General features: G+C 43.8%; 17 protein-coding genes across 55 annotated transcripts; 11 read left to right on the top strand and 6 right to left on the bottom strand.

Moving 5' to 3' along the window:
* Positions 1–92,713: 92,713 nt before the first annotated feature.
* Positions 92,714–97,963, top strand: LOC118392327 (troponin I, slow skeletal muscle-like; the record flags this gene model as incomplete). The annotated part of the gene is made up of 5 exons (XM_035784234.2): positions 92,714–92,761; positions 94,890–95,021; positions 96,405–96,494; positions 96,925–97,101; positions 97,451–97,963. Coding segments are annotated over 5 exons (528 nt in total), but the record flags the coding sequence as incomplete, so codon positions are not given.
* A 17,377-nt stretch (positions 97,964–115,340) lies between these two features.
* LOC118392326 (non-muscle caldesmon-like) lies at positions 115,341–174,654 on the top strand. Of its 13 annotated transcripts, none has more exons than XR_004827342.2 (18): positions 115,351–115,709; positions 133,803–133,872; positions 140,908–140,990; positions 148,271–148,405; positions 151,116–151,500; positions 151,598–151,627; positions 151,724–151,933; positions 152,611–152,684; positions 153,361–153,619; positions 157,162–157,302; positions 159,073–159,116; positions 159,237–159,312; positions 161,850–161,984; positions 162,386–162,478; positions 166,411–166,479; positions 167,995–168,060; positions 169,898–169,934; positions 172,700–174,654. XR_004827342.2 is itself a non-coding variant. In XM_035784220.2 (17 exons), exons 3-17 carry the CDS (start codon positions 140,917–140,919, stop codon positions 172,714–172,716), a joined length of 1,782 nt encoding a protein of 593 aa, XP_035640113.1. In that variant the 5' UTR covers positions 115,350–115,709; positions 133,803–133,872; positions 140,908–140,916; the 3' UTR covers positions 172,717–174,654. The 13 variants fall into 13 exon arrangements, 11 of the variants coding, with proteins under 11 accessions (XP_035640120.1, XP_035640122.1, XP_035640115.1 ...); XR_004827343.2 differs by having other exon boundaries at positions 172,697–174,654; XM_035784220.2 differs by lacking the exon at positions 167,995–168,060 and having other exon boundaries at positions 115,350–115,709; positions 172,697–174,654.
* Positions 174,655–178,831: 4,177 nt separating this feature from the next.
* Positions 178,832–187,886, top strand: LOC118392325 (troponin T, cardiac muscle-like). The gene is made up of 17 exons (XM_052460139.1): positions 178,832–178,870; positions 179,181–179,201; positions 179,512–179,544; positions 179,747–179,767; positions 180,119–180,151; positions 180,429–180,446; positions 181,216–181,233; positions 181,597–181,614; positions 182,029–182,047; positions 182,146–182,209; positions 182,375–182,491; positions 184,171–184,248; positions 184,355–184,468; positions 184,599–184,711; positions 185,009–185,099; positions 185,813–185,853; positions 187,676–187,886. Exons 10-17 carry the CDS (start codon positions 182,153–182,155, stop codon positions 187,713–187,715), a joined length of 651 nt encoding a protein of 216 aa, XP_052316099.1. The 5' UTR covers positions 178,832–178,870; positions 179,181–179,201; positions 179,512–179,544; positions 179,747–179,767; positions 180,119–180,151; positions 180,429–180,446; positions 181,216–181,233; positions 181,597–181,614; positions 182,029–182,047; positions 182,146–182,152; the 3' UTR covers positions 187,716–187,886.
* A 1,304-nt stretch (positions 187,887–189,190) lies between these two features.
* LOC118392321 (dynamin-1-like protein) lies at positions 189,191–202,007 on the bottom strand. Of its 5 annotated transcripts, none has more exons than XR_008062857.1 (20): positions 201,782–202,007; positions 201,121–201,265; positions 200,230–200,276; positions 200,055–200,126; positions 199,863–199,949; positions 199,526–199,688; positions 199,183–199,303; positions 198,911–199,042; positions 196,319–196,525; positions 195,809–195,929; positions 195,454–195,609; positions 194,989–195,078; positions 194,797–194,889; positions 194,128–194,181; positions 193,865–193,942; positions 193,482–193,619; positions 193,291–193,400; positions 192,728–192,887; positions 192,073–192,573; positions 189,191–190,075 (listed from the first exon to the last, which is right to left on the bottom strand). XR_008062857.1 is itself a non-coding variant. In XM_035784201.2 (19 exons), exons 1-19 carry the CDS (start codon positions 201,881–201,883, stop codon positions 192,517–192,519), a joined length of 2,133 nt encoding a protein of 710 aa, XP_035640094.1. In that variant the 5' UTR covers positions 201,884–202,007; the 3' UTR covers positions 191,535–192,516. The 5 variants fall into 5 exon arrangements, 2 of the variants coding, with proteins under 2 accessions (XP_035640094.1, XP_035640095.1); XR_008062858.1 differs by lacking the exon at positions 189,191–190,075 and having other exon boundaries at positions 191,535–192,210; positions 192,458–192,573; XR_008062859.1 differs by lacking the exon at positions 189,191–190,075 and having other exon boundaries at positions 191,535–192,172; positions 192,458–192,573.
* A 631-nt stretch (positions 202,008–202,638) lies between these two features.
* On the bottom strand, positions 202,639–205,606 carry LOC118392322 (dnaJ homolog subfamily B member 9-like). 3 transcript variants are annotated; one of them, XM_035784206.2, is made up of 4 exons: positions 205,462–205,606; positions 204,785–205,025; positions 203,525–204,007; positions 202,639–203,234 (listed from the first exon to the last, which is right to left on the bottom strand). In XM_035784206.2, the coding sequence occupies exons 2-3, from the start codon at positions 204,999–205,001 to the stop codon at positions 203,562–203,564; spliced, it is 663 nt and encodes a 220-aa protein (XP_035640099.1). In that variant the 5' UTR covers positions 205,002–205,025; positions 205,462–205,606; the 3' UTR covers positions 202,639–203,234; positions 203,525–203,561. The 3 variants fall into 3 exon arrangements, with proteins under 3 accessions (XP_035640099.1, XP_035640096.1, XP_035640097.1); XM_035784203.2 differs by having other exon boundaries at positions 202,639–204,007; positions 205,462–205,605; XM_035784204.2 differs by lacking the exon at positions 205,462–205,606 and adding an exon at positions 205,243–205,390 and having other exon boundaries at positions 202,639–204,007.
* Positions 205,607–205,669: 63 nt separating this feature from the next.
* Positions 205,670–215,347, top strand: LOC118392324 (sugar phosphate exchanger 3-like). 2 transcript variants are annotated; one of them, XM_052460137.1, is made up of 14 exons: positions 205,670–205,812; positions 206,446–206,645; positions 207,341–207,455; positions 207,847–207,936; positions 208,494–208,577; positions 208,784–208,929; positions 210,441–210,537; positions 210,856–210,940; positions 211,315–211,535; positions 211,981–212,122; positions 212,637–212,738; positions 213,037–213,236; positions 213,362–213,427; positions 213,574–215,347. In XM_052460137.1, the coding sequence occupies exons 2-14, from the start codon at positions 206,569–206,571 to the stop codon at positions 213,664–213,666; spliced, it is 1,518 nt and encodes a 505-aa protein (XP_052316097.1). In that variant the 5' UTR covers positions 205,670–205,812; positions 206,446–206,568; the 3' UTR covers positions 213,667–215,347. The 2 variants fall into 2 exon arrangements, with proteins under 2 accessions (XP_052316097.1, XP_052316098.1); XM_052460138.1 differs by having other exon boundaries at positions 205,691–205,812; positions 206,531–206,645.
* A 722-nt stretch (positions 215,348–216,069) lies between these two features.
* On the bottom strand, positions 216,070–225,984 carry LOC118392323 (cyclin-dependent kinase inhibitor 1B-like). The gene is made up of 3 exons (XM_035784207.2): positions 225,186–225,984; positions 219,835–220,334; positions 216,070–219,208 (listed from the first exon to the last, which is right to left on the bottom strand). Exons 2-3 carry the CDS (start codon positions 220,322–220,324, stop codon positions 219,150–219,152), a joined length of 549 nt encoding a protein of 182 aa, XP_035640100.1. The 5' UTR covers positions 220,325–220,334; positions 225,186–225,984; the 3' UTR covers positions 216,070–219,149.
* Positions 225,985–233,613: 7,629 nt separating this feature from the next.
* On the top strand, positions 233,614–243,130 carry LOC118392320 (suppressor APC domain-containing protein 1-like). 3 transcript variants are annotated; one of them, XM_035784200.2, is made up of 5 exons: positions 233,614–233,628; positions 235,787–236,048; positions 239,826–239,993; positions 242,488–242,652; positions 242,830–243,130. In XM_035784200.2, the coding sequence occupies exons 2-5, from the start codon at positions 235,947–235,949 to the stop codon at positions 242,923–242,925; spliced, it is 531 nt and encodes a 176-aa protein (XP_035640093.1). In that variant the 5' UTR covers positions 233,614–233,628; positions 235,787–235,946; the 3' UTR covers positions 242,926–243,130. The 3 variants fall into 3 exon arrangements, with proteins under 3 accessions (XP_035640093.1, XP_035640091.1, XP_035640092.1); XM_035784198.2 differs by lacking the exon at positions 233,614–233,628 and adding an exon at positions 233,638–233,775; XM_035784199.2 differs by lacking the exon at positions 233,614–233,628 and adding an exon at positions 234,775–234,790.
* A 3,136-nt stretch (positions 243,131–246,266) lies between these two features.
* LOC118392319 (achaete-scute homolog 3-like) lies at positions 246,267–247,311 on the bottom strand. The gene is made up of 2 exons (XM_035784195.2): positions 247,117–247,311; positions 246,267–246,848 (listed from the first exon to the last, which is right to left on the bottom strand). Exons 1-2 carry the CDS (start codon positions 247,146–247,148, stop codon positions 246,302–246,304), a joined length of 579 nt encoding a protein of 192 aa, XP_035640088.1. The 5' UTR covers positions 247,149–247,311; the 3' UTR covers positions 246,267–246,301.
* LOC118392316 (PR domain zinc finger protein 4-like) lies at positions 246,568–255,959 on the top strand. Of its 3 annotated transcripts, none has more exons than XM_035784187.1 (11): positions 246,568–246,706; positions 248,411–248,467; positions 248,593–248,708; positions 248,816–249,004; positions 249,153–249,887; positions 250,115–250,264; positions 251,771–251,889; positions 252,036–252,121; positions 252,220–252,782; positions 254,460–254,628; positions 254,890–255,959. In XM_035784187.1, exons 3-11 carry the CDS (start codon positions 248,594–248,596, stop codon positions 255,227–255,229), a joined length of 2,466 nt encoding a protein of 821 aa, XP_035640080.1. In that variant the 5' UTR covers positions 246,568–246,706; positions 248,411–248,467; position 248,593; the 3' UTR covers positions 255,230–255,959. The 3 variants fall into 3 exon arrangements, with proteins under 3 accessions (XP_035640080.1, XP_035640077.1, XP_035640078.1); XM_035784184.2 differs by lacking the exon at positions 246,568–246,706 and adding an exon at positions 247,631–247,715; XM_035784185.2 differs by lacking the exon at positions 246,568–246,706 and adding an exon at positions 247,765–247,850.
* A 67-nt stretch (positions 255,960–256,026) lies between these two features.
* On the top strand, positions 256,027–261,909 carry LOC118392318 (transmembrane protein 209-like). Its single transcript, XM_035784194.2, has 15 exons — positions 256,027–256,161; positions 257,174–257,318; positions 257,437–257,495; positions 257,841–257,972; positions 258,092–258,309; positions 258,552–258,744; positions 258,943–259,118; positions 259,247–259,318; positions 259,408–259,504; positions 259,591–259,716; positions 259,881–259,978; positions 260,086–260,200; positions 260,287–260,384; positions 260,511–260,584; positions 260,799–261,909. The coding sequence occupies exons 2-15, from the start codon at positions 257,179–257,181 to the stop codon at positions 260,851–260,853; spliced, it is 1,653 nt and encodes a 550-aa protein (XP_035640087.1). The 5' UTR covers positions 256,027–256,161; positions 257,174–257,178; the 3' UTR covers positions 260,854–261,909.
* Positions 261,910–262,961: 1,052 nt separating this feature from the next.
* On the top strand, positions 262,962–306,404 carry LOC118392317 (putative adenosylhomocysteinase 3). Of its 6 annotated transcripts, none has more exons than XM_035784189.2 (17): positions 262,963–263,350; positions 286,039–286,147; positions 288,105–288,248; positions 293,182–293,282; positions 293,519–293,621; positions 293,804–293,898; positions 294,036–294,142; positions 294,359–294,475; positions 294,645–294,708; positions 295,522–295,610; positions 295,710–295,780; positions 298,419–298,513; positions 300,145–300,243; positions 301,480–301,548; positions 301,762–301,840; positions 302,673–302,793; positions 303,900–306,404. In XM_035784189.2, the coding sequence occupies exons 1-17, from the start codon at positions 263,024–263,026 to the stop codon at positions 303,904–303,906; spliced, it is 1,797 nt and encodes a 598-aa protein (XP_035640082.1). In that variant the 5' UTR covers positions 262,963–263,023; the 3' UTR covers positions 303,907–306,404. The 6 variants fall into 6 exon arrangements, with proteins under 6 accessions (XP_035640083.1, XP_035640082.1, XP_035640081.1 ...); XM_035784188.2 differs by having other exon boundaries at positions 286,036–286,147; XM_035784192.2 differs by lacking the exon at positions 262,963–263,350 and adding an exon at positions 284,668–284,733.
* Positions 306,405–308,530: 2,126 nt separating this feature from the next.
* Positions 308,531–347,384, top strand: LOC118392315 (striatin-interacting protein 1 homolog). Of its 3 annotated transcripts, none has more exons than XM_035784183.2 (22): positions 308,531–308,671; positions 318,811–318,880; positions 319,966–320,040; positions 323,307–323,441; positions 323,681–323,801; positions 333,473–333,541; positions 334,735–334,841; positions 336,246–336,373; positions 336,703–336,891; positions 337,272–337,322; positions 338,210–338,442; positions 339,257–339,322; positions 339,448–339,511; positions 339,982–340,053; positions 340,464–340,538; positions 340,718–340,815; positions 341,020–341,146; positions 342,656–342,756; positions 343,061–343,127; positions 343,327–343,431; positions 343,590–343,794; positions 344,355–347,384. In XM_035784183.2, the coding sequence occupies exons 1-22, from the start codon at positions 308,651–308,653 to the stop codon at positions 344,606–344,608; spliced, it is 2,433 nt and encodes an 810-aa protein (XP_035640076.1). In that variant the 5' UTR covers positions 308,531–308,650; the 3' UTR covers positions 344,609–347,384. The 3 variants fall into 3 exon arrangements, with proteins under 3 accessions (XP_035640076.1, XP_035640074.1, XP_035640075.1); XM_035784181.2 differs by lacking the exon at positions 308,531–308,671 and adding an exon at positions 318,514–318,669; XM_035784182.2 differs by lacking the exons at positions 308,531–308,671; positions 337,272–337,322 and adding an exon at positions 318,523–318,669.
* A 3,596-nt stretch (positions 347,385–350,980) lies between these two features.
* On the bottom strand, positions 350,981–353,048 carry LOC118392314 (short transmembrane mitochondrial protein 1-like). Its single transcript, XM_035784180.2, has 3 exons — positions 352,737–353,048; positions 352,304–352,357; positions 350,981–351,569 (listed from the first exon to the last, which is right to left on the bottom strand). The coding sequence occupies exons 1-3, from the start codon at positions 352,749–352,751 to the stop codon at positions 351,495–351,497; spliced, it is 144 nt and encodes a 47-aa protein (XP_035640073.1). The 5' UTR covers positions 352,752–353,048; the 3' UTR covers positions 350,981–351,494.
* LOC118392313 (aldo-keto reductase family 1 member B1-like) lies at positions 351,906–375,496 on the top strand. Of its 4 annotated transcripts, XM_052460134.1 has the most exons (11): positions 351,906–352,140; positions 356,667–356,844; positions 357,253–357,420; positions 357,758–357,874; positions 357,982–358,059; positions 358,180–358,302; positions 358,420–358,526; positions 358,777–358,858; positions 360,044–360,127; positions 363,085–363,167; positions 375,176–375,494. In XM_052460134.1, the coding sequence occupies exons 2-11, from the start codon at positions 356,779–356,781 to the stop codon at positions 375,237–375,239; spliced, it is 972 nt and encodes a 323-aa protein (XP_052316094.1). In that variant the 5' UTR covers positions 351,906–352,140; positions 356,667–356,778; the 3' UTR covers positions 375,240–375,494. The 4 variants fall into 4 exon arrangements, with proteins under 4 accessions (XP_052316094.1, XP_052316096.1, XP_052316093.1 ...); XM_052460136.1 differs by lacking the exon at positions 351,906–352,140 and having other exon boundaries at positions 356,459–356,844; positions 357,232–357,420; positions 375,176–375,496; XM_052460133.1 differs by lacking the exon at positions 351,906–352,140 and having other exon boundaries at positions 356,460–356,844.
* LOC118392312 (aldo-keto reductase family 1 member B1-like) lies at positions 364,269–374,301 on the bottom strand. The gene is made up of 10 exons (XM_035784175.2): positions 374,076–374,301; positions 367,620–367,787; positions 367,277–367,393; positions 366,908–366,985; positions 366,523–366,645; positions 365,725–365,831; positions 365,330–365,411; positions 365,127–365,210; positions 364,937–365,019; positions 364,269–364,471 (listed from the first exon to the last, which is right to left on the bottom strand). The coding sequence occupies exons 1-10, from the start codon at positions 374,139–374,141 to the stop codon at positions 364,429–364,431; spliced, it is 951 nt and encodes a 316-aa protein (XP_035640068.1). The 5' UTR covers positions 374,142–374,301; the 3' UTR covers positions 364,269–364,428.
* A 40,688-nt stretch (positions 375,497–416,184) lies between the features above and the next one.
* LOC118392309 (transcription factor EC-like) lies at positions 416,185–435,479 on the top strand. 6 transcript variants are annotated; one of them, XM_052460131.1, is made up of 9 exons: positions 416,185–416,419; positions 420,313–420,391; positions 423,123–423,374; positions 423,951–424,052; positions 426,324–426,366; positions 427,868–427,924; positions 428,028–428,103; positions 429,022–429,169; positions 434,282–435,479. In XM_052460131.1, exons 2-9 carry the CDS (start codon positions 420,323–420,325, stop codon positions 434,735–434,737), a joined length of 1,203 nt encoding a protein of 400 aa, XP_052316091.1. In that variant the 5' UTR covers positions 416,185–416,419; positions 420,313–420,322; the 3' UTR covers positions 434,738–435,479. The 6 variants fall into 6 exon arrangements, with proteins under 6 accessions (XP_052316091.1, XP_052316088.1, XP_052316092.1 ...); XM_052460128.1 differs by having other exon boundaries at positions 423,108–423,374; XM_052460132.1 differs by lacking the exon at positions 420,313–420,391.
* Positions 435,480–447,500: the final 12,021 nt, after the last annotated feature.

The following is a 447,500-nucleotide window of genomic DNA, read 5'->3' as shown; positions in this document are numbered from 1 at the left end:
TTGGAATTGTTAGCTAGATTACTTGTTGGTTATTAATGCATTGTCGGAACTAGAAGCACAAGCATTTCGCTACGCTCGCATTAACATCTGCTAACCATGTGTATGTGACAAATACAATTTGATTTGATTTGACATAATGATGTAGTATATGACTGAAACAACAGAGTGTGTCATCACCCATGAAATGGTGACATTGGGTACTTTAGAGGTGACCTGATCAATAGTGTGAGGCTCAAACTGAAAGGAAACAAAAAGTCTGATGGGACTCCAGTTCACGTCCATGTAAGAGGGGACTGCGCTTAATCATGTCAGAGTGGAATTATAAACTGTCTTTCACATTGAACATTTTTTTTTTTGTTATTAGCCAAATGGAAAATGTCGGATTAAGAATCTGGTAAGAGGAGTGTTCCATTAGCCGCTCCGTAATGCGTTTATTAAAGTTGGTCGCTGCGGCACACTTCGGTAGAGGACTGCATTTTAACATCTAAGGAGCTGTCAGTGTGTGTTAATGCTAATGGGGAAATATTTTGCTACCGAAAAATGTCTTTACAGGAGCTGGTTTACATTTCTGTTGCACATTGAGAAAGATATTGTCTGACAGTTGTGAAGACACTGGGATTTCACTGACAATGTTAAGAAAGAACAGCTCAGGGCCACAGAACAGGCATCTGAATCTCCTTAGTATTGTCAGCTACCTCTCCATAACACACTCACCAAATAACACAAATTGCTTTTTCATAACTGGCTAACATTAATAAAAGAAAACACTGTCACTGCCTTTTCAAAGCTAATGTCTTGACATGAGCAGACGCCGGTAGCAGAGGTCAAACAACCAGGGAATAGATGGATAGATGGATCGGAGAATAGAAACCTTGCAGAGAAATCCATCTGGTCGGGGACAAGCCTTAACAAGATGGCCTGAGGGAGGATGACAGATGTCAGAAGAATTATGGGAAACCTGGACATGTCAACCACCCAGACATCTTCTGCTCTGAGAGTGGTTGTGGGTGAGTGCCTTACAGTCCCTTACAGTCCCTTACAGTCCCTTACAGAGGAATGACCCCAATTGGCTCCAGAAAGGCCCCAGACAGTCGGCCCAGACAGGCTCTCGTGTGGGATCTCCACTGTCAAACACCAAACTATTTTCTGACAACAAGCTCTGGTCGTGATGGCCAGGACCCCAGATCCATCCCAGAGCATCTGGTCTCTTTCTCTCCTTCGCTCCCTCGTTCCTTTCTTCTGCCCGCTGTCCGCTTCGTTAGGGACTTGTTCACATTGAACTGAAGTGAGCATTTGAAGTGCAACCACAAAATGGCCGCTCCTGAAGCATGAACAGTACTTCATCAAGCATTAAGTCAAACGAGGTCACCCAAAGAGTTAGGGAAAAAGCCATGTTACGTCAAATCAAATACTATTTGTCACATGCTACGTAAACAACAGGTGTAGACAACAGTCAAATGCATACTTACGGGTCCTTTTCCAACAATGCAGAGTTAAAGATAAAAAAAAGATAAAATAATAATAGAAATAGCGACATGAGGAATAAATACACAGTGAATAACAAATAACTATAACGACAAAAAATAACATGGCTAAATACAGGGAGTACCAGTACTGAGCCAATGTGCAGGGCTACGAAGTATTTGAGGTTACTATGTGCATATACTGTTGGTAGGGGTAAAGCGACTACGCAAAAGGATCGATAATAGACAGTAGCGGCAGCTTATGTGGTGAGTGTGAAAGCGTGTGTGTGAGTAGCGTCAACATGCACGCGTGCGCATGTCATGTGTGTGTTGGCGTATGCCGGCTTGCTTGCTGACCTGCAGACTTCCATGGACAATGTTTCATCTGCCTCTGTGACAACTTCTGCCTCACAATCAGCACAAAGAAGACTGACGTTATGCACCAACCCGCACTCTGTAATCCTTCCATCTCTGTGAAAAGTCAGACACTGTCAGTTGTGGACAAATTCCCCCACCTTGGCAGCACAATAACCCATGCTGTTCATATGGACAACGAAACAAACATCATTATCCCCAAGGCTTGTGCAAGATTCGTCTGCGAGATTCGGGGTGGGAAAAGGACAGGCATCAAACCGACCCTTGCTTATGGATGCGAAGCCTGGAGAGTCGACCAACGCCTTGTGTTGTGATTGAGGAAGCTTCTGAGGATCGAGTTGCAGGACAGAATTCCAGACACTGGAGTCCTCAGCCGTACCGAAATGATGCGCATTCCCGCGCTGCTTATGAATGCACAGCTCAGATGGGCGGGCCAGGTGACCAGGATGCCTGCTGTCTGTCTCCCTAAGTAGATCTTCTTCGGAGAGCTGAAGAATGGGAAAGGTGGCACACGGTGGGCCGGAGAAACACTTTAAACACACACTGAAGGCCTCCCTCGAGAGGTTTAACATCGATCTAAGGTCATTGGAATGCCTTACTCAGGATCGTACCACCTGGCAGAATCTGGGATGGCGCTACCACCTCTGAAACCAGCAGGACCAAACATGCCATGGTGAATAGACAACAGCGAAAGAACAGTTTCAGCAAAGCCGTGCAGGAGACTGCTACCAAGATATCATGTCCAGTTTGGTAAAGAGTGTTCCCGGTATTGGTCTCATCAGCCATCTGTGCACTAACCGTACCTCAGACTCATCCCAATGAATCATTTCATGGTCATCATCAACCTAGGAAGGACAAAAAAGAGTGTGTGTGTATGTATGTGTGTGTTAGGGTGTCACTGGTACGTGTGAGTGTGTGGGTAGAGTCCAGTGTGTGCATAGTGTCAGTGCAAGAGAGCGAGATAACTGTTGTAAGTTAATTGACTCAACGTGACCTTGTTTGGGGCATTTCAGGGCAAAAAGCACCTCTCTGCACAGTTTGCATTCTGAACATGAGGCGGGCAGGGGGCCCTTTGCAGCCTCTCTCAAAATAATGAGGAATTAATTCCGCTGGGAGTTTTAATTCTACCAGGCCACGATTAATCCCATCAGTAAACAAAGCAGAGGTCATCTTGTTTTGGAGAACTCCAATTAGAGTGTAATCAGCGCTAATCAGACAAGCTGCTCACCAGCATCTTTGTGCTTTTCAACAGTAAAGGGCTCTCTGGCGAATTTCCTGCCCTCCACACTCTGTGACCGACCAACACTGTGATCCTGTGTTGAGGAAGTGGGAGGGAGATGAAGGGCTAATTAGAGACACTTTTCATTAGCATTAGTTAGTGCGTGTGTGTGTGTGTGTGTGTGTGTGTGTGTGTGTGTGTGTGTGTGTGTGTGTGTGTGTGTGTGTGTGTGTGTGTGTGTGTGTGTGTGTGTGTGTGTGTGTGTGTGTGTGTGTGTGTGTGTGTGTGTGTGAGAGCGTGTGCATGTGCGCGTGTGTGTGCATACTGTATGTGTGTGTGTGTGAGAGCAGCTTAGAAGATCTATTCTGTGTGACCTCGAGTGTGTAGTTTCAGACACACTTGTGCTTTTATGTTTCTGTTCATAGCCATGGCTGTTTGCTGTTTGTCTCCAGCTCACCAGAGGGCATAGTGCTACCAATGGAAAGTTCAGACTTGCTGTTCGGTCCAAATGCTCGACCTGATATCACACTACATTTGCAAGGGAGAGTTGAGGGGCAGCTTGCTGGATAGCTACTGCAGAGCAGTAAATAAAGGTACTCTTTTTTTATCATAGTTTTTTAAATCTTTTTCCACTTTATAAAAATCAGCCCTGAACCCATCTGAATTCCTCCTAGTCTAATTGTTGCTAAAAGCTTTGATTATCTAGGTACGACACATGTTATTCATTTAGCTGACGCTCTTATCCCGAGCAGTTAGGGTTAAGTGCCTTGCCCAAGGGCACTCAAACATATGTTTCACCTAGCCAGCGTGGGATTTGAACCAGCAGCCTTTCAGTTACTTTGCCCAAAGCTCTTAACTGCTATTCTACTTGCCGCCCCTATACACCTCTTATTGGTCCATCTTTACCTCCTTCTCTGTCATTTTAGCTGTTGAAACCCAAGGCGCATCTTTAGAGTTGCCTGTGACACCACGTCACCATTCGCTCCTACAGGCGCCCACAGCGCTGTGATTGCCTTGAGGGGAGCCCCCTAATCAATCAACTGTGGCCATCATGGATACACACCAAGTGCTGCAGCAACCCTCCTGCCATGTCAAACGGCATAGTTTGATAACATGAAAAAGGATAGATAAGAAGAAATATGTGTGTTCATTGCTGGTCACTGAATAGCCTCTTCCCTCCCACTGCCTAGGTGTATGCTTGAATGACAGAGTATTGGCACATTTGGGTAACCGATAGCTTTCGAAGGCCCTCCGAAGTTTAGCCTATCCTCATGTCTGAATCTGTCAGTCTTCAGATGACAGTTACATTGAGGTTAAATAACACATGAATATGTTGGGCTTCTAAATGGCTTCGTGTGCAGTCCTCTTAATAGTTTCTCAGCTGTCTGTCAGCACAGTAGATTGTAGTCGCTGTATGCTATTGTTATTTGGTTAACATGCTGCTTGTAGTAATTTGTTCTAGTCAATGTTCATCTGTTGCCATTGACAAGACCAGATTGGTTTTGTTTATTTATTAACCGATCGCTAGTCTTCATGAAGACAAGGTTGTTGATTGATTATTTGTCTTAACGCAGACAAAGGGATAGTAATGCATGTGAACACCATAGGACACACAGTCCATGCTATCGACCTTCATATAATGAACGGGTTCAATTCTACCATCGTTTCAACTCAGTTTGATAGATGTGCAGCACTTCACATTTTGCAATTTCACAATGGCATGACTTCTCGTTTGGGGTGTCTATCATTGTTTTACAGTTGCTTTTAAGATGGGTGATTATGGAGGAGAAAAAAAACATTATAATCAACTCCTCCTTTTTCTGTGATGCTTGAAAAATATGTGGTATACAAACATTTCCTCTGTTGTTCTTTTTCTCTCTTTTTTTGATCGCCTCCTTTAAATGACGTGCCGCAGAAGACTGATGCCCTAAATGTATTCATTAAACAGGAATGTTGCAACCTCCTCTTGGCTAACAATGTTTCCCATTGGCATCAAGATAATCTCTTTGGAGTAATGCTACTGTAGAATTTGAATTCCAATACCAGTCTAGTACGAGGAGGTAAGTAAGGAAGCCCTTTTACATCCCTTCTTAATTCAAACATGATTTACGGTGAGCCTGTGCGGTGAAGTTACCTTTGATGGTGCTTTTTTCAATTCAAAGGGAATCTTATGGGAGATTACACAGTGGCAGGTTACTCTCAAGGACACCGAATTGTCAACTGTCAATTGGAGGACGTGATGGGCGGGGAAAGGAAGAACACAAGGTCAGATCAGACAAGTGTGGCATGAGAGGAGGGTTCGTGCCTATCTATTCAACCAGCATAAAGCCTGTCTCCTACCCTCACAGCATAGCCTACCCAGACGCATGCAGACGTAGATGTTCGCCTGGTCCTGTTCCAGCTGTCAGACCCACCTCTGGGTGTACCTGCATGTAGCAGGCATGTTGTTAGCCACTTCGTGTCGTTGCTGTGTGTCCACCATCAGGTCACGTACCAATAGAGCTGCTCTGCGGAACACCACTACGGAATCTACACACGTCAAGAACACGACACCGACGGAAAGGGAAGGACGCAGTGAACATTTAGCAATGGGAGTGCTTTTCGATACAACACCGGCGGAGCGGAGGAGTGGAGGGTCTGGGTGTTTTAAGTGCCTACCCCAACGAGTGTGGTGCGCAACGCTGCCGTACGATTCTACCCCCCAGGATCCAGGAATACCAGGGTGTTGTTGGAGAAATGGGAGCGGTGAAACCTTTCAGCTATTTAAAAGTCAGAACAAAAGGCATTCAAGTTTAAGCACCATTGTGACATGCAGCACGCTGTTTGGATGTCTAGTTTTGGGTACCTGCCGTAACCCAGATATATTGTTCATATCAGTAATGGATAGGTGAAATTAATTCCTTGTTTGCCCTGTTTCTACATTTATCATCATTGTGGGTTGTTGTTGGTAAGAGAGAAGAAAAAAAAAACTCTAAAAGCTGTTTGATATTCAACCGCGGATATTCAATATAGCTAATTCCACTTTTGGCCCAGGAAAACATCCCGCCATGATTCAGCTCGACAGCCTAACAGCAAAGTAGATCTGAATGGAATGGTAACTTATAAAGTCCCCTCTAACGTTAGTCACCTTGCACCTCCGGATTTTTCATCATGCAGCCTCGTCGCAGCCCATGACATTTCCTGGTGCATATGACCTTCCCCTTCTTCTCTCCGAGATGGAGTACGAAGTAGACTGAAATGAAAATCGTCAAGATGACACGGATCCATTTTTAGGTCCTCTGTTTGACGGAGACGGCGACGGGTGCAGTAGGATGGAGAAGGAAAGAGAGAGAGAGGGAGGGAGGGAGGGAGGGAGGGAGGGAGGGAGGGAGGGAGGGAGGGAGGGAGGGAGGGAGGGAGGGAGGGAGGGAGGGAGGGAGGGAGGGGGAGAGACTGTCGTTGGTCCAGGGTAATATCTATCATGGTGGGAAACAACAAAAAAGATGTGTGTGCTCGGCGGGCCAAACACGCAGGGGCTGCTGCCAGATTGACAGTTTATTTAATAGCCCATTAACTTTACATACACTGCTTTGAAATGAAATACATAGCGAGTTACAGATGGAGGCCCGAGGCTCCCTGTTTCCCTGCCTACACACACCTCTCTTTGACTGTGACTATACTAGGTTATAATGCATTGGGAATGGGGAAGTGTTTCTCTGCTTTCTGCACAATAATCACTATATTGCCGTATCATTGGCTGAATTAAAGCTTGGGGTGGGTGCATGTGTTTTTACATTGTTCTGCTTCCCAGGACTATTTGTAGTAAAAGTAAAGTTAGAGTACTGACAGCACTGGCCTTTTGTGCTCACTGAAGTGCGGCTTGTGTACAGGCTTTTCTCCAGCCCATCAAGGTTTCAGACATGCTAACCCTTTTGACATGGACAGAATTTCTACACATTCTGTTCGACTGCTGACGTTGGTAGGCATTTTGAACCCATTTAATCTTACATCATTTACGACGGCAAGTCACAGTAGCACCGTATCTTAATGAGCTAATTCATACCTTCCACAGAAAAACGCCGTAGAAATGCAGAGCAGTAAAGCTCCTGTATTTAGCCTACTTGGAAATGTCACACAACTGGAGATGCATGTACACAATTGAATACACAACAATAGATCTCTGCTTGGTGTCATTACCTATATTTCAATGGCCTCTCATGAGCGACCTGGACTCTGATTGGATCAATGGTTTCCGACACTGTGAATGTTGCCTAAGTAGCACAAAGCCAATCAGTGGGTGGGATGGAGGGAAGCAGGAATTGCCGAGTCAGCACGGCGGCCATCTTGCCATCTCAAAGCGCCTTTCCTTCGAGATGATTTAAACCTCTGCTGAACCAAGGCTCAACTTTCATTAGCCGTCGTCATTATTCCCCTCTCTCTGTCTGACAGATGGCATTGTGAGATATCGGTTTTTATGTCAGGTCATCTTTCATATCCCGTTTATTTCCCCATTTGATGAGAAGTTCTCGGTCCAGTCAAATTCATTTTGCATTTTGAATATAGATTTTTGACATTTCTTTTCTCATCCTCACCGCCACCACTTCTGTAGGTCGGTCTCTTAAGGTTCTCTTGGGCTCCTAGCACTCATTTTGACACAGCGATGGTTGTCTGCCTCATTACAAACATATGAATAAATATGAGGGGAGCATGGTTCATCACTCGTACTTTTTATCTGATCAAACCTGCATATGCGGCTCATGGTAATGTCATTATGGCCTATAAGTAGTATGGTATCAGTACTGAATGTTTTAAAAAAAAATGATTGACAGTTACCAAGGTCATACAAAGGTTACTTTGACCATTCTATGGCATAAACCAGGTCATTCTTGTAGGTTCGTTTTACTGTCCTATGGTCCTACTGTCATAGGTTTTTTTTCTTTCTCTCCATTCTATGGTGGTCCATCTTCTTGTGGGGTTTAAAGGGTGTTATAGTTCCGGTATGAAATAATTAAAGATGCGATACTATAGCTCTCCTCCACACTGAGAGGGTCACCAGGGTCGGATCCGCTCGGTGTTGCTGGTGGCTGTCCTTTTAGTTCCCTGGCATTTCTTCCATGTGGGATTTGTTATAAATGAGGGGATCAGGAGTGTTCAGAGGGCTTGCGCCCCCCCCCCACACACACACACACACTCTATATATGTCTCTCCCTCCCTCTTGGTCTGTGTTCTGACCAAAAAAAAAGCCTTGTTCCAGCTGCTCAGTCAGGAAGAGGCGTTGACTGAAGTGCTTTTGGGAAATAGGTGCAATAATGTCACGTTATTAAATATGCAGCATTTGATGTAATGAGACGATTGCCGTATCAGGGCCTCGGATAGCCAATCTGCTGAACTTGCCTCGTCATAAACGCACTTGCCAGTGTATTAGAATCAAACTAAAAAAGGCCTCATGTCTGGATATATGTAGATTTTCACGATGAATAAAGTCTTTATCATGTAAATGTGACCCATTCCAGCAAAAACACAGGGATATATTAAAACCTTGGTCAAAATTATGTTTGTATCACATTGGAATAACAAATGCCTCACCCATTCTTATTGAAACATCCCTAAAAGATGGCTTTTCAGGGCACAAAAAAAATGTTGATTTGAAACAATCCACTTTGAAAGTATGTGAAGCATGAAGGAACAGATTTGTGCCGCACAGCCGTCATTGTCTTGGTACAATATTGCAATTTGAAAGGTGATCAAGCATGACTCAATATGCTACAAGGCCAGCTGTCAGTGGGCCATACAGTAATATTATAATTCTGGCATTCCTTGTTTGTCTCTTTAAAGCTTGATCATTTAGGGAGGATTTTACATTTAAAACAGTGCTCCAAATAAAGTACATTTATACATCAAATCAAATCAAATGTTATTGGTCACATACACATGGTTAGCAGATGTTAATGCGAGTGTAGCGAAATGCTTGTGCTTCTAGTTCCGAAAGTGCAGTAATATCTAACAAGTAATCTAACAATTTCACAACAACTACCTTATACACACAAATGTAAAGGAATGAATAAGAATATGTACATATAATATATGGATGAGAAACGGACGATTACTTAAAATCATACAATCTGATTTTCTGGATGTTTGTTTTAGATTCCGTCTCTCACAATTGAAGTGAACCTAAGATAATTACAGACCTCTACATGCTTTGTAAGTAGGGAAAACCTGCGAAATCGGCAGTGTGTCAAATACTTGTTCTCCCCACTGTATATATTTTTGTTAATGAGATGAGTAATGTAAAATATGTCAACATTATTAAAGTGTCACTTTTTTTAAATGACTATTGATCCATTTATTATCCATTTATTAAAGTGGCTAATGATTTGAGTCTGTATGTAGGCTCTGTGTTAGTGATGTCCTTGAGGTAGAAGCTGTTTTTCAGTCTCTTGGTCCCAGCTTTGATACTGACCTCGTCTTCTGGATGGTAGCGTGGTGAACAGGTATTGGCTCAGGTGGTTGTTGTCCTTGATTATCTTTTTGGCCTTCCTGTGACATCGGGTACTGTAGGTGTCCTGGAGGGCAGGCAGTTTGCCCGAGGTGATGCGCTGCGCAGACCGCACCACCCACTGCAGAGCCTTGCAGCTTGATGGCGGTGCAGTTGCAGTACCAGGCGGTGATACAGCCCAACAGGATGCTCTCAATTGTTAATCTGTAAAAGGTGGTGAGGGTTTTAGGTGACAAGCCAAATTTCTTCAGCCTCCCGAGGTTGAAGAGGCGCAGTTGCGGCTTCTTCACCACGCTGTCTGTGTGGGTAGACCATTTCAGTTCGTGTACACTTTGTTTTGTTGACGTTGAGCGAGAGGTTGTTTTCCTGACCCTCACCTCCTCCCTGTAGGCCATCTCGTCGTTGTTGGTAATCAAGCCCACTACTGTAGTGTTGTCTGCAAACTTGATGATTGAGTTGGAGGCGTGCATGGCCGTGAAGTCATGGGTGACCTGGGAGTACAGGAGGGGGCTGAGCACACACTCTTGTGGGGCCCCAGTGGTGAGGATCAGCGAAGTTGAGATGTTGTTTCCTACCTTCACCACCTGGGGGCGGCCCGTCAGAAAGTCCAGGACCCAATTGCACAGGGCGGGGTTGAGACCCAGGGCCTCAAACTTAATGATGAGCTTGGAGAGTATTATGGTGTTGAATGCTGAGCTGTAGTGAATGAACAGCATTCTTACATAGGTATTCCTCTTGTCCAGATGGGATAGGGCTGTGTGCAGTGGGATGGCGATTACATTGTCTGTGGACCTGTTGGGGCGGTATGCAAACTGAAGTGGGTCTTGGGTGGCAGGTAAGGTGGAGGTGATAAGATTCTTGACTAGTCTCTCAAAGCACCTCATGATGACAGACTTGAGTGCTGGGGGCGATAGTCATTTAGTTCAGTTATCTTTGCCTTCTTGGGTACATAAAAAAACATAAGTCTCCAATTTAAAAAGCTGTGGAATCTGCATTGAAAATGATAAGCTGTCTGTTCTAACAATACACCAATACTGTACTTCAAATGCTTGGACTTTCAGGGCACATTTTCTCTATCGATTCCCCACTGAAGAGCTCTAGAGGCTGTGTTGGTCTCTGTGGGGCTAGGGGGGGGTTAACGGTGTCACACATGGTCACACAGGCTGGAGTCAGTGTTGGAGCCCCAGCCAGGCTAACAGTGCATGAAAGAGGAAGGGCTTCTGTGGCTGCTGGGCCTCTCTTGGGACGACAGGGAGTGTTGTTGATCAGTAGAATGCTGGAGATGCAGAGAGAGAGAGAGAGAGAGAGAGAGAGAGAGAGTGAGAGAAAAAGAGAGAGGGAGAGTGATAGAGCAGGATTGAGAGTGAGGGCAAGAGGCAGAAAGACAAAGACAGAGTTACAGAGAGAATGAGAGGTGGGTTAATACACTGGCTGGCTGCTTGCCTTCCTGCCAAAGAGCCCTCTTCCCCAGTCTGGGCTTTACAGCAAGGCACCATGAGGTGTGGAATGATGTGGAACCGTGCATCATTGGCTGGCAGAGGACCCCGGGCATTGTGGTGCACAAGGGACAAGAATGGGCAGCCAAATCCCGGCTGTCACAGGAATAAACCCAGGTCTTCAGGAGGGTCCTCAGTGGAGGCGAGGGAGTGGGCAGGTAGAATATTTTAGGGGGTTGAATGTCGGCTTGGGGGGGGGTGGATTTAATTGTACCGATTTCTTAGTCATTGCCAAGCAGCTACTGTGCTGTTCGCTGTATAGGTATAGCGAGCGGAGAGGAGAGAGGGCTGACAGTATGTCAGAGAGCCCTGAGAAGGGGATATCACGCTTGGGCGCGCCAAGAGATTAGACAGCTGACAAGGCAGGGCTTCGGCCGCTCGCTCCCTCACTCTGTGTTTATGAGAACACAAGGGGGAGGCCAGGCCGCTGATAGGCTTTTGGCACAAGGAGGGTTACTGGAGTCCTCTCACTCTCTTATATCCCCCCTTCCCGTCGACCGTCCCTGAGAAATTAGTAAATTCGCATGAAATCCGATCTGGGTTTATGTGTTCACAATATTCCACACTTCAGGGAGATTGGTGCTCCCATTTCAGATGAAATTGTTCCATAGTTGGAGCTTTTCTTAGGCAAAGGATTGTCGTTCCTCTTTTGTGCTGTACCTTAATCAAGCCATACTCTTCCGTCACGGCAAATCTCATTCTCACCAATAGCCTGTGGGAAGTGATGATACAAGTTTAAAACGCTGTATGGTTGTAGGTCTTGGCTTACACAAGTTGTAGGCCTACATATTTTTCCACCAAGATCAAGTTAGGTTAAATAAAACACTACACTCTTAGACGAAAAGGATTCCAAAAGGGTTCTTCTGTTGTCTCCTTTTTGGTTCCACGTAGAACCCTTTTTGGTTCCACGTAGAACTCTTTTGGGTTCACAAAAGGGATCAACTGGAAACCAAAAAGGGTTCTTCGATAGGTTCTCGTATTGGGACGAAAAGCAGAAAAGCGTTTTAGGTTCTAGATACCACCTTTTGTTCTAAGAGATTTGCAGTTAAACCCCAACAATTGTTGTCAATTTCTTCCCGTTACTTTTCACAGACTTTTTGGTCACTGGTGTTATTTTTTAAGCTGTGCCCACTCTATTCTCAACCTGTCACTCTCCTGTCAGAAACTACAAAAGCCGGGGAGAACTGAAGAGTGAAAAGCAGTCTTTTCACATACTGCAGTTCTGAACACGCTCTGCAATAATGTATCAAAGGATCTGTCATCTCAAAAAAGTCACCACGGAACCATGTAATAATAACATTTGTTATTTAACCCTTGTGTAGTCTTAACATTCTGTATACTCCCCGTGTCCTAAGGGTCAAAAATGACCCGCCTTCACTAAACCCCTAAAATAAAGCAGCTGAATTGAATTTTAAACCCCAAATCTATTTTGCATGAAGACACAACCCGTCATTCATCACAAACTTTGTGAACATCTGGGTTTTCTCTTTTCAGAATGCAGAAAGACTGCAATTAATCAGTAAACACTCGTTTTTATTACAACCCACCTGTCATAATTGTTTTCTTTATGAAAGTAGAGGTTTATTATTATTGCTAAAATATATTGCATAGGTGTAAACATAAATTTGTTTTAGCAAGAATAGCTTAAGAAAGTAGCAGAAATGTGAAGAAAGTAGTTTTCAATGCATTTTATTGAAGGGAAACAATAACAGTCTTGAACCTTTTGGCAACATAGTGATATATTCTTATATACTGTACAATGAGGAATTCAACTACAAAATACTAGTCTTCTCCCATTCTTTTTAAACCATTGCCCCCACCCACAAGGTGTATAAAGAACAACAATAAGAATAACATAAGATAAAATAGATACAAAACAAAAATGTGAAGAACATAAATCAATCAACTCTAATTAGCACATGTAGGACAGTATGCAGGTGTGTGTGCATGGACTTTGCAGATGTATTTCTCACTGTATGCAGCAGAGTGTATTTGTTTTACAGTCCTTCTTTTGGGGGCAGAATTGGCATCTCCCCTTCTTGCCTGCCCTAGCCTCAGGGGGATCAAGACAAGATTCAGCCCCCTGAACAGCTTTCACAAGCGCTGCATAGGCTGCTGTTCAGGGGAGGCACTCCCTTCTTTGAATGTGTGGGGTTACAAGTGCCTTTCCCAGCTACTCCAGGAACACCCTCCTCTTGTTCTGCCTATCAGGCATCCAGGTTATAAGGACACAAGGCGAGACCCAAATGCAGACACAGGAAGCAGATGGTTGAGCTCTGATTTTTATTCATCCGGGCAAAAGGTAGGTCAGGGACAGGAGAGAGTTCATAAACCGGGTCAGAGTCCAAAACAGTACCAGACGAAGGAAGGGCAGTCTCGGGGTCAGGCCAGAAAGGGGTCCAGTAACCAGATGCGAGTCAAAACAGTACAGTACAAGGGGATAGGCAGGCTTAAAGACAGAACAGGTAGAGTGGTCAGGCAGGCGGGTTCGGAGTCAGGACAGGCAAGGGTCAAAACCAGGAGGAATAGAACCAAAAGATACTGGAAAAAATATAGGAGCACGGAAAAATGCTGGTTGACTGGCAAACAAGACGAACTGGCACAGAAAAACAGGAAACACAGGTATATATACACCGGAGACAATAAGCGACACCTGGAGGGGGTGGAGACAATCACAAGGACAGGTGAAACAGATCAGGGTGTGACACAGGTAGAGCTGATCTTGTTCCATATCACAAAGGCATTGTATGAGGACACATCAATGATATTATAGAAGATGACCAGGGGGCAGCGGGCAGTCATCCTCCTGCAGCTGTAAGTTCCAATCACCTTGTCCAGGTTGTCCACGCCTCCTTTGTTGTGGTTGTAGTTCAGGATGATGGCTGGATTCCTGTCCTCACTATCACTGATCTCAACCGTTTTGTGCAGTGTGCTCAGGAGGACCACATTCTTGTTCCTCTTTGGGAGATAAGAAACTAGAGTGGTGATGGGGTTGAAGGCAAACTTTGATGAGAAGGCCTCTCTCCCCCTTGTTTGCGAGGAGTGCAGGGGGAGCTCACACTTGTTCTTTCTATCTGTGCCAACCATGGTAATCGTCCTCTTCAGGAGCTGCTGGCTGAGTTCATAAGAGGTGAAGAAATTGTCACACGTGACATTTTGCCCCTTCAGTCCATCTGTCACATCAAGCACAACCCGCATCCCCTGATTCTTCTCCGGGCCGGCTTCCCTGTGTAGACTTGCATCTTCCAAGCGTAGCTGGATTGTGCGTCACAGGCCACCCATACCTTGATGCCATACTTTGCTGGCTTGCTGGGCATATACTGCCGGAAAGGACAGCGACCTTTTGACAATAGAGATTACTATCACTAATTAGTATCAGTGTCACATAAAACAATCACATAAATCAATGATATTACAGCAATACATAATAAATGGAACCAGTTGAATGGGACCATTTGAATGGAACCAGTTGCTCATCCACTGTTACTTCAGAGGTATGGCAGACGCTCCACCCACTTCTCCCAGACGTCTCTTATGACTGACAGTTTGTCTCTCACACGTCTTGCAGGTCTTGACTCACGGTTATCAAATCGTAGCGTTCTTGAGAAAGTGTGAAAGACTTTCAGTGGCATTGTGGCATGGAAAATCACCCTTCCACTTTGCTTCTCAGAGACTACATGTAGCCTCGCCTCAGGACCTGTACATGCCTGCTAAGATTAGCAGCCCGATGTAGGCACGCAGGTCAATCTCATCCATCCTTTTCCAGTTGTCTCCATATTTACGGAAACCCTCCAAATTTGTCATCTCCAGGATTATGTTTTCGATGGCTGGTGTGATGAACATGTAGAACGTTGAGGCGATGTCCTGGACATGGGCAACTGCATGTCTTGTAGTCCCTGGGGTCAACCTTATGACATGTTGTGCTGCCATCCTGCCCTGGGTGTCATATGGTGACAAGGACCATGTTATTTTGCTATTATTTGACAAAAATGTCACTCTTTCAGCTTGGGGGATCTTCTTCTTCAGATACCTCCTCCTCTTCTAAATCGTTGTTCTCTTGTTCCTCCTGGACATCTGAAATAAATCAGATCTACAATCTGTTGGGCACTGAAATGTGCACTCATGGCTTCAGTAAAGAGAGAACGGAGGGGACTGTCATCTGCAGCACCTTTATAGCCTCTGACTGCATTCCCCCATTAGTAAGCAATGCTTTCAAGACATGTTTATTTTGTCTGAAGTTGTTTTTGTTTTGTCTGTGAATTTGAGTCATGTGTGGGGTCGTGGAGGGGAGATTCTGCACATGCACAATAAAGTTTTTAAATCAGTGGCACACATAATCTCAATTTCTCATTGTGTGTGTGTGTGTGTGTGTGTGTGTGTGTGTGTGTGTGTGTGTGTGTGTGTGTGTGTGTGTGTGTGTGTGTGTGTGTGTGTGTGTGTGTGTGTGTGTGTCTGTGTGTCTGTTTTTGTGGTGTGTAAATTATTTTATAACTGCTGGGTCAAAAATGACCCTATGACCCTATGACCCTTTGTACCCTGATGGTGTACAGCTTTCATGGAAATATGAACGAAGGTGATGTTTCACTTTTTCTAATGTTGGGGTCACTCTAGGAAAAGTAATCATATTTCAAAAAATAATTTAGAGGGTTTTCTCTGCTGTTAAACGTAGTGGTGGATCATTTTGTACCCTTAATACAACACAAGGCTTCCCATAGCCACAGTTGTGTCAAGTTGGCAGGATGTCCTTTGGGTGGTGGACCATTCTTGATACGCACAAGAAACTGTTGAGTGTGAAAAACCTAGCATCATTGCAGTTCTTGACACAAACCACTGCGCCTGGCATCTATTACCATACCCCGTTCAAAGGCACTTAAATCCTTTGTCTTGCCCATTCACTCTCTCAATGGCACACATACACAATCCATGTCTCAATTATCTCCAGGCTTAAATATTGTTCATATCCTCCCCGTCATCTACACTGATTGAAGTGGATTTTTAACAATTCACCTGGTCAGAGCAGCTGTTCTTAATGTTTTGTACACTCAGTGTATGTTTGCCAGCTCTGTCTTTTAGTTTAACATGTATGTACACTCTTAGAAAGAAATGTGCTATCTAGAACCTAAAATGGTTCTTCAGCTGTCCCCAACCCTTTGAAGAACCCTTTTGGGTTTCAGGTAGAGCCCTTTCCTCAAAGGGTTCTACCTGGAACCAAAAAGGGTTATCCTATGGGGACAGCCGAAGAACCCCTTTGGAACCCTTTTTGTCAGAGTGTAGTCTTCTCCCAAGGTACTGTTGAGCATTGCTGTCTATCACATTAATTTAGCAAAGTGTCTTCATGCCAGTTTCAACAAAAGTCTGTACTTGAACTACAAGTCAGTCATAAATGAGAACTTTGCTCATTTTGGTGTTCTGTGTCGCTGAGATTATTATAGCCCACTGTTTAATGTGTGGGCAGTTAACTTGGCACTTTGCACAACAGAATATCAACAAGGCCCATGGCGAACTTCACAGGTCCCGCTTTCATTTTAGAATAGGCTCCTCCACTGAAGTGTGTTTTTAGAAACGCTGCCTAAACCTCAAATAGTTAGACAACGGCTGTACATAATTCACGACGGGAAACGTGGAGGGATTTGAACATTTTGAAAAATAATGTTTCAGCTGTAAAATCAAGGTCAAAATTGAATAGGCGGCTTGCTGGACTATTAACGTTTAAATCATCCTCCCAGACAGGGGGCCGGTGGCTACTTCTGTTATTATCACCACCAGGGCACGTTTTAATGTCCGCTTAACCAGAGAACTGATTGAACTTCCTCCATTAGTGACAACCCTGTGGGACTAAGTGACGGGCATTTCACGAATAAATGGACTTGCCATTTGAAATGTTACTGTGCACCGTCCGTCAGCTAATGTTCTTCACATATCAAGATGCACGACACCGTAGGAGAGGAATTGAATAGAGGCCGTTAAAGGTATTGAATCGAATAGCCTCCTCTAGAGAACGTAACATTTGTTGTATTAATGAAGTGGGTAGAAGCCTGGACAAAGCAGAGAGACACAACTCAGAACCAGCAGATGGGAAAGGCCAAGTCTGCCATGTGTGCTGGCTTATGACGTAAGGGGAGCTGAGGAGGAAGCTAAGCTCAGAGAGCCTAGAGAGATGGGGCTGATTTAGAATGTGATAAACTATCTTTCCGTTGCGGGGAATAAGTGGTGGGAGCCTTAGAATGTTGTTTTTTTTCTCGCGGCTCATATAATTCCTCCACCTCGGCTGCGCCAGTGGCAGACAGTCGGTATTAATCCATTACATCCCGAGGAAGATTACATTGTTTTGGGAGACATGGAAAGTCCGCTGGCCGCTGCTGTACTGAATATAAAATGGTTAAATCAAATTATTAAAATACCACTGGTCACTGTGTTTAATTAGAGATATGTTACATTTAAGGTAATGTCGTGACACCTACAAGGAATTGTCACCCCGTGATGGACAGTTAGACATGGGAGTGATCTGATTGGCTCCCTTAAAGAAGGGATGGTACATTGATGTGGTGATGTGCTGATGAGGCACAGGGAGTCAGGCATAAAGAGGGGCATGCTAAATAACCATCAAACAGAAGTAGTCAATGGTGAGGAACTAATCAGTGATTCACACAGATAACTCTAGGTGTTTTCACCCTGGATGACGTGAGTCACACAGCTGATTTGATACCGTCAGGGATGGAGAATACTTTCCCCTCTCTTTTCTCTCTCTTATTCCCTCTTCCTATCCTTCCCTCTGCAGGTGAAAATGCCACCAAGTCATCTTTCCTGAGACTTGTTTATTAGAACCAGTGTGCTTGTGCTAGCCTGCAAGGGACCACAATTGATAGTAGCCCAAAATGTTATTGTGTGGACTCATATCAAGCGGACTTTGCAGTCTGCATATCAAACAAGCTCTCACCAGGTCAGATTCAGAAGAGGAGATGATAAGAAGAAAAGGAAGAAGCATCTTTGTGATGCATGGGGTCACAAAAACCCACGTGTTTCCTCAGTTCAATGTGTTGGGTTGTGTTGGGAGGCATGAAGGGTAAATGCAGAGAAACACATTAAGGGAGTGTTGATGTAACCAAACTTTAAACTGCTTATTAATCATGCATTTCATCGAGTTACATTATTTACCAGAGCAAATCAGTTCAATTGCAATGCTCAACTGTTGGTGTAAATACTTAAACTGCGTACATAAATAGTGTTCCATTGTGCTCTTGATTCATGGAGTAATCCAGATTTTAAAAAAATAATTAATGCACTTTATTGCACTTTATATCAGCTGCCCCAAGCATAAATGTTAGGAAAGTGTATGTATGTATGTATGTATGTATGTATGTATGTATGTATGTATGTATGTGTAACGGTTTTCTTGTGGTGAAGGAGAGGCGGACCAAAATGCAGCGTGGTGGTTATTCATGTTCTTTAATAAAGGAATTAGACATGAATAAACTAACAAAACAATAAATGTGCGAAAACCTAAACAGTCCTATCTGGTGCAAACACAGAGACAGGAACAATCACCCACAAAACACACAGTGAAACCCAGGCTACCTAAGTATGATTCTCAATCAGAGACAACTAATGACACCTGCCTCTGATTGAGAACCATACTAGGCCGAAACATAGAAATACCCAAATCATAGAAAAACAAACATAGACTGCCCACCCCAACTCACGCCCTGACCATTCTAAATAATGACAAAACAAAGGAAATAAAGGTCAGAACGTGACAGTATATATGTATGTATGTATGTATGTATGTATGTATGTATGTATGTATGTATGTATGTGTGTGTGTGTGTGTGTGTGGTGCGTAACATGTGGTGTACATATAATACTATCCATATATGAAATATATGTATAAGAAATACTCAAATTAGGATACATTAGCATTTTAGGTCCATGTTTTATCCAGGGAAGTTCATTTCAACTTCTGAAATATTCCAAATAAGGAAACACTGAATAATTTTGACCTTTTTTCCATCTACCGTCAGAAACAACAAAAGTCTTAGCCACTATTCTACTACAATAACACTTTTGATGTCAACATAAAATGATTATAGCAGCATGGCCACTAGTGGTAAAATATTGAATAGCCATCTTCTCGGCAGAAAGACAGTTAAATAATTCTTTATCTTTGACAAAGTAGACAGAGATTGTGTGATTGGAGAAGGGAAAGCACTGTTTGCCACCTGAGGTCTCCAGAAGGCTTCAGACAGCAGTATGCCTGGCTGCATCCTGTATCATGTGTTGTTAGGCCACTAAGGTAGCTTGAAGCATGGGCATACTCAAAGCACTGGTCCACTTTGCTTACCCTTTTAAAATCCATTATTCAAACATATTGGGGAAAAGGCTGTGTTTCTGTTCCCCATATGCTACATTTCAACACACGTCCACAAACCATGTGCCCACAACGAAAGGCTGACTCAGTGCTTGTCGAGATTTGAGACATCGTGCAGATTATCAATAGATGATGGCGTTCTTGTAATTGACCTGGCTAACAACAGAAAGACAAACTAAACTAGGAGAACATGGTTGTGTTAGCAGAAAGGATAGCAGAAGGTTTGGAAACTTTTATACAAACCCTTTTTTGGGGTGTTCCAATTTTAAGCCAAACCTTTAAGTCAAGGTATTTTGAAAGTGCAGAATCAGCTAACTTTTTAAAAATATAGTACAGTCTCTATGAAAGCCTGCGCTATCAGACAGATTTAGGGTGGCAGGTAGCCTATCGGTTAGAGCATTGGGCCAATAACCGAAATGTTGTTGGTTTAAATACCCAAGCTGACAAGGTGAGAATTCTGTTGATGTGCCCTTGAGCAAGCCACTTAACCATAATTTGTTGCAGGGGCATCGTACTACTATGGCTGACCCTGTAAAACAACACATTTCACTGCACCTATCTGGTGTATGTGACAATAAAACATATTATTCATCTTCATTTAATTACATCCAAACTAGTTGAATATGGGGGTCTCTTTCAAAAGAGTAAGATGGCTTTGTGTTTTATTAAAATCCTAATAATATAATATATTGATCGCAGGCAGGCAGCTTTGAGTAAGAGCTGGCCCAGTCCAATAACACAGACACACACACACACACACACACACACACTTGGCTTTAATTTAAGAAACTAGTCACAATTTACATTTTAATAATCAGCAAAGACAGTATTAATCCGATACTCTAAATAAACACGATCCACTTTTGAGATAAGAAAATATATAATGAGGATTGTTTTCAAAATGTCACATTGTCATGTAGCAGTGAACACCTTATGGGCATGATTTGTTTATGGGGTTACATTGCAGTCTGGGCCATTTGGACATTTTCTCCATCTCTCTCCTAATGTTGTTAAGTACTGGAAGACACAGGGCTGCATGCAAAAGGCTATTCCTGGCCATTTATCCTGCGTTCAGTAGCCTTGAAATGGCATTTAAAGATTTTATTGTGCATTTCATGAAAGGTCGGCATTGCTCGTTGGGCACTTGATGTGCAGTGGACTGAAAGGTTCCTTGCAGCCAGTCCCGTCTACCCCGTCTGCCCCCTCATCCTCTCTCCTCGGATCAGTTCCCTCAGGGAGAGGGTACTTTTGTTGTTGTTTATTATTATTTGTATTATTATTATTTTCCCCTAACCATACCAACCCTCCCCTAAATGGAGTAAACTAATGGTCAACAACACTTCAACTTCTACTTCCACCATACACATTTTACGCACACAATATATTTTACAATAGTTATATTTTGTTTGTTTTTCGTCCCATCCTTCAGCTACCTTCAATCCCTCCCATCTATTTCTGAAGACCAACCAGTTTGCATTTCCATTTTGTCACATGTGCCCCCTCTCCGGCCTCCGTGTCATGTCTGTGCGTTGTCTGTTTGTCTTATTTTGTATTATGTTGTATATATTTATGAAAACTCACTCACTCCCTGAACTTGCTTCTCGACTCTCAGCGCACATTGTTACAGAATAACACCTCACCTAAGGGAAGCATCGGGGAGTGTTTTTTGTTTTGTTTTTGTTTTGGAGTTGATCTCAGATCCGGGTGTCAGAACCGAAGATACCCGGGACAAAAAAAAAAAAAGGACAAGTGACCCCAAAATTTTGGACGGTAGTGTATTTTTCAAATGTGCTGTTTCACAAAAGTACTGAACCTACATACATTTTGCTGACACAGTATATAGGAAGGGTACTTTCACTAAAACTGTGTGGGCAGAGAGATCAGCTCCTGATCCGTAGAGCAGCGGATAATGCTGTAAGCTGTGTGTATATGGTACACACAGAGCATGTACACACACACACATACACACAGCGCCCACGTTTACACACATACACAAGCACAAACGTGCACACATACACACACTGTTTCAGAAGACAATGCAAAAAAAAAAAAACATTTTCTTCATGTAATAGATTGAACAAGCTTCCAGTACATGTTGTCCCTGTTGTGACTCTGTTTTTAGGACCTCTTATGCCTTGTTGCCTGGTACAGTCTCCTGGCCTCGAGATGATCCAACTAACAACCCTAAACCCCTACAGCTACATCGATGTGGGGTCTGTAAGGTTGACGGGCACAATATGCAGATGAAAAGATTTCCCACAAGGTCCGAGAACAAGATGTGCAGCCACGCTCTCCTGCTGTTGCCAAGACGGCTGTGATCTCCGGGGTTACACCCTTCTGGGTCCCCACGGGCATTCTGAGTCTGCCTCCGGACAAATTACACATGGTTCTACAGTACTTTACAGTTTTCAGAGAGCATGCTGCGTGCTGCTTTGTGTGGGGGATTCCAAGTATTCACCTACAGTAATTTAAGCTGCCTAACATAGGACTAGGTTATACTCTACCCTTTCATTCTACTAACCAACTAGGAACTAAGTGTGGCAGTCAAAGCCAGCAGTAACAAATACCTCAGTATAATGTATTGCGTAGTGGTGTTGTTATCTTTAGACCAAGTATCCGTCTCCTGGTATGGCAACCTGGACTCAGAGCATTTCATATTATTCTGTACGTAATTCCAGATTTCTCCATTTAGTATGGTATGTTACTTTTGGTATGGTTACATAAGACAAAAAAAAGGTGGGTGGATGGATGGATAGGCACATAATGCAAATGTCTAGCAACTTAAAGGTTGGAAGTTCAAATCTCATCACAGACAACTTTGGCATTTTAGCAACTTTTCAACTACTCACTATTTTTTAGCTACTTTGCAACTACTTAGCATGTTAGCTAACCCTTGCCCTAACCCTAACCTTAACCCTTTTAACTAACCCTTCACCTAACCCTAACCTTAACCCTTCACCTAACCCTAACATTAACCCTTTTAACTAACCCTTCACCTAACCCTAACATTAACCCTTTTAACTAACCCTTCCCCTAACCCTAACATTAACCCTTTTAACTAACCCTTCACCTAACCCTAACCCTTTTAACTAACCCTTGCCCTAACCCTAACCTTAACCCTTTTAGCTAACCCTTCACCTAACCCTAACCCTTTTAGCTAACCCTTCACCTAACCCTAACCTTAACCCTTTTAACTAACTCTTCCCCTAACCCTAACCTTAACCCTTTTAACTAACTATTCCCCTAACCCTAACATTAACCCTTTTAACTAACCCTTCACCTAACCCTAACCCTTTTAGCTAACCCTTCACCTATAACCCTAACCTTAACCCTTTTAACTAACTCTTCCCCTAACCCTAACATTAACCCGTTTAACTAACCCTTCACCTAACCCTAACCCTTTTAGCTAACCCTTCACCTAACCCTAACCTTAACCCTTTTAACTAACTCTTCCCCTAACCCTAACATTAACCCTTTTAACTAACCCTTCACCTAACCCTAACCCTTTTAGCTAACCCTTCACCTAACCCTAACCCTTTTAACTAACCCTTCACCTAACCTTAACCCTTTTAACTAACTCTTCCCCTTAACCCTTGTTGTGGAGCCCAATCAGCAACGCAAAACGGTCTTGAGTGGCAATAAATCTGCCAAATTAGCTTATTCACTTTTCATACAACCACTATTTTCGACACACCCACACGTCCATACTCCGGTCGCTATATTGGGCTGCAGCTATCCATACTTGGTCTTCAGAATAGGAATAGCAAACACAACATTATGTTAGTTACAGCATGCCTTTTGCTATGTAAATATCATTGTGGGTTTACCAATAAAGTTACCATATTGTTTTTAACATGATCATCATTGTCTGTTATCTTTTAGCATTATGAATTCGATTTGGGCTATACGTAACTTTCAATGAGAGTGCCACAGGGCAACCAATGCACAGTTGGGCTCGTAGCAATGTTTGGAATGCATGGTTTTGTTGGGTAATTGGGACTCGTGAAAAGATTAGGGGATAACAGTGGCTTGTGAAAGTATTCACCCCCCTTGGCATTTTTCCTATTTTGTTGCCTTACAACCTGGAATTAAAATTGATTTTTTTTGGGGTGGTTTGTATAATTTGATTTACACAACATGCCGACCACTTTGAAGATGCAAAATATATTTTATTGTGAAACAAACAAGAAATAAGACAAAAAAAAACAGAACTTGAGTGTGAATAACTATTTACCCCCCCAAAGTCAATACTTTGTAGAGCCACCTTCTGCAGCAATTACAGCTGCAAGTCTCTTGGGGTATGTCTCTATAAGCTTGGCACATCTAACCACTGGGATTTTTGCCCATTCTTTAAGGAAAAACTGCTCCAGCTCCTTCAAGTTGGATGGGTTCCGCTGATGTACACAATCTTTAGGTCATACCACAGATTCTCAATTGGATTGAGGTCTGGGCTTTGAATAGGTCATTCCAATACATTTAAATGTTTCCCTTTAAACCACTCAAGTGTTGCTTTAGCAGTATGCTTAGGGTCATTGTCCTTGTGAAGGTGAAACTCCGTCCCAGTCTCAAATCTCTGGACGACAAACAGATTTCCCTCAAGAATTTCCCTGTATTTAGCACCATCCCTCATTCCTTCAATTCTGACCAGTTTCCCAGTCCCTGCGATGAACAAAAAAGGGTGATGAAAAAAGGGTGATGAGAGGTGTTGGGTTTGCGCCAGACATAGCATTTTCCTTGTTGGCCAAACAGCTGAATTTTAGTGGGGAATCTCCCACATGCATTTTGGTGAACACCAAACATGTTTGCTTATTTGTTTCATTAAGCAATGGCTTTTCTCTGGCCACTCTTCTGTAAAGCCCAGCTCTGTGGCGTGTACATCTTAAAGTAGTCCTATGGACAGATACTCTAATCTCATCTGTGGAGCTTTGCAGCTCCTTCGGGGTTATCTTTGGTCTCTTTGTTGCCTCTCTGATTAATGCCCTCCTTGCCTGGTCTGTGAGTTTTGGTGGGCGGCCCTCTCTTGGCAGGTTTGTTGTGGTGCCATATTCTTTCATTTTTTTAAATAATGTATTTAATGGTGCTCTGTGGGATGTTCAAAGTTCCGGATATATTTTGTTATAACCCAACCCTGATCTGTACTTCTCCACAACTTTGTAGCTGACCTGTTTGGAGAGCTCCTTGGTCTTCATGGTGCCGCTTGCTTGGTGGTGCCCCTTGCTTAGTGGTGTTGCAGACTCTGGGGCCTTTCAGAACAGTTGTATATTTACTGAGATCATGTGACAGTTCATGTGACACTTAGATTGCACACAGGTGGAATTTATTTAAATAATTATGTGACTTCTGAAGGTAATTGGTTCCACCAGATCTTATTTAGGGGCTTCATAGCAAAGGGGGTGAATATATATGCACGCACCACTTTTCATTTTTGGACCAATTTGGACTATTTTGTGTATTTCCATTACATGAAATGCAAATATAAATCCACTTAAATTACAGGTTGTAATGCAACAAAATAGGAAAAACACCAAGGAGGATGAATACTTTTGCAATGCACTGTATCAATATAAATAATAATAATATATGCCATTTAGCAGACGCTTTTATCCAAAGCGACTTACAGTCATGTGTGCATACATTCTATGTCCTAGTGTACAAGGGTAACTATGTCCTAGTGTACAAGGGTAACTATGTCCTAGTCTACAAGGGTAACTATGTCCTAGTGTACAAGGGTAACTATGTCCTAGTGTACAAGGGTAACTATGTCCTAGTGTACAAGGGTAACTATGTCCTAGTGTACAAGGGTAACTATGTCCTAGTGTACAAGGGTAACTATGTCCTAGTGTACAAGGGTAACTATGTCCTAGTGTACAAGGGTAACTATGTCCTAGTCTACAAGGGTAACTATGTCCTAGTGTACAAGGGTAACTATGTCCTAGTGTACAAGGGTAACTATGTCCTAGTGTACAAGGGTAACTATGTCCTAGTGTACAAGGGTAACTATGTCCTAGTGTACAAGGGTAACTATGTCCTAGTGTACAAGGGTAATTATGTCCTAGTGTACAAGGGTAACTATGTCCTAGTGTACAAGGGTAACTATGTCCTAGTGTACAAGGGTAACTATGTCCTAGTGTACAAGGTTAACTATGTCCTAGTGTACAAGGGTAACTATGTCCTAGTGTATCTATTGAATATTATGTTGAAAGATCTACTGCAGTATGAATATTGAATCATGTATTGAGCTCTATTTTTATGACATTGAAGTTGCGTTACACCAATGTTAAAAACCTATTGTGTGATCATGTTTAAAAGCATTTACTCTCTACTTCCAGTGGTGTAGCCTACCCTCTACTGAGCTACAGTAATGATTTAGTACAAGCTGGGTAGATCTCCGTAAATATATTTAGCTTGGCATTTAGCCCAGACTCTTGGTTGGTTAGTAGTTTGTCCTGAGTCTGTGAGAATTTTGAATATGTTTGTCCTTCCTTTGTTTCTTACTTTACCTTGTACATTCTTTACATTCTTACTTGACATGTATTCTTTGACATTTATTTTTATTCATTTTTTCTTTATTATTTTTATAAATAAATCCACCACCTCTTTTGTACCGAACCTCTTGCATTCCGCTTCCATCCTTCTCCATGTACCTTCATCTTTAGAGGTCAAAGGTTAATCCATTACCAACTAGCCACAAACACATCCCTACTCAGTGGTGCTACTGGCATCATTACACTTCTCAGCCTAAAACCTGCCAATATGATTGCTCATAACCCTGGGACTTGCATAAATCTATTCAGGCTCTGTCACCGGTTGATAGATGAACGGGTAAAAAAAAATGCAATATTGAGAACCAAACAATGCCTGCACTATAGTTAAATATACTGTATCTCTGGAGAAATATAAAAATCTGTTTTCTCAAGGACATAGCGAGAGAAAAAAAATTAAAGAGACACAGAAAGGGCCCAGTTTTTCCCCCCAGCTGTTTACAGGGTGCCTCAGAGGCCGTAAATTTAGAGGAGTTGAAGCATATTGGGCATCATCTCCGGCACCCATCATTCCAGAAATTGCCCCTCTTTACCCTCTCTGCAGAAGTACTCAGTTCATTGCTATGCTCGCGGATCCCTCACTCTGTCACTTTGCGGGTGACACTCCTCGCGGGCCCGCTAAACAACCAGCCGCCATGATATCCGAAGTGTAGAGGAGCCGATTGGAATGTGGCCTCCTCGAATATGTAAAGGCTAATAATATTTCCCTTACAAGACCCTCTTCGCACTCGCAGTCGTTGAAGTCAAGCCTTTAAAAGCATTGCGAAGAAAGGCTCCAGATGTCTAATCTGTCAAGAAAATGCTCAAGTCATGAGCGATTATTTTGCCATCTAACTGAATATCAGATCTGGCCATCTACACATCAACCACATCTTAAGGGGATTTAAACATGGCTTAACAGATTCCCTTTGACTCAATAAGCTCAGTCCTTTGAATGGAGGGATCCAAAGGGTTGCCTGGAGGTCTGCAGTTTCTGCACCTAAATTCACAAAAGTGAAATATCCCGACACCAACTTTTATCGAATTCGACACTTTGAAGGGCTTTTTCTCTGCTCCATCTCTCATTTTTAAAACTATTGATTCACCCCCCAACCATATCTGACCTTGCATTTTCAATAAGCTTCGCTTTCTCGTTTTTTTCCTATAGCCGTACAATGTGTCTCTCTCTCTCTCTCTCTCTCTCTCTCTCTCTCTCTCTCTCTCTCTCTCTCTCTCTCTCTCTCTCTCTCTCTCTCTCTCTCTCTCTCTCTCTCTCTCAGAGCTGGCAAAATTGTAACAGTAAACACACCATCTACTCTCAGCAATTATCAAAGGGGTTAGAGTGGGAGAGGAATTGATCTACACGCATGCAGCACAACAGCAAACAAAGCCTCTGTTTCCCCTGTGTGCATAGCAATTATGAAGTGCAAGAAGAAGCAACATTTGCACGAGATATAAAAAGACATCTAGACAGACATCGACAAACACAGTGTGTCACAAAAAAAACTGTGACCAAACAGAAACACTCTAGCAATTGGTTGTAATTATCACTTGCATTTTGTTTGTGTTCCTCTGCAAAAGAAACACGTTCTTGATGTTTGCCTGCCCTCTTGACGATCATATTGATCGAGTTTACCATTTCCAAGTGAGTGCAAATAACTGAAGGCAGTTAGAAATGACTACATCAAACACTGTCGCTACATACAACCTATTAAGATTTTGCACATAGGGCATCCACATACAACCCCTTTTCTACTTCCATAATAGATTTCAACCCTTTGTTCTGCGTGTTTGTCGCAACTCTCGTCTGTCAACTGTATGTGACTGAGTGCTTGTTCCTCTGCCTCCCATTCAATCTATTCCTGGAGTGTTTGATTCAAGCCCTGACATGAAATGTCCCTCGGTTGCTGGAGCGAGATATAGATAAATGAATGACATTTAGGAAAACATTTATTGATGTGATGTAGCTGCAACAGTCTGTTGTTTTTCAGTGCCATGATGGTACAGTCAAAGAAGTGCTGGGTTGTTTGGTTGACCCAACTGCTGGGTTGCTGGCATTGGTTCACTTAGTTGGGTTGTTTTCTTTAAAAAACGCTGGGTTATTGATGCTGGGTGCTGGGTTATTGTTGCTGGTTTATTGAGATATGACCCAGCGGGTCAGATCAGAAGACTGGAGGGGTAGTTTACTAGGGGCAAGGCATTGAGAGTAAATGTCATTCCTGTTCATCTGTTCCATTGTATAGTTATTGCATGTGAAGGTTGAACATTGACATATTTGTCGCTTCAATGACACTTACAGAAGTGGATAATTTTCTTGACAGCATATGTACATCACGTTGTTGGGAGGCAATAAGGTGGTATACTGTACCTTATTATAATGTGCAATAAATAATCCAAATATTACAGAAGAATGTGTACCCCCAAAAAAAAGGAAAATTGCATTTGCACAATATAAATTTAACATGATGGACAGATCTAGCTGAAAGCCATGCCCCTAAAAAGCCACTCCTCCTGAAAATAACCAGATTACATTTAAAAAAGACCCAGCTGCTTGGTCAACCCAGCATCAGATGAAAAACTACCCAGTTGATGGTTAAATTAACTGATGTCTGGGTAATCCCAAAAACCCAACATGTTGGGTTATTTGCAAGACCCAACAGACTGGGTCAAAATAACTATTTAGCCAAGCGCTGGTTTACCAAATAATACACATTGGGTTGTTTTTAGCCCATCATTTTGGGGTTTAGAAATGCACTCACAAGGTCTGACAGAATCAAAATAAAAGCTATTATCTTGACGTGATGTATTAGTGGTGGTGGGTAATATACTGGTTCCTTCCATTTACACAGCTATAGCAATAATAATTTCTTACTCTTTTATAGCGCTTTTCATTACATTTACATTTACATTTAAGTCATTTAGCAGACGCTCTTATCCAGAGCATTACAATCTGGAAGAGCTTTAAGCAGGAAATAATTACATGCCTTGAATTTTTGTTGTTGTCAATAGATGGACGATCATGGCGGGCAAGGTCGTTCATTGGCTTGAGCAGTCAGCACCAGAAGGAAGGCTAGAGTAGAGGCAGTTTGGAGATGAAACGGAGTGGGGTCACATCCAGGGCGTTTCAGACTTGTATACAGCGCTTTCGGAAAGTATTCAGACCCCTTGACTTTTTCCACATTTTGTCACGTTACAACCTTATTCTAAAATTGAGTAAATATTTTTTTTAATCAGCAATCTACACACAATACCCCATGACGACAAAGCGAATGTATTAAAAATTAAAAATAAACAGAAATATATGAGTGGCTTTGGGACAAGTCTCTGAATGTCCTTGAGTGGCCCAGCCAGAGCCCGGACTTGAACCTGATCTAATCTCTCAGGAGAGACCTGAATTAGTTGTGTGGCAACACTCCCCATGCCACCTGACAGAGCTTGAGAGGATCTGCAGAGGGGATTGGGAGAAACTCCACAAATAAATGTATGCCAAGCTTGTAGTGTCATTACCCAAGAAGACTCAAGGCTGTAATCGCTGCCAAAGGTTGCTTCAACAAAACATATTTCAGTTTTTACTTTTTATACATTTGCAATATTTTCTAAACCTTTTTTTGCTTGATCATTATGGAGTATTGTGTGTAGATTGATGAGGGAAAAAATGATGCAATCAATTTTAGAATTAGGCTGTAATGTTAAAATGTGGAAAAAGTCAAGGGGTCTGAATACTTTCCCAGTGCACTGTAAAACTGTGTACATACAGGAACGTACACCTGTACATTTAGTGCTTTCAATACAGACATGAACTCTATGTAGTGATTTAATTGATCATTTGCACAGACTGATTGCTAGTGTTTGGCATCTAAATTGAAGACATGAGTAAGAGGACCATTTCTATTCTCAGGGAATGTTTGTCCAAGGATATAATTGCTTGTTTTCAATAGCGACCACAAGTTATGTACTCCACTTGAAAGATACCCGGGAGAGAAATCCTACCAAACAGCTGGTGCTCCATTGAGTCTTTACAGGTGAGATGCACTGGGCAAAAACTATTTGAATCAATGTTGTTTCCAAGGAATAAAATGATGTTGAATCAACTTGTAAAACTGATTGGATTTGAAAAAAGTCATTCAAGTAAGGGGATTTTGTCTTTTTTTCACCCAAATTTTAACCAGAATCCAATGACATGGTGATGTTTCACGTTGAATTCACGTTTGACAACAACCAAATGTAAGTCAAAACTAAACTTTGTGTGCCCAGTGGGGAGCAGTATGAGCAATTGGCTGAACATTGGCATCAATCTACAGTAATTAGCCCAGGCAGCCGATAGTGCAGATCTAGTGCACACTATCATCTAATACCCTGAATACACCGCTCGCGTTGCAAAATAAATTAAGAAATCTATATTATTAAATTATTGCATCAACAAGCATCTGCATTGTCAAGGGCTAAAATAGATCAGTTCTATTTGTGACGCAGATTGTGGTGCAAGTCCTGCCTCTCCCATCTCCTCATTGGTTTATAGAAGCAGATACTCACATGCCATCTCCTCATTGGTTATTCCCACGTGGGTGATTGAAAGACAAACTGTGTTGTCGGTCATCGTGGTAATATTATAATAAAAGTTTAGACGTCAATCACCATTTAAATGCAAAGAAGAAAAAGCCTGGACGGAGGAGAGATGACTAGAAACGATTCGGTTGACCGTTTTATTTGTGGATTAATTGTCGAAGTAGAGGACCTTGTGCATTTTAGGTCAAATAACAACTCAATGCTTATATCCCAGGACAAATTAGCTGGCAACAGCAAGCTAGCTAAATAGGACAAATTAGCTAGCAAGTGCAAGCTAGCTGTCACGACTTCCGCCGAAGTTGGCTCCCCTGCCTGTTCGGGCGGTGCTCGGCGGTCGTCGTCACCGTCCTACTAGCCACTACCGATCCCTTTTTCGTTTGTCTGTTGGTTTTGTCTTATTAGTTTCACCTGTGTGTATTTTAGTTTAATTAGCGTCCTTATATAGTAGGTTGTCCCGCCCTTGTTTTGTGCGGGATTGTTTTTGTTGTCCTGTTATATGGTGGTTTTTCGTGTGTTTTATTCTCCGGACTATTTTGGTCCTGTGTTAGGGCCGGGTATTTTATTCGCCCTGTGTGTTGGCGTGACCGTCGTTTGTGTGCCGGAAAATAAACTGACAAATAACTGAAACCTGCTCTCTGCGCCTGATTCCACCCACCTTAGTAATTCGTGACACTAGCTCTCTAAATTGCCATAAATGTTTAATGCTTTTCGACCTGTTCCCAAAGTAATGTAATTGGTTCAGAGTTTGTTTTGATATTATAACCTGCATGTCGTGATCGCATTTGGTGTGGGGGAACAAAATAAACGTATGCACGATGGCGCACACGCGCAGCCGGATTGGGTTCCATGTTAGATTGATGTGCATTCCCCATATTACATTTGTGTCCCCTGTGGACAGACTCGTACATAAACCATTCATGATTCAGGCTTTTTAAAAATGTATTTCACCTTTATTTAACCAGGTAGGCTCGTTGAGAACAAGTTCTCATTTGCAACTGCGACCTGGCCAAGATAAAGCAAAGCAGTTCGACACATACAACAACACGGAGTTACATATGGAATAAACAAACATACAATCAATAATACAGTAGGAAAATCTATATACAGCATGTGCAAATGAGGTAGGATAAGAGAGGTGAGGCATCAATGGCATCATTTCCCTCTTTAACTAGCTTTAACAGTGAAAAGGCACAACAAAAACTGGAAATATATGTGTACTGTGAGTAAAACACCATTTTCCACCACCATTTTCATATTTTCAGACAATTTAGGATGTTGCACAGCCTTGGCTGAACGCAGCGTGCAACATCCCACATTGTCAGACATCCAAATGGACATCCAATAGTTGTGGAAAGTTGTTTTATTAAGACAGTACAGATATTTTTGCAGTTTTTTTTACAGCCTTCTCCCCTTTCAATGTAGATAAGGAGGGAAATGATGCCATTGCAGCCTGAATCGAGGATGTTTTATGTACAAGCCGGGCCATGGAGGACACGAGCATATTACTTTGAATGCACATCAATCCTAGACGATAGTGCAGATCTAGCATGCACTATCGGCTGCCTAGGCTAATGAGATTTTTTTTTTTTTTTTATGCATGTGCTGAGAAACTCCACCTGATAAGGCTAACGTTGGATTCTTGCTATCCCCATGATTGACAAGAGTCCATGTGACATTATTCTTCGCACATCTTATGAGTGCCAACAGCCGTAATTGGCTTTCTTCCTCACACAGGCACGCACATTGTTTTGGCTCTCAGATCTTCCGAAGCTCCCTTGTTGTGCTCTCTCTCTCTCTCTCTCTCTCTCTCTCTCTCTCTCTCTCTCTCTCTCTCTCTCTCTCTCTCACACATGAGTAATAGAGGCCATCTGCCTAAAAGGGCATTGTCAGCAAAAAGTACCAAAAAGATTTCAATTATCAATATACCATTTAATATATCGCCTCCAGGCCAAACAGGCTGGCATCTAGACAGCGCGAGACGGAGGATGTTATCTCTCAAACGTATCAGCAGTATGGCTACTGCATTACTGTGGCAATTTGGCATCTCATGGCTGGGGGGATGGCCAGTATCATTTGAGTACACTGTAGTATAAAGTTACAAGAGTATGATACTCTAGTGCAGGTATTCCCAAACTGGGGTACGCGTACCCCTCACATTTTCAAACAGTCCATTTATATTTTCCAACAGGTCTAAACATTTGGGTGAGTTGTTTTTTTCGCCAGAGTAGCCTCGTTTCACTGCCAAAAATCAAGTTAAACCAGTTAGTGTTCATCGAAATAACAACACAATGTCAAAATACAGGAAGCCTAGTCAAATAATTAACATCCAATCACATCAACTGTTACTCTCTCACGGGAATTCCACTAACGGGTCCGTATGTAGCCAAACGTAGCTGCAGCTCATGTTGGTATCTGTACTGATGGCGCAACAGGGAGACAGGGAGACATAGTGGAGTGGTAACGCGTGTGCAAGCAGTTGCTCCTGATGCCACTTGGGTACACTGCAGCATCCACCAAGAGGCACTTGCTGTCAAGGGAATGCCTGACAGCTTGAAAGATGTTTTGGACACTACAGTGAACATTTTCTTAAAGCAAGGCCCCTGAACTCTCGTGTATTTTCTGTACTATGCAATGATATGGGCAGCGACCATGTAACGCTTTTACAACATACAGAAGTGCGCTTATCAAGGGGCAAAGTATTGACACGTTTTTTTTTTTTTTAGACGAGCTTACATTTTTCTCTACTGACCATAATTTTCACTTGTCTGACCGCTTGCATGATGATACGTTTCTCACACGACTGGCCAATCTGGGTGATGTTTTTTCTCGCCTGAATGATCTGGATCTAGGATTACAGGGACTCTCCGCAACTATATTCAATGTGCGGGACAAAATTGAGGCTATGATTAAGAAGTTGGAGCTCTTCTCTGTCTGCATTAACAAGGACAACACACAGGTCTTTTTTGTGTGCAAATGAACTCAAGCTTACGGACAATGTCAAATGTGATATAGCAAAGCACCTGAGTGAGTTGAGTGCGCAATTATGCAGGTACTTTCCCAAAACTGAGAACACAAACAACTGGATTCGTTATCCCTTTCATGCCCTGCCCCCAGTCCACTTACCGATATCTGAACAAGAGAGCATCATCAAAATTGCAACAAGCGGTTCTGTGAAAATGTCATTTAATCAGAAGCCACTGCCAGATTTCTGGATAGGGCTGCACTCAGAGTATCCTGCCTTGGCAAATCGCGCGGTTAAGACACTGATGCCCTTTGCAACCAAGTACCTATGTGAGAGTGGATTCTCTGCCCTCACTAGCATGAAAACTAAATACAGGCACAGACTGTGGAAAATGATTTAAGACTGAGACTCTCTCCAATACAACCCAACATTGCAGAGTTATGTGCATCCTTTCAAGCACACCCTTCTCATTAACCTGTGGTGAGTTATTCACCATTTTCGATGAACAAGTAAGGTTTTATATGTAAGATGGTTAAATAAAGAGCAAAATGATTCATTATTATTATATTATTTTTGTGCCCTGGTCCTATAAGAGCTCCTTGTCACGCCGGGTCGCGACAAAAACTCACACTCATTCTTATGTTTAATAAATATATTGTATAGTGTGTGTGGCAGGCTTACAATAATGACAACAACAAAAAAACATTTGAGAGTGCGCTGACCCAGGTGCTAGAGGGGGTAGGCAGCTGGAGATTGAATGTTTGAAGGGGTACGGGACTTTAAAAAGTTTGGGAACCACTGCTCTAGAGAGATGACTTTGATCCTGAAATAGGATAAGGCTTTTGTAGATGTATCAGCTTTTGCATGACCTCACTACATCCTAAGATATTACAGACAGACCATCATGTTGGTATAATCTATTTGTATTAATTCCAATTGGGTTCTTCATTGCCATATCACTCTTATATAAGATGATTTGTTCATAAACTGTACCATTTTTCAAAAGCACCTATGAAGTCCTATATAATTTGGTTCAGGTGTGACTCAATTTTCACTGCTTTTATTTAACCCGGTAACTTGACTGAGAACCCATTCTCATTTACAGCAACAACCTGGGGAATATTTACAGGCGAGTGGAGATGAATGAGCCAATTGGAAGCTGGGGATGATTAGGTGGCCATAATGGTCAGATTGGGAATCCAGCCAGCACACCAGGGTTAACACCCCTACTCTTACAATAAGTGCCACAGGATCTTTACTGACCACCGAGATTCAGGATACCCATCAAAAGTCCCAGCCAAAAGGCAGCACCCTACAGCACATAGGGCAATGTCCCCAATCACTGCCCTGGGATGTATTTTTTTCGACTAGATGAAAGAATGCCTCCCATCCATGGACCAACCAGGACTAATGCTGCTTAGTTTCAGAGGAGATTCATTCATACAATCAGTCATGTGAGGTGTAACTCCTAGCAAACTTCTGTATCACCCATACTATGTGTAAAAGAGAAAACTCTATGTGTGCTCATCGAACATATCCCACCCCTTCCTATTTTAAATTATATCCCCATTTGTTTTACGGTTCAAAATTCAACTAATAATGGGAATCAACAAAAAGTTATTGAAACAAATTTTGAAGCAAAGTTGTGCATGTGCATATATTACAGTAAGATATGCACATGAACAACTGAGAGCTTAAATATGAAACTTTTATTTGGGTTTCACTGCTCTTAGTCTTCCTCTGAGCATTCACTCTGCACCTGAATGAACATACTGCTTAAAGACAGTGAGAAATATGATTAACTTTTTATACCTTTCACACGGCCAACTATCCAGGCTTTGGCAATGGCATCACAAGGTACAACGCCTTCTTAAATATATGTATGAGTGAATCACGCAAACACTGCTCAGATTTAAATAAGTCATTCTACTGTAGTGTAAGAGTTGGATTTAAAAGAACAGTACGTTTCTCAGGATAATTTTTTTTTAAATAATATTTTTAAGGATTTTTAGGCTAAATACGTATATAACATGCTACGCTGGTGACCAATTTTTAAGCAAATGTTTACATCAGTAAATCATGCTTTTTTTTTTAAATTACCTTTATTTAACCAGGCAAGTCAGTTAAGAACACATTCTTATTTTCAATGACGGCCTGGGAACAGTGGGTTAACTGCCTGTTCAGGGGCAGAACGACAGATTTGTCAGCTCGGGGGTTTGAACTCGCAACCTTCCGGTTACTAGTCCAACGCTCTAACCACTAGGCTACGCTGCCGCCCCAAGCCTTTCAAGGCTGTTATGATCTCTTTTTCTCCTGTTATTTCTTCCAACATCTGCTCCTGAAGCCTCAAGGTTAGAACTGCCTCCAGGGTAACCGTGATTGTTTGGAGCATATGCTGTTTATGAGTTGAGCCAGAGCATCAAAACAGTGCAGATGAGCTAGCTAGCTTCTCCTGGAATGAAGCTGCTTAAAGCTGCATAAGATTAGCAAGGATGTGTGAGTTTTGATGGAGATCTAGCGTGACATATGTTTCGGGCAAAAGGTGGCAAGGTGTCCTGATGAGAATCTAGTCAGCTAGCTGAACTTGTCACGACAAACTGTCATACTGCATGTGTTATTTGCATGTTTTATGTCTTATGTCTCTTGGAACTATTCATAAGTATTCATGACACCCATAGTAGTGCATTGAAAATGTCCACCATCTGACAACGTATTTACAAGGCAGACTACATGTTTCAAATGTGTAATTTCACTATTTTGCCAAGAGACACATTTCGGCTCCTCTGTCCTGTTTGTATGCAGTGGATATTCGATTGCAGCAGCTGTCTTGCAGTGTCCAGATTGCGCCCCTCTCCTCTGTGGCACCAATCACACTCCATCAGGGAATACTTTAGCTCCAGCTCTGACTTTAGACGTGGTGACAGAAAACTAAAAACAGTCTGTCCTCAGGGATTGGTCTATAACATCATTCTAATATAGGCCAATTTGACTTTATCTTTTTACCTCCCAAGGACAGGGTAGCACCTGCTGAAAGAATGTGATTTTATGTGCATGTTTATGGACACCTTGACTCTGGAGACTGGAAGGTGACTGATGGCTCGCTGCTTCCCAGAGAAAAACTTGCCCTACCCACAGACACACCCCTGTTCCCATTAATCAAAATGACACGGAGAGGGGAAGCTTCCCCACATCCCACGCCTCCTAAAGACTTCTCCACAACATAAAGAGGACATTATGTCTCTAGCCCCGACAGGTGGAGTAGACACAGGGACAGCACACGGAAACAGACACAAATGAAGAAAGAGTGAAAGAGAGGGAGAAAGGTTAAAAGATATATTGAAGCACATTGCTTGACATACCTGTATGTTATTCAGCCAAGAGTAAAACAAAGGTGCATTGATTCTTATGAATTATGTAGGCCTTACAATATAGGTGTGAAAGTGAAGTGTAACCATATTTATAGAGGTTAGTTGGTGGGGCAGATAGGTGTGTGGGAAGGAATGCACATATCGCTGATAGACAGATACATTGATTGACAGAGACATACATACACAGCAAACGCTCCAGTGTTACAGCAACACTGACCGTATTAAATGTAATACTGGGCCAGTTTCTACACGGGTCCACACTTTTCAGTAACAAATGATGCTCCTACACTTAGTCAGTGTGAGGGAATTAACAGTTTTAGTGTTATGCAATAACACCTCCTCCTCTTCTTCGTCTTCTGCTTCTTCTTCTTTGGGATTCGGTTGGCAGATCGCATCCAACTTGTAGGTGCATACACCGCCACCTACTGTACTGGAGTGTGATGCCAGGCACGGCCCACCTACATTAATTTGCGTTGATACAAAATTGGGAGAGAGAAAAAATTGCCCTGACAATTATTGGCCCACAAAGAAAAACACCACCTATTCCACTATCTAATCCTACTCCAGGCCAATGGTTTGGGAAGACAGAACACTACCACTCAACACACCCTGCAAATCTTCTGCAGTAAAATCTCGCAATCCCAAGCACTTCTCTGCAGCTGCCACCACAACCCTCAATTTTCTGTGACTTTACATTCCATTTCTACAGTACAGTTGTCAACCATGGCTATGAATTCTAAGAAACCTTACTGAAGCACATATTATTCCTAGCCCTTTCTCTTGGTCTCTGCTTACTCACAAGAATCCTCTCAGGATCCTTCACCCTGTACCCATCTTCCTCTACCACTCTCTTCACTGCTTCGGCATACATACACTTTCTGTACTACTTTGACCCTGGCAACCTCAACCTGCCTTTCTCTCACTGGACACCTCCCATCTCCAGCCCCATGGGCACCCCCACAGCTTATACACAAAACAACACAACACATTCCGTCGTCTCTTCCTTCGTCTCTTGCCCTCCTGCACACTTCTCACATCTAGAAATGTCCCTCCTACACACGGTTGCAACATGACCATAAGCTTGACACCTAAACCACTGCAGGATAGTCTTCACCGTTTCACCACGCTCTCCCCCGGATCTGCGTCTCACCAAACGGAGGGCGTCACAGACACCAGGAATCTTCCATCTCAGCTCATCCTCAACACTTAATGCCATCCCCATTATAACTCCTATCAATGGCGCCCATCACCGACTAGCAAAGAAAGTCACAGTTCTTGTCGAAGTCGCATGGATCGGAGCGCCCGCTACCTCTTCATCAGATCTTCCAGAAGGCTGATGAAATCCAATACTCCATATTTACTCATAGTATGTTCCACTCTCATCTTTTTTTTCCTGTCTTCTATCTTACCGCCAACCTAACCTGCCGCTCTAAGACCACCCCCACAATAACACCTCATATAGTATGTTTAACCATAACACCATAACACCTCGTGTTGGATGAAGGACTTTGGAATAATATTTACAAGTCTTTAATGCCATATGCTCGTATGTACTTTAAGTGTAATGTGGTATAACCGTCGACCTATTTTAAGGACGTGGCCTGTTGTGTAAATGCCATCCATTTGTGTGTTATTCAGGGGATCCTTTTTACCCTGTTAAGGTCGAAGTGCCTTGGGAGAACGGCGGCGGTGGCGGCTAATCGACAGTAAGTATGGAACTGTAGCAATTTTAAATGTGGTGTTTAATGCCCTAGACCTGCTCTCCTCCTCCCTTGACACACCTTCCGTGAGTGTTGCAACACATTAGTGTCTGTATGAGTATGTGAAATTAAACATATAAACCTAGTGATATTTGCTTGTGAGAAATCTGATATTGCTGTCTATGGAAGACTGTCTGGTAGGAGCGGAAAATATTTGGAAATTATGTAGGCCTATTGAGATAGTGCCTTGTGGTGCTGAAAATGACAATAAATTGTATCCTGATATTGTTGTCTGATTACCATGCTCCACTCCTTGATGCGAAGACCCTGTGCTATATTTAGTTTAGTCCCAAGCACTTCACATTGTCATCTAAGAAAGTAGCAGTAGTACTGCTAAAGAAATAGTATTTTATCTGTATTCCTCCTGTAACGGCTTTCTTGTGGAGAAGGAGAGTCGGACCAAAATGCAGCGTGATGATGATTCATGATATTTTAATGAAGGAAAAACCTATACATGAAGAAACTACAAAATAATGAAATGTGAAAACCAAAACAGCCCTATCTGGTGCAAACAAAGACAGGAACAATCACCCACAAAACACTCAAAGAATATGGCTGCCTAAATATGGTTCCCAATCAGAGACAACGATAAACACCTGCCTCTGATTGAGAACCACTCCAGACAGCCATAGACTTTGCTAGATACCCCCACTAAGCCACACACCCAATACCTAACAAAACCCCAAGACAAAACACACCACAATAAACCCATGTCACACCCCGGCCTTTCCTGGCAATAAAGACAAACACAATATACTTCGACCAGGGCGTGACACCTCCAGCATTAATTAAACATTTACAAAGACTTCGGGACTGGCAGTGGACACATACTCCAACTTCAATTAATATAACCATAGACCACTTAAACTTTCACAACACGTGCACTTACGGATGGCCAAAAACAAAAATTGAAAGCCACGCCTTCACTTAGTCATGACTCCAATATAATTTCCCAGTGTTCCTTGGCTTTTTGAGTGAATTGTAGAGTTAACACCCATTACTTGATTTGTTAGTGACAGAGACATGGCTGTCGAATTCATTCAACTGTGAGTTCCAGCTGTAGGCAAATATTCTGATTACAATTATTACAATTAGACTCTTAGACTCTATATCATAGGCCTTCATTTGATGGGCACGTTTTACCTTAAAACAGTGGTGTTAGGAACCTCCTGGTTTACAGGCGACATTAGGACTGCAAATCACATTAGGCTGGCTAGCTAAGTGATGTATAATTCCTATTTGAATCCAGACAGAATTAAGAATGGAACAACTAGTTCAGTAACGGGTGCGATACATCTAACTAATGCATGTTATTTATCTTTGTGTACCACAAGATGAATCAATCAATGTACACGCAAAAACACAGATATTAAAAACAATCCTAAAAAGGTCTACCTGCAGTAGATCGAGCATGCTAGGAGATCTGATAGTGATCAGTGTGGTTTTGGTGGGAACGTTTTACTCTCCACAGAGTGGAATGGAATGTATGGTGGGGCCTATGGAGAACCTACCTCAGAACAGTAACATGCAATACATGGACTGATGTTTCGTCAGCCAAAATGGTAGTAATAACGACAGATGGAATATGAAAATGAATGTCGTTTTTTGCTATGTTATTAAAAGCTAAATGACAATGTTATAACGTTAACATTGTAACTTGAAGAGATTTCACAATATGTACCTGACGTTTGCAGACCAAAGAGAATGTTTTTGTAAAGATGAAATGTGAAGTTAGTTGTCTAAATTGGATCGGAGTACAATCCAGACCTTGCCTAGTAGCTAGTTACGCCCGGAGAACTTGCCCTAAAGGTGGAAACGCCCATTTCTGACCCAAGGGTATAAAACATGTGAGTTAAGAATGAACATATCAGACTAGGTGACCACGAGCTACAGCCAAGCTCTGAGATAGTCGCAAACCCAAAACACAACACGAGGTTGAAGACAAAGGAACCTTTTAACAATCTATGCTACGGATGATTAGCTATGTCTAAGAGGGTGAACTCTAGCAGACCACCCGGTTACCACTCTCCAAGGAATCGTGTGTCTACACTGCTTTCATTCCTACACTGGAGCCCTGAGCTACACGGCTGACCATACTCAGAAGACCCCCTTTCAGAACGAGGGTGAGGAAACAGACCACTAAGAGAAAGGACACTGACATCGTGTGGACAATCTGAGAGTTACACCCGGTAACAACAGGAGGGCCGCCATCAGAGGAGAAGGAGGAACTCGGTCCACGAGGAGATACCCAATCAGAGCCCTTCGACACGTAATTACATCATTATATTCTGACCCATAAGAGCGGCAGTTCGGGGCAAGGTTAGGGTTAAACTAAGCATGGTTTAGAAATGTACCCAAGTGTGTTTTTCTCTCATGCACTCTCTCTTTCTAAATCCCCATTTTGTGTAACACGTGTCATTGTCACGCCTTGGTATTAGTATTTTGTGTTTTCTTTATTATTTGGTCAGGCCAGGGTGTGACATGGGTTTAATTGTTGTGTTTCGTATTGGGGTTTTGTAGGCATTGGGATTGCGGCTGAGTAGGGGTGTAGCATAGGTTTGGCTGCCTGAGGCGGTTCTCAATCAGAGTCAGGTGATTCTCGTTGTCTCTGATTGGGAACCATATTTAGGTAGCCTGGGTTTCACTTTGTATTTCGTGGGTGATTGTTCCTGTGTCTGTGTAGTGTGTGTAGTCTGTGTAGTTTTACCAGATAGGCTGTAATTAGGTTTCACATTCCGTTTGTTGCTTTTTATATTTATTTAAGTTATTTCATGTATCGCTATCTTCTACATTAAAGACATGAGTAACCACAACGCTGCATTTCGGGCCGACTCTCTTTCAACAAACGAAGAACGCCGTTACAGAATCACCCACCACACACGGACCGAGTGGCGTGGTAACAAGCAGCAGGAGCAGCGAAGGGAGGACGTTATGGACAGCAGAAACTTGGAGTATACTACGTGGGAAGAAATAGACAGGTGGGCGGTCGACCCAGAGAGAGTGCCGGCGCCCGCCTGGGATTCGCTGGAGCAGTGCGAAGAGGGCTATAGGAGAATGGAGTTGGAGAGGCAATCACGACGGCGCAGAGGGAAGCCCGAAAAGCACCCCCAAAAATGTATTGGGGGGGGGCTCAGAAGGAGAGTGGCTGAGTCAGGAGATAGACCTGAGCCAACTCTCCTTGTTTATCGTGAAGAGCGAAAGAGGAGACCAGAACCAGAGCAGGTGTTAGAGGTGAGCGAAGCAGAGACTGTGAAGGAGCTAATGGGAAAAGTGGAGGAGAGAGTAATGAGGGAGTTGCTAGTATGGTGCTATAGGTACGATATTCGTCCGACGGAGCGTGTCAGGGATTTGATGGCACCTGGGTTAGCGCTCCATACTCGTCCTGAGGAGCGTGTTAGTCGGCTGGTGAAAAATGTGCCAGCCTCACGCACCAGGCCTCCTGTCCACATCCCTAGCCTTGCACGTCCTGTGCCAACACTGCTCTCAAGATCTCCAGTATGCCTTCATGGTCTAGCCCATCCTGTGCCACCTCCACACACCAGCCCTCCGGTGGCAGCTCCCCGCACCAGGCTTCCTGTGCGTGTCCTCGGCCCAGTACCGCCAGTGCCAGCACCACGCATCAGGCCTACAGTGCGCCTCGCCTCTCCTGCGCTGCCGGAGCCTCCTGCCTGTTCAGCGCTATCAGAGCCTTCCTCCTCTACAGCGCTGCTGGAGTCTCCTGTCTGTTCAGCGCTATCAGAGCCTTTCTCCTCTCCTGCGCTGTCGGAGTCTCCCGCCTGTTCAGCGCTATCAGAGCCTTCCTCCTCTCCTGCGCTGTCGGAGTCTCCCGCCTGTTCAGCGCTATCAGAGCCTTCCTCCTCTCCTGCGCTACCGGAGTCTCCTGTCTGTTCAGCGCAGTCAGAGCTGCCAGCCTGCATGGAGCAGTCAGAGCTGTCAGCCTGCATGGAGCAGTCAGAGCTGTCAGTCTGTATGAAGCAGCCAGAGCTGTCAGTCTGCATGAAGCAGCCAGAGCTGTCAGTCTGCATGAAGCAGCCAGAGCTGTCAGTCTGCAAGGAGCTGCCAGTCTGCAAGGAGCTGCCAGTCTGCAAGGAGCTGCCAGTCTGCAAGGTGCTGCCAGCCTGCATGGAGCAGTCAGAGCTGTCAGTCTACATGAAGCAGCCAGAGCTGTCAGTCTGTATGAAGCAGCCAGAGCTGTCAGTCTGCATGAAGCAGCCAGAGCTGTCAGTCTGCAAAGAGCTGCCAGTCTGCAAGGAACTGTCAGTCTGCAAGGAGCTGTCAGTCTGCAGGGAGCTGTCAGCCTGCATGGAGCAGCCAGAGCTGTCAGTCTGCAAGGAGCTGCCAGTCTGCAAGGAGCTGCCAGTCTGCAAGGAGCTGCCAGTCTGCATGGAGCAGCCAGAGCTGTCAGTCTGCATAGAGCAGCTAGATCCGCCAGTCAGCCATGATCTTCTAGATCTGCCAGTCAACCAGATTCTTCCAGATCTGCCAGTCAACCAGTCTCTTCCAGATCTGCCAGTCAACCAGAATCTTCCAGATCTGCTAGTCAACCAGAATCTTCCAGATCCGCCAGCCAGCCAGGATCTACCGGAGCCTACTACCTGCCTGAGCTTCATCTCAGTACTGGGCTTCCTCTCAGTACTGGGCTTCCTCTCAGTACTGGGCTTTCTATCAGTACTGGGCTTCCCCTCAGTCCTGGGCTGCCCCTCAGTCCCGAGCTGCCCCTCAGTCCCGAGCTGCCCCTCAGTCCCGAGCTGCCCCTCAGTCCCGAGCTGCCCCTCAGTCCCGAGCTTCCCCTCAGTCCCGAGCTTCCCCTCAGTCCCGAGCTGCCTCAGTCCCGAGCTGCCCCTCAGTCCCGAGCTGCCCCTCAGTCACGAGCTGCTCCTCAGTTCAGTGGGGTTCTGGGTGAGGACTATTAGGCCATGGTCGGCGGCGAGGGTGGATTATCCCAGGACGCGAAGGGGAGGAACTATGACATTAATGGAGTGGGGTCCACGTCCCGAGCCGGAACCGCCACCATGGACAGACGCCCACCCGGACCCTCCCTATGGTTTTGAGGTGCGTCCGGGAGTCCGCACCTTAGGGGGGGAGGTGTTCTGTCACGCCTTGGTCTTAATATTTTGTGTTTTCTTTATTATTTGGTCAGCCAGGGTGTGACATGGGTTTAATTGTTGTGTTTCGTATTGGGGTTTTGTAGGCATTGGGATTGCGGCTGAGTAGGGGTGTAGCATAGGTTTGGCTGCCTGAGGCGGTTCTCAATCAGAGTCAGGTGATTCTCGTTGTCTCTGATTGGGAACCGTATTTAGGTAGCCTGGGTTTCACTTTGTATTTCGTGGGTGATTGTTCCTGTCTCTGTGTAGTTTCACCAGATAGGCTGTAATTAGGTTTCACGTTCCGTTTGTTGTTTTTTGTATTTATTTAAGTTATCATTTCGGTCCGACTCTCTTTCAACAAACGAAGAACGCAGTTACAGACATATTGTGTTGGCACGCTAGGGACCTGTTTCATTGTACTAAGTTCTAATCAATAGCCTAGACTGTGTGTATGTGTGTCTTATATTATCATTTTAGCTTGTCAGTAAACAAATAATCAACTTAATTGTTGTGGTACGGACTGATTTAGTGGGACTCGGCTTTGTGCAGATTTCCGGATTACGCAACGTTCAGGATGAGACTGTAGAGGAAATTCATTAATTGGCAATTGTTGTAAAATCGATATTCTGATATTCTTTGAGTTAATTTGGGGAAATATAAACTCAATATAACCAAACTTTCCCATGGTTAATGAGTTCATATTTACCTGATTAATTTAATCACGTTGTAACGGTTTTCTTCTGGTGAAAGAGAGGCGGACCAAAATGCAGAGTGGTGGTTATTCATGTTTAATTTATAAAGACACTATACATGAATAAACTAACAAAAACAATAAACGTGCGAAAACCTAAACAGTCCTATCTGGTGCAAACACAGAGACAGGAACAATCACCCACAAACACACAGTGAAACACAGGCTACCTAAATATGGTTCCCAATCACAGACAATGACTAACACCTGCCTCTGATTGAGAACCATATCAGGCCAGATATAGAAATAGACAAACAAGACATCCCACATAGAATGCCCACTCAGATCACACCCTGACCAACCAAAACATAGAAACATACAAAGCAAACTATGGTCAGGGTGTGACACACGTTAAGTATAAACAGTTAATCATTCGATGAACAGCAGTCGTCACATTAATCAATACAAGGTCACGACAACACTTACATAGTTTATTTAACACCTGAATACACTCTAGAAATGCTACACAAAAAAATCCACATGAGGTAACAATGGCTAATTTGCTGTGTAGATGAGTAGACGGATACAGTACCATGGATGCATACAGACACACAGCATTTGTAGGTAACATATTTGGATACATGCTCTTCTCAAAATGACTGCATCAACCTCCCTCCATTACTTAGAGAATACAAAAGTGGCCTTTGACCTCGTCAATTTCAATATCACACAGGCCACAATATCTGCCTTGACAATATCAACTTTTCTCTCTCTCTGTTCCCTTCACTGTGATGACATTACAGTACGAAGGTGAGCGAGATAGTGTGTTGCTCAGTTTAAAGCATTTTGATAGTGTCCCTCACCACAACATCCACAATCGTTGGAAATGCAATTATGCTAATCATGACAGTCGAGGACAGGGGCAACAAAGCACTTTGAGTTTTTACCTCCTCTCTTGCACGGCCCTCGTCCCCGAGAATAATTACACTTAAAAGCATATAAGTTGGGCCCTCTTAACAGCTCGAACAGAGATGAGTTGGAGAGCTAGGTACTTTATATGTGTGGCAATGCTCTTTAAAATGTTTACTGGTCAGAGGGCGGAGATGGTGAATGGACAGCTAGGGCTGCAGCAGAGACTCTGACCATGTGCGTACTCCCCCCATCCCCTGAATGCTCTCAGCACAATTGGCCCTTTAGCTTCAGCATCTTCACATTAATAGGACTGCGGAGACCAGAGCAACGCTTAGCAATGGCTCACGTTGTGGTGATATTCTCCAAATGACAGAGTAATTGTTAGACTAATGATTTAGTGGAGTTATTCTGCCCTTTACACGATAACATGACCATTACCAGTATAATTACATGGTAATAACATCATAGTTTGTTGTGTTATTATTGCGTTTTATTGATTTTGTTTACATATTTATAGCTTATATTGCTGTTAGAATCCTTATTACCTTGTTAAGACTAATGTATAAGACAACTATGCTTCTTTACTCTCACTTCGACCATAAGCGTACATCTTTATCTACCATATTTATATTTAGTGTTACTTCCCACGCATGGCTGGATTCATAATTGGGGTAGAATTCATGATATTGAGCTGTCCTGTCAAAGAGCGGTTTCTAGCCTCATGCCTCTCCATGTTTTGTGCATTTCAATATATAACTTGGATCTTTCAGGCCCCACTGCCCTCTCACTGGGCTAATTATTAAGTGTTCTCCAAACCAATAATGTCACTTTGCGTCAGGGTAGCGGAACATTCTAGCTTCCCAAAAATAATCTCGGGAATGAACCAGAGACAATGATAGGTAGTGTGTGTGGATAGAACAGCAGCACCGGAGCAGCAGGAGGCCAGCTGTGACTCGGCTCTGACTGTGCCCCCCCCACACTAAGTCAATGTAGGTCATTTCTTCTGATTATATTTCCTGGGTTTTTCCCTGTAGAGCCCCAGAGTGTTATTATGTGTGATTATTATGTCATGGCGAGATATCATTAGCCCACAGACTGTAGAATGGGATGCACTTATCCTACACTGCAGTCTTTGAAGATGTGTTTTTCTAAGGGTGGGGAGGACAGGCTCCGACAAGTTTCCATGTAACTCTAGTCATATGAACATTTCAAATGGGGTAATTAACAATGTTACTTATAGAGAAATAGCGAGAATACTAATAATAGTAGATACAACTATATCCACGCTGCTGATGCTCTTTTCTTGAAACTATACAAGCAAATGCGGCTGGATGGTTTGGGGGAACCAGAAGAGAAACAGTGTGGTCAACGTGTTTTTTTCAAGAGGTTGTGCACATTCTGCGCTCTAGACCTCACAACCACTTTCCTCTGGGAAACAAGCCCAATCTGACTCGCGTATGTTAATCCTCGGGTGTTTAGAAGTCAAGGGGAGCGCCTCCTAAACATCTGTTACTAGGACTATGGGGCCGGCCTTTTCGCCCTTTACTTAAAAGAGAAGTGTTTCATTACATGGAAAATGCACAGTAGATTGGGTGTGCTTTCTAAAGCAGGGAGCGGTAAGCCTCTCATGCAAATATTATCCATACATCCGAAGCCATGTATTCTCTCACAGATTAAAATTCGCTATTCCTTACATGCTCTCTTTGCAACTATCTTCTGGATGCCCCTTAAAACGATGTTGCTCTTCAAAGCAAGTTTATACTCTGGATGGACAAGGTGGATCTTAATTCAAGAGTGAAGAGAGTCGTCTCCAGCATCACTTGCCTTCGTGAGGATGGCACTTGGGAATAAATGGAGGATGTGATTGCTGGTATGGGTCTTCGGTAACCAGTCATCATTCTCTGTAAAAACAGGATATGACACACCGTGGCAGAACGTCCTTTGCTGGCTCACCATAATCGGTTGTTATATGATGCTCTAACTGTGTTATAATAGTAGCCACTTAATTGGATTCCTTTTAATGCCACGTATACGGTTGTGGAGTGTAGTTTACTTGTGCTCCAGTTGGTTAATATGACTGATGTTGTTTTCCTTGTTCACGTTGCTGGTCGAGAGACTGAATTGCCTAATGTACTGTGGACCGCACACTGTTTTGTAAACGAATTGTTTGATTTGATGAGATTGCCGCTGGCAAATGTGTGTGTGTGTGTGTGTGCCTCCTATGTCTCAGTCAGTACAGCTATTTAGCCTTCCTCTAGCCTGCAGTCAAATACCATACCTAGTGCATTTGTCCTACAGGATCTTATTAGTGAGGCAAAGCAATGTTTCTTTGAGAGAGAAAACATCAGCAGAAGTGTGGTCCATCATTTACCCTTTCGACGTTCCTTTTTCACTTGTATGCAGAAATACTCGTTTTAAATTGAACGCAGGAGGGTATAGGCCAATATGCTGCACAAGCACGTATGTTACGTGCTCAAAAGGAATTGAATTTCATGTAAAAACATATATCATTTTATTTCTATTGCTATCTCTGTTGAGTGGAGGAAGAGGGGTGGGACAGGGCAGGTACTGTGGCGGAGCTGCCTGAGATATCACAGCCAGTACAGAGATGGCGGTCCTGGCCAGGCTGAGGACAAAGAGGTCATACTCAGTGGGACTTGGCCACACACACTATCGCACCTGCCAAGGAGCTATGGGAACTTCAATGCTAGGGCTGGACAGGGCTGGACAGGGCTGGACAGGACTGGGCTACAGTGCTGTAGACTAGTACTGGTGCAGTGAAATCTCACTGGCTATGGCTTTCAAAATCCTACTCCCAAAGGATTTGAAAGAACACATTTATGTCCCATTGAAATATACTCACGTGTGATCAAATAGCCCGTTTGTGATATAGGACCCTACGAATACATGTTTTTCTGACAACAAGGTCATTTTTATTTTGGTTTGAGATCAACAAAGATCTTGGACGCTGAAGTCGATGAGAGATCATAATGACTTATGAAAGAAACTTGCTTAGATGTGTCTTCGGGACAGGGCCGAGGCACAATGGAGAGGGATTGCCTCTGACTTCTATTCAGCAGATTATTGTATTAATGTGACATAAACCCGGGCAATTCCACTCCTATAATGGCCAGGGAGAAATGTCTCAAGCAGTGATTGCTTTCAGCTTCATAGCCCTTGAGACAATTGTAACAACGTGTACACAGAGTATGACGACTGTAAGTAAACCCCCAATGAATGGCATGGCACGTCGTCATTGTAAATGACACAATGAAGCCATTTTAAATACACTGTGTGACCCACTGGAGTGTTAAACATGTACTCTCCAATTAGATATGATAACATATGCAGTAGTAAAACTCCAGGGCATGTTCTGCCAGGCCCTGATAATAGCTTGTTAAGATTGACTACTGGTGGATGGTGGTCGAAGAGCTAAGTGTAGGGCACCACATAATCAGCTCATTCAGAGGGAAAACTGACTAAATGTTTTGGAGTTTTACTCCCGTGTTAATGCAACTCCGGTAATGCTGGAGTAAATGTAAAGCTCTTTGACAACATCTATTGAATCCCTAAAGGAATTAGCCCACCTACAAAACAATGTCAGACATGCCGGAAGACTACGTCAGACAACACCGCATGGAGGATGTAGACCAAATCAAGCGTGGGTTAAAAAACAACCAAGCGCTGTGTAAACTGTGGAAAGAACACACGTTGGGTTATTTCGACCCACTCAGTTGGGTCACTTAGTTGGGTTGTGTCCTTTCAGATAGTTATTTTTGGCAACCCTTGCGAATAAAGGTCATTTCAGCTCCTCTGTTCTGTTGTGTTGTCATCACATGTTAAGGTTGAGCAAAGACACTTGTAGCTTTACATGCATAGCCACTTGAGGAACTCATACTCCTGGGTAAGCCCTGCTCAACATACAGCTAACAATATAATAGAACAGATTAACCGGGATGACATTTACATGACATAACATTAGCCACGCCTCCAGTCTTCTGATCTGACACAGTGGGACATAGCTCAATAACCCAGCATTGATAACCCAACTGAGTGAACCAAATGGCTGGGTCAAAATAACCCAACATGTGTTTTGTCTGATATTTACCCAAATTGGGATGTTTTTATCCCAGCATTTATTTGAGTGTATGCAAGCAGGACACCAATTGTGTCCCTGCTCATATTCCAAACTTCAATCGTCCTGTCAAAGTTGGACTCCTCCAAGGGTTGATCCCCAAGGCAAGGGTGAAGGAGAGTTCAACCAGAGGAGAACTACCCAATCAAAAGGACGGCTTGAGATGGGGGGGGAGAGGAAGAAAGGAGGAAGAGCAATACTCCAATCAAGGAGCTAGCAAGATAGTCTCAGCGAGATAGCCTCGAGTATAAAGCAATGGTTGTGATTAACACTTCTGGTGTCATACACTGAAGATGAACTCTTAAAACCTCATTTGAAACCGTTGGGATTAGCTCCGTGGAAAGGCTTTCAAAAGAGAAGTACTCACTATCTGATTTCCCTTGTGTTAGTGGCTATTATTCTTATTCATAAAATACTGCCAGAGACCTCTGAGGATTTTATGTCTTTGGTGGATTCATTAAATGGAGACATTCTAATTAGACTGGATGGACTTTGATATCAGAGTAGTTGAACACATTGATGAAACATTGATAATCTGTTACCAACGGTTACAGACTTAGTTTGATGTGTACGCTACTATGCACTGCACTGACCATGTTCATGCCTGTTCACTCTCCACACATGTTCCGGGTCAGCCATTGCACATTCCTTCTCGTGTTTGCCACATTCAAACTTCCTGTGCGTGAATTGTCATGTATGTACATATCCCAAAACGATCTCTGGAGCTTTCGACTACTGACCATATTTGATCATTGTTATGGTATTAATGTTAACAAGGATATAGATGTCACAATCTGTTAATATGGCAAATCAGTGGTGATGTAGGGGGGATCTGACCGTCCTTGAAACCAACCCGTAACAATGGTTTAATAAAGTAGAATGTGTCATGCGTCTCCAGGGCCTGACGACATTAGTCTATCTGTCAATCAACCGTAGGCACCCGTGCCACTTTGATTCCCCTTGAGTGTGAAATAATGAAGATGCTGTCGCACTAAACGCAGAAGCATTTGGTGCATAAGAAGACAATATCTCTCAAGTAATTATCACGGACACTAGCGCACAACCGTGCCTTTATGTAATTCCCAAAGTGACATTTTTGTTCGAAAGACTTTGCATCGTGATTTCACGTGTTGATGTCATGTGCGTCCAAGCATCGGCCTGTCACTAGCAGCCTGTTCATTGTGATGAGACAAAACGCACCACCGCTAAGACAAATTTCAACTGATTTGACTCGCCAACTTTTATACTCGCCAACTAAACAACTGCTTGTTAGCATTGTCTACTAGTCAACTGATATGACACTGTCAAATGGAACATTTTGAAAAAGTAGAGGAAGTTACATTTGAACAAATCTTAAGTAACCAATCACACGTGGATATAAGAAACATTGTGGTTTTTTGGAGCTAGGCAATATTAAGAAGCCTGTAAAGTGCCTCAGTGGCAAATCTCTGAGTAAAAACCTAGGCTTTTTACTTGAATTTCAGAACAATTACGTACACTATTAAAGTATTACATTGTATTGCCATTAATATTGGTTATCCCAGAACTAAATTCTCACGCAGTTTGGTCAGAATCTATCCACTGGAGATTATATTTCCATTACCAAATGTGATTACACAAAGCAGAGGACAATCTGAAGGACATGTAAGGGATATTTCAGAGTAAGTGATATGTCAGCGCACAACAACAAAAACTAGTTCAAACCTGTTGGAAATCTGTGTTCTTTTTCTAACAATTTTTTCTTGCTAGGTCATTACATTGTCAATAGTTGACATGACAACTCGAATGTAAGGTTTCGTTCACCATCAATCCGATTATCTACCTTCAAGAGCTGGATAATGACAGTAATCTCAGAGTGTTCTCACCAATCAGCTGTCACACGCCAAGTAGATCACGAGATGTGCTTTGTTGCTATGGTCACAAGCCCCGAGTGCACCGATATGACACATATCAAATCTCGAAGAGAGGGACACAATTTGAACTGCACCATTGTGCCGCCTGTACATACACCAGGTAGCTAACCACAGCAGCATCTCTTTTTTTAAATGTGTTTATCAATTGCAATCAAGCAGGTATTAAACAGTATTCATGGATAGTAATACTTTGATTACTGCTTAAGAGCACTTAATCTTTTTAGAAAGCCTAGCTAGGGGTAAGTAATCCTATTTTGATTTCCTCACTGATCACAGCAGCATTGTTCTTATCAAAGTGTTCAATGAGATGACTTTCATAATGAACATGATTACTCGGTAAAGCAGGAGTAGATGTTTTGCCAATGGCAGTTCAATCACCACCCAAATGTAAAATCTGGAACAAGATGCATCTTTATCTAACACTGTGATGTTATCAAAATGATCAACACATTGTATTTGTTTTTATTTTTTATTTTTGAGTGGCAGCCCATGTGTATATATGATATGAACTCATTATGAAATTATCTGAATTTGTATATTGTATCTGTAACCTCTGCCCCCCCCCCCCACAAAATGGACACAATTTTCAATGTATTTTTTTACATTTATTTGGTCACAAAAAGAAAGATACACCTTTATCTACCACATCTTGAAAACAATCCTTGAAATGAAGGATCTTGCATCTCAATGATGTGAATCAAGCTGTGTGAACCTTCCCTATAGAAAACAAAAGATCGCATATAGAAAGATAGAAGACGTGATGTTCCTACATGTGTTCTCTGCACTCATTTGATTTTCTCAACCACACCTCCTTAATTCCTGTAAACCATATGACTGGGAGTGGGATAAATGGCATAAATGGCAAACCACTTTCCTCCACTACACTACAAGAGACACTCTTCAATGCTCTGTGACATTAGACAACACTATGGCTCTTGAAGGAGCTCTTGCAGTTGTACTTTTATTTCCACATGAAGAATATACTAATGGTTGCATTTTCCACAAACAACTTGTGAATAATTATTGCAAGCACGCATAATTAAATTTCACACCAGATCAAGTGCTCCGTCTTTATTCTCCCATGTCTTCCCCGTTATGACATATCGGCTTATCCTGTTAAATCGTTCCGGCTATCAGGCGCTGCAGTGTGATTGGTATGTCAAGCTCATATCCAGTTTGGAGAGGAGAGTAAATCAGAAGGATTGGGGACTGCAATATTATAGATACAGCAAAACAGTGTCTCAACAGGGTGTGGAAAACCAATGCACATTTTGTTTTAAGTGTCTCTGCCCCTCATTGTGAGATAGAGAGATCAGTCAGTCTTTGATGTTGGGGAAAGAAACATTCCCAAAATCAACAGGCCCTGTAATCTACAAATAAACCAGTGACAGAGTTGCTAGCAGGAGCCCAAAGCCAGAGGGAGATGGGTCCAATGCAACTTAGATTTGTCAGTTAATACTCTCGTGCTATCAGAAACAAGGGTTTCTGCTTCACGGGAAGAATATCACGCAGAGGAAAAACCCATGGGAACACTGTCTGAATCTCACCAATGTGGGAAACTAGTTTGTTCCAGTCAGGTTTTTTTTTTGCATTTAAACTTCTTCACTAATGAACGACGGAAACATGGAACTCTTGCACAAGTCCAGACTGCTTATCAAGATGTCAGTATGTTCACACCGGCCTGTAGTAACACTCAGTTATAATGCTATAATGCTGAGGACATACAGAATGTAGAGCACAAGTGATGGGGAGTATAAAGTATGTCTGACATATTGGTTGTGTAGTCAATTTGTTCTTGTACTCATCCGTGGAGGAGTAAGTGGTCATCATTACCTTTGGAACAAGTAACAAAGCAATGGGGATCATGTTGAAATAATTTCTGCACATGCAGTCTTTATGCTCCTGAGATTGGCACCAACCTGCCACCCCTGAGTCTGAAGACTAGACATGGCCATACTGTAAATGTGCAATAAAATATAACGTTAATTGTCAATTAATCTGTGGTTCATCCGTGTTCATTATGATGCACTTAGCGAAAGCGACTTTAACATTGTGTAGGAGAAGCATTACATTCTGTGATGCTAAAGCTTCATTTACAAGGTCGTAACTTACGGTCAGGTATCCTCCTCTGATGCACTATTTGCAATTTGGCAAGCAAACATATCTTCAGGCAAAGCCAAGTGTCCCTGTGGAGACCAAAGAGCGAAGGAGAGAATGTGAATTGTGAAGGTGATATATTCAATTATATGATATAGATATATCCCCAAAATATTATTACATTATTTTGTTATCAAAGCAGACCTTGGGGGCATTGAAGTATTATTACAAAAAGTCATGGTGCAGAGTTTAAACTATTTATTTTGCCTGGTGCTTCCGCATTACAATGTCTTCCATATAAACTATGATTACACTATGGGAACGATCCAGACATCCAGTGTGTCCCCCAATCTCTTCTCCTACTTAATAAAAGTGTACTTGCTCAAACAAAGTGGTATGCGTGCCTTCCTTCCACCACTTTGGCAAAGAGGCACAAATCAGACACTTGCTGAGAGACAGTTTTACTGCGGCAGTAACTCTCACACATCAGCCATGTAGTCTGGCCACGGCGCCCCCCCGCCGTTGCTAGGCAACACCTTGGGGCCAGCTCCCCCAGCTGCTGACCTGATTAGTTCATCGCAAAAGTAAACTGAGTGAACAACGGAATCACTCAAACAGCAAGGCATTGACTCTTCTATTGTCACCTGGTGTCGGACGACAAGACGTGTTTATAATGCCGCTCAGAGGGAGATAGGCGAGTAGGTCACTAGTCATGGGGTCACGAGTGCAATAACTTATGTAGGTCTGTCCAAATGCTGAACATGCAATAGCTTTGCGACAAATGGCCTGATTCTGAAAAGTCTGTTCTGGAATATTTTTCAAGCAGTATTAGCTATTCCCTAAACATTAGCCGTGATCAGTCTTTGTGAAACAGTGGAAACATTTTTTTTTTTTAATTAGAAGGTGGATACCATTTGCTATCCACATTGTCGTACAGTTAGTTTGAACCATACAAGGGAACATTTCATATCCTCTGGACCACCCTGCATTTGCGTCGTCTCACTTCTATGTATAGCATGTGAAGCCATTCCAAGTGTGCTCGCTCCAGGTCAACCATGTCACAGTGCTGTAGTGAACGTAATGTGACGAACAGTGTCTTTTTGCTAGCTTATCTCCAGCTAACTTGTTACCTCTGACTCAGAGCTCCTCTCCTTTCTGTCCACTGTTGCCATGAGAGGTCTCACCATGGGGACAGCGCTTTGTTGTACAGACAGATATGAATTCATGTTCACAAAGAAGGACAGACATGGTAGAGGATTCCCACAGATAAGTGAAGGTCACCAATTTGAAAAGAAGATTTGAATCACATTGTCGTTGCGCTAGGCTATAGCCGACAATTTTTTGATTTGGCTTAGTGATAACGGCTAGTGGACATCAAATGGTACTCTGCGGACATACAGCATTGTGAGCTAAGAAAGCCTGTCTGACCAAGAATGATGTGTTATCTCTTTTGGGTTTCAGCTGATGATGACCAAACATCATAACAATAATGACGTCCTAAACCTAGAATGAGTCGACATTGCGAGTAGCAGCAGCCACAACAGATCTTCCTAATTGCATCTGCTAATTCAAGTTATTTTATTCATTATGTTCCTTGCATGTGACAGTGGATGTTGTTTCAAAAGGGACAGATGCGCATGCCTTGCCTTGGTTTATCCGACATACAAAGCAGCTTGTTCATGTTACCGCATGGTGGGCGTGTGTGACTGCTGCGCGTGTCATCGCCAACGCAACTTCAACCACGCACCAAGTCTATTAACAATCAAATCATTTATTTCTCCCTTCCATCTCCATCAAAACACGAGGAGGAGGAGGAGGAGGAAATACTTTGACTGGAGCCAGAAATGACCTTTCTCTAAGAAATCCTTGCGAGAAGTCATTGGTAACCCAATTAACAGGAAATGTCACGCTGGTAATTACGTCCCACAATGTGAATCATCCACGGAGGGTAGCTGCCACTGGCCTCTTGCGGAACGGACGGTAGGTGACATTGAAGGCTTTTCTCTCTCTCTCTCTCTCTCTCTCTCTCTCTCTCTCTCTCTCTCTCTCTCTCTTTCATTTCTTCGGCCTCGATCTTGGCCTCTGTCTCTCTGTCTCTCTGTCTCTCTGTCTCTCTGTCTCTCTGTCTCTCTCTCTCTCTCTCTCTCTCTCTCTCTCTCTCTCTCTCTCTCTCTCTCTCTCTCTCTCTCTCTCTCTTTCATTTCTTCGGCCTCGATCTTGGCCTCTGTCTCTCTGTCTCTCTGTCTCTCTCTCTCTCTCTCTCTCTCTCTCTCTCTCTCTCTCTCTCTCTCTCTCTCTCTCTCTCTCTCTCTCTCTCTCTCTCTCTCTCTGCTCTCTTGGTTAGTAATTTATGGAGCTGGAGACAGGATGTGGGAGTATTGTCGAGCAGGTGATCAAATCTGGGACATTTTTCAGAACTAACCCAAGGTACATCAGAGTCTGGCTATAATGACCAGAGTCTGTCTCAGATCAGAAAGAATTCACGAAAATAAGAAAATTTATACAAGACTAAGACATGGAAATTCTGATTTTAAAGGCTCAGTGCATGAGAAATGCAACAGTTGGGAGTTGGTGTGTCAACGGCTGTTACAGTCCACATTATCATATTTCAGTTGTTGTGTTAGGGAGGTTTTGTATATTTTTGTGTTTTTCGCAGAAGCTGTATTTTAGATGTATTGCACAGACATATATCCCACATATATCACCCTTGTGGTTTATGGCTTCCTTTTACATTTCAAAATATTAAAATATATAATATAGGCTAGATACTGATGGAGAACTAATTAACTTGGAGAATGCAGTGATTTGGGGAAGTATTTGTCCAACTAGTGTAGATGTGAAAGACAGCCCCATGCACAGATGGTCACAGTACATCTATCCCCCAGCAGAGCAGATGGGAGGTCTTGGCTTCCCAGCGCTACATTTATTTTGTTCTCAATTCCAGTTGTAAATTAGCTTTTGATGTTTTCTGTTGTTTAATATCTAGATTTCCCTCAGCCGCTGTGGCAGCACATTCACATGTCACAATCAATACATCGAGTAAATAAACCGACCTCAACATTCCACGGTTCCTGCTTAATGTGAAATACTGTTTACAGAAGAATATTGACATCATGATACAATGCACCTAAAATGATTCAAATGCTCGCATCGTTCATGATTACTGATGTGATGTGGGAAGAAATACACTATATTGGACATAATGAGGAAAAACTATTCAAAGCTTCACACGAAATGCTTTTACTAAGATTAGCTGTGCACTTCTTACTTACCAAGTACCAATGTGGTTAATGATTTTTTTTTTATCCAAAGTAGTCTGTTGAGAAACTTATTGGCAGGCTGAGAAGAAAAGTTTCTTCAAACAAGTATTTGTCTTTTTTCTTCCAAAGACTTAAGTTGAAAATGAACACCCTCAAAGCATATACCCACTCCTCCTTACATTTCAGAATTGTTTTTTGCAATCATGAAAGTGCCTAGCAGACGCCCTCCCAAAACCTTTTCCCATATGTGTTCTTGTCAACGAGGGGTGGGGACATTCTTTCTCCAGAGTCTCAGAGCTTGACCTTAGACATTTTTTTGTTCAATTCCCTTTTGATAGGATTATCTTCTCAATTATTATGAATGATGGAGGCCTTAAAACACGTGGGCCGCTCTCTTTCATGTATTGTCCCTATCTATAATGACTTATTTTCACAAATATCATGGTGAAAGCCGCAGTTCATCGCTGGTAAATGTTATAGGTGCTCCGTCTAGATAGTCAAACGGAACAAAGAGAGAGGAGAGCTTAGAGAAGACCAATTCTGATAATACAAGATTTTGACCCAGTTTTTTTAGTTGTTTTTGGAGTTTTTGGAGTGTATGAAAATAAAAATGGAGTCTGGACAGTTTACCAATAATAATAATATTTCCCCGCGAATAACTATTTGAGAAACATCTGAAGAGTAGTTTGCAGATATAGCTGGCTACAAATTAATGGATTAAAGTAACAATCATTTGGGATACCGATAAAGGGTACTGATAATGCTTTAGTGACAGTGAGGTGCCAGACATTGAGTAGAAATTGATTAGAGTTCAGGACATCTGAAGCCCCTCTCTGTTAAAAATATTGAATGCCTCAGATACATATTGAAATCCTTTGCAATGACATTAGTGCAGTAGGAGATATACACCCTGTGCCAGATTAAGACAACATACTTAGTTGAGAACAAGTTCTCATTTACAACTGCGACCTGGCCAAGATAAAGCAAAGCAGTTCGACACATACAACAACACAGAGTTACACATGGAATAAACAAACATACAGTCAATAATACAGTAGAAAAAGTCTATATACAGTGTGTGCAAATGAGGTAAGATAAGGGAGGTAAGGCAATAAATAGGCCATGGTGGCGAAGTAATTACAATATACCAATTAAACACTGGAGTGATAGATGTGCAGAAGATGAATGTGCAAGTAGAGATACTGGGGTGCAAAGGAGCAAAATAAATAAATAAATACAGTATGGGGATGAGGTAGTTGGATGGGCTATTTACAGATGGGCTATGTACAGGTGCCGAAGGAAGAATGACTCAATGATTTTACAGATTTTATTGGGGACATTGGCTTATGCAGACAGTGGCAGAGTTTGGTTGCAGCAGGGGTAATACAAAGACATGCACCACTGACTTCTGGAGAGCCTACATGTAAATACCAAGATACAGTATATAATACTGCTTAAGTAAGTATAGGCTCATTAGTGTACTTAATGCATATAGCATTATAAAACTAATAGCATTATTCTATTAGCTCACAGCTGTGGGTTATCCAAGGTCCACATCACTTACAGGTCTCACATTAGCTACAGATGCTTTCCAAAAATAGTGTGTTAAAAATATCAGGCTCAATGGCTTTATCATATCATGGGGCTTGTCTCATAATCTATATTCGATGCTAATTAGCTGATTAGCCTGCTTAGAAGAAAAAAAATGTGCCTGATCGCAGTAGGCTTCAATGACTGCCAACTGTCATCACTCGTCTGTGCAAGCGAAGGAGAGAGAGAGAGAGCGAATGTGGACGTGGACGACACTTCATTTGGGCGTCTGGCTGGAGGGTAAACGCCATATCTGGATTTATTTCTTCCCGTCACCCCAGTTTCTGTCTCCACTGCAAACTGAAGAAGAGATTGAAGAAGAAAAGCCTTGGTCATACTAAGTAGCATTATTTTTTTGGAGAGCGACAGTTGAACACTGAGAGGTGTGGTTGAACCGGTGGTGGTTGGAGTTGATCCATGGGGATGTGTCGCAGCTCCAATGGGAGATGGAGTGCTTTGAAATCTTGGTGATGAGAAGTCGATTGAAAGATTGAATCATTTTTTATCTTTTAATATGAAGGCGTGGCGCTCGGCCTGTTGGGACCTTGGTCGAGCTCTTGATTGCTCACAGATTCCACACACCTAGATGTCCAGGTTGCTGAAAGTGCAGGAAGTAGCTAGACTATTTGTCCCCTTTTCCATACTACACTGAACAAAAATATAAACGCAACATGCAACAAATTGAAAAGATTAGAGTTAGTTCATATAAAGAAATCCGTCAATTTAAATAAATGCATTAGGCCCTAATCTATGGATTTCACATGGCTGGGAATACACACGATGCCCACACAATGCCATACTCGGCCACCTGTTCGGTACAGTTGAAACCGGGATTCATCCGTGAAGAGTACACTTCTCCAGCATGCCAGTAGCCATCGAAGGTGCATCTGTTGGTCATAGATAACTTTTATTTTAAAGGTAGGGATGTGGATCAGAAAACCAGTCAGTATCTGGTGTGACCATCATTTGCCTAATGCAGTGCAACACATCTCCTTCACATAGAGTTAATCAGGCTGTTGATTGTGGCCTGTGGAATGTTGTCCCACTCCTCTTCAATGGCTGTGTGAAGTTGCTGGATATTGACGGGAACTGGAACACACTTTCGTACAGATCGATCCAGAGCATCCCAAACATGCTCAATGTGTGACATGTCTGGTGAGTATGCAGGACATGGAAGAACTGGGACATCTTCAGCTTCAAGGAATTGGGTTTCTGATCCTTGCAACACTGGGCCCGTCCATTAGCGTGATGAAACAAGAGGTGATCGCGGCAGATGAATGGCACAACAATGGAACTCATGATCATGTTACAGTATATCTGTGCATTCAAATTGACATAAATAAAATGCAATTGTGTTTGTTGTCCGTCAAGACCTTGGTGAGCACAATGAGCACACAGAGGAGCTTCCCTGACACGGTTTCTGACAGTTTGTGCAGAAATTATTCTGTTGTGCAAACCGACAATTTCATCTACTGTCTAAGTGGCTGGGGTCAGACGATCCCGCAGGTGAGGAAGCCGGATGTGGATGTCCTGGACTGGCGTAGTTGCACGTGGTCTGCGGTTGTGAGGCCGGTTGGTTGTACTGCCAAATTCTCTAAAAAGACGTTGGAGGCGGCCTATGGTAGAGAAATTCACATGAAATTCTCTGGCAAAAGCTCTGATAGTCATTCCTGCACTCCCACAAAACTTGAGACGTCTGTGGCATTGTGTTGTTTGACAAAACTGCACATTTCAGAGTGGCTTTGTATTGTCACCTGTGTGATGATTATACTGTTTAACCATATTCTTGATATATCTGTCAGTTGGACGAATTATCTTGGCAAAGGAGAAACGCTCACTAACAGGGATGTAAACACATTTCTGGGATCTTTGTTTTTGACAGTATCTATACTTTACTTTACTATTTATAGTTTTGACTACTTTTACTTCACTACATTCCTGAAGTAAATTATGTACTTACGTATTTTACTCCAGTAGATTTCCCTGACACCCAAAAGTACTCATTGCATTTTGAATGCTTTTGAAGGTCAAATTCACACACTTATCAAGAGAACATCCCCTGTCATCCTTATTGCCTATGATCTGGCGGACTCACTAAACGCAAATGCTTCAATTGTAAATTATGTCTGAGTGTTGGAGTGTGCCCCTGACAATCGGCAAATTAGAAGAAAAACCAGGAACATTTTGCCATCTGGTTTGCTTGACATAAGGAATTTGAAATGATGTATACTTTTTTTTTATTTTAATACTAATTTAAAGTACATTTGAGCAATTACATTTACTTTTGATACTTAAGTGTATTTCAAACGAAATACTTTCAGACTTTTGCTCAAGTAGTATTTTACTGGGTGACTTTCACTTCTACTTGAGTCATTTTCTATTTAGGGGTCTTTACTTTTATTCAAGTATGACAATTGGGTATTTTTTCCACCACTGAGTATCTGCTAACTGGATAATTATCCTCTGCCATTCATTGGCAATTTCCTTTTGTTGAGATGAGGAAAAGGAGGGCTGATTGAATTCCAAATTAAAAATGAAAGGACTGCAATATCTAAACATATGAACAGTCCACTTTACTCTGCTCGATAAGGTGTTGAGTTATGAGAAATGTGTAGGAGGTATAAAAAAAGAAAAACACAATTTGTGTTTGACAATCTTAATCTATTCTTTCTGAGGTCAGGTACGTACGGGTATGAACTGAGTTGATTAGCAACACTCCACTTCTGAAAGCTACAACTGTGTTACATTTCTTTTGACTTTTGACTACTTTTTCTAGAGTTAGCAAGACACAGTCTCAGTCATGTTAACCAACGAGAGCAACTAGTTCAAGATCTAATGAATACAACACATTACATGCACAAGACTAAACCACAATATTGGTCTGTCTTGTAGATAAATGCTACTTCCTGTCTTTGTCATTTACAGGCACACCTCAGGACACACTGGACAGTTTATTGAGGAATGTACTGTATCTCTACACCAGAGCCATTAACGACATCACTCTACCCACTCAGTGCTGTACTGCAGCCCAGTTTTGGCACCACAGATATTATTTGGCACCTCAGATGACATAGCTACTACAGTGACAAAATTATTATAAAAATGGCTAAATCTGTTCTGTAAATTGTTAGACATTTATCATCATACAGGTAAGTGGGATTGTAATTCTGATGAGTTCACCTATTTGGGAGTGTATGGCACTTCTTTCTGAAACATGACGATGACATCCTCACAGCAGTGTGCTGAGGCTCAAATCAAACAGGCAGATCCTCTTCCGTCTCTGGAGAATGGCTTGGATCAAATATAGAATCTTGGTTGGAATATAGAATTTATGGCACTCACTGTCTCGTTGATATAATGTCATCTTCTGGGTGCTAATAGAGCCGAGCTAATGGAGTGTTTCAAAAGCACATGATGTATTATCTCTACGGAAAATTCATTTATGACAAAGAACCTATGTCAACCCCATGACAGTCCTCTAAGCCTTGAAATAATATTAGAATTGACTGAGAATTCAGGGGTTTGCGTGCTCGAAGTGATTCATGTGAAGCATGTCTGTCTGCAGCGCACAGCATGTAGCATAGTGAGTTAGCCCTAAGCTAATTAGAGAAGGAACACTGGGATCAAACACAGCACTCAAAAGAGATGCTAAAAGCATTTTAGCCTATTCAACTCCCACCGCTTCTCCAAGACCTGAACATTAACTGTATTTTTACAGTGTATCAAGCGTGAATATCCTTAATGAAAAATGTATGTTATCGTTTATGCCATTTTATCCACATCTCCCTGTGTCCAATAACTTCAGGAAGTCGAAAATACCTATCTGAATGCATTTTAGTGTGCATATACAGTATGTGAAGGTGTTCTGCAAGCAAAGGCAGAGTAGTGCCCTGCGGTACACTACCTTCCATTGGAATTGTAAAATAGGTGGTCATACGTCAAATTAGATCACAAACTGTTATTGAAGCAGGGCTCCTCATATACCCTGTGGGATTCAGCTTGGCAGTAAGGACACTTTCAATAGGCGCTAATGCGTTTTGCTGTCTCATAACGCTTATATTTGATAGCAGCCAGGCAGAGCTGAAGGGCAGGTGTGTGTGTGTGTGTGTGTGTGTGTGTGTGTGTGTGTGTGTGTGTGTGTGTGTGTGTGTGTGTGTGTGTGTGTGTGTGTGTGTGTGTGTGTGTGTGTGTGTGTGTGTGTGTGTGTGTGTGTGTGTGTGTGTGTGTGTGTGTGTGTGTGTGTGTGTGTGTGTGTGTGTGTGTGTGTGTGTGTGTGTGTGTGTGTGTGTGTGTGCATCCTCATCCCAGCCAGCTCTGTGATATTTTGTGGCTCTATACTCCATACATACCAACTCCTGAAAAATGACCTTTAATGCAACATGGTTGTCCCCAGTTCTTTTCCCATCTAAATCTCCCTCCCTCCTCGCCCCCCCTCCATAATTCCCAGCTCCCTCCCTCCTTTCCTCTCTCCAACATCAGGGCGGGTGGGTGGCGGTCTAGTTGAATAAAGCGAAAACAACTCTAACCTTAACAATTCAGAGCTAATGCCTAATCTTGACCTTAAACACTTCGAAATAAGACGTTTGGAATAACTTCAACATTTGGACGTTTGAGAAACATGGATGAACGTCTACTTCTGATATGAGACTGTGAGAGCTTGTTGATTTCCTTCAGTCTATCTGGCATTAGGGTGTAAGCCTATAGCTTTACTGCCTAACACTGCCTAACTGACCAAACTGGCTCGAGGCATGCGCCAGCGTGCGCATGCTGATTTTGTCTATCCCCACCTCACGCGTTCACAACACTCATGTTAAAATATTAAAATCAGGCGCCTCCTGAGTGGCGCTGCAGTCTAAGGCAATGCATCGCAGCAATGGTGTAAGGTACTTAAGTAAAAATACTTTAAAGTACTACTTAGTAGATTTTTGGGGTATACTGTATGTAATTTACTTGACTATTTCTATTTTTGACAACTTTTATTTTACTTCATTCCTTATGAAAAGAATGTACTTTTTACTCCCAAAGTACTCATTACATTTTGAATGCTTAGCAAGACAGAAAATGATCCAATTCACACACTTATAAACAGAACCTCCCTGGTCATTCCTACTGCCTCTGATCTGATGGACACACGAAACACAAATGCATCGTTTGTAAATTATGTCTGACTGTTGGAGTGTGCCCCTAGCTATCCGTTAAAAAAAAGAAGAAGAAAATAGTGCCGTTTCCTTAATATAAGGAATTTCAAATTATTCATACCTTTAAATACTTATATACCTTATTTGGATAATATGTGGATAATACAGTGCCACCGACACGGCCCACTACCAAGGACTGCCCCCCCTCCTTCTCCGTGGCCAACGCGAGTAAGACATTTAAACGTGTTAACCCTCGCATGGCTGCTGGAGCCAGACGGCATCCCAAGCCGCCACCTCAGAGCATGCGCAGACCAGCTGCCTGGTGTATTTACAGACATATTCAATCTCTCCCTATCCCAGTCTGCTGTCCCCACATGCTTCAAGGTGGCCACCATTGTTCCTGTACCCAAGAAGGCAAAGGTAACTGAACTAAATGACTATCGCACCGTAGCACTCACTTCTGTCATCATGAAGTGCTTTGAAAGACTAGTCAATGATCATATCACCTCATCCTTACCAGTAATATCTAACATGTAATCTAACAATTTCACAACAACTACCTTATACACACAAATGTGAAGGGATGGAATAAGAATATGTACATATAAATATATGGATGAGCAATGGCCGTGTGGTATAGAGTACAGAATATACATATGAGATGAGTAATGTGGGGTATGAAATCACTATATAAAGTGGCATTGTTTAAAGTGACTAGGGATGCATTTATTACATCCAATTATTCATTATTAAAGTGGCTAGAGATTTGAGTCAATATGTTGGCAGCTGCCACTCAATGTTAGTGGTGGCTGTTTAACCGTCGGATGGCCTTGAGATAGAAGCTGTTTTTCAGTCTCTCGGTCCCAGCTTTGATGCACCTGTACTGACCTCGCCTTCTGGATGATAGCGGGATGAACAGGCAGTGGCTCGGGTGGTTGTTGTCCTTGACGATCTTTTTGGTCTTCCTGTGACATCGGGTGGTGTAGATGTCCTGGAGGGCAGGTAGTTTGCCCCCGGGTTTGCATACCACCCCAATAGGTCTACAGACGATGCAATCGCCATCACACTGCACGCTGCCCTATCCCATCTGGACTCAGGAACAGGAGTGATTTCTTTCAGGAACAGAATATGATTTCTATCTTTCAGCATCTTGAGAGAATACGAATGCACATTTAGAGATCATCTGTAGTAGAAGTGCTACAGTATCTTTATCAGAGTCATAAATACTGACGGTATTTCAACCCCATAAAATAGGATACGCATGCAAGCCGTACTGCAGTCTTATCAGAAACATATGAGGTCACAGTTTTCTATTTCCTTACAATCGGTCAAACTGATGTCATTTGGACAGAAAATCGTTCAATGTTCTTGTTGTTGTTGTTCTTGAGTAATTTCATTTTCCCTAAACATATTTTCTCTGCGAAAGAAGCAGAGATGACCGAGAGAATTTTACTACTGTCAACTAGATTGAAGCATTCATTTTGTAATTTATGACTTTATTCTGGTGTAGAAGAGTTTTATGGCCACATATAATGACAGAAGAGAGGCTGCATGTATCTAATTATAGACAAGATGACGGACAAATAACCTACCAAAATCTTGGAAATTAAAATCAGAATTATACCTAAATTAGGCAACAACAAAAAAATCCTGCACCTCCTGTTTTGTCATCTCTGACTCTAGCCTGCAGCGCATTTTCTATATTTGTGGGTTCGGGTCGGGTGCGGACCTCAGATTTTCACTTTATCACATAGTGGGCATTTGTGGATGGGTTACTTAGCAATTGCGGGAGGTTGCGGGTGAACGAACAGCTGACCCGGGCACCACTAACACACAAACATCTTGAGTATTTTCATTCCCATCACATACCTCATGAATCCTCATGAGGCAGCTGTATTTGAAGAGGAGGAGGAGGAGGAGGAGGAGGAGGAGGAGGAGGAGGAGGAGAGAAGAGAGAAGAGAAAATAATAGCATCAGATTTTTTCATTTTCTATAGTTTCATAAAGACAAGTTATTTGTGACCGTTTTAACAGAATCTGTCACATCTGACGCATGGTGCAGTTTATCTGCTCTGCAGTCACATATCACAAAGAGAAACCTGAGGGGGTATAGAGGTTTTCCGCCCCCCAAATACACACACACACACACACACACACACACACACACACACACACACACACACACACACACACACACACACACACACACACACACACACACACACACACACACACACACACAAACACATGGATGACATGTAGATGACACACACACACACATACACAATTTCAACAGCACAACATACGAACGAGTACCCCATGTTCAGCACTGCACACCCAAACTCCACACCTGCCAACATGTGTTAGATGTTCGAGATGCTGTGTGTCTGGGATATCAGCAGAGCTCCACGCTCAGTATTCATGTCACTCTCCTTTTTGTGTGTTTTTTCTTGCCTTGACTACTGTGCAAACGGCAGATTGAGTGAGTGTACTCAAAGCATAGTACTTTGCTGTTTTCTTGGTTGGCTTTTACCAGACAAACAAACACTTTCCCAAACTTCCTCCCCTAAATGAGGAACACATGCTGGATGCCCTGTCTCAAAAGCAGACAGTTTACCGAAATAGAAAGGTCAAGATAAGGATGATGACGGGGGAATTGCAGTGAGTTTGACCTCTCTAGTGTTGCCAGGGGGAAGTAAATTGAACTAATCATCTTTGATTAAGGGATGGACTCTGGCTGCGAGTTAAGGTGACAACTAAGGTCATTATTCATAATGTGAAATGACGCATGGCCCGCAGCACCAACCAAGCAGCGCCACCCAGACAGACACCAGTATGGCAGTACTTGTGGATGCATACGGTAGTTAAGACAAATCATAATTTCACATAATTCATTTATACGTCTGAGTAATGCCTGACAATGTGATGTGAATAAACTACGCTGAGCTCTTGCATTGTCAGCTAAACCCAAGAGAAAGGCATTCTGAATCTAGTTACAGTGCATTCGGGAAGTATTCAGACCCCTTGACTTTTTCCACATTTTGTTACGTTACAGCCGTATTCTAAAATTGATTAAATAAAAATGTAATATCCTTATAAATCTACACGCAGTACCCCATAACAATAAAGTGAAAACAGGTTTTTCGAAATTGTAGCAAATTTATAAAAAAATGTAATAATAAAATACCTTATAAGTATTCAGACCCTTTGCTATGAGACTCGAAATTGAGCTAAGGTGAATCCTGTTTCCATTGATCATCCTTAAGATGTTTCTACAACTTCATGGAAGTCCACCTGTGGTAAATTCAATTGATTTGACATGATTTGGAAAGTCACACACCTGTCTATATAAGGTCCCGCAGTTGACTGTGCATGTCAGAGCAAAATCCAAGCCAAAGAAATTGTCCATAGAGCTCTTGGACAGGATTTTGTCGAGACACATTTCTACAGCTTTGAAGGTCTCCATGAACACAACGGCTCCAGAGTGCTCAGGACCTCAGAATGGGGCGAAGGTTCACCTTCTAACAGGACAACGACCCTAAGCACACAGCCAAGACAACACAGGAGTGGCTTTGGGACAAGTCTCTGAATGTCCTGGAGTAGCCCAGCCAGAGCCCGGACTTCAACCCGATCGAACATCTCTGGAGAGACCAAAAAATAGCTGTGCAGAAACGCTCCCCATCCAACCAGACAGAGCTTGAGAAGATCTGCAGGGAAGAATGGGAGAAACTCCCAAAATACAGAAACTCCCAAAATGTGGAAAGAGTCAAGGGGTCTGAATACTTTCCGAAGGCACTGTATGATTGTTCACACAATCTGCCTTTTATCCTAATCAACCAATAATCTTTGGTGCTGAAACTGTGCAGATGCTGAACGTACAATAAATGTAACAGCACAAGCGATGATATTGACAGTCTTTTGCAATTTATTTGACCGCGGGGAACGAGCAGCTGTACACATAATTCATCTTTAAACACATGTTTCAAGGTCTGGATGTTGGGGGGTTGTTTATTTTACTGTCATGCTGTTTTTTTGTTTTTTTTTGCAGTTTGTCTCTCCTGCTAGCTCAACGGATGCAGGCAGAATCCAAAATCGAGTGTGTGGGTTTAGGAATTCAATATTCCATGGTTCTTGTTCGAGACTGAAGTGCGAACAACTCTTCGCTCATTAAAATAATGTATGTCTCAAAGTCTGGGTGAATTCAGGCTGACTTTGCTCTAACAGTTGAACACGGTTTCATCACAAAAGGGAATGGATGGAGTCTCACAAGTCAACCGTTGAGTTGTGCTGTGTCTTGTTTGAAATATGCAACCCAAACTCCTACAGTTAACCCCCTACACTCTTGGGAATTGTCCTAAATGGATAGGGCATAGCCATTGTAGAAAATAAAGGGAAGAGTTTGGAGATTATGGGAATAATTATAAGACTAAAGACGAGGACACAACACTTCGCCTGTCACAAGACTGAATCCAAACATTACACTGTTTATTTCATGTGCATCTGACATTTACTGTACTTTTAGGCTCATTTGTTGATAACGAAATCTGAAAATACTCTGGATACATTCAGTAACACAATACCAATATTTTGGGAAAATAGGTGCAACTTAAGACCAAAAAATGGCAATGGTTTGAGTGAGAGGTCTTAACGGCCACACACCTCTCCAAAGTGTGCACAGTTCCTAAGTAGTTTCAATGCGCTTTTATGACTTTAAAAATATTCTTCAACTTTAAGGTGCTTTTCTTGAGGTCTCATAGCTGTGCCGTTGAGGAACTAGGAACTCCTTTATACAATTACTGTTGTTTTTTTATGCAATCCAAACACAGTCCATTATAAATCACAATCTGGGTCAGGTGGGCATCATTTGAAGACGGGTTCTATTGCCAACATGACTGGCTTAATTATGAAACATGATGTTAGGTTCAATTCATAGAAGCAGATCGCAACTTTGGTGCATATGGAATGGAGTCATGAGTGCATTCAGATGCAAGGGGCCGTGGCACATTTTCTCATTCTGTTCAGGACAACCCAGGGTACAACGCCATGTCATCTTGTAACTGCACATCAAACATAGTGATCATAAACGTTGACACTGTATATTAAGAGAGTTTTATGATATGGAAATGTGAAGCTCACGTTTGGACTCACAGGTGTTTGGCTTGCTTGCATGACATCAAGGCGGTATTTATTGTAATCCTCAAAGTGTCATCTTTCAAAATACATAGTCCTCGTAATTTATAGGAACTCCCTCGCTCAGACAACAGATCTTTTCGGAAGTACCTGAGTCTGCTTTCTTCTGTTACCGTACAGAAAGCTCAGGCCCGTCAATGTTAGACATTTGTGATAAAAAAATGTCGTACATGTTATTCAAAAGTCTTTTCATGAGTCTTAATCCATTTATGTCCTTGACTAAATTCATTTCCCAAACAAGACGAGTTTATTCAGGGCCACAGTTGATGTGCTTCTGGACGCCAATGTTTGCAAAGCTACTTATCATGACTTTTGCTGAGGATCTAAGCTCGTCTTGTTTATATGAGAAGAGAAATATGATTTGAATAAGCTTTTAATGGGCAGAGAAATGGCCCAAAGGACGTTGGCAATCTGAGGAAAGCATTTAATCAGCTCAGAATCTATTTAGCAGGACAGATTTCTGTTATAAAACTTGGAAAAACATATACTGTATCAAGTGAATCAAGCAGGGGCTTGACAAATATGCACCTTTTCATTTGAGGATTCTTAGAGAAGTGCACATTTGTGTCAATGCAAAGGCTATAGTTCAGTGAGCCGTGCTTATGTAATGAGTAACCTTGCCTAAGTAGCTCCCTAAGACTTGTGTTAGCTCCCCAAATGAACGGCCAAGCTATAGCTCAGAGGACTAGGCTGACACAGCCTTATGAAGCACATGAAACCCAGGTTCAAATTCAGTCTATTAAATTGTTATCACTATCTTGTTTGGAATCGTAGTGTACACTTCTTCTGTATCTTGTTAAAGTATTTCATTGGTTGACGCAGTAGACCATATTGCCAAAATGAGGATTTTTTGAGATTTTGTGAGCGATACTTATCTCAAATTCAATTGCGTTGTGTTGGAGAAGAGCTGTGTCTCTAGGTTGCAGCACTGCGACGTGGCGTTTGTCTCGATACGGTTGCTGCTGTGGGCTCAATTCACTGAGATTGCAAGCAACCCATTTTCAAGGGGACATTTTCTAATATCCAGTGACAGAGAGACAGAATGTTCTTGCTGGTTGAATTAGAATATGGTATTATGTCACACTCCACCATCACTGATCTAGACAGACACCATTATGTGAGGCACTTGAACAGATCTAGCATTCCCTTTCATTTCTTCGCTTAGAAACATATTGATGAACGCCAGATGGAGAAAGTACTGCTCAGTATCAAAATCACCCGTCATTCTCGGCGTGTAATGCTGAGATGATGCATTCACCTCCAAAAAACAGAATTAATGCAATGCTCAAACCCACTGGGGGAAAAAGATAAAAGCCAATGTGCTAAATATACTGATCTCTGAGATAAAAGGTTAAAGTTGAGGCATTTTTTTATTTTTATTTTTATTTCACCTTTATTTAACCAGGTAGGCAAGTTGAGAACAAGTTCTCATTTATTTACAATTGCGACCTGGCCAAGATAAAGCAAAGCAGTTCGACAGATACAACGACACAGAGTTACACATGGAGTAAAACAAACATACACTCAATAATACAGTATAAACAAGTCTATATACAATGTGAGCAAATTAGGTGAGAAGGGAGGTAAAGGCAAAAAAGGCCATGGTGGCAAAGTAAATACAATATAGCAAGTAAAACACTGGAATGGTAGTTTTGCAATGGAAGAATGTGCAAAGTAGAAATACAAATAATGGGGTGCAAAGGAGCAAAATAAATAAATCAATTAAATACAGTTGGGAAAGAGGTAGTTGTTTGGGCTAAATTATAGGTGGGCTATGTACAGGTGCAGTAATCTGTAAGATGCTCTGACAGTTGGTGCTTAAAGCTAGTGAAGGAGATAAGTGTTTCCAGTTTCAGAGATTTTTGTAGTTCGTTCCAGTCATTGGCAGCAGAGAACTGGAAGGAGAGGCGGCCAAAGAAAGAATTGGTTTTGGGGGTGACTAGAGAGATATACCTGCTGGAGCGTGTGCTCCAGGTGGGAGATGCTATGGTGACCAGCGAGCTGAGATAAGGGGGGACTTTACCTAGCAGGGTCTTGTAGATGACATGGAGCCAGTGGGTTTGGCGACGAGTATGAAGCGAGGGCCAGCCAACGAGAGCGTACAGGTCGCAATCATTTGAGAAACCAAGGCTGTCGAGCCTGCCGATGAGGATGTGGTGGTTGACAGAGTTGAAAGCCTTGGCCAGATCAATGAATACGGCTGCACAGTAATGTTTCTTATCGATGGCGGTTAAGATATCGTTTAGGACCTTGAGCGTGGCTGAGGTGCACCCATGTCCAGCTCTGAAACCAGATTGCATAGCAGAGAAGGTATGGTGAGATTCGAAATGGTCGGTGATCTGTTTGTTGACTTGGCGTTCGAAGACCTTAGAAAGGCATGGTAGGATAGATATAGGTCTGTAGCAGTTTGGGTCAAGAGTGTCCCCCCTTTGAAGAGGGGGATGACCGCAGCTGCTTTCCAATCTTTGGGAATCTCAGACGACACGAAAGAGAGGTTGAACAGGCTAGTAATAGGGGTGGCAACAATTTCGGCAGATAATTTTAGAAAGAAAGGGTCCAGATTGTCTAGCCCGGCTGATTTGTAGGGGTCCAGATTTTCAGCTCTTTCAGAACATCAGCTGAATGGATTTGGGAGAAGGAGAAATGGGGAAGGCTTGGGCGAGTTGCTGTTGGGGTGCAGTGCTGTTGACCGGGGTAGGAGTAGCCAGGTGGAAAGCATGGCCAGCCGTAGAAAAATGCTTATTGAAATTCTCAATTATGGTGGATTTATCAGTGGTGACAGTGTTTCCTATCTTAAGTGCAGTGGGCAGCTGGGAGGAGGTGTTCTTATTCTCCATGGACTTTACAGTGTCCCAGAACTTTTTGAGTTAGTGTTGCAGGAAGCAAATTTCTGCTTGAAAAAGCTAGCCTTAGCTTTTCTAACTGCCTGTGTATAACGGTTTCTAGCTTCCCGAACAGCTGCATATCACGGGGCTGTTCGATGCTAATGCAGAACGCCATAGGATGTTTTTGTGTTGGTTAAGGGCAGTCAGGTCTGGGGAGAACCAAGGGCTATATTTGTTCCTGGTTCTAAATTTCTTGAATGGGGCATGTTTATTTAAGATGGTTAGGAAGGCATTTTTAAAAAATATCCAGGCATCCTCTACTGACGGGATGAGATCAATATCCTTCCAGGATACCCCGGCCAGGTCGATTAGAAAGGCCTGCTCGCTGAAGTGTTTCACGGAGCGTTTTACAGTGATGAGTGGAGGTTGTTTGACCGCTGACCCATTACGGATGCAGGCAATGAGGCAGTGATCGCTGAGATCTTGGTTAAAGACAGCAGAGGTGTATTTAGAGGGGAAGTTGGTTAGGATGATATCTATGAGGGTGCCCGTGTTTAAGGCTTTGGGGGTACCTGGTAGGTTCATTGATAATTTGAGTGAGATTGAGGGCATCAAGTTTGGATTGTAGGATGGCTGGGGTGTTAAGCATGTTCCAGTTTAGGTTGCCTAGCAGCACGAGCTCTGAAGATAGATGGGGGCAATCAGTTCACATATGGTGTCCAGAGCACAGCTGGGGCAGAGGGTGGTCTATAGCAGGCGGCAACGGTGAGAGACTTCTTTTTGGAGAGGTGGATTTTTAAAAGTACAAGTTCAAATTGTTTGGGTACAGACCTGGATAGTAGGACAGAACTCTGCAGGCTATCTTTGCAGTAGATTGCAACACCGCCCCCTTTGGCAGTTCTATCTTGTCTGAAAATGTTGTCATTTGGAATTAAAATTTCAGAATTTTGGTGGTCTTCCTAAGCCAGGATTCAGACACAGCTAGAACATCCGGGTTGGCAGAGTTTGCTAACGCAGTGAATAGAACAAACTTAGGGAGGAGGCTTCTAATGTTAACATGCATGAAACCAAGGCTATTACGGTTACAGAAGTCATCAAAAGAGAGCGCCTGGGGAATAGGAGTGGAGCTAGGCACTGCAGGGCCTGGATTCACCTCTACATCGCCAGAGGAACATAGGAGGAGAAGAATAAGGGTACGGCTAAAAGTAATAAGAATTGGTCGTCTAGAACGTCTGGAACAGAGAGTAAAAGGAGGTTTCTGGGGGCGATAAAATAGCATCAATGTATAATGTACAGACAAAGGTATGGTAGGATGTGAATACAGTGGAGGTAAACCTAGGTATTGAGTGATGAAGAGAGAGATATTGTCTCTAGAAACATCATTGAAACCAGGAGATGTCATTGCATGTGTGGGTGGTGGAACTAATAAATTGGATAAGGTATAGTGAGCAGGACTAGAGGCGCTACAGTGAAATAAGCCAATAAACACTAAACAGAACAGCAATGGACAAGACATATTGACATTAAGGAGAGGCATCCTTAGTCGAGTGATCAAAAGTGTCCAGTGAGTGGGGTGGTTGGTTTGGGGGTCACGGCGATTTAGACAGCTTGCCAGGACATCGGTAGCAAGCTAGCACAGGATGGAGGTCAGTTGTTGGCCACCTCTTTTGTTCCGTCAGTAGATTAGTGGGGTTCCGTGTGGTAGAGGGGATTAGTCCAAATCACACAACAACAAAAATAAAATAAAAACAATAGATATAGTTATAGAGGCCCAAGAAGAAACATAATAATAATAAAAATAAATAAATTGTCCGATTGTCTATTCTGAGAGCAGCCGGTAAGACAGCTAACGGTTAGCAGGCCGCAGATGGGCGTTCAGGTAACGTCGCGACGGAGGAGCCAGCCGGATCTCCTTTGGGTTGATAACGTCGGCAGTCCAGTTGTGAAGGGTGGGGCTCCGCGAGGCGGTAAAACGGGTCCGGATGGGTGACTGCAGCCCAGGAGTGATTGACGGAGCTCAGGAGCGACTGACGGAGCTGGCCAGCATCTCAAACACATTTCTGCCAGCGGTGTGTCATGGCTCAGCTGTGAAGTCCAACCATTATGTGTGGAGAGAGAGAAACTATCGCAGTTCTGGGTCTTGACTTCATTGGTATTGCTGGTAAGTGTACACTAGTCCCCAAAGTGAAATAAGTACCATGTGATCAAAGATATTACCAAAAACAACGAATTATTTGAGCCAGAGGGAAAGTGCCCTGAATTTCTTTCCCTTCAGGGAAGTAAGCCTCCACAGGTAACCAAATGGATGAAAAAGCATGAAAAAGCAGCTACACGGGTCCGGATGGGTGACTGCAGCCCAGGAGTGATTGACGGAGCTCAGGAGCGACTGACGGAGCTGGCCAGCATCTCAAACACATTTCTGCCAGCGGTGTGTCATGGCTCAGCTGTGAAGTCCAACCATTATGTGTGGAGAGAGAGAAACTATCGCAGTTCTGGGTCTTGACTTCATTGGTATTGCTGGTAAGTGCATGGGCTTCGGTACACTAGTCCCCAAAGTTAAATAAGTACCATGTGATCAAAGATATTACCAAAAAACAACTAATTATTTGAGCCAGAGGGAAAGTGCCCTGAATTTCTTTCCCTTCAGGGAAGTAAGCCTCCACAGGTAACCAAATGGATGAAAAAGCATGAAAAAGCAGCTACAGTATCACCATGGGCTCTATTGGCAGTGGTAAAATGTTGACCTCCAGTTATTTGACAGAGCTGAAATCCCTCCATTTGCACAGATACTGCTGGGAGGTATCTGAATGCAATGCAGTATTCTACCTGCCTGGGACACAGTTCAGTCAGCTGTGTATTTGACTTGATACGTTTTTATTTTCCATGTTTCCACCTACCATAATGTGTCTAAATACATAATGACAGAGTTGAAATATTAAATATTTTATTCTGTATCCCACCCCTACCTTGCCAAAAAGCAACTGATTGGCTCAAACGCATTTAGAAGGAATGAAATTCCACAAATAAAGTTTTAACAAGGCACACCTGTTAATTGAAATGCATTCCAGGTGACTACCTCACGAACCTGGTTGAGAGAATGCCAAGAGACTGCAAAGATGTCATCAAGGCAAAAGGTGGCTACTTTGAAGAATCTAACATTTAAAATATATTTTGATATGTTTAACACTTTTTTGGTTACTACATGATTCCATATGTGTTATTTTGTAGTTTTGATGTCTTCATTATTATTTTACCATGTAGAAAATACTAAAAGAAAAACCCTTGAATGAGTTGGTGTGTCCAAACTTTACTGGTACTGTATATCTACAGTTGAAGTTGGAAGTTTACATACACTTAGGTTGGAGTCATTAAAACTCGTTTTTCAACCACTCTACAAATTTCTTGTGAACAAACTATAGTTTTGGCAAGTCAGTTAGGACATCTACTAAGTAATTTTCCCAACAATTGTTCACAGACCGATTATTTCACGTATAATTCACTGTATCACAATTCCAGTGGGTCAGAAGTTTACATACACTACGTTGACTGTGCCTTTAAACAGATTGGAAAATTATGTCATGGCTTTAGAAGCTTCTGGTAGGCTAATTGACATCTGTTGAGTCAATTGGAGGTGTGCCTTTGGATGTATACTCAGCAAAAAAAGAAATGTCCTCTCACTGTCAACTGCATTTATTTTCAGCAAACTTAATTAACATGTGTTAATATTTGTATGAACATAACACGATTCAATAACTGAGACATAAACTGACAAGTTCCACAGACATGCGACTACCAGAAGTTGAATAATGTGTCCCTGAACAAAGGAGGGGGTCAAAATCAAAATAACAGTCAGTATCTGGTGTGCTCACACGCTGCATTAAGTACTGCAGTGCATCTCCTCATGGACTGCACCAGATTTGCCAGTTCTTGCTGTGAGATGTTACCCCACTCTTCGACCAAGGCACCTGCAAGTTCCTGGACATTTCTGGGGGGAATGGCCCAAGCCCTCACCCTCCGATCCAGCAGGTCCCAGACGTGCTCAATGGGATTGAGATTAGGGCTCTTCGCTGGCCATGGCAGAACAGTGACATTCCTGTCTTGCAGGAAATCGTGCACAGAACGAGCAGTATGGCTGGCGGCATTGTCATGCTGGAGGGTCATGTCAGGATGAGCCTGCAGGAAGGGTACCACATGAGGGAGGAGGATGTCTTCCCTGTAACGCATAGCGTTTAGATTGCCTGCAAGCTCAGTCCGATGATGCTGTGACACACCGCCCCAGACCATGACGGACCCTCCACCTCCATATCGATCCCGCTCCAGAGTACAGGTGTAACGCTCATTCCTTCGACGATAAAAGTGAATCCGACCATCACCCCTGGTGAGACAAAACCGCGACTCGTCAGTGAAGAGCACTTTTTGCCAGTCCTGTCTGGTCCAGCGACGGTGGGTTTGTGCCCATAGGCGACGTTGTTGCCGGTGATGTCTGGTGAGGACCTGCCTTACAACAGGTCTAAAGCCCTCAGTCCAGCCTCTCTCAGCCTATTGCAGACAATCTAAGCACTGATGGAGGGATTGTGCATTCCTGGTGTAACTCGGGCAGTTGTTGTTGCCATCCTGTACCTGTCCTGCAGGTGTGATGTTCGTATGTACCGATCCAGTGCAAATGTTGTTACACGTGGTCTGCCACTGCGAGGACAATCAGCTGTCGTTCCTTTATCCCTGTAGCGCTGTCTTAGGTGTCTCACAGTACGGACATTGCAATAAGGCACGTTCACGCAGATGAGCAGAGACCCTGGGCATCTTTCTTTTGCTGATTTTCAGACTCAGTAGAAAGGCCTCTTTAGTGTCCTAAGTTTTCATAGCTGTGACCTTTATTGCCTTCCGTCTGTAAGCTGTTAGTGTATTAACAATCATTCAACGGTGCATGTTCATTAATTGTTCATGGTTCATTGAAAAAACAAGGGAAACCCTTTACAATGAAGATCTGTGAAGTTATTTGGATTTTTACAAATTATCTTTGAAAGACAGGGTCCTGAAAAAGGGATATTTATTATTTTGCCAAGTTTATTTCAAGGCCTACTTTCAAACTCAGTGACTCTTTGCTTGACATCATGGGAAAATCAAAATAAATCAGCCAAAGTTTTTGACCTCCACAAGTCTAGTTCATCCTTGGGAGCAATTTCCAAACACCTAAAGGTACCACGTTCACCTGTACAAACAATAGTACGCAAGTATAAACACCATGGGACCACGCAGCCATCATACCACTCAGGAAGGAGACGCATTCTGTCTTCTAGAGATGAACGTACTTTGATGCGATAAGTGCAAATCAATCCCAGAACAACAGCACAGGACATTGTGAAGATGCTGGAGGAAACAGGTACGAAAGTATCTATATCCACAGTAAAACGAGTCCTACATCGACATAACCTGAAAGGCCGCCCAGCAAGGAAGGAACCACTGCTCCAAAACCACCATAAAAAAAATCCAGACTACGTTTTGCAACTGCACATGGGGACAAAGGTCGTACTTTTTGGAGAAATGTCCTCTGGTCTGATGAAAAATAAATAGAACTGTTTGGCCATAATGACCATCGTTATGTTTGGTGGAAAAAGGGGGTGGCTTGCAAGCCGAAGAACACTATCCCAACCGTGAAGCACGGGGGTGGCAGCATCATGTTGTGGGGGTGCTTTGCTGCAGGAGGGACTGGTGCAACAGGGACTGAAGCAACATCTCAAGACGTCAGTCAGGAAGTTAAAGCTTGGTTGCAAATGGGTCTTCCAAATGGACAATGACCCCAAGCATACTTCCAAAGTTGTGGCAAAATGGCTTAAGGACAACAACGTCAAGGTATTGGAGTGGCCATCACAAATCCCTGACTTCAATTCCATAGAAGATTTGTTGGCAGAACTGAAAAAGCGTGTGACAGCAAGGAGGCCTACAACCCTCACTCATTTACACCAGCTCTGTCAGGAGGAATGGGCCGAAATTCACCCAACTTATTGTGAGAAGCTTGTGGAAGGCTACCCGAAACGTTTGACCCAAGTTCAACAATTTAAAGGCAATGCTACCAAATACCATCTGTCCTTAGACAACCTGAATGCGATGAAAGAAATAAAAGCTGAAATAAATCATTCTCTCTACTATTATTCTGACATTTCACATTCTTAAAATGAAGTGGTGATCCTAACTGACCTAATACAGGGAATTTTTACTAGGATCGAATGTCAGGAAATGTGAAAACTGTTTAAATGTATTTGGCTAAGGTGTAAGTAAACTTCTGACATCAACAGTAAATACAAGTCTATGTATAAAGGCATAATGGTATAAATGTAAAGTGCAGCCGTAGGTGGTGTTGTGAGTAATAGTAGGATCCAATGTTGTGAAAGGGGACCCGCGCCATGATATTTACAGCTCCCGTTCATCATTAGTGACATCCAATCTGCACTGCATTGAAACTACCCCGATAAATTACTACAGACGAACAAAAGATGTTCCAGCACCAGCCAATTTGAAAACTGCCAATTACTACTGGACCTACACTGTAAAACAATGATGTTGTTTAAACGGTAACTTACTGGAACCAGTTACCTATAAGTTACTGTAAAATTAGGTACAGTATGTTACCGTAAATTCTAACTAAACTTTGGTTTAACAGTACATTACTGTAATGTAATATTAAACCAATGTTTCTGTGGAATTTACGGGTACATACTCTAATTATTTTTTTTACAGTAAATTACCGTAATAATGTATTATTTAAATGTTTTACTTGGTATCAAATACCTGGCTTACTGTCAACCAAAACAATTATTTCATAAAAATACACGCCAACTAAATGGTCTCTTCTGGATACATTCTTAGAAGTAAAGGAGCCTGGAAGAACCTTTTGGGGTTCTAAAAATTGCCACACGGGACCCTTTCCAGTTCTAAGATTTCTCTAGGAACCACTCTGAAAAGGGTCTTTGAGGAATCCCTGTGTAAAGGTTCAAACCGGAACCTTTTGTGATGGGAGGGGTTCAATGTTTTACCGTTTTAATAATATATTGTAGAGGTTACAGCCTAGCAGAAGATTGTAGGCGTGGCTTATTGGAGGCATGGCTTTCAGATAGTTATTTTTGGCCATCCGCTACAGCAACTTTAATTCCTTTTCATCGTGTATAAATGTCATACACTGCAAAGTTAAAAATATATATTTATGCATATTCTAATATAATGTTAATGGTTAAGTATAGTAATAAAGTGGTAACTAGTCCAACTTTGGCACTAGAGTTACTCTGTAACCTCATTGAAATTACAACAGAACAGATGAACAGCATTGACATTTACTCTCATGGCTGGCTTAAAAAGGTCTTAAAGTCACGCCGCTACTTAAGCCAAATCTTCAGTCCAGGGTTCCTCCAGGAACGCTTTGCTACATTAAAAACATGAAAGGTTCATCCAAGAACCCCTCAACTAATCCAAAGTTGCAAAGATGAACCATTGACTAGCAATGGGGATCTCCAGGGTTCCTCAAGTCACCACTAATTCTAGTAGTGTATAGTGATAATTGCTTTGCAATGACTCACCACATTCGTCAGCTAATTTATATTCATGTTTATCCTCTGAGATAGTATCAAAATGCAGGAGAAGCGTCTCTTCCACTTGCCAGCTCTTCCGAAAGCAGGCCTGGGAGTATCAGATACTAGCTATACCCGCTTCTGTTACACCCAATCACATTTCACCTCTCTGCCAGATGCAGTGGTTTAGCATTCAGGGAGATTCATATATCCAAATTTACTTGAAATTAAACTTCAGATTGAGCCACTGAGGACTTCCTTGCAAAATTGTTCAGCTCCAGTGTGTGGAGCAAAGCAGAGCAGAGTGGAGCTCTCTTGATAAGGCGGGCGGTACGTTAGCTAGGGCGGGTTATGAGATACCCTTATCAAGATGGCAGGCAGGCCTACATAATAAATGTGGAAATAAAGCAGCCAGCATCTGTGATCTGCTGCAGCAGACAGCCCTTTCTTTCTGGCTATATCAGAGGCACATAATAAAGCTTTGTTTAATGCCACAGCTCCTCTCCTCTGCTCTCTTCTCTTCTGTCAGGGCAGAGCTGACAAATGAAAGGGCCCTCCTGACTCCCAGATAAGCCCAGGAGATCCCAGGCTAGGGATCATGGGCCATGGAAAGAGCTGAATGTAGTCCTGTAATTATCCCATCCAGGCTGGCTGGCTGTGAGTGAGTGAGTAAGAAACAGAGACATTTGCCTGCTACCTCTCAATTAGAACAGAATTCAATTGTACACCAAGGGGGTTGATGCGCGTGTCTGTGTGCGTGTGTGTGTGTGCGTGTGTGTGCGTGCGCGTGTGTGCGTGCGTGCGTGCGCGTGTGCGTGAGACAATAGCCAGATAGTCTGAGGTTGTGGCATTGAAGGTTTCTCCTGTAAACTGTCTTGTGGTGAATGTGTCCGCCGCTTAGCTTTAGCCAATTAAAAATCAATTAATGAGTTCAAAGTCCTCTTGCGGGCTAATGGGATATGTATGGTTGGACTGATAAGATTCACTGTAGGTATCCTCATATGCACTATGTGCTTTATCCACCATTATATTTCAACAATAGCAGTATTTTTATATCTGTACAATCTGTGCAGACAGAAAGCAATTTGTTCGAGGTCATAAGCTAATTAGCTAACACCTTTTTGTTTCTAACCCCAATGAAACGTTGAGCTAATTTCTTGTTGTATTTTCCAGTATTTGTGTCCAGAGGGGTTTATGAGGCAACTCGAGAGAAAATGCCCTACATTCACATCGGATTATGAGGCATTACAACATTGCAATCGCTCATGCAAACCTTAATTCTTACAATTTGTATTTATTTATTCAGATAGCTGAGGAAGTGGTGTACTGTATATTCTGTATGTGTTTACAATCCACATCCCCGACAGAGAGATTGACAGGAGTTAGGAGAATAATTTGCTTGATGTAGCCTGCTTGTCCATTTCTCAAGATGCCTGATCTGACATTAATGGTAGATAGACTATACTGGGCACTCTGTTTAATTTCTTTCCCCACTTATCCTCTCTTCTTCCCCTATCCCCCCTATCCCATCCCCCAGTAGCCCGGCGCCTTACAAGCCCATCCTCCTTTATCTGTGGTATGTGTAGTCATCCGCCCAGCCTGCAGCGCAGCAACCCCACAACGATGGTCAACGGAGGTCATCCAACCGACAGACCAATCTGAGACATGCGTGCACTTCTCATGACCCAATACGTCACTCAGAAACACTCCTCCGCCACCCTGTGTCATCCTACCATAACCTGTGTCATCCTACCGTAACCTGTCTCATCCTACCGTAACCTGTCTCATGCACCAACAATCCCAAATGACAGGACACGGGATCTTATCAGGGCTGCTGAGCCTGCTGGGGACAAGGAGGGCCGGCCCAACACACAGGTAGGTAAACCAGTCCCAGTCTTCTGGGAAGAGGTGGTTAGGTTCAGTAGGGGGGTAGGGTAGAAGCAGAACAAGGCCTAAGAGGATACATGTTAGCAAAAGTGTTGGTGTGCTATCGGTCCTTAGACAACCTGAAGTTGTTTACATAAACTAGAATGAACATTTATGAATTGCTTATGGATGTGTGACATGGTCTTTATGTAGTAAATCATTATGGATAAAATGTCAAATCATTCGGAAATATAACCTACCTGGAGAAGCAGAGAGTTGTGCAGTCGACAACGGGGCTGTAGTGCAAAACTTATTTGACAGTAGAACGTCAGCAGAAGAAATGCTGGATCCAACAATGTCAATTCCTACTAGTCACCTAAATATGTCAACAGCTTGTCTCACCAGTCAACCCTGCAGTAAAGACTGTCAATACAATACACACCCACATTTACCGTAGACAGAGTTAGAGTGACGGTGAGGTGGAACTGTCTACGGCATCACAATAAATAAGCACCGTTGATGTTCACAACAGAAGTTTAATATGCTGTCAAATGGATGAAGGATTTTAATGTTGCATTGTGTCTTCGAGCTGAACGAGGGCGAGTTCTCCACTCCGTGCGTCAGCGATGCCTCCACTCCCTGTTTTCAATGTACATGTGGGAATTGGATTCACTGTGTAGCGGACTGCAGTGTGTCATGCTCCACCTTCTCTATTATCATCTTTAATAACTGTATGTGACATGTTTACGAGTCCTCTCATTTGGAACCATTGCGTCATCTATTTTCTCCCTCCGAATGTGATCAGTCATGAAAAGCTTCTCCCTTGTGGCCGAGGAGAGTAATACATGTCAGAGATCAGTAGCAGCTTGGCTGGAGAGAGAGAGAGTGTGAGCGAGAGAATGAATACACCGCAAATTGGCCAGTGTTAAGTCTGCCGAGAGTAAAATGTTCCCATCAAAGCCACTCCCATCATTATCAGATTCCCCAGCATGCTCTACTGCAGGTAGAATTTTTGCTGGATTGTTTTTAATATCTGTGTTTTTGCATGTACATTGATTGATTGATTAATTTTCTGCCACACGCAGATAAATAGCATAAATTACTCTAAACTAATCCATTCTGTTAGTTAGATTTATTGCACTGATATGGTTGTTCCAGTTTAAATGGTTTAGGTAGTCTCCTCACAATTTTTTTAACCCTGACAATCATCCTGAATGCAGGTTGTGGTTGACTAAAAAGTCCAACTGTTGGCTGGATTCCAATAGAAATTACACATCTGTAACGTGGCACATTCTCCACAAGGATCCTAACATCACTGTGTATGGGAACAATTTGGCCATCCAATTAAGGCATTATGAAATACAGTGCATTCGGAAAGTATTCAGACTCCTTGACTTTTCGCACATTTTGTTACGTTACAGCCTTATTCTAAATTGGATTCAATAAAAACATTTCCCTCATCAATCTACAGACAATACCCCATAATGACAAAGCAAAAACAGGTTTTTCGAAATGTTTGCAAATGTATAAAAAAACAGAAATACCTTATTTAAATAAGTATTCAGACACTTTGCTATGAGACTCGAAATTCAGCTCAGGTGCATCCTGTTTCCATTGATCATCCTTGAGCTGTTTTTACAACTTCATTGGAGTCCACCTGTGGTAAATTTAAATTGAGCCAAACTGAGAAATCTGGGGTGAAGGGCCTTGGTCAGGGAGTATACCAAGAACCCGATGGTCACTCTGACAGAGCTCCAGAGTTCCTCTGTGGAGATGGGAGAAACTTGCAGGACAACCATCTCTGCAGCACTCCACCAATCAGGCCTTAGTAAAATGGCACATGACAGCCCACTTGAAGTTTGCCAAAAGGCACCTAAAAGACTCTCAGAGCATGAGAAACAATATTCTCTGGTCTGATGAAACCAAGATTGAACTCTTTGGCTTGAATGCTAAGTGTCACGTCTGGAGGAAATATGGCACCATTCCTACGGTGAAGCAAGGTGGTGACAGCATCATGCTGTGGGGATGTTTTCAGTGCCAGGGACTGGGAGACTAGTCAGGATCAAGAGAAAGATGAATGGAGCAAAGAACAGATAGATCCTAGATGAAAACCATCTCCAGAGTGCTCAGGACCTCACCTTTCAACAGGACAACAACAGCTAAGTGCAGAGCCAAGACATCTCAGAAGTGGCTTCGGGACAAGTCTCTGAATGTCCTTGAGTGGCCCAGCCTGAGTCCGGAGTTGAAGCCGATCAAACATCTCTGAAAATAGCTGTGCAGCAATGCTCCCCATCCAATTTGACAGAGCTTGAAAGGATCTGCAGAGAAGAACGAAATAAACTATCCAAATGCAGGTGTGCCAAGCTTGTAGTGTCATCCCCAAGAAGACTCATAGCTGTTATCGCTGCCAAAGGTGCCTCAGCAAAATATGAGTAAAGGGTCTGAATCCTTATGTAAATGTGATATTTCAGTGTTTTAATTTTAAACGTGCAAACATTTCCAACAACCTGTTTTTGCTTCGTTTGTTATGTGCTATTGTGTGTAGATTGACGAGGATAAAAAAAAAAAATGTCATCCCTTTTAAAATAAGTCTGTAGCACAACAACACGTGGAAAAAGTCAAGGGTTCTGAATGTTGCATGAATTCAACAACCATGTTTCTGTTCCTAACAAATACAGTCATGGGTGGTAAACACCAGGACAGTATGGCCTAGTGGGGGCGTGGCTTTCCACTTGTTGTCTTTGGGCCAAACGCGAGTGGAAGTGTCCCACCAGTATAAGTGGTCTATGGTTATGCCTGGTATAGTAGATTCATTCATTCATGTTTGTGGACAGTACTGAAGTTTTGAAAATGCTTGCTTCAGACCGTGTGCCATTAAAGAAACAAAGATCTCTTTGTGTAATGGTTTTTAAAAAAAAGCATTATCGCATGACACCATGGGTGTAAACTAAATACACTTCCTAGTGTTACAAAATACAATATGGGGTGTTATTGTGTAACACTTAAAGTGTTAACTCCTTGACACTGGCAAAGGGTAACAGAGTCAGCGCTCAGCACAGTGTTAATTTAACACTCTCAAGTGTCATTACATAGACACTGGCCCAGTGTTAAATTTAACACTGGAGAATTTGCTGTGTAGCATAACATTACATTGAATGTAATCCCTTGTTGCTATTTACTGAATATGATGTTTGTTGACTCGCACACCAATGAATAGCATTGGCTGTTATTGAATAGGCCTCTAGGGAGTCTTTATGCTGTATGCTTCCCTTCTCGCTTTTGAGAAACATTTCAAATGGATTCTGAGTAAAAGTCATTCTAAAAAGCATAGAGCAAAAGAGCACCTTTAATTGTCAGCGTAGTGGAATTGGGTTTTTACAGCTTAAGTCATTGGTGTGTGGTGAGTTTGCCCATGCATGTGTTGGCAAGATTAGTTATTATTGTTAAATGCAAATAGCCTCTCATGATCCCCACGTTGGATGAATTGTAGCTTGCATCCCTCTACTTTGAAAGAAACAAATTATATTCTGCCCTAAATATTCATTCAACTGAATTCAGGCCATGAGAAGAATGGGAAACAGTTTCCCTTTTTTTACATTTCCCCCTATTCAGGGGGAGTGGAGACTAGAGAGGAGCCGCCACAGAGCACAGATGCTTTTCAAAGGCCTTATGCCAAACATGCCCCCTGTGTGGTGATTGGTACAGCGATTTGGTAAATATTTGATAGCGTGGCCTCATGTCTTTGAATCATTGCGTCCTTTAGGAGTTGTTTTTAGGTCAGTCTGAGAGACCGTCGATGTTGATACAGGGCAGTACAGGACGTGGTAGGCGGAGAGTGTGTTTGAAAAAGATACTTCAACTCTGTACAAAGTATGTCAAAAGATAGCAGTGAACCCGGCGCCTCTCGGTTATTGTCCTGCAGAGCAGTAACTCTCTATCCGGACTCAAGAGCTTTCATCTGTGTTAAACAATATGCCCCCCTCTGTGACTGAACAGAAGTGATGAAGAGTGAGGGTGGAGAAAACACTAAAGGCAAAAAAAAAAGGCTGTTTACTTCAAGACATTGATTGAGCACATAATAGCAATACGATGGGGTGTCGACTGAGAATAACTTTAGCTGTTCAGTGAACTTGAAGATGATGAAGAAGGACCTGTATCGACTATTTATGATTAATAGTGTGTACTTGTTATGATAAACAGGATTCTTGACATGGGAACTTCGGTCTTCTGTCTTTCTCACCGTGTTTCAAATCTGACACGACAAAGTAATGGCAATTTGAGACGAGTGACATAACCATTCATGTTCCATGGTGTCAAGTAGAACCGTAACTGATTTGGGCCTAATGCATGAATCTCTCAACATCATCCTGTTCCACAGCTTAAATTGTTTGTGTCTTCGGATACCTTCTGTGACAGCAACAATAATATCAAGTGCATCGTGTGTTGTATGTTGATAATAGTGCAATACTTGATTCAGCATAAGTGGGTCCATTGTCCACAGGCCTAGGCAGCCATGATGGTGATTGAACTGGATACAGAGAGACAGAGGAGTGACGTCACCAGGCTTTATTAGGAATGTGGGCATTGGGGAGTAGTTGACGCTATCTGTGAAGGCTCGTTGGGGACCCTGTTAATGGAAAACCGTTATGTAAATCCAATCGAATTAAAATTAGAATCACATTACTCCCGTCTAAGGTATGCAGAGGGAGAGTGGAGTTGAGTGTTAAATTATATTATTACTGCAGCTAATTTACATAAACCAATTGGCTGTAGGGCAGTATTTCCTTTCACCCTGGTATTAACTACCATTATTAAACCAAATAAGAAAAATGAGTCGTATTTTGTTTAGTTTTCGAATTGATGCATGAAATCTGTTGGAAGGCACAGATCTCTTCTTTCAAAATAAGTAAAATAATTATTATTTCATCCCACTCCTTTATTTGGTTGGTCATACTTCAGCAGATATAGGACATAGTTTCTCATAGTTTCTCATTATACATTTTTATGATCAGATCCTTGATGCAGCGTTTATCCCTACTGAACACGACATGCATGGTGTAGGGCTCGTCAAACTCAACTCTGGACCTCAAAGCACATTCCACTACATTTTGTCATTGTTCCCCTCTTATCAGGGACTTAGACCTGAGACACCAGGTGAGTGCAATTAATTATCAGGCAGAACAGAAAACCAGCTGGTTCCAGACCTCGTAGGGTAAGAGTTGAATACCCATGGTGTAGGCTATATATTGTCATCTTCCTCTAGAATACGTGTCAAACTCATTCCATGGAGGGCCGAGTGTCTGCGGGTTTTCGCTCTACTTTTTTACTTGATTGATGACGGTTATTAATTATTAAGGATCTCCCCTCACCTTGTTGTCTAGGTCATAATTGAAAGGAAAAAACTCAAACCTGCAGACACTCAGCCTTTAATGGAATGAGTTTGACACCCCTGCTCTAGAAATTCTGCAAGAACCTCAGTGTGCATCACTTCATTCCAGAGGACTCATATTGTCGTGTTATCCTCACGGTTCAAGACAACTGGGAACCCGAGAAATAAAAACTAGGTCAAAACATGACATCGGTGATCTTCAGGTTGGAAGTGGAAAGAGGGTTGAGTTTCGGACTTGGAATTCCGAGTTGGAGGATTTAAAAATTAAAAATATTTCTTTCTCATCCCAGCTCATTTTTTTTCCAGAGTTCCCAGTTGTCTTGAACGCGCTGAAGTTTAATATTACCGAGTTCCCAGTTGTTTTGAAAACTGCAAAATAGGCGAGTTATCCCGTATAATGACAAGCATTCTCTCAATGGACAAATGCAGCAGGGAGATCATTGTGATGGTAACACACATACAGCGCATTGAAAATAGTGTTGAGGTCTCCACTGTGGCACTAAGTGCACGTGACGGCACCTCAAATCTCTCTGGTTCCTCGAAGAAAGGATTATTCATTAATAATGCCCACCTGCCTGCTTCAAGTTTAAGGCCCTAAGACCCAAGTGTTTGCTATCTGTTTATAACGGATTAACCTCTAAAATTAGATGTGTGACAAAGGGCATGTGGCAGACCAGGTTGAACAGCACCTTAAATACTGGAGCACATTTAGGCTTCATCCCAAATGGCACTCTATTCCCAACAAAACGTTTGACCAGAGCCTTATGGGCCCTGGTCAAAAGTAGTGTACCATGTAGGGAATAGGGTGATATTAGGAACGCTTACTCAGTCTCATGGAAAACATTATCATGAGACATATCGAGTTACTGTGTGTGCATCACTATGCGGCAGTGACATCAACCCCAGCTATTTTAGAGCATGGAACAGTGGGCATTGTGTGTGTGTGGATAGTGCCCGATGTGTGTGTGTGGGTGGGAGGGTTTTGTGAGTGCTTGTTAATATGCGGGTCTGCATACCTGTGTGCATGTGTGGGTGTGTATATCACACCACACATTTCTCTGTGTCAAATGCCAAGAAATGGCCTGTCCCTGTTCCCTCTGATTTTCTCGCGTGTGCTGGATGGCGCTAACGTGACTCAGATCTCTAAATAGAGAGATACAGAAGTTACCTAGAGAGTACCATCCTTTCTACCACCAGGCCCAAGCCTACACTACACTAAAGTAAGTGGCGCAGTTGGCCATTACATTACCCAGAGTAATATCCACCTGTAATTAGGCCTGCGCTACTGAGCTCAATGTGTTCTCATTTACAAGCCAGAGCCTCTGGCTACATGGCCCCACTGAATCATAGTGTCAGACAGCCCCATAAAATTCTCAGTTAAACAATTATGTGCTTTTATAGCTGCCGCACCTGACCATGAGAACATCATAAGGCTTTGTTGTCTTTGAAACTGGTCTTGGAAGTATTATACACATTGTAAAAAATCATTTTGATTTTATTAATTGAAAAAACGTTCTTTCAACGCTCAACCTACTTTTCTGCATTGGTTAAACGTAATAAATAACATAAATTCAAACTAAATGTTACTGTATATACAACAAATATGTTTCCATGTTGTACCAAGTAGATTTTTCACTTTGGAAAGACTTTTCCCTTAATCAAGATATTAAGTTGGTTCCATAACCTAAAGAACACACTTCCTTCACATAAAACTATCACAATAGCTGGTTCCAATACAGTAACCAAATGGTGATCTCATCAATGGATGGCTTTAGTATCACAGTATGTACAGTTGAAGTCGGAAGTTGACACACTTCGGTTGGAGTCATTAAAACTAGTTTTTCAACCACTCCACTAATTTCTTGAAGACAAACTATAGTTTTGGCAAGTCGGTTTGGACATCTACTTCGTGCATGACACAAGTCATTTTTCCAAAAATTGTTTACAGACAGATTATTTCACTTTTAATTCACTGTGTCACAATTCCAGTGGGTCAGAAGTTTACATACAATAAGTGCCTTTAAACAGCTTGGGAAATTCCAGAAAATGATGTCATGGCTTTAGAAGCTTCTGTTAGGCTAATTGACATAATTTTAGTCAATTGGAGATGTACCTGTGGATGTATTTCAAGGCCTACCTTCAAACGCAGTGCCTCTTTGCTTGACATCATGGAAAAATCAAAAGAAATCAGCCAAGATCTCAGAAAACAAATTGTAGACCTCCACAAACCTGGTCCATCCTTGGGAGCAATTTCCAAATGCCTGAAGGTACCACGTTCATCTTTACAAACAATGGTACTCAAGTATAAACACCATGGGACCACGCATCCGTCATACCGCTCAGGAAGAGACGTGTTCTGTCTCCTAGAGATGAACGTACTTTGGTGCGAAAAGTGCAAATCAATCCCAGAACAACAGAAAGGACCTTGTGAAGATGCTGGAGGAAACAGGTACAGAAGTATCTATATCCACAGTAAAAATTAGTCCTATATCGACATAACCTGAAAGGCCGCTCAGCATTGAATAAGTCACTGCTCCAAAACCGCCATAAAAAAGCCAGACTACTGTTTGCAACTGCACATGGGGACAAAGATCGTACTTTTTGGAGAAATGTCCTCTGGTCTGAGGAAACAACGGGCATGTGGTAGACCAGGTTGAACAGCACCTTAAATTCTGGAGCACACTCTGGTCTGATGGCCATAATGACCATCATTATGTTTGGAGGAAAAGGGGGAGACTTGCAAGCCGAAGAACACCATCCCAACCGTGAAGCACGGGGGTGGCAGCATCATGTTGTGGGGGTGCTTTGCTGCAGGAGGGACTGGTGCACTTCACAAAATAGATGGCATCATGAGGTAGGAAAATTATGTGGATATATTGAATTATGTGGATATTATGTGGATATATTGAAGCAACATCAGTCAGGAAGTTAAAGCTTGGTTGCAAATGGGTCTTCCAAATGGACAATGACCCCAAGCTTACTTCCAAAGTTGTGGCAAAATGGCTTAAGGACAACAAAGTCAAGGTATTGGAGTGGCCATCACAAAGGCCTGACCTCAATCCTATAGAAGAATTGTGGGCAGAACTGAAAAGGTGTGTGCGAGCAAGGAGGCCTATAAACCTGACTCAGTTACATCAGCTCTGTCAGGAGGAATGGGCCAAAATTCACCCAACTTATTGTGGGAAGCTTTAAAGGCAATGCTACCAAATACTAATTGAGTGTATGTTAACTTCTGACCCACTGGGAATGTGATGAAAGAAATAAAAGCTGAAATATATAATTCTCTCTACTATTATTCTGACATTTCATGTTTGTAAACAAGTGGTGATCCTAACTGACCTAAGACAGGGAATTTTTTTACTAGGATTCAATTTCAGGAATTGTGAAAAACTGAGTTTAAATTTATTTGGCTAAGGTGTATGTAAACTTCTGACTTCAACTGTACATCGATTAGACACCAATATCATTTAAGATTCAGTGCTGGTAAAGAACATTCAATCATCAAAATTAGAAAAAAATAGAACAGATTACATAGGATGAAATTCACTCTCGCGGGTGGCCAAAAAGAATAATAAGAAAGCCACGCCCCCAACTATTCTGATATACTTCTGTCGCCACATTCCACCCAACGGTATGTCATGTCTGTGTAATCTTTATTTAACTAGGAAAGTCAGTTAAAACAAATTCTTAATGACAGTGACGGCCTACCCCGGCCAAACCCGGACGACACTGGGCCAATTGTGCCCCGCCCTATGGGACTCCCAATCACGGCCAAATGTGATACAGCCTGGATTCAAACCAGGGACTGTAGTGACACCTCTTGCACTGAGATGCAGTGTCTTAGACCGCTGTGCCACTCAGAAGCCCACATGTATGTGTATAATGTTTAAAAGCTTTAATTGTATTTTTTTGTATTTCTCCAGTATCTTAAATACTAAATATAAATATAAACATAAATACTACAATATAATACAGTCCTGAGTAACACTACAGTAAAAACTACAGTATAGTACAATCCTCATTAAAACTTTGTTCCAGACATTGTTATGGGCCGTCCTCATATAACTCTTCTCCATATCAAAGTAAAGTGCCATTGTGCCCCTTTATGTCTCTATCAGGGCAGTGATTCAAGGGTTGAGGACAGGGAAGGGCAAGACCCCCCCACACACACACACACACACACGATGATCATAATGTAGCCAATGTGTGTTAGGGAGGCGTATTAAGGGCCCCTATTTTAGAGAGCCATTCACATGAGGCAGCAGAAGCCATAAATCAATCATTCAAAATCATAAACCGCTTTTTCCTGCACGACATCACTGCTACACGTTCACTCTCTGATTGGCTTCTCTTTTAAAGGTAAGTTATCCGATCGTCTCGGCTCAGTCTATGAAAGCAAATAATATTCGGAGAAATATGTGAGAGCAATTAAAGCAGATAGGTCTTTTGAATGTTTCAAGTATATTTTCTTTTTTGGGTAAGACCGTTGTCGATAGCAATCTGCCATGTAAAGTAGAATTTGGGTTGACATTGTTCAAATAAAAAATGTGTTCGCTTTTCAGGGATTATTTCCTATAAATTAACGATACAAATAGATTAAGTGTCAGTAGTTGCCAGCAGTGTGTATGGTTTGTGTTTACCTCATTGGGGCGAGTGTGTTAATGCTGTAGCAGTCACACCTCATATCTTTGCTCATATTTGCAATGAGTAATTATTGTAATAAAATTGTATTTTAATGGTGTTTGACCTGCTTGGTTGTAAAATGTGGCATTGATTTTGAGTCCCCTCCCACCGTTACTCAGTGGCAGGAGCGGGCAACCTGAGACGTGTGTGCGTGCGTGCGTGCGTGCGTGCGTGTGTGTGAGTCTGGGTCTGGGTCCGTTCACACGCGTGTCTACTTTAGTGTAAGGAGCCCAGAGGGTTTATTTTAACACTGGGGGCTAATAAGTCTTCTCTACCAGTAGAACAGCATGCCACCGGAAAGGTCACAAGGTTGATCTTTCCTTGTAATGTCACAATGGTGACATTAAAGCAGACAGCCTTTTTACTCAATGGACCTCAGTTATTTGGTGGCCTGGTGCAGCATATACTGCAACAATGCCCTTGGTCGGTCAAACTTTCCCCTTGCACAGTAGCTCATGCTAGCACCAAAGGTGATAATGGCTCAAGGGTATAGCACCACACACCTGAGGGGAGAGGAGAAATGCTGAGAAAATGTCAGGAGAAATTGTTTTTAAAGGATCTTGAGTATTTAAACCTTTTTCTCCTTCATCATTTTCTATCATCAGACAATTCCATCCAAGGACCATGTTAACCTTGACAGTGAACCCCTGTTCTCTGGGTAATAAGAGAGCCAAGGTCAGCCTCTTTTATCCAAGTCAGGACATGAGGACCTTGTGGGGGACCTTGATGATCACAACTGTTTTTTCCAATAACTTCTATGATGAGTGATTTATTTTTTATTTTTTTACTGTAGCCCCTACTAATCACAAGTCTAACACATGTGCGATGTAACCTATTACATTATATTCATAAGTGATCATTGTTCTTAGTATGACACATTGATTCTTACATCTCTGATACTTTCCATATGATGTCTAGTGTTGGGAATGTTCTGCCAATAAACCTCTGACCACAGCTATGTTGGCTCCCCAGCAGTACTCATAAACCAGAACAGCCATGTCTGAGGGGTGAGTCTGTAACTGTCACACTCTGTGTCTTTCAATCAATCACCCAACTATGGCAATGTTGTCAATATGGGACAGAAAATAACGGCTTCTTTCGATTTCTTTGTTTGTTTGTTTGGTTTGCAATATGTTGAAACAGACCGGTAAGTCAGTTTTGGACATATTTTTCCCCCCTCATACCCTTTGTTGTACCTCATATCTTAAAAATGCCCTTTTGTTCATTACTTTGCTTTTTTTGCACAATCAAACCTTTGTAATGGTCATTTTTGGTACTGTATACATATGCTATGCAAAAAGCAGTTAGCATGTCATGCTTATGAATAGCCACACTGACATCTTGGCAACAGCTTGTGGGACTTAACATGTTAGACATTATAATCTATCAGCAATTACTGAGTAATTGTCGTGTCGCAAGGCCATTTGTCTCAGGCTAACTGATAATCATCCAAATGATCCCAAGACCACCGTAGCAGTATCAACACGGAAGGATTCATTTGGTATCAATACAGAGCCACATACAGAGTAGAAATGAGCCCCTTGCTCTCTGAGACTGTGCTTCAATGAAGGCTGGTGATTTGGTGGCAGAGCATTACATTCTATTACATTAGGAGCCACAGCTCATCCTAATCAATAGAGACAGGCGGTTGTATGCTCTGTAGCTCCGTTGTAACAGAGACCACATATGACTATAGGCTAACATCATCAGTGACTGTAATGAATGAGCCTACCTACATATGAAGATGTGCTAACATGATTAGTGACTAATGAGCCTATAATATACTCGGTATGTCTCATCTCTCTCTTTCAGAAAAAGACAAAGTACTCAGCAACCCGCAGGTTACTGCTGAAGGTAGGTCGGTCTGATGGGAGTTTTCTTCTGTATGGACGTGAACAAGAACATGTATTCATAGTACTGAGAGCATATGTATGTTTAGCAGGCTGCATATGACTAGTATACATGGTCAGATGTAGGATCTTAATTTGACCTACAGCATATTGTCACAGCAAACTATTTGGATCTGTCACGGTTTTCTAATGGTGAAGGAGAGTCGGACCAAACTGCAGCACGTAGATTGTGATCCATGTTTATTTACACAACATAACACAAATCCAAAACACAAACGTAGTGAAAACCAAAACAGCCTTAACTGGTGCAAACTAACACAGACTAAGGACATCAAGACACTCAGGACAATCACCCACAATACAACCAAAGAATATGGCTGCCTAAATATGGCTCCCAATCAGAGACAACGATAAACACCTGCCTCTGATTGAGAACCACTTCAGACAGCCATAGACTCTCCTAGAACACCCCACTAAGCTACAATCCCACTAAGCTACACACCACATACAAAAACCCATGTCACACCCTGGCCTGACCAAATACATAAAGAAAAACACAAAGTACTTCGACCAGGGCGTGACAGGATCTGACCCAAAACAAACCAGCCTGCGCGCGGTTTGAGTACAGAAATATATACGCTACCATTCAAAAGGGGTCACTTGGAAAGGTCCTTGTTTTTGAAAGAAAAGCTCATTTTTTGTCCATTTAAAATAACCTCAAATTGATCCGAAAGACATTGTAGACATTGTAGATATGGTTACTGTTGTAAATGAGTATTGTAGCTCGAAATGGCTGATTTTTAATGGAATATCTACATAGGTGTACAGAGGCCAATTATCCGCAATCATGTGTTCCAATGGCACATTGTGTTAGCTAATCCAAATTGATAATTTTAAAAGGCTCATTGATCATTAGAAAACCCTATTGCAATTATGCTACCACAGCTATAAACTGTTATCCTGATTAAAGAAGCAATAAAACTGGCCTTCTTTAGACTAGTTGAGTATCTGGAGCTTCATCATTTGTGGGTTTGATTACAGGCTAAAAAACATCTGCTTTTTCCAGCTGCAAAGGCCATTTACAACATTAACAATGTCTACAATGTATTTCTGATCAAAATAATGTTATTTTAATGGACTAAAAAATGTGCTTTTCTTTAAAAAAATAAGGACATTTCCAAGTGACCCCAAACTTTTGAATGGTAGTGTATATTATATACACTGAGCATACAAAACAAAACAGCCTCAACTCATCGGGGCATGGACTTCACAAGGTGTCAAAAGTGTTCCACAAGGATGCTGGCCCATGTTAACTCCAATGCTTCCCACAGTTGGCTGGATGTCCTTTGGGTGGTGGACCGTTATTTATACACACAAGAAACTGTTGAGCGTGAAAAACCCTGCAGCGTTGCATTTCTTGACACACTCAAACCTGGCACCTACTACCATACCCCATTCACCCTCTGAATGGCACAAATTCACAATCCACGTCTCAAGTGTCTCAAGGCTTAAAAATCCTGATTTAACCTGTCGTCTCCCCTTCATCTACACTGATGGAAGTGACATCAATAAAGGATCATAGCTTTAATCTGGATTCACCTGGTCAGTCTATGTCATGGAAATATGTTTTTTTGGGGGGGACAAATCCCATACAAAAACTATGGATTGAGGACAATTTTTGTTGCACATTTTGACGGTGAGAAAATATAACACATTTTCAGTGCAGCCGCCCCAGACCTCATTGAAGACCGAATGCGAGCAAAATGAGTTTGACACCCCTGCTTTAGTCAATAATGTTGCTTGATAGGTGGTTAGGCTATTACCTTGCCAAAAGTAGGCTAGATGAAAAGTGCAATAATGTTAATATAACTGTGCGCTAGAGTGGGTTTTCAGTGAATTTATGTAAATCACAAAATTCTCAGCACCAAATAATTATCAAATTAAGATCCTACATCTGTACACACACAACAACAACAACAACATACAAGTGCCTAGAAAACCATGTTCGCCAAAACTGATTGCAATAATAAATACAAGTTGAAAAACATTTGAAAACAGACTATTTGGTACATCATTTAAACTATGAATTGTACTGTGTTATCATTAAGTTGTTCAGTCATGTTCCCTTACAGCAAAAGCTACTGAAGAAAGCTGGGGTCTTGCTGGTCCAGGAGCAAAGCAACAAGGTGACAGAGAGGGAGAGCACCTTGAGCGAGAGAGTACCACCGCTGAAACTCTCCGGCCTATCTGTGCAAGAGCTTCAGGTACACTTACATAATGCCAAGGCCCAACGTTCAAGTACCTATATATTACACTTCTATAGTCCAGAGTGTATATGGCTCTGGACACAGATGAGCAGTATTTCTGTTACATGTTTTTGAAATATGTATTTCAATTTGTATTTCACTGTCCTGAACTACAATTCAATGTGTTTTGTAACAAGATATAGTACTTTTGAGATCTGTATTTTTATTTTGTAAAATACAAAATACTTTTCTATAACATTTTATTTTATAGTGGTTCACAATTTGTTGGACCCCTTTCACCCTGTTTTGGTATCAGAAGTCTGCTGGCACTATGGTGTGATAAAAGTGTCTGGTAAATGACCAATATGTAAATGTGAAAAATTAACACTTGCAGGGAATTATTCTAATGCTCTCCTCCCCATGAAACAAGGCCAAAAGGAATACCCAGTATGCTTCGCAATTGTTTCTTTTTACATAAACATTTACATTTTGCTAATTTAGCAGACACTCTTCTCCAGAGTAATTTATAGTCAGTGCATTCAACTAAAGTTGATAAACAACCAAATATCAAATCAAATCCAAGTGTATTTGTCATGTGCGCCGACCTTACAGTGAAATGCTTAATTACAGGCTCTAACCAATAGTGCAAAAAAGGTATTAGGTGAAAAATAGGTAAGTAAAGAAATAAAACAACAGTAAAAAGACAGGCTATTTACAGTAGCGAGGCGACATACAGACACTGGTTAGTCAGGCTGATTGAGGTAGTATGTACATGTAGATATGGTTAAAGTGACTATGCATATATGATAAACAGAGAGTAGCAGTAGCGTAAAAGAGGGGTTGGCGGGTGGTGAGTGGCGGGACACAATGCAGGTAGACCCGGTTAGCCCAAATATCACAACCATAGCAAGTAAAATGTGTTTTTTTGTATCCATTACAGAATGTTGTTGTAGTGAAGGCGTGTACTTGCAAATGTATTTTGAAAATACCTAAAATAACTGTAGTTTGATTAAATACAATAATTTGCAGAAGTATTTGCTCTTTTATTTTGATACATTGGTCTTTAGAGTATTTTTAAATTGTAGCAAGATAGTCTATATGCCCATCTCTGGCTCTGGTCAAAGGTAGCAGGGAATAAGGTGCTCTTTGGGGCTCAGATATTAGCCATCCAAGCTTACGTTGTCAGGATTTATTCCCTGGCGTGCTGTTGGTAAAGAACAACATCTCCTTTTTTGTTTAGACATGTCAAAAAAAAATTGTAGCGCCCTTCTACCTGTCTCATTGATGAGTGAACGGAATTTTAAAGAGGTGGCTTTTGTAGTTTGTTTGATGCTTCCTCCCACAGTACTTTTTCAACCGTCCTTGGTGGCTTATAGATGACTGAGTCTTTTTTCTTCACAGGAGCTCTGTAAGGAACTGCACAGGAAATGTGACACGGTGGATGAGGCACGATACGATATCGAAGCAAAAGTGCTCAAGAATGAGAAAGAGGTTTGCTTTTTGTAATGTAAATTAAACGAGTTTACACTGTCAGACTCAGGACAGTTACCTGAAGTTACCTGAGATCTATGAAAGTGCCTCAAAGTGTATTTCATTGAAGATAACTATTTTTATACTGACTTCTTTTGGTGATTTCAATATTCTAGAAGTTCAGGTAACTGTCAGACTCAGGACCGTTACCTGAAGTTACTTGAGATCTATGAAAGTGCCTCAAAGTGTATTTCGTTGAAGATAACTATTTTTTATACTGACTTCTTTTGGTCATTTCAATATTCTATAAGTTCCAAAAGTGCCACAAAATGCTTTCTTTTTCAAACAAAAGCGTTTTGATTTTCATTGAAATGCTAAGACCACAAATGGCAACATGCTAAGCTGATAAGGGTACAGGAGAGTGAACCTTTTTTCTGTATGAACATCTCAGCTCGCGGACCTGAATGCAAAGATCAACGAGCTGAAGGGGGGGAAGCGACCTAACCTCAAGAGGGTCAAGAAGTCTGCCGACGCTATGCTGGGGGCTCTGACTGAGGCCAAACTCAGCTCCAAGTCGGACTTCAAGTCCAACCTGAAGACAGTCAAGAAAGACAAGAAGGAAGAGGAGGTAAGACTGGGAAGTTTAGAATAAAAAACTCATGCAATGGCTTCTGGTAATGTTATAGTTTACAGCGCAGTTTCAGCTGGTACTGTATTTTCTCGGGTACTAACTACACAAACATGTGGTAACAATGGGTACTTAGTCCAAATAATTCAACACATTTGGGTAAAGGTTTTGATTCAAATGATACTGATCAAGATACAGAGATTCACTGGTCTTGTTGCCGTGTCTGAGTCGTGTTTGGTCATCCATGCTGTACGTGACCATGGCAACCAGGCCGTCATCGTAAAATAAGATGTTTTTTTTAATTGACCTTCCTGGTAAAAATAAAGGTTACTGTCCATTCTCTTGACAGAAAGTGGACCCGGGTGACTGGCGTAAGAATGTGGAGTCCATGTCTGGAATGGAGGGCAGAAAGAAGCTTTTCAATAGCTAAAACAGTTACAAATGCACTGGCTCTGTAGAGATCTGTGGCTGCATTACCTGCTTGTTTACTCATTCATATTTAGGATTTTCATGAAAATATATTTTTGCAGTGAGATTGTGTGTTTTTGAAGGAAAGTATGAAGTGTGAGGTATTTTACACTAAAGACTATGGGAACTGTTTAGACAGTGGGAACTAATCAATAGGTGTAATTACAAACTATCTAGTGTCGGCTACTTTGGATCATTATTTTTTCGATGTCGTGTTTGATTTAGATTCCTATAAAGAGAAAATAGAACAGTGTGGAACAACGTTATTATGCTCATCATACTAGTTCATTTTGTAAATATTAAATTCCAGTTTGTTATTAAAACATCAATTATTCTGTTTTGGTTTAATATCTGTGTGTCTGCCAATATTGCTGATTAAAAGAAATATGATGAAGTTAGTTGTCTTTCATGTTGTTTACCTTTGTCATAATGCAATAATGCAAATATTAAATACACATACAGTGTGGATGCTGTTTATAACATGGATAAGCCACTCAATGAGTAGTTGAGTTGGCTTTTCAAGAGCAATTCTCCTTTCAGACTGTGGGTGACACTATTGACAAGCAGTTGGACTGTTTAACCAAGGTTGCCATTTTCAGTTCATTCCTATCACCACTAGGATGTGCTAAACATGACCCTTTCATTTAAAAGTTGACCTGTGGCTGGTTTGTGTTTACAAATGATACCTGGAAGTATCACTCACTCTCTCTGACCTTTGGTTATCAATACCAAAGTCAGCAATTAGAGTGATGATCACAGTCTTCCCTGGCCCAAAGACTACTTGCAAAGTAAGGAGACGTTTGAATAGTTGTGTAGTTCAGGTGAATTAAACCCCAAAGTCATTAAAGTGACCGAAACTGGTTGAATTCAGCAGACGTAAACAAACATAAGCACTTTCTAAAATGGATGCCACACTGCGACCAAAATGCTGCTACAAATGGCCTATAAAACCAGTCATAAGAGTGTCTAAGTCCATAGAACTGTATTGGAGAGGGGAGGCAATGTTTTGGCAGAGAACGAGCTGGCTAGAGGAAGGGAAGGGCAGTAGGGAACAACGCATCCTCTCTGCAGATCATTACAGATGGTGCCGAGGCACACATAGGTGTGTAACCTGCCATCAGGGCACAAAGGGTGGGGGAAGTCAAGCAGCACGCTTCTGCAAATATGCATTCGTTTTTTATGTGGCAGTGATGGGTTGTTATAGTTTTTCTGTGGTTAAGGACCTAGCCCTTTCCACAGCTCTCTTTGGCATGAGACACATTTGCCTGTGCTGATAGGGAAATGGTCAAGGCAAATGTGGTCGGAGTAAACATTGTCAGTGTCTGACAGAGGCTCTAAAACGATTGACATGCTGTATACCATATGTGTTGTGGGAAACGGAGACACTATATCAATTGTGTTTGTATTTACAATGCGGTACAATGTGACTCTTCAGGTAGCTGATACTCCCCCTAAAAAAGTTGTTTTTATGTTTTGTGATTAGCAGACGGCCCAGTTTTGAATGAAAGCAGATGCGGGCTCCGTGGTAACATTAAACATCCCACACGGTGTTATATGTGACCTTGCTGTGACTGGACTGCAGGAATGATTTCAAAGGTTTATTGTATGTTGCTGTACTGTATGTCGCTGTCGTTTAGACTGAAACCATCGAGGAACAAGGCTTGAGATCCACTTTGAGTACATGTAAAGGGTTGGTATTAAAATCAGTTGCTCAGCATGCAGTGGCCTGCAAAGCTTAGACTGGCTCATATAGCATCAATAGACAGACAGCTTGGCCAGGCTTGTGAGATACAATAATTGGCGAGGCTACATTGAAGTGTGGGAAATCAACTTTGCTATAAAAGAAGTATGTTGTTCATTGCTCTCTCTTCCATGTCTGGCAATCCTTGCCAGTGTAATATTTCCTTTCAACAGTCGCCCTGTAAAATGCATGCATTCTATATCAGACCAGTGACATTTCCTTAAATGACAATAAACAAGGGTTACCCACTTGGGAGGTTGTTGAAGTCATTCTTTCAGAACTAACCAATGAAAGTACCCAGACTTCCATTTATGGGCATCGGCCGGCATGGCACGATCACTGGAGGGCCATGGGGGAGATGCTCTTTAAGGCCCAATGAAAGTAGTGACCTGAACCACATGCTGAGAGAGAGCAAACTCAGCAGATGTGTGGAGGAGTGGTCCACCTCCTGCCTTAGTGGGATGTTTTATTAGGCTTCCTATGGAGCATAGGCTGTTGGGCACGTGCCAGTATCTTTATGCTATGGGATTTCAGAATGCAGCGTTAGACGTCTCTGAAGCCTCCTTCTTGTCATGGCGATGGTTCCCCACCTGCTCTGAATGGAAATGGCTCAGTTACTGTAACGGGCTGTGCTGCTTAGTGTGCAGCAAATTATGTAAGCCATTTCATCACGAGTTAAGTAAGGGTGTTTTCACACTTGTTCCCTTTCAGCCAGTTCTTGTGAACTCAGTTCGCAAAAAAAAAAAAGTACAGTGTGAACACTCCAAAGGAACTCAGACCCAATCAAACAGAGCCCTGAAGCGAACCAAACTTGAGACTATCTGGAGAGGTGGTCTGAGTTCGGTTCGCTTGAATTCCGCTGTCCGGTTACTTTTTTTAGGACAATGTGAACGCAAAGCTCCCCAGGTTCGAGTTTCATTATTGAGTACGCACTCAAAGGGGGCGGCAAGTACCCTAGTGGTTAGAGCGTTGGACTGGTAACCGAAAGGTTGCAAGATCAAATCCCTGAGCTGACAAGGTACAAATCTGTTGTTCCCTGAATAAGGCAGTTAACCCACTGTTCCTAGGCCATCATAGAAAATAAGAATTTGTTCTTACCTGACTTGCCTAGGATTTTTTTTTTTTTTTTTAAAGCCAAGGGCAGTTTGAGTACAAAAAGAACTGAGTTATTTTGCTTTTCTTTACCCCAGAATTCACTTTAAGGAAGACTGAGATTGGTTCTTTTAAAGTGGACTAAATGAAAACACCCTAATTTATTGGCAATTGAGGCGTATGGCGTATGGGAACAAGTAACATTATTCAACCACATTCCATGTTCAACGTTTTATATTCTCTGCCACAATTTGTCCAATTCGGGCATGAAGGCTCAAGTTTACATTAGGTATAGAGCTGAAGATGTAAGTAAGATGGATTTTCTGTATGTGCTTTAGCCTTATAGCTGGGGATGGCGGTGTCCCCCAGGGATGTGTTCTGGTGCACCTTGACATGTAGAAGAGGTGGAACCTGAGCCAGGTGGGTCACAGCTAGGCCTTCTAATCTCTCTGTAGGCCCGTAACACGCTACATGTAATTGATCATAATAAATCATTTGACATAATGCAGAGTGGAAATTGGCCGTGGAAGGAGGTCATAGGGGGGTGGAGCAGGGATATGTTCAGTCCCATATAGGAATTCATCATGCAGCTTTAAAAAAACTAGTATCCACAGAAGGGGCTTGGGTTTCACGAGACCTGTGGGGGATTTGGGAGATTAAGCACATGTATGGATGTTAAGTTGCCGTCCTGCGTTATTCAGTTTCATTTCGAATTTCAGGTTCAATGACAGTGTTCATTCATGAATGAAAATGTGACACATTTGTCAAGTACAGAGTGTTTCTGGTTCATCTACTATGCTGTCACTTGCCATGCTTGTGTTGAGGCCAAGCACACCAAATCCACTACAACTTTGTAACAACCTTTCCATAATGTTTCATTAGTGTCAAACAGCTTTACCGCAGCGTATTTACAACAACATTGTGTTTTTACCAGGATTCACTTGCCACAATTCACTAAAACTGTGAAGCTGACGTTCTCAGATTAATCTTTTCTTTGCCCATGCTCCGAGGAAGATCAAAGGTCAATGTTGAGTCAACCATGAGATCAGAAGCTGTGGGAGTGTAGCCTTGACTGTGGCTACAGCTGAGCATCCATCCTCAGGTTGACCAAACACAGGGAGGAGAAAGCAGTGTTAATCCACCCTGTCTTTGATGTCGGCCGTGGTGTTAGACGTTGTTTTTCTTTACCGCGGTGCTGGAGGTCAACACAGCTGCTGATTGAGGATGATTCCTTCTGATAGAGCAGCACAGAGGGTTTGTAGTCAGCTTCAGCAAGGGTAACATTTTAACACTCACACTTGGTTATGCTGTAGATGGGTGGCATTCGCCTGCAGGATTTGTGTGTTCGTTTGTGCCGTAACACCTAGAGATCATGAGAGTGCTCAGAGAACTCCCTGATTATGTTTTTTAAATATTTGTTTTACCTGTCTAATAGACTGACACACAATTCAAATAAAATAAAATGAAATTGCATTGGTCGAGTGCACACATATTTCACAGATGTTATCGTAGGTGTAGCAAAATGCTCATCTTCCTAGCTCCAACAGCGCAGTAATACCTAGCAATATACGGAAATACACAAAAATGTAAGAAATGAATTAAGAAATATAGAAATATTAAAACAAGTGGTGTCAGAGTCTCGAATATTAATATATATGTACAGTGCCTTCAGAAAGTATTCACACCCCTTGACTTTTTACACATTTTGTTGTGTTACAAACTGGGATTAATATATATTTGTCGTTTTTTGTTAACGATCTAAACAAAATATTCTGTAATGTCAAAATGGAAGTAAAATTCTAACATTTGTAAAAAAATATATGAAAACATAAAACACAATTAAAAAAAAAAGTTGTTTATTTAACTAGGTAAGTCAGTTAAGAACAAATTCTTATTTATAATGACCGCCTAATGGAGAACAAGTGGATTAACTGCCTTGCTCAGGGTCAGAACAACCGATTTTTACCTTGCTTTAACCACTAGGCTACCTGCCACCCCTAATATATATTTATTAGATAAGAATTCAACCCCCTGAGTCAATACATTACATCTACCATGCTGTGTTGTCATGTGTTGCTGCCTTGCTATGTTGTTGTCTTAGATCTCTCTTTATGTAGAGTTGTGTTGTCTCTCTTGTTGTGATGTGTGTTTTGTCCTATATTTATATTGTATTTATTTATTTATTTTAATCCCAGGCCCCTGTCCCCGCAGGAGGCCTTTTGGTAGGCCGTCATTGTATTAACTGACTTGCCTAGTTAAATAAAGGTTAAATAAAATAAAATAAAAAAGCTGTGAGTCTTTCTGGGTAAGTCTTTAAGAGCTTTGACACCTGAGTTGTACAATGTTTGCACATTATTATTTTTAAATTCTTCAAGCTGGTTATTGATCATTGCTAGGCAGCCTTTTTCAAGTCTTGCCATAGATTTTCAAGCCGATTTAAGTCAAAACTGTAACTAGGCCACTCAATGTCATCTTGGTAAGCAACTCCAGTGTATATTTGGCCTTGTGCTTTTGGTTATTGTCCTGCTGACAGGTGAATTTGTCTCCCAGTGTCTGTTGGAAAGCAGACTGAACCAGGTTTTCCTCTAGGATTTTGCCTGTGCTTAGCTCTATTCCGTTTATTTTTATCATAAAAATATCCTTAGTTGGTGCTGATGACAAGCATACCCATAACATGATGCAGCCACCGTCATGCTTGAAAATATAAAGATTGGGTAGTCAGTGATGCTCCAAACATAACAGTTTGTATTCAGGACATGAATCATCATTTATTTGCCACATTTTCTTCAGTTTTACTTTAGTGCCTTGTTGCAAACAGGATGCATGTTTTGGAATATTTTTTATTCTGTACAAGCTTCCTTCTTTTCACTCTGTCAACTAGGTTAGTATTGTGGAGTAACTACAATGTTGTTGATCCATATCACAGCCATTAACCTCTGTAACTGTTTTAACGTCCCCGTTGGCCTCATGGTGAAATCCCTGAGCATTTTCTTTCCTCTCCGGCAACTGAGTTAGGAGGGTGACCTGTATCTTTGTAGTGACTTGGTGTATTGATACACCATCCAAAGTGTAATTAATAACTTCACCATGCTCAAAGGTATATTCAATCTGTGCTTTATTTTTATTTTTTATTACCTTTTTACCAATAGGTGCCCTTCTTTGCGAGGCATTTGAAATCCTCCCTGGTCAGTGTGGTTGAATCTGCGTTTGAAATTCACTGCTCGACTGAGGGACCTTACAGATAATTGCATGTGTGGGGTACAGAGATGAGGTAGTCATTCAAAAATCATGTTTAACACTACTATTGCACACAGAGTGAGTCTATGCAACTTATTTGACTTGTTAAGCAAATGTTTACTCCTGAACTTATTTAGGCTTGCCATAACAAATGGGTTGAATTCTTATTGACTCAAGACATTTCAGTTTTTCATTTTTAATTCATTTGTAAAGATTTCTAAAAACATAATTTCACTTTGATATTATGGGGTATTGTGTGTAGGCCAGTAACAACACCTCAATTTAATCCATTTTAAATTCAGGCTGTAACACAACAAAATGTGGAAAAACTTTCTGAAGGCACTGTATGATGGTGTGTACAGACAGTTTGGACAGTATATGAATAGGAAAGGTGTGTACAGCAGTACTGTAGTTGTATAGGATGAGCCTTGACGAGAATACAAATACATTTACATATAAAGTGGGGAAAACGGTATGTAAACATTATTAAAGTGACCAGTGTTAAATTACTATGTACATAGGGCAGCAGTCTCTAAGGTGCAGGGTAGAGTAACTGGGTGGGAGGCTTGCTAGTGGTGACTATTTAACAGTCTGACAGTCGGATATTTAACAGTCTCTCACCTCCTCATTGGTTTTTAGGAGCATATACCCACATGGGTGATTGAAAGATGAACAAGGTCCACACTCCAGTCCAGTTGATTGCTTTAATGCAACTTCAAGTTGTTTGCCAACGCCATATAAAATCCAGAGAAGAAGAAGACTCAACTAGGAGAAATGACTAGAAACTACCTAGGTTTCCACTTTTATCTGTGTATACAATTTTGGAGTAGAGAACACGTGATTTTGTGTGACTCAAAATGGGTTGATATTATAAAGATCCAAAGATCCAGCAAAAAAAATAGCTTACACATTTCAGGTAAAATAACAAACCAATGTTGATATCTCAGGACATATTGGCTAGCAAAAGCAAACCAGATAGCTAAATATCCATGTTTCATATGTGTTTCAACCTGCCACAAATTAATATATTTGGTTCAGAGTTCATTTTCATATTTCAACCTGCATGTCCTGATCGCTTCTGGTGTGGATGGACAAAATCAACATGCGTGCGATAAAGCACACGGACACATTCGCGTGCCAGGTGTAGACACCATGTCAGGGGCCAAGCCAAATTTCTTCAGCCTCCTGAGGTTGAAGAGGGCTGTTGCGCCTTCTTCACCACACTGTCTGTCTGGATGGACCATTTCAGGTTGTCAGTGATGTGCACGCCGAAGGACTTGAAGCTTTTTACCCTCTCCATTAGATTGTTGATGACTTCTCTACTAATTGGGAAGCTGCCATTGGATATCTATTTCCTAGAAATGAAGGGGTATATTTCAATGGGATCTAGCTCCTGCCATCCAGGACCTCTGTACCAGGCGGTGTTAGAGGAAGGCCCTAAAAATTGTCGAAATCTCCAGCCACGGCCTCCCGGGTGGCGCAGTGGTTAAGGGCGCTGTACTGCAGCGCCAGCTGTGCCACCAGAGACTCTGGGTTTGCGCCCAGGCTCTGTCGTACCCGGCCGCGACCGGGAGGTCCGTGGGGCGACGCACAATTGGCCCAGCGTCGTCCGGGTTAGTCCGGGTTAGGCCGGTAGGGATATCCTTGTCTCATCGCGCATCAGCGACTCCTGTGGCGGGCCGGGCGCAGTGCAAGCTAACCAAGGTTTCCAGGTGCATGGTGTTTCCTCCGACACATTGGTGTGGCTGGCTTCCGGGTTGGATGCGCGCTGTGTTAAGAAGCAGTGCGGCTTGGTTGGGTTGTGTAACGGAGGACGCAAGACTTTCAACCTTCGTCTCTCCCGAGCCCGTACGGGAGTTGTAGCGATGAGACAAGATAGTAGCTCCTAACAATTGGATACCACGAAATTGGGGAGAAAAAGGGGTAAAATTCAACAAAAACAAAAAAACACAAAAAATAAACAAAAAAACATCTCCAGCCACCCAAGTCATAGACTGTTCTCTCTGCTACCGCACAGCAAGCGGGCTTCTACACCCAATTCATAGACTGTTCTCTCTGCTACCGCACGGCAAGCGGGCTTCTACACCCAATTCATAGACTGTTCTCTCTGCTACCGCACGGCAAGCGGGCTTCTACACCCAAGTCATAGACTGTTCTCTCTGCTACCGCACGGAAAGCCGGCTTCTACACCCAAGTCATAGACTGTTCTCTCTGCTACCGCACGGCAAGCGGGCTTCTACACCCAAGTCATAGACTGTTCTCTCTGCTACCGCACGGCAAGCGGGCTTCTACACCCAAGTCATAGACTGTTCTCTCTGCTACCGCACGGCAAGCGGGCTTCTACACCCAAGTCATAGACTGTTCTGTCTGCTACCGCACGGCAAGCGGGCTTCTACACCCAAGTCATAGACTGTTCTCTCTGCTTCCGCACGGCAAGCGGGCTTCTACACCCAAGTCATAGACTGTTCTCTCTGCTACCGCACGGCAAGCGTGCTTCTACACCCAAGTCATAGACTGTTCTCTCTGCTACCGCACGGCAAGCGGGCTTCTACACCCAAGTCATAGACTGTTCTCTCTGCTACCGCACGGCAAGCGGGCTTCTACACCCAAGTCATAGACTGTTCTCTCTGCTACCGCACGGCAAGCGGGCTTCTACACCCAAGTCATAGACTGTTCTCTCTGCTACCGCACGGCAAGCGGGCTTCTACACCCAAGTCATAGACTGTTCTCTCTGCTACCGCACGGCAAGCGGGCTTCTACACCCAAGTCATAGACTGTTCTCTCTGCTACCGCACGGCAAGCGGGCTTCTACACCCAAGTCATAGACTGTTCTCTCTGCTACCGCACGGCAAGCGGGCTTCTACACCCAAGCCATAAGACTGCTAAATAGTTAAGTAGTTAACTAAATAGCTACCCAGACTATCTGCATTGACCCCTTTTTGCACAAACTTGTTTGAATCATCACATAGGCTGCTGCTACTGTTTACTATCTGTCACTTTATTCCTAGATGTATGTACATATCTACCTCAATTACCTTGTACCCCTGCACATCGATTCAGTACTGGTACCCCTTGTATATAGCCAAGGTATCGTTACTCGTTACTTTCATTATTATGTGTTTTACTTTTCTATTATTTCTCTATTTTCTTTCTTTCTGCATTGTTGGGAAAGGCCCGTAAGCATTTCACTTTTAGTCTACACATGTTGTTTATGAAGAATGTGAGGAATAAAATGTCAATTGATTTGATTTGGCATAGCATAAACCACAGTGTATTGCTGAGGTAAACACCTGAGATCATGATTTAATTATGGAGTGAACAAACAACAGCCTGCAGAGCTCCAGGTTATTATAACAACTATAAACATGATATTTTAAGCAATCAAATTATGCATGAGTGTGGTTTTACATGAGAATAGTTAAGGTTAGGGATTTGTGGGCCTGGGGATTTGTGAGTAAAGGAGAAGGGGAAATGTGCCGGTCTGAATTATCTACCTTGACGTTAAATACCTGCGACTTTATCTCGATTTACTCAGAGCAAACAAACATTTCATATGTTGTGATTGTTGGATTTATCTGATGTGAGTGATGTTGATTGGAATTCTGTTTATACAGAACGTGACAAAATCTAACGAACACTTTGTCCACACATAAAGTGGCACTCACTCACAAACACACACTCACAACATATTGCTTCTACCATAAGTGTACGGATTATGACTCAACATGTGCAATAGAGAACTACTATGCATGTGTACTTTTCTGGTTCAATGGCCTCATTTGCTTAAATGCAGCCTTTGTCTGTAATATCATTGTTTTAAGAAGAAAACAAAAGAGCAGAGATGCCCTTCTGCTATTTCCTAGTAATTTGCAGAACACTGGCTCTATTGTTTTATTATGGGGTGGTGGCTCCTTACCAACCCACTAACATTTAATATTAGTTCAGATTGCTATCTGAGCCCGTAGATATCAAGCGTCTCAGAGTAGCAAATGGCCCCAAAGTATGGTTCTACAGTACTTTTACGCATAGGAGTAAGAGCATGTTATCAACATTCCTGTGACACAAAAGTAGTCATATCTCAGGGTGTATTTACAGCACAGGAGAATGGTCTTGCAAAACACAATATCTAGCTACAGCTTAACTTTAACCTTAGGAGCTGGAAAGCACAATACAGACATGCCATAGTGGGCTAACATTTAAGTGTAGGCTAGATTACTGTGAACAAATAAACAAACCATATTATTTCATATTATTTATTTTGTTTATTGTAAGAGAGTAATATTCTTCCTGCAAGCGCAAAACCTTTATTTTTAATTGCGTCTTCTCCCGTTCCAGCTGAGCAATGTCCTTCTCGTGGTCCGGGTGGATGTCACGCTTGTGAAAATGGACAGACCAAGGCACAGCGTGATTAGAGTTCCACATCTTTTATTTGCAGTGAAACTGAACAAAACAATAAACAAACAACGAACCGTTACTTACGTGGTGCAACAAACCACGTGGGAACAGGGACACCTTAAGTATGATCCCCAATTAGAGACAACGAACATCAGCTGCCTCTAATTGGGAACCATACTAAGAGCACCAACATAAAAAGGAAAAGACTAGAACACCCCCTAGTCACGCCCTGACCTACAACACCATAGAGAACCCAAAGGGCTCTCTATGGTCAGGGCGTGACAGTGGATGGATGTCCTGCAGCATACTTATGGCCAATAGAAATAGTTTGTTAAGCAAAATATCATGTGAATAAAAAGTGTTTGAAATTGAACAGTAAGCTTAAATCCTACTTATTGTCCTGCTTGTTGACCCTCAAAAGCGCACCAGCTTGGCCCTCTCCAATGCACAAGCTGGTCACATTTGAGCGACACAGATAGTTAAACACACATTCAGCTATGGCACTGAGGGTTTAGGTGGAGGGCCACCTCCTGAATGCAGAGAATTACCCATAAGACAACAAAATAGTCTCCTTTACAGTGTGCATGACGTAGCAACTTTACTCAACTTTTTACAATTGGCCAACACCATTATAATTATATTTTATGACGAGTACATTTTAATATGACAACACAAACAAGACATTGAATAGCCTACAAAACAAACATCATAACGCTATGTTGATAGGCCTGTAATTGGTTTGATGTTAATGTTGCTTAAACACATCAGTCTTGTTTTCGGAAATGTGTAATCTGCTCAGTGTGCCCTTTTTCTACTTGAAAAACTACAAAACGTCATCACACTTTCCCTTAACGGCCCTTCTCATGACTTAAAAACGTTCTGAGATCAACTCATCGCTGAAAGTAGGAAAGAGACGCTTGATAACTACCTTTTATGTCATACTCTGAGCGGTGAGTAAATTAGGTCACAGTCATACTTTTATCTCAATAACCTTGGAGTAATTCTGAGACGCTTGATTACTAATGGCCCTGATCCGCACTGACCAAATGTGTACGTGTTTGGAGGCGGGACTCATCACAAAAATTCTCAGCATGCTTGAAATGGTTTGTTTTTACATTTACATTTTGGTCAGTCTGAAGACGCTCTTATCCAGACCGACTTAGTGCATTCGACTTAGTGCATTCGACTTAGTGCATTCGACTTAGTGCATTCGTGCATTCGACTAAGGTAGATAAACAACAACATATCACAGTCATAGCAAGACAAAATAATATTCTGTAACCGTTACTGACAATGTTATTGTAGAATGGCGCCAGCAGTGAGGGCAGCCTGCTTCTAGTCCTCAGGAAACTTTGCAGTATTTTGTTTTTATATGTATTATTTATTACATTGTTTGCCCAGAAAATCTTAAGTGTATTACATACAGCCTGGAAGAACTATTGGATATCAGAGCGATGTCAACTTACCAGCACTACGACCAGGAATACAACTTACCTGAGGCGGATACTTTGTCCGAACCACCCAGGTCATTGGAACTGAATCCAGAGGTTGACCCAAAACAACGTTGCTGCAGAAGAGGTAGACGGAACGGCCTTCTGGTCAGACTTCGGAGGCGCGCACACCACCCACTGCTTCCGAGTATATTACTCGTCCAGTCTCTAGATAACAAGGTAGGTGAAATTAGGACAAGGGTTGCTTTGCAGAGAGACATCAGGGATTGTAACATACTCTGTTTACGGACACATTGTCACTCCCTGATCTAAGTATTTTGTGTTTTCTTTATTATTTTGGTCAGGCCAGGGTGTGACATGGGTTATTTATGTGGTGTTTTTTGTCTTGGGTTTTTTTGTAGGTCATGGGATTGTGGTTAGTGGGGTTGTCTAGAATAGTCTATGGCTGCCTGGAGTGGTTCTCAATCAGAGGCAGGTGTTTATCGTTGTCTTTGATTGGGAACCATATTTAGGCAGCCATATTCTTTGAGTGTTTTGTGGGTGATTGTTCCTGTCTCTGTGTTTGTTGCACCAGATAGGGCTGTTTCGGTTTTTCACGTTACGTTTATTGTTTTTGTATTGTTCATTGCCATCTTTATTAAAAATGTATAAAGATAACCGCGCTGCGTTTTGGTCCGCCTCTCTTTGAACAGAAGAATCCCGTTACACACATGGCTCTCTCGGGATATGCTGTCAGAATCAGTACAGCCACCGGGATTCTTTGTGCGTCGCGTCGACAGAAATAAACATCTCTCCGGGAAGAAGAAGGGCGGGGTTGTATGTTTCATGATTAACGACTCATGGTGCAATTGTAACAACATACAGGAACTCAAGTCCTGTTTTTCACCTGACATAACATTCCTCACAATTAAATGCCGACCGTATTATCTCCCAAGATAATTCTCATCGGTTATTGTCACAGCCATGTATATCCCCCCTCAAGGCGATACAACAACGGCCCTCAAGGAACTTCAACTGGACTCCATGCAAACTGGAAACCATATATCCTGAGACTGCCTTTATTGTATCTGGGAATTTAACAAAGCACATTTGAAAACAATATTGATTGTAGCATGCATACTGGCAAAACTCTGGACCACTGCTACTCTAACCTCCATGATACATACAAGGCCCTTCTCCGCCCTCCCTTCAACAAACCTGACCACGACTCCATTTTGCTCCTCCCTTCCTATAGACAGAAACTCAAAAAGGATGTACCCATGACAAGGACTATTCAAAGCTGGTATGACCAATCACAATCCACTCTTCAAGATTGTTTTGATCACGCAGACTGGGACATGTTCTGGATGTCTCAGAGAATAATAACGATTTATATGCTGATTCAGTGAGTGTTTATAAGGAAGTGCATAGGAGATGTTGTTCCCACTGTGACTATTAAAACCTACCCTAACCAGAAATCGTGGATAGATGGCAGCATGAAAGCACAAACTACCGCATTTAAACATAGAAAGTTGACTGGGAATATGGCTGAATAGAAACAGTGTAGTTATGTCCTCCGCGGCAATCAAACAAGCAAAATGTCAGTTTAGAAACAAAGTGGAGTAGCAATTCAATGGCTCAGACACGAGAAGTATGTGGCAGACGTCTTGCTTCCAGACAAATTAAACATCTTTGCCCGCTTTGAGGATAATACAGGGCCACCGACACGGCCCGCTACCAAAGACTGTGGTACTTCTCCGTGGCCAACGTGAGTAAGACATTTAAACGTGTTAACCATCGCAAGGCTGCAGGCCCAGACGGCATCCCTAGCCACGTCCTCTGAGCATGCGCAGACCAGCTGGATGGTAAGTTTACGGACATATTAAATCTCTCCCTATCCCAGTCTGCTGTCCCCACATGCTTCAAGATGGCCACCATTGTTCCTGTACCCAATAAGGCAAGGGTAACTGAACTAAATGACTATTGCCCCATAGGACTCACTTCTGTCATCCTGAAGTGCTTTGAGAGACTAGTCAAGGATCATAGTACCCTCCAAACTCATCATTAAGCTTGGGGCTCTGGGTCTCAACCCCGCACTGTGCAATTGGGTCCTGGACTTCCTGATGGGCCGCCCTCAGTTGGTGAAGATAGGAAACAACATCTCCACTTCACTGATCCTCAACACTGGGGCCCCACAAGGGTGCATGCTTAGCACCTTCCTGTACTTCTTGTTCACCCATGACTGTATGGCCATGCATGCTTCCAACTCAATCATCAAGTTTGCAGACAACACAACAGTAGTAGCCTTGATTACCAACAACGTCGAGACAGTCTATACAGAGGAGGTGAGGGCACTTGGAGTGTGGTGTCAGGAAAACAACCTCTCACTCAACGTCAACAACACAAAGGAGATGATCGTGGACGGACAAACTGAAATGGTTCACCCACACAGACAGTGTGGTGAAGAAGGCGCAGATGCACAATTGAGAGCATCCTGTCAGGCTGCATCACCGCCCGTAACCTCAGGGCTTTCCAGAGGGTGGTGCGGTCGGCACAACGCATTACCGGGAGCAAACTACCTGCCCTCCAGGACACCTACAGCTCCCGATGTCACAAGAAGGCCAAAAATATCATCAAGGACAACAACCACCCGTGCCACTGCCTGTTCACCCCGTTACCATCTAGAAGGCGAGGTCAGTCCAGGTGTATCAAACCTGGGACCGAGAGACTGAAAAATTGCTTCTATCTCAAGGCCATCAGACTGTTAAACGGCCTTCACTGACACAATGAGGCTGCTGCCTACATTCAGACTTGAAATCATTGGCCACTTTAATAAATGGATCACTCGTCACTAATAATGGCACTTTAATAACGTTTACATATCTTGCATTACTCATCTCATATGTATATACTGTATTTTATACCATCTATTGCATCTTGCCTATGTCACTCGGTCATTGCTCATCCATATATTTATATGTATATATTCTTATTCCATTCCTTTACTTAGATTGTGTGTATTAGGTAGTTGTTGTGGAATTGTTAGATTACTTGCTGCACTGTCGGAACTAGAAGCACAAGAATTTTGCTACACTTGCAATAACATCTGCTAACCATGTGTATGTGACCAATAACATTTTATTTGATTTTAAGTGTTCTGTTGGTTTATTTAGTAGGTTATATTATTGTGAAGAGCATCACTGCCAGTTTAATGCTTTTGAAAAGTGAACATAAGTACAGTGCATTTGGAAAGTGATCAGACTACTTGTCTTCCTCCACATTTTGTGACAGTACGTTACAGCCTTATTCTAAAAAATATATATTTTTAAAATCTTCAGCAACCAACACACAATATTTTTAGAAATGTTTGCACATTTATTAAAAATCAAAAACAGAAATAGCTTATTTACATAAGTATTCAGACCCTTTGCTATGTAACTCGGCTCTGGTGCATCCTGTTTCGATTGATCATCCTTGAGATGTTTCCACAACTTGAGTGTAATCCACCTGTGGTATTGTCACATTCTGACCTTGGTTCCTTTGTTTTCTCTTTATTTTAGTATGGTCAGGGCGTGAGTTGGGGTGGGCAGTCTATGTTTGTTTTTCTATGTTGGTTTCTGTGTTCGGCCTAGTATGGTTCTCAATCAGAGGCAGGTGTCATTAGTTGTCTCTGATTGAGAATCATACTTAGGTAGCCTTTTTCCACCTGTGTTTCGTGGGTGTTTATTTTCTGTTCTGTGTTTTGTTGCACCGTTCAGGACTGTTCGTTTGTCGTGTATTGTTTTGGTTTCAGTATTCATTCTTTATTAAATTACAATGAATACTTACCACGCTGCACCTTGGTCCTCTCTTTCTCCCGACGACAACCGTTACAGGTATATTAAATTGATTGGACATGATTTGGAAAGGAACCTGTCTATATAAGGTCTCACTGTTGACAATGCATGTCAGAGCAAAAACCAAGCCATGAGGTCGAAGGAATTGTCCATAGAGCTCTGAGACAGAATTGTAATTGAGGCACAGATCTGGGGATGGGTACTAAAACATTTATGCAGATTTGAAGGTCCTCAAGAACACAGTGGCATCCATCATTCTTAAATAGAAGAAGTTTGGAACCACCAAGATTCTTCGTAGAGCTGGCCGCCCTGCCAAACTGAGCAGTTGGGGAGAAGGGCCTTGTTCAGGGGGGTTACCAAGAATCCAATGGTCCTCTGTGACAGCGCTCCAAAGTTCCTCTGTAGAGATGAAAGAACCTTCCATAAGGACAACCATCTTTGCAGCACTCCAGATCAATGCCACTCCTCAGTTAAAGGCACATGACAGCCCACTTTGAGTTTGCCAAAAGGCACCTTAAGACTCTCAGACCTTGAGAAACAAGATCCTCTGGTCTGATGAAATCAAGATTGAACTCTTTGGCCTGAATGCCAAGCGTCATGTCTGGAGGAAACCTGGCATCATCCCTACAGTGGCAGCATCATGCATTAATGGAAATGAATTACTTAAAAATCATACACTGTGATTTTCTGGATTTTTGTTTTAGATTCCGTCTCTCACAGTTGAAGTGTACCTATGATAAAATAAATACAGACCTCTACATGCTTTGTAAGTAGGAAAACCTGCAAAATCGGCAGTGTATCAAATACTTGTTCTCCCCACTGTATATATATATATACATTTGCAAACATTTCTAAAAAACTGTTTTTGCTTTGTCATTATGGGGTATTGTGTGTAGATATATGGGGGGACAATTTAATCATTTTCTGCTGTAATGTAACAAAATGTGGGAAAGGTCAAGGGGTCTGAATGCACTGTACACGTGACGGATGGGAACAATAATTGTCAGGGATTTCCTCCTCTTCCGAAGAGGAGAGGCGAAAAGGATCAGAGGACCAATATGCGGCATGGTAAGTGTCCATGATTCCTTTAATACGTAAATGTACACTACAAAACAATACATGTGCGAAAACCTAAACAGTCCTATCTGGTGCAAACACAGAGACAGCAACAATCACCCACAAATACACAGTGAAACCCAGGCTACCTAAGTATGATTCTCAATCAGAGACAACTAATGACACCTGCCTCTGATTGAGAACCATACTAGGCCGAAACATAGAAATACCCCAAAACATAGAAAAACAAACATAGACTGCCCACCCAACTCACGCCCCGACCATACTAAATATAGACAAAACAAAGGAAATAAAGGTCAGAACGTGACAATAATGAACATTATGTTATGTACATTATGTTGCAATCTTCAGTTGGCACCTCTCTCCTATAATAAGGCTTGGAAAATTATTATTGTGCTTACCCTGAGAACATCTGGATATAAAGTATTTTCAATGTCCAGAAAATATGTATTTTCACCTTTCATTTATCACCTAAAATGCACCTGATTTCAATGTACGGAAAATGCTTATTTTCTTCTTTAATTCAAGCACCTAAATTGCACCTAATGTCAACATCTGGAAAATACGTTTTCAACTTCATTTTGCTAAAAATTTGTTGACAAAAAAAGGTCACAATGGACCAGAATGCTAAGAATGACATCTCAACCAAATTCATCACACAAAAATGTAGGCTATTACATAACTGAATGAGTAAAAACGGTGTCTAAAGAACTTTAAAGGTGCCCTGCAATACACGAATGTACCTGGTTAATCCCAACATGTATCAAAAGAATGGGGGATATTTTGAGTCCTTTCTAAATAGTTTTTATGCTCGTCTCTAAGTGTTTGTTAGAGCAAACGGCCCCTTTTTCGCCAAGATTAACATTTCATATGATCTTTCCTGACAGAGGATTTTCTTTCGGAGGCCCCTTGAAGGATAACCAAAAAAGGACATTCTGCAAGTCAGTTTTGGCTGCTTCGATTTTTTTGTGGTATTACTTTCAATGTCGGCATTTATTCCTTCATTTTTTTTAACGAAATTTTTGACTTTTGACATCGTGTTTTTTTTTTCACTGACAAGTTTGTCCAGAATGAATTTTTAAATACATAGGCTTGGTAGTTCTTGGACCAGACTACGGACAATGCATAGGGCTCTCCAGCGGTAAACATTATGAGAGATGTGTGCGATTATGTTTTGAAGGGAGGGGCTTACGCTTTGTAGTAGCCTATTATTGAATACTGTGGAGCAGACCGATCCGAAGGCAGATTCTATCTCTTTACATTGACTGGCCTGCTTCGTGGTTGTTTGCTACCCAGGTGACTCAACAATAGTTTACTTTGTGAACTCAATAGGTAAGTTTTGCGCCTCAGAAATGGTTTGTGTTGTTTATCCAACTTGGTGAAATTTGTGTAGCGCGCACGAACGTAGTGCTTATGTTTACAACTTGTGCAATGCTCTTTTGGGGCTACGCAATGCTGCAATTTATTATGTCATTTTAAAATTATAGATTTTTACAGCAAACTGCACACCAGCAGATTCCTAATAACTTTTTCAAAAACTACATTTAAACTATAAAGAATTAAAGAGTTCATGTAGATTATTTGTGCATGGCAATGAAATGTGGTTGTTATCGAGTATAATGTTTCATTATATGGCAAATCACTTTACAAAACCTATCACCGATCTGGATGTGAATTCTGGAATGTCCCCTCAGTCCCTACCCGCCCCATGCCATAGATTCTTATCAGACAAATATGAGGAGGCAGTCTCCAAACTCATGGAGAGGGATGGGAGCCAGATCTCTCTCCATTATAATAGACAATACATAGGCTGCATATGAATTGACAATTTCAGGTAATGTGGCATGTGATGATTTAATTATGCTTTTGATTGGTATTTGCCAGTGGGCTAACGTTAGGATGAATTACACCTATATAAATAATTACATTATGAATGCATTAGTTTTAACTGAATAATACCTCAATGAGAAACAAACAAAACAACATCCTCCTTTACACAAAATAAAGAATTTTCCACTTAAAAGCACTTTCCTTTCATTTTCTGTCTACCCAAAATATATCCCAAAATATTTGTGGGGAGCCTTTGCCAGCACTGGACAGTCTCAGCAAACTATGGCCTTTGCGCTGTGGTGTGGGATTTTACTGTCTCTTGTAGACGAATACTAGCTGTCTTCAATTGCCTGAGCCAAGGGATGTCATGAACGCAAAGGATCCATCAGGTCAGGTCCTCTCCACTGGGGGTCTAAATGACAGCCTTGGCCCTCATCAGCGGTAGGCTTAACCATCTGCACTGGGTTGACTAGAATCCTTATCCCTGTGTAGATCTAGCTGATGCTACACAGCACCAGTTGAGCCCAGTTAAACCATGATTAATCTGAGTAATCAACTTGATATCTAAGTTTATCAAAGCAGCAGGAAACGCTGATGTTATAACTGGCTGTAGAAGGCCACTCACTGATTCAACACTGTCCAAACAGTGTGTGGTATTCCAAGAACCGTGTCTCTCTCTCTCTCTCTCATCTGACCGCATTGTGGTACAGTAAACCATTGCAGTGAGATGCAGTAACTCCACATGAATCCATCCAAATAGTTTGAAGGAATCATGTCCTGTGCAATACCACCATCACTTGGGCCAACCACCTCTTTTTCTTTATTTTTTTAAACGTAGTTTATCTCAGCCTTCCGTTTGATCTCAGGTTGATTACAAAGCAGTTGCTGTGAAGTGAGTGAACGGTAGAAAAGGGGGGTTCGGGGGCTATGGGGCTGTAGAATTCTCCAAGCTAGACAGCACAGTAATTGTCCATGAAGCTGTATCTGATAACACTGCGGTGTTTGGAAAATATGAGGGGAATGCCTTATAAGGAACAGATTGAACCTGCTGACAGACGATTGGAATAGCCTTTGGAATGCATAACAGCCAGGCTTAGTTTTTTCGTCTCTTTCTGACTCTTTTCTTTAGCATATAAAGTGCCTGGGTAATGCGCTGTGCTGTGCGGAGAGAGAGAGAGGGAAGGGGGGTCTGAAGGTAATTCTGCACAGTGATAACAAGGGTTTGGCATGGGCTAGGGCCCGGGCAGGATGTAGGGAACACTGCCCTGGGTTTCCGGAGCCTGGTTTGCCCTGTGTAGTACAGGCTGTCGTTACTCTGCTCTCTCTGCCCTTCATTTACAGACTGTTTCAGGATCAGTTCTTCCATAACCTTAATCATTACTCAAAAAGATGTAAAGATGGCTTCAGACCAGTGGTGAAGGGAGGAGAATACACCCTCAAGGACCAGAGAAGGAGGTTTAGGCCTAGTTGGCCAAAGGTTGGAACTTTGGGATGGGACTTGGACATAGACTTGAGGCTTCACCCTGGAGTGTGCGATAGATTGTGGCCAAGGGCAGGGCTTAAATGCAGCCTTTAGATTCACAAACAATATAGTAGATCCCCTTAACTGTACTAGATAACTTTTCATTGCTCTCTGACTGACCTGAGCTACTTGTGTTCAAGGACCCTGCAGGTGTGAAAACACACATTCTACTCTGGAATCAATACCACTGTCTTCAGGGTTGAGAAGCTGATGAAGTTATTGAGGACGATGTGAATCCAGGCCCTCTCTCTTTCAAGGAGTGCCTGGAGACACTGTGGTTATGAGAAAAAGCTATTTGTTAGACACAGTTAGTACTTGAGAGAAGGCTAGTTGAATCATAATGTCTTTTAAAGGTGGCGTCCTCTTAGGATTCATGAGAAATATCTCCGTTTTTTCCCCCCTGTGTGTCTCTCTGTTTACAAAGGCAGCACAATTTTGACCAATCACATCAAATCTTTTCGTATCAGATATTTTTCAGAGCTGATCTGATTGGCCAAAAGACCAATTAGAGGAAAAAAGATCAGAATTGGGCTGCCTGTGTAAATGCAGACCCAGAGTTCTGCAGTGCCTCTGTGATGCGAGGCAGAGCTTTAATCCACTGCAGTATTCAGTTCCAGAAGTTCTTAATATCTCTGCTGCAGCCTGCAAGCCTACAGTTACTATTACCGCCACTGAGAGAGGCTGCCAACTAAACTGAAGTATGAAAAAGAGAACTCGCATCGGAAATTGTGTAACACAAACTATTCGTTTGTTCGTTTTTGCTATTACCATTGTAATATATTCCATTTATGTTTGTCAAATGTTCTGCAAGGAGTTCAAAATGATTACACGTTGACATGTAAATCCAATCATACACAGGCTTCTTAGAGTTCGCCAGAGCCTATTTTCTGCTTTGTCTTATTATGGACAACTTTAAGTATGTCAAGCATGCTTTGCCTAGATCAGTTTATTGCCACTTGGGTTGATTTTATGCAGATTTTCCGCCTCAAGATATATTTGTGGGATCGAGGAGCCATCTTTATATGCTGTCAGTTACACGACAAAGATGTCTCTTCTTCATTTTTTTATCGAAAGAGTCGGCATCGTCAATGTCTCCAAGGGAGAAATCGAATTGGAGTACAAAGCTCAAATTTGTGTCCTCTCGACAACTGTTCTCGTGGAGCGTTCAGTTCATTTGAAGTGGAGGATGATTGACATGGAACTAAACCTCAAGTGATTCTGCCCTGGACTCTGGCCACAGCATAGTCACTGTTATTCATTTTCAGCTTTGATAGCATGTAATTTGAATGCACCCTATCCAGAACCACACAGTAAGTTGGATAATATGGTAAAGTTGGAGCACATTTGGAAAATTTGAGGGGAACAAAAAGGAATCTGCTTAACTCTTAACTGGTGACGATTAAAATAAATGGGTCAAATGCGGCATTCCTAATTTGTGAAGTAAGAGCGGCCAGCTGAAACTGAAACTCTAGATTTAGTTTATTTAGGACCCAGCAAATATGCAATAAGTGGCTTACAGATGTTTTGTTAGTAATATATAAATCAAAAATTCCTCTCTCCTTTTTAATCTTTCCTCTCATGGCATGAAATCCTCTCTGTAATTCAACTTTATATTCTGTTTGTTGTTCTTCATTACCCAGCCAGGTTGCAATGGAAAGGTTCTGCATTGCTTTAGAACCCGTGCCAAACCAGGCTCGTATGTCTCCTCAGTCCTTGGTATGGAGAGTCTGGCAGTAGTAGAACTCTTCTGGAGAACGAAGAGTCTGGATTTCTCCCTGGTGACGAAGAAGAACGCTGACACTCGGTCTTTTTGCCGTGGCTCAGATTAGAAGGCCTTTTAGATCAAACCTCTCCCACATTTCTTCGACTTTGAAGTGCTATCATTCAAGGCCAGATTCCCTAATTGGTAGCATGGCAGACTGTTGATAATTGGCACATTTACCCATCGAATGCCAGTTGGCAGGCAGCGAGGCCTCCAGAACTCCACCAGCTGTATAAGGATATTTTCACATCCAACTCACAACACAACAAACTCTCTTTTTAGAAGATGGGCGATGGTACAGGATCCCTTGGCTTACTCAACCCAGGTCTTATAAGGTAAAAGTAAATTGTTCACCCCAAGGTATAAACCTCAAGGCTGGGGGTTATCGTGGGAGCGTGAGTTCAGTCCACTACCCCGATTCTCATACACTACTACTTATGTCATCCTCTAAAGATGTGTTATGTTCAGCTCCCAAAACGGCGACGGGGCTGAAAGTGTGTTACATTGTTGAGCAGGCCTTTTGCCCCTGGGCTTCTTTCCTCATCTGATAAAACAAGCACAGGAAATGTCTCTGCGAGCTGATTTGCTCTGTGTTTTCGTCTTCCCATAGGGACCACAGACATGCCTAGTGCTTCGACAAGTCCACCGGCTCTAAGTTTCTTCACGCCCCCCCCCCCCCCCTTTACAGCCTGCTAACATTCCATTTCTCTCCCTCTCCTCCCTCCTCCTCTCTCTCCCCAGCCACCAAAACTAAACAAACATAACTGATCAAGGCTTTCATCACCTTTTTAAAAAAAGTCCCATATTGTAGGTTCCTGTGGGAATTAAAGGTCCTATAGGTAATATAGTGAGGTAAATCCCAACAGTGTGTGTGAAAGATGCTATTGAGTGGAGGACCAGTGAGGTCATGTGTTTGGAGATGGAGAGAGAGTCTATGAATAGCGACACAGGTATGAGGGAACAGGTGTGTGTGTGTGTGTGTGTGTGCACTTAAAAAAAACACCCTCAAATCTAGTTGTTTCAACTAATTATTAAATAACTGGTTCCACAGCATTTTCCTTTTGTTTACTCAACTTTTCAGTCAGTGTTCCCTGAACTTAACATTTTTAGTTGGCTCAACATTAGAAAATGTTGAACTTAAAATGAAGTCTTTGCTCAATTTGTCTCATATACTCTTTCAACCAGATTGACACATGATTGCGTTATGCACGTTCATTTATACAGTAATTAGTATTCAACATGTCCTCACCTGGGACACAGGCACACACACATCTGTCCCCTCATACCCGTGCCGTTATTCATAGATTCTCTCTCCATCTCCAAACACATGACCTCACTGGTTAAGGTTTGGCACGGGGTAGGCCGTCATTGTAAATAAGAATTTGACTGACTTGCCTAGTTAAATAAAAAATGTGAACTCACAATCTCTTGGTTCATGGCAGTACGAGCTTCCTACTATGCCACCATGTCTGTGTTAATTATCAGTTAATCTGACTATTCTCTCATTATTGATTTGACTGACTCATTTAAGCAATGTTTGGTTTTTCTGTAAGGTTGTTGTTGGGCCATATTACTTTGTTTTAATGTTATTCCTTAATCACTATGATAAATGAAATAGTTTTTCTTGAGTGTACTTTTAACAGATCTTAGGTTTACTTTTAAGTCCAATGTGTAGCAATACAGGTGAAATCAGTTATTGACACAGACATGGTGGCGTAGCTGGAAGATTAGAACGCTGTGAACTGAGTAGTTGTGAGTTCAAATCCCAGGTGAGGAAATTTTGAATATTAATTACTGTATAAATGAACATGATCATCATCAATGTGTGTCAGAAATGTTGTATGTTAACAGCAGTGTGTGTGTGTGTGTGTGTAACCTAGTTCCACAGCCCAAAAAATAATTTGTAGTTGAATTAACATTTTAGCAAACGCATAATTTTATGTGTTGGAACCAGCTACTTAATAATAATTAGTTTGTACGTGCGTGTGTGGAACTGTAGGGATGGTGGAGGTGGTGCGAGCAAAGGGGAGTGTGGTGGTTTCATGGTGAATGCTGGCTCTCATGGGACAGAGCAGATGGAGGAATCAGGCTCTTAAGTAATACGGGGATTTTTACCATTCATATACAGCAATTGGATTTACCTCCGGCTCAGACACGCAAAGTGGTACTTTTTCTTAAGTTGAGAAACTGGAGGGATTTGCATCGAGTTCTCCGATTGACATCAATGGATGATTTGTGTGTCTGTGAAACCTCGAGTTATGCAGGCGTAGGGTTCTGGAGACAGGATTCTGCACTTTATTGATGACTCTCCGTACAGTGAGTGCACACGAGAGATGAGGATGTTACTCATCTGTGTGTCACACACGTCTCGGCTCTGACTGGTATGGCACAGGGTGCTGATGTGCTGCGCTAGTTGTAACACTACTGTACTTTGAGTAACACTTTATTGGCAGATCCTCTAAGTCAGGATGTACTTTACCCTTTGAAACGAACTGATGTAACAAACCTTGTCGCTTCATTATGTTCATTGTGCTGCTTCAGTTCAAAAGTCGTGACTTTGAAACTACGGTATCAATACAGTTCGCCTGAGTTGGATCCTTCCGACCTGTCTGGATCAGGGACAACGCTCCCTTGCACAGCACAGCAGCAATCCGAAGCGATGACGGCTGCCATTTTTCTTCTTGTTGGAGCCAAATGTTATGTTTTAAAGGTGCAGACCTTCAAATTGTCTCCAGTAATGTTATCCACCTGAATTAGCCAGCCCGGTCTGGGGTCTGTGTTCTGGCTGGTATTAGGAGCAGTAGTAATTGTTTAAGAGTGCATTTATTGAGTGTACTCTCTCCCTTGTAATCAGAAGCATATTCCGGCATTGACATATAAGCCTCTGAGGGTTGCTCAGGAATGTATTACAAGCAACGAGAGGAGCGGCGCAGCGAGCAGATCTTCCATTTCTTTTCCACTCCACATGTCATTGCTTCCATACAGAGGAAGGCAATGAAATCTGATTAAAGCTGGAGATCAAATCATCAAATGGCTGACATGGAGGATCCATCCCCAATATAGCAGTTATTGTGTGTGTGTGTGTGTGCGTGCATTACTGTGTGTTGTGTTTCTCTCTCTCTCTCTCTTTCTCCTGGCATCTAATAATGCCAAATACTTCTCCCCCACTTCAGCGAAAGGGGAATGTAAGTATCCCCCTCATCCACATACAGTACTGTGCGAGACCCGAGCCCAGCTTGAATTTGTTAGTTTGGAATCATTTCAGTATCGGGTAATTCATAAATTCACTTCACTGTTGGGTAACATGGAGCTGGCAGGTGGACTGCCTCAGTCCTAAATGGTACCCTATTCCCTTAATAGTACACTACTTTGGACCAGGGCCCCATAGGGCTCTGGTCAAAAGTAGCGCACTATAGAGGAAATGGGGTGCCACTTGGGACGTAACCACTGCCTTTTGAAAGGGGTTTAATCAGAGCTCCTCTGCAGGCAGAGAGGCTGGCAAACGAGAATGTCTTACCTCATAAGAGACCTGCTCAAGGTGATTGGGAGAAACCATCAGTCATGTTATTGTTAAACAGCCCAGGTCTAGGGCAATGGTTCTGGTGCTAAGGTGCTAGCCAAAACTCTGCTAAGAAGGGACAGATTCAGATTCATGCTGGGTTTCAACTCTCCTGCGTACACTTGTAGGAAGATAGCTGATTCATTGATTCAAGTATAGTGAAGTAGTTTTATTACTATTGAAAATAAACCCTTCTACCTAACAGGCCGGCCATCTTGAGTTAAAGATACATTGATGAGTAGGCCTAATTATTTAATGGAACAAGACCCAATCTGTAGCATCAATAGACTGACAGACCGAGAAAACCGGCTAACAAATTGAAATACAAAAAGCAGTGGCAGTCAGTCAATTCCACACATGCCATGATGAGGACACTATGTCAACAAAACAACAGCTCTTAACAAGCAACTCGCTAACAAGTGTGATGCTAGGCTACCCAAAGACAATGGAGCAAATCTGCTAGGCCCTGCTGCTTATTTACGCAATGCACGGTTAGACTAAGTGAAGTGAGCACACTCATTAATGGAGCGTGAGCGCTTCTTAATTACAGGCCTGTTAGCGCTAATTATTTAAACATTTTTAACCTTTATTTAACTAGGCAAGTCAGTTAAGAACAAATTCTTATTTTCAATGACGGCCTAGGAACAGTGGGTTAACTGCCTGTTCAGGGGCAGATCGACAGATTTGTACCTTGTCAGCTCGGGGGTTTGAACTTGCAACCTTCCGGTTGCTAGTCCACCACTCTAACCACTAGGCTACCCTGCCGCCCCAATGGCTCTCCTCTCGTCAGATAAATGCAGACAGGTCTTCATGAGGAGGAGCATTCTGCTAGCTAGCTAAGACAAGACAAGGCTAACTCTGTCTGAGTGAGATGGGTTGAATAGATTGAACACATGCGATTGGGTGGGGTGGAGGTTTCGAGAGAGGAGTGTGGTGGAGGGGATGGAAGAGGGAAGGGTGTATGACTTTGGGTGAGATGGGAGTTGATTAAAGGGTTGGTTTGGTGGATGGGTGTGAGGTAGTTGAGTAGGGTAGAGGGTTTGGATGAGGAGGGTAGAAGGGGGTGTGGTTGATGGTGTTGGAGATTTGGGATGGATAGGGTTAGGTACTAGGGCTGAGGGTTAGAAGAGCGAGGGGTGTTGGGGGGTGACAAGCTGGCAGGCCTCATTAAGCCCTGCTTTAATGAACCCAGCAGCTGAGTAACAAAACACCAGGAAAAAGTAGAACAATGATGGCTTGTTAGGGGGAGGCCTGTGTCTATGTCTGCCCCGGGTTGGCAGATTCTCTAGGACAGAGGAGAGGATGTCTGACTGGTCTGGGCTCTGAAACTTTGTGCCAGCCGTTTACTATGACAGACATCTGGGGGACCACCTTGGATAATAAGCAGCCATTAGTTCAGGTTAAAGTTAATGACCAGTAATAGTACACCACCCCTGCCTGGCCCAGGGTTTGAGCCCATCCGAAATTAAATACCAGTCACTCAGGTTCAATACATAAACAGAGGGAAGTGAATAAGGTTGTGTGTGTGTGTGTGTGTGTGTGTGTGTGTGTGTGTGTGTGTGTGTGTGTGTGTGTGTGTGTGTGTGTGTGTGTGTGTGTGTGTGTGTGTGTGTGTGGGGGCTCAGGTGGATGGGTATTCTTGTGAAAAGGAGATGGTTTTCCTTCTGAGCAGATTACTAGCAGAAAATAAACCGGGAGGGTCAGATTTGTTCCCATTATACTTAAGTTTACAGAGTAATCTCATTTCCAGTTTTGCCATTAGCTAAAACTGAACGAACCCCTATAAAGCGAACCTGAGCACTCTCCTGAACCGACTACTTCATTATTTACAATTTCATGGTTGTCTGAGATGTGTTATTCTAATAGATTTAGGAATTAGACGGTTTAAATAACATGCATTAACCTATAAAGCTGAATTTGATCCTTTGTTTGGCAGTAAATGTCACCTCATGTTGAAGAGAGGAGTAGTCTTCTTACCTAGAGTTGTATCAGTGACGTAGCGTTAGTAGGCACGTAAAAAATACTTTATAGTCTGAAATTGTGCACTCACGAGAACTAACCATGAGGCTTCCAAGACTGGACAAGAGAAACAGAGAGACGGGCAGATGGAGAAAGAAAGATAGAAGGGAGAGCGAGAGACTGGGATAGTAAGAGAAAGAGTGAAGGAGGAAGAGAAAGAGACAGGGTGAGTGCTTTGTTATGTCTCCTAGAGCTCTAGTGTTTCCTGGAATGCCTGGCAGCAGAGTCAGAAGTCAGAGCCACGGGGAGAAGAAGAGAAGGGAACGGGCCTTCTGTCCTGACAGACAAGCACCGCTGAGTTGACATAATTTTAACACACTGCCAACGCTCAAGATGTTTCACTGACAAGAATGGCTATGCTACTGAGATCTATTGAGATTTTGTTTTGTTTGCGTGTGGAGGTTGCGTGTGGATGGGGCCCATTGACAAATAGGACTAGGAGAAGATATATATACCTGTGCTTTATGGAGATCAATGGCTTCTGGCCCCCACTAGCGCCTCGGGGGGTACACAGAGCTGCAACCCCTCCCAGACAGACCGCTGGCCCTCTGCGACGCTAATAATAGCATCCAGCAGAAATATGCACAGAAACGAGATCACCTATAGTGTAGCCTAGCTTCCTGGATAGGAGAACACTGAGGCACAAGAAGGGTTGTCTCCTCTCTCCACTCAGACAGGAATGTTTGGTCTTGAGGAGCTGAACCTCGCCACTATCGATTCCAATGATATCACACTCTCCTTACGCTGAGCTAGCTGCAGGCTCAGAGTCTGAAGAAGAGCAATATTTACACTAGAGGCAAACACACTGTATAGACGTTCATATTTATTACACCCAGACAGACCTAGACATTGCGCCGTAGCAAGGCATCTCTAGAACACCAAGAGGGTTGGCATAGGAGACTCCTGGTTTCTGTCTAAGATGGCGGTGTTGTTGATATGGCTCTTCAAAATGAAGTGGATGGTTTAGAATGGCCCAGTTCCCTCACGGATATCTCACCAAGGGATTTGGTTGTGGTGGTGGGAAGTAGACTTGACTAGAGGACAGCTTCGTTACATCCATCACATCACAGTTAAGACCATGGTTTTAGCAGTGCAATGACAACCTCAACAGATAGGAGTTTACGGAAGAGAGGAGCTTGACTGATACATTAGCCCTTGTCTCTGGTCACAGTTTCCACTCCCATTCCCATTCATCAGTCTGCACTGCTACTGAACACATCTCTTTGTGTTACACCTTGCCTTTAGCCCCAATGCAGTGACCCCCCATACAGATGTGCTCAGGCCTGCTGAGTGACGCTTGGATGCAAAGAGCAACAGACCTCGTCCTCTTGTCTCTTCCTCGTATTTTAAAAACAAAAACCGCTCCGGCAGCCATCACAGCTAAAAGCTCCAAACTCCGTCACAACGAGCTCCATTATAATCAGTTATCCCGACCGTTATTTTTTTTAAACGTATTTGTTCACTAAACAAACCAAAATGTTTTCCCAAGGGGTCTCGAAGTAGCCTAAATGCTGGACCTCTCCACCTTTCCCGTCCACTCAGAGTAATAGCCCTCGGTGAGGTCATCGTGCTAGAATCTTAATCTTCTCTCTCTCTATCTCCCACCCCCCTCTCTCTCTCTCTCTCTCTCTCTCTCTCTCTCCCCTATCTTTCTCCTATCTCTTCCCAGGAATGCAACAGGCCCCTTATTTTGAAAGATCTCTTGTCACATAATACCCTTGAATATCCTTGCGCAACGCTTCAGGAAGAACATTCCGCAGCCTGATTTGCAGATTTGCGCGTGGCTAAACGATCGGATTGATGAAAATGTATGCTCTGAGGTAAAAACGTGTAATTTTGAGGCAGTAATCGTGGTACCAATTTTCTGTGGGGCAACACGGCCCCCTGGGTAGACACAGACAGAAAAAAAGGCGATACACAAACATCTGTCAGTGCCTGTGTCATGATCTGAGCAGGCCTCACAAGCGTCTCCTGGTGTGTAAGCGGTTGCGCCATTGCTTCTTTGCGGCTCGCGCTGCTTGTATGTTTCCATGTAAGGCATGACAGGAAGGCATTTCTCCAACTGTGATACAGACCAGGCACATAAATCAGTCAGATGTTTTCATTCATCTTTTTTTCCCAGTATTTTTTTTTCTCTCGAAAGTATAGCCACATTTTCTTCCTCCTGGCAATCGAAGGGTCTCTCAATCTCCGCAAAACATAATTACGTTTTTTTATGGGGGAATCTTGTCAGAAATGTTTTGGTGTACGATACTTGTTTTTTTTCTTCTTTATTAGACACATCAGGAACTTCTCAGGGCTTTATGAGAAATACATTTGTATGTTCCAGAACATGTGTTCCAGGTGCCGTGACAGATACGGTGTCTGTCTGAGTCCGTTCCCCACTGCTCTGGGTCATAATAATTATGTGGAGAAAATTGGGCAGCTCAGCCCAGATCCCCTGGGACCCTTAAAGAGGCGGTGTTTTAAATATCTTGTTCTTGTCAAATCAAGAGGGGATTACAGCAGGAACACTGGTCTGTAGGCCTGGTGGCTGAGTGCCTGTCCTGTCTAGCTATATGATTCACTATGTATGTACCATATGGGAGATGGAATATGAATAGGGGCCCAAACTATAATAAGCTGCTTACCAGGGGACATTCTAGCCTCTATGGTCCCATACTGTATACTGTAGACAACTCCTGTGACGTTGTCATGCTATACATGTACTGTATAGGCCTGCGGTTCCCCGAACTTTTCTGAGTCGAGATCACTTTCTGAGTCATAATGAAGACCGAGATCTCCGGCTCAGAATTCTTTTAAAACCTTGACTTAAAAAAAACGTAGGCCTATGCAACATTCAAAAAAGTTCTGTAGCAGTGATGTCTGTAGTAGGCTATAGGCCCAATACATTATCGGTGCATATTGGCTAGGCTTGAATTGCCCTGCCAATGTTGTTCTTCTCAGACAATTTTCAAAGTATATTTCAAAACTTGAGGTATATGATCTTGTTGTATTACTTTTGAGGCACAGCTCAGTGGGTATAAATAATGTGCTTTCTTTATTTTACTGGACTGATTGTGCCTGGATTTGTAGGTCAGTCTCAGCGGAGGGAGAGCATCTCGCAGTCGGACCGTCCCTCAGCTCGCCACAGCTCTCGTCCCTCAGCTCTCGTGCCTCAGCTCTCGTGCCTCAGCTCTCGTGCCTCAGCTCTCGTGCCTCAGCTCTCGTGCCTCAGCTCTCGTCCCTCAGCTCTCGTCCCTCAGCTAAGACTGACCAAAAAGGGGCGACCGTATTCCAGCTGGCGGCGAAACTCGAGTCACATTGCATTATTTCTGCACCAACTCATGTTGTTACTCCTATGACCAGAGAAAGTGAAATATTCCTTGATTTTAAAAAAAGACACAAGCTGCTAATAATAATAATAACAACAACGCAAGCCTATAGATAAACTTTGCTACTCATTCATTGAAGCTGCATTGCTGGTTGCAGCGTAAGTGGAGAAGCGGATTTTATGGCATATAGCAGTGTTTTAATAAAAAGTGTTGACAGTGCTGCTGAGTATGAACTTAAACATGAATTAACTCATAAAAACGAAAGCTCTTTGCTGTATTCATTGACAGTCTCTCTCTAGTCATGGTTTTCGATGTTTTGAAATCACAGTATCAACTTACTTTGCTGTACGCTCAAGGAAGCTGCAGACAGACACATGATCTGAGCAATCCGATTGGCTAGCGGTAGGCCTATAGGTACGCTTGATTTTCTCTCTGGGCACGCGGAGTTTGTACTTTCAGACACATGAAATGGGAACACTTCGCCTCCCCGGCATGCAGGGCAGCTGAAACAAGTCCACCTACTGCCAACAGCGCGAGACAGAAAAATGTAGGAATGATTGACTTTATCGTTATTATTTTCTAGAAATGTTTAGCGATCGACTAGGAATGCCTCGGATCGACGGTTTGGTGGGACTGTTACTCACGCTTCACTAGGTTATCATGCTCCATCTTGCTCATGCTCCATACACGAGTAAGGGCCCCTACTATGGGGCCTCTAGTGACACACAGGTCTATTTTGGTACAGGACGTACTCCCGTCCCGAGTGGCCCCCAAACTGCAGACAGAGAGCAATACCAGAGTAGCAGATCCAGACCTTTTGGTTGTGCTGGCATCAGTAGTGCTTTGCTTTGAGTAAAACACATCATGTAGGTGTCAACACCCCGGCCTTGCTACACCCTGCTACTCTCTCTGGTCAGTGAACCTCAGATGAATGATCTGTCGAGGAGGGGTTCAGGGCCCGTTTGGAGGGTGTTTCTACTAAAAGACGGCAGGTGTCAAGATGGCGAGTTGTCACAAATGGGACGTGCGCCCTATTCCCTACATAGTGCACTACTTTGGAAGAAGTGCACTATATAGGTAATAGGGTGACATTTGGGACGCAGGCAGGATGAAGGAAGAGGAAGCTATTCTCATGAAAAGGTGGGGTGAGAGAGTCATTTGTCAATGTCCCCGGTCGTGAGTGAGTGTGTTTTCACTGAGTGAGTTTCCTGTCCACTAAATAGGATTCATTTAGTAACCCCCCCTGGAGACAGTTAGTGTACTGTATGTCCTAGTGGAATTACACGAGACAAAGGCTGCTGATATCCTGTGTCAAGAGCGCAGGTTGACATTTACTGTCATGAATCTTGTCCTGGAGACAGAACCGTGCGATTTCCACTAGATAGGCCAGCTGCAAAGTCAAAATTGGCTATATTGTAAAAATTCAGGATTTGTATTATTTTATTTTTGGACTTAATTCAAGGTTAGCAGTGTGGTTATGGTTAGGGTTAGATTTCAGATCAGATGGTATGACTTTGGCTGTGCCAGCTAGTGACCACAGAGCTGCCTCCAGAACAATATTCATGATGAAAGCGCTAACCTGCGTCGAGCGTAGGCAGATATTTATTGAGTTGACCTTCTGGATATTTGGACTAGAGTCTTGATGTATTATTTCAAAGGTTACATGCTGACCGTTAAAACCACTCCATGTTGACTAAATACGAGAGAGAAAAAAAAGCCAAGTGAGCTTCTTTAATAGCTTTGTTCTACTGCTGAGTTTGCTGTTTTTCCTCTTGGCCAGACGTTTGGTTATCTTCTTTGATTGACAATAGTGGCAGGCATTTGCCAGAGACCAAATAGTCTGGTTGGCTGATAAACAACCGGTTTCTAACTGTAGCGCAGGGCTGAGACCTCTCGGATTGAAACTATGTTTAGCCACGAGGAATGTAACCGTCGGTACAGTCCTTCCGGCTTTAGAGTGCAGAATGCAAGCACTTTCGCGATAGAGGAAAAAGTCAATTTTTCTAAAAGTGAACAAAGAAAAGTTAGGTATTTTCAACTCCCTACTGGCTTAAAATGGAGTCAGCCTTTACCACAGGTTCACACACGCTTGTACCATAGAGATCGAGCCAGACAAAGATATAGAGTTGCACACAATGTGGTCCTCTTGTCTAGGGAAAGTCAGGCTAATAATATTCTGGGTTTACTTTGCTCTGTCCCAGAGATGCCACCAGAGAGACAGCATCATCCGTCATGTTGCTTAGAGATACAACCAGCCCTAACCAAACCTGGGTCCAAATAGTATTTCAAATCGTTCAAATAGCTGAACTGTGCTTGATTGAGCTTGCCTGGTGCAGTGTAACCACTGTGGACTAGCCCCAAAAGTGCAAACCCCACCCCATCTGGCATGCCAGGCAGACTTCAAGCAAACACTCAATGCACTTCAACAATTCCCAATACTATTTGAACCCTGGCCCTTTTAACCCCGCTCTTTTGTGGTCAGTATGTTATGAGTGTGAGAGCTGCCTGTATCTCACTGCACAGCATGTTAGCTAGAACTATTTTTCTCTCTCCCAGTCATGTTACGGGAAAGGGAGCTTTTTTCTCTCTTCCATATTTGGTCATATGGAGTACAGCCAGTAGCCTTTTGATGGTGTACAAAAAAAAAATCCCTATTTTGTGTGGGATTTGTTCTCCTTGGGCCGTGCTGCTCTGATACGAGCCGATTGTGAATCTGAAAGTTCACCATTAAGGCACAGCACGAGCCTTTTTAAAACACAACGAGTACAAGAGAAAAGGCCTCATCTCGTGTACTGAAGTTGCCCGTCGTTCTGAAACTAGCTGACATCTTTACAATGTCATTTAGGGTTCACTGTATAAACTAATCCCAATGCAAATGACTCTCTTGAAACAGTGTTTATAGCAAGGTAATGTTTTACTGACATCCTCCTTTTGGGGGGAGGTGTGTGTGTGTGTGTGTGTGTGTGGGACCAAACCAGAAGGGTCAAAATAGATGATTGCAATGACTGTTCTATTTAAAACACCAATAGAACATGCCATGCCGAAAGACCCAAGCTAATCACATTGGCATTGAGAAATGTATCAATGTTCCATCATGGTGCAGAATTTGTGATCTCTCATCAGAATGAAAGGTATTCGAGGGGCTTTTTTCCGTTCCTAAAAGGGTTATGTGACACTGAGTAATTTGACGAAAATGTTACGTCGCACACTGCGCTTAGCAACTGAGATGTCAAGCATATCAGGGAAAGAACCTTGTCTAGCACCACACTGATTGGACAGCAACATCAAGTAACACACCGGATCAGTTTGTGCCTGTGATGATTACAGCGTGTCTCAGTGATGGATTCTCAGCTGTGAGCTGTTACCGATAACCTTAGGCTATAGCTAGCAGTCAGTCCGAGTGTATTCATCACTGGGCAAGGAGATGTGTCAGGAATTGTGAACCATCGTCTGGGAATGCGTGCAGGGGTCTCCTTATCCATCCCCAAGTGGAAACTCAAAGGCTTGGACCTCTTTTTTTTTCTTCTTTTAACCCCAGTATTTCCCCCCCCTCGCTCCTCTCAATCTGACGGCCAAAGTCGGCACAAGAGCAATCTGTGGTGCTTTGGGAGGGATTGTGTGTGATCATCAGACTAAGTCACTAATGATGGCGGGTCTTAAGAATTCAAGGATGCATGGCAAGGCAGATTCTTACCCAGTCACTCACCCAGTTTAGTCAGCCCTTATACTGTCATTTCCAATTGGCTCTCAGCTCTCCACTATTCTTAGAGTCGTGCTTGAATTTGACGAATTCTTCCGTGTTAGAGCTAACCGAAACTTCTCGCGGAATGAATTTCTTTTGGAGCGGATAGAGCCCTAACACATGAAGCAGATGGTATTGAGATCGAGCTGAACAAATCTGAGCTCAGGCGCTTTTGGCCACCTCATATCCTGCCCAAAGAAAGATGTGTCCCAGCTAAAGTCTTCTAGTCTGACACCACGAGATCTGTCCTCAGGTCAGCTGAGTTGGCTGACATTCCCTTGGCATCAGTATGTAGGGGAGGAAGTATGTGCAGTCACACACAGATGCACACAGCCGTACACTCCTCCTCCTCACATTATCCCAGTGTTCACGATGAGCACGTAGTCAGCAGCTGGTCGGATCATGCCTTTGTGGTCCAACAGCAGTGTCTGTACCATGACAGACGAGGAGAGGGGGAGAAGGGGGAAAGAGAGAGAGAGAGAGGGGGATAGGGAGAGAGTCAGAAATCATGGCCTCCCCCATGCCAAAAACTCCAGTGAATTTATGTGGCCACATCCTGGCGTGGTTCACAGCCTGGGCTGGGCCAGAGGCAGTAAATGTGTTAATGGACCCGAGGCGAGGCGGGGCCAGGGGCCCGACGTGTGAGATGAGAGGCAGATCACGCTGAACGGGACCAAGGGAGGACAACCTCTTCCAAACACATCATTACAGGTGGCGATGGACAGGACACACGCACGTTGGCTGGCCGCACAGAGACACTCACAGACCAAGACAGACACGTACACACACACACTCCCAGATGTTCTCAGAGATGGAACATTTCTCTGCCCTCTGCATTGCTATCCACATTTGGATACATACCCACACCCCTACAGGTATCCTTTTGGCATTTGCTCAAACTCAAACTGCCCCTTGAGCACCTGCAAAGCATTAGTCAGTCAGTCAGTCAGTCTGCAGTCAGTCAGTCAGTTTGCATATAAAGGCCATGATATCTACTACAGTTAAACTCTGCTCTGTTCCTCTCCTCTGTGTATGAGCAGGCTGTGTGACTGAGACAGTACTGATGGCTCCTGTGTACACTGCTGGGTGGGAATGGGGAATCCTGACCTGTCACCTGACTGACAAGGAGTGACTATTACACTGTGCAGAGCTTAATTTAGCTCGGGAGGGGACGATGCACAGTCTCATTACTGTACAGGCTATTAGCTGGTCTACTGCACCGTAACACAGACACAGACAGTCAACACACATACAAGTAAGTACACACAGACCTGAACTAAGACCTGAGTCCACCATAAAACATCACACCAATAGGTTCTACTCCAGCAGGTCTGAGATCAGTGTAATATGATTTTGGCTCACGTCCTAAATGACACTATATCGGGATCAGGAGGCGACACACCTACAGCGTTGATAGAGCCCTGATTCCGAGTCAGCCAGTCAGACGGAGTTGAGGTGCTCGGTTGGGGTGACCTGACCCAGGTGAATGTCAAAGTCATAGTCTAGAATGATAGATTTCACTATCTTGGCTCTCGCACCACGCTCACTGACAGCACTGGGCCTCGAAACAGAAACAGCCCTTTGATCACTAGGTTTCATTGGAACTCATTAAGTGAATAGCACCCTGGGGGAATGGCATGGAATTAAGTATTAATAGCTTTCTCCTTTTCCAAACAGATTTAAGACCCCCCCCCCTCCTCCTCAACGTAGAACAGGCCGAGGCTGGAGTGACTGACAGACTGTCCAGGTGAGAGTGCGCCTCCCGTTTCCACCCTCAGGCAGCTTCTCTCTCAGCCTTTCCCCCCTCCCTCCCTCCCTCCCCTCCCCTCCCTCCCTCCCTCCCCATCCCTGCTTGTCAGTGCCAGAGCCAGACATGATTCATGTCTCCAACCATAGGACAGGGAATCAGGGATACTGTTGTTGCTGCCGGAATCTGTCGCTCAGACAATGCATGCTATTGTCAGGAATTTAATGGAATGGTTAGATTATATTAGATTATATTATTATATTATGATAATCAGGAGGAGGATGAAGAGGAGGAGGATGGTGAACTCAAGATGGTGATGATCAAGCTGATGGGGATGATTATAATGGCAGCGATTGTGATGAAGACCTTTAATGTACATGGCCGTGCCAGGCTCTCACAGTAGCCTATGGATAGACTGACAGTGAGTAAGAGTGACAGCAGCCTACCTCTCCACCCCACCTGAGAGGCCCAGACAGGGGCCAGAGCAAAGAGCGCATAGCTCACATTCCTCCAGCATCTCCTAATGAGTAGGCCCCAGCGAGAGAGAGGAGGTGAAGGATGCCTGGCCCTAGCCTCGCTCTCCCTTTCCCTCTCTGCGCCTGCCACACAATCCCTGGGTCTTGTGCCAGCCCAGCACTGACATGGCAGATACCTTTATTTCTCCTCCCTCCCTCCAACCACACCTGGCCAACCCTCACACCTGGGTCACCATGGCAATGTGCACACTGCTTGCGTTTTACCTGCAGGTACAGGCAGAGCCAGGGAGCTGGGAGGGTGGGAGCCGGCCCACAATCCCCTCCTTTTCTTCTCTTAAAGGGAAAATAACAGCATTCCTTGGGATGACAAAAGTAGAAGCCTTAGCCAGAGTCCCATAGCTTGACCATGTTTACTCTCATGTCTCCACTACAGTAAACTGTGCATATTGGTGCAGTTTATGGATATATTGGAATATAGTCTAAGTAGACCAAGTTTGTGTTGGCTTCAATGTTTTCTTCATTCGTTCTTTCTGTCTGTCTTTCTTTCGTTCTGCCTTTTTTTCTCGGGAGTTAATTTTAGTCCCACACTCAAGTCGCCCAGAACGGCTGCAGTCCAAATATTGTGTCTTTTAATCAGTTTTGGACTCGGGGCAATTTTTGGATAACATGGAGTAAAAGCTGCTGTTGTGTCCCAGTAGAACTCTCTCTCCCCTCTAGCTCTCCTTTGTTCAGTTTATCCGGCGAAGAAGTGTCAGGGGGTGTAAGTAATATGCTGACAGGCATGCCAATGTTAACGTTACACTTGACAACTTTTTTTTTCTTCTCAACAACTTAAAGTGCTTGGTCCTCTGGAAGAATCTTCTGGAGTTGTCTTTAAAATGGCATGTGAATGAGTAACTTAAAGCTTCTTTCAAGACGTTGTGCTAACATCAGAATTTTAAAATGCTGCATTCCTCAAATAGTTTCCGAGGCGTACTCTTGAGGTGAATGTGTTTGTGCTAAAGTGGTGAAGACAGAAGTTATTCGGCTGTGTGTCACAGCAATGACTCATGGGGAAAAAAAGAGGCCTCTATGTTCTATATGGACTCACAGAGCAAAACAGTACATCAACATTTCACTGCATATTAACATAGCAATGCCTCTAAGAATGAAATGGTGCCACATTCTCTTCCAGCTCTCTCCTTGTGAATAGAGGACACATTGTTTGGGTGGTGTTAACACAAACCTGTCCTAAAATGATAGAGGGAAATAAAGCTGGCGTTGTCTGGATAACATCAACGTGGCTTTTTAATATAATGTTCCTTAAGTGCTGGGTAGTGTCAGCCAGAGAGTTGCGGCAGAGCATTAATTTGACTGGTAAATGTTACATTATTGCCATTGTAGCTCTGGAGCTGGCAGACAGAGAGGGAACGAGAGAGAAAAAAGTAATCGTTTTACAGTGGGGAGAGAGAGAGAGAGAGAGAGAGTTTACAGTGGGCGAGAGAGAGAGAGAGAGAGAGAGTTTACAGTGGGCGAGAGAGAGCGAGCGAGAGAGAGAGTTTACAGTGGGCGAGAGAGAGCGAGAGAGAGAGAGAGAGAGAGAGAGAGAGAGAGAGAGAGAGAGAGAGAGAGAGAAGAGAGATTACAGAGAGAGAGAGAGAGAGAGAGAGAGAGAGAGAGAGAGAGAGAGAGAGAGAGAGAGAGAGAGAGAGAGAGAGAGAGAGAGAGAGAGAGAGAGAGAGAGAGAGAGAGAGAGAGAGAGAGAGAGAGAGAGAGAGAGAGAGACCTTAGTTCAGAGGGAGAGAGAGAGAGAGAGAGAGAGAGAGAGAGAGAGAGACCTTAATTTACAGTTGATAGAGAGGAGAGAGGTAGTGAGTGGAGAGAGAGACCATAGTTTACAGAGAACAGGGAGAGGCAGGCTAAAATTGGTTCTGGTACGAAACCCTCAGAGAGAAAGTCAGAAAGATGTAATTCCAGGAAGCTCCCTTTCTCTCTCTCCATTCTTCTGCTCTGTGTATGTTAGCTTTGACGGAATATGGGTGGTCCCCTCGAGGAATCGGTGCGACACGGACATCGCTCCATTTTATCGACGGCTATACTCTGGAATGCTCTGCACTCTCACAGGCAAACTCCAAATCCTGTTGAATATAATATCAAATGATGATCTATGCCTAAATCGTCATTCTTAAATATTCCCCAAATCATAGTCATACTAATAGTGTGCTCTCAGCCCCAGTGCTGCTTTCAGGAAGTATGTGATTAAACTAACGCTGGTGATGGCTTTAGTGTTTTTGGTATTGCTCTCATTTTGTCTAATTACAGTTGTGCGAATTGCCGAAGTCCACGTGCCAATTTTCTTCCTCCTGCAAATGGCGTAAGTGTATCTAAACAAGGAGAGCAAATTATTGCCGTGTTGGAAATAATATGGCCCGAATCACACGGGCATCGCAGTTTGACTCTGATAGTCCTCTAGTTGAAATGAGAAGGAGGTGGGTTCTGTGGGAGGAGAGGGAAAGAGAGGGAGGGAGGGAGGGAAAGAAAGAAAGGGACAGAGGGACTAGCCCTTGGAGTGATGGGTTTGTTTAAAGCACACCTCCCCTGTCCTTGTGTTTCCTTGTACACGCGCGTGTGGGTGTTGGAGACCCTTTTTGGTCCTCTCACTGTGTGAGGCTACAGAGGGGCACAGAGCAGGAGGCTACAGCATGATCGACAGCACAACTCGGGAAGCAAGCCTGAAGAACCCACCCTGCCTCTCTAAAACTGATCCCGGATCTGATCCTAGCCATCCACTGACAGCTCTCTAAACAAAACAGGAAAAGTTGTAGAGATTTGGGAAGGAGAGAGCAAGGGGTGGTGTGTGTGGGTTGGGGGGGGGGGCGTAGAGTTGAAGGAGGGAAAGACAGCAACCGGGAGAAGGAGGAAGGGAGGGCGAGTGGGAGGGAGGGGAGGAGTAGAAGGTGGAAAGGAAGAGGCGTTTGCCTTTTCTGTTGACTGCTGAAGCCGGTGAAAGATTGTGCAGCAGCAGGAGCTCTTTGTGTTGTAGCCGTGCTGGGATAAAGCAGTGGGAGAGAGGCTGGAATGGTTTAAGAGGGAACACAGTACATTTAAAAGTCTAATCGTCACAACTGCTAAGGTAGAGTACTGTAGCCTTTCACTCAATGCACTTTGCTGTTAGCTGTAGCAGTAGGCTAGATGGTGTTTGTGTACAGTTGTGTTCTTGTAAGAGAAGAGCGTAGGTTGATGATGACAGGCTAAGGATCTTCTGGGTGGTCCCGCTCCTCTCCCCGGTCACGTACTCAGGGTATTTGTAGTGAAGAGCGTTAACATCCTGCGCTAACATCTCTTCCTCCTCACACACTTTCTTCTCCTTTCTCCTCCTCCTTCATTCCTTCACTTTCTCCTTTTTTAAAAAATGTTTTATAGTGAAATGTGACTGTGCGTTTGGCGTGGAGAGATATCAATGTTTTCACAGTACTGTAACGGCTAGTATTGGTAGTGAATATCCCTGTATCGAGGTCTAGAGCAGAAAGACATCCGGGTCGTATTCGCTACACATCAAGCAGAAGAAAACAGAATGAAACAGGGAGGGACTACCTACCTACCAATAAGAAACGTCTATTTTAGTTTTTCTGTTGCGTGCCCTAATGAATATGACCCAGCATAGGATACAGAGGTACCAGATGGTGATAAACTCATATGTTCTTCCAAATCAAAGTTTCTTTTTGCGCCGACTACAATAACCTTATAGTGAAATGCTTACTTTCAAGCCCTAACCAACAGCGCAATTTTTAAGTAAAAAATAGGTATTAGGTAAACAATAGATAAGTAAAGAAATTTAAACTGTAAACTGACAGTGGAAATAACAGTAGCGAGGCTACGGTATATACAGGTGGTACCAGTACAGAGTCAATGTACGGAGGCCCCTGTTGGGCTAATTGAGGTAATATGTACATGTAGGTATAGTTAAAGTGACTATGCATAGATGATAGAGAGTAGCAGGGGTTGGCGGGTGGCGGGATACAATGCAAATAGTCTGTGTAGCCATTTGATTACCTGTTCAGGAGTCTTATGGCTTGGGGATAAAAGCTGTTGAGTAGCCTTTTGGTCCTAGACTTGGCACTACGGTAATAATATAATATAATAATAATATATGCCATTTAGCTGACGCTTTTATCCAAAGCGACTTACAGTCATGTGTGCATACATTCTACGTATGGGTGGTCCCGGGAATCGAACCCACTACCCTGGCGTTACAAGCGCCATGCTCTACCAACTGAGCCACAGAAGGACCACGGTACCGGTGGCCATGCGGTAGCAGAGAGAACAGACTATGACTGGGGTGGCTGGGGTCTTTGACAATTTTTAGGGCCTTCCTCTGATACAGCCTGGTGTAGAGGTCCTGGATGGCAGGCAGCTTAGCCCCAGTGATGTACGGAGCCGTACGTTCTACCCTCTGCAGTGCCTTGCTGTCAGAGGCCGAGGAATTGCCGTACCAGGCAGTGATGCAACCAGTCGGGATGCTCTCGATGGTGCAGCTGTATAACTTTTTGTGGATCTGAGGACCCATGCCAAATCTTTTCAGTCTCCTGAGGGGGAATAGGTTTTGTCGTGCCCTCTTCATGACTGTCTTGGTGTGTTTGAACCATTCTAGTTTGTTGGTGATGTGGACACCAAGGAACTTGAAGCTCTCAACCTGCTCCACTAAAGCCCCGTTGATGAGAATGTGGGTGTGCTCGGTCCTCCTTTTCCTGTAGTCCACAATCATCTCCTTTGTCTTGATTACGTTGAGGGAGTGGTTGTTATTCTGGCAACACACGGTCAGGTCTCTGACCTCCTCCCTATAGGCTGTCTTGTCGTAGTCGGTGATCAGGCCTACCACTGTTGGGTCATTTGCAAACTTAATGATGGTGTTGTAGTCATGCCTAGCCATGCAGTCGTGGGTGAACAGTGAGTACAGGAGGGGACTAAGCATGAACCCCTGAGGGGCTCCAGTGTCGAGGATCAGCGTTGTGTTGCTACCTACCCTCACCACCTGGGGGCGGCCCGTCAGGAAGTCCAGGATCCAGTTGCAGAGGGAGGTGTTTAGTCCCAGGATCCTGAGCTTAGTGATGAGCTTTGAGGGCACTATGGTGTTGAACGCTGAGCTGTCGTTAACCAGTTGCGACGAGCAAACCCGTATAACCGGGAGCGTAATCATAGCCTCAAACGCATTAGCATAACGCAACGTTTCCTATTCATGAAAATCGCAAATGAAATGAAATAAATATATTCAAACGCAAGCTTAGCCTTTTGTTAACCTCTAGCGACGAGCAATCCCGTATCTGGGAGCGTAATCATAGCCTCAAGCGCATTAACATAACGCAACGTTTCCTATTCATGAAAATCGCAAATGAAATTAAATAAATATATTCAAACACAAGCTTAGCCTTTTGTTAACAACACTGTCATCTCAGATTTTCAAAATATGCGTTACAGCCAACGATAGACAAGCATTTGTGTAAGTTTATCATGGCATAATGCTATGCTAGGCTCTGCTGGCAGCAGGCAACATTTTCACGAAAATAAGAAAAGCAACCAAATTAAATCATTTACCTTTGAAGAACTCAGGATGCTTTCACTCAGGAGACTCCCTGTTAGATAGCAAATGTTCCTTTTTTCCAAAAATAGTATTTTTGTAGGCGAAAAAGCTCCCGTTTCTTCACCATGCTTGGCTGAGAAACCGACCGAAAAACACTACAACTATAACGCCAAACTTTTTTCAAAATTAGCTACATAATATCGACAGAAACACGGCAAACGTTGTTTAGGATCCATCCTCAAGGTGTTTTTAACAAATATTTTCGATAATATATCCGTCGAGGCAGTTGGTTTCTCATAAGAAGCGATTGGAAAAATGGACACCATGTGACCACGTGCCATATATGGTCCCTTACAGCCATTCTTCAAGGGAAATGCCTAAAAAGATGTCACAATGCTGTAGACACCTTGGGGAAAACGTGGAAAACATAAGCTCATTCGTAGCTCATTCACAGCCATATAAGGAGTCATTGGCATGAGGCGGTTTCAAAAAATGTGGCACTTCCTGGTTGGATTTTTATCTGGGTTTCGCCTGTAACATCAGTTCTGTGGCCCTCACAGACAATATCTTTGCGGCTTTGGAAACGTCAGAGTGTCTTCTTTCCAAAGCTGTCAATTATATGCATAGTCGAGCATCTTTTTGTGACAAAATATCTTGTTTAAAACGGGAACGTTTTTCATCCAAAAATTTAAATAGCGCCCCCTAAATCCTTCTCATGTGTTCCATTTGTCCAGGTGGGAAAGGGCAGTGTGGAGTGCAATAGAGATTGCATCATCTGTGGATCTGTTTGAGCGGTATGCAAATTGGAGTGGGTCTAGGGTTTCTGGGATAATGGTGTTGATGTGAGCCATGACCAGCCTTTCAAAGCACTTCATGGCTACGGACGTGAGTGCTACGGGTCGGTAGTCATTTAGGCAGCTTACCTTAGTGTTCTTGGGCACAGGGACTATGGTGGTCTGCTATGTAAACTACAACGTTGTTGATGATGATGTCGTCCTGCAGGGCGTAACCATGGATGATGACTTTGAGCGGCGCCGAGAGCTCAGGAGGCAGAAGAGGGAGGAGATGCGCCTTGAGGCTGAGCGGTAAGACTGGCCTCCTCGTCTTCCTCTTCTTCCCGTCTCCTCTCGTTACTTTTCCTCCCCTTCGTCTTCCCCCTGCTCCTCCGTCGTGTCTCCAACCTCTACCCCCGCTCTTCTTCCCTCTCCTCCTACATCCCTTCTTCCTACTCATCCTCCTCTGGACCTCAAACCTCTTCCATGTCCATCAACAACTACACACACACTTACATATCTACGATATTGTTTTCTTATCTCATTGGAGTTTATCAGTATAAACTATGTGGTTCGATCCCTGATTGCTGATTGGCGGACAGCCATGGTATATCAGACTGTTTACTATGGGTATGACAAAACATTTTATTTTTAATGTTCTAATTTCGTTGGTAACCAGTTTACCAGTATACCACGGCTAAGGGCTGTGTCCAGGCACTCCGCGTTGCGTCGTGCATAAGAACAGCCATAAGCTGTGGTATATTAGCCATATACCATACCTCCTTGGGCCTTATTGCTGAAACATACCACTCTGAACATGACGTCATAACAGTAAGTGTGCAGCCTGAGGGAGTTACAGGTACACGTGTTGTCCAGAGGGGGTGTTGATGACACAGCGAGTGCTGTGATCATATGACCTCAGTGCTCTTCAGAGCCCAGTTGAAGTCAGTTAAAGGGCTTTGAGCTGGGCTCAGGTTGTTACAGGTCCCTGTGATCTCCATGCCAAGTTGGAACCAGAGAGCCAACCCTTAAATAGTTTGGACTCTCCTCAGGGCTTTAAAAACATCACTCAGCAAATATTGGCTTCCTCTCCTCCTCATGCAGGCAGTAATCTACCACTGATCTGATGACCTGTGTTGTGTTCTCTCTCTCTCTCTCTCTCTCTGACTCTATAAGTTCTGCTTCGTCTCTCATCACGTCACTGGTAGAATGTACTGTTGACCTCACATAAAAGGCCTCTGTGCATCCTCAAGTCAAATGAGTTACTGTAATACATACTGTAACAAGCCCAGACATTTCAATTGAGCTCATCTCAAATGGATCACCTCAACCATGTCTCCTTTTTTTCAGAGAAAGGGTACAGGAGACCGGGGCTGTCCTGCCCTGTTCCTGGAGAGCTATCGTCCTGTAGGTTTTCACTCCATCCCTCATCTAGCACACCTGATTCTAATAATTAGCTGGTTGAAAAGCTGAATCAGGTTGGTTACAACTGGGGTTGGAGTGAAAACCTACTCTCCAGGAACAGGGTTGGAGAACCCTGCAGTAGGCTACTTAACTCCAGGAGCTTAGTTTGCCCAGCCTGTCTGGGTAGCTTCATCCCTTATCCCGATTATACTTACAAACAGTCATTTAACCTGGCCACACACATCATAAAACATGAAAATGCATCATGGGCAATAGGATATGCAAACGTGTATCTCTGGAGGTCCAATCCCTTACTGAGCGATATGGCAGTGACATTTACTGAAGATATGAGAAGAGCTCTCTGCAGACCAGAGCTACTGAACAAGTCTGTAAGGCCTTGGATATGACACTATGTTAGTGTATGCTTGGCAAGATACAAAAATGTCAGTGCTCACCCTTAAAATGTGTTGCCAATAGAACAGAACAGATTAACCCGAATTTACTTTCACGGGTGGCCAAACAGAACTATCTAGAAAGCCACACCCCTACTAAGCCACACCTCCAGTCTTCTGATCTGACCTAGTTTGTAAACCCAACTGGCTGGGCAAATAATAACCCAATGTGTGTTCTGTCCACTATTTAACCGAGCATTTTCTTGTGTGTTTAAAGGTTTTATTATTATTTTTATCTATGACACTGTCCTCCTGATTTGTAAATACTGTAATGTGGCTAGAAACAGAAAATACTTCTTCCCAGTCAACTCAATCAGTGCATATAATCCTCTCATACATTTAATTGTGATGTGTGGTTATGTTGTACAACAAATGTAAACCTCTGTAGCAATGTTGGCATCTATTGTTGTACCTTTAGGCATGTGCCTACGCCTCATTGCTCCAGCTCAGTTGATTAAACGATGCAGTCGTTATATTTCACAACGGGTCATAAAACCCGCGTTTTATATTATCTATATTATCCCACCAGTGTTTATATTATATGGCATTTGGTAGAAAACACAGACTGTATGAGAGAGTAAGAGTAGTAAGATATAGGCATGGTGGGAGTTTGTTCATGTCTGTTTATTTAGTTAGAGTCGTTTCAGTTGGCGGGACCATGCACGATTTTCAACCCACTCATGTTATTGATAAAAGATCCAATCGCTATATTTTGCAAATATGCTGTAACAATCAATATTTCCATGTCTCTCCTTATCTAACAAGTCAAAAACACATGTCTTGTCGGACCAATCCAGTCAACCATCACCAAATATGATGTAAAAAGAAAACAGATATGCACACACACACACACAGAGAGAGACAGACAGAGGAGTGAGAGCAGTCCAGTCTATACAATAAGATCTGCAGTCTGGGCTTCCAAACACTTTTACATTAGAAGTGTTTACTAGATCACAAGGAGCTGTTTCCTAGTCGCTAGGCACTGGAGGAGGACTACATGGCTGGGCTAACGTGTGTGTGTGTGTCACAGGAGGTTGGTGGCACCTTAATTGGTGAGGATGGGCTCGTGGTAATGGCTGGAGTAGAATGGTATCCCAACACAGGGTCTCCAGGTGTTTGATTCCATCCGTTCCAGCCATTTATTATGAGCCGTCCTCCCCTCAGCAGCCTCCACTGGTATGCATGAATGCTTGGGTTACTGTATAGCCCGTGCACATGCAATCTGGAGGTCTGAAAGTCCTGTAGGGGTTCAGCCAGATTGGACCGTCATCAGGTGGTGAAGGCTTGACGAGCTCCATTCGCCTCCTTTAGCCCAGTGAGCCAAGGTGTGTGTGTGTGTGTGTGTGTGTGTGTGTGTGTGTGTGTGTGTGTGTGTGTGTGTGTGTGTGTGTGTGTGTGTGTGTGTGTGTGTGTGTGTGTGTGTGTGTGTGTGTGTGTGTGTGTGTGTGTGTGTGTGTGTGTGTGTGTGGCGCTCTGCATTGTGTCAGATCCAGTCCGGACCAGAACAATCTGTCTTGTTGACGGAGAGGTGAAGCTCCATCCCTAATCACCAGCAGGCCAGAAACTACCAGGCCAAGGTGGACTCCGCTTCATCGTCTACTGTGTAGTCCTGCTGTTCTTAATCAATCAAATGAATGTAAAGGCATCCACACTGCTCCCCTTAAGAATGTGGTATAGAGGCCAGTGTTTGTGTTTCTGGTCACTGTGGCCCCAGGGGTTGCCTGACTGGGCCTTTCTGTGTTGCGCTTTGTGACAAATGACATACAACGATACAGCTGGGATCTCAAGCTGTCTGGTTGGTGGCCGGCACAGTGGAGTTCACATACTGTCCTCTGCCCTCTGTGACTGACCAGGGCTTTGCTATGACAATGTAATGCAGACACACACGTACACACACTGGAATGTTTTGAGTGCTGTTTTTATTTGTCGCCTTTTTAAAAAATGACATTCTGTTGGAATGTTCCCAAACCTTTATAACCCTGTCCTGTGTTCTGTCATGTCACACGCAGTTTTTTTCCCCTGGTGACTGAGCCCAATGCAGTTTACTTCATTTATATCATATTTCATAGCCTAGGCAACATGCAAAACAGTTCTGTGCAGGCCAGTGTTTGTCAGTCTGCTGCCCTTTGAGAAGCGAAGCTCCCATTTTCTCCCCCATCTGTGTGCAGGCCAGATCTCCAGGGAGGCCAGGAAGAGGCCAGGAAATAACACCCATCCTCAGTGAATGGACCGTTCCAAACATGCCCTCCCCAACCGGCGGCCTGCACCATAAACTCTCACTGGGCCTGCTTGTGTCTATCTGTTAGGGCGTCTGCCCAGCTCTGAATGTTTGGGGTGGACTACAGTACAGTTGGAGCAGTCTGGTTCCCTCTCATTTTGGTGGTCCTGGGGGGGGGGGGGCTTCTTTTGCCCCACAATGTATATAAACCAAACAAATATGTCTAGACATGACCCATAATGTCAATAATGTCATAATGTCATAATAATGTCATAATGCCGCCCCAAGCGGGAATCTCACCATGGGAAGCACTGTACTTGTCCTTACTCAGGTGCTCAGAAATAGGGGCAGCAGCTATAGAGGTGGGTGATGAGCAAGTTAAATGGTATGTAGGTCCATGGAGCACTGATAACAAGATAGAGGCCTCTAGAATGTCTGTAGACTTCTGGATGGGGGCTACGGCGTTGCTCTCTCTCTGGGCCTAGAGGAGAAAGTGAAGGACAGGGCGAAGCGTGGGAATGGGCCAGCCGTTCTGGCAGTAAATCACGCCCCACCCCCCTTCCCTGTGCGCTCTCTCTCTCTGTCTCTCACTATCTCACCCTCTCCGTTTTAGTCCAGTAGAGGTGAAGAAGTGTTTTCTCATGGGCTTTCCAAAGTTGTTTTCACGGACATTGCTGAGATATTTTGCCGTAAAGTAAATATTTGGAAATATTTCCCCTAATGTGTTTGGTGACTGGACCTAGTGTGACTGGACATTTTGTACTTACTCAAGTAGTCAGGAACTGAATGCAACATTAGGCTTAAATCAACTTTATTGTACACACTGTAAAAACAGACAATGGCAACAAATTCGGTTAGGATTTAAAACAAACATTTCACACATTTGCAATAAAATGATTACCTTCATCCTTCAGAATTTAACCCACAAGGACAACATGTTAATGTAATGGCCGACATAAGTTATACATGTCATTGCAAGGGAAGCTGGCTAGCCAAAGTTTGCAATGCACTTTATTAACTGTAAGCACTCCTCGAGTAAGGCCACCCTTAATAATGGCTCGAGGGAGAGAGGGCGAGGGAGAGGGAGACCTACCTGAATGTGATTGCTGTGGCTGGACTCTCAGGCTCCTACTGTATAGGAAAATGTATTATCTTGAGCATAGGATAAGACCTCTCCCTATACTCTCTCTCTGATGGGAGGAGAGGCCGCACTGAAGTGGTAGGTGGTCTATAAGGAATGAGGATAGTGCATTGGGGCCTTCATTAGTGCAACAGTCTAGAGCCAAGAGCGCCAAGCGTTTTGATTGACAAGAATGCTAACTAAGCCGTTAAGAGATCGTTGGACTTTCGTAAAGCATCGTCAACCCGGAGATACTGTGACTAACTGCACTGTGCCACTAAGGACTGGTCCGATCCATTTTTAGACGCTGTTGTCTCAGTTTCCCATGACATTTAGGCTGTTTCTGGGACTATGCTACTCTCCAGAGGTTGAGTCAGTCTTTGCTACTCTGTTTTCTACAAACTGCACTTGGTAATATAGCCGGTCATCCATGTGCATAATGTTAAGGATGACGAGCAATATAGACCTTTCGAATAGAGCTTCTAGTGAAAGAGAGAGTGTGTGTGTGTTTCTCAATATACATAGTACCGTGCTCCAAGTCCGCTAATTGGAGCAGTCGGAGTATGAGCACGGAGGGCAGTTCTCAGATGCGTACTTTGTTTGTACACGTTTTGAAGCATGCGTGCGTCGATGCGAGCTTCAGCTGGAATATTTCCAGGATTGTTGATGTAAGATGACGCCACCACCTAAGAAACGAAGACACATTTCTTGAAAACAATGGCGGATTTGGGTTATAAACTGAAGTGAGAGAAAATGATTTTATCATTTTGGAGTAACACCCACACTCTTTCTCTCCTTCGGTCCCCCTCACTTACAGTGCATGGGAGTGTGAGTCCCAGGGTGAGAGGGGGTGTGTGTATGCTAAAGGTATGCACCTCTCTGCAATTTGATACAGTTACAATCCCATCAGACTAGAATCTCTATTCTAACAGTCTATATTGCTCTTCATCCTTAACATTTGCACATAGATGACTGACTATATTCCCAAGTGCAGTTTGTAAAACAAAGTAGCAAAGAGTGACTCAACCACCCACTGTGGAACCAGGACCAGCCAATCAGTATGAGTGTTTCCCCACAAAGGGCCTTTATTACAGATTGTGTTGTGTGACAAAACTGCACATTTTAGAGTGGCCTTTTATTGTCCCCAGCACAAGTGGCACCTGTGTAATGATCATGCTATTTAATCGGCTTCTTGATATGCCACACCTGTCAGGTGGATGGATTATCTGGACAAATGATCTCTTGTTTTGTCTGTATTGGTCAAAGGTAATGCAATATTAGGGGAGTGCACAGTGCTTCTCAAAATTACGCAAAATTCCTCACAAAAACGTACTAAGGAGAACGAACTCGGAGCATAGTAGTATGCATATTGAGAAACACCCTGTGTGTATGTGTATATATGTATGTGTATGTATATGTATATGTGTATATATATATATATATATATACGAGAGATATATATATATATACGAGAGAGGGAATACAGTATCATGATGTCACTGTCCCCCCTGGTTTAGCTTGGGCGTGAGCAGAGTTCTGTGTTCAATTATAACAACATTCCTCAGTCCGTTTACCCAGCAGGAGAGACTGCTGTTCGCAAGCTGTAAAGTCTCCCATAAAACCACTCTGCTTAACATGTTAACTGCACATGCTTCAGTAACATGCAATGCGCACTGCCAAACGGCCATATGATGTTTGCTCAGCTTAGCCGATGCCTGACACTGACTTTGAAGATCACACAGAGGCAGACAGAATGGAGCTCTTCTCACAAACTAAACAGAGGCGGGGAAGATAAGAAGTGGGTTCAGTCCTTTAGGAGAGAGGCTTTCCCAATGTTTCATGAAATTGAAGATGGATCTACATAGAATGGACTGGGTACCTCTCTGTGGGCTTTAGAGACTTTCCTGTCATGCTGTCAAACTGCAGGGTGTTGAGATCAGTGATCTGGCCTTAGTAGAGTTCTCGGCTGGCCAGCACAGTACAGGCAAAACACACTCTCATACTGTACACACGTGCACACACTATACACATACACACACAGACACTATACACACTACGGCCCTTCACACACGGCTCCCCACCACTCCTCCCCTCCACTGGGCTGAGCCTGGGCTGAGGCAGGCGTAGGCCAGCAGCCATGTTAGTCGGGGTCCTCTCATCGCTGGCCAAGCCACATCTCGAGACACTGTTTTCATCAGGCTGTGAAAAGTGAAACCTCAGCAGCAGCACCAGTGGCCTGAGCTCAGCAGAGCAGAGCAGAACAGGGTAGAATGTGAGTACAGTGAGTCAAGTAAAAGACACCGTGAGTCTTTTGTATTGCACTGTAAATAACTGGAGAATTATCTGGAGAACAATGACTTACTTGACTCTCTCTCCTCTCTCTTTCTCCCTGCCTCAGATTGGCCTTTCAGGGTAGTAATGAGGATGAGGAGGAGGCTGCAAGGGAGCGTAGACGCAGGGCGCGTCAGGAGAGGATGAGAGGGATGGGAGGCGAGGAGCCCAGTGACAGCGTGGTGATGACCAACAGCCATAGGTAAGACCTGAAGACTTGTGTTAGCTCCCAAACATAATGTCTAGGCTTTAGCTCAGTGGCTAACAGTATTGCGGTGCGTAGGAGATTGTGGTTTGAACCCAGTTGCCCCTATAATAATTGATGTGTGTGTAACAAGGTTGTTATAGTAAACTGAAATGAAAACTAATCATTAAAAAAAACAATTTAGTAAACTGAAATAAAATAATTAACAAATCTGTTTAAGAAAAACTATACTGAATAACGGAAACGATTATCTTTGACTCCGAAACTAATCAAATCAAATGTTCCGTTTTAGTTTTTTGTCAGGCAAGATGACTTTGCCAAGAGCAGCACAGCAGATATTTGGCGCGTTTGACTGGTAAGGCTAAAGCGACAGTAGATGAAAGTCAAAGAGGGAAGTCGGGGGAGGTGCATCTGTGACAGCCGAAAGTCAGACACTAATCTGGTTTTCTAACAGCAAGGCTCAGATCAACGCGGCAGTTTTGCCATTGTTTATATAAGGCTTTCTTTACAATGCCGAAATAAACATGTACCTAACCCCAATATCACACACCAAACGAATAAAATCCTAATATAATATAACGTGTGTACACGTAGTACAGTCAATAATAGAGAGAGACCCTCAAATATCACGTGTATTTGTATATATCCACTGTACCTAAATCACAGCATTTTGGTTCCCGTTTCAGTCATTTTTGCCTGGGTCAAACAAAAACACCCTAGTGATTGGTTGACAATAGAGCCTCCAACAATGCTGACGGTGGCTGCAGGATGAAGTCGTTGAGGAGCGACTGCAGAGACATCATGACCTTTGATCACATGCAGTCAACATGTGAGGCGCAAGTTGAACTGTTTATTTATGTATTTTGGATTTGAGCCCACTTTTTTTCTCCCCAGTTTTCAATCTTTTCTCATCGCTGCACCTCCCCAATGGACTCGTGCGTCCTACGAAACATGACCCGCCTAACCGCGCTCCTTAACACCGGCCAGCTTCACCCGGGAGCCACAGGCACACCAATGTGTCGGAGGAAACACCGTTCAACAGGCACCCGGCCCTCCACAAGGAGTCGCTAGAGAGCGATGAGCCAAGTAAAGCCCCATCGGTCAAACCCTCCCCTAACCCGGATGGCGCTGGGTCAATTGTGTGCCGTCCTATGGGACACCCGGCCACAGTGAACCCTGGTCTGTACTAATGCTTCTAGCACTGTATCTGCACATGTTCATGGGTACGCTTCACGCTGCTTCAGCGAGGTAGCTACGGTACCAGAATCTTGCACTTCAACGTTCCCGTTTTTTGCGGAAATTGACCCACTACTACTGTTTACTTTGTGCGTCTACATCATCTCGCTGAGTCTACCTTTAAATGTAACCTATGACCTGACCCATCACCTTATGCATTATTGCACCACAGTGGCAAGGACTGACATCCCAAAAAACACATAAATGGCTCCGAGCCTCCCACAAATAGGCTTCGTTCTGTCCCTTAAACTAAAACTGAAAGTAAATGACGTGAAAAACGAAAAATATATATTTTTATTTTTTATTTTTTTTAAAATCAAACTTGAACTAAATAAAAACTAGTAAAGTGGATCTGAAAACTTACTGAAACAACTAAACTGAATTTCAAATAAAAATCTTAAATCTAAAAGCAAAACTATAACAGCCTTGGTGTGTAACCCTGGTCTCGTCCACTGTTAGAATGCAGCTTCCTCCTCCCTGGAGGCAGTCCACGGAAGCTCCAGGTTTCCTGTCTGCTGTCCTACCCTTTCCTTTCCTATCCTCTTCTGTTCTTTTTTATGGTATACTCTCTCAATGGAATAGGTGCACTGTGGGTCCCTATCGTACTGTAGGCCAGTACCCTTTCTAAAGTGTTGAAGAAGCACAAGTCTTACAGTAGAGTATCGCACACATAGACTTACATCATTTAAACAGAGACCCTCTTCTTTTGTCTACCAATCAGTCATAAATAGCTCACCCTACTGTCCGCCCCCATACCATCTCCAGTTGAGGTCAGTACAGCAGTTGACACTGGAAGTAGTGGGCTGCTCTGACATCCACCAGCACAGAAGCACTGTTGTAGTGGAGAATGGTTTCTCTCTGTGAGGTCACAGCCATATCCTGTGGCTATTGAACAAGTCCGGGATTGTCTCGACCTGTGATCGGACGTAACCCGACCCATTGTTGATTGTGTTTGGTTCTGTGCAAACATTTGCCAAGCGGTGTCGTCAGCCTGTATTCAACTCTGTCGGTATGTGCGAGGTGGTTGGAGGGTTGGATGCAGACCCACGAACGGTATTGTATGGATGCCCTGTCAGCTTGCTCTGAGGCTGGGCAAAAGGAGGTCGCTAGTCGCTAGTGCAATGTGGACTGGTTACGTTTCTGGGAGAGAAAAGAAGCCATGAACTTTCGTGTCGGTCTAAGTTACGCTGTTGGACCCAACCTGTGGATAAAAGAACAACCTCAAGCTAGGAAGCCAGAAGACTCGGTGAGGTAAACTGATTAGACGTCTGAACTGGGAAATGGAGCTGAAATGCTATTTCCCCTGTTGTTGATGTCCATATTCGTGGTGTCCAGATATTGGGGAATGTCCAGCAGAGTGGTGGTAGTTTAACTACAGAAGCAGTGACCACATAGCGAATTCAGTGGTTAACTGTTTTTTTGTCCCTCTGTGTAATTGACTGTGGCATGTATCTCTCTCTCTCTCTCGCAGTGTGACAGAGACGGTGTCTGTGTCCTCCTCCTCTATGACCTCCTCGGGTGGAGGAGACGATGATGAGCAGGCCCTGCTGGAGCGCATGGCCAAACGAGAGGAGCGCAGGCAGAAAAGATTGATGGAAGCTCTGGAGCGAGAGAAGGATCAGAACCCCGGCAATGACGGTAACCACGGCAGCGGGGAGAATACTGTGGAGGAGAGGTCCGTCGGCCGCAGGGGCCGTTACCAGGACAACGAAGAAGAGGTGGAAGAGCGGAACTGCCGAAAGGAGGAAGAGGGCGAGGCTGCTCCGGAGGAGGAAGAGGCTGAGCAGGGAGAGGAAGAAGCGGATGAAGAGGTGGTGGAGGAGGAGAAACCGAGACAGTCCTATATGAGAGAACAGGTCAGTCTATTCTTCTTTTATAGACATTTCTGTCCATTTTCATTTTATTTTCCATCAGCGTGTTTTCATTCATAAAATGTACCTTATTTATCCATAGGAATCCATTGACGTAAACACTAGAAACGAGGTATGATCATGGATATATTGATTGGAATGGTGGCTGGAGTTGGCTGATTATTTATCTGATTTTGATAAAACATGACACTTCCATTCCTTCTCACAGGAAGATACAGAAGAGCAAGCAGTGGTTTTAAATGAGGTTGAGGAATCAGAGGCAGAGGCAGAGGTTGAAGAAAATGCTGCATTAAGTGATAAGGTAGAGGAAGAGGTAGAGGAACCAGATCAGTTAGAGGTAGAGGGCACAACAGTGACCCTGAACAATGAGACTGAGGAAGACTGTCGGATGTCAACCATCCAAAACGGCTTGGATGTGGTAAGACTTTATAACAGAGAGGTGTGAAATGAGAGCATGAACATCTCTGGATAACTCAAATGTCTCCGAAATAATTACCCGAAATCGTCGTGTATAATAACTCTAAAGACAACGCATAGTGTCCTTGTCAATGAGGCAGAGTAGCGGTGTAGCCTGAATGAATATTTCCCAGACATTTGATGTTCTCCAGACGCTAAGTGTGGGTCACAGTGTGGTTTTGCATCCACCGTTATAGAGCTACATCTCATAAGGTGTGGTTGAGGTCACGGTCATGTGGTTATCTTTAAGGTGGTTCAATGCCATGCCATCCACGGACTGGTCACAATACGGTCACTGTGTGTTCAGCTGCATGTTTGCCTCTGTGGGGAAGAGGTTGTGTGTGTGAAACCCGGGTTTTGCATCTGTTTTCATGTCTACTCACTTTCCGCAACCCCCCTGTTTTGCTTTCAGATGTGTGTCCCAAATGGCGCCCTATTCCCTTTTGTAGTGCACTACTTTGAAGACAAAAGTAGTCCCGTGGGGAATAGGGTGTCATTTTGGACAAAGCCAGGGTCACAGAGTGGAGTCACTGGTCTGGTTTGGATGGTGTGATGTCACATAGAAGCACCCACGCACAGACACAAGCATTCCTTCGTTCCCAGAGTTCAGTGTGCTCAGCTTGTGTTCTGTGCCTGCAGGTGAATGAAAAGCAGAATGGAGGTCTGCACGAGGAGACTCCTCAAAAACACAAAAAAACAGAAAGGACCCTGAGGTAGGAGCCAGAGACTTATGTGCGCTAATGGTATAATGCTACACGCAACACGTGCATGCATACACACACATACAAACACACACGCATTCTGTGGTCTTAGCATTCGGGCTCCTGAGTGGCTCAGCGGTCTAAGGCAGTGCATCTCAGCACTAGAGGCGTCACTACAGACTCCCTGGCTCAAATCCAGGCTGTATCACAGCCGGCCGTGATTGGGAGTCCCATAGGGCGGTGCACATATGTCCCAGCGTCGTCCGGGTTTGGCCGGTGTTGGCCGTCATTGTAAATAAGAATTTGTTCTTAACTGACTTGCCTATTTTAAATAAAAGTTTTTTAAAAATTATTATAATTCATTGGTCATGATTCAAAAAATAAGGGGGAGGAGAGAGGTGGGAGAGTATTGCCCAAGGTGTCTGTCATGTAATTGAAAGGCATATTTATCCCAGCGCACACAGACACGCTGTTGTTTAGCATGATTGGTTTCTAGAGCAGAACGGCTGTATTTGACACGGGTCATGTAATCCTAGCTCCCCGGAGGGAAGCGCTGGAGTGAAACCTTCGACAGCGCCCGGCTGAGTCTTAGTGTGTCTGTGTACCTGTGCATTTGTAGGCTTGTGTGTGTAGCTGTCTTTCTACCAGTGTGACGACATTAACTTGTCTTCCTGTGCGTGTCCCATAGCCGCGGCAGCGTGCGCTCCGCGGGGGCGGAGGAGCAGGACGACACGGCGCCCCTGGAGGCGGAGCTTAAGCTGGAGGAGCTGAAGCGCCGCCGTGACGATGCGGAGAGCGAGGAGTTCGAGAGGATGAGACGGAAGCAGCAGGAGGCTGAGCAGGAGCTGGAGGAGCTGAAGAAGAAGAGGGAGGAGAGGAGGAAGATCATAGAAGAGGAGGAGAGACAGAAGAAACAGGAGGAGGCCGAGAAGAAGGACAGAGAGGAGGTAGGGGTTCTCTCTCTCTCGCGCTCTGCCTCTCTCCTTCACTCTTCTGCACTCTCTTTCTCTCTCCCTACCTCTCTCTCCCTCCCTTCCTCTCCTCATCTCAAGACTGTACACTTGATTTAGTCATAACATTTGTTGAAGATAACAGCGATATGTCATATTCCTGCCTGCTTCACCATGACATGATCTTACTATATACTGCATCCTTATCGGCGCACTCCTATTTGAATCCCAATAATAATTCCTTTAAAGGCCATCATTCTTCGTCCCCTGCTATATGACCTCACCTTAACATATCTACGCTATGATAGTCAGTCCATAATTTGCAAGTACATACTTGCACTTGACACCGCGCCATTCACCGTCTAATCACCTAGTTTGTCTTATGCAGACAGGTTTTTCTGGTTCCATCTCAAATGGCACCGTATAAAGTGGACTCACGTATAAAGTGGACCAGGGCTACGGCTCTGGTCAAAAGTAGTGCACTATATAGGGAATAGGATGCCGTTTCAGACACGACGTCTGTCATTTCCCGACAGGTCTCTGTGCTGTGCTTGGCTTTGAACATGGGGTCGTCTCATGTTGTGGTGCATAAGAGGCTGTTTTGTGTCAGGGTAGGTGAAGCCTGGATAGAGGTGGACATCAAATAGAAGCCTGGTTATAGGTGGACATCAAATAGAAGCCTGATTATAGGTGGACATCAAATAGAAGCCTGGATATAGGTGGACATCAAATAGAAGCCTGATTATAGGTGGACATCAAATAGAAGCCTAGATATAGGTGGACATCAAATAGAAGCCTGATTATAGGTGGACATCAAATAGAAGCCTGATTATAGGTGGACATCAAATAGAAGCCTAGATATAGGTGGACATCAAATAGAAGCCTGGTTATAGGTGGACATCAAATAGAAGCCTGGTTATAGGTGGACATCAAATAGAAGCCTGGTTATAGGTGGACATCAAATAGAAGCCTGGTTATAGGTGGACATCAAATAGAAGCCTGGTTATAGGTGGACATCAAATAGAAGCCTGGTTATAGGTGGACATCAAATAGAAGCCTGGTTATAGGTGGACATCAAATAGAAGCCTGGTTATAGGTGGACATCAAATAGAAGCCTGGTTATAGGTGGACATCAAATAGAAGCCTGGTTATAGGTGGACATCAAATAGAAGCCTGGTTATAGGTGGACATCAATTAGAAGCCTGGTTATAGGTGGACATCAAATAGAAGCCTGGTTATAGGTGGACATCAAATAGAAGCCTGGTTATAGGTGGACATCAAATAGAAGCCTGGTTATAGGTGGACATCAATTAGAAGCCTGGTTATAGGTGGACATCAAATAGAAGCCTGGTTATAGGTGGACATCAATTAGAAGCCTGGTTCTAGGTGGACATCAATTAGAAGCCTGGTTCTAGGTGGACATCAAATAGAAGCCTGGTTATAGGTGGACATCAATTAGAAGCCTGGTTCTAGGTGGACATCAAATAGAAGCCTGGTTATAGGTGGACATCAAATAGAAGCCTGGTTATAGGTGGACATCAAATAGAAGCCTGGTTATAGGTGGTTAGAATAGGTGGACATCAAATAGAAGCCTGGTTATAGGTGGACATCAAATAGAAGCCTGGTTATAGGTGGACATCAAATAGAAGCCTGGTTATAGGTGGACATCAAATAGAAGCCTGGTTATAGGTGGACATCAAATAGAAGCCTGGTTATAGGTGGACATATAGAAGCCTGGATATAGGTGGACATCAAATAGAAGCCTGGTTATAGGTGGACATCAAATAGAAGCCTGGATATAGGTGGACATCAAATAGAAGCCTGGTTATAGGTGGACATCAAATAGAAGCCTGGTTATAGGTGGACATCAAATAGAAGCCTGGTTATAGGTGGACATCAAATAGAAGCCTGGTTATAGGTGGACATCAATTAGAAGCCTGGTTATAGGTGGACATCAAATAGAAGCCTGGTTATAGGTGGACATCAATTAGAAGCCTGGATATAGGTGGACATCAAATAGAAGCCTGGTTATAGGTGGACATCAATTAGAAGCCTGGATAAGGTGGACATCAAATAGAAGCCTGGTTATAGGTGGACATCAAATAGAAGCCTGGTTCTAGGTGGACATCAAATAGAAGCCTGGTTATAGGTGGACATCAAATAGAAGCCTGGTTATAGGTGGACATCAATTAGAAGCCTGGTTATAGGTGGACATCAAATAGAAGCCTGGTTATAGGTGGACATCAAATAGAAGCCTGGTTATAGGTGGACATCAAATAGAAGCCTGGTTATAGGTGGACATCAAATAGAAGCCTGGTTATAGGTGGACATCAAATAGAAGCCTGGTTATAGGTGGACATCAAATAGAAGCCTGGATAGAGGTGGACATCAAATAGAAGCCTGGATATAGGTGGACATCAAATAGAAGCCTGGATATAGGTGGACATCAAATAGAAGCCTGGTTATAGGTGGACATCAAATAGAAGCCTGGTTATAGGTGGACATCAAATAGAAGCCTGGTTATAGGTGGACATCAAATAGAAGCCTGGATATAGGTGGACATCAAATAGAAGCCTGGATATAGGTGGACATCAAATAGAAGCCTGGTTATAGGTGGACATCAAATAGAAGCCTGGTTATAGGTGGACATCAAATAGAAGCCTGGTTATAGGTGGACATCAAATAGAAGCCTGGTTCTAGGTGGACATCAAATAGAAGCCTGGTTATAGGTGGACATCAAATAGAAGCCTGGTTATAGGTGGACATCAAATAGAAGCCTGGTTATAGGTGGACATCAAATAGAAGCCTGGTTATAGGTGGACATCAAATAGAAGCCTGGTTATAGGTGGACATCAATTAGAAGCCTGGTTCTAGGTGGACATCAAATAGAAGCCTGGATATAGGTGGACATCAAATAGAAGCCTGGATATAGGTGGACATCAAATAGAAGCCTGGTTATAGGTGGACATCAAATAGAAGCCTGGTTATAGGTGGACATCAAATAGAAGCCTGGATATAGGTGGACATCAAATAGAAGCCTGGTTATAGGTGGACATCAAATAGAAGCCTGGATATAGGTGGACATCAAATAGAAGCCTGGATATAGGTGGACATCAAATAGAAGCCTGGATATAGGTGGACATCAAATAGAAGCCTGGATATAGGTGGACATCAAATAGAAGCCTGGATATAGGTGGACATCAAATAGAAGACTGGATATAGGTGGACATCAAATAGAAGCCTGGATATAGGTGGACATCAAATAGAAGCCTGGATATAGGTGGACATCAATTAGAAGCCTGGATATAGGTGGACATCAATATAAATAGTGTTTACCTACTGCGCCTACTGTTCAGTACCAATAAGAACAGACTGTAATACAATACAATAAACTGTAAAGAAGCAGTTTATTCTTTACGTTCAACTTAGAGGAGTGCTTAGTTATTGTTTGCGTGCGTACATTCTTGGTCGTGCGTGCATGCGTGTGTGTGTGTGACCGCTTGATAACTGAGAGTTCTGCTGTGTTCCACATCGCTCAGGAGGAGAAGAGGAGGATGAAGGAAGAGATAGAAAGGAGAAGGGCAGAGGCGGCCGAGAAGAGACAGCAGATGGGGGTGGAGACTGTCGACGCAGAGGCCAAACCCTTCAAATGCTTCAGTCCCAGAGGATCCTCCCTCAAGGTCAGTCAAACTTTTGACCTTTGACCTCTGTCACCTCCATCTATGATGTCTGTCTATGACCAGGTTTGAATACTATCACATAGCTTTAACCTATTCAGCCCTTTCATAAATCTAGCAAGTACACTGCAGGGATCCAAAAGCTACTCCAGATGTAACAGTTGGCTCCCATATAGTAGCTTGTACTTCTTAGTCTTTTTCATGGCATAATCTCTACCTTATTCTCATTCACCTCATTGTAGGTAACAGGACCGTTTTACTGGGAACGTTATGGCGTCATTGTTGTTGACAATTAAGTGTCTCTGTTCTGTTGTCTTCTGTCTGTGTGTGTTTGTCTGTTGTCTTGCTACTGCGTTAAAGGCATGGAAACTTGAAACGCCACAGCGTATCACTTTAAAGATAATATTTGTCATGGAGTAGTGTGTTCAATCATCTTATGTGAATAAACGCTCCAGTGTTGCTGAAATAAACTCCCATGCAGTGAATGTCCTTGGGGGTTTTCACTTTTCTGCCAGTGGAGAAAATCTAATTACTTGGTTTAGCAAATATCCATCTCACAGGCTGGGTACACTGAAACCTGCCCTGAAATAGTCTTACTTTGTGTGTTAGTGTTTTTTTTAAGGTAATAATCTAATTCCATTTGTTGTTGTTTGTGGTCTGGTCTGTTGGTGAATGTTAACATCCTTCCATTCCTCTCCACAGCTTTACTTTGTCATCATGTTCACTGTAGGCACAGCTGATGGTAGAAGTTGCCCACATGTTACAGATCTAGGATCAGATTACCCTTCCCCATATCTTAACCTGAACCATTAGGAGGGAGGAACGTAAAACCAGACCCTAGATCAGTGTTTATGGGCAACGTTGTTCTACTCGTAGCTCATGCGTGTGTGACGCACTATTGTGAGGTTCTACTCATTCAAGTGTCTGTGTTAACATTATTAACAACATTTCCTGTAGTTTCGGTGTAACGTAAACACATGAGTACACGCTCAGATCCTCTTGCACTGGTCCAGAGTAGTTACATTAGGATACAACGTTCCACAAGCTGCAAATGGGAGTCAACACAGTTAGCTCGATAAAGAGAGCTGCTCCCTTCAAAATCGTCAGACTCGGAGGATGCAGGAAACCGATTAGGTTAATAGGATTAGTGTACCCGCGTTGGAATGGTGCTGCTGCAGCTTGAGAATAGGGTATTTCCTGTCAAGAGGCGTATTTTAGGAACACCCACATTTCGGTAGCAGAGCCGAGCTAGAGACCAAGCAGGGTCCTTTTTTACTTCATTTTTTAGAGGGAGCGGGGATGGATGGTTGTTCTTTTCATTTCAGGATCGCTTTCCCCCCTCTTAGCCCTGTTGTCGTATATCATAAACAGCAGTCGGAGCGAGGTTCCCACAGCGCGGGGCCTGAAAAAGGCCTGTGCTTCTCTGCTCTCTGCTCTGCTCTCTGCTTTTCCTGGCTGGGTGACAGTAGCTGTAGCTAGTGCTGTGGAGAACAGAACAGTCAGTCACATTGTGTCTTGCTGGGCTAGGAAAAGCCCAGTCTAAACAAGGATGTAATGAGTCTGGTAAAAAAGAAAGAAGGGAAAGGTAGAACAGGAGAAAGGAGGAGAGGGTGCTGTTGGGTTTGGATGGCGTGTGTGATGTGGGAGTGCTATGTGTATATTTGGTAGGGGTTGTTTTCGTGTGTGTGTGTGTGTGTGTGTGTGTGTGTGTGTGTGTGTGTGCGGCTACTGCCTAATAAATGGTTGATGCATAATTCACTGATCTCTCTACAGATTGGTGAAAGGGCAGAGTTTCTGAGCAAGTCGGCACAGAAAAGGTGAACAGTCGTTTCCATTAATTGTTTGAATCACAACTGGTGCTCTCAGTGTGAAGTCATACAGTTGAGTAATAAAATGACCCTTTGGCTAATTCTGTTGTTGTTCTATGTTCTGACCAGCACGGTGAAGTCAACTCACTCTCCTGTCGTCTCTAAGATTGACAACAGACTGGAGCAGTACACCTCTGTTGCCCAGGTCAGAGGTTACACATCAACACAAATCACCTGACTAGTACAGTTACCAATGAGCCCTATGAGAACAAAATGTTGAAAAGATGGAGAAAAATTATTTTTTTGTTGAAAAAAATGTGAAATTACATCTTGTGTGGTATTGTATAACTGTTACCATTGTTGATTATCATATCTAGAACATACAGTATATTTCAATACTGCTCTGAATCTGAAAGCTACAGTACATGCTTTAGATAATTGTAATGATACTATACTACAATAATTTTGATTTATAAGCCAAGATTCTTCGTAACTGTCTATTTACCACCACAAACCGATGCTGGCACTAAGACCGCACTCAATGAGCTGTATAAGCTCATAAGCAAACAGGAAAACGCTCAACCAGAGGCGGCGCTCCTAGTGGCCAGGGACTTTAATGCAGGGAAACTTAAATCCATTTTACCTTATTTCTACCAGCATGTTAAATGTGCAACCAGAGGGGAAAAGCTCGAGACCACGTTTACTCCAAACACAGAGATGCGTACAAAGCTCTCCCTCACCCTCCATTTGGCAAATCTGACCATAATTCTATCCTCCTGTTTCCTACTTACAAGCAAATACTAAAGCAGGAAGCACCAGTGACGCGGTCAATAAAGAAGTGGTCAGATGATGCAGATGCTAAGCTACAGGACTGTTTTGCTAGCACAGACTGGAATATGTTCCGGGATTCTTCCGATGACATCAGTCACTGGCTTCATCAATAAGTGTATCAATGACGTCATCCCCACAGTGACTGTACGTACATACCCCAACCAAAAGCCATGGATTACAGGCAACATCCGCACTGATCTTAAGGGTAGAGCTGCCGCTTTCAAGGAGCAGGACTCTAACCCGGAAGCTTATAAGAAATCCCGCTATGCCCTCCGACAAACCATCAAACAGGCAAAGCGTCAATATGGGAGTAAGATCGAATCGTACTACACCAGCTCTGACACTCATCGGATGTGGCAGGGCTTGCAAACTATTACAGACTACAAAGGGAAGCACAGCCGAGAGCTGCCCAGTGACACGAGCCTACCAGACAAGCTAAATTACTTTTTTGCTAGCTTCGAGGCAAGTAACACTGAAACATGCATGAGAGAATCTGTGTGATCACACTCTCCGTAGCCGATGTGAGTAAGACCTTTAAACGGGTCCAAATTCACAAGGTTGCAGGGCCAGACGGATTACCAGGATGTGTACTGCGAGTATGCGCTGACCAACTGGCAAGTGTCTTCACTGACATTTTCAACCTCTCCCTGTCTGAGTCTAATATCAACATATTTCATGCAGACCACCATAGTCCCTGTGCCCAAGAACACTAAGGCAACCTGCCTAATTGTCTACCGACCCGTAGCAAAACCAACACCATCATTAAATTTGCCGATGACACAACAGTGGTAGGCCTGATCACCGACAACGATGAGACAGCCTATAGGGAGGAGGTCAGAGACCTGGCCGTGTGGTGCCAGAATAACAACCACTCCCTCAACGTAATCAAGACAAAGGAGATGATTGTGGACTACAGGAAAAGGAGAACCGAGCAGGCCCCTATTCTCATCGACGGGGCTGTAGTGGAGCAGGTTGAGAGCTTCAAGTTCCTTGGTGTCCACATCACCAACATACTATCATGATCCAAACACACCAAGACAGTCGTGAAGAGGGCACACAAAGCCTATTCCCCCTCAGGAGACTGAAAAGATTTGGCATGGGTCCTCAGATCCACAAAAAGTTATACAGCTGCACCATCGAGAGTATGGTTGCATCACTGCCTGGTATGTTAGCTGCTCGGCTTCCGACAGCAAGGCACTACAGAGATAAGTGCGTACTGAGCAGTACGTCACTGGGGCCAAGCTTCCTGCCATCCAGGACCTCTATACCAGGCGGTGTCATAGGAAGGCCCTAAAAATTGCCAAAGACTCCAGCAATTCTAGTCATAAACTGTACTCTCCACTACCGAATGGCAAGCGGTACCGGAGTGCCAAGTCTAGGTCTAAAAGGCTTCTTAGCAACCTCTACCCCCAAGCCATAAGACTCCTGAACAGCTAATCAAATGGCTACCCAGACTATTTGCATTGTCCCCCCTCTTTTACTCTGCTGCTACTCTCTGTGTATTATTACCTCAATTACCTCGACTAACCTTTGCCCCCTCACATTGATTGACTCTGTACCGGTACCCCCTGTATATAGCCATACTACTGTTATTTTACTGCTGCTCTTTAATTATTTGTTACTTTTATTTCCTATTTTTTTACTTAACACTTATTTTTCTTAAAACGGCATTGTTGGTTAAGGGCTTGTAAGTACGCATTTCACTGTAAAGTGAAATTGCATTTGTCACAAACGCAATTTGATTTGATTTGTATGGCTCCTTCCTCACGGCCATTTTTAAACAAGTCACAAAAAGAATTCCAGATACGAAAACGCAATAAGACATTTCTCTTCTCTCCTTTGCCGACACCGATCATTCCCCACTCTGAATCCAACACTGACGTAGTCTCCCATTCCCTTCTCCCTATACAGAACAAGGATATGCGGTCCCCACGCTCCGGTGCCGTGGACCTGCCCATGGTGACAGATGGGATACGCAACATTAAGAGCATGTGGGAGAAAGGCAGCGTGTTCAACTCGCCCGGGGGCGGCGGGGGCACGTACAAGGTGGGGACCGGGAAACAACCGGGGGAGGGGGGGGGTTACTCAAAAACATTCAAAGATTTATATACCACAAATGTACAACATACAAAAGGTGTTGCTTCAAAGCTAAAACTACAGAGAATTCAAAACAAAAACTGATATTTGAAAATAAAAGAAACCTTAACTTGACAACAAATTAGATATTGGCAAAACAAACTAACAGTTAAAACTAAGTAATTATAAATAAACATATCTAGTATTGGCACAATGAAGTCACAGTCAATTGTGTGGCGACAACGCTTTCTCAGAATCGTATCCACTTCCTGCCACTTCCTGTTCATCCTCGATGACGACCAGCCCAGGGCGTTCTGCTGGAGTTGAACTTTGCCCATGTCTTTTTTTTCTGTTCCCTCCTCTACACACAGGAAGCAGCTGGGATGAAGATAGGTGTGGCGGGCCGCATCAACGACTGGCTGAATAAAACCCCCGAGAGCAAAACGCCGGGAGGAAGGCCCGCGGTAGGTCGTCTCCACGACAACCACTTATAGTACACCTCTTTATCTAATCCTATATTTATCCTTTATTGAGATGAACAACGTCTTTTTCAAGGGAGACAGCGAACAGACACTCATTATGAAACATAGTATATGTGCGGTCCCAACTCAGTGTTGCTCCTGCACTTGAGCTGTAGTGTAAGCAAGCATTCATCAGACCAGAAACTTAAGCTCATTTAATGATGATGGATAGGGCTTTCCGTGAACTAGCCAGAGTGTAAATAACATTAAGGACGCCTGCTCTTTCCATGACATAGACTAACCAGGTGAATCCAGGTGAAATATACCATCCCTTATTGATGTTAAATCCACTTCAATCAGTGTAGATGAAGGCTAAAGAAGGATTTTAAGTCCTGAGACAATTGAGACGTGGATTATGTATGTGTGCCATTCAGAAGGTGACTGGGAAAGACAAAAGATTGAAGTGCCTTTGAACAGGGTATGGTAGTAGGTAGGTGCCAGGCGCACCGGTTTGAATGTGTCAAGAACTGCAACGATGCTGGGTTTTTCACCTCAACAGTTTCTTGTGTGTCTCAAGAATAGTCCACCACTCAAAGGACATCCAGCCAACTTGACACAACTGTGGGAAGAGTTGGAGTCAACATGGGCCAGCATCCATGTGGAATGCTTTCGACACCTTGTAGAGTCTATTCCCCGATGAATTGAGGCTGTTCTGAGGGCAAAGGGGGGGGGTGTTGCAACTCAATATTAGGAAGGTGCACTTAATGTTTTGTACACTCAGTGTATACAGTATTTTCGAATAGTTTTGAGAAGTGCTGTTAGCTTCCATGTATATTTGTACTTGTATTAATAATTGCCTGTAACTATTGGAGCGGTAGGAAGATGATGTGCCCTGTTGGGAGAAATAGTCTCGCGTCACCTAGTGAATTTGAAATATAACTCATATTAAAAGACAATTAACAAAGTGGATTAGCTGTTGAGTTATAATCAAAATCAAATCAAATGTATTTATATAGCCCTTCTTACATCAGCTGATATCTCAAAGTGCTGTACAGAAACTCAGCCTAAAACCCCAAACAGCAAGCAATGCAGGTGTAGAAGCACGGTGGCTAGGAAAAACTCCCTAGAAAGGCCAAAACCTAGGAAGAAACCTACAGAGGAACCAGGCTATGAGGGGTGGCCAGCCCTCTTCTGGCTGTTCCGGGTGGAGATTATAACAGAACATGGCCAAGATGTTCAAATGTTCATAAATGACCAGCATGGTCAAATAATAATAATCACAGTAGTGTTTGAGGGTGCAGCAAGTCAGCACCTCAGGAGTAAATAAATGTCAGTTGGCTTTTCATAGCCGATCATTAAGAGTATCTCTACCACTCCTGCTGTCTCTATAGCGTTGAAAACAGCAGGTCTGGGACAGGTAGTACGTCCGGTGAACAGGTCAGGTTTCCATAGCCGCAGGCAGAACAGTTGAAACTGAAGCAGCAGCACGGCCAGGTGGACTGGGGACAGCAAGGAGTCATCATGCCAGGTGGTCCTGAGGCATGGTCCTAGAGCTCAGGTCCTCCGAGAGAAAGAAAGAAAAAGAGAATTAGAGAGAGCCTACTTAACTTTCACACAGGACACCGGATAAGACAGGAGAAGTACTCCAGATATAACAAACTGACCCTAGCCCCCCGACACAAACTACTGCAGCATAAATACTGGAGGCTGAGACAGGAGGGGTCAGGAGACACTGTGGCCCCATCCGATGATACCCCCGGACAGGGCCAAACAGGAAGGATATAACCCCACCCACTTTGCCAAAGCACAGTATAGTTATAACCATGAAGTCATGAAGGAAAAACACATAGCACATAACCGCAGTCATTTATTTGTCACATATTATCGTAGTATGTATTAGTTTAGTATGAAATGTGGCATGGTTCCTACCATGGATCACGTGCTGGTTATCAGAAGGACTTAGGGCTTTAGTCAGACAGGCTGCTTCCCATGCTGGGCTGCATGGATGAATCCAACATACCAGTGCTTCATCTCAAATGGCACCTTATTCCCTACGTAGTGCACTACTTTTGACCAGGGCCCATATGCCGTATTTAATCCCAGTATTTTACCCAGCAGACTCAGACTTTTCTGTTTCCATCTCCGTGGACCGGCGCCCACGTCTCACTCAGCCATGGCTATGGTGGACCTGCTCTAATTTGGAGCCAAGGACCCTGTGTACTTTTCAGCTGACCGTTACGTAACAATTGTAAACGGTGAACTTTAACACCTTCTCACAAAGCAACAGTCTTGAATGATGCAGAGGTCGTTGATTCTGCTCGGCACAAGTCTTTAGTCACAAGTCTTTAGGCGGCAGGTAGCCGAGTGATTAACAGCATTGGACCAGTAACCAAAATGTTGCTGGTTTGAGTCCCTGAGCTGACTTGGTGAAAAAAAAATCTGTTGATGTCGCCTTGAACAAGGCACTTAACCCTTAACCCCACTGTTCCTGTCATTTGCTCTGGATAAGAGTGTCTGCTAAGTGACTGAAATGTCGTGTCACACTGATGGAAACACAATAATGCAAGAGCTGACATTACCATAGAACTTCAAAACTCTGGGGCTCCCGAGTGGCGCAGCGGTCTAAGGCACTGCATCTCAGTGCTAGAGGCATCACTACAGACCCTGGTTTGATCCCGGGCTGTATCACAACTGGCCGTGATCGGGAGTTCCATAGGGCGGAGCACAATTGGCCCAGCGCCGTCCGGGTTAGGGGAGGGTTTGGCCCGGGGTAGGGCGTCATTGTAGAATAGAAATTTGTTCTTAACTGACTTGCCTAGTTAAACAAAGGTTAAGTAAAACTGGTGGCCCACTGGTTTGGGTTAAGTCTCGATGGAAAAGCACTGCTAGAGTACTCCATAGGGATCTGTTCAAAAGTAGTGCATGGAATAGGGGTGCCATTCTGGACGCAGCCCAGTCCTTTAATCTCTGTAGTCCTCTCCTGCACCATAATTTAAACTTCACACAGTGTTTATTGTAAGACGTTCATGCTACGCCCAGACCTGTTTTCAAAGAGGCGCAAAGTGTGAGGGCAGCACAAGAATGCAAACGTACATACAGTAGCCACTGCCATAACCTCTGTCGGAGTCATAGATCATGGCGGCGTAGTGGTACACCGTGTGGCCGCTAGAGGGCCGTTGCCATGGTGACGTGGTGTTGAGAAGAAGCGGTGCAGAAGGCCCGCTCATTGTGAGTGGTTTGGTGTGGCTCGTTATACGGTCGGTAACATGATACCTACTGCCAACCTTTGATGTGTAGCTTTTTAACCAGCTAAGAACCCTTGTGAGTTTTACATGGACATTAAAAGTGACTTTCACTTAAATAATTGACATAAAAGACTTGATTGATGAGTCATGATCGCTCTCCGATATAGATTCTGATATGGGTGACTGACTTGCTCTCTGGGAATGTTTGGTCTGGACTGCCTCTGCCTGCTGACAAATGATGTCTTGAAATGACTGCAACATCTGTCTCCCTCTTGTGGTTAAAATGAGCATAACAGAATTGCATTTCTGAAATATTCTTTACTGACTGTCGCTCTTCTGTCTTCTTTCCTTTAGAAGCTTCTTCCATTCTTCAATCTGAAGTGACTATTTCTCCTTTCCCCTCCTAGCTCAGCACCTCTCTGGGGTAATCCTTCTCTTTGTCATCCCTCCTTCTTTCTGCTGGACTTCTCTTTCTGCCTCTTCTCCCATCCCTTTTCTCAGCACCTCAAGTATTACAACCCAATTGTTGACGCACTTCTGTTTCCTCAACTAAAATACTGCATCCATTGTTGGAATTGTGTGTCTTGAATGTGAGTTGACGGGGACTACAGACACTGATGCAAGGCCCCACCCCCCTCTCTCTCTCTCTCTCTCTCTCCCTTTTTCCATCCCTCCTTTCTCTCTTTGCAGGACCTAAAGCCAGGAGATGTGACCAACAAGAGAAGTCTGTGGGAAAACAAGGGCTCCTCCCCAGCCAAGGTAACCCGAACCACCTGAACTCTTCATAGTACACACACACATACACTCTTGTAAAAAATGTATTATCTAGAACCTAAAAGGGTTCTTCAGCTGTCCCCATAGGATAACCCTTTGAATAACCCTTTTTGATTCCAAGGAGAACTTATTTGTTTCTAGATAGAACCTTTTTGCGTTCCATGTAGAACCCTTTTCACAAAGGGTTTCCTATGGGGACTGCCGAAGAACTCTTTTGGAACCCTTTTTTCTAAGTGTTCATGTACATAAACACACACACCTGAAAACACACCTGAGTTTAGACCATGGCTAATGCCATGAAGAATGTACACTGAACAAAAATATTAACGCAACATGTAAAGTGTTGGTCCCATGTTTCATGAGCAGAAATAAAAGATCCCAGAAATCTTCCATAAACAACAAAAAGCTTATTTCTCACAAATTTTGTGCACAAATTTGTTTGCATCCCTGCTAGCGAGCATTTCTCCTTTGCCAAGATAATCCATCCACCTGACAGATGTGGTATATCAAGAAGCTGATTAAACAGCATTATCATTACACAGGTGCCCCTTGTGTTGGGGACAATAAAAGGCCACTCTAAAATGTGCAGTTTTGTAACACAACACAATGCCACAGATGTCTCATGTTTTGAGAGAGGGTGCATTTGGCATGCTGACTGCAGGAATGCCCACCAGAGCTGTTACTAGATAATTTAATGCTCATTTCTCTACCATAAGCCGCCACCAACGTCATTTTAGAGAATTTGGCAGTACTTCCAACTGTCATCACAACCGCAGACCACGTGTATGGCATCGTGTGGGTGAGCAGTTTGCTGATGTCAACTTTGTGAACAGAGTGCCCATGGTGGCGGGGGGATTATGGTATGGGCAGGAATAAGCTACGGACGACGAACACGACTGCATTTTATGAATGGGAATTTGAATGCACACAAATACCGTGACGAGATCCTGAGGTATCTGTGACCAACAGATGCATATCTGTATTCCCAGTCATGTGAAATCCATAGATTAGAGCCTAATTTATTTATTTCAATTCACTGATTTCCTCATATGAAGTGTAACTCTGTAAAATCTTTGAAATTCTTGCATGTTGCATTTATATTTTTGTTAGTATAGTTACGGATGTCAAAACTTAGCAAAAATCCTAAAAATTACTGGAATTTTTACCATCATCCTTTCTCACACAGTTGTGTCCCAAGTGGTACCCTACTCCCTACACAGAGCACTTGTTTAAAAAAAATATATATATATACTACAGCCTTATGAGCCTTGGTCTAAAGTAGTGCGCTACATAGAGAATAAGGTTTCAATTAGGACACATATACAGTAAACTCTACAGTACATTCACATGTCACACAACAACAGTACACTTAAAATTATACCTGGGGAGTGTTTTGTGGCCCTGTAGTATTCATCTGTTAGTTAATAATATCATATGATGTACATTTTCCAGCTAGGGGGATAACAACGGCTTGTTGCTTTGTCTTGTTTCTGTTTGAAGAGCTCTGAAGAAGAGCTCTCTTAGCTAGTTGACTTCACCGTTAACTAGTCTGGAAACCCTGGAGAGGTAAAGATGTTTTAAAGATGTCAACTTCACTGCACTAATATTATCACTGGAATGACCTCAGTCTACTATGATGTCAGGTCTTCTTCTCTTTTACTGGTAATAATTCGCTCTGGCCTGGTCCCAGATCTGTTTGTAGCAATGACCATAGGAGTTGGAAAGGCAGCACAAGAAGATCTGGAACCAGGAAAGCTGCACTGTAAATAGAAGTCAATGTTAAGGGCCATGCATTGTGCTATTGAAATATATAAACTTGGTGGTTCGAGCCCTGAATGCTGATTGGCTGACAGCCGTGGTATATCAGACCGTATACCACGGGTATGACAAAACATTTATTTTTACTGCTCTAATTACATTGGTAACCAGTTTATAATAGCAATAAGGCAACTCGGGGTTTGTGGTATATGGCCAATATGCCACGGCTAAGGGCTGTATCCAGGCACTCCGCGTTGCGTCGTACTTAAGAACAGCCCTTAGCCGTGTTATATTGGCCATATACCACCCCCCCCCCATGCCTTATTGCTTAAATATACTATACTATGGGTAATTAGTGCCTCAAGTGCCTTTCACAAAATGGCTGTTCTATATTTTTTTCCATCCTTTAATTTCCCCTCTTAGACACAACAGCACCCACTCTTCCTGTATAGTCCTTTCTACTCTACTGTATATTTCAGTTCATGTTTTTGTAGAGGTACACTTCATTTTACACATAATACATACACTTGGCCTTACTAGCAGAACCAATCCTTGCTACTGTATGTGTGGTTCATTTTAACCACATCCTGAACAGGCAGTTGAAAGGACAGCTATTTCCAACCTCTACTGTGACCCTCACAATACAGGACCCCATGGCGCTCCAACGACCACAGTGTTGGCCACAACCCCACCAAGTGGCCTCTGCTATTTACTAGGATGATATTTCACCGATAAAAGACACAATAATTATATTTATTTATGGAATGGCTCTAAATTTGGCCCCTGGAGAAGAGAGGCTTGTGAAATAGGCCCTGGCATGCCTTGCTCTGCTGTCTCCCTATAGCGGAACACACAGACAGAGTACAGCAGCCTGCCAGCAGTGCAGTCCAATGCTGTGGCGAGCCACATAGAACTGGAGGGGCACTAGACTACTGGTTAGTGCTGACGTAAACCAGGCGTGGCGCAGGGGAAGGTAGCGGGCTAGCGGTTATGAGCTGTGTTATTAACTAACCACAAATTGTGGTGATTTCAGGGGAGCTGTATGGGGGGATAGGGGACGTAGGAGCCTGATGGGCTTGGGATGAGTTCATGGGAGCGGGCGGGATATTAGTGGCAACCTATTCCCTATATAGTGCACTCCTTTTAAGGCTCTGGTCAAAAGTATTGCACCATATAGGGCATAGGATGCCATTTGGGACACAGGCAGGACAGTGTTACAACAGGGAACTATGGGAGACGTCGTCCACGAACCACCGCAACCTGGCTTTGCTGGATAGGCTTTGTGTGGCTGTGTGTTTGGGGATGTGAATGCAGGGTTTGGATGTGTTGGGCAGGATGTGAACCCTGTTCATGTTGTTTCCCCAAATTCCCCCGTTTGGCTGGAATAAGCTTCATGGTTCATTACTGTGGCATTTGTACTCTTGTCTCAAACCTCTCAACCGAAGGCCCTAAAAATAATGGAAATCCTACTCAATTGAACATCAACCCTTCCTTATTAATGTAGAATTTGGTCGAACCACGGCCTGAGATCGAAAGGTTCCAGTGCACACAGCTTCTCTCTCAGGAAATGGCAGCGTTGACTAAATGGACTGCTACCTCAGATGACTTTCTCTCTTGACTTATTTCTCCACCTATCTTCTCTCAGGTGACTGGCAGAGGGGAGAATAAATCTGTCGCCAACGGTGAGTCCATTCTCTTACCATTACCAACATAGTTTTAAGCCTTGGGCTGAGGTCAAAGGTGACTGACTGTGTGTGTATCTGTGCCCATCTTGTTTGGGCCTATGCATGTCTTTGTGTCTACGTTATTCATAAGTCTGTGCTCTACTGACAATACACACCCAGAGACGGTGAGGTTAAAGGGTTCTGCTCCATCTGAAAAGGGACAGGGAGAGGAGCCTGTTGTAATTTACCGTCGACCATGTGGCCCAGCAGCACCCATAACTCCCTTCCTTCCCACCCTGTAACACTATCGCCCCTGGGACCTGGCGTCAGCTGTAAATCATCTGTGTTTGCTGTTTGGCTCTCTGGCGATGGCGTTTTCAGATACCACTTTCGCATTGTGTTCTATTTCCAAAGTGGCCCGCGCGCCACAACTCCTTTTGTCCTGGTAGAGAGAACTGTTTGACCTTCAGGGATGCCGGGCGTGTCTGTGTAATGTGTCGTTTTTCCAACCCCCCCGCCTTCAACTCCCCTGCATCAACCCCACTCGCCCCTCTGCTCCTTACTCTGACCTGGATTCTATTGTTGGGGTCGGACCTTCCAGGCTGTGAACAAATGAACAGCTGTTGGGTTGACACATTACTAGCTTGTGTGGTGGAAGATTATCACGCCATACACCTCATTTTGTCAGGGGCTAGCAGAGGAGAGGCAAACTCAATATAACAAGCTGACTTCACAGTTTAGACACGGTGTGGCTACATAGTTAGTGCTTTCTGAAAATCTCGACCCAAGACAATCTGTCTCTCTACTTTAATCCTAAATGTGTTAAAGTAGAGAGAGAGAGACACTTGAAATAGCTACACACATCCAACGTTTCTCGACACACACACACACACACACACACACACACACACACCTTGTATTCAACCCCCTCCTCTTTGTTGTCGCTGAGAGAAGGGCAAATGACAACATGACAGGCGTCAGTTATATAAATGTCAGTAGAGACAGGTAGGCAGGCAGGGACCTCACAGGCATCTGACACCACATTGAACAGCATGCAACAACCCCAGTCTCATGCAGAAAGGCCTGCTTAACTGTTCTTACTGAAGGCTCTAGTCATACTGCAAAGACTTAACACCAGATCAAGATTGCAACCAAGACAGAGGTCTCTTTAGCTGGCTAAATTTGACTGACTGTGGGTAAAGGCATAATGGTTTTGTCCTGAGGCGAGACATCCTAGATCCCTTTCTAATAGATATGTATGTGTGGGTGGGTGGATGGATGTGTGGATTTAACCCATCAGACATATAGTACCAGTTAAACGTTTGAACACACCTACTCATTCAACTATGAAATAGCACATATGGAATCCTGTAGTAACCAAAAAAGTATTTTATATTTGACATTCATCAAAGTAGCCACCCTTTGCCTTGATGACAGCTTTGCACACTTGGCATTCTCTCAACCAGCTTCACCTGGAATGCTTTTCCAACCGTCTTGAAGGAGTTCCCATACATGCTGAGCACTTGTTGGCTGCTTTTCCTTCACTCTGCGGTCCAACTCATCCCAAACCATCTCAATTGGGTTTGGGTCGGGTGATTGTGGAGGCCAGGTCATCTGATGCAGCACTCCATCACTCTCCTTCTTGGTCAAATAGCCCTTACACAGCCTGGAGGTGTGTTGGGTCATTGTCCTGTTGAAAAACATCCCACTAAGAGCAAACCAGATGGGATGGCCTAGCGCTGCAGAATGATGTGGTAGCCAAGCTGGTTAAGTGTGCCTTGAATTCAAAATAAATCACTGACCGTGTCACCAGCAAAGTGCCCCCACACCATCACACCTCCTCCTCCGTGCTTAACGGTGGGAACCACACATGCAGAGATCATCTGTTCACCTAGTCTGCATCTCACAAAGATACGGAGGTTGGAACCAAAAATCTCAAATTTGGATTCGTCAGACCAAAGAACAGATTTCCACTTCTCTTCTTCCTATTGGTGTCCTTTAGTAGTGGTTTCTTTGCAGCAATTCAACCATGAAGGCCTGATTCACGCAGTCTCCTCTGAACAATTGATGTTGAGATGCATCTGTTACTTGAACTCTGAAGCATTTATTTGGGCTGCAATCTGAGGTGCAGTTCACTCTAATGAACTGATCCTCTGCAGCAGAGATCAATCTGGGTCTTCCTTTCCTGTGGTGGTCCTCATGAGAGCCATATTCATCATAGGTTTTTGCAACTGCACATGAAGCAACTTTTCCATATTGACTGACTTTCATGTCTTAAAGTAATGGACTGTCATTTCTCTTTGCTTATTTGAGCTGTTCTTATGGACTTGGTCTTTTACCAAATAGGGCTATCTTCTGTATACCCACCCCTACCTTGTCACAACACAACTGATTGGCTCAAACACATTAAGAAGGAAATAAATTCCACAACTGAACTTTTAATTGAAATGCATTCCAGGTAACTACATCATGAACCTGATTGAGAGAATGCCAAGAGTGTGCTAAGCTGTCAAGGCAAAGGGTGGCTATTTTAAAGAATCTCAAATATAAAATATATTTTGATTTGTTTAAAAAAAAAAATTGCTTACTACATGATTCCATATGTGTTATTTCATAGTTTTGATGTCTTCACTATTATTCTACAATGTAGAAAATACTAAAAATAAAGAAAAATCCTGGAATGAGTAGGTGTGTCCAAACTTTTGACTGGTACTGTAGGTTAGAGTATTCAACCCTTAGATTTTGACTGTAGCTCTTATCGAGTTGTCTCTGTCTCTCAGCAGGTATGGGACACGAATGATACAACGAGCTTCTTCTGATGGCTGGTGGGGACCAAGACAATCCAAGACTCTTCCTTTTCTATGTATTATACCAAAACAAATATGACCACCACCCTGAGGGAACCCAAGGAATGGAGAGAAACAGGAGATTCTATTTAATAAGCACTGTACTGAAACGAACAGCCACCAACCATCTCGTCACATGACAGTGTAGTGCCTTTGCACAACGACTTACTATGGCTTACTTTCACAACAAACAAACAAAAGAATATGCTGTGAAATTTGGATGTTTTATAATATGGTCATTTGTTTTATATGTTAGAAGCAAAAACTTACAGAAGATAAAAAACTGAATTGAAATTAGATATATTGCCCATGCGCTCTTCAGTACATGTGTAGTTTGAATATAGTAGAGAAATGCTTTTATGTGAGGTGTCCAGTTCCACAATCATATCCGTGTTCCAAAGAGATACGTCTACCATCAATGCTCTGTCCATGTCGTCCATCTCACTTCTTTTTTAAATTTATATTTAAAGCAAAGCTTCACACACGGCTATTTTATTCATGTTCACCAGTTCAGGAGAGAGATTATACGGACTCCGTACATTTGGCTTATTTCACCTTTTTTTTGTCTTACCAATTAGTGCAACAATGGTCTGAGTTCATATGTGTTAGCACATAAGTACACGTCGTTATGAATATTATACTGTATCTTCTATTACAGCTTTATACTCAAGATTTGTTTCGCTTTTGTACTCTAAAATTGAGTGACTACCAACCGACAAGAGGCAATGAAAGGCAGTGCAAGCAACTAAAGGAAAGTTGTATATTAAAACGGCTATTATAACGTTTATTATCCTAGTTTCAATTTATTTATGTTTTTTTTTAACGTGTTTTGTCATCGGCTGTCTTTGTAGCTTTTGTACCTGCTGTTTGAATCTCTAAATTCACTTTGTTAAACTTTCAAACGACCCATAATTCAGCAGGTGTACTTAAAAGAGTTACATCCTCATTTTAAGGACTCTCTGACCCACAACATTCCACACCACTAAGCACGCCGCCGGGCTTATTCACATGCATGCTCCAATGGCTTCTATTCAGGAGGTTAAAGACCTCCGCTTTGTCAGTGAGTTTGTCTGAATATGGCAGGCCAGATACACATTTATATACTATGCCTGTACCATGAGACGGCGTTGGTTTAAACCGTATGTCGCCTTGCCATTTAATCCCAAATCCGATGTACTAACTATAGGACTCTGAAAGAAGGGAAAGTGCACATTTCGATATTGACAATGACAGAGGATTGAGTCAGTCAAAAGAAGACAGATTTTGACTCCAGCCAACAATTGCGCTCGACGCTTGTTCTGGGTTTGAGTTTTCCTAAAAGTTCCGTAGTGGTATGTAAGGTCGTGTTTACAGCACAAATCCTTTACATGCAATGGTCTCAAGGCCTTGTTGTTGCGTGCACCGAATAAACTACCTTGCACGTTGCCAACTCAGTATGACTTCCGCTGTTTTTTTGTGTGTTTTTTTTACCGTTTCATTAGCCATGTTCTATGTTTCACGTTTCATTCATTCATTTTGCATGACGTGCTTTGATAATATGGGTATTATATAGAGGTTAGCAGGGGCATTGTAAGATTGTTCTGTGTAAACCTTGACAACCACATTCCACGACTCCTTAGAAATACGAGCAATGGAGTCTGACCAAGATATCTAACATTATTTTACATTGCTGTTATTTCATATTTTGGTCATTTGCTTTTTTTTGTCCGTTCTTAAATTGTATTTTATTTTATTTCAAACACCCTCATTTATTGTGTAGAGTTAACTATGCAAGGCTCTCTGTCGTTTCAGATACAACTTTGTTATAGTAGTGGGTAGTTTCCTACAGAATGAATGTTATGAAATATTTGTACCGTTGACTCAACAACAGCAATAAAGAGATATAAATTGTTCCAATTTGTCCAATTTATTTTCTCTTTCTTTCTAACACTGAACTCACTATATCATTGACTGCTTAGACAGCTTTACCTCTACCTAACTTGGAACTCAGAACCAAATGAATGTTAACAGTCTGTGTGAGTATGACATGACATGACTATAGCCCGATTAGATGAGCCACTGTTAAGACCTTGTTCCTGCTTTAATGGTTGAGATATATATCAGGCTTCCTTTATCTCTAACAATAGACTTCACTGCCCTAACCAATCAGATATAAGAGGTGGTCACATGGGTGGCAGGGCTGCATTATGTGAGCATTAGAGTCTCATTGAAGTTGTCTGTTTCTGGATCTGAAAGAATAAGACAGGTCCATTTCTCTTTCCTGTGTGGTTTGGAGGTAAGGCTGTTGACTGTGACCCCTGACTTGACTGTAACAATGACACTTTGCTGGGATGCATGCGTGAATGAATGCCTGCTCTGGGACTAGACTGCTGTTTTGTAACCCATGTCAATCTGGGCACGTGGAATACATGTTTTCTGTGCAAGAAGGACCAAATCATATTTTTGTTGCATTAAGAAATGCTGAACTAATACATGTCAGGCAAAAAGTTTATGGATTCTGTTTCTTTGCGTCTGTTTGATTTGCTTCTCATGGCTCAGACTGGACCGAGACAGACAGTCAGTGGGCACTAAGCTAGTCTTCTGTAGGGGGAACTGGGTGTTAGCATGCTTTGGGCTTTGACTTAATGCTGGTTAATGCTGAAAGCGGCACCCGCAACATTCCTGCCACTGTCAAACCATTTTATTCCAGCACTCCAGCCAGGGCCCAATGCTGACCGCACACATTAATGCAAAACACATTTAATTCCACAGGGAAACAAGTCTCATTGCCTGTGAATTCTTGGTGGATTTCAGTTAATACGTTTTCAGACACAGCTCTTTAAACAGATGGTGTATATTCTACTTCACATCTCTCTTAGCTGGAGTTCTCTGTTGTAGCTATTTGGAGGTCGGACTGGGACACTATGTCCTCAACTGAGTTGAAGTCTGGTGTTGAAGAAATTCACTCTAGGCTAGTTACTTCCGTCCAAATGTATGTTATGTATAGGTGTGTGTCCCAAATACACTTCACTTGTAATGAACTGGCATGTAAGGTCAGAGGATGGGCATAGGGAAGGAGGGATGGGTGAGGTGAGGAGTAATGGTTTTCTAATCCAGCCCTCTAGGTTTGCTTCAGTTTTACCTTCATGGCAAATATGGTCAATGTTAAGATTGACTCCCATCTCCTCTGATAGATGGTTTCATAATGGGATCATTTTTGGAATGTAACGCATGTTGCTAAAAGCTGTGGAGTTGATGGGTGCTGTTTGTACAGCTCTAGAGGGTTGGCCAACCCGTTGTCCAAAATAGCTGGCCTTGACTGGCATGTTATTCATTGATTTACTGTGTGTGTGTGTGTGTGTGTGTGTGTGTGTGTGTGTGTGTGTGTGTGTGTGTGTGTGTGTGTGTGTACAAGCATGTAGGCACTCAATAAGCTCAGCCAACTTCATTGTCTGGAATAGCACCTAACACCTGCTGATGAACTGTGGTTTATTATTGTTAAAAATAACCCCTCTGTATATCAACGGAGTGACTCTAGTTTTATGATCTGACGATTGGTCTTTCAACGGAAAGTTGTCATCTCAAATGATTCATCCACACGATAGCATTCTTACATTTGTTAGTTAAATATAGAACTATATAACCTCATGAATCTGTTCCTGTCTGTAAAGTAATGATAACCTTCAGGTTGTCCATAAAATGCCCCGTATCTGGTATGACAAGGCCATCAGCTTGAAATAATACGTTGGAGTTTAATTAATGCCAGTACATATTTGGGAGATATGTGCCATTCCTTAGCACCTGTGCAAAGTGTTCACCTGCTATTTCTGTGTAAACACGTTTATAATACACTGATTTACGATTGGGATGGCAGGTCAGTGGTTGTAAAAATAAAATAAAGTTTAATTTACTGTTATCTGTTTGTCTTAAACTGGAAATCTATAAATAAAGTATTGGAAAGTAAACAGTGCCTTTTAGTGCCTGGTGCAAAGAATGCTTAAATGTGGCCCTCAAAGTGTCCGTTGCTGTCCCAGTGTAATGGTTAGTGTGTTATCCAGACATCAGGTTATCCTGCCCATAGAGAAGAGAGGAGAAGCCCTCCATGCCAAGAGGAAATGGCTGAGGATTAGTCTTGGAGCTGTTTAGAGCTGAGGGCCTCAGGGCAGCCAGTCCCAGTGGTGAAAGAACACCACATACAGACACTCAACTCAAACACATCAGATATTACTGTGCTGTGTATCTCTATGTGCCGCAGATGAAAACGTCACTAGGCCTGAGTGCATTTAGAATGGTCCATATTCCTTATCTAGTGCACTAGAGCCCTGGTTAAAAGTAGTGCACTATATCAGGAGAAGGGTGCCATTTTAGACACAGCTTTGTGTGGGTAAAAAAGATTCAAAGGTTTCAATCTTTATCTAGTATTTTTGCCATCCATCCATGCCCCAGTCATTTCACCACTATATTCCTTCTCCTCGTGCTTATTTGTGTGAAACAGAAACCATCAGTACTCTTGTCTCTCATGTCCAGGTAATCCAATCTAAACATGGCAGATGAAGAAAATGAGTAAGTATGGCATATTTATCTTTGTCGTCTCAGAAACTATAGCCTTCACTACAGAGTATTTAGTAATGAGATTTCTTTAAAAAAAAATGTCTTCCAACAAAATGTCTCATGTTTTTTTGTTTGTTTTCTTTTCAGGGAGGAAGGTACAGTAAGACTTTGAGAATTGATTATTACTTTTTGGCTAAACGAAATATGCTTCAAGCCCACTTTAAGCTGAGTGTACAAAACATTAGGAACACCTGCTCTTTCCATGTCATAAGCTGACCAGGTGATGTCTAGGTGATGTCACCTGTTAAGTCCTCTTCAATCAGTGAAGATGAAGGGGAGGAGACAGGTTAAAGAAGGATTTTTAAGCCTTGGGACAATTGAAACATATATTGTGTGTGTGACATTCAGAGGGTGAATGAGCAAGACAAAAGATTTAAGTGTCAGGCGCATCGGTTTGTGTGTGTCAAGAAATGCAATACTGCTGGGTTTTTCACGCTCAACAATTTCCCATGTGTATCAAACATGGTCCACCACTCAAATGACATCCAGCCAACTTAACACAACTGTGGGAAGCATTGGAGTTGACATGGGCCAGCATCCCTGTGGAATGCTTTCGACACCTTGTAGAGTCCATGCCCTAACGAATTGAGGCTGTTCTGAGAGCAAAAGGGGGTGCAACTCGATATTAGGATGGTGTTCCTAATGTTTTGTACACTCAATTGCACATCTATCGCTAAGATTGACTATATTAGCTATATTGCAAATATATTGCTGACTGTGTCTGCGCAGTGGCAGAAACCCCCACAGAGGAAGGTAAAAGCTTTGTATGGCTTCGTATGTTACTTAGACGTTGTTGGATTGAGTGCATGATAGATATACTGTAGCAAAAATAACTAACAAAAATGATTCATAAATTGTTTTTAACGCATGCTTCGTGTACCTGATCAAAATATACGTTAAACTAGATATTTCTAATGTGAAATTTCAAATGCTATGTCTACATTTGTCTCTCAAGATAAACATTTTGGAACGTGCGTATCATTTGTATACTGGTTTCCTACCCTTCTGTCTTTGTGGTATATGCTTACATGGATATTCAATGTGTATGAGACTTATACCCTTTTCATGTGTCCTACTCCATATTCCATCCAATAGCTAAACACATGTTACACCATGCACTCTCCATTCCATAAACAGAATGTGTTGTTCACTCTAGAATGGTTTTCAATGTTCTGACAATGGTTGCATGAAATGTTTGTATGTACTGTATGGAAATGATACTGATACTGAATCAGATTCAAACCATTTGATCCAATCTGATCATTATGTATGAACATTTGTTTCATACCAGTTTGATGGTGTAATAAACAGTTTGCCTTGATCTTATCGTATAAGTGGCCCTGACTACAGGTCTAGGGTCAGATCACCATACACCAATTCTGAACCATAATCATTATTATCCTTAAACAATATCTGACCCTAGGTCAGTGGTTAGTGCTTCTACCAACTCATTGCCTTGAACCACTAATTAATCTTCTGTTCACTCATCAGTCGAGGTTGAAGTCCCGGCAGAGGAAGGTAAAGCGTCCCATGTGCTGTGAACGGCATGTATACAGATACATAAATATAATAGTTTTATCAATATATGCATATTGTACAGCTAGAGATTCAGTTTTCTTCAGTGTTGAAATACTCTATATTCCTATGTCATACATACTAGTTTCACAGAATGCACTGTAACATTTAGCCTCTAGTCACTGGTACCTTAATTTCAGATGACATACAGTATTCCTATAGTTAATGCTGCATTAATGATTTTGGCTGTATTAATGATGAACAAAACAATGCGCTTTAAGCCTTATTCATATGTCTGATGTCCTTACAATAGATGCTGCTCCTGCAGAGGAAGGTAATGCTTTTCAATGCTTCATATGTACAGATTCTGCATGCTAATATACATGTAATGTACCCCACATACAAGTTATATACTGTACAACAAATAAAAGATGTGGTATGAGCACAGTGTTTTTGTAGTCAATGAAGTTGAAAGCAATTGTCCCGCAGATATTCTGTAATTTATAACGTACATAATATCTCTCCTCACGGAGCTGTAAAATAATATTTGCTTCATAATCAGATCAAAGGCTGTATTTCTCTCTGCCTTATTGACTCTGCCTTAGTATAACAGTGGCTGACACTAAAAAATCCTATGCTTTTAGCTATAACAGAACCTGCCCCAGAACCTGTAGAAGGTACATTTTTATCTTGGCTATTATTATTATTATTATTATTATTGGCTTAGTACCAAAACAAAGTAATCATCCTTATCAAAGTGATAGTTAAGCGATGTATCTACTGTAGGTCTAAATGTGTAAAATAGCTGAACTATCCCTTTTTAAGTTATTTGCTTCCCTCGTTGCAAATTCACTAATCAACGATATGACTTTACCACAGAACCTGCCCCTGCTGTTGTAGGTAAACCGTGTCATGGCTTGATATGCTTCTTGTTTTTGCACATGATTATTATTAGCGAATAATAACAATTGATCCACTTACTAATCCTTCGCTACCGTTACCGTAAAGCCCACACCAGACGTAGAACCAGGTAATGCTTTCTTGCTTTTAACATGAAATGTCATTGCTGCATATTAAGATGTACCCGAGCTACAGTATCAATATTAGACTTAAGTGTTCAGAGTAAAAGTATACCGGTGTTATTATTTTACCAACAGTAGTTTGGCGTTATGTCGTGGAACATGTTTGTTTTGGTTCTGTCTTCTTTGCTTCAAGCTTTCCTCGCATACTAACATTGTATCTTCACCATAGAGCCAGAACCAGAGCCAGAGCCAGACGTAGAAGGTAAAGACCTGTTTTTGCTTTACCATCCATGGTCTTTAGTTTCTAGTATAGATGTGCATTTGTGCTAATAGTACGCATTCCTTAATGCCAGTGAAGTAATCGAAGACACATGAGCAATCGGCATTGTATTAATGCAACATACAGTACATACTTATTTTCACAACACTGACTGAGTTATTTTTATTATTATATCAATTATAAAATGTATTATTTTTCTTTACCTCATATTTTTTTACAATCAACTGATCCACTCCTCATTATCTTATCCTTACAAAAGAGCCCACTGCAGTAGAAGGTAATTTTGATCTTTTACCTCGACATTACAACGTTTTCCCCTGCATGGTTTATACCTTCTATCTGCAGTAGTAACTTAATTTTTTAACTAGGCACGACAACAGCTTGCAGCTAATCTGGCCCACAGGTGCTGTCAATGTCGCAGCTAAATATTTTTGCACATTAATTTTCATAATTATATGCTTCCTGCTTTATTGATTCATTCATGTGTCCTTGCAATCAGTCCGATGATGCTTTTATAACAGAGCCGCCCCCGCAGTAGTAGAAAGTAAAGCTTTTCTTGGCTTCGAATTCACTTAGTTTGAGCTGCATTTGATATCCCAGATGCATGTATGTTATAAGCTTTATTATAAACTGGGTGGTTCGAGCCCTGAATGCTGATTGGCTGACAGCCATGGTATATCAGATGTATACCATGTGTATGACAAAACATGTTTTTTTTTATTACTGCTCTAATTAAGTTGGGAACCAGTTTATAATAGCAATAAGGCACCTCGGGCGTTTGTGGTATATTGCCAATATACCACACCCCCTTGGGCCTTATTGCTTATATAGCACACCTTTCACTGGTACCATTTGTGCCACTTTAGCATACCCAGCTAACAAACGTATCATACTGATTAACCCCCATTACTGACTAATGTGTACTGATTCAATATCAATAGACCTTTAACAGCATGCGCTTTACAACGTCATATTCTCCCACTTCACTGATCCACATTTCAGTCTTATCGACTACTAAACAAATCGTTCTCATGTCCCTCACATAGAAACGCCTGCAGAAGAAGGTACCTGTTATACGTTGTTTTTGTCTTGTACAGAATGCATGAAGTGTACTCCCATAACTATGGACTGCGACGGTCTGCTGTGAATGTTCATTTGTATTCCTTAGTATCTAATACGTTGTGTTTCATACCACTGACGCTGCCTGTCAGAACATTGAGCCATCACTATGTGATAATGCATTGGTTTTGGTTGCGTAATACACACTTTCATACAGTAGGTTTCAATAGATAAGGCCTATCACTGAAATATCCTGCAGTAATAATCCAATGTGTTACCATAGTGTACTGTACATGGATGAGTCTTGTGTTGAAAGCTCTGTGTGTAATCATCCCTTCTTTCTTTTTCTGTATGTGTTTCACCAACAGCCAGTGGAGAGACTCAAGGTGAGTGTTGTCTAGTTCTTTGTAACTTACAGTTCTAGATCCATTCTTGTTCTCTGTAGCCAGTTTAAGGTGTAGTTGTCAAGTTCTCTGTGTGTATTTTGTATAGAATTTCAGAAGATCACTCTTAGAGTCATGTGTCTCAGTCTAAAATAAGTTATGTATCATTTTATTATTTTTGCTATAAACAACAGACCATACTGAAGGCACAATTCACAACTGTTGAAACATTTCCAAAGCCATTTATGTTTTAAAAAACACTTCAAACCTTTGGATTTTTCTCAATTTGGTTAAGAGATATTTAAAAAGATTTTGATTTTTACTAATCAGATTGAGAAAAACATCTATATTGAATTTGATCACTTCTTATTTCTACTTTGAAATAAATAAAATAGCCTTTTCTGTTGTGACTTACAGATTCCAAAGCCAAACCAAAGTAAGTGTTTGATTCTACTTTCTTGTGGTTTGCCGTGTCACTGAATCAAAGTAATTAAACGGAGAGTATTTGATGGAATCATCTCTGATGTTTTTCAGAAGTTTTATGCCAAATGTTGCCCCTCCAAAGCTACCAGAGGGAGATGGTAAAGTCGATTTTGATGTGAGTGATGCAATCCTACCAGCTAGATTACCTGAATATAGCAATAAGAGTGCCCAACACACTATTCACTCTGTGTGCGTGTGCGTGTGCGTGTGTGTGTGTGCGTGTGCGTGTGCGTGTGTGTGTGTGTGTGTGTGTGCGTGCGTGTGCGTGTTTGTTTTACAGGACCTGCATAGGAAGCGTCAAGAGAAGGACATGGCTGAGCTGACCTCTCTGATTGAGTCTCACTTTGTCCAGAGGAAGAAAGATGAAGATGAGCTCATCAGTCTCGTTAACAGGATCGTAAGTCCTTTACTGTAGCACTGCTGGAGCTCAAACACACACTGCTGGAACACTACATGGGCATGTTTAAAAAAATATATATATTATTTTTTATTTCACCTTTATTTAACCAGGTAGGCAAGTTGAGAACAAGTTCTCATTTACAATTGCGACCTGGCCAAGATAAAGCAAAGCAGTTCGACACATACAACGACACAGAGTTACACATGGAGTAAAACAAACATACAGTCAATAATACAGTAGAAACAAGTCTATATACGATGTGAGCAAATGAGGTGAGATAAGGGAGGTAAAGGCAAAAATGACCATGGTGGAAAATACAATATAGCAAGTAAAACACTGGAATGGTAGATTTGCAGTGGAAGAATGTGCAAAGTAGAGATAAAAATAATCGGGTGCAAAGGAGCAAAATAAATAAATAAAATAAATACAGTAGGGAAAGAGGTAGTTGTTTGGGCTAAATTATAGGTGGGCAATGTACAGGTGTAGTAATCTGTGAGCTGCTCTGACAGCTGGTGCTTAAAGCTAGTGAGGGAGATAAGTGTTTCCAGTTTCAGAGATTTTTGTAGTTCGTTCCAGTCATTGGCAGTAGAGAACTGGAAGGAGAGGCGGCCAAAGAAATAATTGGTTTTGGGGGTGACCAGAGAGATATATCTGCTGGAGCGCATGCTACAGGTGGGTGATGCTATGGTGACCAGCGAGCTTAGATAAGGGGGGACTGACTTTACCTTGCAGGGTCTTGTAGATGACATGGAGCCAGTGGGTTTGGCGACGAGTATGAAGCGAGGGCCAGCCAACGAGAGCGTACAGGTCACAATGGTGGGTAGTATATGGGGCTTTGGTGACAAAACGGATGGCACTGTGATAGACTGCATCCAATTGGTTGAGTAGGGTATTGGAGGCTATTTTGTAAATGACATCGCCGAAGTCGAGGATTGGTAGGATGATCAGTTTTACAAGGGTATGTTTGGCAGCATGAGTGAAGGATGCTTTGTTGTGAAATAGGAAGCCAATTCTAGTTTTAACTTTGGATTGGAGATGTTTGATGTGGGTCTGGAAGGAGAGTTTACAGTCTAACCAGACACCTAGGTATTTGTAGTTGTCCACGTATTCTAAGTCAGAGCCGTCCAGAGTAGTGATGTTGGACAGGCGGGCAGGTGCAGGCAGCGATCGGTTGAAGAGCATGCATTTAGTTTGACTTGTATTGGAGGCCACGGAAGGAGAGTTGTATGGCATTGAAGCTTGCCTGGAGGTTAGTTAACACAGGGTCCAAAGAAGGGCCAGAAGTATACAGAATGGTGTCGTCTGCGTAGAGGTGGATCAGAGAATTACCAGCAGCAAGAGCGACATCATTGATGTATACAGAGAAGAGAGTCGGTGTTGGTGAACATTCTGGTTGGCTCCCATAGCTTAAGCCCGGGCTCAGTGTGCCAACATAGTCTTGAGGTACACAGATGAATCAGGTTGGATACCTTATCTGTCACGGACTGTAACTGTGTGTGTGTGTGTGTGTGTGTGTGTGTGTGTGTGTGTGTGTGTGTGTGTGTGTGTGTGTGTGTGTGTGTGTGTGTGTGTGTGTGTGTGTGTGTGTGTGTGTGTGTGTGTGTGTGTGCGTGCGTGCGTGCGTGCGTGCGTGTGTGTGTGCGTGTGTGTGTGTGTGTGTGTGCGTGTGTGTGCAGGAGAAGCGTCGTACCGAGAGGGCAGAGCAGCAGAGGATTCGTGCTGAGCAAGAGAAAGAGAGGCAGGCCCGTCTAGCCGTGAGTCTCTCGTTGTGTAATGTTTCCATTGTGATGTCAAGGCCAACTGCGGCCCAAGTTGTTTTCTCCTCTTCTTTAACCTTCTGTTGCTCACTCCCCGACGCAGGAAGAGAAAGAGAGGAGGGAGCAAGATGAACAGCGTAGGAAGCACGATGATGACGCTAAGAAGAAGAAGGCCCTCACTACCATGACTCACACCTACGGTGGCATCCAACAGAAGGTTAGCGCTAGCTCCACACGCACTCGCTCTCTCTCATGATTACAACATTTGCATCAGAGTTGCTGCCCCCTCGTGGTTATCATGACACTTGCGTGCCCTCTCACTGTGCTGCGGTGATGTCCATCCACAGCAAGAGGGCAAGAAGGGAGCCAAGAAGCAGACTGAGAGAGAAAAGAAGAAGAAGATTCTGGCTGACAGAAGGAAGGCTCTGATCATCGACCATCTCAACGAGGACAAACTCAAGTATGATATATCTAATTACCCCGAAATACTCACAGGTCTTTGACTGAGTCCCAAATGGCACCCGGGTTCTGGTCAAAAGATATGCACTTTTAAGTGATAGGGTATCATTTCAGACACACACTGAAAGCTCTATTTCATTGTTGAAAGTATCTATTGTACATGTTTATACATTGAAGAAAACATGAAATGCAGATGAATACACATTGTTGCTTAGAAAGTCTGCTGTGAAGGAGAGACCAAAACTAGAACCTCATATGCTGGCTGAACGCTGGCGTCCCATTGGTTGTCGTCCTGCAGGGAGAAGGCCAATGAGCTGTGGCAGTGGATGATGGAGCTGGAGGCGGAGAAGTTCGACCTCAGCGAGAAACTGAAGAAGCAGAAATATGACGTAAGTGTTCTCACTCCGGTCCAAGCTATGGTGATAATACCAGTGGCTGTACTGTGCATGGTGATCCACAGGGTAAAAACAAGATCACTGGTCGTGCCTATGACATGACAGTATAATACGGTGATGACTACAAGACTGTGATGTTTTACTTCAAATGGGTCTGGGTCTTTTTCATGTGTCCTGACCTCCATATCATCTCCTCTGTCATCCAATGACTGCATACCACAAAGGGGCTGGTGAGGGGAGGACGGCTCATAATAAATGACGGGAGTGAATTGAGGAAAAATGTACTTACTTCAACTGTGATCGGGTTGTCTCCCCTATCTCAAAACGAATGCACTGACTGTTTACGTCTCTCTGGATAAGAGGGTCTGCTAAGTGACTAAAATGTTCATGTAAAATGAATGTGGAAACCATGTGTTTGATACCATTCCATTGATTCCGTTCCAGCTATTCCTATGTGCCCGTCCTCCCCAATTAAGGGGCCACCAGCCGCCTGCGCTCTCTACCAAAGCATTACATGTGTCCCTTTACATGCTGTGAATGCAGTCTATTTCACAGAGAGTAACTTACACTCTTGAAATACAAAGCCGTTTAGACATATACATGCATATCATGCCACATCCCCTATTCTGAAACTGGTGGTGTTAATCCTACTGCCCAAGAGGACACTACGAGGGGCGCAGCTGTCTAAAACTCTGACTTGCTTCCAGATGAATGTTCTCCAGACCCGAATCAATGAGCAGCAGAAGTTGTGAGTAATGGGCTGTGGGGGCGTCAACCTCACTGTTGTGTAGTCCGCTGTCAGTCGTTGTTGTCAGAGTGAGCGTTTTTTATTTTACACTCGGGGCTCAGGGAAGCTCAACCGGGCGACCGGGTCAGGTCAGGTGGTGGACCACAGGTGAATGCTTTCAACCAAAGGTGAACCACACACTCCACACACTCAGACAGGTGGCGGTGCAGCCAGGCCGTGGCTCCAAACTGCAGGATCCCAGGTTTCCCTACAGATTTCAGTCAGTGTGTTGTCTCAGTGCTTAGGCAGCCTCCACTGTGTGTCCCTTCACAGATCAATCAGCTTCTGGCCCGTGTCCAGGACCACCAGAGGTAAGTACCCAGAGCCACACTGGTCAGTTTCTTCTCTATTTAAAAGAGCCTGGGGGGCCTAAACCAACCAACAAATGATAATGAATGCTACTCATTAAAAGAAAACATTAAATCAAGTTTTGGAATTACTATCAAGACATTTGCAGTTGGGAACATTCAATGAGGTGTGTCTAAAGTGGCTTCCTCTCTACGTCTCCTCCCATTAATCGGTATTGATCTGAAGACACAGGGTATGTGAGAGCAACCTTTCCTGCGTTTTTTCCATCAGTGCAGATGAAGGAACGGAGACAAGGAGAAGGAGCTAATTTAGACTATTGAGATACACCCATTGACTGTTCACTGTCTTAACCCCAAGGCCTTTTAAAGTCACATGATCCTGCTTGAAGAGAACTAGCTCGGAGCATATGATCCAACCCTGGGAGAAAACATTAGGATCGTAGTGCTGCATCCTAATTTGACCAGTCTTTAGAGTGGCTCCTTCCATTCCATCCATCCCTCTCCATTCATCTAGAATAGACCCAAATAGTCTGGGAAGATCGTGATCCTAATCAACAGCCTACTATTGGCCCAAGAACATTGTGTCATCATCAAAACTGGCAGTAGATTATAGTCTTTGTAGGCTAAGGAACTTAGTTAAGTCATATGCATTGCAGTTCATACATTACATACTGTAATGCCTCCAAAAAATGACCTCTGGAAAAAAGGTTTGACTCCTGTCCACTATTTTCTGATGGTAAGTTGAATTTTACATACAGGTATTGGCTGGCTATAGCTTTATAACTCATCTGTCAGGCTTGAGGAATGATAGATTGATAGCCTATAATAAATTATACATTTAAATCGTGCATTACAGGTGATATTCTAACTTCCAATTCAGTCAAATGTTCACGTAGTCATGCATTGATGTCAATGGGAAACTAAGAGAAAATGAGAGTTAGGATTTGGCCCTAAGAGAACATCACGGTAAGACCGCTGAAGATAGGACACGATCGCCATGTCATTCATTCATCCTCGTCCTTCACTAACCCTCGGTCCTGTGTGTGAAAGTTCTGTCTTCCCTTTCATCCTGTGATGCATGCCAACTCTCACAGAACTGTCTCTGTTTCCATTCCCAACCCCTCCTCCATCCCACGCTCCCCCTCTTTCATACATCAATCTCTAACTATCTCTAACTCATTCTTTCAAAACTACTCTTCCTCTCTGGTGCTGAAAATATTTCGGATAGATTTGTTGAAGATGATCCTGGTAGAACCTTTGAATATACATGTACTCGATATTTACAATATTTTGTTGGTCCTATGTATTCACTCACATTAGTATAATAATCGCTTGAGGAGCTTATCTCTTTCAGCTCTTAGTATACCTACGTGTATTGTTCCCAAGTATACCAACATAATAGCGCCACCTAGTGGTCAGATAGAAAGAGTGACAGAGGTGTTTGACTGGTCTGTCTGCGCGGTGTGGTTTCACAGTGCCAAAGGCAGAGGCAAGGCCAAGGCGGTCAGGAGGTAATGAGACCTGGCAGGATGAAGTCTTCTGGACTGAGACGCCAGACGATGACGGAGGATTGTTTTGTTGTTCTTCTTGTTATCAGTGTACATGCAAATTACTATGGAAATGTACTGTTATCACCGGTCACTGTTTGCATGAAGCCAGAAACAATAAAGATATGTTTGCTTTTGATTCCGTGTCTGGTTTGATTTTAATGAAAAATCTGAAAAGTTTTAATGAAAAGTCTTGAGGCTGAAAAAATGTACAAGACATACCCATTTGAAAATGCACGGACGACTAAAAGCGTCTGCCAATTGGCATATATTATTATTACATAATGTACAATACTGTGGCTCCAGTAGTGCTAAAGCTTTCGTCTCATTTCCCTGAGGTCGTGAATTCAAATCTAGCTTGCTTCTCTCCCTCCAGTTCTGGCTCATAACTCATAACGTAAAGCGTTTTGAGCATCTGGAAAAAGCGTTATATAAATCCAATCAATTATTATTATTAGACAAAGCAACAAGTTATTGAAATAAATGTATTTATTAACCACACGTAAATACTACTGTACAACATAACACATAATATTGCCTGCACAGTGCAATCCCTTACAGAAAAACCACATGATTTCGCATGTAGAAAATCACGATGTCACATAAGAAATTTCACTTGACATTGTGTTTTTGGAACAGTACACATGTGAAAACAAAAATGAGTTATGATACACATAGCGCTTTTAACGTAGTGAATTCAGATTAGATATTTGACACACATGATTACATTGTATATGTTTATTTATTTATACAGTAATGAATATATAAGTAATGAATATACCGTGGGGCAAAAAAAGTATTTAGTCAGCCACCAATTGTGCAAGTTCTCCCACTTAAAAAGTTGAAGCTCGCATCCGCTACAAGACCATGGTGCTTGCCTACGGAGCTGTGAGGGGAACGGCACCTCAGTACCTCCAGGCTCTGATCAGGCCCTACACCCAAACAAGGGCACTGCGTTCATCCACCTCTGGCCTGCTCGCCTCCCTACCACTGAGGAAGTACAGTTCCCGCTCAGACCAGTCAAAACTGTTCGCTGCTCTGCCCCCCCAATGGTGGAACAAACTCCCTCACGACGCCAGGACAGCGGAGTCAATCACCACCTTCCGGAGACACCTGAAACCCCACCTCTTTAAGGAATACCTAGGATAGGATAAAGTAATCCTTCTCACCCCCCTTAAAAGATTTAGATGCACTATTGTAAAGTGGCTGTTCCACTGGATGTCATAAGGTGAATGCACCAATTTGTAAGTCGCTCTGGATAAGAGCGTCTGCTAAATGACTTAAATGTAAATGTAAATGTAAAAAGATGAGAGGCCTGTGATTTTCATCATAGGTACCACTTCAACTATGACAGACAAAATGAGAAAAATAAATCCAGAAAATCACATTGTAGGATTTTTAATTAATTTATTTGCAAATTGTGGTGGAAAATATCTTTGCCATCACGTGCACTTATGTTAGCATTTGTTAAGACTGGATAACCAACAGCGCACAAGCTTAGTGTTTATGAACAGAACACAGCAGACCACATTAACTGGGACGACATTCCTTCTCATGGGAGACCAAAAAGAGCTAGCCTGCAATATTCTGACAGGCTGCAGTTACAGTATGCTGCCAATCAGCAAGTGATGTTGTCAACAGAAGATTCAGTGAAGACACAATAGGTTACTAGCATGTAATGCTAGTTGGCAGCAAGTTGCCTGTAGGTTACTGACAATGTTTTGCCAGTTAAGTTATTGTGAATCGTACAATAACTTACTGACAAATGGTTTTCAGTTAAGAAATGACAAATTCACAGCAACAAGCTGCCATCAAGTTACTGGAAAATGCACACTAACCTCTTCACAGTGCAGCTCATTACCGACACATCCTCTTACAAAGTTTGCCATGTCAAAGGAGGTGCTCAACTTACATTGGCAAAACAATCAAATGTTTAAACTTCTACTGATGGCTGCCACAAATACACATATATTTGACCAATATGCAAATGAGCCCCACATTGAATTGTACCTTATATTCAAAATATTGGGTGGAGAAATGTCCCATTATACCTACAAGGTACCGAACTGTACCATGTGAGGTCATATGTGTACCCTAACCGTACCCTTATTCTTCGAGAGTGTGTTAACATTCCTGCCTTGAAGGCCAGCATCTCGGAGTCGCCTCTTCACTGCTGACTTTGAGACTGGTGTTTTGCGGGTACTATTTAATGAAGCTGCCAGTTGAGGACTTGTGAGGCATCTGTTCCTCAAACTAGACACTCTGATGTACTTGTCCTCTCGCTCAGTTGTGTACCGGGCCTCCCAGTTAGAGCCAGTTTGCGCTGTTCTGTGAAGGGAGTAGAACACAGCGTTGTACGAGATCTTCAGTTTCTTAGCAATTTCTCGCATGGAATAGCCTTAATTTCTCAGAACAAGAATAGACTGACGAGTTTCAGAAAAAAGGTATTTGTTTCTGGCCATTTTGAGCTTGTAATCGAACCCACAAATGCGATTCTTCAGATACACAACTATTCTAAAAGCCAGTTTTATTGCTTCTTTAATCAGGACAACAGTTTTTAGCTGTGCTAATGTAATTGCAAAAGGGTTTTCTAATGATGAGCCTTTTAAAATTATGAACTTGGATTAGCGAACACACTGTGCCATTGGAACACAGGAGTGATGGTTGCTGATAATAGGCCTCTGTACACCTATTTAGATATTCCATAAAAGAAAATCAATAGTCCTTTACAACATTAACAATGTCTACACTGTATTTCGGATCAATTTGATGTTATTTTAAAATGGACAAAAAAAGTGCTTTTCTTTCAAAAACAAGGACATTTCCAAGTGACCCCAAACTTTTGAACGGAAGTGTATATATAAAAATAACAGAATACTGTCATTTTATAGAAATAACACCCAAGTTGCTCAATATACTTTAGGCAAAGTGCAAGATTTTTTTGGTGCCAATATACACTGAGTAGACAAAACATTAAGAACACCTGCTCTTTCCATGACAGAGACTGACCAGGTGAAAGCTATGATCCCTTATTGAAGTCACTTGTTATATCCACTTCAATCAGTGTAGATAAAGGGGAGGAGAGAGGCTAAAGAAGGATTTTTAAGCTTTAAGACAATTGAAACATGGATTGTGTTATGTGTGCCATTCAGAGGGTGACTGTGAAAGAGGAAAAATGTAAGTGCTTTTGAACAGTGTGATTGTAGGTGCCAGGCGGACAGGTTTGTGTCAAGAACTGCAACCCTGCTGGGTTTTTCCACACTCAACCGTTTCCTGCCTGTATCAAGAATGGTCCACCACCAAAAGGACACCCAGCCAACTTGACGCAACTGTGGGAAGCATTGGCGTCAACATGGGCCAGCATCACTGTGGAACGCTTGACACCTTGTGGAGTTCATGCCCTGATGAATTGAGGCTGTCCTGAGGGCAAAAAGGCAAACTGCAACTCAATATCAGGAAGGTGTTCCTAATGTTTGGTATACTCATTGTATGTATAATCAATCTCCCTTAGGTCCACAGACCTGGTGGTGCAGCACAAACTTCAGGTAATTATCAACCAAGAATTTGTGAGTTCAAATCCCAAGTGAGGTTGATTCCCAAGTAATCAGCATACTGTCCTGTAATGTTAGCGCCTTCACTTAGCTGTAAAAATACAGTAACTTCAACAACAACCAAAAAACACAATAGCGTTCTCGGGGACGTCTCCGGAACAAACCGGAACTGTTTAATTTGAATGTCAATTAATGCCTTTATTTTTTATATTCTCAATGACACTTTCACACGCAAACATGTTGCATCCTCATGTCACGTTTATTTAACACGTTTTCAACTGTTGTCACGTGTAGCTTCATGTTATCACGTTGCTTCCTATGTTGTCACGTTATCACATTAAACTTCACAGAAAAATCACACGAGATCACGTGACATTCATGTGCTTTTCTCCCCGTAAGGGATGCACCACATATTGCCTGCACATTGTAAACATAAAATGACATAGAAAGCGCTACCAGTGCTTTTGACATTATAACTTAAATCCACTTAATAAATAAAGATATTTAAGGTTACGGTATATTTTGGAGTGTTATACATTCTCATAAACAATGTGGGATGGCAGTATCAAATGTACGTGAACTGGAGAACATTTACACAAATTATATATTCTCCAGTTGAAGGCTAGGGTGTGAAACTGAGGTTAGAGTTTCAGCTTTGATTTAGGCTACAGAAAGAACCATTCATCAATCTATCCCTGTGGTGTTTACACTCAGACAGCTGAAGATAGGACAGGTTTGGCCTTCAAAACAGTGAAAGAGGCGTCACTGCAGTACCTGGTTCGAATCCAGGATGCATCACATCCGGCCGTGATTGGGAGTCCCACAGGGCGGCACACAATTGGCCCAGCGTCGTCCGGGTCTGGCCGGGGTAGGCCTCCATTGTAAATAAGAATTTGTTCTTAACTGACTTGCCTAGTTAAATCAAGGTTCAATTTAAAAAACAATAATAATAATAAACATTCTTGGTTATAACTACACAGTACAGATATGCCTTAATGAGGTATCAGTTTCTTATACAGCTCAGCGATGATATGTATTTAGCCTTAACATAGCTGTGAGCCAGTACCATGTTTCAATCAACACACTTACGTGAACCACAACAGTGCATTTTCACATTGGCAAATCACAAGTCTTCCGGACATGATAAGTAGACACACACCTTCTGTCTTCCAGACATGATTAGTAGATTACAGATTGACTTCAGTGGAATTCTCCTCCTTACCACAGATGAGTCTCTCTGATCTCAGCAATGACCTGACTGGCCTTCTGCAGAGCCTGTGGACACACAATGAGATACACTTGACTATGAAGCTTGTTGTGAATAATATAATATTGAAGTGTTACCTTTAGTTGTTGCTTTTTTGATCTACTTCCTGTACCAATGTTTGGGTGCATGTCAAACCTCACTGTTCATGGTCAAAGTACCAACCTCTAGCATGTCTGCAGCCTCCTTGCGTCTCTGGGCCATGTCCTCAGACTCAGTGAGCAGGTCGTTGAGAAGACTAGACTTATAGAGCTGACCCACCAGCTCACTCTGCAGACTGTCCTTCACATGGTTCACCAGGAAGTGCATCACTGCCTTAGGCACGCTACAGGACAGAGGAAGGGAGAAAGAGAGGAGGGAGAAATCTGAGCTGCTGGCCTAATGGGAGCAAATACCTCTAGACTTCAACACTGCGCAGAAATACAACGGGTGGCAAGCAACCTAGCGGTTAAGAGCATTGAGCCAGTAACCGAAAGGTCACTGGTTCGAATCCCCGAAGCTGGCAAGGTGAGAGAAAAAATCTGCCGCTCTGCCTTTGAGCAAGCCAGTTAACCCCAAACAACAACTGCTCCCCGGACACTGTGGATGTCAATTAAGGCATCCACAATCCCTCTCTGGGGTTGGGTTAAATGCAGAAGACACATTTCGGTTCAATGCATTCAGTTGTGCAACTGACTAGGTATCCTCTTTCCCAAAAAGAGAGGGACAGTGTCAGAAAACACATGCACCTGTCTTGGATGTTTTTCCGGACGATGAGAAAGTAAGACTTGATGAGTCTCTCGATGACCTCACAGTCACGCTGCTCCCGAGAAGACAACTTCCTGGCAACAGGAACGGGCTGCGGGAGAAGCATCAGCCAATCACTGAAGGGCAACACACAGCATTTTGAAATCGAATAACTTTATTATTATTCGCTCACCACGTCCAGCAGGTTGACGGCAAGGCCCTTATGGGGGCTGGCGGGGCCAGAGCCGGGGGCCCCTTCATCCCCTTTCTTCAGCATGCCTCTCCAGTTCCCTGTCCCCTCCTGGTCCCCCTGGGGCCCTGCTCCGGGAGGCTGAGGTTACACACAACACAAACAATCAGATGTAAAGCCGTTTTTACAGCATCTTGTGCCACAAGTTGCAGAACCACAACGCAAACCAATCTATTTAAGTCAGAGCCAAGCTCAAACGCACAGAGAGGGAGAAGGCAGAGAGGACATTGTTAAGAGAGGGCATGAGTGCTGGCGAGCAGACTGAGCACACAGAGCAGAGCAGAGCACAGCAGGAAGTACGGAGCATGCCCACACCCATGCCCCACCTTGGCACCCTCCGCGTCCACAGAGGCAGGGGGCTCGGTAGGAATGGGAGGCTGGCCGACTGGACCATTAACTACTGACTAAGAGGAAGAGAGGAGAGGAGGAATGGAGAAGGGACTTGTGAAGTCAGGAGAGGTAACGAGGAAAAGACCAGGGACAATTGGTATTACATTGCGATTAAAGAGAGCTGGAGAGATTGAGCATGGGAGCCATTTTGTTTAGAGTATTATAGAAGTGATTCAAAGTACGGTGGATAATTAGTTACCTTATCCCTGGGGACGGCAGCGGGCAGCTCTCTCATTCGGTTTCTCCTCGACTCCTACAGGACACAGACAGCAAGGAGGAAAGTTACATCACTTTTACAACACACAATGTCCTCTTTTGCTCAGTTGATTCCCGGTACCACCCATATGTAAAATGTATGCACGCATGACTAAGTCTCTTTGGCTTAAAGCGTCTACTAAAATTACATACACTACCCGTCAAAAGTTTTAGAACACCTACTCCTTCAAGGTTTTTTCTTTAGTTGTACTATTATTTTTGTACTATTTATTTGTACATTGTAGAATAAAAGTGAAGACATCAAAACTATGAAATAGCACATATGGAATAGGTGGGAACCACACATGCAGAGATCATCTGTTCACCCACACCGCGTCTCTCAAAGACCTGGCTGTTGGAACCAAAAACCTCAAATTTGGACTCCTGACCAAAGGACAGAGTTTAACACTTTGTTGGTTACTACATGATTCCATATGTGTTACTTCATAGTTTTGATGTCTCCACTTTTATTCTACAATGTAGAAAACAGTAAAAAATAAAGAAAAACCCTTGAATGAGTAGGTGTGTCCAAACTTTTGACCGGTAGTGTACATTATCATATTATTATTATTATACAGAATTCATGTCAAGAGAAACGGTAATGAGCTGTCACCTCTATGTTGTTGTTCATGACCCCACAGGCATCAGCAAAGTCTGGGTGTTTGGTGTTGATGTAGGCCAGCTCTATGGCCACCAGATTATGCACCTGGAGTAAGAGAGTTGTATGTGATGCGATATAATAACCTGATGCAATTGGCATACAAATAACCCACGTGCACATTCAACCGTTTTAACCTAAATTTACCATCTCATTGGTGATAGGCAGCCTTTTCCTGAGCAGAGAGGTGACCACTTCTACTATGGCATCATGGAGCTTTGGAAATCTCAACAACTCCTATGGAAAACACAGGTATCAGGTGTGCGTGTGTGTTTAACTATACTTGTGGGCACTAGAAGTCCCCACAAGAATAGTAAACAAACAAAAAGATGACCAACTGGGGACATTTTGTTGATCCCCACAAGGTTAAATGCTATTTATATGGGGTTTAGGGTTAAGGTGAGAATTAAGTTTAGGGTTAGTTGTAGGGTTAGGACCTAGGGTTAGGAGCTAGGCTAGGTTTAGGGTTATGGTTCGGTTAAGGGTTAGGTTTATGAGAAAATAGTATTTTGAACGGGACTGAATTGTGTGTTCCCACAAGGTTAGTTATACAACACTGTGCGTGTGTTGTGCGTGTCTGTCTGTGTGTGTGTGTGCGCGCACAGTGTCTACCTGTGTGCTGTAGTTGCTGCAGTGTTGGATGATCCTCTGCATCTCCTCATGGACCAGCTCTACACAGCGCAGGCTGGGCTCCTCCAGTCTCTTCACCTGCTTCTTCACCAGCAGCTCGAACGACACCTCGGGCACAAACAGAGACGGGCGAGGGCCCTGGAGAGGGAATGAGAGAGGGAGAGAGAAATTAGAGTAGAGACACGCATGTACCGTGTGTTGTTTCCGACAAAGTAGCATTGATAGGAAGACACCGATTACTATTTATTCATTCCCCAGTTTGAAGGTATATGCCCACTCTTTGGCCAATACTGTTGTTAGAAGGAGAGAAGAAGAAGGTCTCAGAACTTCTACTCACAGTGGCGTTCCTGATGGCGGTCAGGATGTCTATGGTGTTGAGTCCTCCTAGGGGATCCACTGACTCTAATGTTCGCCCAAAAGTCTCGTGAAATATGTAACAGATTCTGGCACCGCCGCATCTGCAAAACAAGAGGAAAGATCAAGTTGACATGGTGTGACAAACATGATGTGCTACCATGAAGCAAAGTAATAGTGCCAACACTCAAACTCGTCTCAAGCATTTCATAATACAGGTACTACTACATGAAGTGTAGGGGAGGCAGGTAGCCTAGGGGTTAGAGTGTTGGACTAGTAACCGAAAGGTTGCACGATCGAATCCCCGAGCTGACAAGGTAAAAATCTGTCGTTCTGTTAACCCACTGTTCCTAGGCGGTCATTGAAAATAAGAATTTGTTCTTAACTGACTTGCATAGTTAAAAGGTAAAGAAAAAGTGCATCTGGGTTTTCACAGGCATTTTTCCCAGACATCAGCACCACCTTGTGGAATAGAGACGGTACTACTACTCACAGCTCGGCCGTCTCAATGTACTTGGCAGTGCCCTCGATAGTGTGGCAGTACTCTGCAGCGAATTTGGTTATGAGCTGCAGAAGGGTGGCATTCTGGTCCTCAACGGGCTGGCCGTAGCTGCTCAACAGAGACTGGTACTGGGCCGCCAGCACGTTGATACGCGTTTTCAGCTCCGGTAGACAGTCTCTGATGTGGTGCATCAGTAACCTAGCAGGGACAGGAGAAATAGAATCACAGAACATTGATTTGAATGGCACTTGAATGGCAATTCCAATCTAATAGTTCTAATTCTATGGGCACAGTATCTGAGACCTTGAAGTTTCAATGGATACAGTAGGTTACTGTAATGAGAATATTGAAGTTGAATAAAGTTCATGTTTAGTTAAGTGTGACATTTACCTTTCTGTAATACACATGATTTCCAGTGTTCTGTTTGTGACACTCGGGTTGATGGTCACTAGACTCGATGCTGAATGTTATGGATTAAACGCATATCTGTTGATAGTGATTGACGCTAGACTGGAGGTACAAGGACCGAGGACACAGTGATTATTATTGTATTGTCTGTGAACACTGTGTGATTCTGTAGCAGCTGACAAAGTCACTGGCCTTTTGTTTTGATTTCCTCCAAGTCTCTTGACTGGTGTTTACAGAACAGTTGCCAGCTGATTAGGTTATACAGTGCATTCGGAAAGTATTCATACCCCTTGACTTTTTCCACATTTTGTTACATTACATACAGCCTTATTCTAAAATGGATTACATAGTTTTTTTTCTCATTATCAATCTACACACAATACCCCATAATGACAAAGCGTTTATTTTATTTTGAGAAGAAAAAAAAAGAAAAGGAAAATATTTCCATATTGTTAAGTATTCAGACCCTTTGCTATGAGACTCGAAATTGAACTCAAGTGCATCCTGTTTCCATTGATCATCCTTGAGATGTTTCTACAACTTGATTGCAGTCCACCTGTGGTAAATTCAATTGATTGGACATGATTTGGAAAGGCACACACCTGTCTATTAAGGTCCCACAGTTGACAGTGCATGTCAGAGCAAAAACCAAGCCATATTTTTGGAATTGTCCATAGAGCTCAGAGACAGCATTGTGTTGAGGCACAGATCTGGGGAAGGGTACCAAAAAATGTCTGCAGCATTGAAGGTCCCTAAGAACACAGTGGCCTCAATCATTCTTAAATGGAAGAAGTTTGGAACCACCAAGACTCTTCCTAGAGCTGGCCGCCCCCCGGTCAAACTGGGCAATCGGGGGAGGTGTGCCTTGGTCAGGGAGGTGAACAAGAACCCCATGATCACTCTGACAGAGCTCCAGAGTTCCTCTGTGGAAATGGGAGAACCTTTCAGAAAGACAACCATCTCTGCAGCACTCCACCAATCAGGCCTTTATGGTAGTGGCCAGACGGAAGCCACTCCTCAGTAAAAGGCACATGACAGCATGCTTGGAGTTTGCCAAAAGGCACCTAATGAACTCTCAAGACCATGAGAAACAGGATTCTCTGGTCTGATGAAACCAAGATTGAACTCTTTGGCCTGAATGCAAAGCGTCAAGTCTGGAGGAAACCTGGCACCATTCCTACGGTGAAGCAAGGTGGTGGCAGCATCATGCTGTGGGGATGTTTTTCAGCGGCAGGGACTGGGAGACTAGTCAGGATCGAGGGAAAGATTAATGGAGCAAAGTACAGAGAGGTCTTTGATGAAAACCTGCTCCAGAGCACTCAGGACCTCAGACTGGGGCGAAGGTTCATATTTCAACAGGACAACGACCCTAAGCACACAGCCAAGAAAATGCAGGAGTGGCGTCGGGATAAGTCTGAATGTCCTTCACTGGCCCAGCCAGAGCCCACACTTGAACATCTCTGGAGAGACCTGAAAATAGCTGTGCAGCGACACTCCCCATTCAACCTGACAGAGCTTGAGAGGATCAGCATAGAAGAAATGGGAGAAACTTCCCAAATGCATGTGTACCAAGCTTGTAGCATCATAGCCAAGAAGAACTGAGGCTGTAATAGCTGCCAAAGTACTGAGTAAAGGGTCTGAATACCTACTGTATGTAAATGTGATTTTTTTTAAATAAATTAGCAAAAAGAAATTGTCATGTGGTATTGTGTGTAGATCAATTTTAGAATAAGGCTGTCGCGTAACAAAATGTGGAAAAAGTCTAAGTTTCTGAATATTTTCATAATGCACTGTAAGGACCTTCTTAGTGTTGACCAGTTAGACATTTTCTCTGCTTCTGTGCTGGATGAGTCTTCCTGCCGCAACTTGTAATAAATCGGATAGATTCTTTGATTGCCTTGATCTGTGACTCCTCTTCTCTTTTGTTCACCTTGAAATTTGCTATGACAGAATTCCATTCTAGTAGTGGTAATTCCATGGGCACCATATCTGAGATCTCAAAGTTCCATTAGATAAAGTAGGCTGCACTTTGTGATTTATTGGCTGATCAGAGTTAAGAACATTTCCTGGCAAGTGTTGTTAGAAGTCACTACTGTAGTTGCTACTACCATTCCTGATGTGCTTATGTAATACTCATACTAAACTGCAGTATGGAGGGAACAATAACATTCTCACCTGTTCAGGGTCCTGGACAGATACTTGGTTCCATTTCGATTAGCGAGAGAGGGATACTTCTTCTGCAGGAAAGCATGTTCATCTCGGATGGCATCGCTCACCGACTTCTTATTGTTGATGTCCAACTGACTCCTGCGTGAACCAGACAGAGACGTGTCGGCTTCACGGTAGCACAAGACCGATTTCAGCTAATGTTCATTTTTAGGTAAGGTAGAGTAGAGTCTACTATTGGGAGTGAGTGTAACGTGCTACAGTAGAGTATAACGCCAGACCTGTTGACCACTCCGATGAGGCCCAGTTTGACAGGGATGACCCGGCCCAGCAGGGCGTCCATAGCATCAGTACCAGCGTCCATCAAGTCCAGCTTAGTCACCACCGCCAGTGTCCTCCTGCCTGTACACAACAACAGAAATGAGTCCAACACAACATACTGTACACACCATACACTTTTACCAGTCGCAGAGACAGATAAGTGGCTGCCCAAACACTGTGGATGAAAATGAGCATTATAGCCCTTTTACATTGATGTCAAAACTGAAAGCGGGTCAAAACCCTGACATCCAAACTGTTACCATCACCTAGATATGCGGGGAAAAAGTCAAACCCAGTACTGACCGTCGGGATCGACCTCACGGGCCACTTTGAGGGCCTCTGAGGTGGCCATGTCTGTGTTGGCAGCGGTCACAGCCAGGATGATGGAGTTGGGGTTGGAGATGTGCTTCAGGATCAGCTCTCTGATCTGCACCTCTATGTCTTGGGGCTGGTCGCCCACTGGGACCTGTAGGGTTGGGGGGGGGGGCACAAACACAGAGGAGTGACAGACGACGGAGTCTTTTAGTGTATCAAGCTCCAGCCAAGGTTTCAGTTGCCCTGCATGTCTGCTAGGCTTCTAGGTTCTCCAATGCAGAGCAGACACTTAGTACAGTTCATCTCCATCTCCAGTCACTGTTACCTTGGTGATGCCGGGTAGATCCACCAGAGTGAGGTTCACCACATTAGGAGAGAAAATCTTCAAGTGAATAGGCTCATCGCTGATCCCCTATAGGAAATACAATGACTAGCTTTGTTGAAATTGTTAGGGACGTAATGATGTGAAGGAGATCAATTTATGAGGTGCTAAATCATTACACTGCGATTGTCTTACCTTGTTAATACCGGAAATTCTTTCCGTTTCATTTTCGATTTCCTGCCTGATTTCACTGAAGTCTGGGTAGATCTGAAAAGACCAGCTTTGTTCATGACGCTTTTCTTCAATCAACAACACAGAAAACAGAATGTCATGAGTAGCAACACGTATCAATGTTTGAGATAAGTCATACCTTGTTTTTGGTGTGTAAGAACTTGCCCCATTCATCTCCTTCCACGCCTGTGGAATACAATAACACACGGTTTAGATACACATTTTCACCTAACCAAAATAAGGTAATGGAATACGGGAGAGCTATCAATAATATAATGTGTCCTACATGCCATTTAGCTGACACTTTTAGCCAAAGCAGCTTACAGTCATGCGTGCATACATTTGACATATGGGCAGCCCCAGTGGGAATCGAACCCACAACTCTTTGCTTTGCAAGTACAATGCTCTTCCAACTGAACCACACAGGATCACAATCATAGATTAGAATACTATATTAATAGCATCTCTATGATCACAATCATCTAAGGAATAACCCTAGATAGACTACATGTTCAGGTGTGGACGGTCTGTTCTACAGGTCTCTAATAACGGTCAAGGGAGGCAGGTATACATTGTTATGCGTTTGTCCACGTTATGGGGTCTGCAGTCAGAGTAAGAGGAAGTTTCAGCTCCTATTTTCAACAATGTGGTTACTGCAAAAAAACAGCTCCCCCTGGGTTTAACATGATACAGTAGCAAGCGTGTGATCTTCTGAGTTTCACGACTTGCTGAAGTATGAAATGGTACAATTGGTCTGAACCACATGGGTGGCAGGTCAAAAACAATGACACAAAGTGGGCTGAAAATACAGAATGGGGAATCACGCACACGCACACACACACACACGTACACACACACACGCACACGCACACGCACACGCACACACACGTACACACACACACACACACACACACACACACACACACACACACACACACACACACACACACACACACACACACACACACGGTTAGTGGTCAGTCAGTGTGCTCACATATGGTGGTGTTCCATCCCAGGTAGGACTACGTACCATTCTCATCTTTCATTTTTCTGCCATCTCCAGGATCCACATGGACTAGCTGTAGGATGAGTGGCCGGCGGGTCACTACACCTGTCCCACGGGGCAGCATGTCCTTGCCAACCAGGCTCTCCAACACAGAGCTCTTCCCACTGCTCTGGAGACAGGCATCACATTATGTCACATCATGGAGTTGGGTTAACAGCTGTCACATAAGGACAGATCTGAGAACAGCAGTGTTACAAAATAATATGGCACATAAGGTGGTGATGACCTGACTTTAGGAGAACTGATAATGAAGATGATCTAAAAAAAAATGTCCTACAGTAATTGACAGGTGTTCCTCATAATGGCTGCTGCCAAAAAGCAGGCTTTGCCTGGGTCAAATTGAACATTCCAGCTGTCTGTTAACACATGCACACCAATAATAGCCACCCAACTGACTCGTGCACAAGCAGAATAGAAAGAGGTGTATTTTTAACTGCACCACGCTCCAGTTCAATGGCTCATTTTCTGCAATTCTGATGTTTTGCCCGAACATAATGAAAACCTCGAACACAAAATAGCTGGATAGATAGCAACGCATGTAGCTAGCTATGTAGCTATCTTTCAGGGTCATGTGAAGAGCCAAGCAGCATAGCCCTATTTTGACAACTAAGGGGAAGGATTTCACCTGGGTTCCAACGACTGCTATCTGCGGCAGCTGTATTATGTCTGCGCCCACCGTATTGAAGACATCTTGAAGCTTGTTTATAACGGGGATTAGAGACTCCATGTTCAAGCTAAATTGACACCTTTCTAGAGAGATAAAATAATGGAACAGCTATCCACCAGCTCTGTTAAAAGTCATTCAATGTCCCACAGACAGCATTGAAATAAGCCATTCCCACCAGTCTGCGACTGCGTTGTGTATTGTAGGGACTTGTAGTCTTCCAGATGCCAAACGCTGCTAGAATTTTATAAATATGACTCCATTTCCCAGAATAGGGCTGCTGCTCAAAAACGTTTGTTTTTCTATGGACGTGTAAGATTAAGATTACTTTACTGGTCAATTGCACACAAGCTCCAACCCGAAATTTGACTTGAGCTTTTAACCCAACCCCTCCAAAACACACACTGGGCACCCAGGGAGTTCTTGCGGGGGCTTACGTGCCTTGCTCAAGGGCACAACGGCAGGCAATAGTATATATGATTTGATACCATCAACACCCCAGTCGCCAGCTCACTTCAAGACAGATTTTTCCTGTCAGAACCGGACTCAAACTGGCAACCCGCTGGTTGCTGGCTCACCTCTCAAATCGCTAGGCTAAAAATAGTAGCTACATTATAGTGGCAGGCGAAAATATAGTGTTTTGTAAACCTATTCTGAGATTTACACAAATTGATCAAATGTCAGAGCATGAATAGAATAGACACACATTTTGAAGATACTACAGTAATCTCAACCCCTGAATTTAGAGAATAGAATGTGATAGAACATGATAGCATAGAATGATAGAAATTGTAGAAATACATTTGTCTGCAGGGACCTTGAGTAAATTTATTTTTTATTTCCAAACAAGTACCACTCCGCATTCTTTCAATATTTAAAAATAGATCATCCTTAGGATTAACAAAGTGCAGACAGCATTCAATAACTGAACATTGGTTTCACACAAAATTATAAATCAGGCAGCAAAGTCAGAGACAACAGAACAAAGGTGCCAACTGCAAATATTGCACATAATAAAAATGGCAGAGGCACACTTTTCAGAAAAAAAAACTAGAGGTAACAGTTGATAATGGTGTATAGCCTGCCGAACTACACATTTATAGTTAGGTTCTCTTCAACTTCACGGTGAGATTCAACTCAAGTGATAGCAACTTAACACACTGGGGGGAGGCATAATAAGTCCCCAATCAAATGCAAAAGCTCTAAAATTACAAGGCATAAGCCATATAAAATGTGCTATAACACTGACTTTCTTTCACGATATTGGAAGAACTCTTTCTGAAAGACAGAATTACTTTGGTTTTGCTTAGCCATTTCAAATGTTCCAGAATGAAAATAAAAGAAAGCGTGATATTTTTCTCTTCTCCCAACTCAATACAGTTGCTGCTCTCAAAGATGGAAGCCAAGAGAGAACCTGAGAAATGGGAGAGTCGGTGCTTGTCATACATAGCATGATGTAAACAAAGTCAATTTAAAATCTGAATGGAGGCATTGTAGCATGCAATGATATCCATAAGTAAAAACCTAATACATAAGCCCAGCTAAATTATATCCAAAATGAGTGAAAGGTATTGCTTGAGAACAGTTTGTTTTATGACCCATAGGCATCAACATATTTATAGCATATTTTCTTTGTCCAAAACCATGTTCCAAAGTGCTAAATTAAAAGTAATTACAAAATAACCACAAAAGCTAAACCCATACCCCGTGAGTAGTGGGATGTGTTTCTGGCAGAGATCAATCAAGAACAGTCTGTGTATGTGGTGACCATGTTCCCTCTGCGCTGTGTCACTGTCCTGCAGTGTTGTTTTGCCGAGCCCTGGAACCGGCTGTCCGCCCCGCCTGTGTGTCCATTAAACGAGAACATCTTCTCCATGTCCTCAAACACGTCATCAAAGAGTTCTCCACCAAAGGAGCCCTGGAAGTGTCTCTTGTGCCTGTTCTGGGCCTTCTGATGGGCCTGTTGGTGGGCCTGGAAGTGGCTGTTGAAGGCCCTCTTGTGATGGGAGTGCTGGTTATGACCGAACAGGTCAGAGTCTCTGAACAGGTCATCAAAGTTGAAGTTAAAGTTCTGGTGGAAGTGCTGTCCACTCCTCCCACCTCCTGTGCCTGGCTCACCAGGGGAGGGGCCATGTCCAAACTGGTCATACTCCAGTCTCCTCTTATCGTCTGATAACGTCTCGTAGGCTGGGCAAAGGAAAGGAAACATAAGTCTCTTGGTGGTGTCCAGACATAAGAAAAACAACAAATGCTTTAACGTGGAAAAACTTCATAACTGACTGTAATGGGAATATTAAGATCAATAAAGTTCATATTCAGTTTAGAGTGATTCACTCAATGTTAAGCATTTTCCCTTTCTGTATTTACACATGATTTCCAGTGTTCTGTTTGTGACACTTTGGTTGATGGTCACTGGACTCGACGCTGAATGTTATGGAGTAAACTCATATCTGTGTATAGTGATTGATGCTAGACTGGAGGTACAAGGACTGAGAACACAGATTATTATTGTATTGAATTGTCTGTGAACACTGATTCTGTAGCAGCTGACAAAGTCATTGGCCTTTTGTTTTGACTTTCTACAAGCCACTCGGGCTGTTGTTCGCAGTACATTTAGCGTTGCTGATCAGGCTATTGGGCCTTTTCAGCAAAGACCAGTTAGACATTCTCTGCCCCTGTGCAGGATATTGTTATCACTGTTTGTAAACTTGTAATTAAGCCAGATAGATTTTTTTTATTGATATTATCAATGACTGCTCTCCTTGTTCACCTGAAAATGTCTATTACACTGACAAAATTAAAATATTGGAAAACATCTATTACTTGTTGAAATGTTTACAAAAGTATTAATACAACTACAGGATGAATAATTAACACTCCATCCAATACATTTGGTGTGGACTTGATGTAAAGGAGCCCTGATGTAACAGATGAGGGGAGTGCCCAGAAGTTGACAGGACTCACCCTCAGCTATTTCCCTGAACTTTGCCTCTGCGTCAGGACTCTTGTTTCGGTCAGGATGGTACTTCATGGCTAGCTTATGGAAGGCCTTCTTGATCTGGCGCTCAGAGGCATCTTTTGGCACACCTAGGATGTCATAGTAGTCCCTCTGTGCCAGTATGAACTCAGTTATCATGAGAATACATACTGCTAACATTAAGACGGACTGTGCTGTGGCCATATTTGGTGGTTAGCACTTGCCTCCCTGCCCAGGAAAGAGAGAGGTTTGACAGTTAGTTTACAGTTTGCTACTTACACAAGCAAATAATGTAAAATTGACAAAAGTATAACTATGTAAGCGTTTTTTTAACCTGTACTGTAGAAAGGAAGCATGGCAAATCTGTAAAACCTGCTGTGTGACATAGGCTTTTCTTTTTTTAAATCCCACTTTAGCTAGGGACATGATCTACAAATGTATTTACCCTAGTGAATAGATGGTTGAGTCAGCCACAGAATGATCCAACCATTTACATTGTATTTAAAGCAATTGATAAGGCAGTTTAAACCATTGAAGGTGGATGGGGGAGAGAAAAAGTGTCAGAACAACAAGTACATAGAGCCTGTGAAAACTATGACACACATTTCTGTTCTGTATGCAAATTCTAAGCTAAAAAAACATCACAAATAAATTGAGAACTTACCTTGAAAAGCACTAACAACAGCGGCTCTTCTATCAGACGATAATGGCACAGCTGATCCGTAGGTGACAAACGATAGCAGGTTGCATTCCCGAGCTGTAACACCACGACTCGCAATCTTATTGGTTAATTCCTTCACCGACTGACTCGAAACACCGCGATTGGCTGAAACTAGGGGCATGTGGATCTGTGTTGCATCCTTTCACTTCCGGTACACTCCAGTCCTGTTGGTGGCAGTAGGAAATGTGAAACCACAGCAGAAGAAAACAAAAAGAAACCGATTGCTACACTGTACAATAGCAGACTGGACTGTAAACAGATGATCTCAAGCGTCGCTGTTTAGGTATTAAAAACGTAAGTCCTTATCCGTTTGACCTCAATCTTGATTACATATTTGCATTTCCATATAGTGTTATCCAATGCCAAATGTATATTTAGTGAAAGAGAAGTATCAAGCTAGTGTATTCCATATGCATTACCTACCACCAGAGTGAGTCACTTGAGTTAAGTGCTGCACTGCTGGCCAGCAACAGAAGCAGACAGAAGACTGCTCCCAAGGATATTTATTGCAAACCAATAGCTATATTCTTCCTATCTAGAATCAGTACATGGAAAAAGTAAGCAAGGAAATCTCAATCTTTGTTGTATGTTGCTGCCTTTATTGGCAGAGTGTGATTCAGAGGGTGTTTACACCAGATAAAGGTTTCAGACCAGATTCCAAGGTTTGTTGGCTGTTTAACTAACAGTAAGGTCCCATGATGGGAAGTAGGTTAATGGTAACAAGCTTGTGACTTTATTATTTGGAAGAGGCTAACCAAGACCTTTGGTCACCTGTTTATGGCTTTATATCCTATACCTTTTACCAACGTTTACTAAAGTAAAAAATATCCACTTGGTCTCATAGGACTCTAAATCCCAGTTCTCTCTTTTCAGGCAAAGCTGTGTTTCTGACTTAGAGTTGTGTTTGCTGCTTGTCCTGTGATCTAGGCTGTACTGCTGGATAAACTACTGTGGTGCTGTTCCCTCGCTGAACCCCCTATCACTCCTGCCTCCTACTGCTGTTCCCTTGAAGGCCTCCACCCCCTCCTATCCCTCCTGGTGACCCCTGTGATGTCGTCCCCGTGCTGTGGCTTCCTGGCGCAGTACACCCACCATCACCTGGTCGCCTTCCTCCTCACCTTCTTTAGGTAAACTCAACTCCTGAACTCCCACCAGCCTTGTAGGGATCTGGTATAAGACCCTCTGAATGTTCAGAGTTCTCATTCCAGTTCTCTTTGGCCTAAATGCTCTCTACACAAGCACTTAAACCAGAGCACACATACGCATTTGATACGCAGGCTCACTTGTGCTCATATAGGCATACATCCTCCTGAAGTAAATACAGTACTAAGCCAGGGGCCCCAGCACATGCTAATGCCTGGACCGGAGCTACAGTACTCACAGTCCTATACAGCTCTCCACTGATTTATTTTATTTAAATGACATCATTGCTTCTTGGTCAGACTGGTTGTTATCAGACTAGGAGAAAGTGAACGTATCAGACAGTTGAGCAGAAAGAATCCGATTAACGCTGAATCTGTGCCTGTGTTGCTCACATTACCTCTCCTGACCTCCCTACTCTGAACCCTGACCTTTGACCCCACTCAGCTGTGCCAAAGATTTTGTGGCTGTGCTTTCCAGGCCCTGTCATCAGGAAGTGACGTGTAGCCTAGAGTTCTTATTACAGGTTATATAGTAGTTGTAAATGGGCTGAGTACTGACCTACACACCAGCTGCTTTAAACAGCTAAACACATCATTGGAAGGCCCTGGATGTTTCTGGTCCCTTGTTCTGCTAAGAATGTAACAGGGCTTTATTAAGTCTCCCCTCCCTCTCCCTCCAGCTATGTCCTCCTGCATGCCTCAAGGAAGACCTTCAGTAATGTGAAAGTGAGCATCTCAGCCCAGTGGACTCCCTCTGTGCAGAATGCCAGCTCTCCTGCCTTCTCACCCGGGGAGGTACGTACTCAGGAGGATGCGGATTCACTTCCTTGAATTATCCCCCCTTTTCACCTCATCTAAAAGATGGCCTCTGATATAATGACTTAATTCCTGGATGTCTGCTATTTTGCCTTAGTTTGCACTATTGGATTTGTTTAGTGATCTCTTCAGGTGCAGTCCTCAATATTTACTTTTTGTTTTGTGTAGTGGATGAGGAAGTGTTATCACGTGTGGAGCTACTGATGAGTACTGAAACAGACCATGAAGTACAGCTAATACTAATGGTCAAATGTTTAAATAAATCCCTTTATTCAGTTGCTCTGAAAATGTTTTTGTTTGATATGATATAATGTTTATTTATTGTGTTACTGTATGTATCTTTGATTGTCTATTCGGAATCTTCCTCCAGACATGGGAGAATAACCTGTTTGCAGACTCCGATGAAGCCACTCTGTTCCTGGGTGTCCTTGACACCATCTTCCTGTTTTCCTACGCCGTGGTGAGTGTCAGGGCCAGCTGGGGTCATGGGGTGGGGGTGGGGGGGCGTACTGGTAGTCTAGCAACAGTGAGTCAATGTAACCTAATCAGTCATGTCAGATTTACTTCTCTCTCCTGCCCCACACTGAAAGTTGACTGTGGTGTTAATTTGTGAATATTATCTTTAATTATCAACATGGAAACAAGCACACTGATGCCGTCTTCTCATATTCCCTATTCTGACCTCCCCACTCTGAACCCTGACCTTTGACCCCACTCAGCTGTGCTAAAGATTGTGTGGCTGTGCTTTCCAGGCCCTGTCATCAGGAAGTGACGTATAACCTAGAGTTCTTATTACAGGTTATAATCTTGAGGATATATGGTAGTTGTAAACAGGTTGAGTGCTGACCTGCAGTGGAGGGTTTGGCCGGGGTAGGCCGTCATTGTAAAATAAGAATTTGTTCTTTACTTACTTGCCTTACTTGCCAAGTTAAATATATATAATTTTTATAGTCATAGTTAAATAGTCAAAGCAGGAGGACAGAGTAAATATGCGTGTGTTGTTCAATATTCATGCAGGGCCTATATATGAGTGGAGTGATCGGAGACCGCATGAACCTCCGGTATGTCCTCTCCTTTGGTCTGTGTGGTTCAGCCATAGTGGTAAGTGGGGCATTGCTTTTTATATTTCACATACATCTACACAGTTGTTACATCAGATTTTTACAATAGGTACTTAGTTAAAACGTAGTTACTACAATAGTCATATATACTGCAGATTCTGCATTTTGATCCCATTCCATTTCATTGTGCTCTATTGATGACGTAATCCAATATAACCTTCTGTTTTTCCCTCCTTCACTTCCCAGGAGTTTGTGTTTGGTACCCTGACTGAGTGGCTGCAGTTCTATAACATCTACCTGTACTGTGGCCTTTGGGTACTGAACGGCCTACTGCAGTCTGCTGTCTGGCCCTGTGTGGTGGCAGTCATGGGGAACTGGTTCGGCAAGTCGGGGTGAGTAATCATGTCCCTCTCTCTCCCATGACACTAGTATACTCCAACACTGATCAATAGGGCTGGGAATTGCCAGGGACCTTACGATACGATATTATAACGATAAGATATTTATTGCGATTCCCACAATTCTATATATATTGTGATTCGATGTTCCAAACATATTGCTCACCATATGTCAGAGGGAGAGCCATGGGAAAACTAGTTTTGGTCAGTCAGGGAAATAAAAGTGTTGAAAACAAATGGACTCCCTAAAAATAAGATGGAGAACAAGCTATTAAAGGAAAAATACTGGAGTTTAGGTGCAGGTACAGAAAACTAGCCAATGCCGATCACTCACACAGATTGAGTTAGGCTCGCTGATGGTCAACAATCAGAAGTTGTCTTTACAAACAGCAGCCTTAAGGGATTGCTTTAACTGTGGGGTCGTTCCATATGATTTCAATCACTTTCTGACTACGCCCCTTTTGATTTGCCAGAAACCTGTCGTACATGTTTGCACATGGTGAAATTGGTCAGACAGTAACATTTTAGACCTGAATGCCAAAACATTTAGGAGATAGTTGACCCATTTTGCATAACTGTTTCGTTCCCCGGCAAGAAAACCAAAAATGTCAGGCAAACAGAAGGGGGAACTAACAGAGTCACTGACCAACAACCAAGATGAAACAGGTGGGGTTTTAGGAGAGGTTCTGAAAGACATGGGCGTGTCCACTGAAAGTTGACTAGCAACAAAAACTGTAACCTAAAGGGCACCAACTAAATTTGCCCAAGAAGAGGCAAACAACACAAAAAGCCACACTAAACTTAAAGACAGGAAGCAAAACGAAATCAGATAAGGGATTGTTTGTCTAGAAATCAAAATAGGGAGCGCCAACTAAAGGTGTTAACCCTCCACATCAATCAAGACAAGTGTCGCTCTTAAATAGCACCTGGCCAGGACAGGTAAGACACGGTCCCCTAACGTGGTGGAAACTAGCACAGGTGTAACACATACTGACTAACGAGATGACACCAATCCGTGCGCCCTACGTGCTAACAAGCTATACGTGCTAAAGTCCAACCTCAAAACATAGATGGAAAAACAAAACCTGTAACAATACCCCACCCTACCATGGGACGTCCATGTCTTTATCTCTGATAAAGATAAACGGTTGAGTTTGGTATAATTTAAAAGTTTACAAATGGGGTTGTCAATCTATTCTATGATTTATTTATTTTTAAACATTTTTAATCAAATAAAATCAAATGTAAGCATTAACGCCAATTATCTAAAAACACGTGAACTCAGATTTGACTCATTTTCACAAATGTTGTAGCTTAGACCCTATTTGAAATCATCTAAGATCTTATTTTACATCGAAGGGGTGCAGTCAGAAAGTGATTGAAATCATATGGACAGGAAGTGATGTGCTGATTTATTCTAATTGAGTATTGCGTTGAGTATGTTGTGTGTATAGTGCATGTTCTTTAGAGTGTTGTAACCGCTGTATGTCTCCTCCTCCCTCCAGGCGAGGTTTTGTGTTTGGCCTGTGGAGTGCCTGTGCCTCTGTTGGGAACATTCTGGGAGCTTTCCTGGCATCCAGTGTTCTCAAGTACGGATATGAGGTGAGTGCAGATGCACACAGATATACATATTACATATCTGCTCTGGGATCCACCTTTTTATAAGGTCTAGATGAAAAAGGGACATGTTGCATAGACAATACCTGGTATGGTCTAGTCAGTAAGTCTAGAAGAAAAGGTCACCACATTGCTGTCTCGAGAAAAGTGAATTTATGCGGTATTGTCTTTCTCTCAACCCCTTGCTACATAGTTAGCTATGTAGTCCGTCTGTGGTCCCAGGGAAGAAAACATGAAAGCACAGAGTATGAACAGCACAATTCCCAATACAAGGCACCTCAGTGTTATGCTGTGTTTCTGCAGTATGCCTTCCTGGTCACTTCAGTGCTGCAGTTTGCTGGTGGGGTGGTGGTGTTCTTTGGTCTGCTCACCTCCCCTAAAGAAGTGGGTGAGTATTGGGTGCTCAGTTTCCCTCATTGATCTGGTATTGTCTCCCTATCATTGTATCATACTGTACTTTTTTTCCACTTCAAGCTTCGGGTTCAATTAGTCGTGTGTACAGGATACGCATGGTATACACCGTCCAATGAAATGCTTACTTGCAGGATCCTTCTCAAAAATGCAACAAGAATAAGAAATTATACAAGATAAAAGATAAGAATACGAACATAAAGTAAATGGCTCAGTAGAATAGAATAATGTTTTTTTTTTTAATTGTGAGGATGTTGTAATACTGTATGTGGAATATGATATAAAGCTCATATAGCTATGATGTACTGTGTGACTCTTTTGATGAAGAGTGTCGTTTGTCTGTCCCATCAGGTCTGTGTTTGGAGTCAGAGACAAGTCTGAGTCCAGTGGAGAGAGATGCAGACAGCCACAGGCCTCTGATGAGTGATGAAGAGGATGAGGAAGAGGAGGGGGAAGAGGAGGGATCGGAGGAGGTGTGTGACGGAGGGTACTACACCATCCAGCAGGGGGATGAGGAAACACCCAAAGCCATCGGATTCTGCCAGGCCTTCTGCCTGCCCGGGGTGCTGCCTGTGAGTGGGATATTACTAGAGCTCTCTGTGTGTCTCTGTGTCCCTCTTTCTCGTGGTCCCTCTAACTCTGGCTAGCTGTCACCCACTCACTCTCTCGCACTCACCCTGCTATCTCCCTCTTTCATTCACCCCTCCCCATCTATATCAATATCTATATCTATTTCTATATCTCTATCATCTTATCATCCTCCCTGCTTCTCTGCTATCTGCCCCTCCCTGTTTAAGCGTTTTCATTCTGTCTCTGTTCTTTAGCTGACAGTTTTGTTTAGGCAGTGTGGGGGGTGAAGACGTCACTAGTTGCGTTAGTCTCTTTCTCTCAACTTCTCCTCCCAGAACCAATAAAGCAAGTATTGTATTATGGAGCATCTGACGATATGAAGATTTTAGTTCTGGCTTTCTGTGATGACTCTCTCAGTAACTGGTGACTGTCATCCTCTCTCCCCAGTATTCTCTGGCGTACGCGTGTCTGAAGCTGGTGAACTACTCCTTCTTCTTCTGGTTGCCCTTCTACCTGAGCAGGAACTTTGGCTGGAAGGAGGCCCAAGCCGACAGGCTCTCTGTGTGGTACGACGTGGGAGGCATCATAGGTGAGTTTTCCGGCCCAAGCCTAGTTAACGCTGGCTGTATTGACTGGTTAATATGAATGACATTGGCATTGTTGTTGTTGACTGCGGTTTAGCTGTGGTAACATCCTAGCTAACTATGCAGAGTCATTTATCTATGCTGTCTGAAGGGATCTACGTAGTCTACGCAAATGGAGCCGATTGAGGTCCGTTGGCATCGCTCTCTAACGTAGTTCCACGTACATTTGTGCGACTGAGTTTTTGGAACGCGACGCAAACGGACCTCCGTCTGCTCTGTTTGCGTGGACTGTGTAGAGCCCTTAAGACGGGACCGCAAATTGTGTATTAATCTTCTGCTCTCTGTCTGTCTCTCTCTCTCTCTCTCTCTCTCTCTCTCTCTCTCTCTCTCTCTCTCTCTCACTCACTCACTCACTCACTCACTCACTCACTCACTCACTCACTCACTCACTCACTCACTCACTCACTCACTCACTCACTCACTCACTCACTCACTCACTCACTCACTCACCACTCACAGGTGGTACGATCCAGGGCCTGATCTCAGACTGCATGGGGAAGAGAGCTCCAGTGTTAGCCGTCAGTCTGCTGCTGGCTATGGGAGCCCTGGTGGGGTACAGTCGTGAGTACTGTTCCTTTTTTCATCCACCTTCCTCCTTTTTCTAGCCCAAAACATCACTATATTACTCAGGCCAACATTCAATTTCAATGTGATCCCATTTATTTAATAAATAGTATTCCCATTTTTTATTTATTTTTTAGGTCAGAGAGAAAAAATGGAAATTGTTCATTATTGTGTTATGTCAATTCTAGACCACCAAGGGGAGCCCTTGATGGGGGGGGGGGAATTAAGAACCATATGTCTCATACAGAATCCACAAAAAAACATGTGAATTAACCCTGTGTTGTCCCCCCCTCAGACTCCCCTCCGGACCAGGTGGTGAATGCAGCTCTCCTGGCCACCACAGGTTTCTTCATAGGAGGGCCATCCAACATGATCAGCTCAGCCATCTCTGCAGACCTGGGGCGACAGGAGGCCCTCAGGGGCAGTCAGGAGGCTCTGGCTACCGTCACCGGCATAGTGGACGGGACTGGGAGTATTGGAGCTGCAGCGGGACAGGTAACACACACTAGAGATTGAGAAAGTACACGCACGCACGCACGCACATACATACATACATACGTACACACATAAATATGTGCTTTCCATTGATTTAATGTTGAGTATTTTACCTTGTCTTTTAGTACTTGGTATCGCTGATCGAGAGCAAACTGGGCTGGATGTGTGTGTTCTACTTCTTCATAGTCATGGTAAGATCATCTGTCTAATCCATAATGTGAGACAATGTTCATGTATTCCGTTAATTAGTCACTTATTCTCCTCAGGAGCATCTTACATAAGACACTGTGTTGTCGCTGTTTGTGACATATTTGGTCCTGTTGTGATTGCCTCACAGACGGGGGGCAGCATAGTCTTCATCTTGCCGCTGATCGTGACTGAGACTCGGGCCATGTGGAGGGACAGACAGGCAAGGACACACCGGCTGTGAAGCCTTCCTCACGGGGGCCATGTTTGTTCCTACTCCTTCCCTATTGGGCCTACTAGCTGTCAGTCAATCAGATTATGTCCACTGATCACTACTGTAGATATATGTACAACATGTCTATGAATGTGTGTGTCCAGTCTATGTATATATTTGGTCTGAAACACGTTTTTTAAAGATTACTTCAGCGCCTTTTACAAGTGGGGGCAGGGCCCTCTCAATGTTTGTGGCCTGAGATAGGAAGTTCCAAGCAGCTGTCAATGATTCAAATTCCTTTACCTGTTTACTGAAGTGTATAATGATTACTTGTATAGAATGATTGGATCTGCTCATTTGCTTAGTAGAGATCAGATTTCAAAGGCACGCAAAACACACACTCACTGAAGTCTGCCACTCACTCTTAGAATCTCACAGTCACACATCCGCATGGTGGATTTTCAGTCATTGCCTGTAGCACATACATGTAGTCAGTGACCACGTTTACATGCACACAGTATTCTGGACAGTAGCTCATTCATATGGGTTAATTAAATAGTAACTGAAATATGGCCTACAACCTCACACATGTAGCATAATATAATGTTAACTCGTGCAGAATTATGCATTTTTTGCAGTAAAATTAGGCAACAAATGTTAATTTTGTCTCGGGAACAGGAGTGGATAAATATTAATTATTTATTTCAGCATCTCTTGAGAAAATGCGTGTGTAATGTATCATAAACCTATTTAATCGTTTTCTCATCTTTTAATTGAATTAAAACAGGTCAAACTGATGACATTTGGACATTTTGCACATACCTATCGTTCCATTGTTTTTGGAATCTTTCCACTGTTCTCCCGGTCGCTAAACGAAACAGACAACTTTTACCGGTTTTAGCTAGATTACTACTGCGTTCATTCTATCGATGATAGACATTATTCTGGTGAGCACTACTTTATTTGGTCTTCTGGGACAAGTTATGACAGAAGAGAAGCTGCATGAATCTAACAATAGTTGGCAAACAAATGGCCTACTAATTGTCAGAAATTATAAACAGAAAGTGTCTAAATTAAGGGTGAAATTAGCCAGTAGGCTACACGGTCCAATACGGAGCATCAGTAAAACTTTTTCGGGTTATTGTAAACGGGATATGATGTTTACGTGTGTCAACTCACTTGAGTACCCCGAATAATAAGGGAATATTGGTGTGCATTTAAACGTGGTCAGTGTAAAAAGTACGTTTGCCGATAAAGTTTTTAAGCAGCTTTGTAAGTCATAAAGGTCAGTAAACATTAACTGCACGCCTCTGAAATATTGTATTTATTTAAAGAACAGTAAGATTACATCAATGTAAAAAAAAAATCGTCTTATCAAAATGAGGTAAAAGTATACTGATTTTATTTACTGTAGGTACATAAATTAAAACGGTACAAGTAGTTATCCTGGTTGGACTGGGATCAGTTGCTAAATTACTGTAGTGGTTTTAACCAAGGTCACAAGTGCATTTCAGCTGGTCCAGGACCTGCTAAACTTGATGAAATGGAATGTGTATTTAATTGTAACATTATCGAATGTATGTTCTTAATCTGTGATGAATGTTAGTTTTTTTTCTCTCCATATGTGCACTTTAAATTAATATTTTAATGAGCCTATGTGATGTTTGTTTTGTTTTTTCAAGAAAAGAAAATAGACTTTTTCTAAACTGTTGACTCCTATATTTTATTCTTCACAAGGGAATTTACTATATATGTTTGGGAAACCACCTCAATGAATTTGAACTTCAATGATCTAAACTGTATTCACACAACTTACTTCTTTGTTTAAATCTCATAAAGCAATGAAACCAGCATTTAGAAACCTTGAATTAGCATACTTGTATTTATTTTCACATATAAAATGGACACAAATTAAGAGGATCTGTTCAGAAGGACTTTCGCGGTAAATTACTAATGGGATAGACACCATTGTAGAGCAGTAGAGGATACATTCTGCTCATCCTGTTACAGACGTGTTATGTCACTTCAGATCCACCAGGAGGAGCCTTTAAGGCAAAAATAATACCATCAAAATATGTGTAGTATTAGTAGGCTTAATTTTTATTTAACTAGGCAAGTCAGTTAAGAACAAACTCTCATTTACAATGACGGCCTAGGAACAGCGAGTTAATTGCCTTGTTCAGGGGCAGAACGACATATTTGTACTTTTTTCAGCTCAGGGATTTGATCAAGCAACCGTTACTGGCCTGACGCTCTAACCACTAGGCTACCTGTCGCCCCTAATATATAATTAGTAGGTTTAATATAATTAGTAGACTTTGACTATGTGTAGAATTAGTAGGCCTACTAGATTTTCCAGCTGTTGACACTGAAGATCATATTAATGTACAAGGAGGTAGTAAATTATGGATGAAGACGAGTCTAAACAAACAATACTTTAGTATATTTCTATCATTTATTTACACATTTAATCATCTGAAACATACTGTAACAAATTAACATCAAAGTCAACAGTGCACCAAAAACCGGTCATTGAATCCTCATTGAAATGTGTCATTTTATTTTCAAACTATTACCAAACCGAATCAAAGCTAATAGTCTGTTCCCATGTAATTACATTGTAATACACTTTGCATACATTAACCATTATTCTATCAAAAACCTATGTTATCCATTCATGCATAAAAGGCATGCAATACTATGTTTTGATATAACTGGGATACTGTGGGCCAGGGGGATGCAGGATTGAGCAGCCCAGTAGCTGTATACAGATCTATGATCATTAACGTATCACAGTTCGCTTGCCAAGGGAATTCTGGGAAAACCAGTACAGTCAGTAATATTACGGCTGAGTATTACCTTGTTTTAACACTGTTGTAATACCAAGAAAGCACCGAATATCTATTTATCATTTTGTGTCCGACCCAAACTACGATAGCCCATATAGTCTGTGTCCCAGTTCAGCAGTGAAGGTTTGTTTTTTTCTAAACACTTCCCCTTCCGTGAGAGTAGCTCTATAAAATCAGAAATATAGAATTATCTTGTCAATAATGTTTTAGTGCAAAGACAGTTCAACAATACACATAATCAATTAGTTTTACCGAAAGGGTATTTAGAATTATTTCCCTACAAAAACAAAATATATAGTTAAAAATAAGTTAACAGACTTTTAAAGATTTGTTTTGAACACGTTGAAAGACAGGCGCATGTAGACCAACATGCACATATAGACTCAAGTCCAAACACACACAAAACAACAACAAAAACACCATCAAATATTATTAAATAAAAATGGATCATCGATTCCATTTGTGAGGTGAAGTGTGTAAACGGAAATCAAGACGTTCTGTTGGCATGTCTTTCTACGTTGGCAAGTCAATAGGGCGGTGTTATAAGGACCTCTTTGGATCCAGACAAAAGCCCTCTAGAACACAGGCCACTCGTCTGGCTATAGAACCACTTTGATTCAGGGTCTCGGACATCATTCTGTTGCGGTCTATTAATAATAGACCCCCCCCCCTATCCTCCATTCTGTCTACTTCTGGGAAACCAGTCAAAGCAAGCCAGAGGGCTAGAGATAACAAAGCTCAGGACTCCCAGAGGACTTGAGTTTCCTCAGTCCTGCTTTGAGCTGGAATGGGCCTATCACTCTGACACACTGACTATTTTACCTGATGTGTAACTAAAGCCTATGGTCTGAACCCATTTTCCCACTGAACCAGCTATGAACAGTAATACAACACTATCTCCTGTAGTTTCCAACAAATATGTTGTAATTATTTGACCATTTTTATTTTGTATATCTTTTGTCAATTATTTTCACTTTTTTTTGTCAATCGCTCAATGAGGTAGGTAATCCAGATTATGGCTATTTGTTCAAACATGACACATTTTGGGAAATGCACTCCCTGTAGGACTGCTATTTTTGCCACTATTATTTACAGTATTGCGATGTGACTCTGGAGAATGAATGGTATAACGTTTGGAATGTAATACCAATGGATACATCTGTGATACTATATATTAATCACAGGTATATCTGAGATGTATATGTGAGATGCTTAAGGCATGTGGATGTCTATGGCTATGTCCCTTGTCTCAAGCCAACACTTACTGATGTCTCACAAATCCATTTTTGGTCAACTGCCTCAGTTGTCACAACAGTCTAGTATTTAGCACAGCAATGGAAATGTGTTACAGCTCAGCTCCTCATAAAAAAAATAATAATTTACTGACAGAACTTGGAATGTTCCGTATGCATTAAGGATCAATGTACTTTTGTGAACTACAACACCATTATAACTTCAACTCCAAATAATGTCAATGCTACATTACCTTCATACAGAAAAGAGTCGCGTTCAAAACCTAGAGGCTGCCATTATAAAAAGACAAGAGTAGAAAAGGATACATTGTAAAAAAATTTAAAAAAGGATTTAGCCAACAAAAGCCAACCATACAAGGTATATTCCGTTTCGTTACCAAAGTTTCCAAGAACCTGTTTTACTACCTTAATAAGATAAATGGGTCAAAATGAAGCGGGTTAAATAGATCATGGAAAGATTATGGGCTAAATAAAAACAGTTTTACATTTTATTCCGTTTTGTACTGAAGTTCTTGACGAATTCTACAGAGACGGTGGTGCCAACGGTGAAGTGTATGTCTGCCATAATAACAATATTTGAGCATGAACTTAAGCTAATTTAAGCTTGTTGCCTACTGACACCTTATATCACTCTGTAATAATACTCACACCAAGAAGCTGATGTGACGCTTTAGTATCTTGTTGTTAAGAATAAAACAATTAACGTCATAAAAAAACATATATTGAGAAGCATTATTACTCAATAAGATGTATCATTATCATAAAAGTCCCTACCGATGCAGCCATCGCCTGATAGCTTAAGTGCTGGAACTTCACCGTTGACCTTTGTACCCTAGGCTAATCATGGTCACGTTGCCAATTTGACCTGAGGTGACCCCGGGGCCTCTTATTCGAGTGGCTGATACTTTTACAGCCGTGGTGAAACTGAAGACTACACGTGGAGTGAGGTCAGGAGAAGTTGAACTCCTCTTATCAAAACTCTGAGAGAGGCAGTTGGAGAGCGGGCTGAGGTCGTTAGGGGTTAAGAAATACTATACCAAGGGTACTGTTGGAAGAAGTCTCTTACAACAGAGCCGTTTAGGTTTTTTCCTGATGAGTGTATTTGAACTATTTCACAGTATAATCTAAAGCTTAGACAATCATACAAGCTTAGGAAATATAGCTATATAAATATATATACAAACATATCCATCATTTCCACTCAGAGATATTTCACTCTGAGAGGACGTTAGTTAGCTTCCTTGCGTGGAAATCAACAGAGTTTGTCAGGAGTTTTTAAGACATTTTGTAGCTATGAGCTTTTTGACAGTCAGAGTCGCTACAGAAAGCTGCAGAGATTATAAATTCATCTTAATGAGGTGATTTCCAACCGAAGCATGCCCACTGAATGGTGCTCTTTCTTGGGATGCGTTTACTGCAGGGAGGACCGTTTGTGGTGCATGGCCCTCCTCTTCTTCACAACAAAGAATTCTGTGGATGACCGGCAGAGAGAGAGAGAGAACAGGTGTTAGTTCCCAGTCCCAGTAATGTAAGGGAAATAATATTTGCATCCCAAATGGCACCCTATTCCCTGTATAGTGCACTAATTTTGTCCAGGGCCCATAGGGTTAAAAGTAGTGCACTAGATATAGAGGATAGGGTGGAATATGGGACACACACAACAAGGCTTATAACTGGGAAACTGTTTGGGAAAATGGCATAGGTAACAACACAGTGTTGTTGTAAGGCCTAAAATACAGTGCTTTTGCAAGCACACTGGGGTATTCACTGCTGTCACTCAATGGTTATTAACAGGTTAACAGGTTAATAACAGGTTCATATGAAGTTCAAAACAACCTGTAAACTTCTATTATCTCTCTTTAAATGAAGACCTCAGGGCTTGTGGGAGTAATAATAATAAGAAAATACACAAATGTATTTATTTATATGATTTATTTATTATTATTATAACGATAGTCAAGTTAACCCCTGGACTCCAACATTGTGTAGGCTACTAACTCTCTATTGCCTTTTTTGTATGGTTTTTGTACCAAGCCCAATAGAAGGAAAAAAATAGGGGGGAAATTGCAGCACCTCTCCCGTTCATTGACACTGACCTGTTATGGCGGCTTGTCTCCGTTTGACTGCTCCTGCCTTCTGGCTGGCCACCATCTTCTCCGACCTCTGGATCCTATAGCTCTCCCTGGTGGTCACCTCCAGGTACTCCTCTCCATTGCTGGACGACCCTGGAGATGATGCCCGCGCCAGCCTGACATTCTCGCTCTCTGCCCTCCGCCCGGCGATGCCAATCACCGGCTTCTTTACCACACAGCTGTGGTAGAACGCCGGCACATCCTGGCACTTCATCTCCTCCCACTCCATGCTGGCGCTGTTGGTGGCCGGCCGGCCGGCGTTGAAGTCAAAGTCCCAGCGCTTGTTGGCCGACTCCACGGTCATACACAGGTGCCTCTGGAAGTCCTGTTGCAGCTGCTCGTGGTCCACAGGCCCAAACAGGTTCCTCCTCACCGGGCCCTGGGCCCTGCGCTTCAGCTCCTCCATACTCCCACAGACCAACATGGCCCCATCAGATGATAATGATGATGCCATCTCAATGTCCCTGAGAGAGAAAGGGAGAGGGTTAAAGGTGAGGTGTCTGTTTTTCTATGAGGTGTGGCCCAGGTCACTACAGGCCAACACACTAAACACACAGACAAGCCTGTTCTGTTCAGCGTTTGCCCTTTAGGGGCATCGTTGAATTTTATGTGATCAAACACACATGCCCTACCTCCCTCAAACTCAACTCTGGACCTTGAAGCCAGTTCCACTGCATTTTTTCATTGTTTCCCTCTAATCAGGGATTGATGTAGACCGTGGACACCAAGTGGGTGCAATTAATTATCAGGCTCCTGACCTTATAGGGTAAGAGTTGAGTACCCCTGCCCTACCTAACCCACTTAGTAGTTAACCATATGGTAAGAGACCCACACACTAAATAAATCTCTAACATCCATAGAATCAGAATAACACCTAAAGTATGTAAAAATGAACCTGCTCCACCTGCTCTGGTCTCTGCTCTGGCTGCCAGAGGTGAGAGGTCAGGAGGAAAGGTCACATGGTGCGGCCCGGGAAACGTATGGTGAATGTTTCACCTCATGTGAGAATGTTTTCTGTGCTCTTCTAGTCACCCCATGTAATTAAAGGTATACATTCTGAACTTCAGGAATGTTACACGTTTTTGTAGTTTACGAGTTACAACCGTCCAATACTAGCGTTTTAAATTAACACTTTCTTATTTTTAGTGACACGCAAACATTCTACACACCAAGGAAATCTAGGCCTCTCAGAGTAGGAGTGCTGATCTAGGATCTGTTTTGCCTTTTAGATCATAAGGAATATAATTATATGGACAGGTCCTAGATCAGCACTCCTACCCTGAGACTCTGTGAATACAGGCCCTGATTAGCTTTTTCTTTTAAATTAATATATTAATAGGTTCAAAATCACATAATTCCCCACAGCAATTAAATTTAAAAAATCAATAGCAAGTAAACCATTATACAGCTTCCAAAGTCTAGAAAATATTAATTAATATCCAATAGATCACATGTAACAGTCTGAATTGTTTTAATAAATACCTGTTAGGTTGGTCAGATTTTCCTTGCTGAGTCTATCCCTGGTATATAATGAGAACTTCCCTTCGCTGAATTTTTCTTATCAAAGTTAGAAACATCTAGATCTTTTTTTCTTCTTATTTTGCCTCCTTGAAATACAGTTTTACCCGCCAGAGTGTATCAGTCAGTTACCCACTATCAGCATCAGTGAATGGGAAGGAACCACACTAAAAAAGGTGCGCCAGACAGGCAGTGAATCATTTCTACGCCTTTGTTTATCTAAAAAAAATCGTTACACGGTGGGATTGAGCAAACTTTACAGCGTCTGGGACACAACTACGTCTGCATTTAAATGCCAGCCCCCTCATACAAAGAAACATGCTTGTGTAACAGAAACCATTATTCCACATTGTGAACATTAGGTTTTATGCATCAGATGGACAACCTTTTCAGACGTTCATCTATAAAGAAAATGCAAAGAAACAGCCAAATTGAAAATAAAAGGCATATAAAAAATATTTTTTTTAATGTATGAATTAACCAGGTAAAATAAGTTTTTTTGGGTCTTGTACTTTGAGAGACGCATGCACTATGCTGGGTTTCTTGGATGACAACTGCCGGGTTGCTTGGCTGACTCAACTGCTGGGTGGCTTGGCTGACTCAACTGCTGGATGGCTTGGCTGATTCAACTGCTGGGTTGCTTGGCTGACTCAACTGCTGGGTGGCTTGGCTGACTCAACTGCTGGGTTGCTTGGCTGACTCAACTGCTGGGTTGCTTGACTGATTCAACTGCTGGGTTGCTTGGCTGACTCAACTGCTGGGTGGCTTGGCTGATTCAACTGCTGGGTGGCTTGGCTGATTCAACTGCTGGGTTGCTTGGCTAATTCAACTGCTGGGTGGCTTGGCTGATTCAACTGCTGGGTTGCTTGGCTGATTCAACTGCTGGGTTGCTTGGCTGATTCAACTGCTGGGTTGCTTGGCTGATTCAACTGCTGGGTTGCTTGGCTGATTCAACTGCTGGGTTGCTTGGCTGATTCAACTGCTGGGTTGCTTGGCTGATTCAACTGCTGGGTTGCTTGGCTGATTCAACTGCTGGGTTGCTTGGCTGACTCAACTGCTGGGTTGTTGGATGACTCAACTGCTTGGTTTGACTCAACTGCTGGGTTGCTTGGCTGACTCAACTGCTGGGTTGTTGGATGACTCAACTGCTTGGTTTGACTCAACTTCTGGGTTGCTTGGTTTGACTCAACTGCTGGGTTGCAGGCATTCGGTCACTTAGTTGGGTTGTTTTCTTAAAAAATATCAAGGTTGGGTTGTTGATGCTGGGTTATTGATGCTGAGTTATTGAGATATGACCGAGCGGGTTAGATCAGAAGACTGGAAGCATAGCTTTAGTAGGGACCTAGCTTTCAGACACTTGGTGACCCGTGAGAGTAAATGTCATTCCGGTTAATCTGTTCTGTTGTATTGTTATTAGGAGTGTGAACTTTAACATGTTTATAATGAAATTGGGATCTTTAACATTAAGAAAAATCCCTAAATGAAAAACAAAGTTTTTCTGTTTTTTACCCTACAAAATGCAGTTATCACAAATCAATTTATTTTCCATGTTATGGACATCTAGACAATTAAGGCCTGGGGAAAGTTATGTATTTTAAGTCAAACCCGAGAGGAAGACGTTGGTGAATTTGCAAGGCATGCAAGACAAGACATTGCGAGATACAGATTACCAGGACATATACGCTCCTTTCTGCCTGCCCCCTCATTTCTCTCCCTCGTGCTCCGCTAAAATGGTGAGAGTTTGTGTTCACTCTTTGGTTTGTTGCGTGTAGAATATCGTAGCCTATTCATTCATGATAGGCCCTGCTTTACTGATGTTGCGAGACATTGCAAGTCAAGAAATTGCGAGATACAGCTTTTGATTGCCGATCAATAGGCCTAGTGCACAGTTCAGACTCTGTCTGCCTGGTGGCCAACCTGCCTATACTGTGCCCTCTCTCACCATCTGTCCCTCACTGGCTCGCTATGAAAGACACAAATGTTTGCATTTTCGTAAGTACGACAACTAATCAGTCTCCTCCATTCCAAAATGACAGAATCTTAGGAGTCAATCTTGCACTTAGAAATGGGAGTCAACGTGGAGGAAGTGGAGGAATCAATTGTTTTGGAGTCAACTCTCCACCCCTATGTCATCGTCGTTAAGATTCGGAAAAATGGCAGCAAAGTCCTGTATGGAAATACTTTAAGAAGTTAAATGAGAAGGAAATGCTAACTTGCAAAGTGGAATTGAGGGACAGTAATGGAGGTACAGGTGTAATGCTTAACCGTCTGAAAAGGACACACTGTGAGACTTCAAACCGTTGCTTGCAGCAGCACATCTCCATTGTGAATTCACGTTGAATTTTATGAATTTTTCTTTGCGTTTTAACGGAAAAGCGATTTAAAAAAATGGCTGTTTAAACGTTAAGAAATGTTTACCATTTGTCACATCACTAATTGTTAGCACATTTTAAGGTTGAACACTGAGCCTTTTATAGCGTTAATGAGTCCCTCAAGAGCCTATGTATATCCAAATGTTGGGATAGTTAGCACTTTGTCACAATATGTAAATAATCATATTACTCATTTTATATTAATGTATGTAATGTGCAAAAATATTCTAGGATCGTTTTATTTTGCACTGAACAAACTTAACATGATTAACAAGAATGACACTTAAGTCTCACGGGTGGCCAAAAGTAATTATCTTATAGCCACCTCCCTTATAGGCCACCCCTCCTGAAAAAAAAAAAAGTCGGTGGGTCAACACTGCATGAAAGTGAATAAAAAACAGGTTGATGCTAAATTAACCCATGTTGGGGGTAATCCCAACAACCCAAAATGTTGGGTTATTCAAGAAAGAATTCAGCATGTGTTCTGTTCAATATTTACCTAGTGCTGGGTTACCAAATAACACAAATTGGGTTGTTTTTAATCCAGCATTTATTTGAGTGTAAGAATCAGGGGCGAGAGCCAGGGAATTGAGGTCGACTCAATTGAGCATTGCGCAATGGCCTGTCAACTGTTTAAACAAATGTACAGACTTAAACTGGGAGTTTGTACATTATATTCGTTGCTCTCCAGCTATATATATTGAATATCTTATATAAAGCATAATCATAAAGGGAACAGTATGACTAATAGTAGGACTAAATAGGATATTGGTTAGGCCTACTATGCCAAAGATGCATATTCTCTACATTGCGTTCATGACGCAGTTTGATCAAATTCTTAGCCTGTTCCGTAAAGAAAAAACGTTTTACGTAAAATACTTTCATTAAAATAAGTCTTCTTTCCAATAACATATTTTCATGAAAATAAAAACATTATTCTAAACTAATATAAACTGCCATTCCCTCAACAGCAACAGCTCAACTCCTTGGAGTGAAAGTTGTTTGCTTCGAAAAAGTGGGCGCGGTAACTAGATCATTTACAACTCTCTGGAATCCCCAGACCCACATAAAACATTCTCAATCTCCGATCATAATTGTGCCCAACTTCTCCAAAAAGTCGATAAGAGGAGAAAAACTTTGAAACTACCACATTTTAAGAGTACAACACTCGATATCATTGCCAGATGTTAAAATAGATTCAAAGTAGCCTTATTTTGAACCAATACACAGAAGAAGTATAAATCACAGATGACGCAGTTACATTCGCATACTACATGAGATGTTGGTCAATGAGATGCAACATAAAGAAATACACATTGACAATAAAAAACCGAACAGCACAGATTTTCCTATGGTTTGACTCTGCAAAGTCTGAATAAGAATAATGCAAAACTTCTCAAATGTTGCCAATGTGACTTCTCTTACCATCAATGTGTCCAATGATGCACTCAAATCTGAAATACTGTTGCGAATTCCTGACGTTGTGGGTCAAAATTGACGCGCCTCGCCGAAGTATAGACTGATGCTCTTCACTGTCCACGATAAACTAATACCACTTTACAAGCTCCCAGTTATTGCGCTCTCTTGTCCCCTTATGTGACTTGTTTGTTCCTAGAAGGCAATGGGACGTCCTACCGCCACAGAAGATTTAATCACGTGATAATCACCGCAGAAGACTTAAACACGTCATAATCATCATAACAATCGGGTTTTGGGAGCTGGACCATTGAGCTGGACAATGCCCAAGGAAAACACCTTTATATATCAGTGATTCAATCAATTTTATCCAATGACACAAATAGTTGGTATAAGTGCGCATCCTGGCCTTGCATTCTTAATTAAATACATTATTAGAAAAAAAGATGCTATCTAAAACCGAAAAGGGTTCTTCGATGGTCCCCATATGAGAACCCTTTTGAGTTCCATGTAGAACCCTTTCCACAGAGGGTTCTACCTGGAACCCAAAAGGGTTCTTTCTACCCGGAACCAAAAAGGTTTATCCTATGGGGCCAGCCAAAGAACCGTTATGGAACACTTTTTTCAAGTGTAGGCTAATGTAAAATCTGGCATAAAAATAATCTTGGTATACTACTTCTTTTAAATCAACCAACACATTTTCTATTAGTTTTTCAATATATTTCCTACCTCGTTTTCATTATAAGAACGTTTTGAAGTTCGGTTGTAAGATTCGAACTGCGCGCAAAGATTTGTTGCACTGTTCTCTCTCTAGGTAAAATATCTTGACCCAGCTCTTTTGAATGTGACACATTCTTATGCTGGCATTGCGTCACGTTTCGCCTTGGCTCCGATCCAAGACCACAAGTCACGTTGAATTTCAACGTGAGCTAGTCAAACCTCTACTCCATTTTGTATTTTTTTCTCCCGCAGTTTAGCCTACGTTTCATTTAGGTACAGTCATCTCCCGCTCGAAAAGTTCTCAATGGGACTGGCTAGGCACAAAATGTTTTTTTGTTGCTTTGTGCCATTTTCAAATAGTTTGACATGTAGCTAATATTACTATTTAGGACAGTAGGTTACATATCAAGCATAAGGTCCATGTTAGTCTATTATGTTAGTATAGTTAGTCTATTGTGCTATCTATTAGTATTAGTCCGAATTAACATGAATTACTTATTCTAACTAACATTAATTACAATGTTAGTATAAATAAACTCATGTTTAATGAAAATGAATTAAAACATGTACAAAGCTTTATTAATACACTATTATATAAGCCATATATGGACAACAACAAGGCTGCATTTACACAGGCAGACGATTCTGATATTTTCTTCCCTAATTGGTCTTTTGACCAATCAAATCAGCTCTGAAAAAGAGCAGATTTGGGCTGCCTGTGTAAACTGCAGCCAAAGTGTCATGTTATTATTGATGATTTATGTCTTGTTATACCTTTAATTTATGTGTTTAGTCTCCTGGTCTTACACTCTCACATAGAGATAAATTATGTCAATAAGAGATGTTTGCTTAGGCTATACAAATTGTTAAACATTTCCAGTGAATGACTGAGTGAGGTGTCTGTTTCTCAAACTAGACACTAATGTACTTGTCCTCTTGCTCAGTTGCGCACTGGGGCCTCCCACTCCTCTTTCTATTCTGGTTAGGGACAGTTTGTACTGTTCTGTGAAGGGAGTAGTACACAGCATTGTACGAGATCTTCAGTTTCTTGGGAATCTCGCATGGGATAGCCTTCATTTCCCAGAACAAGAATAGACTGACGTGTTTCAGAAGAAAGTTCTTTGTTTCTGGACATTTTGAGACTGTAATTGAACCCACAAATGCTGATGCTCCAGATACTCAACTAGTCTAAAGAGGGCCAGTTTTATTGCTTCTTTAATCAGGACAACAGTTTTCATCCGTGTTAACGTAATTGAAAAAGGGTTTTCTAATGATCAATTAGCCTTTTAAAATGATAAACTTAGATTAGCTAACACAACGTGCCACTGGAACGCAGGAGTGAAAAAATCAGCCGTTTCCAGCTACAATAGTCATTTACAACATCAACAATATCTACACTGTATTTCTGATCAATCTGATGTTATTTTAATGGACAAAAAATCTGCTTTTCAAGGGACTGTCTAAGTGACCCCAAACTCTTAAATGGTAGTGTATATGGTATCACTATTAAAGTAATATCTCCTTCCTTGTATCTTTATTACATACCAGTGTATCCCCTTCCTCATAGGTCCTTTCTCCTCTTTCAGTTATTACATAGGTTCTGTCATACTTGCATGGCTGTGGGGTGACATCATAGGGACTGTTTGTTCAGGGGCCAACACCCAACACCACTCCTCAGTCTGAGCTGAGGTTGTTCCAGGTTTCCAGACCAACGGCTATTGCTATTTATACATCAGCTGATGTAAAGACATACAGCATCACTTTCCCACCGAATTGGATATTGGCGACCAAAACATGGCAACTAGAGGTCATTTTTGAACATTTGTCTCTGAACTCGATTGTACTGCATTGTACTCTGCTTAACTTAACATAGGCCTACTATATTCTCTGGCGCTTGGATGCCGACTTTTCTGGGAGTAGTATTATCATAACACATAGCTGGCCGACCAGCCCCCCCCCCGAGATGAGTTTAAAACACAGACAAGTATGATCTGTAGAGCTGGCAAGGATGTGTTTGAGATATAGTCTTTGGTTAGAGTGCATTTTGTTAGTTACACATGATCTAATAAGGGTTAGGCAGGATTCTTCCAGAAGAGAATGGCTGGGCGTCTCCATTTGATCCCAACTCAGTCATGGTGACGATTGTCTTATGACAGAGTAATGAGTTGACTCACTCACTGACTGTTCCCAATCTTGAGAACGTGCCCATGACAGTGTCCACGACTCTCTGAATTCAGCTGGTACCCTTTAAGAACAAATCAGTCTTTGCGCATGGCAGGGTTGGGCTCAATTAGAATTGAAGGCAGTCAATTCAGGAAACTGAAATGAAAATGAAAGGTTTGAAAAAGGGGCATCTATTTTTAATGGCTTCTTAATTAACTGAAAAGGAGAAGCTATCCATGTCAAAGGTTTTATCAATTTGAATTCAAATTCAATTTGAATTGAGCCCAACCCTGGTGCATAGCAGCTTGAATACATTGTAATGTTTGGATTATCATCAGCAGACAATGAAGCTCCTCAGTGTTTGTGGGAAATGTGTCCCTCCATTGTTTTCCCTTGACCCTGTCCTTATTTACTGTCTATCTATTGTTCTCCAGGCCAGTCTTTAATCCTCCTGTCTGTCTACAATAGAATTGAACCTTAATGTTTGTTGATTCTTCTGTTCACAACACAGTATTGCTAAGGGCAGCACATTTGTCTATTAGCACATTGACCCATGTTGTCTACAGAGTACAGGCCCTTTAGAAACACACACTTAGCACAACAATACCCTAACTGGCACAAAGTACAATGTATTATATGTTTGAGTAGGCCCTATTATGTATTGTATTGGATGATAATCATATAATTTAAAAATAGCTATTATTGGTTTGACATGTAAAATGTTTCAGAATAATCTCATAAATATGTGTTGGTCTTGTAAAAAAAACTACAGAAATCAGTAACTTTTGCGCTATCATTACAATACTATTCTACACTGAATCCTATTTGTCAAACTCAGGATGTGGAACAATTTTCTTAAAGGAAAAAAGGGAGAAATCTTGTCAATCGGCTTCTGGGTGTGAGGAAGCTCTGAAATGAAATACTTGCAGGCTTATATGCCCCAACATGGTAAATGTGCACATGTATCGTAGGAGGCACTGCAGAGGACACAGTTTCATTTCTACAGGAAGTCTATAGTAAGAGGAAGTAGAGAACCACATGGAGGAGGACCTCAGTTCACACGTGTAGGGGGTTTCATATGCCCTTCTGACAGAATTAACCAAGGCTCACAGATACTACAGAAAGTATACGTTTATACGCTCATGGAGACCATACAGTATGTCCCACATGCTAGTATCAGAAGCACATGGGGTTTCATTTGATGGTTGTCAGAAATGCAGGACACCCCATAATATTAAAATGCTATCTTAAAACGCATACTATTTTCAGGAAATTCTCAAGATTGTCCTATAAATGAGGACATTCACTGGCTTCGCTGGCTCCTGTGTGCTTCTGATAGTGATACCACATCATCAGACTTTGGCTGCAGGGAAAGAAGGGAGGCCGGCTGTCCGATTCCAATAGTGACATGTCTGCTGCTACCGTCGATTAATTGAAAATATAAGAGTACTACTACCACTCATTTTCTGTCTCCCCAAGGCTCAATATCATACTCCCTCAACATTCAGCCACGTAGGATATATTGCAACCCAAGCTGTGCAGAGCAATAATGGTACAGCAATAACAAGCAGCAAACCATGACACCCCCATACCTCCAACCTCCCCCTTGCTCCAGTAAAGGAGGTGAAAGGAGGTGCCAGTAGGGGAGTAGTAGTCCTCCAGCTGTAGGAGTTACAGGTGGGTGAGGAGGGGAGAGGGGGACTGAGGGGGTTCAATTTCATGGGGGGTGAGTGGGGATCGGTGGGGGTTCAGGGGGGTAGGTTGGAGAGGGAGAGAGTGCAGCAGCTGGATATTATCAGGGGGTGCACTGGGGGAGTTAAATTTCAGGGTGAACTGGTTTAAGATGAACTATGCCTGGAAAGGCCAGGCATGGTGTTTATTTTTTGGGGGGCGAGCAGGACTGTTTTTTGGGGGGCTGGCAGGACTGTCTTTTGGGGGGCTAGCAGGACTGTTTTTTGGGGGGGCTGGGAGGTTCTGTGGTGTAGAGTGCAGACTTTCAATTTCACTCTCTTCCTTTGGAGTGAGCTACAGTATGTCCTGTTGTGCGTGTATGTGTGTGCATGCTCGTGTGTGTATAGATACAGTATAGACATTTCTAGATACAGTATACAGTGGATTCAGAAAGTATTCAGACCCCTTGACTTTTTCCACATTTTGTGACATTACAGCCTTGTTCTAAAATGTATGGAAAAAAAGTTAAGCAATCTAGACACAATACCCCATAATGACAAAGCCAAAAAAGTTTTTTAGACCATTTTTTTAAAACATTTTTTTTTGTGCTAATTTATTAAACATAAATACCTTATTTACTTAAGTATTCAGACCCTTTGCTACGAGACTCGAAATTGAGCTCAGGTGCATCCTGTTTCCATTGATCATCCTTGAGATGTTTCTACAACTTGGTTGGAGTCCACGTGTGGTAAATACAATTGATTGGACATGATTTGGAAAGGCACACACCAGTCTTTATAAGGTCCCACTGTTCACAGTGCATGTCAGAGCAAAAACCAAGCCATGAGGTTGAAGGAATTGTCCATAGAGCTCCGAGACATGATTGTGTCGAGGCACAGATCTGGGGAAGGGTACCAAAAACTTTCTGCAGCATGGAAGGTCCCCAAGAACGCAGTGGCCTCCATCATTATTAAATGGAAGAAGTTTGGAACCACCAAGACTCTTCCTAGTGCTGGCCACAAGGCCAAACTGAGTAATCGGGGGAGAAGGTCATTGGTCAGGGAGGTGACCAAGAACCCGATGGTCATAATGACATGGCTTCACAGTACCTCTGTGGAGATGGGAGAATATTTCAGAAGGACAACCATCTCTGCAGCACTCCACCAATCAGGCCTTTATGGTAGAGTGGCCAGATGGAAGTCACACATGACAGCTCATTTGGAGTTTGCCAAAAATTACCTAAAGACTCTCAGACCATGAGAAACAAGATTCTCTGGTCTGATGAAACCAAGATTGAACTCTTTGGCCTGAATGCCAAGCTTCACATCTGGAGGAAACCTGGCACCATACCTACAGTGAAGCACGGTGGTGGCAGCATCATGCTGTGGGGATTTTCAGCGGCAAGGACTGGAAGACTCAAGTCTGTAATCGTTGCCAAAGGTGCTTTAACAAAGTACTGAGTAAAGGGTCTGAATACTTACGTACATGTTATATTTAAATTATTTTGGTTTTATACATTTGTAAGAGTGTCTAAAAACCTGCTTTTGCTTTGTCATTATGGGGTATTGTGTGTAGATTGATGAGGGGGGAAAAAACTATTTAATCAATTTTAGAATAAGGCTGTAACGTAACAAAATGTGGAAAAAGTCAAGGTCTGAATACTTTCCGAATGCACTGATGACAGGTGTGTGTGTCTGTATTTAGGGTACCGAGTCGTCTGTTATTTTCAGTGTGTCTGTGGTTTAAGGTGATGAGTTCCCTGCTCTTTGAAAGGCGTTTTTCCAGTAAATGTATTTGTGTCGGTGGGCCAAGGAGATAACTCTAGCCTTTGTGTTCTTCCCAACGTGTGTGTATGATGGGAAGTGACTCTCTAGCCCTGTCTTAATGACACCCTAAACCAATAGCCCATTTTCTACTTTACCTATGTAATCCAATATACTTAAAGTAAAGTTTTGGGCGAAATGTGTAAATTTCAGACCCAAATGCTCTCACGCATACTAGCCTTGAATAGCATGTCTGTTCATTGTCTTTTGGAGGTAAGGTGAAATGCTGTTATGATTCCTATGGTGTGTTTTTATCCTTATCTTCATCTGGACCCCATCTGGTTTACATCTGGTCACAGTGTATAGGGCCCAGGCCTGCGTGTGTATGTGTAAGCATGTGAGCGTAGGTGAGTGAGGTCGTGCGTGCAACTAGCAAGGACACTCTCTCCTCCAGCTGGATGGAGTTTGCTTGAACTGCTGGACAGCAGTGATGATGAGGCTTTATGGGTGAAAGCATGTGTCAAACTCATCCCACGGAGGGCCGGGTGTCGGCAGGTTTTCGCTCCTCCAATGCACTTGATTGATTCATTAAGATCACTAATTAGTAAAGAACTCTCCTGGTTGTCCAGGTCTGAATTGAAAGGGAAACCCCAAAAAAACAGTAGACACTAAGCCCTCCATGGATTGAGTTTGACACCCTTGGGTTAAAGTCAGAGAGAATACATCCAGATAACTGAGTATATTCTGTAAGGGGCAACATTAGGGAGAGGGGCAGAGAGACCCTGTGCTGGGGTCCGCTCAATTGTTAAAGGGAGGTAGGGTGCTGATGGTGACTGGGTCAAGTGGGCTCATCTCCACTCAAATAGCTCTGGTCTGGAGTGAGTCTGATCTTATGAACCTGACTGAAAGAGAGAGAGGGAGAGACAAAGCGAGAGAGAGAGAAGAGAGAAAGCGAAAGATTCTTCCCTTCACAGACTGAGCCCCTCCTGTCTCATGGCTCGGTTCACTGCTCGCTTCACCTTGCGTAGTCAAGGTCATTACATGAGGTTGTGTGTGTAGGACTCCACGGACCTACTCGCTGGAACAATGGGCCTTGAGCAGTGAGCAGGGTTGAGTAGGAGACGTCTGGCTATCTGCTCCAGAATAATGTTTAAATTACACCTCCGTTAAAGAGACCCTCCGTGAATTCTATTTCACTGGAGGGCTGACTGGGGATTCAAGATCAGGTAGGTCCTTGTGGGGTTGACCAATGGCATGTATGTGTGCACGTGTGTGCATACCTCTGTGGTTGCTTGTGTGTATTTACGTCTGGAAACTGTATGTGCTTGTTTGAGAGAGCTGTACAGGAAGCAGGGGCCAATTCTAAATCACCAAGTAGAGGTAGTGGACAGAAGTCGCTACTATGATGAGTGCTTTGGGAGTAGTGGTGTGTTACAGTGCTAATGCATTAGCAATCATCAACAAATAGCACATTTAAAAAAAAATGGGGTTTGGTAATAATAATCTTTGGTGACAAGTAAAGTAGAACAGACAGAGAAAAAGCAAACAAAGGATAAGTCATCATCAAGACAGTTTAAGTTTCATACTCTTGTATTTATCTTTGCTTTAGGGCAAGAGAGAACTGTTTAAGCCCTGAGGCTATGATTTAATTAGGGGTGTTTTCCGCCACACTAATCCCCAACAAGGGGACCCCACAGGGGTGCGTGCTCAGCCCCCTCCTGTTCACCCATGACTGCGTGGCAACGCAGGTCTCCAACTCAATTGGCAAGTTTTCTGACGACATAACAGTTGTAGGCCTGATTGTCAACAATGACGAGACCGCCTACAGGGAGGAGGTTGAGGGCCCTGGTGGAGTGGTGCCAGGAAATTAACAATTTTTATAAGAAAGTACTTTGTTTCTTGACATTTTGAGCCTGTAATCAAATCCACAAATGCTGATGCTCCGGATACTCAACTAGTCTAAAGAAGGCCAGTTTTATTGCTTCTTTAATCAGGACAACAGTTTTCAGCTGTGCTAACATAATTGCAAAAGGGTTTTCTAATGATCAATTAGCCTTTTAAAATGATAGACTTGGATTAGCTAACACAACATGCCATTGGAACACAGGAGTGATGGTTGCTGATAATTAGCCTCTGTATGTCTATGTAGATATTCCATTAAACATCAGCCGTTTCCAGCTACAATAGTCATTTACAACACTACACTGTGTTTCTGATCGATTTTTATTCATTTTAATGGACAAAAAAAAGGGCATTTCTAAGTGACCCCAAACTTTTGAACGGTAGACATTGCTCGTTCTGTAATTTCATAATTTCTTTCTTTTTAGATTTTTAGACTATGTGTGTATTGTCTTGTATTGCTAGGTAATACTACACTGTTGGCGCTAGAAACCCAAGCTTTTCGCTGCACCTGCGATAACATCTGCAAATCTGTGTACGCTAAACTTTGATTTGATTTCTAGGGTGCAGACCAGAGTTATGTTGTTTATCTTGCTGGAATCCTACAGGACATAACGTGGCACAAAGTCAAGGGTTCTCTTTCGCCTGACATTTCAACGATTTTAGAGTATGGCCCAATGACGTGTCAGCATATTCCTTGTTGTTTTGATCTAGACTGACTTTGGTTGATTTTAGTTGATTTTAGTTTTAGGATTATGTTGGAGATTAAATACCCTGTCCTCGAGATCTCCAGAACAAGTCCTCCTGAGACAATTTGTTTTGTCCTGGGAAATCTTCGATTGGCATTGAACCAACTGAACCAGCCTGCACTGAATTGTACTCTTTTACTGCCCCCAAGTGGTTGTAAAAGGGTACAACTTTGTTTGGAAAGTTAGAAAACGTCATATGTGAACTAGCTGCTACCAGCAGTGAACAGGCACTACCGTTACAACAAGTAGCTTTATCTCTATCCGCTGGACTCAATGCTTCACTGCATTTCCACCAAATGGAAGGGAGGGGCCCATTGACTCTATGTATGGTATAGGGAGGAACCCAGGACATTCTTGTTTTGTACCAAACCCTCTTGAAAATTGGGAACATATAGTTCTATTTGCTGTAGCATTCCTCGTCTGAATTAGCCTGTTTACACATTCCCTTGCTGTTGTCATGGAGCTGTCAATCTCTCAACTCATCATTTAGATGACACTTAAGAGGAGATTTAGATTGATGTGCTTTCACAGTAGGCTACATTGTCTTGACCCTTGTAAAACAAAATGGGGCCCAACCGCTCTCTGTGCCATGGTCACATTTGGACCAAGGTTACATCTTGCCAGGGGGCATCTGCAGCAAAACCCCATGGTAATCATAGATTTTCTTCTCTACGGGAGTGATAGCGTGATGCGTGCCGTGTCAATTTGCTCTGTTCAGACTGTATATGAACAGTGTATTCTACATATTTAAACCAGGCTTACCGGGCTGTCGGAAACAAATTGACACATTAAAAACAACCTTTTGTTTTTAATGTAATGCATACTAGTGTCAACTCTTAGAAACAAAACGCTATCTGTAACTTAAAAGGTTTCTTTGGCGGTCCACATAGGATAATCCTTTGAGGAACCCTCATTGGTTCCAGGTAGAACCCTTTTGGTTCCAAATAGAACCGTTTTGGGTTCCATGTAGAACCCTTTCCACATGAAACCCAAATTCTACCTGGAACCAAAAAAGGTTCTCCTATAGGGACAGCCAAAGAGCCCTTTTGTCACCCTTTTTATCTAAGAGTGCAAAATCATGTAAGCCTAAAGCTTTTCGTCAGTCTCGTTTGACAGCAGTCAATGACCTAAGCGTACTGTACGTACCTTATGGTACTTTGCATTGTGTGATCTCTATGCTCAAGTGAAGTCACATTCCATGACATGTTAGAACAGAACAAACGAGAAACTGTTTGCCTGATACCAGGGATAACTCCTCACGGCATGGCTACACCCATTCAGCCTGTACTCCTCCGTTTCGATAGGGGATGTTTTTGATGTAGTGTGTGGAGCAGGGGAAGAGGCTGCTATCTCCATGCCTGTGTCACCCCCCCAGTCAAAAATACCCCAGGTTCACTTTTCCAATTCCTGTTTTCTGTCGCTGCCATCATTTTTTTTCCATTGCCTTGTTCAGTCCCCTCTGGTGGATCTGTCAATAAGCCAGTCATGACAATGACACGTGGAATTTTTCATTACCTTGCCCCAGGGCACTATATAGTTCACTACCCATGCCTCTTTTCCACTCTTGTTCACACCCCTCTCTCTCTCTCTCTCTCTCTCGCTCCCTCTCTCTCGGATTCTCTCTATTTGTTCCTGTCCTGTTCAGACGAAGCCTGCTGTGTTCCCTAGCTGTCTGTACTGCTGTTTAGCGAGAAGTAGAGCTGTGTAGCATTGAGCAGGACAACGTGGTTGTCTAGGGCTGTGTGTAGGGCTGTATTCAGCCGGGCACAAGGGCTGTGTTGGGCTGGCAGAGGTAGGGCTCTCCCATGGCTTACCCTCAGTGCCCAGCCCCTGGGTCCTACACCATGGTCATCATCCCTCTCCGGAGCAGCCTCTACAGTCTTGACGCCCTACGCTTCTACCTATGGGTGAGACCTGTGTGTGTGTGTGTGTGTGTGTGTGTGTGTGTGTGTGTGTGTGTGTGTGTGTGTGTGTGTGTGTGTGTGTGTGTGTGTGTGTGTGTGTGTGTGTGTGTGTGTGTGTGTTGATACTTATCAGGGGCTTCAGTTTGACAGATTCATAGGTAAAATATGCTGGCGTGAGTGCACACCGTGTCTCTGACTGACTGACTTATTGCACCATACAGTATGTTCTGCATATTACCAAAGTGAGCGTATCAACACCGGAAGGCCGGCGTGTGCATTTCACATGGTCTTATTTCACATAGGATTATGTAGAGAACTGTAGCTGCGATTATAGAGAGCCAGTGTCTGTTCGACATGAAATGAGAGAGGGAGTTACAATGAGGCAATCAATTCCAAGCGTCATTGACACAAGCTATTGTATTGAGTTTGTATTGAGTAACACCAGCCAATAGTATCAAATCAAATGTATTTATATAGCCCTTCTTACATCAGCTGATATCTCAAAGTGCTGTACAGAAACCCAGCCTAAAACCCCAAACAGCAAGCAATGCAGGTGTAGAAGCATGGTGGCTAGGAAAAACTCCCTAAAAAGGCCATAACCTAGAAAGAAACCTAGAGAGGAACCAGGCCATGTGGGGTGGCCAGTCCTCTTCTGGCTGTGCCGGGTGGAGATAATAATAGAACATGGCCAAGATGTTCAAATGTTGATAAATGACCAGCATGGTCAAATAATAATAATCACAGGCAGAACAGTTGAAACTGAAGCAGCAGCACGGCCAGGTGGACTGGGGACAGCAAGGAGTCATCATGTCAGGTAGTCCTGAGGCATGGTCCTAGGTGTCAGGTCCTCCAAGAGAGAGAAAGAAAAAGAGAAAGAGAGAATTAGAGAGAGCATACTTAAATTCACACAGGACACCGGATAGGACAGGAGAAGTACTCCAGATATACCAAACTGACCCTAGCCCCCCGACACATAAACTAGTACACCCCAGGTTCTATCTGGAGCTTCATTACACACATAAGGCTACACTCTTACATTTTTGTCATTGCTTAAAATTACTCTATTCACTCCTTGTTTCATGAGGTAGTTCTAGTGTCATGGATACAGAAACTAAAACAAGAAGCTCCAGCGCTGAGGTCTGTTCAACGCTGGTCCGACCAATCTGATTCCACACTCCAAGACTGCTTCCATCACGTGGACTGGGATATGTTCCATATTGCGTCAGATGACAACATTGACGAATACGCTGATTCGGTGTGCGAGTTCATTAGAACGTGCGTTGAAGATGTCGTTCCCATAGCAACTATTAAGACATTCCCAAACCAGAAACCGTGGATTGATGGCAGCATTCGCGTAAAACTGAAAGCGTGAACCACTGCTTTTAATCAGGGCAAGGCGACTGGAAACATGACCGAATACAAACAGTGTAACTATTCCCTCCGCAAGGCAATCAAACAAGCTAAGCGTCAGTATAGAGACAAAGTAGAATCTCAATTCAACGGCTCAGACACAAGAGGTATGTGGCAGGGTTTACAGTCAATCACGGATTACAAAAAGAAAACCAGCACAGTCACGGACCAGGATGTCTTGCTCCCAGGCAGACTAAATAACTTTTTTGCCCGCTTTGAGGACAATACAGTGCCACTGACACTGCCCGCAACTAAAACAGACGGCATCCCCAGCCGCGCCCTCAGAGCATGCGCAGACCAGCTGGCTGGTGTGTTTACGGACATATTCAATCAATCCCTATCCCAGTCTGTTGTTCCCACATGCTTCAAGCGGGCCACCATTGTTCCTGTTCCCAAGAAAGCTAAGGTAACTGAGCTAAACGACTATCGCCCCATAGCACTCACTTCCGTCATCATGAAGTGCTTTGAGAGACTAGTCAAGGACCATATCACCTCCACCCTACCTGACACCCTAGACCCACTCCAATTTTCTTACCGCCCAAATAGGTCCACAGACGATGCAATCTCAACCACACTGCACTAACCCATCTGGACAAGAGGAATACCTATGTGAGAATGCTGTTCATCGACTACAGCTCGGCATTTAACACCATAGTGCCCTCCAAGCTCGTCATCAAGCTCGAGACCCTGGGTTTCGACCCCGCCCTGTGCAACTGGGTACTGGACTTAATGACGGGCCTCCCCCAGGTGGTGAGGGTAGGCAACAACATCTCCACCCTGCTGATCCTCAACACTGGGGCCCCACAAGGGTGCGTTCTGAGCCCTCTCCTGTACTCCCTGTTCACCCACGACTGCGTGGCCACACACGCCTCCAACTCAATCATCAAGTTTGCGGACGACACAACAGTGGTAGGCTTGATTACCAACAACGACGAGACGGCCTACAGGGAGGAGGTGAGGGCCCTCGGAGTGTGGTGTCAGGATAATAACCTCACACTCAACGTCAACAAAACTAAGGAGATGATTGTGGACTTCAGGAAACAGCAGAGGGAACACCCCCCTATCCACATCGATGGAACAGTAGTGGAGAGGGTAGTAAGTTTTAAGTTCCTCGGCATACACATCACAGATAAAACTGAATTGGTCCACCCACACAGACAGCATCGTGAAGAAGGCGCAGCAGCGCCTCTTCAAACTCAGGAGGCTGAAGAAATTTGGCTTGTCACCAAAAGCACTCACAAACTTCTACAGATGCACAATCTTCTACAGATGCACAATCTGTGCCGCCTGGTACGGCAACTGCTCCGCCCACAATCATAAGGCTCTCCAGAGGGTAGTAAGGTCTGCACAACGCATCCACGGGGGCAAACTACCTGCCCTCCAGGACACCTACACCGCCCGATGTCACAGGAAGGCCATAAAGATCATCAAGGACAACAACCACCCGAGCCACTGCCTGTTCACCCCGCTATCATCCAGAAGGCGAGGTCAGTACAGGTGCATCAAAGCTGGGACCGAGACACTGAAAAACAGCTTCTATCTCAAGGCCATCAGACTGTTAAACAGCCACCACTAACATTGAGTGGCTGCTGCCAACACACTGACTCAACTCCAGCCACTTTAATAATGGGAATTGATGGGAAATGATGTAAAATATATCACTAGCCACTTTAAACAATGCTACCTAATATAATGTTTACATACCCTACATTATTCATCTCATATGTATACGTATATACTGTACTCTATAACATCTACTGCATCCTTATGTAATACATGTATCACTAGCCACTTTAACTATGCCACTTTGTTTACATACTCATCTCATATGTATATACTGCACTCAATACCATCTACTGTATCTTGCCTATGCCGCTCTTTACCATCACTCATTCATATATCTTTATGTACATATTCTTTATCCCCTTACACTTGTGTCTATAAGGTAGTAGTTTTGGAATTGTTAGCTAGATTACTTGTTGGTTATACCTGCATTGTCGGAACTAGAAGCACAAGCATTTCGCTACACTCGCACTAACATCTGCTAACCATGTGTATGTGACAAATAAAATGTGATTTGATTTTGATGTTTAGTCTTCGAAAGGCAGAGGAGCAGGACTCCATTGCAAACAGCCACCCCGATGACAAATTCCCACATGTTTAGTCCAGCTCCTCACAGCTTCCTGGCAAAAGCCTCAAGATAGTATTGCAGTCGCACAGTAGTAGGTGACTCATCTACACTTTATTTCCATATCCAACACAACATACTTGTAGCTCTACCAACTTCCCTTTCCAACACAAATCTCCTATATGGAAAATAAAGCTAATTGAATTTGAATGTTGCCTAAATCTCACTTCTTGTTGTCTCAGATTAAGAGGCTAAAGAACTTGGAGAGGGAGCAGGACTCTCTGTGGACCGGGCTGCAGGTTCTGGAGCGAGCCCGACTATGGTACCGTCATAGACTGGATATCCACAGATCCAGGCAGGCTAACGTGCGCACCGGGGCTGGAGCTAGGGCAGAGGTGTGGGGAGGAGCGGTGAGTTACCCACAGGGAGACTGTAGATCTCCGGCACAACCCAAGGGGGACGCCAACCCAGACAGGAAGATCACGTCAGTGACTCAACCCACTCAAGTGACGCACCCCTCCTAGGGACGACATGGAAGAGCACCAGTAAGCCAGTGACTCAGTCCCTGTAATAAGGTTAGAGGCAGAGAATCTCAGTGGAGAGAGGGGAACAGGACAGGCAGAGACAGAAAGGAAGTTTCGTTGCTCCAGTGCCTTTCCGTTCACCTTCACACTCCTGGGCCAGACTACACTCAATCATATGACCCACTGAAGAGATGAGTCTTCAATAAAGACTTAAAAGTTGAGACCAAGTGCGTCTCTCACATGAGTAGACACACCATTCCATAAATATGGAGCTCTATAGGAGAAAGCCCTGCCTCCAGCTGTTTGCTTAGAAATTCTAGGGACAGTTTGGAGGCCTGCGTCTTGTGACCATAGCGTATGTGTAGGTATGTACGGCAGGACCAAATCGGAACGATAGGAAGGAGCAAGCCCATGTAATGCTTTGTAGGTTAGCAGTAAAACCTTAAAAATCAGCCCTTGCCTTAACAGGAATCCCATGTAGAGAGGCTAGCACTGGAGTAATATGATCAAATATTTTGGTTCTAGTCCAGATTCTAGCAGCCATGTTTAGCACTAACTGAAGTTTATTTAGTGCTTTATCCGGGTAGCCGGGAAGTAGAGCATTGCAGTAGTCTAACCTAGAAGTGACAAAAGCATGGATACATTTTTCTGCATAATTTTTTAACAGAAAGTTTCTGATTTTTGCAATGTTACGTAGATGGACAAAAGCTGTCTTGATATGTTTGTCAAAAGAGAGAGAGAGATAGTTTTGGCAAGTCAGTTAGGACATCTACTTCATTCATGACAAAAGTTATTTTTCCAACAATTGTTTACAGACAGATTATTTAACTTACAATTCGTTGTATCACATTTCCAGTGGGTCAGAAGTTTACACACACTAAGTTGACTGTGCATTTAAACAACTAGGAAAATTTCAGAAAATTATGTCATGGCTTTAGAAGCTTCTTATAGGCTGTCGCTCTGGATAAGAGCGTCTGCTAAATGACTTAAATGTAAATGTAAATTGGAGGCATACCTGTGGATGTATTTCAAGGCCTACCTTCAAACTCAGTGCCTCTTTGCTTGACATCATGGGAAAATCAAAAGAAATCAGCCAAGACCTCAGAAAAAAATTGTAGACCTCCACAGGTCTGGTTTCATCCTTGCGAGCAATTTCCAAACGCCTGAAGGTACCACGTTCATCTGTTCAAACAGTAGTATGCAGTATTAACACCATGGGACCATGTAACCATCATACCTCTCAGGAAGGAGACGCATTCTGTCTCCTAGAGATGAACGTAATTTGGTGCAAAAAGTGCAAATCAATCCCAGAACAACAGCAAAGGACCATGTGAAGATGCTGGAGGAAACAGGTACAAAAGTATCTATATCCACAGTAAAACAAGTCCTATATCGACATAACCTGAAAGGCCGCTCAGCAAGGAAGAAGCCAGTTCTCCAAAACCGCCATTAAAATGTCAAACAACAGTTTGCAATTGTACATGGGGGCAAAGATTGTACTTTTTGGAGAAATGTCCTCTGGTCTGATGAAACAAAAACCAAATTGTTTGGCCATAATGACCATTGTTATATTTGGAGGAAAAAAGGGGATGCTTGCAAGCCAAAGAACACCATCCTAACTGTGAAGCACGGAGGTGGCAGCATTATGTCGTGGGGGTACATTGCTGCAGGAGGGACTGGTGCACTTCACAAAATAGATGGCATCATGAGGAAAATTAGGAAAATGATTTGGATATATTGAAATAACATCTCAAGACATCAGTCAGGAAGTTAAATCTTGGTCGCAAATGGGTCTTCCAAATGGACAATGATCCCAAGCATACTTCCAAAGTTGTGGCAAAATGGCTTAAGGACAACAAAGTCAAGGTATTGGAGTGGCCATCATAAATCCCTGACCTCAATTGCATAGAACATTTGTGGGCAGAACTGATAAAGCATGTGCGGGCAAGGAGGCCTACAAACCTGACTCAGTTACACCAGCTCTGTCAGGGGGAATGGGCCACAATTCACCCAACTTATTGTGGGAAGCTTGTGGAAGCCTACCCAAAACATTTGACCCAAGTTAAACTATTTAAATGCAATGATAGCAAATACTAATTGAGTGTATGTAAACTTCTGACCCACAGTGAACGTGATGAAAGAAATAAAAGCTGAATAAAATCATTCTCTCTACTATTATTCTGACATTTCACATTCTTAAAATAAAGTGGCGATCCTAACTGACCTAAGACAGTGAATTTTTACTGGGATTAAATGTCAGGAACTTAAATGTATTTGGCTAAGGTGTACGTAAACGTCCGACTTCAACTGTATATGTCTTTACAAGCTAACAAGTGTTGTTAAACCGTACAGTCGATATTAAACGTATCCCTCTGTACAGGGGGTGTCATCGTGCCTCCTGCGGTCTCAGATCCAGAGGGTGAATGGATCTCTCGGTAGTCTGATGATTGAGCCCAACGTAACCAGCTGCCCCTCCTCTCCGAAGAGGGACGGGGTCGAGGTATCAGACAATGAGCTACGGTGGCAGAACACGGTACTGGTACAGGTGAGAGAGAACCCCTTTAGTATCTTTATTCTTGATCTCCAACCCTGGTCTTGGAGAGCTAACGGGTGTGCTGGCTTGTTTATTTCACAGCTGAGCACTAAAGCATCCTCCTTCAGTTCTTTTGATTCATGTGAGTGGGTAGATTAGGTCCATTTTTCCTATGTTTTCTTTTGGCAGGAGGTGAGCGAGAAGAATGTTCAAATCTCCCTGTTGGAGCTGGAGAGAGACCGCCTTTTGCAAGAGCTGAGTGTGCATCTTGGTGTGGAAGTGTAGTGGGCATCCTGACTGAGTTATTTGAGTTTGTACATTGCCATCAAGCCCATTTCACTTTTATCACACATGAGCGCACACAAGCGACTGAACACCACTTCATAACTCTTCAACTAAAGTTATTCCAATCTATGTCCGGATTTCATTGTCTCTCATCACTGTAAATATGCTTGTAAAATAATTATTCAATATACTGTATGTACAAAGACTGAGTGTGTTATTGTCTTGTTTTCTTCAGTCCTGTTGGCTGAATAACCAGGCTGACATGTAGGATTATCACCTCAGGCTCGTCCTCAAATTCCAAACCTATATGCAAATGCCAAGTGGTCTTAGCCTAATTATGTTTGTCTGTCATGTACCTACCGCCTGTGAAACACAGAGCAACACCAAACATCCCCAGAAGGGGGCGGTAGACCCTAGGCTATGGTGAAAAGTGAAGGTGAATTCAGCATGCATATGCTGCCGTTCAACATCTACAATCAGAACATAAGCAGAGACAAACTATAATATTTAGATGATTGTGAAGTTATATATATATATTTTTAAAGAGATTGAAAAGGTGTCTCCAAGTACACTGCAATCTGATACACCAACTCCTTGTGCAGTAGATTTGTCTCCGGGAAGTAGCTAGTACCCTGCCAGCACCTTGTACCCTCTCTGTCAACGTTCATCATAGTTCACATTTCCGCCCCAAGCCTGTGAGGTTTCTGTCGATACACGTTACCACTCCTCCGCTGGTGGTCCCGCACTGATGTTACCTCAGCTGATAAGACTTATCTATCCTCTCTATCACTGACACATGGCTGGCTCACACACACACACACACACACACACACACACACACACACACACACACACACACACACACACACACACACACACACACACACACACACACACACACACACACACACACACACACACACACACACACACACACACCTCACGAGGATAAAAACACTAAGGCAGCCATGCCCTGCACTCAGTCTATTTGCACAAACACGATCAGACTAAATATCATTCCCCTGTTCCATTCAGTATAGTGTGGCTGTATGCTGGCTTTTATGGGCTATCATGAACAGGAGCTTTGGGAATGTTACTTTGCGAATACTAGTGCAGCCTACTACATGGCAGCAGCCTTATTTATCTAACATTCTATTTCTTCCTTATGTTTTCTTCCTACTCCTGTTTTCATTGTTCGTGCTATCTTCTGGAGATGTGGACCAATCCTGGTGTGGGGATTTTCATCAGAGAGAATGGCGGTATCATTGTCCCCCAGAGAGTGTTTTGTCCTGTACCTATACTGGCCCAGTGTCTCTGCTCACTTGTTTGGCCCAGAGAAGTGATGTTGCCGCTGTTTGTCTTGTGTTTGGAATTATACATATCCCACCAAGGATTTATAGTAATCCCACACAGAGAGCGAGAGAGGCAGGGCACTGGGATGGACAGACCCAAGTACTGCACGTTTAGCGGGGCACATATCACGCGCTGTCGTTGGCCAAAGCTTTCAGATTATGACCACTGCCTGAAACTCGCATTTGAAAAGCAGCTATTGGACTGAGAGAGGAGGCTTTGCTCAGTCAGCGAGGCCAAGGAAAGTTGAATGCTACTGAATTGTCACATCAACACATCAAATACAGCATGTTGCACACACTGTATTTGTAAAGTGCACATTTCTTTGGCCCGAAACAATAATGATAAAATTGCATTCGTAAACGCAACCACGTACAGACCCTTTGTAACAAGACAAAAAGGAAACATCATTACGGAAGATGCTTTCAAATAAGTAGGTCCCTGTTCCCTCTCTACAGACCATCACTGAACCATCAAGAACAGGGTACCAGCACTCAGCTAATTATTGCTTCTAATTCACACTGCAGAGCCAAACAACCTTTTATTGAGGATGTCACGCTTCTATGACACTTGACAATCTTTCTTCCTTGCCAGCATGGTTCATTGACTTTCAACTCTGCTGGTCTCCCACTCAACCTATCCTGTACCCAACCTGTTGTGATGTCTTCTTCATCTTTTTTTCTGTGTTTTTCCTAGAGCTGTATTGATTTGTATCTATGGTTTTTCCTATGAAGGAGAATTAGGATATACGTGCACCCACTCCCCTGCAGGTCTGTAGTGGTGTGAAATGTAAACAGATACATAGTTTGGTGGCTTTTTAGTTTGCTGCGGGTTTTTAATGCATTCCACAGACTATTAGGATGGAGAACTTCCTGCACACCCTCAGATGGCACCCTCAGATGGTTACTAGCTTTGAAGTACTCAGGAAGTCTAATAGACTTCACTGGGGGTCTAAATTAATCTATAACATCTCCAAGATGTTTTTATCTCCAAGATGTATTACAGTAAAACAGTAGTGTTGTGTTTGCATCAACAAAGTCCTGTCTATTTTCTTTTCATGGCTGCCTGGCAATATCAGATAATGGATGTGTTTGTTTATGACAACTCGATAATGGTGTCCATTTTATTAACAAAGGGATACTGAAAATACTGTACATCCTATTGTAATACTTGTTGTAATACAGTGTCCCAAAAGGGCACCATACTGCCAAAGATTATGCTAAAATGTATTAAAAAGTGTCCAAAGTTTCAATCATCCACACATAATAAAGTGTAATAGATGTTAACCTATTAGTCAGAGTGTAGAGTGTAAACAGTCATGAGACACACATTTCCGATGGATACATCACTCCAGGCTCTCCTGTCCTCAAGGCATTGATGTTCGGGCCTACTCTCCCCTGGACCGAGTTCAAATGCTGAAAGGATGGATGACTCAAATCCACTTGCTTTCAGTCCATCACATCTGTGTCAAATAGCTAAGGATGAAATATTATTAATTCGCTCTAAAAAAAAAGTTTGGGGATCCCCCCCCAATCATTTTACTGGCACACTGAGTCACTGACACAACTGAAAATGTCATAAGGAATGTAGACCTACACAATTATATCTCTAGTGGCCTGTTTTCGAGTGTGATGAGATGACACTGTGCATGAACAAGGAAGTGCAAAGCACGTACTGTGCCTATGCAAAATATATTTGGGTTAAGGTCATTCTAAGCCTCACACTGGTTTACAAAGGCAAACCAAAATACCCTAATGCCTGGGGCTCCATGAGAGAAGCATTGTGCAACTTTTAACCTGATTTAGCATCTGATTGCAGGCTTTACAGAGTCCACGGTGTCCATTGTCAAAATGCACTGTCTTGTTGCTTTTTGTCAACATCAAGTAATCAAAATGTTCATTGAAATGAATGATGGAGTACACAGTTCATTCATATATAACTTTCATGTCATTTCTTTTTTGTTACCAAACTTCAACAAGGGTAGCATAAAGTGATAGGAAATACAGTTTATTCGTTTTACACAGTTCTAGAAACGTAACTCTCCACTGTCGCTGTTCTTTGACTCGCCGTCGCTGTAGCATTCTGTCATCTTTGGCACGGGCGCACGGCTGCGCATCTCTCCAGCTGACATTTCAACTATCCCACCACCACTGGACACGTTGACATCCAACATACTCTGCAAGTGTTTTATGTAGTATATTGCAGCACGCAGTGTCTCCACTTTGCTGAGTCTTTTGTCCTCGAACTCTTGGGGAAGATGCTCCCGGAGCCGTGCGTAACCCTCGTTTACACAGCGCACCCGCTGCCGTTCCCTTTCGTTCCTTTTTCGAATGAACGCTGGTTCGAATGAATAGTCATATACACCGATGTGCCTGTGGAATGGGAAATATGAGAGACTCCCTGCGAATCTCTGACCGTACACAGGATCCAGGTAGGTTGTTGTGTTCAGGGGAAAGGGAAGTCCAAGCGTGTCCTTGTAATGCGCTATCTGGTGATTCATGGAGAGGCCGAGCGCTATGGGTTGGACATATGGGATGCGCTCATATAATCCCTTCTTCTGTTCCGACATCTCTCTGCAAAGAAAACAATCATTTAGGGTTGAATTATACTTATGATATAGGCTATTCATTATAACACAGTGCTATTTGATTAGCCTGTAAACATGGAAAGTATGAAGCTCATCCAACCCATGGTTGTATTGGAAATTATAGGCTATTTCTAACTGTCATGCGTCTTCATTTTCCCAACACCCAAAAGCCTTCGAAATTACAGTGTAAAATCCATGGCACAAACCAGAACATTTCCATTAATTCCACAATTGAATTCATGACCTGAGCTTACCTCCTCACAGAGTCGTCATAATCATCTCTCATCGTGCGTTATCGCCTTTCCCCGTTTATGTTTGTCTATTGAAGTATGCAGCTGAAATTGTAACCTGTTAGAAAGAAAGTTGTCACATCCCCATTCCCTCTGTCTGTGACAATCTCTAGTTTTTGTTGGTTATCATGCCAGGTGGGTGTGATCCTATTCTGGGCGGGGAGAAATGGATAGCAACACTTTCTCTCAAAACAAAACTACAGTATGCTATGTATATGAGTAGACATGTATTACTGAACAAAATTGAATAATTGGGGATATACTTTTGACAGCAACATAATAGGGATAGTGGGGACAACGGGAGATAGAACTGTCAAACAAAAGCCATGTCTAATTTGCATATTGAATAAGCATCTAAGTCAATTCGCTTAAGTTACGTTTACAAAGTTGTTGAACTGTGTAGCCTAAAACATTTTTTTTTGTTAGGGTCTGTGATAAAAGAAAATAAAACAGAGAGGCTTTGGCAAATGACCTCAGATCAGATGTTTGTCCTGCAGCGCTGCATCTTGCTTGCGCATGCTCAATGTGTCACGCTGTCATGGACCCGGAGAGGAAGCCTTTTGGTATGTTCGCTTTTGTTTTCTTAAAATGTTCACTTAATGTATGCTAAAAAAAAATGTATATCTATTGCATGGATATATAACATCACAGCATTGTCTTTGAATCGTCAACTTGAGCTATACGCTCAAATAGGGATCGTAAGTTTTGTTAGATCAAATTGTTAGTTTTTCTTGATTCTCGTCAACTAGCTAACGTTACTGTTCGCTAGCTATTCTTAGCGAGCTAGATAGATAAATAGCCAGCTAACTACAATGCCGATTGTATTCATGTGGCTTAAAGGTGCAATATGCAGAAATCGTTTCTCATTTTCCTAATAGTTTGCCTAATTTAAGTTTGTGTCTAAACAAACAATGGATAGTGTAGATAATACCAATAATAATTATTTTGTATTGAATCTGGTGTACAAAACCGAAAGTTAAAAAAAGAAACCTTCTTACACTTGCTTTCAACGAGAAAGACTGATCTATAAGTCACATTTCTATGTGAATTTGGTCAGGTCGCCCAAAAGTTAGCTTACATTATTGCATATTTTGTTGATAGGGTCTCAGGTCAGTGGCTCTGATTTGGACTGTAACATGTTCTATGAAAGAGATATCTTGCTGTTAGATAGCTAACTCATGCATTGTGTCATATTTTGCAACATATTTTGGTGAATGTGACATGAAGCAAATTGATGATTGATCTCTATCCTCTCCAGCCGGCAGAATGCACACATTTCACACTATCTTGGATGAGCACACACTACCGAAGTCAGGTATCCAAGCACTGTGATAGACTTTCCACACACATTTCATGTTTTTTGTTTGTTTGTTGTCAGCCTCAAATGGGATATGACACAGCTTTTTCTAACACCTTTGACTTTTGTTGATTCCTCTCCAGAATGAATGACATGAACCTCAGCCCTGTTGGGATGGACCAGTTAAGTGTGCCCTCTGTGAGTGCCAGTCATCTGGGTCTACCCACCTCCCCAACACACAACCCCATCACTACAACAGGTAAAACACATTCACTTATCTGGTGAAACTATATTTTCTTCATTTGTTTACATGTTTATTGCAAATATAGTTGTTGATACAATGATCAATACATACATTTTCTTCAGGCATGTCTGTGGCTATACCCAGCCTGGGGCCCTCTCTTGGGTCTCTGCCCTCTGCTCTATCGCTCATGCTGCCAATGGGTCCTCTTGGTGACAGAGGGGTCATGTGTGGCCTTCCAGAGAGGAACTACTCGTTACCTCCTCCCCCCTACCCACACCTGGAGAGTAGCTACTTCAGACACATACTGCCAGGTAGGACGAAGCACTTCTCTTCACCACAGTATGTAATCTCCATTGTATCTCTCATGGATATCTTAAGGATTCATGATATTACACCATGACACCTTAGCTGATCTATTTGTATGTGGATTGGACATGATTTCTCTTTCTCTCTATCAAGGTATCCTGTCTTACCTGGCAGACCGGCCTCCCCCTCAGTACATTCACCCCAGCAGTCTAAACATGGATGGGACTCTCTCTGTGTCCAGCCAGAACCCCTCAGGGCTGGACCCGTACAATGGCCCTGGAGGGCCTCTTGAACAAGGCCTGGTGTCCCTGGACTCCCGTCAGGTTGGTGGCCAGGGAGACCTCCACCAGGGTGGGGGCCACGAGGTGCAGCTGGACTCCACAGGGCTGAACATGGAGTCCCGAGTCAGCAGCCCCATGTCCCCAGACAGGATGGGAGAGGACCTGGCCAACATGGAGGGGGTGGTGGGGGCTGAGAACCAGCAGCAGCTGGGAGGGAGAGGCCAGAACCATGAGGGCCTGGGAAGAGTTGAGTCCTCTGGGGGCGTGATGCCCCTGCACGGGCCTGGCCTGGAGCTTCCTGTGGGGATGGAGCCAGAGCACCTAGGGGGCCGGGTGGGGAACTCAGGGGGAGGCGGTCTGGGGGAGTCTTTACACAGCTCAGGGGAGCTGAACTCTGGGGTGGTGAGTGTGGTTCTCAACCAGTCCCAGCTGGAGCCTGTGTCCCTCCATGGTCATTCGGGCATGGGCCTAGAGTCGGTGAACGTGTCCCCCATCACGGCAGAGGTGTCCCTGGGGCCAGAGAACAGCCTGTTGCTGGTCAACTCCACCCTGCAGCTGGAGGACTCCACCTCCAACAAGGAGAACATGGTCACTGCCTTCACCATCTGTGAGTAAGAGGGAAGGGTGGCGAACATTTTGCTTTTGTGTTTACTTGTGCTGAGTTATTGCTGGGCCCGGTGGCTCATTTTGGTCTGTAAGGGAAATGTGAGCTTAGTAATGTATGAAGCTACACTAGCTTACTGTTGTTCTGTTCTCTTGATCCATTGGAAGCCTTTGAACTTGTGATCTGTATATCTTTGTCCTAACTTGTTGTTATACTGTGTTGGAGAACAGGGTGTACGCTGTGTGAGCGGTCGTATCCCTCCGACTGCCCAGAGCACGGCCCAGTCACCTTTATCCCAGACACGCCCATCCAGAGCAGAGCCCGTCTGTCTCTGCCTCGCCCGCTCTGCCTCCGCATCTCTGTAGCTGATCAGCCTTTAGGTATGGAAACCGCCGTGGAGATGCAAGCCTCAATTAATCGGGGCATGGATTCTTACAAGGTGTCAAGTGTTCCTCAGGAATGCTGGCCTGTGTGGACTCCAATGCTTCCCACAGTTTTTTTTCAAGTTGGCTGGATGTCCTTTGGGTGGTGGACCATTCTTCATACACACCTTAAAACTGTTGAGTGTGAAAACCCCAGTAGCGTTGCAGTTATAGACACAAACTGGTGTGCCTGGCACCTACTACCATACCCCGTTCAAAGGCACAAATATTTTATCTTTCCCATTTACCCTCTGAATGGCGCACACACACACAATCCATGTCTCAAGGCTTAACAATCATTCTTTAACCTGTCTCCTCCCCTCATCTACACTGGTTGAAGGGGATTTAACAAGCGGCATCAATAAGGGATCATAGCTTTCACCTGGTCAGTCTGTCATGGAAAGAGCAGGTGTTCAAAATGGTTTGTACACTGTGTATTGATTTGGGCATTTCCATGTAAAAGGAGCTGTGAGCACCAACATGTGAAGTTCATAGGAGCATTTAAAATTGGGTGTCAAATGAAAGCCAAGAGTCCATATTTGAGTTTTTTACATTAAGACATGTATACATTTTTCAACTATGTTCCTTCCTAAAAAAAGTGGAATAAGCAAAGGTTTTGATTTCTGGTTAAACAGATGGAAAATGGCTCTTAGAAACCCTCTACCAGGAAAAAGTCTTAAAAGGTATTATAAATAGATAAAAAGACAATAATATTGAAGACCCCTGTCAACTAATATCAAAACGTATATTTTGTTTTGGGGACATTTTCCTGCCTTCTGTAAGTTTTAAACATTTTGTGCCTTGAAATTCCGTTACCAAAAACGCACATCTTTTACGATAATTATCTCATTTCCCTCCCTAATGAGGAGAGAAGATAATGAAAGTTCACAGAAGTAACAAGTAAAGGTTGACCTATCAATTAGTGTTTTTATTGATATTTTGTTTAGGAATTATTAAGTCATTTTAAATTAAAAGTTACCTAATCGGTCATTTCCGCAATTGAATTGGCTACAATAGGAAATCACAGTAGTTTCAAACCACAGTTGGGTTCACGAGATTGGACAGTACAGCACCGGAAAGAAAAGTATAGCTTAGTACAGTAGACTACAGTACAGAAAAGTATAGTACAGTAGTGTCAAGTTCAGTACAGTAAACAGTAGAGCAACACGAGTTGAGTACACTAATGTACTGAACCGTACTGTTCTGAACTATACTTTGCTGTACTGTACTGAACTCTACTATACATTACATGTACTGTACTCTACTCTGAGCTCTACTGTGCTGTACTGTACTCTACTGTGTTTGCTGTACATTTTAAGTGAAACATCTGAGTCTCAGCGCAATTCCGTTACTGTGGAATTGCCCATCTATGAGATCTGCCCACTCAAAAACAACCTATAGCTTGTTTGCCCCTCATGAAAATCTCTCTATATGTGTGTGTGTGTGTGTGTGTGTCTCTCTTAGGAGTGTTTGCCCGAGACATCATACCTCCCAGGACCTGCTTTGGGCCCATGGTGGGTCAGCACTGTAGCAACGTAGACCTGCAAGACTGGCCAGACAAGGACACCCCTCAGATATGGAAGGTCAGTGGCTTCTACTATACACATCTCTTCATTTAGTTTTCAGATGACCTTATGATAGCATTTCATGGACTCACATGCAATTCTATGTCAATTATGTGGATGAAGGAAGGCACCATTCTGACCAGTAGATGGTGGTGTTGTTTCAGATGTTCCACAACAACGTGCTGGAGTTCTGTATTGTGACCACAGATGAGAATGAATGCAACTGGATGATGTTTGTCCGCAAGGCACGGTAATTATCACTTAGTGAAGCCACCCCATGCATTTTGCTCAATGTTATCTTTGATCCAAAACGGCTTCCATTCAGATCTGTGGTGTCTCTGTGAGCAGGACCAGAGAGGAGCAGAACCTGGTGGCCTACCCTGACAACGGGAAGCTGTTCTTCTGCACGTCCACTGAGATCCTCCCAGACCAGGAGCTGCTCTTCTACTACACCAGGGACTACTGCAGGCAGATGGGGGTCCCTCAGGTCCCAGAGGGCCAGATGTGCCAGTGCGGCAAAGAGTGCCAGTCCTTCGCCGAGCTCAAGTCCCACCTGAGCAGCCACAACAACCAGGACCACCCCCATTCCCACAGCCCCAGCCAGGACCACCACCAGGAACACCACCAGGAGGGCAAGCTGCCCAGCGGTACCTCCAGCTCCTCCTCATCCCCCTGGGCCTGCCACTCCCACTCTAATAACACAAATAACTCTGGCTCCAACACACACTCACACAGACACTCGCTTGAGAGAAAGTACAAGTGCAGTATGTGCTCGCGGGCGTTCACCACGTCCACTAAGCTCAACGTGCACTTCATGGGACATGTGGGGATGAAGCCGCACAAGTGTGAATACTGCAGCAAGGCCTTCAGTGATCCGAGCAACCTAAGGATGCACCTCAAGATACACACAGGTGGGAGATGGGTGGCGTGGCCTGCAGCTAGGGGATGGGTGGCGTGGCCTACACTCACACGTATACACATTGACATGGGACCTTTCAACATAGCAGCTTAGCATTATCTGTGTCAGTCTCAGGGGTGTTTTTAGATTAGTCAAGATATTATTAGTTGCTTTAAAAGACATGAGGGTTCTATTGTATACAGTACCAGTCAAAAGTTCTTTATTTTACATTGTAGAATAATAGTGAAGATATCAAAACCATGAAATAAAACAAATGGAATAATGTAGTAACCAACGAAGTGTTCACCATTTGCCTTGATGACAGTTTTGTACACTCTTGGCATTCTCTCAACCAGCTTCAACTGGAATGCTTTTACAACAGTCTTGAAGGGGTTCCCACATGCTGAGCACTTGTTAGCTGCTTTTCCTTCACTCTGCGGGCCAAGTCATCCCAAACCATCTCAATTGGGTTGAGATCGGGTGAATATGGAGGCCAGGTCATCTGATGCAGCACTCCATCACTCTCCATCTTGGTCAAATAGCCTTTACACAGCCTGGAGGTGTGTTGGGTCATTGTTCTGTTAAAAAACAAATGATAGTCCCACGAAGAGCAAACCAGATGGGATGGTGTATCGCTGCAGAATGCTGATTAAGTGTGCCTTGAATTCTATATAAATCACAGACAGTGTCACCAGCAAAGCACACCATCACGCATCCTCCTCCATGCTTCACGGTGGGAACCACACATGCAGAGATAATCCGTTCACCTACTCTGCGTCTCACAAAGACATGGTGGTTTGATCCAAAAATCTCAAATTTGGACTAAACAGACCCAAGGACAGATTTTCACCGGTCTAATGTCCATTGCTTGTGTTTCTTGTCCCAAGCAAGTCTCTTCTTATTGGTGTCCTTTAGTAGTGGTTTCTTTGCAGCAATTTGACCATGAAGGCCTGATTTACGCTGTCTCCTCTGAGCAGTTGATGTTGAGATGTGTCTGTTACTTGAACTCTGTGAAGCATTTATTTGGGCTGCAATTTCTGAGGCTGGTAACTCTAATGAACTTATCCTCTGCAGCAGAGGTAATTCTGGGTCTTCCTTGTGAACCAATTTCATCATGGCACTTGATGGTTTTCGAGACTGCGCTTGCAGAAACTTATTGGACTAGGTCCGCATTGCCGGACCTTCATGTCTTAAAGTAATGACGGTCTGTTGTTGCTCTTTGCTTATTTGAGCTGTTCTTGGCATTATATGGACTTGCTTTTTAACCAAATAGCGCTATCTTCTGTATACCACCCCTACCTTGTCACAACACAACTGATTGGCTCAAATGCATTAAGAAGGAAAGAAATTCCACAAATGAACTTTTAACAAGGTGCACCTGTTAATTGAAGTGCATTCCAGATAACTACCTTATGAAGCTGGTTGAGAGAATGCCAAGAGTGTGCAAAGCTGTCATCAAGGCAAAGGTTGGCTACTTTGAAGAATCTCAAATGTAACATATATTTTGATTTATTTAACACTTTTTTTGGTTACTACATGATTCCAAATGTGTTATTTCATAGTTTTGATGTCTTCACTAGTATTCTACAATGTAGACTTTTGACTGGTACTGTATAAGGTGATTGATTATATGGTCTACGTAGGCTTCTCATTTAGGTTTTACTCACTCGAACGTCATGTGCTCCCACAGGTCAGAAGAACTACAGGTGTAATGTGTGTGAGAAGTCGTTCACTCAGAAGGCCCACATGGCGTCTCATATGGTGATTCACACGGGGGCCAAGAACTTCAAGTGTGACCTGTGTGACAGGATGTTCATCAGGAAGCAGGACCTCAAGCAGCACATGTTCACACATACACAGTAAGTCAACTAAACCAAGCTATTGACATGAGTAGTATGGGGAAAAAGTCTCTGCTCTAGTTAATAGCCTGTAACTAGGGCCCAAAGTTTCTGCTCAGGTCACATGGCCAGGGAAAACTCCTGGACACCAGATGTAAACATAATTTATAAAGTATCTGGATTTCCATCTGTCTATTTTCCTCTGTTCTTATTGGCATTTCCCCTTCTATCCCTCTGCACTCTTTTCTCCACCCCTTTCCCGTCATCATTCCCAACACACAGAGAGCGACAGATCCACTGCCCCAAGTGTGACAAACATTTCTTGAGGACCAACCACTTGAAGAAGCACATGAACTCCCATGAGGGTCGCCGGGACTACATCTGTGAGAAGTGTGAGAAGGGCTTCCTCACCAAATACCACCTCACCAGACACCTCAAGATCTGCAAAGGCCCCAAGACTGACCGAGGGGCCCAGGAGGAGGAGGATGAGGAGGAGGATGAAGATGATGATGATGATGATGAGGATGAAGAGGAAGTAGAGAGACTAATCGATCCAGATAGCAGAGAGGACTGTGGGTTAGAGGGATACGATTCTGAGAAAGCGTTGTCGCCACACAATTGACTGTGACTTCATTGTGCCAATACTAGATATGTTTATTTATATTTACTTAGTTTTAACTGTTAGTTTGTTTTGCCAATATCTCATTTGTTGTCAAGTTAAGGTTTCCTTTATTTTCAAATATCAGTTTAACATTGGGAACAATCAAACACGGATAATCCAGATTGTGATTTAGAGGTACTGTATATGCATAGACTTCATATTTTATTTCTTACATTTTCCTTGCCAGACAATGATGATATGCTGCTCTATCATCGCTCCATACATTAGTCTGAACTGCCATCCTATAAGTCGTTTGTGCCGATGTCGAAATGATGTGATTCACGTAGGCCGGCTTTGGCCCAACCCATCGGTTTCTGGGACCAATCAGAATGTGTTTGGGTTCTCAAAGAGTCGGGGAGGAAAGCTAATCCAGACTCATCATGGAGAAGTAATGTTAGTGGGCTTGCTGTTTGGGGGGAGCGATGTGGCTGAGTAGCCAGGCAATCATTTTCGTAGAAAATTTGTTATAAGTTATAATTATGTTTTAACTCAAAAGACATGGCCTTTTAACACACAATAATATATATTTTTTAACAGTGGTCATCTCTTTATGGAATAGATGCTGAGTTTGAGTCTGTCTCTGGATGCTGGTTCTGCTGCTGGTTGAATGTTGAAGAGGTATACCTTGTGATGTGTCTGCCACAATTTATTTTTGTATGTATGTATGTGCAAATATATGAATAATCTAAAACGTCTGAATTCCTTATTGATTGTGATAATGTAACAAAATATTACATCCCACATCTCATCTGTAATAAGGTATCAGCCAATTCACAACACAGCAGCACGTTTTGTAAAGGGGCGGGTGTACGAAACGGAAGTAGTTAGACAGCTCTTGGACATTACATTTCCGGTTGAAATGCAAAGTTTGCAGCGCCGTTGGAACTAACGGGGTATGTATGAAATATACTTACATTTAGCTGTATTTACTATATTAAATTAAACGTATCGTATTGGTGGTACAACTGACTAAGTAAAAACAAGTTAAACGAGTTGGTAAAACAAAAATACTTTGCCAGCGATTCAGTGTTTATATTAGCTAACCAACTGTTGACGTTAACTATTGACGTTAGCATGCTATGCTAGCCAGCCAGCCAGAACATACATTTATTTATTTCACATTTATTTAACCAGGTAGGCAAGTTGTGAACAAGTTCTCATTTACAATTGCGACCTGGCCAAGATAAAAGCAAAGCAGTTCGACACATACAACAACACAGAGTTACACATGGAGTAAAACAAACATACAGTCAATAATACAGTAGAAAAATAAGTCTATACATTACACTTGTTTACACTGAGCTGCATTGGGGTCGGGAAAGTAAGCATGGTTACATTAAGACACAGTGAAGCTGCATGGGATATGGGTCGGATAACGTACCTCGATGCAGGGATGGGGATATGCCAGTGACCCTCTACTCGAAATTGGACCATTATCCACACTGATACATTGTGAAGATTGAAATACTTCTAGTTTTCCTGGAAAACTGCCCTTTTCGGCCTCATGCCAGCTAGAGGTAGCGATTGATTGCAGCCATTTTGGAGTTGTAGTGTCAGGCAATCAGCTCTTTTTGTTGTTCAACATGATGTGCCTTTCCATAATGGCTGCAGTGGCTACTGCTTGCTAGCCTGAGGATGAAAATTGAAGTTTTCCGGGAAAGCAAGCAGTATTTCAATCTTCTCGATGGAGCAGTGTGGACAAAGGTAAAATTTGGTGTACTGTGGCATATCCCATTCCTGCATTGAGGTACTTTTTCAGATCTTGCACCGGCGCCATGGTGTGTTAATGAAACTAACCATTATTGCGTTCCAACCCCAGTGCCGCTCAGTGTAAAACAGTTTAAAGGCAGGGTCGGAATCTTCTGATTGTCAGAGACTGATAACCATTCTGTCTGAATTTATCAGCCTACATGACTCCGACGAAACAGGAGGGCATGTCTACTCTCATTGACAGGACGATGAGGATGAGGAGGGAGGAACAAGCGCGCCAGGTGGTCCTCGCCTGGGCAGTCCTCAATGTGTCGCTAGCTGGCATGATCTACACTGAGATGTAGGTTGTGTTTTCTTGTCAACGACTGACTCGCATGATTAGTAATCTGTTGCTAATGCCTAACTAGAAGCAAGTGGTGCTAATGCCTTTCTCAGTCATATGTACATTGTCTTCTCAGGTCAGGGAAACTGCTGAGCCTGTACTTCAACATCTCTTACTGGCCTATCTGGTACATAGGTGAGTGCTCTTGTTGCTGTGTCGTTAATGGAGAGAAATTAAACATGATTTTGGGAGGGAGTGGCCAGGTGTGGCACGGATGCACACTTTTTACAGATTTATTTTATTATTATTTTTTGTTAACCTTTATTTAACCAGGCAAGTCAGTTAAGAACAAATTCTTATTTTCAATGACGGCCTAGGAACAGTGGGTTAACTGCCTGTTCAGGGGCAGAACGACAGATTTATACCTTGTCAGCTCGAGGGTTTGAACTCGCAACCTTCCGGTTACTAGTCCAACGCTCTAACCACTGAGATGAGCCATAACCTGTCAAATTTATTTTCTCTCCTTTTCCTTTCCCACAGAGCTGGCATTCGCCTCGGTCTTCAGCCTCAACGCCCTGTTTGACTTCTGGAAGTACTTCAAGTACACCATGGCCCCGTCTACCATCGCTGTTACCCCTGAACAGCACCGCCTTCTTGGCCTCAGAAACTCAGGTGAGTCATTGGCTGCAAAGTGGTTAAGATGATGGTGTTGTACATGTTTGTTTTATCTGTGAAACCCAAATGTAGTCTATCCCTCTTGTACGTTTGTCTTTTTAAACATCTCTATTCAGGTATCCAGGCGTCACCCGTGCTCAAGCAAGAGAAGCAGGAGTCTCAAGCTCCGGCTCAGTCGTCGCCCCTCCGAGGTCAGAGTGTGCTCAGCTTCAGTCCCTCCAGACCTGCCAGCACCAGCCCCAAGTTCTCCCCCAGCTGTGTTCCTGGATACAGCCCCCTTTTGAGCAGCCCGGGCAGCGGGGGACACTTTTCACCCTCCCTGGTCTTTGGAAAGGTCTGTCAGACCCACAATGCTCTCTATCTAGCTATCAATCTGATGCATTTGTGTTGGGTGTTTGTCAATGAAAATGGTACACTAGAGGTGTTACTGTAACCATAGGCAGTATCTAGCTACCATTTAAGTTTCCTGTGTTGTGTCTACCACTTTTTTGTTTTCCTTGTCATGTTTGAAATCTACTGGCATGAAGTCAGGGGGATCATGCTTTCCCATTTGTAACAGCTTTCTGTTGATTGCAGTTGAACTACAGCCCCCCCTCATCCTACCCCAGCAGCATTGGCCCAGTGGATGGCACCAGCCTGAGGGCACGCTACCGCACCTCTCCCTCCGTGTTCAACTCCCCCGGGGGCAAGGAGGACTACATGGAGTCCCTGAAGACCCTGGACAGGTTCCTCCGCACCGAGGAGGAGAAGAGCCACCGCAGTCAGTTAGGTATGATTGTGACAGTGTAGCTTAGTTACTACTAGGGAAACTGGTCTGGATAAAAAAAAGAGACCATGGCTCACTTGATAAAGACATGGCAATCCCACTGTGACTTTCTTGGTTAAATAAAGGATAATAATGAACTACAACTCAGCTGTGAAGAGCTTTTTTGTAATATCCTGTATGCGTCCTTTGACTGTTTCTCAGGGAGCCCAGAGTCGGTGTCGCCCTCCCACAGCCCCACGTTCTGGAACTATAGCCGCTCGGTGGGGGATTACGCCCAGAGCCTGAGGAAGTTCCAGTACCAGCCTGCCTGCCGCTCCCAGGCCCCCTCAGCCAGCAAGGACGAGACTGACCTGGGCTCCAAACATGCTGCCGAGGAGGTCAGAGGGATCAATCAATTGATTCATCAGTCAATCAATAAAATAACTATTCTTTATTATACCAGAGGGAAATTAGTTTTCCTAGCAGGAATACACATTCTCCTGTAACTGTTCTTTTTGATCTGCAGGTTTGGGCCAGAATCACAACCAGTCGTCTCGTGGTGGACAGCATAGACAGCTGGACAGCCAAGCTCAGAAATGTAAGGAGATACAACACTGAAGCTCTGGTCAAATCTGTCATTTTGTCTGAGAAAGTGGTTGATAAGTGTGTAGTTTCTCTTTCTTTCAGTGGATAAATGACACCATTCTAGTGCCACTGGTGAAGGAGATGGACTCGGTGAATGGCCAGCTAAGGAGAATGGGTTGCTCTGAGCTCCAGATTGGAGGTATTTATTTTGCAATGAGCCAAAATGGAAAATGTAGTTTACGCCAACCCAGTTATACTTACCATGTCTGTCGCCCTATTCAACAGAAGCCAGTATTGCCAGCCTAAAACAGGCTGCTGTTTTGAAGGCCTCGGTCATCCCTACCATGACTGCTATTGTGCAGTACCTGAACATCACCCCTAATCAAGAGTATCTAGTGGAGAGGATCAAAGGTAGGCCTATGAGAGGTTATGTTTTGTATCCTTGCTTATTCACTGTGCTATAATCCTGTCATATACTATAGGTGTCCACAACTGATGGACCAAGGTCATAAGACTTGATGAAAGCAGAGATTGACATATCATTATTGACAATGTGTTTGTTTCCCCCTCGTCAGAGCTGGCCCATAGTGGCTGCATGAGTTCTTTCCGCTGGAACAGGGGCGGGGATCTCAAAGCCAGGAAGTGGGACACAGACCTCCCTTCAGACTGTGCTGTGAGTCTCATCTGTCACCTCTAATCTCGACCCAAAAAAGTATAGTCTGACCTCCTCCTGTCAACATGGTTGAATCTCAAACACAAGATGTGTTTTCTGTCCATTAGATCCTCACGCATGTGCTATGCACATACCTAGACTCCCGACTCCCGCCTCATCCCAAGTACCCCGACGGAAAGACCTTCACCTCACAGCACTTCACCCAGACGCCAGACAAACCTGGTAAGGCCGAGCAGCACAACACACACAGAATGGACATGGTTCTTCTTATATTCTTCACCCATACCCCGCTCTTGTTTCTTAAATAGACGTGACGAATGAAAACCTCTTCTGCATTCACCAAAGTAGCACCAATCCCCCGCACTACCAACTTATCTACCAGGCCCATGTCTACAGCCTACCCAAGGTAAGAGCCCATCTCTGCCTCTTTTGATCCTATGGCCTTTTTGGTCATGCCTTTAGTGAGTATGATGTTTCTGTCAAAAACCACATGCGCTCCATTCATTTGAGTCCCCTCTGATTGTGCTCCCAGGGAAGGAACAACCTGTTCCACACTGTTCTCATGTTCCTCTTCGTCATCAAAACCAAGGAGTCTGGGATGCTGGGGTGAGTACTCCCAACTATTCCACTGTATTTAAACTTCCCAGTCCAATGTGCCATCACTGACTCATGATGGGCACTGTAATAAGCTCTTTGTGATAATGTGCTGCTATGCCACTTCAGTAAAGTGAACTTGTCATGACCACATTGGCAATCAATCTCTATGTAAAACATTAGTGTTTTAATTGCACATAAGTTGTTGTACTCTGTCTTTTTACAGGAGAGTAAATCTGGGCCTATCAGGCGTGAACATCCTGTGGATATTTGGGGACTGATGCAATCTCTCTTTTCTTGAGCATTTCACAGTAGTGTCACAGAGGATTTTAGAGGTCAGATACTTCCTCAACATTTTGTCAAAGGTTTGTTTATGAAATAATAAATTGTAGCTTCTGATAACAAGAATATTCTGTAGATGTTAGTCACCATAACTGTCCTCAGATCCAGGTTCATAAGGAAGCACTTATGAGAGTAACATTTTGTTCAGTAATTTTCCTTAGAAACAGCAGACCACATTTTCTCAGTTTTATTTCATTTGAAAGTAGCTATTGTCATTTGTGACATTTTTAAATCAAATTATTATGACCACGACGTTTAGTTTGATTTTATGGTGCATCAAAAACAACCGTACTGTATTTTAACTCGAGGCATCCACAACTGACTCAATTTTCGAAATATTTCTGTGAATGTGTCAGGATGGCGTCCTTGTAAATAATATACCACAGGTTTGTCTGGTGGATTGCATTGTGTTGAACCCGCCTGGCTTGAATGTATGTTATTGTTTTCCTTTCTGTATGAATTGTTTGTGAGAGCTTGAATATTGCAGCTAAAATGCTTGAGTTCTTCCTTTTTGCTGAGTGACAGGATTTGGAGCGGTAGAAAGTTACCTGCATAATAATGCATGGCTTTGTTTACTAGGGCTGCAGTTACTTGCATTGGCATGCATATTATGTCTTCTAATGAGATGTTTGTTCCACAGTTCAAATGCTTGATAAGTACAAAGCCATGCACATGGTATGCCTTTTAGAATTTCATGATTATGGAAGGTTCCAAGTAAGTTGCTGTTATTTTTATTACCAGTCTTTGTTTGGCAAGTTCTGATGTATACTGGTCAAAGAGGTGCCTTTTATGATAGGTTGTGTGAATATCATTCATTTTGATTAAAAAAAATAGAAGCTAATTCAAAGCTGGTAAAAGGGCTGCATGGACTTGTGGGCTCATGGGGTGACTCCAATGCACTCCAAACCCCCCCATTCAATAATTTTGAATATTTTTGTTTGTTTGTAGTGATATGGTTTTCAATTGAGACATGGAAATAAACATAATTGATTGAATTCATCCGTCTATGGTTGAAAGCATATTGACGTTTCCATATATTTTTATTAGAGTTCCTCTTTCGTCCGTACTCTGTAACTCACTTCATTGTTATCAATGCATAGACTTTGGCGCGAGAGCTCTACATTACGTTACCAGAACCCACCCCATGATGGCAGTATTTATTTGCTCCCAGAACCCATTTTCTCTAGATTGACCTAATGAAATATCAAATCGAATGTTTTGTCACGTGCGCCGAATACAACAGGTGTAGTAGACATTGCCGTGAAATGCTTACTTACAAGCCCTTAACCAACAATGCAAATTTAAGAAAATAGAGTTAAGAAAATATTTACTAAATAAGCTAAAGTTTTTTTTTTTTTACAAACAAGTAACACAATAAAATAGCAATATGGCTATATACAGATGTGCATTGAAAGAAAGAATGTAAGCAACCATGTCCAAATGAAATATTGTTTTTCAGATGGCATTGTGCTATGTGATGCAGAACTGAAAGGCTTCAATTTACATACATTTGTATTTCATTTATATCAGAATACAGTATAATTGGTTAAATGAAGGTTAAATAAGAATCAGTGTGTTTGTCACTGGTGCCGTTTACTTTGTATTCTTGCTTAAAGGACTACATGTGAGACATTTTCAAATTCCTTTACATTTCTTTATAAATTATAGTTTTTTTCCCCCCCAGATAAATTCAATGTAGTTTGGATACAAGACTTGAATCAAATATGAAATGTCATCCCTCACATGAGTACCTGGCTATATATAAAGTGTTGTAGTACTGCACTGTATAGTCCTCGTTAAATACAAACTTAATCTATCATAATGCATTTGAAAAGGTAAAACTTCTTGGGAGATGTAGTTCTGTACTGTTATCTGTCAAATTATTTGGGAAGTCTTGGGGGTTTAAGTTATTTTATCTAGCTAGTCTATTTACTTTTATTTTGATAGTATCAGAAATAGTGCTTCTATGGCATTGATCATTATATGTCCGCTCAATGTTTGAGATTTAAACTACGAAGACCACAATGCTTTGCTTTTAATCACTACTCTGCCACTCACAATCCGTCGCCTAGTTATGTGTTGGGAAAAGGACTTTGCGAAATAGCAGCGATGTCAGTCCAGGTTTTGGCAGCGGAAATGGCCGAGGTCGAATTAAAAGACGTCCCCAGCAAAGCATTAACACCCGAATCGCCTCTGACAACAAAGGCAGACGACAAAGGGATAGTTGAAAGCGAACCAAAAGCTGTCGCTACTTCGGCTACTACCCCAACGATGGAGCCTATCGTGAAAACCGGGGACCCGAGCCCTGGTTTTCTCACCCCGAACACTAAGATGCCGCAGGCGTCCGCGATGAAACGGACAGATCCCCAACAAAACGGTGGAGAAGCTTTCGTAAATCGCGACGGTACGGTGGCAGAGGCCCCAAGATTGAAAAAGGTGAGGATGAACGTAAATGCGACATGGCATTTATTATGGTATTCTGCTTTGGGAAAATGCAAGTTTTTTTTGTTTGCAATGCTAACTAACGTTAGCTAGCCAGCAAGCTAGAAATCTGGCATTGTGTGACGATGGCTGTAGCTCAAGCTAGCAATAAAAAGCAGTTTTGCTGCAACCTGACTAGTCTAGTCAGAAGTCGTTTTTATAAAGATATTCAGCAAGTAACGACAACGTTAACTACATAATATTTTTTTGTGATATTGTGTTCATGTTCGCTGCCATAGATCCTAACATACTGTCTAAAATTATAGCTAGTGGGTAAGTTAACGGTGCGCTGTCGTGGCGCTGTGCGATGCCAGTGTTGGGACAACAACCTGTCCATGTAGGTAAACTAGCAAGGACACTGTGAACAAAGTAGCTGGTCCTGATTGAAGTTTAATGCAATCAGCATTCTACCTGGTGATGGTTTTGTTAACGCGTTTCAAGACTCACTCACGCCCATGTCACAATTTTGTCCTGACAACGTAATAATGTGATGTCCACACATGTTCATCAAAATGTTGGTTTTGTTGCCACATGTAGCTAATGGACATTTGACCGATACAGGTACAACCATGACAATACAACTAAAATAGCATTCGTCAAATCGTGGTGACGGTCAAATACATTCAACAAATACCGTTGTTAGACGTGATTTAAATGCTGTTGTGGGATGATCTGATTTTGCATGGGGGTTCTCAGCTGTAGAGCACAGCAGTGGTGTGTCTGATCTGGAAAGATGCAGCTTTCAATGCAAGCTAGGCTACATTACTTTATCAATGACCATTTTTCGCCACCGCTCCAGTTTAACCTCTCCACAACGGTAGCAGACTCATCTGACTGGTCTGTCGCATCTTTCATCTATTTCTTGTCTCATTCAGTCTGGCAATAGATCACAGACTACTTAGGGGAGTTTCCGTCATCCAAGCTTACTCTGCTAGGCTCTCCTGTGGCTATATATCACCAGAAGATGTAGTAGGCCTATGTGTGTTCCCTGTCTCAACACCTCTTCCCCAGGAGGGGGTTGGCAAGTCTCTCAGGTCACTGGTCAATTACTCTTATCCCGCCAGTGTCATGGAAAGTTCTGAACAGAAGAGAATAATGGGCTCAAGGAAAGTAACACTTCTAAGTAATTCCTTGAAAAAAAACTGGTGTCGACTATGCCTAAGAAGTCTCATGATAAATGTTGTTTAGGATTTATGGCCTGTGATCACTGTCATAAAGCTATTAATCAAAGGTGTTCAAAATCAATGTTGTGGAAGGCAGTTCATTTGCAGACGGCAATTAAACTGTGCTGTCATATTCAGGAAATTAAATGGGGTTATAATTGGATGTACAACATTACAGCAAATGGCAACTTTTTATAGCTCTAAGTTTGTGCTGACCCTCCCTAAAACATATTGGTTTGCAGCAGTGATTTAATTCCTTGTCCCCAAATAGGCAACAGATCTGACACCCTCACACTTATTTTTTTTAAACATTTGTTTTCTCCCCAATTTCATGGTATCCAATTGTCCCATTGCTGTATCTCCCGTACGAAGGTCGACAGCCGTGCGTCCTCCGAAACACAACCCAGTCGCACTGCTTCTCGAGACAATGCCCGCTTAACCTGCAAGCCAGCCGCACCAATGTGTTGGAGGAAACGCCGTACACCTGGCGACCGTGTCAGCGTGCTCTGCGCCCGGCCGCCACAGGAGTCGCTAGTGCGCGATGGGAAAAGAACATCACTGCTGGCCCTAACCCGGATGACGCTGGGCCGATTGTGCGCCGCCCCATTGGGTCTCCCAGTCGTGGCCGGCTGCTACAGAGCCTGTACTCGAAACCAGGATCTCTAGTGCCTTAGACCACTGAGCAACTCACATTGTTCTGCCAACAAGCCAGTGACTATTAACATTGAACACAGGACTGGAAAGTAGTGGTCACGCAGAGAGCGAGGAAGTGGAAGAGGACTGGCTTACGACAGATGGTCCATCAGCCCTCCGTGTCCGGTAAGAGCAGCAGGACCAGGAACCCTATGAGCAGCAAGGAGAGGAGGCTGCTGCATGGCATCTGGCTCGTTATGGTGACTTGTCCATAAAGGGACCACCAGCAATAACTTAATGAGAAGATTTAGTGCTGTCCGCCACGGCACAGATTCAGTATTCTGTTTTATACATGTGAGCTACTTAGACTGCATTTTGAACATCACTAGCACTTTCTGAAGGGGAAAACCGATTTTATACCGGCCTATGACATTTTACATCCTCTCACTTCACAATCATCAAAGCGGCCATGCATTGAAACAGGAACCTGCATGCAAAGTCTTAGGCCTATTTATAGGCTGCATGTTTGTGTGTGCTGTGCATTGTGTGTGTATATAGGCTGCATCTGTTGAATCACCCAGTGCAGAAAGGGCAGTGAGATGGAGAGCAGCAGTAGAGTAGATTTGATGGTATGTGGCATGGATGGCTGGTTTTAATCCATGCCTTACCATGTCACCACATGGGGTATTAAGCATGGGGGGATTAATCTGCCCACTCTGGGTGGGCAGATGTTAGCCTTCGGACCGGCTGAGTGATCTGCTTAACCCCCGACAGACTCTGCCATCCTATCATGATGTTTCTGGACGGAGCAGGGAAATATACGCTGCCCCTGCCAGGAAGAACGGATTAGCAGCGGTAGGTTTCAAGTTTCGGCGCCATGTGTGGTTAAGACGGCTGCTAATGAATGTACCCATCCTCGCGCCAAGCACAAGTGTTTGCCAAGTTACAGATGCTGACGACTGCCATGGGTAGGTGCTGAAAGACTGCCACGGGTTACATGGACAACCTCCCTGGTCATTCTCTGCCCTACTCTCTGACCCAAGGAAAAGGTCCCCCAGCATTAGGTATTTTCATTAAGTAGGGGTCACTAGCTTACTGTGGACTGGGCATGACCTGTAGGCTAAATTGCTGGCAGACAGCTCTGTATCTTTAAAAAATGGTTCTGTTTGAGATCGTAAAGAAACTCCTTGCAAAACGTCCTGGTTTATAGTCCTAAATGTATTTGGGACTAAAAGATGAATATCTTTCTAGGTCTTTTCCAGGCAGTTGGTCGGTCAAGCCCTTTGATGCTCTGAAGCTGGAACATCCACGCGTCCAAAGGGACATGGGCCTTACTCTAGAAGAGTTGGAGTGGAGAGGATTCTCTCTGTAGCCCTGTGGATGATGACATATTGCCTACTACTTCTTGCTGTTCCAAAGCGTAGAAGGAAAAATAATGCTGTCTCTACCTAGCTATTCAAATGAATACACAGGGAAGTGTGTTTTCCCTGCTCTTCGTGCTCATATCTCCTCTGCTGTCAAGAAGACGTGTTTTGGGCACGGCTGCCGTGCCGTGAATCGACCCCGATAGTGCTGGTCATTGGCAGCCGCCCCGGGGATCCCTCATCTGAGTCAGGCTCTCTGACACAAGTGTCTCCATCAGATTAACAGCCTGAGTGCCTGCTCCTTCAGAAGAGCCCATTCTGCTCCAATGATGTAGCTAGTGATTCAGGCGGACCAGCTAGAATGAGGATTATCACATTGACCTTGAAAGGGCAGTAGCCGACAGGGCAAACACTCCTGTGTCATAAAAATGCAGATATCTTGGCAGATGCTTTATTAGACTTGCATGAAAGGCGAGTGCAAAAAGGATCTTTAGTAGCTATTGTTTAACTATTTATCTCTATCTTTATGGCTGTGGTGTAAAAGCTGTCCAGGATCCTTTTGGTTCCAGACTTGCATTGGTACCGCTTGTCGTGCGGTGCCAGAGGGAACAGTCAATGACTTGGGTGGCAGGAGTATTTTTTGGGCCTTCCTCTGACACCGCCTGGTATAGAGGTTTTGGATGGCAGGGTGCTCGGCCCAAGTGATGTACTGGGCCGTACGCACTAGCCTCTGTAGAGCCTTGCAGTCAGATGCCAAGCAGTTGCCATACCAAGCGGTGAAGCAGCCAGTCAAGATGCTCTCAGTGGTGCAGTGGAATCTGAGGGCTCAAATCTTTTCAGCCTCCTGAGGGGGAAGAGGTGTTGTCGTTCCCTCTCCATGATAATTCCTTAGTGATGTAGACACCGAGAAAGTTTTTGACCTGCTCCACCACAGCCCCATCAATGTGGACAGGGGTGTACTCAGCCCTCCTTTTCCTATAGTCCACTATCAGCTCCTTTTGTCTTGTTGGCACCGTTTTATATCGGAGTGCCTTTTGATTCGAGTGCCTGCACATGCGCAGTTCGGTGTGAGACTACCGTTAGACTGGATTTTTACGTTTTCTGCGATGTTACCTTCGCTAGACAAAATTGCCACGACAGCCCCTTGTCCTGATTTAGTGGGGAAAAATCCTTTGTGCTTGGTCCCACATTAGCCATTAACTGTTGGCTAAAGATTGTGAATGAGTTTGAATATTCACAAAGGTCTCTGGCCGGGGCCACCCCCAGAAACCAGAGATCGAGGCCTGTGTCAACAACCTCGAGCCCAGTTGAGAAAGACACGCTCCAGTGGGGCTTCAAGGAGAGCCGTGCATGTGATGCGGTGTTCATTAACACGGAGGATGGCTGGAGGAAGAAGAGGAATGGTCGGTGATTGGGACTAGATTTGTTGGTGTAGTGCTCACAGCAGCAAACTGAGCTGGAAAGATCCCTCCGTGCCTGGGCCTTACTGCCTCGCTCCAGGCCGGTCTACAGGAGCTTGATGTACATCGGACAAACCGCTAGAAAAGACCACTCGAGGCCTAGTCTTTTGTGCCCTTTGTGTCGTTAGGAACTGGCAAGCACGAGTTTACGACCAACACACACTATCTTTTGTCCGCCATACGCAATAGGACAAGTCGCATTTGCTCACCAATGCAGATCTATTTAGATATCATACCGATATGAATGTCTAGAGCTCATGTTGACTATCGTGCTTCTCAGCCTGCCTTGGACACTCTGTAGGGAATGGGATGTGAGTGTGTGTTTGGCATGGTGCCCAGTCAGTGCACTCAAGTCTTCGACTGATTATCGCTGTGGTTTTTAATGGCCTTGGAAAAAAATTCTCACACAGTCGTTCACGCACACGCTGTGTTCACCTGAAGTCACCCCACTCTCTCGTTACCTCTGCGTTCTGCTGTAGGCAAACAATAGCGTGAACCAAACCAAACAAAGATGTTTCTGCTGACTGACCGCATTTCCTTTGTGGGTTGATAGCCATTGTGTTCTGTGAAAGTGTTAATTCACTCTCCCTTTTCTTACAATGTAATTACAGCACAATACTGGAGTCCTACTGCACCTTCCATTGCCTTCATCTGTGGTGGTGGGATTATTCCCAGGGAAATGGGCTGTTCGCACCACGGCTAGATAATCTCTCTTTTCGAATCCAGACCCTGAATGGACTCGTGTTTTTTTTGTAATATTTCTACCACACGTATGTTTTTGAAGTGAAAAACATAGGCTAGCTACTCCAAATTAGTATTTTTCTTTAGAGCCCATTACAGCTGGATCTGGCCTTGGATATCTCTATGCTGCAGCCAGACAAACTTTCTCGCAAAGCTGTCAGGTGCATGTGTGCCTTGTCAGCATCTGGGGTTCCACCTTCAGACCCTCTCCCTTCCTGTCGTCACTTTGTACTATGGCTCTGGAGGGTGAGTTCTGTGAGGTGAAACATTCAGAACGACCCAGCTAGAAATATATAAGCTTCTGAAGTTGTCAGAACTGGTTTCCACACGTTCAGTAAAGTGTACCCAGTAGAATATTCGTACAAGAGGTCGACCGACTGATTAAAAAAAAAAAAAAAAAAAAAGTGGACACCGATAATTGGAGGACCAAAAACAGCCGATACCGATTTTAATCGGACGGTTTTTATTATTATTTTAATATATATTTGTAATAATCACAATTACAACAATACTGAATGAACACTTATTTTAAGTCAATACATCAATAAAATCAATTTGGTCTCAAATAAATAATGAAACATGTTCAATTTTGTTTAAATAATGCGCAAACAGTGTTGGAGAAGAAAGTGAACTATATGTTCTATGTATAAAAAAAAAACTAACGTTGAAGTTTCTTGCTCAGAACATATGAAAGCTGGTGGTTCCTTTTAACACGAGTTTTCAATATTCACAGGAAATAAGTTTTAGGTTGTAGTTATTGTAGGACTATTTGTCTCTATACCATTTGTATTTCATATACCTTTAACTATTGGATGTTCTAATAGGTACTTTAGTATTGCCAGCCTAATCTCGGGAGTTGATAATAGGCTTAAAGTCATAAACAGCGCAATACTTGAGGCACTGCAAAGATAGTGCTGTTTGAATGAATGCTTACGAGCCTGCTGCTGCCTACCACTGCTCAGTCAGACTGCTCTATCAAATCATAGACTTAATTATAATATAGTACCACACAGAAATACGAGCTTTGGTCATTATATGGTCAAATCCGGAAACTATCATTTCGAAAACAAAACGTTTATTCTTTCAGTGAAATACGGAACCGTTCTGTATTTTATCTAACAGGTGGCAACCCTAAGTCTAAATATTGCTGTTACATTGCACAACCTTCAATGTTATGTCATAATTATGTTCAATTCTGGCAAATTAATTACGGTCTTTGTTAGTAAGAAATGGTCTTCACACAGTTCGCAACGAGCCAGGCGGCCCAAACTGCTGCATATACCCTGACTCTGCTTGCACTGAACGCAAGAGAAGTGGCACAATTTTCCTAGTTAAAAGAAAGGCATTGAGGCATTATGGTTAGGTACACATTGGTGCAACGACAATGCTGTTTTCGCGAATGCGCTTGTTAAAATCACCCGTTTGGCGAAGCCGGCTGTGATTCAATGATGAATTTACAGGCACTGCATATAATCGATGCAGTGCCTGTAAATTCATCAACGCAGGACAAGCTAGATAACTACACATGGTTGATGATATTACTAGTTTAACTAGTGATTATGTTTGTTTTTTTATAAGATAAGTTTAATGCCAGCCAGCACCCTACCTTGGCTCCTTGCTGCACTCTCATAACAGGTAGTCAGCCTGCCACACAGTCTCCTCGGAGTGCAATGTACTCGGCCATAATCGGTGTCCAAAAATGCCGATTATGAAAACGTGAAATCGGCCCTAATTAATCGGCCAATCCAATTAATCGGTCAACCTCTAATTCGGACAGTTATATGTTAGCTAACCGTTAGCTGAAGAAGATCGTGTTGAATGATCAAGTTGAATATGAATATTAAGTAGAGGAATAATATGAAGATGAAGAACCAGTGCAGAGGGGCTAGATGGAGTCAGAGTGCTGAGTGTTAATTTGGAAAGTCCCCAGACAGTACATCTCTCTGACAAAGGCCTCCTCACACAGGCCACAGGGAAGGAATTCCATTCAGACTCTGACACCAGGCCCCTGTACAAAGAGACAGCATTATGTTCAAAAAGTGCGGCATCACAAAAGTTCCCCCCTCACAAAGGAAAAAGCACTGTTCTGTCTGCCTGGTTTCCTCCCCGCCAGAGATAAAAAGGCACGAGCCACGAGCAGCGGTAGGCTAATCCAGTACTGGGAGAGACCATTCCCGTGGCGAAAGGGGTATAGGACTCCTATGAGCTGGATTAGTCTGACTGTTCAATCAGCTCTTTGGTTTCAACCTGCGGCCTCTGTTGCACTGGCTTTGACTATTGGTATCTGTTGGGTTGTAATACATGGACCTTGATACTTCACAGCTGTTTTGGCTTGTAGCTTAGCAGTTAAGAGCGTTTGGTCAGGAACCAAAAGGTCGCTGGTTTGAATCCCTGAGCCAGCACCGTGGAAAAAATCTGCCATTCTGCCCTTGAGCAAGGCTGTTAACCCCCGCAACCACAAATGCACCCTGGGACATGGTCATCAATTTTTTTTAAGGCAGCCCCCCCGCATCTCTTTGATTTAGAGGGGTTGGGTTAAATGCGGAACACACAATTCGGCTGAATGTATTCAGTTGTGCAACTGACTAGGTATCTCCCTTTCCCCTTCGTAAACAACCGGTGTAGACTAACATTTAAATGCTAACTAACGGGTCATTCCCAACACTGCAGAGAAAAATGTAGAAACAAATAACACAAGGAATAAATACACTATCAGTTATGATAACTTGGCTATATACACTGGGTACCGGTACCGAGTCGATGTGCAGGGGTATGAGGTAATTGAGGTAGATATGTGAATATATTCTAGGTAGGGGTAAAGTAACTAGGCAACAGGATGGATAATTAACCATAGCAGCAGTGTATGTAATTAGTCAAGAGTTAGTGCAAAGAGGGTCAATGCAAATAGTCCAGGTAGCTATTTAGTTAACTATTTAACTAACTATTTAGCAATGTTATGGCTTGGGGGTAGAAGCTTTTCAGGGTCCTGTTGGTTCCAGACCTGGTACACTGGTACCACTTTTGTACTGCGGTAGCAGAGAGAACAGTCAGTGACTGGAGTCTTTGGCAGTTTTTAGGGCCTTCCAATGCCACCGCCTGCTTCCACTGCCACCACCTGTTTCCTCTGCCACCGCCTGCTTCCACTGCCACCACCTGTTTCCTCTGCCACCGCCACCTTCCACTGCCACCACCTGTTTCCTCTGCCACTGCCTGCTTCCACTGCCACCACCTGTTTCCTCTGCCACCGCCTGCTTCCACTGCCACCACCTGTTTCCTCTGCCACCGCCTGCTTCCACTGCCACCGCCTGCTTCCACTGCCACCGCCTGCTTCCACTGCCACCGCCTGCTTCCACTGCCACCGCCTGTTTCCTCTGCCACCGCCTGTTTCCTCTGCCACCGCCTGTTCCACTGCCACCACCCTCTGCCACCGCCTGCTTCCACTGCCACCACCTGCTTCCACTGCCACCGCCTGCTTCCACTGCCACCACCTGTTTCCTCTGCCACCTCCTGTTTCCTCTGCCACCGCCTGTTTCCTCTGCCACCGCCTGTTTCCTCTGCCACCGCCTGTTTCCTCTGCCACCGCCTGCACTGCCACTGCCACCACCTGTTTCCTCTGCCACCGCCTGCTTCCACTGCCACCACCTGTTTCCTCTGCCACCGCCTGCTTCCACTGCCACCACCTGTTTCCTCTGCCACCGCCTGCTTCCACTGCCACCACCTGTTTCCTCTGCCACCGCCTGCTTCCACTGCCACCACCTGTTTCCTCTGCCACCGCCTGCTTCCACTGCCACCGCCTGTTTCCTCTGCCACCGCCTGCTTCCACTGCCACCACCTGTTTCCTCTGACACCGCCTGTTTCCTCCGCCTGTTTTTTCAGCCCAGATTACACGACCACTGAGTTTTGCGAGGGAAAGCTACATTAGTCAGGCGGGCAAAAGCGCGAACAGACATTTTGTAATTCGTTCAGAGCTCACAGATGGTTGGATCTTCTTCCACGGTCGCATTTAAACGGTGCAGACTCAGAATAGCATGACCCTAAAAATGACTTAACTGCCCTCAGTGTTTTATGTAATTGTACATTTCCATTGAGACAATACTATTTTCGGGAACACTTCTGACAGACATATAATTCCACAATCCCCAGCTCCCCCTCCCTTGCTTTGTTGTGGGAGAAATAATCTCTAAATTGCTTCCCGTCTGTATAAATGTTGTTTTCTATCACTCTCAGGCTTAGGCTAGATGCAGGCCTAGCTGTCTGTCACTGACCTCTAGACCGTGAGTATCTTTGTTTTGTTGTTTTAGTTAAAAAATCTCTATCTATATATGTAGCGAAAACGCCTAAATCCTTAAGCTTTATTCACAAACAAGCATAAATGGCAGAACTGTTGCGGTATTAATCCGGCTGCATTTATAGACACTCGGCTAATGGAGGGAGAGGCAACATCAATGAGTGTGTGGCTGGGCTTTGGGGAATGGGGCAAACTAGTATATTGATCGTGTTTCTCTGATCAGGGAAATGATTAAAAAGCACTAGATCCCATGATCAATAGTCATTGGGATTGGTTGGGTGGTGTCGTTGTCAATGGAAGTTTGGTTAGGCCGATTTGGATTCTCAAAACGACCCTGAGGGATTGGGAACGTGACCTTGAGCTAAGTAACACGGACCCTCCAAAAGTCGAGTTGGAGCATCGTTCTCATGGTGGTTTTGTATTTATCTTACATCAATTGTCCGACTTTTCAGCGGCTGCTTTTTAGAGCCTTGGCGTTATGCGTCTCTGGGAAAGCCGCCCTTTTGCAGTGATCCCGCCTGACACAAGCATATATCTGCTCCTGAATGTGCAGGTAGGTAGCAGGCAGCCACACTTAATCCCTGCTAATCCTTGGCTTTCCCCATCTGGTTTTACAGTGACTTAGATGCTTATTTTCAGTGTCACCGAGTCCGTTCTCATGGCTACAAGTTGAAATGAAGCGAGGCCGACGCAGATATACTGTGCTTTATGTGCTAAAGGGTGTGTTTCTGAATGCACCAGGCTCTCTGTGTGTGTCCTTTTTTTAAATTGTCCTTCTTTATGGGAACACTTGTCTGTGTGTGTATAAATCAGCCGGGGCACCGCTTACATCACACCCCCGAGAGGCAGCCAAGCGGCGCTGCACTCTCCTCTCTGACTCAAACTCAGGCTCACGTAGCCATCCTCCTCAGTAGCCGTTGGAAGAGGGCACGAGACACTTCTGAGCAGCGATTGGACGGGAGCGGTCCTCTTTGGAGAGATCTCTCTGCATCATCACTCTGCGTGTGCATGATTCCATGTGCATAGACTACCCTCTTCTTATGTCGTTGACGGGGATGATCCTGTTGGATCTCTCTTTTTCACCATTCACCCAGTGAATTATTGCTCAGAGTTTGAATGGGGGGAATGTGGCCAGTGATTTCCCCGGGACCTACGTTAATGAAATGCGCAGAAAGGACATGAAAGCCTTTTTTTAACTCATCGCCCTGCTCTTCCTGCTTTGAAAATGACCTCCAGGTCAAAACTGCAGGCACCCATTTCCCGCCACGCGGGCAAGTTGACATTGATAAGGAGGCATGGAGGATTCAAGGGGCACTGTACTTCATATGTCAGAGTGAACTAAAATGTACTGGTGTTACAGTGCCGGGGCTGTCGGCTTGTCCATCAGGGCTACCCAATCTGCCTAGCCGTAGACAGACCCCTACGTTCAATGGTGTAGAGGTCTACCACCGTTTAGGGCCCCAAAGAGATTGTCTCTGTTACAATCTTGTGAATGTGTAGTTTTTTCCATTTGGGTTTGTGTCCTTGGAGGGGGTTGTATTGCATGGTCATTGTGTGGGTTTCTTCTTTTGGATCTTTGAGGAGTGGGTGGGGAGATAGAGATGGAGGCTCTCTCAGGGTAAAGCGGGGCGGGGGGTGGGGTTGGTGTCCAGGAGTACTGAGGGCAATCCAGCCCATGCAGATTCCGAACCCTGGGTCCTGTCTGGCCGTGCTGGTTGTCCCTAAATGGTAGCTGAGCAGGGTGAGCCTCTGGCTGTCTGTCCAGATTTCAGCGTTAACTTGATTTTCCTTTCTGTCCCAGTCAGTGTCTCTGTCCTGCTCACAGAATGAATATAATTATTAACTGTATGGGTGTCTGACATGCTGATATGTGCAGAAAACAAGAACCCCCCGATCAGCTGGCCCAAACCCGAAATTAGCCCCTGGTACTTAGTCTAGTAATTAGCCCCCCCAAACCAAAGTCTTAAAAGTGTTAGGCCTGCAAATGTAAATAGCAGTAAGCAATGTGGGGTTTTTTTTTTAGAAGTGAGAACCATATTTTAAAGGTAAAATAAAGTACAAAAAATTCATTGTTTTTTTCATTTTGTAGCTACAAGCATATCTTGTTTTCTTGTGAGGATTTTCCACAAAACAAATATTTTCAGAGCTCTGCCTTCTATACTTTGATATTTCTGTTCAAATCTGTTCACTCAGCCCCACATTTAAGTCTCTCTATATAGCACACCATGTACCTTTTTTTTTTTTGTGTGTGTAATTTGTATCTCGTCTCAGTATAATCAGAGGGCACTTTGTCCTGCATTATCTGGGTCTGTTTTGATCCAGTCGTCCTCTAATGGAGTGTTATTCCGTGACAGCAGGGCTGGGGAGGCTGAATAAAATGGGTAGAGTGGTGTGTGGCCTAGCCTCTCGCTCTTTCGCTCGTCTGTTGTGTTAGGTGAGCCGTGGCCTGGCGGAAGCGAGCGACTGCGGGAAAGGATTGTATGAATGAGTGTACCTGAGGCCGTGTTAGTGGGCGAGCTCAAAGAACAGCCTCTTCAGTTGCTCTGAAGGTCCTGTAGCACAAAGGAGTGCTGCTGGTTTTAGGGAAGCACCAGGGAATGACGTAAATGGGGAAAACACGCAACACAAAGAGCTTTGGGTAAAGCGGTATCCTTGAGCCTCAGTTATTATTGTGATTTTAAAAGAACAATTAAATGTTCAAATGAGAGCGTCGACATAGATCTCTGAGTGGAGGAACACGCCCTGTGCGAATGGTTGCTGCTTACCCCATAGACCCATAGTTCTACATGTTCTATTTCTGCGAGTCGGCTCTTATTACCTGTTGGAGCTCCGTCTTCCTCGAACAATGTCACATTCTTAGAACTCCCTCCTGTGAAGGGGTCAGCACTGTGTTCCCCTCCCTCACCGAGAACAGGTGCAGCAGCCCGTGTGTGGGTGTTCTCTGCCCTGTCACCCTGGCCAGCTGGTCCCAAAGGGGGTTTAGCTATGTTTCTCCCGCAATTACACTCCTAAAAAGGACTCCGGTCGGAGACTTAAGTTGTTGACATGGCCTGTGCTCTGTTCTTGTCCTGTTAAGTTTAGTCTCGTTTTTTTTTTTAAAGAAATCCGTCTTTTCAGGATCGCCTAGGCTATTCAATACCAGGTCTCTATGGAGTCGTCTGGTTGCCTGCCCTGTCTCTTGCCGGCGATATGGCGTGGCGGATGGCAACATGAGATGTTGACACAAAGTAGTGTCTGTAATAATTGGGAGAAATAACATTCAGAAGTGTTAGACCTCTCACCGCTGCATTCAACACATGATATGTGATTTATTTTTAAAAAATTCTGAACAATCTGGATTTTCTGACTAATCTTTTCTGCGTTTTTATATCCCCAACCCTGATCTTTAGCCAGTCCATTTGTTTTTGTTTAGCTTTTAGAACCTGAATTCATAAAATTCAATCTCTGTGCTGTCAAAAGATGACCTGATTTTTATTTATTTTTTTATAAAAATAAAAAAAATGTTTTTATTTAATTAAAGTTTTTATAAATGATGTATATAAATGATGTATATATTTTTTTCAATCTGGGCAAATGGCAAAGCATCTGACTCCTGGACGGTCTGTTCCAAGAACTTGTTTCCCTGTGGGTAGCCAACTCCCCTGTGAGGAGAGTTCCTCCCGCTGACTACTGACAACCTTGCATCGGGTCGCATGTCTCTTTTTGCTCTGACTGACTCAAGTCAATGAAGTATTGGGTGTGTGACGAATGGTAGGTTTCATGAACCATGGGTCTCTTGAAGCAATATTCTCATTGAGACTAACCAGGGTAACTTTGCAGATTTGTTAGAATCTGTGGAAAAGTGGCGCATGCACAGAGTTGCAGCCTATATAATTACATAGAGCGAGAGTTTGTCATAAAGGGCATCATTTCAACTCAAGTACCGATAGAGATGTACTGTATGACCCTTCTATTGAAGCCTGAAGCTGTATTTTTCCCTCTGAACATGGTGCGGCTTGTCCCAGTGTCCTTCCCATCTCCATTAAAACCCTTTTGAATAATAGGCATCGTGCAGAAAAAATAATGGTGAAGATCCCACATCCTCAAGCCCGGGGTGTCCGGCCAGTGGATTATCAGACTTGTTGGATGCGGACATTGGTACGTGGGGTTCAGCGGTTGGCAGAACAAAAGAAGTTTCCGAAACGAGTCCAGGCAGCCTAGTTTGATCAGGTTTGTTGTGGTTCTAGTTTTCAAAAGGTTCTCTAACTAAAGCGCCCACCGCCAATAAGACTCTGAGGGAGTCTGCAGCAGTAGGTTGGTGAGATGTTCCTCTTGAAGGAAACTCTAACTTGTCGTTAATGGGTAAATTCCTGGGGGGGGGTGTAGCATTATGGTTTGACCGTTATCTTCTAAAATGGGCGGTAAAAGAGGCAGATAAGCTGAAGCGTTTGAAGACTGTTCTCATCAGAACAATGAGACACTCATGCCAGGCTGTCCTCTGCAGAATGGGCTAAGACTCTCCTCAACTGTGCCCAGAGAGACTTATGGTGTTGACAATGTCTCCTCAGCAGGCCTAATTATCTCACCCTTCGTTACCTTTTCAGTCAGAGTTTACACGCGCTAAAGATCGAGCATAATGTTGTGTCCTAAAGACCGATTTTTGGGATCTCTTAAAACCAAAGCAGAGCATAATCACATACTTGTGTTCCTCTTATAGCCCAGTTAAGACTGGGTCTGGTTTATTTGTTGAAGCTACCACTCCCCCACCATCCACATCGTAGCAGTCCAGGCTCCAACCCCTGTTGTTACTGCCGAGTGCACACACACAGGGCCTGCCCTAGATGTCTCTGTACAGCTCAAGGGTCACAATGGAGTATGCACACTTCACACGCAAGGATCAGTTTACACGCGCACACACACACACACACACACACACACACAGGGATAACCTCCCTCTCCTGGAATCAAAGATAATAAGCCTTCTCTCTGTCTCTCTCACTCCTCTACTGTACTTTTCCCTGGGTTTCACAATGTTCCTCTGCTGTAACAAACTGAACTGTGAGCTCTCTGAGAGGATAAGGACTCTGAGGAATGGCTTGTCCTGGCTGCGCCTGTTGGCATTGCCCAAGTCCTGACTGTTCTGGCTGTGCCATGCCATAGAGACGGCGCAATCCATGTCATCTCTGTCAAAGACGTGTCACTGTCCGCGGCAGCCCATTTGGACTGTCCTCTGTTTACCTAACACTCTGTTAGGGAGGGAGTTTTCCCTTCCCGTCAGCTCGTCAAATGACTTTACCTTTGTGTCTCTCTGAAGCGGAAAAAACCCCACCACATCAAAGTTCAGTTTGGTCCCGCGCTCTGTCCTGGTGCTTTTCATTGCCTCGTTGTTTGAAAGGTCAAACTTCTTCACCGAGGGCGGTAACCGATTTCAAAATCCCTGGGTTTTGTCTTCCCGTGTTTTGTTAAGTTTGGCAATGCGACATGGGGGGGGGGGGTTGGCAGAGGATGTTGGGAGATTATATATTTGAAATGCCTCACTCACTCGGTAATAGCCGTGCATGCCACTAGCTAAATGACATCTTGGGATTTGGCCAGCTTCAGTGGACAGACTGATTGACTTCTCACGCAGTCAATCATTACATTGCAGGTGCCTCTTCTCAAAAGTGTTATGAAAAGCGACCTGAATTAAGCTGGTCCATTGTCAAGCTCCAGGCCCCCCCAACGCGCTCTGTGTGCCCCCCTCTGCAGATCAGTGTCCAAGCAGTGAGCACCCAGCCCCTTTGCGTGCATTCCCCCATCTCCTGTCTGCCAATGTGGGCTCCACCCTGCTCTGTCTGGGGGTAGGCTAGTTCCCAGGCTCCTGTTACAAAGGCCTGCGTCTCAGTGTTTGAACTTCCTTCAGGGCATCACGTGACACTGACTCAATTATATTGCATGTCATGCCAGTGTGGGCTCCACATGCAGGCTTATCATTGTCATCTGCCCAAAATGCTTTGGTGCATTATTGATAGCAATGCTTCCGGGTGCGTTGTTTTTGTGGTACCTCTCTGAATGCGTCTTTGTCTGGTTGTGGATGAGCAGAGGAGACTGGAAGTGAACTTTAGTCTGACTAGTGTTTGCCTGCTGAATGCAGTTCTGGAGTGGAGGAGATGCCTTGAGGAAAGTCTGTGGACTGGTAGAGGGGAGGCAGAGTGATCCCACATGTAGGTGCGATAGTCTAGCGATTTGGCCTAACAGTATCTTGCGTCTCTTTCCTACGCCGAGGGGGAACGTTTTCTTTCAGGAAAAAGGGATGACGTAATGTGTAGTAAAGATGAGGTAGGCTAACCTAAATTGAAGCTATAAAATTGTCTTTAGATAATACCTAGGTGTTGGTGGGAACCAGAAACAGAATGTGTTGCATATTTGTGTTTTTATTTTATTTTTTATTTTGACAGGGATTCGTCCTGAGAACACAATCGTTATATCTATCTTTTTTTTTGTACATCCAATACACGAAACGCAAAACAAAACCATAGAAAACAAACACATTCTTCAGCAAAAAGGTCCTCAATCAGCCAATCAATTCATCCAATTTTAGTGTGCCTTGGGGATTTTTCCACAAGTAAGGTGCAAACCAAATAGTAACAACAGATGTACCTAAACTCAGTGGAGATGGATAGGACAGCCATCCTTGAGACGGAGTCTGTTATCTCGTACGTTAACCATGTAGAAAGGTACCGCTGGAGTTTACACCGGGGGGGTTATAAACAAACGCATGGATCTACGAGCCTCCAGCCTACTTTCTGATCCAGAAGGACAGAGGCTGGGGTTGACATGCTGTCCTCTGATCCTCTGCTGCTGAAGAGTTCTTCTCCCAGAAACAACCATTCCTAAAAAAGCTTCTTTTTTTTTAAATCAATTTGTTTGATTTTGTAGGAAAGTGAAATCCCCTGCCTCTGTGAGAGTAGAGCTTTAGTCATGCTGACCGGATTGCTAGATTTGTAACATTTTCGCTCATGAAGGGGGTTTTTCTCATGGAAGAGGAGTAGTTTTTTCCTAATAATGGAAAAACAAACAAATTTTAATTTGTCAATGTAGATGCATTTCTTAACATTGTGTTAATATTTTCCCTTAACATGTCTTTCCTGGTCTGATCCAGCTGATGTGCTGTCATGTCAGGAATCAGGATAGCCTGCGACTCCTCTTCTCCCCATCCAGCTATGAGCCCTCCAGCCAGAGTACAGCTCAGTCTGTAGCTAGTGTTGGCAGAACATCACAAATAGTACTGTAGAGCAGGGCCTGCCTGTCAGCTGCAGGGATGGAGGACCAGAGTTCTGACCCCTCACACACATACTCCCAACTGCGTATACAGAGTATTTCAGCAGGCTGATGTAGTGTTGTAGTACATTTTATCATGGACTCACTCTTTCTGTGTTTCTCTCCCAATTTAAAATAAATAAAAAACAATCACTTTCTCACTCTCCTCCTTTCACCCCCCTCTCTCAAACAGTTAATTCCTCTTCCTGTCTTGTCTTCATTCTTCCTGAAATCGATTTATGGCAGCCCCCCCAGCAACAGAAGTTGAGTTAAATGCTGGAGACACATTTCAGTTGAATGCAACAACTGACTAGGTATATTCCTTTTCATTTCTCTCCTTTCTCATAGTCCTCCAACCCATCCTGTATCATCCACCCAGGCCTGTACTGGTCCTATGTGTCTCTGGCACCTCCCTCCCTGTCTGTTTATCATTCTCTCTGTTGAACTATGGACTCTGCCTGGTGTGGATTCCACAGTATCAGATCGGATCACATCTGTGCCTGTTTATTTTTCACCAGACTGTAGCTTAATGCTCCGTGCTGTTTGAAGCCCCTCTTCTCGCTGTTCTCCTGAAACTCTTTCCAGGGCTTCAGACCCCATGGCGGCTGGTTGCTCAGTGGGTATCGCTCTGCGGCTTCACCCTGGAACCGCTTACCCTGCAGCCGACCCTAGTGAGACTGGGCCTGGAGCAACACGCATGCCGGCCTCCGGCTCTCCCACTTTCAGCTCCGGATACTACTATAGTAATATGACTAGTATACACTGTGGCCAGTATACGACACACCATTCACGAAAGTGGATGCCTCCTACAGACAGTAGCTTGCTTTATAAAGCAGCCAGACAGGCATCGAGGCATTCAGTTACTGTTCGGTTGAATGTTAGAATGGGCAGAACGAGTGGCTTTAAGTGACTTTGAGCGAGATATGATCGTCGGTGCCAGTATCTCAGAAACCGCCGGCCTCCTGGGCTTTTCACGCACGACCGTGTCGAGGGTTTACCGAGAATGGTGCGACAAACAAACAACAAACGTCCTGTGGGCGGGAAAAACATCTCGTTGACGAGAGAAGTCGAGGGAGAATGGTTCGATTCGTGCAAGCCAACAGGCGGGCCACAAACAGGAAAATAATAGGGCAGTACAACCAGTGGTGTGCAGAACGGCATCACGGAACGCACTCCTCGCCGGTCCTTGTCATGGATGATGGTGCAGCTATTGCAGCAGACGACCACACCGGGTTCCACTCCTATCCGATTAAAAACAACAAGAGGGGGCTCCAGTGAGACGGCGATTCCCAACACTGGACAATTGAGGAGTGGAAAAACATTGCCTGGTCCGACAAATCCCATGTTCCTGTTGCGTCACGGGGATGGCAGAGTCAGGATTTGGCGTAAACAGCATGAGTCCGCAGCCCCATCCTGCCTGGTGTCAACGGTACAGGCTGGTGGTGTAGGGGTATGGGGAGTGGTTTCCTTGCACACGCTCTATCCCTTGATACCAATTGAGCAACGTTTGAATGCCACAGGATATCTGAACATTGTTGCTGACCAGGTACATCCCTTCATTGCTACAGGGGGGTCCGACCCAGTACTCGATCTGTATCTGATAAACCGGCCACTGAGTGTATATGACCAGAGCATATCAGACCATATACCGTGGGATTTATATGTTCAATTATTTGTATTTAACTGTTGTAGTTATGTCGTGAACCAGTTTTATAATAGCAATAAGGCACCTTGGGGGTTTGTCGTGTATTGCCAATATAAGGGCTGTATCCAGGCACTCCGCATTGCGTCGTGCTTAAGAACAGCCCTTAGCCATGGTATATTGGCCATATACCACACTTCCCCGGGCCTTATTGCGTAATGAGACCTCACCTTTGGTGGTCTTGGCCAGTCAGTCATGTTACACAACTGCCAAAAGCCCGCCTTGCCAAGCGAATACACGGCCACCTGGTGACGCCAACCTTGCCGATGCAGGTACCTCTCTGTCTGGGCCGAGGGAGCACAAGGCACCCGTCACCTGTCCTCCCCAGGCACTGTAAATGTGGCACGGGTTGGTCGTTTTGGGCCATGGGGGTGCCTGTGAATCTGCCTGGCTGGCTGGCCAACATTGACCTGGTTCCTCTCTAGGCTACAGTCAACTAGCCATGCCCAGCTCCAGCGAGAGGTGACCGCACGCTCTATTCCGCAGTGTTGGGTTAGCATCTATTATTTACCTCTCATTAGCCTTGCAATCACTGAACATGCATACTGTCTGTATAATGCGCCGTGTTGCTGTGCAGTGCTGCAAGGTTAATGCCGTTAATGCAGACGCTGCAGTAGGATGCAGGGAGAGAGAAGGCTAGTATTCAATACTTTGCAGCATTGATCTCTCTGCGACCCCTGCCCTGTGTCATCCTGGATGTGGGATTAAGACGAATCATTGGTCCAGTCTGATTAATCAATTTCTGTAGCATCTATTTAATCCGCAAAAAAATTGACAATTAGGCCTAGCTATGAGTATCCCCTTAGCCACATTGGGGAGAGATCCACATGGTTGCCTTCTGTCAGTGATCAAGATGAATTGCTGCTGTTCATGTTTCTAGATGAATGGTCACCCCCCACTACAGTCGTCAGTAATATTTTCCTCTAATCTGTTTAAACATCTCCTCCCTCTGCTCTGGGATCAATGTGTTTTACTGTTCCGCAGGAAATGTAGAACGGTAGTTCATTCATTATGCCCTGCTGATAATCCTTAGGCTGCCATCCAAACGGTTTCCCCTGCGTTTCACTGTCGTGTCACTACAATGGTGGGCCCAGAGTTCAGTCTGGTTTAACCGGGTTAGGTGATCCTAGTGCTGGGCCAGAGTGCTGCTGTAGGGCAGGCAGTTTACCCTGTACCCTGCTAGCAGTCTGTGGTCCTCCCTCCCTCTCGCTCTTGCATAAACCATCAGCTCTCACTAGCATGTTAGCTAATGCTACGCATGCAGCTGTGAGCACATTTTTCAGATCGAGCATCAGTTGGCTTTTAGAGTGTAACAACATATGGTCATTTGAGGGAACAAGGGGAGGTTTATTTAATTTTTTTCTTCGCTTTCCTCAATGCAGCGGTGGATGGATGTCAGCGTTCTGAATGGAGCCCCTTTTCGTCAGCCTGTGGCTGCTCATGCGTTCATTGAATGTCCTGACACGGATCATGCACGTCGGCCTCACTTATATTCTGGTGCTGACCTAGTCTAACACGCATTACCAAATGGAAATGATCTATTGCCACGTTCCCAATTCTTGGCACTCTTGTCTCCTATTTATACGTTAGTATGTTAGTACTCTTTTATATGTTAGTGCTCCTGAAATGTGTCAGCAGTCGGCCGGTCTGAACACACAGGATTAATGCCTTGATTACTGACTCTCGGTCCTTTCCTCCTGCCCTGTGAAACCTCGTAGACCCAGGTGTGTGTGTGTGTGTGTGTGTGTGTGTGTGTGTGTGTGGGCCGCATGTCGAAGAGAAGTTTGCTCCGGACACTCATAAGGTCAGGAGGCACATGTCCAAGCAGTCCGTTTCCGTCGCACACTAGCATGTCGATCTGGCATAAGGACCAAGTCGGGTGACCAAGTTTGAAATCCGTTTCCTGTTGTTTGCCCCTCTGTGACCCTTGGTTTGAACTTTTATTAAAACAAGTAACAGACTAAAATGTTTTTGCAAGAAGATGAAGCCAAACCTTTTTGATGTTATGTGATCTCTCACTGCTGGGCAAGTGGGCATGGGCTATTGTGAACTGCCACCATAGAGCTCCTGTACGTCTATTTCTTCTAGGCTACAATATTTTCTAGTTCAGCGACCTTGGTCTCACTCAAGCAAAATGGGCCTAATCACTTACATTAAAGTCTCTATTGTCTGTCCCAGTGGTGGCAGCCCAGGGTCTCTCCTTGGCAGAACCCACTGTCCTGACCCCCCCCCCCCCCCGATTCTGAAGTAACACAGCCTCAAAATACAGTTTCTGCAACCCTCCTTCCTACCATTTTTCACCCTGGGTCCACCGGTCTACTATGAATGACCTCAATAGTCTCCAGCCAAGAGCCCCTTGTGGGTCACACAGTTTTTGGCCGTGATAAAGAATCCCCAATCCAATCCAGCCTGGGAACAAATAACAATTAAACAAGTAGAGGGAGAGAGGGGTGGGATAAACAGAAGTGGGGAACAATTCTGCTTTGTTTCTGAGGCACAGCACATGGGTGACTGTCCAGACCAGTCCGGGCTGGATCGGGGGCTAAAGCAGCCTGGGTAAAGAGGGTATAAATGGACAAGGCCCATAACTGCTAGTTTTCCAGACCCACGCCCTCTAGTCCAAACACAGTTTCTCACCACGCACCAGGCCACTGAGTCATGTTGTCAAAGAAGAATGACGACAGTGGAGGTGAACCCAGTAGGAGAAAGGTAAGACTGGAGGAGGAGGAGGATGGATTAGGCTGGGACTGACAAGGCTTCGGTAGATGTAAATTAAATATGTGTACAGGCGTTTATGGATCTCATCGTTGGTGACTTTTTTATTTTATTTTTTCTCTCCAGTTTTCAGGACTGTTTATGAGTTTGGTCAGTACCGTGCATGGTTCTAATGCCAGTGTTAATATAATACCACGTGTGACATTCTTCTGAGTGAAGAGGAAGGAAGCCGAGTGGATACTTGAAAAACCCGACCTCCTATCATGAGTACGCAAGACCTTTGCCTCCCCCGTGACTCATATCTATTTGGTTGGTTGGTTGGTGTGAAATCCAGATTGCGTAACCATGAGTCACTTCCTCTCTGTATTTCGGTAGTCACGCCGTAGCTTCCTGTAGAGAGAGGTGGACGGGCGCGTCTGGTACTCTGGATGTGCGTCAGACACTTGTGGGCTTATTTCAGCGTGACTGTGTCAGTGTGTTGTGCGTACACACACACACACACACACACACACACACACTTATTCGACGGTTTACGCTTTTGTTTTGCGCTCCGACGATAAGTGGAATGTTTACACACATTGAGGTGTCGTCCAGGTGCTTGAAAAATGAAACCCGGATAAAAGATTTCAAGAAACCTTTTCAATCTTCAACTCTGTTTTCGTCTGTGAAATCTCCCAGTGCTCATATTTTTTTTTTGTCCAGATTGTGAAACGTTACATAATCGCTCAACAATGCCGCTCTACATCACTGGGATTTCATACGTTTTTACATCCGGTTTGATCATAACTTAATCTACGGCATCGCTTTCCGTGTAGTTTCTCCATTAAGTTGTGTCCGTGTTGCTGGTTTTTATGACGCCAGTAAGTAAATCCATCAATATTACCAGCAGCAGGTTTAATTTATATTTCCTCCAAACCAAAGCTGCCTCCCTGGCTCTGGCCTGTTGTTAGACCTACATTCTACTATAATGTTACTGCAGATAAATCGTGATTTTTTAACCCGTGGTTGTGTTAAATCAATCACTAGCCCCGAACCCCTAGACACTTGCCCCCACACCCCTTTTAGATCGTACACAACCTGATGTGTGTAAATGGTGGAAACTCGACATGGCTTTCGATTGCTACGGTTATCATGTTGCTTTGCTTAATCCCATCTGATAATTCCTTTTAAGATGTACAAGGGGCCAACAAGGAAGTTTTGTCAGGGAAAGGAGTTGCTGGGTTTTTAGTTTTTGACTGGGTTTTGGACTTTGGTGCTTGTGTGAGAGCGTTGTGGTCTCATTCCTCCCTCTGCCAGCAGATCCAGTTTGCGGACCAAAAACAAGAGTTCAACAAACGTCCCACCAAGATCGGCCGCCGCTCCCTGTCCCGATCCATCTCCCAGTCCTCCACAGACAGCTACGGCTCAGGTACTGAGAATACGCGTGTGTCTGCGCGCGCACACACTCGCATACACACCTAGCACGTGCACACACCTGACACGCTCACGAGCGCCCTGACACACCCTGTGCCTAACTAATCACAGCCCAGGTACAGTATCCAGTATCACACAGTAAGAGTCTATTCCCAGATAGGTGGGGAGCAGGAATGTTCTCTGTAACGTATAACTGGATTAAGATGAGACGATACAGGCCACAGAGAGCTGCTAGTGTTCTCTCTAGTTTCTAACACTGTGTTCCATTCAATAATAACTGCAGACACACACACACACACACCAATGTCCTTGTGAAAGTTTGAGATCAGTTGTTTTTTCTTCTGGCAGGCAGGCCAGTGTAAGCCGGATTTAAGGTTGGGGGTCCATAAAAGAGAGAGGGGGGGGGGAGAGAAAGGTGGAGGCACTATACGTGTTGTCCTGGTCAACTGCTTATCCCACTCCTGGTTGTTCCCAGGGCTCCTAGAGGCCCCTTTCAAGAGTGGGGGGAGAGAAAAAATGGAAGGGGAAGGGGGAGGGAGAAAGAGAGGAGAGGCGATATTTTCCACCGAAGCGCTGGGATGGTTTGTAGTAGGATGAGGGGCCTGTCAGTCCTGCGTGTCATAAAAAGGGTGTGACCCTTGCTTTACAACCAGAGTTAATCTGGCGGGGTGACGTTCAAGTGTTGTGAACATGTTTGTCAGGAGTGAAGTGTGAAAGACGTAGTGTGAAGTAGGACTTCCCTGGCATCCCCTACGTGGCCTCTCATTCTTCCACTTGTGATGTCACTCACAGCCTACCTGGCTGTCCCTAGTCTTTTTGAATGTCGCGCACAGACACTCACCGGCCGCTTCACCCAAATGCCTCAAGTTCACCCTCCCTCCTTTCTTCTTTGTCCTCTCACTGTACCTCGTTGCATTCTGTGTCCCCCCCCCCTCTCGACCCTATCTCCTCCGCTGGGATACTCTCTTTCTCTCCCCCTCTTTCCTGATCCCCTCTACTGTGATCCTCAGCTCTGTGGTTGCTGTCATTATTCCCACAGAAAGAGTCAACAGTCCGAGTCCTGACTGTCCCCGCTGACCATTCTGTCTCTCGCTCTCTTTCTTTTCCTCTCTCTCTCTCTCTCCTGTTCACATGCTCTCTGTCCCAGCCCTGGGCCTTGAGCGCGCGCACACACTGTGGGAGAGCTGTTGTTCGTCTTAAGGCGTCCACATGCTTCCCACCTGAAACAGTTTGTAGATCTATTATGACGTTTTTGATCTTCGGCAATGTTTTTTTTTTTTGTGCGTTCGTTCGCCAACGTCTACACCTCTTCGTCAGTGATTGGTCAACAGTAGGGATTCTTCAATGAAGTGTGGTCATTCAACGAGATACGACTCGTATCACGACTCGTATCACTTTTTGCACAATATTGCGTCCAACCTAAAGTTAGATGGCAAACTGCACGACTAAGATATCCTTGGCAAAAAGGTCCAAATGAATGACTGATTTCTTGAATTGTTAGATTCATTCTGACAATTTTAATTCTGGCTACGGCGTCTCAAGATGGACAAACGGTACCACTGTCGCTATTTTCTTGTTTTTTTTAAGGGAGTATGCGAGGCACAGACGTTCACTTCACCTCGCCGAGTTCTGCTAGGATCAAACCCAACCGAGTATGTAGATGCCCAGGCTCTTCTGGTTTATTCTGCCCTGGGGTTCAGTCCCTAGATATATCTTGTAATGTGAGAGATGCCGTTATTTTGGACATCAGAGTAGATTGTGGTCTAGTGTGTGGTCATGTCACATGTTGTTGGTTTAATGTCGATATCCTGAGCGCATGTTGAATGTGCTTTTTAATGTGTGTGTGTGTGTGTGTGCAGCTCGAGTGCTGCTGTTGAGTGTGTGTAGATGTGCTGTTGCGTGCGTGTCCTGTCCTCTGACCCCTCTCTTCTCTGTCCTGCTCCCTCTTTTAGCTGCGTCGTACACGGACAGCTCTGACGACGAGACTTCTCCTCGGGACAAGCAGCAGAAGAACTCCAAGGGCAACGGAGACTTCTGCATCAAGAACATCAAGCAGGCCGACTTCGGACGCAGGGAGATCGAGATCGCTGAGCAAGGTGGGCTAGGGATGATGTGTGGCAAGGTGGGCTAGGGATGATGTGTGGCAAGGTGGGCTAGGGATGATGTGTGGCAAGGTGGGCTAGGGATGATGTGTGGCAAGGTGGGCTAGGGATGATGTGTGGCAAGGTGGGCTAGGGATGATGTGTGGCAAGGTGGGCTAGGGATGATGTGTGGCAAGGCGGGCTAGGGATGATGTGTGGCAAGGCGGGCTAGGGATGATGTGTGGCAAGGTGGGCTTAGGGATGATGTGTGGCAAGATGGAAGATGTGTCTGTGTGGGAGAGAGAGGGATTCTCTGATGGTGTGATTACGTGTGTGTTGGATGCGTGTGCCTTGCTGACAGGCCATCTCCCCTAGGGCTGTTTGCTTAGTGGCCGTATGTTCCCATCCTGTGAGATAAACAGCAGGGGGCCGCCTGCCTCTCCCACTAATACCCAATCAAGCACGCTGTGATGGGACACTCCATTCTCTGCTGAAACCCAAAAGGACAACGCCACTGACCACTCAGTCCCCAGTGTCTGTACTGCACCACTGACCACCCACAGTCCCCCGCGTCTGTACTGCACCACCGACCACCCACAGCCCCCCGCGTCTGTACTGCACCACCGACCACCCACAGCCCCCCGCGTCTGTACTGCACCACTGACCACCCACAGTCCCCCGTGTCTGTGCTGCACCACTGACCACCCACAGTCCCCGCGTCTGTGCTGCACCACTGACCACCCACAGTCCCCCGTGTCTGTGCTGCACCACTGACCACCCACAGTCCCCCGGGTCTGTGCTGCACCACTGGCCACCCACAGTCCCACGGGTCTGTGCTGCACCACTGGCCACCCACAGTCCCCCGTGTCTGTACTGCACCACTGGCCACCCACAGTCCCCCGTGTCTGTACTGCACCACTGACCACTCACAGCCCCCCGTGTCTACTGCACCACTGGCCACCCACAGTCCCCCGTGTCTGTACTGCACCACTGACAGCCCCCTGGGTCTGTACTGCACCACTGGCCACCCACAGTCCCCCGTGTCTGTACTGCACCACTGGCCACCCACAGTCCCCCGTGTCTGTACTGCACCACTGGCCACCCACAGTCCCCCGTGTCTGAACTGCACCACTGACCACTCACAGCCCCCCGTGTCTGTACTGCACCACTGACCACTCACAGTCCCCCCGTGTCTGAACTGCACCACTGACCACTCACAGCCCCCGTGTCTGTACTGCACCACTGACCACCCACAGTCCCCCGTGTCTGTACTGCACCACTGGCCACCCACAGTCCCCCGTGTCTGAACTGCACCACTGGCCACTCACAGCCCCCCGTGTCTGTACTGCACCACTGACCACTCACAGCCCCCCGTGTCTGTACTGCACCACTGACCACTCACAGCCCCCCGTGTCTGTACTGCACCACTGACCACTCACAGTCCCCCGTGTCTGTACTGCACCACTGACCACTCACAGTCCCCCGTGTCTGTACTGCACCACTGACCACTCACAGCCCCCCGTGTCTGTACTGCACCACTGACCACTCACAGTCCCCGTGTCTGTACTGCACCACTGACCACTCACAGTCCCCCGTGTCTGTACTGCACCACTGACCACTCACAGCCCCCCGTGTCTGTACTGCACCACTGGCCACCCACAGTCCCCGTGTCTGAACTGCACCACTGGCCACCCACAGCCCCCGTGTCTGTACTGCACCACTGGCCACCCACAGTCCCCCGTGTCTGAACTGACCACTGACCACTCACAGCCCCCCGTGTCACTGCACCACTGACCACTCACAGCCCCCGTGTCTGTACTGCACCACTGGCCACCCACAGTCCCCCGTGTCTGAACTGCACCACTGACCACTCACAGCCCCCGTGTCTGTACTGCACCACTGACCACTCACAGCCCCCCGTGTCTGTACTGCACCACTGGCCACCCACAGTCCCCCGTGTCTGAACTGCACCACTGACCACTCACAGCCCCCCGTGTCTGTACTGCACCACTGGCCACCCACAGTCCCCCGTGTCTGCACTGCACCACTGACCACTCACAGCCCCCCGTGTCTGTACTGCACCACTGACCACTCACAGCCCCCCGTGTCTGTACTGCACCACTGACCACTCACAGCCCCCTGTGTCTGAACTGCACCACTGAAGCTGTAAAGTCTGAAAGTAACATTTCGCTTGTTTGCGATGTATGCCTTTTAAATGTATGGTGTTTAAATGTGGTGCCAAACATTGGGATGCAGGGAGGATGAGTGCAATCTAGATGAGATGGTCGATGTGTCAGCAGCGGGCCTGTTTCAATCAGAGAGGACTTAATTTTATCCATGTGAACACTCGGAGCCTGCTGCCGAAATAAGAGGAATTAAAACTCCTCGCTTTTAACACACGGGCTGCAGTAGTTGCTGTGACCGAGACATGGGTCAATTGAGGACAATGAGGTTGAGCTACCAGGTTATAGCGTTCCATAGACTAAACTGAAACGGTGGCGGCGTGTGTGTGTTTTTACTAGAAATGATGTGCATTTTAACCCTCGCTCAGATCTGAAAACGGATGGTCTTGAGGTTGCATGAGTAGATACACTCCTTCCTAAATGTCGTCCTGTACTTGTCGGTGTGTGCGATCGGCCTCCTAAGCAGAATCATTTCTAGGATTTACTAGAATCGAATTGCTGTGATCTTAGACCTCGTAAGGAAATAGGATCTCTACCTGGCCAAATTCAGAAGGACAAATCTACAACAAGATAACGACGGTTATATTAACTGTAGAAACCAGGCAAGATACAAAATGGATAAGGCCATATCCCAACATTATATAGACGCCGTTAATGACCACTTACATCAGCCTCGTAAACTGTGGAACCTTTTAAAGGGCATTGGTTCAAAAACTCCCCATATGGTAAAATCCTGTAGTATTGGCCTGGATATGAGGTTTTATGCTATGACTGGCAAAGGTTGCAAATGATTTTAATTTTTTTTTTTTTTTCAATAGCCTCATCTCTGGTTAAGAAGTTACCCTATCTGCTCTGGACACTATGGCCAGTCTTTCATCAACAACTTTTACCATAGCAAAGCTATCACAAATGAACAATCTACTATGCTTAATGAGCACAAACAAAGCAACTGGGCTTGGATAATCTTTCCTGCAAGATTCATAGGATAGTACTTGTCACTGCTAAAATGATACCGCGTATTGTAATCCTTTTCGATTGGTAGTGGTGCATTTCCTAACCATCTCAAAACAGCCCGGGTGGTTCCACTCGCCACAAGAAGAGCAGTAAAACAAATGTAGGAAACCGCCTCATCCAAAGTTGTTGAGAGAGAGAGATGAGTTGTTCATCAACTTGAGGATACCCTCTTGAGCACAAACTTTATGAACTACAATCTGTCTTTAGAACAGCTCATTACACTGATACTTGCCGTATCCACTTTTTGATTTGGGGGGACATTAAGAAGGAAAGTGAAAAGGGGAACTATACAGGTATGGTCATGTTGGACTCGCAGAAAGTTTTTGACACTGTGGACACATTCTCCTGGTGAAACTGAAGTGCATGGGTCTAAATGATGTAGCGGGGAATTGGTTTTCGTCTTATCTGACCAACAGAATACAAGTATGTGATGTTCTGTCAGAGGCCAAATAAATAACCTGTGGCGTACAACAGGGATCAATCCTAGGGCCTCTCTTTTTTTCTTATATATGTTAATGATATGCTAGGTACAGTAAAGTGCAAACTCCTGCTTTATGCTGATGATTCAGACATACTGGTACCAGGAAAGGATACCGTTTACATAGAGGAGACCCTGAGTAAGGAATTGCATTTTGTTAGATATTGGTTGTCTGACAACAAATTGTCACTACATTTGGGAAAAACTGAGGTTGCTTAGGGCTGGCAAGATAACAGTAAACTGTGCAGGCAAGAAGATTGAATCTAAAACGCGTATCTTATCTTGGTGTGTCCCTAGATCAATCCCTTTCTGGAGACCTGATTGATGCTAAAATCATTTCTAAAATGGCAAACATTTTTTTTAATTATTTTTATTTTATCTTAAAATATCTTGTGTTAACATTAAAGTTAAGAAACTGCTTGTCTCGACCTCGATTCAGTGTCATTTTGATTAGGCTATCAAAAAGCTGAGAGAGAGAATGCAGGTCATGCAAAATAATGTTATCAGGTATATGCCGAATGTCCCCTCTAGGACCCACGTGGGGTACAGGAGTTCTGGGAGGTGGGCTTGTTGCCTTTGGAGTCGAGAGTGGACCAACTTAATCATATGTTTGACATCTTAAATGACCGTGCCCCAGGTTACAAGAAACGCCACATTGATATGGTCTATAACCAACACAGTCACAATACCAGAGCTAGTGACATGTCTTGTGAAATCCCAAGAGTAAACAGTACTGTGAGAGCACGTTTTTCCATACAGGCATTTGTCTATGGAATAGCCTTCCCTTGAGGTAAAGAAAAATAGCTTTAAAAAGCAGGCAGTGTTTTTCATTTGGACAAGGCTGTCTAAGTAAGGGAAACCACTCCACAGACCTTTGTGCCCCCTACTGCTGAGCAGGTGTATTTATTTGAGGGATCGGTATGATGTGCAATTAATAAATTGTTTTAATGTGAAATTAATATGGTTTATTTTTGAATATGGTTGACACAGCCCTGGCTCGGTGGGCCTCATCACACATGGCTCGAGCTCTGAATGTCTGGGTGATAGACTATAGGCAGTGCCACAGACGGATTCCCAAAGAATGTTGGCCAGCTAACTTTCATTAACCACTCTTTAACCAGTTAGATTTTTTTTTATTAAGATTTTTGTCATTTTAAAGATTTTTCAGAGAAGGATGCCTTTTTGAAGTTTTGAAACAGGACCAATGTTTTTTTTAGTTGTTGGAATGTTGGGTCTAAAATAACCTGTCGGTTGCGTTGTCTCCTCCACACAGAGATGCCAGCCCTCATGGCCCTGAGGAAGAGAGCCCAGGGAGAGAAGCCGCTGGCTGGGGCCAAAGTAGTGGGCTGCACCCACATCACAGCTCAGACAGCCGTGAGTTACACACACACACACACACACACACACACACACGCCACCATCCACCGCTCAGTTCAATGTGAGTCTGCCTCTTCTGCTCAGAGAACCACAACTCACAGCCATACTGAATGGCACTCGTCTTAAGCCAGCTTCACGCATCTCTTAGCCGCAGGACTTTTCTTTGAACACGAACGTCTCCGTTGGCTGTGTCCTTAACTGAGCGCGCGGTCTGGTCTGTGTGTGTTGTTCAGGTGTTGATGGAGACGCTGTCTGCCCTGGGGGCTCAGTGCAGGTGGGCTGCCTGTAACATCTACTCCACTCAGAATGAGGTGGCAGCTGCTCTGGCCGAGGGAGGTGAGTGGGAACAGGGCTGCTTCATTTGAGCGTCTGTGTCGTGTGGGAGCTCTTTCTCTGTCGCGACCGCTGGCTCTCTGTGCCCATCAATTCAATGGTAGGATATTCCTAAGAACATGCTGCATTGCTCCATTTCTCTTCTCTTACTTTCTCTATTTCTCATCTTTTCGATTCTCTCCCAGGGTTCTCTGTGTTCGCGTGGAAGGGCGAGTCGGAGGATGACTTCTGGTGGTGCATCGACCGCTGCGTCAACCTAGAGGGCTGGCAGCCTAACATGGTACGTGTCTGTCTTGTCTCCCTCAATCACTCCCATCTCTCAGTAACGGACTGGCACCCGGACTTTGTTACAGCGTAAACGGCGTCAGTCCTTTATCCCGAACAGTTAGAGAGACGCGTTGTTGTGTCCTGCTCCAGATCCTAGATGACGGCGGAGACCTGACCCACTGGATCTATAAGAAATACCCCAACATGTTCAAGAAGATCAAGGGAATCGTGGAGGAGAGCGTCACTGGAGTACACCGGTGGGTGGATCACTGCTAACCACACTGCTTCATTATTAGTTGACTCATTGTCTAGACTGAGAAAAACAGTGTTTTGCCAGTAAGCTTCCCCCCTTCGTCAGGGGTTTGTTTTGAAGCGAGTGGTCCATCTTCTATGGCCATGTCTCCATCTAGTGGCCATAACGGGTAGTGTCAGGTTTTTACTGGTAATGACCCCCCTCTTATTGCTGTGTATAGGTTGTACCAGCTGTCCAAGGCGGGGAAGCTGTGTGTCCCGGCCATGAATGTCAACGACTCTGTGACCAAGCAGAAGTTTGACAACCTCTACTGCTGCAGGGAGTCCATCCTGGACGGGTAGGACAACTCCGGGCATGCCTGTTCAAAGCAGAAAGACTGAGGACGATCACGTCGTCGTCGTCACACATAATTGTCTTTGGGCGCTGACGGCCCGGGAGTCTACGGACGACTTAAACATGTTGTCATGCTAACTTCTTGTGATATTTTTGTTGTTGTCTCCCTCCAGTCTGAAGAGGACGACTGATGTAATGTTTGGGGGGAAACAGGTGGTTGTGTGTGGATATGGAGAGGTAAGAGTCTGTCTTACCTACTGTGTATTGATAGTTGACATTTCGCTACATTATTTGTGGACAGTATTATATTGATATTTGTATCGATTCAATGTTTTTTTACTACTGTAGGTAGCGTGAGCTGTACCTGCACCAAAACTCTGCTATTTTTCCTCCATCTTCTTTTTAATAGACAACATGTTTTCAGACCTTTTTATTTCCCTGACTGATCAACACTAGCTTTCTCATTCTCTCTGCAGCAGAGATTTGGTGAGCGATATGTTTGGAACATAACATCACAATACATAGTGTCTCCACAACATTGTATCATGAGGTCCCTGGCAATTCCCAGCCCTACTGTATTTTTTTAAATTTTTATTCATTTTTTTTACCTTTAACTAGGCAAATCCGTTAAGAACAAATTCTTATTTTCAATGACTGCCTAGGAACAGAAGGTTAACTGCCTTGTTCAGGGGCAGAACGACAGATTTCTACCTTGTCAGCTCGGATTCGATCTTGCAACCTTTCGGTTACTAGTCCAACACTCTAACCACTAGGCTACCTGCCACCCCAAATGGTACTTTTTGGAAATGTCCCCAATGCCTCCTACTGGCCCTTCAAACCCATTTCCAGTAGCATCTGGTCCCCCATCCAGGGACCGACCAGGACCGCTCCTGTTTAACTTCAGAGGCAAGCCAGCAGTGGGATGCTGCTGGCGATCTAAACAACCTATTATATCAACATGGACCACCAGAGGAACCTATTTACCATCCATGTCTATAGTAGGGCCTCCATCAGTCCTATGTGTGTGTGTTTTTATTTGCGTATCCATAGGTGGGGAAGGGTTGCTGTGCTGCTCTCAAGGCCATGGGCTCCATCGTGTACGTCACAGAGATCGACCCCATCTGTGCCTTGCAGGCCTGGTGAGTTCAACCAATAGGAGCCTGGTACGTGAACTAATCGGCCAATGGCAGCAGGGTGAACGAGGAAGTAACGTTTTTTTTCTTTCCGTCCCTGTTCAGCATGGATGGCTTCAGACTGGTGAAGCTGAGTGAGGTGATCAGACAAGTGGACATTGTCATCACTTGCACAGGTGAACAACTCTCCTTTGTCCCCTCGGGCAGCACTAGATGGCCACGTTTGAGCATATAAGTGGCAATAGTGTCAAAACTAATAACCAAGCGTAAGTACATGAACTTGCTGGAGTTTAGGTTAGGGTTTAGATTTCTTTGTGAAGTCAATTTTGTGGTTAAAAAACACTATACTCCCATCCTTTCCAGCATGGGCATAGCAACAGCAACCACCTTCTCCCTACGGCTTTACTGCTTGGCTAATTCAGCCTGCACCTCTCTATTCTCACACACACACACACACACACACACACACACACACACACACACACACACACTTCCCTCAGCAGCCTAGAGGGTGACTAGGCAGTAGGGTATAGGCCAGCGGTCACCAACCGGTCGATCGCAGTCTCCAAGGCATTTCTAGTCGATCACCAAACATTTCTGTCAAAAAAACAACATTGATAAATCCTTGCGTACCTATTTTTTGTTTAGAGCTGTTGGTGCGCTTGATTCAGCAGCCCTAGCGCCGGGAATGCAAAAGTGTTCCCGTTCTGAACCATTTCATGTGTCTGAAGGCAGAAGTTCCCCTAAACGGCAGGCCCATAGAGCAAATCAAGTTCACCTATAGGCCTTCCGCTGGCCAATCAGAGAGCTCAGATCAGTGTCTGCACAGTTTCCTTGTCGCCACAGGCTGTAAAAAGAAGCCTGGAACGCACAGCAAGGTTGATACTGTGAGATTTCTTCACTTTTTTTAAAAACCATGACTAGAGTGAGACAACGAATACAGCAAAGAGCTGCTGTTTGTATGAGTACGTGTTTGTTGTTATTCAGTACTGTCAACACTTTATTAAACACTTTTCTAAGCTATAAAATGAGCGTTCTCCCTACTCCCACTCGCGCTACAAAAAGCACTGCTGCGGCAGTGAATGAGTATCGCGAAGTGTTTCCATACGCCTGTTATTAGCGGCTTTATTTTTTTTAGGATCGAGAAATATTTCACTTTCTCTGGTCATATGAGTAACAACATGATTTGGTGCATGAGGCAGAAATAATGCAGTGCGACTTGAGTTTCGCCATCAGCTGGAAGACTGTGTCCCCTTTTTCAAATCAAATTTTATTTGTCACATGCACCAAATACAACAGGTGTAGGTAGACCTTACAGTGAAATGCTTACTTACAAGCCCTTAAACAACAATGCCGTTTTAAGAAAATACCTGAAATAAAAGTAGCAAATAATTAGAGCAGCAGTAAAATAACAATAGCGAGGCTATATACAGGGGGCACCGGTACAGTCAGTGTGCGGGGGCACCAGTTAGTTGAGGTTTGTGAGGTAATATGTAGATAGTTATTAAAGTGACTATGCATAGATAATAACAGAGTAGCAGCAGCGTAGAAGGGTGGGGCGGGCAATGCAAATAGTCTGGGTAGCCATTTGATTAGATGTTCAGGAGTCTTATGGCTTTGGGGTAGAAGCTGTTTAGAAGCCTCTTGTACCTAGACTTGGCGTTCTGGTAACGCTTGCCGTGCGGTAGCAGAGAGAACGGTCTATGACTAGGGTGGCTGGAGTCTTTTGACGATTTTTAGGGCCTTCCTCTGACACCGCCTGGTATAGAGGTCCTGGGTGGCAGGAAGCTTGGCCCCGGTGATGTACTGGGTCGTACGTACTACCCTGTGTCGTGCCTTGCGGTCAGAGGCCGAGTGGTTGCCATACCAGGTAGTGATGCAACCCGTCAGGATTCTCGGGAGGGAGAGGGGAGGGACGGTGAGAGGCAGCCTCACCTCTGCTCCTTCCCTCAGACTGACCATCAGATGCAGACCATCGGTCCAGTCATAAAGCTAATTATTATGCTCACTCCACTCTCTCACAAGTAATACAACAAATTATCTAGTACCATTGCGATCATACCAGAGAAGAACAACATTGGCTGGGCAATTCAAGCATAGCCAATATGCAGTGATAATGTATTGGGCCTATATACTATATAGCCCAATAGGCTTACATTTTTAAAGTCATGTTTAAAAAAATTAAGTGATCTTGACTCAAAAGATGTTGGTGACCACTGGTGTAGACATTACAGGAGTCGCCTCAATCACTCCGACCTGGCAGCCATGTGCTTTGCCAGCCGGTCAGTGCTCCCACATTCAGATTCAATCAGAGTGAAGGGTTAATTGGGACAGACTGCATTACCTCGTCTATTAAGCCTGTCGACAGGCTGCCGTCCTCATCAACGTTAATTGAAAAAGGACAGACAACCGTAATCACTCGTGCGAATGTGTATGCACGCAGACCTGCACGTTCACACACTCCGACTTCGAGGCACGCGATGCCATTCAGACACTTATTCATACTGTAGGTCTATGTGGAGAGTGGATGTGGAGCCAAATGGTGCATTTTTACTAGATGGATTTAAAAAAAAAAAAATTTTTTTTATCTTAGTGCAGGAGATTTATTCCTAGCATCATTTGTGTTGCATATACAGCAACATAATTCCTTTTTGAAGTCGTTATAAATGTCATTCAGCATGTATCGGCCCGACAAGAGGTATTGGTAGTATTCTCCTCTGTCCACATGATTTTCTCTGACGTTTGTGTACAGTAGTGAACATGTTTGTGAGTGTAATATTGATGGCACGTTTAATGACGGCCCCTCTACTTCAGGTAATAAGAACGTGGTGGTGAGAGAATACTTGGACCGTATGAAGAACGGCTGTATTGTCTGTAACATGGGACACTCAAACACCGAGATCGACGTGGTGAGTGAAGTGTGTGTATTGGTGGGAGATGAGGGGGGGGTTGTATGTACGTGTGTGGGTGTGATATTGTGACAGCTTGACTGAACGTGTGGGTGGAAGACACTGCTTGTCACCAATGCTTGTCACGTTATTGTCACTGTGGGGGAAGCTGTGATACGACAACACGCCCCTGACCTGACGTTGTCATAGTTATGGGTTGGCTCGCTGTGGCTTATGCCTGTCAGTTATCATCACTGTTTAGGTGACATCCTCAGGGTCATAGTGAAACCATTTTCATAGTGACTGTTGTCATCGGGGCCTGACATGAACTTTTTTGTCCACCCACCACTGCGGCAGAGATTTAAAAATCTACCAGCCATTATTTTACATTATTATTATTTTTTTAACGGATGAGCATGCGTTGTAATGTTTCTAAAACAATACATGTATTACCAGTAATAAGTGAAGTGGTATATTACTCAGTTACTTCATTTTTTGTGACCTGAGTCTTAACCAAAACACCTAAGATGAGATAAAAATGTTACGCTGCCCCTTTAAGGGCGGGCGGTTACCGTGGCAACGAGGGCACTGAGCCTCTGGGCTGGTCAGTGACTGCCTAGTAGCCGATGTATTTGCTAGCAGTTGAAGCAGTTTAAGCAAACTCAAACATTGAAAAACAACCTAGCTTGTGAACAAAACAATGTAAATAGCCACAAAACACAAGGACAAAGTCTCACTTTAGAGTAAGTTTGACCAACTTTGGATTTCAAAGTGGCACAGCGGTCTAGGGCAGTATTTGAGGTGTCACTACAGACCTGGGTTCGATCCCAGGCTGTGTTGCAACCGGCCGTGACTGGGAGACCCATGAGGCGGCGCACAATTGGCCCAGCATCGTCTGGGTTTGGGAAGGGTTTGGCCAGCCAGGATGTCCTTGTCCCATCACGCTCTAGTGACTCCTTGTGGTGGGCCGGGCACCTTCAAGCTAACTTTGGTCACCAGCTGGACGGTGTTTCCTCCGACACATTGGTGCGGATGGCTTCCGGGTTAAGCGAGCAGTGTCAAGCAAGCAGTGCGGCTTGGCAGGGTCGTGTTTCGGAGGACGCATAGCTCTCGACCTTCGTCTCTCCCGAGTCCGTAGGGGACAGCGATAGGACAAGACTATAACTACCATTGGGTATTACAAAATTGGGGTGAAGAATGGTTAAAAATATATAAGAAATTAAACAAATTTGACCACCTTTCATACTTGATCGCACCGGTTCCAAAATGAGTCTTCAGCGCGGTGCACCCTGCTCCCCAGCCAGGCTGTGTTCCAGCATGTTGAGCGAGAAGGGATATTATTATAGGATTTGTAGTTCTTTGTGTAATTTTAGCTACCAGCTATGAAACAAAATGACAGAAATACTTTGAAAACAGCGACTGCAGCATTAGTTCAGCTGTACATGAGCTCATACTTGACTTATTTACAAATGGGATTGACATGCTTGAGGAGCCCTGACCAACCGCCAACGTGGCTGGTGAAACAGACATCTTACCCACCAATGCCAAAATCAACCCGCATTTGACGGGGTTTAATTTTAGGCCCTGGTTGTCGTAGTGACACTGTTCTCGTGGTAACTGTTTCCTGTCCGTTTTGTTGTCCTCTCCTCCAGGCGAGCCTGCGGACCCCGGAGCTGACCTGGGAGAGAGTGAGGTCACAGGTGGACCACGTCATCTGGCCCGACGGCAAGCGGATAGTGCTGCTGGCTGAGGTGATTCATCATCGTCACATTAGTACAGTCACGGAGAGCCTTGTATTATCTCAAATCACTGCTCAATCGCACGGGTCAATGATCTGATCTATAAATCCTCAACTTCCAAATAACTGGGCGTGAATAGATCCATATGTAGCTGTACAACAACCCCTATCTGAGGCTGCGCCTGGTAAACAAGCAGTACGTCTACACCACATTTGCCCCTCTCTCTCGCTCTCGCTCGCTCTCGCTCGCTCGCTCTCTCACTCTGTGTGCGTGCAGCAGAGAGAGACAGAGGCACTCTGTGTGTGTGCAGCAGTCTCTGACAGAATGAAACCACCGTGAGAGCGAGCCAGACAGAAAGCCAGACAGAGCCAGGTGCTTCAGTGTGTCTGCGGTTTGATCTCCTCCAGGCTTTAATCAGAGAACAGAAACCCCCTCTCCTCTGCTGTTTGTTTGCCCCTCTCCCGCTTCCCTCTTTTGACTCTATTCTCTCAGTCTTCACTCCTGGACTCTCTCACTTCTCCTCTACTGTCTCCAGCTGAGGGGCTTTTTCAAAGAGAAGTTGCTTTTTTGTTAGTTTGGTTCACCAGAGCTCACCAGTAGCCGGTGTTCCGTTCTCCTGACGCCCTCTACAGAACAAGGAAGTGTGAGCGGCCTCAGTTTCCCCCGGGCAGTGTGCATACTGGGCAGTGTGCATACCGGGCAGTGTGCATACCGGGCAGTGTGCATACCGGGCAGTGTGCATACCGGGCAGTGTGCATACTGCATAAAGTAACAGTACGCCCGTTGTGCTGTCACTGCTACTCGCAGCAAACGGGGAATTGAAACTAAAGCGCCACCAAAGTCGTAATTGCTACGCGCCAACACAACATGTTGCAGCTCTCTGGGGACATAATGAACATTATCGCAGGCTTGCTGTGCCACTAAGGAGTGTATGATGGCAGTAGTAAATGGAGATCAGTTCCTCCTCCTTTGTGAATGCTGCCTCGATAGCGGTCTGAGCCCAGTAACAGTACCAGTCTCATTTTCTCCCTGTGTTTACATCTCTCGTCTGCACCATGTCTTCTGTTATTCTGACCTTGGACTCGGCAACACTTTTTCTGACATTTTGATGATGTCGATGTCAACCCCACACACACACACACACACACAGTATCTTATCATTGAGACGGAGCTGTAGGCAGTTTTCTCTGATTCTGTGTGCCGTTAACTGGTTGATAACCCAATGTGTGTGTCTCGATCTGTCCTCAGGGTCGTCTGCTGAACCTAAGCTGCTCTACGGTCCCCACCTTTGTCCTGTCCATCACCGCCACCACTCAGGTACCGTGCGTTTTTGTGATTTGTGTGTGGGGTGGATCAGCGTCGGCGTGTGTGCCACTTCGTACAGTAATCGGAGCGATCAGGGTCCTGTCATTGCTCTGCCGCTGACCCCAGGCCGCGTGCGTCATGAGAGCGACCGTGGCGTTGCCATGGTAACACAAATGTCTGTGTGTGTGTGTGAGATTGACATCCGGGTCTTGTTTCATACCTCAGGCCCTGGCTCTGATAGAGCTGTACAACGCCCCGGAGGGACGCTACAAACAGGATGTCTACCTGCTGCCCAAGAAGATGGGTAAGAGGCCGAGCTCTATGTCCACAAACACAGACGTACACCTTTATCCCTCCTCTGTCCTCAACCCTTGGTCTCACACACACACACACACACACTCCGTAATCCTTATTCGCTCAGGCCTCAGCCGGGGCAGCCAGTAGTGACCTGACAGCACCCGTCCGCCTGTCTGAACCTCTGACAAAACCCTTTTAGGGGTAAACATTGAGTTGAAAGTGGATCAGCCAGAATGCACAACCGACTCAGCAAATAGAAGCGATGGATTCAGTATAGGGATAGAGATGGCAAGCATGACCGTGAATATGTTTTGAAGCAGCTCTGTGCTTACTCAACCCCTGCAGCCATGTCTTGGATTGGGTTCTCTATGTTCTACGTCACGATCCAAAACTAACACTGGATGTTAGTATATCAGGTCGTGTTTGCGCCGTTTAGTCTTTCGTTCTACTCATTTACAGTCATTGCACTGTCTGGGAAATATAGAATCCATAGTAGAACGCATCCTACGCCAGCGTATGGCGTAAAAGCAGGGAGAATGAGAGGCAGAGGGGCAGACTGGCAGAGAGGCTCAATATAGGTCAGCCTGTCAGGCCCTGCTGCTAAGCTCACTGCACCATCGCAGACTGCGTGAAGGAGAGACCGGGACAGGAGAAGCAGCCCCAGTGTGTTCAGCTAACCCCACACAAACAAATAAATGAGTAAATAACCAACAGCCCCATGTCCCTGCTAGCTAGAGTAACTAGGTGCTCTCCTCCCACTTTTTCTCTTTCTGTCTCTCTCTATCCATCTTTCTCTCTCGCTCTTCTCCCCCCCACTCCCTCCTTCTGCATTATTCCAGATGAGTATGTGGCCAGTCTTCACCTGCCTACGTTCGATGCCCACCTCACTGAGCTGAGTGACGAGCAGGCTAAGTACCTGGGCTTGAACAAGAACGGCCCGTTCAAGCCAAACTACTACAGGTAAACATTAACGCCTGAATGCTTAGATTGCATGTCACATACACTGAGTATACCAAACATTAGGAACACCTTCCTGCTTTTGTGTCGTGCACCCCCACCCCATCATTTTCGTCAGGGCATGGACTCTACAAGGTATTGAAAGTGTTACACAGGGATGCTGGCCCATGTTAACTCAAATGCTTCCCACTGTTGTGTCAAGTTGGCGGGATAATAATAATATAATATATGCCATTTAGCAGACGCTTTGGGTGGTGGACCATACATGATACACACGGCAAACTGTTGAGCGTGAATCCAGCAGCGTTGCAGTTAAAATAGATTGATAAAGATCTTCTTACATCAGCTGATATCTCAAACTGCTGTACAGAAACCCAGCCTAAAACCCCCAAACAGCAAGCAATGCAGGTGTAGAAGCACGGTGGCTAGCATGTCCGGTGAACAGGTCAGGGTTCCATAGCCGCAGGCAGAACAGTTGAAACTGAAGCAGCAGCATGGCCAGGTGGACTGGAGACAGCAAGGAGTCATCAGGCCAGGTCGTCCTGAGGCATGGCAGTTCTTGGCACAAACCCGTTGCACCTGGCACCTACTACCATACCCCGTTCGAAGGCACTTAAATCCTTTGTCTTGCCCTTTCACCCTCTGAATGGCACACGCATGCAATCCATGCCTCAATTGTTTAAAAATCCTTCTTTAACCTGACTCTTCCCCTTCATCTACACTGCTTGAAGTGACATCAATAAGGGATCGTAGCTTTCACCTGGATTCAGCTGGTCAGTCTGGCATGGAAAGAGCAGGTGTTCTTAATGTTTTGTCTACTCGGTGTACATCTTTCGTGGTGTTATATTGCAAAGGTGCAATGTTATGAATACAGTTATCAGAGTTATAATGAGAAATCAATCAAATGTATCTATAAAGCCCCTTTTACATCAGCCGATGTCACAAAGTGCTATACAGAAACCCAGCCTAAAACCCCAAACAGCAAGCAATGCAGATGTAGAAGCACGGTAAGACGGCGATGCTTGGTAGAGAGAGCTCCACAAGTGCAAGATTGTTACATAACTGTAACTGCAGGATTTGACATTTCGTTTTTTTTTTTTCTCCCCAAGGTATTAAACCAACTCTGAAATGAAGAAAATACGGAGGCTCCAAAAATCGTACAGAACCCAGAAGAAAGGAGAGAGGAGGACGGAATAGTCACACACCTGCTTTTTACAAGAGGGGAGGAGCTATGTGCTAATTGCTCCGAGTGGAGGGCGTGGCTTACCTGCGCTTTGGCAGTGTTTTATTTATTTCCGCTAGAATAATGTAACTCTAACCTTTTTTTGAGCTGCTCCTGCCATTTTGCGCTCCTTAGCAAGCGTCTCCTGGAGATTTCGTCTTCTCTTAGCTACTTGTCTGTCCGTCAGTCAGTCGTACGTAAACTCCGTTGCGAGATCATTTTATTGTTCGTTTAAAACCTAAAAGATGGAAAAACTATTAATGACGAAAAACCAATGTACAAAAAAATCTCTGTGTGAATGAAAGATGACCTCTGAAGATTTAGTGATGGACGTGTGGTTCATGTCCTGTTGTCCGTATTTCCTACTCTTGATTTTTTTTTTTCAAATATAAATTGAAGGGGATTAGATGAAGAGGTGGGAGAGGGGAGGTCATTTGGTCCAATCATATCCTGTTTTTGCTCATTTGATTCAGATTTATTCTCTGTCCTTGTTTTTAAGTATGTTTTAATGCGTTGGTTCTCCTATTCCCCCAGTCAAACTGGACAGTGACAGGTGTGGGGGCGGGGTCTTTCCCTGTGATTGGTTGGGACCTCTCTCCCGCACCTATCGCTCAAACACAGTGAATCCATCTCAGCTCCCTGTACCACAGCCTCTCAATAATGAACTATGTTCTTCAGCTCCCAAACTGCTCACATGATGCCAGTGTTGAAGTTATATGAAAAGTATTTTGCCCGACCAGAGTTTATGACATCCATCCACAATGTCCGGAGCTAGATTCTCCTTTCAAAGCATTATACTGTATTATAAACTGGGTAGTTCGAGCCCTGAATGCTGAAAGCCGTGGTATATCAGACTGTATACCACCATGACAAAACATTTATGACCATGTCCACCATGTCCAGGCACTCTGCGTTGCGTCGTACATAAGAACAGCCCTTAGCACAGGGTATATTGGCCATATACCACAAACCCCCTCGTACCTTATTGCTTAATTAGAGGCATGACAGGTATGAGAGATCATTACAAGGGGATATATTTAGATATTTATGTAGAAATGTAGATTTTTCTATCTTTCCTCCGCCCATCTAATATCTTACCTTTGAAATTAAACATCTGTCTCGCTATAAAGATAAGCAATTAAATGTTATGATAAATGTGTGGTATGATTTTTTTTTTTTGAAAACTGTGACAGACTATTTCAGTGAGATACCAAATGTACAGCAAGGCTCGTAGTAGTTTCTTTGGCCAGGTCCTCAATAGTAAGCTGCTGTACCAAAACCTGTACAGTAATTACAGCGCTAAAACCAATTAGCCATTGTCAGGCGTTAGTTGTGATTTTAACTGCAGTGAGGCTATAGCTTTATGCCTGGATCATTACATATGCTTGTAATTAGTTGGGGACCTTCACCACTTCAGACATCAGTTTACCTCATTGTTCCAATTTATTATGCATTTATGATAAAAGGTCATAGTCACCTTTTATAAATGTCCAAGATTTGGTGTCTTCGTTAGTTTGAGTTTTTCTGGTGAGGGCCAAACACCTCTGGTACGATTTATTAGTCCGGCTTAATTTCCTCTGCGTTTTTTAGATTCAACTTTGTTAGAATCCCAGCTGTTAGGGTTTTCTCCTGAACCAAAAGCCCGTTACGACAAGCCAGCTGGGAGGAGCCAGCTGGGAGGAGCCAGCTGGGAGGAACCAGCTTTTCTTCTCATTTAAATTATTATTATTTTTTTTAACATCGTATAGAATGGACTTAAATCCTTGAGAACATACACCCATATTGCTCCCATGTTAATTATGCCCAAACTATACATTCTAAAATGCCACTGTGTTCATGTCATACTCGTGAGCTACCGTTTGTGCATTTATGCCCCCCAGCCTCCATAATAACCATCTTCCAAGTCGGAGGCCCTGTGTGTGACCATCCATAATGCCCATATTTCTGTTTGTCTGACTTTTTAGAACATTATCCTTGTGCTGATTATCTCATCTGTTAGAGTCGTGTGTGTGTGTGTGTGTGTGTGTGTGTGTGTGTGTGTGTGTGTGTGTGTGTGTGTGTTAGGGTCATGTGTAGTAGGACATGGTTGCTTCGATACAGTTGTCTCAGGATCATAGCCTGTGCATTTCCCGGGGGTGAAAGAGCATTTGTCGGTCCAATAGCTGCGTCACGTGGGCAGGGTTAACGCCAGCATCTTGTATGGTTAACTCAAAAGTATAGGAATTCCAGCATATCAACTCTTGTATTTATTGTTGTAAATCCACAGTCAGTACAAATGGAACATTTTTTTTTCTCAAATTAAGTTGTCGAAACAATGTTTAAATATTGCAAGTGATAATGATAGATGAGCAATAATAAATCTAATCTTAAAGAATAAAAATGTCGTCTAATATACGATGTGTTGTATTTTTATTCATTTTCATGTATTTTCTTGAACATACCTACATGTGGATAGAAAGATTGCTACCGATGCCTATTAATCATACATGGTTGCATTTACACAGGCAGCCCAACTCTGAGACTTTGCCACTTTGCCACTAAACACGTTTAACCAATCAGACCTTATACCAATTATTGGGCAAACGATCAGTATTGGGGCTGCCTGAGTAAGCTGATTTCCCATGGCCTTGAGGCATCTCTAGACTCCGGCTGATCTGAGAGATGAGAGGATGACTGCCTGCTGCTGCTGGGAGCTCAAAGAAAAATAGACATCCGTAACGACACCACTTGAGAGAGGAAGAGAGGATGTTATGCCAAGTGCTAGAAACAAAGTAGTATCATCGTTAACTAGGGCGTTTCACTATAGCTTGGATGATTTGATTACAAGGCGCTGGTACCAGTGTTTGGCCACGTTTTACAGGATGGGTTTAGGTTATGTTCCCACAATCTTATTTACAAGCCATTTGTCTTATAATACTTATTACTGCGGTTGTGAAGAACACGTGCTTCTAACATTAACACGGGTTATTCAGTGACTCAACACGATAGATTCTGTGTCTATTTGAATTATGTTCTCAGAAGTTTGGATACTTACTCCGTCACTGGGTTATAATTGCGGTATGCGCTCAGATTAAATGGATATCTGTGTTGCCAGATGACACAGTGGTCGGGGGTGACACTGGGGGTTGTCGAGAGCACTTGGAAGCAGCTGTTGTCGCCACTCAGTCACAGTCGTAGTGAGTGACCTAATCAGAGCGAACCCACTCTGCACCAGCACACTGAAGCACACACACACTGCCTATTATCCCGCTCATGCAACACACACACTGACTTCACTCCGTTAATGTGAAAGGTTTGACACACAAAGGTAAAAACGCAAGATTCAGAATTAAACTGTTGTTTTGGTCCCTAACAGCCACCAATATTAACCATATCAGGAAATGAAATGTGTTTGTCACATAAGCAGAATGGAAAAGGTGTAGACTTTTTAGTGAAATGTTTACGTATGAGCTCTTTCCCAACCATGCAGAGTTTAAAAAGGTGCTAATAAGAAAGAGGAAATAGTAACCCAATGAAGGTGGCCTCAAAAGAATGACATTAACACAGGTGCATTTCACATAATCATGTTTGTTTTGACCAGTGTTCTTCATCAATAAATCCCTGCATACAGTATAAACACCCTCGCACTCAACCAGCCACCATGTGTCAAGTTCACGCACGTGAAACAGATATGACCTTTGCGCTCTCAAACTGTACACTCCAATCAGATCACGTTAAGTGCTTTTCTCAGTCAGGGGGGTTGTTATGGAGGGGGGCAATCTACATCAAGCAGCCCCCTGCTACAGTCACTAATCAATAATTCACTCAGGTCACTAGCGGTGGTGGGATGAGAATGACCGTGGAGTGGTCTAGGTCTGGTCTGTCGTCACCCCTCTCCAGACCCTTACATTACCACCACTCAATGTGGCGGCCTGCCTCAAGGGATGGATGTTTGGGGGGGGAATATTAAATTCCCTCTGGAGTTGTGTTCTTCAATCATGATCCTGCAAGCAGGCTTTTGTTCTGGCCCAGTAATAACATACCCGATTCATCAAATGGTCATCAAGCTCTTGATTCATTTAATCAGGTTTGTTACTAGGCTGATATAAAATCATTTTATTGACTCATAGGTTTTGTGTCTTGTCTCGGGTCTTGGATTGATTGAAAGGCCCACTCTGACAAAGGTGTGGAGGATATCAGGATATGACAGATAATCTTTACACAATCCAGTCATTCTGACAGAACAAGATGGATTTAACAGCTGTGTGAACACGTTATGGTTATATTCAGGCACATAGTTACAATTGAATAGCCTATCAATACTAAGCTATAATAGCAAATGTTTCTTTGAAATCCACCGAAACGAACAATGTTTCTAATGTAGGTGCCATTATGGAACACTCAGCATCAGCACCAATTAATTGACCGCATTCGAAGATCCTCAACTCGACTCATTCACTCGCGGGTAAGACCAACCCGCCTGTCACCATTTACAGTAGAAGTTTAACCCCGCCCTCTCTGACGTCCAGTCAACCAATCACACTAACGGGGACGGGTTTCCTGAACTTGGAATAAACTGAAATCTGTTACAGTTTGTCAGGCTCGAACCTTACCGGAATGCACAAGCTGCAGAAAAAGTGAACCAACCAACACAGAAAGATGCAGGCAGACGAAATGGAGGTACCTATCATTAATTATATTAACATATAACTGCAACAAACAAAAGGCCTCTGCCGAATGGGAGATATGTGTTCGTGAATCTGCTGAAGGATTGGGAGGTAAAGCCAGTTTGTAAGCTATTCGTTGAGCCAGTGTAGAGGGGTCCACGTCCGTGTGGTTTGTTGTTGCTGGGGAGCTTTAAATGCCCCTTTGCCACAGAGCCGCTTTTGAAAGCATGCAGCCCAGGTTGTTATTTTGGTGACCGAGCAAGTGGATGCTATAAATACCGTAAGTTTATGGTTAATTCTGAACGTGGCAAATACAGGTAGCTAATGTGACTGTCAATGTCCAGGACGTTTTGTGGTCGAATCTTCTCTTGCAGCTGCTGCCTGTGTATTTGTGCATGGCATCGTAGACCAGTGTCAGATTGGCAAATATACAGTAGGTTTATGTACACAGTAATGATGTTGGGGATATAAGAATAATAATAAGAAGAAGAAATCATTCGGTGTGTACTTATTTGTCCCATATGCTCGGGCAGCAGCCTATATGTAGATATTCCAGTGTGAATCAATTACATTTTTAAATTGCATTTATTTGTCAGTGCAGAAGAGTGGATTTGAAATTGATAGAATAAGGCATAGGCTATTAGCTAGTTTCTCAATTATTACATATTAAGATGTAATTTGATTTTTTTTTCAATAATATATAATAATATATGCCATTTCGCAGACGCTTTTATCCAAAGCGACTTACAGTAATGTGTGCATACATTCTACGTATGGGTGGTCCCGGGAATCGAACCCACTACCCTGGCGTTACAAGCGCCATGCTCTACCAACTGAGCTACAGAAGGACCACACACACTAATAGGTTTTCAAAATGTTTCTCTAATTATATGCTTGCTTTCAAGTAAACATGCTTGACATTATGCTCCATACCTCTAGGATACAGCATATAGTTGTTCTAATAAATAATTCATTCAGCCATTAAAAATGAAAACAAATCAATTGCATTTTGGATTCATGTCTTGGCAGTGTAACCCAGATCCAGACTAGGTTGCTAGCCTACATCTATCCAGTGAAATCACACCAATCATATCCTGGATCGTGTTTGTTGGGCATATTATATGGTGGGGGGGAATGATACAAAAAAGGAATTAGAGCATATTTCCCCTCCAGCCTCAAGCTTTCCAGGACAGAGGTGGGGGGTTTCAATGATGGTTGATGGGCATGAAATAAATGCATGAAACCTCATCTCCACACTGGTGAAATCTAAAGAAGGATCCAGTTGGCTTCTTTTAAAGCAGACTAATTCATCTGTAAACAGAACTCGGTGAAGTCAAGTATCTAAGACTACATTCAGTGCTCAAGCCACACAATGCACGCCAAAGTCATCATAGTCGATATGAGATATGATCATCCCACTTAATTCTATTGCTTTGTCCAGGCTATTCCTCATGTGATCTGTGTTAGAGTTGATTGTTGCATTGGCCCATTGGCTTGGCTGGCTGGCTTCGGTCATAGGTTATTTTTAACATATGCTTATATGAGAAGAGGGGGGATGGGGGCTGGTGGGTGATTTTGATGGGATGCCCAGTGTTTGCACACACCGACGGTGGAGCGCAGGGTTCACTGTGCCAGTGTGGAAGGAAGGTTAGTGTTCATAGCAAGCTGGTGGGGGAGAGAGAGATTTGTTGATGCCCACGGGTAGCTGAGTGAGAGACACCAAATTCCCCACTCTCCTTCAAACAAACATGAAAGAGCTCTATTGAGAGCAATAACGACACCAACCTTAGTTTCCTGTGCAACAGACACAACCTTCTGGCATCCTCTCATCTCATCTGCAGGGGGACTAAGCCAATCAGACATGCCTGTGTTCAATTATTATCCCAATCAAGCAATTGTGAGCTGAAATTAAGATGTGGTTTCTAATCAAATAAAATAAAATGTTATTTGTCACATGCACCTTACAGTGAAATGCTTACTTACAAGCCCTTACAATGCAATTTTAAGAAAGTATTTACTAAAATGAACTGAAGTTTTTAAAAAATACATAAAAAAATAAGAAAATAAAAAAATTACGAGCAACAATAAAATAACAGTAACGAGGCTATATACAAGGGGTACCGGTACAGAGTCATTGAGCGGGGTTAGTCAAGGTAATTAGGGTCATCTGTACAGTACCAGTCAAAAATGTGAATACACCTACTCATTCAATGGTCTTTCTTTATTCTCACTATTTTCTACATTGTAGAATAAAAGTGAAGACATAAAAATCTATCAAATGTTTTTATAAAGCCCTTCTTACATCAGCTGATGTCACAAAGTGCTGTAGAGAAACCCAACCTAAAACCACAAACCGCAAGCAATGCAGGTGTAGAAGCACGGTGGCTAGGAAAAACTCCCTAGAAAGGCCAGAACCTAGGAAGATACCTAGAGAGGAACCAGGCTATGAGGGGTGGCCAGTCCTCTTCTGGCTATGCCAGGTGGAGATTATAATAGAACATGGCCAAGATGTTCAAATGTTCATTGATGACCAGCAGGGTCTAATAATAATAATAATAATCAGTGGTTGTAGAGGGTGCAACAGGTCAGCACCTCAGGAGAAAATGTCAGTTGGCTTTTCATAGCCGATCATTCAGAGTATCTCTACCGCTCCTGCTGTCTCTAGAGAGTTGAAAACAGCAGGTCTGGGACAGGTAGCATGTCCATTGAACAGGTCAGGGTTCCATAGCCGCAGGCAGAACAGTTGAAACTGGAGCAGCAGCATGACCTGGTGGACTGGTGACAGCAAGGAGTCATCAGGCCAGGTAGTCCTGAGGCATGGGCATGGTCCTAGGGCCCAGGTCCTCCGAGAGACATAAACTATTGCAGCATAAATACTGGAGGCTGAGACAGGAGGGGTCGGGAGACACTGTGGCTGACGATACCCCCGGACAGTGCCAAACAGGCAGGATATAAAATATGTGAAATAACATATATGGAATTATGTAGTAACCCAAACAGGTTTAAAGAAATAAAAATAGATTTTAGATTCTTCAAAGTAGCCACCCTTCTTGACAGGTTTGCACACTCTTGGCATTCTCTCAACCAGCTTCATGAGGAATTCTTTTCCAACAGTCTTGAAGGAGTTCCCACATGCTGAGAACTTGTTGGCTGCTTTTCCTTCACACGCGCAATACTGAAAGTGCGATTCACAGCATTTAACCATGGAAAGAGATCTGGAAATATGGCTGAATATACAGTGTAGTTATTCCCTCCGCAAGGCACTCAAACAAGCAAAATGCCGGTACAGGGACAAGGTGGAGTCGCAATTCAACGGCTCAGACACGAGACGTATGTGGCACGGTCTACAGGAAATCACGGACTAGAAAAACAAAAACGGCCATGTCACGGACACCGATGTCTTGCTTCAAGACAAGCTAAACACCTTATTTGCCCATTTGAGGATAATACAGTGCCACCGTTGCGGCTCACTAACAAAAACGGTGGTCCCCACCCCTCTCCTTCTCAGTGGCTGACATGAGTAAAATATTTAAACTTGTTAACCCTCGCAAGGCTGCTGGCCCAGACTGCACCCCGAGCCATGTCCTCAGAGCATGCGCAGACCAGCTGGCTGGTGTGTTTACAGACATATTCAATCGCTCCCTATCCCAGACTGCGTCCCCGACTGCTTCAAGATGGCTACCATTGTTCCTGTACCCAAGAAGGCAAAGATAACTGAACTAAATGACTAACACCCCTTAGCACTCACTTCTGTCATCATGAAGTGCTTTGAGAGGCAAGTCAAGGAATATCACCTCCATCTTACCAGCCACCCTAGACCCACTTCAGTTTGCATACCGCTCCAACAGGTCCACAGATGACGCAATCACACTGCACACTGCCCTATCCCATCTGGACAAAAAGAATACCTATGTAAGAATGCTGTTTATTGACTACAGCTCAGCATTCAACACCATAGTACATTTACATTACATTTAAGTCATTTAGCAGACGCTCTTATCCAGAGCGACTTACAAATTGGTGCATACACCTTATGACATCCAGTGGAACAGCCACTTGCATCTAAATCTTTTTTTTGGGGGGGGGGTGAGAAGGATTACTTACCCTTACTTACCCTATCCTAGGTATTCCTTGAAGAGGTGGGGTTTCAGGTGTCTCCGGAAGGTGGTGATTGACTCCGCTGTCCTGGCGTCGTGAGGGAGTTTGTTCCACCATTGGGGGGCCAGAGCAGCGAACAGTTTTGACTGGGCTGAGCGGGAACTGTACTTCCTCAGTGGTACGGAGGCGAGCAGGCCAGAGGTGGATGAACGCAGTGCCCTTGTTTGGGTGTAGGGCCTGATCAGAGCCTGGAGGTACTGAGGTGCCGTTCCCCTCACAGCTCCGTAGGCAAGCACCATGGTCTTGTAGCGGATGCGAGCTTCAACTGGAAGCCAGTGGAGAGAGCGGAGGAGCGGGGTGACGTGAGAGAACTTGGGAAGGTTGAACACCAGACGGGCTGCGGCGTTCTGGATGAGTTGTAGGGGTTTAATGGCACAGGCAGGGAGCCCAGCCAACAGCGAGTTGCAGTAATCAAGACGGGAGATGACAAGTGCCTGGATTAGGACCTGCGCCGCTTCCTGTGTGAGGCAGGGTCGTACTCTGCGGATGTTGTAGAGCATGAACCTACAGGAACGGGACACCGCCTTGATGTTAGTTGAGAACGTCAGGGTGTTGTCCAGGATCACGCCAAGGTTCTTAGCGCTCTGGGAGGAGGACACAATGGAGTTGTCAACCGTGATGGCGAGATCATGGAACGGGCAGTCCTTCCCCGGGAGGAAGAGGAGCTCCGTCTTGCTGAGGTTCAGCTTGAGGTGGTGATCCGTCATCCACACTGATATGTCTGCCAGACATGCAGAGATGCGATTCGCCACCTGGTCATCAGAAGGGGGAAAGGAGAAGATTAATTGTGTGTCGTCTGCATAGCAATGATAGGAGAGACCATGTGAGGTTATGACAGAGCCAAGTGACTTGGTGTATAGCGAGAATAAGAGAGGGCCTAGAACAGAGCCCTGGGGGACACCAGTGGTGAGAGCGCGTGGTGAGGAGACAGATTCTCGCCACGCCACCTGGTAGGAGCGACCTGTCAGGTAGGACGCAATCCAAGCGTGGGCCGCGCCGGAGATGCCCAACTCGGAGAGGGTGGAGAGGAGGATCTGATGGTTCACAGTATCGAAGGCAGCCGATAGGTCTAGAAGGATGAGAGCAGAGGAGAGAGAGTTAGCTTTAGCAGTGCGGAGCGCCTCCGTGATACAGAGAAGAGCAGTCTCAGTTGAATGACTAGTCTTGAAACCTGACTGATTTGGATCAAGAAGGTCATTCTGAGAGAGATAGCGGTAGAGCTGGCCAAGGACGGCACGCTCAAGAGTTTTGGAGAGAAAAGAGAGAAGGGATACTGGTCTGTAGTTGTTGACATCGGAGGGATCGAGTGTAGGTTTTTTCAGAAGGGGTGCAACTCTCGCTCTCTTGAAGACTGGAGGGACGTAGCCAGCGGTCAGGGATGAGTTGATGAGCGAGGTGAGGTAAGGGAGAAGGTCTCCGGAAATGGTCTGGAGAAGAGAGGAGGGGATAGGGTCAAGCGGGCAGGTTGTTGGGCGGCCGGCCGTCACAAGACGCGAGATTTCATCTGGAGAGAGAGGGGAGAAAGAGGTCAGAGCATAGGGTAGGGCAGTGTGAGCAGAACCAGCGGTGTCGTTTGACTTAGCAAACGAGGATCGGATGTCGTCGACCTTCTTTTCAAAATGGTTGACGAAGTCATCTGCAGAGAGGGAGGAGGGGGGGGGAGGATTCAGGAGGGAGGAGAAGGTGGCAAAGAGCTTCCTAGGGTTAGAGGCAGATGCTTGGAATTTAGAATGGTAGAAAGTGGCTTTAGCAGCAGAGACAGAGGAGGAAAATGTAGAGAGGAGGATGTCAGGTCCGCAGGGAGGCGAGTTTTCCTCCATTTCCGCTCGGCTGCCCGGAGCCCTGTTCTGTGAGCTCGCAAGGAGTTGTCGAGCCACGGAGCGGGAGGGGAGGACCGAGCCGGCCTGGAGGATAGGGGACATAGGGAGTCAAAGGATGCAGTAAGGGAGGAGAGGAGGGTTGAGGAGGCAGAATCAGGAGATAGGTTGGAGAAAGTTTGAGCAGAGGGAAGAGATGATAGGATGGAAGAGGAGAGAGTAGCGGGGGAGAGAGAGCGAAGGTTGGGACGGCGCGATACCATCCGAGTAGGGGCAGTGTGGGAAGTGTTGGATGAGAGCGAGAGGGAAAAGGATACAAGGTAGTGGTCGGAGACTTGGAGGGGAGTTGCAATGAGGTTAGTGGAAGAACAGCATCTAGTAAAGATGAGGTCAAGCGTATTGCCTGCCTTGTGAGTAGGGGGGGAAGGTGAGAGGGTGAGGTCAAAAGAGGAGAGGAGTGGAAAGAAGGAGGCAGAGAGGAATGAGTCAAAGGTAGACGTGGGGAGGTTAAAGTCGCCCAGAACTGTGAGAGGTGAGCCGTCCTCAGGAAAGGAGCTTATCAAGGCATCAAGCCTCCAAGCCTCCAACCTCCAAGCTCATCATCAAGCAGGAGGCCCTGGGTCTCAACCACGCCTTGTGCATCTGGGTCCTGGACCTTCTGATGGGCTGCCACCAGGTGATGAAGGTAGGAAACAACATCTCTACTTCGCAACACTGGGGCCCCACAAGGGTGTGTGTTCAGCCCTCTCCTGTACTCCTTGTTACCCACGACTGCGTGGCCATGCAGGCATCCAACTCAATAATCAAGTTTGCAGACGACACAACAGTGAAGGGCCTGAACACCAACGATGATGAGACAGCCTACAGGTGGGTGAGGGCACTCGAGTGTGGTGTCAGGAAAACAACCTCTCACTCAACGTCAACAAAAGGAGATGATTGTGGACTTCAGGAAACAGCAGAGGGAGCACCCCCCTATCCACATCGAAGGGACAGCAGTGGAGAAGTTGGAAAGTTTTAACTTCCTCTGCGTACACATCACAGACAAATTGAAATGGTCCACCCACACAGACACTGTGGTGAAGAAGGCGCAACACCGCCTCTTCAAACTCAAAATTTGGTTTGTCACCCAAAACCCGGACAAACTTTTACAGATGCACAATTGAGAGCATCCTGCCGGGCTGTATCACAGCCTGGTACGGCAACTGCACCGCTCTCAAACACAAGGCTCCAGAGGGTGGTGCGGTCTGCACAACGCATCTGCGGGGGCAAACTACCTGCCTTCCATGACACCTACAACACCCGATGTCACAGGAAGGCCAAAAAGCTCATCAAGGACAACAACCACCCGAGCCACTGCCTGTTCACCCTTCTATCATCCAGAAGGGGGGTCAGTACAGGTGCATCAAAGCTGAGACCGAGAGATTGAAAAACAGCTTCTCTCAAGGCCATCAGAATGCTAAACAGAAATCATTAACTCCGAGAGGCTGCTGTGGACATTGTTACCCAATCACTGGACACTAATAAATGGATCACTAGTCACTTTAAACAATGCCACTTTAAATAATGCCACTTTAATAATGTTTACATATCTTATATTACTCATATCACATGTAAACTCAGCAAAAAAAGAAACATACCTTTTTCAGGACCCTGTCTTTCAACGATAATTTGTAAAAATCCAAATAACTTCAGACTTTCATTGTAAAGGGTTTTAACACTATTTCCCATGCTTGTTCAATGAACCATAAACAATGAATGAACGTGCACCTGTAGAATGGTTAAGACACTAACAGCTTACAGACTGTAGACAATTAAGTTCAGTTATGAAAACTTAGGACACTAAAGAGGTCTTTCTACTGACTCTGAAAAACACCAAAAGAAAGGTGCCCAGGGTCCTTGTTCATCTGTGTGAATGTGCCTTAGGCATGCTGCAAGGAGGCATGAGGACTGCAGATATGGCCAGGGCAATGAATTGCAATGTCCGTACTGTGAGGCGCCTAAGACAGCGCTACAGGGAGGCAGGACGGACAGCTGATCATCCTCGCAGTGGCAGACCACGTGTAACAACACCTGCACAGGATTGGTACATCCGAACATCACACCTGCAGGACAGGTACAGTAAGGCAATAACTGCCGAGTTACATCAGGAACGCACAATCCCTCCATCAGACTGTCCGCAATAGGCTGAGAGAGGCTGGACTGAGGGCTTGTAGGCCTGTTGTAAGGCAGGTCCTGACCAGATATAACCAGCAACAACATCGCCTATGGGCACAAACCCCATGATCACTGAACCAGACAGGACTGGCAAAAAGTGCTCTTAACTGATGAGTCGCAGTTTTGTCTCACCAAGGGTGATGGTTGGATTCGCGTTTATCGTCAAAGGAATGAGCGTTACACCGAGGCCTGAACTCTGGAGCGGGATCAAGGTGGAGGGTCCGTCATGGTCTGGGGCGGTGTGTCACAGCATCATCGGACGATGCTTGTAGCCATTGCAGGCAATCTCAACGCTGTGCATTACATGGAAGACATCCTCCTCCCTCGTGTGGTAACCTTCCTGCAGGCTCCTTCCTGCAGGCTCCTGACATGACCCTCCAGCATGACAATTCCACCAGCCATACTGCTTGTTCTGTGTGGGATTTTCTGCAAGACCGGAATGTCAGTGTTCTGCCATGGCCAGCAAAGATCCTGGATCTCAATCCCATTGAGCACGTTTGAGACCTGTTGGATCGGATCGGAGGGTGAGGGCTAGGGCCATTCCCCCCAGAAATGTCTGGGAACTTGCAGGTGCCTTGGTGGAAGAGTGGGGTAACATCTCACAGCAAGAACTGGCAAATCTGGTGCAGTCCATGAGGAGGAGATGCATTGCAGTACTTAATGCAGCTGGTGGCCACACCAGATACTGACTGTTACTGTTTGATTTTGACCCCCCTTTGTTCAGGGACACATTATTCCATTTCTGTTAGCCACATGTCTGTGGACCTTGTTCAGTTTATGTCTCAGTTGTTGAATATTGTTATGTTCATACAAATATTTACGCATGTTAACTTTTCTGAAAATAAACGCAGTTGACAGTGAGGCAGTTTCTTTTTTTTGCTGACTTTGTCGCTCTAGTACGTCTTAGCACTGATGGTGTTTGGAACTAAAAACCACCTCATAATACACAACAAGTCTCCATCTGGAGTTGAATCTGGGCCCAATGTATTTTAAATGAACAAGTCATTAGGCCAAACGATTCTTACATTTTCAATCGCTCCTATTGAATCTCAACCTAATCTGACAGACATTTTCTGAGGCTTTTGGGTGCTTCAGATTCCAATGAATTACAGATGTTCGCCTATCCCTGACATTTGCTGCCCTTCTGTGGTAGGCTGCATGGAAAAACAACTACAGACAGTCCTCGCCCTCCAGCAACGGCTCCGCCACTGACACATGCCATTTAAGGACCGTGATTAGCTGTAATTCTCTCTCGCTAAATTGCCGCTGAGACACTCACTCCAGGCTGACTAACGGCTGTCCTTAACCTATTTCAAAGTCTGGTCTGTCTCTGTCCAAGTGCTACGGCCTTTTGTATTGGCTAGCAGTATGTGAATGTTGTTGTTCTGCGGTGCTTTGATAACTGGTGAGATCGTGCATACTGTATCAGTCTGTCTCCGACCTGGGAAAATAATGCTTTTAGTAACCATGACGGCTAACAGAGGTGGGCTCGGTCCTCTGTCCTTATCCGCGCCATGCTGTGTGTGTGTGTGTGTGTACGTACTGTGTTTGAGTATGTATCTCTCTAGGCGTGTGTGTACCATGGGATCCTGTAGTAAAACGCCCAGAGGGCAAGCAGTAATCATGGGGTGAGGCTAATGTCAGAGCGTCATCAAAGACCCTTAACTGGATACGTACGTTAACCCACTCTGACATCTAGGGCATGTTGACTCCTGCGTCCCTCTCGTTCAGTTTTTCCACTCCGACTGTTGCCCTGCATTTGCATAGCCATGCGGAAAAGAAAGCTCAACGAATGTGCTTACCCATCCGAGAAGGAAGAACAGTGAGTGGAAGAACCTGAACTGTGTGCTTTCTGTGGTTGTAAAGGAATTATAACCACGGATGTATGCTTTGTGCGTGTTAGTGTGCCTTCATTTCCCTTCGCGGTTCTGCCTAGACTTCAGTGTTGTTTTTCTGTTTTCAGAGCTCCATGGAGTCCCCTAACCTGGAGTTTGAGTATGGGGACACAGACAGCCTGACCACTGAACTCTCAGGTAAGGTCTTTAAACCCTAACCCAGCGGTCACCAACCATAGACCCTGGGCAGCTACCGGGCGGGCTTTTGTTCCAACTGCAAAACACCTTATTCAACTAATTGTCAAGTCCAGTTGTTTAGTTGAGACAGTTGCTGGAGCAAAACCGCGCAAGGCTACCACTGTAGCTTTCCAGGAGAATTGGTGATCACTGCTGTTCAAGTATACCCACAAGGGATATGCTCTGTCTTCATGTTCTGTTCATAACCAGAAGCTAGTCACTGCAACAAAATGTGCTACTGTGTAGTGTAGTACAGTGTTGCACTGTCAGCAGCTACATTTGATTTAATGCAAGATCATAGTTTTCCGTTGTTGAATGCAGCTGCTTTGGTTAGGTAGCTAGTCCCGCTGAGACATTAGCTTACACAAACACTACAGTTGCTCTCTTGTGACTGTTCCTCAGGCTGCAGTGACTGTTGACATTTAACTACTGTATACTCGCTGAAGAAGGATTAGTCAGTGATGTCATGAATCTAATAAAAACACTCTACAGAAAGGATAACTGAGAGCCAAAATGTTTTTTTTTAATGAGAGGGACTTAATGAAACAGTTGGTTTCTATTTATTTTAATTTTTGATTTAACCTTTTAATTAACTAGGCAAGTCTGTTAAGAACAAATTCTTAATTACAAAGACCGCCTACCCTGGCCAAACCTGGACGATGCTGGGCCAATTGTGCGCCGCCCTATGCGACTCCCAATCACGGCCGTATGTGATACAGCCTGGATTCTAACCAGGGACTGTAGTGACACCTCTTGCACTGAGATGCAGTGCCTTAGACCGCTGCACCACTCGGGAGCCCATAAATTATAATATATGCAATTTAGCAGATACTTTTATCCAAAGCGACCTAGTCACATTGCGTCCCAGGAATCAAACCCACCATCCCTGCACTGTAAGTGCCATGCTTTACCGACTGAGCCATACAGGGCTTCCACTACAGTATACCCCGTGATGTCTTTCATGACCTCTGTTGAATCCTTCAGTACAGTACTATATGTCATCCTGTCTGTCTGATGGTTCCCCTGTCTCTCCTGTTTGTCCACAGAGATATACAGTTACACGGAGGAGCCCGAGTTCGCCCTCAACAGGGACTACTTTGAGGAGGATTTCAGGAGCCATGGTACTGTTACCTTCCTGTCTGTCAGTGGCGGTCATCATTTGTGTGTGCGTTCATTTTTTTTCTAAAGCAGTGAGTGTGCCAAACGGCTTTCTGACTCACCTTGAACACACTATGTTTGCATACCCTCTGTGTTTGCCTGTTATTCTAGTGTTTACGGAGAGAGAGATGGATAGATAGAAAGAGAGAGCGTATGTAGAAGTGTAATGGAATGGATTCCCGCCCTGGTAATCATCTTTGGAAAGAAAGTCTGATAGAGAGAGGGGATGAAAGAGGGAGAAGGGATAGAGGGTCGAGGGAGCTGATTAATTGACCGCTCCCAGGTGTAACGTTTCGCTTTTTCTGTGAGTGGTTCAGAGGGAGAGAAGGAACTGTTCTGCACAGTGGTATGTGTGTCTGATTGCTTGTTCTAACCTGACACTTTCAGCTAGAGGTTTTGGGAGTAGGGGACACACACACACAGGAACACACACATCTTGCCAAACTCTGCTCTGCAGCCGCCGTCTCTCTTAGCGCCACGACAAACCGAGCTGCCTTATCTATGCGCTGCAATACCACAGCTAAACAGCCGTAGCCGACTGCTGTGACCAACTGTTCCGTATCATGAGCATTGTTATTATACAGCCGGTCGATTCCATTTCATCTCCTAATGTGAATCATATTGACCGGCTGAATTGGACCGTGTCCATTTTGCTGATCTAATCTCCATACTCATTCAACCCCTCTCATATTCGCTGAAACTCTGCCCAGTTCGTTGCTGTACTGTCAAATGTGGTTGTGAACTTACTGCGCTTAGGAAGTTAGCGGAGTAAGGAAGGTTCATAATGAGTAATAATACATAATGTGTAGCTCCAGACATTCAGGTCCACAAAGGGCAACTTTGTTGCAGCACATTACATGACTTAAGAGAGCTAGGCTAGGTCTTGTCCTTCCCTACTCTGTTTCCCTAAAGCCAATAGGAATGAATGGGCGGATCAGTGGAAAGCTTGGCTGGCTGTCTGTGCTGCAGAGAGAGATAGGAGATGTGCTGTCTCTCTGTATCTGGGTTTAAAATATGTCAAACGGTGACGGGGCCCCTCATCAATGTTTTAACACATCTGCCAGACTGCCACTTTCCATCACTGCTAAATCTGTTATGCACCCATGTCCTCTGCGTCGCTACTCTCCACGCACTTTTATCATAATGACCATTATCAGAGCACTTATCAGTTCATTAAAAGTTACATGGGATGAACTTTATACAGGGGAAGTTTTGTCAGTTAAAGTGCTTTCAGCAAGTATTCACACCCCCTCACGTTTTCCAAATGTTGTGTTACAGCCTGAATTTAAAATGGATTAAAAGTTGATTTTTTTCTGCCACACACAATACGCCATGTCAAAGTGGAATTGTGTTTTTAGACTTTTTTTGGACAAATTAATTAAAAATGGAATGCTGAAATGTCTTGAGTCAAGTATTCAACCCTTTTATTATGGCCTAAATATGTTCAGGAGTAAACATTTGCTTAACATGCCACAAGTTCTTTCAGGCCCAGCAGTGCATTTCAAACACAGATTCAACCACAAAGACTAGGGAGGTTTTCTAATGCCTCGCAAGAAGGTCACCTATTGGTAAAATATATATATATATATTTTTAAAGCAGACATTGAATAATCCTTTGAGCGTGGTGATGTTATTAATTACACTTTGGATGATGCACTCAGTCTGCAAAAATACAGGCCTCCTTCCTAACTTAGTTGCCGGAGAGGAAGGAAACCACTCAAGAATTTAACCATGAGGCCAATGGTAACTTTAAGACAGTTAGAGATTAAAGGCTGTGTGATAAGAGAGAACTGAGGATGGATGAACACATCACTGAGTACCACTCTTCATATTTTCTAGCGTGGTGGTGGCTGCATCATGTTATGGATATGCTTGTCAAGGACTAGAGTTTTTTTTATTGGGGGGTGTAAAGAAACGGAATAATAATCCCAGAGTAAAACTTGATTGTCTACTTTCCACTGGACACTGGGAGGCGAATTCACCGTTCAGCAGGACAATAACCTAAAACATAAGGTCAAATATACTGGAGTTAGTCACCAAGACGACCTTGAATGTCCCTGAGTGGCCTTGTTACAGTTTAGACCTAAAGCAACTTGAAAGTCTATGGCAAGACTGATTGTCTTGCAATGATCAACAACCAACATGACAGAGCTTGAAAAATAAAAAATAAATAATTAGGTGCAAATATTGTACAATCTAAGTATGCAAAGCTCTTGGAGACTTACCCGGAAAGACTCACAGGTATGTAAACTTATGTAAATGTGATATTTCTGTATTTCACTTTCGATACGTTTGCAAAATGTAAAAAATATGTTTTCACTTTGTCACTATGACGCAGTGTGTGTAGATGGGTAAAAATAATGATATAATATAATAATAATAATATATGCAATTTAGCAGACGCTTTTATCCAAAGCGACTTACAGTCATGTGTGCATACATTCTACGTATGGGTGGTCCCGGGAATCGAACCCACTACCCTGGCGTTACAAGCGCCATGCTCTACCAACTGAGCTACAGAAGGACCATATATATAATACATTTTGGATTCAGGCTGTAACACAACAAAGTGTGGAATAAGTATGAATACTTTCTGGAGGCACTACATGTCAGAATAGGTCTACTAAAAGAGGGGAACTGACTAGCTATTTCAATTCCATTGATCATGATGTCCTACAAGAATCCCAAGAGTTGAGGTAAAAAAAAATAAAGGTCAGAAACATTCCTATTTATAGACTCTACTTCACTTTTACACTCTTCTTCACTTCTAGGCTATCGCTCATAGCCTAGAAGTCAAAGGTGTTGTTGCCTTGATGTTGGATCCTGGCATTCTTTTCTCTTTAGTGAGCGTTCACAGTGGGTGATCAGTGATCAGTGGGTGTACTGCTATACCTGGCCAGGGCTGAAATAGCCTGCTGTGACCATGCATGTGAGCTGAAGCCAGGTCACGTTGACTCAGACCACTAGCTGCTCCTGGGTCAGTGTAAGTTTAATGACCAGAGCTGATCCCAGCCAATCTTTTTCACGTGTGAAAAGGAGAGAGGGGGAGAGAGCAGACAAAGAAAAGAGACAGTGAGAAATTAGGTAGAGTGGGGGAATGGGAGAAGTAAGTGAATGGATGGAGTGAGCGAGAATAAGAGAGCGACAGACGTACAAGCTCAGAGTCACAAGGTCACACAAAGTCACCACGACTCACCTGGTCTCTCACTCTGTCCCTGTCTCTCTGCAGTGCGGGGGAGGAGGTGGATTGAGCTGGGTCAGGAGCAGCAGAAGGGCTATGTGATGAGACTACTAGATGCTCTGGAGGTCACTGACCGGGACAAGAGGCTGAAGGTGGCCCGGGCCATCCTCTACCTGGCACAGGGTAATCATCATCACCGTCCCTGCACACTTCAAGATCATTTGCTTTGGATGTAGCATATTTTGACATGAGTCTAAGAGATTAAGGGGATACTTAAATATTTCCTGTGCGATTTCTCTGACCAACATTTTCTCATGAAACAGAGGACATGTACAGTATATATGGTCGAGTCCTTCAGAGTCCGTTGAGAGCGTTGTGTGGTGAGTGAGCATCTGTTGAAGCCTGCGTGTGGCGTTCCCCAGGGGTGTTTGACGAGTGTGACACGGACGCAGACGTGATCCACTGGTCTCGCCACAACGTGTTCCTGCTGTATGACATGGGCGTCTTCACCGCTCTCCTGGAGCTGCTGAGCATGGAGATGGAGTGAGTAGGACAACATTACTACAGTCGCTCCGTAACGCTGCCACAGCAGCCGCAATGTCTCGTAATTACTGTATTATTGGGTTTCTCAACAAGCGTTAGCACCACTGTGGTTAGCGCTTACCTCTTCTGTGATTCACGGTCCAATGCAGCTGGGTTTTTTTTCTCTCTATCAAATCATTTACAAGGTGACAATTAAGTACATTTTAATATTATTGTTTCCGATTTAAAATGGTCAAAAGGAACCAAAAATAGTTTCTTAGCAAAGGACAATTTCTCAAGCAAGAATTTTGCTAGGACTGTCTGGGAGAAGTCTGAGTGGGGAGGGGAAAACTGAAAACTAGCTGTTATTGGCAGAGAGGTTTGGAAATCTTTCTTAGTGGTTTATTAACTAATTTACTGCCTGGTGATGTCACCAGGCAGGCCTAAATTCCATGCCAACCAAAACAAGCTGAAATTTCAGGCAGCCTTTTCCAACAACTCTTACACTAAAAGGGCATCATCATTTATTATCATTTTATTTTTTTCACAGTATTATTCCAACCTATGAGGTTGGAAATGTATATAAAACACAGGAAAATCACGTGTTTGACTGCACTAGGCCTTTAATGCTACAGGGATGGTACACAGTAGCATTCACTCTCATTAGTTGTTAGCTGGAGTTGGAGAAAGAGATGCAGTAAGAGAAAGATATGAGGAAAAAGAGAGCTTCCCAAAGTTGTCAAGTTGGCTGGATGTCCTTTGGGTGGTGGACCATTCTTGATACACAGGCTTGGAAAAACCAAGCAGCGTTGCAGTTCTTGACATAAACCGGTGCGCCTGTCACCTACTACCATACCCCGTTCAAAGGTGTTTAAATATTTAATCTTGCCCGTTCACCCTCTGAATGGTACACATACACAATCCATGTCTCAATTGTCCCAAGGTTTAAAAATCATTATTTAACCGGTCTCCTCCCATTTATCTACACTAATTTTGAAGTGGATATAACAAGTGACTTCAATAAGGGATCATAGCGCTCACCTGGATTCATCTGGTCAGTCTATGTCATGGAAAGACCAGGTGTTCATAATGTTTTGTACACTCCGTACAATTTCAGGTGGGCTTTTCAAACAGCTCTTAGACAAAAAGGGCATCACATTATCATACCCGCTGTTCCTCTCTCCTCTGGAGTCATCTCCTCTGTGTCCTTCCTGCCTGAGGTCCCTCCTCTCCCTAATGGCAGATCTACTGCTGCCTCAGTACTTCTAGGTCTCTACCACCCGCAGCCATTGACTAATCTGCCTAGTTGAAATGCCGTAGGTAGTTGCTGGTAGAGATGCTGATTTTGGTATTTTATTAGGATCCTCATTAGCTGTTGCAAAAGCAGCAGCTACTCTTCCTGGGGTCCAACACAAAACATGAAACATAAACTTCAGAATGGCATACAGAACATCATTAGACAAGAACAGATCAAAGGACAGAACTACATACATGTTTAAAAAGTCACACGTAGCCTACATATCAATACACACAAACCTTCTAGGTCAAATAGGGGAGAGGCGTTGTGCCGCGAGGTGTTGCTTTATCTGTTTTTTGAAACCAGGTCTGCTGTTTATTTGAGCAATATGAGATGGAAGGAAGTTTCATGCAATAAGGATATAATACTGTACGCTTTCTTAAATTTATTCTGGATTTGGGGACTATGAAAAGATCCCTGGTGGCATGTCTGGTGGGATAAGTGTGTGTGTCAGAGCTGTGTGTAAGTTGACTATGCGAACAATTTGGGATTTTCAACACATTAATGTTTCTTATAAAAAGAAGTGAGGCAGTCAGTCTCAACTCTTAGCCAAGAGAGACTGGCATGCATAGTATTATATCAGCCCTCTGATTACAATTAAGAGCAAAACATGCCGCTCTGTTCTGGGCCAACTGCAGTTTAACTAGGTCTTTCCTTGCAGCACTGGACCACACGACTGGACAATAATCAATATTAGACAAAACTAGATCCTGCAGAACTAGGTTTTTGGAGTGTAGTGTCAAAAAAAACAGAGCATCTCTTTATTACGGCTATACCTCTCCCCATCTTTACACCCATTGAATCTATATGTTTTGACCATGACAGTTTACGATCTAAGGTAACTCCAAGTAATTTAGTCTCCTCAACTTGTTCAACAGCCACACCATTCATTACCAGATTCATCTGAGGTCTAGCACTTATTGAATGATTTGTACCAAATACAATGCTCTAAGTTTTAGATGTTCAGGACCAGTTTATTACTGGCCACACATTCCAAAACAGACTGCAACTGTTAAGGGTTTCAGTGACTTCATTAGCTGTGGTTGCTGATGCATACAGTGGGGCAAAAAATGTATTTAGTCAGCCACCAATTGTGAGCTGTCAAAGGACACCAGAAACAAAATTGTAGACCTGCACCAGGCTGGGAAGACTGAATCTGCAATAGGTAAGCAGCTTGGTTTGAAGAAATCAACTGTGGGAGCAATTATTAGCAAATGGAAGACATACAAGACCACTGATAATCTCCCTCGATCTGGGGCTCCACGCAAGATCTCAACCCGTGTGGTCAAAATGATCACAAGAACGGTGAGCAAAAATGGGGGAACCTAGTGAATGACCTGCGGAGAGCTGGGACCAAAGTAACAAAGCCTACCATCAGTAACACACTACGCCGCCAGGGACTCAAATCCTGCAGTGCCAGACATGTCCAGGCCTGTCTGAAGTTTGCTAGAGAGCATTTGGATGATCCAGAAGAAGATTGGGAGAATGTCAGATGAAACCAAAATATAACTTTTTGGTAAAAACTCAACTTGTCGTGTTTGGAGGACAAAGAATGCTGAGTTGCATCCAAAGAACACCATACCTACTGTGAAGCATGGGTGTGGAAACATCATGCTTTGGGGCTGTTTTTCTGCAAAGGGACCAGGACGACTGATCCGTGTAAAGGAAAGAATGAATGGGGCCATGTATCGTGAGATTTTGTGTGAAAACCTCCTATCAGCAAGGGCATTGAAGATGAAACGTGGCTGGGTCTTTCAGCATGACAATGATCCCAAACACACCACCTGGGCAACGAAGGAGTGGCTTCGTAAGAAGCATTTCAAGGTCCTGGAGTGGCCTAGCCAGTCTCCAGATCTCAACACCATAGAAAATCTTTGGAGGGAGTTGAAAGTCTGTGTTGCCCAGCAACAGCCCCAAAACATCATTGCTCTAGAGGAGATCTGCATGGAGGAATGGGCCAAAATACCAGCAACAGTGTGTGAAAACCTTGTGAAGACTTACAGAAAACGTTTGACCTCTGTCATAGAAGTGTACCTATGATGAAAATTACAGGCCTCATCTTTTTAGGTGGGAGAACTTCCACAATTGGTGGCTGACTAAATACTTTTTTGCCCCACTGTATGTAAACTTCCGACTTCATCTGTACACGCACATTCACAGACAGGCAGAGAGAGACACACACACACACACACACATACATTCACCAGAAATGTTAATTCATGAATACACCATTCTCTCTCTTCCTTTCTACCTCCCACTTCCATCCCTCTTCACCTCAGCGTAGGATATGAGGCACCTGCTGGCTCTTAGTGAGGGGGATAAGAGCAGAGCGAACAGGGTGAGAGCAGAGTGAAAGAGACAGATCACCGGCCTCTGATTCACACTTCAAATAGCTCACTGGCGAGGCGGCAAAGCCTTCAAGGCTTTGTTTCCTTCCTTTTTAGTCTTTGTGCTCCTCTGTCTGCTCCTGCCGCCTTTCGTCTTGGTCTCTTATCAACCTCTGATTCTACGTCTTAGCCTTAGCAGGCAAGCAGCCGCCTCCTATTACTCTGTAGCACCTGTTAAGCTGCTGAGCAAACACACAGGACATTTTCTCTGTCTGTATTTCTCCTCTGCTATTTATCCTGCCTGCACTGGTGTTCATTCTCAGTTGTGATAATGCTGTGTTTTCACTTCAACTTAAATAGAATCAGTAACATGCATCGTAAACAACAGGTATGGACTAACAGTTGAATGCTTACTTACGGGCCCTTCCAAACAATGGAGAAGGAGGAAAAAAATGGAGAAATAATAAAAAGTAATACACAATAATAATAATAATAATAATATTATTATTATTATTATTATTATTATTATTATTATTATTATTATTATTATTATTGAGTAACCATAACGTGGCTATATACAGTCGTGGCCAAAGGTTTTGAGAATGACACAAATATTAATTTTCACAAAGTTTGCTGCTTCAGTGTCTTTTAGATACTTTTGTCAGATGCTACTATGAAATCTGAAGTATAATTACAAACATTTCATAAGTGTCAAAGGCTTTTATTGACAATTACTTGAAGTTGATGCAGAGAGTCAATATTTGCAGTGTTGACGCTTCTTTTTCCATGCTGTCAATTAACTTCTGGGCCACATCCTGACTGATGGCAGCCCATTCTTGCATAATCAATGCTTGGAGTTTGTCAGAATTTGTGGGGTTTTGTTTTGTCCACTCGCCTTTTGAGGATTGACCACAAATTCTCAATGGGATTAAGGTCTGGGGAGTTTCCTGGCCATGGACCCAAAATATCGATATTTGCTCCCCGAGCCACTTATGGCAAGGTGCTCCATCATGCTGGAAAAGGCATTGTTCATCACCAAACTTTTCCTGGATGGTTGGGAGAAGGTGCTCTCGGAGGATGTGTTGGTACCATTCTTTATTCATGGCTGTGTTCTTAGGCAAAATTGTGAGTGAGCCCACTCCCTTGGCTGAGAAGCAACCCCACACATGAATGGTCTCAGGATGCTTTACTGTTGGCATGACACAGGACTGATGGTAGTGCTCACCTTGTCTTCTCCGGACAAGCTTTTTTCCGGATGCCCCAAACAATCGGAAAGGTGATTCATCAGAGAAAATGACTTTACCCCAGTCCTCAGCAGTCCAATCCCTGTACCTTTTGCAGAATATCAGTCTGTCCCTGATGTTTTTCCTGGAGAGAAGTGGCTTCTTTGCTGCCCTTCTTGACACCAGGCCATCCTCCAAAAGACTTCACCTCACTTTGCGTGCAGATGCACTCGCACCTGCCTGCTGCCATTCCTGAGCAAGCTCTGTACTGGTGGTGCCCCGATCCCGCAGCTGAATCAACTTTAGGAGACGGTCCTGGTGCTTGCTGGACTCTCTTGGGTGCCCTGAAGCCTTCTTCACAATAATTGAACCGCTCTCCTTGAAGTTCTTGATGATCGAATGAATAGTTGATTTGGGTGCAATCTTACTGGCAGCAATATCCTTGCCTGTGAAGCCCTTTTTGTGCAAAGCAATGATGACGGCACGTGTGTCCTTGCAGGTAACCATGATTGACAGAGGAAGAACAATGATTCCAAGCACCACCCTCCTTTTGAAGCTTCCAGTCTGTTATTCGAACTCAATCAACATGACAGAGTGACCTCCAGTCAACACATGATGTCAGCTGGTCTTTTTGTGGCAGGGTTGAAATGCAGTGGAAATGTTTTTTGAGGGATTCAGATCATTTGCATGGCAAAGAGGGACTTTGCAATTAATTTCAATTAATCTGATCACTCTTGATAACATTCTGGAGTATATGCAAATTGCCATCATACAAACTGAGGCAGCAGACTTTGTGAAAATGTATATTTGTGTCATTCTCAACTTTTGGTTACGACTTTACAAGGGGTACCAAGTCAATGTGCAGGGGTACGAGGTAATTGAGGTAGAAATGTAAATATAACTAGGAATAAAGTGACAGACAGTAGAAGCAGTGTATGTGGTGAGTCAGAAAAATGTATGCAAAAAGGGTCAATGCAGATAGTCCAGGTAGCTATTTGGTTAACTATTTAGCCATGTTATGGCTTGGGGGCAGAAGCAATTCAAAGGCCTGTTGGTTCCAGACTTGGTGCATCGGTACCCCTTGCCATGTGGTAGCAGAGAGAATAGTATATGACTTGGGTGGCTGGAGTCTTTGCCAATTTGTAGGGCCTTCCTCTGACACCGCCAGGTATAGAGGTCCTGGATGGCAGGGAGCTTGACCCCAGTGATATACTGGGCTGTACGATCGGATGCCTTGCGGTCGGATGCCAAGCAGTTGCCATACCAAGTGGTGATGCAGCTAGTCAAGATGCTCTCAGTGGTGAAGCTGTATAACGTTTTCAGGATCTGAGGGCCCATGCTAAATCTTTTAAGCCTCCTGAGAGGGAAGTGGTGTTGTCGTGCCCTCTTCACGACTGTGTTGGTGTGTTTGGACCATGATAGATCCTTAGTGATGTGGACACTGAGGAACTTGAAGCTCTTGATCTGCTCCACTGCAGCCCCTGTTGATGTGAATGGGGGCGTGCTCTGTCCTCCTTTTCCTGCAGTCCCTGATCAGCTCCTTTGTCTTGCTGATATTGAGGGAGAGGTTGTTGTCCTGGCATCACACTGCCAGCTCTCTGACCTCCTCCCTATAGGCTGTCTCATCGTCGTCGGTGATCAGGCCTACCACTGTCATGTCGTTGGCAAACTTAGCATTTTGAGCGGCCACACAGTCGTGGGTGAACAGGGAGTACAGGAGGGGACTAAGCTTGCACCCCTGAGGGGCCCCTGTTTTGAGGGTCAACGTGTCAGATGTGTTGTTGCCTACCCTCACCACCCGGAAGCGTCCCATCAGGAAGTCCAGGATCCAGTTGCAGAGGGAGGTGTTCAGTTCCATTGTCCTTAGCTTAGTGATGATCGGTCTCGTGTGGCTTAGTTGGTAAAGCATGGCGCTTGGTTACACCAGGGTTGTGGGTTCAAATCCCATGGGGGACCAGTATGGAAAATACGAAAACGTATGGGATGGTGGTGGGATGATGGTGTTGATGTGAGCCATGACCAGCCTTTCAAAGCATTTCACAGCTACAGAGTGCTACGAGGCGATATTCATTTAGACAGGTTACCTTGGCGTTCTTGGGCACAAGAACTATGGTGGTCTGCTTAAAGCATGTAGGTATTACAGATGGGGTCAGGAAGAAGTTTAAAATGTCAGTGACGACACTTGCCAGCTGGTCAGTGCATGCTCAGAGTACGTGTCCTGGTAATCCGTGTGGCACTGTGGCCTTGTGAATTTTAACCTGTTTAAAGGTCTTACTCACATCAGCTACGGAGAGGAGGATCACACAGTTGTCTGGAACAGCTGGTGTTCTCACATATGGTTCAGTGTTGCCTCAAAGAGAGCATATAAGGCATTTAGCTTGTCTGGTAGTCTCGTGTCACTGGGCAGCTCACGGCTGGGTTTCCCTTTCTAATCTGTGATAGTTTGCAAGCCCTGCCTCATCCGACCAGCGTCGGAGCCGGTGTTATAGGATTCGATCTTAGTCCTGTTTGATTGTTCATTGGAGGCTGTAGCGGGATTTCTTATAACCATCTGGGTTAGTGTCCCGCTCCTTGAAAGAGTCAGCTCTAGCTTTTAGCTCAGTGCGGATGTTGCCTGTAAACCATGGCTTCTGGTTGGGATATGTACGTACAGTCACTGTGGGGACGACGTCGTCGATGCACTTATTAATGAAGCCGGTGGCTGATGTGATGAACTCTGAAAATGCCATCAGATGAGTCCCGGAACAAATTCCGTTCTGTAGCTTAGCATTTGCTTCATCGGACCACTTCCGTCACTGGTACTTCCTGTTTTGAGTTTTTGCTTGTAAGTAGGAATCAGGAGGATAGAGTTATGGTCAGATTTGCAAAATGGAGGGTGAGGTAGAGCTTTGTATTTGTCTCTTTGTGTGGAGAAAGGTGATCTAGATTTTCTTTCTCCTCTAGTTGCACAGGTGACATGCTGGAAAAAATGGATTTTAGTTTTCCTGCATTAAGATCACCAGCACTGTAGTGCCTGCGTAGATGCGGCAGAGAAGTCCGGCGCAGGAGAAAACGGATTTACAACGGTGTCGTTTTAATATCCATAAACCACCGTCAACAGAACAATACAATACATGGGTCAAACAAAACCAAGTACATACCAGCATACCGTGCAGAAGCACAACAAGAAACAATTACCGACAAGGACATGAGGGGGATCAGAGGGTTAAATACACAACATGTAATTGATGGAATTGGGACCAGGTGTGATGGAAGACGAGACAAAAACCAATGGAGAATGAAAAATGAATCCGCGATGGCGAGAAGGTCGGTGACTTCGAACGTCGCCCGAACAAGGAGAGGGACCAACTTCGGCGGAAGTCGTGACATCCGCCTCTGGATGAGCATTTACTTGTTGACTTATGGATCTATACAGCTCATAGTGTGGTTTTAGTGCCAGCTTTGGTTTGTGGTGGTAAATAGACATCTATGAAAAATATAGATAAGAACTCGCTTGGTAAATAGTATGGTCTACAGTTTATCGCGAGGTATTCTAATTCAGATGAGCAGAACCTCGAGACTTCCTTTTAATATTAGAGATTGTTGTTGTTGTTAACAAAGAGACACACGCCACCCCACTTGAGCTTCCCCAATGTTACCATTCTGTCCTGCTGATGCATAGAAAAGGCACCTAGATTGAATCACTTTATCAAGGGGAAAACATTGGAACCGTTTCAAAGTTTTACCACAGTATCCTTAACATGCCAATATTTTCTTTTGATCATCTTAGGAACTCATGGCAGGTTGACTCAGAGGTGCAGATATCAGAGGAGAGCTGTGGGAACATATGGAAAACACTATATAAAGCCACTGCATGTAACCGAACAAGGGTTACATGTAGTTTCTATTCAAAGTACTAAATTGAAAAAATTGAGCCCTGATGAAAAGGAATAGCAGCTACGTCTTAGAGGCAGTGTGGACAAATAGGTCCACACTGTTTGTTTTTCGTGTGGCTTAATCCAAATTGTATACTTATTCAGACTCTTTTTAAAATATTTGCTCTATACAGCCAAAATGTACCATTTAATATGTGAATGTAACTACGCTCCTTAGTAAAAGACACAAAGATAAGTTGTGTATGTATGGTACATTTTTCTTTGTGCTCTTTAATACAAATTAATGTACAAATAAAAAAAAAAAAGCCACCTAGATTCATGTCATCCATGTCCTTGTTCAGCCAAGTTTCCGAGATGCATATTAGTTCTTCAGGTCCCGTTGTTCTCCAGCGATTTTGTACATTTTCCAATAGAATCAAATCAAATCAAAGTTTGTGTCACGTGCGCCGATTACAACGGGTGTAGACGTTACAGTCAACTGCTTACTTACAGGCTCTAACCAATAATGCAAAAAAGGTGTTCGGGGGAACAGAGGTTGGAGGCGGGTTTATCAGGGTGCCGGCACATCGGCCTCTCTATCGCAGTCTCTCTTCCGAGTGTCGGGGATAAGGGCCTGGTCTGGGGTCAGCAGTATGTCATGAGCCGCCGACTCGTTGAAGTAGGAATCTTCATCCAAATCGAGGTTACTGATCGCTGTTCTGATGTCCGGAAGCTCATTTCGATCATAGGAAACGATTGCGAAAAACATTATGTACAAAAACAAATAAGATCCGTGCATAAAACGGCCGCTATACATTCCATCGACATTCTAGTCTTTGTCACTGCGGTTAGAGGTAATGAGAACTTCCTGACCCCATGACCTGACCAGGTCCTAGACATTAGCGATATCTCTAGTCTGTTGTGTTTAGCTGTGGTGTGGTATGATTTGTACTGTATGTATGCTAAACTGCTTCTGTGTTCTCCTTTGCAGTAACAACCAAGCCTGCAGCACCGCAGTGAGGAAACCTGCTATCTCTCTGGCGGACAGCACAGAACTCAGGTGAGCATCCTTCTACCGCACAAAATCAACCCTACTCCTTCAGCAACCACTTGACATGTCACCACCCCCAGCCCAGAGTCCCAAGTACCAGTTCAGCCCAGACTCTAAAGTACCAGTGTCAATCCCTCACTGACTTCCATAGATGGATAATTACCTGTTCCTCCCATCCCATCTCTACCACTCTGTCTAGGCAGCTCTGTGTGCCTACCCCAGTAATGATCTGCTATGAGAACCAGATCTGTCCCCTAATGTCAATCAATCAATCAAATTTATTTAAAGCCCTTTTTACATCAGCAGATGTCACGAAGTGCTATACAGAATCCCAGCCTAAAACCCCAAACAGCAAGCAATGCAAGCAAGCATGGTGGCTAGGAAAAACTCCCTAGAAAGGCAGGAACCTAGGAAGAAACCTAGAGAGGAACCAGAATCTGAGGAGTGGCCAGTCCTCTTCTGGCTGTTCCAGTTTGACAAAGCACAGCCCCCACAACACTAGAGGGATATCAACAGACCACCAACTTACTACCCTGAGACAAGGCTGGGTCAGAGGCAGAGAATCCCAGTGGAGAGAGGGGAGTCGGCCAGGCACATACATCAAGGGTGGTTCGTCTCTCCAGTACCTTGCCGTTCACCTTCACACCCCTGGGCCAGACTACACTCAATCATAGGACCTACTGAAGAGATGAGACTTCAGTAATAACTTAAAGGTTGAGACTGAGTCTGCGTCTCTCACATGGCTAGGCAGACCATTACATAAAAATTGAGCTCATTTGGAGAAAGCCCTGCCTCCAGCTGTTTGCTTAGAATTTCTAGGGACAATAAGGTGGGAAGCCAAATAACACGTCCTAATCAGCTTGTAGAAAATGGAGGCCATTATGGCTTGTTTTCCATCTAGATCAAGGCGTTAATGCACACAGGACACTGCCTCGCTAATCTTGTATAATTACTGTAGGGTTATTTAGGCTGATGCATTAGCTAGGAGAGTGCATATGGAAAGGTGTGCAACAATATTAAGTATGCGCACACACACATTTACAGATTCACGCATACAAACTACACATAGGCAGACATACTGTATGCACAAGCACACATCGTTATGTTTTTGGAGTGGAGAGCTGTTCTACCTTGGTAGCTTACAGACTATTTGTCTTGATGCATGCATGCATTCTGACCTCTGACCTCTCGTGTTCCACTAGGGTCTTGCTAAGCATCATGTACCTGATGGTGGAGACCATCCGTCTGCAGACAGAGGATGACAGACCAGAGTGGAGAACTGCCAGAGAGGCCTTCAAGACCGAACTGGGTTTGTGTGTGTGTGTGTGTGTGTGTGTGTGTGTGTGTGCAGTGTAAGACTTTTCTTTCATTTCAACAGTAAAACACGGTGAAATACACAGTGAAACACCTTAAATGTGTTTTACAGAATTAATTATGGTGCATTGTGGGTTAATGTTGTAAGTGGGGAAAGAGTCTCTAGCTCATTAACATACTGTATGTTAATGTGTGTCTTCTAAGAGGCTATATTTGTTGCACAGGTGAGTGAGAATGCTGTACTCCCCCAGAATACAGTAATATACTGTAGATGAGGAATTCTTCAAACCTTGTCCTGTAAATCTCCAGTAATGTACTGGCCAATTGCTGCCAGTAATTGACTGTAATTCAGAAAACAGTACCATACTGTATTTTTGGAGCGCCAAAAACCTTTTGACCACTTGTGGGTGCATGGTATTGTTGTGTCTTTTTAAGAGGCTATGTTTGTTGCGCCCTTTTAGTGAGAATGCTGTACGAATTGAACTGATATGTGGTAGTGGTTCCCTAACAATGAAATGTATATAGGGAACAGATCAGTGTTAGTTAGCCTGGCTGACGGTGACCCACGTGACTACACAGCTCGAGAGCTGTTGTCTGCTAGACTAGATCAGAGTGGCAGCGGGTCTTTAATGGTTGAATATTTAACCATGTCCATTTGATTCGTTTTGCCCTGTAATCACGGACCGTTTGGAAGCCTTTGATTAGGCCTGTAGAAGTGCAAGTGGTATAAAGCACCTAGTATTCATTAATATGCTGTAATATACAAATTCTTGCTCCAATCCCTTGTAATTACAGTAAAATGCTACAATAATTACTTTCTTACAGTTTATTAGTCACCTTTTACAGTATTGTACTGTGTTTAATTTCTTTGACATTAGTCACTTAAATACAGGAAGCTGGCATCAAGTTGCCCTGAATATCTCAGTAATGTATTGACACTATCCAGTAATAGTGAAATATATATCATAAGATATCTTGTTTTAATTACAATTATTTTGAAGACCAGTATCCTTTAACTACAACAATATTTTCAGTAAAGGTTACAGATACTTATTACATGTTATGACTTTGATGTGGGTTTTTCTTTCTTCTCAACCTTGGTTGAATGCAAGTTGCTAATGTCAAGAGTGCCTGCTAAATGACCAAAATGTAAATGAAAACTTGCAAAGACCACTGGGTAATTACGGAAATATACTGTAATTGTAATTGGTACTGTAAATTAGATTACAGTAACATTTTTGGTACCATAAAATGGATTACAGTAGCTGTACTGTAAAAGAAAGTACAGTAACTTACTGGCCAATTGCTGCCAGTAAGGTTACTGTAAATTATACAGGAAATGTTTTTGTGTGTGTACTGTAGGTGTGTGCTGGCTGTTGACTCTCTCCTCTAACCTCAGGTTCTCCTCTGTACAACGGAGAGCCATTTGCCCTGTTGCTCTTCACCATGGTGACCAAGTTCTGCAGTATGAACGCTCCACACTTTCCCATGAAGAAGGTCCTGATGCTGCTCTGGAAGACCATCCTGGTCAGTAAGCTACAGCACCGACACCATCGCCTGTCCCTTTAGTAGGCTGGGCCGCTTGGCAACGGAGACATTTCATCCACCGTTATGTTATCGTCCATTGTTGTGCATTCAAAACTCTCGTTAGAAGGCCGTTAGAATGTTACGGTAGTGTCAGGCTCGACTAGTTCCACAGTGGATTTGACAGGCTTGGAAAACGAGGTTTGCCAATGTCTGCATAGAGCTCCGTGCATGTGTGCTCATGGACATCTCTATGGCTTTCTGTGTCCACCTGTCTCTGTGTGTATGTGTCTGTCTCAAACTGTGTGTGTGTGTGTGTGTTTGTGTTACAGTTCACCATGGGGGGCTTTGAGGAGCTCCAGGAGATGAAGGTTCGAGGCAGAGAGAGGCTGAGCCTGCCCCCCCTGCCTGAGGACAGCATCAAGGTGGTCCGGAGCATGAGGGCAGCCTCTCCTCCAGCCTCGGCAATGGAGCTCATCGAGCAGCAACAGCAGGCCAAGAGAGGACGCCGCAGCCGCAGGGTACATATTCTACCTTCTATCACGCACATACTGTTCACACACTGTTCCTGGCGCTTTTCACATGCGCACACCTCTGCGTTAGACTCGACTGAATACACACCCGATGTGCTCTAACAGTGAGCCTAACTGAACCCTGCGGTCACGGAGGGCATGGTGCGTGAGGCTAACAAGCATTGATTGCTCGGCCTGGCTGTGGCAGCAGGAAATGTGAATAGGAACCATGTGCACACCAGCCGTGTACTGTGTTCCCCTGCCAGCGGAGTGAAGGACACGTTTTGTTCTTTTAACTTTTTCCTCTAATCCCCACTGTGCTGTTTTTAGACTAGAGCTCTGACTTCACCAGGCTCTCAACCGCCCTCCTCTTCCGTGTGTCCCTGCAGAGTGCCTTTGTTGATAGCTTGGAAGGAGACAGTCCCTTTCCCAAGAAGCAGGTCTTTACCCACTTTCCCTCTGCATTTTCTCTGCCTCGGGCTGGTTCTTGCACCTTCTATTCCCTCCACCTCTTTCGTCTCCTCTTCTCTCTCTCCTCTTCCTCGTATTCTTTCTCCTCTTCTTCCGCCATCTCCTCCTTGTCCTCCTCCTCTCCCTCCTCCTCCTCTTCCCCCTTCTTTTTCTCCTCCTTCGCTGCGTTCTGCCCTGTATGGGGTGGGTGGGTGGGTGGGTACGGAGGCGGGGCTGGCTGTGGTCATTGAGGTCACATGACTGGAGCCTTCCTCTCGCCTCTATCTCCACTGAGTTGTTTTGCCGCCACATTATCACTGTTTACAACAGTTCACTGCAGCTTCTTTCCCACCACAGAGCCAAATGGCTTGTTCTCCATGGGATACGAGTCATATAATTCTATGCTGGTCACACTGCTTCCGTCCCCTCTGTTGCTCTCCTCACCACCACACACCTAACGACTAGTTGCTACCAGCACACCACCGCAGGTTACATTGCACTGGCGTTTTGCTGCTGTTGAATGCAACACCCTCTCTGCTTGATGCTTGTTGCATTGATGATGCCTCAGTCATTCATTGAAACCATAGACGTGGCATGAGATTACTGGGTTTGTGTTGTATGACTGATATATGGTTGTAAGTGGAATGTTGAACACTTGAATATGGAGTCGGTGCTCAAATGTTGCTCTGTTTGTGTTTTTTTTACTGTGAGTTTCTGTAACCTTTTACTGGGAGTTTCTGTAACCGTCTTGGAGTGCAGCCTTACGGCTGGTAAATCTGAGTGTTGCTTGTGGTTGAAGTGGGAAGCCAGGGCCTGACCCTGTGTGTATGAAGGGACGGCCTCTTTTATGCCCCCTGCTGGTTGTTCTGGGTTCCAGCCCCTGGTAAAGCAGGACAGCCTAGACACGTACAACGAGCGAGACCCCTTTAAGAACGACGACGCACGAGACGAGGAGGAGGACGGCGAGGAAGCCGACAGTGGCATCGAAGGCGAGGTGGACCCCCTGGACAGTGATGTCATCATCCAGCCACCACCCCCACCGCCCCCGCTCAGACCCCCCACTGAGAGAGCGTCCCTCCCCAAGGGTCTGCCCTGGGCCCCCAAAGTCAGGTAAGACTGGGAGGCCCAGTTCCAAACAAACCTCTAGCCCCTTTCCATAACTCTTAACCCTTCTGTGTTTGCAAATCTGAAAGGATTGGATGAGTGTAATATAGCTGAGGCTCCCCAAACACCATCAGAAGGCAGGGTGGATCTATCACTTTATTGCTTACCTCAGATCTTCAAACTCAAGGGATAACATTAAAAATAAAAAGTTCAGACTGGGTTCTAGTTTTGTTATTCTACACACTCATGCTGCTGATAGTGCCCCCTCTGTTCAGGAGAACTCAAAGTAACCCACCTCAGTCACTCAAACAGTAACGGCCTGGTCCCCTAGCTCCCCCTCGCAAGATGGCCTCCGTCTACACAGCTGTGTGGATAAGACCGAGAAGGCAGAGGAAGACAGGGGAGGCAAGGAAAGGACGGCCGTGAGCGACCCAGTCTTAGCTCTTATCATCCTCTACTCATTATCTGTAAACTCATGCATTATACACCTGTGTGTGTGTGTGTTCAACCTTGAACCATAGCTCAGTGCTGAGATAATTTAGCATGAGGCGGAATTCCAGATCCCAATATCGAACAGAGGCAGCATCGAGCGTGACTGATGAGGCTTTAAGCAGGAGATGCATCATCTGCTTAGCAGCTGTATGTCTTCGATCAGTCTGTTTGGATAGTATCGCTACAAGCCCCGGAAGCCAGGTTGGGAAACACAGTAGGTCTAGTAGTGTGATCAGTGAGAAGGTGGATCACAGACTGGGGGTTAGTGAGGGGCAGCAGGCTTCAGGTGATTTGAGAAGTCTGTCTGTCTGTGTGTGTGTCTCGACAGAGAGAAAGACATCGAGCACTTCTTGGAGACCAGCAGGAACAAGTTCGTCGGCTTCACTCTGGGAAAGTGAGTGTCAATATCCCCGTGTACCATCTGAAAGGCTCCGTGTAGTCCACTGTCATGTGTGGTCATAGTTATTGCAGTGCCAGTGAATGTTCTCTCTCTGTTGTGGTGTTATGTTTGTTTTCTAGTGACACAGAGACACTAGTCGGTCTTCCTAGACCCATACACGAGAGTGTGAAGACCCTTAAACAGGTAAGGAGAGAAATCAGTCTTATCATTCCTCCTCTATCCTCTCCTCCTCCTCCTCTCAATCCCTCCATCCCTCTCTCTCCACCAGGATCGAGTGTGACACTGGCGATTGAAGTATTGAAGTTTATTTGACCAGCTAGTCAATATCCCTGGACATTGACATCCCACTTAGAAATCAATTGTGTGCTTCAACTGACTGTGAAACCCCTTTACACCGAGGAACGCCCTTCTGTGTGTCAATCTGTGAAGTCTAATTAACGCCCGTTTAAAAAGCCTCTTCTGTTTACACATCGGGTGCTGCCTGCCAAGTGATAGACAGAAATACTACAGTATATCGCCATGTTGATGGTCTCATTGAAAAAGTGTGAAGTGGAATGGAATGGATTGTGGAAATGAAGTGCTTTGCGCTGATTCCCATAGGGCTTTATATCGTATTGTGGTGGACTATAGGCTAACGCAGCATTTCCCTCCAGCACAAGTATGTCTCTATAGCCGAGATGCAGATCAAGAGGGAAGAGGAGCTTCAACAGTGCCCCATGACCCTGGTCAGTGACTCTTCTCACTGTTGACTTTATATGAAGTGACAGGAACTCCTCTCTTTGAATGAGATTAACGCTAGGCTAAAACAAAACTGGACAATGAAGTTGGGGGGGCTGGCAATGTTTTGACTCCGTGTTGCACCACACCTCCCCAAAGCATCATGTCTGCTCAATGTCTACATTTATATTTTTAAACTGTCGTGCTTTATTGTTTATGCTGTAAGTGCGTCTTTGCAAAGAAACTTTTCGTTTCCATTTTGGCCGGGTCTCTCTTGAAAAATAGATTTTTAATCTCAATCGGACTAACCTGGTCAAATAGAAATGTGATCCTTCATTTTCTAAGTGTTGGAACAGGGCTTTGTGAGTGGAAACAAGATGAGTATATGTGTACCTCGTATTGTGTTGTGTTGTGTCAGGGAGAAGAGGATGTGGATGAGACGCCCACAGAGATCCTGTATCTGGGAATGCTTCCTAACCTCTCTCAGTATGTGGTGAGGACATCTACCATTCTATTCTGCTCAAACAAGACACTTCACATGGCACCATCTTACTTTGCATCTTGAAAATCATGCCTGCAACTGTAGATTTTTACTAAGTATTTGCTGTCTTAGACCTGTCATGTTTCCGAGCTGAGAGGTTGAAAGCTAAAAACCCGCGTTGTATTTATCAGATTGCCCTTCTGAAGCTGCTGCTGGCTGCAGCACCTACCTCCAAGGCCAAGACGGACTCCATCAATATACTGGCTGATGTGCTGCCAGAGGAGATGCCGTGAGTGTAATAGCCTTGTGCCTCTCCTTGTTCCCTCATAGTCATCTTTGCTGTTCAGGCTTAAGTTGGAAATGAATTTAGTTTGTTCAGAAATAAAGTCAATGACTATTAGTTTTGTCATGTCAAGGGAAGTTGTTGTTATGAATCACATAAAAGGTGTGTGTGTGTGTGTGTGTGTGTGTGTGTGTGTGTGTGTGATGGCAGAATCACGGTCCTCCAGAGCATGAAGCTGGGTATTGACGTGAACAGACACAAGGAGATCATTGTCAAGGCCATCTCTGCACTTCTGCTCCTGCTGCTCAAGCACCTGAAACTCAATCACATCTACCAAGTAAGCCACCTACCACCACATTCTGTCTTTCTTTCTCTCTACCTCTCTTTCTCTGTTTCCCACGTTTCCACCCTCACACGCCAGGTCACCTCTATCTCTTGCTCTCCATCCCTTCCTCTCTCCCCTTCTCCTCCACCCCTTCAGGTCTGCCGCAGCTCTCTCGCTCTCATATCTCTTCCAGTGGTGTAGTGGAGGGCAAGTACATGCAGTTTAACCATTTTTTTTGCAGAAAAATGCATTGAAAGTATAGAAAGCATTACTTTTTTCACCACGACCCGGCGATCAGTTTACCCAACTATTTTTTTGAACCCCTACATCACACTATGTCAGCCTCCACTCTCTCTCTTCTCCTAGCCCTCCACATTCACCACCACATTTCTCTCTCTATCTCCTCTCCCTGCCCCTACCCCTTTGGCTCCTGGCAGCCTATAGACAGATCCTGCACTGGAATGAGAGGCACACAAAGGTTCATACGTCTCCCCGCATGAAGAGAAGGCGATGGATAGAGGGAGGCAGAATAGAGAGAGGAGAAATGCCATCAGACAAGAAATGGGCACATAGCAGCACCATCCATCTTCCAAAATCTGCTTTTTGTAAAGGATTATAATTGCGATTTCTGGGGGTGATTTAGCTTCGTTTATCGTCTTCCTACTACTGCTTCTCCCTGAGAGGAGCGAGTGTGTCTCTCTTCAGCACACAAAATCACGCTCCTTAAAAAATATCAATATTTACTGTTTGGCAGGTAGTGAATCCTCTTCACAGAGAAATGGAGCATCTGCTCTTTTGAGAATAGTGTGCTTATACCTGGCTGCATCCCATACCTTGCAGCAGGTCAGGACTATTCTGTCAAATCCTACATGAACAAATGGAGCTTAGTTCCCCATTTTTCAAAGGATGATAGATGAAACATAGCTGGATGTAAAATTATAGTAGCGCCATCTACTGCCCAAAATGATTACTTTCACTTTTATTTCCCACTACCAGCTGTCAAAATGAAGCTTGTTACAAAGACTTATTAATGCAACTGCAGAACCCAGCTGAGTGAAAGGGTTTGAGTCTGCCTATGGCTCCTATCCTGCTGGCTCTTAGACGGCCGTGGCGCAGCGCTGAGCAACTTTAGGGAGCGCAGATTGGCTAAATCCTCTTATTGGAACCCCCGTTGTGAGAGTGGAGAGGGGTTGTCATTTCAGAGTGTCTTTTACACCACAAAAATCGGACGATGGAATGCTTTGAATTCATAATCATACAGCAATAATAGTACTTGTGCTAATAAAATGTGGTCTCGAACATTCTTTTGATGACAGTAAACGATTCCATAGAATGAATGCAAGAGGAGGAATTGGTCTATTCCTGAACTCCGCAGGCTGCTCATAAAATATGCATGTTTCCTTATTAGGAATTAAAGGGCTATCGTGACTTAGGGCTTTATCTGGTCCTCCATGGTTCCTGTGCACTAAAGACAGTCAGTGACTTTGCAGTGACCTTGTACTTCCTGTCTCCCCCCCCCAGTTTGAGATTGTCTCTCAACACCTGGTGTTCGCTAACTGCATCCCACTCATCCTCAAGTTCTTCAACCAGAACATCCTGTCTTACATCAGTGCCAAAAACAGGTAGGACTCGCTGACTACCACTTAGTTTCTGCCACAGTGCCAGAGGTGCATCTGCACCCACATAAAGGCATGGCTTCTGTCTGCCAGGTATGTGTTTCCTGCTCATAAAAGAAGTAGAGGTGGATGTGCCAAAACACAGGGGGTTCAGGTGTGGATGGTAAAATGTGTCTCTCACCTCAATGACAGGTGTAACACCACTGTTGACAGAAAGATGGGCTGTAAATAATCGTGTGTGTGTGTGTGTGTGTGTGTGTGTGTGTGTGTGTGTGTGTGTGTGCGCGATCTCTGTGTGCTCTTATTGTAGTATATGTGTGCTGGACTTCCCTCACTGTGTGGTCCACGAGATGCCTGAGCTCACGGCTGAGAGCTTGGTGAGTCCAGATCACAAACCCATGTGTTTACATCAGACTGTTCTAATGTTAAAGACCTGGCTATGGATTTATCTGTTGGCTGGGATTAGACACTGGCCGTGTCCGGCTACCCCGTCCTAAATAGTAGGCCGTTATATACAGTATGTGTTCTTTGTGGGCGTTTCAATTCTCCTAACCCTTTCTTTTCCTGTGATTGTAGGAAGCTGGAGACCGTAATCAGTTCTGCTGGCGTAATCTCTTCTCCTGCATCAACCTTCTGAGGATCCTCAACAAGCTGACTAAGTGGAAACACTCCAGGACCATGGTGAGAGAGACTTGAATAATGTGTCCCTTATTCAGTGCCCACTTGTAGAACCTATCAGATTCTTTCAGATCTACAAGAGTGCCTAGGGTGTACAGGCTTGTCGGGACACTTTTGAGATGCACTGTGTCCTTCCCTTCCACCGCCTCCTCCTCTCTCAGATGCTGGTGGTGTTCAAGTCTGCTCCCATCCTGAAGAGGGCGCTGAAGGTCAAACAGGCCATGATGCAGCTGTATGTCCTCAAGCTGCTCAAGATCCAGACCAAGTACCTGGGCCGCCAGTGGAGGAAGAGCAACATGAAGACCATGTCAGCCATCTACCAGAAAGTACGACACAGGCTCAATGACGACTGGGCCTATGGCAACGGTAAAGATGCAAATAACCTTTTGAACGCATACCTGAAGTCAACTCTTAATTCACTGGTGTGTAGGAGATGTGAAAGCGATGCAACGAATCAGAATGTGATGATGAATGTGAATGTAACGATGTAGGTACATACTATATGCCTTTGATTAGGATCTCCGTAACTGAAAGTCCAATCACCCAACTACTGTAAGATAGCCGGTAGCTAGGCCGGTATCTGTTGCCATAGTAACCAAACCAGGAGCCAGTTAGAGGTGAGAGGCCCTCGGAGAAAAAGAGACGACCTGTCCGTCATCACGTGTCTCAGGTTCTAATCTCAATGGACCAGATGGACTGAGAGAGATCCCCTGGTCCCTCAAGTCCCTCTGCTGAAAATTGCAATCCTAGACTTGACTCTTTTCCCTGTATTGATTGATTATTGAGGTCTTAACTGTCCTTTAACAGCAGTATAACATGTGTATTCCATACAGAACATCGACAGAGACAACGGAAAGGGTTATGTGGTGCTGTTCATCAAGTTAATAGACCTGCGAATAAAACTCTGCTGTTCTTTTGTCCTCCAGATATCGACGCGCGGCCGTGGGACTTCCAGGCGGAGGAGTGCGCCCTGAGGGAGAGCATCGAGAAGTTCAACAGCCGTCGCTACGACAAGAACCAGAACGGCGAGTTCGCCCCGGTGGACAACTGCCTGCAAAGCGTTCTGGGCCAGCGCGTTGAGCTGCCGGAGGACTTCCACTACAGCTATGAAATGTGGCTGGAGAGAGAGGTGTTTTCACAGCCTATCCAATGGGAGGGTCTACTACAACCGGCCCGGTGAGGGGGGGAGGACACGCATACCAGGGACACAAGCCTACGACTACTGTGATCTTCATGTAAATATGTGGCAGAAATAGAACATATGTTTTGTAATCACCTGTATCCATGCAGAAATTGTACAGTAATGGTATAGACTGTAATAATGATGTCATGGCAACTTGGCAGGAGCAGGCTCTTACAGTACAACTATGTGGAATACTGTTATTATTCTGTTAGTCACGACAACCAATCCAACCACTCACTATGTCCACTATAACCACCAGTACATTTTTTTCTCACTCAATTTGGTTGGATTCTGTGCTTTGTGGAATAATGAATTTCATATCCATGGCATGTCCTCTTTTTTTATCATGATGATGTACATTTGAGGTACTGGCACTATCTTTAGTTTATGTTGTAATGTTTTACATGTGTATTTATTCATGATCACAGCCATTATGTTTCGGTATGTAAATTTCATAGCTGCAGATATTGTGGTAGATATTTCTAGAAAATAAATGCCTATTTGTAAAGAAAGTACTGTGTATTAACAGGCTAACGATTAGTTACCTTACTGTGATTGTTTTCAATTAAAATAGCAAAGAGGAATTTCTCAAGCTGTTACATTTAAAGGGCATTTTCACAATTTCACAGTATTATTCCAACCTATGTGTGGAAATATATATAAAACACAGGAAAATCCCGTTTTGGGTGAATTTAACATTTCCCCTTTCTAGATGAATAGTATTTTCATTTGTATAATCACAAACAGATATTCCTGTAAGTCATTGATCATAAACTAGATTCAGCTGCGGGATTTTTTTTAAAACTTCTTCAGCGGATGGTCAGGGTGCTGAAACATAATTACAAATAATTTGTAGACACAGTATTTTACAAAGATAATAAACGTGCTTACATTTGTATACGATCACATCTCTCTATTATTCGTGGGAATACTTGGCAAACCGATTTCCAAAATTAAAATCACTTGGACCTGATTTCCTGGTGTTTTTCATGTCTAACGATGAGAAAAAAATAAGAATTTGGAGGGGCAAATAAAATCTCCCGCTGTCCAAATTCGGCCCACGGCCAGCCAGTGGGGGAACCCTGCTGTTAGTAGTATGTGGTAGTTAATTTATGTTTATAAAGGTCTGTGAAGCCTTACGCCAGATCGAGAGAAAATAAAGGATAAGGACACAGGCAAACCTTTTGAGGCTAAGCTGAAGGGTTTGACCAGGGATTTGGAGGCTTGAGGGGGTTCATCGGCCCAACGTGGGGAGGCAGTCTCTGGGTAAATCGATGATAGTGTCCCTGACTCCCTCTGGGACCCTGAAGTCCTGTGTACTTCACTCTCTGTCCTCCCAAATGTGTAATGGCTGTGTTGGTTAAGCCCTCAGGCCACCTCAACTTCCACAGAGCAGCACGGCAGCCAACCGTGAATAACCGCACAACGACTGAAGGGCTACAAGTGTCCTTGTGAGGCTATGCTCTCCCTCGCTGAATACACAGTAGTTGTCACACAATGGTGTTGATTTTTATGAGATCTGTTGTCTTGTCAATGTATTTCACTGTAAAGTAGAACTACCCTGGGCTGTCAAGGCCAGTAAGTATTCTCTGGTGAGTGTCCTGTAACTTTCTCTCAAGGTTATGGAACATTCTCTGACGCAAGCACATAAGACATGATCATGGGAACTTTTTCCTACTATCTAGTGTAGACGTTAGTGTCTCTCTCTGGAGAATTTGTGTAGGCGGTGGAGATGTACTTGGTTGTATTATCTTTGTATTGAACAATGATTGTGTAACTGAATTGTGCTTCTTCGAGGAAACTAAGTCTGCATGGCTGCAGTTTTTATCTTTCTGTTTGAATGTGTCCTATTTAAAAGTGTATTCTGAAATTTGATACAATATTTCAAAATGTGACTTGTTAAATTTCTGTTTTTAGAACACATATTCAAAAGGTACTCTCACTCACCATTTGGTATATGTAGGCTGTTTTGGTAAATGCACCTACATTCTTGTCTGAGTCAGCACAATCTGGGGTATGTCTCAAAAGTCATGTCAAGTTTGTCCCACACAGGTGAAGAGAATGTCATTTGACCTTTTAGTTCTGGGTTTTCTTGAATGCAATTTTTTTTTAAATAACTGCTTCGCTTGAGGTTCTCAGGTTTTCAGTATGTACAATAATTCTAAAGTTCAGGTTGTACAACTATGGCTTCCTCCTCACTACCTATACAGTATGTAAGTATGAATGCAACTAGTTTACTTGCAATAACATGGTAATAACAATCTAAGCATTGAAAAGTAGTCTACAATTGGATTGGCACAAAGAGTAACCCAACACAATGTTGATCATTTCTTTACACTTTTGTTGCAGTTACAACTTTTTTCAGAAACCCTAACCTCATGTGACAAAGTAATGAGTGGCAGTTTTGATTAGGAATGAATGCCTTACTCAGAGCACCTCTCATTCAAAACAACGCAATATCTCTTTTTCTACCTGAAATTGTACAATCACTGGAAATACTCTACAGTACATGTATGTATGCATGTTTGTTGAGTTCTGGCACAGTTGGAGGAAGTGTTCCTAGATGTGTTTTGCAGTGTTTGGATATTTCTATTTGTGTTTTTGTCATACTTCTAGTTGACTGTAATAATAATCTTGATTTTGTTCAGGGGTATGTACAATCACTGTCTTGTACAAAGGTATTATTCTGTTGAAAGACACAGAGTTGAAACTTGTAAAATGATTCTGTCCTTCATATTCTGTATTTTCTAAATAAAGAGATCACTGGTTTTAATTTGTATACATTTATTATGATATATAATAATATAATAATAATAATAATTATATTATATTATATTATGGATAATGTTTATGAAGTCTACACTCTAGACTCCAGCCCTTTTTTTACAACCTATTCAGGATAGTATTGTCTGACATGTGCATTCCACACAAGGTCTCCGTGGAGATCAGGTAGTGTGAGAATGCGTGATATCTTTTTAATTTTTTTTTTATCCCAAACTTAAAAAGGTAAGCAAAATTGTCCCCGCCCCCTTTGGTATAGGTCTATTTATAGATTGTGAATAAGGAATGGTGTTTTTGTAATTTAACATTCATGATGCCAAGAGATAATCAGAAGATTACCATGGTGATGAAAAATCAAATCAAATCAAATTTTATTTGTCACATACACATGGTTAGCAGATGTTCATGCGAGTGTAGCGAAATGCTTGTGCTTCTAGTTCCGACAATGCAGTGATAACCAACAAGTAATCTAACTAACAATTCCAAAACTACTGTCTTATACACAGTGTAAGGGGATAAAGAATATGTACATAAGGATATATGAATGAGTGATGGTACAGAGCAGCATACAGTAGATGGTATCGAGTACAGTATATACATATGAGATGAGTATGTAGACAAAGTAAACAAAGTGGCATAGTTAAAGTGGCTAGTGATACATGTATTACATAAGGATGCAGTCGATGATGTAGAGTACAGTATATACGTATGCATATGAGATGAATAATGTAGGTTAAGTAACATTATATAAGGTAGCATTGTTTAAAGTGGCTAGTGATATATTTACATCATTTCCCATCAATTCCCATTATTAAAGTGGCTGGAGTTGGGTCAGTGTCAATGACAGTGTGTTGGCAGCAGCCACTCAATGTTAGTGGTGGCTGTTTAACAGTCTGATGGCCTTGAGATAGAAGCTGTTTTTCAGTCTCTCGGTCCCAGCTTTGATGCACCTGTACTGACCTCGCCTTCTGGATGATAGCGGGGTGAACAGGCAGTGGTTCGGGTGGTTGATGTCCTTGATGATCTTTATGGCCTTCCTGTAACATCGGGTGGTGTAGGTGTCCTGGAGGGCAGGTAGTTTGCCCCGGTGATGCGTTGTGCAGACCTCACTACCCTCTGGAGAGCCTTACGGTTGAGGGCGGAGCAGTTGCCGTACCAGGCGGTGATACAGCCCGACAGGATGCTCTCGATTGTGCATCTGTAGAAGTTTGTGAGTGCTTTTGGTGACAAGCCGAATTTCTTCAGCCTCCTGAGGTTGAAGAGGCGCTGCTGCGCCTTCTTCACGACGCTGTCAGTGTGAGTGGACCAATTCAGTTTGTCTGTATGCCGAGGAACTTAAAACTTGCCAACCTCTCCACTACTGTTCCATCGATGTGGATAGGGGGTGTTCCCTCTGCTGTTTCCTGAAGTCCACAATCATCTCCTTAGTTTTGTTGACGTTGAGTGTGAGGTTATTTTCCTGACACCACACTCCGAGGGCCCTCACCTCCTCCCTGTAGGCCGTCTCGTCGTTGTTGGTAATCAAGCCTACCACTGTTGTGTCGTCCGCAAACTTGATGATTGAGTTGGAGCGTGCGTGGCCACGCAGTCGTGGGTGAACAGGGAGTACAGGAGAGGGCTCAGAACGCACCCTTGTGGGGCCCCGTGTTGAGGATCAGCGGGGAGGAGATGTTGTTGCCTACCCTCACCACCTGGGGGCGGCCCGTCAGGAAGTCCAGTACCCAGTTGCACAGGGCGGGGTCGAGACCCAGGGTCTCGAGCTTGATGACGAGCTTGGAGGGTACTATGGTGTTGAATGCCGAGCTGTAGTCGATGAACAGCATTCTCACATAGGTATTCCTCTTGTCCAGGTGGGTTAGGGCAGTGTGCAGTGTGGTTGAGATTGCATCGTCTGTGGACCTATTTGGGCGGTAAGCAAATTGGAGTGGGTCTAGGGTGTCAGGTAGGGTGGAGGTGATATGGTCCTTGACTAGTCTCTCAAAGCACTTCATGATGACGGAAGTGAGTGCTACGGGCGGTAGTCGTTTAGCTCAGTTACCTTAGCTTTCTTGGGAACAGGAACAATGGTGGCCCTCTTGAAGCATGTGGGAACAGCAGACTGGTATAGGGATTGATTGAATATGTCCGTAAACACACCGGCCAGCTGGTCTGCGCATGCTCTGAGGGCGCGGCTGGGGATGCCGTCTGGGCCTGCAGCCTTGCGAGGGTTAGCACGTTTAAATGTCTTACTCACCTCGGCTGCAGTGAAGGAGAGACCGCATGTTTTCGTTGCAGGCCGTGTCAGTGGCACTGTATTGTCCTCAAAGCGGGCAAAAAAGTTATTTAGTCTGCCTGGGAGCAAGACATCCTGGTCCGTGACTGGGCTGGGTTTCTTCTTCTTCTTCTGCCTTCAATCTGCCTCCGCATGGCGGAAATCCAGCTTTAAAGCGCGACATAAGTGTAAAGGCAGTGGAGGCTGCTGAGGGGAGGGCAGCTCACAGTAAGGAATGGAACGTTTTAACACCATTCCAGCCAGTATGAGCCCTAAGCAGTCTTCACTGGTCCCAATTTAGCAGACTGCATTCATGCTAAACGCTGCTTATTTTGGCTAAATAGGAAATTACCTTTACGTTGCAGAATCTGTAACACTTCAGTTTAACAGATTGAATAGAGTCCCAATTATAATGTAGATTTTAGTTTATCTATTCTGTTCAAATTCAAAATATAATTTTGGTGACATCTGGTGGATTGGTTGTGATTTACAGAGAAGAGGGGAACAAAAACATGCAACTATGTTGACCTCTGCTGGCATACCATAGCCAGATGCTCTCAAGAAAAACATAGCTGTGACGCGGGTGAAGAATGCTTCTCTGGATAATGGAGGTTAAGCATAAACATGGCAAGTTAGAATAACTGCCCTACAAAACAGAGGTCTAAGGCACTGTTAGCTGTGCCACGAGAGAACCTAGTTCGTGACCAGGAGAACAATTGGGCGGAGCACAATTGGCCCAGCATCGTCCGGGTTAGGGGAGGATTTGACTGGCAGGGATGTTACTGTCCTATCGCGTACTAGCAACTCCTGTTGCAGGCCGCTAAGCACGCTGACTGATGCAGAGTGTACGGCGCTTCCTCAAACACATTGATGCGGCTGGCTTCTGGGTTAAGCGGGCGTTGTGTCACGAAGCAGTGCGGCTTGTTTGGGTTGTTTCAGAGGACGCAGGGCTCTCGACCTTGTCCTCTCCCGAGTCCGTACGGGAGTTGCAGCGATGGGACAGTCCGTACGGGAGTTGCAGCGATGGGACAGGACGGTAAACTACCAATTGGATACTAATGACAGTTGGAAGAAAAAAGGGGTGAGGGGAAAAAAAGGCACTACAAAATACATTTTACTGGATGGTGATGAAGTATTGAGTTAGTGTTGTCAAGCAAGGAGATGTAACACCTTTCAATTTGACACAGACCCAACATCGGCAAATGGATTAATGCAGGCTGAACAGAATTAGGCACATCTGAATTAGGCCTACGATGTTAGAGAACAGCATTTAGCTTAGAATAGATGCCAAACAATGCAATTTTCATGAGTGACTCATTCTCAAACACCCACAGAAATAAAATCCATAGAACAGGCGTCCCAGTTTAATTCTAGATAGCATCACTCAAAAGCAGTAACTGCACTGTTTAGTTGGCAAAAATGACAAGCGTATATTGTAAAAATGCCATGTTTAGACTTGATATGAATGCGATTGCCAGTACCCCACCCAAAGGCCTGCCCTGCCCAGCTGCTTGCGAGGATAAGGCCAAGGTTTCTGAAGTTTATTAGATCCCACAGCAGTTAGTCATCTTCGCATATCCACCATAAATAGAACCCTCATAATATTATCTTAAAAATTTAGCTAAGCACTTTAAGAATACAAACAAAAAAATAACACTGGACCAGTCCAGGCACTGTAAAAACCCTGATTAGAGAATCATTTTTACAATGTATTCCTCTGCCCATGTAACCTCGGATTAAATTAGATGAAAAAATATATGTCCTTTGCGGTGTGCATTTTTGTTGTTCCAATAGTCCCCATCTCTTCAATCTGCCTCTGATCAACATGGATCGAAAGAAACAATCTCTTCTTTAATCTGCTGGAGGTTTCTTCTTTGCCGCCACATCCTTCTTGAAGGCTTCTATCTTTTTGGATATGTTGGGGACCTTAAACAGAGGTGGAGTAATCAGAGAAGAGTGGCAAAAAATAACAAGAGTTCAATGACATAGGCCTATTGTGTTATGCAAAAATACAGGGGAACCATTGACACTGACTGACATCTATAGTGGGTTGTTCCCTAAGCGGACTAAACTCCACGGTGAAGGAAATTCCTGATGACACTGCCAATGGAGTGGAGCCGAAACCAGACTTGGTGGAATCGAGCGCTGAACAAGGTCAATACTTATTTATATATATATATATATATATATATATATTTTTTTAAATATATATATATATATATATATTTTTTTAAATATATATATATATTTATATTAAACGCCTACCTTTTACCTGTTTGTCCTCCGTTGTTGCATGCCTTTCTTTGGCTGAAATCCATACTTTTTCAATCGAAGTTCAACTACAACCACAGACTGTTTGCTCTCATTGCTGTTGCTCGAAGATGCCAACAAATGTCGCCAATTGAACGTCAAGAAGGAAACAGTTGGTGGTTGTATTTGATTAACGTTTATTGAAAAAGTATGGATTTCAGCAAAAGAAAGGCACGCAACTACATAGGTACACGGTAGGCGTTTCATAATGTATATGTTTATTTTTTAATTTTTAAGTAATTGACCTTGTCGATGTAGTTAAGACTCCACAAAGCCTGGTCTCTGCTCCACTCGGTTGGTAACTTTAGTGGAGTTTAGTCCGCGGCGCTAGTTGCTTCTCTTAGCAGTACCTCGTAGTTTTGAGCGAGGTACATCCCAACAACGTTTCCCAAAGTAAACCCAGCCTGCAAGATTAGAAATACAAATTGTTATTCCATACGGATAACATGCTGTTGTTTTTACTAGATAGGTCAGCAGTAATAACAATGCATAGTTATGATGGCTAGCACACAGCATAGTTATGATGGCTAGCACACAGCATAGTTATGATGGCTAGCACACAGCATAGTTATGATGGCTAGCACACAGCATAGTTATGATGGCTAGCACACAGCATAGTTATGATGGCTAGCACACAGCATAGTTATGATGGCTAGCACACAGCATAGTTATGATGGCTAGCACACAGCATAGTTATGATGGCTAGCTACAATAGCCCAGCAATACACACAAAGAGACGCAGGAAGTTTGCAATATATCGTTGTCATTTCGATATCAACTCACCAGGAACTGTAGCATGGTCGTGTCTAACGAAGGAGACAATGTTTTATGTATTTTAGCAATCCAGTTGGCAATTAAAAAGTTTGGTCGAACCCGCTAGCAATGTCATCAACAGTGTATAATGCGCATGTCATATCGCCCTAAAAAAAAAACATTTATTGGCCACGACTCGTCTACAAGGTTTCTGTCATCTACGCGGATGCTGTGTGGTCAAAACAGTTCTTATTCGGTGGGGTTTATCGGCGGATGGCATCCAACGTTATGGTGCATTACCTCCACCTACTGTACTGGAGACCGCACCCGATTAGCTACCGGGAGAAACGAAATCCTACCTGCCAGCTCCGTTGCTCTTAAAAAAGACTACATCTAATGACGTTCTCCTTAATATACTTTTAAAACTAATTTCCTGTATCCCCTTCTCCCTCATAGTAGATCTCAGCCTCCCGCTTTCCCTTTGATACTGCCCACACTGTAGCAAGACATGCTCCATGGTCTCCGTTTCCTGGCAATAATCACACTTTCCTGTTATCTTTCTGGTTGATCTCTTTAAAAAGTATAACAATTAGACCACTTTGCACACACATTTGAGGACATTTTTTAAATCAATAAATGTTTTTTCATGTTTTATTTTAGTATGTGAGTCAGTAGATTACCTTGGTTAAGTATTTTCTATACAGTATGCTTGTACAGAATCACCAATAACTACTGTAATACTTTGGGTATGTGTGTTTGAAAATGTATTTGTGTTAAAGCTAATATTTTTTTTAAATGGCAGTTATGAGAATTATACTAGGATAATGTTATAGCTTGCTCAACATACTGTAATGACCTGACTAGATCATAAATGAACAATTGTCCAGACAGAGGCTTGAGTTTACGAATTCACGGTTTCTTACACCAACTTTACACAGGCTACTGTTTGGGCCGTAGCACACGCCAAATAGATGACACACAAAAAACTATACATACCTTGGCCTAAACATCAGCGCCACAGGTAACTTCCACAAAGGTGTGAACGATCTGAGAGACAAGGCAAGAAGGGCATTCTATGCCATCAAAAGAAACATAAATTTCAACATACCAATTAGGATTTGGCTAAAAATACTTGAATCAGTCATAGAGCCCATTGCCCTTTATGGTTGTGAGGTCTGGGGTCCGCTCACCAACCAAGACTTCACAAAATGGGACAAACACCAAATTGAGACTCTGCACGCAGAATTCTGCAAAAATATCCTCCGTGTACAACGTAAAACACCAAATAATGCATGCAGAGCAGAATTAGGCCGATACCCACTAATTATCAAAATCCAGAAAAGAGCCATTAAATTCTACAACCACCTAAAAGGAAGCGATTCACAAACCTTCCATAACAAAGCCATCACAAACAGAGAGATGAACCTGGAGAAGAGTCCCTAAGCAAACTGGTCCTGGGGCTCTGTTCACAAACACAAACACACCCTACAGAGCCCCAGGACAACAGCACAATTAGACCCAACCAAATCATGAGAAAACAAAAAGATAATTACTTAACACATTGGAAAGAATTAACAAAAAAACAGAGCAAACTAGAATGCTATTTGGCCCTACACAGAGAGTACACAGCGGCAGAATACCTGACCACTGTGACTGACCCAAAATTAAGGAAAGCTTTGACTATGTACAGACTCAGTGAGCATAGCCTTGCTATTGAGAAAGGCCGCCGTAGGCAGACATGGCTCTCAAGAGAAGACAGGCTATGTGCTCACTGCCCACAAAATGAGGTGGAAACTGAGCTGCACTTCCTAACCTCCTGCCCAATGTATGACCATATTAGAGAGACGTATTTCCCCCAGATCACACAGATCCACAAAGAATTCGAAAACATATCCAATTTTGAAAAACTCCCATACCTACTGGGTGAAATTCCACAGTGTGCCATCACAGCAGCAAGATTTGTGACCTGTTGCCACGAGAAAAGGGCAACCAGTGAAGAACAAACACCATTGTAAATACAACCCATATTTATGCTTATTTATTTTATCTTGTGTCCTTTAATTATTTGTACATTGTGTATATATATATATATATATATATATATATATATATATATATATATATATATATATATATATATATATATATGTGTGTATATGTATATATATATATATATATATATATATATATATATAATATGACATTTGTAATGTCTTTACTGTTTTGAAACTGTTGTATGTGTAATGTTTACTGTTAATTTTTGTTGTTTTTCACTTTATATATTCACTTTGTATGTTGTCTACCTCACTTGCTTTGGCAATGTTAACACATGTTTCCCATGCCAATAAAGCCCTTGAATTGAATTGAATTGAATTGAATTGACAGATACCCCACAAGCCAATCGTGACCTTCTCTTGTGAAACCCAGACGTAAGAGAGAGAGAACAAAGGCTGAAACTTCCAATGCTCCACCCCCTACCCAACCCCCTCCACGCCACTCCGCCAACCACCAGGATGCCCGGCATCAGAACATTCCAGGCATTCCCGTGATTGGCAGATAGCAGGTTGATTGACAGGTCGGACCCCGCGAATACCGGGTACTGGTCAGTACAACACAACCACCTCCTAGCCTAACACATAACACACAGCTGTCTGTGCGGGTCGCTACAATACTGTATTTAAAGTAAGAAAATTAGAACACCTCACCAATAGTAGCGAATCATAATCAGAGTTGATCCAGAAGTCAAATTTGTATGTGAGATTTGAGGAAAAAGCTGGTCCTGGCCCAACTCTGTTTTAGATCTGGCATCCAGATTCACGCCGGTTTTGGCCCGCTTCACGGATCCGGACCAGATGTTGCAATAGGTCCAGGCGCGGATCTGGCGTGGATCCTTCTTGCTGTCTGGATAGCTAAGGTCTTTATGCCTGGCTTGAACCCATATCACGTGATTGGTCTAATTTACTGTTCAATCTCAGTTTTTCATCCTTTGTTTGTAGATTTCCACTTTTCTCAAATTCAGATAATCGTACATAAAACAACGTGGGCTCGCTAGCTAGTTTGTGGCTCCAGAGACTTCTAGACAGGCTATTCAGGGCCATCACTAGTTACCACATAAAGCCCGCCCATTTCTGCAATTTCTCTTCTTAAAATTTGATTTTAAACCTAACCTTAACCACACTGCTAACATTTTATGCCTAACCTAGATAGCTTGTTGGTTCAAATCTAGTAAACTAGCTATGCTTTTGAGGCTTGTGTTGCAGATCTGCATAAAATATGGAGTCTTTGGTTCTGGGTCTGTTGCGTTTAATCTAACCTATTTTCATGCTAGGCCACAGTTATACATTTTATGATATTCACACCTTCGTACAAAAATGTATGCAAGGGATGTTGATTTCAACAGTCAGTGACTCAAGCATTACAGTTTGAGTCACTGACTGCTGAAATCCCCATGACTTTTTAATCACAAGTTCTTTTTAAATCACAGTCATTGTAAGGTCAAAAATCACTCCAATATTGTATTTAAACACTAGTGAACAGGTTATTACCTTGTTTAAGGAAGAATATTTGACTCTAGACATACTACAAATACTGATCAGCAACAAAAAAAAGCTGTACATTCGACATTGTTATCATATGTTCTTCAACTCAATCGACATTAGCATGAAATGCATACTGCATCACATCCTGAATTATTTAAACAAGCAGTATGTTCTTTGTCATTGTGACAAGCAAACCCTCTGCGCACGTACACACACACACACACACACACACACACACACACACACACACACACACACACACACATACATACATACATACATACATGCTGATTCATTCAGCTACTCCTTCACTCGCCCTTTCCTGGCCCTATCTGCTGCTTTAGCTGTAGGGGGCGGGAGGCAGGCGTAACCCATCAAATCCAGACGCTCTACATAAACCCCATTCACATCTGTGTTTCAGCTGTTCTTGTGCTGCACTGAGAATACTGATTCCTTCCACGTTGAATACAGGAATCCTCTCCTCTCACAACCCAGAATCCTAGGATTGATACTACAGCAGCTCTTTAATAAAGATGACACCCACTGTGACTCTCAACACCGGGGCCAGCATGCCTATCGTGGGCTTGGGGACATGGGGGGTAAGATAAAGCGTAATTTAGTTTCTTCGAGGCATCTTGCATGGATAGCATTGATAATTGTTGAATTGGCAGTTAACTGCTTCTTTCGTTTGGCAACTACCGGTATGTTCATGTTAAAATATGAGTCTTCTCATTTGCCATATATCCTGAGAGTTTTAATGAACTATGATGACAAAAGATGAAGCATCTTATTTTTGCACTTATGTTTCACCGTCACACTTGGAATCGGGGGTTAGCCTATACTTGACTTTTTGACCTAACATAGGCCGTCTATTAATTATGATTTATATTATACAGTATAATCAAATCTGTCCTGATGAGTATTTCTACAGTATTATGTAGCCTTTCTGACAGATGCTCAAGTCATGTGTGAGGTTGCCACAATAGGCCCTCTGAATCCGTGTGCAGGCAGAAGCAGGCGAGGTCACGGAGGCAGTGAAAGCAGCAATCTCTGCAGGCTACAGACACATAGACGGAGCCTACTGTTACCAGAATGAGGACATGGTGGGAGTTGGCATTCACACCATGATTGGCCAGGGGGTGGTGAAGAGAGAGGAGCTTTTCATCGTCAGTAAGGTGCGTATGAGGACGATTGTCCACTTGGTCACGGTGTCAAAAAAGGGGAAAACAAGATGCATTAGTCATGTTTGTAGATTTGGTCATGGAGCCACTATGATTTCCCCCTAGACGCTAGGCAGACAAAGAGCTCCATACGGGCTGAAGGCATGTCATCACATGCTCTGTATTGTCACCAATGTCAAGCTAGTACTATCATTTGTTCTGGGTGCTCTCTTACTCAACTGCCACACATCCCCATAACACTTCAAGAATCTGTCCATAGGCTAGTTTTGGCATTTAAATTGTATTTCAACATGCGCCGCAGCAGTCTAATATGACGGTTTCTCCCAAATAGCTGTGGTGTACTCTCCATCAGAAGTCTATGGTGAAGGGAGCCTGTCAGAAGACTCTGAGTGACCTCAAGCTAGACTACCTGGACCTCTACCTAATACACTTCCCTATGTGCTTTCAGGTACTGTGTGTGTCTGTGTCACGAAAATGACTATCAGCTTTCAAACTATCCCTGATTTTAAGAGTGAGAGGACTATTGTCCTGTAACTAGTTTGTTTGCCATTGCAGCCTGGAGAGAATCTATTTCCTTTTGGTGAAGACGGACAGGTAGCCGCAGGTGAAAGCAACTTCCTGGACACTTGGGAGGTAAGGAAAACAAAAAAAAAATGGTATACCGTATTCCAAAACAAAACATCCCCTAACACCAGCAAACAAGATTATACTACAAGACATTTGACAGTTTACTGAGCTTGACCTATTGAACAGGCTATGGAGGAGCTGGTGGATGCTGGTCTGGTCAAGGCTATCGGTGTCTCCAACTTTAACAAAGACCAGATTGAATCCATCCTAAACAAGCCAGGCCTCAAGTATAAACCTGCCAACAACCAGGTACTGTAGTCTTTGGTGATCAAGACAGACAAAACAAGTCAATACAGTTTTTAAGCAAGGCATTATTGCCCCAATCTCTGTATTACCAGCGCCTCTTCTTTGTATTGGTCCCTTCAGATTGAATGCCACCCCTATCTGACTCAGGAGAAGCTGATCAACTACTGTCACTCTAAAGGCATCTCAGTGACAGCCTACAGCCCTCTGGGCTCCCCAGACAGACCAAGGTGAGATAGGAATATCTTATAAAAAAGTGTGCTCTAATGTGTATACAGTCACTTTGGATTAAAAGAAAGGTTATAGAATGAAGCAGAAATGGACCTGTACACTGAAATGATCCAAAACGGGCGTTGTATTTAATTGGTTATTGACAACGTTTCAATGTGTGAGTGCATTGTCAGACCCTACTCTTTCCCTACTTGCAGATGTTTTTCATGTCAACATAAAGAAGACTCAAATAAATTACATTTTCAACAGGGCGAAACCTGGTGAGCCGCAACTGCTTGAGGACCCAAAGTTAAAGACCATCGCTGATAAGCACAATAAGACTCCAGCACAGGTATGAGAGAAGCGTCAATAACCCTTACAAACGGTGAACTTTCTCCTAATTCTGCCTTTAGTGACATACTGTAGCAAGATTTGATCCTGTATTTTAAGCCTTATCCAGAAATATTAAATTACACCAAAAATGATAGCAATTGTCAGAGGATGGTGCTGGACCATCTGACATAAAAAGGGGACACCAATGAAAAAGCCAAATAAAATAAATAAATAAATGTAAGTTAAAAAAAATCCAGGTATGTCACATGATTGCACCAAACCCAGGCCCCTAGCTATAGGGAATACAAAGGGTATAACCAACCCGTCTTCTCAACCATACTTACTCCGGTCATGATTCTTGAAATTATACATTTAACAAAAGTCCATTCAAGTTGAGGTTAATGCAGCTGATCACTCTCAAAAGAATATTACATTAGCCTGAAATTGGATATGGGTCCCATGTGTAGCGTTTAAAGAAAACGGCTAGCGGTTAGAATGGGGACAATCAATTGTCAAGGTTTTGGCTAGTGTTTTCCAAGTCTCTAACATGAAGAATCATTGTTTTGAAACCATGTGTCAGGATTTGGCCAGGGTTGTTCCGGTTTTTGGTCACTAGATGCCCCCATTGTGCCTTTTGACCTTTTGTTTTCCCTTGATCCCCATTATTTGCACCTGTGCCTCGTTTCCCCTGATTGTATTTAAACCCTTTGTTTTCCTCAGTTCTTTGCTCTGTGTTTGTATGTTAGCACCCAGCCCTAGTACTCTTGTTGATCCCGGTGGACGCTCTTGTGGAATTCTGTTTTTTTTTGTTCTTGTTTGTTTGTTTTTGAGTATCTTTTGAGGCTTTTTGTGCTTTACCTTCCAACTTGTGGATTTACCTTTTTGTCTTGGAGGATTACCTTTGTTCTTGTGGAATTCCTTTTGAGGTTGTGGAGTTACATGTTTTCCTGAAGAACTTCACTTTTTACTTCATTAAATACACCGTCTCAAGTACTGCTGTGTCTGCCTCATCTTCTGGGTTCTGCCGACTATTCGTGGCTCAGTTTCACTCCGGAGACCCGGGTTCGTAACCGGGTCCTGACACCATGCCATCGGGCGTGGGTCCAACGCTCACATGGTAACAGTTACATTCTTTGTCTGGATAAAAGGTGTCTTGGTCTTGGGTCAATCAAGTGACCAATCCCTGTTCTTATACTCTCCACAGATCCTTATCCGCTTTCAAATCCAGAGGAATGTGATCGTCATTCCCAAGTCGGCTACGCCCTCCCGGATCAAGGAAAATTTTCAGGTATTTTTTTGACAATTATAACTGTAGATGGAGTTGGGTCGGTCAGAGGTTAAATCCCTGCCTCCTAACCTAGAGGTTCATATCTTGTCTGTTTTCTACAGCTTTCAATGTCAAATATACCAAGAGCAGTGTTCTAAGTGTGGAAGAGCCATTGGCTCTGGTAAGAATCTTACCTCTGATGTACGGGGTTGTAGGTTCGATCCCAGGCTCAGCTCCTGAATGTGGTTGCGTTGACTCTCTGGGATAGTTGGAAGGCTGTCAACTCATGGTGGTATATACCTGGGGTCGCCTCCTGTAAAAAGCAGTGATTATGGAGAAAAGCTCCTGGAAAAAGTAGGCACTTATAAATAAAATATAGATGTGCTATATTAAAGTGTCTATTCGGAAAGTATTCAGACATTTACATCATTTACATTTAAGTCATTTAGCAGACGCTCTTATCCAGAGAGACTTACAAATTGGTGCATTCACCTTATGACATCCAGTGGAACAGCCACTTTACAATAGTGCATCTAAATCTTTTAAGGGGGGGTGAGAAGGATTACTTTATCCTATCCTAGGTATTGCTTAAAGAGGTGGGGTTTCAGGTGTCTCCGGAAGGTGGTGATTGACTCCGCTGTCCTGGCGTCGTGAGGGAGTGTGTTCCACCATTGGGGAGCCAGAGCAGCGAACAGTTTTGACTGGGCTGAGCGGGAACTGTACTTCCTCAGTGGTAGGGAGGCGAGCAGGCCAGAGGTGGATGAACGCAGTGCCCTTGTTTGGGTGTAGGGCCTGATCAGAGCCTGGAGGTACTGAGGTGCCGTTCCCCTCACAGCTCCGTAGGCAAGCACCATGGTCTTGTAGCGGATGCGAGCTTCAACTGGAAGCCAGTGGAGAGAGCGGAGGAGCGGGGTGACGTGAGAGAACTTGGGAAGGTTGAACACCAGACGGGCTGCGGCGTTCTGGATGAGTTGTAGGGGTTTAATGGCACAGGCAGGGAGCCCAGCCAACAGCGAGTTGCAGTAATCCAGACGGGAGATGACAAGTGCCTGGATTAGGACCTGCGCCGCTTCCTGTGTGAGGCAGGGTCGTACTCTGCGGATGTTGTAGAGCATGAACCTACAGGAACGGGCCACCGCCTTGATGTTAGTTGAGAACGACAGGGTGTTGTCCAGGATCACGCCAAGGTTCTTAGCGCTCTGGGAGGAGGACACAATGGAGTTGTCAACCGTGATGGCGAGATCATGGAACGGGCAGTCCTTCCCCGGGAGGAAGAGCAGCTCCGTCTTGCCGAGGTTCAGCTTGAGGTGGTGATCCGTCATCCACACTGATATGTCTGCCAGACATGCAGAGATGCGATTCGCCACCTGGTCATCAGAAGGGGGAAAGGAGAAGATTAATTGTGTGTCGTCTGCATAGCAATGATAGGAGAGACCATGTGAGGTCATGTGGGGTTCTCACTAGGCCACTCAAGGACATTCAGAGACTTGTCCCGAAGCCACTCCTGAGTTGTTTTGGATGTGTGCTCAGGGTTGTTGTACTGTTGGAAAGTGAACATTCATCCCAGTCTGAGGTCCTGAGCAGGTTTTCATCAAGGATCTCTGTACTTTGCTCCGTTAATCTTTCCCCTCGAGCCTGACTAGTCTCCCAGGCCTGGTCGCTGAAAACATCCCCACAGCATGATGCTGCCACCACTGCTTCATCGTAGGGATGGTGCCAGGTTTCCTCCAGACATGAAGCTCTGTCAGAGTGACCATCTGGTTCTTGGTCACCTCCAGATGTGAAGCTCGGCATTCAGGCCAAAGAGTTCAATCTTGGTTTAATCAGAACAGAGAATCTTGTTTCTCATGGTCTGAGTCCTGATTGGTGGAGTGCTGCAGAGATGGGAGAACCTTCCAAAAGGACAACCATCTCCACAGAGTAACTCTGAAGCTCTGTCAGTGACCATCAGGTTCTCGGTCACCTCCCTGACCAAGGCCCTTCTCCCCCGATTGCTAAGTTTGGCTTGGGGCGGCCAGCTCTAGGAAGAGTCTTGGTGGATCCAAACTTCTTCCATTTAAGAATGATGAAGGCCACTGTGTTCTTGGGGACCTTCAATGCTGCAGAAATGTTTTGGTACCCCCTGTGCCTTGACACAATCTTGTCTCGGTGCTCTACCGACAATTCCTTTGACATCATGGCTGTTTTAATAATAATAATAATATATGCCATTTAGCAGACGCTTTTATCCAAAGCAGTCACAGTGTGTGTGCATACATTCTACGTATGGGTGATCCCGGGGATCGAACCCACTACCCTGGCGTTACAAGCGCCATGCTCTACCAACTGAGCTACAGAAGGACCACCCTTTTTGCTCTGACATGCACTGTCAACTGTGGGACCTTATATAGACAGCTTTGTACCTTTCCAAATCATGTCCAATCATTTGAATTTACCACAGGTGGACTCCAATCAAGTTGTAGAAACATCTCAAGGATGATCAATGGAAACAGATGGACCTGGGTAGTGGACAATTTGATTACACACAGGAAACTGTTGAGCGTGAAACCTAGCAGCATTGCATTTCTTGACATACTCAAACCGGTGCGCCTGGCACCTACTACCATACCCCGTTCAAAGGCACTTAAATAGCGTCTTTCCCATTCACCCTCTGAATGGGAAAGACAAAGTGACATCAGTAAGGGATCATAGCTTTCACCTGGTCAGTCTGTCATGGAAAGAGCAGGTATTCCTATTTTTTTTGTACACTGTGTATATGATATAGTTAAAAACAAAAAAACAAACGATGAGGTTTGAACCTACATGCAAGGCAGGATTTAACCTGGAAGCCACGGAGACCTTCACACTTACCTCTTCATATGTTTGACAGTGGCGGAATTGTACACAAAAAGAGAATGTGGGTTCAAATCACACAATCTTTTGGTTTCAAGCCACTGGTTCCTTCGCATGTCTACATTGTTATTGTCGCCTTCAAACAGGTGTTCGACTTCGAGCTGAATGATGAAGACATGAAAGTCATCTTGAGTTTCAACAGGAACATGAGAGGATTCGCTATGAAATGGTGAGTTCCAGAGTTTCTAAATGCTGACTTAAACCCACTTTCCTCTTTACCTGTTCTTCCCTTGATGTACCCTCCTCCTCACTGCAGGGGCAACAAGCACAAAGACTTCCCTCTGCATGCAGAATACTGAAACCTCCGTGTGGACACCCACATCCCTACACTGGGGACATACGGCGAGAGGTTCAGTAGTTGTACAGATTCAACCACTACTGTGACCTTGTTCATGAGGCAAACAGAATGTCAATGTGTAATGTAATACGTGCCAGATATTGTTGCCTTTACTTGTTCAGAGTTGAACCATGTTGTACATTTACCTACATGTTGGGAAGTGCCTTTGAACGCATGGTGTCCCTGTGCTCCTTGTTGTAATGTAACATTATATTAATAATTCCTTCGGCAGTGATCTTTAGAGATATCTCAACCAATATGTTAAACATTGACAGCTTACACAGTAAAATGTGACTCATTCCAGAATTTCAAAGAAAATTATCATAAATAAAACTGTTCGAGGGGAACTGGGAATTTCACAACAGTATCACACAAGTCAGTCTGACTAGGGGTTTATCATTCTGTAAGGCAGTAGTGTGGATGGTTCATTCTAGGCCAAAAGGCACCCATGACTAGGCATTTGAGGGAAGGAATGTTCAACAAAATATCTTAATGCACTATTAGGATAAGCGTGTGTGCATAATATGCCAATGTTTCACCCTTTGGCCATTTTTAAAAACAAAACCGATGTAATACTGTACATCACATACAATGAATGTCCATGTATGACATAACCAGCTCATCTGGTTGGACTGAATTCTCATGGTTATTATATGGCCTTTAGATGTGGAGGCTCATTGAAAAGGTCAGAGACCATGAGACACAAACTGGGTCATGTGAGAAGCCAAACTATTGTGCGTTAGCAGATCCAAGACTCCAGATTTCCTACCAAACCAGTAACCAAACTCAAGCTTTTAAATACTTCACTAATATCGATCCTATGTCATTGTTTCCATGATTGTTGAAAAATAATGACTATTGTGTATTAGGCTAGAAAGCAACAATATAGGTCAGAGTGTATATGTCATGAGAAATAGAATAGTACAACACACAGATACTAAATCAGTCTTTAATAGCTAGAAACTAGCTCAAGGATGGCCATTTATGTACACTGTCTTAAAGGGAGAAATATGAATGTATCGAAACGAGAACAGAGGCCAGACATCTCAAGCAAGCCACAACACCAGAAGTAACTTTGTGAATCCCCATTTCCCTAAAATTCGGCATTGAAGGGGTAGTCCTTGTGCTTCATGCTCCTGGGTGACAAAGAAAAACAAAGCACAATTCAGAGAGACAGTACAATTGTTCACATGTTCAAACATCAAATAAACACTTAAGTGTGTAGAAAAAGGAGGATGGCAAGTGCTGCTAAGGTACAAAATAGTAGGTTTTGGTAGACAGACGGTGCTCTTTGGTAAATTGGTCATCAAAAAGGAGTAACCAAGGCAACTCTTCATATAAATGAGTTTAAATGACAACAAAGTTGAAAAACTCAGATGCGTTTCGGGTGCATAGCCTTCGTCAGGGAGTACACCAAGTATATTTACACTCAAAGAAAAGTAACACCGTAATAAACATAGCTGTCATCACATTCAAATGACGATTTGACTGAAATTTGGAGGGGGGGGGGGTTCATAATACTTAAACAGTTTGAGCCTCTGCAGAGTGTGTATGCTGTAAAACACAGTACATGGGTCAAACTAAACCAAGTAGAGTCTCACCCCATCACTGGGCAGAATCTCCAGTTCCTGTTGAAGCCCAGAATGCTCTTCATTTCCTCGTCGCTCAACACAAAGTCAAACACCTGCACGTTTCAATAAGACAAAAAAATGACCCCAAAGTGACACGTGTGAACTAAAATCAGATGACACACCTCTTCAAATAAAATGGAGAATTTATGGGAGCGAATACCTGGAAATTCTCCTGGATACGTGTGGGGGTGATAGACTTGGGAATCACAATCGTGTTCCGTTGGATATGGAAGCGGATCAGGACCTGAAGTGAGGATGACGGAGAGAGGAAAGCGGACATGTAAATGTGATCCCAGGATAAAGAACATATCAGTGTGGTTCGGGTTGGCTCGATAGTGTGAAAAGGGTATTAGAGTACAGTACCTGGGCAGAGGTCTTCTTGTGCTTCTCAGCGATGACCTTGATGTTGGGATCATCCAGCAGAGAAGGGTCCTCTGGTTTGGCCCTGTTATTGACACAGTGCTACAAACTTTTCACAGGGAGAACTGTAAATGGCTTTGTATGTTCATAATAATAATAATAATGTATGTAATGTAATAATAATGTAATGTACTCGGTGAATGTACACCGAGCATACCAAACGTTAGGAAGACATTCCTAATATTGAGTCGCAATATTGGATTTAAGAAGTGACATCGATAAGGGATCATAGCTTTCACCTGATCAGTCTCTGTCATGGAAAGAGCAGGGGTTCTTAATGTTTTGTCTACTCCAGAGTATATCTCTTAGGTATTATTAGTTGAAGTATATACACTCACCATGGTCTGTCTGCGGAACCCAGGGGGCTGTAGGCTGTCACAGAGATGCCCTTAGAGTGACAGTAGTTGATCAACTTCTCCTGGTTCAGATAAGGGTGGCATTCAACCTGGCGGCATAAATCATTTGTGAGGTTATTCACTTCACATGCAGTTCTTATACATGGGATGTATTGTAGCATTAGAGAATTAGTGGGGTGGTATTTTACGTTGATAAACATACATAATTAAATTATAAGGTAGATTACAAATAAATAACATTTATTTGAATTAAGACACATTGTGTATTACTGTCAAAATAAGCCCCAAGAAGTTTAGCTGTTTATTCCGGAAGCCTGGGAAGTTGTTCAGTATGGTGACAATAGAAAGCACAAGAGTCCACTCAAATAATCAGATTGATATGTACCCGTTAATCAAGATGTCTATTGGGATAGATGTGCCTGGAAAACAGCAGGAATATAAAGGTCACCAAAGCATTGCTGCCTTGCCTCAGGGAAAGAGGCTGACTATAAGGCACTAAACGGGCCTTTATCTGACCGAGCTGTCACTGTGAATAAGACAATGGGGCAGGGATATTGACAATGAGGCCTCTGCCCTTTGAGGGAGGGTTTAAAACAAGTGTTGGGTGCTCAGTGTCCTGAAAAGTCTCATTTAGAAGAAGGTTGAGGGATACAAGATACAATTAGGAATGTTGGACCAGCATTGTGTGCTTCACAATGTATTGTGTTGATCCCAGGCTTGTGAGCTTTTTGAGTGACTATCACCATCAGTAAACACTCATTCAGTAATGAACGTCAGTACCTGGTTGTTGGCAGGTTTATACTTGAGGCCTGGCTTGTTCAGGATGGATTCAATCTGGTCTTTGTTAAAGTTGGAGACACCGATAGCCTTGACCAGACCAGCAGCCACCAGCTCTTCCATAGCCTAGTATACAGGACAACATCAGATCAGACACAGGTCAATATGGCATCCCCAATTTGTGATAGATTACAATAAACTCAGGGTTGTATTCATTAGGGCACACAACAGAAAACAAAAATGTGCATTTCTTATTGGACCGGGTAGTTCCCGTTTCAGTCCGTTTGGTGTCTAATGAATATAACCCAGTTTAAGTGATGTTCAACTGAAGAAAACTGTACAGTGTCCTATAGTATATTAGAGGACGCGTTCTCTCTCACTGGCTCACCTCCCATGTCTCCAGGAAGTTGGAGCCATCATCGATAAAATGTCCATTGCTGTCAGTAGGGAAGAGTGCTTCTCCAGGCTGCGCAACAACGATAGTAGTAAGACAATTAGAAAAGTCACAAGACACTCCTCTTACAACACCATGAATCAGGGTTATTCAAATCTAGACCTTGAAGCCAGTTCTACTGCTGATTATCATTCTTCCTCTCTTATCAAGGTCAGATTTAGACCTGGGACATTATCAGGTAGAACAGCATCACTCCCATACCTCCAGGCTTGGATTTGAATGTCCCCATCATAAACCAATGATAGAACCTCCTTGAGCAAAAAAGCTACAAGTGAGATAGTGTTCAAATGGTATTAGTCTCACCTGAAAGCCCATGGGCCAGTGCATCAGGTAAAGATCCAGGTAGTCTAGCTTGAGATCACTGAGAGTCTTCTGACAGCCTTCTTTCACCATAGACTTCCCATGGAATGTGCACCACAGCTGCAAAGAGAGCAAGCTTGAGTTGCGTAACTTCGAACCAATTTCCTCAATTCAATCTAAACAACAGATTCACTAGCCAAGATTTGATCACTTCATTCATATAGCCTTGATATCAAGTTTGTTATTTTAAGTAGCATATTAAAGAGCGATTCAACTTCTCACTGCAATGTCAGTGTTACAAACTTGAGACCAGAGATGACTGTCCTGCAGTGACATTGTATCTCACCTTGCTGACCACAAACAGTTGCTCTCTCTTCACCACCCCCTCCTTGACCATGGCATGAATGCCCTCTCCCACCTCGGTCTCGTTCTGGTAGATGAAGGCCCCATCGATGTGCCTATAGCCTGCAGCTATGGCCGCCTTCACCGCATCAGTTACTTTACCTGGAGGGGACTGGTACAGAGGAGGGAGCAAGATCTTTAGTAGGCAATTGGCGGTTGAAGGTATGCTTAGGACGCTAAAGGAGCGTTACGGGTACGGAGGTGGTATGACATCATCCGGGACAACATTCCCTTCTGGGATGGGGGAGGCGTTCCCCGGAGGGATATTGGAAAGATAATTGGAGATCTACTTAGTCAGCTGCAGCTACGGTATGTTTAGCAGTGCGTGTAGTATGGTACAGCTACATGGATAGATGTCAGGCATTGATTCTGGTAGCATTAGTAAGTATGGATAAATTCAGGGGATCAAACACCTTGATCATCATGGTACTTTTTGGTAGTAAAGTTTACAGGCATATATTATGGTAAGTATAATTGAATTACAGTACAGTAAATGGTGAAATAAGTATAGTTAGCTGTAATTGTAATGGCTTAGCAGATTTTTAAAAAGCATTATCAGTCTTTACCTGGCTAAAAGAGAATGAATATAATAATATCTATTGTTTACAGGAAACTCATTCTACAACTACAGACGGAGGTTGTGTGGAAAAGGGACAGGGAGGAAGAAATATTTCTGTCATGGGCAAAGAAACTCAAAAGGGGTGATGATATTTAACTAAAAATTATTTCGATCCGAATGTGCAAACAGATCCGCAAACAAAAGGTGGATCCTTTTAAATGCGCTATTGGACGATAAACAGATCTGGCTCATTAATCTATACGGTCCAAATAATGATGATCCACACTTCTTAAAAAATATTTTTAACAATCTATCGATCTCACAAGCAACAAAATATCCTATTATGGTGGGTGGGAGATAACACAGTTTTAAGTAACTTCAATGGACCGTAAAGGAAATCTCACCCTCGTGCACTTAAGGAGACCACGACTACCATGGACACATTAGAGCTAGTCGATATACGGAGGCTTAAAAACCCTGACCTACTGAGATATACATGGAGGAGGCTTAATCAATCTAGTCGTCTTGACTACTTTCTTGTGTCCTTCTCGCTGGAAAAACTCCAGGGTTGATGGCACAACTCAATTTTGTTGTTCCCTCTAATATTTTTCGGCACTGAGCAAATGTCAGGTCTGCTGAGCGCAAACTTGAACCTTGTGAGATTTCTGTGCAACTTCCGGTGCATGTTCACTGTGAACACTGAGGATGCAACCGCTTTAATTTACTATTTTAACAGTGGCCAAGTGGGCAATTTGATCATAATGTAGGCCTACCAGAGTGGAGACAAACAAACAATGGAGAGAATGAATCACATAACATTTTGAAATGGAAATACATGTTCATCATTCAGCCTAAAGTAGCAGCCAATGTGTGGTGTTCAATGTAGTAGGCCTATGTTCCATGACTTTGAAAAAAAAAAACATGGTGGGCTTGACATTAAAACCTGTTTATACACTTGTCCTTCAGACAAGGTGACTGAACATTATTGTGTCATTATAATTCCCATGCCATTATTACAGAGAATCAGACACATTATGCTACCCTCTGTCTATTGGCTACTTAGCTTATTCAAGCCTGTCTCAAAATACAACACTGCCCCTTTAAGACAAAAAAAAAACTCTTTACCGGACTCGCTTTTCAAAGATGTCTAGAAATGTACACGTTTTGTGCTCTTGTAGAACGCAACCACTTCCTTATTGCGGACTACAAATTAGCTATAACTGGGCTATTTACTCACGAATTGGCACTCCGGTCCGGCCTGAGTCGTGCCTGTCAATGCAACAAATTCCTACACCAATGCGCTCTGCCTACAACATCTCTTGCATAGTTTTTTTTGTTTCGGTATGTTGCAATGAAAGTAGCTAACATTGTGTTGATTTGATCACAATTCCCACAGTAAAAGGGAAACATTGATAGTGTTAACTAAATGGGGAAAACTCTAGAAAGTTGAGCAAAGTTCAATCTTTGAGGATTGAGGATCTAGATGATTAACACTGCAATGGTTTGTGTGTCGGGGGGCCAGGGTCAGTCTGTTATATCTGGAGTATTTCTTATGTCTTATCCGGTGTCCTGTGTGAATTTAAGTACGCTCCCTCTAATTCTCTCTCTCCCTCTTGGAGGACCTGAGCCCTGGGACTTGAGGCTAACCGATTAATCGGAATGGCCGATTAATTAGGGCCGATTTCAAGTTTTCATAATCGGAAATCTTTATTTTTGGACACAATTTTTTTTTTTTTTACACCTTTATTTAATCTTTATTTAACTAGGCAAGTCAGTTAAGAACACATTCTTATTTTCAATGACAGCCTATGAACGGTGGGTTAACTGCCTCCTTCAGCGCCAGAACAACAGATTTTCACCTTGTCAGCTCGGGGGATTCAATCTTGCAACCTTACAGTTAACTAGTCCAACGCAATAACGACCTGCCTCTTGTTGCACTCCAAGGAGACTTTTTATTTATTTATTTTATTTAACCTTTATTTAACCAGGTAGGCTAGTTGAGAACAAGTTCTCATTTACAACTGCGACCTGGCCAAGATAATGCACAGCAGTGTGAACAGACAACAACACAGAGTTACACATGGAGTAAACAATAAACAAGTCAATAACACAGTAGAAAAAAAGAGTCTTATATACATTGTGTGCAAAAGGCAGGAGGTAGGCAATAAATAGGCCATAGGAGACTGCCTGTTACGCGAATGCAGTAAGCCAAGGTAAATTGCTAGCTAGCATTAAACTTATCTTATAAAAACAATCAATCATAATCACTAGTTAACTACACATGGTTGATGATATTACTAGATGTTATCTAGTGTGTCCTGCATTGCGTATAATCTGACTGAGCATACAAGTATCTAAGTATTTGACTGAGCAGGGGTAGGCAGAAGCAGGTGCTTAAGCATTCATTCAAACAGCACTCTCGTGCGGTTTGCCAGAATCTCTTCTTTGTGCAACAAGCATTGAGCTGTTTATGACTTCAAGCCTATCAACTCCCGAGATTAGGCTGGTGTAACCGAAGTGAAATGGCTGGCTCGTTAGCGCACGCTAATAGCGTTTCAAACGTCACTCGCTCTGAGCCTGTGGTTGTTTCCCTTGCTCTGCATGGGTAAGGCTGCTTCGAGGGTGGCTGTTGTCTTTGTGTTCCTGGTTCGAGCCCAGGGAGGAGCGAGGAGAGGGACGGAAGCTATACTGTTACACTGGCAATACTATAGTGCCTATAAGGTCATCCAATAGTCAAAGGCTAATGAAATACAATTGGTATAGAGGGAAATAGTCCTATAATTCCTATAATAACTACAACCTAAAACCTCTTACCTGGAAATATTGAAGACTCATGTTAGAAGGAACCACCAGCTTTCATATGTTCTCATGTTCTGAGCAAGGAACTTAAACGTTAGCTTTCTTACATGCCACATATTGCACTTTTACTTTCTTCTCCAACACTTTGTTTTTGCATTATTTAAATCAAAGTGAACATGTTTCATTATTTATTTGAGGCTAAATAGATTTTATTGATGTATTATATTAAGTTAAAATAAGTGTTCATTCAGTATTGTTGTAATTGGCATTATTACAAATAAATAAAACATTTCAAAATTGGCCGATTAATCGGTATCGGCTTTTTTGGTCCTCCAATAATCGGTATCGGCGGTGAAAAATCATCATCGGTCGACCTCTACCTGGGACCATTACCTCAGGACTACCTGGCCTGATGACTCCCTAATGTAGTCCACGTGGTCGTGCTGCTGCTCCAGTTAACTGTTCTGCCTGCGGCTATGGAACCCTGACCTGTTCACCGGACGTGCTACCTTGTCCCAGACCTGCCATTTTCAACTCTCTCTACTACACCTGCTATTTCAACCTCTGAATGCTTGGCTATGAAAAGCCAACTGACATTTACTCCTGAGGTGCTGACCTGTTGCACCCTCTACAACCACTGTAATTATTACTTGACCCTGCTGGTCATCTATGAACATTTGAACATCTTGTCCATGTACTGTTATAATCTCCACCTGGCACAACCAGAAGAGGACTGGCCACTCCCCAGAGCCTGGTTCCTCTCTAGGTTTCTTCCTAGGTTCCTGCCTTTCTAGAGAGTTTTTCCTAGCCACCGTGCGCTTCTTCTACATCTGCATTGCTTGCTGTTTGGAGTTTTAGGCTAGGTTTCTGTATAGCACTTTGTGACATCGGCTGTGACTTTGTGACATCGGTATTTGATTGATTGATTGATTGATTCTCTAGCCTCTCTGGACTAAAACCTAGTTATGAAAACTTATTGGATTGGATCATTAAAAGACAACTTTACCCTGTAGTTTACCAATAAAATAGTCCGATGGTGAAGTAGACCAAAATAAATAAACTCACTACAACAAATTTCATTAGAAAAAGTTATCAAAAATAAACAACATCTTGCAACCATGGAGAGGTAAATAAGTACCTGTCTATTTATGGAAAAATCACACTTGACACTTTAGTGATATCACAGTTTAGTATGACGCTGCCTACTTATATTTATATAATGAATACGAGTTTGGGAGGGCTAAAATGATTCAATATTAAAGATTTAAACCTCTCAATAAAAGCTTCAGTCATACAAAAGTTATACTTAAAGGTCATGAACAGTAAAAATCATGTTTTTCATGAAAGTGGATGATATTTGAAGGAAACCAGATCAAAGAATGATGACCAAAGTATGAACAATTATCATTAAGTTACTGGTCCCCTCCCCCATGTCAAACACTTGGGACAAATATACCAGTTTCATTTGAAAACCAAAGTCCATGCCCCATGGTTTATGAACTGGTACACAAAACAACGCTTGATTCAAATTCAATTATTATACAAAATTCTTGCCAACATAATGCTATGTATATGGGGCAAATAACCATCTCAGCTCTGCAGATTTTGGTCACAGGTTCAGGAGTGGCTGACAAATCATAAGAGGGTGGTTTACCGAGATACAGTCGGTGGAATGGGCAGAGAGCAGCTGAAGGGTGGGTTCAAAAGCCCATGATCTATAAATGTTATGACTGAAAATAATATATACAGTGCATTCCGGAAAGTATTCAAACCCCTTGACTTTTTCCACATTTTGTTATATTACAGCCTTATTCTTAAATGGATTAAATAAACAAAAAATGTCCTTATCAAGCTACACACAATACCCCATAATGATAAAACAAACTAAAAACAGAAATACCTTATTTACATAAGTATTCAAACCATTTGCTTTGAGACTCGAAATTGAGCTCAGGTGCATCCTGTTTCCATTGGCCATCCCTGAGGATGTTTCTACAACTTGGAGTTCACATGTGATCAATTCAATTGATTGGACATCATTTTGAAAAGGCACACACCTGTCTATATAAGTCACACTGTTGACAGTGCATGTCAGAGCAAAACCCAGGCCATGAGGTTGAAGAAATTGTCCGTAGAGCTCCGAGACGGGATTTTGTCGGGGCACAGATCTGGGGAAGGGTACCAACAACAATTCTGCAGCATTGAAGGTCCCCAAGAGCACAGTGGCCTCCATCATTCCTAAATGGTAGAAGTTTGGAACCACCAAGACTCTACCAAGAGCCGGATGCCACTCCTCAGTAAAAGGCGCATGACAGCCCGCTTGGGAGTTTGCCAAAAGGCACACACCTAAAGGCCTCAGACCATGAGAAACAAGATTCTCTGGTCTAATCTCTTTGGCCTGAATGCCAAGCATCACGTCTGGAGGGAACCTGGCACCATCCCTACGGTGAAGCATGGTGGTGGAAGCAACATGCTGTGGGGATGTTTTTCAGTGGCAGGGACTGGGAGACTAGTCAAGATCAAGGGCAAGATGAACGGAGAAAAATCTGCTCCAGAGTGCTCAGGACCTCAGACTAGGGCGAAGGGTCACCTTCCAAACGGACAACGACCCTAAGCACACAGCCACTCAGTGCAGCCTTTCAACCACAAATCACAAGACCACAGCTACGAAAAGCGTTGTGACAGAAACTATGGGGCCTATTGCCTATTCCTAAAAACGAAAGAGTTCACACAATATCTTGACAATATATATCGAACAAATGGCATTGCTCATTTTCTGGAATTACAGCTGGTTCCCAGTAATGCTTATTGTCAAGAATATGCCAGAGAGAAAAGTAATTGACAATATATTATAATTACATTGATAACGGAAGAGAGAAAGATACGTATTCATTTGTCATTAAATTACATTACATTGTGTAACGTCCAAAGTAGCTAACGAGCTCAAAGACAAAGAACTCAAAAAGTTGGCACTAGTAACATAGATCGCTTTCTTGGCAAACTACAAGTAAAAAGGGATTACTTGCTCAATTAGGAACGAACCTTCCACGTCCCGAGACCGAGAATGGGCATTTCTGCACCGGTGTTCAATTTCACAGATGTTGCCATCGTCCTCTTTGCTGCAAAATACACCTTTTAGATACTTCGTTGCAATTGCAGACGGTGCTTGTCCAACCTCAAATACGGCGCAAAGTCCTGTTGATAGATTGCTTATGTCTGGAATTATATGTTGCTTAACATCTTGGACAACAGCGCCACCCAGTGCCACCGTCATTCTCTTTATTAATGAGTCGCGTCATACAGGCAACTTTAACATAAACCTGCAGATGGATTTGACATGTTTACAGAATGCGAATGACTTCTTCATAAAAACAGAATCCTGAACCAAAATAGTTTATTAATTGTATTGTCACAAATTGAATAATCAATGCTACCCCCCTCACACATTGACCTTGAATTCTACATTCGCATCCTATCAATTTGTTTCTGACACTTCTGTTTCTGACACTTCCGTCACCTCAAGCATTATGGGTAACAAGCACTAGAGGGAGACATTACCACACCGTTCAGCTGGCAATCAAACGCTTAAAGGGGCAATCAGCAGTTGTTACGATATTTTTTACTTTGAAATTCATATACCCATTGATTCTTGAATAATATAACTTATAGACTTCTGAGCTGAGTTAAATTGTCTTACCGCACCAGAACCCAAAATATAAGCTTGTTTTACTCTTTTGTTTGATAACACTGTATTGCCTAAAAACAGTATGATCGTATGGATGGTCTGTCCTTGCATCCATAGCTCTGTCCATGAATTTGGGAGCATTGCCATTTCTCTAGCCCCAATACCTAAGCTATTTACCAATTCAGGGGCGGTGTAGCCACTTTGTTATTGTTAAAACAACAGATTGCACCTTTAACTGGCATATTATGGCTCCTACACCATGCGATACTGAACTCCAAGGAAAAACTGAAACTACGCATTTAGTGATACATGCATGAAGTCAAAATGTTAAATTCTAACTGAAATAGCTGAAATAAAAAATCCCAGAAATGTTCCATATGCACAAAAAGCTTATTTCTCACACATTTTTGCACAAATTTGTTTACGTCCCTGTTAATGAGAATTTCTATTTTGCCAGGATCTCCACATCTCCGGCTTCTTCACCTGCGGGATCGTCTGAAACCAGCCACCCGGATAGCTGATGAAACTGAGTTTTCACAACCAAAGAATTTCTGCACAAACTGTCAGAAACCATTTCAGGGAAGCTCATCTGCATGCTCGTTGTCCTCACCAGGGCCTTGACCTCACTGCAGTTGGGCATTGAAACCGACTTCAGTGAGAAAATGCTCACCTTCAATGGCCACTGGCACGCTTAAGAAGTGTGCTCTTCACAGATGAATCCCGGTTTCAAGTGTACTGGGCAGATGGCAAGCAGTGGAGGTTCCAGCTTGTATGGCTCCCTGGGGAACCCCCCTTAGCGCCCCTCAACAAACAAAAAAAGCACCCTTTTGCACTATTTGTAATTTTTATTCAGACATTTGGAACAACACAAATAATTAATCATAACATTTAAAACTATATAAAAATATATACAAAAATAAAACTCATAAATATCAAAAAGAAGTAACAAAGATAATTAGAAACAAATTGTAGTATATAAATACAAATAAAAAAGATAATCGAATTATTACACTATTACACCATTGCTAACAAAAAACACACATTAAACTAAATTGCACAAATCCTTTATCACACAAATAGAATAACACACTTATAAAGAAGATAACCTGATTATTACACTATTGCACTTCAAACAAGAAACACACAAACTAAATTGCACAACTGCCATCTACACCTAAAACCCTGAACTTTCTTGCCTTCATCAATTACATCATCATAATAAATCTGCCCAGCGATTGCATAGTTAATACTGATGACAGAAAGGCCACTAAGGTGTTCCTGTGACATGGTGGACCTCAGGTAGGATTTCATGAGCTTCAGCTTTAAAAAGCTATTCTCTGTTTCAGCTATGGTCACTGGAAGAGTAAGACACATTCTGAGAGCAGTCCACAAATTTGGATACATTTCTAAGAGCTCCCTTTTGAGCATAAATATCATCAGCTCAAGCAGGGTCATGGTCTTCGATGGCAAGTCAGGCAAGTTCTTCAGTTCCTGTGCAAGCTCTCTGACATCCAAGTCTGAGTGTTCTTTATAGTGCAGTGTCATACTAAGGGATTCACATTGTTCTGTCAGCTCCTCATTTGAGAGACTTTGAAAGGTTGACAGCACTCCAAACTTCTCTCCCACACTTCCTGAAGGGCTGAGGTTGCAGAATCAACAAAGACATTGAAAAAAATGTCACCTCCAGCTTCTTCAGGGCCATCACTCAAAGGCTCATAAAAGGATTTGTATGAAAAGTGCCTGCTTTGTGGACCTCAGACTTTTCTGTTGTAGAACGGCCTCTACATTCATACCGTCGCAAACATCCTTGGCTGACATTTGTGCGGTCATAAAGCCTGTTGCCCTGTAGTTGCTGAGACCTCGCTCTGTCCTTTCTGAGAAGTCTGACTGCAACATCTACATGCATACTGAGAGACTGCATCAGCTTGCTTACATGTTGGATCTGGCTCCAGATGTCACACCACACCACTGTACAGATGCTGAAGCGGTATGATCCCACCTCCTGTGACAAGGACTGGGCCTCAATCTTTACCACAGGGTCTTTGGTTTGATCACTCACCTCAATCAGTGCCTCTCTCACCGCTGCTGCCTGATACCTCAGTGGCTCGACAATCTTAACTTTACTCTCCCACCTTGTCTCAGTCCACATCTCCACATGTTTTATTTGGCCCATCGCTGTGTGGAGGCTGAGAACAGGGTGTACAGTTTGTGTAAGATGCCAAAGTATAGAATGATAGAGAATAATTTTGCCAGCTTGATGTCACCCACCGTAATTGAAATTACCTCAACAAATCAATGTGTTCATTCTGTATTTGGTGGCCAAAGCAGTTGGTGGTGTGACTCGAGGTCCCTTTTTAGACACGGTTGAGGTGCTCTTTCATGACTGGATCAAATTGTGCCAGCAGTTCAACCTCTTTGAGGAAATTTCCATTTGATGGAGAGTACAGCATTTCTGTGCGTCCCCTTAGTGCCAGATGTGCTATTTGATAGATTCTCCCGCTCACCCCCTATACCTCGGGCTTCTAGTGGGGAGACCTGAGGTCAACCTAACCCCGCCCCCCTCCCCATCTCGTACTTCTGAGTGGGAGACCTTCCCTGCCTAGCTCCCAAACTAGAATCAGGGCGCCCACTCTGACAAGGTTAAATGACCCACAGTCCCACACGGTGACGTGCAAGTGGCATGATGTGCAAATGAGCGATAGAAAACCAATCGCGCAAATGTCACCATTCCAAAAATGTTTGTTTGGCCGCCTCGTGCCGCCCCCAGCAAGATGGCGCCCTGGGTGGCTGCTCATGTTACCCATACCTAAATCCGCTACTGGATGTTGTGTCGGTTGGCGGTTTGTCGATGTCAGCTTTGTTAACAGAGTGCCCCGTGGTGACGGTGGGGTTATGATATGGGCAGGCATAAGCTCCAGACAACGAGCACAAAGATACCGTGATGAAATCCTGAGGGCCATTGTTGTGCCAATCATCTGTCGACCATCACCTCACGTTTCAGCATGGTAATGCACAGCCCCACGTAGCAAGGATCTGTACAACATTTATGGAAGCTGAAAATGTCCCAGTTCTTCCACGGCCTGCATACTCACCAGACATGTCACCAGACGTGTTCCAGTTCCAGACAATATTCAGGAACTTTGCACAGCCATTGAAGAGGAGTGGGACAACATTCCACAGGCCACAATCAACAGCCTGATCAACTCTATGTGAAGGAGATGTGAACGCGGGAACGTTGCTTTTACATTTTTAACCAATAACGCAGATCTTCCGTGATCTGGAACGAATCCAAACCTTAACCAGGTTAGTCCCGTTCAGGTAAAAAAAAAAAAAATCTGAAAATCCCTATCTTAAAACATGTGCAATGCGAATGTGTGGAGCCTACTGTAAGGATCGAACAGTTATTCACCCCCATGACGAATAAGCCAAACCCCGAGAGGCAACCAAAAGAAAAAAAAGAAAAAAAAACTATTTTGTCAAAGTCAGACAAAACCTCACAGACCCTTTAAATGAGCCGTTCAAAATTCTGAAAAGGACGTACCGAAAGGAAAAAAGAAAAATAAGAAAAGAAACAAGAAACAGAAAAGTTATCAGAGCCACTGTCTGTGTACCTCACAATGGCTCTCGCTGAAGTTTGTGTCTCTTCTGATCTTCTCCCAGCTGGACTTCTGATTTCCACCCTGTCTCCTCTGATCTGCCTGCAGACATCCGACAGCCTTTTGCCAGCCTGTGAGCTGTCAAAGTACCCCTGGAATCAAACGCCCAGCCATCCCATCTCCATGCTCCGGCATGATCAAAGAGGCACAGGTAAGCCAGACATGAAGCCACATACAATTGCCATCTAAAAAGGTGGAACATTTTCATTTTTTAAAAACATTTATCTTTTGTGTAACTTGACTAGGCTGAGTTGACACGGCTCCTGGAGAACAGAGTCAATGCATCGATCAGAATCAAGGACAAAAAAGATTAGCAGTTTTGAAGATAAGAGAGATTAGTTGATCTTGATCTGACTGTCTCCCTGAAACTTTTGGACAAAAAGTTTAACACTGTAGTGAGTTGTCTGAACATTCGGAAGAATTTGAATTTGAGATGGAATATTCATCACCTTCCTTCTAAAGTTCATGTTTAAGTTATTAATTAAATACATATATACTGTCACTGTCTCATCCATGTCAAGATATGGCTATGTGTCTGCTATGACATACAATATACCTACTATTACCTATGATAAAGTACAGGCAAGCATATATAGACAAAGAGAAATATGGACAGAGAACACACACACACACACACACACACACACACACACACACACACACACACACACACACACACACACACACACACACACACACACACACACACACACACACACACACACACACACACACACACACACACAGGCCATTGACCAGCACATATTATTGACCCAGTATTCCTTTCCAATGCTGCTACTGATCTCCCAGTCTGGCCTCCCTGATGTGTTTGGTCATAATGGGGTCTCTGTGGGCCGGTGGCCATGCTTCCCTTCTTCTTCCTGCTCCCTACCAGAGATCACACACTAAATCTTTGAGTCCTGACCTGTCCCGGGGAGATCAAACAGTATCTCTGTGCTCGGCTCGCCGGGCCACCTCTCTCTCCGACTCTGTCTGTCTGCCAGGGTGAACTGTCCACGGACATTCTGTCTACGGACTAAACACAAAATAGGAGATATCGTCATCAGGCTTTTACTAGAAATCTCTACTGAAATCAATGGATAATGCTTTTCATCATCATGCTTTAAATCTTCACTGGAAATACCAGGAATACTAGCAATCTCAACTGGGTTAATAGACAGAAAACACAAACAAAGCAGTTATTATTGAATTGGGTTTGATCAATGTGAATCAAATTAAAGCAGTGGACAAAGTTATTTTGGGGGAAAACACAACAACGTAGAAACAGAAACACTGTAGAAAGTCAATGGTTCATTAAATATAAACGTGTCTCTTTCTTCTAGCGTTTGATGGAATGCTGGCTGGACAATCAGACCTTGATGATGATACTTGAGTTCTCAGAAAGAACAGGAGAGAGGTCATATAAAGACATGCAACAAGTAGTCTGCACTATCCACCTCACCATCACACAGAAGAGCTCCTCTGTCCAGTGGGACGCCTGCTGCCCCTCTCAGAGCTGGGCGACCCTTCACCTCTGCTGTGCACTGAGGCAGACGCAAGCCTCTGAGTGTCTGCTTCCATCGTCTGCCCACTCCCTGCCTACGTGTTTGTAATGCGGTGTGTGTGTGTGTGTGTGTACTGCGTGTGTGTGTGTGTGTTTGTGTATGGTCCGTGGAGCATCCATAGCCACGGGCCTCTCCCGTCCACTCCTGGCCCCTCAAACAAGGCAGAGGCTTCAGCTTGATTAACCACTTAGTTCATCCCCTCAGACAGAATAATGCAGGGAGAAAGCAGAGTAATGAAGTGCTTCTCTGACGCCTTGATTTTTTGGGGGGTTCAGTACTGTTTGTTCCCTGTGGACAATCTGAAGATGCTTCTTTTTTCGCCAAAACAAGTGCCCATCCATGTCCCTCTCCCGTCATCCCTAACTGGTGTGAATAAACATAATCGTAATGGTACATATTTTGAGAGGAAATTGGAGGCCTTTTTCTCTCGAACCACTTCTGATGGGCTGTTCATCTTTCTCATTATGTAGATTATACTGTGTGTCAGACATGGGCTCAACAGACGCGGAATAGAAGAGTGCTTTGCCTTTGTACCGGATGGAACAGAGTGTCAGAGTTCCACAAAGGTTGGCAATTACGTTCTCCTGTATGCTTCTTTGTTCATGGGAAGAGGAACTGCACTCGACAGACAGACATGGATAGACTGTCTCAAGAATGATTGAGGATTGAGGAGTCAAGACTTAGCTGAAAGTCAAGTAACTGTGCAGAGCCTGCAGTCTAGCAGCAACACTCACGGCTAGACACATATACCAATCCCCAGACCCCACCGTGAACTGGGGTTCAATTCCTGCATCTACTGTTCTCCTCCTTGCCTGTCTCCCTCTTTGTTTCCAACTGTCTAAATTAAGTGCAAAATGTAAAAAAAATATAGAAAAAAGGAATGTCAAGTAACTGCTGGTAGTATTTTTCTTTCATGATATCAAATTGCCTACATTCATACTACATTTACGATGTACATTTACAATGTACAGTATCTGACTTTAAGGACTTCAAATAGCCCTGTTTACTGTAAACAATATTATGTCAAGAACTTGCACGGACACCCCTCATTGAGGAAATAGATGCCATGTCAAAAACTGAAGATTCACCTGAAACTTTTACAGAAAATGTCACGTATACTTTCGATCACCGCTCCTAAAAGCTCGAACTCCATCCTAACAACGCATCCCTCTTTGAAAAAGACGCCACGGAGTGAGTGATGTGACACACATTCATCAGTATACATCGCAGGATGACTTGTCAAAATCTGTGGGTGATTATTTCTGTCCAAGATATGTCCAACCAAGGATTTGACGCAACAACTTCCCTTTGCACTCCGCTCCAATAGACACAAAAGAGGAAACAGGGTTTTGGTTAAATATCTAGGGCCTTTTCACTTGCCCATCCAGGGCTGATATCCAAAGCTGAAGTTAGAGTGCAACATTATAATACTCCATTGACTTCACCTACAGACCTGCTAACCACTCCAAACACAGGTAGGCTAATTATAATAAATAATAATATAATTCAGTTCATTCTCATAACCAATAATCTTAATAATATCTTGACAGATATTTCTGATTTAAAAATTGTAGCTAGCAAAGGTTTGTAGCAGTAGGCCTGTGTGATTTTCATTTGGACGGATTCCATCAATTTGGATGATGATGGAATGCTGCGCCTTGTCTGGAGGTACTTCAAACCACAGATCTAGGATCAGATAACCCTATACCCAATGCTACCCTTGAGCATGGGGGGGTGAAGTATCTGACCGTAGACGATTGGTTGGATACAATTTATACCTACTCAGGTCCTATCCAACCCTAACTTCTCCACTAACCACATCCTGCTTAACAGGAAGTATATCTTATTCAGGATGGATTGCTCTTTACAAACATCGGAAACATTTAAACTGTTTAACACTTGTTGGGTATTTTGAAGTGATGGTTCCGATTGGCTATGCGATGTTGGGGAACTAAAATAACTCTATAATATATCAAATCAAATTTTATTGGTCACATACACATGTTTAGCAGATGTTATTGTGGGTGTAGCGAAATGCTTGTGTTCCTAGCTCCAACAGTGCAGTAGTATCTAACAATTCACAACAATACACACTAATCTAAAAGTAAAAGAATGGAATTGAGAAATATATAAATATTAGATTGAGCAATGTCGGAGTGGCTTTGACTAAAATACAGTAGAATAGAGTACAGTATATACATGAGATGAGTAAAACAATATGTAAACATGATTTAAACATCATTAAAGTGACTAGTGTTCCATTACTATTATATACGCTTGATTCTAAGTCATTATATTATATGCCCTGATTAAAATGTATGTAGTAATGCTGAGGTTTACTGACATTTGATTTTCCCCCCCCCCCCCAAAGAAAATCCATCTCGCTTTGTGATTGAGAAGTACCAGGAAAGGAAATAAACGCGTGAGTCACTGTAGATAGTCGTGTGGCTGCAGCCTTGCAGTTGTTTGTGCTTGTTCATCTGAGAACAGCATGTCTCATGTGCTGTGATTGTTTTTGTTCCAGTGAACTTCAACACTGTACACAATGGCATTGCAAGAAAAGCCTTCCACACCCCCTTTTTGGGGGGGGATTTCCTGTTTTGTTTGGTCACCAGATATGATTCTCAATATGTTTTATAAAACTCTCTCGGACTTCTGTAATTTGGCACATTCATCACGGGGCATTTGATTTGATCATGTCATATGGGCATCCTGTTTAGACAGGAATGCATTGGCTTGCACCCTACACTGGTGAGGGGCGAGGGACCCAGTGCCAGTACTTAAAGGGGCACATGAGTCATTACAGAACGTGTCACTATGACTTAGCGAAAACTCTACATGCATATCGTGCATTATGAGTGGTGTGTCCACTATGTGAAAAGGGTTGGCATGCTGTCAGTGTGTTGTAATTTGTGTGGGAGTAGGCTACTCGATGAGTCAGAGTTATTTCATGAGTCATGTAATAGCTAGGCTATAATAGGATTTCTTAATATAGTTTTTACCCCAACTGCACTTAAATGTATAATAGTCCTTTATGCATTCCTATAGGATGGCAAGAGAGGGGAACCACAAGGAGCATAGGAAATAGTGTATACATTGCCCTCTTGTGGATCATAGGGGAAAGACAACATGAGCATGAAGACAAGTTGAGCATCTTGGACCACTACCACCTTAGTGTTCAGTATCTCAGATACTGATAGTATCTCAGATATAACACAGATCAGATATTATACTAATGTTAATGATAGTGGAACTAAATAACATTGCCTCAATAAGAAAAGGATGACTTTGGTTTGAGATGACACTGCTCTTCTATCAAGTGCTATGTCTGGTGATGGGAGAGCCCTTCAGACACTCACTTTGCCGTAGAGGGGAAAAGAGTGGGCACTTCACTGCTCCACAGACACTAAACTAAAATGCTGAAAGAAGGCTTGAATAGAGAGAGATAGAGGGATGGCGATAGACAGACCGGAGAGAGAGACGGACAGAAAGGCGGACAGAAAGAACGAGAGAGAGAGACCGAGAAACAGAGACTAAGATGTAGAAAGAGAGCGAGAGAGAGAGATGAAATAATGCAAACATTGTATCATTGTATGGTCTAACAGTTCAGTTCCAAGTGGAGACCATGTCAACCTTACCCCAGTGGGGGGTCTCATTGAGTTCAGTGAACATTTGCACATTTGCAACCCAGACCTGACCAACTAGAGATGACATAGCTTGACATAGAGGATGGAGACGAGGAATCTGAGACCAATCCACTGTCTCTTATGCATTTGTCTTTGAAGTAACAAAAGTGATCTGATTGACTTGGGAGGCAGACAGTATTTTCTCCCTCATGGGTAGGGTAATGCTGCAATCACAAGGCAGACATGATCTCTGTCTGTCTTTTTTTTAACCTTTATTTAACCAGGCAAGTCAGTTAAGAACACATTCTTATTTTCAATGACGGCCTGGGAACAGTGGGTTAACTGTCTGTTCAGGGGCAGAACGACAGATTTGTACCTTGTCAGCTCGGGGGTTTGAACTCGCAACCTTCCGGTTACTAGTCCAACGCTCTAACCACTAGGCTACGCTGCCGCCCCAGCCTCTGATAACTGAACGCAGATGGTACAAATTTGTGAAGAGACGGTTCAATCAACAAGTGTGATATCTTGACGAAGGACGCGAGCTGTCGGCTACCTCAAAACAAATAGCCTGTGTGTCAACATGCCTCTCAAACAACAAGCCCGAAGAATGATCAGGCTGTCAGGAAACATCTTGAAACACAACATGGGACTGGTAGGCCTATTCTACCCGGCAGTTGAAAGGAAAAGTGATGTCAAGAAGTAATTCCATATAACTATGACCTATAATCTGAGTTCATTTGCACACATAACACATGTGGTGATTGTGGAGTAGCAGAGTGCTTACGGTTGGGCTGTTCAGAACAGAATAGCAGGGCTGTGCTGTGCCGTGAATAAGGCCTGCATCTCTCCAGGGTCCGTAGCCTCATCATTATCCCAGCTCAGTGACTCACATCCTAAGGAGAGAAAGCAGTCTCTCATGGCTGCCTGGTTCACAGCTCCACGGGAGGTGTTGAGGGACAATGATGGAGAATTAGCGGTGAAAAGAGCAAATAAATAGGTGCTTGCTACTTGAAAGGCCAGTCACAAAGCCCCAGCAGCCCACTGAAGACAAGAGAGGGAAGAGAGAAGAAACATGTTTTTTTTCTCTTCATGTCTTGCCTGATGAAAATAAAGGGTTGAGGCTCAAAGGAAGACACAGAGGCAGTGGGGGATAGGAGGTGACGCGAGAGCAGAGAGCCTCACAGAATGGTGGTGTCTGTGGGATGGGTTTTAATGAGGAGGAGAGGTGGAGGGTGGTTGAGTGGGTGAAAGGGGGCATGAGGGGGAAGGGGGGGGGTTTGCTCGTCAGACTGTGACACAGACGCTCAGAACATAACATCCTCCTGAGGAAACGATGCACTGACTTCCTCTCTCTGGGGCTGAGAAGGACGTGTGTGTATTGTGTGTGTTTTTGGTTGCACTATCCTTGTGGGGACCAGAAGTCCTCACAAGGATAGTGTAAAACAATCAAAATGTGTCTGGAAAAAGGAAAAAGGCTATTTTAGGCTTAGGGGTTAGGTTTAGGGTTACAATTAGTGTTAGGGGTTAGGTTTAGGGTTACAATTAGTGTTAGGGGTTAGGTTTAGAGTTAGGAGTTAGGGTTATGTTTAGGGGTTTGGGGTTAAGATTATGTTAAGGGTTAGGGAAAATAGGATTTTGAATGGGAATCAATTTTTTGGGTCCCCACAAGAATAGTCAAAAAAACATTTATGTGTGTGTGTGAGTTTGGCAGAGGAGGGGCAGAGGGACAATCACGAAAGCTGTCTCTTTTAAAAGGAACGAAACCGAATAACATTTGCATGTTGCCTTCGAAAGACCCCAAATAAATAGCCTGGAGGCCTGTTGAATCAGGAAGATGTAACTGGGATCTGATTGACCCATTGATGGAGAATTAAGTGATCATACCACACTGTGATCAATACGTTGCAAGATACAAGGGGATTTCAAAGCTTTTTCAAGCTTCCTAACATGTCATGTTTCATCATCTTGTGACTCAATCATATTCAACCTTGATTTTACGGCAGACTGTGAATATAATTTGCTGAATCTATTCTATATGGAATATTCATGTAGTATGACGTCCATCTCATTGAAATATACAGAACAAAAATATAAAATGCAACATAAAATAATTTTAGAGATTTTACTGAGTGTTCAATATTTTTTAGTTTTTCAAATTATTTTGACCTTTATTTAACTAGGCAAGTCAGTTAAGAACACATTCTTATTTTCAATGATAGCCTAGGAACAGTTCAGGACGACAGACCTTGTAAGGAAATCAGTCAATTTAAATAAATTCATTTGTCCCTAATCTATTTTTTAAACCTTTATTTAACCAGGCAAGTCAGTTAAGAACAAATTCTTATTTTCAATGACGGCCTAGGAACAGTGGGTTAACTGCCTGTTCAGGGGCAGAACGACAGATTTGTACCTTGTCAGCTCGGGGGTTTGAACTCGCAACCTTCCGGTTACTAGTCCAACGCTCTAACCACTAGGCTACGCTGCCGCTCCCCTATCTATGGATTTCACATGACTGGGCAGGGGCACAGCCGTGGGTGGGCCTGGGAGGGCATAGGCCCACCCACTGGGGCCCAGCCAATCAAAACATTTCCCCCCACAAAAGGGCTTTATTACAGATAGAAATACTCCTCAGTTTCATCAGCTGTCTGGTTGGCTGGTCTCAGATGATCCCGCCGGTGAAGAAGCTGAATGTGGAGGTCCTGGGCTGGCACGGTTACAAATTCTCTAACATGACGTTGGAGCCAGCATATGGTAGAGGAATGAACATTCAACTCTCAGCTTGCCAATTGGACGCTCCCTCAAAACTTGAGACATCTGTGGCAGTGTGTTGTGTGACAAAACTGCACAATTTTAGAGTGGTCTTTCATTGTCCCCGGCACAAGATGCACCTGTATAATGATCATGCTGTTTAATCAGCTTATTGATATGCCACACCTGTCAGGTGGATGGTAAAGGAGAAACATGGATGTAAACACATTTGTGCACAAAATTTGAGAGAAAGAAGCTTTTTGTGCATATGAAACTTTTCTGGGATCTTTTATTTCAGCTCATGAAACATGGGACCAACACTTCACATGTTGCGTTTATATTTTTCTTCAGTATAAATGCGTATAGAAATCATTTTGGTGGGCATATATAGTCACATCCTTATTTTTCAATTCAACACTATCCACCCCTAACACAGGTGTCAACTGTTTAGTAAATGATAGACAAAGACAGTCACTGCTAAATGACTTTAGGGCCATTTGACCTCTAAATATGGCTAAGTAGTGTAATGGGTGCAACTGGCAACAAAAGCCTGGTTTAGTGACATTACCTTGCCCACAAGTGCCCATTAGTATATTACCACTGGCAAAAATGGACTCCTTGTCAGAGAGGGCAGAATGTCCTCTCCCTAATAGAGGGACCTACACACAAACAATGGCTAACACAGACACAGACCCAAGTCAAGTGCAGACAAGGCCAATTGTTCAAAATGGGCAGGCTAAAACAGGGTATCGCCCGTGGAATGGATGATAGGTAGACTAAATGTTTTTTATTTTCCCGTCGCCCAACTTCATCCAACACATTTGTCCAGTGTCTGAGATAGAATGGGCAATTATCTAGCACCCCGGGGGCTCTGCAATGCTGGCAACAGAAAAAAAAGAAGGGGCAAATTAAATAGTGTTTGCGTTATGCACAGAGAGAGGGAGAGGGACAGGGAGAGAGAGAAAGCGAGAGAGGGAGAGGGACAGGGAGAGAGAGAAAGCGAGAGAGGGAGAGTGAGGGGGAGAGAGAAAGCGAGAGAGGGAGAGTGAGGGGGAGAGAGAAAGAAGCGGAAAGAGATGGAGAGATGGAGAGAGAGCCAGCCAGAACCTTGCCAATTACATCTCCATGTGAAAGAAGGGATGAAGAGGAGAAGGGCCATTGCTTAGGGCCCACACACTTCTCCTTCCCTTCCACCTCTCCTTACCTCCCTATTAGAGGCCCCTTCCCTTCTAGTCTCTGCTCTGTTTACTTCTCAAAGCTGTCTCTGAGTGTATGGGGCCGTCTCTCCACTGCCTGAGCTCTAATGGGGAACACATAGGGATGACACACAGACATTCAAACAGGCATGGGCCAGGGCAGCCGAAGCTGGCTGAGGGGTCCTCATTTGTGCCACAGATTATTAACAATGTAGGCAGAAGTTGCCCGACTCCATATCTGAACAAAACCACCAGGAAAATGAAAGGTGTCAACTTGTATGTTATATGATTACAGGCAATTATTTGACAGATGTGCATAATAGACTACTGAGAAAGGCCCCAAATGGACTTATTGACGTACAATCTCTCTGTGGGACTATACAACGTAAAGTAAAACATGGCATTTAAATGTATTACACTGTTTACAGACAGGCCACACTGCACTGAATCATGATTTGGATGGTTAGTCCCCAATATGTCACTTTAAGTCATTTGCAGATAGCTCTCGTTATTTACTGATAACATTGGTTTGCTGGCAACTTGTTTTCCCCAATTCAATTGCCCAGCTTGATTTAGTTTATGTATCAACTGAATTCAGTATGCTGCGGTAATTTCGAGGGTTTATACAGAACACGATGCTCTTTATTACTACAGTGACACTCTCATTATCCCCTAAAAGATTTAGTAGCTTTAGGAAGAGACAAGGACATCACCCAGCAAGCATGACCCCATGACCCCATGGCCCCATATGGGTATTTGGTGGGAAGGATCAAACATTACAGAGTGGCTTAATGACTGTATAGGCCCTTGTCTGTCCTGTTTCTCTTCGACCCAGACAAGACCACTCGTGGAGAGCCATGTTCGATTCCCCGACTGACCTGCCTGTGGTGCAGCTGGTGAGGGGTCAACTAAGGGGACAGCCTGAGGGGGTGAAGCAGGAATACTTGGGCCCACCAGGACCACATCCCCATACCTGGCCCCAGCAGCACCGGCCCTACCTCTACCCTCCTCACCCTGCCTGTCCAACCCGGCCTGCCCGCCCTCCATGCCCATACCAGGGGGCCTACTACACAGAGCAGCAGCCTCCAGCCTGGTATCAACCACACAACACATGGGAGGTATGGACAACCTTCTTGTTCAATTTCTCACATGGGGGATATACAACTCTTTACCTACAGTTGAAGTCAGAAGTTAACATGCACTTAGGTTGGAGTCAATAAAAACTCGTCTTTAAACCACTCCAGAAATGTCTTGTTAACAAACTATAGTTTCGGCAAGTCGGTTAGGACATCTACTTTGTGCATAACACAAGTAATTTGTCCAACAACGGTTTACAGACAGATTGTTTCACTTATAATTCACTGTATCACAATTCCAGTGAGTCAGAAGTTTACATACACTAAGTTGACTGTGCCTTTAAACAGCTTGGAAAATTCCAGAAAATGATGTCATGGCTTTAGAAGCTTCTGATAGGCTAATTTACATAATTTGTGTCAGGTGTACCTGTGGATGTATTTCAAGGCCTACCTTCAAACTCAGTGCCTCTTTGCTTGACATCATGGGAAAATCAAAATAAATCAGCCAAGACCTCAGAAAATAAATTGTAGACCTCCACAAGTCTGGTTCATCCTTAGGAGCAATTTCCAAATGCCTGAAGGTTCCACGCTCGTCTGTACAAACAATAGTATGCAAGTATAAACATCATGGGACCACGGAGCCGTCATACCACTCAGGAAGGAGAGGCATTCTGTCTCCTAGAGATGAAGGTACTTTGGTGCGAAAAGTGCAAATCAATCCCAGTACAACAGCAAAGGACCTTGTGAAGATGCTAGAGGAAACAGGTACAGAAGTATCTATAGCCACAGTAAAACGAGTACTATATCGACATAACCTGAAAGGCCACTCAGCAATGAAGAAGCCACTGCTCCAAAACCGCCATAAAAAAAGACAGACTGCGGTTTGTAACTGCATATGGTCTGATGAAACAAAAATAGAACTGTTTGGCCATAATGACCATCATTATGTTTGGAGGAAAATGGGGCAGACTTGCAAGCCGAAGAACACCATCCCAAACGTGAAGCACGGGGGTGGCAGCATCATGTTGTGGGGGTGCTTTGCTGCAGGAGGGACTGGTGCACTTCACAAAATAGATGGCAACATGAGGAGGGAAAATTACGTGGATATATTGAAGCAACATCTCAAGACATCAGTCAGGAAGTTAAAGCTTGGTCGCAAATGTGTCTTCCAAATGGACAATGATCCCAAGCATACTTCCAAAGTTGTGGCAAAATGGCTTAAGGGCAACAAAGTCAAGGTATTGAAGTGGCCATCACAAAGCCCTGACCTCAATCCAATAGAGATTTTGTGCGCAGAACTGAAAAAGCATGTGTGAGCAAGGAGGCCTTACAAACCTGACTCAGTTACACCAGCTCTGTCTGGAGGAATGGGCCAAAATTCACCCAACTTATTGTGGGAAGGTTGTGGAAGGCTACCCTACACGTTTGACCCAAGTTAAACAATTTAAAGGCAATGCTAACAAATACTTATTGAGTGTATGTAAACCCACTAGGAATGTGATGAAAGATATAAAAGCTGAAATAAATAATTCTCTCTACTATTATTCTGACATTTCACATTCTTAAAATAAAGTGGTGATCCTAACTGACCTAAAACAGGGAATTTTTACTGGGATTAAATGTCAGGGATTGTGAAAAACTGAGTTGAAATGTATTTGGCTAAGGTGTATGTAAACTTCCGACTTCAACTGTATGTGCAGCCTATGTGTTTGATTGACAAATCTACTGTACATTGTAAAGCAATATCACTTTCTGAGTCAAGATCACTTTCTGAGTCAAAATGCATGCCGGGATCTACTACTCCATTTTTTTTAACATGACTTAAAAAACGTAAGCCAATGCAACATTACCAGTTATTAAGAACAGTACTGTAGCAATGAAGTTCGTGCAGTAAGCTATAGGTCCAATACATTATCACCGTGTACTGGCTTTGTTTCAATTGCCCTGCCCATGCATTGTTGTTCGGGACATTTTTTGAAATTATATTTCAAAATTTGAGGTTGGCTATATGATCACACCGATAATAGATCGACCAGTTGTTGTATTACCCGTGAGGCACAGCTGAGTGAGGATAAGTTTAAATAATTAGCTTGTTGTTTGTACTTTACTGGGCTGAAGGCCCCTGCATCTGATGGTCAGTCTCAGTGGAGGGAGAGAGCACCTGACATGCTGACCACACCACTTGCGTCGCGTGCACTGCAAAATACATTTGCACATATATGTCATTCAATCATTGCAACCCCACTGCTCGCAAGCGTCTGCGTAGCCAGGCGCTAAAATAGAACTTGGTTCTATTTGTGATGCTTCACGCACTGCAAGTCCCTCCTCTCCCATCTCCTCATTGGTTTTTAGGAGCATACAGCCACGTGGGTGATTGAAAGATGAACTAAGGTCCAGTTGGTGGTGGTAATGCACCTTAAAGTTGGTTGCCAACTGCCATATAAAGTCCAAAGAAGAAGCCTGAAGTATGCGAGTACTAGAAACAAACTCGGTTTAACGCTACCCCTTTATCTGTGGATTAATTGTTGGAGTAGAGGACCTTGTGCATTTCAGGTAAAATAACAATCCAATGTTTATATCCCAGGACAAATTAGTTAGCAACAGCTAAATTGCTAGCTAGCTAAATTGCCATGAATGTTTAATGCTTTTCGACCTGTCCCCAAATTAATATAGTTGGTTCAGTGTTTGTTTTGATATTTCAACCTGCGTGTCCTGATCACGTCTTGTGTGCGTGGACAAAATCAACATGCGCGCGAGAGGTCTGGTCAGCGTGTGAGGGTCCGCCTCTCAGCGTTCCTCCGCTGACACTGACCAAAAAGGGTCACCGTCTTCCAGCTGATGGTGAAGTTTGAGTTGCACCGCTTTAATCCTGCCTCATGCACAAATACCTGTTGTTACTCCAATGAACAGAGAAAGTGAAATTCTTCACTACTAATAATAACAACGCAAACCTATCGATACACTTTCCTACTCCTTCATTACAGTGCTGGTTGTTATCTGAGTGGAAGTAGGAAGAACGTGCATTTTATGGCATATAAAAATGTTGAAAAAAAGTGTTGACAGTGTTAACAGACAACTTAAACATGAATTAACTCATAAAAACTAAAGCTCTTTGCTGTATTAGTTGACAGTCTCTCTCTAGTTATGGTTTTAAACTTTTTGAAATCTCATGGTATCACCTTTGTTGTAGCTTTTTTTTAATGCCTGCTACTTCACTGCTGACAGGTAATCTCAGCCATCCGATTGGCCAGCAGTTGGCCTAGTGCACTTGATTTGCTCTCCTGGCCTGCCGGGAAGTCAGAGTTTGTTCCTTCAGACACATGAAATGGTTCAAAATTTGAACATTTCTCCTATCCGGCGCGCAGGGCAGCTGATTCGGGTACACCTACCGCCAACAGCAGGAGACAAAAAAAAAAGAAGAAAGATTGATGATTTATCGTTGGGTTTTATACAGAATGTTTGGCGATAGAATAGGAATGCCTTGGAGATCGACCAGTTCTGATCGACTGGTGTAAAGTATGGCTATATCAATGAAGGCACACATCATTTTCATTCATAAGTCAACAAGGTGAATGATGCTCATTGTTGATGATCCTGTCACATTCTGGAGCTCAATATGGCTAGGTAGGCAACTAGAGCTACTGAGGTGAGGCACCTAGCTCGGTTCAAGGGCAGTGTTGTTACTGTCCCTAGCCCGGTGGTGGTGGAATCTATATTTTGATTCGATTAGACACACCATATCAAACAAAACTTTGAGAGGAAAGCAATGGATGAGTGTGTTGTGTGAGACTTGGCTGAGTGTGTGTGTGTCTGTCCGTGCGTTCTGGCTGTCTCTGCTCTGCTATCAATACTTCATCTCATCTTGTGTTTAAAAAGGCATGCCGATGTCTGCACATTTGAGCCAGGAACCACCCAAAAAGTCTCTTTGTGTTCCAAGGGTCCTTTCTCAGGAATTCTGTCCCACAAGATTTGGCCAGTGTTTTCCCTGAGAATAAGTCCTCCTCACAAAGTGCTGATGGACCACTGAGCCAAGACATGTCACTGGAATTATAGCTTTCAGGGTTAACATGTGTGTGTGTGTGTGTGTGTGTGCGTTTATTTTGGTTGTACTAACACTAAATCCGGTTTCTTTTGAGTTTTTTTCCTCTCTCTCCTCCCCTGGCTTCTAGCTATGCAACTGAGAGTTTATATTTCCCAGTTTGGGGATGTTGGGGCTGTTGTCTATGAAGTAGAATAACTCCCAGCTCAGTTACAGTTGGCCAAGACAGGTTACCCAAAGTAAGAAATGAATCAGACTTGCGGCCGGTGTTGGGGAGAAATCAGGGAAACTTCAAAGCAGCAGTTCTGTTTTCTCTGGTCTGCAGGAGGCCTTTCATGTGTTAAAGTGTGTCTGGTTCAGGGGAGCGAGGGCCTTACCTGCATTTCGGTGTGTGTGCCATTGAGTGTGTCTGTGAGCGAGAATGAGAAGGAGCGATAAAGAATGTGTGTGTATACACCTGTGTATTTTTTTGTGTGTACTCACACGTGTTTGCCTGTGTCTAAGAGGTACCAAGAGGGTCGATCCTATCAGAAGCAGGGTCTCCCCTATGGTTGCTGGGGGCATGGGGGATGGATGGATGGGAATCCAGCAGTGTGTATGTACAAGCAGCCCCTGCTGTGAGCCTGATTATGCCTGATGTTGACTGTCTCAGGGCAGGTGGAGGTGGAGGGGTTGGTGGGGGGCCCAAAGCTGACAGCCATATGGACCCCACTGAGGGGTTGGGTGTAGCAAAGGGGGAATTCAGAGATTCAGGCAGTGATTGGGCCAGACCACCCATCTGGGCTGGCTCGGTGCCTGGGGGTGTCGTGCTGTGGCCCACTAGGCCTGCAGTCAGTCAGTATGAGGGAGTCTATCTATGTATCTACACACTCCCGTCCAGACCCCATCTCTGCTGGGATGAATCCAAAGGAAGAGCGTAGGTAGGGTATTAAAGTCCCACAACCAGGACAACTGTGGTTCAACAGAAGAACTTTTTATAGTGTAGGCCTACACTCACTCTGAGCCTGCCTGGGAGACCTGAGGGCCAGTTGCAGTTACTGTACAGTACTGTAGCATCTTTGAACTATACCTAGGCTACTCAGCTTTTTTAGGTGTCTTGTCTACTGGCCAGAATACTGTGTCAGGGAAACAGTCCATCTTCCATACGGAGAAACACTGTCGAGCAGATGTGGATTCCCCTGGCACACCTGATTCTGATCCAATCCCTCGGAGTGGATAAAGGGAAAACAAAAAAATACGTAATGTACTTTGTTGTATATGGAAGCTGGTGTTTGGAGGATATATTGGCACGGTTTGCCAATATAACGCTTTTTTGGTTACTACAGGATTCCATATGTGTTATTTCATAGTTTTGATGTCTTCACTATTATTCTACAATGTAGAAAATAGTAAAAAGAAAGAAAAACCCTGGAATGAGTAGGTGTCCAAACTTTTGACTGGTACTGTATATCTCATACTGTACTTTCCTCCCCAGATGGGGACTTTTTACACTTTTCCCATTTGCATGTAAAACATCAAAATGAATACATTCCAGTATTAATACTCCCTATACATTAAAGCAAAGGCCTTGTTTGACATTTGGAGATTTTCGGATGTGATTCGTAACAGCATTTAAACGTTGTATTTTATGACCTGGGGGAAATCGAGTCACCTTTTATTGAAGAGACACACACACACACACACACACACACACACACACACACACACACACACACACACACACACACACACACACACACACACACACACACACACACACACACACACACACACACACACACACACACACACACACACACACACACACACACACACACACACACACACACACACACACACACACACACACACACACACACACACACACACACACACACACACACACACACACACACACACACACACACACACACACACACACACACACACACACACACACACACACACACACACACACACACACACACACACACACACACACACACACACACACACACACACACACACACACACACACACACACACACACACACACACACACACACACACACACACACACACACACACACACACACACACACACACACACACACACACACACACACACACACACACACACACACACACACACACACACACACACACACACACACACACACACACACACACACACACACACACACACACACACACACACACACACACACACACACACACACACACACACACACACACACACACACACAGAGTCCCAGTCCTGAGCCCCCCCCACCTCTTCCTCCTAATAAAGTCATTGTATTATCCCTCCCTCCCACAGATGGGCTCTTGGCAGCCTGAGAGGCCTAGGCAGGGGCTTGGGACAGGACAGGGACGGCCTTCAGTGTGTCTGCCAACTCTCAGATCTCTGCCCCATCATCCACATACACACAGGGCCTACTGCACACTGGAACACTGGCATCCCTGGCCCCTATTATTAAGCGGCCCCCACATACTAGACGTTATGAGATTAATGCAGTGCATGTAGCAGGTGTCTGCCAAAATTCCTTTCCTATTTAAACCTCCCGGCCCATACCAGCGGTTAATCCTATTACGGCTAATTGAGTGAAGTCGTCAGTCTTTTTCAGTTAAACCAAGTTCAGCCACTAATAGGATTCAAAAGAAAAGGTACAATGGTACAATGCATGAAATAGAATAAGCAACCAGTTCGTCCAGTAGTGTGTGGCTGGAGCAGTGAGTAGCAAGTGGTGAGCAGTGGCTACTAAGGCCTGAGGAGATCTGCCCCCCCTGCTGACTTGGGATCTGTTTTATAATGAGAGAGGGGTGAGGCTGGGGTCTCTGTAGGCTAGAGGTGCTGAGAGGGAGATCAGGACTCAGTGGTGGGAGGGTGTGGTGGCGGGTTTGAAGGGGTGGTACTAGTGAGGGGTTTGAGGTGGGGGCTGTTGGTGGATGGTGACGTTCCTGTCTGACTATTGGATTGATCCTTATCCCACTGTGCTCATCAAAGGGACCACACAAGGGACAAATGTTCTATTATTTGTGTCATGTTCATGTACACATGGACAATATGAACCTGGAGCCCATTTCATGCAGTTCATACTTTAGAGAAATAGGAATTGCTTGAGCAAAGCCCTTAACGTTTCTTAATTTCCCTACGTTCTAAACGGAAAAGCAGACACATTTTCCCTAATAGTTCATGACAGAAGCAGAGTTGATCTCGATTTGTTCACACCACCAGGTCAAATGCATCAGTGGCCTCGTGAAAGACCCTAGCGTGATCTTATCTTGTCCTCCCTAGTCACCTATGACCTGCTCCTATCTAAAGAGGATGAGGATTGAGAGAAGAAACAACTCCCTCACACAGACCCACTGTGTCCTGTCATCATTTGGTGTAATTTAGCCCCCTCCCCCTTATCCCTTCAACCCCATCTCCCCTCTCCGGCCACCAAGTCAACTAGGCCAAACTGGGACACACCTATTACCAGTGGCGTCAGGACAGACACTGCCCCAGGAACTAACCTTTGGAGAGGGGACAGGGACCAGTCTGAGACTGGTGTTAGCCAGTGGTACTGGGCTACACAGACTCCCTTTGAAGAGGACAGCCATGGAGACCAGGCTAGCAGTGATACACAGTAGTTCCATGGGGTGAAATTAGAGACACGTCTGTCTGTTCATGACAGATTAGTCTCCCTAGGCAGACAGGCTGTTGCCAGGGTGGCAGGTAGCTTGGCCAGTAACAGAAAGGTTGCTGGTTCGAATCCTCGCACCAGCAAGGTGGAAAATCTGCCATTCTGCTCTTGGGCAAGGCAGTTAACCCCCCCACAATAACTGCTTCCCAGGCGCCGATGACGTGGATGCAGATTAAGGCAGCCCCCTGCACCTCTCTGGTTCAGAGGGGTTGGGTTAAATACAGAAGACACATTTCAGTTTAATTCATTCAGTTGCGCAACTGACTCGGTATCCCCTTTCCCTGGGTCTGGGATTTCCGTCACGAGACAACTAAGGGAGCATTTGGACGAGCTGACATCGAAAGAACACGACTTCTTAAAGTCCAATGGAGTGAGTCAAAAATAAATACAAATCTTAGTCTGGTTTTGGAGATGCAATAAACTTGAAAATAAAAACCTAAAATAAAATTCATGACGAAGTATGACATATGCAAGATCTCATACTTAACTGGTACGCAACTAAATTCAATTTTACAATCCCTCAATAAAAAGGCAAACTGGTTTAACGACATCCTGAAATAATGTAACAGGTTAAAAAGAATGTGACCTTTCACTAAGCACGGAAGACTGGCCCAACATAGAACTATAAAATTCACAACTCTCATTTTCTACAGTCTACTTAGAACAATCCCTTAAATCCCCTAAGTGTTTAAAGAGCTTACAGGCAAAAAAAAAAACAACAGCAATTACCGAGCTAATTCAAATCCTCACACTAATGCCATTGGTGGGTGCTGTACTGCGGACTCCTGTATATTTGATACATATTAACAAAAGTACATTATCTATCTATAGATTCGCCCCATGGAAACATTACTTCCCTCACCCATCATCTCCAGACAAGGACATGACATCTCTGTATTCACGCTTTCAGATGGAGGGAGAGATAGAGTGGCCCGGCAGACAATAAAATACTGAGTTGCCGTCTTTCCCGCCTAATCACATTGACACGGGTTGCTTTAACAGATGACGGGCCCCTCTCCTCCGCCATGGCCTTCACCGCTCGGATAATATGTCCTTTTGTTTCTTCCATTTACATGGAGTCCTCTGTGGTGTTAAGGGTGTCTGACTTGACCTGCAGCTGGAAGAGGGGAGTCCATAGCATTGGATCCAAGCACGATCAGTTACAGTACAATGTTGAATCGGTGCTTCTTGTTGGAGGTGGTTTCTCTAGCAAACGAGATGTTATCTCAATGAGACTATCCTGTATAAATAAGGGTTTAATTCAATTAAAATGAAAGGGAGTCAGAAGACTGTCTCTCAGTGTTCGCAGTCCACTGGGGATATGCCTATTCCATTCTAGCTTGGTTCCAGTCTGATTTATATCTTGCAACAGAGTAGTTAGAGGAGTCTTCTTTTTTTGGGCCACATATTTCTGAAGTGCACAACCCACGTATTGTGGGGTTTAGTATCTACTATCCTACTTGGTAGGACAGACAGACGGACGGACAACAATGTCATTGACTATACTACCTATCTATACCATAAATCAAGTGTGGCCTTTCCAACAGGCTGTTAACTGGCTCAAACTGTGACAGAGCTCAGGGCGGTTAACCCATCATGGAGCTGTGGGAGATGAAACGAAAAGAGCAAGCAAAGTCTACTGTGGAGAGCCATGTCGTTTTAGCTGGGTTTGACTTGTGGGAATCAAGGTCAGGGACAGAGAGTGTCTTCAATGGCTGGTTGAAGCAGGAGTTGTGGGTTTGAATATGTTACATAACAAAGTAAATCACTTTGGATAAAAGTCTTTAAGTGCTAAAATGGTCATGAATGGTTACACACAGAGAGTTTATGCCTCCTGTCAGAGACATTTAAAGTTCAAATGGTATGTCTGCCCCCTGGTCTGTCCTCTGAATTAGAGAGGGTTTAAACCAGGGGTGGGCAAACTACGACAAGCGAGCCACACTAGATAGAAAGTACGTAGAAATGATAAATATACTTCAGTATATACTGCCCTTTTTCTGGTCTGCAAATTGATTTGGACAACAAAAAAAATCAGGCCCGTGCTGAGACTTGTACCCACCCCTGGTCTAAATGGTCAATTCCCCCGGTAACATCACCAACCACAACCACTCCCAGATAAGTGAGGGGGAGAGGGGTATTGGTGTTGTGGAACCTAACGAACCCTAAAGATTAAGAACGAGAACCCAAATGAAACAAAGGGGGGCCAGGAGAAAAAGTAAAAGATTTTTAAAAAATGTAAGAATTGGATTAATTGGCATAATGCAAGGTGGCTAGGCACAGAGAGGAAGAGTGCCAGTGTGAGTAGGCAGAATCCCCACCATCCTCAAAGTAAGATGGTCTGCACAATTAGCCGTGCGACCCTTGACCCCGGTCAGAATAATTAATGAATAACAGAGGGGATAAAGACAAAAGACGCGGAGCGGTTTGGGTGAGGAGCACAGGCGGCGTAATACATCAAAGCGGGCCGGTAATTGGCCCGGTGGCTTTCATTCTTTGCCCTATTTCTTTCAATTCATTGACTCAAAATAATGGGTTCAGGTTCATTATCAACAGGTCGTAAGCTCTGGGAGTGCAAAACTTTCAACAGTGTGGTGGTTAAGCTGTGCTGAGCTGGGCTGTGCCATGTTGATGGGTGAGTGCTAAGCTAGCTACCCCCCGAGACCTGACGACATTATTAGGCAACAACGCCCAGGGAAAAGCAAGGAGTTGTACAGATACAGAACCGAAGAGTCAGAGTGGCCATAATATTTTAAGAGCAGTTTAAACTGGAAACAAACACCGGCAACTATCAAGCGATAGCCATTATGCTGGAGTACAACTGGTATGGACAGGTAAGTCAAACGGAAATGCTGTTCATAGCTGTGTTTTGTTTTAGTCACTCGTTTCAAAGTGAGATTAGAAATAATGTAGAATAAATAACAATAGTTATCAAATGGTACTAATATAATAATATAATATGGCATCACTCTTTGAGAATTACGGGAATTTGACCAAATAACAGTTTCAATCGAGTACATGATTGGACCACGTGTATGCAAAGCTGTGACAATTGAATGAACTTTTAGATAAAGCCACTGTGTTGTACACAAAGCCAGGAAAGGACCATCAAAGTTTAAGGAACTCTGACGGCAAGATAAACATCCCTTGGTCAAGGCCCAACCACTTGGTCTACAGATAATCATCTCTGGCATGCTCTTATCATGACCACTCGTCTTCTCCTGCAGTGTAGTTATCCTGTAGGGTGAGATGCATCGTTGAGTTAGGATAACAGCATGTGCACGGGAAAGTCTGGTGACGTCAGCAATGTTATGGCTACATGGTTACTGTAATATTATTATTACACTAATAGTCTAATGACCATGTAATACGCACATGGTCATAGAACAAGTAGAACAAGGAAGAGAGTTGTGGCATTTCGAGAACTGTATTTTCTTTAAAGGTGAAAGCGATAGTACAGGCTACAACCTGAGTGTTTAAAAGGTTTTTCTGAGCTTTCTTCCTTTACACAGAGGTCACCTTTTACACAAAACAAACAAAAACAACAAGGAAAATATTTTGAGAGACATATCATGCAAAGAGAATCATCGATAGGGGTGGCAGACAGCCTATCGGTTAAGAGCGTTGGGCCAGTAACCGAGAGGTCGCTGGTTCCAATCCCCGAGCCGACTAGGTGAAAAAAATCTGTCAATGTGCCCTTGAGGACAACATCAGGTTCACATACTCTGTGTTGCCTGATGACAGACAGAGGTGTGCATAGTCACAATACACAACCTACACTGGTGTTACTATTCTGGTGCTAACCGTGGCGCTGAAAGAGCGTGTGTTCGGTCGTACATTCCACACGGGGAAAACACCGAGCCCCATTCACCCATCCGTACTATCAGGTGTCTCTGACTGTGTTTGCAGATGGCATTCCGCGTCAAAGGGCACAATTCAGAAGGAACTGAAACATCAGATGACGGGTAATTAGCCCATCTCACGCTACATACCGTGGCGGAGAGAAGAGTGTAGGAGAGTTTAACTCAATTGCCTTAACCCGAGTGTTTAAGCAGAAGACACGTGATTGTTGTAATAAATCAAATAAAAAACCTCAGCACTTGTTGTGGTTCGAATCTAACCTCTTACAACTCACGCTTCTTTCTTTGAATCTGTGCTTTATTTGCTGTTAAAAGGTTTCCATAGTACCATTACCTGGGTGTGCCATGTCAAGCAATTAATATCCTAATAAGTCTAAAGTCAGTCTTTTGGTCTGGAGGGCACCCCGCTGTGATGAAAAGACTGGTGCCGTGTCACATTAGGCTCACACAGGTGCTCGCTCTCTTTCTCTCTTTCTCTCTCTCTCTCTTTCCGTCTCTCTCCGCTGCACATCAGATCATAGTGATGCTGAGCCCGAAAAGAAAGGGGAGAGAGGTGGGCGGGGGGGAGGGGTGATGGGGAGAAGTGAGAGGAAAAGGGGGAGAGAAGAGGTGGTGAGAAACATCTCAGGAATGTTCGGTGCTCTGGTAGTGCTGGAAGTTAACGCTGGGATTATTAGCCGTCCCTTGTAACATTAAAAAGACCAGGCTGAAACAACTGTTGGACCTCTTTAAGGATTGCTATGTTACACCTTGAAAGGGTTTAGAGGCTTACTGCTGAGCTGACCCACACTGACATCACATGGAACACCATCTGAACTATCAGGGCAGTTAGTACTCAGGGTTCAGTGGGCTTGAGTGAAGTCAAAAAGGTCTCAGCTGTTAAAGATAACGTCCGATAATCGATTGTTTTTGTTATCGATCAATAGCTATAGTATAGATCAGGGATGGCCAACGTTGATGGGGGTGGGGGCCACCAAAAAAATCGGAACTCTGCATACCCCCATCCATGGAGGAATAGTACTAAGTTTTAGAGTTAAATACTTGCAATTCTACACATTTTGCCTTGGGGCAGAGAGAAGATTTTGCAGTTTTGCAGCAATTGGGTGGAGAGAAATGTTTGCTAATTCGACCAAATTTAGACAGCTGGACGCTAGACTAATTTGCCAATCTGTCACGCCCTGGCCATAGAGAGGCTTTTTATTCTCTATTTTGGTTAGGCCAGGGTGTGACTAGGGTGGGCATTCTATGTTCTTCTTTCTATGTTTTTGTATTTCTTTGTTTTTGGCCAGGGAATGGTTCTCAATCAGGGACAGCTGTCTGTCGTTGTCTCTGATTGAGAACCATACTTAGGTAGCTCTTGCCCACATGGGTTTTGTGGGTAGTTGCTTTCTGTTTCTGTGTCTGCACCAGACAGAACTGTTTTGGTTGTTCTCTTCGTTGTTTTGTCATTCAGTGTTATGTTCTATTAAATAATAACAAGGGTAAAAAAAACAACTAAAATAAAACAAAATAAAAATAATGATGAACACGTACAACGCTGCACCTTGGTCTTCACCTTCTTCCACCAATAGCCGTTACACAATCTAAACTAATTTATCTGACATGGTGTCACGTTCTGACCTTTATTTTCTGTGTTTTGTGTTTAGTTAGTATGGTCAGGGCGTGAGTTGGGTGGGCAGTCTATGTTTGTTTGTCTAGGTTTTGGGAATTTCTATGTTTCGGCCTAGTATGGTTCTCAATCAGAGGCAGGTGTCATTAGTTGTCTCTGATTGAGAATCATACTTAGGTGGCCTGGGTTTCACTGTGTGTTTGTGGGTGATTGTTTCCTGTCTCTGTGTATGCACCAGATAGGACTGTAATTTGAGTTTTCACGTTTTCTTGTTTTGTTAGTTTGTTCATGTGTACCTGAAAGCATTAAAGAAGTACCATGGAAAATTACCACGCCGCGTATTGGTCCTCTGATCCGTTTCGCCTCTCCTCTTCGGAAGAAGAGGAGGAAACTCGTTACAGAATCACCCACCACAATCGGACCAAGCGGCGTGGTAAAGGACAGCGACGACAGCAGCAGCAGCATCAACAACAGAGGCCACCATCACAGGACTCCTGGACATGGGAGCAGATATTGAACGGAGAGGGACCCTGGGCACGGGCTGGGGAAAATCGCAGCCCCAAAGCAGAGCTGGAGGCAGCGAAAGCTGATCGGCGGCAATATGAGGAGCCAGCACGGCAGTGCGACAGGTACGAGAGGCAGCCCCAAATTTTTTTTTTGGGGGGCACACGAGGTGTGGTACTAAGCCAGGTAGCAGACCTGAGCTCACTCCTCGTGCTTATTATGAGCAGCGCATTACTGGTCAGGCACCGTGTTATGCGGTTGAGCGCACGGTGTCGCCAGTGCGTGTCCATAGCCCGGTGCGCTATAGGGCAGCCCCGAGAGTGCCATGCGAGTGTGGGCATTGAGCCAGGGCGTATGGTGCCTGCTCAGCGGGTCTGGTCGCCGGTACGCAGTCTTGGTCCAGGTTATCCTGCGCCGGCTCTGCGTGCTGTGTCTCCGGGCGCTGGGAGGGTGCAGTGCGTCCTCTGCCTGCGCTCCGCTCGTATCGGGCAACTGTGGGAGTGGAGCCTAGGGGAGAGGTGCGTGTAGTAAGCACTAGATCTCCCGTGCTTACCCACAGCCCGGTTCAACCTGTGCCTGCACTCTTGAGGGTCCGGGCTCGAGTAGTTGTCCAGCCTGGGGAAGTGGTGCCAGGTTGCGCACCAGAGCTCCAGTGCTCCCCACAGCCCGGTCTTTCAGGCTCCTCCTAACACCAAGCCTCCTGAAAGTCTCCCCAGCCTGGTAGTTCCTGTGGCAGCCCCACGCACCAGGCTGTCTCTCAGTCTCCTCCCTGCAGGTGCTCCCGCCTGTCCGGCGCTGCTGCCGGAGCCTCCCGCCTGTCCGGGCGCCGCTGCCGGAGCCTCCCGCCTGTCCGGAGCCTCCCGCCTGTCCGGCGCCGCTGCCGGAGCCTCCCGCCTGTCCGGCGCCGCTGCCGGAGCCTCCCGCCTGTCCGGCGCCGCTGCCGGAGCCTCCCGCCTGTCCGGCGCCGCGTCCGGAGCCTCCCGCCTGTCCGGCGCCGCTGCCGGAGCCTCCCGCCTGTCCGGCGCCGCTGCCGGAGCCTCCCGCCTGTCCGGAGCCTCCCGCCTGTCCGGCGCCGCTGCCGGAGCCTCCCGCCTGTCCGGCGCCGCTGCGGAGCCTCCCGCCTGTCCGGCGCCGCTGCCGGAGCCTCCCGCCTGTCCGGCGCCGCTGCGGAGCGTCCCGCCTGTCCGGCGCCGCTGCCGGAGCCTCCCGCCTGTCCGGCGCCGCTGCGGAGCCTCCCGCCTGTCCGGCGCCGCTGCCGGAGCCTCCCGCCTGTCCGGAGCCTCCCGCCTGTCCGACGCCGCTGCCGGAGCCTCTCGCCTGTCCGGCGCCGCTGCCGGAGCCTCCCGCCTGTCCGGCGCTGCTGCCGGAGCCTCCCGCCTGTCCGGCGCTGCTGCCGGAGCGTCCCGCCTGTCCGGCGCCGCTGCTGGAGAGTCCCGCCTGTCTGGCGCCGCTGCCGGAGCGTCCCGCCTGTCTGGCGCCGCTGCCGGAGCGTCCCTCCTGTCCGGCGCCGCTGCCGGAGCGTCCCTCCTGTCCGGCGCCGCTGCCGGAGCCTCCCGCCTGTCCGGCGCCGCTGCCGGAGCGTCCCGCCTGTCCGGCGCCGCTGCCGGAGCCCCTCAGCCCAGAGGCGCCAGAGCCCCTCAGCCCAGAGGCGCCAGAGCCCCTCAGCCCAGAGGCGCCAGAGCCCCTCAGCCCAGAGGCGCCAGAGCCCCTCAGCCCAGAGGCGCCAGAGCCCCTCAGCCCAGAGGCGCCAGAGCCCCTCAGCCCAGAGGCGCCAGAGCCCCTCAGCCCAGAGGCGCCAGAGCCCCTGTCCCTTTGTCCAGAGCCCCTGTCCCTCTGTCCAGAGCCCCTGTCCCTCTGTCCAGAGCTTCTGCCCCTCTGTCCCGAGCTGCCCCTCTGTCCAGTGGGGTCATTGAGAGGGGTTGCCATGGTGAGAAAGCCACGGAGGCGGACAAAGACAATGGTGAAGTGGGGTCCGCGTCCCGCGCCAGAACCGCCACCGCGGACAGACGCCCACCCAGACCCTCCCCTATAGGTCAAGGTTTTGCGGCCGGAGTCCGCACCTTTGGGGGGGGGTACTGTCACGTTCTGACCTTTATTTTCTGTGTTTTGTGTTTAGTTAGTATGGTCAGGGCGTGAGTTGGGTGGGCAGTCTATGTTTGTTTGTCTAGGTTTTGGGAATTTCTATGTTTCGGCCTAGTATGGTTCTCAATCAGAGGCAGGTGTCATTAGTTGTCTCTGATTGAGAATCATACTTAGGTGGCCTGGGTTTCACTGTGTGTTTGTGGGTGATTGTTTCCTGTCTCTGTGTGTGCACCAGATAGGACTGTAATTTGAGTTTTCACGTTTTCTTGTTTTGTTAGTTTGTTCATGTGTACCTGAAAGCATTAAAGAAGTACCATGGAAAATTACCACGCCGCGTATTGGTCCTCTGATCCGTTTCGCCTCTCCTCTTCGGAAGAAGAGGAGGAAACTCGTTACACATGGGCTAAATGAGTGACTGTCAGTGACACAGAAAAACTGCTGATGCACAACCACATTTAGAAATTACACCCTGTGTATTCTAGTATTCTAACTCTCAACCGTAAGTTGAGACCCCCAACAGTTTTTACATTTGTTTTTAGGAAATTGATCCGCGGGACGCCAGTATATTGTGCTGGTATAGATTGGGCTAGCCTACACCTGCTACTGTACGCATACAAATCAAAGTAGATCAGTTGGTCATGAGAGGGTTTTAGAAGCGAGGAAAACTTAAAAAGAGAAAAGGCTTCTCCTCTACACGCAGACAGGCTAAGAATACAGCTGATTCGCCGAGATGAGAAACGGACCTTATCTGATGTCCAGCAAATCATTGTATATTTCCTCCGTGACTATCTTGGCGCTCGATCTTGGATCGGGTCCTAAAGAGATAGGACTGGGACGGGGGACGGAGACCCACGACAGGACATGGGGAGACAAGGCCCCTCTTTGACAGACTGGCCAAGGGAGGCTGGCACAGTGGTGTACTTTGTACTCCTCGCTCTGGGGGCCTCGTCTTCGTCAATATCAAATTAAACTCAGGCTGAGATGATTAATCAATTAAGAAAAAAGGGGGGCCATTGATCCAATTTAAAGCAGACTGGCCTGGACAATTAATTATTGTTCTATAAAGAAATTATTGAATATTAAAATCTATTTGATTAAGTTATAACAGTACTGTTATGAACTATAGTAGAGTACTTTGGGGATAGTTCATGCTTCATTACATCCCCCTGTCTGTTATCAATGGAAAAAATACATTTGCATGCCGACTTGTAAGTATTTGTAGAACTTTAATAGATAGTAGAGTACAATTAAAGCCAGTAAAACAAACAGAATACAGAGGTCAATTACAGTGCCTTCAGAAAGTATTCATACCCCTTGACTTACTTCACATTTTGTTGTGTTCCAGCCTTAATTCAAACTGGATTAAAAATATTTATTTTCTCACCCATCTACACACAATACCCCATAATGACAAAGTAAAAACATGTTTTAGACATGAGTAAATACTTTGTAGGATTTTGCCTGTGCTTAGATGCATTCCATTTATTTTTTATCCTGAAAAACTCCACAGTGCTTAACGATTACATACCCATAACATGATGCAGCCACCACTATGCTTTAAAATATGGAGAGTGGTATTCAGTAATGTGTTCTGTTGGATTTGCCCCAAACATAAGACTTTGTATTTAGGTCAAAATGTTAATTGGTTTGCCACATTTTTGCAGTATTACTTTAGTGCCTTGTTGCAAACAGGATGCATGTTTTGGAATATTTATATTCTGCACTCTGTCAAATAAGTTAATATTGTAGAGTAACTACAATGTTGTTGATCCATCCTCAGTTCTCTCCCACCACAGCCATTAAACTCTGTAACTGTTTTAAAGTTACCATTGGACTCATGGTGAAATCCCTGAGCTGTTTCCTTCCTCTCCGGCAACTGAGTTGGGAAGTATCTTTGTATTGACTGGGTGTATTGATACACCATCCAAAGTGTAATTAATAACTTCACCATGTTCAAAGGAATGTTCAATGTCTACTTTTTTATTTTCGCCCATCTACCAATAGGTGCCCGTCTTTGTGAGGCATTGGAAAACCTCCCTGGTCTTTGTGGTTGAATCTGTTTTTGACATTCACTGCTCTTCTGAGGGACCTTACAGATAATTGTATGTGTGTGTTACGTTAGTTGAAAGATTGATTGGACCAAGGTGCAGCGTGGTAGGCGTACATTTTTTCTTTATTTAAAATAAACACCCCCAAAAAATATATATACAAAATGAATGTAAAGTTCTGCAGGCTATACAGCAACTAACAAAATCAAGATCCCACAATCTAAGGTGGGAAAAGGGCTGCCTAAGTACAATGCCCAATCAGAGACAACGATAAACAGCTGCCTCTGATTGGGAACCATACTAGGCCAACAAAGAAATAGAAACATAGATTTGCCCACCCAAGTCACACCCTGACCTAACCAAATAGAGAATAAACAAGGCTCTCTAAGGTGAGGGCATGACAGTACCCCCCCCCCAAAGGTGCGGACTCCGGCTGCAAACCTGAACCTATAGGGGAGGGTCGGGGTGGGCATCTCATCTCAGTGGAGGCTCCGGTGCGGGACGCAGACACCGCTCCGCTTGAGGCTCCCCCCACTTTGGTGGTGCCTCTGGTGCGGGGATCGTCACTGGGGAATCCGGACCGTAGATCATCATCTCAGACTCCGGGCCGTAGATCGTCGTCGCGGACTCCGGACTGGGAACCGTCGCTGGAGGCTCCGGACTGGGGACCGTCTCTGCAGGCTCCAGACTGGGAACCCTCGCAGGCGGTTCTAGGCTGCAGACTGTCACTGAAGGCTTTGGACTGCAGACCGTCGCTGGAGGCTGGAGGCTTTGTGCCATGGATCATCACTGGAGGCTTCGTGCCATGGATCATCACTGGAGGCTTCGGGCCATGGATCACCACTGGAGGCTTCGGGCCATGGATCACCACTGGAGGCTTCGGGCCATGGATCATCACTGGAGGCTTCGTGCCATGGATCACCACTGGAGGCTTCGGGCCATGGATCATCACTGGAGGCTTCGTGCCATGGATCATCACTGGAGGCTTCGGGCAATTGATCACCACTGGAGGCTTCGGACCATTGCTCACCACTGGAGGCTTCGTGCGTGGGGCAGGCACAGGACGTACCAGCCTGGAGACACACACTGGAGGCTGGGTGCATGGAGCTGGCACAGGATATACTGGACCGTGGAGGAGAACTGGAGGTCTGGAGCGTAGAGCTGGCACAACGCGTCCTGGCTGGATGCTCACTTTAGGCTGGCAAGTGCGGGGCGCTGGCACAGGACTCACTGGGCTGTGAAGGAGCACTGGAGACACAGTGCGTAGAGCCGGCGCAGGATATCCTGGACTGAGGAGGCGCACTGACGGTCTGGAGCGTAGAGCTGGCACAACGCGTCCTGGCTGGATGCTCACTTTAGGCCGGCAAGTGCGGGGTGCCGGCACAGGACGCACTGGGCTGTGAAGGCGCACTGGCGACACAGTAGGTGTAACCGCAAAGCATGGTGCCTGAAGGGTCACACGCTCCTCAAAGCGACTGTCTTGCTCCAGACTCCAACCCATATAAACTCTTTCGTCCATCTCCACTGCTCACCACTCCTCGCTCAAACGGTCCAAGAATTCCTCCTCGGTCTCGGACTCACCCCTCAGCACCGACTCCCACGTCATCTGCCCCTTCCGTCTTGTCCTTTCCTCCTGACCACGCTGCTTGGTCCACTTGTGGTGGGATCTTCTGTTACATTCGTTGAAAGATTGATTGGACCAAGGTGCAGCGTTGTAGGCGTACATTTTTTCTGTATTTAAAATGAACACAAAAAAAAAATACAAAATACAAAACGAATGTAAAGTTCTGCAGGCTATACAGCAACTAACAAAATCAAGATCCCACAATCTAAGGTGGGAAAAGGGCTGCCTAAGTATGATCCCCAATCAGAGACAACAATAAACAGCTGCCTCTGATTGGGAACCATACTAGGCCAACAAAGAAATAGAAACATAGATTTGCTCACCCAAGTCACACCCTGACCTAACCAAATAGTGAATAAACATGGCTCTCTAAGGTCAGGGCGTGACAGTGTGGGGTACAGAGATGAGCTAGTCATTCAAAAATCATGTTAAACACTATTATTGCACACAGAGTCCATGCAACTTATTATGTGACTTTTGAAGCAAATTTACATTCCTGAATTTATTTAGGCTTTCCATAACAACTCAATCGACTCAAGACATTTCAGCTATTGATATTTTATTAATGGGTAAAAATTTGTAAAAACCTAATTCCAATTTAATATGATGGGGTATTGAGTGAAGGCCAGTGACAAACAAAATCTAAATGTAATAAATTCTGGCTGTAACACAGCAAAATGTGGAAAAAGTCAAGGGGTGTGAATACTGTACTTTCTGAAGGCATATGGGTTACTAAGAGTGTGACACATAACAACATATCCCCGGGGCAATAGGATTGTAAAATGTATATCCAGTCATTATTCCCTTGGGTAAGACAGGCTAAAAAAAATGACACATAATCAGAATTAACGAGGCTTATAGAAGTGTATAAAAGTGACTGTGCCGCATGATTATGTGTAAACAACATTTAGCTGGGCATTGCAATGCGAGTGTTGAGATGTATATGCTGCTGTGTGTGTCGGGAATGTGGAGTTGATAAGAGGACTTATTGGCCTTTTGTACGTTCAATTTTTTTCACAGTATCTGAGTAAACATCCAATCAGTGTCTTGTGAGCCTAACCACAATAACGATTTTAATTTACGATCCGGCAACTTTTCTCAAATCCTCATGTCTTTACACTGTATGTGGGTTTCCCCCTTTGCTTCTACAACACAGAAACCACCTCGCAACAAGACAGGGGACAGGGTGCCCATCTACTCTCCTTCCTCCCCCCTATCCTTCACCGCTTTCACTGGCTCACAGTCGCTTCTAACCTCAGCCTGGGTGCCTCTGGGTAGCACAGATCCCCTCCTGTGTGCACGTGCGCTCTGTCTCCCTCTCCCCCTCTAAACATCCAACTGTGCCATGACAGGGGACCAAAGACGCTCAGGACAAAAGCGCCTTTGTCCGCCACACACAAACCACATATGATTTGTTCCCTGTAAGGTCAAAGTTGATCAAATGTTCTGCTTAGTTCTCATTAAACAGCTATTGCATTATTTAATTTCCCACAATCAGATTAGGGTGGGGGGGCGTAATGAATATATCGAGTGAAAGGTTTTGAACGGTGGCTTGCAGATTTAGCCCAGATATATATTTAATGTGCACTTTCAAAAGTTTGGAGGATGATTTTACTCCAGATCCAGAAGGTCAGTTGGGGGAGGAGGTAAGGCAGGGATGCGACCAGCGCTCCCCCCTTCTCCAGTCTCCACGTTATAATCCAGGCAGGGCTGATTTTAGTAACTCTGAATGAAATATTATTCACAACTGCGCAGTAAATATCACCCTGGTTGAAATGAAACCATTTTTTTGTGAGCTGTCAGTTTTTCTCCCTCAGTCACAGAGTAGATGATCAATCAAAACAATAGGAAAGCAGCGTGAGCTTCCCAGAATCAGACAGCCATGACAGGCCAGCTAATAGTTCACTCTCATTTCATCTACCTTGACATTTGGTGTAAAATGGACCAATTGCTTTCCATTCTCTTACCTCTATGGGATCGCTTACTGCTCTGAGCGGAAGCTCGCTGTTTTCCTAATTGTTCCTGAAATAAGACAGACCAACAAGGGTTGGTTAAAACCTATTGCATTAAATGTGCACTGGTTGTGTTCAGTCTGACAATCAGCGTAACAATGTAAACAATGTTGTGTTGCTACCATGCTGTGTTGTCATGTGTTGCTGCCATGCTGTGTTGTTGTCTTTAGGTCTCTCTTTGTGTAGTGTTCTGGTGTCTCTCTTGTCGTGATGTGTGTTATGTCATACATTGTCTTTTCATCCCACAGTAGGCCTTTTGCCTCTTGGTAGGCCGTCATCGTAAATAAGACATTGTGCTTAACTGACCTGCCGAATTAAATAAAACATGAAAAAAGATTATTCTTAGCGTGGTAAAATATGAAATCAAGTAGAACAATAAAAGGGTGGTGGTTACAATGAGACATAGTATGGAACTTTTTTCCCCTTTCAAATTCAATCAATTTGTGAAAATAGATTTTGTCAATGGAGAGGCCATCAGTGAAAATATCATTGCGTTAGGTATACAGTACTACAATGATAGTATTCAGTCTGCTTTTGACATGCATTCTTCTCAGACTACTGCTTTGCTATCGGAACATCTACTTAAGAAAATATCCAATATATCATACAGCAGTGGAGGCTGGTAGGAGGAGCTATAGGAGGATTGGGCTCAGTGTAATACCTGGATTGGAATGAATGGAACGGCATCAATGTTTGATCAGTTTGATACCTTTCCATTGATCCATTCCATTGATCCATTCCAGCCATTACAATGAACCCATCTTCCTATAGCTCATCACACCGGCCTACTCTGTTATACAGGTATATTTTCTTGGAAGTGAAAAAAAACTTGAGTACATTTGTTCCATGGAATTGTGCTCTGCTCGAGTTACGGTGTCGACATCTCTTTCCTGAGTGCATATCTTAGGACCTCAATGTTATAGAAGTGACCTCTTTGTACTCCCCTTCCCTCTCTGCCAAAACACAGATTAAAGTAGCCTGCAATGCCACTTCTCCTAACCTCACCCAGAGGATGACAATAAAGAGGATCCATTTAGTCCCAGACGAGTGGTCAACCCAGTGCTCAGCCAAGGTTAGGGACAAAGATGCCCCCCAAAACTGCAGACACAGACACAGCAGTTTACCCATAAGCCACTGCTCTGTGGCGCTGGGCAGCTTTGTGTCTGAGGGTCAGGGAGGATGGAGGAGTCATGTGGCAGGAGATAGCCATTTGGTGATTCAGGGGGAGGTGAGGGTTTCGTGAGTACCACCAGGGAGGTTTATGATTCAGATTTGTCACACTATTACCTCCTGAAGTTAAAGCTGCTCGTGCTTGAGTAATGACAAGAACAACTATAGCCATTTGATGGTAGCCTAGTGGGTAAGAGTGTTGGGCCAGTAACTGAAAGGACGCTGGTTCGAATCCCCGAGCCGACTAGGTGAAACATCTGCCGATGTGCCCCTGAGCCAGGTACTTAACCCGAATTGCTCCTGTAAGTCGCTCTGAATAAGAGTGTCTGCTAAATGACTGAATTGTAAAGGTAAAATGTTCCGTGACAAGAGGGACACTGAGGGTACATTCTGAGCCCTCAAATTGTGTTGATGCATTCTGTAGTTGATGTTGATCACGCTTCTCTAATCAGTAACATTTTATTTGGATAGTTTGTAAAGTATCTACAGATGGACTATCAGTATCATGTCAAAGTCTGTCTGTCGTTCATCTACAGGTGTTCAACAAACCATTTGTCGACTATCAGCAGCATTTTAACAGCAGGTCTTTGGTCTTTCAGTAGCATCTGAACAGTATACTATATTAATTTCACTATCGTTTTCAAAAACGATAGTGAATATAAAAACACCTGAAAACCCCATTCAACCCATGTACAGGGCCTTTATGTCTGTCTGTGAGGAGAACAAAGATGTTTTATTTTTATCAAGGTGGACAAGGTGACAAGGTGGAGCGCACCTGATTGGTAGAGCTAAAAGCATGAAGTCATTGAAAATGGTGAAAAACATCTACTACATTCCCATTAACGTGAGATGTGGAAATCATGGTTAACATAGCTATTAGGTGATACATTTTAATCTGATTAATATCGGAAGGCAAAATATTGTGGTTGTGCAACGTTGCGATATGGACGCATGGTTCATTTTCATAAATTACGAACCTTTAGCATTAACTATTCAAAATGGACATGAAACATGACATTATGGCTGAGGATCATTTGTTGGAAGTAACGTGCATCACAAACCAGAAACATGAAGAAAAGACCGAAATGTTGCACTCCTCGCCCACTGTTACTTCTGTCCCAAAGCTGTGTTACTCCCGCCCCATCGACAGCTACAAAAGTAACGGTGCAGTTGTTCTGTTCTCTGTCTATATAAAGGCACAAGGCGAGACCCAGATGCAGACACAGGAGGCAGACGGTTAAAGTCCAAGATGTTTATTAACAATTCAAAAGGGGTGGGCAAGAGAATGGTCGTGGACATGCAAAAGGTCAAAACCAGTTCAGAGTTCCAGAGGTACAGAATGGCAGGCAGAATCGAGATCAGGGCAGGCAGGATGATCAGGCAGAATCGAGATCAGGGCAGGCAGGATGATCAGGCAGATTCGAGGTCAGGGCAGGCAGGATGATCAGGCAGATTCGAGGTCAGGGCAGGCAGGATGATCAGGCAGATTCGAGGTCAGGGCAGGCAGGATGATCAGGCAGTTTCGAGGTCAGGGCAGGCAGGATGATCAGGCAGATTCGAGGTCAGGGCAGGCAGGATGATCAGGCAGATTCGAGGTCAGGGCAGGCAGGATGATCAGGCAGATTCGAGGTCAGGGCAGGCAGGATGATCAGGCAGATTCGAGGTCAGGGCAGGCAGGATGATCAGGCAGATTCGAGGTCAGGGCAGGCAGGATGATCAGGCAGATTCGAGGTCAGGGCAGGCAGGATGATCAGGCAGATTCGAGGTCAGGGCAGGCAGGATGATCAGGCAGGCGGGAAAGTAGTCCAGAAAAACGGGCAAAGGTCAAAACCAGTAGTAAAGAGAAAAGAAAAGCAGGAGCACGGGAAAAAACACGCTGGTTGACTTGAACATACAAGACGAACTGGCACAGAGAGACAGGAAACACAGGGATAAATATACCAGGGAGAATAAGCGACACCTGGAGGGGGTGGAGACAATCACAAGGACAGGTGAAACAGACCAGGGCGTGACAGTCTATTTCATTTAAACTCATTTGCCCTAGAAATGAAATTACAGCTGCTAATGGTAGAGGACATATATAAGTTGTCATAAAATAAGGTGTCTCTAGCTCTATCGATCTCCGAGTAATGATGAAAGTGTTATTTTCGGCCCGGTTCTCCCCTACTATAGCAGCTCATTACCCTAGTTCAAGACAAGCGTATCACAGGGAGATCCATACAGGCACGCCTCTCATTGGCGCTGCTAGGTTCACAGGAAAATTGGCATACCTTCCAAATTTCCAATCTACCTTCTAATCTCCGTCATTTAAACTGAAGCAAAGAGACGGAAGAAGGGAGGGAGGAAGATGACCTTAGATGCCTTAGCTCTCAGGTGTCCCTGTGAACAGCATCTTGTCATCCATGACAGGGACGGACCGGCCTAATTGATTTAAGGGCGAAAATCACATTACTCCATTTCACTGTAATTACATCTCCTGCGAAATGACTAAAGAAGAACGGTCTCGTTCATCTCCCCTCTTCGCCCTAAGAACCTATTAGAAGTGTATGACATTGTTTGTAACATTGCTGCTCCTCTTCATCAAAAGTCTCGATTCGTGTGAGTGTGCGTGTGTATGAGAATGTGTGTGTGTGTATGAGCATGTGTGTGTGTGTGTGTGTGTGTGTGTGTGTGTGTGTGTGTGTGTGTGTGTGTGTGTGTGTGTGTGTGTGTGTGTGTGTGTGTGTGTGTGTGTGTGTGTGTGTGTGTGTGTGTGTGTGTGCATATGTATGTGGTCATGTATGTATATGTGCATGTGTGTCTGTGTGGATGGTACTGTTAGTTAGCCAAAGGGTCATTCAGTGTTTGATGACCTCTTTAGGCTATGGATGATTAAAACAGAAACTGAAAGATATGCGTTGGACAAAAGATATTGCCACCAATTAGCTAATTATAGGTTTATCTAGAATTAAAAATCTACTCCCTTAAAATGTTATATTGCATTCGAGAAATGCAATGACATTCCTAATTCACTCATATCAACGTTTACAATATCTATTGCATGCTGTCGGATTTTGTACGTTGTACAATAGATATTGTGATTGGTTTTAATAAAGACTTGCTTGTCCGTACCAATCAACATTATTTCCATCTACACAGTAGACATCTCTCTATTCCCAATTTACCGTAGGCTACGGTACACGCGCATTGTAAAGAAACGTATGAATACAAGGTCAACATTTCCAATACGGGCACATATCACTCCTATACCAACATCAAGCTCAAGGTAACAGTTAGGCACACATATAACACAGACGTTAAAGTGGCTGTAATATTTAATTTCTATATGAATCATTAAAGGGAGGTGCAGCGGCTATTATGCATTCCTTTTCTAGCAGGATAAAACAGCCCTTAGATGTGGGAGCAGGACTTTGAAGTCTTGTCTCAGAAGCAGTCCAACTCTTACAGGAAGTACCTTGCTCATGTTTTAAATATATCTGCTGTGGTGTGTGGGACTAACAAAGGTGAGCATTCTGGATGGGCCCCAAGATGAATGGAAAATGGCCAGCCAGGAATTTTGGCAGTGGCGAAAATAGACGTAGGCATAAGGGGTAATACAAAGATACGCACGCACGCACGCACGCACACACACACACACAGACACAGACAGACACAGACAGACAGACACACACACACACACACACACACACACACACACACACACACACACACACACACACACACACACACACACACACACACACACACACACACACACACACACACACACACACACACACACACACACACACACACACACACACACACACACAGAGAGAGAGAGAGAGAGCTGAACAAGCACTTGTCTGAGAACTCCAACTTCCTTCCCAGTTGAGAACTTCCTGTCCACTAAATGCAGAACAAAATGATACTAAAACATTTGCTAAAGTGTCACTTCAATTCGACTACACATAATTACTCAGATAATTAAAACTGTCAGTTAACACAATGACTCCACTAAGGCCAGTAGCCTAACGGTATCAGTTTAAGGACTTCCCACAATAATAAAATCATGAACCATTCAGGCCCAGAAACATGTGTGTTTATTACGTCACAAACAAGCCTCCCATCAGAAAACTAATTCACAACAACATGCTTCGTTACGACACTGCGAGACATGGCCTTGATTGAGCATTTAAGTGTCAAGTTAAGCATGCACTCCAAAGACCATGTGCTTGCTGTCTGCTACATTGTAATGGCATCTGAACCCTTATTGCTGTACTTAAATTCAGCTCTGATACGTTTACTTAACTGTGTCTAAAGTTATTAGGGCGTTCAATCATCACAAATATTGATACAGCTGACATCGACTGACGTAGTGAGAATTAAGCTATTGTGACAAACAGACACAACACACAATGTTTTTGCAGAATATTTGGGTGAGGGAGCATTTAAAAAAAAATACTATCAGTCTCATTCCTGAAATATGGTTCCCTAATGTAAGAATCCATTTCCCAGACCAGGTGTTTGTTGGCTTGGACATTTCGCTGAACGTTTTGGCATTATCTGATGCGACAGGATCAAGAGGTTGAGTCACACAAGCTTCCACTTTGCTGTCCTCAGTACTTCTGGTACAGAGAGGTTCTGGTAAGCACAATGCCCTTTGAATGCCCAGTGAGACCTGTGTGTGTTTGTGTGTGTGTGTAGTAAAGGGATTCCTGGGGAAGTGAGTGTCAGTGAGATAACCTGGGAGGAATGTGCTAATCAGAGCTGAAAGGGTTTCAGGCAGGAAAGTGTGGCAAGTCAGAGGCAGGAACACAGAACTATCCCCCCCTGCCTGCTTCAGACCAACTGCCATCTGTATTTCTGCCACAGTCAGGCCTTTTCCTAACCAATGTTAGGGTTTGCAATGAGTGCTTGGCTCACGCACGCACGCCCACACACACTTAAAGGAAGTGGACCTGCTCTCCAAAAAGCTGATGTGTCATACCTTCCTTTCCTGGAACGACATACGTTAGTTTCAGCAAAGCTCAGGAAGCGCACATGGCAGCTCCACTCTTCTTCTCCTTTTCTGTTTCTGGGATCCTGACAGACAGGCAGTACGGTAGTGCTTCTTCTTCTGTTGCCTGAGTCGTCTCTGTAGGCGGAGGCCGTCACTCTCGGAGCCATGAGTCGATCCTGTGTGGTCAAAGTGATCACTCTGACTGAGATCCAGATACTGCCGGTAGGTGACAACAGCAGGCAAAGGAGAGAGGGGAAGAGGGGGATAAATAGGGAAAGAGAGAGGGAGACAAAAGGGGAGGGGGGGTCTCTGCAGTCTCACCCAGGATACTGCATGTATATGGAGGTACTCGCAGATCTTGTGCTTGGATGCAGGTGAAAGTGCTTTGTTTGGTTGATGGGGTGTCTATGTATGGTGGGTTATTGTAATGGCATTTTCTGTGTGACCTATCTAATGCTCACTTACTACTTACACATGCACATACACACACAGTTCCATAGAGCATGATCTTCAAGACTGACATTCCAAAAAAGGGCAATTATACTCCGTGTGGAATTATCTCTCCTCCTTCTATACAATCTCAGATGTGTGGTCACAGCTATTAACTGGTTAGCTGGCTCAGCAATATCCACAGGAACCATGTCTGAGAACATATCTGTCGTGTTCCATATACAGTGGGGAGAACAAGTATTTGATGCACTGCTGATTTTGCAGGTTTTCCTACTTACAAAGCATGTAGAGGTCTGTAATTTTTTATCATAGGTACACTTCAACTGTGAGAGACAGAATCTAAAACAAAAATCCAGAAAATCGCATTGTATGATTTTTAAGTAATTCATTTGCATTTTATTGCATGACATAAGTATTTGATCACCTACCAACCAGTAAGAATTCCGGCTCTTACAGACCTGTTAGTTTTTCTTTAAGAAGCCCTCCTGTTCTCCACTCATTACCTGTATTAACTGCACCTGTTTGAACTCGTTACCTGTGTAAAAGACAACTGTCCACACACTCAATCAAACTGACTCCAACCTCTTCAAAATGGCCAAGACTAGAGAGCTGTGTAAGGTCATCAGGGATAAAATTGTAGACCTGCACAAGGCTGGATGGGCTACAGGACAATAGGCAAGCAGCTTGGTGAGAAGGCAACAATTGTTGGCGCAGTTATTAGAAAATGGAAGAAGTTCAATATGACGGTCAATCACCCTCGGTCTGGGGCTCCCTGCAAGTTCTGGATCAGCCCAGAACTACCCGGCAGGACCTGGTCAATGACCTGATGAGAGATGGGACCACAGTCTCAAAGAAAACCAATAGTAACACACAATGCCATCATGGATTAAAATCCTGCAGCGCACGCAAGGTCCCTCTGCTCAAGCCAGCGCATGTCCAGGCCCGTCTGAAGTTTGCCAATGACAATCTGGATGATCCAGAGGAGGAATGGGAGAAGGTCATGTGGTCTGATGAGACAGAAATAGAGATTTTTGGTCTAAACTCCACTCGCCGTGTTTGGAGGAAGAAGAAGGATGAGTATAACCCCAAGAACACCATCCCAACCGTGAAGTATGGAGGTGGAAACATAATTCTTTGGGGATGCTTTTCTGCAAAGGTGACAGGACGACTGCACTGTATTGAGGGGAGGATGGATGGGGCCATGTATCGTGAGATCTTGGCCAACAACCTCCTTCCCTCAGTAAGAGCATTGAAGATGGGTCGTGGCTGGGTCTTCCAGCATGACAACGACCCGAAACACACAGCCAGGGCAACTAAGGAGTGGCTCCGTAAGAAGCATCTCAAGGTCCTGGAGTGTCCTAGCCAGTCTCCAGACCTGAACCCAATAGAAAATCTTTGGAGTGAGCTGAAAGTCCGTATTGCCCAGCGCCAACCCCCGAAACCTGAAGGATCTGGAGAATGTCTGCATGGAGGAGTGGGCCAAAATCCCTGCTGCAGTGTGTGTAAACCTGGTCAAGAACTACAGGAAACGTATGATCTCTATGATCTGAACAATGTTTTCTGTACCAAATATTAAGTTCTGCTTTTCTGATGTATCAAATTCTTATGTCATGCAATAAAATGCTAATTAATTACTTAAAAATACAATGTGATTTTCTGGATCTTTGTTTTAGATTCCGTCTCTCACAGTTGAAGTGTACCTATGATAAAAAAAAATGACAGACCTCTACATGCTTTGTAAGTAGGAAAACCTGCAAAATCGGCAGTTTATCAAATACTTGTTCTCCCCACTGTAGGTCTGTATCCATTTCTGTATTTACACCACAGAAAGAGCATTACTGCATAGCATTAATGTAGTAGTATTACTTCACAATACTTAATGCTTTATAACACTAAAGGTTGGCATTCATAGTAGAAATAAATCCCAACAGTTACGTCCAGAATTGAAAAATCCTGTCCAAGCCGAAATAATAACCCAGTGTTTCATAATCCAGATGAGTCTGAAGTGAAACAAGAACTTGTGTAAGGGTGAAACTGAGTTAAACAACAGCTGGCTATCTAGAATAGTGAACACTAGTGAGCTCTGTGACATACAGAGAGAGGTGTCATCAAAGGCCATAGATCACTGTGCTACTGCAGGGCTTCACTGTCTGACTTCAAGGAGAACGCACATACCGAGGTAAATCAGTGCATCTTTGTCACAATTTAAAGTAGATTTGAGTATGGTTATTATGTACAGTTCGTAGAGTACTTTTAAACGTTAAAAACATCAATTAACTTAATTTGATATATTAAAGCGTTCTTAGTTCTTATCTTAGTTCTTATCTTACGTGATGTCGTTAGAATGTGAATGTTTTTTTTTTACCTAGTTTCGTCTTGAAAATGTTTTAGCCCATTTTTTATGACCCTCTTCATCATTAAAGCTCATTTAATGGGAAGCCTGAATCTGTCCATACATTATTAGTGTTTTCTTGTTGACTTTGACATACTGCGCATCTCATTTACCTCTCATTTATCATAACCGACAGAACATTTCAGAAACATGATGCACTTTCTTTTTCAGTGCCATCACAGCTATGTCGTGTGAAATAATGCGGTATGTTATACAGGAGACAGACAGTACGAGTCAGTCCCAGAGTGATCCATGGATCAGATCAGGAAGCTGTCTCTGTCTTCGCTGCCTGTGAGACATTCCTCGTTTTAGTGGCTTAAGCAGTGAAAACAAAGTTATGAAGTGGGCACAGCTGCCGTCCTAATAGGAGTCAAAGCTCTCATGGATATTCTCCCCACCAGCCATTAGAAAAACAAACGAAACAACAACAAATTAATGCTCTGATTCAATCATAAGCCAACTGCATTGGGAGTACAAAATATGTCTGCCTCAGGCCTACAGTACATCTACAGTGCCAATGTCTGTTAGGCATACTGCTTGATGATGTATATGCTAATGGAATGATATGGAGAGCATTCAACTATGCATCTTGTCCTGTGGGACAGAATAATGGCATGGGTCAAGTGCACAAACAAACCTGACTTTGGGTCATTTTGACATAGAAGAAAATAATTATAAGCCATATCCAAACCAATAGGGTGTGTGGGTGTGGGAGCAGACGTGACAATATAGTCCCGACACAAATCTTAGGTTGCTACCTAGGCTGGCTGGTTGTTCGTTCTATCGGTTCGGGTTCCAGAGACGTGACCCAGTCGTTAAGTCTTTCTGTTCTGTGTATATGGACGCAAACTAGTCGTTCGTTCTAAATATTCCATTGCCATACTGGCTGGCAAAGTTCTTATCCCTTACTTTCTAGCTAGCCAACTACGGCTAACTGACCGTCACGTCAAACAGCAAAGTAGCTGCATTTGCATTTGTTTAAGATGTTTTTAAGTGACATTTATTGGTGTACATTCATAACAATTAGCTAATGATGTGCGATTTCGCCTGGCATAGAAAATGTGCATTCTCATTAGGACACTGTTGTTCAGAGAAGCTCGCCAACAACACAGCTAGCACAATCACTTCAAACTGAAGCTGAAAAGACTGCAAACTAGCTGCATTTAGTTTTCTATTGAGATTTCATTGTATATATCCATAAAAATTATGCTAACTGATTCATGATTTCGACTGGCTGAGATAAACTGTCTGTTTGTCTGTCTCGTCCTGACAGGTGCATTACTATGGGACAGCTGGAGATCGAATTTCAATATTCAAACAATGTCGCAGATGTTGGAGAGACCGACAGCAAAGTTTGTACAAATCTCCGGTGTTGAAAGCCAAATGCTAGTCTGTCTAAAAGAAATGGAAGATAATGTCTAGATGTTTTTAATAGAGGAGATCAAGTTTCCAAATTGCCTGGCTGGGCTGATGAGACAGTGGATTGCGCAGTGAGATGGAACAGAGTAAATAGGCAATTCAACGTCATTGCTTTGGCCACTGGTAACTTGTGGAATAGAAACCGTCTGGAATGCAATTTGAACCACAAAGCATCTAGGATTAGACCCACCCGTTGTATAAATGATAATGCATTTACATGACATTTCAACATTCTATGGCAGCCATGTTAGCTCCTCATTAACATTACATGGGTAATATTCAAACAATGCTTACGTAACTGATTTGTCTAGAATTAGAACAATATTCACAATTCTAAAAGTCGGCCTAACTCTTTAAATACATGACTCTGATCACGACAATCCACTGAATGACAGAAGGGAGATCACAATCAGTTCCAACAAGTGGAATAGAATAAACTCTTCCATTTTCAAGAGTGTCAAAGTAATATACAAACCTTTCCATCGCCGATTCTCCAGGCAGATATCTTATTCTGTGCCTAGTGAACTGCAGTGTGTCTTGTCTTCATGCACAGCCCTGTCATTGTCGTGCCGCGCATTAGTGACAGAAGATACATTACTTGGTAGGAATCTAATTAGATGTCCCCCAACGACCTAATAGGCGTGTCTCCTGCTGCATGTACAGTAGAGAGAAGGCTATTAATCCAAGGATAACCTCTATCTCTTCAGACAACAAGCTGAGTGTAGTACGCTGGCAGGCTTTTCCATCCGCTGTGGAAAAATGTTGATTGAGTAACAAATGGCACCTTGTTTAGCCCTTAGTTGCCAGCGATGAGACTTGGTCTCTCTCTTCATTGGTGACAAGTTCAGTACTGTCGAGCGGGAGTCCATTCTGAGCAGGGCCAGTCATCTATGTGAGCTATGTGGACGACAGACGACAGCACAGAAATGCTGTGCAAAATGTGCATCTGTGGTCAAATCAGGTGCTTCTATAGTACTTTTGTTTAAAAAAACTTTTTTTTTTTTTAAAGTACAACCTCAAGATGTTGTTGCTAGTATTTGAGTAAAGGGTAGCAAGTGGTCACGGTTGTCTGCTGTGGTCTGGAGCAACAAACAAACAAAAAAGGTCATTCTGAATGTTCCTGTACGGTGACCAGGATTACAACTTCACAACTCTAGTACAGACCGACATTGACCTGAGTTGCTTCTTCTCTGTATTGAATGAACGAGGAATGATTAGGAAAGCCAGAAGCTACCCCTAAAAGGAGACAAACGTTTCCTGCCAGGAGTTCAATCAGCAAGGCAAATAGTTTCCAGTAAAGACGTTCAATTCTCTGAATAGTAGAAATGAAAACCCAATTCATTCAGTGGACCTAATAATCAATCAACCAATTCTTCCCAAAATGCTTAGGCAACGGTAAACCAATTTTAACAACACGACTACAATGATCTCTTTTATAGCCCTAGACAAGAGTAAAACATTTTTAGACAAGAGGATAAACATAGGGTCACGATAGCTACAGTACTAAAATTAGCCCCCAGATATAGTCCATCTAGGGTTATTCTTGGAGTAATTGACATTAGACAATGAGCGGCCAAAGGAGGGGTCATGGTGCAAATGGCCCTCCAAAGTTATTTAAAAAAGAAGAACAAGAAAGAACCAATTGTGCTAGAGTCAACAACTAGACCCCCGAAGGAGATCGTAGAGAGTCCGGACTAGGGGACGATCGTGATTGGCCGATAACTCCCAAACAGAAACAGGGCGGTCCCGTTGAATTAGTCGAGATATAGGCAAAAGCCATAGGCAGATATCCTGTTGGGATCAAACCCGGGGGTAATCTGATGAGTCTCTGTTTGAAGTGATTATCATGGAAGGAAACTAAGGGATAGCCCAGCTTCTCGCCTAATTAGCAAATTTAGTGCAGAGCCTTAAGAAGTTTATAAAGACACTGGCTGAGGACAGGAGGGGACAGTCCTCAACATATCAACTCATATCAACTCACCAGGATAGCCACCGGATAGCAGCAGCTTAACTGAAATCCTACTGCTACTTTGAGCTGTTCTACAACTAGCAGACCAGACCTGAAGACAGACTCTCTCTGACCGATGAGAATGCCACACTTAAGTGACTGTAGTTACTACAAGATGCGAGACGGAGCACGAGTTTCCAATGTAAGGATTAATGTTTAGCAATAGCAACAGTATACATACACCAATGAAGTCGACTTGGACACTTTGTTGACATACTTGGTTTAGTAAGTTGGTTGTAGTTGTATGGTGTGTGTATACATTTATGGCATAGACATTTGAAGGATACTACATTCGGCCATCTGCTCGTGCTCTACTTACTGTTACAACTTTTTACACGTATGGTAAATCATCTTCTTACTGACTATCTAAGGTTTGATTTGTCCATGATTTGCTTGAGAAGTCAAGAGCACATGTCTTGTGTTCAGGGGTAAAACATGATTAATATCATTAAGAACAATTTGACGAAACAGCTTCAACATGACTCATGACTTGCTACGCTATCAAGGCTCTCTCTGAGACTGCACTGAGCGGTTACTTTTATTTTTTATGTCTGTCTTAGATTGCATACTAACACTAAACTCTGTTATCTGAGACTACATAGTAACCGTTGCCTGTTGTGTTACCCAATAACTGATCTTAGGTCTGTATGGAACAGGTCCAGAGCCACCTGGAGGGCTCTAAGTTCCACCTGCACCAGGCCCAGAGTCAGCAGGTCAAGCAGTACCTGACCCTGGGTTCCAAGCTGGCCGGGGGACAAGGGGGCCACCCTCACCCCACTGCGCAGGGAGGGCAGCTCCTGGGCACCGTTCCAGTGATGAGGAATGCTCACATGGCCCCCCTCAGCGATGGCAGCACCCCCAGCAGCCCCGTTACACTGCTGACCCTGGCATCCAACCACGACAGCGAGGTGAGTGAGCGTTTTGATGGATCTTTTCAACAACAGCAAGTGTTCATCTAGGTACCTTTGATATTTAGTGTTGGGATTCAATCAATCCCGCTATTTGTTTGTTTTATCTCAATGTCTTTGTTTAGTAAGTCCTTACAGTGCCCAAAATAGTTAGCTGATTTAATCACACTATGCAGGTTTGATTACAGAGTCCTAAATCTCTTATACCTGAGATACCAGCTGTGTAAACAACTCAGTTGTTCTCTAGTGACCTGCCCATTCTCTTTGAAATGCTCAGCAATAACTTCAGAGATCCAGTTCCTAATGAGAATCTCTGTTAAGGAGGAAACTAGTTTGATAACAAACATTTAGTTCCCGCCATGGCTGACCTCTTCCAGCATGGTGGTGAAGAAATGTCTGTTATTGGATTAGGATCCTAACTGTCCCACCCTCTGAATGACAGGTTTAGAGATGATGCAAAAACTATATGTTACATTGAATTACAATGAGAGCATTTGCTCGCCTAACGTTATTAATGACCTGTTGTTGGATACATAATGTATCTGAATTGAACTGAGGCCGGTACAATTCTTTTAGTTTCCAATGGATGAAGTTATTGATGACTTGATTAGCCTGGAGTCCGGCTTCAATGACGGGGGCTTGGATTGTATGGATCCCAGCATCATAATGCAAAACAATGTAAGTATGACGAATCATATTAACTATTATATCAGTCGCAAAAGTCAAGGGAAAAACACTTATTTGAATTGCAAAACTACGGGTAAAAACAGAATAAATGCTATCGACATGCAGGTGTTTCTGTCTATTGATTCTTGCTGACCTTATTCCTTGATCCAGACGTGATTCCCAGAAGATCCTTGATCTCCTTGACACTCACGAAGAAGCATATATTGGGTAGTTAAGTTCAGCTTTAAAGTTAAGTTGCTTAACTAACTTCTTTAAAGGACTTAAACAGGGGAATATGAGGAACTACTTCCTCGGCCAAACGTGAACTTTCAGGCCTGACTTGCTTGGGGAAAAAAGGAGCTGGCTTTGTGTGAGGTCAGATTAAGTCCACCGATGAGTCAAAGTTCATTTCACCTGGGTTGAGGCTTAAAGCATTTCTCACATTTCTCAAGATGCCGAACAATACGGATTAATCCGCAAGTGGTGTCATTACACGGTAACTGATGACAGTGTGAGAATAATGTGTTAATTAGTATAAACACTAAGTCTGGTGATTCTTCTTTTTTTGCTGAAAGCCCTACATGGACACTGGTCACTACCGGGGAGTTTGGGAATGGTAGACAAGAAGACAGAGGGATAACGGCGAGAGTATGCTAGATATCTACTACAACAGCAAAAAAAGATCTTGTTCAGACTAGGCATTCCATTAGAAAAATGCATGGGATGGCAGCAGAGACAAGTGCTCCCAGTGCGAATTATATCTGGAGTTGAATTCCAAAAAACGAAGACTCATTTGAGTAGCGATTATAGACACACCTGAACTCACCACAGTGGTATGTGGTACGAAAGAAAATGGGGTTCCCACCTGCATTTCAAGAGAGAGGCATTGAGGAGAGGCCAACCAGACAGAGATAGAGATGAAGAGAGATAGAGATGAAGAGAGATAGAGATGAAGAGAGATAGAGAAAGACAGAGGCAAGCAGGCAGCCAGGCAGACAAACACACACATAGAAAAGGAGGGAAAAACAGGGTGATAGAAAAGCAGAGGGGTGTGTGTGTGAAAGACAAGACGGTGGTGGGGGGGGGTGACGATCAGAGCGACAGGGAAAAAAAGGGAGAGGAGGAGAGATTTAGAGCGAGGCAGTGAGGCATTGGATTGGGTTAATGCCTACACTCCCGATGGGCTTGTTCCGAAATGATAGCGCGCTTAAATGGATCAATTCATTCTAATTAGTCATACAGTACGATGCATCACGTCGTTTTGTCATGTCAACATATCCCAGGAACACAGATGGGAGAGGATTGAAGTGATTACGATGTGAGCAGTCGGGGGGACTGTTGCAATCTTTCATTTTGATAAGTATCCCCCCCCCCCTCTGTTAGAGATAATGACAGAGAGAAACCCATCTACAGGCAAAGCAAACCAACTGCAAATATTGAAATGTCTACAGTTCCTTATTTTTCTCCCACTCCCTCCTTCCTGCCCTCCCATAACTTGACCTCTATTCTTATCCCTCTCTACACTATTCTAGGAACTGAATTTCACACATACACAGTGACAAATTGTCTTTACACAGCTCGTGGCATCTATGCCGGCTTTTGTAGGATTCCCAAAAATGCACAGCTCCCTAAGATGAGACATGCATCACTCTGCATTCCAACAGAGTTCCTAAAAGAGACCCTAGTTATCCCGCTTGTTTGGAAAATATATGCCTATTTTCTCACAGTGGACAAGCAGCGTAGAAAAACAGTTTGGTGTCTGTTTGGGCGGGTTATGACCCGGCTTTCATCCAGTGGGGTGCTATTTTGAACACACAGACGCCTCTGTGTTCTGGGGCCCTTTCAAGCTGAGTAGCCATAGTGGCCACTGATATTGGTACTATTAGGCTAGTAAACGGGGGCACGGAGCGAGGTCGTACCCCCAGAGAAGGACCTGAGAGGGCCTTAGGGGACGCAAACAGGGCTGTGGTCAGGCAGGGCCCCTGGTGGGGAGACATGGAGGCCCCTAGCCTCTCCTGCTGTATCACACAAAGCAATGCCCTGAGGGCTGAGAAGTGACAGGACTGCCAACAGTGCTTTGATTGCCCTCATCTGAAAGCCTTACAAATTCCTGCCACCATTTCAATGCTTTCAACTGAGCCAAAGTCAATTTGCTTCCAAAAGTTGCAATGACTTAGTGAACCTGAGGTCCCCGAGTCTGAATGAGACGTTATCTCTCTGTGTCTGTGCGTCTGTGTTCAACCATTCCCTGACATCTTCCTCCTCTCCTTTTCTTCTCTCCAGGTGCTGAGCAGCAGCATGCTGGACATCTATGGGTGTGAACCAGGTATGACTACAGCCCCTCATGGCCGAATGACACCCACCTCACGCCCCACTAAGCTCACTACTGTAAAAAGGGAAGTCACAGGTACGAACACACATCATAGCACTATGGATGATCAAAACAATCAATGCATGATCACATCGAAAGAGGATAGAAGGGTGAAACTCAACCACATACTGTAGCATAAAAGCACAACAATAGGTGACACATTCCTGACAAGTCTAGATCATGTCAGTTACTGGCATCCATTTTGTTTTTTTTAAATGAATGAATAAGTTTAGCATTTTTTTAAGGTGCCCGACAACAGGAAACAAGAAAGAGTAATCCATTTAGTCATTTTTCTTCTTTAGCTGAGTAGAATTATGACAAAATGCTGTGTAGGCCCTCTTCTTCAACCCCGATCAAATCAAATCCAATTTTATTTGTCACATACACATGGTTTGCAGATGTTAATGCGAGTGTAGCAAAATGCTTGTGCATGCTGATGTGTACAGCGTTAATCCTACACAAACTATTCAACTCATTACTAAGTAAACTCATGAATATCCTTAGATGAAGTTTGTCTGCTCTCAGCCGATTGCCATTGTGTATTCTATACAGCATCTACAACTTGTCGGTCAGTTTATTATAATGGAAGACCGTGCAGGTTCAACGTGGATTTGTTTTGGATAAATTACGGATCGCTTCTATAGGGTGCATGTGTAGTAGCACGAGTTCACTGTCTAGCCGTATCAAGTCCAATGAAGAAGGAAGCTGAAGGAAAACAAGACAAAATATGTTTACATGTAACACGTAGATTTTTCCCTTGAATGTGTAGTGTTTGGACTACAGTCGTGTCACTCACATCCCTAATTATCAATGGCCTCTGTCCATAGTCCGCGACACAAAGGACCTCTGAGAAATGTTTTATAAATGCCATGCATCGAGTAAAGCTAATTGATTTAGGAAATAGAAAGGATGCCTCAAGAACGCTTCACTCCGACGAGAAAATAAGTGAATTAGTATATTTTTCATATAAGTGTGCGGTCGGGAACAACGGGCAGTTACCAGAGGTCTAAATGACCTTATTGAATCAACAGAGACGAATTGAGAAATCCAATCACAGGTTCTAATTATATCATTTGGGAGAAATGTGAATGTGAATATGAATGATATAGCATGCCTTTCCCCTCATGGGTAGATCAGCAAATTTGTTAAGCAGACTTAATTGCCAGCCTGAGTGGCTTAAAAAGAGGACACAGATTTTTCACAATGAACCAAAGAGATGCCAGGCGGGCTGGGGGCGAGTGGGGTAAATAGAGCCCTTTCACTGTGTGCGTGAGTGTGTGGAAGGTTCAGACTCAGTGGAAGGTTCAGGCTTTCTGTCTGTGGTGGCAAAGATGATCTCCACTCTGTCTGCCACCCCAGAAATATGCAGGCCAGAACTGTGTATCGACTGAGTGGAGCTTCTTTCATACTCTGTGTGCGTTTCTTATCAGGCTGTGTTCTTCTTTGTGTTTCACAGAACATGAAACGAGAGTGATGGCCAAAGAACGACAGAAGAAAGACAATCACAACTTGAGTAAGAGTCGCCCTACTCAATACAGAGTACCGTTCGGAAATGTTGCGTGGGGCCACTAAAGTAACTCAATGTCCTCTCACTCTCTCTCTCTCTCCCTGACCAGTTGAAAGAAGACGAAGATACAATATCAACTACAGAATCAAAGAACTTGGAACAATGATACCAAAGTCGAATGACCCGTAAGTGATCTAGCGCTTGTTAGATTTTTCTCAGTCTTTATTATGTTCCAAACATTAGCTTACCTGACTTAAAGAAACTCCCCATGATCAAGTCTATTGCCATGAAAAGAAGCTCAAATGTCTGGCTGGTGTTAAGCATATCAAATACTAAGCACAGGCCGCTAAATGTTGTTAATTGAATTCAAATTAATAGTCAAGAGCACATTTCGCTTCTATTTCAAGGGTGTACTTGAGTAGCTATTGTAGTCTTCACGCTCTGCAAAGTAGTGAGTCTGTGTCCTCCATGGGCACTCAACAGTAGACTACAGCTTAGAGCTCAATGATGAAGATTGGGGTCAAACGCAAAGAAGGCCACCACCCATTTGAATCAAAGTTTGAGCACAATTGGCCCACTAAGATGGAAAACGGAAGCCGGAATTGGAATCCGACTGGCCCAACAGCAATTTAACTTACGATAGAATTTAAATGGAAGGTTACCGCTGTCGCCGTGCCATTAAGACAAGATAAAGAAGATTATTAGCTGTGGAGCAGACCAACGTCTTGTTCCAAAGAAAGGTGCATTTTACAACTGCTTCCTCCTTTTTAAAAAGTAATGGTATCAGGGAACGGGGCCTGCACTCTTGGATTCTTCTAAAGTCACATTCCCCCCCCTCTTCCAACACCTATTTTTACTTGAGGATTAATTTTACCATATAAGCGGTTCCAGAATGGACTTTCTGCCGACGCACTTATACTTAACTATTCTATTAAAATTCCCATTCAAAGGCTGGATGTAATGTCCGAGAATGAATAATTGGCCATGTAAATCACTATTTCTTATTCATATATAAAAAAAATGGGTCTCTGTGTAAGTTTTTGTACAGAGCATTCCGCTGAGGCGGTGAATAAAAGGTTATCTTTTACGTCCCTCTGCCGTAGTGATATGCGCTGGAACAAAGGCACCATTCTCAAGGCGTCGGTGGAGTACATCAAGTGGCTGCAGAAGGAGCAGCAACACGCCAGAGAGCTGGAGAACAGGCAGAAGAAGATGGAGCAGGCCAACAGGAGGCTACTGCTCAGGATCCAGGTATAGACTACGGGAGAGAGAAAGACAGACACCCTCAAAACCCGAGCCCCCTACCACTACAGATCCCCAACCCAGCGACTTCCCCATCCTTAACACCATGTGCACCATCACGGCCCTGATGCTCAATAGAGACCCCCCTCACCCCCTTCCCTGACAGAGACCGGACTTGCTTCTATTGATGTTTGTCAAGCAGTTCCTCATCACCACTGTTCTCTTCCACGTCTCCTCTCCAAACCACAATAATTACCGAAATCAAGTCAAATTTATTTATATAGCTGATATCTCAAAGTGCTGTACAGAAACCCAGCCTAAAACCCCAAACAGCAAGCAATGCAGGTGTAGAAGCATGGTGGCGAGAAAAAACTCCCTAGAAAGGCCAAAACCTAGGAAGAAACCTAGAGAGGAACCAGGCTTCTCGCTGTGCCGGGTGGAGATTATGACAGAACATGGCCAAGATGTTCAAATGTTCATAAATGACCAGCATGGTCAAATAATAATAATCACAGTAGTTGTCGAGGGTGCAGCAAGTCAACACCTCAGGAGTAAATGTCAGTTGGCTTTTCATAGCCGATCATTAAGAGTATCTCTACCACTCCTGCTGTCTCTATAGCGTTGAAAACAGCAGGTCTGGGACAGGTAGCACGTCCGGTGAACAGGTCAGGATTCCATAGCCGCAGGCAGAACAGTTGAAACTGGAGCAGCAGCACGGCCAGGTGGACTGGGGACAGCAAGGAGTCATCATGCCTCTGAACGAGAGAAAGAAAGAGAGAAAGAGAGAGCATACTTAAATTCACACAGGACACCGGATAAGACAGGAGAAGTACTCCAGATATAACAAACTGACCCTAGCCCCCTGACACATAAACTACTACAGCATAAATACTGGAGGCTGAGGCAGGAGGGGTCAGGAGACACTGTGGCGCCATCCGATCATACCCCTGGACAGGGCCAAACAGTAAAGATATAACTCCACACACTTTGCCAAATCACAGCCCCCAAACCACTGGAGGGATATCTTCAACCACCAACTTACCATCCTGAGACAAGGCCGAGTATAGCCCACAAAGATCTCCGGCACGGCACAACCCAAGGGGGGGCGCCAACCCAGACAGGAAGATCACATCAGTGACTCAACCCACTCGAGTGACGCACCCCTCCTTGGGACGGCATGAAAGAGCACCAGTAAGCCAGTGACTTAGCCCCTGTAGTAGGGTTAGAGGCAGAGAATCCCAGTAGAAAGAGGGGAACCGGCCAGGCAGAGACAGTAAGGGTGGTTCGTTGCTCCAGAGCCTTTACATTCACCTTCACACTCCTGGGCCAGACTACACTCAATCATGTGACCCACTGAAAAGATGAGTCTTCAGTAAAGACTTAAAGGTTGAGACCAAGTGCATCTCTCACATGGGTAGGCAGACCATTCCATAAAAATGGAGCTCTATAGGAGAAAGCTCTGAGTCCAGCTGTTTGCTTAGAAATTATAGGGACAATTAGGAGGCTTGCGTCTTGTGACCGTAGCGTACGTGTAGGTATGTACGGCAGGACCAAATCAGAGAGATAGGTAGGAGCAAGCCCATGTAATGCTTTGTAGGTTAGCAGCACAACCTTGAAATCAGCCCTTGCCTTAACAGGAAGCCAGTGTAGGGAGGCTAGCACTGGAGTAATATGATCAAATTTGTTGGTTCTAGTCAGGATTCTAGCAGCCGTATTTAGCACTAACTGAAGTTTATTTAGTTCTTTATCCGGGTAGCCGGACAGTAGAGCATTGCAGTAGTCTAACCTAGAAGTAACAAAATCATGGAGTAATTTTTCTGCATCATTTTTGGACAGAAAGTTTCTGATTTTTGCAATGTTACGTAGATGAAAAAAAGCTGTCCTTGAAACAGTCTTGATATGTTCATCAAAAGAGAGATCAGGGTCCAGAGTAACGTCGAGGTCCTTCACAGTTTTATTTGAGACGGCTGTACAACCATTATGATTAATTGTCAGATTCAATAGAAGATCTCTTTGTTTCTTGGGACCTAGAACAAGCATCTCTGTTTTGTCTGAGTTTAAAAGTAGAAGTTTGCAGCCATCCACTTCCTTATGTCTGAAACACAGGCTTCTAGCGAGGGCAATTTTGGGGCTTCACCTTGTTTCATTGAAATGTACAGCTGTGTGTCATCCGCATAGCAGTGAAAGTTAACATTATGTTTTTGAATGACATCACCAAGAGGTAAAATATATAGTGAAAACAATAGTGGTCCTAAAACGGAACCTTGAGGAACACCGAAATTTACAGTTGATTTGTCAGAGGACAAACCATTCACAGAGACAAACTGATATCTTTCCGACAGATAAGATCTAAACCAGGCCAGAACTTGTCCGCGTAGACCAATTTGGGTTTTCAATCTCTCCAAAAGAATGTGGTGATCGATGGTATCAAAAGCAGCACAAAGCTCTAGGAGCACGAGGACAGATGCAGAGCCTCGGTCTGATGCCATTAAAAGGTAATTTACCACCTTCACAAGTGCAGTCTCAGTGCTATGATGGAGTCTAAAACCAGACTGAAGCATTTCATATACATTGTTTGTCTTCAGGAAGGCAGTGAGTTGCTGCGCAACAGCTTTTTCTACATTTTTTGAGAGGAATGGAAGATTCGATATAGGCCGATAGTTTTTAATATTTTCTGGGTCAAGGTTTGGCTTTTTCAAGAGAGGCTTTATTACTGCCACTTTTAGTGAGTTTGGTACACATCCGGTGGATAGAGAGCTGTTTATTATGTTCAACATAGAAGGGCTAAGCACAGGAAGCAGCTCTTTCAGTAGTTTAGTTGGAATATAGGGTCCAGTATGCAGCTTGAAGGTTTAGAGGCCGTGCTTATTTTCATCATTGTGTCAAGAGATATAGTACTAAAACACTTGAGTGTCTCTCTTGATCCTAGGTCCTGGCAGAGTTGTGGAGACTCATGACAACTGAGCTTTGAAGGAATACGCAGATTTAAAGAGGAGTCCGTAATTTGCTTTCTAATAATCATGATCTTTTCCTCAAAGAAGTTCATGAATTTATTACTGCTGAAGTGAAAGCCATCCTCACTTGGGGAATGCTGCTTTTTAGTTAGCTTTGCGACAGTATCAAAAATAAATTTTGGATTGTTCTTATTTTCCTCAATTAAGTTGGAAAAATAGGATGGTTGAGCAGCAGTGAGGGCTCTCCGATACGCTAGTCAGAAGACTTCCAGTTTGGTGTGACGCCATTTCCGTTCCAATTTTCTGGAAGCTTGCTTCAGAGCTCGGGTATTTTCTGTATACCAGGGAGCTAGTTTCTTATGAGAAATGTTTTTAGTTTTTAGGGGTGCAACTGCATCTAGGGTATTGCGCAAGGTTAAATTAAGTTAGGTTAAACTCAGTTAGGTGGGTAACTGATTTTTGTCCTCTGACGTCCTTGGGTAGGCAGAGGGAGTCTGGAAGGGCATCAAGGAATCTTTGTGTTGTCTGTGAATTTATAGCATGACTTTTGATGCTCCTTGGTTGGGGTCTGAGCAGATTATTTGTTGCAATTGCAAACATAATAAAATGGTTGTCCAATAGTCCAGAATTATGAGGAAAAACATTAAGATCCACAACATTTATTCCATGGGACACAACTAGGTCCAGAGTATGACTGTGACAGTGAGTAGGTCCAGAGACATGTTGGACAAAACCCACTGAGTCGATGATGGCTCCGAAAGCCTTTTGGAGTGGGTCTGTGGATATTGAAGTCACCATGTGAATATTAAAGTCACCAAAAATGTGAATATTATCTGCTATGACTACAAGGTCCGATAGGAATTCAGGGAACTCAATGAGGAACGCTGTATATGGCCCAGGATGCCTGTAAACAGTAGCTATAAAAAGTGATTGAGTAGGCTGCATAGATTACCTGATTAATAAATAGAGTGATAGACTTCGGCTCCATCCATCCAGAAGTAGGAATCAGGTCAGAATTAGGTTGTGAGTCCTAATAATACCCAGAGCCATGCCTCTCTCCTCCCACTTCCCCCTCGCCCTAAAACGAAGCGTTAAACCTGGGCGACTGGGTATTGACATGGCAGCAGAGCAGAGCCAGGCAGACAATGGAGACGTTACCACATGTCCTTCAGCCACTGAGCCGTCGCAATTAACCAACCAAATGAATCAGCGCATTCACAGCTCTCACTCTTACGCTGAACTCACAGTCAAGCTAAACTTCTCAATGTAAACAGTGTCATCCTAAAGGACGCCGAGACCAACAAAACACATAGAACACAAACGAGACGAAAAGAGACATTTCACGTGGAGAGAGAGCTAAACACAGGCATTTAACGGAACGGTAGCCTCACAGCGTTAGCCTAAAGAAGCGCCGATGACAGTTTAGTAACACACTGTAGGGAGAAAGACGACATCAACACCAAGCATCACCCACATAAACATCACGCTAGTCTTACTTAAATGTACTGTTGGAATCCTACAGAAAGATGTTGTAACTGAGAGAAACAGACGGTTAGAACTTTGCATCACGTAACGTGGGAACAGCAATGCTTCTCCCTTGCATTCCATTCCTCTACACTCTTTTTATCCCCCGAGTTTGTTTAGCTAAACGACACGCTAGCCTAACCGTTATCAAGGTAGATTGACAACAGACCCATAGTGTTACTGCTCGTAGAGCGTCGATGGGGAGGCGTGAACCACATTGCTGACCTGCTGGTAGCTGATTGATGAGGTTTTGTCATTGGTTCCTCCCCGTCATGTTTATAACACATATCCCGAGGGCCCTGGCTGCTTCCTGAGAGGGGGGTCTAGAGAGGAGGGGTAGATTAAATGGATCGGCCTCCACTACATTAGAGTGCTATTTAAAGTCAATTCATAATCATCTACCAGACTATGAGGTATGTGTGTGTAGGGGAGGCAGGGAAGTGGGGGGGGGTATGTGTGTGTGTAATGTGTGTGCACCCATGTGTGTTTGTGTGTGTGTGTAAGGGTTGCCAACTCGTACAGAGCTCATTCTAAGAAAAGTAATCTCCTTCATTAATAATCTTCTTATTCGAACACTGTTCCCATTCCTATGTATTTGAGAAGAACACTGTCCTGATCCTTGGTCCTTTTCTGTGCGTTTCAGGAGTTGGAGATCCAGGCCCGTGCTCACGGCCTCCCCAGCATGGCCACTGCCCTGGGTACTGTAGAGCTCTCCTCCCATCTCCTCAAACAACAGCAGCAGCAGCCCTTGGCTCCCCAGTCACAGCAGGGTCCTCAGCCACCCCTGTACCAGGAAGAGCTGAACGGGGAGTACCTCCAGAGGACCTCCATGCCAGCTATGACCACTGGGGGCGTCACTGGGGTTACAGACCAGGGTCAGGGGGTGGTTGACGGCTCCACCACTTTCTCCGACCCGCTTTCTCACTTCACAGACTTCTTCAGCGCCACGCTCAAAGAGGAGCAACGGCTGGACGAGATCCTCATGGACAACCCGCTCTCGCCGTTCGGCACCGACCCGCTTCTCTCCGCCGGCTCACCCGAAGCCTCCAAGGACTCCAGTCACAGGAGCAGCTTCAGCTCGGACGATGACGACCTATGATCCCTGACCCCTACGCGACCCCCACGGTGACCCTGTGTCAAAGGTCAAAGGACATAGAGCAGTTGGTCACCCTCACAAATTGGTGTGGGGATTTGTTCCAGCCCAGCACCAACAACACATCCGATTCTACTGACCAGCTCGAATCAATGAGAGCTTGATTAGTGGGCTCAGGTGTGTAAGTGCTGGGCCAGAGCAGATGCCTGCACACCCTGTGGCTCTCCAGGACCAGGGTTAGTTACCACTGGCACTCCCACTTTTTACAAACTTTGGTGGAGAGTGTGTACCTCGCGGGCAGAACCAGGCTCATGAGAAAAAGGGAGAAAGACAATCGGTCCATACTGATCATATGATTCGGTTCCAAAATGCATTGGACACTGGGGTTGTTGTACACCACTGTAAACGTTGCAATATGCCAAAAGAGGACAGTGTCCTTTTTCAGATGTCTACTATTACAGTTATTGTATAAAATGACTTTAAACCACTGAGGTTCACTGATGGGCACTATCTAGAGCTAGTTACTGGTGGTTCCTCTTTCAGACAGAAATTAAAATGGAACAGTGATACTTGGCGAAAAAGCCTAACACTTCCTTTGTTTGTCTTTAAATGTATTTTTACCAAATGTTTTATGTATGTATGTGTTTTAATCCATGTATTCCTAAAAAAAAACATGACATTATCTAACATGCTCTCTTTTGTATTTTTAGTGGGGGTGGGGAAAAAAAAATAAACCCCTTTTTTTAAATAAATCAGACCTGGCGGTTTTTTTTTTCATTATAATCACACGTACTTACCACATACCCAACACAAAAGCTCTCGTGTTTCATTTGTAATATTGCCTACTCTATCACAAATAATTACGATACAAATTTTAAAAATGACGGAGAGACCTTCTGTTAACTTTCATTATTCTCCTATCTAACAGGCGCGGTTCAGTTATGAACCAGGAAGAGTGACAGAGAGGTTGATTATCACATAGTCAGAGGCAAGACCTATGAGGCGAAACCCGGTTGAATGAAGGTCCATACAGGTGAACTGTCTGAACAAAGGTGAGAGTGTGGGTAAAATGAAGGTTTTGCCCAGGGTGACAGACAGTAAATGAGCGACAGAGAGAAGACAGAGAGAATGGGAAAATGAGGAGTGATGATGACGAGACAGATAACGGCCCTTAAGGACAGGGAAAAGGCAGAATGAAAGGAGAGTGAGTATAAAGTAGGCTTTTAAAAAACGTGGTCGTTAAAAGTTCCATGAAGAAGCTAGGTGACTGATTTAAAAGAATATGTCAAATTAATAATTGATCATCAAAATAGTTGCTTAAAAACTTTACTCAGAAAAGGTTAGTCAGACTTGTTTTGGATACATATAATGCTGAAATCTTTAGAAGAAATCTTTAATCAGTGGATATTTTCTAATCATGTTAAAGTTATGCATTAATAAAACAACAAACAGTCCAGAGTGAAAAAAAACAACATTTCAATGCGTTTCAGTGGATACCCTGTGTTCCTCATCAAAGCTCTTCTAAATTAATGTTTTAGAATGTTATTAGCTGTATGTTTCTCCCATAATGAAATCGAAAGATTCCTGCTTGCATCTCCTCTCTAGCTACAAAATAAAATTGAACCACGAATCATTATGAAATATAGGCAGGCCAACTACAAAGCGATGAGTGATGTTTACGGGTAATTGGCCAACGCAATTATGGAAGGTAAATATGGATTTTCATTAAAGAGAAAACATGGAGGGTCTCGGAGAACTTTGCGTTGCGTGACTAAAATACACTTTCCAAAGGCATAATTTACATTTTGATGTCAATACGATTCTCTACAGATACTCTCCTATTGCAAAAAAAAAAAAAAATAAATCATTTGGATACACAAGCTTATGTGACTAAAAGAATAATCACATTTCATCAATTGAATGCATTTCAACTATGTCCAGTTTCCTTGCTACATCAAAGACAATATTGAACAAAGTTCAAGGGCTTCTACTCAAGGGCTTCAAACAGTGATGTGGCCTGAGGCAACGGTGACATCAGAACTAGGAACTTTTATTCGGAATATCACAGTTCATTAAACCACCGCTTTGGAAACTCAGGGGCAAGACAGGGACACAACGTGTCTTATTTAGATTGACAAAACAGTCGGACACTGTTAAGAGTATCCGATAACAGTTTAATATAGGAGACATTAACCGATACATTCAATAACTAAATATTAATGTAAAGATGTAAAACAGACTAGTTTATCACATTTAAAACCTTCCTTGATATGGTGCTGCCATGCCCTCTGTCTAACCTTCTGCATACGACAGAGATTGTAATTATTCTTCTACTAGAATAACTGCCAAAACTGTGTGGTTTGTAAAATAAGCTTTCCATTGCTTTATTGTATAACTTCTGTGCGTAGCTGAGCATTACCTCACCACTAGTTCACTGCCATAATTCAACAGTAGGTGGCAGCAGTATGCTGTGTACTCATGTCAAAAAACCCAAAAGCTCTCGTTTTACCAATCCCAATACAAAACCAGAGATTTATAGTACTATTGTGGTTGATTTAACGAGCAAGGCAAACGAACAAACGCCAAAAGGCTTTCATGTTAATGTGAAATGAACTCCTTACTTTCTAATATATATATTTAAAAACAATTATGAACATATAATTTGAACATTACCCCAGTAAAATTACAAGGAGTACATTTGGGTTTCTTCTAGATGTACAGTATATGGACTCCAATACAGACTCACCAGTCTTATAAACCCAATAGATGTAATGAACCTCCGAGGTGCTAGTGCAGTGTTCTGTCACCACAACAATTTCTCACCCCTTTTCCCACTAAAGTTGACACGGATGCTGCCGAGCTGTCACCTGTAACAGCATGCCACAGCTGCCAGCCTAGCGTGCTACAATGCTTTCACCTGCTGAAGCTGCCAATGGCAACTTTGGAACACAACGAGCACTCTGACACACACACACACTCGCATATGTATATGTGCGCAGAGGCACACACACCTCCTCACCTGCCACACCAACCCGAGCAGGAGGGGGAAAAAATACAATTTACAAACAGTCATCAGCATCTGGCCTGTGACAAGGCTTGTGCACAAGTTAAATGAAATTTGAATGTGAGTAACAAAGTGACAGCAGGGCCCAAACATCAAGTGTCATATGTATTTGCATGCCTCGACTCAGAGATGCCGTGTGGTAAACAACATGCTGATTCTGATCCAGAGATCCTGGGCACTGGATACATATGGCACATTGCACTCCATTGCCAATCTAGTACAGTACTTTTGACCGTGGCCAAATGACACTGTATTCCCTGTAATATAATGCGCTTCTTTTGACCAGTCCATTTGATATTTGCAGATACTGTAGCGCCCCTCCGCCATACTGTACAGTACCACCCCAACATATTCCATGATCCTTCGGGGCTGGGCCTCCAGTCCATTGAGCCTTTACGAGGCGAGACCACACCATGACCAGTCTCTCACAAACTCCCACGTCACACGCTAGCAAACCATCGCATTAACGACGGAACACAAAGGGATGAAAAATAACCAGCTGGGCTTCGAAACCCTATAAAATGAATGCGATTTCCAGAGGTTTTTATGAATCAAAACAGATGTCAAAACATTTCTTCAAACAAATTGACTTCCAATTATTTGCGCCACACAATTCCAGATGTTCAACAGATGGGGGTGCGGAGGGGGGGGGGCAAAGGTGTCTCGAACCGCAGTTTTGTTTTATTCTGACAATAAAGGCAGGCGGTTACAGTTGTATGTGTTTTAAATCAGTGGGCGGGGCTGAGAGGTGAGTGGAGGGACATGGACGAGAGAAAGAAAGCACATCATTAGGAAAATGTCAATCCAACCAGCGACAGAGAGAACAGAACACTGTAGCATTCATATAGTCAGTTAATATCTCTGTGCTGCAAGCCAGGACCAACCGTATCAAGGTTTCTCTGAAATGCTAATGTGATCCCTCTGCATATTTCTCTTTCAGTGTTCAAATTAAATGAAAAAAGGAACAATTACTGAACTCACTATTTTCAATGCGTGTTCACATGAAGAGCCTAGGCATATGGTCATGCGTATGGACCTACATTCAATTACATGGCCAGATGTTGTCTTTACCCACGTCTATGAACATACCAAGAACTACAATGTAAGAATGAGGCCCGGCAGCCTCCTTTACGCCAGACTCGGCTAATAGTGTGTCTAACTGCACTGTGTCCAGGGAATGATCCCGACTGGCTCTGATCCCATTATAACCAGAGCCCTGGGGCCTGAGGGAGCCATTGGGGATCCACCAGGGATCGAAGATGTCCGTGTTATTCAGCCTGGGCCAGAGAGGAGCCATCCACTGGGACTCCATTGGGGCTCCCTGATTCAGCCTCAGTCTCCTCACTAACGGGCTGCTTTAGGCACCTCCGGCCCAGCCTCTGATCTGAGGGAGCCAAAATATCCCTTCTCTGCCTCTCTCCCCCTCTCCATCCATAATATCTCCGACTAACGTATTCTAATGGAGCAGAAAAGCAGGTCCGTTTTGTTGGGTTAGCGTCTTACTTTCCCAGTTTAATTCCTCCACTATTGGGAACTGCTATGCTAATCCTCCCATCATTGGCCCCCTTCTCCCACTCTTCCTCGTTCTCCCTCTGGTAACCTTCTGTAATCTGGGTGACCTTGGTGGGGCAGTGGGGACGGCGGGGCCGTGGCCATGGAAGGCCCTGATTAATTTGTAATTCAAAACGGGAGCGACAGGTCTAAAGCTATGATGGTCGCTGCTTTAACTGCCACCCTTACCGTCCCGAACCCCCCCAAACACCTCAGGGGGAAACTAAGAAAGCAAGCAGGGAAAATATTCTGTAAAACAAGAGAAAAACAAAAGTTGAATCTAATAGTGGAGAGTGCAATTGGACAATGCGCTGTAGTGTGTCTCTGTTCTCCTGCGCGTCTCCGGCGTAAGTGAGTGTGTGTTAGTCAAGAGAGAGACGAGGTGAAGCGAGATGCAGGGTGGGACGTGTGGGTAAATGTCAGCCAGGTTTGGGGGGATATGATGATCATTACCACAGTGAGATAATTGGCTCTAGCTGTGTGGGCCGAGGTGTTTGGTGAGGGCCTCTTCTCTCCAATGGGCATCTTTCTACTCGTCTGCATTATTCATCTATTCATCCACCTCTTTATCTCTCTCTCCTCTCCTCTCTCACCCAGGAATCCAGGCCATCGCTGGGCCTTCATTCATAATTGATGGGTAATTGTTTATTAAATGCAAGACCTGACCCTATTATGTCTATTACCATGTCTGCAGAGTAGTAGTGTGTGCATTTTCCCATATTCTAAAGATCTTACCATCCCCTTTAGGAGATGGGATCGTATGGATAAGTGGGTATGGATGGATGGATGGATGGACGCAAGGGAAAACAGAGGTGTAGGGAAAGGGGGGAAAAAAGAGAGAGAGGAAGCCGGCCGAGGGAGGAGAGGAGCGAGAGGAATGATAAAAAGAAAGAAGTCAATGCCCATGCGATTGGCCCGCTCTGAGTTAAGTCAGACTCCGTACAGAGTGAGAGGAAAGGACGAGAGACAAAAGAGCTAAAATAACCTCTTTTGCTCTCATTACATTGACTCTTAATCTCTCCATGGCCCGTCGTGGGCAATCCCAGCTCTGGGCGTTTGGAGGGTAAAGCCTTCCGACGAGACCGTCCGTCAAAAGCGGATTCATTACCTGAGGTGGGACTGCGGCTGCGTGCCAAATGGCACCCCGTTGGGCTGCGGTCCAAAATAGTGCACTATGTAGGGGAAAAGGTTGTCATTTGGGAACACAGCGCGAGTGTCTGTCTGGCCACCACTGAGTCCAGTTAAATGTCATCTTTGCCAGGGAGGGACAGAGACGCAAAGAGGACCTGATTGGGACCAGGCACCACTAGAGGTCAGTGTGGCTACAGAATGAAAAGGTATATCTCTACATGCCTGAAAGGGCTGAGGCTAAGGCTTGGACTCAAGCAGATGCAAACATCACAAAAGGGAGGACAAAATATAATTCAGGTGATGGAAATGAATTGAAATGAAACGATTAAGTTCAGTTAATTACTCGGTAGCTTAGGCAAATCAGCTTAACTTATATCGAAAATCATTACTTCAGCTAAAGCGTAGTCAGGCAGGCAGATTCCGGGAAGATATTTAGCCAACATGTTCTTAAAACAGCCTATATCAGTGTATATAAAGTAGGAACTCGGTTAATGGATTAGATAGCATACTGTGTGCCCCATGTATCCTAACACATATTAATGTGCCATTAAGTTATATTAAGTCTTGGGGAAAACAGTAAAACACACAAAAAAAAATGCATATCCACAGATGGCTGAGTGTAGAAGGAGACGTTGGGGTGTTTTTGTCCTATCGTACTTGGTGTCATTTCATACTAAGTGTTTGTGTAGTCAATGTGATGCCATAAAGTGATTGACAGTTTTGTTCAATACAATTCCCTCCCGAAAATAGAAAAAACAATTTTTTGACACACATTTATTTAATGAAAGCGCTCATTGGAATACCATAGTATCTTTCCACACACACACACACACAGGCAGAGAGATGAAATGAAATGAAAGGAGGACATATTGTGTGAGGTATAGTGAGTGTAGCGATCTGTATGATGGAATGTCATTACCTTGGCTGGGTTCAAAGTGATTAACACGGAGTGTTAATTAAGAGCTCGGAGCCTGAGGAGTGGGTGCGTTGCTAATCTAACGACACAGTTCTGAAGAGTTCGCTCCTCTCGACACATAAACACACAGTAGAGATCAGCAACTGCTGGCTTCTTTTAAACAAAATGTATTAAAACAATAACTTGATTCACAATAACAGTCTAAAATAGACTCGGAATGAAAAATGTAGCATATTGAGTTCATCAAAGTCACTGTACGCTGTGATAAAATAGCACCATTTACAACATGGTAAATACTTAATAATATTACTAATAATACTTGTGTTTGTACATAAGACAAAATGTAATTGAAATATTTTATATTACACATACAATGTTGTGTATTACAGTGCATTTTAACCATAGACACTGCACTTCAGGCTCACCTAGTGTTACAGAAACCTTGTGGGAAAGTGCACTCAGTCTCAACTCATAATCAATGAACGCAGCCTGGATTTTAAAAAATGGCTACTAGTGAAATCAACTACAGATACACGTGAACAACGGAACATACTATTCTGAAGCAAAATATTTTGGAAATTAAATTACATTACAAAACTAATAACTATGAAAATGGTTCAAATTAACAACGATTAGAAACCATTAATAAACGTTAAAACATTTCAATCTCTCTCTTTAAGAACATCAGATCTAAAGATCATCAAATCAAATGTTATTGGTCACATACATGTGTTTAGCAGATGTTATTGTGGGTGTAGCAAAATGCTTGTGTTTCTAGCTCCATCAGTGCAGTAATATCTAACAAGTAATATCTAACAATACACACAATCTAAAGTAAAGGAATGGAATTAAGAATATATAAATATTAGGATGAGCAATGTAAGAGCAGCATAGACTAAGATACAGTAGAATATGATAGAATACAGTATATACATATGAGATGAGTGATGCAAAATAAGTCAACATAATTATAGTGACTAGTGATCCATTATGATCCATTGGCCAGTGATTTCAAGTCTATGTAAATAGGGCAGCAGCCTCTAATGTGCTAGTGATGACTATTTAACAGTCTGATGACAATGAGATAGAAGCTGTTTTTCAGTCTCTCAGTCTCAGCTTTGATGTATCTGTACTGACGTCACCTTCTGGATGATAGCGGTGTGAATAAGCAGTGGCTCGGGTGGTTGTTGTCCTTGATGATCTTTTTGGCCTTCCTGTGACATCGGGTGCTGTAGGTGTCCTGGAGAGCAGGTAGCTTGCACCCGGTGATGTGTTGGGCAGGGATGCACCACCCCCAGGAGAGCCCTGCGGTTGCGGGCGGTGCAGTTGCTGTACCAGGCGGTGATACAGCCCAACAGGATGCTCTCATTTGTGTATTTGTAAAAGTTAAGGGTTTTAAGTCAAATTTCTTCAGCCTCCTGAGGTTGATGAGGCTCTGTTGTGTGGGTTGACCATTTCAGTTTGTTAGTGATGTGTACACCGAGGAACTGGAAGCTCACTTCACACTCCCAGGGCCCTTTCCTCCTCCCTTTAGGCTGTCTCGTCATTGTTGGTAATCAGGCCTACTATTGTTGTGTTGTCTGAAAACTTGATGATTGAGTTGGAGGCGTATGTGGCCACCCAGTCATGGGTGAACAGGGAGTACAGGAGGGGGCTGAGCACGCATCCTTGTGGGGCCATAAGTGTTGAGGATCAGCGAAGTGGAGGTGTTGTTTCCTACCTTCACCACCTGTGGGTGGCTCATCAGGAAGTCCAAGACCCAGTTGCACACGGTGGGGTTCAGACCCAGGGCCTCAAGCTTGGAGGGTACTATGGTGTTGAATGCTAAGCTATAGTAAATGAACAGCATTCTCTTATAGGCATTCTTCTTCTCCAGATGGGAAAGGGCAGTGTGCAGTGCGATGGCAATTGCATCGTCTGTGGATCTATTGGGACGGTAAGCAAATTGAAGTGGGTCAACGGTGTCAGGTAAGATAGAGGTGATATGATCCTTGACTTATGTCTCAAAGCAATTCATGATGACAGAAGTGAGTGCAACGGGACAATAGTCATTTAGTTCAGTTACCTTTGCTTTCTTGGGTACGGGAACAATGGTGGACATCTTGAAGCATGTGGGGACAACAGACTGTGATAGGGAGACACTGAATATGTCCGTAAACACTCCAGCCAGCTGGTCTGCTATGCTCTGAGGACACGGCAAGGGATGCTGTCTGGGCCGGCAACCTTGCGAGGGTTAACGCGCTTAAACGTCTTACTCACGTCGGCCACGGATACAAATCCCCCCCCACCTCGATGTACACTACTGAACAGTAAGGAAACAGAAGCTCCAGTGGCAGACCCTCTCAACACTATCGAGTTGATTAACTGAACTAGAGAGAGAGGAGTGAGGAGTGAATCTATCCCAAACGCCTATTTAGACCAGCAACGCCTGCCGGTGATTATACAGGGGTAGAGCAGGCTAATGCCGACCAAATGAATGAGCAAGGCAATTTAAACGAGCTTCTCTGTTGTGCTGCGCGTAACACACGTGGAGTTCTGTAAATAATCGGCAGCTGTCACACCCCAGCTCAAACACATCGTACGGAGCAGCTACGTAGCTAGGATTAGCTAACACAGATGAGTGAATATATCATGAACTGAGGAGAAGTCCAACAACAGTTTACAGTGCAGAAGGAATCTTCTGCAACACATAAAATGTAATTAAGGAGTGGGGAGAGAAGAGCAGAGAGGGGTGGGGGGGTACACACACACACACACATACACACAACATGCTCCTTTGTTACTTGCCGTTATGCATCCTAATACCCAGAGAGTAAAATACCTTTTTTCGCATTATGGAATTTGTCATGTTCAGTTGGAGCTGTCATATCTAGGAGTGTGTGCGTTAATGTGTATAATCTGCTTTGCAACACATCAATTATGATGGATATTCCTCCAGCGCCAGGGTTTTGATAGCAGCCTTTACGGTAATCAGTCTTCTCTTGTTAGGCAAGCAACCTGTTTAGTAAATAATGATCCACTTTGGCGGAGGCTGACTGCTGTTCTATTATGATGCTGGCTGGTGAGAGAGTGTGTTTGTGTGTGTGTGTGTGTTGGCCAAGGAGCAAGGATCAAGCCGAGTGCATACAAAAATGCTTTAGGCAAGAATTCAATCAACACCGCAATGTGGAAAACAAATACATATTTTACAAATTCTCCCACGCAATCTTTCACTGTCTCACCCAAGCATGCTACAGAGTGCATGTATGCCAGCTGTGGCTTCCCCCTTAAGTAGGAAGCAGGTAGAAAGAAACAAAGTGAGAAGCTTTGCCAGCTTTCCACCTTCTCTCCCGCTTCCTCTCTCCATCCCACTCTCTTTCTCTCCCTCTCCCCACTTCTCCCCCCACTCCCTCTCTCTCCATCCCACTCTCTTTCTCTCCCTCTCCCTCTCCCCACTTCTCCCCCCACTCCCTCTCTCTCCATCCCACTCTCTTTCTCTCCCTCTCCCTCTCCCCACTTCTCCCCCACTCCCTCTCTCTCCATCCCCTCTCTTTCTCTCCCTCTCCCTCTCCCCACTTCTCCCCCCTCCCTCTCTCTCCATCCCACTCTCTTTCTCTCCCTCTCCCTCTCCCCACTTCTCCCCCCACTCCCTCTCTCTCCATCCCCTCTCTTTCTCTCCCTCTCCCTCTCCCCACTTCTCCCCCACTCCCTCTCTCTCCATCCCACTCTCTTTCTCTCCCTCTCCCTCTCCCCACTTCTCCCCCCACTCCCTCTCTCTCCATCCCACTCTCTTTCTCTCCCTCTCCCTCTCCCCACTTCTCCCCCCATTCCCTCTCTCTCCATCCCACTCTCTTTCTCTCCCTCTCCCTCTCCCCACTTCTCCCCCCACTCCCTCTCTCTCATCCCACTCTCTTTCTCTCCCTCTCCCCCCACTCTCTTTCTCTCCCTCTCCCCACTTCTCCCCCCACTCTCTTTCTCTCCCCACTCCCTCTCTCTCCATCCCACTCTCTTTCTCTCCCCACTTCTCCCCCCACTCCCTCTCTCTCTCCATCCCACTCTCTTTCTCTCCCTCCCCCATGTCTCCCTCTCCCAACTTCTCCCCCCACTCCCTCTCTATCCTCTCACTCTCTGGGGCTGGGGCCTCAGGGAAAGAGGAGCAGAGCCACAGTCCTAATTCTCTGCTCAACCCTGCAGCGGGCGTAAGATAACAGCAGGGCTTAAAACACCCAGCCCGTCTCCCTGGTCCCTCTCTCTCCTTCAACAAAGGCCTGTTTGTTCAAACTGCCACACCTGAGACTGCTGGAACGTCAGCGCACAGCCACATCACCGCGAGGGCGTCTTCAAAAATAAACATGTTTAAAACAAGGCCCTCCCGTTTTGCTTGGCTCAGATCCTCGTCGTATCCCCCTCCATTTTTCACGCTCTTATTTGGTGTGGAGATGGAGAAAGGGCCTTGAGAGGCTGGTGATGGTGGGGGGGGTGGGGGGGGGCTGATTACAAACACACCAACGGGCCCTGGAGGGCTTTAGCCCCTGAGGCCTATCGGGAGCTGCATGGATCAGATGGAGGTTTCTGTCAGACCCAACACTTCAGTCAGGCCTTCACTCGATTCCCCCAGCATCAGCACAAACCCTGACTGATCCGCCTGGAAATCACTCACAGACCCTGTAGCGCAAAGCACCATAGACGGCTTTATTGAAGTTACTAGAAGTGCCTAAACAAATTCAAGCCTTATATTGCCAATCAATGGGAGAATTTGGGGGAGAGTGAAGGTGGAGAAAAGAAAATGGCCTCCACCTACTTATCCCCTCAGAATCGACAGTTAAAAAAGCAAGAGGAAAAGAGTCACAAAACACTTTTAAAAATGACAACAATCAATTGACATTGACAATGAAGTGGCAATGAAGGAAAAGATAATATCAGATACTTTCACTGTTTGTTTATGGTCAATATATTCGATTTACTTCATTACCTCCCTTAGTTCTACCCCTAGAAGTCAATCCATCAGGATTGAGTGAGAGAGAGAGAGGGGGCTTGAATCGTCCCGTGACAGAAGAATGAGTACCGAGCCACTGATCCTCAGTGCATTCAGTGGTGTGGAATGGCTTTATTTATGAAGTAGTACAGGCAGGCAGGCAGGCAGGCAGGCAGGCAGGCAGGCAGCCAGATGATGCAGTCAGCCACATGCTACGGCCAGTAGCCATGCAATCCTCACACATTTTAAAGATTGATGCTATTTTGCGTGAAGAATGGTCCCTCATGTGAACGGCAGTCAGGGGACTGAGGACCAGCACGTACATTAAATAGTGCTGGAATAAATAAAAAAAGAAGACAGATAGATATATCTCCTCCAAGAAATTGTTGGTGTTGAAAATATTTCAAAGATATGACTTTATGTTGTTACATTCATCTGATTTGAATGTCGTTAACTGGAGGCAGTCACATGTGAGTTACGCACCAGAGGATTTGAATAGGCCGGAGAAATGAAAAATGCCCTTGAGATGATCTTCTCCCTCTATCGGTTTGCTTGATCATCAAGTCGGACTGACGGGCAATTAAAATTACACTCACGTGACACGGTCATTACATTCTAATCAGCAGCATCAGTAGCTACAGTGCAGTATTCACTGACTCTTTTGGAAGTGTGGTGTTGAGTATAATTTTTTGAATTGTGTGAGGTAAAAACAGTCGCTCCCTAACTGGCCATAAAAGAGTGAATAGATCCCTTTTCGCAGACACCTGGGGAACTTTATAGTCATGGAAAAGTGTGTCTCTAAAATCAGGAAATCTCTACAGTACTGCCCAGAGAGGAACAACTCCTCACCAAAATAAATCCATTAAACTCATTACAGATACACCCACTGTCCTGTATACCCCCTCTCCGGCGCTCAAATTCGTCAGGCTGCAAATTATTACGTACATCTGTCACCATTGTTACTCGCATCAGCGCCTCATCAGACTCACCTGGACTCAAGGGGTGGGTGTGGGGGGTATTTTTTTTACCTCGGCTTAAACCTGACACACCTGTGGAGTAGTGAAGCATCAGGAACACATACCCCATTGTTTCTTCACTTCATTCTGTTACCACCTAGCTGCAATCCCCCTTTTACCGAGGGCCACATGCAGTC

The sequence above is a fragment of the Oncorhynchus keta genome, chromosome 13 (genome assembly GCF_023373465.1).
Source record: "Oncorhynchus keta strain PuntledgeMale-10-30-2019 chromosome 13, Oket_V2, whole genome shotgun sequence".
Lineage (NCBI taxonomy): Eukaryota > Metazoa > Chordata > Actinopteri > Salmoniformes > Salmonidae > Oncorhynchus > Oncorhynchus keta.
Note: the sequence above shows the minus strand (reverse complement) of the source record. Positions and strands in the feature narration are given on the sequence as shown.

What these genes read in the sequence shown, in the direction of transcription:
- LOC118392323 (XM_035784207.2), bottom strand. Translation starts at nt 220,324, where the DNA reads ATGGCATCATCATTATCATCTGATGGGGCCATGTTGGTCTGTGGGAGT. An exon ending in GAGACAAGCCGCCATAACAG is followed by an intron (nt 219,209 to 219,834) that starts GTCAGTGTCAAT and finishes GGTCATCCACAG; the next exon opens with AATTCTTTGTTGTGAAGAAG.
- LOC118392317 (XM_035784188.2), top strand. Translation starts at nt 263,024, where the DNA reads ATGTCAGTCCAGGTTTTGGCAGCGGAAATGGCCGAGGTCGAATTAAAA. An exon ending in CCATCACCGCCACCACTCAG is followed by an intron (nt 301,549 to 301,761) that starts GTACCGTGCGTT and finishes TTCATACCTCAG; the next exon opens with GCCCTGGCTCTGATAGAGCT. An exon ending in CCTGCTGCCCAAGAAGATGG is followed by an intron (nt 301,841 to 302,672) that starts GTAAGAGGCCGA and finishes GCATTATTCCAG; the next exon opens with ATGAGTATGTGGCCAGTCTT.
- LOC118392320 (XM_035784200.2), top strand. Translation starts at nt 235,947, where the DNA reads ATGGCTTACCCTCAGTGCCCAGCCCCTGGGTCCTACACCATGGTCATC. An exon ending in CCCTACGCTTCTACCTATGG is followed by an intron (nt 236,049 to 239,825) that starts GTGAGACCTGTG and finishes TTGTTGTCTCAG; the next exon opens with ATTAAGAGGCTAAAGAACTT. An exon ending in CAGAGGTGTGGGGAGGAGCG is followed by an intron (nt 239,994 to 242,487) that starts GTGAGTTACCCA and finishes CCCTCTGTACAG; the next exon opens with GGGGTGTCATCGTGCCTCCT.
- LOC118392313 (XM_052460134.1), top strand. Translation starts at nt 356,779, where the DNA reads ATGACACCCACTGTGACTCTCAACACCGGGGCCAGCATGCCTATCGTG. An exon ending in AGCTTTTCATCGTCAGTAAG is followed by an intron (nt 357,421 to 357,757) that starts GTGCGTATGAGG and finishes TCTCCCAAATAG; the next exon opens with CTGTGGTGTACTCTCCATCA. An exon ending in GGATCAAGGAAAATTTTCAG is followed by an intron (nt 360,128 to 363,084) that starts GTATTTTTTTGA and finishes GCCTTCAAACAG; the next exon opens with GTGTTCGACTTCGAGCTGAA.
- LOC118392325 (XM_052460139.1), top strand. Translation starts at nt 182,153, where the DNA reads ATGCCAAATGTTGCCCCTCCAAAGCTACCAGAGGGAGATGGTAAAGTC. An exon ending in CTCAACGAGGACAAACTCAA is followed by an intron (nt 184,712 to 185,008) that starts GTATGATATATC and finishes GTCGTCCTGCAG; the next exon opens with GGAGAAGGCCAATGAGCTGT. An exon ending in ATCAATGAGCAGCAGAAGTT is followed by an intron (nt 185,854 to 187,675) that starts GTGAGTAATGGG and finishes GTGGTTTCACAG; the next exon opens with TGCCAAAGGCAGAGGCAAGG.
- LOC118392312 (XM_035784175.2), bottom strand. Translation starts at nt 374,141, where the DNA reads ATGGCAACATCTGTGAAATTGAACACCGGTGCAGAAATGCCCATTCTC. An exon ending in ACAAGAAGACCTCTGCCCAG is followed by an intron (nt 365,211 to 365,329) that starts GTACTGTACTCT and finishes TCCTCACTTCAG; the next exon opens with GTCCTGATCCGCTTCCATAT. An exon ending in AGATTCTGCCCAGTGATGGG is followed by an intron (nt 364,472 to 364,936) that starts GTGAGACTCTAC and finishes TTTGTCACCCAG; the next exon opens with GAGCATGAAGCACAAGGACT.
- LOC118392326 (XM_035784222.2), top strand. Translation starts at nt 140,917, where the DNA reads ATGGATGATGACTTTGAGCGGCGCCGAGAGCTCAGGAGGCAGAAGAGG. An exon ending in TCCAAAACGGCTTGGATGTG is followed by an intron (nt 151,934 to 152,610) that starts GTAAGACTTTAT and finishes CTGTGCCTGCAG; the next exon opens with GTGAATGAAAAGCAGAATGG. An exon ending in GAATAAATCTGTCGCCAACG is followed by an intron (nt 169,935 to 172,696) that starts GTGAGTCCATTC and finishes TCTGTCTCTCAG; the next exon opens with CAGGTATGGGACACGAATGA.
- LOC118392318 (XM_035784194.2), top strand. Translation starts at nt 257,179, where the DNA reads ATGACTCCGACGAAACAGGAGGGCATGTCTACTCTCATTGACAGGACG. An exon ending in TCTTGGCCTCAGAAACTCAG is followed by an intron (nt 257,973 to 258,091) that starts GTGAGTCATTGG and finishes ATCTCTATTCAG; the next exon opens with GTATCCAGGCGTCACCCGTG. An exon ending in TCTAGTGGAGAGGATCAAAG is followed by an intron (nt 259,717 to 259,880) that starts GTAGGCCTATGA and finishes CCCCCTCGTCAG; the next exon opens with AGCTGGCCCATAGTGGCTGC.
- LOC118392314 (XM_035784180.2), bottom strand. An exon ending in ACCTCGCTCAAAACTACGAG is followed by an intron (nt 351,570 to 352,303) that starts GTACTGCTAAGA and finishes CCTCTGTTTAAG; the next exon opens with GTCCCCAACATATCCAAAAA.
- LOC118392315 (XM_035784181.2), top strand. Translation starts at nt 318,550, where the DNA reads ATGTTGACTCCTGCGTCCCTCTCGTTCAGTTTTTCCACTCCGACTGTT. An exon ending in GTCCCTTTCCCAAGAAGCAG is followed by an intron (nt 337,323 to 338,209) that starts GTCTTTACCCAC and finishes TCTGGGTTCCAG; the next exon opens with CCCCTGGTAAAGCAGGACAG. An exon ending in AGCTCACGGCTGAGAGCTTG is followed by an intron (nt 343,128 to 343,326) that starts GTGAGTCCAGAT and finishes CTGTGATTGTAG; the next exon opens with GAAGCTGGAGACCGTAATCA.
- LOC118392309 (XM_052460128.1), top strand. Translation starts at nt 420,323, where the DNA reads ATGGGACAGCTGGAGATCGAATTTCAATATTCAAACAATGTCGCAGAT. An exon ending in CATCTATGGGTGTGAACCAG is followed by an intron (nt 426,367 to 427,867) that starts GTATGACTACAG and finishes TGTGTTTCACAG; the next exon opens with AACATGAAACGAGAGTGATG. An exon ending in GGCTACTGCTCAGGATCCAG is followed by an intron (nt 429,170 to 434,281) that starts GTATAGACTACG and finishes TGTGCGTTTCAG; the next exon opens with GAGTTGGAGATCCAGGCCCG.
- LOC118392319 (XM_035784195.2), bottom strand. Translation starts at nt 247,148, where the DNA reads ATGAGAGATGATTATGACGACTCTGTGAGGAG. An exon ending in TATGACGACTCTGTGAGGAG is followed by an intron (nt 246,849 to 247,116) that starts GTAAGCTCAGGT and finishes TTTTCTTTGCAG; the next exon opens with AGAGATGTCGGAACAGAAGA.
- LOC118392324 (XM_052460137.1), top strand. Translation starts at nt 206,569, where the DNA reads ATGTCGTCCCCGTGCTGTGGCTTCCTGGCGCAGTACACCCACCATCAC. An exon ending in TTCCTCCTCACCTTCTTTAG is followed by an intron (nt 206,646 to 207,340) that starts GTAAACTCAACT and finishes CTCTCCCTCCAG; the next exon opens with CTATGTCCTCCTGCATGCCT. An exon ending in TCTACTTCTTCATAGTCATG is followed by an intron (nt 213,428 to 213,573) that starts GTAAGATCATCT and finishes ATTGCCTCACAG; the next exon opens with ACGGGGGGCAGCATAGTCTT.
- LOC118392322 (XM_035784206.2), bottom strand. Translation starts at nt 205,001, where the DNA reads ATGGCCACAGCACAGTCCGTCTTAATGTTAGCAGTATGTATTCTCATG. An exon ending in GTTCAGGGAAATAGCTGAGG is followed by an intron (nt 204,008 to 204,784) that starts GTGAGTCCTGTC and finishes TCCTTTGCCCAG; the next exon opens with CCTACGAGACGTTATCAGAC.
- LOC118392321 (XM_035784201.2), bottom strand. Translation starts at nt 201,883, where the DNA reads ATGGAGTCTCTAATCCCCGTTATAAACAAGCTTCAAGATGTCTTCAAT. An exon ending in TCATGAACAACAACATAGAG is followed by an intron (nt 194,182 to 194,796) that starts GTGACAGCTCAT and finishes TGTGTCCTGTAG; the next exon opens with GAGTCGAGGAGAAACCGAAT. An exon ending in CGGAAAAACATCCAAGACAG is followed by an intron (nt 192,888 to 193,290) that starts GTGCATGTGTTT and finishes TCTGTCCTGTAG; the next exon opens with CGTGCCTAAGGCAGTGATGC.
- LOC118392316 (XM_035784187.1), top strand. Translation starts at nt 248,594, where the DNA reads ATGAATGACATGAACCTCAGCCCTGTTGGGATGGACCAGTTAAGTGTG. An exon ending in TGTAGCTGATCAGCCTTTAG is followed by an intron (nt 250,265 to 251,770) that starts GTATGGAAACCG and finishes TGTCTCTCTTAG; the next exon opens with GAGTGTTTGCCCGAGACATC. An exon ending in ATGTTTGTCCGCAAGGCACG is followed by an intron (nt 252,122 to 252,219) that starts GTAATTATCACT and finishes CTCTGTGAGCAG; the next exon opens with GACCAGAGAGGAGCAGAACC.